We start from the raw sequence: 564,725 nt of genomic DNA, 5'->3' as shown, positions 1-564,725 counted from the left end.
ATACAATATGTATCTACATTTGTAGTCAAGAATAATGTTACTTTAAGTAGTATTGATACTTAAATAATAATGATTAGGAATGGAAAGATTGATAGATTCATAGGTCAATTTATAGTGAAATGATGTTGGTCCAATGTTTGCCTTGACGCGATATGAGATAATCCCACTGTTCGGATTGCTCTTTTCTAAAGGTTTGATAGTCCCGCTAAGGTATACGGCGTGCACAAATTAGTTAACGATATATAATGTATATAGATATATTTAGCGGAAAACGGAATTGTCTCATTTCACAGTTAACCTGACTGACTTTTATTATGAGTTCAAGTTATATTGCAATTAGTTTTAAGTTTTATATTTGTTGTTGATGTATAATGTTTAGTAGTATTCGTAAATCTACATACAGTTTCTTTTTTAAATTTAATCCATGTATTTAAAAGTAAAAATTAACATTAAAATTCCCTTATTTTCTTAATTTCTTTATTATTTTGTTTTTTATTTGTAAATTGTTTAAATATATTTCATATAAATTATATTGATTTATATAATGACATTGATTAATCATTTCACATGAATTAATATTTAACGACGTATGTATATTTACGAATATTACATAAATCTATTTTTAATTTTGTATAAAATATCTTTAATTTTTTTAATACGTAAATGTGGCATAAGTTTAATTTAATTATTTGACTGATACAAGACTCGTATGCCATAGCGTTTGACAGCGACGTCCGCCATTTGCAATGACGTCCATTTTGTATTTGTTTGTAAACAAAGGGAAATGACGCATTTATCTCGACTCGAAAATGCAAATGTTTTTTGGAAAGTATAAAGGTTAAGTTACATATTTTCAAAATATGTAAATGAAAAATAATATAATAATTTTCTGACATGAAATATACAACCGGTTTCTAATATAATACTTAAAAAACACCAATTTTTTATTATATATTTTCTTGTAGTTTCAATGAATATATTTAGATCATTTTAATAAGTCATAGACCTTTATTTTTCCCGAAAATATCATTATATTATAATTAAAAATGACATACAAATTTAATGTTATCGAACACAGGGTCGATTTAGTGTTCAGATAACGGATCTAGATGATATTGTATGACGGCTCAAGAACGGATCATTACTATTATATGAAATTGTATCGATATGTATCGATTTAAGCGATTTTATATGTGATAATGTAGATTTAATTTTTAGTTTAAGTTGTAATCTACTGCTATATTTATAAAAGGGGTATATTTAGCTGTCTATTCTCGCAGTACACTCCTTGTAAGATTTGAAACATAAAATGCACTGTCTAAAATATTTTAGCTTAAGGCTTGTTTTGATGGTCTAGAAAATATAGTCTGTAAATACAAGCGATTAACTAGAGAAAGTCGGAATTTATCCTGTAAATATTTAATAGCCTAAAATCTACCCCTGAAAACTAAGTTGGAATACATCGGATAATTCTCCCTTACCACTCCTAAATTGTCGATTGCTGATGCTAAAAATGACATGGCTTCTTTCAACAATCGTATGTAAATAAATCTATTAAATTGTATCGATTTTGGCAAGTAGTTATAAAACAATTTAATTTCTAAATGCATCTTTCAATAATAAAAACTTTTTTCTTCTACAAAATGTAAATCTAGTCTTGTAGCATTGATGTTGTTATCAAATACTTTCCTTAATATATTTGTGTAACTTTAAAAATTAGAAATTTTAAGAAAAAGTACCAAGTAGTTTTGTATGTAAGCTTAAAATATACTTGTCGTATGAAAAATAGTTTGTCGTAATTTTAGGCTTAAAAAAACTATTCGCTATCTATTGCTTAACCATAAACAATGAAATATTTTTGTGTGTTAAGAAATTTAATGTCTATGGATATCAGCGTACTGTTTATTAGAACGTAGATCAAAAATATAATTACATCTTTGCCATATCTTTTGCTTAATGATATATTAATCGAAGCAAAAATAATTTCGAAAAATAAAGAAATATTATATGTAGTAATATTTATTTCTGGTAATTTTAAGAAATTGATTAAATTAGTAACAGTAGTCTGAATGTAGTTAAATCAATTTATATCATATCATAATAAAAAAGTTATTTTTAGGTATTTGAAAAATCAACAAGAACATAATTTTTGGGTCTTTGAACGATAAAAAATAAATTTCTTTTATAATTTCTTAATTTTATTTTTTTATTTGCACTATGCTTATAATATTATGTTTGTATTGATCCATATTGATTTTCATATAATGTACAATATGTGTGATTTTACCTGATTTATTGAAGATTTACTTTTCATTGTGAATCACCAAAATTACTTTATGTAAAAACCATTTTAAATACTAAATAGTAATATATTGCGAACGTATTGGGAATATGAAAACTATTTTCTGTGAAATTACTGAATTCACATAAGTTATTAAATAAATGGATAATATACAATTAAATAACAGATAAAGACGGATTGTGCAAATTCGACGGGACTAAAAGAGACAAAGATAAAGTTCCGATGTTCCGTTACACAGGTGACACTACTCATGCACTAGAATTTTTCGAGTTGTAGGTATTTATCTTAACCTACGATATAAGTACCGCAGAAAGTATATATATCGTATCTGCCCGCTTTTCAATCCTTTTTGAGTTCTACTATTTATTTACACACACATGGACTTCGGGTTTGCAATAAAAATGTCTGTAGGAATTATTATGCGACCGACACAGTTGGGTAAATAGTGATACAATTCCGCGTGTGTTGTCATTCCACCGGGCAGTAGCACACAACAATAATCCCTTTATGGAACGATATCATCATGGAAAAAAAACAAATAGTGTTTAAAAAAAAAATAGACTTGAAAAATTATAAATATTCTAATAGTTAGGGTTATTTAATCAACATATCTTATAACCTCATATACCTATTATGTTTTCTTCAGACATTTTTACTGGATCCTACGTCCATTTTTTATTATATATTTATTAAATATATAAAGTTATATAATTCATATCACCATTCAAATTTTCTTATTTTTATATTCATCTCTAAGCATATCGTTTGGTTTTCAAACCAATTGAATTTATTTTTGTAATAACTATCAATATTTTTGTAACTAAAGTTTGTACTTATTTCGTGTACCTGTTTGTTGTACAATTAAATACATATTTATTTATATATGTACAGATAATCGTTATAAGTCATAAATTTACTCGAAAACTACAGTTTAATAGAAATATTATAATTATGATATTACTGCTACTACATAATCTGAAGCTTCAATAGTAACTTTAATAGACAAAATAGTTAATGTAACACGTTTTAATGATTCAATATCAAATCTAATGCTATTATTTATATTACTGTAATGTAAATAAAAAATAGTATTTGGAGATTCCGATCAGGTAGTAGTAGGAGGATAAAATGTAACTGACAATTTGTAGGTGCCACCGCAGGGCTATTTTACTAAATAATAAAAAATATTTCATTACATTTCGGCCAAAAAGAAAAGTTATTTGTGAAAATATAGTTAATACAAGTTATATTTTGAGCAATCCATTTTATATAACCGTGCTTTTCACAAATTAATAGAATTTGGGTATTTAATTAAAGTAACCGTAAAATAGCTGTTACTTTTAAACTTCTGAATATCTAGTAAGTGAATTGTATTAAATTAAAAATATAAAGTAATATATAAAAATACCATTTTTTGTATTTTCCTGATATTTTTCTTTGTCATTAAAAACACTAAGTGACGTCACAAGTTATAATCGCATTGAATCTAACGCTGTATTGAATCTCTTGAAAAAATAGAATTTCTATGCAAATCACCATCAAGCAAAGATAATGCAGATTGTTTAATAAATATTATAATTAATTATGATTTTTGTAAATATTTTATAGTGGTAGATGTTAGCAGGCTCTGTAAGAGGAATAATTGTGATGTAATGTTAAGATCGGTGGGGTTTTGGGTGCGTAGAGAGTGCAGACGTAGAAAAAGTGTTGCCAATTGTACGAGAATCCGTACAAATACGAAATTTTTGGTATATCGTACGAGGTACGAGGACACTATCAACCTTGTACAAATGTGTACGAGAGTTTGACATAAAGGAAGATGGTATTGATTTTAATAATAATTAACGGAATTTTGAAGACAAATACGTATTTCAGTGATTGTTTGGTCCTGGAGACCTTTTTTTAGCTGATACATACTCATTTCAGATATTTCTTCGTCTACATGCCACCTTTCCGGTACTGCACGAGATTTCAAAGGCTAAAAAAGAGATTATATTTGTTTATACACGAGAAAAAATCTACAGTTGGCAACCCTGCGTAGAAATCGTACCATAAGATATGTTCTGTATATAAACGCACCTATGATTGTACATAAAATTATCATAATTTATCATTGCAAGTAACTTAAGATATTATTTGTTCGGTTCGAACTGAAATAAAGTGAAAACTTCCATGTTGTGTTTTATTTCCTTTTGTTTTTACCTTTTTACCCCAACTTATATGGTCTGCAGAAAGTCCCAACATATTTTACGTGGATTAGCGAATTTTAAGATATTATTATTCACCAGTACCTTTTGACAAAGTGCGGGTTGGTAGTCTTCAGAATACACTGTATCATGGCTTCATGGTCTTTGATAAATAACTGAGTGAAAGAAAGTTAAGATTTCCTAAAACCTCCCAAAACAAAACGGCCGTGGTTAGAAGATTGCATCACTTTAATATTAATGTCAAATACGTTAATGTTGACCAGACAAAATACCAGTTATCTTAATTATATCTGACTGTAGAATGATCACATAGCTACTACCAGAAAGTTACTGTATAATGTTTCTCCTTATCTAACTTGAAAGGTTAGAAGTATTTTAGCAAGTCATGTGAAATTACCGGTCATTGCCCATTACGCAGGTACATCGCAATACAATCGATTTTTTGCTTCATTCAGAATATAGAAAAATGTAGAAGACGCTTAGAATCAATTTCAATCTACATACATACTCAATATTAGGAACATTTGTATGAGGATACATAATAAATCTGATATACAGATCATACGAGTAGATCATACTTATAACAGACATAGATTAGTAATAACAGATGATACATACGTAGCCATGACTTGCAATTGCAAAATATCCTTTTTCTTAAGCACACTTGTCATTATGTTACGTTGCAAGATACATAACAAAATTATATACCTACATAGTAACAGGGACTTATTTATTGGAAAGGCACTTTTAAGGTATGTATCAACAATTAGGCGCTGAAAAAGCGTTCTTATTATGGTGACACTCTGATGGAGTGACTAAACGTAAAATTTATATTCTGAGACCATTGAAAAGTTCATAATAAAAAGGCAGTTTCTTTTATATCCGGAAAAAGTTCAATATGTAGGTACTGTATACATTAAATACAATAGGTATTTACCTGTTAGATAATGGTCATTATGTTGTTTCTGAATATTGTAGGTACCTGCGTACGTAACTTAATAGCCACGTAACAGGACAATTCACGTAAGAGGCCTGGAATTCGAAGATGAAACTTATTTAAAAGTCGTAATTAACACCACGCGATTGTCCACCAGAAAGTAAGTGGCCTCCACCACCCATGGACACTCATCAACCTTAAATAAGGTTAAGTCCTACCCGAGGTCGGTTACAGATGAGTTTCTATAATTCTATCCCTGAGGACTTGTTGCTGAGGACTAAGGACGCCTTGGCTAATTATGTCTGCTTTGTCTGTCTGTCTAATTATACACCACATCCTTCAAATCAGAAAAGGAGCAGAGCTTAACATTGCTGTTATTAGGTAGAAATAAGTGTGGCGGTGGTGCCTTCGGAATCGAACCACAACGCGTTCTACCATCTTTTAAAGTTGGGAGTGTTATTCTCCGATAAATAAAAAACATTTTGGCTTCACTTAATTTCAAAGCAGTGCGTTATCTTATATTTTTTTTTCACCCCGCAGTGTTTATTGTAATTGCTGGAAGATTTTCCGGCAGGAATGTAGGGAACAATCATGTACATCGGCAGAACATGTACCTACATAGATAAGTTATATAATTGGCAACCGCTGGCTACTCTACAAGAGAAAACATCGCAAATATTCTGAATCACATAATATCCTGATTTTTTATCCTAAACATGTTGCATTACTTAATTCATGCCTTATCGGTATGCTTCGAACAAAAAATAGTACAATCGCTCCCCAGGTTTAAGTTCTCTTTACTTTTACCAAGTGGCGTAGTTACACATCGTCGTGGTTGAACTAAGAACCGTTAAAATGTTTGTCAAGAATTCGCTTTAATGATCGTCACGTTGTCGTTATCTATCTACTGCTGTTACTCTGCTGGGCACGGGGTTCTCAGAGCGAGAGTCATTGCGCTGGCCATGTGCGGATTTATAGAGTTCACACACTCTTACAAACTTTGAAGACCTCTCAGGAGAGCAGGTTGCCCCACGTTTTATTTCCCCGTTTTCGTGATCATTATCTACCTTGTACAGACTATTATATAAACTTAATAGATGGGTACCTACTACCTAGACTATCTTATTCGTTTTCAATTGTATTACATCGTTACCTGTGTTGAGGTGATCAAACACATTGTAAAGAATTTTCTCATTACATTTATCTTACATATCTACACAACTCACAAAATAAACGTGGGAGCATAAAAAACAATGAGGTTACCAACGCAGGAAATTAAGATGCATCCGGTGTGAACCGTGGCAAAACGTCTTGTGGAGGTCGCTACTGTCGGTTTGGTACAAGAATTTGGAAATGTAGGTAGTACAGTTATTTACTTACTTAATTTAAATTATGCTTTACTTATTGCCCTACTTATTTCAATGTTATATATACAAGACTAATAAGAAAAATCGATGATTGTGTCTGTCTAGGCTTTTTGTTCGAAAAAAAGTTCCTCGCAAAAAAGTTAAAACCCACGAAATCACCAAAATATTTACATTTTTCAATGCAAGGTAAAAAAACTGGTATCATATATAAACGAACTCGCAGTACTGATTTATATGAGAATATTACCTACGTTTGAAGAGTATGAACGGGTGTGTATGTAACTATTGTTGAACGTATTGGCATACGAAAAGATGTAAAATAATTTCAGTGACAAAACCGTTGAACTATTATATATTAACTAGCTGACCCGGCAAACGTTGTGTTGCCATATAAATAAAAAAATGTTAAGTGAACAACCCTTATCACTTAGGGGTGTGAACAATAGATAGTAGCCGATTCTCAGACCTACAGAATATGCATATAAAATTTGGCGAAAATCGGTAAAGCCGTTTCGGAGGAGTACGGTAACTAACATTGTGACACGAGAGTTTTATTTAATAGATTAAGAGACATAAAGTTACACTTTTATACTATTTCATTGAGTGGCTTTAAGATAAAATACTTTTAGATTAAGATTTAACGATATGTATTTTTTTAATTCGCACGAGTATTTTTGAATTCGCATGAGTGGTTCTGTTTAAGGCGATTATCACTATCGTAAGCTTTTTATTTGTGCAATATAATACTTTAATGGGACCCGTTCTACAAAATTATATACAAGTAATAAATGCTAAAGTAGTATCTAGACATAGGTATAGATACACAAATAAATAAAAGTAACATTTCTTTTTGGGATTTCGTAACTTGTAGGTACCTATGACTGGTTTTATTATTGCAACTTGTATGCTCTAAAACGTAAACTTCTAAAAATATCTGTCTACTACTATTATTATTGATATCAACTCCACGCAAGGTTAGAGAATATTTTACAGAAAAAAAGAAAAATATAGCATATCGAAAAAATAAATTATTAAAAAAAATCCTACGAGATAATTTAAAATATTTTTAATTTACTCAAAATTTACTTTGTAAGTACCATTGTTACCATTTATATCTAAAATTATGTTTTGTATATTATTGTCTATTTCGTTTGCTATTGTTTCATTAATTACATACTTACTAAAAATGAAATCACAAATAGATGCAACAAACAATTAAATGGTAATTGAAACGCATTAAAATCCGGCGGAACAATGGCGCGGATTGGTTCCGTTTGAAATACTTGCACGCGGAACCTTAATCAAATCGGAGACGGTGTCAACAAAACACCATCGCAACAATAGCATCGGATGTACGCTGTTATGAAAATGGGATTAATGGTAATCACGATTACCTAACCGTAGTAACATCAGGGTGGGGTTACGGGAACCACTTTCAGTTTCTACAGCTAGCTGGCTTCGCGAACACGCCTTACGTAACTCGGCCCGCCAGTTTGACAGCCCGCCGCATGCATGACACACTTTTTAAAATTCATTCTTTTATCTAAATTCTTTTAAAGCCGGTTGCATCACAACAAAATATCTCGACATTTTTCGCGTTCACTGGTTTTATTTGACGCCGCTTAGTTTGGATTTAAAAAATAATAGTTGCATTACTACTTTTCTTTTACGTTTTGGCGGTATTTTGTTTTTATACTTTTTTATTGATAATTCGAATTTGTCGCGAATATTGGTGCCAGTTTTTCGAGTGTTTTGTTTTTAATTTTTGATAAAAATGATGTGTAGAACGCAGTGCGTTTTTGTTGTGAACAACTGTGATGTGTGTGTTTTGTGAAGTAATAAATTTCGAGGCACCATCTGTCGAAAAGTAAGTAATCACACAATTTTACTTAATATATTTTTTATAAGTATTCTGCGGCTTCATGAAAGTTACCGGCATTCAATTTTATGAGGTTTGCCACTAGGTCTGTGGTTTTGGGTTTTATGGTAATTTATTTCAATAAAAAATTTAATAAAAATTATTTCATAAGATACGAGTACTTTGTGTCGACTATTTTTAGCATTATATTTAAATTTTAAGAGTACCCGCATTTAAAGATATGTTTGGCAAAATGCTTTTAAAATATTACGTAAAATAACGTGTATTGACGTAATTTTAGGTATTCTTTTAATTTATTTATTCATTTAAAATAAAGAACTATTTGACAATGATCACATATTTATTCACATTTAAAATATATTGACAATTTCGGGTAGTAGTCGGGTGGTCGGGTATACCTGCTTTTGATGTTACTAGGATCTGTTACTAATTTGTCCTATTTCTGTGATATTCTTATATCGTCAATATTCCTTATATCGCCAATATTCACCGATTCTATTCTACTTTATTTCAAGCCCAATAATGTACCCCCGTGCCTTTTTACACGCGGCTTATAATTAATTTATTTTATTTGTTGTATTGTCTACTAACACTACAATTAAAAGAGAAAAGTCTGTTCAGTAAGTATTGCTTGCAAATGTTTGGTATAATTTTAAGATATAACTAAAATAGTGAGTATCGTATATTATCCTTATAATAATTTATTCAATATTTTTATGTAACTTTGTCGTCAAGTTTCGACACTATGTAACAAACTTGATCACACACATTCGATAAAGTTTATTAAAGCACACATTTTATCCACGTCTAGGTAGGTACATATGTTATTTTTAAAAACTGCCTCTATCTTATCAAACTATATTAAAGTCCCAAAAGTTACCTCCAAAAACAGTTATATAAAAAGTAGGCAAGCAATATGCAGGTTTAGTAATTAATAAATTATCACAGCCAATGACCTTCGGTGCCACGTCAGTTTCGCAAGCGGCTAAGCAGTTGCCATATAGGTGTAATGACGGATAAACCGGGCAATTGTCTAATCCTCGACTAACACGCCAAGGAGATTTTTATAAATTACCTAAGATATGATATGTTGAAGGTAGAAGCCTCTTCGTTAAAGGTGGTAGAGTCCTCTATGGTTAGACTCTGCCGCAACTTTTTCTGCCTACTAAAAGCAGTCTTAAGCAAGAGCCATACTCACCCGACACGTTCCTAACTAGTCCTCAGGGGTAGCAACGCATCTGTTTTTAACCTCAGGTAGGAATATAATCCTGTCTCTTAACCCTCATATGTTAAAATCGGTTAAGGCGCTTAGGATGTAGGGCGTGCCAAAATTAGGCATATACAAAAATAAGCAGCAGTGATAGCCTAGTGGTTAAGAAACTCGACCTCTCGGTCGAGAGGTCCGAGGTTCAAGTTCCAGGCGCGCACCTCTAATTATTGAAAGTTATTTGCGTATTGCAATTAATTATCACTTGCTTAAACGGTGAAGGAAAACATCGTGAGGAAACCTGCATACCTGAGAGATTTATAGAAAAAAATCTCAACGATATGTGAAGTCTACCAATACGCACTTGGCCAGCGCGGTGGTCCTAATCCTTCTCATTCTGAGTGGCGCTAATCCTTCTCATTCTGAGAGGAGACCCGAGTCCAGCAATGGGTCAGTAATGGTTTGATGATGACAAAAGTAAGATACATATGTCTCGTAAGTAAGATACATACTCACGAGACATGACACTCCGAAGTCGGGTAAAAATTGCTTAATTCAATGGTGGCCATGCCAGTAGCATAATGAACCTCGAATTCATTCCGAAGTTCGAATTCTTTTCGGGATGTTTGTGTTATCTGTATGTTTAATCGATAACCTTTATTATTAATTATTGTAAACTTGAAACGGTCGCTATGAAACTATGGGGTTCGTGACTTATAGAAATAACGGACATAGAATAGAAAAAGCAACAAAATTACGAAATTTTGAATGTAAAAGTGTCAAAGGTAATAAAAATCTCTTGCATCTTGGACAGAGTTTTTCAAAATTAGCTCCGTGTATATCTTTTAGTTTAAAATGAATAGCGAACCAATATATGAATCAATTACCGATCGATAAACAAAGCAAAATATCCACCTTTACGTAAATTTTTGCCACATGTGCCTTAACTAGTAACTGGCGAACCCCAAGGGGTACGCGTACCTACTCCACTTTGAGAAACCCTACATTTGGATATTTAAAACTAGATAAGCAAATTATAAATATAATATGAGTGTCAACAGTATAAAGATAATAATTGTTTTTCCAAATATGTACTGTAATGTAATCGTTATAGTAATGGTAGCAAAATAGTCTTTTTTAATAGCAACTTTACGAGCGATTTATTAAATAACCCTTCCTTGGCAGTCGGGTAAAAAATGGCCATTCTGAATTTATTTTTGTGCAAAATTAATTCGGACCGCTTATCAACAAAAAAGGCTTGATAAAATCACATGACCCAAGTCACATGATTCGTTCATATAGATAAAAGGTTCTATTACTTATATACTGAAGCTTTTATAAGACCATTGGCAGACGAAACTTAATATATTTGCATAAGGAAAACCATTGATGTTAATATGGAAGACATAACGAATGTTATTCTAGCTTTTACTGATTTTGTTTAAGATAACCAATACTAAAAAAACAAACCTATTGTCTTTGGTTGTAAAAAAGGGCAATAAGCTAAAGATAATGTGTACTGTTTTAAAGTTCTGGTTTGAAGGGAGTAAGTTTATAGGATCCAGGATTTTGGTTTTGGGGGTGCTTGACCTGGCTGAAGGCTTTAAAAGAATTTCATGGTGAAAAATAAAGGTCTATTAGAAGAAATATTAGCATGCAATATTCAGAATAAATTAAAAGACGGTGAAAAAAAGATTCACCTTCGATATTCACCTATTTAAATTTTGCCGTCCCATTAAAGATTACGGATGGATTCAAGTACCTGATTTTAAATAATGGAGGGTTTAGGTTCGCTTATTTCTAGAATTTTGCGCCATTTAAAAGAGACAGATAGATTAAGTACACTGCAAGCATGTAAAATCCTGCAATTTCATACAGAAATAAAAACGATTAAGTAAGATTATTGGTAGGCATAACAGCCATGTTGTCAATGTCACTGTTTCCATAAACAACCAAGCCAATCGTTTTAATTTAACGCCATTTAACCATAGACAAATCCTTATCTTTATCTTGAAAGCCCTTAATCCACATTAGCTGCAAATGTTACTCATTCGAGTATTTACGAGCCAAAGCCTAAGACATTTAGACAAATCGTGATCACATGTAACTGATCGGAACGACAGATGGAGTCAGATCAGTATCTCTGCTATCGATCATGTCGTCGCCTTAAACTTTGAGCTCGCTATTGATAAGGTCAAAGAGCAAGCTTCGAAAATAGGCACATTTTATAAGATAAAGCAGAAACTGATTTTTTAGAAATTGCGGTACCAAACTGGCTGCCTAAATTGCTGCCATGCACATTAGATATTGTTAAGTAATATTAAAATAGGGTTAAAAATGCATAGTTATAGGATCGACCGCAGCTTTACATGAGGCTAACTAAGTCTAACATTACTAAGTCTGTTAGAATTTAGAAGTAATTCTTCAGGTAATGATTTTATGACACAATTATGCAGTGTCATTTTTTAGTAAATATATTTTCACCCCTGGGTACAAATTTTCCAATCACCGATAGGTTGTAGACCATAGTTTATTCTACAGACTAAGTGCGGATTTTTTGACTTCTCATGTGAACTTTCAAGGACGTATATTTCCTCAGCAATTTGTACTTCACCGTAAATGAAAGTTATCATTAATTTAGAACTTTGTCATATCTTCGAAAGAAATTTACCTATTAAGTAACTCTAATGTAAGACTTTCAGAACATTAGTGTGAAAGGCATACTTTCCATCAACAAAAACGCATTGGTACCCTAAGTTACCAGATGTAAAAATGTATCAAATTCACTAGATCGTTGAATTTATAAACTGTGTCAGAAACCAAATATCAACAGAGATCCTAGTTACCACACAGATCGTGTTCCAGGCATCGTAACATAATATTATAACAATCTGATCACATATTGGTAACAAGTTCATGTTATGGTTTAGTGATCGGTGGCTTGTTTTATTTCGTATGCTTTGACACCAGAACTATGTTTTAGTAATAGTGAGTCGAGCTTAACTTGTTTTTAAAGAGAAAGTATATACAAAAGTCTTGCTTTTTGCGTTTAGACTTGAGGATTTCCTAATTGTATATTAGTTGAGTTTTATAATTTTGATAGTAGTTTTGTATTCGACCTTCATTGAAATAAAACACCCATGGACATCTTTAAACACTCGGCTAGGATTATCTATCTAGATTTGTACATCAACCCATTATTGTTCCAGCTGAGCATGGATCTCTTCTCAGAGTGATTGAGGTTTGCCAATTTAGATCGCAATTGCAGATTGTCATTCATAACCAAATGCAATTTGATAGACTTTACCACACCTTTGAGTTTTTACGGAATTCTTAGTTGTGTAGGTTTCTTCAGTATTTTTTCTATCGCCATTATAGAAATTTAAAATAATTTCTTATACACACATTACTTTAAAATTTGTGTGTGCATGAATTCGAATCTCGAATCAGCCGATCCAGAGGTCGAGTTTCAACCACTAGGCTACCACTACCTAAGACTAAAATAAGGATTTACGAGACTAATTTCATTTCTAGTTAAGTGATACAATTATTCTTTGCTACAGAACTAAGTGCGGTATCGCACGTAAAAGCAGCAAGGTCGGCGCACATTTCACAATTTGTTTATACATTTCACTTATTTATTTTAATCTTCCATTACACCCAAGTACTTGATCTAGTTTCTTATCTAGAGTTTTTATGAGTCATCGCATCTTATTTGGATTAAAACGAGTTTTTGTTGTGAATATGGCGAATGATTCTCTGTTGGGCAACCGATGGAAATCTACAAACATGCTTAATGGAGTTTTTTATGGAGTTGTGTTGTCTTTGCTCTTTTTTGTTATAAAATTGAAGTAGCTAATGAGCCATCTGAAAGTAGGTCACTGCAGCCAATGGACTTTTGTCCAACTCCATATGGACCGGGGCTTTCTATACGAATTCGATCACAGATGACTTCTGACGACTAAAATGGTTGCGTTATATGTACCTACGTGTCCAAATCCACACCCTTGCTCCGATGCAAGATACTGTTTTCGTTCCGACGCAAGATACTGCTTCCATAGATTAGTAAAGATTACTCACTCCTAACAAGAAAATGTACCCAGTTTTGAGAATTGAAATAATTGCGTAAAAAAGTTTTGCCACGTCTCCGTGCTAAAATGTCCCTAAAATATTTGAAATAATTATTTATTTAATATGTAAATTACGCAGTATTAGTTATTTATTCGTAAATTTTCTCTAAAAATGTTTTTATTTGTCAAGAATTAAAAAAAAAGAACTTATTAATAAGCCGTTTGTGGCTTCATTCAATTTCAAGGCGGCGAAGTATCTTTACTAATCTATGACTGCTTCACCTTAAGAAATAAAACATCAACTGAATATAATAGGTTTTGCTCCATTTTCGAAGTTGGTAAAAAATTGGTGTAGCGGTATTACGTTCGAACCATATTTACCTACTTTCGCTGTATTTTTAACCGACTTCAAAAAGAAGGAGGTTCTATGTTAGACTGTGTGTGTGTGTGTGTGTTTTACATTGACAAATTATGTTAGGTCAGTAAGTCAGCGTTTAGGCTTGATTCCCTACTCCCTACTTAGTACCTACTTACTGTCTTATTCTAACGTTCGCTACACTGCTGGAGGACTCAATTAATATTAATATGTACATAAATTAATTATTTATTACCATTAAACATTATTCCAGTACTATTAAAAAAAATATTAACGCCATCTAGACCATAACAGCGTAAACACACACTTAAAAGCAAGACATAGCATAGTTGAGCATGTGAAGCGGAATTTATCCTAAACGGAACACTCAATATTTGCAAATCGCCTAGACATAACCACATACATGAGGTGCTTCGTTGTGTAACCACCCCATTTGCGTAAAGAGGTCTACCTAGCCGACCCAGTCGTGTCAAGTTATCCTAAGGCTGTGTACACGCTGGCTACTTACTACGACGATTTTGCGACTAAGTTTAATAGATGGTGTGCAACTTATATATTTGAAAAGTTAATCAATGCGTACTCTATTTTATTTGTTCTCTGTAACATTAGTATAAGAGATTGTTTTTTAACCATTGTCAATTTATACATATGATTTTATAATGCTGTAGAATATACTGTTGTGAGAGAATTATAAAACGCTGGAAATGGATTAAAAATAATCGCTATAAAATGTTTGTAGTTACATACTCGTAGGTACATACTGTGCTCTCGCATAGTGCAGCGATCATCATACCTATCTGATATTCAGAGGGTTTCGGGTTCGATTCTCGGCTTGAATTTATATTACTTGTTTTGGTCTGTGTCTGTTCTATCTGTCAATTCGTGTATATATATGTGCATATTGTGCATGGCATCCACGACTCTGGGAAAGTCAAATGTAGAAATTGTAGGTATTAACTTTTTTTTTTTAAATTACAAGTAATAGATGATTTCATCTAAATACTCATAATAGCATATCATAGTCATGACGTAAAATCGCTAAAAAAAGTCGTCAATGTAAAAACAGCTTTACTTCAGTTATTGATTTAGCAAGATTTAGCGCGGACAAGATTCGGTTCGTTGGTGTAACGAGGGTTTGATTTGAGCTCAAGACTACTTACATGAATAAACATACTGACTTTTATGTTATGTTATTTGTGTGAATTGTCACACAAATAACATAACATAAATTAAAATGTTATTTGTGTGAATGTTATGTTATTTGTGTGAATTGTCACACAAATAACATAACATAAAAGTCATCAAACACGACAGTATTTGTGAATGCTATAATTGTATAGCATTCACAAATACTGTCGTGTTTGATGTCCGTCGAGGATTTATGTCTTCAATAATTTTGGACGTTTTTATAATCTACAAAGTTAATTGACGACTTGCATGGCGAAACGATCACCATACCGTTCAGACGCGCGAAGGGTTCCGGGTTCGATTCTCGGCCAGACTTTTTGTGTATTCGTATTTGTATGTGTTCATGGCACCCACAGGGAATCCTTTTTAGGGGTAGTGTAGAAAGCGTCTTTAATTAAGTATACGGCAGAAATACACCGGACATGAAATTTCATCTCCGGCTTATTACCAAGTGGTATTAAGTTATTCTGCAATTAAAAATTGAGTTTTGTATTTTTGTAGCAATAGCACATTGTACTGGTAAATTGACATATTATGAACTTAGAATATTTAAGATATCTTACAATGGCAAATATATAATTACATTCTCGTGTTATCCATGTACGTACTAGCAGTATTTTTATGTATAACAGATATTTTATGAGATACAGAGGATCTGAAATAAGTCAAGTGAATGGTAAATGGGCCACGATGCCAGATGGCCTATATACCTCAACAGGTGTTCTTACAGTGAAAGTAAACTGGTTAAGCGACTACAATATAGACCAGCTTTTTATTTACTAAATACATAAAGGACAATAAGAAGATAAGTATATTTCGAACAGATAAGGCCTTTAAAATATACAATATCAATCGATCAATCAACTACTTATAGTAACTGCAAACTATTAAAACAATTTTGATTGAACATTTACGGTAAGGTGAGAACGTTATGAAAAGAGGTAAGTATTTTTATCGAGGGTTTAAGCGAAATTAGTAATGGATCGATAACAACAGAGCATGTGATCGATCGGTTGGTGTCACTTAGAAAATACTTTTCTACCTATAGCCCTAGATTAGTAAAGATACTTCGCCGCCTTGAAATTGAATGAAGCCACAAACGGCTTATTTTAGTAAGTTCTTTTTTTTAATTCTTGACAAATAAAAACATTTTTAGAGAAAATTTACGAATAAATAACTAATACTGCGTAATTTACGTAATAACTACATTATTATTTCAAATATTTTAGGGACATTTTAGCACTTAGACGTGGCAAAACTTTTTTACGCAACTATTTCAATTCTCAAAACTGGGTACATTTTCTTGTTAGGAGTGAGTAATCTTTACTAATCTATGCCTATAGCAAAAAATCATTTAAGAATTTAAGCAACGATTTAACCGATGCAAAAACAATTAGAGTTTAAAAACCTCATTAAGCGTTTTTAAGACAATTTGCGAAATAATTAAGTATGCCACAATAAAAACAAATAATTTACTTAAATACTTATTATGAAAATCGTCATAGTTTAGTAAGTCGGCATAAATTTAATGTTATATTTATCATCACGGTATGAAAATAGGACATCACATCAAAATCAAATCTTAATTTCAATCTATCTTAAACTCATCAGTGTCACAGTTATAAAATCGTCACCAGCTGAAAAAGCACTTATTGAGTTCCCATACGTGACGTCACTAGCCAGAACTGCACACTAAGTTCCCATACTTCCCATAGCTTGCCACTCCCATAAACACCGTGCGAATTTTATGGGCTTTGGGATCAAGCAAGGCGGTCAGTCGGTTTCAATGTCGGTTGTATAATATGCGGTAATCGAAAGAAAAGTGTGCTTGCGTCATGGAGCGCTGTATGCGAGATGGCACACATCATACACATGTCATCATGATAACAAATAATTTTACACGATTGGTATTAGTGGGGTTATGATGAAGATTATTTTAGAATATAGTATCATCATCATCATCATCAACCCATTACTGTGTACCACTGCTGGGCACGGGTCTCCTCTCAGAATGAGAAGGATTAGGCCATAGTCCACCGCGCTGGCCAAGTGCGTATTGGTGGACTTTACATACCTTTTGAGATTTTTTTTTATATATCTCTCAGGTATGCAGGTTTCCTCACGATGATTTCCTTCACCGTTTAAGCAAGCGATAATTAATTTCTAATACGCACATAAATTTGAAAATCAGAGGTGCGTGCCTGGGATTTGAACCTTGGACCCCTCGATCGAGAGGCTGCGTTTCTTAACCACTAGGCTATCACTGTTTTTTTTTTAATAATAGATATAGTAGCATAACTATAACTAATAAGGTAGACGGACTACTTGATGGAAAACAACTACTGTCGCCTATAAACATCAGCTATAAACATAAAACATATAAGCCTATAAACAACATCTATGTATCTATATATCTTTGAAGGTGGTAGAACCCTTTGTGGTTTGTGGCTCCGGCGGCACCACCGCCACACCTATTTCTACCTAATAACAGCAGTGTTAGGCGCTGCTGTGTTCCGGTTTGAAGGGTGTGGTAAGGGAGACAGACTTTTCCGAGGCGTTCCAGCTTAGTCCTCAGGGGTAGTGGCGCATCTGTGGCCGACCTCAGGTAGGAATATCTAATCCTATCTGTAATCAACAGATGTCCATGGGCGGCAGTAGCCACTTACCATCTGGTGGACTGCATGCTCGTCTGCTACTCTTATATTATAAAAAAAAACACCACAGACCAAATACGAGACATATCCGGTTCCTAAGAAGAGCTCTTGACCCATCTTGAAGAGCTTCAGGTTCTAAGGGAATTTTTCGGGAGGATGTTCTCTATGTGTGAGCGGAAATAATATGTGAACAAAGCCGATATTTTGAACAACATTTTTATAGGATTAAGATACCTAATAGTTTTTTTCCAGATTATAAAAAAAATACAGAAACCCTATCACAACGATAGATGACTCTCAAGGTTCTTTTTGGGACTCATACATACAGACACACGGAAAATTACACATACATCAAGAAATACTGTATTGGTATTTTATAGCTTACTAGCTGACCCGGCAAACTTTGTACCGCCTCAAAATCTATTTATCAAAAATATTTCATATAAAATATAGCCTATGTTACTCGTGGATAATGTAGCTTTCGAATGGTGAAAGAATTTTTAAAATCGGTCCAGTAGTTTTTGAGCCTATTCATTACAATCAAACAAAGAAACAAAGTTTTCCTCTTTATAATATTAGTATAGATTATATTTTAAATTACTTATATTAATAATTTTTGCAATATATTATAAGGCATTATGCAGATAGATTCGACCTAGATCAACGATGCAATGATGAGAATCACGGAAACAAAAGTTATGTAATTTAGTTAATAATGCAAATTGCGAATTTATTTAGCAATTTCATGGATTTAGTTCCGGATTATTAATTCGGTTCTCTACGCTTTAGGTTTTCGGATTTATTTTCGGATGATAAAACTTGGATTCCACATTCGCTGTAAGTATAGTAAATAATAGCTCAATCCTCTCTTTAGTTGGTTGCTTTCCCTGGGGGGTTAGTACCATATCTTAAAACAATATTATTTTAATCGTACTTTTACTTTTTTTGCAGGAAATTTAACTTTTTAAGCGAAATATGACAATTTCAGTTGCTTTTATATAATGGATAAGCGAAAAATCAATAAGGGCATAAGTTTGTTCAACTGTGTATGACGGTATATTTTACTGTTTTAGGGAGGAAATAAAACTTCCCTGAACTATGATGGTTTTAAAAGATGGTGGTAGTCCCCTTAAGTATTTTTTACGAGATTGAACAAGCAATACATATTATGATAAAAGCCTTACAGGACATGCAAGTGTGGCGACTGTCTCACTTTAGTAAAGAGAGAACTCTCGCCGGGCTAGATGATCATATCGAGGAAGCAGTCGTGCTCCGAGTCTTAGTTAGGTATTAAACCTTCAATAGCGTGATTCAGAAAGCGTCATCTTCTGATGAGTTGTAGAAAGATGCCATAGCGGCGCTACAAAGTTAATTCTCGACTTATGTTTTTTTTGGATGTGGTAAGGAGACACTTAGTTACAAATTAGTTCTAAGGAATAGCAACACATAAAACTACTTGACCTCAAGTTTCAAACTAAATTTAAAGTCGATCACGTGTCAGCGCGGCAGCATCCGTAACGCATATTCTTTACTTCAAATTATTCACAAAAAACAATATCCGCATGACTGCATATCGCATAACCACACCCGTCTGCGGTCAGTCACTTTCTCCTCTTTGTTTGTTGACACGTCAGGCGTCGTCACGGTTGCGTGACAAACGGTGTTTACAAGGGGGTCAGTTGACCTAAGACCTATGCTGTTACATAAAGTATGACCTTTTTTCTTTGTTACGATGGAATCTTTTGTTGTTAGTTTAAGTAGGACACTTAATAATAAGTGGTATGGTAAGGGAGAGTTTTCCATGGCTTTCTAGCTTAGTCCACCATTAGTTAGTCCTCAAGGGTCACAGCGTATCTGTGGCCAACCTCAGGTAGTAATATAATCTTATCTGGGATTTATTATGGTTGTCCATAACGGCAGAAGCCACTTACCATAAGATGGACTGCATGCTCGCTTGCTACTTCTATTTGATAAAAAAAATACTTACAAACACAAACTGCGGAGTTACGCGAACTTATTGGAACACCTAATTATGCTATTATCCTGATATAACCATATGTAGCACGCAGTATCGTAACACCTTGTGAGATCTAATTATTATTATGCAAGGTACGAGTACTATTGCTTGATTGTTACCTCATAATCAAATCGAGCTACTATCGATTTTGTTAACCGGTATCAAGTTGTTGAGCATGCAATATGGAGAGCAATATGCTTGAAATCAATCTGTCAAGTGGACAGTAAATGAAAGATTGGACGTATATAATTAGGGTGTTTGCACACTCTATCGATGCTATCCATTGAGTATAAATCGATCAGGTGACGTCGATCGTCACCTACGTTCTCCGCTGATTACGTTTTAAACGACCAACGCAGGTTTAGTCATCGATCGATCGTCGATCGTTTTATCGGCTTCTGTCGAACAGCCAAAGCTATATTATCATACCAATCGATGAATATCCATTTACGTCAACCCAATGCTGTATACTGTCCCACTTCTGGGCACGAGTCTCCTCTCCGAGTGAGAGAGGTTAAGGAAGAATCCATCGCGTTAAAGTGCGGATAGGTTGTCGTTACACACCTTTACTTTTTCTTCCAGAACTCTCAGGCGAATAGGTTTTCCGAGGATGCTTCACCATTTATGCAAGTGACAATTAATTTGTAATACGTACATGTTTCAAAAATAAAAAGGGCGTGTTTGATATTTGAACCTCGGACCCGTCGATTTAGAGGCCGATTTTCAACCACTAGGCTATCACTACTTTGTCCCTGTAGTTCCGGGACAAGAATAGGGCTACGGTATCCCCTGCCTGTCGTAAGACGCGACTAAAAGGGGCATTCCAGGGTTGCGGGCGGCAAGAGTGGGAACTCGAACCGTCCAGTAAGCGACCCCGCATACCGTCGTGAATACCAGATTGTGTGGGAGGAGTGAAAACTGCTCCCGCAGGGCCCGATCAGGCATCGCGCTTGGAGGACTCCGGTTGTGTTCCGTCGGAGATCCCGGAGTTCTCCAACAAGTGTTGAGGACGGCCACCGGGGAGGTTTTAGTGCGGTAAAAATCCGGCGTCGCTCCCACGTCGTCGAGTACCTTTTAAACGTTTCCCCCTCGTAAAGAAAAAGGCTATCACTACTTATGGGTAGTGCCTGAACCATGAAAAGTTCAATCATTAGTATCAGAACTGGATGTGCATTTGGTTTATCCATTAGTTAAAACCGCATTCCTTTCTCATCGACCATGAAGACTTTGCGACATCCACGTGAACAACGAAGCGAGAATGTTAATCGCCATTTTATTAAATTTATATTTTATTTCACTTAGACACTAACGACCAAAGCCGACCTCTGACTTTGGGGTCATATTCAAATTTCAATTCTCATTTGCGAAATTACTAAGAGGTAGATGGAATACAATGTTTATTTAATTTTAGGTAGCAATAACAAATGTATTTTCATTAGTTATACAGACACTGTTAGGATACAATGACTACTGAAGACAAATACCTATAGATATATTTGACACTTTGATGCTTTCTATACACGAGTATTAGTAAAGGGAATAGGTATGTACAAGAATGATCTTATACACGTTCCCTATGCTGATGCCATGGTCACACACACGAGCACACAAACCTTTAGAACAGTCTACTTTGACGATCCGCATGGAAGATCGGACACCTTCATTGTTTTAATTCCTGACGTACAGAGTGTTCTGGGTTCGACCCTGGTCAGACAGATTTATATGATGAATTTGCAAACGAGCATGCAGACCATCTGATGATAAATGGCTCCTACCGCTTATAGACATCTGTAATCAACTCCAGAAAATATTACATTCTTCCCTGAGATCGGCCACAGGTGCAGCGCTGCCTCTCTGGATAAGCTGGAATGCATACTACTACTGCCACACTTTTCAAAACAGAACACAGCAGCGCTTATAACTGCTGTTATTAGATTATTAGACAGAATAGGCGTGACAGAAGTACCGCCGGAGTCGAACCACAGAGAGTTCTACCACAAAATATTAGTTTTTTATTTTGTGGTTCTACTATCTTTAAAACGTACTAAATTTGCTATAACGGTAAATAAAAACATAGTGAAGAAAAATGCACACCTGAGAATTCTTTAAAAAAGTTCTTTAAAGTTTGTGAAGTCTACCAATTCGCGCTTAGCATGCGAGGTAGTATAAGCCTTATGAACGATTTAAGCACTTCCTTTTTCAGGCTTAATATATGTCCAAAAGCATGAACGATCTTAGGACTGCTTGTCCACTACATTTATGATTTAAAATAAATATATTCAAAAATTATAGTCAGAGCGCAGTCACTTGTCTTTGAAATTTTGTCGAATAAAAGAATAAATTAGCGGTTATTAGACATATTTTAATTATTGAAACAAATCCTTCACACAAGGTCCATGGTGATGACATGAGGTAAACAAGAGGTAAAATTGGGGTCAATGTATATGTTAACGTGTTCATTATATTTAATAATCAATGGCTCTGGAAGTGGCTTTATTCCGAATAAATTCTTAAAGACGTGTGTCGGTTTGGTTTTTGGCGTAAGCTTAAGGCGGTTTATTGCGGAAATGTCGAATAGAGTGTGCGTTGAAGCACATATACAGCGTAAAATGAGAGTTCTGAGGGATGACAGCAAATGTTTTATTCTTTCATTTTATCAAATTTTTGTGGAAATAAATATTTTTTTAAATATGTTCAAGTCCGTACGGGATAATATGAAGATAAACTGCACCGAATTTTCTCGTCTCGATACCTTTCAGATATTACTTTTGAACGAACTTCTTTGACTTGTAATTTTCAGTGGTAAAAATCTTCTTGCTCTTACTAAACTTGTAAGAATAGTCATATTTTAATGTCTTGCTGTTTATACTTTAATTTAGCTTAGATGCTTGATGGCATTCTTTGTATTCAGTTACACTTTTTATTAATAATCAACATGAATATTTTTTACTTACGAAAGTTTAAAATTTGACAATTTCTATAATGAAATAGTCACAGCCTTTAGTTAGTATTTAAATATTGGTTAGATTGATTATATATAATGAGCATCAATATGTCGGCCAGTTTTCCGCTATCGCTTATAACTTGGACCGAACAAATGCAATCTGCTACATCATCGGAAGTAGTGGTTCAAGTGAGTTGCGCAATGCCCACCAGGGGTCGTGGAGTGACATTATATTAGACGAAACTTGACCTATAACCAAATTTACAAGTGCCTAAGCATATGCTAATTATTTATGAGTGCTAAAATTAGGTGCTCGTAAAATGCGTTATCATTGTTAACATAATTTAAGTTTATGTATATAGTAATCTTAATAGCCATTCCTTTAAGATTTATGGTTAAATCCATTGACCTACTAACAAAATCTGCATTTATTAACATTCTAATGTGTGAAATAAAAAAGCAGCGGTAGCCTAATGGTTGGAAGTCAGCCTCTCAAGGGGTCCGAGGTTCAATCTTTAGGCACGCAGATTTGACAGTTTTCAAAGTTATATGCGTTTTAGAACATAGTATTTGCTGTTACATCTGGAGAAAAACATCATAAAAAAGACCATACAAGCCACACAAGCTTTAAAAAATATCAAAAATGTGTGAAGTACACCAATTCGCGCCAAGTACCAGCGCAGGGAATTATGGTTTAAATGCTTCATACTTTGAGAAGAAACTCGTGCCCATTATTGGGAGAGTAATAGGTTGACGACCAATGTCCACTGCTACATTCTTCGACGAATGAAGCAGTCGAAATATACAGAGTGAATTTTTCAAATAGGCCTTCAGGGCCAAATCCGAAACTATAAGGATTTGGCCCTGAAGGCCCGTTTGAAAAATTCACCCTGTATATTGTACAGTTTTTAAACAACCTTTTTTAGAATTTACAGCAGGAATTTATAAATTAAAAATATGTGCAAGACTTACGCAACACAGTTTTAATTTATAGAAGGCATAAAAAATAATAATCGCAAAATATACTTAAGTCTAAACTTAGCTCAATGTCAGTGTAAATTAGTGAAATATTCGGATGTTTGTTTTTCAGATTTAAAGAGTAGATAAAAACAGTAGAGTTATGAAGGTTAGTAGTTTTTATTGCGTTTGCTCAATTTATGTTAGACTTGTTATTTTCTGTGAAACAATTATTGTAACATTTTTTGTAACGTAGTTAATTTGAAGGTAGATTAAGATTTTACAGGTGTGAGCCGCCTTTCATGTGATTTTAGTAATTGAACACTGCATTGCTTACTGCTTGTGTGTTCTAGTGTAAACGTCCTCAGCAAAGGCAACCGTGACCGACGTCGGGTAGGAGTTTAATCCTATCTGGGGTTGATTACAGATGTCCATGGACGGCAGTAGACACTAACCATAAGGGTCCTCCTTATGGTTAGTGTCTACTGTCATACATGTCTAATTAGAAAGTCCTGTCATAATTATAAAAAATATAATTTCAATAAAAAGGTCATTTATTTTGAATTGACATTTGAGGAACGGGCGAGTGAAGCCGCGGGCATTATTTAGTGTTTGATAAATTATTTTTTTACAACTTAGCTTTAATGTCATATCTCTTAAAATTAATCATTTGTTTTAGTCATTTATCTTTATCGATCATTATTAGAATTGCTTGCGATTGTGTTACGTCAAAAGAATTTTGGCTGCAAGGTAGCTTTTTTCTTCTCGCTTCACTTATACAACATGAATACCTTTTATATTATGCGGAAATTGTAAAACAGCGAGTGCTTTTTTGAAAACTTGCAACTTAATTCTTCAGATATATCTTAGGATTAAGTCGTGTCAATTATAATGAAATTAAACCAAGGCCGTAGTCATATTGTATCTTTCTAAAACTGTACTCTTACCATGAGTTTTAACTTTTAACGTTTTGACAAATACGACTGTTTTGGTATTTGTTTACGTATTTGCACATACAATTTCCAATCAGCGCCCCTAGCGGATTGTGTCGGAACTAGGAAATCGTATGGGCCAATACGTAAACAATAACCAAAGCAGTCATATTTGTCAAAACGTTAAAACTCATGGTAAGGATACTGTTCTAGAATTTAACCAAAGTTTCATTAAACGTTCCATTTTTTCCAAATAACAATTGATAAATAATCCCCGTTCTATTTTAAAGATTTTAGATCAATATAAATACATACATACGAGTACATACACCAAAATACATTTCGGTTTAACAAATATTTTAGACAAACAGACATAAATAGTGTAGGTACTTTAATATAAATTTGGTTAATTAAAAAAGGCGGAAATTTTGTACGTATCAAGTACCTAGAGACATAGAGACACTTTAATTTTATTATATGTATATATTTTGGTATTGAACATTAAGGTTACCTACTCAATGGCGGCATCGTTTGAAAACTCAAAACCGTTGACTCTAATCTAGACCCGTGCATAATTTGAATACGGTTCAAATGTGCCGTACATAATTTTGTAATTCGGTCCACTACTCAACGGTTTTGGTCCGGTTTGAACAGTTTATTCAGAAGACGAGGACATAAGGCGTTCTGAATAAAATATTTAGTAGTTGCTATATTTTTGAAGGTGATAGAACCCTTTGTGGTTCGACTAAAGCGGCCATACCACCGCCACACCTATTTCTGCCTCATAAACAGCAGTGTTAAGCGCTGCGGTGTTCTGGTTTGAAGGGTGTGGTAAGGAAGATATACTTTTCCGAGGCGTTCCAGCTTAGTGCTCAGGGGTAGCGGCGCATCTGTGACCGATCTCAGGTAGGAATATCTAAGCTTATCTGGGGTTGATTACAGATGTCCATGGGCGGCAGTAACCACTTACCATCAGGTGGACTGCATGCTAGTCTGCTACTCCTATATTATATGTAAAAAAAGTTGTATTTGAGCAGTATTAAACGGAAGTATCTATTTTAAGGTGTGCCATACCATATCGATTATTTTACATTTTCCAACGATAGTAAAATTCACAAGTTAATATCAATTATTACATTAATATGTGCACTGTTAATGTGTAACAGGAGGTAGAGCCAATATGGTGCGATTGGGGAGATACCACCTACTTCTAGCGTGAAGCTGTTAATAGGTACTGGTCGACTTACATATGAGGCGACAACTAATTAGTCATCGAGAGTGTCGACGTATCTGTGATCGACTTTAAGTAGAACTCCTGTTCTGTATGAAGTTGGTTACGGTGAAGGGTCTATGGGCGGCAATAATCACTTACCATGAGGGGAACTTAATTATCGTTTAGCGAACTAAATTGATGTAAACATAATAAGTAACGTGTGAAATAATATTATGAGATGTTTAAACATATTTTCAATTTGAATAGTCTTTAAAACGTTAAAATAATTGAGGCCTTCCAATTTTGACTTCTGGTATGTAAGATTGATAACTATGTGAATACAACAAGTCATAATCAAAAGAAGATGGACATACACTACAATTTGAATAAAAAAACCAACCGTGAAACAATTGTGAAGTTGATTACCTGACAGACAGGCAGCTGTTGCCTTGAATAATCAGAAAGAAACCTATTCTTAATTACAATTAGATCGTAACCCTATTATTTCGAGACATGACACAAACCTTGAGTACATTTAATCGAATTACATTGTTTTAACAAAACCGAACTTCGGCGAGGTGGGTCAAGGTATTGCCTTGTCGTTCAAATCCCGTTCATCTGTTTCGTTAAATTCATTTATCGACTCATATTTGTGTGATATTAAGTCACGACTTGCTGAACGAATAAGGGATACTTTATTGATTGAATGATCCGTAGTACCTATCGGATACTTTGCATGCATTTTGCAAATGCATTTTGTTCATAAGATTAAATGCGAGCATGCAGTCGAAGTTTTTTTTTTTGACGAGGGGATACCTTCAAATGGTACCCGACGCCATGGGAGTGACGCCGGGTCATGTGGGATTTTTACCGCACTAAAACCCCCCCGGTGGCCGTCCTCAGCGTTTGGTGGAGAACTCCGGGATCTCCAACGGAACACAACCGGAGTCCACCTAACGCGATGCCCTTCTATCGGGCTCTGCCCTGAGGGGAACAATTTACGCTCCTCTCACATCCCCTGGTGATTACAGCAATATGCGAACACAAACCACTGTTCTTCCCGGGGTCGCTTGCTGGACGGTTTGAGCTCCCACTCTTGCCGCCCGCAACCCTGAAAGCCCCTTTTAGTCGCCTCTTACGACAGGCAGGGGATGGGCATCTGTTACCTACGCCATATATGTATATCAAGGGTTTTACCTGAAGCCGATCATAGATGCGTAGCAATCCTTAAGAAGTGACATGATCGCTTCATATGAATTGTTAAGTCGCCGGCATCCACACCCTTGCCACATAACAGAGAACTGCGGTTTCTACCCAGCAGCAGTTATAAACTAGAGAGCAGTGCGTATTAAAAATTTATTGTCATTTCCTTTGAAAAATCGCTGGAGGTAACCTGCAGGGCTGAGATTTAAAAAACAATATCAAGGATGTGTGAGGTCTACCAGTTCATACTTGGCCAGTTCGATGGACTGTGACTTCAATCACTCACTCTGAGAGAAGACCCGTGCCCAGTAGTTCGACGGTAATTGATGACGACGACGATGATGACGGTTCATGCCCGGTCGAGCTTCTTTTTTTTGGAGTCGCAGACGAACATGCAGTCCACCTGATGGTAAGTGGCTACTGCCGCCCATGGACATCTGTAATCGACTCCAGATAAGATTAGATATTCGTACCGGAGGTCGGCCACAGACGCGCCGCTAGCCCTGAGGACTAAGCTGGAAAGCCTCGGAAAAATTGTCTCCCTTACCACACTGTTCAAACCAGAACACAGCAGCGCTTAACACTGCTGTTATAAGGCAGAAATAGGTGTGGCGATGTGCCGCCGGAGTCGAATCACAAAAGGTTCTACCACCTTCAGAGCTACACCGGCTACAACTTTTAACTTTTATAACCTAACAAATAATATTTATCTCTTTTAATTACATCGCTCGGACAGTGTAAAACATCCCTTATATATCCAATCACCACACTATTGTCGCTAATATCTATTTAAGGTACAGTTCGCACGGCTAATGACATATTGTTTACCCGATTTGGTTATCTTATCCATGGAGAATCTCTGACCTATGCACAATGGCTCTTGATTTACTAGATAAAGGTCGACCCTATAAATTGTAAAGGGTCTTTGACGTAACATTGAGGTAAATAATTGTGATTACGTATGATAACTCCTATGAGACGATAGTTGTATATTTGTAAGATTTTTGTACATAAATTTTAATGTACTTAGCATCACAGTGCGATTATTAGATGAACAGACAGAAGTATAAAGGATTTCTTCATACGAGTGATGAATAAAACTTCAAAAAACTTTTCTTCCGCTCAAAATACAACTCAAATGTCAAAACATATTCTTTATCTCTTTATGTTGACTCATAAAATCTTATCAGCCGGTGATTATATGAATGGGAACTCCTTCTTATATATAAAATTCTCGTGTCACAATGTTAGTTACCGTACTCCTCCGAAACGGTATTACCGATATTCACCAAATTTTATATGCATATTGCGTAAGTCTGGGAATGTGCTAATATCTATTTTTCATACCCCTAAGTGATAAGGGTTGTTCACCCTTAACAATTTTTATTTATACAGCAACACAACGTTTGTCAGTCAGCTAGTATTATTATAAGAATAACAAGATAATTAAACTTATTAATACTATGACAAAATAAATTGAATAGTTTTCTAACACGAGTAAATTGTAAATAATTGATATTTTTTATCAGACTGCAAAGTGTAATCTTTTTCAGGTGTATGTATGTATGTATGTCTCATTTTTGGCACGGTGTACAGCCCAAACGACTTGACAAATATTAACATACGTGAGGTCGCCCTATTCTTTTAAGTTATGGAAGTGATGTTTTATTTTTAAGAAGTACAAATTTTTTTTTTTTTTTTTTGATAATTTAAATTCTACTTTTAATCGCGGAATGTCAAACGAATGACACATGACAGATTTAACAGATAAAAAAAGAAATCATGTTTTTTTAAATTTGGATTAGCGTTTTATCCCAAGTATATCGTTATCTAACGAGACAAATGAAATCATTCCAAAAATTGTTATTAAAAGCTAAATATACAAAAAACTAAGGTCTTTAGCGCTGTTGAAAATAGATTTCAGACACTTGATATCAATTAGCCGTCTCAAATTCAATCCGACCTTTTCAATAAAGATAAAACATTTAATTTTTATATCAGATCGTCTCAGCGAACAATAGTTTGACAAGCTATAATCATGCGCTTTGTTTTTGATCTATGATTAGCGTCGAGTTAATTTCGCTGTCAATCTTAGATAGCCTGAACTGTGGCACACAAAGACGGATTGTACGGGGAAATAGTAGTCTTTTTTGTATGATAGAAGTATAATTTATAATAGTAAATGAACTGTAATACACTTGATGTTACGAAGGCCTAATAAAGTGTAACTATTACCTATTATAAGGGTTTTTTTAATTGATGATTCCTTAAGATGGTGGAGGAAGTACAGAAACGGAAGGACTTTCAAGGCTGCTATTAATTACTGAGAGACTATAGTGGCTTTATGATCTAAAGGAATCCATAGATATCTTTCGAATAAAATCAAACAGTCGTTCAAACAAGAAGTCGCTGGCATGAGCGCCGACGCAACTGTTCAGTAGCTCAAGCAATAAGATGGTAGTTCGTTTGAACTACCATCTTATTGCTTGAGCCACTATTAGTCAGCCACTATTAGTCAGCCCTAGTAGCTAATTGGTGGGCTCCTTAAAGACGGGAATATTTTAAAGTTACTAGAAGTCTCATATAAGAAGTCAAAGGCAAAGGCAAAATACGCATTTTTCAGACTTTGTTTAGGAGAGTATCAGATTTCAGAAGGAATCCGATTCCCTTTAGAGTTGATTACAGATGTGTATAGATCTTTTATTATATTATATTCTTATATTAAAAAAACGATTTGACAAAATCAGCGTATAATTTAGTCAACTTACTTATGACAATCGCTCAAAATATGCTTATCATACCAAACTAGAGCGTAGATAACTAATGCAATTTGTAGATCAAGCATCAAATTACTGGTAAGCATAAAGAGATATTTCATATCGATGGACTCGCGATCTTAATGCGATACGTTACACAACGATCGTATCGCAGTCACGCCGCGTTTGGAACTATCGGTCACACGTTACCGTTAAAGTGTGATAATGGTTCGTTTGTATATAAGCAAAGCACAAATTCGAAAAAATATAGGGGTTGAAGTGTTTTTTAGCAGTATAACGTTTCGTGGTGCGACACTGGAAGCACTGACAAGCCGATATTTTATATCGATCGGTCCGCGATCTTAATTCGATACGTTACACAACGATTGTATCGCAGTCACGCCGCGTTTGGAACTATCGGTCACACGATACTGTTAAAGTGTGATAATGGTTCTTTACTTTATTAGACAGATTTGAATTTGATTTTTTTCAGATGTTGTAATGGTTTTGGCCTTTTTTTTGTTTTTTTTTTGTTTACGAGGGGGAAACCTTCAAAAGGTACCCGACGACGTGGGAGCGACGCCGGGTTATGTGGGATTTTTACCGCACTAAAACATATTACCAAGAGTCACACGGTCGATTTTTATTTATAAAAAAGCGATTGTCCAAATCACTTCAATTTTATAAAAAAAATAGATACCATTGCACCAACTAGACCGTATAAGTTAAGTCAACATCTATTACTTATATAAGAAACCGATATTTTATATCGATCGTCCTGCGATCTTAATGCGATATGTTACACAACAATCGTATCGCAGTCACGCCGCGTTTGGAACTATCGGTCACACGATACTGTTAAAGTGTGATAATGGTTCTTTACTTTGTTAGACAGATTTGAATTTGGTTTTTTCAGATGTAGTAATGGTTTTGGCCAACATCGGGATCACTACGATGTTATCTGGGTTTGAAAATGCCTATAGGTGGTCGTACCAACATATTACCAAGAGTCAACGGTCGATTTTTATTTAAAAAAGCGATCATCCAAATCACTTCAATTTTATTAAAAAAAAAAAACAGCACCAACTAGACCGTATAAGTTAAATCAACATCAATTACTTATATAAGAAACCGATATTTCATATCGATCGTTCCGCGATCTTAATGCGATACGTTACACAACGATCGTATCGCAGTCACGCCGCGTTTGCAACTATCGGTCACACGTTATTGTAAATGTGTGATATTGGTCCGTTAGTTAGTTAGATAATTTGTTAGTTAGTTACAACACAGTTAGTTAGTTAGGAGACAAATTTGAAAAAAAAAACAGAAGGCTTGAGGTGGTTTTCTATAGCGATAAAATGTGGCTTAACATCCACTAATATTTATGCCAAGTGACAGCAATGTTAAGCGTTGCTGTATTCTGGCCTGCTAAAGTATGATAATGGTTCTTTACTTAGTTAGACAGATTTGTATTTTATCAGGTGTAGTAATGCATCTTGGCCGACTTCAGGATGACAAGAATGTAATTTGGGTTGGAAAATGCCTATGTATGGTCGTACCCATATATTAGGTACCATGAGTCAACTGTAGATTTTTATTTAAAAAAAAGCGATTGTTCAAATCACTTCAATTTTTCAAATATAATAGTTTTGACAATACTCGTAGCATAAAATAATGGATGTTACAGCACAAATTACAACGTAGATAAGTTAATTTAACATTAAATTACTGGTAAAAGAAACCGATATTTTATATCGATCGTTCTGTGATCTTAATACGATACGTTACACAACGATCGTATCGCAGTCACGCCGCGTTTGGAACTATCGGTCACACGATACTGTTACAGTGTGATAATGGTTCATTTGTACGAAGGGTAATAAATACGGCACGGGTCTAACCCAGGAGAAAAAAAGTCATCCTATAAGGAGAAATATAAGTATGCATGCAGTCATCGAAATATTTTTTATTCTTTTTTTTAAATGTGAGTTAAGTACATTATTTTATATTTGGATGGAGTCCTTCCCATAAAATAAGGCTCCGAGGGAGGTTCTCTTATTTCTGAATATTTTTCGCCCCTCAAATTTTATATATAGTACTATACATAATTTGGAAGGTAACGCGAGCTCTATTGCCTTCATGGATCCATCTGAATAATATAACTATATAAATAAAACATAATATAGCTTAGGTAGAACACAGTAATGGCGGGAAATAATATGGAAAGATAAAGTATTCATAATAATTTTACCCAATGTGAACAATTTTCTACTCGAATGTCTGATATTTTATACAATAAACTTTTAAGTATGAGTGCACTAGCGGGGTATGGCTAGTTCAATATACACATGAAAACTCTTTTGAAGAACAAAAAATAACCGGTGAGTAGATTTCTATGAAAAATGTTCCGTATGCTCTATTCTGTTTTTAGTTGGATTTGTCTATAAATAATGACTAAGTTTGAGGCAAGATAGATATTGCAGATTTGCCTTTCAATTTTCTTCAAAATAATGAATGTTCCTTAAAATATCACTCTGTAAAAAAGTTTGCATTTGTCGTAACGTGTTTTTTCATTCGTCAAAATAAAAAAATAATACTTAAATTTTTTGTCCCCAAACTATAGTGGTCTCCAAATAAATTACTCATGTACAGACGGAAAGATGTTCAGCCAAACAAAATTATACGGTTTCATTTTTACAACTCAGAGACAGAACCCTAAAAACGATAATTGAACATGTTATATTTATATCTCAATCAAGCATGGTATAGTAATAATTGCATTAAGCTAAAAGCTGTTGTGCAATTACCCAATAATCTTTATGCATCTTTGTACTCGATTACAAATTATAAAAGTACAACGCATGAATAGAATATAGACCTTTAAGTAACCTCCATTGATTTTTGATTGAAATAGAAATGATTTATTGCATTTATTAGTTTACTGTTACCACACAATGTTAATGGGTATATCTGGTTATTTATACAGCGTGTGCATTTTTAGGTAAATGTGTTTTTAATTATTTCTATTTTATGGAATTAAGGGTGTATGCACACGAGCGGCAGTGAATTGATGATGATGACGACCGACTAGGGTTGCTTAAGACTGTCGTTGATAGTCGATGGCAGACCACAAAGGTTTTGGTCGTTGATTAAAGTGGAGACAGATGACGTCATTTGGTGACTATTGATGCCGATAGGTAATAATAATCAGCAAGCATTGGCGACTTTAGTCGACATAAACTCGTTCGTAGTAGTTCCCTTTAAAAAGTAAATAATCTGCAGCGTAGATGGCCTAGCGCAGGCCTGTTCATTATTAGCTGAATTCTATATGAACCTAGTGTGTATTCTGTAGTTGTATTACCTGTTCATAAGCCTTGTCCTTGTAGTTCCTGGACTAGAATAGGGCTACGGCTTCCGGAGTTGCCGGCGGCAAGAGTGGGAGCTTGAACGGTCCGGCAAGCAACCCCGGGAAGTTCGGCGGTATGTGTGGTCGCATGCCGTCGTAAACACAAGGAGTGCGGGAGGAGCGTAAACTGCTCCCCCCAGGGCAGAGCCCGACCGGGGATTGCGCTCGAAGACACCGGTTGTGTTCCATCGGAGATCCCAGAGTTCTCCACCAAGCGCTGAGGACGGCCACCGGGGGAGGTTTTAGTGCGGTAAAAATCCCACATAACTCTTTTGAAGTACCTTTTGAAGGTTTCCCCCTCGAAAAGAAAAAACAAAGATGTAGTATGAAGGGTGTCTAACGAAGACACTCTTACTGACCAACTTCAGGTATGACCAATTCTAGTCATCAAGTATATTTTCTATCCCCAATAAAAATATACTTTTTTTGGAACAGCTCAAATTGGTGACTTCAAGTGCGTTAAATTAGAATTTAAGCATTACCCACACGAATTTAGCCACGCATTGCGAATCGTCAACAACAATTTGCTGACCGATTTCTATCTATTTTACGGCACATATCATGTAATGTCCCAGTGCCTTGTACACTCATTACAATAATTACATTAGCTGAAACATTGTGCAATAAATTGCCGGTCGCTTTCGCACGGTCAATATTGTCAATATGATGAAAGATATGACTGATTGGTTTGTTTTTCTGTTACACGTGTGTAACTGTGTAATGATTGTTCATTGATTCTTGGTCATATGAAGCGATAATGATACGTTATTAATGGATTCGGTGGAATTTTGGAATGTAATACATACAAGGCTTTAATCTTCACGATAGATTTGATTGACGATTATTGCGAAATTATTATCTTATTCTTTAAGATGTATAGAAACTTCAGTTTAATGATCATGTCTATTCAAAGTAGTCATTGTATGTCATGGACCTCTGTAATCAATTTTAAATAAGATTAAATTTATATCTATTATACGGTTGGCCACTGGCGTTTCTACTACAGCTTCAGGTTTTGCACCAGAATCAAATATACCGCCCTCATACTTCTTATTATCACTTTAACCACAAAATTACACCATTATTCTAAGAAAAAGTATTATTTATAATGCTTTATCTGGCGATTACCGCCCGATTTTGAGAGACAGCAAATTATTGACAGATGGTATTTCAAAGTAACTAAAGTAAGCTGTCAGAATTTTATTGAAACGCTTTATGTCATTTTTGTATGGCTCAACCTAACTATGGTAAGCACAAAGCCCTCCCAAAGATAGATAAGTAGTAAAAGTTTATTTTCTAACTATCTTGAGTTACTGAAACGCAAACAACTGTCATCAGCTACTTTTGGTAGCTAATTTAAGTTTTAGTTAAAGGTTAGTAGGTAGGTTAGTTTTAGGTAAAAATAAGTTATTGGGACCGGCCGTAAATGGAAATCCTAACAGAAGATGGACTACGTTTCCTGTAACTTCGTAGCAAGCGCTTAAGATTAGGAGGTGACTTGGGTTTTATTGGATGACGTTGGTAGTAGAGTCCTGCATAGTTATCTACTGCAATCACCAATACGCACAAACTGAAGGCGCAATTTAATTTTAAAGACTATTAAAAAGTCTATACTCATAGGCCCACACTACGATTCCCTGTATCGTTTCTATGGACTCACACAAAGACAGATAGATCGATAATTAACAACGAATCTTAGTAGATGCTTTTTTAGCAGTTACCTCATAAGGATGCGTAATACGCCTCTATCTTAAAAACAAGTCATTCATAGAAATTTCTTAATCATCAATTAAAGTCTGATTAATGTTAGCCTAATTAGCAAATACTTTATTAATCAAACATTGATTTTGTCTGTCGGAGCGTGGGATCCATGGAATGTAGACATCATCTGTAAATAAGGTAATTAGAGGACATGGCATCGTGATCATTTGATTGGAGACTGCACTGCGTTTAAATCTACGAGAATATTGTCATCAAAAACTGTAGCCATGCTTTTATTAAATAGCAGTAGCCGACGAGCATGCAGTCCACCTGATGATAGAAGGCTACATTACTGCGGTCCATTTACATCTGTAATCAACCCCAGAAAGAATGAGATGTTTATTTAAGGTCGGACACAGATGCGCCGCTACCCCTGAGGACTAAGCTGAAACGTCTCGGAAAAGGTTGTCTCCTTTAATATACCCCTACAAACCAGACACATATGTATGTAGCCGCGTTTAACACTGTTGTTATTAGGTAGAAGTATGTGTGGCGGTGATGCCTCCGGTGATCGAACCACAAAAAGTTCTCATAAAAATGTGTTGCGTATGTTTGTACATGTGGTGTGGTGTGGTAAGGGAGACAGACTTTTCCGAGGCGTTCCAGCTTAGTCCTCAGGGGTAGCGGCGCATCTGTGGCCGACCTCAGGTAGGAATATCTAATCCTATCTGGGGTTGATTACAGATGTCCATGGGCGGCAGTAGCCACTTACCATCAGGTGGACTGCATGCTCGTCTGCTACTCTTATATTATAAAAAAAAAAAAAAAATGTGTCTGTGTTTCTTAATTTACCATACAATATACATATAGGATCATTGTAAGGGCTATAAAACCTTATGAAAATTATTATGAATACTTAATGAACAAACCCGACTATCGGATTTAAGATGAACATTAGAATGGCACACGCAGCATAAAGTTCGATCAATGTCTAACAAATGCACATAATTAGTAATATTATCATATACATTACATTTCCTACATATCGCAAATTGCAGTTCAATGACACATTAATGGGATTATTTCTATAGCACACGCCAGGAGTCTTGTGCCAACAAGATCTATAAATTATTGGCTGGTAACACACTGTTAGGTAATTTAATGGAAATCTGCTCGGAATTGCGATTATTAAACCGATACTTTGAAATTACTCTTCTACATTTGGGAGTCGGAGGTTCGAATTACTATATTCGATTATACTAAAAATAATGCGGTTTTAGCAAACGAACATGCAGTCCACTTGATGGAAAGTGACCACAGTCGTTCATGTACATCTGTAATCAATCTAATCTAAATATATATAACTCAAAGGAGACTGACTGACTTAGTGATCTATAAACGCACAGCCCAAACACCAGCATAGATGTTGTGACGTAGGCATCCGCTAAGAAAGGATTTTGATCAATTCTATCCCCAAGGGGATAAAATAGGGGATGAAAGTTTGTATAAATCTTCTTAGTTAATAATATTACTTCGTAACGCGAGCGAAAGCTCGTCCCAGATAAGATTAGAGAATAGGGATTTGTTGGAATGCCTTGTATACGTATTACCTTACCAAACCTTTCAAAACAAAACAGCAGCGCTTAACACAGATGTGGCGGTGGTGCCACCCGAGCCGGATCAACGCTTTCTTTCTACACTCACAGCCCCACACTAGGATTCCCTGTATCGTGGGTGCTATGGACACACACAGAGACGAATACACAAACACCCAGACCCAGAAACAGAAATCTAAATTCATCATTTAGAAATCTGTCTGGCCGGGGATCGAACCCGGGACCCTTTGCGCGTCAAACCGGCATGGTGACCGCTCCGCCACGCGGGACACAAAAGGTTTTACCACCTTCAAGCTTAGCAGCTTACATTACAATTACATAAAGACGTAAGATGCGCAATTTCGAATACATATATAAGTAGTCAATGCTAACAGTTACCAATTAAACGCGCAGAAAAAAAATGTTTATGTCAAAAACAGAAGCAATATAATTCTCTCTCAAAAACAAGGTTACTAATATGACAATTAAAGAAAATTACAGCATAGTTAATCGCTCATTTTAACTGTCTAACTAGCGGTTCAAACAATGCATGTGATAAGCTACAGTATAACTTGGTGTAGGAAACTGGGTTAAGTGGTCCGTTGATCATGACGATTGCGAAATTGTATTTTGTTTTAAAAGTTACATTCAGGTTCCGTAGGTCAATAAGGTCAATAATAAGTTCTCCACGAAACGCTGAGGACGGCCACCGGGGGGGGCTTTAGTGCGGTAAAAATCCCACATAACACGGCGTCACTCCCATTGCGTCGGGTACCTTTTGAAGGTTTCCCCCTCGTCAACAAAAAAAAAAGGTCAATAAGAGAGTACTTAAACATGTCTTATAAGCATCTTTTTTATGATATACGCGTAACAGACTAGCATGCAGTCCACCCAGTAAGTGGCTACTGCCGCCCATGAACATCTATAATCAACCCCAGATAAGATTAGATTGCTACTTGAGGTCAGCCACAGATGCGCCGCTACGCCTGTACTAAGCTAATGCTTCGGAAAAATATAAACCTCTACAAGTACTTAATTATTGAGTTATTAGTGCATCGTACTACCATGAATAAATACAGTTACTGCGACTAAAATCTTCCTAATAAATCTTTGTAATTTCGCTTTGTAATCTTTGCATATCATGAGACTTTTTTAAAATATATGGGCAGCAAACGAGCATATGTAATCAACCCGAGGTAGGATTAGATATTACTACCGGAAATCGGCCCTCGGAAAAGCGTTTCTCCCTTACCACACCCTGCAAACGAGAACACAGGAGCGCTTAACACTACTGTTAATAGGCAGAAATTGATGTAGCGGTAGTGCCGTCGAAACAGAAAGGGTCTACCTTCATTGTACCTCAAGGGTATACCTTAATTGTCTAGACGTGTCTAAACATTCAAGAAAAAAGCAAAATATGTTAATATCTGTCTAGTAACAGTAGACTTTTATGGCAAGAACGTCAAATGACCTTTAAAATGGGTTAAATTTATTAAACGTAAAAAATAATATGTTTGAAAATGTATGTTGCACGTTCAAAACGTTGTAAATTGTGTAAATTCTTTGGTGTCGTAAAACATGCGGGTTAAACAGAAATCCTCTGTCCCCTTAGTATGAGATTTACGTTTTTACAAAAATGACTATTCACCTAATTGCGAATGTTAATATATGATTGAAGGTGGTAGAACCCTTTATGGTTCGACTCCGGCGGCACCACCGCCACACCTATTTCTACCTAATAACAGCAGTGCTAGGCGCTGCTGTGTTCCGGTTTGAAGGGTGTGGTAAGGGAGACAGACTTTTCCGAGGCGTTCCAGCTTAGTCCTCAGGGGTAGCGGCGCATCTGTGGCCGACCTCAGGTAGGAATATCTAATCCTATCTGGGGTTGATTACAGATGTCCATGGGCGGCAGTAGCCACTTACCATCAGGTGGACTGCATGCTCGTCTGCTACTCTTATATTATAAAAAAAAAGATACTTAAGGGGTCGGTGAAGAGACCTCGAATTAATCAATGTCTTTAATTGCTCTCTTTGTCCGTGCCTCACGTCGCTTCTGTGTGGTCTGTGGGTACTTCAAGGCTTCCTACGACTGACGTTACAATCGTGGTTTACACTAAATTATTTGTGCCTTCCGTAGAGTAACAAGAATAAAATGTATTTAGAGATATGCTTTTTATCAAACTTTTGAACTCAAAATTGATTAACATTAAAATTGATGAAATAAATAATTATGTATATTCATTTTATGGTATTGTTATTAGGGAGTTTAATAGTAAATTTATGCTTTACTTCAAATTGAGTAAATGTTTGAAGTAACTAAATACATTTAATGATATTTTTATTATCGGTTTTAAGATTGAATTGCTAATAGAATGTCTGTCCAATTTATATTCCAATTATTGAAATTATAATTAAAACAAATTATTCGATTAAAAGTTAAAAGGCGATAAAGTTTTGTAACTCACAAGAGCGATATTTTAGCTAGATCAATAAATAAATTATTAAAATATTTAATTATGTTAGTTTTCTAAGAATGGTTACAAAACTTATTTTTTATAAATTACAATAAATATAATATGGAATCTCTAATGACATAATGCGACAATTATTTACGGAACGGTTGGTTTTAAAAAACCTTATAACACACGTGCGATATTGAGCTTACACACAAGCGAGTGCCACAGCCCGCGTCGTGTGACGTATCGTATGTGTGGTTTTCGAGCGTATGTGGGATTCCAGCTTAAGCGGCTTAAACAATTTTGAGTAGTGGAAATTGTGGAAGTAAATAGGCTATAGTTTTCTAGCAGTCGGGTTCTTGTGTTGTTTTTGTTAAATTATTAGTTAAAATAACTCTCTAACATAAGGTACCTATTTACACGTATTTTAAGGACAATATATATGCAAATTAAAATTTTAGTAAAATTGTCCTTTACTGTAGGTTATCATGGTAACCCTAGTGTTACGTAACACTACAGGCACATCACTTTGTTACTACCAGATGTTATCCACTGAGTTGAAATGATTTGAATAATTCACGATAAGTCCTACTTGCATTAATGCGAATCGCCGGTACACGAGGGCAGTTATTTCTATGGAATATTAAATAATATGCCAATACGTTTGGTACGCGAGTATTTGCAAAACTACACAAACCAAAACAAACGTTCTATCTATACGTTAGGATTTGTTATGGTTTGTTGAGATTTGCCAAGCATGCGGACTCGGTATTATATAGTAGAGAGTGTAAGTTCTTTATGACGTATGCACATACATTAGCAACAGTGGCGGAAACAATCATGCCCATTGAAATACGTATAGATGAAAGTAAATGCGAATCATTTAAGTGGTTATAGCATCCCACCATTTATGAAATTAAACACAGATGCATGCGTGTAGACTAAGTTGGAAAGCATCGCTATCGTGTCCAAGGAATATGCGCCTAGAATGAATGATATGAATATATGCCATTTAAATCAGAATTTATCAGCGCTACTGATTTAGCTACCCTAAGTAATAGAACTTTCAATATATTTTATATCACATATGTCACACATGTTAAGTTCCACTTTCGATTCCTATCGAAGCAGACATTTAAATAATTTGAGATATCTGCATTGGGTATTTGTATAATCGTTTTTACGTGTGGCCATTACGTCTACGATTTGTTATGTTTATGTGGGGCCACTAAAACACGAGGCGTATTTTCACCATACGTTTTTTTTCAGAGTGGAGGGCGCCGCGAGAGCGAGGCGGGGGGCTGCGCGTGCGGCCGGCGCACTCCGCCCGCTCCGCACGCTGCTCCCGGCCCGCCCGCTCCGCCGGACCTCGCCGACGCTGTGGCCACAAGCGCGCTGTTCGGCCCGCCCGCACTACCGCCGCACCCGTTCCGCGTGCTGGATGAAATGCCGCCGCCGGTACTTAGGTAAGACAAATGTTAATTTATGTGAATAATACATACCACTGATACCAGCGCTTAAAAAAAAATTGGCCTTTAAAAAAGGTGTCTGTGGTATGAATTCCACCCCTAAATTTCCTGGTTACCTATATGCATATTACAAATTAGTGAAGACTCGCTTAAACGGTGAAAGTAAACATGATGAGGCAACTTGCTCGGTGCACGCCTGAGAGTTAGTTGTTGATAAGTAAATCTGTAACATTGTATTGTCAGTCAGCTCCGCCCTAACAAACCGCTTGCTTTGTGGCTACATATAATACATAAGCTGACTATATATATATATATATTTATACAATCTCCCCCTCCACCCCCAGACAACTCCATGAAGGCTCGGCTTTTCAATCCCTACGTGAAAATAAATCCGTGTAACTTACTTAATCCCATTTAATTTTGAAATAAGAAACTAACTTATACTTTAAGTTTCTGAAGCTCGGCACCTAAGCATATGAATTTATGCACTTATAAGGAATCTTGGGAATTTAAGCCTTAAATAACTTTACCTTAAACCTTTTAAGCGGGTTTTGAAACAGAGTATAAAGTCAATACAGTGCGACATCCAGTGGTGATATATGGTCACTGCCGCCCATGGACCAATCCTAAATAGAAAAGATGGGATCAAAGTCTAATTTGAGGTAAGATGCCCCTGTGAACTCTGCTGACATGTTAGGTTTTTCGTAATGGTGATGTGAAACTACTGTGTTCTGGTGACGTCACACACTCACACAGTTTTGGGTGCCACAGTTATGCTTAATTCAGGTGTTATAAAGAAGAAATGTGACGGTGGCCTTCGCAATCAAATAACGAAGAGTTACGATTTTAAACATTCGTAATACTTAGGTCCGCCATTTCTTTATCCAAATTTGGATACTATTATTAACGCTAAATGTCTTATTTTATCAAAACGAGATTAATCAAAGAGATAAACTCGATGTGGCTACAAATTGCTAGCCCGACTCTAATGGAAATAATCTAATTACTATCAAAGTACTACGTTAACTAGGAGTTATGCCCGTCGGTTTCACCCGCGTTTAAAAATGTAAATACTCAACCGATTCCAAGGTTTTAAGTTAAAACTCCTCAAAAACTTAAAAGTTTTAAGTTTTCCGCGGAACCCTAATGCTTTTTCTAAAATAAACTTTCATACATGCATTTAATAAAAATATTGACTTTACAAACAGACACATACATTATATTTTTTGTATTTATATTAATAAAATTCAAGCGTCTGTGTTTCATTCCGATCTTTGTATAGCATCAGATAGATTGGTTATTAACGGACATACGACAACCAAGAGTAGTTAATAGCGATCTACAGATTTATTATCCCGGAACCCACATTCCACAAGATTTACGCTCCTTACGTAAAAAGCCTCCAGAGACAGCGAACAAAATAGGAGTTATCTTGTAATTGAAGAGAAAACGGCTTGCATAACAGCGGTTGTGATGTCAGCCAGTGGGTAAGAGATGAGATTAGTACGAGATAAATAACTGCATAATTTGTGTGGTTATTTCTTACTATAACCTATTAAGAAAAATAAAATTTAACTCTATGTATTTTATAACAGGTAGCAACACTATCTATGGCCTTGGTCTATAATGTAGTCTATTGTTATTTAGTGGTCTTACAAATGGCTGTATGGAAGAAGAATAAATGTTTTACTTTTTTTTTTTTTTACTAGTTCTGAAAAATCGTTTTTAATCGGGCAGAAAAAATTAGTAACCCATAACCCAAGTTAACCGAATATATTAGAATGATAGAGGCGTCCATTAGCAATAATTGATGTTAACCGCAGATAAACCTGTTTTCTGCCTCATATAGTTCGAAACATAATAATTTTTGCAAGCTAAAATTTCCAAAATTCGAACTTTGGTAGACAAATAATCATAGTTTAAAAACTAAAAACCACGCTAAAATCGCACAAGGAAATCGTTAATCCTGATTCCTGACGATCCCGATGAGGTGAATGGGGTAAAATTATTTAAATCGTGTATTGTTATCGGTTCTTGACAATTGTTCAAAACTTTAAATTAATCGGACCGTTCAAAGTGGGTAAAAATCGAGTTCAAAGATTCCGTTACATACATACATACAGGTCAAGCTAATAAAAGCGTGGTAAAAATGATTCTTAATACTATGGGCGTTACTCATTCATTATTTGTAAAATATGTGCAGATGTTATCACCACAGTTATTCCTGCGTTATAAGAGCAGTGTTATTGTTTAATTCAGTGACTATCACTGTAGTATAATACTTGAAGCTCGCCCTCAGGTAGGTATTCTAAATTATTATAGTTCTGAGGGCAACCAAAATATATAAAAAACCACAGGTAGGACTAAGTGAGTAGTAGATATAGTCTGTGGCTTGTGTATAATCTATGGTGGCTTGTCAGTTTTAATTGGGAATTACACATGGTGTCAGGTGAAAAAACTGGTAAAAATGGACAATCAAGTGCCTAAATTACAAACGGGCGGCGATATTGCCGAGAATTGGGCCCTATTTATTCAGCAATTTCAAATTTATTTAATTGCTAACGAGTTGGAAAATAAAACGGAAAAAGTAAAAGTGGCCATGCTCCTAAACGCTGCAGGTCCAGAAGCGCTGCGAATATACAATTCATTTAAATTAAACGACTCGGGGAAGCAGGTTACAACGACAGAAAGGACTTTCCAGAATGTCGTCGAACTTTTTGAAAAATATTTTGCGCCGCAGAAAAATATTGTATTCAGTCGTTACCAGTTCTTCAAAAGGGTGCAAGAAGATGGTGAATGTTTTGACTCATTTCAAACAAGCATTAAACTCTTAGCCTGTAAATGCGAGTTTGGAGAACAATTGAATTCGTTAATACGGGATCGCATTGTCATTGGAGTGAAAGACGTAGTGTTGCAGGAGAAATTGCTTGCCCTGGGGGATTTAAGTTTAGAAAAAGCAATACAGATTGGCAGAGCATTTGAACAAAATAAGAAAGAAAAAGAAATTATGCAAAGTGATAGCGTGAGTAATAGTCTTTTTCTTGTAAAAAATGACAAAGAAAAGAGACTTAAGAAAAGCAAATTTGAGTGTTATAAATGTGGCAAATTCCATGGTATTAATGAATGCCAAGCTTATGGAAAGACTTGTTATAAATGTGGAAAGCTCAATCATTTTAAAAACATGTGTGCTAAAAATAATGCAAGGAAATGGAAAGAAGACAGTAGAAATGTTCAGGAGGTAGAAACTAGCATGATGAGTGATAATGTAGATAGCTTGCGAATAGAACAGATCCAAATGAAAAATAAAAGAGAAGATTGGATACATGAGGTGTATATTGAAGAAATTGGGAATATTAAATTTAAACTTGATTCAGGAGCAGATATTAATGTGCTGCCCTATCATCTTTATCAGAAATTAAACCCAAGAAAAATAAGATTGAAGAAAAATAAACAGAAGGTTACTACTTATGGAGGTTTTGTCATCGTACCAGTCGGAGTAATTAGTATTAAATGCAAACCAATGGGAAGAAATGATACAATAATAGAATTTACAGTTGTAAAAGGTGACACAACACCAATTCTGGGTAGGGACACTTGTGTTCAGTTGTCTCTAATTAAAAGAGTTTACCAAGTTTCTAATAACTTAACAGAGGGTGGTAAGTTTTTAGAACAATATAAAGATGCTTTTACAGGTTTAGGCAAATTACCGTTTGAATATAAAATAAGATTGTCAGAAAAAGCAGTTCCTATTGTAAAACCAGTACGTAGGGTCCCTGAAATTTTAAAGCCTAGATTGAAAGAGACATTAAATAACTTAGAAGCTCAGGAAATTATATCTAAAGTAACAGAACCTACAGAGTGGGTTAATGATTTAATTATTGTTGAAAAACCAAATGGATCTTTACGTTTATGTTTATGTCCTTTAGAATTAAACAAGTATGTTATGAGAGAACATTTTAATATTCCTACAATAGAAGATTTAACTGCAAATCTCTCTGGCATGAAATATTTTACAGTTATTGATATGAAAGACGGGTTTCATCAAATAGTATTGGAGGATAGCTCTACTTTTTTGTGTACATTTAATACACCATTTGGTAGGTATAAATTTAATAGGTTACCTTTTGGCCTTTGTTCCAGCCCGGAAATATTCCAAAGAGAAAACACTAAAATATTTGGAGATATTAAAGGAGTCCAAGTTTACTATGATGGCATAATTATAGCTACAAAAACCAAAGAGGAACATGATGTAGTTCTTAAAACGGTTATGGAACGTGCACTTAAATATGGTGTTAAGTTTAATCCTACTAAACTTCAATATAAAATTCCTAAAGTATGTTATTTAGGGTTTGTTTTTTCAGAATTAGGGATTCAAGCAGATAAAAAACAAGTTGATTCAATATTAAATGTGGATAAACCAGAAAACAAGAAATCTTTACAAAAGTTTCTAGGTATGATTACTTTCTTGCACAAATTTATTCCTAATCTATCTAATGTGGCTGCGCCACTGAGAAAGTTGCTTAAGAAAGATACTAAATGGAGCTGGAATATAGAACAACAAAATGCATTTAATCTATTAAAAAAATTAGTAAGTGAAGCTCCAACACTCAGTTATTTTGATTTAAATAAAGAAATTATTGTTCAAACTGATGCTAGTAAAGACGGCTTAGGAGGGTGTTTAATGCAGGAAGGTAGACCTATTGCTTTTGTCTCAAGAAGTTTGACATCTGCTGAACAAAATTATAGTATGGTAGAAAAAGAACTGTTAGGGATCTGTTTTGCTATTTCTAAATTTCATCAGTTTATTTATGGGCATAAATTTAAAGTACAGACAGATCATAAGCCATTAGTGCACATTATTATTAAAGAAATTCATAAATCAACTAATAGGATTCAACGTATGTTACTTAAATTACTGAAATATACATTTACAATTGAATATGTTCCAGGGAAATTTATGTTTATATCAGATTATTTGTCAAGAAATTATTTGAAAGATAAAATATATGATGATCCAGACATGTCGGATATTGTTCATACTATTACATTAGAAGAGTACTTGCCAATAAGTAAAGTTAAACTAAGAATGTTTCAAGATGAAACCACAAAAGATGCTATGTTATCAAAAGTTCTTAACTTTGTTAGTAAAGGTTGGAAAAATTATTGTAAAACAGATCATGAACTGCATCAGTTTTATAAAATAAAAGACCAGTTGTTAATAAAAGATAATATAATATTTTATAATGACAAAGTAGTTGTACCCAGGAGTATGTATACTGACATGCTTAAACAAATTCATGGTAATGCTCATTTAGGAATTGATAAATGTAAAAAACGTGCGAGAAATTTACTATATTGGCCTAAAATGTCAACAATGATTGAGATGTATGTTAAATCATGTAAACTTTGTGAAAAATATCAATCCAGTAACCGTAAGGAAACTATTATACAACATAAAATACCTGAATTGCCTTATATGAAACTAGGAATGGATATTGCTGAGTATGGTGGAAAATCTTACTTAATTATTAGATTATTTTTCAAAATGGTTTGACATAATTGCTATTGAGAACAAGTCAGTTGAGATAATAATAACAAAGTTAAAACAATTATTTTCTGTTCATGGAATTCCTAGTCAAATAATATGCGATAATAGTCCGTTTAATTGTGTTTTATTGGTTAAATTTTGTAAAGAGAGAAATATTGATTTAATTCATTCATCTCCATATTATCCCAAGTCTAATGGATTAGCAGAAAAAGCGGTGGAAATAGCAAAGCATATGATAAAAAAATGTGATTCAGAACAGGAATTGTATGAAGCCTTGCTTGAATATAGAGTATCACCAGTTGCGGGAACTGATTATTCACCATCAGAAATGTTGATGGGACGTTTATTAAGATCAAAATTACCTGCAGTAAAAAAGCAGCTACAGCCTAAAGTAATTATTTGTGATGCGTTTAAACAGCAAATGAATAGGAATAATAAAGTAAAAAAGTATTATAATGTAAATGCTTCTTTTAAAAGAGACTTTAAAAAAGGGGATAAGATTGTTGTAAGAAATCCAATTAATAAAACTTGGGAGCCAGGTGTGATTATAGATAAAACTGACAATCCTAGGTCATACAGAGTTGTCAGTAGTAAAGGTAAAATTTTAATTAGAAATTCTCTGCATATAAAACATTCTAAGTCTGATTCACATTGTGTAGATTTTAGTTCTATTCCAGATGTGTCTGATGTTATAAGAGAAACTGTAGAAATAAATAGAAATATTGTAAGACCAGAAGAATGTAATGATGATAATGTTACTGAAGAATTGCCAGATGCTCGATCACCATTGCAACATTCATTTTCATCGTTACATAATTCTAAGTCACCAGGTTTCAAAAATGAAAATAACATTAGTACTTCCAAATATGGAAGAGTCATAAGAAAACCGTCATACTTAGTTGATTATTGTGATTAAATTTATTCATGTTAAAGAGGGAGATGAGTAGTAGATATAGTCTGTGGCTTGTGTATAATCTATGGTGGCTTGTCAGTTTTAATTGGGAATTACACACTAAGTACCTATTTAAAAAAACTTTAAAATTATTTAAAAATCATCAAAATCGGTTCATAAACGACGAAATTATCCGAAAAAATATAAAAAATATAAGTGGTCGAAAGGAGAAACCTGAAGAAAGTTGGTTAAAAATAGTTACAGGTGAACATTGGTCACGTTTTTTTATCAATCTAAACTAACGCTATGTTGTGGAATATGCCCATATCTTTACAGTCGTGATACTTGCCCAGTGGGACATAAAAAACATTTTAGTAGTCGCATTTTAAATTTTGAAGAGAGCTTGACCCTAACTACACAGTTATTATGCCCACAGCTTTGCAGTTGAGGAACATGCCCAGCAGTGGGACATAAAAATCATTTTAGTAGTCGCATTTTAAATTTTGAAGAGAGCTTGACCCTAACTACACAGTTATTATGCCCACAGCTTTGCAGTTGAGAAACATGCCCAGCAGTGGGACTTAAAAAAACATTTAACGAGTCTCATTTTAAAATTTGAGGAGCCAAGAGCTTGATTGTAACTACACAGTTATTAACAAAGCAAGATTCAAACTAAAATAACAAATTGCGGAAACCGAGCGATTGTACTCAGCGTTCTGGAAATAATGTTATGCTAAGTGGCTTGCTTCCGTTCATAGCTGGACTTGGCAATGGATTATGCAGTCCATCTGATATACACTAACAACTGCGATGCAGTCACTGATAATGATGAGTGAAGGCATTTCCTGAATGGTTCATGTGGACTTGTTTGAAGGTTAAACCCTTTTGGTTTGGCGCTGGAGGCATCACTGCCATCTGCATAATAATAACAGTGTTCAGCGCGGCTGTGCTCTGATCACCTGATGGTAAGTGGCCATTGCCGGTCTTGGACGTCTGTAATTTAAGTCCTACATAATTTCAGCCACTGATACGTTGTTACCTCAGACAGGCACCACCGCCTATTTCTGCCTCATAACAGCAGTGTTAGGCGCTGCTGTATTCTAGTTTTAACTTAGTCCTCAAGAACTATTACAGTATTTGTCCACCGCCGCCGGCACCGGACCGTCACCGAGTTCTCGGTTCTTGGGGTCACGAGATGACGACGCTGAAGTAGCGGTACATACATTTACCACATGAGTAAATAACCACGTCCGTCACTTCAATTTAAAGTCGGCACGAAATAATCTCGTTCTCGGTGACGGTCCGGTGACGGCAGCGTTGGATAAACGCTTTAGAATATCAACGCATCTGTTTCCTATCTCATTTAGGACTATTTATCCTATTTGGGGCTGATTATAGATGTCCATGGGTGGAAAGCCACTTACTAGGTGCACCGCACACTACTTTATTATTTCGATATTATAAAGAAACTATTTACTTAGTTTACATTTTCCGGTAACACTTTTTTCTCATACAATTTTCCTATACCGTATCGAAACCAGTTGCGTAAGGTCAATGGCACTAATTACGAATGCGTGGTGCGTATCTAGATTTAGTACGATAGTGTGTAGTTTTTACTACTAAACGTAGTAGAATTGATGAGCTGATTGAGTTTTATATCGTTTCGACGCGTCGAAATGTATAGAGTAGTTTGCTTGCTAAGACAGAAAACTTCATTAAGTAGTTGTAGTTGAATCTCGTATGAGTCATGTTTTTTTTGATAAATGGAATGTATGAAAAATGAGTTTAATTTACAGAAAATTAGCAATTATTATAGCTTAAAAATGTAGCCTATGTCATTCTTCCGTTAGACGAATCGAACGACACATAATATGTTAAAATCCATTAAGGTATAGTCCGCGTTAAATTGCTAGTCCGCTCTGAATATAGAAATGAATCACATCGCCATAGCAAATTGTATGACTACACCTGCTCGCAACAACTTCAGAGCGGACTAGCAGTTTGGTGCGGACTACACGAGTATTTGTGTTATAGGGCCTACCAAATAATGAGACATACATACCGGATACCAGGTCTTTTAATATTAGCGGTAATTGGCTACTTGACACTTTTTGGGAAACTGTTTTAATGAATTCATATACGTATTATATATGCCTTTCATTGATCATTTTTTCGAAAAAGGGCTATTTATTAATAAAAAACATATTTTTATTACGGTAAACGGAACGTTACGCCAAAACAGGCGGTCAAGTGTCATTTCGTAGCGTGACGTCAACACATTGAAAATATAGAAATAAACTTCGACGTTACACATACTTCAGGTTTCGATGTGATCGACAGGTTTCGATGTAGTGACGTCACATGACATTTGAGGCAGCACTGTCGCCGTTTTGGGATTTAAAATCCACAGATAAAAAATCGAAAATTTCTTTTTAAAAATTAAAATACTTAGAACATATTAAAAAATAAACGAAATACTGCATAATTTATGTTTACTTATAAGCTATCATATCCAACATATTTCATATTTTATTGTTATAACTGTCAAGTACCCAATTTAAGAATTATGTAAGCACTATAGGGGTGGAGGGATCTTTGATTTTTTTAATGACATGGGGTCTAGGCAGGTTACGTAATGTTTTTATTTCGTTTTTTTATGCAAGTGTAAATTGTGCGGGACGACGCGAACAGCTGACTCAAGATTCGACGTAATTATAAGTTTGAAATTGTTTACTTAATTTATAGTTAATAATAGTTCATAAGTTGTAATAAATAAAGACTTCATTATTCGTAACACACGATCAGCTGATTAATATTGTATAGTTCAATGGCCGACGCTAAACAGCTGACTCCAACTCGATCAGCTGATCATAGCAGTAAGACGTAGTTACGTAAACAGCTGATAGTTTTTAATGTAATTTATTGATGTTTTATTATGTTTGAATAGTGTTTTACTTATGTTTTATTGTTAATAGTATATAATAGGATTTAATAGAATAGGGAAAATAGATAATAGTTTAAGTTTTGTAAATTTATTAAAATAAATATTTCGTAATAGTTTATAGGGCATAGGTATAGGTGTCATTTATAATAGGTTTTGCAATAGTTTAGGTTTTAATAGAAGTTTAAATAGAAATATGTAAATTCCTAAACAAAGTTAATAGATTATTATTATTATTATTGTGAATCATCGATTCAAGGCCACAGTTTGAACAGGTTCGTACAGGTCCGTACAGGTTTAGACATAGAATAACGGGAAATAGTTGTAATTGGCCAAAAGGCCTATATTCCTGCCTAAACCTGCTTCTAGTTGTGGTACTTGAGTCGGGGATATAAATAGGCCAGATTTTCAAATTTTCATTCAGTACTGGCAACAGACCTATGGAACAAACAGGAATAAAAGGAACAAGAACAAACAAGGAATTTCAATTCTTCCAACCCAGCAATTATAGTAATGTGCCCCTGCACATTTAATGGTCCTTCGAAAGCCGGATATTGAAGAAATTGAAGAATAGTAAGTAATATTATCGTTCCAATTGTCATTTTATTTCATGGTGATCTGAAATATAATTGAGAATTACAATGTAGTATCCTTCTTCCCACTCGTCGGCATCGCGATTGTTTAGCCTTTAAAAACAAAAAAAGTTTAAAGACCACTGACACTGCGTATGACAGTGACACTATATTGACAGCTACCTCACTTCTTTTTCGCGCTTCCAAGGCATCGTGATACTATTTTTTCAAAGTTTTGTTAAACGTGTATAGTGAAGCAAAGCTAGTGAAAAAATGAAGAAAATGGAAACTAGGAATGAAGAATCACGTCTGCGTTGTTGTAGTCGCAGTAGCAGGGATTTACGAAGCAATTCTTCGGATTGGATCACCGGTTCAGAGGTTATGTACAAATTACTCACCAGGTATGTAAGAAAATAATGCATTATTCACCTTTTACAGTATATGTGCACGACTATAAAAATGCCTAAATAACTAACATATTCTCAGAAAGAAACTATATTGTTCGAAAAACTTTCTCGTATCTACAACTTCAAAACTATTCATGCACGCTAATCTCGCTGTTGCACATTACAGACACCAAACGGTGCTCATATTCGCCATTAACCGTAAGATGCTTGCATTTTTATGCATATAATTTAGCAATTAATGGTCCAAATATAAAATGCACTCGAGCCATTGAGTACGAGATACTCGTTGCGTCGCTTTGTGGACACTAAATGTTTCCCATGTTCACCATTAAGCACGAGATGCTGGCCCTAACATTTATATGTGGCAAATGTTCAAATATTCAAAGAGTCACAACCGTCGAGTACGAGATACTCCTAGTGTTACTTTGTTGACACTAAACGGTTCACTCATTCGCCATTGAGTACGAGATACTCGCGCTAACATTTCTATGTGGCAAGTGGTCGAATATACAAAGCATCAGAACCGTCGAGTACGAGATACTCCAAGTGTTACTTTGTTGACACTAAACATTTCACTCATTCGCCATTGAGTACAAGATACCTGCGCTAATACTTATATGTGGCAAATGGCTTGAATGCTTCCATCACTAGCTATTGCACTAACAATACACAGTATAAAGCATGAATGATTTATAAGCACCAAGCTAGAGCTGCTACAACACAAGGTTATGCCAACCCTGTTATACCAACTCTGACAAAATAATTTTCAGAACCAGCTATAATTTCAGGAATCATTCATGGAGTTATTGCAAATAGCAAAACATATTTGTAACTTTATGACAAAACAGTGTCCTAACAGAAATGGAAAATATTATGTCAACATACTGGGACAACGAGTGAATACAATAATATCATCAGAGTTCTCTAAAATTGGGAGGTATGTGTGAAGCAACTGGATGAATAACATATTCCAATGAGAACTGAGGAAATCAACCTGGTACATTTTGATGCTCTTCTCAGAATAACACTTTAACTAGTGCTACCTATAAAGGTCATAATAGGTAATTTATGCTCCACCACAATACACACGATAAAAATATGTGCAATACATGGTGGAGAACAGAAAATAGGAATCATCACATTGCTGGTGCGCTAACCCATAACAAATATAACCCCGTGCATATAAGAATCTTATCAGGATTCACCGCACAGCATGATGCTCATGAGCTCATGTAACGGAATCATACTGAAGACATTGAAACTCACTTAGCTGCATTACAAATGATAGAAGACTAACTATCTTATCAGAAAACAATGTCTAAAATAGACATTTGTGACATAAAAGTTGTATGCAGCACCCCGTTGCCAATTTGAAATTGGTTGAGATTGGTCGGTCCACACAAATCAATTGTGTTATATGATATTAAAATTTAATATATGGCGTCAAGATAAAAATCTTACAACATTGATGACAAAATTATCTTTGTATACTAGTTAATCCAATGCTCGATCTCAAATGGTAATAGATGTGCTCCTCACATTATCACATACACACTGGTGTATATACATGACAACTGTTTCATGTTAACCTGAAATAGAACAGAAGGCATGCTCTCTCAAAAGAACCACCTCAGGAGGACAATGATTAAGCAAACAAGACTCCGGCTTATTGATACTGACACATATCTGTCCAATATATTTTTAGTCACATGAAGAAAGAATACTATAAGTATCTCATATATTGAAACCAGCGTCTGAAGTCCTAGCTTTGATAGTAGCATTCTGTGTTAATACCTCAACACAATTGAGCAGAGTTCATTGATTTGTTATGGATACTCTATAGTTCCTACTCAATTTCAGCTGTTTTATAAGCAAATAACAGGTACCTATACATGGCTCAAAGTAAACAATATTACATGGGTTATATTGTAGTACCTCTTACTCACATATATACAAATTATGTATAGTAAAATTTAATCAGTTACCAGCTATATAAAGCTGTTTGATTTGATATCTTGTGGGCTAGGTATATGAATATCCTAACATCCAGATTAGGTGTATTTCAAGATATTGCGGATTTCAGGAAATACTCGTATTATTAAGGTATAACTCTAAGGAGATTTGTATCAAGGAGTACAATCAGAACTATAATGCACCACTTAACTACTGGTACAGAGTACCTACTTAAAGTCATTGAGCTTACATAACATATATAACTCTATTATATTTAGATGTAACTTGAATTGAAGTTTTTAAATTATCTATTTAATACATTGGTTTACAGTGATAATCAATCCAGAAGTCTGGAGTTGTCTTTGGACACAAATACCTTTATGATTTATTCTAAGGCCAGGTACTATAACAATACCTGCAATACTATAACAATACAAATGTGCTAAATAATAAATGTCCATACTTGTAAATAGTTCAAAAACCTTGTTAAGTATTACTTATTTATATGGCATATGTGACATAAATGCAAATATGTGAATGTCAAGAGTGAACTTTATGTACAAATGTGAGAATTTATACAAAATTAACATTTTGGATTTCGTTACACTTATGTTTCAGTGACTCAATAGGAATAAATACAGTAATAATTAAAGGTTTGGAAGTTCAGTCCACAAACATATGGGTAATTATTAAATATCTGCACATATTTTTCACTTTTACATGTACAGTAAAACTGCTTAAAATATGAGGCTGATCATCATGAAAAAATTGACTAAAGATTATTGGTGCCTATGTAATGCTCTACAACAGAAGCCTGGTACTCCCAACATTACAAAAAGCAATCAAATATTAACATACTACTTATATTGTTGCTTAAACATTTCCTTTAGCAACACCAGGTTTATATAGAAACATGCATCATACATTTATACACCAGTCATCAGGTCAAAAAATAACACAGCAGTCCATTAATCCTGAAATAAAGACAAGCATAATATGAGAATTGCTATTGCACTTAAGTCTTCATAATGTCTATGTTAGTTACACTAAAACTGAAATTGTTCTCATTTCATAATGAAGCTTAGGCTAAGGGTAAATAATGTCCACCATGGTAATATGTGACACATTAATGATATAAAAGTAATAACAATATTATTATATCATGTGAATGGCCAGCCATTAATATGATATCTTCTTTGGGTCTTTTATGCCTAGTGTGTATACCTAGATACTCTTATAAAACATAAAACAAAGAAAGTAAGCTGCATGTCCAATCAATTTTCAAATGTAAATCTAGCATCCCTAGAATTAATAGGAATTCCTTAGGGGTATGTATGATGAACGTTACTATATAGGACACACATGGCAGACATCTGGCCTGGAACAAAGAAAACTATATTATATATACAAATTATTATTATAATTATTATATATAGAAGATTTATCTACTTTCCTTTTCTTAAAGAATTAAGACGGAGAAAAATGTGGGTAATAACTTTATAATTTATCACTGTCAGAGCTGTAACTAGAACCAGTTGTGTTAGTAATCATTACAGGCTAAGTAAGCCAGAACCCCATGGAAGTTATAAAATATTTGACTTATTAAAACTGAATTAATCCTGGGAATGCTCAGCATAAATACTTTTGAGTCAAGATAAGCTTTTCTGGTCTAGTCATGAATGGGGTTTGAAATAATCATATACATAAATACTGCTATGAAAACTGATATCAACTTTTACATACACATAACTGATAGTTACACACATTTTTAGGAAAAGATGTTAGATGGAAAGTCAGATTGGATTTCAAAAGGAAACACATCATAAGCTTTCCAACCAACCATATAGATATGTAACTTTACAGAGGGCATGCATAAGCATGGTACAGCAAAAAGTATAAGTAACTTTTGCAAATCTGATATATACCTACAAAAACAGGAAGTCATATAAAACTAAAATGTTTCATTGATCTAAGAATGATCATGTCCCTCCTGAACATGCACACTAATATAAAGAAACAAAGTAGGTATAACACCCAATATTATACCGGGTATACCTACAACATAAAATATAAATTTATCTCACATGGGGCATATATCATCCCAAGATCAAATCAAATACCCAATCATAATTTGTCAATAAATAATGGTATTAATTCCTTAATATTCAACATGGGATGGCTTCCTATTTTAATAATATTGGAATACATACGATGTACCTACTGGTACATTTAAGTATAGTATTATATAAAAGTACATTATTATATAATGCACATCACATATGAAACATATTTATACCTATATTGCTATATAGCAAAGGAAATAGTATTATTTGTGTCAATAAAATTGACCAAGTAATTCATTCTACACATAATTATGACATACTATGGAGGGTACAAAACATATTTTCGACCTTGTATGTATTTATTTTTTGCAAGGTGCAAAAGCTTGAATTGAATATTATTATTAATACTGACTAAATTACAATATTACTATTATTATTATTATTATTGGCCAATTTTAGTAATAATATATTTAGAGAAAAATATTGCATTATTATTGCACTGAATATTATTTCATCTAATTCAGAGGGAATCTCACTTAGTACTATGTGTTTCAGAACATTTCATCCATATTATACAGTAAGAATAAATATTCAGTTAGCAATCCTAATAATTATGTATATTTTATAATTATACCTAATTAAGAGAAAAATTTCTTATTAATATCATATTTTCATATTGTATTTTTATATATATATATAAATATATATATATTTTATTATTGAGAATAAATCTCATTAAGCACTATGGATTTCACAACATCTCATCCATATGATGCAGAACAAATAAATATTCAGCAATGTAATTAAATCCATATAATAATATATATGTATGGTAATAAGTCTTTAATTTAATTACATGTCCCATTGTTGCAGTTGTCTCTAAACATCTACATTGTAATTCTCAATTATATTTCAGATCACCATGAAATAAAATTGAAAATTAGACGAGCTTACCTGTAAGCGAAGTCTGATTATAATTTTATGAATGGTGATCTGAAATATAATTACCCACCCTCCCAAAATCAAAACCCATACTGCAACAATAAGAACAAAAGAGTCTCCTAGATATAGACAGCATGCATATTATCAAGGAGACTAAGTTGGAAATGATAGACTCTAAATTAAGTGAGGTAGCTGTCAATATAGTGTCACTGTCATACGCAGTGTCAGTGGTCTTTAAACTTTTTTTGTTTTTAAAGGCTAAACAATCGCGATGCCGACGAGTGGGAAGAAGGATACTACATTGTAATTCTCAATTATATTTCAGATCACCATTCATAAAATTATAATCAGACTTCGCTTACAGGTAAGCTCGTCTAATTTTCAATTTTTGTGTATTAGCAAGAAGAATGCCGATCACACGCTCCGTGGGAAAAGAACGCCGAGACTCGACGGAAACGAAGCCCTCCTCGTCTGACGCGACCACTGGGACCTCCGCTACGGACACAACAACAGAAACGTCGGCCACGGGAACCACCGCGACCGACACTACTGGGGGAACCTCCGCTACAGACACGTCCGTCACGACGAAGGGTACAGTAGCGTCAGTGGCCACTGGCACCACGATGGTCAGGCCGGCTGCGACCATTTTCAAGAATTCCGTCGAGCTCACCGCCAGTACTGAGTCACCTACAGTAATACAGAAGCCTTCAGAAGCACATAGTCAGCATGGTTCGCGCGCTCCGAGTCGACGCGCCGGATCCACGCGTTCAAGGACAAAGGCTTACAAGATAGCCAAGGCCAAAGAAGAGCTTATACGTCTGCAAGTGGAACTTGCAACAGCACGCCTCGCCGTTATAGAAGCAGAAGACGACGATGACGACGTCTCCGAGTACTCAAAAACAGAAGCCGACACCAGGGTCGACGACTGGTTGGAACAGCAAGCGCAACCGTGGCTAGCCATAGCCGACGAGCCGCACCTACCTCTCCGCGAAATAGAAACAGAAATAGAAGCCATCACGGAAGAGACAAGGCCGGTTCAACAGAATAATAGTACAGCGCACCATACCCAACCAGATCCGCGAGTACATACAACGGCGGGAGCTCAAGCACCGGCGGGAGTCCACGCGCAGCCAGACTTCTCTCAACTTACGTCAGCGATAACACAGGCCATCAAAGCTAGCCAGCGGTCCTCAAAGTTTGTTGAATTACCGACTTTTAACGGTAATTATCAGGACTGGCTACCTTTTAGAGCAGCATATATGGAAACAGAAGAGTCTTTTTCAATAGTAGAAAATATTAATAGGTTAAGAAGACATCTAATAGGAAGAGCTAAGGAAGCAATTGAAAGCTTATTGATCACCAACGCGCACCCATCCGATGTTATGAAGACCTTGGAAATGAGATTCGGTAGATCGGAGATGATAGCAATGGCCGAAATAGACACATTGAGAACACTGCCGCGCCTCTGCGAGTCGCCTAGGGATATTTGCGTGTTCTCTACTAAGGTTACAAACGCCGTGTCTACACTTCGGGCATTGAAATGCGTCTACTATCTCTACAATCCGGAGGTATCTAAGGTAATGGTGGACAAGCTTACTCCTACTTTACGTTACAGATATTACGACTTTGCTGCAACACAACCGAAAGAAGAGCCTGACTTATTGAAGTTTGAAAAATTTATGAAGAGAGAAGCTGAGCTGTGCGGACCCTATGCACTCCCCGAACAGATGGCACCGCCGATGTATAGTAATAGACGTCCTCAGAAGACACATACAGTATTAGAAAAGCAGTCTACAGTTATACAGAAATGCCCCGTATGTGAAGAAATAGGTCACATCGCGACGGACTGCAAACAGTTTAAAGAAGCAAACGAAAGCACAAGATGGGATATAGCAAAGAAGAAACGACTATGCTTTCGGTGTCTACGCTTCAGAAACAAGACTCACAACTGCCGAACGAAGCCGTGTGGTATTAATAGTTGTAAGTATTTCCATAACAGGTTACTACACTTCAACAGAACAGAAAAGGCAGAAACAGAAGAAAAGTCAACAGAGGTCATCAACTCCGCGTGGACTACAGCCAGACCTACAAAGAAGCAAACTTTTTTGAAAATAATCCCGGTGCAGGCAACAGGTCCCAAGAATACGGTCAACACTTACGCGTTATTGGATGATGGGTCTACAGTTACGCTGATAGACGACAGCCTTGCCTACGAAATAGGGGCAAAGGGACCCATCGACCCATTACGTATAGAAGCAATCAACGAGTTGAAAACAGCTGAAACAAAGTCAAGAAGAGTTAGCATCACACTCAACGGGTTGAACAATCACACAGCAAGCATTCAAGCGAGAACTATCAAGAACCTGCACGTGTCGCCGCAGGAAATAGCAAGACAACAGATAGAAGAATGTGAACATTTAAGAGATCTTAGTGACGTACTCTCCTATGAAGATGCGAAGCCTACAATACTCATCGGTCAAGACAACTGGCATCTCCTTCTAGCATCAAGAGTGAGAAGGGGAAGGAAGAACCAACCGGTAGCGTCTCTCACGCCACTTGGGTGGGTACTTCACGGAAGCCACAACCGAATTATTGGACGTACCGCTAACTTCGTGTCACACATTACAGAAGCGCCGCAGGAAGATAAGCTGGAAGATCTCATGAAGCATTACTTCGCAATGGACTCGCTATGCATCAACCCAAAGAAGCCACAGTCAGACCCTGAAGAGCAAGCCTTACGTATCTTAAAGAAAAATACAACCCAAACAGAAGAAGGAAGATACGAAACCGCTCTACTATGGAAAAGAGAAGAGGTCGACTTGCCTAACAACTACGACAACTCGTTGACACGTCTTATGCACATAGAAAAGAAGCTTGACCGTAATTCTCAATTAAAACAGAAGTATACAGAACAGATGGACGCGCTTATCAAGAAAGGATACGCCGAGCCTGCACCGAGGATGAAGACTCCCAATAGAACTTGGTATTTACCGCAGTTCGCGGTAGTGAACCCAATGAAGCCAGATAAACTCCGAGTGGTACACGACGCCGCAGCGAAGACTAAGGGTGTCGCACTCAACGACTTGCTGTTGAAAGGTCCAGATCTACTGCAATCACTTCCAGGGGTCGTGATGAAGTTCCGACAGCATATGGTTGCAGTAACAGCTGACATTAAGGAAATGTTCATGCAAGTGAAGTTGAGAACAGAAGACAGAGACGCTCTTAGGTACCTGTGGCGAGGGAACCGTCGTGACGATCAACCACCCGAGGAGTATAGAATGACATCACTCATCTTCGGAGCTTCAAGTTCGCCGTCAACAGCAATATTCGTCAAGAACTTGAACGCTAAGAAGTATGAAGAGACCGAGCCAGAAGCAGCCTCCGCCATTATAGAGAAGCATTACGTCGACGACTACCTGGACAGTTTTAGAAGCATCGAAGAAGCCATACGTATCACTTCAAGCGTGCGTGACATACACAGAAGAGCTTGCTTCGAGTTGAAACAGTGGAAGTCCAATACGCCCGCGCTACTACAAGCACTAGGGGAACAGGAGTCGTCACAGAACATAGAACTATATAAGGCGGGTGAGCAGCTGGAACGTGTGTTGGGAATCATATGGAGACCGGATACAGACGAACTTACCTTCAACCTCAATTTAACGCGTGTGCCTTGTGAACTTATAGATGGGAAAACACCGACGAAGAGAGAAGCCCTACGTATAGTTATGTCGCTTTTTGATCCGTTAGGCTTTGCTTCACCAGTTACTATAAGAGCTAAGCAGATTTTACAGGAACTCTGGCGGCGTGGGACATCGTGGGACGAGAAAATAGAAGATCACATAGCGGAACAGTGGCGCAACTGGATGGTACATTTGAGAAGCCTCTCGAATATAGCAATACCAAGAAGATACCTACAGTACAGCGACGCTACATCCCTTCAGCTCCACGTGTTCACCGACGCCAGCGAGTCAGCCTACGCAGCGGTATTGTATTGGAGAGCAACGGCACCCAACGGCGACGTCAGCATATCACTAATTATGTCCAAGGCCAAGGTGGCACCTTTAAAGTTAACATCTATACCTAGGTTAGAGTTACAAGCTGCAGTGATGGGAACTCGCCTCGCCGACGCCGTCGTTAAAGAACATCAACGAAAGCCGGACTCAAGAACGTTCTGGACGGACAGCCGCACAGTACTCTCATGGATCAAGGCTGGTTCGCGCTCTTACAAGTCGTATGTGGCACATCGCATAGCGGCTATAGAAGAAGGTACAAAGGTAAGTGAGTGGCGCTGGGTGCCAACGAAGTCCAACGTGGCGGACGATGCCACAAGAAATGTCCCAATAGGGTTCAATAAGAACCACAGGTGGTATAGGGGACCGGACTTCCTACACGAGGATTCGAGCACCTGGCCAATAGAAAATTCTGCGTCATATCCATCAGAACCTACAGGTGAAGAAAGAACACACAACATAGTAACAGAACGAGGTCTGAAGCTGGCTGAAGGTCTACCGGAGATGTCTAGATTTTCAAATTGGGATAGATTACGTTTCACTACAGCAAGGGTTTTACAGTTTATACAGCTTTGCAGGACGTCTAAACAGCGGGTCAATTACAAGAGGACTAGACGAAACGCTCAAGCGGACCCCGACTGGCGACGTCAAAAGAAGACACCGGTGGCTCCACAGGTAAAGCATAGAAAAATAGAACAAGCCAAGTGTTATATCTCCGTGCCCGCAGAACTCCTCCGAGAAGCAGAAGAGTTATTAATGCGTTCATCGCAAGAAAGTTCATTTCAGGTTGATATAGATAACATGAAACGTCAGAAGCCTATAGACAGAGATAGCCGATTACATCGATTAAGTGTCAAGTATGAAAATGGTGCCCTGAGACTCCGAAGCCGCATCGAAGCAATAGAAGCCGTCACAAATGAGGTCAAGAACCCCATGGTGTTGGACGGTGACCATCCTACAGTCAAACTATGGATACACAGCATCCATAGACAGATGCACCACAGCGGAGTCGAGGCCACGGTAAACGAGTGTCGACAAAGGTATTGGGTTTTACGGTTACGTCCGGTGACGCGAACTATTATACGACAATGTCTCAGATGCCGCATGAAAACTCAAGCACCGCCGTACCCGAGAACCGGAGACCTACCATCGTGTCGCTTGGCACATCACAAGCGACCTTTCACATACACAGGAGTCGACTACTTCGGGCCGCTTACAGTAACAGTCGGGCGTACCAATCAGAAGAGGTATGTAGCTATCTTCACCTGTCTAACCACACGTGCTATTCATCTAGAAGTTACAGCATCGCTCACCACCGACTCTGCGGAGATGGCGCTCCGGCGGATGATGGCGCGCCGTGGACGTCCGGCGCAAATATGGTCGGACAACGGCACCAACCTGAGGGGCGCTGACAAGGAACTACGGCAGGCGATCGACGCAGCTACAGCGGAGGAGGCTGCTAAGAAGATCATCTCGTGGCGATTCATCCCACCTGGCGCGCCCTTCATGGGAGGCGCGTGGGAAAGGCTCGTGCGCTCCGTGAAAACTGCACTGCAAGCAACGCTTCACGAACGACATCCAGCAGAAGAAGTCCTCACGACGCTCCTGGCAGAGGTGGAATATACAGTGAACAGCCGACCTCTCACCCACGTGTCAGTGAGCGCCGAGGACCCAGAAGCGCTTACACCGAACCATTTCCTACTTGGCGGGAACGGAAGAGTATCGACCCCGGGAGAGTTCAACGACCGCGACACCATATGCAAAAACAGCTGGCGTGCCGCGCAGAGATTAACCGACATATTCTGGACAAGATGGCTTCGAGAGTACCTTCCTGAGCTTCAACACCGGCGGGAGCCCCACGGAAGAGGGGCAACAGTGAAGATCGGCGACTTAGTACAAATATTGGATAGTAACCTACCTAGGAACATATGGGTTCGAGGTCGGGTCATCGCAACATTTCCGGGTCCAGACAACATAGTAAGAACAGTCGACGTGGCAACCAAGGGAGGAGTTCTACGCCGGCCAGTGAGGAAGCTGGTAGTGCTGCCTATAGAAGACGTCGCCCCAGCACCGACAGAAGATGCAACACAGCTGCACGGCGGGAGAAATGTGCGGGACGACGCGAACAGCTGACTCAAGATTCGACGTAATTATAAGTTTGAAATTGTTTACTTAATTTATAGTTAATAATAGTTCATAAGTTGTAATAAATAAAGACTTCATTATTCGTAACACACGATCAGCTGATTAATATTGTATAGTTCAATGGCCGACGCTAAACAGCTGACTCCAACTCGATCAGCTGATCATAGCAGTAAGACGTAGTTACGTAAACAGCTGATAGTTTTTAATGTAATTTATTGATGTTTTATTATGTTTGAATAGTGTTTTACTTATGTTTTATTGTTAATAGTATATAATAGGATTTAATAGAATAGGGAAAATAGATAATAGTTTAAGTTTTGTAAATTTATTAAAATAAATATTTCGTAATAGTTTATAGGGCATAGGTATAGGTGTCATTTATAATAGGTTTTGCAATAGTTTAGGTTTTAATAGAAGTTTAAATAGAAATATGTAAATTCCTAAACAAAGTAAATAGATTATTATTATTATTATTGTGAATCATCGATTCAAGGCCACAGTTTGAACAGGTTCGTACAGGTCCGTACAGGTTTAGACATAGAATAACGGGAAATAGTTGTAATTGGCCAAAAGGCCTATATTCCTGCCTAAACCTGCTTCTAGTTGTGGTACTTGAGTCGGGGATATAAATAGGCCAGATTTTCAAATTTTCATTCAGTACTGGCAACAGACCTATGGAACAAACAGGAATAAAAGGAACAAGAACAAACAAGGAATTTCAATTCTTCCAACCCAGCAATTATAGTAATGTGCCCCTGCACATAAATAAATTCTAATTCTAATATTTACGTAACTGAAGGGTATGTTTCTTTTACTGTAATTAGTTCGGAAGAAAGACGGTAGGGTTGTTAATAAGCATTAAATTTCTGTTAACGCAATACATGAATGACCACTAAAAAATCATTATTAATGTTAATTAATTTGTTTTTAATCTCATCTATCTGTCTCCAGATCCAACCCGCTGTACACGGAGGAGGAAGAGCAGGAGGTAGTGATCATAGTGGAGTCGCTCGACTCTACGGAGGGCGAGGCAGATGCGCCGAGGGTACCGCGCCGCGCGCCCTCCACATCCTCAGGTCAGTATCAACATCAACATGAACATCAATATCAATATGAACATCAATAGCCACATGAACATGAATATCTACATGAACAACAATGTCAATATTTATATTAATATGAACATGAATATCAACATGAACATCAATATCAATAACAATATCTGAGTTTTTCCTTACACCAAATATTGACACGTTACTGTGGCTGATAGGCAGATTTGCAGGTGGTAAACCTTTCGTGGTTCGACTCCGAAGGCACTACGGGTGCACTTATTCCTGCCTCATAATACTTTCTGGTTTGAAAAGCTTTGTACGGGGCCATTCGACTTATTCCTCAGAGATAGCTATCTGAGGCCACCCTCAGTAGGACTTCCTTCCAGCAGTGGCCCATTAAAAGGATTGTTTAATATATTTACGTATAGAAATAGATAAAACTTAGTCAATTTGAGATTTCAATGCGAAATCATTGCATTTTTCTAAACCATACATTGTATATAAATGCAACACTTGTACAACCTCGTAGGTACAGAATAGAAATTAAATTCAAAAGATAAACAAAGGAATTGAACAATAAGACCCGTCAATTACATATAATTTGTGCATATTTGGGACAACCGGCAATTTTGTATTGCACATTCTAGACAAAAGTCATTATCATTATTGTCCATTATAACTCTGGAGCCTACATATGTAGGTAGGTCAGAGTTTCTCAAAGTGCGGTCCGTACCCCTAGGGGTAGAGCTGTTATTTATAGAGCGATAAAATGTAAGCATTGACCGCTGTTTTTGTCGCGCGCCCGCACATGCATCCCACAAGAATGATTAATATTTAACATCGAAGGTGGTAAAACCCTTTATGAAGGTGGTAGAACCCTTTATGATTCGACTCCGGCGGCACCACCGCCACACCTATTTCTACTTAATAACAGCAGTGTTAGGTTAGCGCTGCAGTGTTCCGTTTTGAAGGGTGTGGTAAGGGAGACAGACTTTTCTGAGGCGTTCCAGCTTAGTCCTCAGAGGTAGCGGCGCATCGGTGGCCGACCTCAGGTAGGAATATCTAATCCTATCTAGGGTTGATTAGAGGTGTCCATGGGCGGCAGTAGCCACTTACCATCAGGTGGACTGCATGCTCGTCTGCTACTCCTATATAATAAAAAAACCCACATGAATTAACTTATTTCAGCGTATGTATGTATTAACTATGTATGTATTGTATGTATGTCTCATTCTTTGGTGCCCTCGAGTCAAAACGGCTTGTCGCATTTTAACATATGAGGTGTTGTTGGATTCCTCCAAATTGTGGGAGTCGTACACTTTATATGGATATTCATTTACTTTTCAAAAGTAAAATAAAAAAGTATCTATTCACCAATAATAGTTTGCAATAAATAAAAAAATGCAATAAGACAATTCTCAAAAATACTACATAAGTATATATTGAAGAGTTAGTATTTTTAACCGACTTCTTAAGTGTAGTATTTTAAAAGGGTAATAGGGGTACATTGGCGTATAAGTTTGAGAAACCCTACCTTAGATTGTTTAATAGTTTTAATCCTTTCTTAATTTTGCAACATCACTGAAGGACGTTACCGTTACCGCTAAGCAGCTAAAACCGCACAAAATTTAATAACAATATTATATTACGACAACCGAACCTTCTAAATTACTAGTTAATGTTTAGCTTGCGTTATTTTATGCAAGGTAATAAGTAATAAAATGTTAAGATTAGTTTTTGTAAATTAATATTATAAAACTTTATTACTTTTAACTTTAATAAATGATTTTGTATCATATTTTGTAATATCGTGTACATTTCAGGTATTTTCAGGTTTATAAGTAACGTAAGCGCTGTAAAATGTCCTATCTACTGACTGTCGTTATTAATAATTAATCTATTGGTTTACCTAAATTGTCGAATTTATATTAATCTAATTATCCACTAATTCTGTTTATTGACTATTTATGTTATAAACACAATTTAGTCTAAAAGCAATATTTGTTAAAATCCATCAAATCGTAGGCTGTAGGGGGTGCCAAAGAATGAGACGTACATACGCAAAACATTACCCTCCACATTCGCGTAAAAAGTCAGGTCAGAGTCATTAATTTTGACCATTAGCCCTTTCGGGTGTGATGCCAATTTTCCTTTTTATAATATAGGAGTAGCAGACGAGCATGAAGTCCACCTGATGGTAAGTGGCTACTGCCGTCCATGGACATTTGTAATCAACCTCAGATAGGATTAGATATTCCTACCTGAGGTCGACCACAAATGCGCCGCTACCCCTGAGGACTAAGCTGGAACGGCTCAGAAAAGTATGTCTCCCTCACCACACCCTTCAAAACGAAACGCAACAGCGCCTAATACTGCTGTTATTAGGCAGAAATAGGTGTGGTGGTGGTGCCGCCGGAGTCGAACCACGAAGGGTGCTATCACCATCAAAAAATATTTTTTTCTCCAGGTTACGGCAGCGGCGGCGGCAGTCACGGGCGCGTGTCGCCAACATTACCAAAGAATGAGGAGTATGAGGAGCCCCGCCGGCTCTCAGCTTCGGACAAGCTGGAAGTGTCGCCAAGCGCCTCCGACTCTGATGGGAGCCCCACTTGCACGCTCTCGAGGAGCTTGAAGGAGGACATCAGGTCCTGCTTGGGAGGGTGCAGGTATGTGGGAAAGAAATCTCGTATTTTAGAATTAGGTGTAATTTGAAGAAAATTAGGACTGTTCGAGTTAGTATCAGTGTGACACATGCCTACAATGGATGTCATTGGTATTTATTGACGATATGATCCACATGAGGGATGGGTTACAGAACTAGTTTGACAAGAAAGGCTTGGGGATTAATCTGCGAACAGGAGGATGTTTAAATTTTCATTTAATTTACATTTTGTCTTGGGTCTGGGTGTTTTGCACCTCTGTTTGTGTGTCCATAGCATCTACTACTACAACATGAAAATCAAAATCTTCATCTTTAAGTGTCTTTTTATAGACCTCTGTTTATTACCAATAGCATATACACTATAAGTAGTATAGTATAAAGGATCAAAAGGATGTTAAAAATAACGCTATATTCATGTACAGGTCATCCAAGGTTAACTAATCCTAAAGGATAGCAATCAATGTGTGACGTCACATGACCAATCCATAATCAAATTTAACCATTAACCGTTTTACCAGAAAATGAGTTTGAAACTTCTATCTATCTTAACAAAATATTCTACGTTAATAACAGCAATGTTTTTCTCATCGTCAGGTGGGAGAAAGACGTAGGCCAGGTGGTGGAAGCAGCGGTCCGTGGTGCGGGCGGCATCAGCGCTGCCCGCGCGCGTCTACACGCAGCACTGCTGGCGTTGCACGACCCCCCGAGATTACCTAACAGAGGCCCCTCGCTGCCGTACTGCGGGCCTGGGGTACGCCCCGGTGACGTCACGATGATGCCGAAGACTACGGAAATGTCGCTGTTGGTATGTTTAATTTAGACTTTTGGTCTTTCCCGACGATGTAACATAGACATTTGGTCTATTTTTTTAAGACTTCAGATGTTAAGGTTACTGAAATGTCGCTGTTGGTATGTTTCATTTAGATTTTTGGTCTTTCCGGTGACTCTACAATGACTTAAGATTACTGAAATAATTATTAATATGTTCGACCTAGATTTTTGGCCTTACCCGACGTGACTATTATACCTTTTTTATATATAAAACAATAATAAAACCTAAGACTACTGAAGTAACTGTTTTAGTATGTTTGACTTAGGTTTTTGGTTTTTCCTGCGACGTTACGAATGATTTTGGTCTTATTTAAAAGATGTCAGCTATAAGAGTATATTCTCAGTGTCATTTGTTTCTCGGGTCTTTTGTTTCTAGATCTTAGACCGACAACATAACATTCTTGATGGGTTTTAGATTTCAGGCCTTTTTTCCTTTTTCTATATATTTGACAGAATACCTTCTCTAAGATTTGATTGTAGTTTGCTACCAGTCGTATCCTTAATTTAATTTCGATATTGACCTTAATATTTGGAATGGGATTATAATTAGATATTACGTGCAGAGCGAAAGTGACAGTTTTTAAGGTTTTTACTCTAAGATACTTAAAAGTGTTAAGCGTAAACTTAATAATAATATTATCGAGACACAAATTAGAAAAAAGGCTATCACTCTGTTTGTTTCTTACTCTGTGGTAAAGAAATATAATATTATGTATGGAACGTCCAACGTACTCGTATGGAACGATACGGTTTCATATATTGAAATATTATATCGTAATACGTAATATCCGTGTGCGACAAACATTTAAGTAGTCATTTCCCTTGAATGTAAGGGATTGCACTTAAGGGCTTCTAAATTAAGCGAAGGATGCCCGAGTTTACCCTCTTGCATTAACTTTTTGTTCTGTGCATAGGTAAAAATTTGTCTTATTCCATGTTATTTTTCATTTGGAAATTTTCTCTAAAGGTATTCATCTATTTGTGTAATTACCTCGTAGTTAATTTTGAAAATAAATTTTAATTAAGAGGCGCTACACGAACAAGAATGAAAGAAACAACTTTTATAAGTAGCGTGTATGTATACTAAAATAAGTATACAACACAACATAAACTTAATAATTTATTGTCGTTTATTTTGAAACTATATACTTATATAATTTTAGCAAGAAATAAATTAAATATGTGTTGAAAATATCTTATAAAAAATCTTATTTTTTTTTTGAAGAATAAGACCTAAAATATAAAGTGAAAGTAGATCAAAGAAATCAAAATTGTATTTGTCGTGGAAAAAAAACACACAAAAACTTTGCATTGGTGATTATTTCATACTTGTGTTGTAAGTACTTGATTATTAATTGATGTATGCGTGACGCCGCGCCGGCGCCATATGCATACACTCTAATGCACCGCTCAATGTAAAAACGACGAATGTCTGTCTGTATTTTTAATATACCTACAATATGTAGCATTATTTTAATATTGATTTGTATTCGTTGACAATGTGTGATGCGAATGTCCCATGGCTTGTGTAGATCTTAAGCGATCTACAGAGTTAAGAAAGGTTGGGCGCGGTGAGCAGTTTGATTGGTGACCGTTAGTGATAATATTTCACCTTGCTTCCCTGCTTCAGAGGGCATGGTAAACCGTCAGTCCTGGTGGCTATTGAATATCAGTCATTAAACCTTTTCAGAAAACTTTATGGTCGATTTAAAAACATTCGATATAAGTAGGACATTAACACATAGGTATCACGAAAGTTTTTAAATCGACCATAAAGTTTTCTGTGACACTTATGTGTAGCAGTTGAAAAAGTTATCAACATTATATAAGCGTGGAATATGTTTTAGGCTTCCCCTATTGTGAGATTCGCACCTAACAGTGGGACATACAAGTTGTAGCCAGCCAGCTATATCATATAAGATTGCGAGTTACACTGTAGTCAAGTGCACTCCACTAACCATGGAGAACAGAGCTTGCTATAAACAAAAGAATTACGTATCTTGTTGCGAAATCATTACATGATGCAATTTAATCGAGGTACGCTACGGAAAACACTGATAAAATCGCTTCAAAGGAGATTAACTATGATTTTTACTAATTACCTGCTAGTTTATTTGTAGTTTCAAGGTTTTAATCAAATTCAAGATTAGTTACTTTGTAAGATTTGAGAACGTTTGTAGTGTGCAGGGAATAAGGCTGGTTTGCAAAGCCTTTAATATTCAACTGTAAGTCACGGGTCTCATTACGCAATTTACGAATGGGGAAGGCATGGGGACTACTCCACTTCATGTTTCTCTCAATGTAGACTGGTGAAGAGATGAAGCTAGGAATTGTTTTGAAGGTTTAAAAATTTAAACCACTCCCCAAATCTAAAGCTATAAAATCTACTGTGATTATTAAAGTCATAGTCAGGAAAAAGCTTGTTTAGTCAACCTCTCCTCCCGAAATGTTGAAAAACAATGGTTTCAAAGCATGCGGTTAAATGTTACCCAAACAACCCCGACAACAAACAAAATTGCTTAGCTTTATAGTCGTTATAAAAGTTGCAGGGCCATGCGCTTTAGATATTAGGACTCTTTCTATTTGGGGTCTTAAAAATGTTCAATAGTCGCAATGGTAGTGAGATGTGTGCTCCTTTATAGACAAAACCACTTAACACTCGACGAACGTCCAAACATTTGGGCGTCTCATTATCTATTTAAATATGTGAAATTAAACTTACAATCAAAGACTAACAATAGAATCTTGAGACCACTTGATCAATTACGTACAGTAAAATAAGCACTCGTTGGCAAACGTTTGTTAATCCATTGCCGACCATTGTGCAGCGACTGATAAAATTATCTTGACATTTAAGCGCCACTTATATATTACACTATATTATTATGTATATGGCAAAACGAAGTACGGATTATTGATTTTGTTAAATAAAAATAGGTGTAATGCAATTTTGGAATTAAATCTGTGATCCTTTACATTTTGATGTTACATCAGCTGATGTTTTTATTCATAATAACGTTGAATAGAAAAAACTACTTAGGTATGTCATGGATTTAGTAATTTTGACACTCACACGGGTTTAAATTGTTACTGATGCCATATTATGTATGTTTAAAACCACTAAACACAAATTAATTAGGTATACGGACTTTCAGTGCGTCCTTGATTGCAGTAAGTCTAAAGTCATTTTTAAAGTCATCATCAGCAACCCATTCTTATCTCATTTGAGATGTTTTTTTTTTATAAATCTCTCAGGTATGCAAGTATCCTCACGATGTGTTCCTTCACAGTTTAGCAAGAGTTAATTAATTTCTAATACGCACATAACTTTGAAAAATCAGAGGTGCGTGCCTGGGATTTGAACCTCCGACCCCTAGATCGGGAGGCCGAGTTTCTTAACCACTAGGCTATCACTGCTTACTTATTTTGGATACCGATCTAAAATGAGCTCAACGTAAACCTCATTCACATTTTATAGAAATAAAATTAGAAATGCAAAAATATACAAGTCCCCTACATGCTCAAGTTATTTAAATGTTGATATAAATGTTTTCAACATTAAAAATCAATGCAAATGTAGTAATTAGAAAGGATTTTGTAGTTAACTTTTACTTTTCGCCATAATATTTACATTCTAAATGTCTTAATTCAAAATAAACGATATTTGCTACCGTGTATTTGCCATATAGAGATAAGAGTTTAAATATATTTTTTTTTATTTTATTACTTAACTAAAATATATATATTTTACTAATATATAGGTCGTCAGCTGAGATCGGAATCGATCATTTCTTAAGCAAAATTATTAAAAAGATGAATTAAGATTATTTTTAGTTTAATATAGGTCTGGACTTTTTGAGTACTTTCGTCTTTGTGAACGGTGAAAGAATTGTTAATTCTTTATGCGTTTAATGTTAAAATGTATTTAAAATTAAATATATAAATACGATTATAAATTATTTAATGAACTAACATCATAAATATGATATTACTATTGTGAATTATTAGTAAACAATTCTACTATGTAAATGAGGAGGCAACTTTCTAATCTTCACAACGCGTAGATATAAATTTGTTGCAATTTAGATGCAATAGTCACGTATTAATAACAATTGTGACAAAATGTTATGCTGTTCACACGCGAAACAAATTTGCAAGCGCGTTGCTACATGATTTGTGATTTAATTCAATTTATCAGAGTTAAGCGCATCTATCAATTTGAAGCTATGCTCGATAATGATAAATTTGTAAGCCCCGCGGCGGTAAGGCTGGATATAGATGAGGCGTATTTATAGCGGGTTTTTTATTGTCCATTTTTTGGGATAAGTGTTTAATGGACATGCAATTAGTACACCACAGGAGTAAACAACCTTACTTACCTCCTCCTCAAACAGAGCAAAACAGTAGCGCTACTGAATCTGTATCACAAATATTTTTACCCCAAAGAAGAAGTCCTTACGAGTTATGATCAAATTGCCCATTTTGCATTAGTATAACAATATACACCATCCTTACATACTTCATTCCTAATAGAATGTTGTTATAGATCCTCCACGATTATAAAAGGCAGGCTGTATTATTCTTAAACCAAATAATTAATTGAACGATTGGTACCTACTTATATACAGTTTCAATATTTGACAGTAGGAATTTCATATTTTGTTGGTATTGCAATATATATGGTTTATTTGCGGTATGCTGTGTATTATACTCGTATATGTGTGCTAGTTATGCGTCATAAACGCGTCATCTGTAAACTGCCTTATTGCACAGTGTATCTTCTCAGTTATTTATGTTCTGTGTTATAAAGTTCAATTATAAATACTAATATGTTTTATTATTGTAATTTTATGTACATAATAGTTGTGATGTGCATTATTTTTTTATTGTATCAATTTGCATATTATGCGTGGGGTATTAGGGTAATTTCATACGATATAACGATTCTGTGCGATTCTTGCATGTTCTTATATAATGCTATCTAATGTCGTAGTTGTGAATGAAAGTTACATAAACGGACAAAAAATTAATTAAATGAGAAACTTCTCGGATACAAACGACAAGCCTATCAAATTCATTTTTCTCGTTTTTATTTACTGGTAGGCACTCTAGGAGAATTCAAATATTTGTACAAATAAATATCATATGCACATTTTTTATTTAGATTCGTATCAACATATTTTTGTACATTTATGCATTTTTACATCAAGTAATTTATTTTTATAATAATTTTACATAAATACAAATTTGGATGTATTTAGTGAATAACATAGATTAGTAAAGATTACTCATTCCTAACAAGAAAATGTAACCAGTTTTGACAATTGAAGTTGTCACTGTCATCTATTTTCGTGTTTGGAAAATATTAAAAAAATGTAGTTTTTAGAGCATTTACGAATGAAACGATTTTTCCGCACTTTTTCTTCGATTTCGTGTTTTTGCACCACTTAACTGCACATGTCGTCATTGTTCCGCGTAAATTTCACCACGACAGCCATTAAATGCCTGACACATTTGTCCGCCGTTTAAGCCATTTAATGGCTTCCTTAAATTACAAGGCGGTGAGATATCTATACTTATCTATGCCGAATAAATATAAAATACGCCATTTTCCATCTTGCTCCCGCCAAACATGACCATAGACAACAAATAATTCGTAACCAGTGTTGCAAACTCGGTCAGTGCTGTGGACGAACGTGAGCCTTATTTAAATAGCTTTAATTTAAATAAATGTACAGATATTTGGTATTCTGAAACACCTACTGTGACTCATCTTCGTATTCGCCATGCACATTTAGGGCTATTTAGGTCTAGGTCGATTTTCACAGTTCAAAAAGTTGATGGAAAGCTGATAAAAAAATAAAAATTCTGGAAGCATTCGGACAAAACGGCTAAGTTAACGGACAGGCTATCACACCGCAGAAAAGTAAACAATAAAATCGTTTGGTAATACTTAATATTCTCCTATAGATAATTAATTTTAATGTATAATTCTACGGCACGCACAACTTTTTAAAGCTAGGTAGCAGAAAATGAATTTATAAATTATCTTTTGTTATTACGAGTAATATACAATGTGTAATTACATAAAATAGAAATAAATTTAGAATAATTTATTTTGATCAAAAGAATTTAAATTTAGATTAAGGTCGGCCTTGGTCATATTAGACATTAGGACTTTTTATTAGATTTTGGGTCTTACTACTTAGTTCAGGAATCTACTATAAATTCTTAACACATAGATACATAAGTAATACATATTCTACAAAATTTACTAATCTTCCATCTAATTACCCATTGTTTACAAGTATATTGAGCAGAAATGTCAAAATATTGCTTTTAATCTTTTATGTCCCATAAAATCCAAATCGCAATTGAAATTACATAGACTTACTAAGAAAAATTAAGTTGTAGTAACATGTAAAATTGGGGTCCTATGATGCTTTTATCAATACGATATAAGTACGGCCATTATTAATATTCAAACTATCCTCGCAACTAATGAATAATACTAATCTCGCTATGTAACAAGAAATAGATTGAAAATAGAATAAAGTTATAAAACTAGCTGACCCGACAAACGTTGTGTTGCCATATAAATAAAAAAAATGTGAATGAACAACCCTTATCACTTAGGGGTATGAAAAATATATAGTAGCCGATTCTAAGACCTACTGAATATGCATATAAAATTTCGTGAAAATCGGTAAAGCAGTTTCGGAGGAGTACGGTAACTAACATTGTGACACGAGAATTTTATATATAAGATAAGTAATTCGTTGAAATAAAAATGTAATTACCCCTACCTACTCGGATTATTTAAAAATAGATTTTAGGACATGGTATTTGATAAGTGATCAAATTAGTCAGTAAACCAATTTTAAGTACCCAAACGGTGCAATATTTCACTTTTTAATACCACATGACATGACTCATAGTAATTGAGTATGATTTAATATAAGTAGATAATTTGTCAAGCTTAATGATCGTTTTAATTCGTAATTTATATAGTATTAAATTATTATTTCGACATTTAAAAATGACAAATGTAAGTTAAGAGTTTATTGTCGCGATTTATTACCAGATTGCGGGGGTAAAATTTTTGGAGCGTATGTTTGTATATGTCTCATTCTTTTGCACGCTCAACAGCTCACACGGTTTGACGTATTTTAACAAATTTATACAGATTCGTCTAAATTGTGGAAGTGACATAGGCTGCTTTATTTTTGCTTTATTAGGTGCTTTATTTTTAAGCTTTTATAAAAAAAATCTCGAGTTAATAACAATAACTGTCTTAAAATTTAGGCGGTAATGTAAATTGGCAGCTTTAAGTTGAGTGTAGATCTAAAGCTTAATAATAAATAAGCTCGATATTAAATATAGTAGCTTCACCGTGATATTTAAATTTTATAGCTGTAGTTGTACCTACGAGTATAAGGCTGTTGAACGCCCCCGTGTTGTGCTTTGAAGGGTGTAATAAGGGTTCTCGTTTTATCCTCAGCGACCTATTTGTCTCTAGTTTTTGATACTTTCAATAACAATTTACTTATGAGGCATTCCGACTTAGTTCTCAGATGTCACAAAGTTAATTATCAGCCCTCAGAAGTAACAACGCAAAGTTTTGATCATTGATTCTGTTTTATAAAAGTTGTTAACAGATAACGATCAAGTGAATCCTTTTCTACTTCTACGATTCAGTTGCATAATAAAAGAAAAAAACCTAACGCTTATTATAATATATCCCTTAAGTAAACCATACTAACAGAACGACTACTTAAAATCACAAACCAATACCAACCCAAAAACGTTACCATAAAACCGAAATTGAAACGAAAAACAAAATAAGCACGTGAGTGCGAAATACAGCACCAATTTGTCATTGCCGTCAATCACACAACTTTGCACCGTATTGTGTGAGACTGTGTGACAGTGGGTGCGTGGTGGGGTGATATGCAAAACGGTTACCACAGCGATCTTGAACTACATTCACTGAAACGTAGCAGTTGGCACATACCCCCAGGTTGGTTAGGAAGATATTGATTCAATAATTAGAAAGTAATCATCACTTGGTTTTGCGGAAATATCATGGAATACTGCGTTTTTAATAGCTGTAATCAATCCCTGATAAGTTGAGAGCCCTACCTGAGGTCGGATATATACGTTGCTACCCCTTGAGGACTAAGTTAGGACGCCTCTGATAAGTATGGCCCTTTTACCATATTCTTCAACGCAAAACACAGCAGCCCTGAACCTGAGTGTGGTGGTGGTGCTTGGTGGTTTTGGAGTCGAACAACAGGGCGCCATACCACTTTGAAGTTCGCCTTAGTTTCAAAATCATAATAGCGTATTTTTATCAAAGGTGTTATTAAACTGATAGGGTTTAAGAATTTGAGAGGTGATTATTACCTATAATTACCATTCTGTCAATGAGAGTCTCGCAATCATATTCTAGTGGTTGGAATGCCTATTATTTGATTGTATTAGTTACTTCCCTAGCGTGCTAAAATGAAAATGGGAATAAACTTGAGTTCGTCATGAATTCAATACTATTGTCAATTGAGACAGTCAGAGAACTATTGTGATTTTTAAGTCCGAGAAGTGTAGCTTTCCTCATGTATTCCTTCACTATAATATAGCAAGTCATGACTCAATTATGTAAAATAGTAACCATAAGTTAATGTCCTAGTAGGGAACAAATAAACTAAATGTTAAATCTAACAAACAATGTTACAAATTGCGTTAATAATCGTAAATCCATGAAACATTGTAGCTAAATGTCAAGCTCGCCATTAATTAATAAGAGTCTACTCTTTGATCTTTTATTGCTATGTACTTGTTGTATGATCTCGTAATTCAGGCCAACGTTTATAGTTACAAGTGTGGTGACCACAGATGGTACGATGCTATTGGTAAATACTGGAATTTATTATCTAGAGGTGGTAAAACTGATCTTAATAATGCCAGTGGTTTTGTTGGTGGAGTTCTTTACAAGAATTGGTATGTGGCAGAATCCTTTCTGAGCTATAACAGTGATGATGAATGGTCGGGAAGAAACTAACACTAAGCATTCTTAGGGAGCTAAAACATGAGCGACTTTCGTCGACTGTCGTTAACTGTCGCCCCGCTTTTGCCAGCAACCGAGGACCATTTCGCTTTCGTCAGAAACCGACAACTGTTGTACATAGCCGACGAAATTCAACTATCGTCGCCGACGATCGCCGACTGTCGCTGAGACGCTGAGTATCGCCGCCTGTCGTCAGCGACCGTTACCGACCATTATCGGCATAATCAATCATGTATTAGCTTATTGTCGCTCGTGTGGTACCCTCCTAAAGTGTCACGTCGCTCGTCGGACTTCCATCTACTTATTTATAAAAAAAAATTAACAAAAAAATAAAACCGACTTCGATGTCACTACAAAGTAAAAATAATTCAAATAAATGTTGGTTTAGTACATTGTTCTGAAATCGGGGTCCGTCAGGGGGTCCCCCTGTGAAACACCCGCACACAATAGCGGTTGAATCGTATCGATCGGTCGCGGCATCGCGAAAAAATCGCTGGACAAACATAAAAAATATATATAAATACGCGACGAATAGATAACCTCTCTTCCTTTGGGAAGTCGGTTAAAAATACTATTGAATTATTTATCAACTATTATTAGTAGTAGTAATATCAAAATCGCTTCATGAGTTCTACGCCTAAGCCTTACCCGAGTTGAACTTTACAAAAACATTCGAGAATCTGTGATTTAATCTAACAGACCAATAATTACGCTGGACCTTAATTAAGTTATCGTATCCGATCCAATTAGCCGGAATGCCAATTGCTATCATTTGAGATTTATCTGAAAATTAATAGTATTGCGTATTATGGAATCGATTTAATAATAAGTATGGGAGATTTCCTACGTAGGAACATGCATAGGTAGCTTATAATGTAACATCTTTTAGTAGAATATCCGAATTAGGGCGGTGGTAGCCTAGTGGTTGTAAGTTGTAACGCGGCGTCTCGATCAGGGGTCCAGAGTTCTTATCCGATCAACCAAAAATCCCAGGCAAACACTTTTGATTTTTCGATGTTCGAAGAATTAGAAATTAATTGTCACTTGATTATACGGCGAAGGAAAACACCGTAAGTGATGTAGTTTTAATTTTCGTCAAAATCGGTCTCGTAACTCCTTCAACATTTTCCTAATCCTTATAGTCTCGGATATGCCCTGAAGGCCCATTTGAAAAATTTACCCTGTATAGTACTTCGATCACTAATAAGAACTAGATACACAATCCCATACAAAAATGAACTTAAAAAGTGGCGTCAAACGTGTTTATAAAATTCTAAGCGACAGAATCTAAAATTAATGCAAAATCAACCTTATCACTATTATTTAAAGGTGTTTTTCAAAAACTGCTTACCAATAGCAATAAATTTTTACGACATAACCTAGCTGTCATAAGCTATCACTTTGACAGGTTTGTCACTTGGATAAGGAATTAGTGGAGACGAACTGTCATTACTTTATAAGGTTATTATAAATTATCACTTAATATTTTTATTAGGTCGAAGTAATTAATTTTAATGAACATAATAATAATTTATCAATGAAAGTAATGTGAAGACACAATTTATTATAATGGAAATATAAGTTTAAAATTAAAATATAACCAAATACAAGTAATTTAATTAAAAAATCAACAAGCTGTTTACGCCGTTATCCAACGAAATATATTGCCGCCGACTAAAGAAATATGTAGTAAACCAACATTTATTTCAATTATTTTTACCCGACTGCCAAGGAACGGTTATGTTTTTCGCGCGTATCTTGTATGTTTGTCTTTATTTATTTGATCGGATCTAACAAATAGCTGGATGAATGTCGACAATTAAGGTGTCATTATATTCGTCTCAATGATCCGAGTGTCCTTAGATAGGTGTTAGAAAAAAAATCAAAATGGCGGATTTTTGGCGCGAAATAGTAATATTTCAAAAAAAGTTAACCAAACCTATGGAGTGGGATATCAAAATAAAGGAAATTAAAAGGAGATCACACACATATTATATGATGTATACATATATATATAACACATCGAGGTGACTGTCTGTCGAAATGCGTAAGTTGCTGCGCCAGATACCAACGTAAAGGGAAACCGCTGAACTTTAGCGTGCTGGAATTTTACACATAGGTTCTTTATATAGCGTGAATGAGCACTACGAGGATAAAATAGGATAATATTGTTGGAACATTTGTTTTTGAAGCAGATACCTATTATGAAATTTTTATTTGGCTTTCTTGATAAAAATAATGAAACGCCTATTTCACTGTTTTTGAAGAATCTACTTCAGCCTTTATAGTAGTAGTAGTAGTAGTTTTAGCCAGTCGGGTTTTTGATTTTTTAATTAAATTACTTGCTTACTTTGTAGTGACAGAAATCCGTTGTATATTTTTTCTTAAGTTTAGATTTTTTTCCAACATCTATCTAAGGACATTTGGATATTTGAGACGAATATAATGACACCTTAACTGTCGAAATTCACCCAGCCGTATGTTAGCTAAAGTCCGCTTATAAAGAAAGATACATACAAGATATGTGCAAAAAACATAACCCTTCCTTGGCAGTCGAGTAAAAATAAAAATACGGAATCAACAGGATGCCATTATTCCCTTGAATAAAGTGAGTTTATTGGAAAACAGTCTTTTCGATGGATTTTTATTTTTTTTCCGTATCTTTTTTGGCTATGTTAAGCAATCTTATTTTAGTGTATCGTTCGACAATAGACTTTATTATAATAATTCTATGACTATTGTCGCGGCAGTTGGATGAAAAGACATCATAAAATATATTTTATAATAATTTACTTAATAATTTAATTTCACTCATTTACTATTTACTCATTGCCTAACCTTTCAGGTAATACGGGCATATATTTAATTATTACACAAAACAAATATTTTTATATAAGAAAAACAGAAAAAAAAATTAAAGAAAAAAATATAAAACAATAGCATCTGCATTCAAGTTAGAACAGAATCACCATGTTACCCGAACTAATCAAGTGGGCTTGCAATACTAAGAATTGTACGTTTAGTAACAGACTTTACAATTTAATTGGTTTATACATTCTGTTGATTTTTGTTGATAATTTTTAAAACTTAAAAATAAATTATATACGAACGAAATAGCAGTATTTATAATTGAGTGGTAGCAATTACCTGCTTATAATAATAATACTTACCGAAAATACGATATTCCATCATTTTTTAGCGTACTAGACGTGTGATTTTTGCAGTTTTTAAACGAGCACTGAGCCGTGTTTATTCTCCGAACGTTCAAACTCTACTAACCTAAAAGCGCACCCAAATGTCTATTTGGGTGCTCTTTTCGTCGCGCCATTTTTTTGTCGGCGATTGTGTATCTAGTTTTTATTAGTAATCGAAGGTATAGTAATACTAAAACTTCTTGTCATAATGCTTGTATGTGTGAATATATTATGTAATAGCTTTTGTATATGCATCACGTGAGACGATTTTATATACCCTTCGATTTAATTGAAATTTTGAGCGTGTTCCAGTTTGAAATTCCACTTTTGGACCTGCTAGATAGCGCTGTTCTCACGACCTAATTTTCTAACATGTGTATAATGTATACAATCGCTGTATATAATCATATGTATATTTAAAAACGGTACGCGATGCCTTTGGCAAATCTATTTAGTTGATTAATTACTCTGAATAATTGTTATGTGGCAATTTCTATTAAGGATTAGATAAAACAAATTATGCTCTATTTGGCTTCAATAGACAATTAATAGCTCCTAATGGCCTTTTCGGCCTTTGTTTGAGTGAACAATGTAGGTCGAAGAATGTATTAATGTATTAAAATGTGATTTTTATTATGTGCGATGTTCATTAGGGTTTTGTAACACCTTTTAGTGTATAGGTATAGTCTGGTCAAACTGCTAGTCCGCTCTGAAGTTGTTGCGAGCAGATGTCATACAATTTACTATGACGACGCGATTCATTTCTATATTCAGAGCGGACTAGCAGTTTTACGCGGACTATATATTCGTATAGTTTATAACTGTGTAATAACAGCAATCTTAAGCGATGCTGTGTTCTGGTTTGAAGGGTATGGTATGGTAAGGGAGGCATACTTTTCCGAGACACTTCAGCTTAGTCCTTAGGAGTAATTTCGCAACTGGGACCGACCTCAAGTAGGAATCTAATCTTATTTGGGGCTAATTACAGTTGTCCAAGGGCGACTCGGCTGTATGTCCATTATAAAAGAAAAATGTATCCAAACAAGCACTCATACATAAGTATGAGTGCTTGTTTAAATTGAAAGGGAGATCTCCCGCCGCTAGGTGATTTTGTCCGGGAAGCAGATGTGCTTAACAGTTAGACAGACAGAGGACCGCAGTCAGACAGTGGGACTCGTGTATTATATGCAAGATAATTGTGAAACTTCGATAGCGTGATTCAGAAACGACATATCTTGATGAATGAAGGAAAGTCGCGACATATGCATGTATGTTTAGGCGGAATCTTGCTTCCATGTTGTAGCAATAGTAGTTAAAATAAAACTTTCTCCTTAAAAATTGACGGTTTTCAGACCTAATCCTTACTAATATTATAAATCCGAAAGTAACTCTGTCTGTATGTCTGTCTGTCTGTTTGGTTGTCTGTTCTTCAAGCCTAAACCACTGAACCGATTTTAATGAAATTTTGTACAAAGATAGCCGGAGATCCGAGAAAGAACGTAGGATAGTTTTTATCCGGAAATCCCACGGGAACTAGGGATGGCGATCTAAGATCGATTAATCGCAGAATCGATCTTTTGGACCCAATACATCTATTATTTTAATCGATATTAGTAAGGATTGAATCGTAAACTATGCATTTGATCAAGTGATGATCTTTAGCAAAGTAGAAGGTAGGAATTTTCAGTTTTATGTATGTTAGTATGTTATATTATTTTCTTTTAAACGCGGGCGAAGCTGCGGCCAAAAACTGGTCGAAGATATTTTTAAAATGGACAACCCTATCGGGTGCCTATCCTCTAACATTGGGCGTCGAGATAACCATTTTAATGGCATTATTTATTGGCCAATTAAAACCTCCTTGGGGCAGGAGTGATAAATAAAGTTTTATTGAACCATTACAATTGTAGTTACAAATGGACGTCGGGCATATAAATTTAGGAATAAAATGTTGGTAAACAATATATAAATATTGTGGTGCTTAGCAACACAACTATTATTATTATTTTTCTTTTTTTTATAATATAAGGGTAGCAGACGAGTATGCAGTCCACCTGATGGTAAGTGGCTACTGCCGCCCATGGACATCTGTAATAAACGCCAGATAGGATTAGATATTCCTACCTGAGGTCGGCCACAGATGCGCCGCTACCCCTGAGGACTAAGCTGGAACACCTCGGAAAAGTCTGTCTCCCTTACCACACCCTTCAAACCGGAACACAGCAGCGCCTAACACTGCTGTTATTAGGTAGAAATAGGTGTGGCGGTGGTGCCGCCGGAGTCGAACCACAAAGGGTTCTACCACCTTCAAAACCTTTCATAGTATCTGTATAGTAACTGTATAGTATAAGTATTGTTGTTCACCATCAAACCCATCACTGTCCCACTGCTGGGCACGGGTCTGCTCTCAGAATGATTAGGCCATAGCCCACCGCTGGCCAAGTGCGTATTGGTAGACTTCACATACCTTTGAAAACTTTTTTTTTAATTTCTCAGGTATGCAGGTTTAATCACGATGTTTTCCTTCGCCGTTTAAGCAAGTGAAAATTAATTTCTAATACGCACATAACTTTGAAAAATCAGAGGTCCTGGGATTTGAACCTCGGACCCCTCAATCATGTTTCTTAGCCACTAGGCTATCACTGCTTAAGTATTGTTGTTATACTTATGAAATCAAAATAAAAAAAATAATCGAAAATCCTTTATTTATACAAAGTTTGGTAAATTTACAATGTATGGGATCTCTCCTGGTAAGTGTTTATACACCTGTGGTAGAAGAGCCCGCTCGTATCTGTGGTCGCCTGGTTTGTTAAATAAAATCTATGATTATTATATTTATATACAGGAGTAAATAATATGTATTTACTCGTGTATAATATAACTCGTGTATAATACTAACTTAAAAGTTATAATCATTAAAATATTGTAATTATAAACTTAATATTAATTATGCAATTGAATTATTCCCGTGCCTTTTCCCATAGTGTCATAGTGTCCCACTACACTAGACAATAGGTTTAATATTGATAGAGAAATGCCAAAGATGTAAAATTCTGTTCATTATGGGAGTGGACCCGTGCCTAATAGTAAAATTGAGAATCATGGCCCTAAGTACATCTTATTAAAGACGGACTTGAGTCCATCTTCGATATTTTAGTGGGCGACAAAATGAATTATTTTATTATCAAATTATTTATAACGGGACGCTGAAGGGAGGCGAAACGAAAGTTTTGGATTCTCCACTGTTCATGAAGGACCAGAGATTTCTCAGGAGTGGAAGAAACTCATACCTGGCCATGGGACAGTTACTAATGATAGCTATCCACGTTTTGTTCTGAAAGTCAGAGTAAGGCAATCCGATGTGATTACTATTTCATAACTTTAAAATAATGCATTACGACGGTTTAATTGCTTGTGTTTAACGTTTAAGAGACAAGAGAGAGGTTTGAGTCTTTAAGCGTATGGCCATACAAGCAGCGGTTGAGGGTAGCGGTGCGGATAGCGTGTTTTATGAAAAGTCTCGATATGAAAACATCGTGAGTAAAACCTACGTTTGAGAGTTCTTAAAACAGTTTTTAATGTACCACTCTACCAATTCGCATTTGGCCAGCGCGGTCGACTAAATACTTTAAACTCTCACTCTGAGATAAGACCCGTGGCCAGCAATAGGAAAGCAATCGGTCATAAACGAAAACGGTACAGTCAGTTGGGACGATCTACTTACGTGGTTGGATTGAGAATTAAACAGAAAATACGATGAGTTCAATACTCAAAATTAACATGATGTTTGCCTTTGCCGTATTTTCGCCCGCTCTCTTTATGGTAATTCTGAGCCAAATGGTAAGCTATGGTAAGCTGAGGAAAGTACCTTACTATAAAAAAGTTTTCACATATAATTACAAATAATAGGACGGTGTCAACATTTTGGTTCTTTTCTTAATCGAAACACAGTAGTTTTAGTAATTTTTATTATGATTAAAAAGTACTAACACTTAATACATAATAATATGTGTATTTTTGGTCATTGTTATGGTAATTGATAATGTACGTAATGAAAAGTTCTGGTAGTGTGGATTCATATATCTACCGCCCCGCTATACGCTTCCACTATCCGCCCCGCTGATGGTATGGCCACACACCGAATATTGGAGTGGCGCCGGTTAGATTGTTACAATTTGTCGAGCGGAATAATTTCCAAATTACATACGTGCATACACATGCTTGCATACGTGATCTGATATATTTTAACTCACACTGACTTACTCTTGAAATCAGAGTCGCGATCAACAGTCGTTTAGACCTCCGGTTAACCTGCACAACCAAGTCGTGGGATCCATCACCGGCGTTGGGTGTAAATCGTAGTTTTTTTATAAGATTTGAAAAGCAAGCACTTTATTTAGTGTTAATTGTCGCTCATGGACATTTATGACCAACTTAAAATGAAATGAAATAACTTTATTACGTTACACACACACATATCATTTACAAATTACTTTAATACAGTTAATTACAAAATAATTTATACGATATAGGTACATATAAAACTCAAGATACATAATAAGACAACACAGCAGAATAAAAATACAATAGTTAATTAGGCACATTACAGCATATCCCTATGCTTGTATGTATACTATTGTATACATTGCATACAGAAAAGGCATTCATTCAGCATTGATGCCATGGTGAGTTGCACCACGGCGCTGATTTTCAGTGAGCCCATAGAGTGACTCGCTGATATGCGTACAGCGAAGAGAAGTAAGAGGAAACACGTGAGCAGCTGAGTTCAATTGTTATATCGCGGGTAGACGCATTTTTTTCATATCACTGGAGGTCTTTGGTATTGCTCAATTTGAACTGTGCTTGTGCTGTGTGCTGAATAAAATAAAATAACTTCATATAGAACAGGGATTCCGAAGCCAAACGTACATAGTTCCTACTTACTACTACGTTCCTACTCCCGAGGGCTTAGATATGTAAGTCAGTTCACAACAACAGCCCTTCCATCAAGACGCAGATAGGTTTCACCAGGGTTTCACACTTAAAGTGGGTATGGCGCGTTACCTCCCTCTACGATCTTTAAAATTATGAATTTAAGATAGTTTAAATGTTCTAAATTCCTTGAAGTAACTAATACGATTCCGTACGAAAAAACAAAAAACGGAACCGTTATAGGAGCACTTCCGTGTCTGTCTGTGCGTTTTTCACAGCGAATTTGCTTCGAGAATACTGCACCAAATAAGTTGAAATTTGGTACTCATATGCTTTTCCGTGACCCAGAGCCGAAAATATAACATAAACAACTATGGTATCTTCTTTTGACACTTAAATAATTCGTTATAAACTTTTAAATCGTAAAGAGAAAACTTTAAACGAATCACTTAACTTTTACTAAACCAGTTAATTGATTAAATATGGGAAGGGACTCCATAATAATTTAATGTAAGTTGTTTATACACGGATAAATGGGTGTAAGACAAGTGCCCTTTTAAAGGATCTAAAGTGCCCTTTAAGGATTATGTTTTCGCATTTCGTAGGGCCCATTTGTCCTTTTTGTACTTTGTAAGAAATGTTACATCCTGGTCTATTTATAGGTTGTTTAATGTTAATTGTTGTGGGTTTTTGTGTTTTTAACCGACTGTGGAGGATAATTTTATTCGAGCGAATATGTACTCGTATGTCTCATTCTTTGGCACGCCCTTCAGCGCAAACGGTTTGACAGCTTTCAAACTAATATTATTATGAGGTATCGTTGAATTTGACTAAATTGTAGGACAGACAAAGGTAACATTACTTCCCCTTTCAGTTAATTAATTTTAGGAGTCATAGTTTTTCTCTTCGTCTGACGGTATGTGGCCACAGGCACCCATCGATAATAAACCCAAAATAGTGTAGATACTAGCAGTGATAGCCTAGTGGTTAAGAAACTCGGCCTCTCGATCGAGGGGTCCGAGGTTCAAATCCCAGGCCTCTGATTTTTTAAAGGTTAGTGCGTATTAGAAATTAATTACGACTTGCTAAACGGTGAAGTAAAACATCGTGGGGAAATCTGCATACCTAAGAGATTTATAAAAAAAAATATCTCAAATGTATGAGAAGTCTACCAATACGAACTAGGCCAGCGCGGTGGACTATGGCCTAATCCTTCTCATTATGAGAGGAGACCCGTGCCCAGCAGTGGGACAGTAATGGTTGATGATATGAGAGTAGATACGGTTACTGCGCATTCGTTTTGGTAAAATACGTTTAAGCAAGTGATAATTAACTTCTTATACGCATATAACTCGGAAAATCAGAGGTGCCTAGGATTTGAACCTCGGTCCCCTCGAGCGAGAGGCCGAATTTCCTAACCACTAGGCTATCACTGCTTGGTAAAATGCGTAATGGGCAAAAATATAAGTAAATTTTAATGACATGCATATTTCCTATTGTTTGTAAATATAATAGGGGCAGGTATCTTTATTCGGATTTTTTTTAACATAAGCTGAATGTGACCTTGATCAATCTTATCATATTATCATGCAACCGACTTCAAACCATGCTTCACATGAATGTACTATCATGTTCAAAGTATAATTAAACAGTAGCGGTCGTAGCTACGTAACGGATGATTAATGGCACGTGACCTACCCAAATAATATTTTTGTATAAACTGCCCAACTGGTTTCTGGTGGACACCCGACGGATGTGTTTGTGAGAGTGGCACTTCGATATATGTATAGAAGGAAATGATGTTGTGTGAGTGTAATGTTAGTTTCGTGTAATTGAAGTGAAGGTTGAAAAAAAATTGGTTAGACTACGTAGGCGACACACCTTTCCCTGCCTAATAATAGCAGTGTTAAGCGCTGTTGAGTTCTGGCTTGAAATGTGGTATGGGAGACATACTAATCCGAGGCGTTTTTAGTCTTCAAGGATACCAATGCATCTGTGGCTGACCTCAGGAATGTAATCTTTTTGGGTTCGATTACTAAAGTCCCTAGCCGGCACTAGCCCCTTACCATCACGTGATTTGCATGTCCGTATTGTTCGTATGCGTAATCCTATATTAGGTATAACAAAATACATATGATCATCGGCAGTAACCAGATGGACTATAAGATGGAGTAATAAAGTGTATTCTTTAATTTCATAAAAATTAAATAATATTAAAATTATATCGGTACTAAAACAAAAATCGAATATCGCAATACGCACCACAAAATCAATCAAAGATAAAGTAACAAAATAGAGCGCTATTAAATAAAGAATCATCCAAAGCACAGCGCCGCGTGACGTGACGGTGACCGCGGGCTGCCTTGCCGCGGGCGGTTGCGACACAACTCACCGCGCGTACTGACAGGGAAAAAAGTTATTATGTTATTTATATTTAATTTTTTAGTAAGTAATATTTGTGTAGCAGCGTTGTGCACTTTTTGTGATGGGTAAAAAATGTTAAACTCGCATCAGGATGACGTGTAGGAAAATTTGTAAGCCGGAAAAGCAAACTGCAAAAGATATCATCCGGTGCAGCTTAGAAAAAATATGTTAATAGGTGTCAGTTTAATTTTGTATGTATTATATTTTATTATTCAGGTAAGATTTCGAAAATTTTCACTACTGCCGGTACTCTCGGAGTGCAACCCGTTGATTTTTTTATAGTATTTTTTTTGGGGCGGTTCGGAAAAGTGATAAGAGTGTTTTTTCAAGATGATCACTAAAATCGACACCAAATCGTTGGCTAGTAAATATCGCAAATAATGCATGCATGTTAATAAAAGGCTTCTCTCAGTTCGATTAAAATATAATAATATGCAAAAACAAAAGTAGTTAACAACATAATGTGAAGTAAACATTAATAAATTGAAGCCGGTATAATGACACTGTATGATATTTATTGACCGTGTAACCCATGACTATTGAATAAAGATTCTACTTTCCAGACACGTGTGTCACACCTTGACGACTCGGTGACCGCGCTGCCTTGCCGCGGGCGATTTGCAAAACTTGCGACACGATTAATCCGGAATAAAACAGAATTGAATTCGATTTGCAAGAATACGATACTTGATATTTCTTTTTAGATTATCTTCTGCGTAACACATCGGTATCTTGTCGAAAAAATATGTAATGGTAAGAATAAATCTTGAAAGTGTCATTAAAATTTGCCTTTTGCCAAATTGGTTCGTACTTGCAATTCTTATAAAAACATAAATAAATTCCATACTACTCAAAAATATAGCTTATGTCACTCCGAAATTTTGAAGATTTTAAATACACCTCAAAATTATGTTAGGATCCGTCAAACGGCTATAGGTGTGTCAAAAACTTACTTACACATACCTACAGATGCTCAAATAAAAATAATCCTCCTCAGTGAGGTAAAAAAGTAACTTAATATATATACTAAGTAAGAAATAGACATGTATGATAATAAATACAGACAAACTTCAACTTTATTTACCAAAGCTTAAAAATATTGCGACGCTTAAACATTTTTTCCCCGAGCGTACCCGTATATTTACTTGCAAATATTTACGAACATTTATTTTAAGTAGATAAGTAATATATATTTCACTTAAAACTTATAATTCATTATAGACAAGGCTATTTATTTTGAACTAACAATGTTTGTACAATGAAGTTATAAATCTAAATAGCTTTGAATGTAGATGTAAACAGTATTTATCGTTCTATTTTGTAACCGAACATCGTAATTTAGTTGTTTTGCGATTAATCAATGCGTACGACGTGTATGTTTGTGATAACTTATTTTAAAGACACACACACACACACACACACACACACACACACAAACACATGTGCAGAATAAGTTACAATTGTAGGTTTTATCATGACCTTAGTGGCTTAGGTCTGTTATTAATAATTGATTTATTATTTTTTTAATGATATTATTATTTTTGCCTACCAAATATTAAAATTTGTTAATTTCTAGGTCACCGAGGTCCATCGAGGTTGAGGTCAAATTTCCAAGTTCATATTTTTAGGGTCCGTACCCAAAAGGTTTAAAAAAACCCTCTTAACATGCCTCTGCTGTCTTTCTGTCTGTCAAAAGGCTCTATCTTTTGAACCGTAATAGATAGACACTTGAAAAAAGCTGGCTACTATAAAACAAATACAAATAAAAAATTCTCAATGGTCCGTATTCTATAACTCCGCACTTGATACGCTTTACTCTATGCCCTAAACAGTTTAGGGTAGGAACCCGTGCCCAGCAGTGGGACAGTAACGACGGTTGCTTAATGCTATTTATTCGTAAATAACGAGCATTATACCAAAGATGTCATTCTACAACTGGGCTACTAATCACTACACGTCGTGGAGTAATATTTATGGTTACTCAATGTACGTGAGGAGTTGAGCCAATTATATCGAAATAATCTCGTTTTAATATAGTTCGTCTAGATTAGGGATGGGAAAAGTTTACTACGAGACATAATATTTACAAGAATCTATGGCTTTCTGTTTTTCTTCAATAATTTTATAAACTAATATAATAATAATAATAATAAACGTTTATTGCCATAATAACATAGTTTACACAAAGAATAAATGTACATTTTACAGTAATATTAATATGACAAAAGGAATTCGGCTCAGCATTGCTGTCTCAGAATCAGGGATTCGAGTAGCGCTGTTTTTCAGCCGCTCCTATAATCCCTGTGGTGTTAGGTGGGATAAGAGGATAGTCAGCCGTGGGACATCTCCTGGGTTTTAAAATCCAAGCGTGTATGTGTGTGTATGTTTTCATCTCTCTTAGTCATCTTAGGCATTCTTAGTCATCAGGGGTAGCGACGCATCTGTGGCCGATCTCAGGTGGGAATCTTATCTGAGGTTGATTTTAGACGTCTATAGGCAATAGCCTATTACCAGTGTTCTAAAACGAAAATAAAGGAAATCGGTAGAGTTGCCCACTAAAATCGGTATATTTGTACCCAAAATCGGTATATGACACAATAATAATACAATATTCAATTTTGGCGACCTTTATTATTTTTTTTTCCTTGACATACCTATATTTCACAGATTATTTCGTCCTCCTTTTTATTTCGCTGATACTGGACTATCTATCGATTTACTAAACTGATTTCATCCCAAAATAGTTTTTAACAATTTCTTAAAATTTGCCACTCTGCATCAAAAATCGGTGAAAACGTCGGGATAATTTACATCCTCAAAAATCGTGGAAAAATCAATGCATTTCGTTATTTCGGTAGGACAGGGCCAAAACGGTAGCAATACCGAAAAATCGGTAGGTTCGAGCACACAGCCTTTTCCCAAAGGTGTATTGCATGCTCGTCTGCTACTTCGATATGTAAAATGCAAAAAAAAAAATAAACTGTTTACATTTCGTAATATATTATGTATTTTTTTATCATTTTCTGTTGCTTGTATTTAATTGTTTCACATATTATTGTTTTAACACTAATGTACTACATGTATCCTGTCCTTCATAACCTATTCCTTCTCTAACTTCGCGCACACTAACCTTCTTCCTCCGCTTGTCTCTCTTTTCTTTTTCATGCATAGGTTGTCTGGAAGAGATCGCTACTTAGCGATAAGACCGCCTATTGCATACTGTTTGACCTGTGTATGTATTTTGCTATTATTTAAATTCAACTGTAAGTGTGCAATAAAGAGTATTCTATCTATCTATCTATCTATGTAATTTTTACTTATTTCTGACTAGGTAAAATTTTCAATGCCCGGTGCTCCCGGGCCGGATTGTAACCGCCCGCGGGCCGGAGATGGCCCGCGGGCCGTAGTTTGCCACCCCTGGTCTAGATAAATGTAATTGCATCAAGTATCTGTTGTCTCGTTAAAATTGTACGTTGTGATAAATTGTTTTCGATGTTTAGTCCTAATTGGCGGTTTTGGGTTGGGTGCTCGGGATGTCTAAAGCGCGGAGGGGAATGTTTTTCTATAGAATGTCGTTTAACGCTTGTATGTAGGTATGTCTCATTCTTAAGCAAGACAGCCCATATGGTTTGACGGAACTTAGCATAATTATGAGATGTCGATAGAATCGTCAAAATTGTGGGAACTACATTCATCATCATCAACCCATTACTGTCCCACTGCTGGGCACGGGTCTCCTATCAGAATTAGAATGATTAGGCCATAGTCCACCGCGCTGGCCAAGTGCGTATTGGTAGATTTCACATACCTTTGAGATTTTTTTTTTAATATAAGTCTCTCAGGTATGCAGGTTCCCTCGCGATGTTTTCCTTCACCCTTTAGCAAGTGATAATACGCACATAACTTTGAAAAATCAGAGGTGCGTGCCTGGGATTTGAACCTCGGACCCCTCGATCGAGAGGCCGGTTTCTTAACCACTAGGCTATGTATGTAGGGAACTACATTACTTTCCTTTTTTTCTTAAAGTCTTTTATTAAGTATTGAACATCAGATGTGTAGATGTGACCACACCATGAACATAAGTTTTTTTTAATATTATACACAAAAACCTTGTGTAGAGTAGATCTATAGGTATAGATGTAGGCATTATCAAATTATCAAACTACACTTTACTCTTCGTATAGGTAATATTAAATAATTAGAATGTTGATTAGAAAATCTTAATTAATAGCATTCACACAGATTGTTCTCACTAGTTTAAATCACATAAACATAACAATTATGCATAACAATTGTAGATTTGATCACTTTACGTAATGCCTTCGTAATAAACAAGATACGACAGTGATAACATCATAACTGTTGTTCTGTTGTTTGTGTGTGTTGTTAAAACAAACCGATTTCTTTTTTGATTTTTAATATTTATACTAAAGTGAATAAGGTTAGTAATCTCGTATTAATCCCTCTTTGTGTATGAGATCTTAGAATCTCGCTTCATTTTAAAAGAATAACCTCACACCATAGATTAGTAAAGATTACTCACTCCTAACAAGAAAATGTACCCAGTTTGAGAATTGAAATAGTTGCGTAATAAAGTTTTGCCACGTCTCGGTGCTAAAATGTCCCTAGAATATTTGAAATTATTATTATAAATTATTTAATTATCATGTAAATTACGTAGTATTAGTTATTTATTCGTAAATTTTCTCTAAAAATGAATTTATTTGTCAAGAATTCAAAAAAAGAACTTACTATAATAAGCCATTTGCGGCTTCATTCAATTTCAAGGCGGCGAAGTATCTTTACTAATCTATGCCTCACACATCAAGTATAGGGTATTGCGCAATATGTTTTAAAAATGACATATGTATTTATAAAAGTTGTAATAACTAGTAATTATTATAAAAGCTACGCTTAAAATTATAATATGTTACTGCCACAATTAAGAGGAATCCAACCACACCTCTTAAGTTTAAATCTGTCAAACCGTTTGGGCTGGAGGGCATGCCAAAGTACTGTTTAATTACTGTCCCACTGCCGGGCACGGGTCTTCTCTCAGAGTGAGAAATATTAGGCGATAGTCCACCGCGCTGGCCAAGTTCGAATTGGAAGACTTCACATACCTTTGAGGTCTTTTTTTTAAGATTTCTTAGCTATGCAGGTTTCCCTACGATCGTTATATTCACCGTTCTACGCAAGTAATAATTAAACGCTTTTTACACTCGTGGGTGTTATGGACACACACATAGACAAATACACAAACACCCAGACCCAGAAACAGAAATCTAAATTCATCATTTAGATATCTGTCTGGCTGGGAATCGAACCCGGGACCCTTTGCGCGTCAGACCGGTATGGTGGCCGCTCCGCCACGCGGGTCGTCGAGTAATTAATTTATAATACGCATATAACTGAAAAATCAGTAGTGCGTGCCTGGGATTTGAATCACGGACCCCTCGATCAGTAGGTAGACTTTCTTAACCACTAGGCTATCACTGTGTTATACATTCATTTATGCAAACACATATTATCGTCTTTGTATTTTTCTTGACTATCGCTCTATATGGCATTCAATATGAGACACCTAATCACAACAATTTTATTCATTATCTGTGCTACCAAAATGGCCTTCGATCACACAATCACTCAACATCCGTTCTCGTCTCCACGGCAATTTACATCAATTTAGCTATTATATATTTCCCAACTCCACGATTTTAAGACAGGCCATTTATACATTCTAGTATTAACTCAGATAAGTAAAATAGAAAGATACATGACTGCCTTGAAATTGAATTAACATAAGGTTGATTTTGTCATTCTTTTTTTGAATTCTAGACAAATAGAAAACATTTTTACAGAAAATTGTTGTATAAATAACTAATGCTACGTAATTTACGTAATAAATAAATATTTCAAACATTTTAGGGACTTTTTAGAAGCGAGACGTGGCAAAACTTTATTTACCCAATAATTTCAATTCTCAAAGATGGTTATACTTTCTTGTTAGGAGCGATCAATCTATGTATTTTACTCATCTAAGAGTATTTAATATAATTTCAAAGCATTGAATTAATCTGATATTATAGTTAAATGACAAAACAAAATTGAAAGTACTAATGAACATTGTTCTCACGAAAAAGTGTGTTTTGTTTCTAATATGGCTTATCTTTTGATAACGTTTTCTTTTCTTTATGTAATGGAAGAATCAAAAAGTATGCAATTAATTAATTGTATAATTTTTGACACATTGTAAAGAATATTTTAAGTCACAGGGCATCGAATATAAAACATAGGCTTTCCAGTCAGCCTAACATGTCAAATTGTCAACTAATTCATATTTATAAAATTGGATGAGTAGTTTTTGAGAAAATCGCGGACATACATATGTATATATACATACACATACCTACATAGCGGTCGAATACAGAACCTCCTTTTTTGAAATCAGTGAAAAATTTAAACTTACCGTCAAATAATTCTTATAACAGCGACGTTAAGCGGTATTCTCAGGTTTGAAAAATATAGCAAGGTAGAGTCACTTAATTCTGACTTATAAAAACAGATTTAAGCGTTTCTGTGTTATGGTTTGAAGCGTATGGTAAGGGAGACATAAGTATGTCCAAGGAGTTCTTTCTTACTTAGTCCTCAGGAGTAACAACGCATCTGTGGTCGACCTTAGGACCCTACCACATTCATACTGTAAATAGGTGTGACAGAGGTACCTTCCCGGTCCCACCATACTGGTTCTACCTCAATGTCACCTACCAATGTTTTTTCTGTCAAGAATATGGTAATATATGGAAATCTCCTTGCACTTGACAAGTCGAATTACATACTTTGGGTACTTTCCGCGATGTTGGTCCAGTCTTGATATTATGGTCTTCTCAGACCAAAAAGAAAGACAAGGCTATTTTAAATAAAATAAAAAACGCCCCGCACAATATTGAATTTAAACACTACTTTGACTTTGTTTCCCATGGTAGATTATGAATGCGGCAAAATGATATCTTTAAGTAATTTCTACGTATATTTTCATTATTTAATGTCACACATGTTATTGGCATTTGAAGGCACGGCAGTGCCTTCGCCAAGTCGAGCCACGGCTGTATCATACTTTTCTCGAAGCAATTCAACCCATTTTTGACCCCCTTTAACTTCGTTGTATATAAATTGTTGTTTTTGTATAAACGTCTAAAACAAAATAACGTCTGAATTTTTTGCACTACACGATAGTAGTATTTTGCATTTTACTGATTTTATGTTCATGTATTGTGCAAATTGATATTCTTTAATATGCTTTAAGGTTTGAAAATGTCTTATTTAGGCGTCGCGACAGCGTCAATGACAGCAAGGGATCTCCCTTGCTGTCATTGACGCTGTCATCGTGGCAGTAGTCAGATTGACAGTGTCAATGTCTATCTCTTACCCACCAGCAAAGACTTACCGCGTTCACACAATTCTCTTCCAGACGCCGACGAGAATCGATGTCGATTTAATATAATAGTTTATTGGAAACGATATCAAACTCAAGACATTAATAACATAACATAACATTGGCAATAAGGATCATAACGGAAATACTCAGTCTAGCTTGTTTTTGTCTGAGATATTCACATTTATATTGCAACACTGATATAAATTGAGGGCGTGTGGTCGAAGCCTCTTAGGGCGTGTGGTAGGTTTTGGTATTTTATTGTCTTGAAGTTAAGATAAGTATTTGTAAGTGCCCTTATTGATTTTAGTAAAAGGGTGTGATGTTGCAATCCCTTATTTCTTGTTTTATAGTCGTTTAACAATATGATTCTGTTGTTTATTATGTCAATGGAATTTCGACTACTAACGGTCACCCATCCACCTCCAGACCGCGCCCAGCGTTGCTTAACTTAATAGATCTATTCGAACCTCGTCAATATAATTACGACCACTAACTTAACCACTAATGGTCACCCATCCAGCTGCCTACCGCGTCCAGCGTTGCTTAACTTAGTAGATCAGTTTTTCGAACCGCGCTTCATGGTTGATCGATGATAATTAAATTATTTTACTACAACATATCTTAATTTCTCACGTGTCTAATTAATTAATTCAATAGGACTACGAGATATGATTTCACAAGTGATGTCGCCATGTTGACAGACATAAACATTCTAATTAGTATTTATAATTAACTCAAAATATTGACGGTATTAGTATAATTGCCTAATTATGCTATCTGTCTATATGACTAAAATATGGAAAAGGTAAGAATAACATCTAATACGAATACAGGTTATTTGAGATTTCGCAATCAAAAGGTTTAAGGTAGAACCCTTTGTTGTTCGACTCCGCCGCACCACTGCCGCACCTATTTCTACCTAATAACAGCAGTGTTAGGCGCTGCTGTGTTCCGGTTTGAAGAGTGTGGTAAGGGAGACAGACTTTTCCGAGGCGTTCCATCTTAGTCCTCAGAGGCAGCGGTGCGTCTGTGGCCGACCTCAGGTAGGAATATCTAATCCTATCTGTGGTTGATTACAGCTGTCCATGGGCGGCAGGAGCCACTTAGCATCAGGTGGATTGCATGCTCGTCTGCTACTCCTATATTAGGTATATAAAAAAAGAAGTTAACTGTACTTTCAGTGGTAACTGACACTTCGTTGACAGCTACAGAGTTAAACGAATCTCGAGTTAAGTGTGATATCGTAATAGGTGATGTAAGGTAATATATGTTCATTATTTATTGCGTATTTTATAGACATCTTCATTATTTTATGGTATGGTATGGCCCAAGTTATACGCGTATGGCGTATTAGTAAGCGATTTATATACTCTGGAATATAGAAGATGCTACTAGTAACATTCTCAAGTGCGTTGGTAATGTCTTTATAAAATTTTAATTACATTTAATTTCATTAATAAAAATATCACAACATATTGTTAAATAAGCCAAGTATTGTTGAGCTTACGCTCATTATTTATAATCCATCTATCCGAGTGTCGCTTTACAAAGATCCATTATAGGTGATAGGGACCTTTGTGGTTCGACTCTGGCGGTATCACCGCTACACTTTTTTGCCTAATAATTTGCAAATCGGGGTTTATTGATGTCCAATTGTCCATAGCCGGGAGTGGTCATTTACTATCAGCCCAGACTTCATGTTCGTTTATTAGGTACTTCTATATTATAAAAAAATCGTAATTTGACAATCCCTTATAGGCATACTTTTTTAAATCTTTGGAAAGAAAAACATTTGATAGATTAATTATTAATAACGGACGTTAGTAAACAGTACAACTAGACTCTTCTCTCTTCTTTGTCTCTTTACATAATATAAATTATCAATTTAAATAAACGCAACCGGCGCCAATATTTATAAGAAGGTGGGTGTTAACTCCGACATAAGTGTGTGGGTTTGAATGGTCCACATTTTATTTGACAGGGACCTCTAAGAGATTTGGTCAAGTTATACATTTTTGTGTAAAGGCCTTTGCCGCGACGTCGTTCGCTTTTGATATAAGCAAAAAAACTAGTAATAATTTGACATGTGAATGAAATTGACTCGGAAAAGGAGGCTTGTACTCGTTAGTCTCTATATGTGACTTTTAAATTAAGTTCATAATGAAAAAGGTTTAGAACATTGTATTGTACGATTAAGATTAGGTTAACTTTGTTATACAGGATTCAAAACTTCAATCTTGTTTTTAATTAAGTTTTGGATATAACACTCTCCGAATGCTACTGTACTTTATATTTCCCTTGTCATTTCAAGACAAAACATTTAATTGACTTAAACCAACAGACAGACTTCAGATTTAGTAGTATGTATGAGAAAAGAGAAATGGCTACCGATCAAGTACACAATAATAAAATAGGAGCGCACATACTCATAAAAATGCACGCCTTTTTCGGTTCTATGTGGGATTTATTTATTTTGTACCAATTAAGTTATTGTATAACATGAACATAAAAATATGAAAGGCATAAATAAGGCGGTCGAACTATTTGTGGTTCAACTCTGGTGGTATCACACCTTTTTTGCGTAATAACAGCAATGTGAAGCGCTGTTGTGTTTTTGAAGGGTGTGGCAAAGGAGAAATACTTTTCGGAAGCGAAAAATTAGGGGTTGGGAGTAGCAAGGCATATGTGTGAAAGAACCTATATTGAGTACTTTATAAAAAGGATTCAAAATGTTTTAGAAACTAATTGCATTTGGCAAGCGAGATGGATTGTGGCTTCATACCCCACTGTGATAGGACCCGTGCCCAGCAGTGGGACCATAATAGTTTTACGTCGATTGTTTTTACACATTTTTCGAGAGTACCGCCGTAACCATGCAACTTGGTCGAAATCGGAAATAAGGAAATTAAAAACCTGCATCATGATATCCATTACGTATTAAAATGTCTCAATTCCGCGATAATATTAGTCCAAAATCATAATTATATAATATTATTTATTGATGATATGCTACTGTGTATGGGGCTAAGTTAAATCAGTTACTTAATCATTAAAAACATAATATTATTATAATGCTAATTAATAATTATTAATCACATATTTATGTAAATTTTGTCGTATGTTCTCTTAAGAGATAAAATTAAATAAAAGTGGGGAATATATTCGCGTCCGCTTTGCAAAGCCAAGCGATTACAAATTTAAACTTGGGGATATAGTGTTTGACTTTGTTTATGTAGGTTTGTAAGCGCTTGTAGCCAATCCAATGGAGTGTCAGTTTTTAGCAATTCAAAGGAAATTTACTAAATGTGCTTGCAACGCTTCTACACGTTTCTGCGTTTGTAAAGATTTTAAGTTTGTAGCATGTCACGAGTGTGGATACAGCATAATGTTTGGGAAATAAGTGGAACACATTGACTCTTCTTTACTAAAACGTAACATCTCACGTCAACATATCTCTCAATCGAGAGGGATTAGGCCATAGTCCACTGCGCTGGTCCAGTATTGGTATTCTTTACATATCCTTGAAATCATTTTTTTAAGATTACTCAGGTATGCAGGTTTCCTCACGATGTTTTCCGTTACCATTAGAGCAAGTTATTAATTTATAAATATAAATATGAAATAAAGCAAACAACTTTAAAAAATCAGATGTGCCCCTCGATTGAGAGTTTCAACACCTTGGCTATCTGCTTGTCAGCGTGTGGATAGAGAATAATATTGGGAAGCAAGTAGAACACCAACTCTTCTTTACCTAACCGTAACACCTCTATCCTCGTTTCGTATCAAGTTTGCAAACGAGACATGTTTAAAGTAAACCAGCTAATATGTAATCTGTTACAGATCCTGTAACAGTCCATTTGGTTACCGCCACTCTAGTAACGTAATTGATATATAACCGTTAAAGTAAACCGGTTATTCTAAACCGTTATTACGAAACCGTTTTCCGGTTTTTCGCTTCCGGATTCTCAGTCAGTGGTTAAGCATGGCACTATGATCATACGCCGATCATCGTGAGTTGTTTACGCTAGACATTTCCAAGCACCCCCCGCTTTTTACTCTGAATTGAAACTCTTTACTATTATACTTTTTGTCATTAAAAATATTTTCTAGTTTTTAGTTCGATTAGCAATAAAAGCGTGTTTTATAATTTTTATTTAACTATTATTTATTAGTATTAAGCTCTTGCTATTCGGTGGAAGACTGTTGATGCCGACTGACTTACACATGACGCGAACATCCAAGTCCTCGAGAAACAAGATGGGGAACACATCTGTGATCTGCTTCAAGAAAAACTGGAGTTTGTTACAGATATCCATACTGTGCTAAGTGCTTACCATCAGTTGGGCTGCATGCTCATTTTCTAAGTACTTCAATCTTGTAAAAAATATGTCCATGGACGTTGGTATTATTTATAACTTCCGTTACAAATTATTTAAAAATTAATTATCACTTGCTTAAACGGTGAAGGAAAACATCGTGAGGAAACCTGCATACCTGAGAGATTTATAAAAAAAAATCTTAAAGGTATGTGAAGTCTACCAATACGCACTTGGCCAGCGCGGGGGACTATGGCCTAATCCTTCTCATTCTGAGAGGAGACCCGTGCCCAGTAGTGGGACAGTAATGGGTTGATGATGGTAACAAATTATTTATTTGTCCAAATATTAAAATTCCATTCCATTGCAACATCAACATAAACGTCGTCGTCGTTGTCGTCTCATTTAAATAACTCACGTTTTCCACGCTTCAGATGATCGTAAAAGATAAAATTATTGTAGCTTGCTTAATATGCAAATGAGTGAATATGTGTAATGAAATTGTTTTTATAAATATGTTTTAAATACTGCAATATAATACAAGGATATATGTGACAGATGTACTAGATGGGGCATGTTATGGTTGTTGCAACTTTTTATTATTTACTCGTGAACTTAGCACACGATTAAATGTATCAAGGTTTTGAAGATAAACAGCCTGCGCTGGCGACGGTGACCGGCGGCAGTTGACTGCGACCGAAAACGATATAATTGCAAAACGGCGATCGCGTTATTTCGTTGGTGGCGACAGCTGACGACTACAGTCAGCGATGATCGTTGACTGTTGAAAAGTCGACGGTGATCACTAGCGACAGCTTGCGAGAGCCTGCCACTGTCCCTCCCTTTTAATTTTCAATCACCGTACATTGATGAAAATCTATCGGTGGTGCAACAAACAAAATTTGATTAGACCGTTTTCTATTCAGTACATATTATTAAATGCGCATAGGAATTTACTAAATTTAACCGTTTAGTGATGGTCCCGAACAAAACTAACATTTTCCCGTGAATATTGTAAATGGTGGTTAAACCAATTAATAGAACAAAATTGTCGTTATCATTAACAGTAAAACTATAAAAACATTTTTTTTTTTTATAATATAAGAGTAGCAGACGAGCATGCAGTTCACCTGATGGTAAGTGGCTACTGCTGCCCATGGACATCTGTAATCAACCCCAGATAGGATTAGATATTCCTACCTGAGGTCGGCAAAAGATGCGCCGCTACCCCTGAGGACTAAGCTGGAACGCCTCGGAAAAGTCTGTCTCCCTTACCACACCCTTCAAACCAGAAGACAGCAGCGCTTAACACTGCTGTTATTAGGTAGAAATAGGTGTGGCGGTGGTGCCGCCGGAGTCGAACCACAAAGGTTTCTACCACATTCATTTTAAGAGATCTCTCAGGCACTTAGCTCTTAGCAATTTTCCGTCATTTTAAGCGCTAATTAATTTCTAAATAGTGAGCAGAAAACCGTAAAATACAAATAACCGCTATTCGGTTGCGACATCGTACTTGACACGGCCGGTTGTCGCAATAACCGTTAATTACACGCATTCATGCACGCGAGACCCTTGTTGGGGTGCTGCATCTCGGATTAAGATGATTTATAATTAGCGATTTTGATCTTGAATGCACATAACTAGCATTTTGTTAATATAGTGAAGGGGTGGTTACGATGTCGTGATTGCCGGTTTTTCATAAACTGCGAAAGTGATTAGGCCAGTGTAATTGGCGTACGACAAATAAATGGTAATTTGTTTTGACGAAGAAAACATAGTGAGGAGACCTACTCGCCTGAAATTATTAAAAAATCGTATGTTGGGTGAAGTCTACCAACACGCGCCTGGGCAGCGAGAATTGCTTACAAACCATCAACTGAGATTCGTAGGGAAAACCTACTAAAGGGAAAATGGGTTCAAGAAAATATTTTACCGCCTCAAAATCTATTTATCAAATATATTTTGATAAATAGATTTGATTAATCGATTCCACCAGTAGGACCATTAGTTTTTGAGCCTATTCATTACAATCAAACAAACAAACAAACAAAGTTTTCCTCTTTATAATATTATTATTAAGTATAGATAAGTAGGTACTAATATACAGCAGATACTATCCAAAAGCCTTAAAATAGAACATAAACCTTACAATGAATTTACATCAAAATAGATTCAGTACTTTTTGCCTGACATTCGAACAAACAAAAAATGTACATATAACAGTATAGATTCTGATACATTATACACAGACAGATATATTCACAACTCGCATACAATGTGCAATGCATATACATAAAACATTCAGCTTTTTCTATCCATCATTGATTATACGGAAATAGGCATCAGTCAGTTTCTCATGTAGCAAAAAGAAGAATGAGGCTTCATTGCTTTCCTCACACACTGTGTCAGTAATACATTATTTCCTACTGCAAGCTTCCTTTAGTAGTGACGATGGTTAGAAATAGAGGCATCATTATCAACCCATTACTGTGCCACTTCTGGGCACGGATCTCCTCAGAATTTTGTTTCTTTTTTTCTATAATATATGAATAGCAGACGAGCACGCAATCCACCTGATGGTAAGTGGCTACTGCCGCCCGTGGACATCCATAATCAACCCCGGATAGGATTAGATATTCCTACCTGGGGTCGGCCACAGATGCGTCGCTACCCTTGAGGACTAAGGTGAAACGCCGAGTTTGTCTCCTTTACCACCCTTTAAACCAGAACACTGCAGCGCATGGTCAACACGCTGGTTAAGTGGAAATTCGTAGACGTCACCTACACACATACACACACACACACACACAAACAGGCGTGTAGGTTTAAGCACAATATTTTGGATACCGGCTAAGTCAGCCGTTATCTACACTAATATTATAAATTTGTTCGTTTGGTTGTAATAAATAGGCTCAAAAACTACTGGACCAATTTTAAAAATTCTTTCACCGTTCGTAAGCTACATTGTCCACGAGTAACATAGGCTATATTTTATATGAAATATATTTGATAAATAGATTTTGAGGCGGTACAAAGTTTGCTGGGTCAGCTAGTACATAATAAAGGGACCATCTTAGTCCTCAGGAGCCCTTGACTCGGAGGACTTGACTTGGAGGAGGACTTGAAGCCCGTCACAGATGCCTTGCCAAGGCATCTGTGACGGGCTTCAAGTATAACACCTGTTCTATTGCGTTGGTCACAAATGTCCATGGGTAGCGGTGACCACTTACCAGCAGATAGACGGCATGCTCGTATGGAACCCCTATATTATGGAAAAAACGAATAACTACCTGTTCGTTTGCAAACATAAAAAAAACTACATGAAACAGTAAATAACCTTCAAATAAAGCATCCGTATCGGTTGTAAAAAAATGTAACATATAATTTATCGGTCTAGTCGCATTGGGCGGAAATTGATCAACAGTCTGTAGGTATGTTGGTCATGTATCAATCTTAAATGTATGACTCAGAGGATTTTCGTTGCAACGCTAAAACTAGTCTGTTTAAATTTTTATCTTGTGTCTTTATTAAATTATATCATGTTCGTTAATTACGTCGATTAGTTTGGTATTTTGTTACGTAATAATGTTCGATTACATTTTAAATTATTATTTTTTATTTCGGCGGCACCACCGCTACACCTATTTCTGCTTAATAACAAGAGTATTCAGCGCTGCTTTGTTGCTTTGAAAGTTGTAAAAGAACGTATTTATCCTTAATCCATAAGGATGGCATCTGTAGCCGACATCAGGTAGGAATCTTATCTAGGGTTGATTACTTAAGGTAAATGAATACTGGCGTCAGGTGCAGGTCAGACTTAGTAACAGCTATTTAACGCATAGGGGCATTTTTTGGGGTCCCTGTAGTTCCGGGACCAGAATAGACCCCTGCCTGTCGTAAGAAGTAACTAAAAGGGGGCTTCCGTTACGGACGGCAAGAGTGGGAGCTCTAACCGCTCGGCCTGCGACCCCGGGACGGACGGCGGTATGTGTGGTTGCATACCGTCGTGCACACCAGATGGTGTGGCGAGCGTCAAGCTCACCTGGGCGGAGCCCGACGAGGCAACGCGCCAAGAGAACGCCGGTTGCGTTCCGTTGAAGATCCCGGAGTCATCTACGCAGCGCTGTGGACGGCTACCGTGGGGGATTTAGTGCGTTAAGAAACCCACATAACCTCGTGTCGCTCCCACGGCATCGGGTAATTTTTTAAGGTTTCCCCCTCGTTTAAACAAAGGGGTAGCACCTGTGGCCGACATCATGTAGGAATCTTATCTAGGGTTGATTATTTATGGTAAATGAATAACGGCGTCCAGGTGCAGGTCAGACTTAGTAACAGCTATTTAACTCCTAGGGGCATTATTAGCACTACACGTCATGTCTAGCAAAGGTCAGTCAGTCAGAGCCCGAAGCGACGACAAATAAGTGACAAGTACGATTACCCGATTTATTGTTTACAACATATCATTGTATCTTTAGGGACATACGAGGTCGTACGAAATTCCTGCTAATTACTAATTAGTTAAATTGTTATCAATGTTTAGAGGTAGTTGATGCCTGCGGCAGTATGCAGCCACACCTAATTGATTCTTAGATTTTTATAGGAGTAGCAGGCGAGCATGCAGTCCATCTGATGCTAAGTGGCTACTGCCGCCCATGGACATCTGTTATCAACCCCAGACAAGGTTACCTAAAGTCGGCTCAGTCATCAGTTGTATCATACAGATCCTAGCAATGAGGACTGCGTTGGAATGCTTCGGATAATTATCTCTCCCTTACCAGAACACAGCTTCTCTTCATACTGCTTATTGGGGAGAAACAGGTGTGTCCGGTAATGACTCTGAAGTCGAAACATAAAGAGTTTTATTAACTTATTTTTATAGGGTTCCGTGCCCAAAGGGTAAAAACCCTTATTGCTAAACTTTCGCTGTCTGTGTGTCGCAGAGCTCTATATCTTGAACCGGAATAGATAGATGCTTTATATCTCGTTATCTTACTTTTTCTTGTAAATTGTTATCGTTACTTTGACATTTATTTTTGCAGAATTATTTTGTAAACCTTCTAAATATATATATTTTTTAGTTATACCCTCATACAAGCATATTTTGCGTAGGGAAAGGGTTTTATAGGTACACGAAGACCTGTACACTAACACCCAGACCCAGAACCTAAATTTTGTTTCATCAATTAAAATATTTGTCTGGCCAGGGATCGAACCCCAAACTCTCTACATCTCCGACCGACATGATTGTTCCTCAAATCGAGTATCTTCATGTACCAATCAATATACCTACCTAATAATGGCCGAAAACTCATCCTTAAAGAAGTTACGATTTATATATCATCAATTAAAATATTTGTCTTGCCAGGGATCGAACCCCAAACTCTCTACATGTACCAATCTTCTTCTATCTTCATGTACCAATCTATATACCAATAATGGCCGAAATCTCATCCTTAGTGAAGTAACGATTTATATACTCCGTGACTAATCAAAATATTGTAATATCGTGCAGCAATTACACGAAAACAATTAACAGACGTACAGTAAGTCAGCTCGTCTGCGCTAACAAAGGAACCCTGAACAGTAGGACTGATGGATTCGTGACTTAGCCATAAATGATGCAGCTATGTGACATTGTTGGATGGTTGTATTTTACTGCGGTTCATAACTATTCTCTCATAGATAATTGCCAATAGAATGATTGTAACATTTAGAATATCAAGCACCCCACGCTTTTTACTCTAAATTGAATTATTATTTGAATAACATAAATTTTATTTTAATTTTATTTTGAGGCGATTCATTATGATTGATTAATTTATTTTCTAGTTTTTAGTTCGAAGTAGTAAAAGCGTGTTTTTTAGTTTTTTTAAACTATTATTAATTTCATAATGGATTTATTAAAAAAATTGCGGCTAATTAGGTGAACAGCGAAATGTAATTACGTTTTGTCCCAAAAAAGTACTGAACCTAATTTGACAAAATTATTATATTTTCCAATTCTCAATATTTACTCTTTGTGGTTCGACTTCGGCGGCACCACCGCCACACCTATTTCTACCTAATAACAGTAGTGTTAGGCGCTGCTGTGTTCCGGTTTGAAGGGTGTGGTAAGGGAGACAGACTTTTCCGAGGCGTTCCGGCTTAGTCCTCAGGGGTGGCGCCGCATCTGTGGCCGACTTGAGGTAGGAATATCTAATCCTATCTGGGGTTGATTACAGATGTCCATGGGCGGCAGTAGCCACTTACCATCAGGTGGACTGCATGCTCGTCTGCTACTCTTATATTAAAAAAAAACTGCTGGATTCAAACTAGCTCTCCGTTATAGAAATAATATATCATTACATTTTATTAAAAACAATATTTCCGCTACAAAACATTTACGTTTAAACCACAATGCACTTTGAAATAATGGCGCACTGTTCGCGTGAACAATTTTCTGAGATATGTCTTGTACTTGACCCATATTGCATTGTTATTGCACAACGCAAATGATAATGGGTTTGTCAATTACCGTGGACGTCGTTGTTAGGCTAACGAGTTTGGGATAGGGCTGACAGTTTATAGTTTTAACAGTAGCCTAGTGGTTAAGAAACTCGGCCTCACGATCTGCGAACTAAGCTGGAACGCCTCGGAAAAGTATGCCTCCCTTACCACACCTTTCAAACCAGAACTCAGCAGTGCTTAACACTACTGTTATTAGGTAGAAATGTGTGGCGGTGGTGCCACCCATGTCGAACCACAAAGGGTTGTACCACCTTCATTAATCCTCAAACCTTAAAAAACTATGGCACAGATAAAACACAAAGACAACCATCAACCATCGCACGACAACAATATGAATATTAAATTGTAATAAATAATAGACTACAATAGATAAATGATAACCCTGCGATATTAAGCTCTGTATAGTTTAACACTAAAATGCGGATTGTTGCAAATTTATTGCAAATTAAGTGCGTTTGTTCACGTAACAATGGTAGGAAGACGGCGATGACACGGTTAAGACATTTTTGTTTAGCCATTTCTGGAGTATTATGACGCTTCAAGAGTCCTTTTGTGAGGGGTGCTAAGTTGGCATATAGGAAAACTTTGTCCACATCGTCAACCCATTGTTATCCCACGCACGGATTACCTTAGAGTGTCTCTCACTCTAGGTCCAGGCCATAAATATAATCTACTAACCAAGATATAAGATAATTCATAGATTTTACACATATTTAAGAACTTTTTTTAAAGAACAATTAGGCTTGTAGGTTTCCTCACGATATTTTCCTTTACCCTCATAGCAAGTGATAATTAATTTCTTAGACACACATAACATTTTTGAAAATCCAGCCTGGGATTCGAACCTCGGACCTTCCGACTGTGAGGCTGAAATTCAGCTACGCTATCACATTTTATAACGATGGTTATTTTTGCGACCTGACGCAACAATCCCTACAAAAGCGTTCAGGTTCAAGATTTGGCTGAATTTTCAATTTATATATCTCTTCTATGTTTGAGTGTTGAGTACTTGTCTCTGTGTGAGTTAATAGCATCCTTGGTAAATGATCGCGATTTAAAATGCTTAAGTTAAATCAAAATAATTTATAATTAAATGTAGACAAGTTATTCTGCATTAACTGCATTCTTGTGAACTTAAATGACCGCGATTTAAAATAAGTGAAAACAAATGAGCAACTTATGATCTGCATTCTTGTGTGAATATTATTTGTGGTTTGCTTTATTTTCGACTTTATTTCATTAAATCAAAATAAGGTACTTAATAATATTTCATGGATATGCGGTGACATTGACCAATTTTGAATATAAAAAATCTTTTATCACGATTTGCAGTTCCGATTTAATTAATTTTTGTAAGCATGGAACTAAATCTTCAAGCTTACATCATAGGAAGACCGAAAAGTAGTGTAGGAGAGTAGGTGAAAACGTAATTAGAAAAGTTTTACTTAAAAAAATCTAATAACTTTTATCGTTTATACGCTGTAAAAAAGGGTTATAAAATTATTGAAATTATTTTGTTGATTAGCGTTTAACATTTCTTTAACAAATAATTGCGTTTTTCAAACAAAAAAAAGTTGATTACTTTTTGGTCCACCTAATATATAGTTTTTATAAAGTTTCTAGTCTAACGAATATACAGTCTTCTTGACAGTAAGAGACAACTGCCATTCATGGACATTTAGGCCTATAACCAACATTGCCTATAACCAACAACAAATAACATTAGTCTTACCTAAAGCCACAGATGCACCGCTACCCTTAAGAACTAATAGGAACGCTTCCCATACGTACTCGTATGTGACCCTTACCACACCCTTCAAACCGGAACAGCAACGCATAACACTGTTATTAGAGAAATAGGTGTAGCGCTGGCGCCGCCGGCGTCGAAGCACTTAGGTCCTTTAAATATACCTATTTTGTTAATTGAAATTAAATTGTTGTTTATTGTAAGCATAATTACCGATTTAAGTACAAATGGACCTTAATATACTATAAAATTTTATACTTCAATCATAACCCGGCCGTTTCGTAAGATTATTTATAGCATACAGTATTGAAAGTTATTAAATACTTAGTACTTAAAATGTAATCGTATGCGCTTATGTCTTTCATAACCTGTATTTGCAATTTTCAGTATGTGATACATACTGTTGTCGAAAATAGCGAACTTTCAGCATTTTTTTTTAATAAATTTCCTGGATTTTGAAAGTCATTCTGATCATGTTCATTGTACATGATATTTTTTGTCTGTAGTGGGTCTGGGTGCTTGTGTTGTCTCTGTGTGTGTTCATGACATCCATGGCAAAGGGAATAGTCGTGCTCATACGTAGCCATATAAAATTAGTCGGCACGATAGATAAACCTCAACAAAACAAGAAATTCAAATGAATGTTTGGCTTGATTTGTGTAGGTGTGCAAGCGTGTGTAGCATAGGTTGTGATCAAGCTAAATGTTTGCAGATATTGCGATTAGATATTTGTGACAAGTGGTAAGCTTGCGGACGCGGCAAAGGACTTGCGTTTATGTTCAATCTAAATTGAAGTGGTCAAACGAAATTGATTTAAAACCAAAATATTGACACAATGAATTATAAAAAACTAAGTAATTTTATGCTGCATCCCCTTTACGTATATGTGGTCACCTTAAGTAGGAATGTAATCTTATGAGGGGTTATATTTATCCATGGGCGGCAGTGGCCACATACTATCAGATGGACTGTATGATCGTTTGCTACTTCTATATAATAAAAAAAACATGTTGGATATAAAGTCCTATATAATAAAAAAGTGCCATATAATAAAAAAAATGTTCGATACTTCGTTGCCCGAACTTCCCGGCCGTATGTCACGGCGCTAACCCATAACCATGTCAATTGCATTTTTACGACGTTCACCTATTCTTGCTCCCAATTAAATTTTAATTTTTCGTTACCACATCCACCGCGTATGTGTTAAATATTAAATTGGCCCTTTACTTGTGACCCCAATTGTTTTATTGTGTAACATTGTCTAATCTTCTAGCGACTTTCTATTGACGAACGAAATTTAATTAGGAAATTTGATTTTTTCTGCTAATGAATAATAAATGAGAGAAATAAATGATTTTTATATATTATTTTTATTTTTTAATAGTGCCGTATAGGTAATAATGCTAGTTACGCTATTTAGATCAAGGAAAGGAAGAAAGACGAGGAAAGAAAATACGAGTACTAAAAATAAAAATAATTGGCCTGATTTTGACTTCTAAAAGGACAATGCCCATGAAAGTATGGACCGCCGTCCAGAGTTGCATCAAATTGAAACTTGTTGTGGACGATGTATAATTAACCAAATACTACCACTAATAATTATTTTTTAGATCAGCACCCGGGTTCTGAAGTTATTTACCGAAATGTTACATAACCTCAAAATCGAAAATATCCGACGATAGATTGATGGTTGGTTTTAACTGATATTAGGTACCTATAATGTAGTTCGATTAACATATTCCATTTACTTTTAAAGGTATTAGGTGAAAAAAACCTAAAATAATCCTAAAAACCTAAAATAATGAATTCCGAGTATAAAATACCACCATTTTAATTTTTAAGAACAACAATCAACATTTCGTCTTATTTTATCTTAAATGGAACCCCCATGTTCAAAGAAACTATTCTGATCGACAAACTATGTAAAAAAATCAAAAAATAATTTTAATATTACTTTCATTTTGATGCATGAGAAAAATCATTATTCAAAACACTAATAGATCTTATTGAATTCCGAGTAAAAAAATCCGCCATTTTAATTTTTAAGAACAACAATCAACATTTCGTCTTATTTTATCTTAAATGGAATCCCCTGTTCAAAGAAACTATTCTGATCGACAAATTATGTAAAAAAAAAACAAAAAATAATTTTAATATTACTTTCATTTTGACGCATGAGTGAAATCAGTACCAAGAATGGGCATTCTCCTTTGTACTTTATTAAGTGTTTAGGAGTTTTCTGTGGTGCAGAGGCATTTTTTTATGTAGAGCACACAAACAAAAGAAAATAAAAATAACTATATGTGATACGACACATTATTAATAACAATATACGAATACATGTGCAAGCAAAATTACAGCTCAATTGGAAACTAGGTTAAATTTAACTTGCATAAAATTTGAGACTTACTTACAAGTGAAATCTTTATTTATTAACTAGCTGACCCGGCAAAAGTTGTGTTGCCATATAAATAAAAAAATGTTAAGGGTGAACAACCCTTATCACTTAGGGGTATGAAAAATAGATAATAGCCGATTCTCAGACCAGACTCCAGTATATGCATATAAAATTTGGTGAAAATCGGTAAAGCCGTTTCGGAGCAGTACGGTAACTAAGATTTTGACACGAGAATTTTAAATATAAGATAACTCAAAACAAAATACAATACAGTTTAAAATACAATAAAATACTATTTAAACTAAATCTATACACAAAAAAATTATAAATAAAAGAAATGAGCAAAATCGCTGCCCTGTGGAAGCGTATTCGAGATATTAGCTGCATTACAAAGTGAAGTAAAATAAAATCTTTTAAAATAATTTGAAATTATTCTCTTTTCAGGCAGCGAGCGCGCTCTTCACTCTAGATGGCGCTAGAGGCGAGGCCCTATCCCGAAGGCTAGCGCGAGGCGAACGTCGCAGAAAGAGATGCCGAGCTGTCCTCGCTATCTTGGCGCTGTTGCTGCTGCTGGCTGCAGTTGGTGCAGTTGAGCTGCTCATGTCGCGGGGGCAGAGGATGTTCGGGGCTGTGCTGCGATGAGTGAGTGTTGGTTTAATTCCAAGTCTAGTGACATCTGCATTTGTTAACTCAAATATTGGGTAAAGTTTTAAGATTGAAGATAGTAAAACTGTATAGGGTTTATAGATTTTACCAGCTACGTGTAAACTTTACTTTGTGAAGCAAGATTTAGGGAGGGGTTAAAAAGTTGTAAATGTCTGTGTGGTTCGCATGATTAACACCACCACAATTATTTCTTACTCTATAATGGTGGTTCTAATTTTATTGTGTTGTTAAAAGGCGTGATAAAGCAGATATTAAAGCTTTCCTATCGTAGCCACACCTATTTCTGCCTGTTTGAAAGCTTTGATAAGAGATACTTATTTTTCCGAGGCATTCCAGCTTAGTCGCCTGGAGTAACGGCGCATCCCGTGCATCTGTGGCCGATCTCACATCGGAATCTAAAGATGGAGTTGATAACGCATGTCCATGGGTGGTAGTAGCCACTAACCATCGAATGGACTGCATGATTCTCTGCTATACCTATATTATAAAACTCTCCCACAAGAATCTCAAATACCCACAGAAATCTAAATATATATAACTCAAACCACTCGACGGATCGGGCTAAAATTTGGCATGCAGATAGATATTATGACGTAGGTATCCGCTAAGAAAGGATTTTGATCAATTCTACCCCCAAGGGGATAAAATAGGGGATGAAAATATTACTTCGTAACGCGAGCGAAGGCGCGGGCAAAAGCTCGTAATGTATAAATGTAGTATTTTATTTTTGTTTCCAGATATCTCTTCAGACAATTCGTGATCAAACGAAGCCAGTAATCGACTCGATTCTTCAGATCTGCTTATATTAGTTAAGGAATTGTATTCTCAAATATCTTCCTGATATAAGTACGGATCTATTTTAATTTAATGCAATGACATTTTCTATTTAACTAAAATAGGGTTGTATGTGACAAAATAGTTTTAGTTTAAAACTTATTGCGTCTTTAGGTACTACATACCTACAATATTTACGAATTTATTGACCCTGAATTAAAAATCAGTGATATTATTTATGCTTGTATCTATGTATTTATCTATGCGCGTAAATTAATTTTGAAATATATATATATTGTTGACAATATCATGTAGTAAAACAAAGTCACATAATATTATGTAATATGTTCATAATATTCGAACTGTGTGATATAATATGCTCCATAATATTTATTGGCCCAACCAAGACAAATCAAAAAGGGTTGCAACCAATAATAAAGAGTTGCAACAATTATTATATAAAAATGTTTGATTTTGTCTAAATATTAAATTATGACGCGAATATAGCCTAAAATGTACCTATATATATATATTTTGACAAATCTAAAATAAATATACAAATTCTTTCAATTTAAATGTTTTTATTACAGTGTATTACGATATGGATTCCACTATCGAAATTTTATTTAATAAGTTATATAGACAATTATACCCAATGATATTCTTAGAACTTAATATAACTTAAGCACTTAGCATTTTTGCGGAAAGAATTTAAAATGATGTGTCGATTTATTTTATTTTCTTCTTCTCTATAAAATTATTCGTTAGCGTCCATTATCTTTCTTCCTTTCTCTTTACTTCTTCGACATAGCTTCTTTAATTCTTCTCTTTATTTCTTATTATGTCTTTTTCGATTTTGATATGTTTATAGCTATATTAATTTCTATACGATAAATATGCAATTATGTATATATATTTATTATGTATTTATATGTTAAACCTCTTTTGTTTTTAATGTGGTAATTTCCAAAAATGCTGTGTGCTGTAACAATAGTTACAAATGGCATCACACGTGGTTAAGAAAGATAATGTATTATTATCTTAAGGTACTTTAATGTAATAGGACAGTAAAAATTATATATAATGTACTAAACCATTATTTTTCAATATCTTAAGATGAATGCATCAACCATATTACTATTTTGATTTCTAAACATGTGTGTCCGTCAAGTACCTATTGTTTGAAATAATGTAATTTATTGTTCGACTTGGCGGTGGCACTACCGTGCCCCCAGATACTTTTTTCGCTGCGCGTGATTCTGTTTGTAACATTTGTAAAAGTGTATATGTTATAATGTAATTTAAAATGAGTTTTTCTATACTTGTCTTATCTTGAAAATAGAAATGCGATTTGTTTTATCGATGTATCTTCTGCATAGCTGTTTTAAGTATGAAAAGTTCGGATTGATAAGCTTTTCAATCCAAACTTGGCCAGTGTAGTCGATTTTAAAGTGAAGTAACATTTTGAAAGAACCACCATTAATTTCTGCCTAATAATAGCAGTGTTAAGCCCTATTGTTTCGCTGTGAAGGGATAAGAGATATGAATCTGTGGCCAACCTCAGATAGAAATACAATTTTATCTGAGGTGGATTATACATACATCTAGATTATAGATCCATAGGCGGCAGTAGCCACTTATCATCCGGTGGACTGCATGCCCGTGTTCTACTTTAATATTGTAAAAAAACGGCCTAAATTCCCATTTAGAGACAAGACAATTAAAGAAATACTGATAGTGTAGTAAAACTATGGTTATATATAAGTAATTGCAATTGTGATTTAGTATTAGTAACTATACTCGTGTACCCCAATTTTGTAAAAACATGTAATGTAAATATGACTAGATAGGCGTGCATAGTATGACCAAGTTATGTTAATATTATGCTGATTTAAATTAAAATACTTTGTAATGACATAATTTGTTAGAAATAAGATTGAAGTTGACATTTACACGAGCTTTTAATTCCAATAAGTTGGCAACTAAGTTCCCGCCATTATTTTACTTTTCAATAAAAAATAACAACTGATTATTATTCAGTACCGTGTGGCGCCATCTTTAACGAAACACATGTGACAATGTAATGTAATTTTTAGATACTTGCTAAATTGCTGAGTAACTCGCCGAACAATGACCAACCTAAACGCCGAGTACTTAATTCATTGATTTGCGCTGAAAAACGCCTCGTAGAATAAGATTCGTGATGAGTACCGAATAAGTTATTTACATACCCATTCTCTTGAAGTGGGATGTCATACCCTCCGGGACTCTCATATGCTGAGGCAGTGTTAATATAAGGGCGGTGGGCATGGAATTTCGGGACTCGAGGATCTCCTCTTTGCCCGGGCAGATTCTCGGTTGGTAAATACTCTCCGGATTCTTGATATTTATTCATAAAAATATAAAGTTATTTAAAACATTATTCTCGTGCAAACTCGTCTGTAGTCGGCAAGTAAGCAACCTACACATTGCATTATAATTTCATACTATCTATCTGGGGTATATACTGTGGTATATAATGATTCTACGAAGTATTTTAATATTAATCCAGTATTAAAAACATTAAACCGAATTATTTAGTCTAGTTTAGATTTAGTAACTAACAATTATCTTTATTTTTGATGATTCGAGTACCTATATTCTTTAGTTTTAGTGGATTTTAAACAATTTGATAGTGGAATGCAATCAAACTGTTTTCTTATATAGACCATATAGAATTGGGTCAGTTTTAGCCATATTTAGTCAATTATAATAATATTTTGTTTAACATTATTAAATACATCTAATTATAAACAATTGAAACTGTACTATATTGCTTATGTTATTTCAAATTTGACCAAATCCAAAAATATTTTTTCGTATCTCGTAAAAACTCTCAAGTAAATTGTACTTACGAATAACAGAACTTGGCTCTAACCACTACTTTCAAAAATAAAAATAGAACTGTTTCTATAACAAATGAATTTAATTTTTTTATAATTATATTGTCCTGGCGACATTTTTGGATTGTGTATTTGTTATGACTTTGACATTATTACAGTATGTATGTAAAGTTGTGCATTATTATTTTTGTACCAATAACAGTTTTATATGAATAATCCAAGTTGGAAAGAGTAATTAGTGATATTTTTTGACAAATAATATACCTAAGTGACTTTGGAATAATATAAATAAAAAAGAAAACTAAACGGTAATATTTAATTACTGATTCAATTTCTTAATATATTTTTTCTTTAACTGTCTTTTGGTATTCAAAATAGTAAAAAACATTTTTCAACTTGGATTTTAAGTGATATTTATAAATAAGTAAATTGTGAGGCACTATAATGTGTGTAATTTGAAATAAAATATTATATTATTGACATTGTATTTTATTATTCTTATTTTTGTATATTCTCATTTCATTTTCTTAAATTAAAAACCGTTTCTTATAAATTTAATAAAATATGTTCTTGTTTTTATTCGATGTCACAAATTTAAAATAAAAAAAAACCGATTATATTTACACATAGATAAAGTAGCAAAATAGACTCCTAATACAAGACTTTCAAGTAATCTGTAAAATAAAATCGATGCCACGTGTCATATACTTTTATAATATTATTCGTCTTGTCATCTGTCATTCATTATTTATTGTTGTGTATTCATAACTCATAAATATATATCAGTGAATACTAGGAGTCTATTTTGCTACTTAGTCAATTTATAGTATTAATTGTAAAATATTCATTCTTCTGCAAATATAACTCCGTCAATTCTTTGGTCCAGCTCATCCATAGGAACTTCGTCTAGGACTTGACACGAGAAAGCTACTGCCAGGATCTGAAAATAGTTATAGGTATTATTACTTTTTTCAATTTCTAAAACTACTTATTTAGTATTTACCAAGTTGTAACAAGGGAGCGTTTGTTGAAAATAATATTTTGAAAAACTGACAGATCGAGTATTAAAAATTACGACCAGGTCCATCACCACACAAATCAGATACATTGATCCGGGTTCGATTCCCTGCTAGTAATGTGTGTTCATGGCTAACTTTACACACAAATGTAACCGTGGAGGTTTATTGATGGTCAATTTTTTCAGTACATTTACCTTGGGAGTAGTTTCTTTGTGTGTGGTAAACACGATAAAGGAAATGAACGATGGAGGTTTATTGATGGTCAAATTTTTCAGTAGATTTACCTTAGGAGCAGTTTCAGGATTCTCCCTAAGATTTGCGATGTATTTGTCATAGTATCCACCACCATGCCCAACTCTTCCACCGTTCCTAGTAAACGCCACTCCTGGGGCGATGATCAGGTCAAGACCTAGAATTAATTGGTGTAGATCGTTAGGATTGATTAGTTAAATGGGAGAGTCTTGATAGCTTCTTCCTTTGACTTCATCCATAAGAACCCAATGTGGGTCAATTTTCCATTTTAAGAGTTGAAATTTTAATCAGAATCTCATCAGATTCTTTGTGAAACATTAACCAGACCTCCATATTTAAGATTACGTGTGTATTTATTAACTTCTAGATTAAAATTAAGACTGAAAGAAAAATCCTGTAAAGTATTAATAACTTCTGATGTTATGGTTGAAAGAAAAATAAAAAGTTACTAAGGATAGAGTCGCAGTATTAAGGTAGAGGTGAACTATCTTCCCATTATAATCTTCTCGGAAGGCAGTTTTTGTGGTTCGACTCCGGCGGCACCACCGCCACACCTATTTCTGCCTAATAACAGCAGTGTTAGGCGCTGCTGTGTTCCGTTTTGAAGGGAGTGGTAATGGAGGCATACTTTACCGAGGCTTTCCAGCTTAGTTCTCAGGGATAGCGGCGCATCTGTGGCCGACCTCAGATAGGAATATCTAATTCTATCTAGGGTTGATTACAGATGTCCATGGGCGGCAGTAGCCACTTACCATGAGGTGGACTGCACTGCATGCTCGTCTACTACTCCTATATTATAAAAAAAGAAAAAGGCAGATATCTAAATAAGTAGCTATCTTTTCTAAGTCTGGGTATTTTAACTGCATCAAGGGTTTGTAAAGACTGTAGAATTATGTTATCATAGAGTGAAGATCACAAACCCTGATCCAATGCATCTTCTCTTTGCTGCTCCTTCGAATGCTGAGCTATCCCGTGTCTAGTCAACGGCATGTTGTCTTCATCTCCAGTCTCCAGCTTCAGCATCCTCATTTTGCCGCCAGCGTACTGGGGCACGAAGGCGGACCCTCCCCTGGCTTTGATGTGCGCGATCATGGGACCTGTGTCCACCTCCTGGTCTGTGCTCATGAAGAGGGAGATGCGTTTCGCTGATTTGTAGTAGGGGTGGTTGATCATCTGGAACGAGTATGGGTATGGGTATACTTTAAACTTGAGATTTTAAGAGTATTAACGAAATTGCGAGCCGGTAGTACCAAGTAGGCAGTCCATGGCAGGTGGGCAATATAACAGTAATACAAATTATACGTACAACAATAATATATATAACCAACAGGCATAGGTAGTGTTCGAGGTACGCTTGAAAATAGTTGCATGAAAAAGGTTTTCGCCGCCCCATTAAATTTGCTACCCCTAACGTTAGTATAATTTGACTGTCCAGGAAATACATCGACTAAGAACGAAACTGAATAATATATAATTTTATAAGCTAACTATAAAATAAAAGCGAACTAAACGTAGGGTAGATAGATTAATATACCGCTAGTACGTTAATGGTTTCTACCCGCCACCGCGGTTTCGTTGTGACCATGATCCGTCCAACTTTGTCGCAATATCAGCATTAAATAAATTAACCAGCATATATCGTGAGTACGCGTTGCAATATGCATACGCTGACTTCCAAGCCGTATGGGCTGTCTTGACAAAGAATGAGACATTTTCATATAATATAAGGGTAGCAGACGAGCATGCAGTCCACCTGATGGTAAGTGGCTACTGCCGCCCATGGGCATCTGTAATCAACCCCAGATAGGATGAATTATTCCTACCCGAGGTCGGCCACAGATGCGCCGCTACCCCTGAGGACTAAGCTGGAACGCCTCGGAAAAGTCTGTCTCCCTTACCACACCCTTCAAAACGGAACACAACAGCGCCTAACGCTGCTGATATTAGGTAGAAATAGGTGTGGCGGGGGTGCCACCGGAGCCGAACCACAAAGGGTTCTACCACCTTCAATTTCAATCGTGACCATCCGTGCAACTGTGTCGCAATATCAGCATTAAAGAAATTAATCCCCATAAATCGTGAGTACCCGTTAAATATTTTATCTAAACAAAAATAAAAAGTTTTTCTTTCGTATATGAAATTTTGTTATCTTCTCAATTCTTATAAGTTCATCGGGCCGGACTTTAATAAGAGGCGGGCCTCATCCGACCCGCGGGCCAATGGTTACCCATTATTATATAGGATTTGGAACAACAGGTTGAAAGTACCTTTGAATCAAATGCTATGTTGGAGTGGTTTAGTGGTGTAGCCGTTTCGGTTCCTAACCCGCGCATGAGGCCTTCGACAAGATTTAAAGTTAATCGTGTAAAGATGGACTCTTATCCAATGATAAAATCCGGAACTTACGGCTTAGGGTGTCCTTTGAGGTACGGAAACGCGTAAGAAACAATAGGTTTTATAAATCCTTCATAATTTACTTTAACGTTATTTTTTTCCAATATTTAATTAGTCTTACGGTATTGTACCGCACACGCGAATTGTATTCCCAGTAAAATAAAACATTTATTAAAGATTAATTTATCTCAGACTGGTATTGAAAACTTATCCTCTTTGCAAATTAAATTGCATGGTAGGTACTCAATGTAGGTGCATGGTAAGCATTCGGTATTAAGTCTGATGGTTTAGTTAAACTTTTCCGCAATATTGCTCATATTAGTTCCATTAGTTAGTAGAAATCGTTTCGTATTAATAAATAGATTGTAGTTTTGTTTTTAAGCAATAATAAAGAACAAATTCCAACTGAAGCCTATCAAAGACGCTTTGCCATTCCTAAGAATCATTATATCTACCTAACCTATACTAACCTATACTTTATAACTACTTACCTTTTTTTATCTACCTGATGGTAAGTGGCTACTGCAGCCCAGGGACATGTATCATCAACCCCGGATAAGATTAGATTCGACCTGAGGTCGGCGATACCTGCGCTGCTGCTACTGAGAACTAGGCTGGAATGCGTTTGTCCCTGTAGTTCCGGGACTAGAATAGGGCTACGGTATCCCCTGCCTGTCGTAAGAGGCGACTAAAAGGGGGCTTCCGGGGTTGCGGGCGGAGTGGGAGCTCGAACCGCCCGGCCAGCGGCCCCGGGAAGGACGACAGTATGTGTGGTCGCATACCGTCGTATACACCAGATGGTGTGGCGAGCGAAGCTCACCTGGGCGGAGCCCGACGGGGCAACGCGCTAAGAGGAATCCGGTTGCGTTCCTTTGGAGATCCCGGAGCCCTCAACGCAGCGCAGAGGACGGCCACCGAGGGGTTTTAGTGCGGTAAAAATCCCACATAACCCGGCGTCGCACTCGACAAAAAAAAAAGAAAAAAAAAAGGCTGGAATGCGTTATATAAGTCTCCTGTCTCTTAATTTTCTCTAATTCATAGTACTCATTCTACTCATCACAAATTGTTATTTATTTAATCGTAAAAGATTAACATCAATGTTTATAAACATTAGTTTAAGTCGATTATAATTATACCCAGTTCATTCGTATGTGGATCATGTGAGTGATATATTACTATTATATAATCGTCTCGTTATTATGCTGGATATCAGTTGTAGGTACAGACAGACCTCTTAAGTACCTATTTGCTAAGAAACGAATATGTTTCTAAGTACAATTTTCTCAGTAAACGTAACAAAATTATCTTACTTATTTAAGTATACTTATAGACTTAGGTATAGACATATGAAGACGTTTATACTTATAGACAAACAGTTACTTAATTATTTTTTATCTTTTACACTTAAAATAATTGAAGACAAAATAGTTGACACATTTTCACACATAAATTTGACACATAAATCCGAAATTAACTCTGTCTGTCTGTCTGTCTGGTTGTCTCTTCCTCAAGCCCAAACCACTGAACCGATTTTAATTAAATTTTGTACAAAGATAGTCTGAGACCCGAGAAAGGACATAGAATAGTTTTTATCCCGGAAATCCCACGGGAACTAGGGATGGCGATCTAAGTTTGATTAATCGGAGAATCGATCTTTTGAACCCAAACCATCGATTATTTTAATCGATATTAGTAAGGATTTAATCGTAAACTATGCGTTTGATCAAGTGATGATCTTTAGCAAAGTTGAAGGTACGAATTTTCAGTTTTATGTATGTTAGTATGTTATATTATTTTCTTTTAAACGCGGGCGAAGCCGCGGGCAAAAACTAGTTATTTATATATCAACCGTTTTTTATTTTTATTTTTGTAAAAATAAAAACAAATACAATACTATAAAAAAAATGTAAAAATAAAACTTTAAAATATAATACAAAATTTTAAATACTTTTATTGTAAAAATAAAAAGATGGAAAATTTATAAATAGGTTCCAATTAGGACCAACGGGTGAATTACTATAATATAAACTGCCGAAATTCTTAGAAATTCGGTCAAATTTCTAAGTTACAATGTTAAGTCAGTTGAACAGCGTGTATAAAAAAGCGAGACGCAATAGTTTGATAAACTTATTTTTAACTTCATGTTATCCTAAATAAATGGTCAATTTATCAACATTGTTAAAAACAACAAAAAACGTGTATATAAATACCTACGTTTTTTACAGAACTTAAATGAAATACCTAAATATACCAATAAATGAAACATAACTTACTTTATCATAAACTATTTTTGACTGTCGCTTCTTCTCTTCTGTAGATAAAGCTGCAATTTTCTCAGCTACTTGATCTCTAATGAGCGCTTTGGCCGGGTTTGGTGTACGGCGACTCATATTTGCTGAAAAAACAACATTAATGATTAAAATAAGTTACCATACAAGTCATTTAATAATGCTACGTTGGTTTTATTATAAAATAAATTTTCTTACCAACACACGAGATACCGTTACTAGACTTTAATAGGAACTGATATCTCGATATCATTCTCGATAACAGCTGACGACAGAGTAACCAAACCAAAACAATACAACACTCCGTCCACGCGTGTCGTTTACATTTTAGTTTAAAATAGTGACATCTAGTTTACACGCTCTGAACTAACTATTAAATTTCTAGCATTACAACGCCATCTCGTGTCATACTTGTGAATAATTTGATCTTTAACTGTGATCTTCCACGCGTGTAGTTACTACGTTTTGGCTAGAAATAGTGACATCTGGTTAACAAGCTTTGAATTAACTATTAAATTTATAGCATTACAACGCCATCTCGTGCCATATTAGTGAACTATTTTCTTTTGTATATGTCTTAATTTGTACCTGGCTTGATAAGTATGAATGGAAATATTTATCTTATGTAATATAGATGGCGCTAGTATCTGCTATTTCCATAGTGGTAACGATTACCTGCTAAAGATTCTTTGAGTTGTGTCAGCTATTGACAGAAAAAGGTAAGTTTCTTCTCACTGGATAGGTGACCGGCGACACTGATGTCAGAATGGCCGGTCACCTTAAAAAGTAGTTAATTTTTTTTTTAATCGAAGGTAGCAATTATCTAACGATTAGTAGCAACTAGGTAGCAATTTTTAGTAATTATTTCGATGTAAAATATAGGGTAGTGATCAGCCATTCTGGCGGTCACTTTAATTTTGAACTGAATTACCCTTGCGGCCATGTCGCATTCTAAATTCTTAGTTTTTGGGATTTCAGTAAGAAGGCACTGATATATTCTTTGTGGGATAACGGTTAAATTCAACATTTTATTCTACAAGTAAGCTCCTATATCTTTGCCACATATACGAACATCAAAGTAGCTAACTAACATGCAGTCCACCTGATAGTGGCCACTGTCGCCCATGGACATCCGTAATCAACTCCAGATAGGATTAGATATTCCTACCTGAGGTCGGCCATAGATACACCGCTTCAAACAACAGCAGCGCTAACCACTGCTGTTATTAGGCTGAAATAGGTGTGACGGTGATGCCACCAGAGTCACCCCAAAAACCTGATGCGAGTTCAAAACTTGCATCAGGTTTTTATAAGTGCATAATGAACAACCTATGTAGGGTTATTTAATTTTCAAGTGTTGAAACTTTGAAAGATAGCTATCTTATCTTATCTTTTGTAAGTAAACTGAGATCATCTTATCGTTACGTTAAAATGTCTCTCTAAAATAGTTTAACTAACACGAAGACTAATTTTATAGTTAACAAAATGCGCACCACGTAAGGCGTAATAAAAGTAATTTTATTAAACAATGAATTATCCGCCATTAATAATTATGTGTGTTTATACGTAGATACGTTACGTAAATATTACGTTATGTGTAGGTATATCACGAGTTGTTACGTAGGTTGCATAGATCAGTAAAGATTACTCACTCCTAACAAGAAAATGTACCCAGTTTTGAGAATTGAAATAGTTGCGTAAAAAAGTTTTGCCACGTCTCCATGCCAAAATGTCGCTAAAATATTTGAAATAATTATTTATTTATTTTGTAAATTGCGCAGTATTAGTTATTTATTCGTAAATTTTCTCTAAATTGTTTTTATTTGTAAAGAATTCAAAAAAATAACTTATTAATAAGCCGTTTGTGGCTTCATTCAATTTCAAGACGGCGAAGTATCTTTACTAATCTATTGTAGGATGTTATATAGTGAAGAAAATGTATCAAATCGTACATTCAAGTTTACTGCTTTTAAGTACCTTCTACATAGATACAGATTCAGAAGAAAGTTTTAACGCCGATAAATTATTTTAATTACATTGGCCAAGTTCGAATCGAATTCACACATGGCGGATTAAAGAATCCGCCATGTGCGAAAAAATACTAATAATTGGTAAAGACCAATTATTAGTATTTTCTTTAATTAATTAATTTATTTATTTGTACCAACTATTTTAGTAGTTTAAGGGTACATTATGAACATTGAAAAATACATTTAAAGTTTCAAATGTCCATCTATTGCGCCTCAAAATACAGATCCCTATGAGAGACGGACGGACAAAGGACCCTTTGGGTACGGAATCCTAAAAAGTAAAGTCCTTTGTCTTAACAACAAAATCTCACAAATAAATTGGTTGACTACTTTTTAAAAAGACTTTTATATCACGGCGTGCGTAAATTGACGTTTTACGCACGCTTCGCGTGCGCAAAACCCCCATTTCCGACCCCGTAATATAAAATTTTATACAACACGCGGACGAAAAATGTTTTTCTGACTCGTGTGATTGCAGTCCTCGCCTGCGGCTCGGCCTGCAAACTCACACTTGTCAGAAAAAAATTTTTCGTCCTCGTATTGTAATGTACTATTAAAGAAGAAATGTTTTATATTTGTTTTTCTATTTGTATTTATTTTAATCGCGCAAATAAGAACATTACGAGCTTAAGAACAGAATATTTTATATAACAACGACAATTGGTTATATTTATTTGTACATAATTTAACAAGAAACTTTAATTAAGAGTTAGTGGTATGGCGCCCGTCATTTAGCCACTTTTGCGATAAAATCAGATTACGCATACCATAACTAGATATTACATATTATATTATTATGATAAACATAAGAGGTGTAATTGAATACGTTTGATACAGCTGTTTTGCGCATCTATTTATATGAATGACGAATGTATATGCGGTTTTTGTTTTCGTCAAGTTTAATTGTAATACCTGGCTGAGTAGCATGGAATAATGCTTCTAAGTCAAGAGGTCCAACGTTCAAATCATAGACAAGATTTTAATTCCCGAAGTTATGTGCATATTAGGCATCATTGACATGCTTTAAAAGTGAAAAATAATATTGTGAAAATATGTTTTTATGGTGGTAGAACCCTTTGTGGTTCAACTCCGGCGGCACCACCGCCACACCTATTTCGGCCTAATAACAGCAGTGCTAGGCGCTGCTGTGTACCGTTTTGGAGGGTGTGGTAATTGATACATACTTTTCCGAGGCGTTCCAGCTTAGTCCTCAGGGGTAGCGGCGCATCTGTGGCCGACCCCAAGTAGGAATATCTAATCCTGTCTGGGGTTGATTACAGATGTCCATGGGCGGCAGTAGCCACTTACCATCAGGCGGACTGCATGCTCGTCTGCTACTCCTATATTATAAAAAAATGCTTATTTTGTCTAAAATGACTCAATGTTTGCCCATAAATGGGGAACTCCGTCAAAGTTTAGTGATTGCCTGTTATCCAATGATAACAATCGAGAACAACAGCTTAGCGTGCCGCAAAATACTAGTGGGCATGAAAGACCCATTTGTGGTCACCCATCCAACTCTCGACCACGCCCGATGTTGCTTAATTTTTCAGATCTTACATTAAGATGATCGTTAATTATGAAGTGTCCGTGAAAGTTAGCCACCAATGGTCACCCATCCAACTCTCGACCACGCCCGATATTGCTTAACTTTTCAGATCTTACGTTAAGATGATCGTAAATTTTGAAGTGTCCATGAAAGTTAGCCACCAGTGGTCACCCATCCAACTCGACCACGCCCGATGTTGCTTAACTTTTCAGATCTTACGTTAAGATGCTCGTTAATTATAAAGTGTCCATAAAAGTTGACCACAAGTGGTCACCCATCCAAATCCTGATCGCACTGATGTTGCTTAACTTTTCAGGTCTCACATTACGATGCACGTTTCATGAAGTGTCCATGAATATTAGCCACCAGTGGTAACCCATCCAACTCTCGACCATGCCCGATGTTGCTTAACTTTTCAGATCCTACGTTTAGACGCTCGTTAATTATAAAGTGTCCATAAAAGTTGACCACCAGTGGTCACCCATCCAAATCCTGATCGCACTGATGTTGCTTAACTTTTCAGATCTTACGTTGAAATGCACGTTTCACAAAGCGTACCCCCCCAACGAAAAGTTTCTGAAAATATGATTATTTCTAACTTCGAATATCCAATCTTCATTATTATTTATCTTATGACACCAACTTCGCCAGTTGGAATTAGATCCACAGCTTATTTCCATTCGAGAAAATCAACCATTTTGTTTATCTTAAAATTAGGGATGTCGTGGAACTCGTATATCCGAAATAAAAATATATTGAAGGTGGTAGAACCCTTTGTGGTTCGACTCCGGCGGCACCACCGCCACACCTATTTCTGCCTAATAACAGCAGTGTTAGGCGCTGTTGCTGTCCGTCCGTGCAGGCTGCTGCTGTGTTCCGTTTTGACGGGTGTGGTAAGGGAGACATACTTATCCGAGGCGTTCCAGCTTAGTCCTCAGGGGTAGCGGCGCATCTGTGGCCAACCTCAGGTAGGAATATCTAATACTATCTGGGGTTGATTACAGATGTCCATGGGCGGCAGTAGCCACTTACCATCAGGTGGACTGCATGCTCGTCTGCTACTTCTATGTTATAAAAAAAATATATCCGAAAACGTAACAAAATCCGAAAGAAATGTTCCATATAATTTCGGTTAGGGGTAGAGCTCAAATATTAATAATTTATTAATTAATATCAGGTTTTCGAAAGATCCGACACAGTATTTGCGCCGTTTCTTAATTACAAATAAAGTCAAATTATTACATAATTGTATTTTAATTAATTTTACAATTACTTAAAAATCTGTAACCGAATAATAATTCTAAGGTGGTGAACCCTTTGTGGTTCGATTCCAGCGGCACCACCATCACACCTATTTCTACCTAATAACAGCAGTTAAGCGCTGCTGTGTTCCGGTTTGAAGGGTGTGGTAAGATAGACATACGTTTCCGAGGCGTTCCAGCTGAGTCCTCAGGGGTCAGCATCTGTGGCCTACCTTTTTCTTGTTGTAATATAGGAGCAGACGAGCATGCAGTCCACCTGATGGTAAGTGGCTACTGCCGCCCATGGACATCTGTAATCAACCCCAGATAGGATTAGATATTCATACCTGAGGTCGGCCACAGATGCGCAACAGGAAAAGTATGTCTCCCTTACCTTCAAAACGGAACACATCAGCGCCTAACACTCTGTTATTAGGTAGAAATAGGTGTGGCGGTGGTGCCACCGGAGTCGAACCACAAAGGGTCCTATCACCGTCGATCTATCTATTCTATATATCTATCTATAGTATAATATTTATCCTATATCCATCGGATATCCGTATCTTAATCCGAAATCTCCATACCATCCCTACTTATAAAGACCTTAATAAGGTTCTGTGTACTTGTGGAACTACGTGCGGTAAGAAAGTTACTTTTGAAGTTCAGTTATTTCTTTAAACTTAATGCTGATTAAATATTTTTGTAAAAGTAGGTGTGTATTTTATTATTTAGTTATTTGTCACATGATTTTACGGTGAAGGAAAATATCGTAAAAAAACCTAGGACTGAGAGCTCTTTAAAACTTAAGAATTATTATAAGAACACTAGCTGACCCGGCAAACCTTGTGTTGCCATATAAATAAAAAAATGTTAAGGGTGAACAACCCTTATCACTTATGGATATGAAACATAGATATTAACCGATTCTGGCTTACTGAATATGCATATAAAATTTGGTGAAAATTGGTAAAGCCGTTTCGGAGGAGTACGGTAACTAACATTGTGACACGAGAATTTTACATTAAGGAAAATCTGATTTCTTTAAAGTGTAGCCTATGTTCAGCATTCCTCCTAGACGAATGAAACGATACATCGTAATTATTACACACTTTATATTAGCTTCACTTGTATGTTTGTCAGTGAGTAACTCCGTTTTTCAGTAGAAAGAGATCAACATACATCCTTATCTTACCCTGCATGTATGAAAGAATGAAATAAAATACTTTTCTACTTTTTAGTTGATTTTATCACAAAAGCGTTTGTTTTAGTTTTTTGTATATTTATAATCCGTAAAGTCATTTGGGCTGCAGGGTGTGCCAAAGAATGAAACATAAATACTTACATACATATATAGAGACATACATACACCAGAAAAATATTATCCCCGACTGTGTATGGTTATGGTTTTCGAACAAATGTGTGTATGTATATAATAAGTGTTCCCAAATATAATATATGAAGGTTACCAATCAACAGGTATGTCCTAATCTTTCTCGCTCTGAGAGGAATCATGTGGCAATTGATGATAGTAGACTTGGAAAGGGGCTTATATTCTTACATGCTCAGTCTTGCTATCAACATAATTCGGCTTATTTAAGTTTGGAATCTAAAATTAAGCCATACTTACTCACACTTTCTCATAGATATACGATCGCTTAAAAAATTTAAAAAAAAATGCTCGCCAAGACGATTACCCTGATGATGCTCCGTTTTGGAGCGAAACTCGTGTTGGTGGTGGTATGTATAATGGTGTATATTTTTTTGCATCTGCACGGATCATTTGTGGGAGGGTGGTACATACTATATGGTTTAAAATATGTTTGAAGGTGGTAGAACCCTTTGTGGTTCGACTCCGGCGGCACCACCGCCACACCTATTTCTGCCTTATTACGGCAGTGTTAGGCGCTGCTGCGTTCCGTTTTGAAGGGTATGGTACAGGAGACATACTTTTCCGAGGCGTTCCAACTTAATCCTCAGGGGTAGCGGCGCGTCTGTGGCTGACCTCAGGTAGAAATATCTAATCCTATCTGGGGTTGATTACAGATGCCCATCGGTGGCAGTAGCCACGTACCATCAGGTGGACTGTATGCTCGTCTGCTACTCCTATATAATAAAAAATAAATATATATATATACCATCATACATATGAGTAGCGGATTGCGCAGTAGTTTTAATGCTAACTTGGTAGCATGGATTTCCACAAAGTAACGCCTGATACCTACAATTAACTAATGCTGGCCACTTACCACCAGGAAGTTTAATAACAAAACATACAATTTGTAGCACCACCTTCATAATAACCTTCGTTGTAACTTGCGAGCTAACGGTACGTAAACAATGGCGTCTAGATTATAATAACCAGCCAGCGTTGCTCAAACTTAAGTCTAACAAGATTTACTATTCACATCTTTGCAATTAGTAGCGGCTTTTGTACATCGTATCTTCAAACAAGGGGTGTTTGAAGGTCATGTTTAACATGTTGAATGCTTGGCTTAACTCCTTGGGGGCCTCTGTGCTTCAGAGGGATGCTAAAATTCTAGTTGCTATCATTATTAATATTTCATATTAAATTCCTTATATGTAATCCCAAATATCTACGTATATTTTTTTATTTTCGTTTTTTTTTTAATATAGGAGTAGCAGACGAGCATGTAGGCAACCTGATGGTAAGTGGCTACTGCCGCCCATGGACATCTGTAATCAACCCCAGATAGGATTAGATATTCCTACCTGAGGTCGGCCACAGATGCTGCGCACCAGAACAAGCGCTGCTGTGTTCTGGTTTTAAGGTTATGGTAAGGGAGACATACTTCTCCGAGGTGTTCCAACTTAGGCCTCAGGGGAAGCGGCGCACTGTGGCCGAACTCAGGTAGGAATCTAACATTATCAGGCAGCAGTAGCCACTTACCATCAGGTGAAACGCATGCTCGTCTGCGACTCCTATGTTATACCTATATATAAAAATGTAAACTAAGTATGTGTTTGTAGGGACAGAAGTAACATTTCGTAAAGGGTGGCACAAAAAACTGCCGATATTTTTTAACTGATTTAATAATTTCCGTAATTTGAGTATAACCACTCCTCCAGAACCGCCAGCACTGCTTGTCAAGTCAAATCAACTCCTTTTTTTTAACCGTTACAATTTTATTCACTCGATCCAAACCCATAGGTTGAGAACCGCTGTGTAGATACTACCTCGTTACTACAGATTTATCATCGCTTTGACGTCCATAAATCATTTATCACTGTTCTTCACACGTGTTGCTTGATTCGACTGTACATCTGTTTACTGTGATTTGATAGGAATAGTCAATGGATAGGTTATTTGCTACGTAGGTATACAATATGCAATGTTTTGCGTACGAAAGATTGAAATTTTACAATTATTAGATATTGGAAATTATCTTCTTTCGATTTTTGGTAACCTAAATTAGGATAGATTAAGTATAAATAAGGGTAAGTTATCCCCAACCGATTGAGCGTGAATTTAGCATACATGTTTGGATTTATGGATACCAATGAAAGTACAATAATTTAGGATTTTTTTTGCAAAATGAACTCCTTCGATGCGACCACAAACTCTATGTAAATATATGTTTTTAAGTTACTTTTGTTGTATACTATAATTTTTATCAAAATCGGCACCGAAAGTACATTGAACTATTTCGCTTTTGTTTAGAAATAGTTTGAATTAGGCCATCCATACCCACTTTTATCTAGATTATATATCTTATGTTTATATAAGTATAAGATAGTAATAATTAAAACATAAACTTCATGTCCTAAATACGGCCTGTTCCATTATATTGTTTAATAGAAATTTGATTTAAACTTCAACATAGGCTAACAGGTTTCCTCAATTATACGGGAAGTTATTAATAGGCTGTAGCGTGAAAGCCTTAGGCCGAGACCTATTGTCCTGTTACGATAGAGAATTAAGGTCACTTGTTTTCAATATGGCCGTTAAAAGATTAACGTCGTTAACTCTAGTATAAAATGTGGCTTACTAAAAAATAAGGGAATTATTTCAATGTAGCTTTTGTATATTTAGCGTAATTTTGTTTTATGTTTTTTTTGTTTTTTTCTTTTTTTATAATATAGGAGTAGCAGACGAGCATGCACCACCTGATGGTAAGTTTCTATTGCCGTCTATAGATAACTGTAATCAGTCCCAGACAGTATTATATTCCTAACTGAGTTCGGCCACAGATGCTTCTACCGTTGAAGACTAAGCTGGAATGCCTCGAAAAAGTATGTCTCCCTTACCACACGCTTCAAACCATAATACAACAGCGCTTAACACTGCTGTTATGTGGCAGAAATAGGTGTGGCGGTGGTGCCGCCGGAGTCGAACCACAAAGGGTTCTAGCACAAGTTAATCGCAGTCTAAGCTACTAAATAGCTAAACTCACATTTTCTCTCATGAGACTATTAAAAAAGAGAGTTAATATTAATCCCTTGAACTACAAACTAATGCATAAACTAAGTCGTTTTAGTAATAACACGTGTTACCCACATATGTACACACACTCTACCTTTATCTCATGAATAATGTCTAGTCTCTACCAAGCTCTACTCTAGAGAATATTGCAATTTAAATATTATTTATGCGCGTAGAAGAAATGTTGGTTTATGGTAGAGTCGCGTTAAAAACATTTTATATTAAACTCTTACAGAAATATGTAACAGGTTAATTTGCTCTACAAACTAGTTATCTTAAAGTTTTTTGCAGAGAAATTGTTATATCTTTCGTGAAGGAATTAGGTGTGCTTTTAAAATTACAAAGTGAAAGAACTCTTTGTAGTGGCACCACCGTCACACCTATATCTGCTTTATAACAGTAGTGTTATGCGCTGCTGTGTTCTAGTTTGAAGTAACAGTAAGTTTGAGGGCAACAGTCCTGATAAGAAACGCATCTGTGGCCAATCTCAAGTAGATCTCTAATCTTATCTGGGGTTGATTCGACATATCCATGGGCGGAAGTAACCACTTACCACCAAGTGGATGAGATGTTCGTTTGTAAATTCTTTTTTCGTAATATAGGAGTAGTAGATAATATTAGATTTACCCTTGAGGTCACAGATGTGTCGCTTAGCTGGAATGACCCGGGAAAGTATGTCTCCCTTATCACACCCTTCAAACCGGGATACAGCAGCTCTTAACACTGCTGTTATTAGACAGAAATAGGTGTGGCGGTGTTGCAGCCGGAGTCAACCCACAGAGGGTTCTACTACCTTCAATTATAAGTAAAAATATATTACCTATATGTATTTTCTTATATTACATACGTATTGATCAATATGCACGGCTGTCCTTTGGACAAATTCTTTTTATTTGACGACCCGCGTGGCGGAGCGGTCACCATAACGGTCTGATGCGCAGTGGGTCTCGGGTTAAATCCCCGGCCAGTCAGACATCTAAATGATGGATTTAGATTTCTGTTTGTGGGTCTGGGTGTTTGTGTATTTGTCTATGTGTGTCCATGGCACCCAGAACCGAGGGAATCCTAGTGTGGGGCTGTGAGTGTAGAAGCGTTTTTTTAATCGAAACAGCCTATGTCAACACTAGACTAGAAATGTTTCAGCATAGTTTTTTCCCCTATAAATACTTAATACCTAACTGTACTGTATCAAGATCTTACGTGCTCAGCTGCCATTATGTATTGAATATAATCGAAACTGTATTGACATACGTATCAAAACTCGATTGCGTTCGTAAGTAATCAACTGCGTCTTGAGGTTCGTATGACTAATATATTCTATAATCTATATGCGAAACACTTATCAGTTCTCTAGTTTTCCATATTATTAGAATGTATACTGATAGAAATATATTCAAATTATTGAATTATAGTATTATTTTAATTATTTGTGTTATTTTCATGATGTGTTATTTTTATAAAAAAAATGCACATTTATATGTATAGTCAATAATGTATAATAGGCTGTATGCGTTACACGATTGTATGGATTACCATAAAAAAAAAGAAAAAGAACGCTTTTGGCGTGTGAGTTTTATTTTACGCGGGAATAATAACAGTTGTAAATTGGACCAAGAAATAGTTTTATTGTATTAAAGTCAGAAGTGGGATAATCTCAAAATACATAATAGTTACAGACTCCGAAGAAGACCATATCATTGCCTTTTTACTGGTTAATGGAGGGTAATGTTATTTGAGCGTACTTATTAGCTATATGTACGTATGTGTGTGTATTTTACTCCCAATTTGTGTGTTTGTTTTGTTTCCAAACGGATTTAAAAATAATCATTGGTTTCGTCCATATTTTGGAAGTGACGACGGGCTTTGTTGTTATTTAAGTTGTCGTATTTTTGTTGTTGAATCTTTTTGGTAATCTTAATAGTGTTTCCTTATAATTAAGTTTTACTTATAAAAAATACGTTTTCTAAATCGGATTTTTAGGGTATCGTAGATGCCATGGACTAACGGCCCAGAACAGAAATTTATATTCAGGGATCTGTCTGGCCAAGGATTGAAGCCGGAACCTACTGCCATGGCACGAAGTCACGGCACGCACGGCATGGTGACCCCATTGCAACCGCGGTACATGGGTTGTGAAAAAATGATTCAAAAAAGTCTATGTTTATCCTGCGTTTATCCAAAATCTGAAATGAAAAAATACAAAAACTTTGACGGAGGAATTTAGTGATGTGAGTCTTCAATTTTTCAAGTGCTCGCTCAAAGCTTACAAAAGATTTTATGATTTCTGTGTACAATACGGGATCTGCGAGGTGCGGCCAGGGTTTAACCCGCGCTCTGCGTTCTTTGTTCAGAGCAAGCAGGGGGCGGTAACGTCATCTATCGCCGACCCGCGGTCACCTATGCCAGCCAGTCGGGTTCCGCTCGTGGCCGTGTGTGCACGCGTCGCAACGCCGCGCCAAAACTTTCTTACGTCAAATCAATGGATATAACTTAAAACGCGAGTTCGCTTTTTCAACTAAAATGTGATTTTGTGTTCCCGAACAATCCGTATGGGTTGCGTTTGTGAGCGATTGTGTGTTAAGTGACGTGTTACAGTTCGAAATAATGTAATATTGTGTGCAGTTAGACGGAGAAATGAGTATTCAAAAGTGTCTTCTAGACAACTCTAGCAGGATGATCAAGGCGATGTCGACGGCGAAATCCTCCAACAGCGAAGTGAAGACGGTTAGTGAACTCGTTTGCAACTAGTGTTCAACTTAACTTTTTAGGTTATCTCGAACAATACATTGACATTGAGGTTAAATTCTACGTTAATTGCTCATTACTGCTGTTACGCGATGTATAATATCGATATCGTATGAAATTAAACGGTGTGACAATTGCACTATTCACGATTGGTATTTGCATAATATTTGTGGCTATATTTAATGGTTAAGAATGTTAGTAATTCCGTACCACATCGCGTATTCGGCGCATAATATTGCGTTGTGATGTAAAATAACTACACAGTTTTGATATATTTATTGCCGAGGCATTACTCAATGGAGTTATTCTGTTTTTGTTCCGGTTAGCCGATGGACTCTATAGAGTCAGTCAATTGAAACAGATGTTCGGACTATGCGTGGTGAGTTATTTTAGACGTCGAAAACTTGCATTTTATTCTTGTAAGAATATAAATAGTGGAATTTTATTCTTTTGAACTCTACTTTAGTTTGGCTGTTCACAATTTCGTTTATTTTTCATGTACCTATAGTAATATACTGTTAAAATCGACTTTATTTTAATGGTAGAACGATGGTTGCAGGACTTGTTTTTTGTGCTCCTAAGTTCTGGTTTGAAAGGTGAACTAAGGCATACGGTGCATTCCAATTTAGTTTTCAAGGTAGCAACGCATGGGAAGCCGACTTCAGGTAGGAGTCTAATCCTATTTGGGGTTGATTACAGTTGTTTAAGGCACTGACCACTTACCATCAGCTGGACTGCATGGTCATTTGCTTCTTCATACTCTTCTTGCACTCATACTTTTAAGTAAGAGTGATTTATGCAATGATTAAGAATAGTAGGTACATACTTATTAGCTACACGATTTATAAAAGTTAAATCGTAAATTTAAATACGATATTTCATTCAGCACTTACTAATGTATGTCGTATTATGAATACTTATTATACAAATGATATTAGCATAATTAGCAGCCAGTAATTACGTTTTTTTATTATTTTTTGTAATAAAGACAATAAGTATAAAGAACTAGTAGAACTTGTTTTGTATACTGGTCATTTAAATGTACTTAAAATGGTAGAGTTTGGTAAATATTACGACTTATTATAATAAAAGATATAATGAGATTTGGAGTTGAAATTGAAGTAGGATTGAGATAAACTTGTACAATTGAACTTAATCCTATGATCTTAGTATGAAATGGAGTGAAATGCTTTTATGCGGGTTCTTAGTCGAGTAATAAGTCACTGATATGTATTTTTTTTAATTCCGAGAGACATTACCAATTGCTATAATGGTGAACTGATAATAATCGATGGGAAAGAAGGGTCCTCGAGTGACGACCACGTTTAGACAAATGGAGCTCAAGTCGCCCCCCGATCAGGTGGACCGATGACTTGAACTAGGCGGAAAACCGCTGGAATTTAAAGGACACGGTATCCGTTGGAGCGGAAAAGGGTGGATGGATGAAGGAAAATATCATGTGGTAATGCCTGCACGTTATTGATACGAGTAATATTCTGAAAAATGTGTGGAATCTACCAAGTACCAACCCGCACTTGTGCAATGTGTTGATTATAACCTAAGCCTTGGTTATGAAAATAAAGTACCTATAAGTATACAGTCCTCGTGGTATTATTTCTATGAATATCTAAGCTTGTAAAAAGGCTCGCAATAATTCAGTTAATGTTGATAATAATGAATAACATGTTTTTATGTAATAAAACTTCATACGAAACCATTTACCTATATTTAAAATAATTACTCTTTTAAATGTACTTGAATATATTGAACTTTCCTTATTAAACTCTATACATAACATGATAATAAACAATCAAATTAAAACTAAAAATGCTTAAAATAAATCGTTCGGTATACTTTACCCTGTAGCGATTGAAGTGTTAATCATATTGTACCATTTTTTTACAAGTAGGCATCACGTTTTTACATATAGAAATAGCAAATGCATTGAATGACTGTCGTTATTGAACATGTAATGTGTTCTCCTGAGGACTTCTATCTGAAGGTAGCCACAGATGCGATGCAATTGGGCTCCGTATAAGTGCGTCTCGGAGGCCCTTTCAATTGCCACACCCTTCAAACTAGAAACCAGAACACAGCAGTGCTTAAAAGTGTTATTAAACAGCAAATATGTGTATCGAATTGCATCTGCAGTCGGACAATAAAACGTCCTTCAACTTAAATTAACATGTTTATTAAAATGGTTGGGTACATTTCACCCAGTGGCGAGTATTTTAGTGTTAATCGAATTGTCACCCTGTCGTAAAACAAGGCGTGACGTTCTTCTTATTTATCGGCTCGATAACAGCTATTGAACAATAACGTCATTATTGGTAATGATGACGTCATGATCGCGTCAGTCCTTACCATGTTACATGGAATTTTTAGGCCCGAATTATATCTACAACTATTGAACGTGTTGTCAGACAAAATCATATTTTTCTATAGGTATATAATATACTAGCTGACCCGGAAAATTTGTACCGCCTCAAAATCTATTTATCAAATATATTTCATATAAAATATAGCCTATGTTACTCGTGGATAATGTAGCTTTCGAATGGTGAAAGAATTTTTAAAATCGGTCCAGTAGTTTTTGAGCCTATTCATTACAATCAAACAAAGAAACAAAGTTTTCCACTTTATAATATTAGTATAGATTGGTAGGCACGACAGTACAGATCTGTGGTAGGCACGGTCCGTGACTGCCCGGTTGTGTTATGGAAGATATTATATGTTCTCTGTACGAAAACATTGTCTCTTAAGATGATGGCGTATTGTCTGCCATGTGCCGTGCCTGACCCGTTACATGTCTGTAAATATTTAATGCAGCTTTACGTGTAATCTCTTCCATTTTTTATTGTGGACGAGAGTGTGATTATACCAAATGGAAAGGTTTAAAAGGTATTAAGCCCTATGTGTCTAGACTCCGAACAAACCACCGTTATACCTATTTGTATCTTTAACAGCAGTGTTTTACGCTGCTGTATTGTCTGGGTGTGTTAAGGGAGAGTTACACGAGGTATAAAGGTGGTAGAACCCTTTGAGGTTCGGCTCCGGCGGCACCACCGCCACACCTATTTCTGCCTAATAACAGCAGTGTTAAGCGCTGCTGTGTTCCGTTTTGAAGGGTGTGGTACGAGAGACATACTTTTCCGAGGCTTTCCAGCTTAGTCCTCAGGGGTAGCGGCGCATCTGTTGCCGACCTCAGGTAGGAATTTCTGGTCCTATCTGGGGTTGATTACAGATGTCCATGGGCGGCAGTAGCCACTTACCATCAGGTGGACTACATGCTCGTCTGCTACTCCTATATTATAATAAAGGTATCTGTTGCCAAACTCAGGTAGTTGAATACAGATGTCCATTCATTACAGTGACTACTTACCATCAGGTGGACTCGTATCTTATATCTTATCTAGACGGATGTAGAACTGCAATCAGTTTTCACATTTTGTTTGTTCTTCTGTGTTAAACCACTGCACCTAATGCTAACTACTGCAGCTACACTTGGTATCCAATGGAATTATTTACTAAAGACTAAGATAGCTAAAGACTAAGTCCGAACGTTTTTTTACTTGTAACTGCAGCTACATTTGTTATACAATCCAATGGTATAACTAAGGAATAAGTTGCCTAAAGACTAATTTCAAACGCCAATGATTACTTTATCAATGATCATAGATATAAAATAACGCTTGTTGAAGACTAAGTTAGAATGCTTTTCCATATTTAACGTAAGGCATAAATAGGGCAGATCGTGCCCTTAAGTATCCTACATAACCAGTTAACCTGAATGTGATATTAAAAAAATATTGCGCGCGGTCGGCCATTTTGCAAAACCAATCTTTTGTAAACATACTGTTTTCTGAACCGAGCCGTTTTCAATATTATGTTGGATCGCAGAAAAACAAAGTTTATCTTGTAGTAAATGGCTTAGTGGTACGGGTTTTCGCGGAGTCGATTTTTTTGATCAACTATAGATGGGAATGATTTTCGAGTTATCCGAGCTATCCCACGCTTCGCCAGAACGGGCCATCGCTGCAACTACAGTCTCCGGGGAAGTGTGGCCCTATGTGCTGCACCAGGATCTGCCGCTCGGCCTGCCACGCTGGGCACTCCTCGAGCGTGTGCTGCGCAGAATCCTGGGCATTTCCACAGTGGTGGCACTGCGCTGAGGCCTTAGTGCAGTGCTTAGGGAGTGATATAGCCACATTCGTTCCCATTTCAGACAACCTTACAAGTTACTTATAGTAGAGGATCCCAGTATAGGACGACCTTCACCGAGCTGGTTAATGGATGATACGTTTTTTATATCAAATTAAATATGTCAAAAAGTATTGCAAACTCGATGTAGAACAATGTTCTTAAGTAGGTCACAAATTCATTGTCGCTCCTGAGAACCCACATAGAAGCCTCATTAGAAAGCCAGCCGGTATACTTCCTTATCGTAACACAGAATTGCGCCAGAAATACGAGTATATATAGTCATATATATAAAATTCTCGTGTCACAATGTTAGTTACCATACTTCTCCCAATCGGCTTTACCGATTTTCACCAAATTTTATATGAATATTCAGTAGGTCTGAGAATCGACTGCTATCTATTTTTCATACCCCTAAGTGATAAGGGTTGTTCACTCTTAACATTTTATTATTTATATGGCAACACAACGTTTGCCGGGTCAGCTAGTAGTCATATATCTATATATCGATAGTTACTACTTTTTAGCAGGGACTGGGGTTCGATTCATTTCTGCTTTTACGGACTTGGAAACTATATGCTGGTCTATATATTTTTTGTTAATTAGTCAATGGATTTAATATTAGCTTTATCGGTAAAGGAAAACTGTGAAATTACATGCCTGAGTTCTCAGTAACGTTTATTGTATTTTTAGAACACCTAGCATGGGTAGCCAATGACTATAGACAGATATATTACTTACGAGCATATAAAATGTATATATGAAACATAAAAAAGTTTTAGTAAAATGTGTAGTGCAAATGTAACTTTAAAGTATATGTGCGTGCTTATCGACGCAAGTAGAAAATAAATGAATGTTCTTAAAAGACTGTGAGGTTTCGTTATTGGCACATTACTGTCCCACTGGGTACGGATTTTATCTAAGAGTTTTCTTTCGATACTCTGGTCTAGTGCTGATTGGTGGACCTTGCACGATTTCGAGCATTTTTCGAAAGAACTCTTGAGTCGTGGAACTTTCCTTACGATATTTTCGCACTACTAAATCAAGTGATAATTAATTTCTATTGCGTACATAACTTTGAAAAATCAGGCTCCTTGTTGTTCTTCAGTTCCAAATGCTTTAGGGAGAGAGAAGTTGAAACGCTTCGTGTTTCTTACTATAAACTTACAAATTAGAATACAGTAGCGCTTAACACTACATAATAAATGTAAATAGATAGATGTTTTTCTAGAACCTTCTGTTTATTCATAGGTAAAATAATTGGCTATGCATGTTAAAATGAAGACCTTTTTAAGCGTTGTTTGTCATTATGGGTAATTGGTTATTTAATTGTTTTAGTATCTTTGTGGTTTAAACGGTATTTTAGAAGCTACTATTAAATTATAAGTAATTGGTGAGCTGCGTGGCGAAGCGGTCATAATATTTTTATTATAATTAGTTCTGGGTTCGATCGCAGCTACCTAAAAGAAGACTAGATTTTTATTTTGTGCCTGGGCGTCTGTTTTATTTCCCTTGTTTATTCATGTTACCCATAATCGAAGAAATTCTGTATGGGGTCGACTGATTCATAGGTTTAGTGGTTTTGGGTAAAAATAGGATTTGAAATCGGGATTTCTAATGTAAGGTATAGTATAGTATAGTATAGTATAGTATTGGGGTAAAATTTTGAGTTATTTTTATTTTGTAATGTAGGATTGCTTTGTTAACTTAATAGGTAAATTCATAAAATAATTGTATTATTAAGGAAAATCTAGTCAAAAATATTTTGAACCTACGAACCAAAAATATGTTACATAGATAAATTATTAATGCTTTTAATATGTATTACTTATACATATGTATATGTGGTAGATAATTGATTGTTTAATTAAATTAAACCATTAGGAAACAACATACATGCTGCTTTTAATTATATATTATTAGTATTCAAACCTATTCGGAAATACCATTGCTTTAAAATACTTTAAATGTTGCTATTTTAGTTAATTACCTTACTAACTAATATGATAAATACGAATGTAATTTGTTTGTTTGTTTGCAACACTTCTACGCCTTAACTACGTAACAAATAGTAATGAAATAGTACCTTTCATCCCGATAAAGTCTACTATTCCCGAGGGATAGACATAAACCTCTAATTGCAAGCGAAGCCGCGAGTAAAAGCAGTAGTGGTTCTTAAAGAAAACATATGAGGCGGAATTTGCTCTATATACAACGGGGATTATGGTCTATGCACTAAGATGCTCGCCTCATATGTAAAACAGCCAGCATCCACATTACTTCACTGAATAGGGATGTGAAAACGAGGGAAAATATCGATTAATCAGTAACTGATTTTTCGTCTCAAAATAAATCGATCAAGGACATCAATAGTCTCTGAACTTTGTCAGCTATAAAAAAATCGTCACGAAATTCGCTCTAAAATCATGTAAGCGTATTGTCCACCGTTAAAATAATCGATTTGTTAAAATAATCGATTATTAAAAATTGACAATTAGTATTTAAAATATAAATAAATATGAATCTATTATTATACAAATATAATCACTTATTATATATATTACATACATACCACGTTTTATATTTTTTAAGCATATTTTGGTTACTTCTGTAGATCCTCGTCTTTAATTAATACCATAGATAAGGTAAGGTATGCCATAGATAAGCTTATTAATCCTAGACATATCATATAGATACGCGTATATATTTTATCTAATAACAGGTAATAGGTAAGCATGTTATCTAGTATAGCCAATACCGGTACCCATCAAAGCTTTTACTCGAAGTGCGTTATCTAATTCGATTTATCAGTCAAACAAGATGTGTTTCCGGTAATTGCGTAACGCGATAAATTAGGCAGCTTTAGTTTGTGTACATAAGGAAAATGATAGCTGATGTGGCTGGAAATAATGTAGATTTCATGTTGGTTGTTGGTTGGGAGTGTTGGGACAAATGTTTGTGACAGGAATTGTAATATGTTGGTGGTTGGGACAGATACCTGTTGCCTGTGGAGGTTTTGTACAAATATTCTGTTGGTGCTTGGAACAAATATTTGTTTCTAAAGTACTAGTATGTAGGTGGTTTGAACAAATGTTTGGGGCATGATTTGTTTTAAGCAAATATTCAGAACGAATTTTTGTGCCAGGTTGTGTACGTTATAGGTTTGAACAAATATTTCTTATAGTGTTTTATGTATTTATTAATTACAGCAATGTGAATTCCTGCATGCATGCGTGTGTGCTGCGAGTGCTTGCATGTGTGTGTGCTTGCGTGTTAGTGTGCGTAGGGCGTAGGGCGCATCTGTGGCCGACCTCAGGTAAGAATATGTAATCCTATCTGGAGTTGATTACAGATGTCCATGGGCGGAAGTAGCCACTTACCATCAGGTGGACTGCATGCTCGTCTGCTACTCCTATATTTTACAAAAAGAAACTTATTGTGTCTACAATCCGTCGCAGAAGTATCAAGAGTTCCTTGCAATGTATTTGCAAAGAACCTTGAAAGATTATGAATAAATAACAATACTAGAAAATAGAAGAACCAACCTTATTACCATTGCAAAAGATAAGTTCGCTGAAGACCTGAGAGCCTTACTATAAGTATTGTTTAAATATGAATTCTATTCTTTCGAGATAAGAGTTTATGATGTTAGGATTTGCTGAAGATTAGTCATCGTTAATCCAAGTTTACGACTTTTATGAGTCCCTTTGTAGTGTAAGATCCAACTGTGTGATTGCTTAGTGCATCTGATGAGCGCCAATGTCTCATTTTTTTGACAAAATTACGGATTTCGTGCAAAAGGTACATATGATACTGTCCATGTAGTCCCGGGACCAGAAAAGGGCTACGGTATCCCCTGCCTGTCGTAAGAGGCGACTAAAAGGGGCTTCCGTAGTTGCGGGCGCAAGAGTGGGAGCTCAAACCGTCTACCGCAAGAGACCCCGGGAGGGACAGCGGTTTGCGTGGTCGCAGAGCCCGATAAAAGGGCATCGCCTTAGGAGATCTCCGTTGGAGATCTCCTGAACTCTGAACTCTGATCTCTGAACTCCGAATATGGTTCATGTTACTATTAAATTACCTTAAAACGCCGTACTAACTAAAATGAAATGAAACTGTTACAATATCTATTAAGCAAAATAAGATTTTATTAACAGTACTAATGTAATTCAACACCTTCCCATAGTATCATATAACCTCAACACTTTTATGGGTTCCGTTGCCGTAAATAGATTACTGAATTAATAGAGGTTTTTAAAATTAAAACCACAGGATAAATTCATTTCCAGGTTTAAAGGTAGGCCAGGGGTTCGCAATTAATTTTAAGTCAAGTCTGAATGATTGAAATGTTTCAATGTGGTGTCTAGAATAAATTTACATTTTTAGGAGGAGGAACTGGCGGACTAAGGGGGGGAAGGTAGGTGCTCTGGTCTTGGGGGCCTCCAAACACAGTTGCGAACCCTTTCGAACTAAAAAACAGTACATCGTCGTAAAAACGGTTAGGTGAAAACAATCTCTGACGAGTAATTGCAGCTTAGTCCTCAGGGATAGCAGCATCTGTGCCCAACCTCAAGACTTTAATCCTATCTGGATTGATTATAGATATCTATGAGCGGCAGTGGCAATTACCGTCAGATGGCGCCTGTTAAATTCCTATGACTATTTTTATACAAATTATTAATAAATCATGTATAATTTATACATTTACCTACTATAAGCTACTATAGCCGTAATGAGGATGCCATGACATGATAATGATAGTAATAGATTGATTACGTCACGAAAGGGATTAGGTACATTACGATAGTTGGTGACAGTCACGCGATTTTGACATGAACTTTAGGTAAACGTTCCCATTGCTTCGTCCGACACGTTACATTTTATTCAACAAAAGCAGCAAACGAGCATGTAGCCTTGGAATATTTATGTAGAAAATCGTATAGAAACTAGCTGACCCGGCAAACGTTGCCATATAAATAAAAAAATGTTAAGGGTGAACCACCCTTATCGCTTCCGGGTATGAAAAATAGATAGTAGCCGATTCTCAGACCTACTGAATATGTATGTAAAATTTGGTGAAAATCGGTAAACCCGTTTCGGAGGAGTACGGTAACTAACACGAGAATTTTATATATAAGATATGATGAAGCTTGTTACGAACGCGGGTAATGTGATCACTTAATTATTAACGCTTTCAGGCTTTCTACACTCAAAGCCCTACATTAGGATTTTCCTGTGACATGGAAGCCGTAGACATACACAAAAACGAATAAATAACAGATGCACAACGGAAATCCAAACTCATATTTATATTTCTGTCTGGCAGGGGATCGAATTTGAAACTCACGTCGAATCGGTATGTCTTTTAGTGATTTTAGACTGAAATTATAGCGGAATTGAGACATTTTATTATGTAACGGGTACTCACGATATGCGATTGTCGATATTTGCCAAACGTGGAATCCAGTGGTTAGTTTATGCAAGTCACAAATAGTGCAAAGTACGGTGTGTAAGGATATCGTCAGTGTTGTGTGTCGTGATATGGAACCTAGAAAATAAAAACGGCGCAGGGTAGATAGATTAATCTACCACTAGTACTTGTCAACGGTTTCTCCCCTCCACCTCAGTTCCGCCGTGACCACGATCCATGCAACTGGGTCGAAATATCGGCAATAAAAAACGCATATCCTGAGTATCCGTTACATAATAAAATGTCTTTTAGTATACATTCCTAAATAATATTTAACGACTCGATCATTCGTGACGGTTACGGGCAGTGGAAACACGCACTTGGACCTACAATTAATTTATCAATGTAAAAGTTAAGATTTGATGAAACCTTTTTGTTAAAGTTTTCTATAAAAAACTTTTAGTATCCGAGAACATATATACGAGTATATATATATCAGTTTCTAAAAAGTAAATCCTCAGGGAGTTTCTAAGAAACTTAGTACTTATTTATGGCCGACCTTGGGTAGGATTCAAATCCTTTCTGGGATTACATATGTCTATGGTTAGCAATGTCCACTAAATGAACTGATTGCTGGTGTGCTACCTTGGCATTATAAATGAACATTAAAAAACATAAATATAAACATTTTGTTACTACTTATCGTTTTTGAGGTCCTGAATACTTCTGAGGTCTTGTTAAAATGTCGAAAATCCTATTACCGCGACAATAATACACTAACCAGTAGTTACCTGAAGTTCTTTCAACCGATTTATCTGAAGTTGCCGATGCACCTGAGACTCACAAAGGTTCTCAAACTTTGAATTTCAAAGGCAGTCTTAAATTGAAGTCAGCTCTTAACGTTTGTTGGAGAGAAATGATTTGTGTTCAAATAACAAACCTTTTGGTAAAAGTATTTTCGTAATGTTCCTTTTACCAGATTTTATCTTTTAAGGTTTTCTTTAGTATCGATTCGTCTGTTTACGAAATTAAGTAAGTAGGTCTGCCAGTAAAAAGTGTGGGTAATGTGTAGGTTTGAAGAGTGTGGGGAGTTTTAAATCGCATCGGCAAGGAAGGTCTCTTCAAAAAGGGTGCAAAAAGAGCTCTCCTTCAAAGCCGGCGATGCATTGGCGACTCCTCTGGTGTTGCAAATGTCCATAGGCGACGTTAACTACTTTCCATCAGGTAGCACGTCTGCTTTATCGTCAGGTTTCAATATAAAAAAAAGGTAGCATATGAGTAGTAGCATAAGATAATAGTTCGTGTTGGCGACAGTTGGCTGTCCCTAGCCCCTGCTGATCACAGGCATTAGTCGTCAGCGACTGTCGTCGTCCCTCGCCGCCTGTTGAGGGCGTCGCTATTGTATTACCTCCCTGATTCATGTTCGTGTCAAGTTGAGCTCCAATTCTGTCTGGGCCAGTATTTACCACTGGATAAATAAAGGTAAATACAGTAGTTACCGTAAGTAACCGTTAGGTAAATACTGTATTTTGTCCCTGTAGTTCCGGGACTGGAATAGGGCTACGGTATCCCCTGCCTGTCGTAAGAGGCGTTTAAAAGAGGGCTTCCGGGGTTGCGGGCGGCAAGAGCGGGAGCTCGAACCGTCCAGTAAGCGACCCCGGGAAGGATGGCAGTATGTGTGGTCGCATACCGTCGTGAACACCAGATGGTTTGGGAGGAGCGAAAACTGCTTTCCCAGGGCAGAGCCCGATCGGGGCATCGCCCTTGGAGGACTCCGGTTGTGTTCCGTCGGAGATCCCGGAGTTCTCCAACAAGCGATGAGGACGGCCACCGGGGGGGTTTTAGTGCGGTAAAAATCCCACATAACTCGACGTCGCTCCCACGTCGTCGGGTACCTTTTGAAGGTTTACCCCTCGTTAAAAAAAAAAGGTAAATACTGTATTTACCACCGGTATGCTCGCGCGCTACAAAACAAAACAAGTATCACACATTCTGCAATGATCATGAAAGATGTAAATAAGCCTATTTCCGTTTGAAAACTGAAAACGGCTGAATGCAAAAAGCTACCCCGAGGCTACTTCCGCTCGTACAAGATAAATACAGCTGAGTAAAGATCGCTGTTATGTTGTATTGTGCCTACGTGATGTTACTATGCCGGTCTGAACGCGGTGGGACCCGGGTTCGAACACCAACCAAACATGTCTAAATTTTAATTTTTTGTTCTGGGTCTGGGTGTTTATGTATTAGTCTATGTATGTCACCAGGCGTGGGTGACACGCCACGGAATCCTAGTGTGGGGATGTGAGTGTAGAAACTTCTTAGGCGGTTCTAAAGATAGCCCTGTGACAGATGAAAAGACTGCGAGGGCTTAGTAAGATGGCGAACATATTGTCCTTTAAATACGGAACCCTAACAATCATCATCAATGATAATTATATTTACTATATTAATTATTAAGCGACCCAGAGCCGTGCATACGAGCATGACGTGACAGCGTTTCCCTCAAGTACTTTGTAATGTACTCTGATATACTCTGTTTCTTTTAATCGTTCCAGATTACCCTGTGCATACTCTTTTATACTCAGCTTCATGTACTTTCTTTCACGTGTGAAACAGTACTTGCGATTAAGTTGAAAGTTGTGAATGCCGATTGACATACATATTAGGCTTACATTTTAGTCTACAAGCGTGGCATTTTTAACTAAATTTTAAGCTTACAGATTCACAAAAGTAGCAATACATAATATTACTATAACCAAATATCTCTATATCAAGTAGTATGAAGTGTAGAAGTTAGTTCTCATCGCCAGCAGGGCAAGAATGTGCCCGGGTAAACTGCCACTTAATTATTTAACTACGGCCGCCACTAATCTGTAGTGGGGTACGTTTTAAAATTAATCCATTAATTATTAAGCCAGTTGGACCCGTGCATGCGAGCATGACGTGACCGCGTTTCCCTCAAGTACTTTGTAATATACTCTGCTGTACTCAGTTTCTTTTAATTGTTCTGGATGACCCAGTGGCATACTCTTATATACTCTGTTTATCTTACTTTCTGTTTTTTAGGTTTCACTTATTTTGGGCCATTTGGGAAAAATAGTTAGCGGTTTTAACAAATCCGTTAGATTTAAAAAATTGATACCACAAAGTTGGCTAGTAAATATTGCAATTATTCAACTACGGCTACAACTAATCTGTAGGGTAACGTTTTAAAATTAACCCATTAATTAGTAAGCAAGCTAGACCCGTGCATGCGAGCATGACGTGACCGCGTTTCCCTCAAGTACTTTGTAATATACTCTGCTATACTCTGCTTCTTTCAATTGTTTTAAAGTACCTATTCATGTACGCTGTAGTACTCTGTTTTTCTAATTCTTTAAAAGTACCTACTAATATACTCTCGAATGAGCCCTTGATTTTTTTGCGCTTTGCTTACCCGCTCTTTCTTTCAATTGTTTTCTTTATATTTCCTTCTTCTTCTTCTCTCCTTATCTATTGTGCCTATCTCTTTTACATATGTAGATTCATTCCTTACATCTTGTTCATAAGCAACATCTATTTATTTATTTTTCACACATTTATATTTTCACTCTTTCGCATCATTTTTTTTACTCCTATCGCTATTTCCTTCTCTTCTTTGCACACTTCAATCATTTCTATATGTATGTATCTTCTTTCCTCATTCTTATGCATGTATGAAAGTAGACATAACTCTCATTTTATAAGTCTGTTTGTAAGTCTCTGGCTCATAAATAGAGCTACACGCATAAAGCATACGCGATATAGAGACAGGGAAAGGTAAGACGTAGTAGAGTAGAGGTAGGCCAACGTTTATAATAATTACCAGCTGACCCGGCAAACTTTGTACCGCCTCTAAATCTATTTATCAAATATATTTCATATAAATATAATATGTTACTCGTGGGTAATGTAGCTTTCGAATGGTGAAAGAATTTTTAAAATCGTCCAGTAGATTTTGAGCCTATTCATTACAATCAAACAAACAAAGTCTTCCTCTTTATAATATTAGTATAGATTAATCAGTTTACATTTCGTTTCGCATGCTTGGCAAAGCCGCTTTTGAATGTCAACGATATATAAAATAAACGCTGATATAAAATGGATAACGACATAAAATAATAAATTCTTAAGATAAACGCTGTTATTTCGAAATCACAGGTCTGATTACAAACAAAATAATCTAGATTTGACATTGATTCCTAAGGATTTATTACTACCAAGGAATTTTCCATCAATTAAACACCAATCAAAATAGTCTAAATAACACGTTATCCTAGGCAGGGGACATGGAAAAAGTATCGATACTTTGTGGTATCTAGTACTTGCAATTTAGATATTTCGTAATCGATTCTTATGCTCAATGACAACTTTTGACAGGATTCGTCATAAATCTCAGAACTTATCTACTTAAAACCAGACAAACCTTGAAAAGATAAATCTTCGTCAAGGTAGAAATACAAATAGTCCATTTAACGGCGAAAATGAAGGTCGTGACGAAACTTCAGCAGTACCTTGTCGACATTGAGCTCTAAGAAACGTATCGACATTTTAGACAACGGTAACTTTGTTTCGATTCTTTGAAGTGTCGATACATTTACGAGTACGATATATTTGCGATACTGCTCATGAGACGTATCGATACTTTCTATTCCTTACTCCACACCTAGGTCCTTTACGCCCTTTGACCATCACGTCGACAATTAGCTACCCTTACTAAGTATCGATACTGTAAAATACCGATTCTTTTTGTCGATTCTTTTACAAGTACTTTTTTCAATACTTATAAGAAGTATCGTCACTTTTTATTCCTTTACCACACCTAGGTCATTTAACTTGCGTAACTAACGCCCTTTGACCATCACGTCGACAATTAGCTATCCCTACTCTGAGAGCATTGAGCTCTAAGAAAGTATCGATACTGTAAAATACCGATTCTTTTACTCTTTTTTCTTTTTTCAATACTAATAAGAAGTATCGATACTTTCTATTCCTTACCCCACACCTAGGTCATTTAACTTGCGTAACTAACGCCCTTTGACCATCACATCGACAATTAGCTATCCCTACTCTGTGAGCATTGAGCTCTAAGAAAGTATCGATACTGTAAAATACCGATTCTTTTACAAGTACTTTTTTCAATACTAATAAGAAGTATCGATACTTTCTATTCCTTACCCACACCTAGGTCATTTAACTTGCGTAACTAACCCCCTTTGACCATCACGTCGACAATTAGCTATCCTTATTGAGCATTGAGCTCTAAGAAAGTATCGATACTGTAAAATACCGATTCTTTTACTCTTTTTTCTTTTTTCAATACTAATAAGAAGTATCGATACTTTCTATTCCTTACCCCACACCTAGGTCGTTTAACTTGCGTAACTAACGCCCTTTGACCATCACGTCGACAATTAGCTATCCTGTACGTAACACGATACCCAGACGGTGTAATTGTTATAATGTGTCTGTGTAGAGTTGCGGCGACTACAGAGGCCACCCGCGGTACTGTTTATAGAGTGCTATCGCTCCAATATAAACAAGTTAGCACCTGTAGAGTTCGGGAATTAAATATATTTATAGAACGTGTCTGCTTAACTCTATACTGTTGCATATAGTAGTGTATTGAAGTGAAACGGTGAAAGAGTTAATAAATAAATGAATTTTAAGAAAAACTTTCAGTATTACCTGATTTTCAAAATTGCCGTTTTAAAGACTGTTTTGTTATATTTTTATGTTTCTTTCCATCTGTCTTTCTTTCTGTCTATATTTCTGTATGGGGTATTTTTACACTTCCTATATTTTCTCTCTTAATATATCTAGTCTCAAGTTGTACTTTGTAGAATAAACTGTTTTAAATTAACATTATATACATACATACCGTATATACATTATACATATATTATGGCGCAGAGTTGCGATAACAAATTTAGTGATAGTTAGTGTACGAGTAAGTAGAAATATCCTACTGGTTGAAACTGAGTCACTCGTTCGAGGGGTCCGAGATTCAAATCCCAGGCACGCATCTCTGATTTTTCAAAGTTGTTTGCGTATTAGAAATTGATCATCACTTGCTTTAACGGTGTTTGTCGACTGCAACCGTCACCGAGCCGATACCAATAATGAATGACGGCGCCGAAGTAGCGTACATACATTTACTATAGCTGCTTGTCCACCGCACGTTAACCCGAGCACCGTCATCCTGGGCGCCGATATTTCGAGTAGATTGGAGTAAAGCGCTGATATCGGTCGCGGTGGACATACTATCGCCGTCACGACATATTAAAATCGGCCCGAAATAAATCTAGTTCTCGGTATCGGCACGGTGACGGTGCAGTGGTAGAACAGCCTAAGGGTGAAGAAAACAGGAAACCTGTATACCTGAATGATTTAAGAAAAACGGTTCTCAGACGATGTGAAGTCCACCAATACCCACTTGGCCAGCGCGGTGGACGGTAAGGTCTGTGCAGCAGTTGGACTTTATTAATTCCAACATGAACTTCGAAATGGCTCCTACCACTTAGGCCCATAGGTAGCAGGCTATTAATGTTCTATGTAATTTAAGATGAATTTTAAGATAAGATAAACATTACTGAAACTAATTAAAAACTATTCACTTACCTATTAAATTGCTTTAAAATTAATTTTAACTGTGCATATTCTTTCCTCTAATTTCGAAGTCAGTTAAAATTTTAATAGGTTTCAAAATATTATCCGTGGCAACCCTAGCAAAATTATGTAAAATTATCTAAACGCTAATTTCAACTGAACATATACGGTCCAATTTCGAAGTCAATTAAAATTTTAATATGTTTCAAATATTATATGTGGCAACCCTAGCAACAATATGTCGTTAGTTTATAACAAGATAGCCGATGCACGTGCCTCATTTACCTGCGAAGTCACGACTGCTTTTAACATAAACAATATAGGAAACTACTTATGAGGAAACGTTGTTATCTCTAGAATATTGAGAGCAAAACAGTGCTACTCTGTTTCATGTTTTGTTTTTACTTTTATTAACTGTTTACAAAGTTAACTGCTACTAATGAGTGAACTTATTTTTATTTAACTTGTGAGTTCATATTTATTTATCTTGTTGGTTCATATGTATGTGGGTTTAAGTCTTGTAACTGAATATTAAACCGGTTTACTCCAAACGATTGTGTTTCTTTAATATGAATTTATATAAATAGACTTTTTTGTTTTATCCCCGGGCCCTGTTTCTTAACAACAAAGTATATACTATCAATCTAATTACATCATTTAAAATGATTAACTTTTTCATAAAAATCGCCCGACACTTTAGCGCCATTAAACAAATATTTTAATCGCAAATTAACAAATAGGTATTTCATATATTGTTTAACTATATTCATATATTATTACTATATTAACTCATTATTATAATTTAGTTCAAAACATTATTCTCGTTATAAATTTGTAAGTTTAATAAATATAATAATAGATTGTTATGACAAATAGTTACAAGGAAATAAATATATTGATAATATCAGGAAGAAAAATACATCTAGTTTGACGCTATACTTATTATAAATAATATAGAACTTAAAATACTTTTATGTTTTAGATTGTATTTATTACATTTTAGTTGAATATATAATTTTAATTTGATAATCTTGAGTTATACTATTTTACTCAATTTAATAAACAATTTTATCACACCATATATTATGTATTTTTGATATTATATCTAATCATATGTACTACTGATAACTTCTTACTTCACCCTTGTGGCACTTTAGACGAGGGTAATGTTGCTACGGAGGGTAATGTTATTCGAGCGCATGTATGTCTTATTCTTTGGCACGTCCTTGGCAAGCCCAAATTGCTTGACGGGTTATAGCATATAAGTGTCGTTTCATTCAAGCGTGTGCGTTACATAGCCTTTTTTTTGTTGACGAGGGGGAAACCTTCAAAGGTACCCGACGCCGTGGGAGCGACGGCGGGTTATGTGGGACTTTTACCACACTAAAACCCCCCCCGGTGAACGTCCTCAGCGCTGCGTAGAGGACTTCGGGATCTTCAAAGGAACGCAACCGGAGTCCTCTTAGCGCGTTGCCCCGTCGGGCTCCGCCCAGATGATTGTGAAGCTTGCCACTCCTTGTGGAGCGCACGACGGTATGAGGTCACACATACCATCGTTCTTTCCGGGGTTGCTAGCCGGGCGGTTAGCGCTCCCACTCTTGCCGCCCGCAACCCCAAAGCCCTCTTTTAGTCGCCTCTTACGACAGGCCGAAGATACCGTAGCCCTATTCTGGTCCCGGAACTACAGGGACAGCGTTACATAGCCTTTAAGCAGTTTACATTTTAATAATTCTATAGTTTTTATTCTGTTTCACATGAATTTCGAATGATTTTGAGTGCAAAAGTCAATTGTAGTGTGAAGGTAGAAGGCTCTGTGGTTCGACTCCGGCTGCTCCACTGCCACCTCCACTTCACCTATTTCTGCCTAAAAACACCGTTTTTGAGCCCTGCTGTGTTCTGGTTTGAAGGGTGTGGTAAGGGAGACATGCATTTCCGAGGCATTCTAGCTTAGTCCTCAGGGGTAGCGGCGCATCTGTGGCCGATCTTAGGTCGGAATTTAATCTTATCGTGCGTAACAGATAGCCACGGGCGGCAGTAGTCACTTACCATCAGGTGGACTGTGCTCATCAGATACTCCTATTTCCAAGTTAATGTCACAGAAACAAGTAAGTTGATAGAAATTAGGCTTGTTTTAAGGAATAAACATTCCGACTCCTTTTGCAGAAAAGTAATCTCTATCAGATCGGGAGCAAATGTATTAATCAGACGTGTGAATGGAGAGCAGATCTAGTGACGCTCCTTTCGTTCATTCCTTTGTTCACTTAAATTCCGTACGCTCCTTTTGTATTGTGTACTATACACACACAAATAATAACGTTTGTATCTATACACAAAGTAAAAAAAACATACATAATGCAAATTTACAAGGTAGTACGATATACAGAGTATTTATACAATAGTTAAAGAGATACACAATTTTGTAGTGCATATACATGTATGTTACGGATTATAGAACTCTAGACCCCACACTAGGATTCCCTGTATCGTGGTACTGTCTGTAGTTTTGTGATGCAAAGAGTAGTTTTCCTCGAAGATACGGGTAAAAGGATTTGTAGGAGTAGTTGTATAAGAAAGTTCTTACTTCATGGAATTGAAATAGCCAGCGAGCATGACTTAGGGAACTTAGACAACCCTCCCTCCATTCGTAAGTTTGTTTTTTTTCTTTAAACAGAAAGTAAAAAGAAAATATTTTGGCTCATATTTGTCTTTATTAATACGTCTTCATTTACTAAAGTGGAAGTATTATTTTCTTTTAAACCAGCTGACGTCCTGGCATATGTGAGTCAATGCCACTTGGGAATTTGCATTTGGGAATTGGCAAACCTAACCTGTGTTAGCCTATTACAAGGATTTAAAAAATAAACAGGATAGACGGACGGTGTAAGTTAAAAAAATGCGATTCCATCCTGTTATATTGTTACATTTATGTTATGTTACGAAATAAATAAAATTTAAAAATTTACAGAAATTAAATGCAAATAACACCTGCACTGTATTCCCCGTGGAGATATGTTTCATAATGTCTTTTTAATGGCCGGCACCAGTGGCATCCAGCCAGCAAGTATCATTAAACGTAAAACGAGTGAAAGATCATTTAGATCATCTAATATTCGTCCTGAAGCGCGGCAGGTCTATGAAATTAAATTTTTGACGTTCGAGCGAGCGCTAAATTAAAATTCTTGCCTCATTTCAGCGTAGCACTTGGTTTTATTTTCACGTTGTGCTGACGAGTGACGTCATAAGACACTTTCGAAAGTAGAGATATAGTATTGCAGGGCCTTCCATTGCCACTTGAGTTTTAATGTTATCAGTATAAATTGTCAAATACTGTAAGAATTAATCATCATGGTCAGTCGTTACATTTTTAGTTAGTAAAAGGCGTTCAATCGCATTCAGCCTTGTCAAAACTAATGAAATTGTAAATCGATAACCTCCTCATATCCTCTAATAACTCTCAGATCAATTAGTCTGTCTATAAGATTGGAGCAGATAACGAACTTGCAATCTACTTGATAGTAAGTTGTAACTGCCGCCCATGAACATCTGTGACCAACTCAATATAGAGCTCAATGTAATGTTCTACCTGGAGCCAATCACAAATGAATTGCCGCTTCAGAGGACTGAGATAACCGCATATGAAACTCAGCCTTCAGGCATATATAGTCAGTGTAAATGAAAGAATTTAACTAAATTCAAATAGGAGTGAATGGACTGAAATGATCAGTTACTAAATTTTACCTAAACTCTTTCTATGCATTCAAGCTGGTTCCTCGCCCACTGAAATACTGTTTTTTTTTATAATATAGGAGTACCAGACGAACATACCATCAGGTGGACTACCTGATGGTAAGTGGCTACTGCCGCCCATGGACATCTGTAATCAACCCCAGATAGGATAAGATATTCCTACCTGAGGTCTGCCACAGATGCGCCGCTACTCCTTAGGACTAAGCTGGAACGCCTCGGAAAAGTCTGTCTCCCTTACCACACCCTTCAAACCGGAACACAGCAGCGCCTAAGACTGCTGTTATTAGGTAGAAATAGGTGTGGCGGTGGTGCCGCCGGATTCGAACCACAAAGGGTTATACCACCTTCAGATGGTAAATTAATAAGTTATTTTTATATTGCCTTAATTCCAAAAATATACCTACTTTCATTTGATATTCAACAAATTCGTTGTGTTAATCTGTTTTTAACTTTAAAATACATATTACTTACAGTGATGATAAGCGATAAAAAAATTAAAGCATGGGTCTTAATTATAGCGATTGACATAGTTTGTTTAAATAAATATTTCATTGAGGAATTTCTAATTATTTCTCATTCGTTACTTAAATATGAGCGAAAAATACACACAAGCCGCAATTGTGAATTCCTTTATTTATACAACAAGTCATGACGTTTATTCATGCAAACAATAAACGTTATAGTGGCGCCCTCTTTCACCGCCCATAGATTAGTAAAGATACTTCGCCGCCTTGAAATTGAATGAAGCCACAAACGGCTTGTTTTACTAAGTTCTTTTTTTGAATTCTTGACAAATAAAAACATTTTTAGAGAATATTTACGAATAAATAACTAATACTGCGTAATTTACGTAATAAATAAATAATTATTTCAAATATTTTATGGACATTTTAGCACGGAGACGTGGCAAAACTTTTTTACGCAACTATTTCAATTCTCAAAACTCGGTACATTTTTTTGTTAGGAGTTAGTAATTTTTACTAATCTATGCCACCGCCATATTGGAATGCATTTGGAGGCAATAGAGAAATTTAGTTTCAGTGTTGCCATAAAACACAATTAAATGTTTATAATTTTAAGATTTTGAACAGTTAGGAAAAATCTACTTCGCGCGTTCGCGTACATTACTCATATAATGCACGTTTTAGTTGGCAGGGTATAATTAATTTGATAGATTAGCTGATAAATTATAATAAATTATGTTGGGTTTCTAAAATAGACACTCAACCGATGTTGATGTTAACAAGTTATTAAATAATAATATACTTACTAATAAGTAATATTCGGATATTATATTATTAGTAATATTCGTTATTTTTAAATCGTTGATATTCACTTTATCTTTAGCGAATGTAAAAAATAACATAAATATGGTTTATTAACTTTGATTCATACTATGATTACAGTAAATTTCCATATCTAGATTTTTTTAAAGTAGCAGTGGGGGTTTCGTTGTGGTTTAGTAAGTGCCCGTGAGAATTTTGGGATAAAAAGTATACAAAAACATTCTTACTTAAAAATGCAATGTATTGTAAAAAAATCAAGTCAGTCCATACTCTACTTTTTGAGTTTTGCGATTACAAACATAAATCAGCATTCAGCTATTTATATAAATTTCACGTCGTGATTTCGTAATGAATTTATTTTATGTTTTATATATTAAGTTGTTTGCTTTTACATATTAATTTGCAATTTTTCCAACAGGGGGTGCAAAGTGGGCTGCAAAAAATTGGATTGGCGATGCTGTCACTGACGATACCTCTCGTTGATAAAAAGAAAGTCAGTAGCTCGAGTGGAGCATGATCATCATTGTTATGGTTATCATCTATGTTGTTATCATCATCATCATTATCAATCATGAAACGATCATCATCATCATTATCGTTACAATACTTGCAACTGGTAGTATCAATGAATTATGTCTCAAAACTTTATTTAATTTAAGTTTCAGATAATATCATGTATCACGTATAAGGTTTTGTTTTACTTACAGATATAAAAGTTGTAAATTATAACTAAAACATAATCAAACATTTAAATAAACCCATTCACACCCAGGTTTCCCATGCCACTTGAAACTAAACTAAATATACATAAATATAAATACACAAATATGAAGACACACGAAAGATAACCCAATTAATCATTCAAAGTTGAGACATAATTTAATGATATCTAAATTTAATTAATTATCATTGTACATCATCGTTGTCGTAAAACCAATCTTTGTATTATAAGATCCCGAGAACTGCAAGAAACTTGTATGGAAAATACTCGCATTTATGAGCATCTTGTATGTGTGGAAATGTTAAATGACCCTATGTTTCTTTGTAAATAAATATATGTTTCAGCCAATTATACCCTACGAATGGGCATCACTTTTTCACATAACGTTCTATTCTTCCAAAATATCATTCCTGAAGAATTGAACTTTGATATATTCAATATCATTATCAATATTCATCAATCATCATCATCATCAAATTGGTTATAACTGATCATTCGCAAGAAAGATGTATCTACATAAAAGCATCTACTTATGTTTAATAATCATTGGGATTTGTTTGATTTTGTTTAACATTTTTGGGATTTGTTCACTAAACTTATTTTTAAAATTAAATTGTTTTAATAATGGACGTAATTATTAATTGAGTGTAGCTTTTATGTGTGGTACTATCTTAAGTAAGTGAGTATAAATCGTAAAGAAAAAATATTGCATTATGTTACAAAACTTCTTACTATATTATGATCGCAAATGCGTTCATCTGCAATCCATTTCAATTTTCTTTATTGAGAGTCCTTTTTTGAGTTTTTTTAGACTTTTCATATCACTTCAGAATGAGAAGGATTTTGGAAATAGATCCCATTATTAGGGAACTGTGGATTGGTAGATTTTCGCGCGCACATGCCTTGTTTCTTACTTGGAAAACCTAATGTAAATATATCCTTCACACTAAAAATATAAGCTACAGACTTCTATCACAATTAAAAAAAAAACAAACAACCATGTACAATGTACATGCAAGTTTCGCCATCATTTAACGATATCTCTAAATTTTATCATTATCATTATTACATTCAATGAATATATTCATCATCATCATTATGATATTGCCGTCTGATTATGAATACCAATGTATGATATTGTTGTTAAATCCTGTTCGAGATTTAGCATGATCCCTGTTCCGTTGTCGAACGATATGTGTCCATCTATTTCTCATTTGTATAGAATATTCTAGAACTATGAAGTTGTTGGAGAAGAAGATTTTAAGGTAAGTATATTTTGATATGTATTTGGTGTATTGATGTTATTGTCATGTATTTAATATTCTTTATAAATGATGAGAAAAATTGTTTCAACTCTTTTAATACAATTGAATCATTAAATTAATATTAGGACTCTTTCTTATTCAGTCACAATATTTTACCACATTATCGGTTCACCAAATAACGTTACGAGGCCAATTCTTTTCATAACATAAAACTAAATAAAAATGTTAGTCTGATAGAAAGTGGCTGTTACCGTCTGTGGATATCTGTAATGAACCCCTGGTAGGATTGGAGTCCTGAGATTGTCCTGAGAGTGACGTGAGGTTGGCCACAGATTCGTTTTTACCTTTCAGGACTAAGTTGCAATGTCTTGTTCCTTCAACTAGCAGACAGCAATACTTAACACTGCTGTCATCAGGCACAAATAAGTGTCAGAGTGGTACTTCCAGAGTGGACACACGAAGGGTTCTAACACCTTGCACATTAATGCGCACTATATTTTACCTACAAGCCTTTTTTTTTAACGCGAAGAAATCCTCATGGATGCCGTTTTGCTCGGGGGAACAGAAGGGGTATGTCGGACTCTTACTGACAAAAATCCGCGGCGTTCCTCTGGACGTTCAGTGCCGGGTCACGAGAAAGCGTTAGCATTACATTCGCGACCCGGCAACGTGATGGCCGACGCTGATGTTAACGCCAGCCACGTCCCGAGAGGGAGGGGCTCCTATCAATGCTGTCCCTCATGAGATGAGCGTGTCGAACGCACACACGACATCTCGAGCCCTAAAGACTTTTTTTTGTTATGGAGGTGAAAACCTGCAAAAGGTATCCGACAACGTGGGAGCGACGCCGGGTTATGTGGGATTTTTACCGCATTAAAACCCCCCCGGTGGCCGTCCTCAGCGCTGCGTAGAGGGCTCCGGGATCTCCAAAGGAACGCAACTGCAGTTCTCTTATCTCGTTGCCCCGTCGGGCTCTGCCCAGGTGAGCTGTCCACACATATCATCGTCCTTCCCGGGGCCGCTGTCCGGGCGGTTTGAGCTCCCACTCTTGCCGTCCGTAACCCCGGAAGCCCCCTTTTAGTCGCCTCTTATGGCAGGCAGGGGATACCGTAGCCCTATTCTGGTCCCGAAACTACAGGGACGAGCCCTAAAGACCTACAAGCCTAACTCATGTTTGCCTTTATGAAGCCCCGAAAACAAAATTAACACAGAAATTATCCAATGCATTTCAGGCTGAAACTTGCCAATATAAAATGAATGCTTCTTTAATTTAGCTCTACGGGCGCTTGATAAGAAATTTTCCGCCAATGTTTTACAACATGGCCGCCTGTATCGACTCGTGTGAATTAAATTTGCTTCGCAGTTGCACTTGTCACACTAACAGCGAGTAAGAGGCAAGTGATAGAATATTTTTAGGAAAATTTTGGAAATTAGTTTTTTTATGTTTTGATACTTTGCACTATGAAAAATATGATTTTAAAACTATGTGCATTGCAATAATAGCATCATAGTGAATATTGATTGTAAATAAATATTAACATAATAATTTTGTACAATTTAACACATAATTTTGTTATTGTGTATCACTTCAATACTTTACAATTTAAACATATCTCAACACATTATTGAAAATCTCTTTCCACATATAATTACACAATTGAATAGAAAAATATTAAAGGTGGTGGTGGTAGTATGTAAGTAGAACCCTTCTAGTAGCAATATACGTTTGTTCGACCTTGAGATTCTGATCCATATAGGATGGCATTGCTGATAGATGTTCAGGAGGCAGTGACCCCATATCATTAGGTGGCTCTTGCTCATGTACTACTTTTCGTAAAAAAGTAGGTGCATATGGCATAACTTAAACATTACATAGTACACTATTTTCTTCATTGTTCACTCTATTCTAAAAAGTATATTATTATCGCGCCTCGCTTTCTGTCAGACAAGCTGTAAAACAACTACTAAGCTAACACGATTGTGCCAATACAGTGTGCCGTTGTATTTATCAGCTTGTAAATTAAAAGTATTGTCAACTGGTATACAATAGTTATATAATTTCGATAAAACTACTAGAAATAATATATTTTCACGATTAAAAATCCATTTATAATTGACTTATTATGTGAATTTTTACACTTGTATTATATCGTTATCAAATCTGCATTTTTGTGTTATTTTTGTAATATAAAGTTTTATATAAATATATGAAATATTTTTGGTCAGAAAATAGTTTTTGTTTATAATATAGGAGTAGCAGACGAGCATGCAGTCCACCTGATGGTAAGTGGCTACTGCCGCCCATGGACATCTGTAATCAACCGCAGATAGGATGAGATATTCCTACCTGAGGTCGGCCACAGATGAGCAGCTACCCCTGAGGACTAAGCTGGAACGCCTCGGAAAAGTCTGTCTCCCTCACCATACCCTTCAAACCGGAACACAGCAGCGCCTAAAACTGCTGTTATTAGGTAGAAATAGGTGTGACGGTGTTGCCTTAAGTTATTTTACAAAAACCTTTATAGTTTTTCCCAGACAATATTTACACATATCGATAGATGTCCAATTCAAATCTTGATAGCAAATAGTAAGAGGAATCTCCTTATTTACACTGACGTAATATTGACCGCATATTGATCAAATGTCGTACGAAATCCTTGAAAATATTTATCATTAGTTTTTTAATATGTAATATGTACCTAACAAGAAAATGTAACCAGTTTTGACAATAGAAATTGTCACTGTCATCTATTTTTCTGTTTGAAAAATATTAATAAAAATGTAGTTTTTAGAGCATTTACGATTGAAACGATATTTTCCCGCACATTTTCTTCGATTTTGTGTTGTTTTTGCACCACTTAACTGCACATGTCGGCATTGATCCACGTAAATAACATGACAGTCGGAGACGTAATGGGAAAACGGTCAGTTTACGTATGTGTCAGCCATTTGTGGCTTCCTTCAATTACAAGGCGGTGAGATATCTGTACTTATCTATGACTATATACTATACTTGTTATTCAACCTTTTATCGACTGTCTCTACCTTACTATTTCGCGTCGCGTTATGTAGAGTGCTCGTTAAGTGGCTCTAAACGGTACTTTGAAACTGAACAAAACCTTTTATTCAGACAATATTATGTTTCTTTAGTTTATGTAACCTTGACTTGTTATATTACCTACAGTTAGAACACTGAAGGAATATGTTGAAAAACATGATATAATTTTTTTTTTAAAACCTAAATTAGTTACAGCCTAGTGGTTAAAAACTCAGCCTTTCTATCGGGGGTCCGAGGTTCGAATCCCACGCACGTATCTCTGATTTTAAAGTAGCAAAATAGAAATAGGAAATGAATTACTTGCTTAAGCGGTGAAGTAAAACATCGTGAAGAAACCGGCACGCCTAAGAATACAAAAAGGTCTTAAGGGTTTGTGAAAACTATCAATCTATGCTTGCCTTGCGCGGTGGACTAAAGCCACTCTTCACACCCACACTGTCTCTCACTCTCCACTCTGAGAGAAGACCAGTGTTCAACCGTGGGACAGAATGAGTTGGCGACAATTTAATAATTATACTATTATCAACAGTAGCGTAATCTTTGCATGAGGTATGTAACGGCAATGGTTCTAAAAGTGGGGCATTCTCATAGTAAAAACCACGATAACACGGTTCTCATATCTAATACAAACGACATCAGTCACGTCTGTTTACGAAACGTGTCATGTTTTTATTTGATATTATAATACCGTGTTTTTCAACAGAGTTGCGACCCCCTAGGGGGTCTTAAATCCTCTGTACGGGGCTCACGAAGCGTCAGCTAAAATAAAATGAAGTTTAAAAAGATATTCTTATATGAATAAAATTATGGAAATGTTCATGTCATAAGTATGAAAATAATTAAAATGAGTCATGACTATGAGTGGGGCCCCTAACTATTTTCGAAAATAAAAGAAAACATTTTTCCGTGAAGTCGTACAATTTACTGCTTACAAATCAAATTGTTTCAACACTGTTCGGAAAAACACTTAATACTGTTTGGAAAAATCTTATAAGTTGCTGACTGACTTGAAATTCTGATATTAATTTTTTTCTCTACTGTGGGGCCCCTCGCGTGAGCACCCCGGGGCAGTAGCTCCACTAACTCCCCTCTAAATCCGGTCTTGACTTTGTTTACAGACATGTTTACAGATTTATCTAGCTTGTTAGCTAGACTTTAGTTTGTTACGGTTTAATACGCCAGATGTTGGCTATGATTATCTACAGTTACTAAGAAAAGATTATTCACCCTTGAAAATGTTAGGTATATTGGTAAACGAACAAAAATATAAATATTGCAGAGGAAAATATCTCATGGGAAGAAGAACCTCATTTTAGGAACCTTTTGTTGACAAGGGGGTAACCAACAAAAGGTATCCATGCTAAGAACGTATTGAATAAAGTATTTAATACATATGATAAGTAATCCTAAGTTGTAATTAAAAACCTAAGTAACTTATTGGAAAGAATTTTGGCCGCATATTCCAAGGTTCAAATCTCAGGCGTTAAAAATATTTTTTTCATGTGCGTATAAATATTTTAAAACAACACTATTAAGTCATTAACATTAGGGAAAACATCCGGAAACCAAAATGTTGACATTATTGACGTTTAAAAATAATTCTGTAAAGTTAAAACATTGAATAGTTAGCAGTTAGTAACACCTTTTACTAAACTAAGTTCTAAAGAACTAAAACAGCAATAAAGTGAGATCATATCAGTGAGGCAGATGTTATCTGAAACTTGGGAGTAATGCGGAAATTCCCAGTTTAATTAAAGTTATGTCTCTAAGTCGGCCATTTGATATATAATTTGTAAGGGCAAGGTAATGTAGGACCCTTGGGAATTGTGAGGTTAGGCCAGGTAGACGTCTCATGGTTACGAAATGGAGCAACAAACCATCTCAACGATTAGCACAATTTGTAATTATTTTTAATGTTAATTGCTACATAACACTTCGACAACTCGCATGGCGGAGCGGTCACCATGCCGGTCTGACGCGCGGAGGATTCCGGGTTCGATCCCCAGCCAGACAGAATATCTAAATGATTAAATTAGGTTTCTGTTTCTGGGTCTGGGTGTTGTATTTGCCTCTGTATGTGTGTCCATAGTATTCACGATACAGGGAATCCTAGTGTGGGCCTGAGTGTAGATAGCGTTTTAGTATTATAAAATAAATTGATATAATAATTGATATTATAAGTATTATACTACTTGGATATAATATTGAGAAAAAGTGAAAAGATTTTGAAAGATAGGACTAATATGGTTCTAATGGGGGGTACCACTGCTATACCTACCTTTTTCTAGCGTGAAGCAGGTCTTCCTTCTAGTGGAAGGGTGCATGCCAGCTGACTTACATATGAGGAATTCTTAGTCCTCTGGAGAGCATAACATCTTTAATCGGCTTTTATTAGAACCCTTCATCACCATCAACCCATTATTCTCCCACTACTGGGCACGTGTCTCCTCTCAGAGTGAGAAGGATTAGACCATAGTCGACCGCGCTGGCCAAGTGCGAATTGGTACAATTCATATACCTTTGAGATTTTTTTTATAAATCTCTCAGGTGTGTAGGTTTTCCTTCATCGTTTAGGAAGTGATAATTAATTTCTAATACGCACATAATAAAAAAAATAAAAACAATCCAATTACCGTAAAGTAATGCAAGCTCGTACTTAGCAAGTACTTGAATCTAAAAAACGATAAGGCAAAAAATATGATTACATTTGGTTTCAAATATACCGATTACATTAGAGGATCTAATACGGTTGGCAACAGGTCGTATGACAGTATGAGAAGCGTGCACGCATGACACCGAACTCCTAAAGATAATGTTCAGGGAGTCTTCATATTTATATATACTTAATCGGCGATATGGTTTTGTTTATAATATACAAGTAGCAAAATAGTATATACTCTATCTGTTAGTAAATGGCCATGGCTGCCCATGGATATGTGTGTAGTGTACCTCAGGAAGTAATCTCAGATAAGAGTCCTACCTGAGGTCAGCCACATCGGCGTTGCTACCCTTGAGGTTAAGTTAGAACGTCTCTCAAAAGTAGAGACATATCACACCCTTCAAATCGAAAAACAGTTTCAAATATAGGTACCTATTTCTTCATCTAATCCGGTTGGCAACAGGTATAACAGTATGAGAAGCATGCACGCATGACACCAAACGCCTAAATATAATGTTCAGGGAGTCTTCATATTTTTACGCACTTGATCGGCGGTACGGTTTCTTTACGTTATACAAGTTACAGTTATAATTATATAAAAGTAGTAAAATAGTAAATACTCCTTTTAGTAAATGGCTATGTGTGCCCATGGACATGTGTAATTAATCTCAGATAAGATTAGAGTTCTACCTGAGGTCAGCCGTAGCGTTGCTACCCTTGATGTCAAGTTGGAACGCCTCGGAAAAGTATGGCTTACCGCACCTTTTGAACCAAAAGACAGTGTCAAATATGTTTTACCCATACGTAATTCATTAGAGGAGAAAACCGTATCTCAACCTGCATTCTTGTAATATTGAGTGTGCACTATATTTATTATTTTTTATTATATTAGACGATTTTCTGTTGATGAATGTTGTAAGTCCCTGTTACGCAATATGTCGATGTAAGTATTTTTTACACTTAGTATACTTAATTCAGTACCTTATTTTGTATATAACATTTTCATTGTGACTAATATTTTAAAATGTGTACATCTACCCTGTGCAAACACGAAGTTCGGAGTTGGATGGGTGACCGCTGGTAGCTTAAATTCATGCGGTTCCCTGATTCTGAGGGCATGTTAGGCCATATGTTCTTATTAGACAGCTTAACGGTGTTTGGCCGGTTTAACAACATCGTGGCATAGAGCTTATATATTGCCTGAAAATATACTCGCACCTTCCTAATAGTAATGCCATTCCATGCTAAGTAATAGGACATAAAAAGTTACAGACTTTTTTAACACAATCACAGTGCTTTACTCAGCTAAGTGAGCGAGTAAATCAAACGCCGCGCAATACAAGCAATCAGCAAATGCACAACTGCGTGCTGCTCGCTCGGTAATTGCGATTTACGGAAAGTATTGGCAGTTACGGTATTTTACGTTCTATTCCGCAAAGTGAAATGCAATAATGTGAGTTGTGCTTTTTGTGTTTATGTCAGTAAATCATATTGACAATTAACATAATTCAATTGTTATATTTTAAGGCAATGAGATAAAATTACAGGGAGCTATATTTAAAAGTAAACGTATTAAGAACATACCCTTAGGTAGTTCAAAAACAATGTTATAAAGGTTAGTTGCTTATTTTTACGAATTATTAACATTACTTGTGAAAAAAAGATCTATGTTTAGCAGTAAAACGTTAAATGAATTCGGCTTTTCTTTTAACATAACCACAGCACTTTACTCAGCTAAGTGAGCGAGTAAATCAAACGCCGCGCAATACAAGCAATCAGCAAATGCACAACTGCGTGCTGCTCGCTCGGTAATTGCGATTTGCGGAAAAGTATTGGCAGTTACGGTATTTTACGGTCCACTCCGTAAAGTGAACCGTACGGTTTAATAATGTTACTTGTGCTTTTTGGGTTTTTGTCAGTAAATTGTGTTGATAGTTAAAATTATTCATCGAATAATTTGCGACATTAAAATACAAATAGGTGCGAGTTATATTATACAGATTGTAGTACTAGTATTAGAGAGTTAGTATAGAGGAAAAACAGTCCAATAGGCTGTTTAAATAGTCTATGATAAATATACGTCGTTAATAACAAATTGCTTCCCAATCGTACAGAAAGAGATCCACGCCTACTAATTCATAAAAAGTTACAGGCGTTCCTTTAACAGAACCACAGTACTTTACTCAGCTAAGTGAGCGAGTAAATCAAACTCCGCGCAATACAAGCAATCAGCAAATGCACAACTGCGTGCAGCTCGCTCGGTGATTGCGATTTACGGAAAGTATTGGCAGTTACGGTATTTTACGTTCTATTCCGCAAAGTGAAATGCAATAATGTGAGTTGTGCTTTTTGTGTTTATGTCAGTAAATCACATTGACAATTAACATAATTCAATTGTTATATTTGAAAGCAATAAGATACAATTAGAAGGAACTATATTAAACAGTAAACTTATTAAGAACATACCTTTAGGTAGTTAAAAACATTGTTATAAAGATAAGTTGCTCCTTTTTTCGAATTATTAACATTACTTATGAAAAAAGATCTATGTTTAGCAGTAAAACGTTAAATGAATTCGGCCTTTCTTTTACCATAACCACAGCACTTTACTCAGCTAAGTGCTTCGCAAAACAAGCAATCAGCAAATGCACAACTGCACGCAGCTCGCTCGGTAATTGCGATTTATGGAAAGTATTGGCAATTACGATATTCAATGTTCTATTCCATAAAATGAAAAGTGCGGTGTAGTTTTTGAGATTCATTTTTATTGTGTTTTTTTTGTATTGAATTCTAATGTTAAACTAAGATATTGTTAGAGATAGAAACTCAATTATGAGAGATCTCTGTTTATTTGTCAACTTGCTAGGCGATTAAGATTTTCAAGAAAATTAAAATGTTTCAATAACGCAACTAAAAAATGTGAAAGAGAAGAAGTTTTATTAACTTGTTGACTTTTTACAAATATTTTTACACCCCTACAATATTAGAGTTTCACGTGTGATACGTTCAAAATATAGCGAATGAATTTTATTTCACAAATTTGAACGAATATAGAAGTTTAATTATCTTATTGATCCTAACATTTTGTATATGTAAATGAAATTGAATATCATTCATTGAAAGTTTGCAATACCTAGAGTATCGTATTCCAAAATTGCGATTGCGAAACCAAAAATATTGGCAATTACAGCATCCAACCGTTCACCCGATCTCCAGTGTATAGTTTGACGTAACAAAATAAAGAAGTATTTGTAGTTTTAGCTTGAAACGAAAAGGATTACAGTTACATGTACAATTGGCTGCAGCCCTTTTATGTCCCTGTGGACACTCCAGGGCAATCCCTTATAGATCGATAGATATCTGGATCGTGCTCCAATGCAGATTAGTAGGATTAAGTATGGTTTACGCCCGTTATTAATAACCAATCTATCCAATGTTTTATGTAAAAAAGATGGAATACTTGTTAGGGATAATAATTTATATATTGATTATTATTAGTGAAGGGCGTTAGTGGCCAGCTCAAAAGGGATGTTTCTAAATTATGCGTGAAGTTTAACAAAAATATAACAATACACTACAATATAATATAAACATATAACTAGTTAATTGAGCACCCTATAATATAAATTTCAACTACAATTCAGTTTATAGCGTTTAGCTTTCATAACAAACAAACGAATAGTTATTGTCGAAAACTCTCCTTTTTCAATTTTTGCGAGATAGCGCTCAGACTAAAATGTAGCGAACGCAACTTTATCTCGCTCAGAGCCAAAACTAAACAAAACAAGTTAATAAAGAGCTCTGCAATAAACATTCCGGCTATATTCACCTCGCGTTTCGCGATTGCGAGGAAAATTCGCAGTTACTGTATCCGACTTTTTTAAACTTTGTATAACGTTTTTAGTGAAAAGTGTTATGCAGAATCGCGACTATTGTTTTATATCTCGCTTATAGTAAGTATAAAGTATGAGAATGAGGCAAACATGAAAAATATTTTTTAATTTAAAATGGAAGAGTTATACTGTTATGCAAAATGAATAGACAAGCCAATACAATGGGAATATATTATTACGTAATTAATAAGTTAATTAACACATTTTTGTATTAGTACAAAGGTATGAATACTAGTACAGAAATGTCCAAGTAGATTGTACATGTGCAAAACATCCGAATGCGAATGTGAAATAAATGTATATACCAGTTATAAATTCCAAATACAATCCAGTCTATAGCTTTTAATTTTCATAACAAACATACACGCAAATACTTTTTGCAATTTTTGCGAGCTAGCACTCAGACTAAAACGTAGCGATTGCAACTTTATCTCGCTCAAAGCCAAAACTAAACAAAACAAGTTAATAAAGAGCTCTACAATAGACATTCCGGCTATATTCACCTCGCGTTTCGTGATTGCGGGGAAAATTCGCAATTACTGTATCCGACTTTTTTAAACTTTGTATAACGTTTTAATGGATAGTGTTATGCAGAATGGCTTCGATTGTTTTAAAATTTAGTTTTAATAGTTAAAATAGAAAACTTAAATACCTATTTAAAACAAAAAGAGAAGTTGAAGAGAAATGAAAATGGAATAATATTGATGGAATTGGGATATTATACATGGAATATTATTTGTAGAAAATAAGATTACATTCCTACCTAAGGTCGGTCACACACACAGATGCGGCGCTACCCCTGAGGATTAAGCTGGGATGGCTCGGGAAAAGTATGGCTCTTACCACACCCTTCAACTAGAACACAGCAGCGCTTAACACCGCTGTTTTTAGTCAGAAATACGTGAGGCGGTGGTGCCTCCGAAGTCGAACCGCAAAGGGTTCTACCACCTTTAAAGGTAAAGTAATGCAAATTGAAAGTAATTCATTAGTTAATTAAAAACTTAATATGCACAAAGGCATACATTCCGACGCCCAGAGCGCTCCTGAATGCGAATGGGAAAAAGTATCGGCAATTAGAGTAGCCAGCGCTTTTCCAATTCCGGAAAACACGGATAGAGTGAAAAGGACAAGTTTATGTACAAGTTGGAAACGAAAAATGTGGAGGGTTTTGTTCATTTTCCTGAATTACTAGAATCCTAGAATTACTAGATGTGGAATGAACTTCCTCCTGAGGTATTCCCGGAGCGCTATGACATGGGGCTCTTCAAAAAAGGTGCAAAAAGAGCTCTCATACAAAGCCGGCGATGCATTGGCGACTCCTCTGGTGTTGCAAATGTCCATAGGCGGCGTTGACTACTTTCCATCAGGTAGCACGTCTGCCTAATCGTTAGGTTATAGGATAAAAAAAAAAATCCTAATGCAAGATACTCATTGTGGTAATATAAGCGTCTCTTAGTAAATAGGCTTGTATTATGATTAATGTAAGCAGACTGCTATATTATATATGTATAAGAGATCTGTTGGTGTGTGATAAATGTGTTACACTTTTATTTAATAAAATTTAGTCTAATAAAAATCAAGCGATTCCCTTGGTCAATTTGACACACAGCTATAGCATAGACCTCGTCCATCTCTTGTAGAAAGGCGTCCTTAAGTTCGGCTGTGTTCTATTTGTTAGTGTGTAACCCTTATAGAAGGCATTGCAACTTTTTTTTTTTATAATATAGGAGTAGCAGACGAGCATGCAGTCCACCTGATGGTAAGTGGCTACTGCCGCCCATGGACATCTGTAATCAACCCCAGATAGGATTAGATATTCCTACCTGAGGTCGGCTACAGATGCGCCGCTACCCCTGAGGACTAAGTTGGAACGCCTCGGAAAAGTCTGTCTCCCTTACCACACCCTTCAAACCGGAACACAGCAGCGCCTAACACTGCTGTTATTAGGTAGAAATAGGTGTGGCGGTGGTGCCGCCGGAGTCGAACCACAAAGGGTTCTACCACCTTCAACTTAGTCCACAGGGGTAAACATGCATCTATAACCATGTCTATACTCAAGTAGGACTTCAAACCTATTTAGAGTTCATCATCATCATCATCAACCCATTACTGTCCCACTGCTGGACACGGGTCTCCTCTCATAATGAGAAGAATTAGGCCATAGTCCACCGTGCTGGCCAAGTGCGTATGGGTAGATTTCACTTACATTTGAAATTTTTTTTTTTAAGAATTCTCAGGTATGCAGATTTTTCTCACGATGTTTTTTTTCACCGTTTAAGCAAGTGATAATTAACTTTTAATACGCACAGAACTTTAAATCAGAGATGCGTGCCTGGGATTTGAACCTTGGACATCTCGATCAAGGGGCCGCGTTTCTTAACCATTAGGGTATCACTGCATTTTATCACATGCATTTGGAGTTGATTACAGATATCTATCAGTGACCACCATCATACAAGATTATAAAAAAATCTTAACTTAAGTAAATACAATTTAAATAACTATGATTCTATGTATGTTCATATATTTACCAATAATATTTGTACATATATGTAACATATGTACATATATAGTACCTGATATGTGACAGCTCTACTGTTCTCCTGATCAAACAATTTGTTTGATTACGAATTTGTGATCATTTTATTTACATTGGCATGATAAGTTAAGTCTTGACTACAGATGTGACTTTGTAATGGAGGCCTATTTTATTTATTAACTAGCTGACCCGGCAAACGTTGTTTTGCCATATAACTAAAAAAATGTTAAGGGTGAACAACCCTTATCACTTAAGGGTATGAAAAATAGTTGTAGCCGATTCTCAGACCTACTGAACATGCATATGAAATTGGTGAAAATCGGTAAAGCCGTTTCGGAGGAGTACGGTAACTAACATTGTGACACGAGAATTTTATATATAAGATTAATATTTTTCTACGTGATGCAATTGCACATTATTTTATTTAAACCTTATAAAGTAATTTAAGAATTAAATGTTTTATTTTTAAAGAGTATTACTTAAACAGTAACAGTATATAAAATCTGATTTAAAGATTTACGAAAACAATTGAAAAACAAATAAAATACTTTATTTTATTCTCTAGCTGTTGTAATTTCACTGTTGGACAAAGGTTCTACCCATCAACTCTTGAAAGCCCACTGTAGGGCATAATTCTGTAAATAGGAGAGCATCATAGTTGCGGACTTGCCGTTTTCAATTATCGGTAACTGCATGACAGAAGTAGATGAATAATTTATTAGACAGACGCTTTTTACAATTGCCTGGAATTACATCCTTAGTCTGTTTTATCGATCAGTAATATATTTATTTGCACAATAATCAAAGAAAAAAAATAGATTTTTAGTTTTTTAAATATAATCGATTTTAGATGATATTCTGAAACTCATGTAACTTATTGAAAATAATAATCTTGTATATAAAATTCTCGTGTCACAATGTTAGTTACCGTACTCCTCCGAAACGACTTTACCGATTTTCACCAAATTTTATATGCATATTCAGCAGGTCTGAGAATCGGCCACTATGTAAATTTCAAACCCTTAAGGGATAAGAGTTGTTCACCCTTAACATTTTTTATTTATATGGCAACACAAAGTTTGCCGGGTCAGCTAGTTATTAGATATATTTTGTATGTGACATTCTACTTTATGTTCACGTTTTAATAGCATATTTTATTCACCACTTCATACCACATTTTGAGCCGTTATGTTAAAAATATGGTACGCATTATGGATTACGCTTACCCAAATGGGGAGGCTTGTAAAACGTCTAAAATATTATAACAACGTCGGTGACATTTTGAAAGCGCTCATTAATCTTGTTTTACCATCTTTTTTGTTTATGCTTCGAAATTTTGACGCCGAAGTTGAAACAACTGCCTTTATATGCTTAGAAAGTGCCGTTGAGAGGTTGATGACTTCGTTTTTGTCATATATTCGAAGTGTTATACGTTATTAAGTGTGAATACAGAATATACTTTAAAGTGACAAACATTGTTTTTTTATAACACTACTCGCGCAACTATATCCGGCTGAATGAATATCATAGACAAAAGTCAACAAGTATAGTTCTCAGTGGTATGTTTATCTTGATTCAGGCCTTTTAAACGGATTTTCCGTCGCTAAGTTCGTGGAATTCTTCTACAGTCATCACTAAACATATCGTGGGTGTTTCAAACTAAATATATAATGCGATTTTTGGTTGGTAATAATATGGCTCCATGCAACAGTTTATTTACTACTGATGTCTTATATAAAATGTAACATGGAATTGGAACCATGACTTGAAAGTGATGACTCTTTATGACTCACAAGGTCATAAATTCTTTCACATTAAAAAAATAATACGAAACCAAAAAAAAAAAGAAATAAATTTGCATAATACCACATATTTTATTTACAAGATACAACAGTTACTTCTATTTACAGCCCTTTGTTTTCAGTGTCATTTCTGTTTACCTTGATAACTTCAGCACATATTGTCGTATCATAAAACAATACTCCCCGACAAGGTTACAACGTTGCATTCGGTACATTGGCAGCGTACCTCGTACAGTAGTCAGTATCATTCGCTGCGCCTGCGCAATTTAGTGCCTAAGTGCCTAATTTGGATACTGCGTCATTGCGTGTTTCGTGTGTGTGTTCAAGTTGTAAGGGTATGGTTATTAGTGTTTAATCCTTATATTTGTATTTGTTTGTTTAGACCGTCTATTTTTTTTTTTGCCTAAATCATAATTATTTTAGTCTAGGCTTTAGTTGTTGCTTTGATGTAAATGTAGTGGTGTATGGTTGGTCTAATAGGGAAAACTTATGTCAAATAAGAAATATGATTTTAAAAATTATTTTTTGTCACTCTGTTATTGCTGATTTTAATTTTTTTTCAATGTATGTATCGTACAAAATCGAATTTGACCTAAAGACTTAACGGAGTATAAAAGAATAATCATTAATGTTATTGTTAATAATGATAATGATAACATAAAAAAATGGATATACTAATAATACCCCATTTAAATATTTTAGATAGATACATTAGTCATTTGAAGATCGACACATTTCATAATTATAAATATTTTTTTTATTATTGATACTTTTTATTATTCTTAGAAAATAATAAAATAAAATAAAATGACTCAATTTCCATTTAAAAATCACGCCGTAATAATTAGACGGAAAATGCCATATTACTGATGGATGTAATTGGTAAAATTCCACTGAAAATGTTATCATTCAGTATCAGAGTGTATTTGTCAACATCAGTTACATTTTAAATGACAATCATATGACTCATATCTTTAAGTCAAGTTAAAATGACTTTGTTGCAAATAATAAAATTTCATTGAACATAAAAATATTTTCATGTAAAAAATATAAATTATAAAAGTATTTTTTAAATAATGCAATAATTGTAATTTTTCAATCATAATTTTTTAATAACCTTTCTTAATGAAATTAGAAATAAAAATACACTTAAAAATCGATGTAATTTAAATATTTAGCATTGAAATAAAAAAAAATAACTACCTAATTTATTAAAATACTTATACCTAATATTTATTTGAACTTTATACAAACGTTAAATATTTAAAGGCCAACTCTATTTTTATTTAATATAATTCTTTACACACAAAAAAATGTTTACAACGGTAACTTAATAACGAATTTAAATATTTATTTAAAAATTACGATCGTGTAAAAATGTAAATTAAAGTTACAAATTAGATTAAAAATAGAATTACAAATGGTGGATCTCACGGGAGATTGATTATTGTAATTTAAACGAAACCGCCAAGAATCGGATTTCCACTCATTTATAGGGTATTGAATTTCGATGTAGAATAAATTTAAATGAAGCTTAACAAAGTAACCTAACCTAACCTAACTTATACCTTTACAACTTGAACTCAGTGTTACCTACTTGAACTAATGAGTGAGCTGATACTCCAAACATCTTCCCTGGAGCTGGACATCTGACATGAGGTGAGGATGACGTCCCTCGGGATCCCGACGGAGGCGCCCATCCATACCATCCTATACACCTCCGCGTATACGTCGAAGGTCATTAAGACGCCTAAGGCTTCGAAGGTATGTTTTGTTTTGTCAATTTATAAGCCTTTTTAATTGACTTCCCAAAGGAAAGCGGTTGTCTATACCTACATAGGGAATATTTTAAAGCAAATGTGTGTGCTTTCCACCGTATATTGTTTGTAGGGGCTACTAGCAACCAGAAATATTCGCCTGTACTTTGTTTTGTATACCGAACCTAATAGAGAAAAAAATAGTGATGTCTTAAAAAATGATTTATCACAAAAAATATTCAAAAGATATAACAATACGAATATAAATTATTTTATTATCAAAACAATTATGAATGATTTTTAAATAAATGTGACAAACGGTTTATTAATTACGCTGTATATATCTTAACTATTACTTTTCCTTTATACTTACAGGCGTTACATACTTAGAGGCCTTTTAACTTGGCCGTCCGAGTTAGCAAAGCATCTGTGGCTGACCTCAGGACTCTTATTTTATCTGGGTTTGATTAAAAGCCCATGGCGGCAGTAGTTACCATCAGGTGGACTGCAAGTTTCCATGTTTTAAAAACAAAGTGCATATTAATGGTATTTTCGAAATTTCTCCACAGTGAGCTTAAACATTGCATATTTCACATGTGCATGTATTCCACTTCCTATATGATAGTAGGTATATTTGAAATTTCTCTACAGTTTGCATAGAAAATACAAAACCTCACATGTGTATACACGTGTTTGACTAGGTAGCTAGTACCCAGTTACCTAGTCAAACACCTTGTCTGAAATCAATCAGAACTAGAACAATCTGGCTGAACGTATGCTAATATGTGCTCGTATGCTGGTGTCAAGATGCGCATACGCATTGCACGTGCTATTTACATCTCATCTCAGACTAAAGGTACAGTTCTCGAACAAAGTTTCACATCACACATGTAGGCGACTGTATGTGGGATTCCCGTCGTCATCATCATTTACCTTCTGTCCCACTACTGGGCATGGGTCTCCTTTTTTCAAAGTGAAAGGGGTATATGCCATAGCCCCTGTGTTAGTACAGAATTATTATAAAAACAACATCCGACTCCTTAAAAATATAGTTACTCCCACAATTTAAACGAATCTAACGACACTGTGTAAGGCAGTAAGGTAAGAACTTTGATGTGAACTCTTAATAGTTCACTCCATTTGATCAAAATAATGGGACAAACAAAATTAAAGTCTTGTAATTTATAACAAGTAATGGATAAGTAATTAGGTATCTGATGAGCCCTTTCAAACTAATTATTAGCAGGCAACTGCTCTGAACGTCGTAAAAGTTTACGGCTTCCGACCACCCTTTCATCTATAGCATACCGTAACAAAACTGGAACTATAAAGATTACAAGACGAATGTAATCAACAACATATGTATGTATTTAAAGGTACTTCGATAAATAATTAATGAGTTAATTAGATGGCTTATTTTATTTACAGTTTTCTTGTATATTTTGTAAATAAGTCCCTTTTTTTAGTTTATAGTTTATTTTATTAATTATGTTATTAATATAAGAATTTCAAAATTAATAAGTTTAATTATAAATATGTCTGCAACCTCTATGACGTTATTAGGGTAAAAAAACGAATTTATTAAATAGGACTAAAATAGAAAATGACAGTCCATCTGACGGTAAGTGGCTACTGCCGCCCATGGACATCTGTAATCAACCCCAGATAAGATTAGATTCCTACCTGAGGTCGGCCACAGATACGCCGCTACCCCTGAGGACAAGCTGGAACAAAAACAACAACAACAACAACAATAAATACTCTTTATTTGCACACCACAATACTAAGAACACATAAAATAATATTAGAGACGGTATACAAAAAGGCGGTCTTATCGCTAATAACGAACGTCTCGGAAAAGTGTGTCTCCCTTACCACACCCTTCGAATCAGAACAGCAGCGCGTAATATTACTGTTATGAGGCAGAATTAGATGTGGAACCTCAAGGTTTCAAACTTCAACTTTAGTTTACAACCTTTCAAATATGTCTTTAGCAAATAAATACCCTTATAAATTAGATAAATATCAAAAACCCTCAGTATAGGTTGTGCCACCAATGATAAACGACCCTGAAGTCGATAACTTGCAGCCGACTGCCCCGACTGCCGTAAATTTAGTTGATAGCTGCCGGCTAACCGTTCATCTGCCTTTTCTATTTGACTGGCATTTAGTGGGTAATTATTTTGGTTTAGTCCTAGTTTCATACACAGAAGGTCCTGTGTTGAAAGATTCAAACAATGATAAAAGATTTTAGATCTTTTTTCTGGGTTATCTTTATGTAGCCATGATCAGGTTATTTTTTATAAGATAAAAGTAGGAAATTAGCATGCAGACCATCTGGTCGTAATTGGTCACTGCCGCTCTTTGACCAACCAACTCCATATAAAACAGGGGCTCTATCTGTAATCTAAAGCAGATCATAGTTGGGACTCACGGATAGGACTTACTCTTTGGACTAAGATGGTCTCCTCATATATAAGTCAATCGGCATCCATATTTTTCTATGAAAGCGCAAGAACTGCTTCGTGCTAGAAAAAGATGTAGCGGCAGTACATCCGTACACCTCCCTCTTTCAAATAAGTGTTTCTAGTAAATAAATACCCTTATAAATGAGATAAATATAAAAAAAACCCATACTATGGGTTGTGCTACCAATGATAAACGGCCCTGAAGTCGATAACTTACAGCCGACTGCCCCGACTGCCGTAAATCTAGTTGATAGCTGCCGGATAACTGTTCATCTGCCTTTTCTATTTGGCTGGCATTTAGTGGGTAATTATTTTGGTTTATGACGTTAAGGCAGTGCTTAGCAAATTAGTTTGACATAAAAAGGGTCCAGAATTCAATGTTTCAAACATTGATAGAAGATTTTATAATATAGGAGTAACAGAAGAGCATGCAGTCCACCTGTTAGTATATTGCTACTGCCGCCCATGGACAACGATTATAGTCCTCAGGGGTAGCGGCGCATTTGTGACCGACTACAGGTAGAAATCTAATCTTATCTGGGGTTGATTTCAGATGTCCATGGGCGGCAGTAGCCACTTAACATCAGATGGACTAGATCATCTGATACTCCTATATTATAAATAATAATAATAACGTTATTGACTAGGCGTATCATTTATTTATTTACGTAGCTGTAACCCAAGTAAGTTTATAGTCACAAACTTCAAGAGCTTGCGAGAGTCAGCCATTAGTGAAATTTACGGCACTTCCAGTTCTGCAAGTTAGTGTTCCACCTCGGTATCAGTTTCAGATCTAGTAATATGTTACGAGTAGTGAAAGACTGTGATAGTCTAGTTGAAACTTGCGGGGTCCGAGGTTCAAATCCCAGGCACCTCTGATCTTTAAACCATTAATTAACCACTTTACTCTAACGGTGAAGGACAACATAGTGAGGAACCTTTCATAGTGCATATTTAGAAAATCTTAAAAAATAATACCCTCAAAGGTATTTGACGTTTATCAATACACATTTGGTCAGCGCGGTAGTTTATGACCTAATCCTCATTCTGTGCAGCAGTGGGATAGTAATGGGTTGACAATTAACAATATGTTACAGCAAAAGAGATTGATATGGAGCGGACATTATCAATGTAGTATATGTACTGCTATTCTCCTGATGCACTGGCTCGACAACTCACTATGTGCGCAGGCAGCCGTCCGCTCTCGCCCTTGGCTCTCGCGATACTGACGCCGCGCGCCCCGCCACACCGTGAGCACGAGACAGTGTTTACAGCTGTGCCGTACTTTAGTTAATAGTCATGATACGAACACTACAATCAATATTTTACAAACGCTCAAGGAACATTACACTCCACAGCCGGATAAAATAACGAAAAAAAATTAGCATAACAACACCACAATATCAAAATCACACAAACAGTCTATGATTTTAGACTAAAATTATCGCGGAATTGAGACATTTTATTATGTAACGGGTACTCACGATATGCGTTCAGTTACCTCAGGTGATCTCCACTGAGCGTCATTACTTTCCTCGTTTAGTAAGAGAAGCAATAGAGATCAAGAAACATCCTAGGTACTTCAATAGAGAAGATGGTTTTAAGTTAGCCCAAACGTGGAATCCAGTGGTTAGTTTATGCAAGTCACAAACAGTGCAAAGTACGGTGCGTAAGGATATTATCAGTGTTGTGTGTCGTGATATGAAACCTAGAAAAGAAAAACGAACTAGACGTAGGGTAGATAGATTAATCTACCACTAGTACTTGTCAACGGGTTCTCCCCTCCACCTCAGTTTCGCCGTGACCACGATCCATGCAACTGGGTCGAAATATCGGTAATAAAAAACGCATATCGTGAGTACCCGTTACATAATAAAATGACACAAACAGTCATAAACATGTCAGAATCAGTGTCGCCGTCTACTCGATACATTATTTGCAAAGCGATCATTGCTAAGACGAATATGGTCTTATGTGTAGATAAGGTATTTTTTACTAGGCACTGACGTCAATAGATTAATTTAAGACCTACTGCTCAATGCATAATCTTTGTTTACAAGTAATTAGGTATGATTGTTTTTGAAAATTGTTTAAATATAAGATAGTCCGTCGCTGAGTTTTTTACGCAATATTTTTGGAGGAAAAAGTGTCCCGTAAAATATAATACTTCTGTCTGAGAAATGAAAATTCCTGTCCATGGTATTATTAATGAAGGTGGTAGAACCCTTTGTGGTTCGACTCCGGCGGCACCACCGCCACACCTATTTCTACCTAATAACCGCAGTGTTAGGCGCTGCTGTGTTCCGGTTTGAAGGGTGTGGTAAGGGAGACAGACTTTTGCGAGGCGTTTCAGCTTAGTCCTCAGGGGTAGCGGCGCATCTGTGGCCGACCTCAGGTAGGAATATCTAATCCTATCTGGGGTTGATTACAGATGTCCATGGGCGGCAGTAGCCACTTACCATCAGGTGGACTGCATGCTCGTCTGCTACTCCTATATTATAAAAAAAAATAAAAGTAGAAATTTTGGGCCTTTAAATAGGTATCTAAACTATTATTCAGCCAATTCATATAAAGAGGATCAATTGTTCAAGAGATGCAAGATATACTCCTGAAAACACGTAGATATTGAGCCAGCTTCATAAACAACAATTAAATTGTAGAATCATTATAAAGACAAAAACCCAATTGCTTAAAAATATGCACACACACACTGTAGACGAATTTAACGACACTTCAAATTCAAATGTCATTCAAAATTGATTCGTTTCAACTTTTTAATTTTCAACGTTAGGCCATCATAGATATCATACTTACTACTCCATTAATTGTCCTAGAAAACAACAGTGTTACGTGCCTCTGTGTTCTGGTTTGAGGAGTGTGGTAAGGGTATACTTTTCCGAGGCATTCCAGCTTAGTGCTCAGGAGTAGCGGCAAAAATGTGGTCGACTTCAGGTAGGAATCTAATCTTATCTGGGGTTGATTACAGATGTCCATGGCCGACGACCACTTGCCATCAGGTGGACTGCACTCGCCTGCTACTCCTATATTTTAAAAACAGTCCAGCCTTCCCTAGTACTATAGATACCCATGCCCAGGTTGTAAAAGGGTTGCAGCCACAGACATACACTTCAATTATATTTATTAGTTATTTTACTACAGGGAATTGTGCGAAACAAAACATTATTCTTTAATGGACCTAAAGGTCACGCATAAATTTGGAAACCCATTTCACTAATGGCATTGATTTTGTTCATACAACTTATGGCTCGTGGCTTTACCTTTATACTTTATGGAATATACTTATGTGAAGATGGCAGCCGTGATAGCCTAGTGGATATGAAAAGCGGCCTCTTGATCGAGGGGTCCGAGGTTCAAATCCCAGACCTCTGATTTTCAAATTTTTGTGTGTATTAATTTCCAATTTATTGTCACTTGCTTAAACGGTGAAGGAAACACATCGTGAGGAAACCTACATACCTGACAGATTTATAAAAAAAATCTCAAAGATATGCGAAGTCTACCAATACACACTTGGCCAGCGCGGTGGACTATGGCCTAATCCTTCTCATTCTGAAAGGAGACCCGTGCCCAGCAGTGGGACAGTAATGGGTTGATGATGATGATGAAGATGGAAGAACCGTCTATGGCGAACCACAGACCATGGAGCATAGTTCTGTTACCTTCAAGTCTACCTTCTAGTCTTACCTTAGAGTCGAAACTCCGGCGGCTTCATCGTCACATCTATTTCTGCCTAATAACAGCAATATTAAGCGCTACTGTGTTGTAGTTTCAATACATTCCACCTTAATCCTTAAGGATAACGGCTGTGGCTGATCTCGGGTAGAAAACTAATCTTATCTGGGGTTAATTGTAGATAACTGCTAAGGGCTGCCGTAGCCACTCACCAGTCGGACTGCATGCTCGTCTAATAAGTTTAATATCAAATAAAAGTAAAGTTTGGAAAATCCAAAAGTGCACGACTCATAATGCTCATTTAATTAATAATAATAAAAAAAAAAAACTTAAGTCGTTCAAAATTAATTGCCGAAAAAACAGCTGTAGTAGGAAGAAGGTACTGCACAAGCGCCCCTGGTGGAATAAATGTACATAATATCTATAGATATAAAGTCTTGTAGTTTTCGTTTTTTATTAATTGCAATTAAACGACACTGAATTAATTAATCATTCGCATTCAGTGACCTACAATCGTCGATTAGAATTAAAAAAAAATAACTCAAATGATGGATTTCTTCACAAGTTACAGTGTTTTCAGGTTTCACACATGACGGAAAGGAAAATTTTTTGACCTATTTTGGTGTTTTTTTCCAATTGTATTGCAGTAAATCAATTTTTAAAAAGTATGGAATTAATCTCCATTAAATTATCTCGACAATAGTATGCAAAATATCTTGATTCCGTGAACTATCAAGGCTATAATAATAAAAATAGCCGCCAAAATGAAGCGAAAAAAATTTTTCGATCGTAAAGCACTCTCTGATGCTTCGCATCATGAGTCGTGCAAAAAAGTTAAGTTTTCGTTTAAATCAGTAGAATAAGCTGTTATGAAAATTGGTACCTGGTAATATCACAACTTTTTATCGGCAACAAGAATAACCCCGAACAATGTTTGTGCCGAACTTTACCCTTTCCTCATTAATGTTTTTCGTGAGCACTTTTCCTCTATTTTAGAAAAGATTTTTTATATTTTTTTTATAATATAGGAGTAGCAGACGAGCATGCAGTCCACCTGATGGTAAGTGAATACTGCCGCCCATGGACATCTGTAATCAACCCCAGATAGGACCAGAAATTCCTACCTGAGGTCGGCAACAGATGCGCCGCTACCGCTGAGGACTAAGCTGGAACGCCTCGGAAAAGTATGCCTCCCTTACCACACCCTTCAAAACGGAACACAGCAGCGCTTAACACTGCTGTTATTAGTTGTTTCAAATAAACGATCATTTTAATTCGAATGACATCGTATATGTACCTATTTGCTACCAAAAGATAATAATGTTTAAATGCCCAAATATTGAAATGTCAATGTAAATATGAATCGGGCACTGGTAAAGTGACCCAATCATGTCCTTTGATATCTAATGTACTAACTAACTAACTACTCTCGATAATCCTTTAGTAAATTCTAAATCTTTACGCAACAGTTAGACTGTTAGATAATCGCCGAAAACAGCCAAGAGGCGCGAATATGTATTTGCGTATGTAGATAACTTACTCGGGTGTAGTCGGTATTCGCCATGAATAATCGAGATTCGTGGCGCGAATCAAAAGACTCGCGTGGCGGAGCGGTTATCATACCAGTGTGACACGCTAAGAGGTCCGGGTTCGATTCCCAGCCAGAAATTGAAAATGATGAATTTCGATATTTGTTCTGGGTCTGGGTGTTCGTGTATTCATCTTTTTGTATGTTCATGGCACCCACGTTCCATTGTAGTAGTGTGGGGCTTATAGTGTAGAGAGACCTTTTTCTTTTTACTGCGTCCGTATTTGTGCTCGGAGTTGGTCAAATTATTCGGCGGATTGTTCGCGGTAATCACGATAATTTAAATGAGGCGTAACAATATAATTATAACCGTAGCCGTCGGAATAACACGTGGAGCAATTCACGTGTTAGTTAATCACCTACTTTAATATAATCATCTTTGTGACATCACGTAAAGGTTTTTGTTAGATTTTTTTTAATAATGTTGGCAAATGAGCGTGCCGTCCACCGAATGGTAAGGGGCTTCTGCCGTTCATGGACATCTGATGCCAACATCGGATAAGATTAGATTTCTATCTAAAGTTGGCCGCAGATTGCTACCCCTGAGGACTAAGTTGGAACGCCTCACATAAGTTTGTTCTACTTAATATACCCTTCAAAGCTGAACACAAACGGTTTACCCTCCCTTTATTAGTCCCTCCGGTGCTCTACCACCTTCAAAACTGCACAAGACTTTTTAATTATTCGTCATAGATAATAATGTCCTTATAAATAATCACCAATACGCACTTGGCCAGCGCGGTGGACTATGGCCTAATCCTTCTCATTATGAGAGGAGACCCGTGCCCAGCAGTGGGACTGTAATGGATTGTTGATGATGATGAGATAATAATGCATCTGTGGCATATTTGACTAATCCTACCTGGAGTTGAATTGGTTCCATGGATTATACCTAATTGCTTCTTATCATCAGTTGGACTGCATTTTCGTTATCCTTACTTCCTTACTAATATTATAAATCCGAAAGTAACTCTGTCTGTCTGTCTGTCTGGTTGTCTCTGCTTCACGCCTAAACCACTAAACCGATTTTAATGAAATTTTGTACAAAGATAGTCTGAGACCCGAGAAAGGACATAGGATAGTTTTATCCCGGATATCTCACGGGAACTAGGAATGGCGATCTAGGATCGATTAATCGGAGAATCGTTCTTTCGGACCAAACATTCGATTACTTATATGATATTAGTAAGGAATGAATCGTAAACTATGCATTTGATCAAGTGATGATCTTTAGCAAAGTCGTTGTCCATGAGCCCACGAATGTTTCAGAGTTGGTACGACCAATTTTCGCCGGATGGCGCCACTTTCATTCCAATGAAGGTACAAATTTTCAGTTTTATGTATGTTAGTATGTCAGCTTACAGAATATCTTGTTGCGAATGACATATTACCTGTGCACCAATCCGGTTTCAGGAAAAAACACAGCACAACCACTGCACTAATAAGTATAGTAGACGATATCTTGACAGCGCAGTCCCAAGGAGAGGGCACTATCTTGGTCCTATTGGATTTTTCTCGAGCTTTCGAAACTATAAATGTAGATTTGCTACTCTCAAAGCTATCATATTATGGAGCAAGTACAGAAACACTTATGTGGTTTGACAGTTATTTCAAAGACCGTTTTCAGCGGGTCGAACTAAAGCAAGGTTTTGACGGATCAAAAAAAGTGTCTAAAAACTTACGTGTCATTCGCGGTGTTCCGCAAGGATCCATTTTAGGACCGCTGCTTTTCATTTTGTATAGTGCTGACATCATTAACAACATTAAGCATTGTAGATATCACATATATGCGGATGATCTGCAGATCTACATGTCCCATAAGCCCGACGATGTTAACATAGCTATCGGAAATCTAAATTCGGATCTTGAACGTATATCCTTATGGGCCGAAAGAAATGCATTGGTCGTCAACCCGATAAAAACTAAATTTATAATTTTAGGAACTGCGGCACAAATAAGAAAAATTAGTTCAAGAAACCCCACTATTGTAATAAATGGAGAGGTAATAGAAAGGGTGGTGACCGTTCGTAACCTAGGGATAATAATGGATGAAAGCCTACGGTTTGAGAAACATGTGGTGGACATTATTCGTAATTGTTTCTATAGACTCAAAATTCTATACCGCATACGTAACTACCTCAGTACAGCAGTACGCATTAGTCTTTGTGAGTCCCTAGTACTTTCTAAATTTAACTACGCTGACACTCTTTTAGGGCCCCGTCTGCTGGCGCGTTCCAAGAAATTAATTCAAAGGGTTCAAAATGCCTGCGGAAGGTTCTGCTTTAATATCCCAACTCGGGCACATGTAGGTCCTTTTTTAAACAATGCAAATATTTTGAAAATGGAATACCGCAGGCGGCTACATTTTGCTACTCTTCTGTTTGGAGTTGTTAAATGTCAAGAACCCAGTTACTTGTATAGGAAACTGATATGGGCCAGGGACCAAAATAAAAGAATTGGCATGAGGTCTACCCCTCATAAGCTTTTATATCCCTTTAATCGTGCGGCATCTTTCAGGAGTAGCTTTAAGCACAGCGCCACGAGGTGCTGGAATAACCTTCCGCCGCCTCTTCATACCACGAAAACATTGAGGAATTTCAAAAATACATACAAGTCATTGTTGTTGGAAAAACAAAAATATGATTATAATATGGATAGCGCACAAAAGAAATAAATATATATATATATTGTGGAAGCATCAATATGTACGAGTACTTCATCATAAGAACAGTGTTTTATCAAATTAAATCATTTAGAAGTTTCCTAATACATAGTATACGTATTGTCATGGTAAACTAGTCTCTTAACTTAATTTTATCGACCCTCAGAGTTGTAGCTTCTCATTAGGTTTTAGATTATGTTTATACTAAAAAGTTAAATTTTGATACTACTCATAGGATAATACATAAGCATATTCCAAAAAAGCAAGAATGAAAATAAATATACACACAGACAGCCGTCCGAGTTACTTCAATACCAGGACCGGACTGAAAATCAGTGTCGTGAACCATGTTTTCGCGACTTACGCTGAGTTCCGGTAACCTTTTTGCGAGCTTGGCCTGCAGCACGGTATGCAAAACATTGTCCGTAAAATTGTAGGTATATTTATAAGTCGATTTTTTTTTATTTTTTTGTGTTTTTATGTGATTTTGTATTTTGTCATAATGATTGCTGTAGTCCTTGTTCTCGTGAATAAATGTTATTATTATTATTATTATATTATTTTCTTTGAAACGCGGGCGAAGGTATATATAGTCTTATCAAAAACCTTATAGGCTCAAACCATATTTTATTAATAGCCTTGGAAGAGGTTTAACCGTGCTTTTTATTACTGTTTTACGATTCCAGTTAAATTGATCGTGTAAAATTTTCCAGAAGCGCCGCTGGTTCTATTGCTAAACTAATTTTCACCTTATCCTCAAAGGTTCTAGGTTCTATTTTCCTTAAATTATTGAAGGCACGTATTTTCTGAATTAACCTATGACTGTAATCCTATTTTGCTGTTATAATAGTACTTTTAATGTAGGTAGTAAGGTTTAGTTTAGTTAAAATGTATGAATTTTAATGAGTTAACAATAAGGTAATGGTGTCATAATAGTGTTTAAAGTAACAATGGTATTTTATAAGTGTCATATTGCTAAGAAATTAGTTAGGTTTATATTGATAAGGTTGTAGATGAAGGAAGCAAATAGACTCCCATCAGCATCAACCCATTAACGTCCCACTGCTGGGCACGGGTCTCCTCCCATCAATGAGAAGGATTAGGCCATAGTCCACCGCGCTGGCCAAGTGCGTATTGGTAGACCTCACATACCTTTGAGATTTTTTTTATATATCTCTCAGGTATGCAGGTTTCCTGACGATGTTTTCCTTCACCGTTTAACAAGTGATAATTAATTTCTAATACACACATAACTTTAAAAAATCAGGCGTGCCTGGGATTTGAACCTCGGAACCCTCGATCGAGAGGCCGAGTTTATTAACCACTAGGCTATCACTGCGGCAATAGACTCCCAATAGATGAAATTTATTGGCTGTTGTCATTGGAGTAAATAGAGTGAGGAGGGGGTAGGAGGTCTATATTCCCCTAGTGACTAAGCCTTTGACCAAGAAACTACTTGTCAATCTAAGGACTAAATCTACCTTTTATGATCGGAATACGAAAATTAAAAGAAGAATTATTACGACTCTAGAAGAATTATTCCAACTCGCACGTTTTAATTATTATAACTGTGAATGTATGTGTATGTGAATCATTTTTTAAATTAATTTAAATTCCTAAATTCAATTAGAGACACTTAAAACTATCTTCTGAAATTGACGGGATGAAGAATTGATTATACGTTCTTTATCTGAATGAACTGAACGATCAATCTCTTATGACTTTGATGAGCAGAAAAGTAAATATAATGCTATGATTGATGTGAATAAGTCTATAGAAATATATTATAGTAGAAGTCTGAACAAATTAACTTTTTATGCACTAAACTAATTTGAATCATTTTTGTGTAAACAAAAATGATTCAAATTAGCAAGCAAGCTGCAAGGTGTGCAATGAATGAGATATGCGTACATGCATTGCAGGAAAACATTACTCTCAGTAATCGAATCAGTAATAATCTTATATATAAAATTCTCGTGTCACAATGTTAGTTACCGTACTCCTCCGAAACGGCTTTACCGATTTTCACCAAATTTTATATGCATATTCAGTAGGTCTGAGAATCGGCTACTATCTATTTTTCATACGCCTAAGTGATAAAGGTTGTTCAATGTTCACCCTTAACATTTTTTTTATTTATACGGCAACACAACGTTTGCCGGGTCAGCTAGTAAAATATAATCGGGAATCTCACAGATCTTTCACAAAAATTCGAATACACATCGCAAATTTATTCGTCGCAATATTATTTGTGTTGTGAAAATTTTGAGCTTTGAAACGGTATGTGCCGGATGGACCGCGATGACGTATTTTAATTCAGGGACTAAAACTAAATTTTCAGTTGTTGTGTTTTGGAAAACAAACATTCGCACGCCATTTCCATATTTATGTTTAGAGAACTCAATTTCAACTTAATTTAAATAAACGTAAATTGAATTAGGGCAAAGATTGTTACGTATTCGCTGGTAGGGTTTAATGAATTTAGTCCTTAGCCCTTTTAGTCTTTGAAGGGATGAATTTTCAATATCTATTTCTTATTTAATTGTTCATCATCATTATAAATAAGTTGTTGCACAATTAACAGACGTGCACGCAGTCCACCTGATGTTAAGTAGCTACTGCCGCCCATGGATATCAGTAATCAACCCCAGACAAGGATAGATTACTACCTGAAGTCGACCACAGACGCGCCGCTACCCATGAGGACGAAGCTGGAGTGCTTCGGAAAAGCATGTCTACCTCGCTCCCTCCCTTACCACACCCTTCAAACTAGAATACAGCACCACTTAACACTGCTGTTATTAGACGGAAATACGACCGAACCATATAGGGTTCTATGGCCTTTAAAACTTACATAAGAGGCGGGTATCTAAGTCCTTAGGAGTGGCAAAGCATCTGTTACCGTCAAGTAGCACCACCGTCCCAAACAACTTTAATAGGCAGCAATTATCCTGATCACTTACCAGGTTGACCGTACGCTTGTTTCAATTTCATATAACATATTTACATTTACATCACAACTATAAACCCCAATATTTTACGCTGCCCTTGAACTACTTTGGTAGGGCAACACTCCGACAGGCGTTCAATGGGATTTTTATATGTAGCTACCTTACACATCTGGTTTATTCAGCCGGCGCCGTATTGCCATAAAATTTATTTAAGGGCAAAGTTCTAGTTTACGTGTGGTGCAATGGACAGGATGTTGCGTTATTTTTTGTTTATTATTGTTGTTGTAATAAAGTGTTTCAAGGATGATCGAGAATATGGTCCAAGATTGTGCTCGTGGGCTTGATTATATTCAACCATCTTTTAGTATTTAGAAGTCTATTGCTAGAACTAACCATAACACTTTCATTTTAGATAGGGTTTTAGGTAGGTATAGGTAAGAAATTAAAAATTAGATCTTTTTATTGTGACTTAATAGTAGAACCGTTTAAAAATAATCATAACACATCAGTTTTTGTACTACTAAATGGACGGTAAGGGTAGGAAAGAAAGTTCTTAAAGGTATATTAATATAATAGGTAATAATAATTTATAGGTAGAAAACTTTCAATACACACTTGGCTAGCGCGGTGGACATAAAACCTTCTCATTTGGCACCAGTGCCCAACAGTGGGACAATAATAAGTTGACAAAATAATAATAACATAAGCTTATAACTTGTACCGCCAAAAACTCCCGTATGAAATAAAAAGCAAGTACAAGGCCAGGTATCTATATCGGTCCGATCTACAAAATAAATATTTAGTGGATGCACCTTTTTAATATAGTTTGGCCACTGTATACGTTAGTTCTAAAATAAGATAACCTTTCGTAAGCCATGATTAAGTGGAGAAGCTGCGTTGGGGATTTAATAACTGATTTTCATAATTTTCTTCTTGGCTTTAATTTTTACCCTTTCGTAAACCATGATTAAGTGGAAGCTGCGTTGCGAATTTAATAACTGATTTTCATAATTTTCTTCTTGTAGTAATGTAGTAATGGGTACTACGCGTTTCATACAGCTATTGCTGTCTTTTGACCGTGTTGAGTGCTGTTTTGTTCTTGTTTGAAGGATGTGGTAACGGAGGCATACGTCCAGGCGTTCACACTTAGTACTCAGGGGTAGCAATGTACCTAGAACCCATCTTACGCAGGACCAATCTTATCTGTTATCTTAGGTAGGACTCTAATCTTGTTATTTGTCATATTTAAAAATGAACAAAAAAGAAAAAATAACCCGTTATAATATTTTTGTATTAGGTATTTGGCGAATATTCTTATAAATGCTTATCAAATCAGCTAACCTTTATTCCTTTAACTGTTATAAACCAGGACAGTTTAGTTGCAGTTTTAATTATCCGAAATGACTGAACCCCCCTTTTATAACCCTTCTTATACTACTGGCTCTGCTATTACTTGATTCAGTTACCGGGTTATGGGTATATCAGACCCAGCATAGCTTGAATGGATGAAATATGTGCATGAGATACGTCAGAGGGCGTTTAACTCGACTGCATCGGCCCGCATCGACCGTTACACGATGCGGTACGGTAAATCAGCTGCTAGTTTTACCGTCAGCAAAAAAAGCGCTGCGAATTTCCCCGTTTTTCATTTTTGCGAATTTGATGTAGCGATAGGATAGCTTGACATAGGGCTCTTGAAAAGGTTTAATTAGAGGACTGTAAATCAGCTGCTAGTTTTAAAGTCAGAAAAAAAGTATTTAAGATTTTTTCCTTATTTTGTTTTTTTTTTGGGAATGAGTAGCGATAGCATAGCATGTTATAGGGCTTTTCAAGAGTTGTAACTAGCGATTATTGTAAAAACAAAAACCGGACTGCTTAAATGTATAACCTATGTTACTTCCACAATTTAGACGAATCCAACGATACCTTTAGTGTTGAAATCCATCAAGCCGTTTGGGTTGTATGGCGTGAAAGATAAACCATACATATATACATATAGTCTGATTCATAATTAGGTGTCCAAAATGTAAGCAAAGAAATGTCCCTGTCAAAATTAACAAGAAACAAAAACTTTAACAAACTCAACAAAAAACAAAAACTTTAACAATTTCACAAACGCGCTATGTAAACGAGACAACATTCGAGTTCGATCATAATGACGAAAATGAATAACATCAGCTACGAAACATAAAAATGACTGCACAAGAAATGTTTTGGATTCCGATTGTGTTACCATTGTCACATTTTCATTTTCTACCATAATCCTTGTTTTTTATAATTATTACTGTATGGAACGAAATTGAGGTAATATACTCGTAAATATCAGAAAAAGTGAATTGATCTTCATTTATTTAGAATATTATTTTATTATTGTTGTATTACTTTAATATTGACAAAAATACGAAACTACCATTTGAACGTATTTTCTTGATAGGTCAACACCTTTGTTTACATTTTGGACACCTAATTATGAATCAGACTATACATACGTACATACGTATATAGCTCGAAAAACATTATCCACAGCACTTACGTAAAAGGAGTTGCAGACAATATACAACATATACTAAAAATATACCTTAAAAGCAATTACGAAACCGTAAAAGTTAAAGTAGAGCACAAAAATTACCAACGTAAGATTTCTGCGTTAAAACTTAACGAGCAAACTGCGCTAATTACTGCTCTAACTCCGTTCTTTGAACCTCAGATGAGTTGGGGAGTAGAAAATTGGCTTACATAGGATATATAGGAGTAGCAAACGAGCATGCAGTCCACCTGATGGCAAGTGGCTACTGCCACCTATGGACATCTGTAATTAACTCCAGGTGAGATTAGATTTCTAGCTCAGGTTGGCCAAAAAGTGTTGCTACTGGATAAATATGCCTGCCTTCAAACTCTAACACAGCGTTGAACACTGCTGTTATTAGACAGAAATCAGTGTGGCGGTGTTGCCGCGGAGTTGAACCACAGAGGGTTCTACCACTTCCACGAATCGATCTACGATTGCTTTCCAGCCCTCCCTCAAAAAAAGCCCAACCGTGGGACATAAAATATATTTATATTCAGTAGTTTTGAAAGCGCAAAAATAGAACACAAAAATTTTCAACGTAAGATTTCTGCGTGAAAACTTAAAGGGCAAACTGCGCTAATTACAACTCTAACTCAGCATCTTGAACCTCAGGTGAGTTGAGGAGTAGAAAATTGGCTTACTTACCAACTTGTCTACTAGTATGCAAGGTAATGCTGATGTGAAGACATTAGACTAAATAACAAGTAATATTAAGTAAGATTTACGGTATTATACTGTTTTTGAAGTGAAAGCTTTTTTAGCGGCGTTGTGCACTTTTTGTGATGTTAAACTCGCGTCAGGACACGTGGCCTGATCGAAAATTCGTAAGACGGACAAGCAAATCGCAAAAGTCAAGATGTCATCCGGTGTCAAATAAAATAATTTAAAATGTAAGTATATTATGTATGAAAAAATAATAACTTAAATATCAAATCATTACATATCTATTCCTTAATTAATAATGCGCACTTACACGCATCAGCCAAAAAGATCATACGAGAAGCCATGCGAAATTATTTTTGCGAAAACATTAACCAATAGAATATTAGTAGTATTAAGGAATATGCGTTAAGAATCATATATTGAGTGATTGAATAGACATTTGACTTAGTGCACACGCTTTTGGTAACACATCAGTCTAAAAGATCTTATGTAATGCCATGTAAAGCTAACTTCGATGCCATTTCTAATTACAAAAGATATCCGGAAGTAACTGAAGACATTATTACACAGAAAAATATCTACTATACAGTACAGTGAGATAATATGAGGCAGCATGGTTATACTTTTGAAGTATAAAGTACCAATCTGAAGTGATTTTTCGAAATATCAAAAAGCTCTTACACTCATAGAACACCAAAGTTTTCTAACAACACACCGTAGCTAAAAAGGCTTTTATTTAAAAAGTTTGTCACCAATACAACCTAAAAATATATTTAACGACCTTCAGTAAAGCAACGCCCACATACACGTTCGTGCGTGGTTTTTACAGTACCCTTACCATGAGTTATTACGTTTTGACAAATATGACTGTTTTGGTATTTGTTTACGTATTTGCCCATACAAATGCCAATCAGCGCTCCTTGCGGATTGTATCAGAACTATAGTGTCAGTAACGTAACATTACATGCTTAAATTGAGAAAATGGCGCTTTATGTTTTGTCTCTCTTTTTTGCGACATATTGTTACTTTTACTCAGTCTACTGAAGCGAACGGATCAGAATAATGGATTGAGTAAACGTAACGTAAAATTGTGGAATGTTTTGAAAACTTATGGTAAGGGTACAGGCATCTAACTTGCCTTGTTAATTCATATGTGTAGTGTATTAGTAAGTACGCTCATAATTAGACACTAAACATACATACGAGTACTAGTACGGTAGGACGGTAGTGGACCGATTTACATTATATTTGTACTAACCGAACCAGTACAATATGTATGTGAGGGCGAACTTGCTACTAAATTTTGGACTAGTTTACTTCAACCGATTCAGCTGAAAATTTGAATACATATTTGGTTTGATTAGCAATCCATTATTAATCCAAGATTAAAGCTTGGTGACGTAATTCAAATTCAATATGGCGGGCGCCTCAAAAAGACGGATTAATTATTTTTCAAATCAAATGAAAGGGTTTGCTAAGAAGAATACGAAAAACAAATGTCGTTACCAAAAAGCTTGTGTTTTTAACTATTTTTATTCAACAGTTTTATGTTACCTAAATACCACCTTAGTTATACTACAACTACGATATACGATTTGTGTAATAAGTTTCGGTATTTCCATTCAGCTTAATTCACTATATTTTTACCTTGCAAAATAACAACAATTGTCTAGAAGCATGGAGTACTTGATATAATATTTCGCCCCCTAAAGGCAATAAATAAATAAATAAATAAAATCGGTAATTATATACACTCTTGAAGACAAAAATAAAAATTAAAAAAAATACAAAATAAAATCTTATCATTTCTGCTGACGGTACAAAATACTTTGTCGATCCCACTAGCTCGAGATTAGTCTACATGACCCAATCTAAGATTCAGACATACATCTCATCTTATAAAACGGAACTAACAAGTATCTATTTTACAAGATTTTCTTGAGTTCTTGCTGTAACGAGATGGAATAGACGATGCATCTCTTGAAGAAAATATATTGTACAATGGAATCTGTATATAATGAGAAATGACAATCTAAATAGTACATTGAAATGTTACATTTGGTTTGCAAAAGTCAGAAGACGCCATTTTACGTTGGATACCAAGGTTTGAAGCTGGTAGAACCTTTTGTGGTTCGACTATTGCTGCCTATTTGCAGAAGTAGTAAGCGCTGCTGTGTTCTGGTTTGAAGGGTGTGGTAAGGGAGACATACTTTTCCGAGGCTTTCCAGTTTAGTCCTCAGGGGTAGCGGCGCATCTGTGGCCGACCTTAAATAGGAATATCTTATCCTATGTGGGTTTGATTGCAAAATGTCTACGGGCGACAGGCGCTACTAACCATCAGGGGGGCTATATACCCATCTGCTACTCCTATATTATATAACAAAAGCTAAATCCAAGTTTGTAGGGTCGCAAAACCCTCGGGTGCCATCTTGTCCATAAAACTCATTAGATTTTCTTAATATCCTGCATCTACAAGTTACGATTTAACTACTGGAGTGCTTAGTCATGATCTTATCCTAGAAGATAGAACGTTATCTGCCAAGTGCCCACTTACCCTCTTCAAGGTAATTGACAATATCTATAACAAATTTAATTGTCTGTTTGTTACATCAAAATAGCAGTTTTTTACTAAATACAAATATACGGTACTTATGACGAAAAATCAATTGCACAAATTTTTGTATGTTTGTTCAGGCTATACATCGAAACGGCTGGATCGATTTCGATGGTCTTTCACTGGCAGTTAGCGGATGTTATATTGAGAAACATAGCCTACTAGTTATACACACCTAGGCTAGGCACACCTCGTCTACACAAATAGTATAAAGAGAAAATATTGAAAAAATAAAAATAAAATTAAATATTAAAAATTGATTGAGAAAAGTTTGTTTGTGTGTAATGAACTCAAAAACTACTAGACCGATTTCATTTTTTTTTCATTAATATATATTTTAATTTCCCAATTAACATAGGCTAGATTATAATCTACACTAATATTATAAAGAGGAAAACTTTGTTTGGTTGTAATGAATAGGCTCAAAAACTACTGGACCGATTTTAAAAACTCTTTACCATTCGAAAGCTACATTATCCACGAGTAACATAGGCTATATTTTATATGAAATATATTTCATAAATAGATTTTGAGGTGGTACAAAGTTTGCCGGGTCAGCTAGTAATATATAATTTCGAAAAATAAAAGAGATTTTTTATTAACACGGATGAATCCACGAGGCACAGTTATAATAAATTACGTTCTTCATTCACCGCACAAACAGTATGTTTACATTCAGATAATAATCTTGGCAAAGTCCATGAGATACCGAAATCACACTCGCTATTTATAAGGTTTACTTGTAACACCTAATAACAGTAAAAAGGTATATGCAGCCAAAGAAAATAGGATACAAATAGAGGCGAAGTTTGGCGAACATTATCATAATAAGGGATATAGATTTGATCAACGAGTAACTAACAATGGAGTCGGTATTCTGAATATTGAGCGCTTATTTGGGTAACTGGTAGTGTATTGTTTCACAGTATTTTTATTAGGCTTGAATTTTATCTAGTGGATAAGAAACTCGGCCTCTTGATCGAAGGGTCCGAAGTTCAAAGCCCAGGCACGCAACTCTGCTTTTCAAAGTTATGTGCAATAAGCAATTAATTATCACTTGTTTACACGTTAAAGGAAAATATCGTGATGAAACTTTGCATAACTGAGAAATCTAAAATAGATTAGAAAAGTTTTCAAAGGTTTTTGATGGCTACCAATATGCACATTGCCAGCACGGTGGACTATTGCCTAATCCTTCTTATTCAGAGAAGAGACCCGTGCCCAGCAGTGGGACAGTAATGGGTTGATGATAATGTAGCAAGAGCAGTGATAGACGCGAATCTGAGTTAGCCAACTGAAAGCCAATAGCAGCCAATTATGTTAAACAAGCTGACCAAGCCATGCTATCAGTGTGACGTCACAGTAATGTCGTCATTGTTATAATCACAAGTGACAAATAAAAGTTAAATATGACGTCACTGTGAGAAATAATTTGTGATTTTAAATTTTTACTCCGATACCTGCCCAGACGAATCTCGATACGTTACGTCGATAGCTCTAAAACAACTGTAATTAAGATAAGTGTCTAATGCTTCATTAAGATGTGGAAATTGCATAAATTGCATAAATTCTTAAATACCACAGATATCCTATTACTTAATGTTTTCGCAAAAATAATTTCGCATGGCTTCTCATATGATCTTTTTGACTGATGCGTGTAAGTGCGCATTATTAATTAAGGAATAGATATGTCATGATTTGATATTTAGGTTATGATAAACGAAAATGAAAAAGAGAATAATTATTTTTAAAATTAAAAAAGACAAACCCACTGAGTTTCTTACCGGATCTTCTCAGTAGAGGTCGCGTTCCGATCCGGTAGTAGTTTAAGAAAATATTGTAACTGATAATTTGTAAGTGCCGCCGTTGGCCTATATAAAATAAATATATTTCATTTAATTTCAAAATAGATTTATAAAAAATCTCATAGGTATTTGAAGTCCATCAATGCGTACTTGGCCAGCACGGTGGACTTTGGCCTAATCCGCGATAGAGCAGTGATAGCCGCGAATCCCAGTCAGCCAACTGAAAGCCAATTATGTTAAACAAGCTGACCAAGCCATCCTATCAGTGTGACGTCACAGTAATGACGTCATTGTTATAATCACAAGTGACAAGTAAAATATAACGTCACTTTGTGAGAAATAATTTGTGATTTAAAATTTTTACTCCGATACCTGCCCAGACGAATCTCGATACGTTACGTCGATAGCTCTAAAACAACTGTAACTAAGATAAGTGTCTCTAATGCTTCATTAAGATGTGGAAATTACATAGCTTATAGCTATGTCACATCACTACTCTACATTTTAGTCTTACTGAAAATATTAGATCTAATGTTATTATGACTTGCTCTAGGAGTCTATTTATTTACTTCGTCTGCGTCCCCAACCTTCACTAGTGAAATATACTCACAGTTAAAAATAAAACTTGTTTTCTATCATTGCGCAAATAAAAATTAAACTGAGAACTGGACTATAAATAGCCGTTGATGCTTTGAAATATAAATGAAATATGGCTGCGTATTGAAACTCTGAAACGAGTACGGTTGACGTGATTTATGTTTGAACTGAGGCTTTTCTGTGAAATAGTAGCAAACGAAGTGGTATAAAGGTAGAACCCTGTGTGCTTCCAATAGCGACACCACTGCCACACCTATTTCTGTCTAATAACTGTAGTTTTAAACGCTGACGTGTTGTTGCTGTGTCTGTGGCCGACCTCAGGTAGGAATATGTAATCCTATTTGGAGTGATTACAGATGTCCACGGGCGACAGTAGCCACTTACCATCAGATGGACTGCCTGCTCGTCGGCTTCTTCTGTATTATTAAAAAAGGTGGTATCTGTTGCACATGTAGTAATCTCGTCGGTCGCATATTCGTTTCTACCTCTGCTCAAGATAAAACACTTTCAAGTTAATGCCCATTATTAATAATCAACCTATCCTATCGTATCAAGGATAGAAATTTATTTATTTAATTATAATTTGTAGTAGGCAGTAATGGTCAAGTTTCGATCTTAGCCAGGCAAAACATTATTGTTATAAAGCAAAAATAGGTGTGGCGGTGGTGCATGGTACCTCCGAACTAACAAGGGTACTGCCGCTTTAAATACGGATTACCTACTAGAGTAAAATCTTGAAATGCAAAGATATTTCTGCCTAATAACAGTAGTGTTAAGCGCTGGTGTGTTCCGTTTTGAAGGGTGTGGTAAGGGAGACATACTTTTCCGAGGCGATCCAGCTTAGACCTATCTAATTCTATCTGGGGTTGATTACAGATGTCCATGGGTGGCAGTAGCCACTTACTATCAGGTGGACTGCGTACTCGTCTGCTACTCCTATATTATAAAAAAAAAAGATATGGCTTTGCGAACTCTATGTAGAGGCAGAAAATGCAAATTACCTACATTGCTGCACTATATATACAATTGAACGGATTTTCCATTCCACCTCACAGTGTGCAATATAAACACCGTTTATTTCGCTCAGTGGCACTGTAATCGGATTCCGCGCGAATATTCTAGTTTGCAATGGTCATGCGGATTTCTCAAGCCACTTCGCTTTACTTTGATACACTTGGGAAGGTACAAAGATCTGAAGAACTGAACTAGTTTAAGAATAAAATGAAATTAAACTTGAATTAACAAAGTTTTCCATAAAATGGATGTTTCGTATTTTTCTCAAAAGACTTTAATTTCTTACATATCTATATCATGGGAATGAGTAAAAATAATAATTAATCCACCATCTTGGAGAGTCCTGGCATCTTGGATTTAGACTGACGTCACTAAGCTAATTGTCAAACGAAGAGTGCATGCAAAATTTCAGCTCAATGGATTGGACTTAACTGGCGAACATTGGTGTTGGAAGGCAGAAATTGGTATGGTGGTGGTACTGGTGGTATTTGATAAGAGAGGCGTTCCAAATTATTCCTCAAAGATAGCAGAGCATCTGTGACATATACTAAAAAAAACTCCGGAGCCGAACAATTAAGTGCTCTATCAGTTTTACAGCGGCTAAATAGAGTAAAATGATAACAAATTCGAGAAAATTATGTATTTGCAAACTCTATGTAGAGGCAGAAAATGCAAATTGCCTACACTCCTGCACTATATATACAATTGAACGGATTTTCCATTCTACCTCACAGTGTGCAATATAAACACCGTTTATTTTGCTCAGTGGCATTGTAATCGGATTCCGTGCGAATATTCTAGTTTGCAATGGTCTTGCGAATTGCACAAGCCACTTCCCTTTACTTTGATACACTTGGGGAGGTACAAAGATCTGAACTGAGCTAGTTTTACTGAGTAAAAGAAAAAAAACTTGAATTAAAAAAGTGTTCCATAAAAAATGATATTTCGTATTTTTTGAATAAAAATTCTCTCTTTTGCTGTTATAGTTCAACAATCAAGTCGTTTTATTTCAAAATCACTTTATATTGTTGTATGTTACACTTTAACGGAGGTCTTTAAGGTTTTTAACGAATCTACCTATTTACCTATTTGCCTCTGGCGAGCTTTTCAGTAAATTACCCAAGGTATTTTCTATGGTAAAAGTGATAAAATAAACCTATTTTACCGTTGTTGGTTGTTGAGATTGTATCACCATCATCGTCGTCTTTGTTATAATCACCTTTACCACCACTACCACCATCATCAAGATGTAAATGCTTATTTGCGAGGACTTTGCTTCTAAGAAACTAAAACACTAAGAACTTAAGCAGTAAATAGCACAGTATGCTAAAAAACTATATATACAATTGAACGGATTTTCCATTCCACCTCACAGTGTGCAAAATAAACACCGTTTATTTTGCTCAGTGGCACTGTAATCGGATTCCGTGCGAATATTCTAGTTTGCTATGGTCATGCGGATTTCTCAAGCCACTTCGCTTTACTTTGATACACTTGGGAAGGTATCACAGAGGTACACAAAGAGAAGGTACACAAAGATCTGAACTGAGCAAGTTTTACTGAGTAAAAGAAAAAAAAACTTGAATTAAAAAAGTATTCCATAAAAAATGATATTTCGTATTTTTTGAATAAAAATTCTCTCTTTTGCTGCTATAGTTCAAAAATCAAGTAGTTTTATTTCAAAATCACTTCATATTGTTGTATGTTACACTTTAACCGAGGTCTTTAAGGTTTTTAACGAATCTACCTATATATCTATTTGCCTCTGGCGAGCTTTTCAGTAAATTACCCAAGGTATTTTCTATGGTACAAGTGATAAAAATAAACCTATTTTACCGTTGTTGGTTGTTGAGATTGTATCACCATCATCGTCGTCTTTGTTATAATCACCTATACCACCACTATCACCATCATCAAGATGTAAATGCTTATTTGCGAGGACTTTGCATCTAAGAAACTAAAACACTAAGAACATTAGTTAAGCAGTAAATAGTACAGTATGCTGAAAAACTATATATACAATTGAACGGATTTTCCATTCCACCTCACAGTGTGCAATATAAACACCGTTTATTTTGCTCAGTGGCACTGTAATCGGATTCCGCGCGAATATTCTAGTTTGCTATGGTCATGCGAATTTCACAAGCCACTTCGCTTTACTTTGATACACTTGGGGAGGTACAAAGATCTGAACTGAGCTAGTTTTACTGAGTAAAAGAAAAAACAATTAAATTAAAAAAGTATTCCATAAAAAATGATATTTCGTATTTTTTGAATAAAAATTCTCTCTTTTGCTGTTATAGTTCAAAAATCAAGTAGTTTTATTTCAAAATCACTTGATATTGTTGTATGTTACACTTTAACCGAGGTCTTTAAGGTTTTTAACGAATCTACCTATTTACCTATTTGCCTCTGGCAAGCTTTTCAGTAAATTACCCAAGGTATTTTCTATGGTAAAAGTGATAAAAATAAACCTATTTTACCGTTGTTGGTTGTTGAGATTGTATCACCATCATCGTCGTCTTTGTTATAATCACCTTTACCACCACTATCACCATCATCAAGATGTAAATGCTTATTTGCGAGGACTTTGCTTTTAAGAAACTAAAAACTAAGAACTTAAGCAGTAAATAGCACAGTATGCTGAAAAACTATATATACAATTGAACGGATTTTCCATTCCACCTCACAGTGTGCAATATAAACACCGTTTATTTTGCTCAGTGGCACTGTAATCGGATTCCGCGCGAATATTCTAGTTCGCTATGGTCATGCGGATTTCACAAGGCACTTCGCTTTACTTTGATACACTTGGGAAAGTATAAAGAACTGAAGAACTTAGCTGGTTTTACTGAGTAAAAGAAAAAAACTCAAATTAAAAATGTTTTTAATAAAAAGGATTTTTCGTATTTTTCTCAGAAAACTTATATAACTTACATACCTAGATTATGGGTGTAATGATTCGCTATTTTGGGGCGTCGCCATATTGGATTTAAATAACGTCATTAAGCTACGAGTAATTGCATTGTACAAACCAAACGAGCTCGCAAAATTTCAGCTTAACCGACTGGGGTTAATTCTTTGCAAATTCAGTTGCAGGATTTGACACATATACTAAAGAATGTTTTTTTTTATAATATAGGAGTAGCAGACGAGCATGCAGTCCACCTGATGGTAAGTGGCTCCTGCCGCCCATGGACATCTGTAATCAACCCCAGATAGGATTAGATATTCCTACCTGAGGTCGGCCACAGATGCGCCGCTCCCCCTGAGGACTAAGCTGGAACGCCTCGGAAAAGTATAAGTCCCTTACAACACCCTTCAAAACTGAGCACAGCAGCGCCTAACACTGCTGTTATTAGGTAGAAATAAATACACTAAATAGGCACGTTTAATAAAAACTCACATTAGTCAAAAGTATTTTTCTTATAAATGAGAAAAAAACAAAAAAAAAAAAGTGTGTGTGTGTCAGCTACGACGCACGATTGGAGTTTACTCCTTACGAATGATAATTATGATATATATCGAATAGAAAAAAGGGTAGGTAAATGAACGCATCTGCTAAAATGATAAGAGAAACAAACATATATCTGTAATTATTCGGATTATTTATATTACTTCAATAATGCGTATTACATAAAGTATGTTACAAAATAATATAAAATAGCGCCATCTAGTGGCAAGTTTTATAAATTGTAAGTTTGCAAGTTTATCAATCTATGTATTTTGGTTCCAAATATTATAATGGTAACTTAATATAATTGTTTATATTAAAGTAAATTTTAATATAATATAATTATTTATATTTAAAACAATGTTAAACGTTTTATAACTTAAAACTTAATAATTATAATTTCTTTGCCATCTATAAAATATCCTTGTTGCAATTTACGGATGAAATTTATATGAGACTCAATAAACATGTTATTATATGTAATTTGGATTGTTTCTGAATGTTTTATAATTCTAGAATTCATTCAAAACGTATTGCTAATTTTATATAACTTATTTTGAACATAATTCATTAGCAATAATTCTGTAATAAATATTAAATAATACTGTTTTGATTTTGCCCGTTTATCGTTGATAGATGGTGCTGATCAATAATGCATCCATTTTTATAAGTTAAATTAATATATCAGTAACTTACAAAAGCCTCTTTATGTTAAAAACTTATTTTGCTAATATTATATCTTATTCAATTGCTTACTGATTTTATATGTTACTCTTCTTTAAAAACGTTCATAAAAGATTGTTAATCATATTATGGCGCCAATGTTCATATTTTTCACAGTGTTTATAAATGATCAAACCTATAACTTAATTTATGCAAAAATGTAAACAAATTAGTTAATGACGTTTTAATGTTTTATATATTGCTAATTATTTTTATTGTAATAATTACTTTCATATGGGATTTGAACTTACTGTATTTTAAATTAATAAAAGCACTCTTGATTCATATTTTGGTTACCGTTACGCCTCAACTTTTCGTGTTACACTTGATTTTACTCCTCATAAAATTTCCGTACCGGGCCTTATAACTCAAATCGTTTCTTAAGGAGTAAACTCCAATAATTTCGTAAAATTGATAAAATAAAATAACAAATTATTGGAATTTTGAAGCCCGTTTCGTGCTTAACGCGTTCCATTTCCTTGTTCCTTTGTTATCTAATTGAACGGGAACATCTTAGTGTTGACACCACTTGACGCGTCCCGCGGGATATAAATGTCACGGAAACGGCTGTTTTTCGGAAATCCTGACATGTAATTTATATCACCTCGGTGACAATTTAAGAGAAATAACATGTTATACTCAAATATATACGGCATTGTGTTGTGTGATCCCATATGTTACAGTCACATCACACTAATTCATGTATAGACCACATAATTGCTAGCTGTCGACAATTTACGTCACTTATTCTATTTTTATATTTTTGAAACATTCAGTTATAGAACGTCTTTGTGCTCGTATAACTTATGAATGTCTTTTATTAAGAAAGTATTATAATAAATTAGTGGATAAAGATGTATTATTGTAAATGTTGGTGGTTATGGAATAATATATTGTATTTTTGAATCCCTTCTGATCGATTCTGTCTATCTATCTATCAGCCTTTAAAAGTCCACTGCTGGACATAGGCCTCCCCTAGTCTGCGTCACTCCGACCGGTCTTGAGCCGTCAGCATCTAGCGGTTACCCGCCGTCCGCTTCAGGTCATCAGTCCACCTGGTCGGGGGGCGTCTGATCGATTAAACACATATATTTTATGTTTAAGTCGCAAAAGAGTTCCACACAAGGTAGGGTATTTATTGCCTGTCGCTCATGCAAATTTGTAATTGATCGCAAAGGGGGATGGTGATAAGGGGGAGTGATGGCAATAAATGCGTTATTCAACGTTTTGAGTACGTGTCCCAGTCGATAAAATGAGGATATTGATGATAGAAATTGTGATTATGATAATGACAATGATGGTTATAACGTTCGCGATGATGATAGTTTTAATAAAGATGATGATGATGACGTTAGTGATATTAACACTGATGATAATGATATTCATGATCTTGACATCAATGAAACTAATGCTAATGCTAATGCAAATAGCGTTTTGGGGGCAATGGTGTAGAAGGATGCAATTTAAATAATACTCAATTTACAAAACCATCGGAAGTAGAATGAATATTTTAATATGTTGGAACTATGTATATGAAAATATGTTGGACCCGTAAAACCTAACTGAATTATATATCGCCGCATAGCCTGTGACCCCGGCTCAGAGGTAACGAGTGAGCTTAAAATGTTACGGAAGAAATGTAAAAGCGAAGCTTTTTTCTTCGCTATGCAAATTTGATTTTTCTTTGTGGATTCCGACTGTTTTAATAAGTAGAGAGTGGCATGGTATGGTATATTCCAAATCGACTAAAAGGCGTGAGACAAAGCACGTCACAAATAAGCCGGAAACAATGGTTTCCAATTATGGAAATGGGCATACGAGTAAGATTAACTCAAGCTCAAATCATTTATTATCGGACTGTTTTTCATTATTCACGCTAGTAACTCTCGACCGTGTCCATCGTTGATGCATTATTGTCCCACCGCTGGACACCGGCCTACTCTCAGAGTGAGGGAGATTTAGGCCATAGTTCACCGCGCTGACCAAGTGGGAATTCGTAGACTTCACACAAATTTGGCTTCAATTGCTTTAAATTTCTTTAATTTAAAATTGTGTAGGTTTCTTCACGCTTCCTTCACCGTTATTGCAAGTGATAATTAATACTTTGAAGAATCACAATGATTGCCTCAAAAATAATTAAATTTGGTACTATGGAGGCCAAAGATTAGTAAATATTAATGAGCAGGCCTTAAGCAGAGGATAGTGGCATATCTCGGTATGTAGGACACGATACTGAATTATATAACGCAGCGTAGCGTGCCTCGGTCTGGATACAACGAATGAGTTTAAATTTTTTAAGGTATATTCCAAAAACTACCTATTTGCGCACGGAAATTTCGTTTTCATTGTAGCTTTCCTTACTACAAGCAATTATATGAATTTGTTTTATAATTTGACTAATATTGGAAGTAAATAATGACATTTTGTTCTCATTAAAATTACTCGTACTATTAAAACTGTTGGCTTGTGGCAAAATAATTTGATATTATTGTCTATGAACTTCCAATGTTAATCTGCAATACTGACGCTTTATAATGTTCCATTATCTATTTTTGTCTTTGAATAAAAATTCTCTTTTTTGGCTCTTGTAGTTAAAAAATCAAGTCTTTTTTTTTCAAAATCACATTATTTTGTTGTATAACACACACTTTAACCGAGGTCATTAAGTTTTTTAACGAATCTACCTATTTACCTCTGGCGAGCTTTTCAGTAAATAACACAGGGTATTTACTATTAAAACTGATTAAAATAAACCTATCTTACCGTACTTCAAACTTGTCGACATTGTACCATCATCATCACCATTAACATATTCAGCTCGATCACTAACATCATCATCTAGTCATAAAAAATCGCCTCGAAACTAAAATAATAAAAACTTTAGTTAAGCAATAAATAGCACAGTATGCTGAAAAACTGATTTTACTGTTGTTCAAATTTGTCGAGATTGTATCCTCATCATCATCACTATCATCATCATTGGTGGTGACATCAACTTTATCATAATCACTTCTACCACCACTATCATCATCATCAAGACGTAAAAAAGTACGATAGAAATTTGCTTCTAAGAACCTAAAAAACAGAACGTTAGTTACTTAAGCAGTAAATAGCGCAGTATGCTGAAAAACTGATAATAACAAACTTATTTTACTGTTGTTCAAACTTGTCGAGATTGTACGGAATGGACGAACTCCCATAAGACTGGCGCGAACAAACATTACGGCAGGACAAGTTTTTTCATTATTTTGTTCGGGGAAATATTAAAACTTAGGTATTGCCCATTTTTGATTCTTTCGTGGAAGTTTTGCCTGATGTTCTGTGTCCAGACTGTTGCAGTAATAAAAACTATGCCTTACAGTTTAATTTGTGTATTAAGTGGAGTATTGAAGGTGGTAGAACCCTTTGTGGTTCGACTTCGGCGGCACCACCGCCACACCTATTTTTGCCTAACAACAGCAGTGATAATCGCAGCTGTGTGTGTATACTTTTCTGAGGCGTTCCTGCTTAGTTCTCAGGGGTAGCGGCGCATCTGTGGCCGACCTCAAATCTAATCCTACCTGGGGTTACAGATTTCCATAGGTGGCAGTACCCACTTACCACCTGCTGGACTGCATGCTCGACTGCTACTCTTTTATTATAAAAAACAAGTTCTTCGTAACGACTATTAAGATTTTTATTTGGCCTAACTGGAGCTAGTGACTAGTGAGTCCAACTAATCGTGACCTGGATGATTATTAAAATAAGGCATATCCACACAATATATTGACTCTTAAATACTTCAAACTTTTATGAAACAAACTTATCTTAAAAGTTTTTAAATATTCGTTTCTTGTATCGAATTTATTACTTTCCATTTTAGAACGAATCTCGAATTTGAATTTGGAGATCTCTTGCCAAAATGTATATTATTTTTCTTTCATCATAGTTTCTTTCGTTATTAACATTGCTACTCTATTATTATTAAACTACATTTTTTCTGGGTAAGAAATTCTTGGGAACCTTATTCCCAAAATTACTTTCTTCAGGATTCCTAGCTCGAGGACGCAATGTTCCCTCGGGAACCGAAGACCTTTTGTTGTAAATATAAAAATGAACATTGCTGCCACTAGAGTTGTAAATATATTACTTTATTAGACCTATGACCTGTAAAAAGTAAAGGCTTTTACAGGAACCTAAAGAAGAGAAAATATGGTTTATAATATCATTGGAACTGATTGCAATTTTATAAATATGTTATTTTGTATATGTAACGTTGTATTTCATTATTTACTAGTTTCTCGCCCGCGGCTTCGCTCACGTTTAAAAGAAAATAATATGACATACTAACATACATAAAACTGAAAATTCGTACCTTTATTGGAATGACAGTGGCGCCATCGGGCGAAAATCGGTCGTACCAACTCTGAAACCTTCGTGGGCTCATGAACAACAAGTTTGCTAAAGATCATCACTTGATCAAATGCATAGTTTACGATTAAATCCTTACTAATATCGATTAAAATAATCGATATTATATTGTAAATCTGTAACCCCAGGTAGGATTAGATTTGAGGTCGGCTACAGATGCGCCGTTACCCCTGAGAACTAAGCAGATTATCGATAAGGATTACGTTATAGATTGTTATGTTTGTTGTGTCTATTATGGCTATGTTATTGGCTAACAAGTCATATTTTTTTATATTTCTATTTATTAATCATATCTACCTACCATTAATTACTATTACTACCACAAATTTCATATGGCATACAGTGACGTTAAACGTGTCAGACGCGTGTCGTATCAGTCAATATTTTGTCTGCTCGCTCGTGTTACGAAAAATATAGCTATAATTCGCGCCAACTGCTAGTCCACTACAAGTTGTTGCGACCAGGTGTAGTCATACAATTTGCTATGGCGACGCGATTCATTTCTATATTCTCTTGGACAATAACTATGCTAAAGATCATCACTTGATCAAATGCATAGTTTCCGATTCTAGAACTACTTACGAATTAAAAATTAATTAAGAAAATCTTTTCGCACGGACTAAATTGTGAATCTAAACCATTCTCAAGTCCCCTTGAACACACACAACAAATTTCATCAAAATCAGTCCAGTCGTTTAGGAGGAGTTCAGTGACATACACACGTACATAAGAAATATAAATATAAAGATATTATTTCAAAATTCCCTTGAAAGCGGAATTTTTAAGTTTAATGTACTGAATATATAACTAGGCCATAAGAAAGTCTAGACGCTTGTTTGAGACAAAGGGTGACTATCTGAATTATTTCAAGCGAAAATGAAAGCTTAGGTCTAGACTAGTGTAATGTGCTGGAAATGTAATGGCTTAGTTCGCTTATCGTCATAATCATAATAATTTATGGGGAACTTTACCTGAGTGGCATATAAAATTTGAGGAGTGACTGTACCTTAAATGACGAGTATAAGCTGATTTAGTAGACTGAAGATAAAAATAAAATTAACAAAAAAATAAAACCGACTTCTATGTCACTATAAAGTAATTTTTTTTTAACAAAAATACAACCAACTTCTATGTCACTACAAAGTAAAAAATAATTGAAATAAATGTTGGTTTAGTACATATTTCTGAAGTCGGCGCTCAATATATTTCGTTGGATAACGATGTAAACAGCATGTCTAATATGAGCGCCGACTTCAGAATCCTCGGTTAAAAATGGTGGTATTGTATATGTGGACGGGTAAATTCAGTCCAAATTATACGAGTACTTCTTTACCCTTACTAGGAGTTTTTACGTGTCGACAAATGTGGTTGTTTTGGTATTTGTTTACGTATTTGCCCATACAAATTCCAATCAGCGCCCCTAGCGGATTATTTCAGAATTAGGTCATATTTGTCGAAACGTAAAAACTCCTGGTAAGGGTATTGTGACAATATACTTTTTTACCGTCTTTCCTTGAACTTTGAAAACTAAGATTATTAACTAAATATAAGTGCAAAATGTTAATTTAAAATATTTTACTTTATTTAACTAATCCCTGTCTTTATTTATTTACAGGTAAGCGTGTTTTCATACCTAAATCGGGTAGTAATTATAAGGATTTTGGGGTAAGTTATTTTAATTGTGAATTAAATCAGGATAAGAGTATTACCTAAGATCGGCCATAGATAGCAGTGCATCCTGTTGTTTCCCCTGGGGACTAAGTGGAACGCTTCATATAAGTGACTCTATACTAGCATAATATCAGCGTTTGACGTTTTGTTATTTGGCAGAGATGCCTTCGGTGTCGAACCAAAAAGAGTTTCTACCAGTTTTAAATATTCATAAAAAAATCGATAGAGAAATCTTTTAAGAAAATACATTAAGTCTTTTGCAAAAATACGCTGCTATTCTTAAAAACAACAACAAATGGTCGTCCAATGCCGCGGCGTGACTTCGCCGCATGGCGCAGGGTTTTCGGGCCTCGTGGGACCTGGGCAATCTCCTCAGTGGGATCACTGCCCACAGGTGTTGTAAACTTCCGTGAGGCAGCGGTGCAGCGTTCGGTCATCTATGTGACCTGTGCCAGGCTGCTAATCTTAAAGCTTAGTTATAAAGTCATATTTTATTATTTCTGTCGTACCTTTAAGAAAAACCTTACATCTTTAAAAAATAATCTGCTCCCTTCAATGAGCATTTTTTACTCAATTTTTTTCGGAAGACTGTTAATTAGGACCCCCACAAAACGAGATAATAAGTAAAGCCTCAAAAATGCAGAGGTCTGATTAAAAAGGCACATTCTTTCCGGCTCTGTGGTTTACATTTTTGACGGATAATCTCTTTCTTTGCGGTACCTACATTTGGGTGTAAAAAAGGAATGCGTAATGATTAGCTGATTTTTTATAAATTTTAGCAACCCTAAAATGTTTAAGACACTTTTTGAAACTTAGTTCTCAACTAAGTGCAGTTAGATCGACTTTATGCTTTACTTTATAAATAACTTAAGTAGGTACTATTCGGGGGTAATAGAATCCATTATTTATTATTATTAATATGTATATACAATAGATGATAATAAACGCAATAATAATTACCTACATGTAAATGAAACAAAGAATGTAATGTGAAGATGTATTTGTCTTAAAATATTCTAAATCTAAGGTCACACTGCACACAACTATCTAAGTTTATTAACCAAATTAATTACATATAATTTATAAATTACACATATTGCATGTAGGACGGTCATACTGTGTTTAACATTACAATATTATAACATGTTTTCCCGGTTTTCCAGGAAAAACTGTCAAAAAATCCCTAATGTATTTTATACTAAAACCTTCCTTGTTAGATATGCTTTTAAATAACCAAATCTCCATCCAAATTGGATCAGTAGTTTCTGAGAAACTCGCGGATATACAAGTTTACATACATACTATTACATACATAGCGGACGAATACAGAACCTCTTTTTGGAGTCGGTTAAATAAGTGAAAACTTTATAAACTTTAATTAAAAATTTAATTGAATGCATATAAGAATGTGTGATGTTGTGTTGTGGTTACTGTATCTTACTTGTAGAGAGTTCCATAATCGATCCTCTGTTAAGTATATATTAAATATCTTAAAATTACTTCTGGGTACAGGTAAGTTAAAAGAATGAAAATTCATTAAAATTTAAGGCATTAAAAATTATACTAATTAAATAAAAGTTATACTAATTGTCAAAATGTGGAACTAATTGGAGTTCTTAATGAAGTTATTTAGCTCGCCTAATTTGGCAAGAATTTTATGGAAATGGAATGGAATGAGTCATTAGTAAGAGTAAATCATTAGTAAGAGAGACCACAATAATAGAAGAGATAATGGAAGAATCATAGATTAGTAAAGATACTTCGCCGCCTTGAAATTGAATGAAGCCACAAACGGCTTCTTAGTAAATTCTTTTTTTGAATTCTTGACAAATAAAAACATTTTTAGAAAAAAAATACGAATAAATAACTAATACTGCGTAATTTACATAATAAATAAATAATTATTTCAAATATTTTAGGGACATTTTAGCACGGAGACGTGGCAAAACTTTTTTACGCAACTATTTCAATTCTCAAAACTGGGTACATTTTCTTGTTAGGAGTGAGTAATCTTAACTAATCTGTGGGAAGAATAGAATTGTTATTAATATTAACATTACATAAAATTATTTTAATTACGATTAAATTAAAACCAAAAAATACTTTGGACTTTTGAGTTTAATTTATTAAACAAATTATTGTTTTTAAACTTAAACTATAAAAACTCATTGTAACATTTAAGTGGGCATTGAAAACTATAATAATGTTTTCAATTAAAATTTAAACAGAAGTCAAAATTTGACTCAAAACAGTCATCATTAAAGTTAACGATGACTTACTACTGGTATAGTATTAGTTATTACAAAATTAAATGGCGTGTAATGTAGTTATGTAAAAGTAAATGAGTTACGTTATAAATGATAGCACTTTTTTCTTAAAAAAGTTAAAAATACTTAAAAGGTATATATATATATATATATATGGGTTGGCTAGCCGTAAATAATTCTGTCACTAGAATTGCGTGTGTTCTCCGACTTTGGTGGACGCACTGCCGTGCATCTAGATGTCAATATTTTCATTAATTTCAGCCTTTTTCATATAATTATAACAAAAAAGAGTTTTGTCGACAAGTCACTGTATATAGTCTGACTACCTAGTCGACAAAACGTTTTTGTTTGTTTTTTCGTAAATCATGATTTGCATTTAAATTTTACGTAATAGTTTTACAGGTGAATTTTACGTAAAGATGGTAATTTTGTACTTAAATTCGTACCGAATTATGTATTTGTCTGTCCCTTTTAACTTGATTGCCGTGTTTTTGTCAGACGGGTGTCTTGGCAAAATACTACGAGTACATGAAGCGTCCCAGTTTAGTCTAAGGCAGAGACGCATCTCTTATCAATTTTAGGTGGGATTATTTCCTATTACATAATATGTATACAGTATTAGTACTAAGTAGGCCAAAGCATAGCCCTTCGTGTGAAGACTTTAAATGCATTTTTAAATACGAACTTAATAAATTAAAATAACCTAACAATAAACTGGCTGACTAAAATTAAGGCACTCAAAAACGTTAACTTTCCAGCAGAAGACACAGGTCTTGGTGGTAGATAGTATCTGTCGTATAAGGCGTTCCAGAAGTTCATTTCCTCTTGGTTGAGATTGACCCTGATTTCTTCCTTGAAAATGGTTTGCTCGGGTGCAACTTCTTCCCCACTGATGTACAGGACGTGGGGTGTGGCGGTGACTGGCAGCCAGGTGGTGAATGACCCTCCTTCAGGGGTTGGATTCCTGGAAAAAGAAGATATTCCCATTATTTATCATACATTAGTAAAGATAACTCACTCCTATCAAGAAAATGTAACCAGTTTTGAGAATTGAAATAGTTGCCGAAAAAAGTTTTGCCACGTCTCCGTGCTAAAATGTCTCTAAAATATTTGAAATACTTAATTATTTATTATGTTAATTACGCAGTATTAGTTATTTATTCGTAATTTTTCTGTATGTTTTTTATTTGTCAAGAAATAAAAAAATAACTGACAAATCAGCCTTTTAGTGGCTTCATTCAATTTCAAAGCGGTGAAGTATCTTTACTTATCAAAGTTATTTATATGATGTTTTGATTTTTTGTATAATATTGAAGTAGTAAACAGTCCATCTGGTGGTTAGTGGCTACTGGCTCATGGCCATTTGTATCAACCCCAGATAAGATTAGATTCCTATCTGAGGTTGCTTCACAAATGCTAACGCCTCTCTTATCCAATGCTAATCTAACCTAACCTAACCTAACTTTGAAGACTGACGCCCTCACATGCTTTGCTGAGCGAGCTGAGGACTAAGTTTGAACATCGGTAAAGTATATAGGAGAAGGAGAAGAGAAGGAGATATTCCTTCCGCTGAAAGGTATGACCCTTTTACACAGCAGCGTTTTACACTGCTTATTAAAGAGTCAAAAATACAAGTTCAATCTATAAAACCTTATCGTTTTTGAAGTCGGTTAAAAATAAACCGATTTCATTGTGTAGTTGAAAAAATAAAGAAACGCATGTGCAGTTTTCAGTACGTGAGTTACAACACAATTGTTGTAGCCGTTACATAAAACTATTGTTAAATCTTTGCGAAATTCAGTGAACATATTTTCAGTAGTTTCTGCTATATTTCAAATATCAGATATACATAGTATACTTCAATGAAATATTATTGATAATATGCTATTTGAGAGACAAATACTTATGTGTGCCAATATGAGTACTGATATTTCTATAAAAGCCGTTAATATGCCGTCAGTTCATAATATTGCACAATTTGATTAAATTGTAATCATGAAATAAATCGTCAAATAAATGTAATTATTTGAAGCCTAAAATATAATTATAAATTAATTTATAGTTAATTTATAAAGATTTTGAAAAAAATATGAGCAATGAAAAAGGGATATAACATTTTTTTTATCAGTGATTATTCACGAATACGATACCGAAGACGCACTTAGACAAATAATAGTGATTTTAACTTGAGCTGATAAGATACTTCCTATATGATAAATTAGATATATACTTAAGATTACATAAAGTGGTTGCCACGTGTCGATATCTAACCAAAAGTTATAATTTTATCCCTGTTATAGTCCGCGCCAAAGTGCTAGTCCGCTCTGAATATGTCGCGAGCAGGTGTAGTCATACAGTTTGCTATGGCGACGCGATTCATTTCTTTATTCAGAGCGGACTAGCAGTTTTACGCGGACAATACACAGGCATCTTTCTCATTCTAAGAGGAGATCCGTGCCCATCTGTGGGACAGTAATGGGTTGAGGACGTAAAAGACGTGCCTTATTCATTTATTACAAGTGGATCGGGGAATATGAGAAATATTACATTTACGAAGCGGGAATCGGGGATTGAGATTTACAAAAAAGTAACTGAAATTATAGCCACTACGGCTTTGTGTGAAGGACGTCCATAAAAATCATCAATCATATGCTGCAACAAAATCTAATAATTAAAATTACGTATAGTCCATTCTGATAACAACTTACCCGGTATATGCGAATGCCTGAACTCGTCTGAGGAGTGTGTCCCTCACGATAGCATCGGAGGCCTTAAGATCAAAATCAAAGAGGTAGTTGAGGATTCCACCATGCTTCACGCCCTTTAGAGGTATCTGCGTGAAGGGCCAATCTGAGTTCAATGTACCTCTGTACGCGAACTCAAATAATCTAACTTCAGAACGAGATCTCAACGCTCTTTCCCTCGCATGCCTTATAACTGGCACAAGAATTATCGTGTCTCCCATGTAATTCAAGAAATCTTCGATTGTTTCCATGTTGATTGGTCTCTGCGCGAAGTAGAATTCTCGGATCGAGTTCACAACGGTCGTAGCGTTATCCGCCGATGCGAAATTTAAGTCCACTTGTATGAATTCTGTGAAATTCGCTTGCATCCTCTCCAACCATTGTCGGAAAGCGGCCTGCTCGGCTCGTATTGAGCCTTCTCTGTTTGTGTTGGCTCCGATGTAAGGGATATCACTGTAATTACCAGCACGAATCAAGTTAATGGGGTTGTCAGCAAGGAATGTGTCGTTTGGGTTTAAAGTAGCATCTTCAATACACGGGCCGAATAATACAGTGTTGTTAGGAAACTCGAAGTCATGAAGCGCGCTTTCTAGAACATTTAATTCGGTTGTAGTTAGTAGTTTGGCTAAATCTTCTCTTTCCTTATCAGTGTAACCGAGCTTATCACCTACGGCTTTCGCATGACCGATAGGATCATACGCGATCGCCCACGGTGCTAATCCAGAGCCGCTCAAAGCCATAGCCTTATGTATTAGTCCTGTCGCAAGCGGTGATAACGTAATCAGGTCAACCATGGCTGCTCCTGACCCGTGCCCCATGAGAATTACATTGTCAGGGTTGCCACCAAATCCTGCAATATTTGCTTGGATCCATTTCAATCCCTGGACAATATCTTTCAGACCAGCGTTGCCTGGCGCTTCTGGTACCCCTAAACAAAGGAACCCGAAGATGGAAAGACGGTAGTTCATTGACACGACCACGAGATCAGATTGTACCAATCTGTCGTAGGAGTAAGTTCCAGTGTTGTATGAAGTGAAGTCTTCTCCTTGAATCCATACTAATACTGGTTTAGGTGTCGTGAGGTTTTTCGTATGGATGTTCAGTTTTAAGCAGTCCTCTACGCCGATGAGACCTCGAGGACTCGGTTGGGCGCATATTACGTTGTTCTCGATGGCATGGAAGACCCCTGGAAAGTTAGGAGCTGGAACAGGCGCCTGGAAAGGAAATATTATTATGTAATACATGGTAATGAGTCCATCTCTTTGTGTATAAAGGCGCTTTCTACACTCATAGCCCCATACTATGATTATCTGTGTCGTGGTTGTCATGAACACACAAATACAAATAGACAAATACTCAGACACAGAACACATACCGAAATTCATTGCTCAGATATCTGTGTGGGAATCGTATCCAGGACCCTTTGCGTGTGAGATTAGTCTAATGATACTACATATAAGTAAAGAAGTAGGTAGACTGGTACAAACATTAACATTTTTTATTTCCTGGAATTATTTTTCCACACTTGATAATTAGCACTGCCTCGCACATAGAAATAGTAATATTTGTATTAGTAATTCGACGTATAGCTTGGTTCAATAAATATTGTAATATAAATGAAGGCAATCTATGCTAGTTGAAAAAAGGTAGAACAAACATGGTTGAAAAGTAGAGGTACCGTCGCCACCGCTGTTGCGGTGGTGCTGCCGGAGTCGAACCACAAAAGGGTTTGGCAGAACCCTTCAAATATTATTTGTATTATTATATATTATAGTATTATTTAATCATCTATAACATTGTGATAGTATTCTCCTAAATATCGCGTAGAGTAGACCTATATGTTTTCCAATCACTGATAAGTCGTTCCGATCCGTCAATAAGATTACACAGGTCATTGATATTGACATAATCGTATCGTACAGTGTGAAGATATCTGATCTAAATATAAATATATTTTGAGAATATCATGTTTTTTAAACGACTGCAGAGGGTAATGTTTCTATCTTTGGCACCCAGTTGTTCAAACGGCTTGACGCATGTTTACATATGAAGTGTCGCCGGATTCGTCTTATTTATGGTAGTGATACATATGCCATACATTTTTTATAATATAGGAATAGCAGACGAGCATGCAGTCCACCTGATGGTAAGTGGATACAGTCGCCCATGGACATACGTAATCAACCCCAGATAGGATTAGACATGCTGAGGACTAAGCTGGAGCGCCTCGGAAAAGTATGTCTCGCTTATCACAGCCTTCAAACCGGAACACAGCAGCACTTAACACTGCTGTTATGAGGCAGAAATAGGTGTGACGGTGGTGCCGCCGGAGTCGAAACACAAAGGGTTCTACCAACCACAAACAAAGCCATTGCAAAATGTAGTGTATATTTCCTTTTCACAGGCGAAGATCGCAGATTGTCAGTAATTATTGCCAACAAACACACACACGTATACATTATTTACCTCAACAATTATGTTTTATAATAACAGGTATGCGATAGTCATATGACTTGCCATGTACCAAGGCACCTTGTAAATACCTAAAGAATTCTCAGTAGTGAAATCGTTATGTAATACCTAAGGCAGTGATTCTCAAACTATGCGCCGGACGCCCTTGGTAAAGGTATAGGTAAAGTGTGCCCGCAGGCGACTTCAAAAAGCCGCCTATTTGAGAATATATGCTTGCGACAGCAAACTGACCATTATTATAATTGTGTCGTTTTTGTTCCTCTATAATATTCCGATTTAATATTCTTTGGGGGTTTGAATGATAAAATAATGTCTGCCACAGTTACACACAAAATATTCCTCTGTAATATGTAAAAGTAGCAATAAAAAAGGTTGAGAAACCCTGACCTATGCGATAAGAAAGTCACGTCGTAATGTGAAACGAAATGTAAATGAAGTCCTTTTAATTCGCATACAAGGCCAATGCCAGTCGGAATGGTTACAGTTGCCAAAAACAATAATGTTGTATGAATCATGTGTTAATCAACTTTATGAGCTCATCTTGATGCTTGTCTAAGGTTCAGTCTGATGTAAATAAAGAATTTTATAAAGTTCCCGTGGGAATTTCGGGATGAACCTTATATAAAAACACTCCTAATTAAACATGCAATATTGTGTAAAGAAATCAAGTTAATTTGCGCACTATTTTCTGAGTTTTGCGGATACAAACATAAAAAAATCATACATAAAGTACAAGACATAAACTGATTCACGTAACCGGTTGAACATAACCCAATAACGTGATAACCGGTTTAAACCATAACCTACCTTAAAGCGATTTTCGCCGGCCGTAGACCCAGCGTATGGGATCCCATAAAACGCTATATGGTTCGCATTAACCACATTGCCGACGACCACGCCTTGAGTCGTGTTCACTGACGGGCCGTCCTGCGCCCGCGCAAGCGCGCACACACACAACAGTAGCCACAAATACATCACTACGCACAGTTGCGACACGTGCGTCTCTCACGACGGTTGGAGTGTAAATGAAGCCTAGTTGTAGTGCAGTATCGGACTTTTTATCGGGCAGATACAATATCAATGAGGTCATCATTATCGTGCGCTGTGGCACAGGTAAAGTTTGTTCGTCATGTCTTGTTTATTATATAACGCCTTTTTTAAATGATTTTAGATAAAGGTTCAGTTTGAAGGAAGGAAGTCTTTGAACTATTATGGAATTTAGGAAAAAATGATATATTAAAAAAATAATAGGTGGCAAGACTTAACGGCTCTATCAATATTATTTTGCATTTAGTAGAGTAGTTTATTGTACAGTGAGAGTATAGTTTAGTTGTAAAGAAACATTTCTACTGTAACTTTCGTTAATAGGCTATTGTATTATTTTGACGCATAAAATCCTTGATGACGTTCTGTACCCTTACCATGAGTTTATACGTTTTGACAAATATGACTGTTTTGGTATTTGTTTACGTATTGGCCCATACTATTTCCAAGTTTTGACACAATCCGATAGGGGCGCTAATTGGAAATAGTATGGGCAAATACGTAAACAAATACCAAAACAGTCATATTTGTCAAAACGTAAAAACTCATGGTAAGGGTACTGTTCTGACGGTTTTGACGAAATATGAATTATTGTAGAGCTAAACCTCCGGTCAGAACTTCTTTGAACCTCCCAAAAATGATTTGACACTAGTAATATTAACTTTTAGGTCAATGTTCATGTCAGTACACAAGCCGAGAATTTTTGAATGATTCGGAAAATCTTTAACAAGTAATCGTAATAAACCGTCTGCTTTGAAAAGGATATCAAGGCAGGTACAATTATGTGAGGCGTGCCGTCTCTTTTTATGACTGCTTTTTCCATTTTAAAACAGTAATAGGGCCGAAGTCCATATTGCCATCAATATCTATATAATTATTGGTTTAGTTTCGTGATGACATGAAATGTAGTTGTCCATTTAAATAGCTCCGAGCCATACCGTGTTTTTGTAATTGCTATGTACTTGTTATTTAGGTCAGGGACGGAAAATGAAAATAAAGCGACGAAGTATAAATAAAATATTTACTTTATGGAGTATAGTGTACATTATAATGAAGGGAAAATGTGTTAAAAAACTAATACCAAAATGCGAAAAAATACTTTTAATAAGTATGAAACAAGGAAATATAAGTACATTTTTATTTAATACTCATGCATATGATGATCAGATTATATGTCATGGATTATTCATACAGTTACAACAGTACATATAACAGATATACGCAATAGTTAAAAACAAACTAATAATGCATATTTGTAATGTACTAATTAAGCCCTTCAATTTGATACCTCATAAAAAAATGACTAACCACTTTTTGCGTTCTAGAGATGCATTATTAAATTAGAGTGACGTCACATAGTTTATAATCAGCTGACGATCTATGTACTTAAAACTAGTTTTTGCCCGCGGCTTCGTCCGCGTTTAAAAGAAAATAATATGACATACCAACAAACATAAAACTGAAAATTCGTACCTTCATTGGAATGGCAGTGGCGCCATCTAGCGAAAATTGGTCGTACCAACTCTGAAACCTTCGTGGGCTCATAGACAACAACTTTGCTAAAGGTCATCACTTGATCAAATGCATAGTTTACGATTCAATTCTTACTAATATCGATTAAAATAATCGATTTTTTTGGTCCAAAAGATCGATTCTCCAATCCATCCCTACTTCCCGTGGGATTTCCGGGATAAAAGCTATCCTATGTCCTTTCCCGGGTCTCAGACTATCTTTGTACAAAATTTCACTAAAATCGGTTCAGTGGTTTAGGCGTGAAGAGACAACCAGACAGACAGACAGACAGACAGAGTTACTTTCAGATTTATAATATTAGTAAGGATAAGGATAAGGATAAGGATAGTAAGGATAATAGGTCATACGTCACAATTATGGTTAATATGTAGTGTAGGTTTCATGAGGGAACAGATAAACACACATATCCACATACACACGTACATACATAATCAAAACCATAACCTTTTCCTTCGCCCTAGTCGAATAAAAATAGGTGCCATGTATAAAACATTATTTTAGAAGCATTAAAACTCAATTATACTAACTGATCGAACTCTACAGGTTCGACGCCGGCGGTGGTACTGCCACGTTTAATAAAATATTTATGCTGTATAACAATTATAACAGTGTTATAAAGCTGTTTTGTTTTGGTTCGAAAAGTTTGGACTAATGAGTTTGAATCGATAGTCCACTGTGAGGTCAAATAGACTCACTAGTTCGTCGTCAATTGCATCCATTTTTAACTATTTACAGGTATGAAAAATTGTTTAAAATATTAGATTATTATTTTATTTATTTTTCATTAACTTCACACCTACTAGAATAGATCAAAAAGAACTTTTTTAAAAACGAGTTTTTAAAAATAACTTTATTTTACGTATTGTTCTCAGAAATTCCTTTGATTGGATACCCGCCCTCTAAAGGTCGTCCGCCATTTTGGATTTAGAATGACGTCACTAAGCTTATCATGCGTTTTAAAAAATTCAGCTCAATCGGATACCGGGAAATAGGTCAAATTAAACTTGCAAGATTTGACCCTAACATACATAACCTTTTTTTATTTAACAAGGGGGAAACCTTCAAAACGTCACCTCCACCACCTACCACCTAAAGGCTCCATCCAGGTGAGCATGACACTCGTCATACTGTCTGGTGTGCACGACGGTATGCGAACACACATACAGCCCTCCTATCCGGGGTCGCTGGCCGGGAGGTTCGAGCTCCCAGTCTTGCCGCCCGCAACCCCGGAAGTCCTCTTTTAGTCGCCTCTTACGACAGGCAGGGGATACCGTAGTCCTATTCTGCTCTCGGAACTACAGGGACGTACAAAACTAACAAACTTATGTACAAGCGTTTTAAAAAAACTAAGAAGACCTTTGTGGTGTAAAGTGCGGCGTGGCAATCAAACACGATTATTCATACCAGTAAAGCGATTACTGTGAAACGTGTAGAAACTTAAGGAAAACTAATTACTGTCCTACTGGGCATGGGTCCTCTCATACTGAGAAGGATTAGGTTATAGTCCACGGCGCTCGCCAAGTGCGAATTGGTAGACTTGACATACATTTGAAACCTTTTTTTATGATATCTCAGGTATGCAGGTTTTCTCACTAAGTTTTCCTTCACCGTTTAAGCAAGTGATAATTAATTTCTAATACGCGCATAACTGAAAAGTCAGAAGTGCGGGCCTGGGATTTGAACCTTGGACCCCTCGATCAAAAGGCAGATTTTCGTAACCACTAGTTTATCACTGTTTATAAACTTAAATAACAAATGTAAGTACAAGTTTTTAATTAAACGAAGGTATCTTTATGGTGTATACTGTGGTGTAAAGTGCGGCGTGGCAATCAAACGCAATTATATGATTTTAGACTAAAATTATCGCGGAATTGAGACATTTTATTATGTAACGGGTACTCACGATATGCGTTTTTTATTGCCGATATTTCGACCCAGTTGCATGGATCGTGGTCACGGCGAAACTGAGGTGGAGGGGAGAAACCGTTGACAAGTACTAGTGGTAGATTAATCTATCTACCCTACGTCTAGTTCGTTTTTCTTTTCTAGGTTTCATATCACGACACACAACACTGACAATATCCTTACGCTCCGTACTTTGCACTATTTGTGACTTGCATAAACTAACCACTGGATTCCACGTTTGGGCTAACTTAAAACCATCTTCTCTATTGAAGTTCCTAGGATGTTTCTTGATCTCTATTGCTTCTCTTACTAAACGAGGAAAGTAATGACGCTCAGTGGAGATCACCTGAGGTTTGTGTAATTCAATCCAGTGGTTACAACCTGAACTGAGGATGTGTTCGGCTACCGCAGATTTCTTAGGGTCATTATTTTTGACTGCGCTGATATGTTCCTTAATGCGTTGTGATATGGCTCGTTTTGTCTGCCCAATATATGCCGCGCCTTTTAAAAAGCTCGCGGCCTATCTTCGTTCCCCCAAGGATACTATTCCATACCAGTGCCCAGGGGTCTATAAGGTTGACTGTAGTTGTGGTAGCTCGTATATTGGGCAGACAAAACGAGCCATATCACAACGCATTAAGGAACATATCAGCGCAGTCAAAAATAATGACCCTAAGAAATCTGCGGTAGCCGAACACATCCTCAGTTCAGGTTGTAACCACTGGATTGAATTACACAAACCTCAGGTGATCTCCACTGAGCGTCATTACTTTCCTCGTTTAGTAAGAGAAGCAATAGAGATCAAGAAACATCCTAGGAACTTCAATAGAGAAGATGGTTTTAAGTTAGCCCAAACGTGGAATCCAGTGGTTAGTTTATGCAAGTCACAAATAGTGCAAAGTACGGAGCGTAAGGATATTGTCAGTGTTGTGTGTCGTGATATGAAACCTAGAAAAGAAAACGAACTAGACGTAGGGTAGATAGATTAATCTACCACTAGTACTTGTCAACGGTTTCTCCCCTCCACCTCAGTTTCGCCGTGACCACGATCCATGCAACTGGGTCGAAATATCGGCAATAAAAAACGCATATCGTGAGTACCCGTTACACAAACGCAATTATTCATACCAGTAAACCGATTAATGTGAAACGTGTAGAAACTTAAGCAAAACTAATTATAATGAACCATTGTATTTTATCGACGTGGAACGCTAGATGTAATTAGCTTATGACTATGATTATTATCATTGAATGCGCTGGCATTATAAGTTAAAAGACAATTATACATCGATCGGTTACTGTACCGTTCTGACGCGTAAAGGGTTTTGGGTTCGATCCCCGGCCAGACAACTGATAATCAAATTACTGTCCCACTGAGAATGGATCTCCTCTCAGAATGTGAAGGATTAAGCCATAATCCACCACGCTGGCCAAGCGTGTATTGGTCTCCAGGCTGGCCAAGATTATCAATATATAATTGATCAACCAACATTTAAGGTAGTAGAGCCCTTTGTGGTTCGACCCCGGCGGCACCACCACCACACCTATTTCTACCTAATAGCAGTGTTAAGCGCTGCTGTGTTTTGGTTTAAAGGGTGTGGTAAGAGCGACATACTTTTCCGAGGCGTTTTAGCTTTGTCCTCAGGGGTAGCGGTGCATCTGTGGCCGACCTCAGGTAGGAATATCTAATCCTATCTGGGGTTGATTACAAATGTATATGGGCGGCAGTAGCCACTTAGTTCCACTTATCAGGTGGACTGCATGCTCATCTGCTACTCCTATGTCATAAAAAAATAACAAATTATGAAATTATGACTACAAGAAAGTATATTTGTATGTGTAAACCCTTTGTACTTTGGAATGTGACATGATAATCTGGACTGATTATAGGCATGATAAAAACTATTTTCGTAAAGTGATAGGATAATCTGAATTGTTTTGCTCTATATGTCGTGTTTATTATTTTGGTTTATGAATTTCAAAAATATAAGCCTAATGCGAGTCAAACCCGCGCACTGAGGGTTCCGTACGGCATTTTTATTTTATTATTTTATATTTTTAGTACTACTCGTAGTATCGTTTTTGGAACCCTTTGTGGTTCGCTACACCTATTTCTGCCTCATAACAGCAGTGTTAAGCGCTGCTGTGTTCTGATTTGAAGGATGTGGTATTGTGGTATGGGATACTTTTCCGAGGCGTTCCAGCTTAGTTCTCAGGGGTAGCGGCGCACCTGTGACCGACCTCAGGTAGGAATATCTTATCCTATCTGGGGTCGATTACAGATGTCCATGGGCGGCAGTAGACACTTACCATCAGGTGGAATGCAAAAAACCACCGCCACATCTATTTTTGCTTTATAATAATAGAGATTCAGAGATAGAGCTCTGCCGTTTGTTTGGTTATAGATGAGTAGTGATGAGGTACAGACATTTATAATAGTCTTTGGTTTTCTATAACATCTTATACTCAGAAGTTATATTTATCATCATAACTACAGCCTACACTATTTTAATAGCTACTCGAGATAATAAGACCCTAGACGCACTTGACCCCTTTTATAAAGGTCTTAAATGACTTAAAATAAAACATATCGTGGACAACAAACCATAGGGGCGTTTTGTTTTATTACGTCATTCGTTTCCAAATTTTTCAATACTAATTTTTTAATGGATCGTATTATGTATAATATAGAACTAGCAGTGATAGCCTAGTGGTTAAGAAACTCGGCCTCTTGATGGAGGGGTGCGAGGTTCAAATCCCAGGCCTATGATTTTTCAAAGTTATATGTATTAGATATTAATTATCACTTGTTTAAACGGCGAACGAAAACATCGTGAGGAAACCCGCATACCTGAGAAATCTTAAAACAAATGTTTCCAAAGGTATTTGAAGTCTACCAATACGCACTTGGCCAGCGCGGTGGACTATGGCCTAATCCTTCTGATTCTGAGAGGAGACCTGTGCTCAGCAGTGGGACTGTAATGGGTTGATGATGATAAGATAAAACTCGTTGGCGGTAGTGTCGAAACATATAGGGGATTTCCATCTTCTATAATTTATTTCTATTATACACATTTAAGTTCGTTTAAACTTTAGTTGCTTACATTAATCAAGGTGTAGACATATCATGGTTTTAAATCTAGGGTTTATTTTGTAGCAACATAAAAATGTCATAAAATACCTAATATTTATGTAACACGAATTTAGTTTTAGTCACTTTATGAGTATTTTACACGGCACTTTGGTAGGTATATCATAGAAAAATTAAACTTAAATTTTTTTTTCTAGTTCTATTATGGCGTGTAAAGATTTGTATAATGGGGAATGTACATACAATTTCAAAGGTACTATCAGAGGTGATTGAACTCAGCACCACTATAAGGCACCTAATAAAAGGTGGCAGAACCTTGATGTTAGAACATTTGCGAAAATAATCAAAATTTTAAAAATCAGTGTCGGTTCAAGAGATAGGGCGTTGTGAGAGACGGACAGTTAGCGGAGGATTAGTAATAGGGTTCCGTTTTTATCCCTTTGGGTACGGATCCCTAAAAACATAGTTTTGACGACTGCGTACAGGATATGCATAGATTACAGAAACATTTCAAAAACTGACGCAAAAGAAATAATTGAATCTGATACATTATTACCTGCACATGACTAATATATTGTAAACATTTCTGATATACATAAGGAAAAGTATGACTTATTTATCTATAACTAATTTATTATATACATTTCTAAGTAAACATTACTAACTTAAAATGATTGATGTACACATATTGTTATCAATGGTGATAAGTTCCTAGAAAGGTCGAAAAATATTTCTGATTAGATAAAGCTTAAGTAACGACTTGGTTTGGTATCAGTTTTTACACGATCGTGGAAGGTAATGTTTACTTAGAAGATAGCGTATTTATGTATAATATAATATATGTCTCATTCTTTGGCACGCTCTGTAGCCCAAACGGCTTGCCGGGTTTTAACATTTTTGGTAATAATATAGGAGTAGCAGATGAGCATGCAGTCCACCTGATAGTAAGTGGCTTCTGCCGCCCATGGACATCTCTAATCAACCCCAGATAGGATTAGATATTCCTACCTGAGATCGGCCACAGATGCGATGCTACCCGTGAGTACTAAGCTGGAATGCCTCGGAAAGGTATGTCTCCCTTACCACACCCTTCAAACCTGAACTCAGCAGCGCTTAATACTGTTGTTATAAGGTACAAATAGATGTGGCGGTGGTGGGCTGTCAGAGTCGAGCACGAAGGGATCTACCACATATGAGGTGTCTTTGCATTTGTCTAAATTGTAGGTATAGGCTATAATTTTGCTCTTAATACTCAATAACAATAAAATGTGATTCATTTCGAAGTAATCCCTTTACCAGTACTCGGTGGGCGAAACCTGGAAGGGTTTTGTTGCAATTAATTACATAAATTTATTAGGAGAGCAAGAAGCATTCGTCACTGTACAATTTAACAACTGATGCCTTTGTTTAAAGTATATATAATTTTATTTATAGAATCTTTCGTCCCCTATTTGGCATATTAACATTCGTTATTAATAATCGATCTATCCGAAGTTTTGCTTAACATATTTCGACATTTAACAATTTCGGCTTACGAAAAATTTAACAAAAAAATCGACTGACGGCTAAGGATGAATAGATTATAAGTACCGAATTAATTAAATATAATATTAATAAGTGTTTGAAAAGACGTATCTAATGTAATCATACACTGTCATCCACATTCCAGACCCAAGGTGTGTGCAAAAATTCTGCTCAATCGCTTGGGGTTCACAGGTTTAGATTTAGCTGCAAGATTTGATACGATATAAGATGTTACACTAGAGATTCTCTAGTACAAAATTAGAACTAAACCAAGCAGGAAATTTGACTACTTTATTAAAAAATTAATCAATTATATTATTATATTAAATATATTATTATATTATTAAATATTAAAAAATAATAATCTGTGACACTTACACTATTTATACGAATCCAATGACAACTAATATGTAAAAACCCGTCAGGCCGTTTAGGCTGCGGGGCATGACAAAGATGTCCCTGTAGTTTCGGGACCAGAATAGGGCTACGGTATCCCCTGCCTGTCGTAAGAGGCGACTAAAAGGGGCTTACGGGGTTGCGGGCGGCAAGAGTGGGAGCTCGATCCGCCCAGCTAGCGACCCCGGGAAGGAAAGCGGTATGTGTGGTAGCATTCCGTCGTATACACCAGACGGTGTGGTGATACAAACTCACCTGGGCGGTGCCCGAGGGGGCACCGCGCTAAGAGGACTCCGGTTGCGTTCCGTTGGAGATCCCGGAGTCCTCTACCCAGCGCCGAGGACGGCCACAGTGGGGTTTTAGTGCGGTAAGAATCCCACATAACCTGGCGTCGCTCCCACGTCGTCGGGTACCTTTTGAAGGTTTCCCCCTCGAAAACAAAAAAAAAAACGGTCATGGCAAAGAATGAATCACACATATATTCTCGAAAAACATTACCCTCTGTACCGGATAATAAACAAAACCACAGCATCAAAATTTCACGAGCACCCTATATTTATTCCACCCGTAATAAAGTTACGCGTCGGCATTTCAAAGGTTGTTACGGATTAGTGAAACACATGCAAACAATGAAATATTCAACGTTACGTTTTACGAATGAGGTCGAATCGATAACCCTGTTAAACCCATGGCCTCGTGCTATTAAAAAGGGCTTATAATTACAGTTTAAAGAGCTGGTTTTATTATAAAGTACATTTTAAGTAGCACCCTTCGATTCGGGAGCACTACCGTCAATTTGTGCCTAATAACAGCAGTGTTAAGCGCTGTTTTGGGTTGACGGGTGTGGTAAGGGAGACATACTTATCCGAGGCGTTCCAGCTTGGTTCCAGCGATAGCAACGTATCTGTGACCGACCCCAGACAGACCTGATTAAGGATGGCAATAGGTGGCAGTAGGCACTTACCATCAAGTGCTCGTATGCTACCTCTATATTATAAAAAATACTATCTGACCCGTCAAACGTTGTGTTGCCATATAAATAAAAAAATATTAAGGGTGAACAAACCTTACCACTTAGGGGTATAAAAAATAAATATTAGCAGATTCTCAGACCTACTGAAAATGCATATAAAATTTGGTGAAAATCGGTAAAGCCGTTTCGGAGGAGTACGGTAACTAACATTGTGACACGAGAATCTAAATATATATAACTCAAAGGTGACTGACATAGTGATCTATCAACGCACAGCCCAAACCACTGATGTTATGACGTATGCATCCGCTAAGAAAGGATTTTGATCAATTCTACCCCCAAGGGGACAAAATAGGGGATGAAAATATTGCTTCGTAACGCGAGCGAAACCGCGGGCAAAAGCTCGTTTTATATATAAGATTAACGCATTTTTTCATTTATTTCGGAAAATTAATTCACTTGTTTTTGATGTGAAACATCTATAGCCGCACGTAAAACCGATTTCTGGCGTGGCGACGCATGCCGTGGCGTCGCGTCGCCACGCTATACGATGGTATATATATATACAGCCTATATGCAGTAGTGTGTGCGGTGTGGCGACGCGTCGCCATGCGCAATCGAATTCAATAAATAGTCATCGTTATCTGGAAAAAAATCGTAATATTTTATTTTATCATTATGACATATTTAGTTCCTATCACAGTATGTTCTTTTCTGCATATTACTTTTACAAAATAATGTCGATGTTTCACATCTGCCAGGCGTCCCGTGACGGCTCACATTTTTTTATTTATCTCAAAGCTAGTAAGACTAATGTACCAAGATTCGAATCCCTGTTGGAAACAGATAGCGCCACTTACGAGTGCATCACTAATGAACAAAATGCATTAAACATTCGTATTCGCGAAGATAATGATTCTGTATCAACATGAGATTAAAATTCAAGGTCGTTAGGTGAGTTTTATCTGTGGGTCTTGAAATTTTATTATTGTCTTTGTGTGTAGCTAAAATATGGACACCTATGAATTACGTTTAACTTTTCATAAATTGGTTTAAGCCACTCCTTTTTTAATACGCTTTTTTTATAAATTAATATAGTAATAATATATAATGTAATGTTGAATCTTTGTGAATTCATTGTATTTAATTGTATTGAAATTGTTTGAATTGTAATATTTGCATGCTTTTAAATTAACATAGCTGAATATGATACTAATGTATATATTGTAAGACCTGCAATGACTGTAATATTCATGGCAAATAAATGATTAAAAATATAAATTAAATTACGAAAACTCCAACTGTATCTATGATAGTTCGGTATCTATTAAAAAGTTGTTCAAACTTTAGTTTAATTAGTAATTATTTTAAAAATAAAAAAAATAAAACTTGACTTCTTATAAATAATAAATTGTAAAGGGAAGTAATGCAGCCTATGTCACTAACACAATTTAGACAAATCCAACGACATGTCACATGTTTAAATCCGTCAAACTGTTTTATTACAGCTACAAGACTTGTATACGCTACAAGGACATTTCCCTCCGCAATCGTGAAAAAACTACTTTCAAGGTCCCTTTTATAATTCACAAACGTTTTCTTTAAAATAAGGCATACGTACACTCAAAGAACATTACTCTCCGCAGTCGGGTAAAGTGTTATCAAGGTCAAGAACATGCTCCCTTCTACAATCCGCGATCAGCAGTGATTTAGATCCGTTCAAAAATAGTGCTATTGTACCCACATATACAGCCCAAACAAAAGTATAGTTCCACTCAAAAATAGCGCTAACCCACACGTAGTAATGTTAGGACCACCTAACATTTGCAAACTTTAGCATTAAGATAAGCGACAGGGATTGGAGATTGATCGCACAATCCATCTTATAACCAATTCAGAGCGATGACTTTGAAAACATAGCCTAAGAGAGCCCTAGGCTTGAAATATCACGAAGAAAGTAATATGGAGTAACAATTTATCATCCACTGAGAGTAATGGTTAATCTAAGTAAAGGTCAGACTGATTGTTGATGTTATTCTTTGGCGCATTAGGACAGGGTTTCTCAAAGTTGCGTAGTAGTGTCTGCGTTATTTTAGTATATTTAGTTTTAAAAATTGTACTGTGTGCTGAAATTGTGGTGAATAAATGATATTATTATTATTATTAATTTACGCGTGCAAAAAGCAGGATATTGCACGCACGTCTAAATGAAAGCTAAACAGCTTTTACAATATCTTATTTTTTATATTTATTTCAAGGAATGGGTAAATATTTTTTTTTAAACTATAATATTAATTTATATAATAGAGACCAAAACGTAATAGGGGCACGTTGAATTATAAGTTTCAGAAACCCTGCATTATTGGGGTTAACCCTAATTTCGGTACTGTCAGAAAGTTACGGATATATCACGCGCTGATTATTAATATTCAATCTATCCGACGTTTGCCTAACAAATTTACACATTTAACAATTTTAGAATCGTCACAAGTATACACAATGTTTTCGTCCAATCCTTGTCAACTTGTAGGTGGGTAGATGTAAAATTTACAGTCGTCTTTCAATGTCACATCGTGCGACCAGTCGTCGTCTTGAGCTCGGCGAGAACATACTGTCTGTCTGTCGGTTTGTTTTCCACGTGGACTAGTCGGGCTACCGCGTGTGCCTTGTTAAGTACATAGACTCCTCAGGAAAACCAGACCATGCCTATTTTGACCTCTGTGATAGTGCCGTGCATCACCCCTGACACGATTAGAGTCTTCAGATCGACTTGGAAGACAAGGTTGGTGGTTTTATGTAATCATCTGAGGATTATGTCATACCCATGGGCGGCGGCAGGATGTACAATGAGGTATTAAAAAACGTCACCGGGATCAAACAATTACAAATATATATCTGTCAGCGAAAAATGGCAACGCACCTCCGTGAAAGTAATCCTGGCAGCGCTCATAGTCATACCTCTCACATCTTAATTCCATAGATAATATAGTCTACTATACCGTTATATCGGCGTGCGAGGCCTGTGTGGTTTTTCTTTATCGAAAACGCTATTTTGTATTCGTTCAACCCATAGATTAGTAAAGATACTTCGCCGCCTTGAAATTGAATGAAGCCACAAACGGCTTATTAGTAAGTTCTTTTTTTGAATTCTTGACAAATAAAAACATTTTTAGAGAAAATTTACGAATAAATAACTAATACTGCGTAATTTACATAATAAATAAATAATTATTTCAAATATTTTAGGGACATTTTAGCATGGAGACGTGGCAAAACTTTTTTACGCAACTATTTCAAATCTCAAAACTGGGTACATTTTCGTTAGGAGTGAGTAATCTTTACTAATCTATCGTTCAACCCTATAGTATTATTTACAATCTAAATAAATAACATTTATATCAACTTTTGACCTTTCGTGCAGTTTGGTTATTGAAAAGGGTATAAAGAAGGACAGTACGAAAATAGGGCATTGTTGAACTAGGTCGTAGGCATGAACTAGAAGGTCCGATACGTTCATAAGTGAACAGTATAGGCTATACTTTCATAACACAATTTATACCCAATTTCGTGCAATGACTATGAAGCGACCTAAGTAAATATGATGCGAGATCTTATCCTCCTATGATATTTACTTGTAATACTATGGGTCTGCCATTGACCTAGCTACTAACTAATTTATAACGCCTCTGTGCTCAAAAACGTCAAAACTTAAAGTAATATAAAACGAAATAGTGCTATTTGCATATCCATAATCCAAATTTTCTTATTCATACTATTTTGGTGTTTGGAGACATACTTGTCCGAGGCATTCCAGCTTAGTCCGCAATGGTAGCTGCGCATCTGTGGCCGACCTCAGATAGGAATATAATCCTATCTGGGGTTTACTACAGATGTCCATGGGCGGCAGTAGGCACTTAGTATCATGTAAACATGCAGTTTACTCGGTTTGCTCGGTTTTCTTCTAAGAATTGTATATTAGGTATACAACAAAACACCTTCTCCATCAGTTATCAAGTTATTGCTTAAAGTAGACATAATTTTCGCGATCGTAAGCAACTTAGGCACATATGACCCTTGGCTCGGGTCCAAAGAACTGTTTCCTTAAATAGAGAATTTATCAACCCATCATACGCTCCGTTGAAACGCGTTCATCTGGAAAACCTGACAATGAAAATGATTTTATAATTTAACGGCTTTGTCTCGTGAAAATTTACGATTTCCATTTCTTTTTAAAGGACAGGAAAGGAAAAAGACCTATATTAATACTCGTACAACCTTTCTCGATTCGACAGTGAAGGTATCGCTACCTTTATTTCTGGCTTAAAATTCAATTTCTTGGCTAAGGCATGTTATTGTCGAAGTCATAAACGATTCTAGATCATACCTAACTTGTCAAGTTTGATATAACCATCAGAATTATGAGACAAAGTTAAAGGGTTAATTAGAAATCATGACGTCACGATTCAGATAAGCCGAACTTGGCCTTTTGGTTGACACTGTCTGCGATAAAGTCAACATTTTGACAGAAATGTAATTAATGTTTGTAATAGTTTAGAAATGCTTCAGATTTATAACGTTACTAGTGGTGCCCGCGGCTTCGCCCGCATTTTAAAGAAATAATATGACATACATAAGACGGAAAATTTGTACCTGCATTGGAATGACAGTGGTGCCATCTGTCGAAAATTGGTCTTACCAACACCCAAACCCTCGTGGGCTCTTGGACAACAACTTTGCTAAAGATCATCACTTGATCAAATGCATAGTTTCCGATTCTATAACTACTTACGAATTAAAAATTAATTAAAGAAACCTTTTCCCACGGACTAAATTGTGAATCTAAACCATTCTCAAGTCCCCTTGAACACACAACAAATTTCATCAAAATCAGTTTAGTCGTTTAGGAGGAGTCCAGTGACATACACACGCACATAAGAAATATATATATAAAGATATGAAGAGATGTTTAAATTTGTATCTAAAGTTGCGCGATTTCTTTAGAATATTAGATTTTCAAGTTTTGTGGCATTGATAGCGAACGAGTGTGCAGTTCTTCTAATGGCACTGTCGTCCATGGACATCTGTAATCAAGCCCTGTAGCACTACCATGAGTTGGCATAGAAACGCCACTATAAAAATTGTAAATAGAAAACTATTGTCATTTTGCTAGTGAATAACATAACTACTATCGTTACGGTATTTCTTGACAACGTCTGTCAAATTAATAACTCATGGGACCGAATTTGTATGGCAATAGATCATAATGACATTCGCTAGCGATTTGATTTCGATAGGTTTTTTACGTTACGAGTGGCTCACACTACGGAATTTAGTTCTACGAGTAACCACCAGAGGCGCTGTACAATTTTTCATACATTTATTTTACGCAGTCGCTAGCGAGTAATAATTTTGTAAACTCATGGTAGTGCTACAGATGGCACTGTCGTCCATGGACATCTGTAATCAAGCCCTGATATGTTGCTATCTGATTTTGGCAAAAGACATGCCGCTACACTTGAGAACTCAGTTTGAAAGACGTACCAATGGGTGCATATCTATAGACAACGTGTCAGGCATGAGTTGTGGCAGAATAAAATTGTAAACAAAATGTATGAACGTTTTTATATCTTTCATAACGTGAGCGTGCAGACACATGCCGTGCCATGAAAAACATGTTTTTGTCTGACAAGACACTTTTAATGTGAGTACATATAAATGGAACTTAAATCTCATACTATTTTTTTCGAATGCTTTCGAAACTTATTTGAACATACATTTTAGTTCAATAATCTTTGTAGTTGGATACTGGCTGCATAATTTGAGAGGTCAGGGTTCCGGTTCAGACCATCTCCTGACCGCAGCTCTCAGTAGCGATGCAAAATTAATGTTTGAAATGTTAATTATGTAGTGATTACCGCTTCATCCACCCACTATTACAACAGGTAATCGTTAGGGCCAGCAAAAATTTAGTTTACCCTTTGTCAACTTTCTGAAAACTAATTTTTTACGCTTTTACATTTTAAATTTTATTTAACTTGCGTCACTTTTTATGTAACTTTAGCTCGTCATATGTTTGTGACGTCATATGTTTCAAATCTTGCAAGTAAATTTTAAACCAGTTACCTCCGAGCGACAACTACTTCGTTGTCAACCCAACACTGTCCTACTGCTGGGCACGGGTCTCCTGTCACAGTGAGAGAGGTTTAGGCCATAAACTACCACACTGGCCAAGTGCGAATTGGCAAACTTCACACACCTTTGATAACTTTTTTCTTAGAAATCTCAGGTATGCATTTCCTCACGATGTTTTTTCGTCACTTTTAAAGTAAGCGATAATGAATTTCTAATAGGTACGCACATAACTTTGAAAGATATCTAAGATACTTAAAAATACCTGAGTTCGAACCTCGTATTCCCTGATTGGGAGCCGAGTTTTTTCCACTAGGCTACCACTGCTTTTTTTATGAAAACTTGATTTACATAAAACAATTCATATAATTGAAACAGTGTTTCCACGATAATTTGCAGCCAAGTCCTTGGTTCAGAACAGCCGGAATGGCGGAGGTCAGGGCTCCGGAAGTCAGGCTATTTGCCCGCCCCCGCCGCTTGGGGCAGCTCACGCAACGCATGTTGGGTGTTTTAGATTTTAATTATTTTAATACATGCTTTAAGTCCGACCTCTGTCTATGTACGTGTAAAAATATGATTACCTCTTGAAGTATGATTTTTTGACAAAGGGAGATCTTTTGAAGGTGGTAGAACCCTTTGTGGTTCGACTCCGGCGGCACCACCGCCGCACCTACTTCTACCTAATAACAGCAGTGTTAGGCGCTGTTGTGTTTTCGTTTAAAGGGTGTGGTAAGGGAGACATACTTTTCCGAGGCGTTCCAGCTTAGTCCTCAGGGGTAGCGGCGCATCTGTGGCCGACCTCAGGTAGGAATATCTAATCCTATCTGGGGTTGATTACATATGTCCATGGGCGGCAGTAGCTACTTACCATCAGGTGGATTGCATGCTCGTCTGCTACTAAGACTCCCGCCGGGCTAGGTGATCATGCCCGGGGAGCGGCCGTGCTCCAACAGTCTCAGTTTGGAGCTTGTATATATGCCAGATATTTAGAAAACTTTGATGGCGTGATTCAGAATACTCGTAGCGCCATCACTTGAGGAGTAGCGGGAGGTCGCCACAATTTAAAGTATACATTAATTATAACTTGCTTTAATGTTGAAGGAAAACGTCGAGAAACCTGCATACCAGAAAAAAGATCTCAGTGGAATGTAAAGTCTACCAATACGCATTTGGCCAGCGCGGTGGATTATAGCCTTATCCTTTGCATTCTGAGAGAGACCCGTGCCCAGCAGTGGAAGAGTGGGTTGCTGATGATGATGATGTTCTGTTTTGAAGGATCTAATAAAAGAGAATCTATACAACGCGTGCCAACTTAGAAGTATTAATCAAGTATTAAGTGACAACTGCAACCTTCGATATCTATAATCAATTACAGATTTAGATTCCTATATCAGGTACGCAACATATAGTTGAAAGACCTGGGATAAGTATATCTTTTACCACTTCCTTAGAACCGGAACATTCTTTCTTTAGCGCTGTTAACACTGCTGTTATGAGGTAGAAATAGGCGTGGCGTCTGGGTCGAGCTAAGCTTCTAACACTTTCAATTACTGACGGACGGACGGACGGAATTTTATTATACAGTTAACTAGCTGACCCGGCAAACGTTGTGTTGCCATATAAATAAAAAAAATGTTACGGGTGAACAACCCTTATCACTTACGGGATTGAAAAATAGATAGAATATTTGAAACTGCGATGGTAGCGAAGTCTGTCGAATCCAATATAAAACATTCCAAAATCAACAACTACTTACGAATTAAAAAAATATTTAAAAAAACCTTTTCGCACAGACTAAATTGTGAATTTAAACCATTCTCAAGTCCCCTTGAACACATACAACAAATTTCATCAAAATCAGTCCAGTCGTTTAGGAGGAGTTCAGTGACATACACACGCACATAAGAAATATATATATTACAGTTAATATAGTGTCACGTAGCGCGCAACTATTCAGAATATCAAAGTTGAAAGGTTAATTAGGCTTTGCGTAGGTAGCAAATCATGTAATTACTGAAGCAAAAGGGGTTATTAAACTACATAATACTCGTATTTAATACTAGCTGCACTATTAAACTTTGTAGGGATCAAAATGTTTCACGTTGAAAAATACCTAATTTTTGCTTTAAAGCTCTGAAAAGGAGAGAAAAGGTCATTTTTAAACTACACACAGCTTTTAATATTGGGGAGAACTTTTGGAAATAGACTTCCTTATCATAATTTACGTTTTTTTCTGGTCATCCAATTATTGCCCCCACAGCTGTGTCTATTCTTCATAATTCGAATTAATGATTTTAATACTCATAATATTCATGGCAAATGTTTTGGTTGGTAGGGTGTGGTTAGTTCTACTTGCACGGGCTTTCTACTGTAATGATTAAAAAAAATCAAAAATATAAACGTTTCACCGATATGATATATTAAATCTGATGCCTATGCGTATTTTGTTTGTTACCTCAATGTCGATTACAACACCTTTTCGAAGTACTAAGAATTAAAACGACCCATTTAAGAACTACTGACCTACCCTTATACAGATGCATGTTTAGTTATCAGTACCCTTACCATGAGTTTTAAAACATCCCACAATTTTACGTTACGTTTACTCAATCCATTATTCTGTTCCGTTTGCTTCAGTAGACTGAGTAAACGTAACAATAAGTAAGAGCTCAAGTCTTTTTGTCTACCTCACATGTTCGCAAAAAAGAGAGACAAAATATAAAACGCCATTTGTCAATTTAGACATTTAATGTTACGTTACTGACACTATAGTTCTGAAACAATCCGCTAGGGGCGCTGATTGGATATATGGGCAAATACGTAAACAAATACCAAAACAGTCATATTTGTCAAAACGTAAAACTCATGGTACTGTTCCATATTTGATACTGTATTGGAGTGCTAAAACGAGACAGCTATATATAGAATGGCAGAACATGCGCGAAAAGAGACAGACAGAGGTTGTTGACTTTCTGCTCATTTTAGTGATCGTTGGTACATGCGCGCACGCTACACGTGGCTTCGTTGTCAAATAATCATTTTCATAAAAAGTTTCACATAAATATGGATTTTGTTTGTTTATTTCGATTTTGAGATAGTGTTGAATTGCTTGTGTGTTGTAAATATGAAGTGGTGTGTTAAGGAAGGATTTTGTACTAAGATTTTGAAGTGTAAAAAGATATAGTTTGTGGAAATGTGCGCGATGCTAATGCAATATATCAAGGTATGTCTCTCTCCTCACATTATGTATTTTATGAATACCTCTATATTAATAAAATACATAATATAGTGTGTCCTTATAAATTATTAGATGGTAAGTATTTATAGAATGGATGCTGTGCTCATAAATAAGATGTATAGCGGAGTGGAAGGTCATTTTTGTTTGAAAATGTGTTAGTTATATACATTTTTTTTATATTAGTTTCTCATAATATTTTTGTATGTATTAATTTAGTACAAAATAATCGGATCGAAAAATAAATAAAAATTAGTAAAAGTTTGGTACTAAGTAAGCACGTGCATTATGAAAAGTGACTATCTATTACGATTCAATAAATAGACTGAAAAACGTTAAAAAATACCGGTAACGTATGGAAATTTGTTAAAAGTGTTTGTTGTTGTACCGACCATAGTAATACGATTATACAGTGTAATTTGTAGTAATGTCTTGTCTGTTACCGTTTACGAGATAGCCATGTGACAGTCTGACAGACAGCGGGGGCTTAGTAATAAATAGGATTCGTAATATAGAGTGTTTGCCTTTGAATACGAAAGGGTTACTATAGGGTTTTTACCTTTAAGTGTGGAAACCTAAAAACACTCCAATCGTTAAATAAAATACTACATAGTGTAGAAATAAGATACTTATTCCCAGTTGCTACAAAAAAGATTCGACGCAATCCTGTAAAGAAAAAGTTCTTCAAGATTTCTTCCAGAACTACCGTTGTTGGAAACCTTTGTGTAACTTTTAATAGGGCTTCGGTGACATACTCGTCTAACAAAGGTTTTTCAGTTGAAAAAATGGATGGATAGTCTATTTTTTTATGATATTTTAGGACATAGAGCCCTAATATACGAGTATGTGTGGCCGTTTTTTTATTATCAAAAATATGTGCAGGTACATATGTGGCCGTAAGTATGCAACCACGTTAAATGATGTATTTTTTTATAACGTAGGAGTAAAGACGAGCAGGCAGTTCAACTGATGGTGAGTGGACAATGCCACCCATGGACATTCGTAATCAACCCCGGATAAGATTAGATTCCTACCTGAGGTTGGTCACAGATAAACCGCTATCCCTGAGTACTAAGCTAGAATGCCTCGGAAAAGTATGTCTAGCTTACCACACCCTTCAAACAAAAAAACAGCAGCGCTTAACACTACTGTTATTAGGCAGAAATAGGTGTGGTGGTGGTGCCGCCGGAGTCGAACCACAAAAGGTTCTACCTTTAAAATAGTCCCTGTAGTTTCAAATATGTCACAAATTGTTGTATTTTACCCGACTGCGGAGGGTAATGTTATTTTGAGCATATAAGATTAGTTTCTTTTACATCGAAAGGCTTAATGAAATTGTGTCTAGAAATCTATAAAACTGTTCAACAGTTTAGGGCATGAAATCTTATAAGACATTATTTAATGATTAAAATCTGCAACAGACTATACAATATACTGTAGATGGTAAATTTTAATTAAAATCGTAATTAAAAGCACGTTGTACCATATTAATGCATTTTAAATGTTTCAATTTAAATTTTAACCAACGTATATTGAATTTAAGGGCGACGCAGACATGCTACTTGTACCTGCGATTAATTTAGTGGCTTTTCAGCTACATGTAGCAATGAAATGCTACAGTCTACACAAGTTTGCGGTCGCAGAATTAATGCAGTCGTTAAAACGTGCGTTTTTGATTTTGTCTGAAGGTAGTAGAACCCTTTGTGGTTTAACTTTGACAGCACCACTGCCACACCTATTCTGGCTTCATAACAGCAGTGCTAAACTGCTGTGTCCTGTTTTGAAGGGTCAAATAAGGAAGACGTACTTCTTCGAGGCGTTCCAGCTTTGTGCACAGGGATAGTGGCGCAACTGTGACCGACCTCTGGTAGAAATTAGCCACTTACTATCAGGTGAACGGCATGTTCGTCTGCCACTCCTATGTTATATTAAAAACCACTACCAAACGCATCTAGTCGGCGAAACGTGCAGCATCAATAAAATCGCAAAATCGCAATCCCCGCTTAAAGTAGCATGTCTGCCACGCCACAACATGGTCTATACTTTAATTAAAACTTAAATTTACATTTCGCTATCCGCCCCATGCGAAGCAGGTGTTGTGAAAGAACTTATTTTTATGGCAACATGGAATATTTTTGCATAATTCAAGCAAACACCTGTAGCTTTATGAAGCGACGTTCGGCGAAGTTCTTTTGTTTTATTTAGGTTTTGTTCAGGTTTTCATGTTTACGGTATCTTTTGTTTAGAGTGTTCGTCTAAAAATACTACTTTTGTAAGGGTACATTGGAGCATACGGATTCTATCGACTTGTCTCCTATACTCTGTATACGATGTAATCGTATAGGTGCCAATAGTGCAATGGGTAGGTAATTTTGATTTTTTTAAATACATTTTGCTTACATTCCCTAAAAAATATTGTTTCAAAAAAATGTAGAAATATCACATTTTGCTTACATTCCCTAAAAAATATTGTTTCAAAAAAATGTAGAAATATTTCTACCTTAGGTTGCAACCTTCCACAGTGATCTAAATCTCTAGTAGTAAAGATTATAATTAGGTATATGATATTTCTACATATAGTCCTCTATACTCCTATCTGGGGTTAATTACAAATATTCTTGTGCGCCAATAGCCAATTTTCACCAGGTGGTGTGTATGCTCGTTTGCTACTTTAAATTTAAAAAAGAAGCTGCAATTTTTTCCGTTTTTTTTCGAAATTCTAGACCAACTTTTTCAGATAAACGTGAATTTGCTTGCAGGAAAGTTGTAGGGACCGGATGGCAGTACCGGCTTTATATATTTTGTAATTCTAGAACGGCTAAACTTTTTCGAAAAACCAACTCGTCTATTTAATAATTTACAGTAAAACGCGGAGAGTAACAAGAATTGTTTTAATTAATTATGAGATACTTTTCGTTTAGTTCTCCTAGGCTTGGTGTATACATTTTTAAACTTAGACCAAAACTTTAGGAGCTTTGAATCAAAGACGACTCTGTATTTCGGTTTGATTTCAAGAAATTGCTGCCATATTTATTAATTCTATATAACAGCAGTAAAGAATGAGTTTTGTAAAATATTAGCAATCAAGAAATTAAAACCTCATATCGTGTTACATATTTAAATGTCTCAATTCTAGTTAAATTTTTTCTTTTTTATAATATAGAAGTAGCAGACGAGCATGCAGTCCACCTGATGGTAAGTGGCTACTGCCGCCCATGGATATCTGTAATCAACCCAGATAAGATTAGATATTCCTACCTGAGGTCGGCCACAGATGCGCCGCTACCCCTAAGGACTAAGCTGGAACGCCTCAGAAAAGTCTGCCTCCCTTACCACACCCTTCAAACCGGAACACAGCAGCGCCTAACACTGCTGTTATTAGATAGAAATAGGTGTGGCGGTGGTGCCGTCGCAGTCGAACCACAAAGGGTTCCATCACCTTCGAATAATAATTTTATAACGACAATAAATATTACGCGTGTTTTGGTTTAAGATGTTATAAGGCAATTTTCTCTTTAATCGTTTTTTTCTGTTAACTTGAACCCTTAACGTTATAAATAAACTTAATCTAATTTTATATTTTCTTTTTTAGGTAAGTCGAGCTAAATTATTTATTAAAAGAAGGTGGATAAAAGGTAAGTTACTTTACGGTTTCCCATTTGTAGGTGTAGAGTACTATGTAAGACGTTCAATTAATGAATTGTATTAATAGTCGGTGCAATCAGGTTTATAAGATTGAAGTTGAAAACATCGAAGAATTAATTGATTAACCAACAAATTATTCAATGTTATGACTTATGTATTATCCTAAAGAATTATATTTAAGTCATATGTTATGTATTTAAGGATTAGTATGTCAATGTATGGAAAAATGTGTATTTTCTTCAAAATTTTCCTTTTCCTTTAATTTGTTACATAACATTACTTCCCAGAATTTGGTCCTTATAAGCGACACTATTAGATAGTGGAATAATATAGAGAGTGTATTTTTTCTAAATGAACTCGATCGATTCCTGGCTAAGGGAAAATATATTTTAAAAAACTAATGATGCAGTTTTACTTTTTATCAAAATCGGCCTCGTATCTCCTTTCAGCATTTTTCGCTAATCCTTATATATTCGGATTTAGCCCTGAAGGCCTATTTGAAAAAATCACCCTGTATATTTCGGAGTAATATAAATCCCTAAACATTGTTCATTAAATGTATTTTCTAAACGTTACAGTCTTAGAAGTGTGAATGGTATTTCAATAAACGATTTATTTATACGAAAAACAAATTAAACAAAATAAAGGCACTAACGCAAATTGTTAACATTTAATTGCCTTTTATCCAAAATCCTATTACAATCGCTTGAAACTGGGATTTTTAATTAATTTACGATACATTTGCAAAGAGAACATAATTGCATTATGAGAATATGCAATTGCAATATATATAATATAATCTGAAGGTGGTAGAACCCTTTGTGGTTCGACTCCGGCGGCACCACCCCCACACCTATTTCTACCTTATAACAGCAGTGTTAGGCGCTGCTGTGTTCCGACTTGAATGGTGTGGTAAGGGAGACAGACTTTTCTGAGGCGTTCTAGCTTAGTCCTCAGGGGTAGCGGCGCATATGTGGCCGACCTCAGGTAGGAATATCTAAGCCTATCTGAGGTTGATTACAGATGTCCATGTGCGGCAGTAGCCATTTACCATCAGGTGGACTGCATGAGTGTTTGCTGCTCTTATATTATAAAAAAAAATCATAAAATGATCGACGATTCTAAACAGTGTGCGATATATGCCTTTTCTTCAAGTGATTTCAAGAACTTGAAAGAAAATCTTGAAATGCAGCGCCGCTATTGACCATTTAATAAGAATAGACTCTACTTTCAAAGTTTCTCAACTACTTTCCAAACAAAAAGTAGAGCGTTCTTGCGAAGATGCTAAAGTTTTTAAAAAATACAAATATTTTGAACTCTACCATTTCGGAGTGAACTTTTGTGAAGTTTTCCTTTGAATTTCCAATGCAGTTTTCCATTACTGAGCTCGCTTGAGCCTCTACAATAATTCTTACTCCCAGACCTAGGTACACCATGATGTGCGTTTTAGCAGGGTTTTCCTATTTTTAGAAATGTGTATTAAATCAGTTATTAGGTTGTATATCTATTTTATCATTAGACCATTACTTGATGGCATCAGTGCTATAATGACCATGTTTGAGCGATTACAATGAGGAGGCCATAGATCTATGGGCTGGTCATGGTCATGGGCGTCAAATAATATCGAATAGAACCTTTATGTTATTAGGTATTATATATACTCGAGCTCTTTACACTTATTTTGAGCAGGTAAAATATGTTTCTTACGCGTTACAGGCAAGTTTCTTGTTTAAAAAGGAGGGTATAAAATTGTCCTGATTTCTTTACATGATACGTGGAGGTCCTACCCGGGCTTGAGTGAGAAAATGGGCAAGCGTTGAGTAATGCGCGACCGGGAATGACGAAGCACTGCCCCCTAATGGGGAAACTCGGTACTATTGTATGGACAGCGCCGATATTTCAAACAGAGATATTTAAGGGCGAGAAAATCAGTTTGATTTTCACACATTTCGCTTAGCTCCAATTTTATTTTTATATCTGGGTACTCATCTTCCCCCAAAACAAATCGTGTCGTTGCACCTGTCTTAAATAATTTTGATTGTTCTTTGTTTTATACAATACTACTCGTATTAAACAAATGCGTTACCATCCCTGTAGCATTACCATGAGTTGGCATAGAAACGCCACTATAGAAATGGTAAATAGAAAACTATTGTCATTTTGCTAGTGAATAACATAACTACTATCGTTACGGTATTTCTTGACAACGTCTGTCAAATTAATGACTCATGGGACCGAATTTGTATGGCAATAGATCATAATAACATTCGCTAGCGATTTGATTTCGATAGGTTTTTTACGTATCGAGTTACGTCACTACGGATTTTAGTTCTACGAGTAACCACCAGAGGCGCTGTACAATTTTTCATACATTTATTTTACGCAGTCGCTAGCGAGTAATACTTTTGTAAACTCATGGTAGTCCTACTGTAGTCTAACATGGACGGACCGAAATACAAAACTTCTTCACACCAGATGGTCCTCATTCCTCATTCGAGACATACATACTACCATATGTTACTACCAAATTTCAAATTGAAATTATCTAAGTAAAAACAATAAATTAAATATTTACAGAAAAAAACACATCACCACAATTTCGCAACGTTTTGCAATGAAGAAATGTCACGGATAGCTGAAATATTCAATTATAACGAGGATCGTTCATCATTCCCGTTTATTTAGTGTTTAAAATCATTTCAATTTATATTAAAGTTCCACGCCATTTACTGACGGACCCTAAATCAAAATCCATCGTATAACAAATCAGGGCCAGTTCACAAAAGGGCTGATTAAATCGAGATGATAAATATTCATGCATATTAATTTTGTTAAAGTACCCAGGATTTATTAAAGCCGTTATCTTGATTAATTTGATACTTTAAACTTTATTGTGATTAATTATAGTGATGATAATCCTAAGGTTCGACGGCACCACCGCCACACATATTTCTGCCTCATAACAGCAGTGTTAAGTGCTGCTGCGTTCTGGTTAGAAAGTTGTGGCGAGGGTTGCAGTAGTTAGATGTATGTTAAGAGGTCGATTTTTTTATATAGGAACTTGGCCCTGATTTTACGTGATTTTTGGCGGAATACTTGATAGTTAAATTAAAGTCATGAAGCACATTGATTTTTATTGACACAATAACAATTGAATCTATCGATTCCGTTAACAGTGTGTACGGGTACGGTAATATTTCACCCTCATATTTTCATTTAACACGCCTAGAGATATAACTTCAAAACAGAAGAATAATTTAATGAGTGAAATTTGCAATTGACGGAATGAATAAACAAATAAATCTTAATTAATATTAGCACCAATGAATTAATTAATACGAGTATTCATCAATGATTAGACAAATTAATTCCTCATTCAATTAGACTTCAGTCAGCTGAGCGGACATTAAGGGTAGGCACACATCAAAGCGTGACGGTACCGCAATACAACGCTTTAATGTGTATCGACCCTAATCATTTGGTTTGAGGAATTCAAAACATTTTCAGATGATTTCACTCTATATTTAAAAACAATTGTAGTGTTTTCAAATGTTTCAGAAATTCCGTATTCCAGTGTACTATAAAAAACGTAAGCCTGTCTAAAAAATTAAACTTCAATCAAAGTATAATTTTTTTCAAAATCATATTTGATCGTATTCGAAGCTATATTGGATGTGTAAAGCAGACCTGCTCAATTAATATTTGAACATCAATAGTACAGCTACGTTGCACGAACTTAAAATTGAAATTTAAAAATACATTTATGTACAGTAAAATTACATAAAATGTTTTACTTGAGCTGTAGCGTTTTTGGAGAGCACAAAACCAATAATGTAAAATAATTAAATATCAGAAAAAAAGTTCCCAAACTTTGACTTTGCGACCCTTTCCACCCCAGTGCATCCTTCAATGTAAAGTACATTGAAGAATCTCAGCAAAATATTCCTTTTAATACCCTAGAAGCATTCAGAATGTAAATCTATTCTTTCAAAGAAAAGAGAATGTATTCGTATAAAAAGGACTGTTGAATTTGAATTTGAAAATGATATTCAAATTTAAATCGTAAAAGTATAATAATGAATGTTGGAACTGTGAAAGAAAATATGGTGACGGGTTTGAAATAGCGAGCATGCATCTATAATATAATCGACCACAGATAAAACCTAAGTTAGGTTGGCTACAGATGCGTTGCTACACCAAAGGACTAAATTGGAACGTCTCAGATATGTCTAAATTAATCGTGTACACCCTTCAAAGCAACAGCAGCAGCGCTAAACACTGTCGTTGTAAGCAAAAATAGATATCGCCGTGATGCCTTATGCGTTGAACCACTAAAGGTTTTAGACCTGTGCAAAATTTTGAAGATGGTAGAACTCTTTGTGGTCCGACTCTGGCGGCACCACCGCCACACCTATTTCTTCCTCACAAAAGCGGTGTTAAACGCTGCTGTGTTATGGTTTGAAGGGTGTGGTAAGGGAGACATACTTTTCCGAAGCGTTCCAGCTTAGTCTTTAGGGGTAGCGGTGCTTCTTTGGGCGACCTCAGGTAAAATATCTGGGGTTGATTACAGATGTCCATGGGTCAATAGTCACTTACCACCAGGTGGACTGTATGCTCGTCTGCTACTCCTATGTTATATAAAACTTGGTGCGGCGATGATGCCTATAGTCGAACCAAAAAAGGCTGCACCTTGAAAAATGTGCAAAACGCCATTATTTGTTATTGGTGTGTCATAGAAATAAATTAATTTACTTTTTACGTCCAGACTGTGAACAAGCTTTTTAGTTTGTAGCAGAAAATACCGAAACTAATTTAGAATTTTGTACCTAAAAATTAAATGTTGGAATTGGAATTGGAAAAACATTCATTCTACCAACGATTCGAATTCGTGAAACCGAAATGCTATTTTATTAGAATTAAAAATTACGAATTTGGACTGCAACGGGCGAGTTTTAATAAAAATCCAAAAAATCACGTTTGAATTAAATGTCTTCATAATTACTAACATTTTGACATTTTCAGTATCATCTTTGTCACAACTCTTTAAAAGCCGCAGTAATTCAGTTACTTCATCTACTTCATTAACTTCAATTTAACTAAAAGCATTGAAGATGAAGTTACTCGATTTTATCCCGGCTAAGTTATAATGGTCGAAAATATTATATTTAAACATTAAGTAATTTCTAAGCCTCACCGGCTACTAGAGGTTGGCCGTTAGCTCAAAATCTCTTCTTATTCAAAACAAGTTTCAATAGTGGCTCTTTTGAATTCATTTCAGAATGATAGAATCTTTATATACATTTGCTGATTTTGCTTCTACATATTTTTCTTATCAAATGGCATGTGCATACTTGAATTAAATTTATTTCTTCTTAACGAAAATCATATGAAGAAATCTACATATCTTCGATTTTTCTGAATTGTCTCAACGTTAGCAAAATACATACTTAACTACAATAAAATTTAATTAAAATTAGTCATACTCGTCATAGTTGTGACACTAATGAATATTCATTAGTCATCCACTCGCATAATGCAGCAATTAATTTAAATTCTTTCAGTTTACGTTCACTCCTCTTTGTGTAAGTCCTCTTTATAACATTAGACTTTTTTGGAACAAGATTTAACATCCCCTTCCGAATATTTTAATGTTTTGATAGTTATTTTATTCCCCAATCTTCGTTCCTTCCTGGAGAGTATTTGAAACAAAAGTAGTATAAAAATGACTTATTAAACTCATAAATTTATTGAACAAAAATTCTGTATCTTATTAGAATTCGTTCTATGATTGTTTTATAATATCTTCGTCTATTACCATATCAATCTCTTACCTACATCATAAGTAATCTTTGCCTTGTTTAATAGACACTTTTTTTTTAATTTTCACTTTGAAATAGATTCTTATACTCTTCAAATATAGTTATCACGTATTAATGTTCACCTCACACGACGACCGTCAGAGCGAATCCCATCTCGCTAACACAATCTCCAGATGACATCTCGTTCCCGGTGATATCGTTATCCGTCGGCGTAATTTGTTCTGCGTCGTTTGAATACTTATGATTTCCAAATTCGTTTTTAACTTTGTGATTAGGTCCTCTACGGCACAATTTTCTTGCTTTCTTGCACAAATTTCCGCGGAATTGGGTTTTCTTTAAAATCTTACTTTGTTTCCCTATTATGTATATATGTATTATTTGTATTTATTTGTTTTGCATCTTATGTTTTTTCAATGATATCATATTGAACTGTGTTAATGTTTACTCACTTACCAAGAAACGAACAAAGTTGATTTAAAAACTTCAGCAAATTAAGTCATTTTTTTTTGGCTTTAAATGCGTTTTTTAAAGTTTATTGGAATTGCATACTTTTTAAGAGATCTTATTTTATCAATAATATGTCACTTTAAGAAATGCCTGTATTACTTTTACTTTTCACTTTTACTTTTACCTCACATGACGTCCGTCAGAGCGAATCCCATCTCGCTAACACAATCTCCAGATGACATCTCGTTCCCGGTGATATCGTTATCCGTCGGCGTAATTTGTTCTGCGTCGTTTGAATACTTATGGTTTTCCAAATTCGATTTTAACTTTGTGATTGGGTGTTCCTCTAGTACAAGATTTACATGTTTTTCCATCACTTTCTGCGGAATTGGTTTTTCTTTGAAATCTTTTCGTGTTTGGGGTATAGGTCAAAGTATGCATTTTTGGATTGACATGATTTTAATCTGTGGTGAAGTTTTTGATTTACTGAAAAGCAAGTTATATCACCAAATTAGTTGTCTTAGTTGACTTTGTTCGAAAGAAATTTCAATTACATTAGTTTTTTTATGTCACAAATAAATAAATAGGTCTTTGTATATGAACTTATCTCATTGGAACCAAGGATGCTGCCTTTCACAAGATCCATTTACTTAGTTAAAGCTTAATTATCTTCTCTAAAAACTTCCTGGTCATGTACCATACAAGTATCATAAAAGCCGATGGAAGCTTAGACTTTATGACATCCAAAATGACATAACTTTAATAGCTTACGTGATGTCCAAAGTTAGTTTTATGTATTCCGGAATTCTTCTTAGTATTGTGATCTTAAACGATCTAAGTTTTTTCCTGCGCCCACTCAATTAAAGTTTAATGGGACAGATACGTGACATACAATTTGAAAAGGGTACAGAAATTGTACCCTTTTCAAATTTTGTTAACGTCGCTTGCGGGCGTCTACGTTTTTTGATGTCTAGTGCTGAAGTAGCTACTGCTTGGTCATCAAAAAGTTATTCAGTTTTGCTTTTGACAAATTTATTTGTTACTAGCTGACCCGGCAAACTTTGTACCGCCTCAAAATATATTTATCAAATATATGTCATATAAAATATAGCCTATGTTACTCGTGGATAATGTAGCTTTCGAATGTTGAAAGAATTTTTAAAATCGGTCCAGTAGTTTTTGAGCCTATTCATTACAAACAAACATACAAACAAAGTTTTCCTCTAGTTACGTGTAAGGGACAGCCCTACACGTTAAGGATGCATCGCGCCAGCCCTACACCGTTCTCACGCTGCATCGTGTCTTCGCGGAACGGCCAACGCTGACGAGGCGCGCAGGTGGCCGTCCCACGCGCGGGTGGCCGTCCCACGTACAGGTGGCCGTCCACCATGGAATCAGTTCACCTCCATCGCGGAAAGTGACTCGACCTATCCCATCAATTTATTTTTTTATTTCATTTTTGTTAAAACTTGTGTAAAATTTGTGTTAAATTTAAATAAAAATTTAATTTGTTCGCGAAATAGACTGCAATTATTTCCTCGACGCCCAGCTCCCATAACTCTCTTTATAATATTAGTGCAGATGAAAAAATCTTTGAAGTTTAATATGATTTTAGAACATTTTTACCCGGGGTGGGTAATTTTTTCGAGCGTATGTATTTATATCTCATTCTTTAGTATGCCCTACAGCCAAAACAGCTTGACGGCTTTTAATGTTAAGGTGCCCTTGATTCATCTAAATTGTGGAAATTAAACAGGCTACGTTATTTTCCTTTTCCGTTTTTTTTTTAAAGAGGAGAAATTTTGTTTCTATGGTAATTACTCCTTGTTAACTTTAGCATAATGCTCCTGTGATTTGATAAGAAGAGTTTAGTCTTCAGTACCACGCTATTTATGATTGACCTTGGATAGGATGCTTTTACAGTCCTTCCAATTCTATTTCTTTAGTACCTCATCATTCTTCCGTTATCTGTTCTTCTCCATTCCTGAAGTGCACCACTGCTTCTTTTATATCTGTACTATGAAAATACTCTTGTCCGCAACGTTCTGAAATTTTAATTACATACAAAAGTGATATTTAAAATAGCGGTCTAACCATTAAAGCGCTTCCCGTTTAAAATATTTTGTCTCTCTTAATAGCTTTCATGTTTTGTAACCTTTTTGGTGTAATTTTCAACAGATCATATTAAAATTGTTTTACCTTCGTCGTGAATTCATTACTGTCCCACTGCTGGGCACGGGTCTCCTCAGACTGAGAGAGGTTTAGGCCATAGTCCACCGCGCTGGCCCATAGAGAATTGACAGACTTCACACACCTTTGACATCTTTTTAAATTCCCAGGCGTGTAGGTTTCAACACGATATTTTCCTTCGTCCGTTATAGCAAGTAATTTTTATTGTTAAACTGCTTTAATGTTTACCTATGAAAACTCAGAGGAGCGTGTCTGGATTCGAACGTCGGCCCCTCGATGAACAGGCCGAGTTTCCACCACTAGGCTCTTGTTGCCTCACTTTAACTGTATATCTTGCTTCTATACGTATAGACATTAGTAAAACGAAGCGTTAAATTGAAAACCATCTGCTTTTTACGTTAATTGGATGCATATCGCTCGACAGAACTCTCCACTATTAATTGGATTTTGATTGAGATGATATTTTCAAAATAGACCATTACACATGCCAATAATGTTGATGTTTTATGACCATGAGGACCTTTCCTATGCAGGAAATAACGAGGATTAAATTCGGATGAACAATTTAATATTTCTGTATCATCATCAACACATTACAGCCCCACTGTTGGGCACGGGTTTTCTCTCAGAATGAGAAGGATTAGGCCATAGTCTACCGCGCTAGAGCAGTGCGAATTGGTAGATTTCACATACCTTTGATTTTTTCAATTAAGATTTCTTAAGTTATTTCCTCACGATATTTTCCTTCACCGTTTAAGTAAGTGATAGATAATTAATTTCTAATACGCACATAACTTTAAAAAATCAGAGGTGAAGCCTGGGATTTGAGCCACGGGATGCCTAGGGGTAAAGAGATGATAGCACTGCGTGCTTTCTTTAACTGATGAAGAATTTACGCTAATTCGCTTCCAGTGTACCCAATTGGGGCGGTGGAGATTTTTGATCTTCAGAGTGCCTTACCCTGAGTAATTCTTAAGAGAATAAAAGCAGCTGCAACGTTTTAGCGTGTTATGGATTCACTTTACTTATGTCCATTCTTCTCTATAGCAGATATGTTGCCTTGACACTGGTACTGATGAGGAATGAAGAATAACTATGTAAGAAACTACAAAAATCACAATAAACTATACTATTTTTTAACGTACAGTTCTTTAATAAAAAAAATTTTAACTAGATAAACTAAAACGATCGGATTCGAAATATTCATAAACACTATGCACTATAGAAACAATGAAATCTCTCTATATAAATCCTTTATTTCCTTATCCAATAGGTAGTTCAAATTTCGAAGTATTTCCTTAGTAGTCTCACTACTCGAAATGTCGTAATATTTGATTTAATAAAACTTTGTTGCATCTAAGCTCAGATGCGGGTCTCTGAATTGAATTTCAATCCTAACTAAGGCGCACTGAACAAATATTTGTATTGATCAGTGTTCCGTATCATTTGCTTAGAGCAGAGGTTCTCAAACTATTTCGTATATTTCCCACTTTGGATTTAATTACTTTTTAGCGCCCTCACAAGTTCTCCCAAAGAAATTGTCAATTACCTTTAGCGCTCTCTGAGTTTCCTAAAACACTGTGTCTGAAATAGGTCTGCGAAAAAGGTTATATTTCTGTCTGTAAAAAGAAGATCTCGATATAAAGAAGTCTGGAGTAAGAGTCATGCAAATCAACTTCCACACTTAGTTAATTACAACACACGACTTAGTAAAACACAAACTTAAACCGTTCAACGCTGCAAGATTTCTTTGGACCCTTCACCACCTCCTATACGTCTCTAGCTTGTATACGGGAGCGTTATCGCCCACTTTAAGGACCACTGACTAGAGGATTGTGCACAGATACCACAGAATAAATAGGACTACGCTGATACTATAAGCAGTGTACGGTTTGTACATTATTGGTTTTGGAAATCAGTTTACCTTGCAGGAATCCAGTTGTTATTGGTAGAATTCATGTAACCGTGGTCCTTTATAGCTTTAGATTCACTTGATTCATTTATTTAATCTATGAATTTAAAGTTTTTTATACATATATGTAATGGATACGTAATCATTACTTTATTTTCGCTTTATCTTACGAAATATAAAATGCTTTCATTAGCTCCATTTTTCTGAGGTACAATATATTATTTATGAATTACATTTTTATATGAAAAATATGTGCATTTACGGAGTATCTTTCGCCACTTTATGTGGTGAACATGCTCATTGACATAAAATATCTACTACGAAAAGTGTTTGTTGTTATAGCGATACGAAACCTTAAAATTACATATTTCACAGGTATTGATCGTCATAACCAACTTTTTTCTTTTTCTTATAATATAGGAGTAGCAGACGAGCTGATTGTAAGTTGCTACTGCCGTCCATTAACATATACCCCAGATAGGATTAGATATTCCTACCTGAGGTCGGCCACAGATGCGCCGCTACCCCTGAGGACTAAGCTGGAACACCTCGGAAAAGTATCTCCCTTACTCCTTCAAACCAGAACACAGCAGCGCTTAACACTGCTGTCATTAGGCAGAAATAGGTGTGGAAATAGAACTATATCTAAAACACAGATACGCAACGCCTAGCGTGCAAGGTCGTTGAAGGCTATGCGAGAAAGTTACCTTTGAACCACGCGAACGCCTATTTAACCCATTACCTTCGCAATTTGTTAAAATTAGACCCACAAAACATTTTTCGATTCATCATCATTAACTTTTATAATTTAATTCACATTTAGGGCTGACACTCACAAAAGCGTTGCGGTGTTCCACCGCTAGACCGCTATCGGTGTCGTCCGTCGCAACGTAGATGTTTGTATTATGCAACCATAGATTAGTAAAGATTACTCACTCCTAACAAGAAAATGTACCCAGTTTTGAGAATTGAAGTAGTTGCGTAAAAAAGTTTTGCCACGTCTCCGTGCTAAAATGTCCCTAAAATATTTGAAATAATTATTTATTTATTATGTAAATTACGCAGTATTAGTTATTTATTCGTAAATTTGCTCTAAAATTTATTTGTCAAGAATTCAAAAAAAGAACTTACTAATAAGCCATTTGTGGCTTCATTCAATTTCAAGGCGGCGAAGTGCCTTTACTAATCTATGTATACAACACGCTGCGTATTCCAGCGTTTGATTGAAAAGTGGTCTTCGTAAAGCGGCACGATTTGCGACGCGCTGCCTTAACGGTTCTCGCTGACAGATGCGTTGCATTGCGGGGGTTGCGGCAACGTTATATGTAGCTCTAATGTTATTAGATATATGATTTAGATTTATTAAAGCCGGCGATGCATTGGCGACTCCTCTGGTGTTGCAAATGTCCATAGGCGACGGTGACTGCTTTCTATCAGGTAGCCCGTTTGTCTTTTCGCTAGGTTAAATTTAAAAATAAAATTAAAAAAAACCAAACACAATTTATATAAATAATATATACCTATGTATATATTAAACATAAAATAAATGGTCGAAATCACTGTTTATGTATCAAAGAAATGACTGAAAAAACCGACTTCGGAGTCCAACCATGAATGAAAATGGCTTACAGCTTTAGTTTCAAAGAAATTGCTTGCATACATTAAGAGTTGATAATATGTTTCAAGTCACAATTTCAAATCCAGACGTATCTTGAAAAAGTTATACAACAAAAGATAAGAAAAACCTGTTAACACATTACGTGGTAAGGCCGCTAAGCCTTAGTTGTTACCGCTAAAGTGGATAAAACTCTGCTCCTTCAAGATTCGCTCCGGTGGTTTTACACACAAAACTTTTTGTAGCGATTTAGTTTGTATCAGAAAACCAATCCTTACTGTTATTAACTGTTGGAGACAGACTTTTCCGAGGCGTTCCAGCTTAGTCCTCAGGGGTAGCGGCGCATCTGTGGCCGACCCCAGGTAGGAACATTTAATTATAGATGTCCATGGCAGCAGCCAATTACGATCAGGTGGACTGCATGCTCGTCTGCTACTCTTATAGTACAAAAAAAGGTATATATTTATCCGAATCGTTCCAACTTAGTCCTCAGGGGTAGCGGCGCATTTGTTAGCGACCTCAAGTAGAACTCATCTTATATGGGTGGTAATTACATGGGTACATTAGCGGTAGCTACCACTAACCATCAGGCGAACTGCATGAGTATGCAGTTTACCATGAGAAGAAGGAAACGAGTGTTTCCTTCTTCTCATGGTAAAACCAACTCAGTTCAATTTACCCTTCATCATCAACAACCCATTACTGCACTGCTGGGCACGGGTCTCCTCTCATAATGAGAAGGATAAGGCCATAGTCCACCGCGCTGGCCAAGTGCGTATTGGTTGATTTCACATACTTTTGAGATTTTTTTTTATAAATTTCTCAGGTATGCAGGTTTCCTCACGATGTTTTCCTTCACCTTTAGCAAGTGATCATTCATTTCTAATACGCACATACCTTTGAAAAATCAGAGGTGCGTGCCTGGGATTTGAACCTCGGACCCCTTGATCGAGAGGCTGAGTTTCTTAACCACTAGGGTATCACTGCTATAGGCTACTACACTAGGCTTCATGCCATTACCAAATTATTTGTTCAATTGCGTGTCTAAGTACCATTTCTTATGTAACAACATATTTATATTCAACACATAATATTGGCGTTGGTTAAGGCACTTGACAAATGACTTACATTATGACTTCGTGGCTAAGCAATAATCGTAAAACTTAACTAATATCCATTAACATTATGTTTTGTTATTTACATGTAAATAAAGTACTTTTCTAGAAAACAGTAAATATATGAATTTAAGGTCACTGGTTTATTCCGAAATGAAATTTAGAATCCTTGTGCGCTAGTGACGATAGTGTAGGTGAAAAGAATGATAAATACTGATGAGTGGTGCGCTGTCCTTCGGCGACCGGTCATCCTTGATGCACACACTCGCGACTCTCGAATAGGTCCACAGGACCCATGTAATAATATAAAATATACCTAACATACGTCCTGTGACGATTTCCGAATGCCAACTGTGTGTATAATTATGTGAGTAATGAACGAAATGTCAACATTAAAAATTTTGAATTTACTCTTTTTATTTATAACTAGATGACCCGGAAACTTTTAACCGCCTCAAAATATATTTATCAAATATATTTCATATATATAGCCTATGTTACTCGTAGATAATGTAGCTTTCGAATGGTGAAAGAATTTTTAAAAATCGGTCCAGTAGTTTTTGAGCCTATCCATTACAACCAAACAAACAAACGAAGTTTTCCTCTTTATAATATTAGTGTAGATAAGTATTTCAGCCAGTCCAGTCCGAAATACTGAACAGTAAAATATAGTGACTTACCATAAAAGCAGTGATAAGAACTCGGCCTCAATCGATGGGTCCGAGATTCAAATCCCAGGCAAGTTACTACTTATTAGAAATTAGTTGTTAATTATTACGCTTGTGTTATTAAAAAAAAATATCAAAGTTGTGTCAAGTCTACCAATTCGCATTTGACTAGAGCTTGACTGGGGCCCTCTCACTCTGAGAGAACCGTGCCCAGCAGTGGGAAATAGATTTTCCTTATATCGTGCCATCAGATGTGAAGTGATCTTATTTAGTATTTATAATTTTATCGGCCATAGAAATACACATTATAATCTGCCTTATGACGTAACAGTTACCCGTTGTCCCTTAGCGTTCAGAACCCAAAAACTATATTAATTTTATAGCTATCATTTTCTCAAGCTGTAACGAGGTAGTTGTTACCAAATGGTCTTAAATATTAAACAACACGAAGGGAGGCGTAGCGTTAATACAAATTAATCCCCCTGTCGCAATACGTCCAATTACCTCACACGGGAAACTCCCGAGGGAATTCTAGGAACTTGTCTTATTAAGAATACATAAACGGTGGACGAAAAACTTAGTAAAGGTCTAAACCCTTATCAGTAAAGGAGTATGTACATTGTAATATAGCTGTCTGCAGGTTAGGTATCTCTTCTATTGTGGATGCTATGGGCCACTATCATGAACCAACCCGACCCTTTTTTTCTTTCTTTTCTTTATGAGGAGATACCTTCAAAAGGTACCTGACGACGTGGGAGCGACGCCCGGTTATGTGGGATTTTTACCCCACTAAAACCCCCCCGGTGGCCGTCCAAGCGCGTAGCCCCGATCGGGCTCCACTCTAGGGGAGCAGTTTTAGCTCCTCCCAAACCATCTGGTGTTCACAACGGTATGCAACCACACATACCGCCGTCCTTCCCGCGATCGCTTACTGGACGGTTCGAGTTCCTACTCTTGCCACCCGCAACCCCGGAAGCCGCCTTTTAGTCGCCTCTTACGACGGGCAGAGGTTACCGTAGCCCTATTCTAGTCCTGGAACTACAGGGAAGAACCACCCTGACTCAGAACTGAGAAGTCTAACTTCAATAATATAACTGTGTGATCTACTGATGATTCATGACTTCATTATCAGTTTTAACTAAAATGCCGTTAATAATTCCGTTCACTATCCTGCTGAATGTTTTAATAGCGGCATTTCTAAAGCTATAAGCTCCTAAACGTTGCTGAAAGCGACTTACTCGTACTTTTTTGTAAAACTACACTTTAAATACTTTCAAATCATGTACAGGCTATACTATGGCTATTTTACTTTTGTCGACAATCCATTACTGTGCCACTTATAAGAATGGGTTTCTTCTCAACGTTAAAGGGGTAAGAATAGTTTTACCCCTTTGACGTTGAGAAGAACTGGGACGACTGAGACGGACTATCCAACACGGCGGCCTAGTGTAAGATGGTAGGGTTTTTACCGCCTTCAAAAAAGGAGGTTCTCAATTCAACTGTGTTTTTCTTTAAAAGAATCCTCTGGTCTAGTATGTTCGTTTCTTCACGATGTTTACCTTCTATCGTTATAGCAAGCATCTTTAATTTTCGGAAGACATTGAAAAAAAATATATTTTCAAATAGTTCTACATAGGTGAAATCATTAATTCCACGTTGTGTGAAATCTAAAATATATCAAACTAGCTGACCCGGCAAACTTTGTACCGCCTCAAAATCTATTAACACGCTTTTTTATCAAATATATTTCATATAAAATATAGCCTATGTTACAATGTAGCTTTCCAATGGTGAAAGAATTTTTAAAATCGGTTCAGTAGTTTTTGAGCCTATTCATTACGACCAAACAAACAAAGTTTTCCTCTTTATAATATTAGTGTAGATTAAAGATAGTATTTCATTTAAACCATTTTCACTCACTAGTTATTGGGTAATTTAAAAAGTTTGTATTTTTCCAGACATCACATTATCCAAATTTTATAATTTTGTCTATAAAACAAAACAATATTAAAAGAATTTAATTTTTCCCATGCGGCAACAGTTCCAAAAATAAGCCTGAACACAAAGGCAGGGAGGAACAAAATTAGGAATTTATTTATTGCCAACTCCACGGACGATGTTTAAAATATTCAATGGTTACGTTTCATTTAGGGCACTTTCATTTGCGAAGGCTTACCTTTTAATAAGTACGAAAGTACCTCATCCTGCCTTTTTATCTGTCGGGCAATAAATTAGCATAAATTCTTAATCAACGGTAATGTGTTTTTGCTAAAGTTTTTGTTCTAAATATACTCGTAATTACGTAAATGCCAGTAACTTAGCTAAGTAACATTAATTCTGTTTTGCCCGTAATTTTATCTGTAAGATAAGATCCGTTAATAAACTTTTGGATCCGTATGAAAATTTGATGTTGTCTGGTGAGATTACACCTGTCAAATTAAACTTTTTGGATGGCGTAGAGGCGTCTATCCCGGCACGCATGTACGTTGGCACGCACATCACACTCGCACGCATGAATGCTCTGCAGTTTGTTTGTGAGTGTGCGCATATTAAAGGATAGGATATAATTGGCACGCGTGCGTGCGTACACACGTGCGACAAGAAAAGCGCTCGTAAAGCCAACGTTAGTTATTAGTTATCGAATACTTAATACTATGGATGTCGGTTAAAAATGAACGCATTTTTCCTAAGGCCCGTAAGAAATGTCCGCGTGTCTGTCCGTGTCTATTTTACAGTAGACCAAATTAGGAAATTCGAAAAATGGTGAACACAAGCACAGGTATCAAGCGTACAGAAAAGAACTGCTAAAACTGAAAAGCTAAACTTGTAAAAAATAACTTTTATACTGTTTTTTTTTCATAATATAGGGATAGCAGACGAGCATGCAGTCCAGTTGATGGACATCCGTAACCAACCTCAGATAGGATTATATATTCCTACCTGAGGTCGGCCACAGATGCGCCGCTACCCGTGAGGACTAAGCTGGACCGCCTCGAAAAAGTATTTATCCCTTACCACACCCTTCAAACCAGAACACAGCATCGCTTAACGCTGCTGTTATGAGGCAGGAATAGGTGCGGCGGTGGTGCTGCCGGAGTTGAAGTTAAGGGTTCTACCACCTTCAATACTTGTAATGTAAATATTTTAAACTTTCAATTAAATGTTCAAACCTTAATAACGGCTTCTATTGTATGTTTCCAATTAATTTAATCCAGTTATTCTAATTGTTACGTGGAACAATAGGTCTCGATTTTCTCCAAGCTTAAATTTAAAGTGGCTCTCATTGTTTGTTCTCAGTTGTTTGCTTGTTCTTAAGTTTGTTTTAGTAATGCTTGAAAGAGCTTTCTTATTGAAATTAAATCAAATCGAATCTTTATTTGAATATCATTAAATGTTGATTACGTGTGATAATGTCTGTCTCTTATTTAAGGTATTCAAATAAATTAAAAAAAATACTCAAAATATTTTAATATTGAATTTTATATTTAATTTGGTGAATATTTGCTAACGCCTTGATTTAATTTTTTTTAATAATATAAGAGTAGCGGATGAGCATGCAGTCCACTTGATGCTAAGTGGCTTCTGCCGCCCACTGACTGTAATCAACCCCAGATAGGATTAGATATTCCTACCTGAGGTACTACAGATGCGCCGGTACTACAGAGGACTAAGCTGGAACGTGTCGGAAAAGTATGTCTCCCTTACCACACCTTTTAAACCAGAACACAGCAGAGTTTAACTGCTGTTGTAAGGCGGAAATAGGTGTGGTGGTGGTGCCGCTGGAGTCGCACCACAAAGGGTTCTACCACCTTTAAAAACTACTCTCAATTAATTAAAATTAAAATCAAATATATCATTTTCATGGGTATAATATAAGGTATCCCTACGTTCAACAGGCGCAAAACAGAAAAAACAAAGTTAAAATACAGCATTTTAATATGTCTTATATATAATTACATAGCGTTAATAAATTACTCCACTAAGAAGAGAATTTTACTATATAATACACATAATTATTTTTCAACTTAAGAGGATTTTAGAAGTCATTTAGATTTTACCTGAATAGAGCCGGAATCATCTTCTTTCAATTAAACTAATGCGCTCTTTCTACTTTCTGTAAGGGAAACAATGAAGTCTTTGTCTTGTCACAAATTATATGTAGGTATTGTAGACATTATTATAGATAGCTCACCGCCTTATAATTGAAGGAAGCCATTAAATGGCTAACAATTTTGTCAGCCATTTAATGGCTGCCATGGTGTAATTTACGAGGAACAATGCCGACATGCGCAGTTAAGTGGTGCAAAAAACACAAAATCGAAAAAAAAAAGTGCGGAGAAATATCGTTTCATTTGTAAATGATCTAAAAACTATATGTTTTAAATATTCATCAACCACGAAAATAGATGACAGTGACAATGTCAATTGTCAAAACTGGTTACATTTTCTTGTGAGGAGTAATCTTTACTAATCTATGGGCATTATATAGGGGCATAATAGTGCATATAAAAGTGCATATTACTGAAAATCTTAAAAAGAATAAATTAATATGAAAAATGTTGATAAAATAAACATTTTAGTAACGTCATTTTGTTTTTGTATTTCAGAAAATACTTTAATTTGATACCCATGTGATGTGGGTGCATAAAAAATTGGGCTGCCATCTTGGGATGTCCGCCATATGGATTTTAATGGTAGAAACCTCCATGGTTCAACTTCAGAGACACCATGCCCAACAGCCCACAAAAAATTCTATCTTAAGATATCTTAAGATAAGATCTATATCTTAAGATAATATAAAGTTCACAAATTTCTATCTTAAGATTAATATCTTATATAAGGTCTTATATCTATATAAGGTATAAGTATAAGTATCTTAAGATATCTTACCTTAAGATATCTGTCTTAAGATAGAAATTTGTGTGGAAATTTGTTTTTAAAACAGCAGTGTAAAATGCTACTGTTTTCTTGTTTTAGGTGTGTATTAGGGTGGCCTCCTAACACACCCTTAAACCAGAAAACATTAGATATGTGTGTAAATATTACTATATTAAAAAAATACTTTTACTTGCTTCACATCGATATTGTATTAGATTAAAACAAAGCGTTGATTAAAATCTGTATACACGCGTCGCAATAAAACAGTTAAAAAATTAAAATATAAAGTTTACCTAACATTAAATTCCTACATAACATTCAAATTACTTTGTATTTGCTTACTTTCAACTGAAATGAGAACACTTACGCAATTACGTACATACCGCTAGAAACTTTTTTACTTTTTGTCGACCTGAAATAACTTGTTTTAACGCGATCAGTACCCTTACCATGAGTTTTCAAAACATCCCACAATTTTACGTTACGTTTACTCAATCCAATATTATGTTCCGTTTGCTTCAGTAGACTGAGTAAACGTAACAATAAGTAAGTGCTCAAGTCTTTTGTCTGTCTCACATGTTCGCAAAAGAGAGCGACAAAACAAAAAGAGCCATTTTGTCAATTTAGACATTTAATGTTACGTTGCTGTCACTATAGTTCTGATACAATCCGCTAGGGGCGCTGATTAGAAATTATATGGTCAAATACGTAAACAAATACCAAAACAGTCATATTTGTCAAAATGTAAAAACTCATGGTAAGGGTACGGTTGGGGTGATAAAACACTACAGTTACTGTGTTTTTAAGGGTGAATAAAAAGTAAGGAACATATTATGATATGAGGCATTCCAATTTATAGTAACCTCCTGTTTAATTGTTTATAGTTCCTGCAGGGAGCTACTAATTCATTAACAATAATTAATTAATAAAAAATAATTAATTATTATTAAACGAGGAACAATAAAACAAAAAGCGCGAAATTAAAGTGTCCCGTAAAATAAATGTAACTATCTGCCGTCATAAGTGTCTTTCTATTTTGAATATATAAAAACTAAATATCACAAAAAAACAATAAATATATAATATTTTTGGGTATTACTGCGTTGTATGACAGTTTAATATATAAAAACATATACGAAACAAAGCCATAAATTAGACATTTTTGGCAATTTTCTGATTATCAACTACTATGTCGTACTTTAAATTTACTTTTACCGTAAAATATAGTAGGTATATAGAAACAAAAAAACTCGAAATTTGAACTAAATTAAAACCCACAGTAGTACCGTCATTCAAAATAATCACATCGTAAAAACTTCATACAAACGAGGGCCTAATGCCCCTAATTAAGATAAACAATTCTTTCATTTCACCATCAGGTCACGTGAGCTCGCGTGTTTGTATGGGCGAGGGGAATGAGCATTCCCATTTTATAATTAGGTTGCAAATATGTCAACTTGCTAACACCGATCGTAAAACTGGGCAGGGGCGGAGAAAAATGTAAAATAATGACATATGTCAAGCTGGGTACAGACTCTGGAGTGTAATGTATCGAAAACAACGTTAAATCAATGAGTAACAAGCAAAAGTAGATTTACGAATGTCATGTATTGCAACGTTTGAATACTTGCCAAGCACAGACAAATAAGTGCAAATACGACTTTGTACGTAAATAAATTATTCGTGTGTACTTGATACTCGCCACGATGCTCGTCTATTCTGAGATGTAAGTTTATCTCCGCGAAAGGATTATGCATATGTTTGTGTACTCATGTGGGCGTTAACATGCTTCTCATTATTCGGCGTTACTCGGGGAATTGTTAGCTAGTATGTAAATATTGTATAACATGTACAATGTACATACTCCTTGTCAGTACCCCACTTTACGTTTTACTTTTTGTGTTTTTGTGAAATATGAAGTTTGAAGCATCAGATATTTCCTATTTCGAATAGTTTACGAATATCTGTTCAGATAGACTTCACTGATAGAATTTTGTGAATTCTTCCCCATTCGAAAATAGAATTTGAAACATATTCCATCTGATTTGGAGTCAAGTCTACTTAAGACAGAACCGAAACTTTATTAAAACATTTATATGTACTTGTTTACCGTGTGTGTACGTACTCGACCTTCTGAAGAAGATTTTTTTTCATTTTATTTCGTAGTATTAAATTAGTAATTTTTGAAGGAGGTAGAACCCTTTGTGGTTCGATTCCGGCGGCACCATCGCCACACCTATTTCTGCCTCATAACAGCAGTGTTAAGCGCTGCTGTATTCTGGTTTGAAGGGTGTGGTAAGGGAGACATACTTTTCCGAAGCGTTCCAGCTTAGTCCTCAGGGATAGCGGCGCATCTGTGACCGACCTCAGATAGGAATATCTAATTCTATCCGGGGTTGATTACAGACTTCCATGGGCGGCAGTAGCCACTTACCATCAGGTGGACTGCATGATCGTCTGCTACCCCAATATTATAAAAAAAATTAACACTGTTAAAAGTAGTCAGGCGCTGATACAATCTTCCATTTCCCTACAAAAGATACTAATTGCTTTCAGAGTACAATTATACAGTTACACAATATTTTATCTTTTACAAAGGTTTCTTAGAAAAAGATATTGTGACAGCGTCGCCCCTTACAACAATTAAAATATTTAAATGAATGCACCGATTGAAATTGGGCGTGATTTTCCATTTCTTGCTTCCTTCGTCTTTTTCAAAAACACAAAAAGTCCATTAGCTTTTCTTTTAAAACATTTTAAAGGTAACCTTTTAAAGGTAAATGTTTTGTTCTTATCGCTATTTAAGTTCTTTGTTCTTGCGATAGGGCTGCTATCAAAACTTTGGAAATTGGGCTGTGAAACTCATTTTAAGTAAATATTTATTTTTGTTCTTAAAATAGGATGCTATCAGAACTTGTCAATCTGTGATTTCATGATTTTCAAAATATATAATAAATTGTACTGAAATATTTTGTAAGATGTTTTGACATAAAATTTTAAAATTAATTAATAATACCTAACTACATAATTACCTACACTATAATTACCTAACCGAGAATCGAATCTGATTTGGACCCCTTTCAATGTATGTGTATGAATATACAAGTTACATACATACCACATTACTTTTACCTGTTTTCTGAAATCTATACATTCAAATTAAAAATGTGTACCACATATATAAACAGACAAAGTAATAATATGAAAAAATACATATTTTTTAGGAATATAGAAACTAGATAAATAATCAACTTTACCAAAAGTGTTTCTTTATACAAGGCTAAAGTAAAGTATTAGGTACCTAAAAAGTTCCCAACTCGAGGCACGAGTGATAATGGAAGGCTTGAAGGTGTTAAAACAATAGAAATAAGGCTCTCTCAGACAGCTCAAACGATGCTTTAGAAAGATTTATGTTTCAGCTTTCAATAAGAATTTCGATATCAATACACGAACGTTCTATAGAGGAGTAATGTACGCATGAGAAATAAATTTCTCTATATAAGGAAAAAACTTTTGGTAAAGTTGATTATTTATCTAGTATCTACTCGTATATTCCTATAAATTATGTGTTTTTTCATTTTATTACTTTATCTGTTTATAAATTTGGATTATTTGCATACGTAGGTAATGTATAATTTGAATGTATGTAACTTGTATGTATATGGTCTGGTTAAATAATATCAATATCATAATTGTATACTCGTATATGATGAGTGTTAAAGTTTGAAGGTGGTAGAACCCTTTGTGGTTCGACTTCGGCGGCACCACCGCCATACCTATTTCTACCTAATAACTGCAGTGTTAGGCGCTGCTGTGTTCCGGTTTGAAGGGTGTGGTAAGGGAGAAAGACTTTTCCGAGGCATTCCAGCTTAGTCCTCAGGGGTAGCGGCGCATCTGTGGCCGACCCCAAGTAGGAATATCTAATCCTATCTGGGGTTTATTACAGATGTACATGGGCGGCAGTAGCCACTTACCATCAGGTGGACTGCATGCTCGTCTGCTACTTCTGTATTATAAAAAAAAAAATACTTATTCTCTGCTTTATATTACTCAGCAGTATTTTTGACACTTTATTTTGGTCACTTTAATCACTTGAAATATACTTAAGGTTAAAAGAAATGGATACGTTACGGTTAAAGAAACATATAGTCGAATTGAGAACCTCCTCCTTTTTTGAAGCTTAACAATAAAAAGGGGGATGGGATTAAAACGAAAACAATGTTGCATGCAATATATTTAATTAAACTACAACGAAAACACAGTAAATACAAAACTTAACGATAAAACAACAAACAAAAACATCACCAAAGTATATAATAGTAAATAATAAAATCTCAAAATAATTATAAAATCGGTTAGTACGTATATAATATAATTGATGTTTACTTATTTTATAAAAATATATGTAAAAAGTAATGTACCTAAAATTGTTCATAAATTTATTTGTAGTTATTAATTATCCCAGTAGCATTTTAATTAGCCTTTCTGTAGTCAGTTAAATACAGAATATACAATAAAAGTTCCATATCAAAATATTAATATCATCAAATTCTAATATACTACACGGCATCATTGAATTCCATATTCCTTAACTGAAGTTGCAGTATTAACAATACTAGTCAAGTGCGAATCGAACTAGCGCACGGGGAGTTCCGTTCTATTTTATTTTTATTTTAGCAGATAGAAGTAAATATTTTGTGAAAAGTTTAAAAGTTCAAAATATAAAGCACAAATCTCCGAGAAATAACGGTTTCTTGTATGGCGACCTCCATTTATTTTCAAGTTTTGTTTTTTTTAGCATTTGTTGTTAGAGCGGCTACAGTCACACTTACTCTGTAAATAATGCAATTGTCTATTACGGTTCAAAAAATAAACAGACGGAAAGACAGCGAAGTCGGGTTCCGTTTTTACCCTTTCTACGCTACGCTTTCTACGCTTTCTACACTCACAGCCCCACACTAGGATTCCCTGTATTGTGGGTGCCATGGACACACACAAAGACAAATACATACACCCAGACCCAGAAAAAGAAACCTAAATTCATCATTTAGATATCTGTCTGGCCGGGGATCGAACCCGGGACCCTCTGCGCGTCAGACCGGTATGATGACCGCTCCGCCACGCGGGTCGTCTTTGGGTACGGAACCCTAAAAACGATGAACATAATCAAATACCGTTGAGTTTATTACCGATGATTTATGCATTGCTCTAGAAGCGTTCAATTTATTTCAAAATGGAATTATAGTCATTTTCCTCAATACCGATGCTCAAGATCGAATATCTAGGGACTTTTCAAGGCACGATTTTCTTTTCAATGTAATTTGTCGTCGATTAAGGAAAATGTAAAAACCGGTAAATAAGACTTAAGTGTCTTTATATAAACGGTAGAGGGTAGAAATATGATAGGAAAGACATTTTTAATTGAAGAAGGAAATATTAACATTTTGTTAAATGTCTTTTCTATGAATAAAAATATTAGGTAAATCTATATCTACAGGCATTAAGCGTGTCAGACACGGGTCGTGTCAGGCAAAATTATATTTTTATACAATATTTTGACAGGATGGCACGTGTTAATACTACGGTAGATATACATATATAAATACACTGTATATAACATATGTCTGCCACAACACGTATCTGAAACGCCCTTAACCTGTAGATGTAGATGATAGCTCATAAACACATAGCCAATATTCAAGTAGTCAATAAAGTTTGTTAATAAAGAAAGTATAAAAGAAATAGATCACACATGCATACAAAACACACACAAGTATCCAATATACTTCAGAATATAGAGAAATTTTTGATTAAATAAATTAGGAAGGCAATTTAAAAGAAGAACAATAGAAAAGCAATACACATACACACATAAATAAAAGGTTACACATACACACAAAAGTCACAGTCAAAGGGTTAGTAATGTCAAAGAAATCCCATTATCCATACGAATTACTTCGTGAACTCAACGAATAAGAACGGCTTAAATATATTTCCTGTCTATGATAAGAAAGAGCTTCCTATTTGAAACTATCTTTGTAAGTATTTCTAGTAGCCCAAAAGTAAAGCCGAAAATGATTCTAAATGTAAAGAGAGAAATGTGACTTAAATAGAGGCACTTTTGCAAATGAAAATATAAGAAAATGATATGATATGATATAAATATAAGAAAATATAAGAAAATCTATGATATAGGTAATGTACTAAAACTTATTTGTGGAGTTATTCCTATATCGCATGATCATATTGGAAATGAAAGTATTTGTTATATTATATATAAATAAAGTTCAAGACAAGCTCTTTTTTAAGGAAGCCGCAGAGAAAATTTAATGATGGTTAATGATGACCAAGTATCTAAACTTCATGATTTTTTACGAGAAATACTTGTTATATTACATATAAATAAACTTAAAGATATGCTCTTATATTTGAATGAAACTGCAGAGATATCTGGTATCGTAATGACCAAGAATCTACTCCAAGGTCATCATATTAAACGTCGGGTTTCTGAATAAAATTTACTATTATTATCTATACTAATATTATAAAGAGGAAAACTTTGTTGTTTGTTTGTTTGATTGTAATGAATAGGCACAAAAACTACTGGACCGATTTTAAAAATTCTTTCACCATTCGAAAGCTACATTATCCACGAGTAACATAGGCTATATTTTATATGAAATATATTTGCTAAATAGATTTTGAGGCGGTACAAAGTTTGCTGGGTCAGCTAGTTGAACTAATAAACAGTTTCTAATGTTACCAAATAATGAACATTAAGTAACGAAGTAACTAACAAACTTCTAAGTTTTCTTCACTTAATATTTGCCTAATATGCATTCGAAAATATCATTGGTATTTGGATTCAAATCCTGAGATGAATTATTACAGTCATCTATTACATCAAATTACATTTAACTTCTACCATATTTAATTTTAGAATCTAACTGAATAGAATATTATTCTGCAAGCAGTTTCTAGGATTCTTGAATTTTACACTTTAAAGTTTAGATATTTTGTTATCAACAATGTTATATCTCATGTAACTGTTTGAAAGGTTTATAGTTTTCGAGTCAGAATATATTTCATTATTTGTCAGACCATATTTTAGTCCATAAATATCATAATTATTATTTTTCATCTTAGGTATGAAGTCTTAAATCTAAAATTAGTTATTTTTAAATAATTTAAACTAGATTTTTAGTTATATGAGAAGCTTCTAAGTTAAATTTAATAAAAGCTATAGTTTTTGGATTTTCATGGTTTCTATGGTTATTGGCACAACTGAGTCTTACTGTGACGCTTGGATGTCTTCAAACTCTTTCTCATACTTCTCTGAATAGATCCTCTTCGGGTCGTAGGTCTCAACTAGTTGTTTCCACGCCTCTTTCTCGTATTTCGCTAAATGTTTGATCACTTTTCGTATATTTTTGCGTTGCTTTTCTGTGCATTTTTCACAACCAGTCTTGAGTGCGTCTGTTATATGTGCTAAAACAAAAAATATATTACTAACACATCCATATCATAACATAACCTATATTGTCATGGAAATTGCATTTGCATAAATTTACATTAACGAAGTTATTAAAATCAAGCCTTTTGGTAACGTAATTTTGTTTTTCTTATTCTTCTCTAAAAACCCTTTCATTTGATACCCATATCATGGACTTGCGTAAAAAAATATTGGTCGGCCATCTTTTGGCGTCCGCCATATTGGATATTTAATAACTTAACTTCATAAACGTGTATGCAAAATTTTAGCTCAATTCGTTGCAGTTTAATATTCACTTGCAAGATTTGTTCCTTATATACGAACTAATGAGGAAAATTAAATAAAAGATCGTAATAAAAAATATGATTCAATGTCGAGTAAATTAAAAAAAGAAAAGAAAACAGCACACCTTTTAATACAATGCCATATCACATATACCAGCATATTTAGTTAATAAAGCACTGTATTACGACCATAAAAGCTGAAATCCCTATTTCGTGAGCATTCTCTTCTTTTGTGAGCAATATACCAAATAATTTATAACAACTCTCATATTTACGACCTTCTGCATAGAATCTTCGTCTAATGATGTGCTATTTTGGAACAAAACGCGCTCCTCTGTATAATGTCTATATAACTGTGGATAAAGGTGACCGTCCAATCTCGTACGGATTGAACGCATCCGTATCGGACGTACAAATCGGATTATATAGGGGTACTGCGTTCGCTGCTTGCTGTAATCAGTTGCCGATGCGACGGCCTTTTGCAATTGGATTTTTTCAATAGCTTTCGGATTTGCGAAGCAATCTGAGTGGTACCATTATAAACCATTTCGGCTCTACTGCTTGGCATTACCGTAAATTCTTCTCATTCTTAGAGAATAAGAAGGATCTACGCCGTAAGCCACGATAACGACCAAGTTAGATTGTTACATTAGTATATTATACCTTTGAGAACAAGTATACACGTATATATTTCTTTACTATGTATTTTTTTCAATAGAATTTCGATTTCCGTAGCAAACGAGTAGAAACTGCCGTGTCGGTTATTCACTCAGAAATCCGTATGACGTCATCAGAATTGCCTACGAGAAATTGCGTCGACTACGGTCGGAACAATGTATTGTCGGTTAAATTCGGATCAGTACCCTTACCATGAGTTTTTACGTTTTGACAAATATGACTGTTGTGGTATTTGTTTAAGTATTTGCCCATACAAATTCCAATCAGCGCCCCTAGCTGATTGTATCAGAACTATAGTGTCAGTAACGTAACATTAAATGTCTAAATTGACAAAATGGCGCTTTATGTTATGTCTCTGTTTTTTGTGAACATATGAGGCAGACAAAAAGACTTGAGCACTTATTGTTACATTTACTCAGTATACTGAAGCAAACGGAACAGAATAATGGATTGAGTAAACGTAACGTAAAATTCTGGGATGTTTTGAAAACTCATGGTAAGGGTACAGATTTTAACTCACTAACAATGTATTCTAAATGTGGTTGATTCAATCCATCGATGACTAGATGTGAGATTGTGCATCTACCTTTATTTTAACACTGTTGCATTTATACTGTTTGTGGGGATTTGCGCTCAATATACGATACCATTGGTATGGTTCATATAAAATGTATATAATATTAGCTATATTTAGGGAGATTACATAGATAATATATGATTCATTCATGCCTAAATTTCCTTACTTATGAAACGTATTTTACACTTAATAACAAGTCGGTGTATTTTATAGTAGTACATAAGCTCTTATTATAAAATAGTACAACGTAACGAAATGGTGGGCTTAAATACTACAAAGTTTATTTAATTAATTTCTTTGCATATTGTAAAAATATTTTTTTATTTTTTTTTTAAACAAGAATACCTCTTCAACTTATGTACCTACTCGTAACTAAAAATGATAAAAAATATTTTTGATTTTTTTTTTATCTGACTCTAATTTTTTTGTTCACTCACACTAATGCAAAGCTCAGCTCATACCTCGCGGACTATACTGTTTATATCGTTATAGATTTAGGATATTTTTTATACAAAAACCTGAGACAATTCTATATATCCCACAAAATATATTAGTGTAAGAGTACTTGTTCTTAGAACTACATATATTGTGAATTTAATTTGAAATTTATATTTTTTTTAATTAATACGTTTGAACTTCGTGCCGTCATTCTAAATTCAATATGGTAGACGCTCCAAGATGGCCAATCAATATTTTTTTTTTTAATTTAATGTTTTTTGAGAAGGATCCGACAAACAAAATGACGTTACATCACCATAGCAGATTTTATAAACTTTTTAGCATCCATTTATTTATACATACATAACATTTATAATAATTAGATATGTGCAATGTTGTTTATGTATATAGGTGGTTTGCCATATTAAACCATAGATTAGTAAAGATACTTCGCCGCCTTGAAATTGAATGAAGCCACAAATGGCTTATTAGTAAGTTATTTTTTTTTAATTCTTGACAAATAAAAACATTTTTAGAGAAAATTTACGAATAAATAACTAATACTGCGTAATTAACATAACAAATAAATAATTATTTCAAATATCTTAGGGACATTTTAGCACGGAGACGTGGTAAAAGTTTTTTACGCAACTATTTCAATTCTCAAAACTGGGTACATTTTCTTGTTAGGAGTGAGTAATCTTTACTAATCTATGTATTAAATAAATAAATCCTTACATTTAAGTTCCTTCCCTTCAGGCGTACACCGGCCCGCATCAGTCATACACTTGACATACGCTGTCAGCAATCTCTTGTTCGCCAGTACTTCATCTATGTCCAACTTGTCATATTTACTCGTGTAACTCTCAGTCTGAACTGAGATCCAAAACACTGATAGCATCACGGCGAAGAGTAGGAACTTCATACTGCCAACAAAGAAAAACAAAATTGAAGGTGGTAGAACTTTATGTTTCGTCTCCTGCGGCACCACCTCCACACCTACTTCGGCCTCATAACACAGTGTTAAGCGCTTCTGTGTTTCGGTTTGAAGGGTGTGGTAAGTGAGACATACTTTTCCGAGGCATTCCAGCTTAGTCCTCAGGAGTAGCGGCGCATCTGTGGCTGACCTCAGGTAGGAATATCTAATCCTATCTGGGATTGATTACGGATGTCCATGGGCGGCAGCCAAAGAGTAGAAAGAACGTGTACAATACACGTTGAATTAGGGTTCACTTATTTGAGATTATCACACTTCTGAAATTAATAAAATAAAACTATTTCTTGATCCAATTTACTTTTATTATTTCCGCGCAAAATACAACTCAAACGTCGAGAGCGTTCTTTTTTCTTTTTTATGCCAAGTCATACAGTCGTACCGGCCAGTTATTATTATAAAAATAATACATTATGAAAATTACATAAAATAATTAGTTAAAGTCATACTATAATTCAATAATTTAAATGTATTTCTAACACCTATATCTACAGACATAAAGCGTGCCAGACACATACCGTGCCAGACAGAAAGTATCAACTTTTCCAGGAGTGTATTGTGTTGAAATAGATTTCATTTACTTCTACAGGCACAGAGCGTGTCAGGCACATGCCGTAGCAAACAGTATTGTCTTATTCAATGGTTATCTACTTTTACAAGGTCAGGGGTTCGATAGACGGCTCGTGCCTGTCAAAATATTGTATAAAATATGATTTTGCCTGTCATGACATGTGCCATGTCTGACTCGTCCAATGTCTGATATAAACGGAACACCAATGGTATGGTCCTTTAAAATATGGTTTCCTTGCAACTTCTTTTGAACGTCACCCGCTTCAGAAAGTATTTCTTCACGACAAATATCCTTTGTTTGTAGGAACTATTTGTTCGTTTTGAAGAAGTAAATGTAAGTGAAGATATGAATTTGTTCTCATTAATTGTCTCACTAATTGTTCTCATGTAAGTGACTGTAAGTCTTTATGAGAAATAAATTCTTTAAACCCATTTGAAAAATAATATGCCCCTACGTCATGGGATCTATTAAATTGTGTCAGTTTACAATTTTTGAACTATGAAAATATACTTTTATTTAATAATTCATTGACATCAAGTGACTTAGCATAATTTATCTATTAATGAAGTCTTGAATAGAGAAAATAAATCTACCGGTTTGTATACAATTAATAACAAAAATAAATCGCTACAAATTCAGAATGAAACCAACGAAAGTTCCGTTCATTTCATAGCAATTTATTCCAGCTTAATCCTGTGGGACTTGAGTTTATACAGCTCTATTAAGATTTATGTGTTTGTTGTTTGAATAACTAAATATTATACTGCTCTCGGCGCTTTTAGTCTCAATAGAATTCCTCTGTGGTGGATACACATACAAATATAACGAAAACACCCAGACCCAGATTTTTTTTATTATAGTTTTGATGTCTAGAATCGGGAGTCGAATCCAGAATCCTTTGTTTGTCAGAGTGGTAAGGTGAACAACAAAGCTGGAACGCCTCGGAAAAGTATGTCTGCCTTACCACACCCTTCAAACCAGAACACAGCAGCGCTTAAACTGCTGTTATTGGGCAGAATTCGGTGACGGTTGTGCTCCCGTAGTCGAACCACAAAGGGTTCTACCACCTTCAAAGGGTTTTCAGGTCATATTTTTTAAGCTCTCAAGTTTTTTTCGTTTTTGTAATAATAATGTAGTTTTATACTTACTTGATATAAATGCGATCCTTGAAAATTGTCACTAAGTCACTTTTCTATATTTCTTAATTCTAATTATGTTTTTATATCATTGCAGGTAAGTGTTTCAAGAAGAAGTTTTAACAATCGTAAGTAACTAAGATGACATCTGAGGAGTATTACGGAGTTACAGTACTAAACAACACTGTAGTGAAGTTCAAAACTTAACTGTGGTTATTGGAAAATATTTTTATCTTTTATAGTATCTATCTTATGAAGCCCTTGGCCGATAGAATAGATTATAGAGAACACGCAATGAATGGTCTTCGGATTTTCCTTATATATCAAAATTATGCTTTGTTGCGGATTATTGTCTGAATTTATAACAGTTTCTTAACCAGTAACCTTAAAAAGGTATATCGTAGATTGGGCTGTAGAGCGAATATTTTCAAAATTTTCGTTCAAAAAACTTTTATTCCGTTTCACACTGAAACAATCTCTGATATATTTCAGAACTTATTACCAATTAGTAATAAGTATTGGGTTATATCCTTTCCATGTCACTTGCTGCTATGTAGTTAAAATACATCAATTTTAAGTATTAACTCTTATTAGCATACTATAATTAAAAAAATAAAATGATAGCAAATATATCTTAAGTTAATATACCCTTAAGAACGATATAAATCAATAATATTAAACTACCTTTTACCTTTATTATTATAGATCCTTCTAACCAAGGTAAAGGCGAGACGGACCTCGCCTAGTAATTAATATCGGTATTTACATTTTTAATTAAGTTTCATCGAGATTGGACGAGATTATTAATTTCTTTGACTTTGTCCTAATTTTAATTTCCTCGCAATCTTTCCTTAATTAATTACTAGCCTTTGCCTGTGATTTTGTCTGAACAAGGGCCATTAAATGATGTATTAAATGAAATAAAGATTGTAACGCCTTTGTAGTATTACTACCGCCTGTATACGCTAAGAAATTTAAAACCCCTCTCCAAATCTTAAATCCTGTACTTAAGACCATCTGTGACCTTTTATAGGGTGGTAAATTTACGGAAAAAGTATCTAAGCCTCTTGCTTAAACCCCTACTTGAGTCCATGTGTTACCTTTTCGACTGCACACTTTTATTTTTTTATATAAAAATCTTTTTATTTCGCCATAAAATTCTTTAAGTGCCTATCTTCGTCTGGGTCGAGCCAAACGAAAATCTTCAATGTGCCTGAAATAATATCAGTAGTAAACGAGCAAGCAGTCCACGTGATGGTAAGTGATCACTGCCATATATAAACTCGTATGGTGTTCACAAAAAACCAAATCCCACTTTAATAGAATTAATAATTAAAAATGCATTTTCAACGTATAAAGGCTCGGCCACACAGAACGCGTATTCTAGCGCCGCGCTAGGGCGTCAGCGCTAGAAGTAAATCCTGACGCCGCTGAGTTGTATTGTACTGAGTTAGTAGAAGTACCTAGTAACCGGTTACGGTTTTTTTTCTTAACGAGTGGGAAACCTTCAAAAGGCATCCGACAACGAGGGAGCGACGCTGAGTTATGTGGGATTTTTACCGCACTAAACCCCCCCCGGTGGCCGTCCTCAACGCTTGTTGGAGAACTCCGGGATCTCCGAGGGAACGTAACCGGAGTCCTCCAAACGCGATCCCCCGATTGAGCTCTGGGGAGCAGTTTTTGCTCCTCCCACACCATCTGGTGTTCACGACGGTATGCGACGACATACCGCCGTCCTTCCCGGGGTCGCTTACTGGACAGTTCGAGCTCCCACTCTTGCCGCCCGCAAGCCCGGAAGCCCCCTTTTAGTCGCCTCTTACGACAGGCAGGGGATACCGTAGCCCTATTCTAGTCCCGGGACTACAGGGACAGACAAGAACGCCTAGCGCCGCGACAGCCGTCTGCGGCGTCAGGATTTACTTGTAGCGTCAACGCCTAGCGTGGCGCTAAAATACGCGTTCTGTTCGACCAATCCTTAATTCAGAATATACGAATATTCCGAATTTAATCTCGTAAAACTGCAATTTGGTTGAATAATTTAACTAATTGCTACTCTTGTTCACACAGGTGGAAAATTTTAATTCTCTACATTGCTGGAAATTTGACCATTTTTCCAACTGACCAGTAATGAAAGCGCATATTAATTAATGCGGTAAAATTTTGGGGCTTAAATTATGCTTAAAATGGACCTGTGTTTTTTAATTCAGGTCACATTTTTTTCTTTTTTTATGGAGGGCATAAAGTATCTGATATGAATACGCCAAAATAGAGTACGATAAGGTTTTTTACGATCTTTTATGAACATATATAAAATACTTGTCTTTCTACGTTATGATGTAATTTAAGGGATGTTTTTAAATTTCTACAAAAAGGGAGGTTTGTTGTAATTTTGGTATTCCTTAATGGTTAGACTTTGGAGGCACACCAACATCGTACATGAGGCATTTCAACTTAGTTCCTAAAGTTAAAAATGACGACCTGAGGCCCACTTTTGTTAGGACTCCATCATTTTTTGGGTGGCAGAACCCTTTGTGGTTCGACTCCGGCGGCACCACCGTCACACCTATTTCTACCTCATAACAGCAGTGTTAAGCGCTACTGTGTTCTGGTTTGAAGGGTGTGGTAAGGGATATACTTATCCGAGGTATTCCGGCTTAGTCCTTAGGGGTAGCGGCGTATCTGTGGCCGACCTCAGGTAGGAATATCTAATCCTATCTGGGGTTGATTACAGGTTTCCATGGGCGGCAGTAGCCACTTACCATCAGGTGGACTGCATGCTCCTATAACCGAAAAACAAAATATAACCAAATAGCAACCAAATTTTTTTAGCATCAATAAAGGTAGGTTTTTCATCATAAGGTTTATATAATTTATTTGATTTAATATCGCCAATTCGGCAGTTCTATAATTCTCTTATTCGGTACTTATTATTCAAATTAGCAAGCGCTGAGTTTTATAGATAACATTGAAGAGTATCTTCATTCATTACGGAATTGGACGATTATTATATAATTATATTCTGCAGAGGCGACATTTTCTTAGATCTGACGGTATATAGTTTATCTGATTATATATTTGAATTGAACTTGATTAACTAAAGTAATAATATAAGGTGGTAGGATCCTTTGTGGTTCGACTCCGACGGCACCACCGCCACCACCTATTTCTGACTAATAACAGCAGTGTTAGGCGCTGCTGTGTTCCGTTTTGAAGGGTAAGGGAGAGAGACTTTTCCGAGGCGTTCCAGCTTAGTCCTCAGGGGTAGCGGCGTATCTGTGGCCGACCTCAGGTAGTAATATCTAATCCTATCTGGGGTTGATTACAGATGTCCATGGGCGGCAGTAGCCACTTACCATCAGGTGGACTGCATGCTCGTCTGCTACTCCTATATAATATAAAATAATAATAATAATAACTGTCGCTATTGTACACTAACAACCCTACAATGTAATTCCGGTGCCATGAACATAAACACTCTAACCAACATATAAATTCTTCGTTTATATCTGCTTAGCCTGGGATCGAACCCTGATTCTGTCACAGACCAACAATTCACTTAAATATTAATATTATTTTATAAAAAGTTCGTTCAAAAATTGTCTTCTTATCTGTAAAATTATCCATGGACGGGAGTGACCATTTACCATCAGGCGGACTGCTTGCTTATTCTCTACTTCTATCCCATAAAATGTGTCGGTGACTTTGCAGTTAAACTTCAACCACCGTCAAATATTCTACTCTATTATTTAGCGTACTAAAATTTAATTAAGCTTATAGTTTACCAAATGGTTTCGCGTTAGATACACGGGCGTGATATAGTTTTAATTACATATTTTACCGCAGTATTGACGCAATGTTATAAGTATATTAATATGGAGTTTGGGTAGGGTATATAGGTTAAATTAGAGACCTGTTGAACTTATGTGATATTTTGTTTTAGAGGTTAAATGAGGTTTTATAGTCGCCATCACTGTCCCACTGCTGGGCACACTGGGTTCACTGCGCTGGCTAAGTGCAGATCGACAAACTTCACACTACATTGAGAACATTATTCAGGAATGTAAATTTTGTCTCTATGTTTTCCTTCACTAAAAGGAACTAATAAAATTAATATTCCACATGCACTTATTTCAAAAATTAGGTGCGTGCTTGGGATTTGAACCTCGGCCTCCTAGATTGAGAGGTCGAAGAAGGAGGTAGAACCCTTTGTGGTTCGAGTCCGGCGACACCATCGTCACACCTATTTCTGTCTCATAACAACAGTGTTAAGCGATGTTGTGTTTTGGTTTGAAGGGTGTGGTAAGGGAGATGTACTTTTCCGAGGCGTTCCAGCTTAGTCCTCAGGGATAGCGGCGCATCTGTGGCCGACCTCAGGTAGGAATATCTAATCCTAGCTGGGGTTGATTTCAAATGTCCATGGGCGGCAGTTGCCACGTACCATCATATGGACTGCATGCTCGTCTGCTCCTATTTTGCCATCATTTCTATGATTAAAATTTAAAATATTAACAAAAAACCGTGACATTTTAGTTGTAACCATAAAACTATGTAATCAAATCTTAGCTTACAATCATAATCACTATTTAGTATTCAACCAACGTTTCTCCTATCAGACTAATAAACTGAACCACTAATGGTTGCAAATCAAATTCAGTTTACGGATATTACCCTCGAATTTAATATCAGTTTAATTGGTAATACTTATTAGTATCTGTTGCTGACGCTCTTTATTGGGGTGTAAAACTAATATGTTCTGGTAAAAGGTGTAGGTTAAAATCGTTCAGTTTTGAAGGATCTAGATCTCTTCGTGGTTCAACACCGGAGGCACCAGCGCCACATCTATATCTGCCTTGTAACGGTGTTAGCGCAACTGTATTTCGCGGTGTAAGAGTCAGATGAACGTATCTACATTTTGTCAATTTTACAGGAGAGCAAAAATAGTGTGAAAATTCGCCACTTCAACTTTACCCGATTATTAATAGAGATAATATACAGTAGTTGAAATCAAAATATTGAATATAGCGTTACGTCGTTTTGCCATTTCATAAAAGACTACATTGTGGACCGTTTTGTGATAAAGAAACCATTTTTGATTTTTTGTACATACGTTCATCTGACTCTTACACCGCGATTTAGTGTTCTGGTTTGGTTCTGGTAAGGTAGATACTGACTGGAAACGTTCCAACTCAGAGTAACTCATCTGTGGCCACCCTCAGTTAGTTAACTTCTAACTTATCCTTTCTGCTGCAGCAGTAGCCACTGTCAACGGATGCCATATCTACCACACCTATTTCTACTGTAATGCAATTCTTGCTTTTAAAATATAAATCTTATAAAAAATACCGCGAAATTCAAACCCTCTAGAATTTCTTCACCGCTTTCAATTCCAGAATAAATTGTTAATTTTAGTCTAACAAAACTTAAGAGGCCCTGAATTTATATTTCTTAAAGTCAAACGCTTTGTTTCACGGCATATTTGAGCGTTTCTATTGCTACATTCTTCAAATTATGTAAATTTTGTTACCCAAAGCAATATAATCATGATATTAAGAAATTCTGAAACTTTTGTTGTGTTTATTCTTCTTGTTTCAGAATATTATAATGCAAATGTAAGGAATAAATAATTTGTTTAGGATGAATAAATAAATAAAGGAATAAATATTTTGACGGTGATACCATAGCCAATCCTATTTCTGCCGTATAACAGCAGTATAGCGCTGCTGTGTTCTAGTTTGAAATATGGTGTGGAAGACAAACTTAAAAGATATATTCAAATTAGTCTTGGGATAGCAACTTATTATAATAATAAATTAGAAAACGAGCACTGCAGTCTACCTGATGGAAAGCCAATCCCAGATAAGATTAGATTTCTACCTGTGGTTGGTCCAAGGTGCGCAGCAACCCCTAAGGATCAAGTTGGAATGCCTCGGATATGTATGTCTTCTTTACCACATCCTTCAAACCAGAACACAGCAAGGCTTCTCACTGATGCTATAAGACAAAATAGGAGTGGCGGTGGTATATCCGAAGTCAATGGAAGTTTCTATCACCTTTAAACTGTAATGGGTCCTTAATCTGGTCCTTTTGAATCTGAAGGGTGGCGATGCTATCTTCGCAGTCAAAACACAGATTTTCATTTTCAAAATGGACCATTTGTATGTAAATTCTGTATGTACAATATTCCGTCTAGACAAGACTCTTAAAAACTTCGCAATCAACCTGTAGCATTACCATGAGTTGGCATAGAAACGCCACTATAGAAATGGTAAATAGAAAACTATTGTCATTTTGCTAGTGAATAACATAACTACTATCGTTACGGTATTTCTTGACAACGTCTGTCAAATTTATGACTCATGGGACCGAATTTGTATGGCAATAGATCATAATGACATTCGCTAGCGATTTGATTTCGATAGGTTTTTTACGTATCGAGTTACGTCACTACGGATTTTAGTACGAGTAACCACCAGAGGCGCTGTAAAATTTTTCATACATTTATTTTACGCAGTCGCTAGCGAGTAATACTTTTGTAAACTCATGGTAGTCCTACTGTGGTAACCTTTATCTTGTAGTACCAATCAACAAGTTACTAAATTAATGGAAACTTTGATCTTAGCTGTTTAACATTTATTTTTACGTCAGGAAAAAGTACAAGGTTTTCGTGAATCTTATTGAAACGCAACTCGCACTTGTCCATACAAGTGCGAGTTGCGTTTCAGTTACTCATGTAACTCTAACCTGCGTTTAGAGTTACTCATGTAACTCTAAGGAAGATTACGAGTACATACGAGCGACAATAAGCGATGATCGCTGGCGACTGGCGCCGGCAGTATGTAGCGGTTGCTTGCGACAGGTGGCAACAGTGAGGAATCGTCAGTGGCGTTATTGTCGCTTATTTATCAGCCCCCTGAAAGTAATACATCCTTAGCACGTTTTGTGAATAGTGCGAATGTGAACGCAATATGTGACTTCGAATTATATTTGCTACATATATAATTTTAATTTACTCTAAGCATTTAATATCGTACGATGTAACCACTCATCCAGAATCCTGCTTTATCCTGAATAAATGACATGATTTGCATTTTACGTGTGTGCTATTTATGTATAAGCAAATCGGCAGAATTTGCTTTGCAAATTTTTTGTAAAGTGCCAAAGTAATACACTTTGAGAACCGTTTTCAGCCTCCAGTTCAGCTACCTTATTTGAGGTTTAAATACATGAAGAACCTTATCTTATTGACAGTTCAACGCAGTAAATTTAGGGGTTACACACTTTGAGAACCTCATTCAGTCTTTTAAAGTAGAATTTAGTTCCCAATTCCTGACCGAAGCAGGTAATAAAGTTCGTAACGCAATACTCTTGTGAAGCGACAAGCGCGTTCGTTTTACAAAGGCATTCCGGGAAGTACTGAAGAAAGAAATGTGGTACAAGTCACAGACTTGTATTGCGTTGCGCTCGTATAAACCAGATTTTTATTTGTACTTGCAACTTTTCGATTATTTTTATATGATCGCGGAGGGTAATGTTTTTAGAGCCCAAACGTTGTCGACGAGGTTTCGTTGGTTTCGTCTAAATTTTGGTAGTGATATAAGCTATTTTTTTGTTCCATTTTTTCAATCTTTATCTAGTTCAGCTAGTTCATTAGTATAAACACTTAGTAAATAACCTTTTTTATTGACTGAGTTCAACTTTTTAAGTTTGCAGTAGTCACTTAAAAAGTTTGATGATTGATACTTATTTTAATTTTAATTTACCTGGTTTCAGGTACTCCTAAACTAAGATTAAAAACTTTGAGAACCTCTTTAAGTTAAAGTAGGGGAATTTAGTTCCCAATTCCTGACCGAAGCAGGTAATAATGTTCGCAACGCAATACTCTTGTGAGGCGACAAGCGCGTTCGTTTTACAAAGGCATTCCGGGAAGTACTGGGGAAAGAAATGTGGTGCGAGTCATAGACTGTCGTATTAATTTCGTCAAAATGAGGACTTTGTCTTACAATTCTGTGTTTTTACTCGATGGCGGAGGGTAATGTCATCTAAGGGTATATGTGTAGATATGTCATTCTTTGGTACGCCATTGCAGCCAAACGGCTTGAAGGATTTCGATATATGAGATTTCGGACGAATTGTGGCATAGGTTAATAATCAACAAAATTAAACAACTTCATTTTCTTTCCTTTTACCATGAAAAGAATTATAAATGTTATCTAATAATGTTACGTTCAATGTGATCGCTTGGCTGGATCCGTTTCCACTCTGTGGGTCTTTATACTCCTTTGTACTATTGTTCTCCTTTGATCACCACCACCTTAATTGGCTTTTTCAAACATTTTTATAGAAAACAAACGGCCTTTCTGCTTTAGATTTGTTTTATTTTCTATGCTAACAATGTTTAGTTCCGCAATTATTAGAAACAAGGGGCCCAAGTACAAAAATGTACAAAGTATAAAATTATGTAAATACTAAGATTTAGTAAGATTTTTTTATTTAGTTTCGTATCTAGTGGTTACCACGACAGACAGCTAAAGTATTTAAAAACAAGCTTTTTATTTACATCAGTCTTTCGTATTCTTCTCGGATAACTTTTTTATCCCCACATTCAGGGGTGCATAAAAAATAATTGGTCCGCCATATTGGTTTTAGAATAACTTCACTAAACTAGTCATGCAATGTTATCCAAACCAAATTTGTACACAAAATTTCAGCTCAATTGGTTATACCTATTTTAAAATTCAGTTGCAAGGTTTGACCCTTACATACATACAAACTTTAATTAAAGCTTATAAAATGTAATAAAAAGGAAAATTAATAGCAAATGCTATAATAAAAATGTTACGTTCAATGTGATCGCTTGGATGGCTCCGTTTCCACTCTGTGGCTCTGTACACTCCTTTATACTATTGTTCTCCTTTGATCAGCAAACTACCTTAATTGGCCTTTTCAAACAATTTTATAGAAAACAAACGAACTTTCTGCTTTAGATTTGTTTATCTATCTATGTTATCTATGTTTAATTTTGCAAGTATAAAGGACAAAATAGCCCTAGTACAAAAATGTACAAAGTATAAAATTATGTAAAATACTTATATTACCCAGTAACGCATGTAAGGGGTCCTGATGACTTAAGTAGTTGACTACATTTTTTTTTATAATATAGGACTAGCAGACGAGTGTGCAATCCACCTGATTGTAAGTGGCTACTGGCGTCCATGGACATCTGTAATCAACCTCAGATAGGATTAGATATTCCTACATAAGGTCGGCCACAGATGCGCCGCCGTCCCTGAGGACTAAGTTAGAACGCCTACCTTACCACCCCCTTCAAACCAGAACACAGCATCGCTTAACAGTGCTGTTATTTGGCAGAAATAGGTGTGGTGGTGGTGCCGCCGGAGTCGATCCACAATGGGTTCTACCACCTTCTTTCGTTACCAACATTACGTATGTGATACATGTTAAATCAGACGGCAGATGTCCATTTCGATTCAACGCACTAATCCCCATTTACATGTAATTGGTTTGTTAATTTGATTAATCCAGTCTCATGTGCACCCGGTCCGAATCCCATTTATCTTAATTCGGATCACGGCCGGATTTCCTTTCGGATAAATGTTAACAATTTCTATTCATAGTCCCCATTCGTAATTTGTAGGGAAATTTTAGTGTTGATTTATTTATGGATGGAAGCAGAGTTACTGCGTTTTGTTTTAAGAACGGATACGAAACCGTTCCATACCATGACTGTGCTATGAACGTGTCAGACAAAAATGCTATTTGTATTGAAAAGTAGGAGACTTTGACAATGAGATTGTCACCAATTATCATCTTTAAGGATTTATTTACATCTTCAGACAGAAAAATACTTTCCTATAGTTCCTGTACAAAATGTATTGACGTATACAATTTATATCTACAAAATATTACATGTAATATAAAAAAATATATAAAATACGATTAGGTCTGTCATGGCCAGTGTCTGACACGTGCAATGTTTCAGACATATATGAACAGGGACTAACTTTTAAGTAAATACATTGTATCTGAAGATGGTAGAACCCTTTGTGGTTCGACTCCGGCGGCACCACCGACACACCTATTTCTACCAAATAACAGCAGTTTCAGGCGCTGCTGTGTTCCGGTTTGAAGGGTGTGGTAAGGGAGACAGACTTATCCGAGGCGTTCCAGCTTAGTCCTCAGGGGTAGCGGCGCATCTGTGGCCGACCTCAGGTAGGAATACCTAATCCTATCTGGGGTTGATTACAGATCTCCATGGGCGGCAGTAGCCACTTACTATCAGGTGGATTGCATGCTCGTCTGCTACTCTTATATTATAAAAAAAAAATAATTGACTCGTTCCTAACACGGTCATGGTATGATGCGCTGTACCTAGTGGCCGGACGCTTATAAATTGTAAATACCCACTGTATATTTTAATCAAATTACGGTATAACACTACGTGACTGAAAATATACATAATTTATAAAGTAATTTAATGTAATTTTATGAAACGAATAATAATGATTCTACTAACCGCTCCCATTAGGGCGTGCGACTATCATAATCAAGTATTCTGTCGTTTTTGAGTGCCGGTATATGAACATAAATAAAAAAATCACTTATTTTCACGCATATACACTTGTTCTTTCTAAAGATTCTTGTATTTTTTCTATATAATATTGAAGTACCAGATAAGCATGATGGTAAGTGATCAGGTTCAACCTGAAGCCTACATGCGTTGCTTCTCCTGTCGACTAATATGGTGGCCTCGTGTAAGTTGTCCAGTATTCATATTTAATGATGATACCATAAGGCACGACATTGTGGTTACTTATGCACGAACTCTCATGCATTGCGAGAATAGCAACCCTTGGCTAAGCCACTGTTTACCTGTTTAAAGCCTAGCCAAGAGCTGTGACGAAAAAAAGTCAACCTAACGTTTACATATTCTATAGGTTTCGTATGTAATTTGACTATTAACGAAACCAGTGAAATGTTTAAGAAAATAAAAGAGTCAACCAGTTTGCAATATATTTTTTAACATATTTATTTTGATATTAAAACGTTTCATCCGTTAAGCAGTATGGAGCAGATCGACCTATATCGGGATCTAGGACCTATAGTGGATCTACTATAAGGTTAAGCCAAAGGAAACATCCCAAATCATGTTGCAAAAGGCACAAATAGATGCACATTGCACACGTTGCAGTAAAACTACGGAGAATCGTTTCATCAATCGAATTTCACAAGCGCTTTGTATGCAACATTTCACACTATTCGTCGCTTCATCTGGATTTCAACAGGACATTTGTATGTAAGCTTTATTGCCTGTACAGACACCTGATATTTGGAAATGTACTATGCGCAGGACAGAATCAAATGTTGAATGTGTTGATGAAAATTGATACTTTTATTTCTATCTATTAACAATAGTTTAAAGTGCTGCTGTGTTTTCATTTTAAGTGTATTTTAAAGGAGACATACTTTTTCGAGGAATTTCAGCGTATTCTTCAGAGGTAGCGGCGCATCCGTGGTCGGCCTCAGGTAGGTATATAATCTTGTCTGGGATTCATTACACATGTCCATGGGCGGTAGTAGGCACTTACCGTCAGGTGGACTGCACGCTCGTCTGCTATTTATAAAAACAGAAGTCTATGTCTATGAAGACCCTTCGTGGATATGACTCCAGATGTACCACCTATTTCTACCTTATAACAGCCGTGTTAGGTTCAGTTGCTGTTTGATGGGGGTGATGAAAGAGAAACATAATAAGGCATTCTTAGTTAGTTCTCAGAGGTATCTGTATCATCCAGAGGTGCCTATTTGTGGCCGAGTTCAAAAAACTATTTGAAGTTAATTACATATGTGTTGATTACTGCTCATAATAATGGCTTCATACCAGGTGGACTGCTCGGTTACCACTTCAATTTATTAAAAAGAAATCCTGCAGTGGGATTACACAGAATTCTCTCGCTATAAATGAATGAACAATGCAACACTTCGGACCATTTCGAGTGGCTTCATCTGGATTTAAAAAGGATTTCTGTATGTAAGCTTTATTGCCTTTATGCAGACACCTATTTGAAAATGTACTGTATACAGAACCTGAATAATCAAATGTTGAAAGTAGTTTTATTGCCACGAGAATTGTTTATTTTCTAAGTCAAATCATTCCCTGTAGGTTCGTTCGTTAGGTGTAGGTAACGTTCGTTAAGAATGATTAAAAATGTATACGAATTATCTCAGGTCGTAGAACCCTTTATGCATCAACAAACCCTTTATCAAGATTGTAGTAGATTTTTTTAAATATTAAGTTGCGAAGGATAAATGACATTATGTCAACCGCGCAAACTAACAAATGGTTGCAAAATGTAAAATAGCAAGATATCCCAGGTATAAATCAAGGAACAAAATATGTGAACTGTACAAAGTAAATAGTCCAAAATACAAGACTCGCAATATTAAAATTAAACGATAAATAAACTTCCTTGCTAATAATATTGGTGAATCGGAAAAGTAAAACAAAGAAAAATTTCAAATGTGCTATTTCAAGAACAGTAAACTAAACAAAACAACAAAGACAAAACTAAACCTCGTCAGAACTTCATGGGTTGCTAATGAATGTAAATTCTTTCAAAAGATGACGTTTGAAACATCATTCAAAGTGTAAGGTAATGACGCGGCCAGTGATTCTCAATCAGATCCGATCTCGGAAATCATTAGTGAAGGTGCATCACTTACGGATTTTTCTTTTTTCACTTTGAAGCGTTACAAAGGCAGTCTAACGAAGTATCGATCGATTCATAATGTTTTCCGCTTATTCATCAATTTTTACTCGATTGTAAAGGGATTGTAGCATGCCCTACAGTCCAAACGGCTTGACGGAGAACATATGAGGTGTCATTGGATTCAACTAAATTATTTGTCTATCTATCACTGGGACGTCTTACCCCCCGGGCGCACATATATTGCGGCAATGTCAACATAAGGGCGGTGGGCAGGAAATTCGGGTCTCGCGGATACCCTCTTTGCCGGGCAGATTCTCAGGTGGTCGAATTCCCCCTGGATTTATAATATTTATTCATAATAATATAATGTTATTTAAAACATTATAATATAATGAACCAGTATCAAAAATGGACCAACCCCATTGTTAAGTGGGTGGTTCGGTATTTGTCGAATTTTTTGTGTGACATAGCTACATTGCTTAACTTTTCAGTTCATTATTTTTAAGGAGTCAGTTTTTTTTATTTTCACAATAATATTTATACTTGAGGTTTTATATAAGACATTGTGATTAATACACTATTTAATATAATCAGAGCAGCATATTACCTCCCTTCTATCATTATATATATAATTCATAATAGACCTGTATTTTGACTGATGGATAGTGTTTCATTAGAATTTCAGCGCTTGACTTATAGTAATAACTTCAAAGGAAGATAATGCTGTCTCTCAAGATTTGATCCCTTAGGAGTCCTCGTACAACATGAGCGAAGTAAGACAATGTGACGCAAGGGCCATGATGACAGTATTAAATGATTTAATTAAAAACAATATGTTGAAAGGATTCTCAAATTGACTTTTGATATAAACTTTAACATTTATTATATTTTCAATAAAATAAAAGTATAAAATACTGCAGTTGGCCATCTTGTCTGAAACGCTAATCGGGGCGAAATGACGTCATTTTTTGGCGTGTCACCATTTTTCTTGGCCCATTTTATGGGACATCGAAGCGTGATGTCACTTGAGGACGCCATGACACCCGTGAACGTTTTCGCGCTTAATTCAAAATTTGTTTTAAAAATGCTAATATTTTCGTTAATACTGAATTTATTGCTAAAATAATACGATTTTTGGAATCAGTGGACATGTACCTACCTACATTATAGGAGGGGATTTCAATTTTTTTCATCATTCCAAGGTGTCACTATAATAGCAAGTCAAATCTTTCACAAATTATTACATGATAAAAAAACGAAAAACAAAATTACTTTAGGAGTGCTATAAATGCGACGTCCTAACATGGCAAATATTTCTGTGTACTGTACTGTGTACTGTATAGTAAATACAAAATTTATATTATACACATTATTGCTTTATACCTTAAATTCTTTTTTGTCGCCAAAGAAAGATGAAATCCACTGATTTATCGGCAAAAGTGAGTGCCTCTCAAAGTGTGCGGTGATGACGCCCCAGTGATTCTCAATCAAAACTCGTTCACGGAAGTCATTATGCTGAAGATGAACACTAACGAGGTTTTTCTGCCTTTCGAAAAACGCTTACCTAATCATGTTTCATAATTTGAAGGTTGGATAAGCGTTCTATTTTAGTCTATGCTTGAGGATCGATGTTAGAGGAATGATTGTTAATGTGTAATGATAGGAAATATACAGGTTTAACCTGGATTCCTGGCACCTAATTTTATGATACTAGAAACCATAGGATTATCATCATCACTATCATGGTTATCCTCACTGTAACCAAAATGCTACAACCACGATCTTCACTAACACTACCGTCATCATTGTAAACGACATTGTCACCATCCTTTTTATTGTTATCAAACATATTAATGTAACAATCGATCATCATCATCATTACTATCAGCGTTAGCACTGTCATCAAAACCACCTTCAGTGGTACTATTTTCATCATCGTTTTCATAATATTATCATTGATGCGAACATCATCACGTCTTCTTCTTCACCTATCTTTGTTCTATCTTTGTATCATCATCATCAACAACTCATTGTCTCTTAGAACTATAAAAAATCGTATAATCATATATTAAACCATTTCCCCAATTAGAACCCGTGCTCTGTTCGTGTCTTCATCTTAATTGATTCTAGCAAAACTAACTTAATTGAATAGTTCCGTAGTGTTCAAACAATAGTTCAATCTCCAATCACCGTCCGGTTTTAAACTTCATTTTCATAAAACTCTGATAAATTTACTTTGTATTTTCCGTACTTATGAAAATAATTATTTCGATACTATTAAGCTCGGTGCAAATGAGTGGAGCGAATGGGCACTCCGAATAAGCTATGGAGGGATAAACCAAGTTAGTATACTGCATTAAATTCAATAATACTATTAAAATAATGAAAAGTCTTGAAATTATTATGGAAATTAGCCGGAACGAAAAGACAACTAGAACATTAGACGGAACAAAAAATATTTTTCTAGTTATAATTACCGTATATACTTTCATATTTATCTAGTAAAAACCTGTTATATTGGAATTGCAAACAGACACTGCTATTTTAATATTTCGACAATAGCGCCATCTATCTACTGCAAAGGATTCATGTCTTTCAATCTGGAACACGTCCATAAAACATTGAAATAAATATTTCTGCCACATGTTTATAACGCGTGTTAATACACGATGTATTTTAATTTTTTTGGTTTCCTTTTAATATTTCAAACTTGCATACGAGATCTTTATGCTCGTACTGAATATGCTTTCCTTTTGCAATTTGCTAATTCAATTTAAAAACGTACCAACAAAACGTACCATATTAGGCACTGTAAAAGAAATTTGCATTTTTACGATTTTCCTTCCTGCCGGCTGTAACAAAAATGTATGCTCAAAATAAAACTGCAAAGAGGCATTAAAATTCTACGAGTTGACCATGAAATGGGCCAGCGAGAGCATAAATTTCATGCCTCATGTATTTTATTTTTAAGGAAGGTGATCCCATGGGGCTATTTTATGTTATTAAATAGATCCTTCGACGTCGTAAAATTTGTAAAAATGAATAAAATCACATTTAACATTTAACCTAGAATGACGATCAGTGAAGTGCGGTAAAGAAAACTACTAGATGAGAGAGAAAGATATGTACAAAAAGATCGATTAAAATATCAATTAACATGTCATGATATATTTTTGCCATGTCATTAAAAACATATTTTAAAATCCCGCCTTGCTGCCGCTACCTTGCGGTTTGACGGATTTCATCTTATGAGGGGTCGATGAATTCGTTAATGAAGGAATGGCATAGGCTATATTTAAAAACATTTTTTTTTGTTTTTAGTACAATTCTGTAGTTGTAGCAAAAATCTATTGGAGCCTTCTGTCATTCTGCTAATATTATACTCGTATTACAAAAAAGATTATTTACCCAATTATGATTAGATCGTATGATATAGGATATAATATGACGTAAAAGGAAAAATGTATCTACGTGCTTGTAATCGTGATATAATATTCCTTTCGACGTGCTTTTGCGCTTGGTTTCGCCCACTAAAAACTAATAAGTAACGACGTAAGGGATATTGAATGTCTGCATTTTACAAGCTTAGCCTGTACAGAAAAATAAACAAACTTATAATACGATGCGCTCGGCTTCTTAAACACACTTACGTAGTTCCATAATTATAAAAACTTGACTACCCACTTCTTGCCCACTTCTCTCAAAATAAGGATTAAAGGTATAATCCATGCTCGCCAAGTGCTCTTACACAGTGAAATTCGTACCAAAAATAACGTTATTTACTAAAGAACTTCCAACGGTCATTTACAAATTGGTGCCTCGTATGTAATTCGGACAGAATGAGGGGAAAACGGAAGCAGCCCGCATTAGACCATGCAAGCAAATATGGGTTTGGACCGCATTAATTAGGGTATGCGGACCTTTTTCGTTTTTATCACTTCCCTTTATGGTATGAAAAGCAGGAAGGTATGGAGTATTTTCGCGGTAAAAGACGTTACCATAACATGTATGTGTAGATCACTTTAAAAGACCGTGTATTTTAAGGGGTATAGATTGTTGCTACCTCTAACAATTATTAAACAATATACTCAAACACCCAGACCAAGAACATAACTCTAAATTCATCATTCAGATATTTATCGGACCAGGTACCGAACCCGGAACCTTTTGCGCATTAGACCGGTATGCTGACCGCTTCGTCACGCGGGTTGTCAGGCGTCTTCAAATAAAATGAAACAATAATAAAACTGAAATATCTCATATCTGACTACTAATTATAGAATACTATAGCTTATATATTTATTTAATCAATAGGAAATAAGAAAAAGCCTTTCGATGAAGCATAGAAAAATATACTATTAAAAGTTAAATATGCACGCATCATACAAATATGTTTGCCTCAGTAACCAATATAGCTAGGACTTATAAAAGCATTTAAACAATGAATAATGTTATTTTTTTATAATATAAGAGTAGCAGACGAGCATGCAGTCCAAGTCAAGATGGTAAGTGGCTACTGCCGCCCATGGTCATCTGTAATTAACACCAGGTAGGATTAGATATTCCTACCTGAGATCGGCCACAGATGCGCCGCTACCCCCGAGGACTAAGCTGGAACGCCTCGAAAAAGTCTGTCTCCCTTACCACACCCTTCAAACCGGAACATAGCAGCGCCTAACACTGCTGTTAAATAAATGTGTTCTGTAACTGTAAATGAAAATAATAAAATTTCGTAACCGAACAAAAACACAGTAGTAGGTGGGAAACAGGAATTTTGGAACAAATATGTTATAACACAGCGTGAAGTATCCCACATGGGATCAGAGCACCGGAATGGAAGCTACGGAACGGGAAACACTTCAATAAATTATGGTACACAGGCAGACCTTTATGGTTTAAAATTTATTAAAGTTGCCTCAGTTAATGTTTGAATGCGTATTTTTATTTTTCAAAAAAACACGGCCATTTACATCTACAGATACTGAACGTGTCATGTTAGGCAAAATCATATTTTTTTCTGTGCAATATTTTGTCAAGCACGGCCCATGTCAGCGCGAAACTATTAGGGAAGATATAATCTAATATATAAAATTCTCGTGACACAATGTTAGTTACCGTACTTCTCCAAAACAGATTTACCGATTGTCACCAAATTTCATATGCATATTCAGTAGGTCTGAGAATCGGCTACTATCTATTTTTTATACCCCTAAGTGATAACCCTTAAATTTTTTTTATTTATGTGGCAACACAACGTTTTCCGGGTCAGCTAGTATGTTTATAAACTTTGTATAGAATGATGTGATTTTGTCTCGCTACGGACCGTGTCCAAAGCACGATGTTTGTAGATATAAATTCATAATAATAAAGCACTACGTGGGATACGGGAATTTCGTATTAAATATGTTGTAACACAGCGTAAAGTATCCCACATGGGATCACAGCACCGGAATGAGAGCTACGGAACCGGAAACACTTCTATAAATTAATGTTTACCTTTATGGTTTGCAATTTGTTAAAATTGCTTCAGTTATGTTAAAAATATGCATTTAAACATATTTTTTACCAAAACAACATTGCCCATTTACTTCTACAGATACTGAACGGGACATGTTAGGCAAAATCATATTTTTTTTGTACTATATTTTGAAAGGCAAGGCCCGTACCCGCGCGGTTTTATTACGGAGAAATATAATATGTTCATACACTTTGCATAGAAAGATATAAATATGTTTCACCATAGACCTTGTATGACACCTACTATCTGTACATATAAATGCACAATAATAAAGGACTAGATGGGATACAGGAATTTCAGAACAAATTTGTTCTGTATATATATAAATGTATCATAATAAAACAGTAGGTGGGATACGGGAATTTCGTAACAAAATGTTATAGTAAACCGAGTGAAGTATCCCACATGGGATCAGAGCACCGGAATGGAAGCTACGGAACCGGAAACACTGCTATAAATTATGGTGCAGAGGCAGACCTTTATGGTTTGAAATTTGTTAAAGTTGCCTGAGGTAATGTTTGAATGTATATTTTATAATTCGCGTAAATAGTCAGAAATAAACTCTAAAAGGTTTATATGTTAGTAGTACAGTGTTATGGTTATTTATGTGTTATCGTGCGCTACGTGGATTTTCTGTAAAGTCTTCTATCTTTCCGTGAAATATATGACACTGTATGTTGACTGTATAGGATATACAATTCCCGCCTAGTTTTATCTAAACTTGTCTACTTTTGAACTTTATTGGACAAAAATTGGTTACGCTAAATAAAAATAGTATTCACATTGACAGATGCCTCTTACTAAGTTGGACTTGACATTTGGTTTGCATGACAATGCATGATTAGGTTCATCATCATCAACCCATTACTGTCCTACTGCTGGGCACGGGTCTCCTCTCGTAATGAGAAGAATTAGGCCATAGTCCACCGCGCTGGACAAGTGCGTATTGGTAGACATCACATAACTTTGAGATTATTTTTATAAATTGATATACGTGAGACGTATGCAGGTTTCCTTACGATGTTTTCCTTCACCGTTAAGTAAGTGATAATTAATTTCATATACGCACATAACTTTGAAAAATCAGAGGTGCGTGCTTGGGATTTGAACCTCGGACCCCTCAATCGAGAGGCCGAGTTTCTTAACCACTAGGCTATCACTGCCTATGATTAGGTTAGTCACTTCATTTTAAATCCAATATGGCGGACGCACTAAAATTGCGGACCAATTAATTTTTATGAACCTCCGTAATATGGGTACCAAATGAAATGATTTTCTACGAAAAATATGAAAAACAAAATGACGTTAAAATTTGCGTTAAAAATGTTTTTAGTATAAATTTAACATAAACTAAACAGAACATCGCGTGTTTAAAATAACATTACAATGTCATAGCATGTAAATTAGCAATAAATATAAAAGCTATAAATAATAGCGACCTTGTCTCCACGTAAAGCATGGAAAGGTGAAAGGAAAATTGAATTTCCATGAAGTACGGCGTCCTGAAGTTCGCGTTTTACATTTTTCACGCTTAGCGCCAGAATTGTATTTGGATTTATGCGTCCCTAGACCAAAGTGTAAGACAACGCCACTAGAAATGTTCCATGGAGGTACTGAAAAAATAGATGTAGGCGTCTTTATTAGTAGTATATCTATGGTTGTAGGTATAAATAAATATTTCTGTACTAATTAAGTAGCAAATTATGTTGTATTTGTATCATAAATCTGAAATAAATAATTTCATTTCATGAATTACAATTAGCACTCGACCTTAAATTTTGATGATTAAAAGATGATTCTATAATCATCTAAGAGTATTTTTGTAATGAACGCAATCCACACGATTTGAATTTTGTAAACATTCGTGTACCCTACGTAACTGGTCTCTTTTAGTCTGTGTTTGCATCTATCTCGTCTTCGACGGTTTAGGGTTTGTTCATACAGGTGGTGGTTCATACAAGACCATCGTCAACGGTTGCTAGCGACAGGCGGCGAGAAGCGGCTTTAAGAAGATGAACCCTTAACTTAACTTTAAAAAGTTGCAGAAGAACCCTTGTTCTTCTTCTTGAAGCCACGGATAAGTTGCTACTCCTGATATTAATCCCCTTATATGTCAGTTGGCATCAACATTCCACACGCTTCCGTGGAAACGTAACGACTGTTTCACTCTAGAAATAGGCGTGGCAGTGGTACTTATCAGGTCACGATATTGTTTCTACCTTTCAACATCTTCAGCCCATGTCAGTCCTCTGCTGGACATACGAGTATACCTCTCCCAAGGCATGCCACTGAGCCCGGACATCGACTCTCCGCATGCAACTAGTTCCCGACGCCCGGCGCAGATTCCACACCACCTTTCATACCATCATTCATTACTCTAGAAACCCATACAAGATCGACTACAACGCTGTATGTAAACACAGCCTCATACAAACATCTACAAACTTAGCATAACTTGTAGACGTCATTATGTTGATTCAATTCTGAAACGCGCCACGCTAAATGGCCTCGTAAATTTTACATAACGCTTAAATTTGAGTCTTTGTTTTCCACGATAAACTTTCGAGATAAGGTGCCGGAGGGTGGAAAGATTAAGGGTTAATTGAAAAAAGATGGGGCGATAAAATAAGAGATTAGGGTGAGGATAATCGCTGGATCTACAGGTGGCTTGATAGAATTAAATAAAATAATCGAATCATGATAGTATTATCTCTTCGTTGTTAGGTAGATTAGCTACAATTTTATTCAATTATTTATTTAATTTTTATGTGCCTACCTATATTTTATAGAATCAAAGATGGACTAAATTTTATAATTTACCATTCAACTTGGTCCTTAGGCTTAGGGATAGTTTTTTTTTTTATAATATAAGAGTAGCAGATGAGCATGCGGTCTACCTGATGGTAAGTGGCTACTGCCGCCCATGGGCATCTGTAATCAACCCCAGATAAGATTAGACATTCCTACCTGAGGTCGGCCACAGATGCGCCGCTACCTCTGAGGACTAAGCTGGAACGCCTCGGAAAAGTCTGTCTCTCTTACCACACCCTTCAAACCGGAACCCAGCAGCGCCTGAAACTGCTGTTATTAGGTAGAAATAGGTGTGGCGGTGGTGCCGCCGGAGTCGAACCACAAGTGGTTCTACCACCTTCATACCACCTTTCACCTATAGTAACGCATATGTGGCAAAACTTGCCAAACATAAAAGACTCTAATCCTATCTGAATCATGGGCTTGATGACATTCATGGAGGATAGTGGCTACTTACCACCAGATGGGCTGCATGCACGTTTTCGGCTTGTGTATTTAAAAAATAAATCATGACTTATCATATTCCTTTACAGTTTCCTTAAATACTTAAGGAATTATCAAAATTTTAGTATTTAAGATTTAGTATGAAAAAGTTAAGATGACACTTTGTAAACAAAAATCTTTCTATTACCATTCACTATGTCGTAAGTATCACACAAGGATAAGAACACCCACACGAATTATAAAAATCTTAACTCATCATTTAGATGACTTGGCCGAGGATCGAATCCGGAGTCTTCCAGATTGAAAGCGTGAACACGTCGGCAGCTGAAGTTTGTCTAACCCTAATTGGAATTCGAACGTTTTATCCCGGAAAAACTCTAGGAAAGTTTAGAAAAGTTTTTTACAGCCCAGTTCCAATTTTGTTCAGGAGCCGTAGGAAATTCTATTTCTGAAAGCTGGACTTTTTGGTTCTATCTCCGAGATTGGTTCTACTGCAATGGTGCAGATTCCAGGCCCAATCTCAAATACTAATTAGTATTCATTTATCTTAATCTTTATGTATATATTTCTTATGTGCGTGTGTGTATTTCTTATTTGTGTGTGTTCAAGGGGACTTGAGAATGGTTTAGATTCACAATTTAGTCCGTGGGAAAAAGATTTTTTAATTAATTTTTAATTCGTAAGTCGTTGTTGATTTTGGAATGTTTCACATTGGAATCGACAGACTTCGCTACCATCGCAGTTTCAAATATTCTATCAATTTTTTAAACCTGTAAGTGATAAGGGATTGTATACCCTAACATTTTTTTTATTTATATGGCAACACAACGTTTGGTTTAGATGACAATGCTGAATGCATTACAAGCTTAGTGACGTCATTCTAAATACAAGATGGCGGAGCATTTACATTATTTTTTATGCACCCCCAATAATACAGGTATTAAATGAGAGGGTTATCTGAGAAGTATGCAACTTAGCTTATTTTTAACAACATTTTATTATACATTTTTCTTCTATCCGATAAAAAATAATAAATACCTAAAGTCACACGTGCATGCATTATTTATTAAAAAATTAAATGAAAACGACGTACTTAAGGTAAATTTTATAACTCTTCTGAAATTTCCACTATAAGTACTTTACTTTGCTTTTCCGTGGCCCCATTTTTCAAACTTTAATCGTATTTTATGAGACTTTAGGCTAAGTCCCGAACAAACAAATATTATGCACCGCAGTGTGTAGTCATAAAAATATCATATTTTACTAGTGCCTGCACTCATGGGGCCGTGTAACAAGAGAATTCCATTTACATTTCTTAAATTGTAAGTAAATATAGGAAGTAAGTAAATATAGGAGTAGCAGACTAGCATGCAGTCCACCTGATGGTAAATGGCTACTGCCGCCCATGGACATCTGTAATCAACCCCAGATACTATTAGATATTCCTACCTGAGGTCGGCCACAGATGCGCCGCTACCCCTGAGGACTAAGCTGGAACGCCTCGGAAAAGTATGTCTCCCTTACCACACCCTTCAAAACGGAACACAGCAGCGCCTAACGCTGCTGTTATTAGGCAGAAATAGGTGTGGCGGTGGTGCCGCAAGAGTCGAACCAAAAAGGGTTCAGCGACCTTCAAAAAGTACCTACATTTATGTAAATTACTCGGTTTCTAAATGGTAAATGAGGTAAATTGGTAATTGAAGATTTAACTTTTTTATTTTTATTATTTGTTGTTATAGCGGCACCCCTATATATACTCTGTAAACAATTCAAGTGACCTCTACACGGTTCAGGAGATAGAGCCCTGTGACCGTCTGACAGATGGACAAACAGCGGAGGCTTATTAATAGGGTTCAGTTTTTACCCTTTAGGTACGGAACCCTATTTTTTTAACTTCATTCAAAATTCTAACACCCAGCCCCACAGGTATATCGGTAACCCTGTAAATTCACGTATGTTTTCCGGTTCAGTTGTATGGGTAACTGAAGACGTCTGATTGCGCGTAAATTCTTCTATAGCATTGGCAGGGTTGGGTTAATAAGGTCCCGATATAAATCCCGATTTCGGGATCATTCTAATAGCAAATCAATATATTTGTGCTAATTTTAAGTATATACCGGTAAATGAAATTAAGATAAGAAGATTTGAAGGAGGTAGGACTTAAACGTAGGCATTATTTATGGGGTTGATTACAGATGTCTATGGTCAGACGCCATTTACCAGCTGGTAGACAGAATACTCTTCTGCTACTCATACATATTGTAAATATAGAAGAAAGTAGGACCAAATGAATTCACAAATAAAATAAAATTATTGAACCTCACCTATTTAATTTTATATCAAGTTTATTTCGTAATTTTTTGAGATAGTTTTATGATTATTAATTGTTAAATTGTAATTTAATATTTATTATAATACATTGATTAATAAGCTAAGCGTTAATGAGCAGGGCTTTTTATACCTTACATTTTTAATTTTCTCTTAACATAACTTGCTTTAAAGAAATCTAACTTCACTTTTATTATAATTTACATATTATATTTATTTTAATTATTCAATGTAAATTCCGTTGATATTAATTATGTTGATATTATTAATTATCACTTGCTTAAACGGTAAAGGAAACCATCGTGAGGAAACCTGCATACCTGAGAAATCTAAAAAAAAAATTTCAAAGGTATGTGAAATCTGCCAATACGCATCTGGCCAGCGGGTGGACTATGGCCTAGTCCTTCTCATTCTAAGAGGACGTGACCAGTACCCTTACCAGGAGTTTTTACGTTTCGACAAATATGACTGTTTTGTTTGTTTACGTATTTGCCCATATAAATTCCAATCAGCGCCCCTAGCGGATTGTGTCAGAACTAGGAAATCGTATGGGCCAATACGTAAACAAATACCAAAACAGTCATATTTGTCGAAACGTAAAAACTCCTGGTAAGGGTACAGCAGTGGAACAGGTGAGGTTGATTATTCCGTTAGATTAGAAATAGGTTAAAGACATATATATACATGTTTATACTATTTTTAATTATATTTAGCTTATATCTTTAAATAAATTGCAACTTCAAAGCTTAAATTCTCTTTGATTCGTATATCCAGTGAAGCGTGATACTTATTGGTCATTGCTTGAAGAATTTCAGAAGAAATACTGAAGTAGTAAAGTTTTAATGGGCGAAGTTAGCCTATGGAGTATCTAGGCGGCTAGTTCTTGGCTCCTTAGCTCGCCGTAATGAGATATGAACATTGACGAGGTAAACATATAGAGTCCAAATGTATTATAAGTAATAATATTTAAAGTTATTGATTACTGTGCCTATGGTTTATATTTTGTGTGTTTTCTAATGAAGGGCACGTTAACCCAAAATTAACGATAATGGTACATTTTTTATTCATCATAATTATCAACCCATTACTGTCCAACTGCTGGGCACGGGTCTCTTCTCAGAATGAGAAGGATTAGGCCATAGTCCACCGAGCTGGCCAAGTGCGTTTTGGTAGACTTCATATACCTTTGAAACATTTTTTAAAGATTTCCGGGTATGCAGGTTTCCTTCCGATGTTTTCCTTCGACGTTTAAGCAAGTGATAATTAATTTCTAAAACGCACATAGCTATCAGAGGTGCGTGCCTGGGATTTGAACCCTTCGATCGAGAGGCCGAGTTTCTTAACCACTAGGCTATAACTGCTTATAATCTGTACCTATTTATAATCTGTTAATGGTTAAATTTTTGATGGGGTTTGTACTTAACCCAAAATAAACTAAAGATGTTACAATTTAATTTATTAGTTAAAATTCGCAATTAAATGTATCCTACTACAGCTACCCTTAAAATAACCATTGAGAAAAATTTCGTCGTAGTTATTTCATTTGACTGTATATAATGGTGACCATAGTAGATGAAGAAGGGATGCTGGAAAACGCTTAACTTCTTCACCTTCTTAGCTGTGAAGAAAATGGTTATTCTAGCCCTAAATACCTACTCAAACTAATATTTCCTATACATTCTACTCATCCGTCTCCAAATATTATCCACGTTAGCTTTGCGTTGCCGCCGAGGCTTCAAAACTTCATCTGAACCTGAGAAATTAATTTCGAATATTTTGATTTTCAATAAAACTTTTGGATATGATTTCGCAAGCGTACAAACAACACAGTCAAAACAAACTGAATGCTAAAAATGATTAACAGTTTTTATATTCAGGTGCAATTTTGTTGAAATAGAAAATTGGAATATATGCATGATATATTACCAATATATCATGCATAAAGGGTAGTTGTGTTGCGTTCAAAATGATCTCGATATTGGGGTAATGTACAATCTAAATACAATATGGACGTACTTCTTTCATTGTGACATGATATAACATATAAACAAATAGTTTTAACAGGTGGTACATTACTTTGTGGTTTGGACTCTGGAGGCACCACCGCCACACATATTTCTGCCTAATTACAGCAGTGTCAAGCGCTGCTGTGTTTTGATTTGAAGGGTGTGGTAAGAAATCATACTTCTATGGACTTTCAAACTCAGTTTTCAGAGGTAGCAACACATCTGTGTCCGACCTCAGGTAGGATTCTAATATTTTTCAAGGTGGTAGGACACTTTGTGGTTCGACTCCGGCGGCACCACCGCCACACCTATTTCTGCCGAATAACAGCAGTGTTAGGTGCTGCTGTGTTCCGTTTTGAAGGGTGTGGTAAGGGAGACATACTTTTCCGAGGCGTTCCAGCTTAGTCCTCAGGGGTAGCGGCGCATCTGTGGCCGACCTTAGGTAGGAATATCTAATCCTATCTGGGGTAGGATTAAAGATGTCCATAGGTAGCAGTAGCCACTTACCATCAGGTGGACTGCATGCTAGTCTGCTACTCTCATATTAAAAAAAATATCCGGGTTGATTACAGATGTCCATGACCGGTAAAAGCTACGTATAATCCTCGTAAAACTGCTAGTCCGCTCTGAATATAGAAATGAATCGCGTCGCCATAGCAAATTGTATGACTACACCTGCTCGCAACAACTTCAGAGCGGACTAGCAGTTTGGCGCGGACTATACAATCACGTGGATTGTGCCTTCATATGCTACTTCTGTATTAATATACTTGATTTTTTAAAAATGTCGATTGACGAAAACTAAAAATAATAACATTATATAGTTTTTAAGGGCTGTCACAGCTATAACAGTAAAAACTAAATTTCATAATTGCTCTACATTTTATCGACACAAAGCGTGAGAAAAATTCTAAAATAACTCGAGGAAATTAAATAAAGTTTTCGGTACAAATTCTCTTACTCGACACTAAACCCCGCAAGAAAATGTACCTATTTGTACTTATTTTGTACCACAGTGGCATTTAAAAGCGAAACACGATTCAGTTGACTTGGAATTTTCGATAACTTAGCTCAATTTCAATTTAGTAATTTTATTTATATTTTGGTAAGGTTTTACAATTTTTCGATGTTGGTGGGCTTATTAAGGCAGTAGATTAGATTAGACTAATAAGTTGAATCCACGCCTAATTAAAAAACAGCAAAGCAGGTGAAAATGTATTATAGTTGGAGCAAATAAATGTACACTTTAAATTCATTATACCTTTTAAATAACACACAATCACTATGCCAACTAACGCCTGTTATTCATATTAAATTTATCCAATATTTTGCCTTCGAAAGAGAGAGAGTTCATTTGGTCACTTTGCCTGTGCTACACGAAAATATTATGCAATTAGATAAACCGAACATAATACCAATAATAATTAGATTCTTTTTACCCGATAATGTTTTTCGAGCGTATGTTTATATGCATATCTTATTCTTTGGCATGTCCTGCAATGCAAATGGCTTAACAGATTTTATTATATTTATTCCTACCTATTTCTACCTAATAACCGCAGTGTTAGGCGCTGCTGTGTGCCGGTTTGAAGGGTGTGGTAAGGGAGACATACTTTTCCGAGGCGTTCCAGCTTAGTCCTCAGGGGTAGCGGCGCATCTGTGGCCGACCTCAGGTAGGAATATCTAATCCTATCTGGGGTTGATTACAGATGTCCATGGGCGGCAGTAGCCACTTACCATCAGGTGGACTGCATGCTCGTCTGCTACTCCTATATTATAAAAAAAAAAAATTGTTTATTTTTTTTTCTTAAGGGCTACCAACAGAACTATATGTTATACATGACTGACAATGTTATTTTATTAAATAATATAGCTTATACACATAATTCCATTTACAGGTAGTCACAACATGCAAAATAGTTAGTGGTTATACAATAGGTAGCTAGTACAGTTGCTTCTAAATTAGCGTTTAATTATATTTTCATACTAGCTGACCCGGCAAACTTTGTACCGCCTCCAAATCTATTTATCAAATATATTTCATATAAAATATAGCCTATGTTACTCGTGGATAATGTAGCTTTCGAATGGTGAAAAAATTTTTAAAATCGGTCCAGTAGTTTTTCAGTCTATTCATTACAACCAAACAAACAATCAAAGTTTTCCTCTTTATAATATTAGTGTAGACAAAAAAATAAATAAAGTATGAGATTGCAAGTAGTAGTTGTAATGATGATTAAAGTGTTCATGAAGTAGTATTATTAAGTATATTTATATGGGGAGTAAGGTAAATAAGTTACCTTGCTAGCTATAATTTTAAGTTGGGTTTTCGTTTAATTATTTAAACACGTTGCATATTGCGAGAATAGCACTGGTTGTATCATAATAAATGATGACTGCCCTAGTGTATTGTAGGATCCTGTTTATAATATTTCCCTGAGGTATACTGCCATTCGCATTAACACGCTAACAATTCTTATTTATAAAAATGTACATTCATTCTTACCTGTTTTTAATATGCCTTCAAAATTATCTCGAGAAAGAACTGTTTCCTCTTTATATTTTATAACATTATTCCTTAATTACTCAAGCATTTTTTTAAAGATGTGTGTTATGGAGTTTCTTCCGCCGCTTCTTTTCCATAACGAAACACCTTGTGAAGTAATGTTTTAGGAGCGCATTTAGATATGTCTCATTCTTTGGCACGCCCTGCAGCACAAACGACATGACGGATTTCAACATATGTGTATAACAGCGTGTGTGTGTGTGCGCGCACACACACACACACACATGCATGCAAGCATGCACGCACGCAGTTTAATTAATGCTCTTAAATAGCTAACAAAACTGAAAGCATACACCAGAGCATTAAACAAGGTTTAGTTTAAAACCAAATCCCGTCAGAAGTTCAAGGAATAGACTGCATCCACTAGTCGTAATGACTGGAAATGCCAGTCAAAGCGCTTTCCCTCGGGATTCGAGCGGAGCAGCTTTGTATCGACCTATATTACGAGTACTTCCTACCTGCATTTGGATTATACAGTAAAGATATCTAATAATACATATTGTAGTATTATTACATAAGATACGAACTACATTATTTGCAGTTATAGTTTATTTTTGGTTTGGATTGTGTAGTGCGCTACAAGCTTTTAAAATCAATTATGGGCGGTAAAATATTTCGAGCGAAGGTATGTTTAATTTATAAGAATGCCCTACAACCCAAATACTCGTAGCTTAACAGATTAGAGAGATCTAGGTTATATTCTTCAGTCGTCGACTGTTCTGCTTTTATTATACTTCTTTAATTATAAAACACACACACACACACACACACACATATGCATGCATGCATGCACGCACTTACTCACGCACGCACACACGCACGCATAAATTGTTTGTGAATTTGATTACTAAGCAATGTTTTAGTTTAAAACCCAATCCCGTCACAAGTTCAAGGAATAGACTGCATCCACTAGATGTAATGAATGGAAATGCCAGTCAAAGCGCTTTCCCTCGGGATTCGAGCGGAGTAGCTTTGTATCGACCTATATTACGAGTACTTCCTACCTACGTTTGTAGTTTAATGTCAAATAATACCTACATATTGTATTATTACATAACATCTTATATATGAAATTCTCGTGTCACAATGTTAGTTACCGTACTCCTCCGAAGCGGCTTTACCGATTTTCACCAAATTTTATATGCATATTCAGTAGATCTGAGATTCGGCTTCTATCTATTTTCATACCTCTAAGTAATAAGGGTTGTTCACCCTTAACATTTTTTTCATTTATATGGCAACACAACGTTTGCCGGGTCAGCTAGTTTACTTATATACTCGTAAATGAGACAACATTCAGTTACGATCTTAAATAAAATTATTATTTTCATTTTAGTGCAAATAAATACTTGTAAAGACTACCTGATTGCGTAGGGTAATGTTTTTCGAGGATTCGTATGTATTGGTCATATATGTATATTTCATTATTGCCCTGCAGCCCAAATAACTTAACAGAGTTTAACATACGAGGTGTCGTTGGATTCATCTAAATGGTGAGTGACATAGTCTCTATTTTTAAGAAGTCTATTTTTTTATAATTCTGTAGTTAAACATTGATTTATGTTAATACCAGCTGACCCGGCAAAATTTGTACCGCCTCAAAATATATTTATCAAATATATTTCATATAAAATATAGCCTATGTTACTCGTGGATAATGTAGCTTTCAAATGGTGAAAGAATTTTTAAAATCGGTCCAGTAGTTTTTGAGCCTATTCATTACAATCCAACAAACAAACAAAGTTTTCCTCTTTATAATATTAGTATAGATATATAATTAAATCCATCACACTAAACCTGCGTAACGTTCTTAAGGCTTCTCGTTAGCAGTTAATTAAATTTTCAAACCTTTTATTCGAGTTGTTTCACGTGTACTCTTAATTATTCTAAGCTCACGTAATTGATATTGTTGTCTCCGAAGCAATCTTGAATCTTGTGGTGGTTTAACGTCAAAACTTTGCCACAAAATCAGTGGAATATTAAATGGAGTTAGAATCGAAATGGTTTGGGACATATTCGTGGTAACACCACCATTACTGTTACTAGCGTAAATCAGTATTTGCATTTTGATCTCGATTACAGATCGAACTCAAAAATGTGGTCAATAGTGAGATATAAAACACGTTTTCAATAAGTTTTTGGAGTTTACTCCTTAAGAAACGATTTTAGTTATAAGGCCCGGTACGGAAATTTTATGAGGAGTAAAATCAAGTGTAACACGAAAAGTTGAGGCGTTACGTAGAAAGAGACAAACATATATATCCACACTTTACGCGCAACACCAGTGAAGTCACTGAATAGAAATGTCATAATTTTATTTTTGTGTACTAGTGACGTGAAGGAATGCGTTGTATCGGTAAAATAGGTTCACAGACTACATACTCGTATTAAAAGTATTTTTAGCCACAAATAAAACATAGATAATTTAAAATAAGCCAAATACGAAGGTGCTAAACTCGGACATGTATACATGTCCGTGGACGGTTACGGTACATTTCGTTTCGGACATGTATACATGTCGCTGGGCGGCAACGTCCATTACAATCCCTCCTTTTTATTACAATCATCATATCCTCTCAAAAAGGAAGTAGCGTTTTTAACCAAAATATGAATCAAGAGTGCATAAATTAAGTTATAGGTTTGATCATTTATAAACACTGTGAAAAATATGAACACACAATTATTATTATTATTATTATTCATATTATTTTGTAACATACTTTATGTAATACGCATTATTGAAGTAATATAAATAATCCGAATAATTACAGATATATGTTTGTTTCTCTTATCATTTTAGCAGATGCGTTCATTTTCCCTTTTTTTCTATTCGATATATATCATAATTATCGTTCGTAAGGAGTAAACTCCAATCGTGCGTCGTAGCTGACACACACACACTTTTTATTTAACTTGCCGTGTTAAAAGCTGGGTCAAATCAAATCTGGTCAAATCTGGGTATACACTTTTGGTGTTGATTAGCTTAGTGACGTCATTCTAAATCCAATATGGTGGATGTCTTAGAATGGGGGACCAAATATATTTTATGCACCCCCATGATATGAATATCAAATAAAGGGTTTTCTGAAATACGAAAAAATATGACGCTACTAAAAAGCTTGTTTTCTTAAGCTGTCTTAATATACATTTTATTTAGAGATATATTTTAAAGACTTATAACCTAATCGTCAAAATTAGCCATTTAAGTTAATTGTTCAAGCCATCAAGACAGCCTTACTCAGCCTGATTAATGATAGGCTTATCTTGATGAAGAATTAACCACCTGTCAACCCTACGTAAGGGACAGCATTTAAACCTTTGTCGCTATTGTGTATTTAAGTGGTAAAACTACTATGTAAACAATAAATAGTTAGTCGTCGTCCACCCATTACTGTCCCGTCCCACTTTTGGGCACGGGTATCCTTTTAGGCCCTAAGATTTAGTGAGGCTTAGGTCGTACTCAACCGTAGACTTCACACACCTTTAACAACTTTTTTATAACTTTTTATAGTTTTAACAATATATAACAGATTCGATTTAACACCGTACATAGACATTACGTTATGATCCGTATAGAACAGTACCCTTACCATGAGTTTTCAAAACATCCCACAATTTTACGTTACGGTTACTCAATACTTTATTCCGTTCCGTTTGCTTCAATAGACTGAGTAAACGTAACAATAAGTAAGTGCTCAAGTCTTTCTGTCCGCCTCACATGTTCGCAAAAAAGAGAGACAAAACATAAAGCGCCATTTTGTCAATGTCAGACATTTAATGTTACGTTACTGACACTATAGTTTTCATACAATCCGCTAGGGGCGCTGATTGGAAATCGTATGGGCAAATACGTAAACAAATACCAAAACAGTCATATTTGTCAAAACGTAAAAACTCATGGTAAGGGTATTGAAGCATCTTTTCTTTTCAATTTTATACAAACCAACCCTAGCATAACGAAGTACATACATACCTTTCAAGAAACTAATGAGTTTTAAATAGTTGTTCATAATTGAAGTTTCAGGACCTGTCAATACTAATATTAGCTTTGGCTTAGGCAATCCCTTGTGACCCTAAGTAATATGAGGTATCTTATGTTTGAGAGTAGTTTGTTATTAACAAACTTGAACTATGTACAACCTTTAAACAAAGATTTACTTGTATCCTGAGAAGTTGGTATCAGACCGCTCCCATTTTAAAGCTAGGAGTGTCTGAAAGGGAAAGGGTTATTAAAGTGTTTATTTTTCGACAGTCTAATAAAATATTTATCGCGAAAATAACAAAACATCAAAAAATGGAAGTGAATAATACATCTCGGTTTCATTTCGTCCCGTAAATAATATAATACCGTTGCGGCCGTTTACCATATGAATAATTAACCATAACGTATAACAGAATGTACGATCTTCCTTTTACTGTAAAATATTTTTGTTCAAACAGATAGTAATATAGCCTGCGGGAGAATTCCGCTGTCCGGTTTGAAAAAGTTAAAATGAGGAGTTCTTTACAATATAGGAGTAGCAGACGAGCATGCAGTCCACCTGATGGTAAGTGGCTACTGCCGCCCATGGACATCTGTAATCAACCCCAGATAGGATTAATTATTTCTACCTGAGGTCGACTACATATGCGTAGCTACCCTTGAGGTCTTAGCTGGAAAGCCTCGGAAAAATATGTCTGTCCAAAAATATTTTACAGTAAAAGAAAGATCGTACATTCTTTTTTACGTTATGGTTAATTATTCATATGGTAAACGGCCGCAACGGTATTATATTATTCACGGGACGAAATGAAACCGAAATGTCTTATTCACTGGCATTTTTTGATGTTTTGTTATTTTCGCAATAAATATTTTATTAAAGACTGACGGATAATACTTTTGCGGTATCTCGTGTCAGAAGAAATAAGCTTGTAATAATAATATGATCTAGAAATATTTGATATTTCGCAACTTTTTTTATATATAGATTATAGGGATTATTTATATGGAATATATGTAGAAAGGCAGAAAAATATCCACAATATTGGCAACCTTCGTTTCGCTATAAGCCGTTATAAAAAGCGTAAGCGATTGAAAACACTTTTTACTCTGTCGTTTTGTTTATCGTGGATATCGTATATCGTGAATTGAATATCGTATCGTATTCGTATCTATCATATCACATAATACTATACCGATATTAACCAGATATGATTATCACAACATAACGCTCAAGAATAACAGTTTTCATTACAAAAAAAAACGTTTCATCACTTTGCCCTGTCATGGCGTCTTTAAATAAAGTATAATCTGGAGGCACGGCAGTGCCTCCGCAAGTCGAACAAAAAAAATTATTATAATAACTAAAAATACACCATTACGACGTTGGTTTTGTTGTTATCCAATTTTATGTGACAAATGAATATTCCTTTAATATGTATCAAAGTCTTAATTAAGTATTAATTAAAAAAAAATGTTTCCCGAAAAACCAAAAAATAATTTAACGTTCCGATAAAAGTTGCTGAACTTTAACCTTTTCGCTTTAAATTTCGGTTTATACGGCCTGACCTTCAGAATTAGCAAGTTGGTATTAACAATGCAGTAACTTGGGTCTCGGGAGACCCACATGTTTGTGGCAGAAACTGATCCCATAAACCCAGCTCCGAGCAGATTTACATTAAGTATGGACACGTATACGTATTTGCCAGTCGAAAAATACTAAAATTCAAAGTTATGTGATTTTACCCGACTGCGGAGGGTAATGGTTGAGCTTATGTCTATGTCTAAATTGTGGGAATGACATAAGCTACATATTTCCATGTTATACAAATGCACAATGGCTATAGAAGGGTATTACAAAAGATAGAATATAATCTATAAGTATTTTTTGTATGTATAAAGTACCAAGTGACTAATAAGGTATTTTATATAATTTACGATTTAACCTAATATGTATAAGAGTAATGAGTAATTCTACGCTAACTTAAACTGCTAAGTAAATAAAATTATATAATGCTGATTGTTATTTTGTTATGTTTTTGGTTAAGGTTATTTGTGTTGTACACACAAATAACCTTAACCAAAATAATACTAACCTAACCTAACCTAACCTAACCAGAATAAAAACAACAAATACACATAATATAGTTAAAAATGTGTGTACACACCTATGTCGCTACTCTATGAAACGATACAAAATTTATCAAAAACTACTCAGAACGAAGCACCTGCCAAATTTATGTCACCCCCATAAACATGAATTCAAGTGGATTGTATTTTTACTACTAGTTTACGATGTCTTTTATGGTTGGATATACACGAAAGTTGCAACAAGTGTATTTATTTATCGCAACTTTACTATCTTTATCTCACTACATTTTTATTATGATAAAAGTTTTTTACGCTTTTAGCCCCTTAGGGGTTAAATTATCTTTATTGTTTACGTTACGCAAGGGACATTTGTACAAAACTTTGTTTGCTTATCAGTTTAAGATTTTGGTGTCAGTTTGTTAGAGTTAAAATTTTGTTAAGTAGATGAAGATAACGCTGTCAAAAACTACCCTTAAAAGGGACCAGTAGCATTACCATGAGTTGGCATAGAAACGCCACTATAGAAATGGTAAATAGAAAACTATTGTCATTTTGCTAGTGAATAACATAACTACTATCGTGGCTATGTGAACTTGGCACCCGACTTCGGAAAATTGAACTTTTTTTTTATGATTCCTATAGACTATGGTAAGTAGTTGTTTGTAGTAAAAAATATTTCGTTTGTAGTTGCCCCAAAAAAAAAATTGGTGACCTTGAAAAAAATCTCAGCACCCGACTTTGAAAAATCGAACTTTTTTTTTATGATTCCTATAGACTATAGGAAGTAGTTATTTGTAGTAAAAAAAATTTCGTTTGTAGTTGGCCCAAAAAAAAATTGGTGACCTTGAAAAAAATTCGAATCCTATTTTGAAAAATCGAACGTTTTTTTATGATTCCTATAGACTATAGTGGGTAGTTCCTTAAAGTAACATTCTTTTGATAAAACTAACTCAGAAACACACCTAAAAGACTTTGAAAAGTAACCCATGAACCCTAGATTCGATCGAGATTCCAATAAAATTATTACAACTACCAACAAAATTATCGCCAATATTAACAAAAAACAAGTACTACAAACTAAACTTATATACTGCAAACAACATAGAGTTACTACAAACGTAATTATCGCTACTACAAACAAAAATATCGCTACTACAAACGAAATAGACTTACTACAAACAAAAATATCGCTACTTCAATCGAAAAAGAGCTACTACAAACGAATTATCTCCAATATGAACAGAATAAAGTTACTACAAACGGAATTATCCCTACTACAAATGAAATAGTGTTACTACAAACATAAATATAACTACTACAAATGAAATAGAGCTACTACAAACGAGTTATCGCCAATATGAACAGAATAGACTTACTACAAACGGAATTATTGCTACTACAAACGAAATAGGGGAACAACAAACAAAAATATTACTACTACAAACAAAATAGAGCTACTACAAACGAGTTATCGCCAATATGAACAGAATAGAGTTACTACAAACGAAATTATAGCTACTACAAACGAAATAGTGTTACTACAAACGAAAATATCACTACTACAAACGAAATAGAGCTACTACAAACGATTTATCGCCAATATGAACAGAATAGAGTTACTACAAATGAAATTATCGCTACTACAAACGAAATAGTGTTACTACAAACGAAAATATCACTACTACAAACGAAATAGAGCTACTACAAACGAGTTATCGCCAATATGAACAGAATAGAGTTACTACAAACGGAATTATCGCTACTACAAACGAAATAGTGTTACTACAAACGAAAATATCACTACTACAAACGAAATAGAGCTACTACAAACGAGTTATCGCCAATATGAACAGAATAGAGTTACTACAAACGAAATTATCGCTAATACAAACGAAATAATGTTACAACAAACGAAAATATCACTACTACAAACGAAATAGAGCTACTACAAACGAGTTATCGCCAATATGAGCAGAATAGAGTTACTACAAACGAAATTATCGCTACTACAAACGAAATTATCACTACTACAAACGAAATAGTGTTACTACAAACGAAAATATCACTACTACAAACGAAATAGAGCTACTACAAACGAGTTATCGCCAATATGAACAGAATAGAGTTACTACAAACGGAATTATCGCTACTACAAACGAAATAGTGTTACTGCAAACAAAAATATCACTACTACAAACGAAATAGAGCTACTACAAACGAGTTATCGCCAATATGAACAGAATACAGTTACTACAAACAAAATTATCGCTACTACAAACGAAATAGTGTTACTACAAACGAAAATATCACTACTACAAACGAAATAGAGCTACTACAAACGAGTTATCGCCAATATGAACAGAATAGAGTTACTACAAACGAAATTATAGCTACTACAAACGAAATAGTGTTACTACAAACGAAAATATCACTACTACAAACGAAATAGAGCTACTACAAACGAGTTATCGCCAATATGAACAGAATAGAGTTACTACAAACGAAATTATCGCTTCTACAAACGAAATAGTGTTACTACTAACGAAAATATCACTACTACAAACGAAATAGAGCTACTACAAACGAGTTATCGCAAATATGAACAGAATAGAGTTACTACAAACGGAATTATCGCTACTACAAACGAAATAGGGGAACTACAAACAAAAATAGTAGCTCTATCTCGTTTGTAGTAGTGATATTTCGTTTGTAGTAGTGATATTTTCGTTTGTAGTAACACTATTTCGTTTGTAGTAGCGATAATTTCGTTTGTAGTAACACTATTTCGTTTGTAGAAGCGATAATTTCGTTTGTAGTAACTCTATTCTGTTCATATTGGCGATAAATCGTTTGTAGTAGCTCTATTTCGTTTGTAGTAGCGATAATTTCGTTTGTAGTAGCTCTATTTCGTTTGTAGTAGTGATATTTTCGTTTGTAGTAACACTATTTCGTTTGTAGTAGCGATAATTTTGTTTGTAGTAACTCTATTCTGTTCATATTGGCGATAACTCGTTTGTAGTAGCTCTATTTCGTTTGTAGTAGTGATATTTTCGTTTGTAGTAACACTATTTCGTTTGTAGTAGCGATAATTTCGTTTGTAGTAGCTCTATTTCGTTTGTAGTAGTGATATTTTCGTTTGTAGTAACACTATTTCGTTTGTAGTAGCGATAATTTCGTTTGTAGTAACTCTATTCTGTTCATATTGGCGATAACTCGTTTGTAGTAGCTCTATTTCGTTTGTAGTAGTGATATTTTCGTTTGTAGTAACACTATTTCGTTTGTAGTAGCGATAATTTCGTTTGTAGTAACTCTATTCTGTTCATATTGGCGATAACTCGTTTGTAGTAGCTCTATTTCGTTTGTAGTAGCGATATTTTTGTTTGTAGTAAGTCTATTTCGTTTGTAGTAGCGATATTTTTGTTTGTAGTAGCGATAATTACGTTTGTAGTAACTCTATGTTGTTTGCAGTATATAAGTTTAGTTTGTAGTACTTGTTTTTTGTTAATATTGGCGATAATTTTGTTTGTAGTTGTAATAATTTTATTGGAATCTCGATCGAATCTAGGGTTCATGGGTTACTTTTCAAAGTCTTTTAGTTGTGTTTCTGAGTTAGTTTTATCAAAAGAATGTTACTTTAAGGAACTACCCACTTTAGTCTATAGGAATCATAAAAAAACGTTCGATTTTTCAAAATCGGATTCGAATTTTTTTAAAGGTCACCAATTTTTTTTGGGCCAACTACAAACGAAATTTTTTTTACTACAAACAACTACTTCCTATAGTCTATAGGAATCATAAAAAAAAAGTTCGATTTTTCAAAGTCGGGTGCTGAGATTTTTTTTTTTTTTTTTTCAAGGTCACCAATTTTTTTTTTGGGGCAACTACAAACGAAATATTTTTTACTACAAACAACTACTTACCATAGTCTATAGGAATCATAAAAAAAAAGTTCAATTTTCCGAAGTCGGGTGCCAAGTTCACATAGCCCTACTATCGTTACGGTATTTCTTGACAACGTCTGTCAAATTAATGACTCATGGGACCGAATTTGTCCTGCGACTGCGTTCGGCACCGCCATTGGAGCTCGTGCACAGAACCCCCCTCACGCGCATTGTGACGGCGCCGGCGCAGCCCGGCTACTTACTTGGCCGCCCCAACACCCACCCTTTGATGGCAAAGGGTCCCGGTGTTGGGACGAACTACGCTAAAAAATCGACTTGGCATAAATAATGAAGAAGGTGGGAGCGAATCCGAAGACCGCCGTCTACCCTCAGGAAGGAGCAGAAGAGGGAGACGGCGAAGAAAGAGAGGCCCGATTTTCTGAAAGTACCCTCACGTCGGCTTTAGAAAAGAGGGACAGAAGATCCAAGAAAGGGACGGCTGCGGAGCCATCCAGGATCCCGAGGCAGGTGGTGAAGAGGAATATTTTCACACAGGCCATCACACCAGCTGAGGTCGGCCAGAAAAGTGCGGAATCCGGACGCCAACCAGGAATCTTCGGCCAACCCATGACGGGGAAGCCGCAAGAAATCCCAAGGAGGCCGACGAAGGTCCCGCGCCAGCCTTCATCCTCGCCGGAGAGTGTTCAGCTGCCGGCGAAGGTGCAGAGAGTGGAGGAAGAGGAGGACAGCTCCGACCCACTCTCTCAAACTTCATCCGAGTATGAAGATAGTAAGGAGGAGTCTGCGGAAACTGGCGTGACGGTTGCTGCTGCTGGGGTGAGTCTGCCAGTTAGGCATAGGTCCCCCCCGCGCTCCCCTACCCCCCCAACTCCGTCCACAGGGACCGCGGCCATGGACGCCGGGCTGGACTCGACGTCGTACGCCGCACTGGCATCGACGCCGTCGCCGGCGCCCAGGGCCGCGACCCCACCAATCCGTCCACCCACGCCCCTCGCTCCCGCATCCCCTGTAGCCGCGTCATCGCGTATGGGGTCGTATGTGGACGCCCAGCCAGGGACGTCATATGCCGCGGTGCTGACTTCGCCTGCACCGCCGAGCGCAACAACACCGTTAACACCAACCGCGCAAGGTAAACCCACCCAACAGGTCTCGAGTGCTGCGGCGGCCGGGAAGGCGTACCCCCCCCTGGTGGTGGAGCGGATGCCGAACTGGCCCACACACTTCGCGGCGCTGCGGGAGAAATTGGGCCGCGCACCCAACGGGCGGCCCTTCGGGCAGGGCATACGGTTCGTGCCACTGACGGCGGAGGAGTACCGGGTAACCCAACGGTACCTGACGGACCTGTCCGCCACGGAACCAGGACTCTCCTGGTTCTGTTATACTCCACAGGACGACCGCCCCACAAAGGTGGCGGTAAAGGGCCTGCCGAGTATGACAGACCCGGATGCGGTCACCGAGGCCCTAAAAAGGCTTGGGTTCCCGGCACGCTTTACGCGTCATATACCACCTAGGCGAGGTAAGCCCGGCTGTGTTTACTACGTACAGCTGGACCGGATGGCCGAGGCAGAGCTCGCGCGCCTCTACGGGGTAAGCGAGCTCTTGTTTATGCCGGGGGTCGTCATCGAGGCGTGGAGGGGTCGTTTCGGCCCCCCCCAGTGTCATCGCTGCCAGGCAGTGGGACACTCCTCGGTGAACTGCCACCGGCCGGCCAGATGTGTCCGCTGTGCGGGGTCACACATAGTCGGGGACTGCCCAGAGCCAAGGGACGCCCCCCCCAAGTGCGTCAACTGTCGCGGGGCGCACACGTCCAACAATAGGTCGTGTGCGTACCTCAAGAAGATGGCGCGCGTAAGGGGGATGACCGTCCCGCCGCCCCGCCCGCCCATCCCTACAACATCAGCAGCCCGCAAACCATCCGCGACCGCCGCCAGGGAGCCAGTACCCCAGCGAGTCGTGGAGGAGTTCGCGCCCACCGAGGGCGCATCGCTTATGGCGCCGGCCAACCTCCCTACTCTGCGCGGCACGAGGGCGCAGGGCAGCAGGAGGAAGGCCAAAAGGCACCAGCAGAGGACCGCCCAGCAAGTGGAAACACAGGCTGAGCGGCCTCTGCTGAATAAACCGAAAGCGGTTCTACATCCGCGCCCTCCGGTGGCTAGCGCTCAGTCTGCTGCCACACCGGCACCGACTCCGGCAGAACATCGGCCACCTCCTCCAGCACCGACTCCAGCCCCGGTTGCTGCACAGGCGGCCCCCTCCCGCAAAGGGAAGGGAAAGGGCAAAGGTAAGCAGTCGCAGCGGGAACCGGAAGTCCCCACGGCCCCACCTAGCCCCACACCTCGCCCACGGACGGTATATTTACCGACCCCTGCTCCTCGCCCCCTACAGGCTCTGGGGATCAACACGCCGGCCGATGAGCTGGTGGAGGCAATCGCCACCATCAGTGAGGCTATTGCGCGGTACCCAGAGCTTGTAGGAGCGATAAAAAATATTATTTCGAACACTCTCGGGTTCCAATATGGCAGTACAACTTAGGCTGCTGTATTGGAACCCGGGAGGCATAGTCCCCCAACAACACGGGCTCAGGCGTCTCGTCCAGGAGCAGGACGTTCACGTGGTGCTCCTGGGCGAGACGAAGCTGCGCCCGGCCCAAGACTTCCGGTTGCCCAATTACACCGTGTACCGCCGCGACGAAATATCGCCGAAAGGCACGGCCTATCGTGGCACCGCCATAGCGGTTCGTCGCGATGTGGTACACGACGTACTACCGCTCCCGCCGTTCACTCACACACGTTCCATTGGGGCGGTGGTGAGTGCGGCGGGCCAGGAGCTGCGGCTGTTTGCAGCCTATAGACCGCCTGGACCCCTCTTTGACCCGCAGGACATCCATACCATCTTGGACGATGGTGCTGCGACCTTACTGACCGGCGACCTCAATGCCAAACATAAGGCTTGGGGATCCAGAATCGCCAACCAGGTGGGACGCAAGCTGTACGAAGACTCTGAGGCGAATGGCTACGAGGTGATTGGGCCAGAATCACCTACGCACATTCCCTCGGACGAGTCCCATCGTCCCGATGTCCTGGACATAGTGCTCCATAGGGGTCTCCGTTGTCCCGTCCATGTGGAGGTGCTGTATGATCTGGACACTCAGCACCTCCCCATACTCATCACGCTTGGCCTAGGGGCCGACTCAGTGGCTTTTCAGCGCCAGACTCGAAGGGTGGACTGGGGAGCTTTTCAAGCCACCATGGGTGGCGTTAAACTCACCCATTCGCTGCACACGCCGGAGGGGGTGGAAGCGGCGGCCAGCGCCTTCTCGGCTTCAGTCCGGGAGGCGCTGGACGCAGCGACCACCCTCACACCGAAGACCTACAGACGCGCGCGGCTCCCAGCCCACCTGGAGAGGAAACTAGCGTACAAGCGCTTATTACGCCGATTATGGGCGCGCACCCGCTGCCCCCGGGTCAAGCGTGACCTCAATGCCGTGGCGGAGGAGTTGGCTGCTGGGATGGCGGAGTACCGTGGGACCACCTGGGAGGCGAGAGTCGACCAGGCTGGAGAAAACGAGACTTCACTCTTTCATCTCAGCAGGCAGCTCACCCGAGCCAAAACACCCGTCTGCCCGCTTCTAAATGGGGCGGGCAGGCGGTGCTATGCACCCAAGGACAGGGCGGAGATCCATGCGGAGCAACTAGAAGAGCAATTTTCTCCTCATCCCGCATCCGCCGCCGCCGCCGAACACCACGAGATTGTAGAGGCGTGGGTAGAGGACTTCCTCGGGCGTCCGACACCGCCACCCCAGGGCTTGGAGTTTATCTCCCCCACGGAGACGCGGAAGGTCGCCTTGCGCCTGCCGAAGCGCAAGGCGCCAGGCCCCGACGGTGTGCCGAATATGGCATTGGCTATGCTGCCAAGAGGAGCCATAGTCACTATGACTAGGCTCTTCAACGGCATACTCCGCACGGGCTACTTCCCTTCCATCTGGAAGTTGGGGAAGGTGATAGTTCTCCCGAAGCCGGGGAAAGACCGCCGTCTCCCGGCCAGCTACCGTCCCATCACGCTATTACCCACCATAGCGAAGCTGTTCGAGAGGCTGGCGTTGAAGCGACTGCACCCGTCACTTACTTTAAGGGACGAGCAGTTCGGCTTCCGCGCCGGTCACTCGACAACGCTTCAGCTCACACGGGTGATCCACCATCTTACAAGCGAGACCAACTACGGACGACACACGGTCGGCGTCTTTCTCGATATCGAGAAGGCGTTCGACCGCGTATGGCATCCTGGGCTCGTTTTTAAGCTGTTGGAGTCGCCCGTGCCGGCTTTGCTGGTGCGGTTAATAGCGTCGTTCTTAGATGGGCGGCAGTTCATAGTAGCGGTTGAGAACGTCACCTCAGACCCCCGCCCAATACGTGCGGGCGTGCCGCAAGGCAGCTGCCTCTCGCCACTACTCTACGCACTCTACACGAACGACATTCCCACCCTCGAAGGTCACCTCGAGGAATGGGAACGGGACGTGGAACTCGCGTTGTTCGCGGACGACAGCGCGTACTTCGCGTCCTCTCGTGATCCTGTGCTAGCAACACGCAGGATGCAGCGCTTGCTGGACCTGCTCCCAGAGTGGCTGGACAAGTGGCGCATGGCCGTCAACGTCGGTAAGACGGTCGCGACACTTTTCAGCCGCAGGCGTACTATGCCGCCGCCGCTACGTTTCCGTGATCGGGAAGTAGCTTGGCAGCCCACAGTTAGGTACTTGGGATGTCACATTGATCGCTCGTTGCACATGAAGCCTCAGGTGGACCACGTGATCCGACAGGCCCGTGCTGCACGAGCGATGCTCCGACCAGTGTTGGCATCTCATCTGCCGACCCGTACAAAACTAAGGGTGTACAAGTTGTACGTCCGATCACGCCTAACTTACGCGGCACCAGCATGGTACGCTCTGGTGTCAGAGTCCAATCGCAAGCGTATCCGTTCCGTGCAGAGCCAGGCCCTAAGAACGATCGTGGGGGCGGGACGTTACGTTCGGAACGACGTGCTGGAGCGCGACCTCAAGGTTCCGGCCATAGACGGGTTTGTGGCCGGGTTGGCGCGTCGTATGTACGCACGCGCCGACAACGGTCCACATGCCCATCTCAGAGGCTTCGCGCCCCTCCACGCTCGACCCCCCGACGGTCGCCCGCTCCCTCGTGAACTCGAGGGGCAGGTGTCCTCCGACCATCTGGAGGACTGAAAATCTGCACACGCAGCCTAGCACAGGTCACGTTAGGACCGATTGCTGCACCGCTGCCACACGGCAGCTCACAACACCGGTGGGCAGTGTACCCACTGAGGAGATTGCCCGGGTAAGGAGGGATCCCTCGAGGCCCGTATTCCCTGCGCCATGCGGCGAAGTCACGCCGCGGCATAGGACGACCATCTTGTTGACCGAATTTGTATGGCAATAGATCATAATGACATTCGCTAGCGATTTGATTTCGATAGGTTTTTTACGTATCGAGTTACGTCACTACGGATTTTAGTTCTACGAGTAATCACCAGAGGCGCTGTATAATTTTTCGTACATTTATTTTACGCAGTCGCTAGCGAGTAATACTTTTGTAAACTCATGGTAGTCCTACTGCTAAATCCTATGTCACTGATAAACATGAATATACATGAAAGTTGTAACACATTGCATTTGCATTGCATTTATATTATGATATAAGTTTTTACGCTATTTAACCCCTTGGGGGATGAATTTTCTTAAATCCTCTTAACTGTCTACGTTATGCAAGGGACTTTGGTGTAAAGTTGGTGCTCGTAGACCCATCGACTTAAGCTGTGTGTTGTTTGTTACTTTGTGTTAAACTTTTGTTAAGTAATAGAGATTAGTTACTAATTATTTTGTAGTGCTACAAAATGCAAGATATACATAAATATAAGGCGAGTAGCAGACACATAATTTAAAAGATAAATACAATTATTATAAAAACAAAAACACGACTGCTTAAAAATATAGCCTATCACTTCCACAATTTAGCCGGATCCAACGGTATCTTATCTTTTAAAATGCGTCAGGCCTTTTGTGCTGCAGGACGTGCCAAAGATGTTATATACGTTAGAAAATGATTACCCTCAGAAGTCGAATATTAAAAGATAATGTTACGAACTTAAAAAAGAGTGTATGTGGGCAGTTATAAACACCAGAGTCTCGGTTAAACACTAACACCGGCTACAGACTCACGCCGAGAACCCCAGAGAACATCCGAGAATGTGATAACTTTTTTGCCTTCTCGTTCTCGCGCTAACCTGTTCTCCGAACGGTGTCGGAGAACAGGCTAGCGCGAGATTTTTGCCCGTTTCAAAGGGTTTCTCGGGCGAGAAAAGATAACGGCATCACAGTCTTCTGAGCCCCTGCACTGCCGTCGAGAAGGTCGCATGCGTAGATGCCTGCTCGATTCTCGCACAATTTCTCGGCCAGACTTCTCGCGTGAGTTTGTAACCTCCTTAACGTGTCCTTTCAAATGTATTAAAAATTATTACTTGGTTCAAACCTGCAAACAAAAGGGAAATAGCTTTTCTTTGTCTTGTCGAAACAGAGGGGACGCATATGTGAATTATTATGTCACAGTCATAAACACAAATTCAAGTAGATTGTATTTTTACGAGCCTTTTACGAGGCTTCGCGGCTCACACCAGATGTAGTTTTCACAAGTGCTCTATCTATTTCTTGGCACAAAGTTTTATTTTTTGGTTTTTATTTTGTTTGGTTTTTATTTATATTATAGACGTCGCAAGATGCTCGTTTATTCCACATGATGGAAAGTGATAAGCCCTTGAGGACCTTAAGGTCGGACAGACATGCGTTGCTTCCCCTGAGGACTAAGTTGGAACGTCTAGTAAAATTGTGTCTGTTATACCATTTTCTTCAAACCAGAGCACAGCAGCGCTTAAAACTACTAGTATACGACAGAAACAGATTCGAGTTGGTGCTTCCAGTCGAACAACGAAGGAACCTCTAAAAAGTGTACCTCCTGCATGCTTGTTTTTTACTTCAATCTTGTACAATATGTTATGAAATATGTTATATTATTGATAAACAAATAAAAATATCTCGTTTTATCAACAACACTAGCCATGCATTATTTATAAGTCAAAACGTATATCGGACAAAAATACGGACCATCGTAAAATGATAAATCAATATCGTAAATAGTATTATAAATATGTATGTGAGTTTGTTTGTTTCCTTGTTTTTTACACTTTCACGCCTTAACTACGTAACCTATTGCCATGGTTTTTTATACACAAGTTGTCAGTGTTTCATAAAAGGACTTGGACCCCTTTTATCCCAAAAAAAGTACCGTTCCAGCAGGGTAGATAAAAACCTCTCACTCCGAGCGAGGTCACGGGTAAAAGCTAGTAAAATATAAAACCTGAAATTCGGTACTTGAAATAACATATTTGTTTTATACAAATACAAGTTTTTATTCCAACATAGGAGTACTTCAGGTTCAAGTGAGGAAAAAATAACACCCCCATTTTAGCGAAGGGTAAGAAAAACAAAAGGTCAGGTCTACGAGTGAGCATGGTTTCTTGGCTTAACCTTTCTTGTTTAAAATATTAATGTGTGTGGGTTACTGTAATATACGGTTAGGTAATAAATACCATTAGAATCGCACTGCGGTCTCCTGAGATGGAATAATTTGAAGGTGGTAGAACCCTGTGTGGTTCTACTCCGGCGGCACCACCGCCACACCTATTTCTACCTAATAACAGCAGTGTTAGGAGGTGCTGTGTTCCGGTTTAAAGGGTGTGGTAAGGGAGACAGACTCTTCCGAGGCGTTCCAGCTTAGTTCTCAGGGGTAGCGGCGCATCTGTGGCCGACCTCAGGTAGGAATATCTTATCTTATCTAGGGTTGATTACAGATGTCCATGGGCGGCAGTAGCCACTTACCATCATGCTCGTCTGCTACTCTTACATAATAAAAAAAAAAAACTTGAAAATATGAAGTTTAATACTTCCGTTAAATCTGTCTATTTGCAAAGTAGGACAATCAGTATGGTTTTGCCGAGAAGGTTCTTATTTCAGGTAGAACCTCGGTATAGAGTTGGATATAGTTGTCCATAGGAGGGTGTGACTTACTATCAGCTGGAATATATATAAGTGGACTATACGCTCGTTTGTTGCTTCCATAAAAACAATCCAAGTGTGGCAGTGAACGCAGGTGAACGTCAGAGAACTATTAGCTACGAATGTGATGTATGTCGCAGTCGCAACGTAGCAACGAGCTACGGCGTAGCGTGCGAGTATTTTCACAAGAATTACTTCAAGTTATTCTTTCGCTTTTGAAATACATTTAAAAATTTAAAATGGAAATTATCATGCATACATCACAGAATAATATAAAAATAAATATTATATCAACGTAATATTATTTTCACACCTGTTCCTATAAGCCTGTATAACATGTGCCATTTACGGGTAGAATGAATATTGGCATGCTACGCCGTAGAGGCTATATAGTTAAGCCAAAACTATTCGGCCTCAGCATGTACGAAATATTGGTATAAACGATTTTTAACCTCTCTTTCCCGCTCTCGGTCTGTCTCTTTCTTTCTCTCTATTAAGCACATGTGTTGTTTATAGCTAAAAGTTCTTTGTTTGCTACGGCGTAGCGACATTAAATTTTCGAAGCTCCCGAGCCCAGCGGTTACAGCGGTTTATAGATCTTCTCCCATCGTTTTAGCGGTCGTTAAAAATGTTTACAATAACCTTAATGCATATTACTCCAACACTTAGAAACTACACATGTATGAATGATAACCGTGTAGAAAATATTTTAAATCAAATTTAAAAAGACAAATATAAAAGAGAAAACAAATAACAAAAAACATTCAATTTAGGAAAATGTTTACTAACATTTTACCATAATTATTGTATGTCAAAATGGTAGCCATATACAATTTAGTAGCTATTCTATGAACACGTTTATTTGCCAGAAATTATATGCTACGTCGTAGAGGAAGTTAAGATGCATCTGTTCAAACTCCCCTTACCTATCTCTTCCCGCACCCCTGTATGTCTTGATTAAACTTATAAATAATTCAACCACATCTACTTAATCAGAAGTTACACGTATAATTATGTCAACTATATTGTCATATTATATCTTGTTTTAACATGACATGTTTTGTTATTACTTGGGAAACATTTCAAATCAAGTTAAGAATTTAGGATTATAATCTATTAATCATAGATTCATTTAAATCATGATTTACCACAACATTGATTCTCTGTTGATATCATTCAGTTCCTAAGAAAACTGATAAAAAAAATAATATTATAAATATCCATCAAGTAAATAATAATATTAGGTTAATATACGTCATATTTTCAAATGAGTTAATAGTTAAGTTATATGTGTAGTATAGTAAATTGGACTAAATTGGCTTCGTAGCAGAGCCTACGAACTGACTACGTCATTCACCGCTACGGCGTAGCCACGATCAAGTTACGTCATTCGAAGCTACGAGCATCAAGGCTATTAATTCACGTCCGTTTAGTTCCTTCACTCTGAATTTTGCTAACCATTAAATTGTTTATATTCCCGAAAGGTGTCTAGCGCTGTTGTGTTCTAGTTTGAAGAGTGTGGTACGAGTAATTCAGACTTTCAATTTATACCTCAGGGGTATCAGGGCTTCCATGGCTGACCTCAGACTTCCGATATCAGATATCAAGATCCAATCCTATCTGAGGTTGATTACATATGTCAATGGCTGTCTGTAGCCACTTACCATCAAGAGATCTGCATGCTCTTTTGCCACTCTTATACTATTAAAACATACTGCAATTCTGTCTTAGATTGATTATAGATATACATGGGCGATAGTTGCTACTCACCATCTGATTACGTGGTCACTACAACTATAATATATAAGGACTAAATACAAGATTTTTTTATTTCTTTCTTTATCAAGGTTATTACCTTAAGTTAATTTTTATGTACATAGAGAAAAGTAGAGTTTAACGAAATTCAAATAGTACATAACTAAATTTACTCTACAATAGAATTTCGTAACTTCACAAACATTTCGCGTTAGTGCCCCGGAAGTGTCTTACCGCAACCTGACATAGCCTTAACAACGGAAAGTTTGTGGGTAGGCTAGACGTATGCCGAGATCCTACATGTACAGTCAGCTTCATTAATAGATGAGCAGATCAAAATTCCAAAAATATATGTACACCTAAAAGTTGATATAGCTAAACACTCCTAGCAACATAATTAGATGAATATCGTAAAGCGTCAAAATTAGATGAACACTAACGCTTCAAAATTAGCTGAACACTGTGTGTGTCTATAACTCTTCATCAAAAGGTTGTCTGGAAGAGATCGCTGGTTAGCGATAAGACCGCCTTTTGTATTGTCTTTTAAATTAGTTGTCTATTTTTTATATTTATCTTCTTTTATTGGGTACAATAAAGAGTATTGATTTAATTTGATTTGATTAGTGTATTGGCTAACGTCGCTAATATGATATGTCACTGTTCAGCTACTTTTAACATTGTAGTGTGCATCTACTTCTAAAATTTTACGACATTCAACTAATTATGGTGCTAATACGAACCTGCTACGAACGCTTGGATGTATAAGTATTTTTGAAACCCTAATCTGTTAATCTTCTTTTGGAGCTGACTGTACAGTGTACATACATGTTAACTACATATGTCTTTATACATTGTAGTAGTAAAGGATTCACTCATGTGACGATAAAGGGTAACGTATGAACTTTTGTAATCATGACAAAATAGTTAAGTTTAATCGCTTGATGGCAAAAGGTCATTGCTTTTCATGTGTAGATACGACCTTATGTATTTATGATGTATGTATGTATGTATGTATGTATGTATGTATGTATGTATGTATGATATATGTATGATGTATGTGTGTATGTATGATAAAAACGCTTTCTACACTCACAACCCCTCACTAGGAGTCCCTGTAACGTGGGTGCTATGGACACACAGAGAGACAAAGACACAAACACCCAGACTCCGAAACAGAAACCTATATTCATCTTTTAGATATCTGTCTGGCCGGGGATCGAACCCAGGACCTGCGCGTCAGACTAGTGTGGTGACCGCTCCGCCACGCGGGTCGTCATGATATGTATGACATGTGGACAATTTTGCAATATTTTAACTTCTAACATTCACATAGTAAGTTGATGTAAACTTCCTGCCAAAATGAAACATAAGTTAACAATTTCAAAAGAAACCTCTTTCACTCTTTCATTTTGAAAAAGGTTCTCGAATATTCGAAAATGTTCCAGTAGCGAGATCCACTAGGATTCGTTTTTATGTTTGTGCCTTTACCGTGTCGTACCTTTCTGCATGGATTTCAAAAAGGCATCCCAGGTTTTTATACGATGTAAGAACAGATCCTATAAAATGTATTTTGCTAGGTCTGACATGATCGGTTTAAGATTTTCGAGGTTATAACGAATATACGGATAGATAAAAAAAACAGTTTTGATATTTCGGTGTTGGTGTGCGCCTTTGAGCTTAACGCCCGTTATTAATAATCGATCTATGCAACGTTTTGCATATCAAAGATCGACAGAGTACAAGATGTACAAATACGATGATTAGTAATAATTAAGTGAGAATCGACATTTGACTATGTCATCATACTAGACATTGTCAACGATGGCATAAATCCGTGTCCAGCAGTAGGACAATAAAGTATTTACGATGATGATAATAACAGCAGTGTTAAACGCTGCTGTGTTCCGGTTTGAAGGGTAAGGTAAGGGAGACAGACTTTTCCGAGGCGTTCCAGCTTAGTCTTCAGGGGTAGCGGCGCATCTGTGGCCGACCTCAGGTAGGAATATCTAATCCTATCTGGGTTTGACTACAGATGTCCATGGGCGGCAGTAGCCACTTACCATCAGGTGGACTGCATGCTCGTCTGCTTCTCTTATATTATAAAATATATATATATATATATATATATATCTTACGTAAACAAATAATTATCCAAAAACAAGCTTAGCCTTTTCCAAAGCTCTCTAACATTATACGTATCTGTGAGCGAGTTATAGAGGAGCCCCACGCTTGACGGATTCTATATAACAAGCCCTGGAAATTACGGTCAGCGCGTATGCTCCACTGTATCTCAATCATAAACTTAGTTGGTTGTTATAGCAAGGTCCAGTCTGAATTTGTGCTGTTCATTCTATATTTAGAATTTCAAATTCTACTGAATAATAGCGTCGTTATTTCTTTATATAATATAAGAGTAGCAGACGAGCATGCAGTCCCCCTAATGGTAAATTGCTACTGCCGTATGGACATTTTAAACCAACCCCAGGTACGATTAGATCCTACCTGAGGTCGTCCACAAAGGCTGCTACCGTTGCGGACTTAGCCGGAACGCCTCGGATTAGTGTGTCTCCCTTACCACACCCTTCAAACCAGAACACAGCGCCGTTTAACACTGCTGTTATTAGGCAGAAATTGGTGTGGTACCACCTTACTTAAACTAAAGCGATTGACGGATTCTTAATAGCCCTTGAAACTACAGTCAGTGCGTATGCTCCACTGTATCTCAATTATAAACTCTGTTATAGCAAGGTCCAGCCTGAATTCGTTTATTCTATATTTAGAGTTTCGATTTCTAGTGAGTAACAGCGCAGTTATTAAACTTTCGACACGTTCTGTGTTAATATTCAATCTTAAACAATTTGTACCCAGCAAAGGACAAAATTTGATATTTTTTGTAGGAAATTATTGTTAATTTTGAATCTTGATACAAAAGATGATTAAGACTTAAGATTGATTATAACTAATGAGCGCTAGTATACCCTTGCTTTTTCAAAGTGGAAACATATTTCAAATGAAGTCAAGATCATATTTTTCCAATTAATATTTTGAAAGGCACATCCCGTCTTGTGCGCGTTACGGAAGACAAAAAACGTTCTTACACGTTTAGGAAAATAATATTGTGTCTGTGACAGTATGTGACTGATACGCTCTATGTCTGTAAATGTAAATAATGATATGGGAGTAGTTCATGTTAACTTTATTTGCGAAAAAACGCCTGATTCTTTAACTAAACAATCAACCACTACAATACTATTAATATAACTGTAGTTCGAACGAAAGTACGAGTAGATTTATTTCAAAACCCTCCACGACGTAGAGTAAGCTTAATGTCCTACAATAACAAGCGACCCTTGCATGGTACACTCACTCGTTTCGGTACAAAATTTGTACCTTTCTGGGTTTGTCTTTCAAACTTTGTCGAAATTCTGATATATTTTAAGAGAGATGTAAATTTTGGAGTTATGGCACACTATGATATTCTACCTTTACGTGTGGGTTTTGCTTTATAATAGAAGGTAAATGATCATGTAAAGTTATTACATCGTATGTTAGAATCGAAGAATTTTTTAATTTTTATATGACAACACACTTACAAAGAAAACGGCGTAGTCTTTAAATAAGTATACGAGATATGTAATAGAAAATTGCAATAATTTTGAAATATACTTTCATTTTCTTATTGATTTTGAAGGTGGTTGAACTCTGTGCTTTACCTCCAGTGGTACTACCGCCACACCCATTTCAACAATGTTAGGCGCTACTGTGTTCTGGTTTGAACGGTGTGGAAAAGGAGACATACTTATTCGACGTTTTCCAACTTAGTCCTCAGGGGTGCATTGCTGCACCTGTTGCCAACCTCAGATAGGAATGTAATCTTATCGGAGGTTGGCCTTTAAGCGGCAGTATCTACTTCCTTCAGGTGGACTGCATGTTCGTTTGCTTCTTCCGTTCTATATAAATAATACTTAGTTAATTAATGATACTTAATTAATTAATGATTGTTTATCACGCTAATCAAAGTCTTGTTAACTTCATAAATCCGCTCAGCATAACGTGTGGGGGAGCTTTATAAAGTTTTACGGCAAGCTTACTGTAACAAACTGTTCCTGTACGTCGTTCATATCCCTGCAGTCTTAACTACCGGGAATTTATGAACTTTGTTATTATTCTATAGGTTTACTACTTAATGATGTATTAGAAGTGGCATATAAATTTTCTTTACTAATTGTATATTTTTAATAATATTAAAGTAGAAAATATTCCATTAACATGATCACTTTCTGTAAAGGAACCCGCTCTGCCAGCTTCAATGAGTTTTATGTTAGGATATTATGGATATGATATTCCGAATCGGATATGTTCTATGGTGCTAAATTTAATAGTTTTTTTTTTTTATTAAATTAACGTCTGGGTGCAAAAAATAAAGAAATTAACAAAGATATTATGTTGTTTAGTGTCTGAATAAATTAATTCGTCATCTTATTCTCATTCTAGAAGAGAGAGAAGTTACTCAGTACTTCTTGGAAATATTGAATACCGTTTAATATAATTTCATATTGCTTACATTGGCTGCTAATTGTTGTACAAAATTTCGATCCGAATTTAGTTAAATCCAAACAAACCAAAACTCGTGAGCGAGAGTAATTAAACCACACGTGAGCGAGCGAGCTGGGACGCTTCACGCTTGACAAACTGCACAGTACTGAATTACCTTATACCTATCACTACTTGTTGTAGGACTAGAATGTACTGAACATTCTATTTTTTGTAATAAAATTAAGTAGGTATAATGTGTTGAGACTTGAGAAGTTATAAATGGTTTCTAAAGATGATAGTATAAGGCAGGGGTTCCCAATCTTTTGTAACCCGCGGCGCAGTTACAAGTTTAATATTCTTTCACGGCGCCCTGTGCCCTGTCCTAGCTAACTATTTGAAGACAGTCGAAAGAAATAGGTAACTACAATAATAGTAGTTACCTTAGGTTGATCGAAACGAATTTAAAACACCACAATATGAAATTGTACAATACGTTATTATAAAATAATTTAAACGGAAAACAACAAGAAAGACTTGAGGATAACAAAAATAAAATACGATATGTATTCAGTCAAATCAACGTGAAGGGTGAGCTAAGTGATCTCCGCGCAGTTTTTCAAAGCGGGGAATATCACTTGACACTGCTATTCTCATTTCTTGCTCCACATTGATCCTTAGCGATATTTGTTCTATATCACAGCTACAGCTGAAAACCCAGCTTCACATAGATATGATGTTGCAAACGGAATGAAAATTTTTAATGCTTTGGATGTTAAATTTGGATATTCATTTTGAATCCATGACCAAAACGCCAATATTTGTGGTATACAGTTAAGATTAAAACTACTTCGCAACAATCCGCTACAAATATGTATGATGGTATATATTTTAAACCATGTAGTATGTACCGACCTCCCTCCCTCAAAGGATGCATGCAGATGCAAAAATTAAAAATATACACCACCATACATACCACCAACACGTGTTTCGCTACAAAACGGAGCATCATCAGGGTAAGTTGACTCTACGACGGTTAATCGCTAAGCGATCCTTAATAATCCTTAAGTAATGAAGTAGTTTTAATCTTAACTTAATAGCATGGATTTCCGCAAAGTAACGCCTGATACAATTAACAATATTTGTGGTGTCCAATGATTAGAGGATCGACTCACGGCGCCCCTCTTTACTGTCTACGGCGCACCAGGGCGCCGCGGCGCACACTTTGGGAACCCCTGGTATAAGGTATGTATATTTATGTTTTTTTTTATAATAGCAGACGAGCATGCAGCCCACCTGATGGTAAGTGGCTACTGCCGCCCATGGACACCTGTAATCAACCCCAGATAGGATTAGATATTCCTACCTGAGATCGGCCACAGATGCGCCGCTACCCCTGAGGACTAAGCTGGAACGCCTCGGAAAAGTCTGTCTCCCTTACCACACCCTTCAAAACGGAACACAATAGCGCCTAACACTGCTGTTATTAGGTAGAAATAGATGTGGCGGTGGCGGCGGCTACCACCTTCAAATATGTATATGTTTATGTATAGTATAGTTTGACTGAAGAGGTACCACAGTCACATTTATTTCAAGCGTGAAGTATTTGTGTCGATTTGATGAAAGGATATGGATGTCAGTTGATTTACAAACGAGGCGACTATTTTTAGCCATCAGTAGTTGCAATGCAGTGATCGGCTTTAGGTGGAACCTCTACTCTATTCGCAGTTTGTGATAGATATCTATGAGCGACAGGGACAACGTCCAAACAATATTTTAAATAAATGTATAGGTAATTATATGGTTGGCAAGAGTGGGAGCTCGAACCGTCCAGCAAGCAACCCCGGGAAGGACGACGGTATGTGTGGTCGCATACCGTCGTAAACACCAGATGGTGTGGGAAGAGCCAAAAGTGCTCCCCCAGGGTAGAGCCTGATCGGGGCATTGCGCTTGGAGGACTCCGGTTGTGTTCCCTCGGAGATCCCGGAGTTCTCCAACAAGCGTTGAGGACGACCACCGGAGGGGTTTTAGTGCGGTAAAAATCCCACATAACCCGGCGTCGCTCCCACGTCGTCGGGTACCTTTTGAAGGTTTCCCCCTCGTAAACAAAAAAAAAAAAGGTAATTATATGGTGTGAAGGTACAAACAACATTACGATGCCAAAACATACAAAGTTTCTTTTATATCCAATTCCCCTATTACAAACCAAAACTATTTGTAAGCGAGCATGATTAAACCTCACCTACGTGAGCGCTTTGAAACTTTACGCTCAAACTTAGAATATGTTGGAATAACCTATCTCTACACTCAGCATCCTAAGTTATAATAAAGGATTTCCTCCAAGTGACAAGGTAATGAATGAATTGCTTAAGTTTAAACTCGCGTATTAAACCCCTCTGTTTTGTGTAGATTTCGCGAAATACCGGTACGATTCAGCGCTGGCTTCTGTATAGGGTCGATATAAGGGTGTGATCACATTTAATGGAATAATTGGAGTCCATAGATCAGTAAATATTTACTCACTCCTAACAAGAAAATGTACCCAGTTTTGAGAATTGAAATAGTTGCGTAAAAAAGTTTTGCCACGTCTCCGTGCTAAAATGTCCCTAAAATATTTGAAATAATTATTTATTTATTATGTGAATTACGCAGTATTAGTTATTTATTCGTAAATTTTCTCTAAAAATGTTTTTATTTGTCAAGAATTCAAGAAAAGAACTTACTAATAAGCCGTTTGTGGCTTCATTCAATTTCAAGGCGGCGAAGTATCTTTACTAATCTATGTTGGAGGCTAATAATGTGATATACACAACATTTTCAATGTGTCTTTAATACAATTTTTAGACACGGTAAAACGAATATGATTTGACGTGGAAGGTACCACTGCCACACCCATTTCTAGCATGAAGCAGTCCTTGTACTTAGGTGGAAAGGCGTGGATGCCGGCTGACTTACATATAGAGCGACTTAGTCATCAACAATGCCTATGCATCTGTGATCGAATTCAGGTACATCCCTTGTTTTATATGGCGTTGTATAAATACTTTCTGGGCGACAGTAACCACTCATCATCAGGTGGACTGCATGCTCGTTTGCTGTTCCAATACTATTTTATTCGGCAATTATTTAAGTTATTCGTACGCTAAAGTTTTTAACTCGGGGAAATACGTTATTGAGCGTAAAAGGTATGTTGGACTCTTACCAACTAAAGCGCCACGGCCTTCGTCTGGACGCTGGTGCTGGATTATGAGAAATTATTATAAGAGGTACGTGTAAGGGACAGCCCTACACGTTATGGATGCATCGCGCCAGCCCTACACCGTTCTCACGCTGCATCGTGTCTTCGCGGAACGGCCAACGCTGACGAGGCGCGTCCCACGTGCAGGTGGCCGTCCACCATGGGAACAGTTCACCTCCATCGCGGAAAGTGACTCTACCTATCACATCATTTATTTTTTTATTTTGTTACAAGTTGTGTAAAATTTGTGTTGTATAAAATAAAAAAATAATTCATTCGTGAAATAGACAGCAATTATTTCCTCGACGCCCAGCTCCCATAACTTAAGCATACAACACCAAAATATTACTCTTAAAATAAAGCATATTTTCAATATTCCTGTTTATTTAGAATCTTGTTTTGATATTCACATTGCAAATTTGCAAATAGAATTTTAAAGCTTAACATGACTCCCAAGTTTCTCGCTTTCCGCACGTCTTAACAACATAACCAAAGTATTCCTCTAATGTTTCTATAAAGCAGTGCCTTTGATATGAAAATTTCCGTCTCACATGATTATAATATGAACTATTCATACACGGAGTTTGTAACGTAAAGCTTGGAAATATGGTGTAATCTTAATTCAGGGTGTAATGTGTTCGTCTTTATGTGAAAGTGATATGAGTATGTGTGCAGAAACATACAAACAAACGATGACCAAACGAACAAAGAAACAGTCAAACAGGCGAACAAACAAATGAATGATCAATCACGCAAGCAAGCAAATTATGACTAACGAACGGAATGACAGATAAACACGCTTCAGTTAAAATTTCAGTATGCAAAATCCCATATTTAATTATATTTATTGTTAAAACTTAATTATATAGTTTTCAAAAGTGCATAAATCTATACATGGTTTACAATTAAGATTTTTTTAACTTAAATTAAAATTATTTTCTGATGTTTGTCACTAATTACTTCCCAAGTAGGGCGCTTTTTGTAAACCTTCCGAGATTTATCTCCGAACTTTATGGTGATTTAGAGTTGTCGCATTTAAAAAGTTACGGATTAGTGAAAAGAAAAAGACAGTGTTGGTGAAAAATAACTGGAAAAACTTTATTAAAAGAAAGAAACAAATAAAATGAACCAATATAGATTTTTTAAGAAGGCTTTTTTACGTCATAAAACTAAGGCAGGTTCGCTATTAAATGGGTCGTAAAAAATCACAATACACTTTGGATAAAATAATATTAGCTCAACTACCTTCTTAATTACAAAAAGGAGGAGCAGAAATCTATTCAGTCACGCAGCGTCGAACCCAAGACACCTAAACACCCGGAGTTAATAAACACTCGACGGCATGTGACCCTTAACCAAACGCAGTTAAAAATCTTTATTATCTGATTTTAGACTAAAATTATCGCGGAATTGAGACATATTATTATGTAACGGGTACTCACGATATGGGTTTTTATATTGCCGATATTTCGACCCAGTTGCATGGATCGTGGTCACGGCGAAACTCTTTATTATCGTCGGCGTGAAAACCAAATTCTAAAGGAGTACTCATGACCATTATCTCCGCAAAATGGTAATGATTTGGAAAATGGTAATGATTGAAAATGGAAGGTGCGTGAAATTTATTCAATAGGAAAATAAATGTTAAAACATTTTGTGAAATTTTCATGTTATTAAATGTAATACGATTAAATTAATGACTTTTGTTTAAAACCTTTTAAATGGAAATGATTATTATAAATGTATTATAGGTAATTTAATTAATTCCCTGTCCAATAAATATTGTTTTTATTGATGTTAAGTTTCGAGTAATGTTATTTGATTTTACTTACTTTACTGTTAAATATTTATAAACGTAAATCGCTATTAATTCATTATTAATAACTTTCCCTATCGCATATACATTACGAGTCTTATATTAGCGTTCAGATCAACAAACTATGAAAATGTTGGTTTAATCTTAAAACGTAAGCAATTGCTGTTTAATGTAATTTATCCAACAGGACAAAAGGCGAAGTAAGTAGATGAGTAATTGTATTTACTCACGGGGAAATACTGCCCCCTAAAAGGTCACGAGACTTAAAATGGGTATCATTTGGAAACCTTAAGGGCGGTTCCGTCCCTGGATTCGCCACTCTTACTTTCTTTTTCACTTCACTAAGAATTGTCAAAATGAATGAATATCGACATGACAATTTTTTGATACAATTTAAACGAATGAACAATATTCGAGCGACAACGCGAATAAATAAACGAAAAAAAAAAATAAATGACAATATATCTGTGTGTACAAATAAATATTTTATTTAGTGCAACTCAAACAGACGAATGAATGAACAATATCGAATGTTTGAATGATCAATCAAATGCAAACATTCGCAAACATATGGGTGGCTGACTACGAAAACCACTTAAGTCCTTTATTATTCGAAATGCGCTTTTTGATAATACGAAAATTGGTTAAAAATCATACATAAAAGCAGTTATAGTTTAGTGGTTAAGAAACTCGTCCTCTTGATCGAGGGGTCAAAGGTGCAAATCCATCCTTTGATTTTTTAAAGTTATGTTCGTACTAAAAAATTATGATTACTTGCTTAAAACGGTGAGGTGGCGATATTTTTTATCGTGCGAAACCTACAACCTACATACTTGAGAAATCTTAAAAAAAGTTTTCAAAGTTATGTGAAGTCTACCAATTCGCACTTGGCTAGTGCGGTGGACTGCGGCCTAACCTTTTCATCCTTAGATGAGACCCGTGTGATGACGAATTTTTACATTCAATGTTAATTCTAGCTTTCGATTTTGCATACATTTAAGAACAGATTCCATCAATTAACGTCTAACATATCAAACTAAACAAACGGCACTCACCAAACGCTTACCAAATCAAAATGGCTGACAGACACGTCCAAACAATGGAGTTGAAACCGGATTACCGCCATCGTAAACTGATTTCTAACCAGAGAGCTGTGTGTTGGTTTTAGAATGTCGCTTCCATGTTGTGTTTAGGTTGATGCAGGGCCGGATTAGGTAGTAGAACCCTCTGTTTGACTCCGGCGACACCACTCCTACTTCTGTCTAATAATAGCAGTTTTAAGCGTTGCTGTTATCTGGTGTGAAGGGTGTCGCAAGAAAGAGACATTCCAGCTTAGTCCTCAGGGGTAGAGGCGCATCTGTGGTCGATCTCAGGTAGGAATATCTAATCCTATATGGCGTTGATTACAGATGTTCATGGGCGGCAGTAGCCTCTTTCCATCAGGTGGCCTGCACGCCCGTCTGCTACTCCTATAGTATAGCATAAAAAAGGCGGTCCAATTGCAGCAGCACCACCGCCATTTTTTCTGCCTAATAACAGCAGTAATAAGCGTTGCTGTGTTCTTGTTGTGTTTTGAAGGGTCCGATAAGAGTACCTATACTTTTCCGAGGCATTCCAGCTTAGTCCTCAAGGGTAGCGGCGCATCTGTGGCCAACTTCACGCAAGAGTCTAATTTTATCTCGGATTGATTATAGATGTCCATGGGCGGCAATAGACACTTACCATCAGGTGCACCCCATGCTCGTCTGCTACTCCTACGTTATAAAAAAAGTTGAGGCAACCAAGGAGTGGAGGCACTTATATTTTCTATATAAAGGGAACCATTTTATCCGCCTTTCAAAACTTTACTGCAAAGAAATAAAATTATCCCAACACTGTTTAGAAGAACGCACACTCTATTGTTAGAAAAAAAACCTTACAAGTTGTTGTGGAACCCTCGATATTAGGATTTTTTTTCACTATTATGCAAGCCCCTCTCATTGAAAAAATAACTAATTTGCTGACCTGTGGAATAGGATACATTTTTCGCTATTATTCGGGCTCCTCTCTTGTAGACCGTCCACAGTAACCTGCTTGCCCTCCCCTAAATCCGGCCCTGGTTGTTTGTTTATCAAAGCCGCCCATTCTATGTTTTTATTGCTCCATTTTCACGAAGTATCAACGGACCGGCGACTCGCTAACAACGAACATTGAACACGATATTCGACCTTATTTATTTGTTTGTCTCGCATTTATGACGTGCTTACTATAAGCAATACTATAAGCAATCAATAATAGTCATATCATCATCATCATCAACCCATTACTGTCCCACTGCTGGGCACGGGTCTCCTCTCAGAATGAGAAGGATTAGGCCATAGTCCACCGCGCTGGCCAAGTGCGTATTGGTAGACTTCACATACCTTTGAGATTTTTTTTTATATATCTCTCAGGTATGCAGGTTTCCTCACGATGTTTTCCTTCACCGTTTAAGCAAGCGATAATTAATTTCTAATACGCACATAAATTTGAAAATCAGAGGTGCATGCCTGGGGTTTGAACCTCGGACCCCTCGATCGAGAGACCGCGTTTCTTAACCACTAGGCTATCACTGCTTTTCATCAATAATAGTCACATGCCATATGGTGATGATGGACTATTGTAAAGTTTATGTTCTAAAGTTTGAGGACTTCGACTTTAGGGTAGGTTCAAAGTATTATTATGGACGTGTATATAAAACGTCAATTTTCGTTTGCTTTAAGAGTAAACGTATGTATATATGTTATACATGTAAGTTCACAATAAATTGGATGGTGTATGTAAAATCTATGATCGTGCAAGTGTCCAATATAGAAAACTTGTTTTACATGTAATATAACATATTATGTCTATCTAATTTGTAAATAATTTCATACAAAACATGAATTTAATAAAAAAAAAGATATAGATTTTACACTACACTGTTAAACTAGAACACCCACACTACCTTCCTATAAGGCACCAAAATTAAATATTTATCATGTTTTTTTTAATTAATAAAAATTACATATAAAAAGATATATCACGAAATATTATGAACAAGTTCAAGTCAAACTATTTTAGAACAAATTTAATCAACTCCGTAAAGATGTAAATGAAAAGAACAAAGAAATCCAGAGAGGTGAAGACATAAAAGTAAGAAATGTAAACGGACCGGTGGATAATGTTTAAAGCTTTGAATTTTACTCACTTGTTCTACTTTAAACCAGTAAACGATACACGATTGTTCGCGAATAAAGAATCTTCGCTGTACAGTGGACAGCGAAGAATCTTTCTTCATCAGAATCAGCTTGAGTTATTATTACGTAATCCAATATACTTATAATAATAATCATTTAATAAATAATACTTAGATGATTTAAAAAAAGTATACTTTTTAAAGTGTTATAATAATATTAAAAATAAAGTGTCATATTTACCATGGATTAAACATATATATACATCCGCGGCTTAATTTATTTGAAATCAAATTTAATTTAGTTCGGAAACAGGCGAAAAGTTTTCGATAGGATATTCGTCTTTATATTTCACTACGTACAACTTAAAAACAGAAACAGATATCCTTGCATTCGTACACGGGAACATATGTGCATATCCAAGGAGAAAATGAACAAATCCTTAAGTAAGGAACATAACCTTAATGACAATAAGGATACATAAGCGAATTACCAAAACATCTTTCAGCTCGCTATCAAGCAAGTCCTTGCGAGCAGGTGAAATAACGGATTCTGCTAAATATAAGCTATTTAGGTGCAAATTCGCTGGGGTATGCAAATCTTGAGACATTAAGAGCTACATTTACTTTTACTATACTCCCTGCGAGACTACAAGGTTTTAAGATTGTAGCTGTAACTTTGCACTTGTGGTTTATTTTGGTACAAAAGTTCATTTCTTAGAGTTGTACATAACCATATAGTAAAACTTTTTTTTATAATATAGGAGTAGCAGACGAGCATGCAGTCCGCCTGATCGTAAGTGGCTACTGCCGCCCATGGACATCTGTAATCAACCCCAGATAGGATTAGATATTCCTACCTGAGGTCGGCCACAGACGCGCCGCTACCCCTGAGGACTAAGCTGGAACACCTGGGAAAAGTATGTCTCCTTACCACACCCTTGAAAACGGAACACAGCAGCGCCTAACACTGCTGTTATTAGGCAGAAATAGGTGTGACGGTGGTGCCGCCGGAGTCGAACCACAAAGGGTTCTATCACCTTCAAAAGTAGTAAATTAAGAAGTAAATAAATATTGTTTACGCTGGGCTGTCCTTTTTACTTGACTGTGGAGGGTAATGTTTTTCGGTAGTATGTATGTATGTCTCATTCTTTGGCACGCCCTGAAGCACAAACGGCTTGACGGGTTTTAACTCGTGATTAATGTTTTGATGTGTTGATTATTGTTTTGTAGAGTTAGACAGACAAATGTTAAGTGTCTACATGATAATTTATTGTCCCTGTAGTACCGGGACTAGAATAGGGCTACGGTATCCCCTGCCTGTCGTAAGAGGCGACTAAAGGGGCTTTCGGGGTTGCGGGCGACAAGAGTGGGAGCTCGAAACGCCTGACCAGCGACCCCGGGATGGACGGAGGTATGTGTGGTAGCATTCCATCGTTTACACCAGACGGTGTAGTGAACCTATCACACCTGGGCAGTGCAGTGCCCCGTCGGGCTCCGACGGGGCACTGCACTGAGAGGACTCTGGTTGCGTTCCTTTCGAGATCCCGGAGTCCTCTACGCAGCGCCGAGGACGACCACCGGGAGGTTTTAGTGCGGTAAAAATCCCACATAACCCCCTGTCGCTTCTACGACATCAGGTACCTTTCGAAGGTTTCCTCCTCGAAAAGAAAAAAAATATCATAATTTATACTAGGTAGGTACGTAATACTTAATTCTGCAAAATGTTAACTTAGTGATGCGTATTCACATACAGTAACTTACTCGGGACAAAGACTTAAGTAATAAATTTTCCATTAGAACAGCTTTGTCTTTCCTAAATCAGGATTTATCTAGATTTATATATAACCAACCTCCTAACTTATTCACTACATCTAGTCTAGTCTGTATTTTTAAAACCCTCGAGACCCTAAGCGCGTGTTCACATCGACAAACTTTCTACCACTGCCGGAAATATTGTAAATGATCGGTATACAGTATTACCAAATCTTTTCAAGTATTAGCGAGGAAGCAGGATCGTAGTTAGGGGTTAGCTAAAGGGACTACTATATGCAAGGTCTAAAACAGGGGTTGTTATATAAATTTTCAAGGACAGTCATCTCACAGGAAGCCTCTAAAATAATCCTAACTAAAAGTTGTAAATTGTGACGCGTTTTTTTTGACGCCAGTAAGGTTTTAGTCCATTACGTATTTAGGTATAAAGATACAAAAAATTGGAAAAAGTACAAATGAACAGTACCCTTACCATGAGTTTTTACGTTTTGACGAATATGACTGTTTTGGTATTTGTTTACGTATTGGCCCACACAATTTCCAATTTCTGATATAATCCGCTAGGGGCGCTGATTGGAATTTGTATGGGCAAATACGTACACAAATACCAAAACAGTCATATTTGTCAAAACGTAAAAACTCTAGGTAAGGGTACAGTACAATTTTGGACGTTACTGTAACATAACTTTGGAATGTCCAAACGAGTTTTACATTCAACCTGTGTCCCAAATTGTAATCAACATTTGTATAATTACGCAGTAATTAAGTATATTAAAAGTAGATGAAACATTGTAAAAAATCGGAAATAGTAAAAAGGTTACATTTCCAATACGTAATTGAAATGTAAATTGCTTAATTACACTGTAATGGCCCGGTCCGATAATTGGCCAAGTGCGAATCGAACTCACAAGCTTAGTGCTATAGGGCTTTGACCCTTTTGATACGGAACCCGAAATAGTGGAAATTGGTGGTACGGAACCCTACGTATACGAGTTCGACTCGTACTTGACCAATTTATTTAGCAGTCATAGCAAAACACACTATGTGTATATTTCAATAAATTTTAAATTTAATTAAAATTACGTTTAAAATAAATCGAGCCCTGTAACAGACGGACAGACAGCGGAGGCTTAGTAATAGATTTCCGTTTTTGCATTGATTACGGAACCCTAAAAAGGTTTCCGACGCAAGTGATAACAGAACTATATAAGTTAGGATTTAGGGTCCACCAATTCGCATGTAAACGAAACCCATTCTCTGGTTATTCTGGGTGAAAGTGGGTCCTATAATTTGGAAGTCTAATGATATCATAAATAATATCGAACCGGTCAAGCCTTGTGGCGACATATTGACTGTTTTTGTGTACAATGTACTCGTACAGTCAGCTTCAAAAGTAGATGAACAGATTAACACATCTAGTATCATAATTAGATATCATCGTAATGCGTCAAAATAAGATGAACACTAACGCGTCAACAGTAGCTGAACTGAACCGAAGCAGTAGTAGAAATTTACAAAATTTCTACTAAGGAAATAAAATAGCTCTAAGATAGTTATAATCAGGCGTTGCTTTGCGGAAATCCATGCTATCAAGTTGTCAAAGAGGGTTGGATACCATTATAAAAGGCATGCATTAGGTTGACGATTAACCGGCGTAAGGTCAACTTACCCTTACTCCGGTTGTGTTCCGTTGGAGATCCCGGAGTTCTCCACCAAACGCTGAGGACGGTCACCGGGGGGTTTTAGTGCGGTAAAAATCCCACATAACCCGTCGTCACTCCCATGGCGTCGGGTTCCTTTTGAAGGTTTCCCCCTCGACAAAAAGAAACCCCTGATGGTCCGTTTTGGAATAAAACACGTGTTGATGGTGGTATGTATGGTGGTGTATATTTTTTATTTTCTGCATCTGCATGCATCCCTCGTGGGAGGGAGGGTGGTAAATAATGCAAGGTTTAAAATATATACACTTCATACACTTACGAGTATTAGTAGCGGATTATTGCAAAGTAGTTTTAATCGTAACTTAATCAAATAGTTCTAATATAATATAATAATTATTAATAGTTCTAAAATAGCGTTTAGTTCAAATCACTGGTTTGTCTTTTATCTAATATCGAGACACTTATACAACATTGCTATACAAAACCGTCCCAGCACTTTCAACTGCTTGTTTTAATAGTACCGAGAGTACAATAACATTGTATATTTAACCTTTTATGGGTCATTTGTGCTAATGTTTTGGCTAGGCTTTTAGGGCTGTTGGAATTACAATGTTATGTTATAACATTTACAAGCATTAAAACTTCACTTAAGATTTAGACTTTATTGAGAAAGTTTCCTCCCGAAGCAAGTCGTCTTTGTCTTTAACCGACCTCAAAAACGGAGGTTGTCTTCGACCCCATGTAAGTATGTAAAGTTGTATATCCCCGATCTCACTACTGATACAATTTGGATGGAGTTTCAGTTATTTAACACAATAATCAGCATGTTTTTGGAGTATCTAATTCTACTATATAGTGTTAATTGCTTCTTCTTAAAATGAAACAACATTAGTCTCTGTGGCTGATCTCAGGTATGAATATCTAATCCTATCTGATGTTGATTACAGATGTCCATGGGCGGCAGTAGCCACTTACCATCAGGTGGACTGCATGCTTGTGTCCTACTCCTCTATTATAAAAAAATGATTACGTTTAGTCAAACAGAATAAGACTTTAAACGTAATGAAAATTCGTAGTCAAAGCTCACAGTTTTCTATTCGATCAATCGAAATACCTCCGTCATATGAAACGGGCACACAAATGCCATCAAGTGACACTTCTGACAAACGAGAATGCCAGTGCCGTTCTATTGAAAGCGCGATTCAGGTAAACTGGTTAACTGGCACAATCATAGCACAACAGCTTTCTAACAATAAAATATTTATTAAATAATTATAGTTTAAAAACTAAAAACCACGCTAAAATCGCACAAGGAAAATAGTTAATCCTGATTCCTGACGACCCTGATGAGTAGAGTGCGATAAAATTAAAATCGTGTATTGTCATCGGTTCTTGATCATTGTTCAAAATTTTAAACTAATCGGACCATGCAAAGTGGGTAAAAATCGAGTTCAAAGATTCCGTTACATACATACATACATAGATACAACCCAAGCTCATAAAAGCGTGGTAAATCTAATTAATTAATTATATGATAATATTAATAACATTAATTGTTATTATTTTTGAATTAATTTAACTAAATATGACATCCAAACCCATAAGTACAAAGTTTCGTTTTCATACAATTAGAAATAGTTTTACATAGTAAGTTACTTACTAATGGAGCTTATATTATCGTGTAAAAAACCAATCTAACGTCACTGTAATACAGTTACAGATAATAACGATGTAATACAGATACTAACGTATAAGATAACATAACAATGATAGACATAAAGACGTTGTTTGCAAATATAACTTTCTTGCTTACTGAAATATGCATCTCGTTGTCGATCAAAAACAAATAGCTTCCATTATTACGCGATATAAGGGTCGACCCGCACACATCAGTCATACCCGCTCCATCAGTCAACAAAATGGTTCATATAGACATCGTTCAATAACCAAGCTGACAGCGGTTGGGCTTATTCAGGACTTATTCAAATAGTGATATATGAATACATTTCTTTGTGACTGATGTGTGCGATTGACCTTAAAATGTCAAGTCAATACAGTTTATTGCTTACATCACTTACAATAATTGACGGTTTACTTATAAATTGCTTATATGTAAACACAATAATTATCGTGAAGTGTGTTAATTATATTGCGTTAATTACTATTGACAATTAATAACGAAAAAATGTTTTATTATCACTTATTTCTTTACGGAGAAATTGTGAATTGCTAAAGTTAATTAAGTAATAAGAACATTTTTTTGTACAAAATGTACAGATGTCCAAAACATACCTTTTTTAAATCATTTTATTACACTGTACAATTACTTTTAACAAAAAATACATCGACTTCTATGTCACTACAAAGTAAAAAATAATTGAAATTAATGTTGGTTTAGTACATATTTCTGAAGTCGGCGCACATATTGTCACGCTATTTACGTCGATATCCAACGAAATATATTGAACACCGACTTCAGAACTATGTACTAAACCTATGTATAAATTATTGTTATTATTTATTTTTAAAAAAATGTTTGTGTAGATCAACATATTGTAAATATAAGTGTTAACTTTATACACTTTTAGTACACGTTTTAAGTTTAATTCTACTAATTTAGTTCTTTACTTTTATGTTGAGGCAGCCCTAGATCGGGAGTCCCCGCCTAGTAGTTCCCGTAATTTGATCACCTCGTCTTGTATTTCGTTGCCGCAATTAATGGACGTAATTAGTGGTCAGTGGTTGCGGTTCATTATGAATGACAGGTGTTTCAGCTCAAATGATGTTCAATGTTCAGCTCAGCTCAATTCTAAATGAAATGAAATTTTTGCTCAATCATGTTGACGTTGTTTTCTCTATTATTCCGTTAGACAAAAAATATGTACTGATTAAACATATTCAGTCTGATTTTTTTTCTTCTATGTTGTATAAGGATAAACGGGCATGATGATAAGTGCCTACTGCTGTCCTTGGACATCTGTAATTAACCTTAGATAAGATAAGAATCCTATCTGAGATATTACATATATGTTATATTGCTCTTCTTGAGGACTAAGTTGGAACCTCGAATAAGTACCTATAGTTCCTGTTATTAGGCAGAAATAGATGTGACTGTGATAGAGTCGAATCACAAATGGCTCTACAACTCAAGTACATTCATCATCATCATCATCATCAACAACCCATTATTGTCCCACTGCTGGGCACGGGTTTCCTCTCATAATGAGAAGGATTAGGCCATAGTCCACCGCGCTGGCCAAGTGCGTATTGGTAGACTTCACATATCTTTGAGATTTTTTTTATCAATCTCTCAGGTATGCAGGTTTCCTCACGATGTTTTCCTACACCGTTTAGCAAGTGATAATTAATTTCTAATACGCACATAACTACGAAAAATCAGAGGTGCCTGGGATTTGAACCTCGGACCACTCAATCGAGAGGTCTAGTTTCTTAACCACTAGGCTATCACTGTATCACGCTTGATCAAGTACATTAGTTTCATATAATGCAGTAACTGAATACGTCCCAATGCAGTAATCACATATGTAATCCACATGAGTTGTAACCCATATACTTGTATATGGTTCACATATGTTAGGTGAGCTCAATTCACACTTGACCCAGCACACATCAGTTTACATAACACACCAATTAATTTGGCGTCGGCACTAATTGTCTTGCTTTGAATGGGGCTACACGTAAGAACTTGTTCCACTAAAAGCGATTAACGAATAAAGATGTAAGCGATAAATTAAAAATACTAATAAACAAACTTGCCCTTCCTCCTTTTTTTATAATGTTAGAGTAGCAGAAGAGCACGCATTCCACCGGATTGTAAGTGGCTACTGCCGCTCACGGACATCTATAATCAACCCCAGGTAGTATTAGACTCCTACCTGAGGTCGGCCACAGATGCGCGGCTACCCCTGAGGACAAAGCTGGAACGTCTCGGAAAAGTATGTCTCCCTTACCACACCCTTCAAACCAGAACACAGCAGCGCTTAACACCGCTATTATTAGGTAGAAATAGGTGTGGGGGTGGTGCCGCTGCAGTCGAACCACAAAGGGTTCTAACCTTTAAATAAACTTTTTCTAAGTTAGCACACCTGTGAAGACAACTATTCAAGTCTTTGTTCATACAATCACGATCAAATCAATATCCATATGTGTCACACATTCAAACATTCAAAGCCGTAAGCCGATATGGAAATAGGCAACATACAATTGATTCTCTTTAGTATTCATATCTGGATTGAATCATAGATAGATGTGGGTGAGAGATTGCAGCTTTCAATATGTAGGATGCAATTCTGTGATGCGACTGTCCATATGAATAGGATGGACACCACTTTTGTTACTAGCTGTTATTATATGCTAACATAGGTATAAAATAGTTGCTTAAATAATCTTAAGTCATTTTACACACTTGAAATTTTCGCGGTATATTTCCCATCGATTTTGGTTTTTCAAATTTACTCAACGGTACTAGTTGCCGAACGGTACCGAAGGACGCTCCCCTAAAAATATTTTTTTTGCAAAACTTCCAATATTTGCTACCTATTAGGTATGATGTATATGGGATTTTTTATCGGCGATTTTGTAAAAAAAACACTGACATTATTTTCCCAAACGCCACACAAAAGTAAATAATCTCTTATTAACATACACCTATTTTCTCCTATTTGTATACACATGAAAAGCCACTAAGTAATTACAGTGAGTTTCCGTTTCATTAAATAATAAATAAATCTCCACTTCCGGTACGAAACAACGAATCGAACGGAGCGAATGAATGAAGCAAATGAATGAATCTCCACTTCCGGTGGAAATGCCGGAAACACACCGTTACTAAAGGCGGGAAACAAATACCGTTATTAAAGGCGGGAAACAAACACCGTTACTAAAGGCGGAAACAAACACGTTAACACTAAAGGCTTGAATTAATGAGGGCATTTATAAATGTCTTCCCACTGCCTTTTGTGTACCGATACCGAATGGCACATGATTTCCAGAATTATGCATGAAATATGTATTCAAATGTCCAAAATTTCGTTTTGTTTAAGGAATTTGTGTTCAAATTCGGTATTCATAATTCATTCGTCGGGTTTTTTTGTAATATTAAAGTGGCAAACGAGCGTGCAGTTTACCCTTACCATGAGTTTTCAAAACATTCCACAATTTACCGTTACGTTTACTCAATCCAATATTCGGTTCCGTTTGCTTCAGTAGACTGAGTAAACGTAACAATAAGTAAGTACTCAAATATTTATGTCTGCCTCATATGTTCGCAAAAAAGAGCGACAACATGAAGCGCCATTTTGTCAATTTTAACATTTAATGTTACGTTACTGACACTATAGTTCTGATACAATCCGCTAGGGGTGCTGATTTGAATTTGTATGGGCAAATACGTAAACAAATACCAAAACGTAAAACAGTCATATTTGTCAAAACGTAAAAACTCATGGTAAGGGTTCAGATGATAAGTGGTAACTGCCAAACCGTGGACATCTGAAATCAGCCCCAGGTAAGTTTAAAGTCCTATCTGGTTGGACTCAAACGCATTGTTACGACTAAGCTGGAACGCCTCGGATAAGCATGTCTCTTTTACCACACCAAACCAGTACCCTTACCATGAGTTTTTACGTTTTGACAAATATGACTGTTTTGGTATTTGTTTAAGTATTTGCCCATACAACTTCCAATCAGCGCCCCTAGCGGATTATATCAGAACTATACTCGTAGTGTTAGAAACGTAACATTAAATGTCTAAATTGACAAAATGGCGCTTTATGTTTTGTCTCTCTTTTTTGCGAACATGTGAGGTAGACAAAAAACTTGAACACTTACTTATTGTTACTTTTACTCAGTCTACTGAAGCAAACGGAACAGAATAATGGATTGAGTAAACGTAACGAAAAATTGTAGGATGTTTTGAAAACTCATACTAAGGATACAGAACGCATCATCGCATAACGTTGCTGTTATTAAGGGATCATGGGATTTTCGTAGTCAAACCATAAAGAGCACGAACGAATTTCAATACAACTTATATATTTACGTCGAAGAAACTCATAACTTCTGAAAATAAAGCAATAAAGCGAACAAATTGCTAGCAAATGTTATTTATATTCGTTACACTAGAAATTGTGAGGATTGCGTGAAAACGGAGGAAGTTTCGCATTTTGTCAACTTAAGTGCTTGGGGCTGTCTTTTGTCAAATATTATTAGAATAATTTGAAGATAGAATGGAATTTTGTCTTATTTTATGAGTTTTATATAAAACGGTTAAGGGTGATAGAATCTGTGTTTCGACTGCGACGGCATCACCGCCACACCTATTTCTGACTTATAACAGCAGTGTTAAGCGCTGCTGTGTTCTGGTTTGAAGGATGTGGTAAGAGAGACAAACTTTTCTGAGGTATTCCAGCTTAAGCCCTCAGGGGTAGAGGCGCATCTGTGGCCGACCTTAAGTAGGAATTTAGTCCTATCTGAGGTTGATTACAGATGACCACGGGCGGCCGTAGCTACTTACCATCAGGTGGACTCCAAGCTCGTCTGCTACTCCTATATTTAAAAAAAAACATAACAAGACACATAAAGTCTCACTTTCTTATTGAAACACCGAGCGCAGAAGAATATTTTCAAAATTTAAGGTTAAACTGGTAACGGTGACTCTCAAACTGTAATGAAGCTCCATCAAAGGGTACTCAAGATGTGGAATGAACTTCCTTCTGAGTTATTCCCGGAGCGCTATGACATGGGGCTCTTCAAAAAAGGTGTAAAAAGAGCTCTCCTTCAAAGCTGGCGATGCATTGGCGACTCATCTGGTGTTGCAAATGTCCATAGGCGACGGTGACTGCTTTCCATCAGGTAGCCCGTCTGCCTCATCGTTTAGGTATAATAAAAAAAAACACATCCTAATATCGTAGTGAATGCGTAGTTACGATCAGTATCCTTAGTATGAGTTTTTACGTTTTTACAAAAATGACTGTTTTTGTATTTGTTTACGTATTTCCCATACACTTCTAATCAGTTCTGATACAGTCCGCTAGGGGCGCCGATTGGAAATTTATGGGCAAATACGAAACCAAATACAAAAACAGTCATTTTGTAAAAAAATCATATTTAGGGTACAGTTAATGTGAATATGAATCGCTGATCATAAAGATCGTTATTTGCTAGATTTCGCAAACATTAAATCGTAAACGCGGTGAAACATCAATGATTGCTCTGCGATTATTTACGCGAAAACGAAATACCTACGAGTACGAGTATTAATAAAACCTTACAAATTGGCACGATCATTTATGTGGTAAATAATACGTGAGTTTCCGCTTACGACATAAAATTTAAATGATGTATCCTTATATAAGTGACGTAAAGCCCCTTGATTATTTAGTTCAGTTCATGTTTGAAGATACTAGAACCGTTTGTGGTTAACTCTAGCGGCACCACCATCACTCCTTACCTATTTCTGCCTATTAACAGCAGTTAAGTGCTGCTGTTCTGGTTTATGGATGTGGTAAGGGACATAGTTTTCCGAGACATTCCAGCTTAATCTTTAGGGGTAGCAGCGCATCTGTGGCCGACATTAGCCTAATCTTATCTGGGGTTGATTACAAATGTCTATGATTCCCAGTAGCTAATAACCATCAGGTGGTCTGCATACTCATTTACAACTTGTATATTATTAAAAAACTATATCACCATGAAAGTAATTACCCTAAATAATTTTACAGACCAGACCAGAGTACCAACGCAAATTAAGCCAAAACTAATTAAACAAGCCATTGTACGTGCAGACAATTGAGCCGCCAAACTCGGCACCAACTTTGAACTAAACCAAAATGACAAGTTTCCTAATGAATGCCATATTGTTTCAGAAAACAACCCGGAGTTGGATCGAGAGTACATTCCAGAAGCGCGAGTGCAAGTACTTCGTGCCAAGCGCCAAGGATGAGCATGTGTGAGTATATAGAACCATCATTATCATCATCATCATCAACTCATTACTGTCCTGTTGGGCACGGGTCTCCTTTCTGAAAGAGAATTAGACCATAGTCATACATATGAACAAGTAAATAAATAAACTCTTTCTACACTCACAGCCCTGTACTAGGATTCCCTGTGTCGTGGGTGCCATGAACACACACATAGACAAATACAGAAACACCCAGACCCAGAAACAGAAATCTAAATTCATCATATTTTAGATATCTGTCTGGCCGGGGATCGAACCCGGGGCCCTTCGCGCGTCAGACCGGCATGGTGACCGCTCCGCCACGCGGGTCGTCAATATATAAAATATCACAAGTGCGAATATATAAAATCATCATCATCATCATCAACCAGTACAGCCCCATTGCTGGAACGGGTCTCCTCTCTGAATGAGAATTAGACCATGGTAAAACTTATGAGCATGTGTAAGTATTTAAAATCATCTTCAACATCATCATCAACCCATTACTGCCCCAATGCTGGCACGGGTCTCCTCTCTGAATGAGAATTAGACCATGGTAAAACTTATGAGCATGTGTAAGTATTTAAAATCATCTTCATCATCAGCACCAACCCATCATTGTCCCACTGCTGGGCACGCATCTCCTCTCTGAATAACAATTAGACCAGGTCCACCGCGCTGGCCATGTGCGTATTGGTAGACTTCACATACCTTTGAAAACTTTTTCTTTGATTTCTCAAGTATGCAGGTTTCCTCACGACATTTTCCTTCACCGTTTAAGCAAGTATTATGCTAGGATTAAAAATACTAATAGTAGTAATGCCTGATATAATGAAGTTATAATATAAACATAACTTTGAAATATCAGAGGTGCGAGGTCTGGGATTTGAACCTTGATCCTGTCGATCAAGAGGCCGAGTCTCTTAACCACTAGGCTAACACTGTTTTTAATTTCAATTTCAATTTATTTTCACCCAAAGCTGAAAACTGTTAAAGATGATTTTCATCTTAAAATTTTAACTACTTCATATAATATTCTTTCAAATATGACTATTACATATTTAAAACTTTTTCAATTAACATCCTTAGCAACATCTGTCCAAAATTTACAATTTTCATTAATCATATGAATATTTAATGCTATCTTGTCCTGACATGTTAAATTGAAGTTAAAGGTCGACTAAGTTAAACGACTTTGTAAACTTTGTTAACCAAATTACTTTGCAATCAAAGGTGGTAGACATCTCTGAGATTGTGGGGGCGACATATCGCTTCTTTGCAAGAATAATGGCACAAGTAAAAAAGGCAATTTTCCAGGAGAGCCAGTTTAAAATTAAACAATGTTTTTGTTTGGAAACCTTTTATTTAAATTAGAATTAAAATAATGATAAACACAATTATAAGTAGTTATGTATATAACCACAGTACTATTAGGACACATTAAAATAGGAATTATTTGGGATTAAATTGTATCTTTAACAGAAAAAATAATTTTGAGTTGTGCCATTCTTGCAAAGAAGCGATATGGGGACTATGTCACACTGCTGTTTGTTAAAAGCTGGCAAGTCAGATCTATATTAAATGGGTGTTAACTTAACAGTGATAGCCTAGTGGGTGTTCCTCGGAGGGTCTAAGGTACAAATCCCAGGCATGCACCTCTAATCTTTGGTTTGGTAGAAAATAATTATTAGTTGCCTAAATGGTGAAGGAAAACATCGCGATGAAACATCAATACGCGCTTGCCCAGCGTGGTGGGCTTGGTCTAATCCTTCTCAATCTGAGAGGAGACCTGCGCCCGTTAGTGGGACAGTAATGGTTTGATGATGAATGTCTCCGTGATATTACAAGTGAAAGACTAACACGCCCATTTTTTTTTCTCTCTTACATAAGTAGAAATAGCTCCGTCAGTTCTAAGCCTTAAGCTGCCGCATTCTGTATCAAAAGGTTTTGTTATAACAAAGCTATATAACAAAAAAAACTAAACTTCTAAGATTAAACAAACAATCTTCGTAACACTAATCTACGTCACTACCTTTTAATTACCATCAGGATGAATAATTTAGCGAACAACTGCAGTACAGCAAGATCAAAGTTTCGAAGTAATGAAGAGATAAACTCAAAACTTAAACCCTACACTGACAAACTTTATGGATTCAAAATGGTTTCCGGTTAAATGACTTGTTCTAAACCAAGAAGTTAACTGTTTTTTTCTTATTGATTATTTTTAACTGACTTCCCAAAGGAATAAGGTTATCTGTCCGTCGCATAAATACTTATAAACGTTTTTAGATGGTCTTTGCCGCTCGCTTTGTCATATTGCAAAATGGCGAAAGATTTTGAAAATATTTTCTTTTAGAGTCATTTTATATAAAAAATGAAACCAGACAAAATTTTGTACCATTTATTTTGTAAAATAATTTTGGCGTATGAGTGCCGTAAAATTACGAGATGGTAAAGTTGAAACTACATAATTACCCATTTTCAAAATACCCAGAAAATACTCCAGGTAAAACCCAAATTGCTAGTTTACAAGTAACATCTTGAGACAGAGCCGACAGTGTCAAATTGAATTCTCCTCAAGTGGAACAGGCCAAACCACTTATAAACGAAACTTCTCAACCTTTAAGCCTCCAAACAAGCAGACAGTTAGTTGGCGGATATCCAAAATACATAAGTATCAAGTTCTTACATTGTGGTAATATATTCGTAGGGTATATGGTGTGTGATATTCGGTCATAAAATTTATATTTTTATGATTCCTTCGTATAAAAGAAAATACACCACTTTTATTTTACAGTAGTATAAAAAATTTTTTCGATCGTAAAGCACTCTCTGATGCTTCGCATCATGAGTCGTGCAATACAGACTCTCATTGTAGATCGCAGGTAAAATATAATATTTTAAAACCGTACTCAGAGGTTCAAATCTCAGGCAAGCATCTTTTCTACTGAAAAGTTTTCCCTCACAATTAGGTTTAATTAAAGATTAGGTTCAATAAGGCAAATTGAAAGTATTATTTACATCCCTGTTCCAATGTGGATTACAAGGAAGCTACAAGTTAAGCTAAACTTGTGCTTTATTTTCAATACCGCCCAGGCTATCAATAATCGACTGCTACCCAATGATAACACCGGCATAGACAGCATATCAGGTCTTTCAAAACACACGAAATTAAGCCACTACTGGTCCCCGATCCAACCACCGACCACGCTTACGATCTACACAAGTTATTGCTATGTGCCTATGAGTACGTCCCCATTTGTCTTTGAGTATTTTATACTGTACAAAAACGAATCCTCAAATATTTCGGACACATTGTCCGAAATCAAAACTCCATGGAACGGCTTGTTGTCCAAGGGCACAGGAAGGCGAGCGGTCACGCGGACGATCTCCTACGCGTTGGACCGACTTAATAAAGGGTACCACACAAGCGTCCATTATCCAATGTTGCCGCAACGCTGAAGACCGCAACAAGTGGAGGCTTATGGCAAGCGCGGCATCATCCAGAAATGATGCAACATCGTGAAACCACGACCACTCTTTCAAGAGTGAACGACTACAGAGAGAGATTTTATATATCAAAAATTATGCTTCAATATTTTGTTTAACTTGAAGAACTCGGAAGTTTTGTGTGACTTAGAGATGTAGCCTTTAGTTTTATTCTCGTAGATTTTAGTTAATTTCTGCCTCCCACAGTAAAGGAAGGCTATTATTTTCATGTACGGAAGTTGAAACGAGGCTTCTGTAAGAATTCCTTAATACGAGTAAGACTTGGCGGCTTTCCAAGAAAAATAAAAATGGCGGTCTGAAATTCATTGAAATAGTAAATTGTTTGTGTGGAAAATTTTGTTATTTTCAAAGCTTGCTGGTTAATTATTAAATTGTTTTTGAACGGCTGACTTACATATGAGGTCGTCTTGGTACACAAGCGTGGTAATGCATCTGTGATCGACAGGTAGAACCATAATCATAATCTTTATTGCATAATGCAGTTATCACATACATATAAAGGTGTTACAGTGGCAAGAAATTCTGTAGGGGTGTTGCATTTTAAATTAATTATAAATAAACATACTAAGCTAAAACGAACTTTTCTATATGAAATTCATCACTCATGTCCATGGTTTGTAGTGATCTCTTACTATTAGATGGATTGGAAACTTATTTTATACTCCTATTTAATAAAAAGAAAATCTATTAAAAGGGTCTACCACTTCTAAAGGATTCTAACCCTTTGTGGTTTGGCTATGGAAGCACCACCAGTTTTTGGCATAACATCAATATTACGCGCTGTAGTGTCATTTTAGGAATGTGGTAAATTGGAGTCTAAGTTGAAATGCATTGTGATACGAGTCATTCCAGTTAAGTCCTCAGACTTCGATTAATATTAAACGGCTAAACTGATTTTAAAAGAGGTTCCACTCAAAGTAAGACATGTTAAAGATTCATAAATAAAGAAATAGAGTAGTTTACTTCAAAAATATCTGTTTGAAAGTAAATACAGTAACTTAATAATATGATATTTATATTCAGAACCTAAATAGCGTGAACAGCAGTTTGTGACATTTCACAAATTTCATTTCCAACTGATATGGCCCATACAATTCTGACACGCAAACACTTTTCGGTTCATTCAGGCCCGCTGCGACATGTTACGCGATAACATGTGACATGTAGCATGTAACATGTTATACAATGTGACATGTAACATACGATTCGAATGAAAGCATCTGCTACCGACAGGCAAACTCAAATACTGTTGAAGGAAACGATTTTAAAGTATTAGAGTGTACTTTTATCGTAAATATGGTACAGGAAATCAGAAATGGTGTCCTAAACATTTCTTGTTTTCTATTTCTGCCCTATTAGGGTGGAACCCTGCTGTATTCTTATAGGTAGAATTAATAGAAAGATATACAGAGCATTCCAATTTAGTCCTTAGGGGTAATTTATGTGTGACTCCATAGATTTGCTGTTAAATATGCACATTTTTTAAGCGGCTTCTACACTTACAGCCCCTCACTAGGTTGCCCTGTATCGTGGGTGCTATGTACATACACAGAGACAAATACACAAACACCCAGACCCAGAAACAGAAACCTAAATCATCATTTAATATCTGTTTGGCTGGAGATCGAACCCGGGACCCTCTGCGGGTCAGACCGGTATGGTGACCGATCCGCCCCGTGGGTCGTTTTTCTGAAGCTCATTTAGATTTCAATGTATACATGCTGTGATATTCTGAATGCCACTTCAATGCAGTACGTATTCCCAGAATTCGTAAATTCCCGTACCGAGAACGGGAATTCTGTATTTCTTCCTGACCTTTGCTTTGAAGTAAAAAGTGTATTTCGAATAATTTATTTGAGAGTAAAGTCGCAATATTCAGTGCAAATTGTATTCGCCGGCCATTCATACATAAAATACAATTCCTGCAAATCTTTACGCTCCACTAGGCACAGTTCTTCTAGCTTCTTTTTTATAATATAGGAGTAGCAGACGAGCATGCACCACCTCATGGTAAGTGGCTACCACCGCCCATGGACATCTGTAATCGATCCCAGATAGGATTAGATATTCCTTACCTTACCTTACCTTCCATCTTTATCTTACTAGATAGGATTAGATTTCCTTACCTGAGGTCGGCCACAGATGCGCCGCTACCCCTGAGGACTAAGCTGGAACGCCTCGAAAAAGTCTGTCTCCCTTACCACACCCTTCAAAACGGAACAGCAGCGCCTAACACTGCTGTTATTAGGCAGAAATAGGTGTGGCAGTGGTGCCGCCGGAGTCGAACCACAAAGGGTTTTACCACCTTCATCTGTTTCTATCATCTGTTTTGAAAGTTCAAAGTAGCTCATCTCTATGTGACTTTACATCTTCTTCAATTGCATTCTGATTCAGCGCGCAAAATAAATACATTCGAAGCCTCTTGTGATCTATTTTACTTGCTAAAGACCTAATAGAATTTTAAGCAAGTACAAATCAAAGTCAGACCTAATAAAAACAGAAGTAGGTGGCTCTTCAGCAAAAAATAAATCTGAGTTAAGCTTCTACACAAAGAAATAAAAGAGTAAAAGCTCCACAGAAAATTTATTGCAAAATTACAATGAGCTTTACGAGTATAAGCTCTACAAGGCTAAGATAATAGAAATATTGTGCCAAAAAATTCGCAGACTTCAAAATTTATCTTACTTATTTGTGTTTATTACACTCATAGCCCCACTGTTCACGGGCTATGAACACACACACACACACACAAACACCGAGACCGAGGAATCGAACCGTGAACATTTGGCCAAAGTAAACTTGTGCCAAATATTCTATAAATTCCGTTGACAAAACATTTTACATACGTCACAATTTTTTTAATGTTATAAGTAGCAAGATTCCTTTATTTTGTCATAGAAAGTCTTATTTCGCTCCGGTTCTTTATTGTCAGGTGTCTGAAATAATAAAAATACATTAATATCTAATTTGGGTACTTAAAGAAATAAAAAATATATTTAAAACATATTATTTACTAGCTGACCCGGCAAACTTTGTACTGCCTCAAAATCTATTTATCAAATATATTTCGTATAAAATATAGCCTATGTTACTCGTGGATAATGTAGCTTTCGAATGGTGAAAGGATTTTTAAAATCGGTTCAGTAGTTTTTGAGTCTATTCATTACAACCAAACAAACAAAGTTTTCCTCTTTATAATATTATTATTATATAGTATAGACTAGCTGACCCGGCAAACGTTGTGTTGCCATATAAATCAAAAAATGTTAAGGGTGAACAACCCTTATCACTTAGGGGTATGAAAAATAGTCAGTAGCCGATTCTCTGACCTACTGAATATGCATATAAAATTTGGTGTAAATCGGTAAAGCCGTTTCGAAGGAGTACGGTAACTAACATTGTGACACGAGAATTTTATATATAAGATAATCTTATCGTATTATTTTTACGAAACCGTTTCATTTGTCACCCATATAATGTAGGTGCATAAAAATATTGGTAGCTTCTTGGGGCGTCCGCCATACTGGATTTAAAATAACGCCACAAAACTAATGACGCAAACTAAATGTGTATGCAAAATTTCAGTTAAATCGGATCGAGCTAAATCTCTCACATATATTTTTTTACGAGGGGGAAACCTTCAAAAGGTACCCCATGCCGTGGGAACGACATGAGGTTATGTGGGATTCTTACCGCACTAAAACCTCCCCGGTGGCCGTCTTCGGCGCTACGTAGATGACTCCGGGATCTCCAAAGGAACGCAACCGGAGTCCTCTTAGCGCATTGCCCCGTAGGGCTCCGCCCACATGAGCTACACCGTCTGGCGTGTACGATGGTATGCGACCACACCACTACAACCGTCCTTCCCGGGGTCGCTCTCTCACATACTTACGAACTAACGATGCAAGTTAAATAAAAGTTTGTAAAACTAATCGGGAATATAATTCTCACGCCCACCTCCTCTTTCTTCGTAACAGGCCTCATAGTGTCGATGTAGGCCTGCCAGAACTGTGTCACGTGGCTCTTGGTCAAGGAGCGCTGCTGCAGCGCCGTCGGCAGGCACCAGTGGTCCGGAGTCAAACGGGTCACAATTCCTGTAACAATCAGTTAATATCTACAGTCTTTGTATGGTGAGGGAGACATACGAGGCACTCCAGCTGAGTTCTCAGGAGTAGCGGCGCATTTGTGGCCGACCTCAGGTAGGAGTAGAATCTTATCTGGGGTTGATTACGGATGTCCATGGGCGGCAGTACGACCAGGTGAACTGCACGCACGTTTGCTATTCCTATATTAAAAAGTGTCATCTTTTACAAAAAGGTACTGGAATAGTAAGAACCTTTTAAGGTGCTACTATGTTCTGTTTCGGAGATACTGGTAAGGCAAGGTTAACATAATGCTTTCCAACTATGTCCATGGTACACGGCCATCTGTGGCCATCAATGTCAGGAGGGCGACATTCATTATTACTAGACTTTACTATGTTATAGTGTGTAAGGTCACATTTATTATTATACCTTACTGCGCTAGTTCAACATTATAAAAATAAATAAAATAAAAATTAGTTAATAAATAAATAAAATTAAAACTCTTCACTCGAAAAATAATGCTGGCCACATATTTAATTGGCTGTAACGCTGTATACGTTATTAAAAAAAAAAACAAAATGGTATTATCGCGGGAAACGGCAGATATCAAAGACTATGTTTGTCTATGTCTATGTCTATGGAGGTCTTGGAATTAATTTAAAAAAAAAAACCAGCTGGATTCAAGTCTTTCATTGGAGATATCCCCACCAAGTGAATGTACAAGTCTTTCATTGGAGATACCCCCACCAAGTGAATGTAATAAAATTCACGTACCAATGATTGCGGCTACTCTAAGCTTTTCCTCCAGTTCCGCTGATAAATTATTGACATCAGAATCTACCGGATAGTTGTTCTGTAACAAATTTTAGAAATTACATATCTGTCAGATATAGTAGATTTAACTTTATCACTTTAAAATAAATCAGTTGTAAAATATTACTACGAGTATATACGAGTAAAATGCATTCATTTTTCGTCCAAAAATTCGTGACCGTCAGAATGGCCGGTCACTACCCATATTTTATATCGAAATAATTACTAAAAGTTGCTATCTAGTTGCTACTAATTGCTACCTTCGATTAAAAAAAATAAACTACTTTTTAATTTTAATTTACTAACCGGCCATTCTGACATCAGGATGGTCACCTATCTAGTGAGAAGAAACTGCGCAAATGAAATTGCTACCTTCATATGCATCGTATCGTACTTCATAGCTTTTAACGATAAAAAAATATTACGGACTCAATATAAGAGGTCTAAACGCCTGAGAGATGTATAAGTATAATATATTAATTTCGGATTTGCTCTTTAAATTATACAAATTTCGATGTAAAATATGGGTAGTGTCCGGCCATTCTGACGGTCACAAAAATTCGTCTAAACTTTCATTTTGTATTCCGATGTACATCCAAAATTCTGATAGCTCAATAGAGATTTAAAGATCTATAGTCTGATTCATAATTAGGTGTCCAAAATGTAAACAAACAAATGTCACTGTCAAAATTAACAAGAAACAAAAACTTTAAAAAACTCAACAAAAAACGAAAACTTTACAATTATTCACAATTTAACGAACGCGCTATGATGAAAACGATAATACATTTGAGTTCAATTACAGTCACGAAAATGAATAACATCAGCTACGAAACTTAAAAATGACGGCACAAGAAATGTCTTGGGTTCCGATTGTGTTACCATTATCACATTTTAATTTTCTACCATAAACCTTGTTTCTTATTATTATTACTGTATGGAACGAAATTGAGGTAATATAAATATTAGAAAATTTGAATTGATCTTAATTAATTTAGATTATTATTTTATTAATGTTGTATTAATTTAATATTGTCAAAAATAAGAAACTACCATTTGAAACGTATTTTTTCTTGATAGGACAACACCTTTGTTTACATTTTGGACACCTAATTATGAATCAGACTATAACAGCTAAATCCTACCCTATATGGCTTTAAAACAGTATGAAAAATTGACTTGACAACGCTCACACAGGTATTTCATAGATTTCGTTGGATGATAATGTCAATATTTGACGGCGAAATAACAGAGAATCATTCTCTGCACCGATATTGAACGTACACAGTAGAATTTCAAAATTGCTCTGTTTGATATGCGCACTGATAGTCTGATGATAACAATCATCATCATCAACCCATCACTGTACCACTGCTGGGCACGGGTCTCCACGCAGAATGAGAAGTATTAGGCCATAGTCCATCGCGCTAGCCAAGTGCGAATTGGTAGAGTTCACATACCTTTAAAAACATTTTTTATATCTCAGGTATGCAGGTACCCTCACGATGTTTTTCTTCACCCTTTTAGCAAGTGCTAATTAATTTGTAATACGCTTACATAACTTTGAAAAATCAGAGGTTTGCCTGGGATTTCAACCCCGAATCCCCTGATCAAGAGACCGAGTTTCTATTTAAATGAGGCTATTAGCTACTGCTTTTTTATAACAATACTCATTCATTATTATCATAATCACCGCAAAGTTTAATTCACAACTGCTATTTTTCATTCAAAAACAAAGTTTAGAGTTTAATCTCTTAATTATTATACTGTTTGCAATGAGCCGCGGTATGTATTCTTTGATCAGAGATTTACAATACTATACAAAAGATACTACAACTTAAATATTCCCGATAAACCTATGTAATATTGCTTGCAATCTTGCAAATCACATGACATACAAGAATAAAAGCAAAATTTTAATATTCCATCCACTGAACAATGCAGCAGTCCCTCAGCGACAGCATAGGCAAGTATTAGTGATATTGACTGAAAATTCAGATTTCCAAATCTTGTTTGGAGCGTCGAAAACGAGCGTAAATCCTCGATACTTCGATAGGCTTACATTTGTATTCCAAAAGGTTTCCCCACAATGGCGTACAAGATTAAAGTGGTTTTACGGGAAACGATTTATACCTTTACCAAGTAGTTCTGCTGAGTGTAAGTCTAGATTGGATAAGGATACCTATAAACTAGAAAATTTACCTGAAAACCTTTTGCTCCGACAAGTTTTGTTGTAGAGACGTTACAAGTTCAGGTCCTTCCCGGGGTAACATACTGGACGGTTCGAGCTCCCACTTTTGGCGTCCGCAACCCCGGAAGCCCCCTTTTAGTCGCCTCTTACGACAGGCAGGGGATACCGTAGCCTTATTCTGGTCCCGGAACTACAGGGACCAACTTTAATTTACCTATATTTTCATATCTACGCGTGTAACGGTTCCGCGTCCGCACACGAAGAAAACGCTCCGTGAGTTCTTAGCCTAACGAGAACGTAGTTTAATATTATATTACAAGGAAGCAACGTTTCATTTTATTTATTTATTGGCAAGGGAGTCATTTTGCATCCAGAGGCAAGAATTGTAGAATAATCCCGAGCTCAGGAAGGACTCAATATACGTCGTCGGAGGATAAATAATTTTACGACCGAGAGACACTACTTTTCATTTCCGTCTACGAGGAAAATATATAAAAGACTCTTTTTGATACAACTCATGAATATATTGATATAAATTTGTATTGCAATCGTTTTATTTAATAATCAGTAAGTAATAAAAGGTTGATCATCATTTTTAGGGTTCCGTACTTAAAGGATAAAAACCGAAGCCTATTACTAAGCCACCGCTGTCTGTCCGTCTGACACAGGGATCTCTCTCTTGAACCGTTATTGGTATACACTTGATTTTTTTACAGATGACGTATAACGGTGGCCGCTATCACAGCAAATACTAAAAATAAAAAATCTTGACAATAAATGGGGGTCGCCGTACAAGAAACTGCTATTTTCGGCATTGTTAGCTGTATCTCTTGAACCGTAATAGAAAGACCGTTAAAATGTTCACAATGAATTTACTTCTATGGCTGCTATGGTAACAAATACTAATAAATAATAAAAAGAAACTTTGCTGCGACAGAACCCTCCATGTGCGAGTTCGACCCCCACTTGGTCAATTATTTAGGTATACGAAGGACAGCCCCCGCCTCATTATTGTTCTCATGAAAGTCTCTTAAGAAAATACAAAGATTGCTTGCATCTATTAAAAGCGAATCATTGTTCATCGGAGATAAAATGAAAAGAATAAATTACTTCCGTCGTTCTCATTGAAAGAAAGAAACAACTATCAATACGCGGTTGTATACTTGTAAATGTTAATAAAAAGATTTTTGACGTGACAACGTCTTATAATTCGATGAAGCCGGCTGCACGCACCTAAAAACATGACTCATGCGGCGTTACCTCGCTCTGAGGCGTTCCATTTAAGGCTTGAAGTGCGATGCGTCCGTATACTACATTGACAATTGACATAATTGTATTTATGCGTACAAATAAATGTAATTTGATCGATTCCATTATGATTTCCATTTACCTCCTTCTCCATATCCATACAAAAAAATCTATCAAACAAACAAAGTTAATTTTTTCTTTTGAAAAATGCAACCATTCCATCAGTATTTTCTTATGACGTTGTCACGTTCAAATATTGTCGGTAAACCGAATTTACAGACAACCGGTTTTTTTAAAGACGGAAGTATAAAACGAGCAAGATCTCCACCTCATCGTAAGTGGTACATACGCCCATAGACATCTGACCAACTTCATATAGTGTGGGTGGTAGAACCCTTTGTGGATCGACTTCGGTGGCACCGCCGTCACACTTATTTCTGCCTACTAACAGCTAAAGCCCTGCGGTGGTCTGGTTTGAAGTATGCGGTAGGGGAGACTTATTTTTCCGACGAATTCTACCCTCGGCGCATCAGTAGTCGACGTCATGTTGGAAACTACTTTGAAGGGTGTGATAAGGAAGACAGACTTTTCTGAAGCGTTCCAGCTTAGTCCTCAGGGGTAGCGGCGCATCTGTGGCCGACCCCAGGTAGGAATATCTTATCTGGGGTTGATTACAAATGTCCATGGGCGGCAGTAGCCACTTACCATCAGGTGGACTGCATGCTCGTCTGCTACTCCTATATTATAAAAAAAAATCTGAGGTTGATTACAGATTTCCATGGGCGGCAGAAGCCACTTACTAGGTGGACTGCATGCTCGTCTGCTACTCCTATATTGTAAAAAAGTATACACAAGTGGCTCTACTTGAAGTTAATCACAAATGCTTTGCTTTTCTTTAGGACTAAGATAGTCGCCTCATTTGTAAGTCATCTGACATCCTCAACCTTCAAATGAAACGTTGAACTGCCTCACGCTAGAAATAGGTGAGACGGTGGTACCCCGATTAATCCGTACGGTTTTTCCAGTCCCTGATTTGTATAGACATAAAAATACCTCTAGCACATAACTAATTAGAAACATAACATACTCGTGAAATATAAAAGTATTCCGCTATGTTAAACAGACTTAAATAAACATAAAATAAATAAATAAACGCTTTTTACACTCACAGCCCCACACTAGGATTCCCTGTGTCGTGGGTGCCATGGACGCACACATAGACAAATACACAAACACCCAGACCCAGAAACAGAAATCTAAAATCATCATTTAGATATCTGTCTGGCCGGGGATCGAACCCGGGACCCTTTGCGCGTCAGACCAGCATGGTGACCGCTCCGCCACGCGGGTCGTCAAATATTATCAGTAATGAATGTATATCAATAACGTGTACAGTGTAATTAATACATAATCCGATATAATCTCTTAAGACATCTCGAGTAAATTACTGATGTATTAATAAGTCATTAAATGCTAATGTCGGCGATATACTCGTAATTATTGGAACTATGTTTGTCACTTTTTTTTTAATATAATATAGAAGTAGCAGACGAGCATGCAGTCCACCTGATGGTAAGTGGCTACTGCCGCCTATGGGCATCAGCAATCAACCCCAGATAGGATTAGATATTCCTACCTGAGGTCGGCCACAGATGCGCCGCTACCCCTGAGGACTAAGCTGGAACGCCTCGGAAAAGTCTGTCTCCCTTACCACACCCTTCAAACCGGAACACAGCAGCGCCTAACACTGCTGTTATGAGGCAGAAATAGGTGTGGCGGTGGTGCCGCCGGAGTCGAACCACAAAGGGTTCTACCACCTTCACATTTACGAGGCGTTCTAACTTAGTCCTCAGGGGCAACGGCGCATCTGTGGCCGACCTCAGTTATAACTCTAACCCTATGTATGGAATGGCTCCTACGTAAGTGTCTACTGCTGCATCTGTAATCGACCCCATATAAGATTAAGATTCCGAGGTTCAAATTCCAGGCACGCCTGATTTTTCAAAATTATGTGCGTATTAGAAATTAATTATCCCTTGCTAAACGGTGAAGGAAAACATCGTGAGGAAACCTACATACCTAAGAGATTTATAAAAAAAAAACTCGAAGGTATGTGAAGTCTACCAATACGCACTTGGCCAGCGCGGTGGACTATGGCCTAATCCTTCTCATTAAGAGAGGAGACCCGTGCCTAGCAGTGGGACAGTAATGGGTTGATGATGATGATGAGTCATAATTATATAACATTGAGTCCACACTGTCGTCGGTCCAAATACATCACTACGTTTACGACATAGAACACATACATACACCTTTCAAATCTTTAATACAGATCCGATGTAAATCTACTTTGCTTTGAAACGCTGACAAAGACCTAGACTGAATGCTAGCTAGTTTATGTATTCAGGGAAACACTATCTTTGAAACTGAACGTGTTTACTGAAAAGTGCTGCATTGTATCTTCTAGGTGCTTTTGTGATTGTAAAACATCTTTGAAACGGAGATTTGTATATTTTCCTGATAGTATATCTAAGATTTTCGTTAGTTTTACTAATGTTGAGTAGATTGTCTCTTTGTGTTAGACATTATTAATGAAAGTTTACATTGAACTGAAAAAAAAATATGTAAAGTAACCCCTAGCGTTCATTTTGAGGAGGAACTATGGGATATATTTTAAATACTTATCTTTTCGATATTAATGTTTTCAATTATCGCAAATTTTATAAAAACACATCTATTTTTTTCCATACGCCTACTTTATAATTGTAAATAGTTACAATTTGAAAATAAAAATTGTGTAACGGTATAAAACAAAACGTCCGGTATTCGAATCCGTCTATATGGTATTCGGCGCACGGTATTTTTCGAAGAGTGCCCATATTTTTTGGTATAAAAAGTCTATGAATACGTACACTTTTCAAGATTGGCTGGTACAGGCAGCAAAAAACGGATTTTGTAACAAAAAAACTGTTTCATGTTTAATCGGTAGCCCTAGAAGGCTTACTTAATACATTATCAGAAAGGTTTACTTATAACTTTTCAACTTTGTGAAACTTACGCACCTTGTTAAATAATTAATCTATTCAATGCTTTGATTATTAAGTTAAGATCAATACTACTGCGCAACAATCCGCTACAAATATGTATGGTGGTATATATTTTAAACTGTATTTAAACATGCAGTATGTACCACCCTCCCTCCCATAAAGGATGCGTGCAGATGCAAAAATTAAAAATATACACCACCATACATACCACCACCAACACGTGTTTCGCTCAAAAAACGCAGCATCATCAGAGTAAGTTGACTACGATGGTTAATGGTTAAGTTCGTATCGTTCTTAACGATTATATATTAACAACAACATGGATTTCCGCAAAGTAACGCCTTAGTTTTTGATTACTAAAGATCAAACTTTGCTAAATTCTAGTTGTTTTCGTTATTATTAACCAATCTGTCCATTCAACTTCAGCCCTACCCTGTTATAATTGAGCTTAGCTGTAGTGGTCTATAAGCTCAAATGACACAACTTACCACTTAGCCTATTCATTTCATATTTCAAAACTATACATATTATCTTATATATAAAATTCTCGTGTCACAATGTTAGTTACCGTACTCTTCCGAAACGGCTTTACCGATTTTCACCATATTTTATATGCATATTCAGTGGCTACTATGTATTTTTCATACCCCTAAATGATAAGGGTTGTTCACTCTTAACAATTTTTTATTTATATGGCAACACAACGTTTGCCGGGTCAGCTAGTTTACTTATATATCTTTTATTATTTCTCATTATACCAAGTAATTTAAATTAAAAGTTCAACAACAAACAAACAAACCACAGATTTCCTAGCTAAACAACCATAGTAACGTGACTCGCTAAGCAAATTAATTTATATAACACACTTCATAACTAGCCAACATCCCAAACATAAATTTGCACAGCATCTAAGCTACTCCACAAAATTACATATTACATATTATCTGTCGTTATCTAGGACACGATACTACGGAGTTGGGATAAAACTACTTTGCAACTTGCCATCAAAATGTTTGAACATTTTCTAGCAACACGTGTGCTGATGTCGGTGGTTGCAAATTGTTTTAAAGTGAAAAATATTTTCATAATAACTTTATGGTATGAATTTTCACAGAATATCCTTCAGCTGATGCTATCAACCTTTTATAAAATAGTTGGCAAAGATTCCTGAGAAGATATTTTTTACGAAATAAAGACATATTTTGTATTTTCGAAAAAAAACACTACTTGGATTCTGCGCTCTCTCCCTCAAGAACCCTGAACCAAGCCTCCAATCACCAATAAGACAGCTGCCAAATCCAAATAAGGTCGACAGAAGACCAAACTGTAGCAATCATTACCAAGGATACCAGATTTAAAAATTGCCCGAATAAAAATCGAGACCCAAAATCCCTTAACGAGGCAACAAAACCACGGAAAAAGGAAAGTTTTTCCTAGACTGTAGGGAAATTTACTTAATATAAAGGTATTCTAGGCACGAACTTCACAGCAGAGAACTGCGCGGACGTGTTTGCAATATTTGAGATCAAAACTCTACATAACTTTTGTAAAAACCTCGAATTACTTCCTACTAATATTATTTTTAATTATTTAATGAAACGATTTTTGTGTTTAAGCATGGCGCAAATAACAAAATAAATTCAACATTATGCCGATTATTTTGAAATGGGAGATGATTCAGTTTTATTTCGTTCATTATATAACTTGTGGTTGACGCTTTGATTCGGTAAAATAATTAAAATTTCAATTTAATACTTATCACGATATTGAGTTTAACATATTTCTCGAACACTTATTATTCCAATAAAACACAAAATTATCAATCGACTAGGTACTTTTAGTGACCATTTATACCGTTGCGTATAATTCAAATTGTATAACTTTGAATCAAATAATGAGCTTAAGAAAAATCTATGTTAAATAACAAAGAAATTAACCTTTATATACTCCAGGATCGCGTCAGATTTCACTCCTTGCCTCCGCATAGTGAGTCGCCTCAAGGCTTGGTATATCATTTCTGGTGATATCTGTAAAATGGATACATGTTACCTTTAGATACTATAAATATCTTCTTATTACAATTTAATAAATTATACGTTCTGTTCAGATATTATTAACAATATTTTGCATCGATTTGCTTTCTGAATCCAAAAAGGAGGCTATAAGTACACCACGCTGGTTGAGTATAGAATAGTAGAATTCACAAACATTTGAGAACCCTTTTAGAATTTCCCGAAACATTCTGTTGTATAGGTTTCCTCACGATGATTCCCTCCACCTCACCATTAAAATAGATGATAAATCCAAATATGCAGGTAACATCAAAAAATAATAGCACACTTGTAAACTTCGACCCCTCAATATGACAGGTCAAATAATACGAGTACCACTAGGTTATAACTTCTAATTACTTTTTATCTCGAGCAATCTTTAAAATACAACTCATTTCACGACTCTAACACAAACAAACCTCACCTATCTCTCGTATCTACATAAAACCCCAATTCCACTCTAGTTAACTCACCTCGCAGTGGGGTATGTCCTGGGGATCCTGCTCCATCGGCGAGGAGTTAGTCTTGATAAACAGTGGCGATAGCATCGCACAACGCGACCCCACTTGGTTAACTGCCCCTGTAACACTCTCATATAGTTCTCGTTTGTGATGTAATAAAATTGTCGAAATTTACTTTTTTTGTTGACTAAAAGCTAAAACGTTCTGATGAAAAGTTGGGCGTTGCACGTTATTCAAACATACAAACATTTACATTTATTATTACAGATTATGGAAGTAACAATTGACAAGCAAGCAGGTCATTCAATATTGTTGCGTAGTAGGCAAAAACTCAATTTGAATTTTTCACTTCTACTTGCAACTTAAGAACATGCTAGGTTGATACCCTGGTGACTCAGATAGAACAGCACACTCTTCAAATCATAGTAACTCTGTGGCATATGCCAGCCCTGCCACAAAGTTCTGACTACTGGTTTATCGTCAGAGTTCTTCAGAAGCTTAGACCAAACGTTATTTTTTGTTTTAAGAAATCTCTTTAAATAAATATTTTATTCTAACATAAAAATGTCTCTACTAAACCTTTGCTCCTAGTGTCCTTGCCCCTGCCATCTTTATAAACTTCTTCTTCCATATTTCTTTCATCACGTTTTTCTCTTCTTCTGCAAAAGTATTCATATCTGTAAAATAAATCTTATTCTACAGTCTTACCTAACGTTAACTTTCTAAAAACGGATTATTAATAAAATAGTGACAAGTCTACCTTCTCTGACAACATCGGTGGCCACAGTGCACACAAGCTGGAGTCCTGGAGCCCGATGAGAGGGTTGTTATGATTGTTGACATGGACACTTCCCTCCTACGTCTCTCTGCTCTCGTGCGAGGTCTCCGCCGCGGCGCCCGTCGACCTCGACGCTTGGTTGTATACCGTCTGTGCTTCTCTACTCTTCCACCAAGAATTTTCCTATTGGCATCCCTCTCATTATCCTTATCTCTCATCTCTTTGTTTTTGTGGAAATACCTCGGCATGTTTATTCCGGATTCCTTCACTTGTATTTGGCTCTTTATAGAGGATTTATTGGAAAGCGACGATTTACTGTAAGACTTCTGATCTCGACTGCCATCATCTGCGTCAGAATTTTCTCCTTCTCTTTTTGATTGTTTATCAAAGTTGTGTTCTTTATCCATTTTACTTTCGAAGGTTTTATCCATTAGTAATTTATAAGGTGTATTGTTACCTGATAATTTTGCACTGTAAATAACTCATAATTTTATTGTACTCTGATATAAAAATGTAAAATACACTAGAAACGTCAAAGCTCAAACATTTTCTTTTTCTCTTTTGTTTCACGTCGTGTCTTCTTTATAACAATCATTTAAAATAGTTTGAAATAGATGTTCTATATGTCAAATATAACTTTTCAATGATTACGTTCTGTGTCTATGTTTATCTGTTGCACGAAACAAGATTAATACTATCTCAATATTTTCATTGAAATAATGACTTTATTTTCTCTTTCATTAATAAGTATTTATTTAATATAATATATTACCTAAGTAAATGATATTTATCATACATGTCTCTGTGGTAAAACCAGTATGGTTTGACTGGTGTATAAGCACGTCAGCACCGTATCTAGAGAAATTCTGTGTTTCGGAGGAAGGGTGTGGATTTGAAGGTGGTAGAATCCTTTGTGGTTCCACACCGGCGGCACATATATTTCTACCTAATAAAAGCAGTGTTAGGCGCTGCTGTGTTCCGGTTTGAAGGGTGTGGTAAGGGAGACAGACTTTTCCGAGGCGTTCCAGCTTAGTCCTCAGGGGTAGCGGCGCATCTGTGGCCGACCTCAGGTAGGAATATCTAATCCTATCTGGGGTTGATTACAGATAGACGGAGAAGCCATTTACCATGAGGTGGATGCTCGTCTGCTTCTCGTATATTAAAAATATATATACTGATTAACTTATATTATGTGGCTGATCGGGTTTAGGTAGAACCTGTTCCATGTAAAGTACCTATTAGCGGCAGAGTCCAATTATCTTTAGATGCAAAAGCTCGATTGCAAAGGTCAATTTCAGTAGATATTCTTATAAAAATCGATATCAGCTTTAGGTATATCAATGGAAACTGTCAAAGTACTTGCAACACTATCTATTTGCATTTACATGACAACTGATTTGAATTGCATGAGTTCAGTGAATTCAATAATATTGTAATAGTATGAGATCTGACTACGTGACTACGTCCATTTACTTTAATCGAACTCTGTTATTTAGAAATAAATATTGATACGAAAAAACATGTCCTTTATATTTAAAACGATGTTTATTCCTTAAATTCGAATTTATAAAAACGTTTTCTACTCCAAAGTCACATACTCATACTAGCTGACCCGGCAAACGTTGTGTTGCCATATAAATAAAAAAATGTTAAGGGTGAACAACCCTTATCACTTAGGGGTATGAAAAATAGATAGTAGCCGTTTCTCAGACCTACTAAATATGCATATAAAATTTGGTGAAAATCGGTAAAGCCGTTTCGGAGGAGTACGGTAACTTACATTGTGACACGAGAATTTTATATGATTACATGTGACGTAAGTGACATAGACACACAAAAAGATGAGAACACATCACCCAGACCCAGAACGGATATCAGAATTCATAATTCAGATATGTCTGTCCGGAGACCGAACCCGGAACCCTTTGCGCGTCAGACCGGTCTGGTATTCTCTCCACTACGCGGGTCGTAAAATTAACAAAACAATGTTTAATATTGACCTAAACCTATAAGTAAAAACAAAAACATTAAACTATAGCCTTCTATTCCCGTATTTAATCTCTTTGAGTAGTAGAGTGAATGTCATCGATCATTTTATCACTACAATCAAATACTTTTATAAGTGAAACAAGCGGCAGGTTGTGTCGATAACTAGGGTTGTCACACGTGGGTACTTTATATTAAAGGTCAAATTCAATTATCGTCAAATTATCGTCAATGCATTACTGTTTTACTTCTGGGCTCGACTGAAGGACTTTTAGGCCATAATTAACCGTGTTAGCTAAGTGAGTGTTGGTGGAGTTACACACCTTTAAGAAACTTTAATTTTTTTGACATTTTCCAAGTGTGTACTTTTACTTATTACAATCTTTTTTTAGAAGCACATGTATTTTTTTAAGGTAGTTTTTTAAGGCAGTTAATAGGTACCTTTGATTCAGAGTGATTGCGAGTGAGATCTGGGATTTGAACCCCCGATACTATGATGACTATTCAATTCTATCTATCGCTATCACTGCCTTAATTATCAAGGGTAGCAGTCATTATGTTTTGTCGGAGACCTTAAGGTCATTTTCACAATAAAGCATCATGGAGTCACTTTGGGTCTCCCTCTATTTGTAGAGACTGACTCTATAATTCAACAATGTGATAATAACAAGGGGTAATGATAAGTAAAAATCCACAGATGCTGGTGTGGACTCAGCAAGACGGCTCATGGGTCGAGCGTCACCATCGCGGCGCCGGGTGAAGCCTGGGTACCGGCGCGGCATACGCAGCCGGCACCCACCGACGCATACGGCACTGTGGAGTTCCAGGGTGGGCCGCATCCGACTAAAGCTCAGGTGACTAATGACTAATGCAATTTGTAATCTATTTTTCCATCTTTTTATTTTTTTTATAATAAAGCAAACGAGCATGCCGTCCACCTGAAACTAATGGTAAGTAGCTACTGTTGCCCATTAACATGAATAACCCAAGATATGATTAGACATCCTTACCTGAGGTCGGCCTTAGATGCGCCGCTATTCCTGAGAACTAAGCTAGAACGCCACGGAAAAGCAGTGGCGGATTTAAAAAAAATAAGGTGTAGGCTGTACAGGTTTTGCCGCCCCTGCTTCTACAATTGTCATGTTTTAGTTTCTTGTTGACACGGCTCCCGTTTTTTTTTTTTTTTCTCTTCACGCCCGCTCGTGACATTGCACGTTTAAGGCAGGAACGATTCGGTCCCCAAATTTGCCGCCCCAAAAATATAAAACATGCCGCCCTAGGCTGAAGCCTACTCAGCCTATTGGTAAATCCGCCACTGCGGAAAAGTATGTCTCCCTTACCACATCCTTTAAACCAGAACGCAGCAGCATTTAACACTTTTTGGAATTTATAGGTGGGCCACATCCGATTAAAGCTCAGGTGACTAATGACAAATCGATTTTAACAGTATCTATATATTTGGAGATAATGGGTGGGCCAAATCCGAATAACACTCGGGTGACTAATGAATAGGCCAGGTGAATGAAATTTTTTTGTGTTTTACATTATCTAGGGTGTTTCCTAATTCCTATGTATGTTACCTTGAATTGTAATTTTAAAGAATATAATCGTGTGAAAACCTCATCTCGAGATCTCAAGAAAATCTGTTTTCCAAGGAGTTTAAATTATGGCACTTCTAATATAAATTCTTGTTTCAGTACGTCCGTCTATCCCACGACACCCGCCCAGATCTCATAGTCCAGCTGTTGACCAGAGAGTGGGCTCTGGACAGGCCCAAGCTCCTCATCACCATACAGGGCGGCAAAGCCAACTTCGATCTTCAACCCAAGCTCAAGAAAGTGCTAAGAAAAGGCCTGCTTAAAGCTGCGAAGACCACGGGCGCCTGGATTTTTACCGGAGGGACCAATACAGGTATATTTTCGGACATCGGTTAATAATAATACGTTAAATTATTTAACCACCTTATCTTTTATGGTGTAGAAAGAATTATTTACTTTGGTCACTCAAAGACTGCATTCCTGATAGAAATTAAAACAAAAATCTAACTTGTCAAATTCGGCGCGTCGGCGTACCGACCCGAAGGCAGCCAAACACAATCCGAAAGTTCACGAACATATGTTTCGGTTGTGCCGAAAGGTTCGGCTGATTTTTTGGCTAATACCTGTGGTTTTGGCCAGAAAGTTTAACCGAAACCTCTTCTTTGACCAAAACTTGAATGAAACCGAAACTTCAGTCGATTACTAAAATTAAACCCCTAAGGGGCTAAATAGGTCATGAAACCTTGTTCCATAATCCAGATCGGTAGTCGATTCCACTCGGTGCAGATTAAAAAATATGAAGCGGAGATTTCAACTGATAATATTAAAAGTTTTGTACAATTCAAATGATGGCCGCCATTATGTCAAATACTCATTACGGGGGAGTCCATTGTATTCTATCTGGAAACCTGCCAACTACTTGTCGTATCATAGTGTTATATTAAAAAATCTACATTTATATTGCTTAGTTTATCCGCGTTGGTGCAGCGTGGAGTTGATGTCCCCTGGGCTAGAAAATTTATATTCCAGACCCCAAATTATACATGATTCCTTCATTTTTAAATTTTCGTAATATCTTTCATAACGTATAGATGCAATTTTTACGTAGGTATAAATATAATTTTCCAGAACAAATGTTACAAAATGTTCAATTATTACGAAAGATTTTTCTGCTAGAAATTTTATTTTCCAAAAAATTATATAAAATATATACATTACATAAGTACATAAGTACATTTCGAGGTATATAAAAACGTCAAGTTTTATAAATAAATGAACACGCTTTCTACACTTTCAACACCAGGATTTCTTCTTTTTGAGTTCCATCGACACGCGACGGGACGAGGCTACAAACACACAGACTCAAAACAGAAATATACATAAATTAAAATTTTGATATGAACCTACAGCGTGTCAAGCTAAGTAAAGACTATGAATTATTAATATATTAAGAAGCACATGAATATCAGATAGCTACGCAGACTACCTTACGGGTATTCACTAATATATATTTGAACGAGCTCTTTGAAACCAAACTCATATAATCCTCTCTCAAACGCGAACGTACTCGAATGGAAGGCTTGCCAAAACGCTCCGACCTGGACCGAAGCCAACAGCTGCAAGTTGGCTCCTTCCTTATCAATGCATGACCTGAATTGACCCTAATTGTTAGTCTGGAACCACAGACGTAGTAACATCATAGACTCCAGATTTAATCATTATCACAAAAAAAAATACCCCAGCTCCAACTATGAGCTGATCATGTTTGAAGAGTGGGACAAATTTTCTTTAATCATTCATAGCTTTTCGATTGGTGACTATTTAACCAAAAAATCAAATAAGCTAATCAGTTAAGGAGTTATTTTACCACAGTTAAATGCATAGATACACACCTTACTAACAACTGTTCTTTTTGCGTCGAGGTTAAATAATTGAAGTAACTTATGGAAGAAATATGTTGATTACAATATAAATTAAACCTTATCAGTATCTAGACACCCTAATGAGGCTGATAAAATTCTCAAATGCGACCTTTAAATGAAAATAATTTGTGAGACAAATTTGCATTTCCCATTTAGTCCCTCAGGGGATGACTTTTCAAAAATAATTTTGCCTATTTACGACGTTTATGAGCTGTGGTAATATTAATTAGTGATTACCACAGCTCATAAATTTGATTACTGGTCTGTATATTTAAATACTCATTGGGGCTGTTAATTTTTTTTTATTTTTTACGTAGATACAATTTTTATTTGTGAATTAAGTGTTCATGGGTTTTTAGGGTTCCGTACGCAAAGGGTAAAAACGGAACCCTATTACTAAGACTTCGCTGTATGTCCGTTTGACACAGGGCTCTATCTCTGGAACCGTAATAGGTAGACACTTGAAATTTACAGAGGATACATAATGGTGGTCGCTATAACAACAAAACTAAAAATAAATAAAAGTTGAAACCAAATGGGGGTCGCCATACAAGAAACTCGACATTTTTCGCTTTATCTATAGAGCCGTAACGGGCAGACAGTTCAAATTTTCACAGTGTGCGTTTTCAATGGCTGCTGTAATTACAAATACTAAACATAAAAAAAAAAATGGTACAGAACCCTCTGTGTGCAACTTCGACTTGAACTTGGCTAATTAATCATTTTTATTTACCGACGTATACTATACAAACCGACTTTCCAGGTGTGACCCGTCAAGTGGGTGACGCGCTGCAGCTGGAGAGGTCACAGCGCGCTGGTCGGGTGGTCAGCATAGGTATCGCGCCGTGGGGTATCGTAGAGGGCGCGAACGAGCTGATCGGCAGGGGGAGAGATGTGCCTTACCACGCTATTGCATCGCCAAGGTAAGCTTATAAAAAATATTTTATTTCTAAAGTTGTGTGTTATGTGTATTATGAAATGGTGGTAGATATATTGACGTGTTCTTAAAGGGTTCTAAAAGGGGTAAACAATCTTCTTCAAGCAAAGTGTTGTAGATTTGATTTGATTTGGTCGAGACTTCGTGGACGTAAATCATAAATTAAATAATATAAACTTTAAACTTATTATTTATTTTACCTCGTTAGGATAAAATAGAAAATAAAATAGAAAAAAAAAATAGAAAATAAAACGAAGTTATTTGTTCGACATCCAAAGGCAGAAGAATTTATTCAAAGAGTAATGACAGAGACAAGTAGAGTGACAAGCGTTCACAGATTATAACAGATACAATTGTTTATTTGATGTTGCCATTAAATATTCTAACAGTATTATATTCCAAAAAGGTACCACCCATTGTACCTCATTTAGCAAATAAGGATTATGATTAAGGGTGAAGTAGATGTTTCATCATTTGAAACTAGGAAGCCAAATGCTGCTGTTCATAGTTTTCTTCAAAATTGGGAGATTTTCAAATAATCTTCCAACCTCTATATAATGCTCTTAAAGCTACAATATTTAAGATTCCTTCCTTCGTGGTTGCCCGCAGAGTGCAAAAGCGGTGCATAATGATAGTTAAAAGCGGGTTTTCTGTGCTGTATTCAGCAGTCAGCTGAAAAGATCGTTATTGCGTTTCATTTCAAGTGTCTCGTTACTCGTTTCAGTGTCAAATAAATATTGAATAGTTTTGATTGCATAATTGTAATCTCAAACTGTAATATTATATTTTTATGTATCTATGGCATGCTAACTCTATTTTATAGCAATGTTTTAATATTGCCATTGTGAAATTAAAGTGTTATCAAATTGTAAAATATATTTTAAAGCACTACTGAACCGGCTCAATGGCGACTTTCTGCAGTCAAAAGATGGCGCTTATAGTATTTTTGAATTACGCTATCGAAGTTTTCTCACTATCTTGCATATGCTAGAAAACTATTATATAATTTTTTCAATATATTGTTACACGTTACTTCCATTGCTGGAGCACGACATAATTTGTGTCGATCATAAGCACCGACTTCATAAGTGCGTACTTAATCAACTGAAACTTAAATTATTGTTCTATTTGTAGTGATATTGAAGTCTGTTCTATTTTAGTGTTATTTTTTTAAAGAAAGGTTTGCAATGATTTTTTACCGTTATAGAATGATATACCTAATTAGGTTAATTGTTAAACGCCCAACTACAGCAAATTTAAATAAATTAACTAAAAATAAAACAACACTTTTAACTTAATAATATAATTAACAGATACATAACATTAGATATAAGTACAAGTTAAACTTAAGTTACTAGGCTAACATAACATCACACGTCTTGTTTGAACGGATCTGGAGTGGAGATGACAGTGGCTGACGTCAGCCCATTCACCTGGGCTTGGAAGAGCACGTCGTTGACCAGCTTCTCTGCCAAGATCCTCATGTTGGGAGGAAGACTACGTAGCTTCGCTGCCACGTTTATACCTGTAGACAAAATTATTCGTATTGGCTGTAGGCGTTTTTGGGTCGTCCGTGGGTTGTTGGGCAAGGGACTATTTCCACAACTGGGGGAGGTCTGAAGTGTACTCCACTATATTGGCCTAATGCGTATTGGTATTGGTTAAGGTATCCAAATTATATCCTTATTATGTCCCCGCGACTTCGTACGTGTAAAGTATAACATAATATAATAATAAAAATCAAAGCTTACGTTTTCCCCTTAGGGGTTATTTTTCCAATATTTAAGCAGGTATTATATCTAATAACAAATATAATTTTCATGTTGCTTACTTCAAAATTTTCAGATTTCCATATTATCAACCCCGACAACTATTATAGGTACCACGGACGCACACAAATTCCTAAACCCAAAATAAAGTGTATTTTCACCTAACTGAACCTGAGACCTTTGCGCAATGACCAAAATTTCATATTATCAACCCCGACAACTATTATAGGTACCACGGACGCACACAAATTCCTAAACCCAAAATAGAGTGTATTTTCACCTAACTGAACCTGAGAGCTTTGCGCAATGACCAAAATGTGCCACGTCCAAAAAGGCAGTGTCATAAAGTGGTCATAAATACTTTCCACAAATACATTTTCTTTGCAAAGTACGGCTTTTTGCTGGTACAATATTCATGCCTTATGTGGCCATACGTCTTACTTTGGATGGGACAGTCCCGCTCTCCGGTTCTGTCCAGTTGTCCTTAGTGAATGTGAAAATGTTTTACTGTAGCGTTACTTAATGATTAATATCTATTGCTTTATCAAATAAGCTATATCCTTACTTAAAAAAGACTAAATGTTATTACAATAACCTGCCTTGAGATTACATAACCGTCTGATGAAATATATTTAAAAATCATTACTATTTACAAACTTTTAACTAACTTACAATGTTTCTTTTGACAAAATTCGTCCCAGATAAATTAGGACCACATCTTTAGAAATTTGAGGACCACCTTCTTATTCTAGAAATTTGAAATTAACTATCTTCTTTTTAGCGTGTTTTAATTTAAAAAGTACTTTTATATTTTTAATATTAATGTATTTTTCATAACATTTCGGAAACGTTTCGCTCTTTTAAAAGCAATTGGTCACCCTATTCATGCCGCAACACGAAAAGCAAGCAACACTGTGCAAAAATCGTCGCATAGAAAACATTTTCCTGTTGCTGCAAAATGTCTCCTTTATAAACAACTTTACAGGTAAGCAGAACTTTTCATATCAGATCTCCGTGGTTAGCGGTTGAATGGCTTTAATACCTTTTCTTTGATACTGAAAATAGACTAAAACTTTTATAAGTTAGATTTAGAAGAATCATAAAAAACATTTTTTTAAAGATGTGTGTTATGGAGTTTCTTTCGCCGCTTCTTCTCCATAACGAAAAGCCTTGTGAAATGGTGGTAGTTGTGTTCACATTCAAAATGTGCTCTGTAAAGAACCTATTTTGAATAAAAAAAATATTTGATTTTGATTTGATTTGATTATATCCTTAATGTTACCAACACTAAGGAATCTAAAGAACCTTTATGGTTCGACTCCGGCACCACCGCTACACCAAATCTGCCTAATAACAGCAGTGTTAAGCGCTGCTGTGTTCTGACTTGAAGGGTGTGGTACGGGAGACATACTTTTCTGAGGCGTTCTAACTTAGTTATCAGGGGTAGCGGCGCATCTATGGTCAACCTCAGGTACCTCTAATCTTATCTGAGGTTGATTACAGATGTCCAAGGGCGGCAGTAGTCATCTACCATCAGATAGACTGCATGCTCGTCTGCTACTCCTATATTATATAAGAAAGGTTTTTATAATACCTTAGTAATCTAACATAAAGTTAATGACGTGATGAGTATGCATACCGCAGCTTTTATAATATTAATGTTATTTTGCACTTAGCTTGCAACATTACTTTAAGTAAGCTTATTAAAGCATTTCTTAGTAAGTATGCTTATTTTCATACTTAAGACAGGGACACTTTGCATTATAATCATATTTTAGACAAAAAAACTATGCAAGTTATCTAAAATTTCAGTTATAATAGTTTTATGTAAAAAAATGTTAATGTAAATAAGAGTTAGAACTTAGAAGCATAGTAATAAAATATCTAGAGAGTATATGCATACAAAGTAAAGGCTGTGTTCTGTTTGAAGGGTATCTGTTTGAAGGTTTGAAGGGTATGGTCGGAAATGCACTTAATCCAGGTGTTTCATCTTAATCTTCAGTAATAGCAACGGTGTGATCGATTATAGTTAAGAGTCCTGCTATACAAAAATTGGTTACAGAATCGATTTGGAAAATCTACAAATTCCACAAAGTAAACAAGTTAAAAGAAAATGAAAGCTTGTTATGAATTAAAATAATTATGTAAAGAAATATTCTGAAGATTTTTTAATTATTTATTATAGTAGTAGCAATCCATCTTATAGTAATTTGCTACAGTCCATTGACACCCGTCCCCATCAATCCCAGATAGATTCGGAGCCCTACTTTAAGTCAGAGATACCATGCTACTGAGTCTTACTATAAGTCACAGATGCGTTGGTATTTCGAAAGACTAAGTTGGGACGCTTTGGACAAGTAATACCTACATTAATTTTAATTATCATTCTAACTTACCAATGGCATCATATTCGTCATTAATCTCCGTACAATGGCGTTTGGTCTTCACATCGTCATCATACATGGGGTACCGCTTCATAGAATTGTCGGTCACTTCCACCATGCTTGAAGGAACGTTGTAATCCACTGGATAGTTCTCCATCGGTTGTGCGAATGACATCTCCTCGTGGTCGTCTATATCGTCAGCAATTTCTTCTTCTGACTCCTGAAGCAATGATATTTGAGTTAGGTTAGGTTGGCGTGCCCATGGATCTAATAAAGTTGTCGTGTTGTTGATTTTAACTGGTGGTTTAGAAATACCGTTAGAAGAACTCAGTAGGGTTTTAGACGGTAGAAGGCTGGCATAACTCTCAATCCATGTGACTGACGGATTGACGGATTTCGCCGCGTAAAAAGGTTAGGTTAGAAAATTCGTCACGTATTGCAATGTGCTCTGAAGAACAAATAAAGCCATGGGGACTACGAAAGATTGCCATTACGTAGTCAAAAGGATTACCAAAAAAACATCACAAGAGCTCGTTAAATCGAGCACACTTAAAAATTCAGTCGAATTGAAAAGCTCTACCCTTTTTTGAATTCTTTTAAAAAGGGTTTTAGTAGCTTCAAAATTTATCTTTTTCGATTAAAATAAATAGTATTTTAGACTATTGTAGACATTCTAGACCCGTCCGTTTAATTCGAAAAAGATACGAAGGTATTATTTTTATACAAATGTTTTCATTTTGTCACGGAATGTTAACCAAATGTTTGTTTAGGTCACGTGCCCACGGTCCCATTTATATACGATCCTTATAATCCTGGGATTACTGGAACGCTGAAACTTTAAACCTTGTGAAAAATTATATTGCAGTGGCATATTTTTATATTTTTTATATAAAATAGTTAATATTTTTATAGGTTTGAAATGATAATTGGTCGAGCGTCCAATACTCGTTATGTTTTTTTTTTCTAACTTATTCTAATATACTCTTGAATTAAATTATAGCTACTTAGAATTTAACTTAGCTCCTTTTGTCTGGAGCTTTTTCTCCATAGGGTAATAACTTCAACTGTAGAAATAGCACCTGAAAACTGTTATGTAATCACGGACTCTACGAATTTAATTAATGCTGCCAGCATTAATTAACCCATTCAAACAACAAATTGAATGCCGGGGCGGCAGTGGATTAGGTGACTGCTCAGCTGGCAGCAGCTTAAGCGACGAAATGGTAGCTTACGCAACTGTTGCTTACACGATAGTAGATAAACTGCTCTTTGACGAGCAGTCAGCCTAATTACTTTGCACTACCCAGTGTACAATGAGGCCCGGACCGGAAAGTTGAATAAGGCCCCCAGTCTAAAACGTTGATTGATCCTGAAGACCTTTTTTTCACCGATACATACACATTTCAAAAAATGCTCGTGACGAATGTTTGTTCGACGACTGCCTTTTAGTTCGGAAGAGTTGGCAACTGTGTTGAGAACCCCAGGATAGTAGGCCCGAGGCAGATCGACCCTTCGGCTTTCTTAGTCCCCCCTTACTCCCCCTTAGTCCGCTAGAGGCAGTACCATACACTATCAGTAAAATGAAAAGATAGAATTGAATCTTCAGAACTTCAATAGTTACTTAACAATGTTAATAAATCAGCTGCATACAGAGAGATAATTTGAATCAACTCAACTTCAGCGGCCACTTAACAACGCTTACAGGGCAAGTTGTATTCAGAGATAATTTAAATAAACTCGAGAACTTCAATGGCTACTTACGTTAACACGATAGCAAGTTGAGAAGGAATTTGTAGTAACTTGAGAACCGCATTGACTACTTAACATCGTTCTTAGATTAACATAACTTAGAATGTAGAAGCGATTATTCTTCGTATAATAAGGCAAATATTAACATTGCTAAAGCGAGCTAAAAGAGAGCCTTCTTTAAGAACACCATTATAATAGGAAACTGTATAATCGATGTAATAATATAATTGTGCTAATTGGGGCCAATTAGGGGAAGCCTATGTCAAGCAGTGGACGGTGCACCCAAAAGGCTGATAAGTGCATGGATGGGAAAGTAGCTTAGACCTTTGTCTTGTAGAATAAGGTCTTTTACCCGATTATGGAGGGTAATGATTTTGGCCGTTTGTATGTATTATTTGATACGCCCTATAGGCCAAACGGCTTGATGGATTTTAAAATATGAGGTGTTGTTGAATTCGTCTAAATTGTTGTCTTATTGTTACACTTGCTTCCCTTTTCAGTTAATTATTTTTAAACAGTCGAGTTTTTGTTTTTATAATAATTAACCGAATTAAGCCGAACCTGTGTTGATGTATGTCGAGAGAACCTAAAATCTTGTAATTATTATCAATATCTTTAAGCAACATCGCGGGATTAAAATCGTCATTCTCCATAACACGTCCCCTTTTTACACGCTTTTTATTAGCTTCACCTGTATGTTTGTTTGTATGTTTGTAACCGACTTCTTTGGGCGCGATTTTGACCCACTTTAAACGGCCAGATTTCGTTCAAACTTTGTAGATTTATTGAGGACCGATGACAATACAATAATTTGATAAAATTATTCTATTTTTCAATTTGCAAAATATTATTTTTGTTAATTTATATAATTCAGTAGAAAGAGATCAACATACATCCTTATCTTACCCTGCATGTATGAAAGAATGGAATAGAATACCGAAAGCTTTTTAGTTGATTTTATCATAAAAGCGTGTTTTCTAGTTTTTTTGAACTATATTTATCTAAATGCTAAATGAAAAGATGAAATTTACACAACAATCTACTTATGATAAAAGCAGGAATATGGTAATGTTAGTCTTTAATCTCCCAAAATGTTCCAACCGACATTCGTGGAACATTCGAAGATTAAGCAAACTACTTGAGTTTCACGAGGGAACAAACATTGGGTGAATGGAAAATTCTTTTATATATTTCGTTAGGTAAAATTCACTTATATGTTTAGGTATATAGATATCGTTATCAACCATTATCGTCCCACTGTTGGGCGCGGATATCAGACTAAGAGGGGCTTAGACCATACTTCACCATTCTGGCCAAGTGCTTATTGGTAGATTTCATACACTTTTCAGAATTTTATTAATACTTTGAGGCATGCAGATTTCCTCACAATTTTTCCTTCACCTCTTAAGAAAGCGATATCTATTTTATTTATAATACGCATACTAGATTGGAATATCAAAAAGTGCCGAGGCAGATTGTAAGAAGAATTGAGATCCTTGTGGGTTGTCTGTATGTCTCTCCATAGCACCCATGACATAAATAATACTAGTGTGGGGCAATGAGTGTATAAAGCCTGTAACTTCAACCTTTAATGTCTCTACAATCATATTTTAGGCATTTTCAATCAGTGAAAAAATACAAATAATTAGGTACACAATAAGAAAAGAAACTTCAGAATTGATAAATCAGAATAATTTAATTGAAACCTCCACCGACACACAACGGAATGAGATATTCAATCCACTGATGATTCAACAATCTGGGAGCCTAGAAATCCAATACAATTCTCCAAATCTGTATTCAACCCGCACCTGATCTGCCAGGTATCGATAAAAATACAATTTGAAAGAGCTGAAATAATCTAGTTCGGAGATTCAGTAGCCGAGACGGGAGACGTGTTGCCCATGTATAACATGAGTAAATGAGGGCAGTGATAGATCAGATGTCCTAACATTTCACTTTGTATATTTTCCATTCTAGTTTTATTAGAAACTTTTAATTATTTAGCAGCTTCGGGAATTAAATTCTATATCAGTAACTCCTGTGCATAATTTAATGCTCCTAGAGTCTAGACTCATCGGCTTAAGCTATATGTCGTATGCAAATAATTATTAACTCATAATAGCAGCGTTAAGCGCTGAACCTCAGGTAGGAATATCTAATCCTATCTGGGGTTGATTATAGATGTCCATGGGCGGTAGTAGCCACTTACCATCAGGTGGACTACATCTGCTACTCCTGTGTAATAAAAAATATTAACGTAAGTTCGTAATAATCAATTTTAACTATCATAGTCAAAAACTTGGCAATTATCTATTAAAAATAAATACCAAATGTAGAACTTTACTTAGTAAATTGGTTAAAATTGATTGATACTAATAAACAGAATTGCTCCTATGATAACTATGTATAATTATAAAGTTTTTTTAATATAAGAAGTAGCGTTGGCGTAGCTATAAGAAATACATTAAAATTTGTTATTACTATAAAGTAAATTAGTCTCGAAATAAACTTCGTCCTAAAACGAAGCACATAAAAACTCCACATGCGAAGCTAGTTTCAAATTTATTAATGAAAAAGTATTCGATACGGTTCTTCGAATTCATCGCCGAACAATCGTATATCATTGATCCTCAATTTATATTCAAGCCCTTAATCCGACCTTTGGGAGGATATTCTCAGAGCTTAATCGTTACTGAGATACTATCTATGATAATACTAATTTATTCTAATGATACTAGAATACTGATCTGAAACGGATCATCAAAGTATCTAACGCAGCGTCGCTACATAAATTAGACGGCCTTAATTCAGAAAACTATGTTCACGCTATATCAATATACCCCCGTTATTTTTAATAAATCTATCCTTTTTTCGTCTCCCAAATATCGAAATTTCATAAAGCAGAACTAAACATAATTATATACAGTAGTCACTCAAGCTATTATAATAATCTGCATAATGATAAGTAAGGACCCAAGATTGTTTTATATTTCAAACAATTTAATACAATCAAATTATAACTGACACTTCCGAGGCAGTGTTGCCATTACATCAATTATACAACACAAGTAAAACTTCTAAAAAGACTTCGAAGCCAAGAATAATGATCAAAAATAATACAACATATAAGAAAATAGAACCTCCTTATGCGATATTTTCCTTCATATAAAAGGCACACAGAGTACTATACCAAGACCTTAGTTCATAAGATTCTCGTTCCTTGTAAGTCTCAGGGCACTGGCATTAACTTCATTACCGACACAATCATGTCGGGAAACTGGCAGAATATCCTCTCGAAATAACAAGATACCAAATCCAATTTTCTGAAGATGTGCACAACTACCCGAGAATGATGGTCCAGGTGAAATGGTTGGATTACAAATGAAAAATACTGGGTTTAAATTTGAGTCTGTTATTTCATTTTCTCTCCAGATATTCAAGCTTTTTGATGCAGAATTTATTACGTGACATTTTTACTCAGTTTGCCAAAGAGATTGCATCGAATCTTATTATCTGTGTATGTATTCGTCTTTATAATGTAATGTAGATCGAGTCGATTGATTGAGTGCTCAATTAAAAACTAACGCAAATGGTGTAACTTATTGAAAATAATGAAGTCTTATTTTTTGTAAACTCATCAGAAGAGAAGTACTTTCGTTTAATTGAACTTTGAAGGTGGTAGAAATCACTGAGGCTTTACTCCGGCGACACCACCGCCACACCTATTTCAGCAGCAGTGTTAAACGCTGCTGTGTTCTGGTTTGAAAAGTTTGGTAAGGGAGACATACTATTTCGAGGCGTTCCAGCTTAGTCCTCAGGAGTAGCGGCGCATCTCTGTCCGACCTCAGGAAGGAATATCTAATCTTATCTGGGGTTGATTACAGATGTCCAAGGGCAGCAGTAGCCACTTACCATCAGGTGAACTGCATGCTCGTCTGCTTCTCCTATATTATAAAAGATAATAACCATGGTTAGCATTTATCTTAATACCGAACAATTTATTTCATGCTACCAAGTGGTTATACAACAATTAGTCTTACTTAAGTGTCTACCATATAGTTGTCTTGTGAATATGCGTACATTTGTTACGCCTTCTACCCGGTTACAAATACCCCCAATTGTTATTATCCAGACCTTCCCTTAATATTAATTAATCATAGAAGCTAAGCTATTCTCCGTAGGCGTTCCAGCCTCGTAAATTAGGCGAGACGGTCCAAGATAAAATTTATTATGACTATTAGTGTTATTGAACTATACGTTATTTGGATCAGATTTATCTAATTTTATTATATCTTCTTCACTTTTACTTAATAATGTTTTATTATTACGTTACATTATGATATTTGTTATTAATCACTTAACATTTCTTGTAATTTTTGTCATTCCTTTCATTTTATTTTTTGATTCCTTATTTCTTATTGTTAAAGTTTATTTTATAATTAAACCTGCCGATAAAGCAGATAGGCTGATTAGAAGTAATACCTGTTGCCGATAGACATTTTGATTAGATATCAAAAATACTGGAAGGGTCGCTAAAGCATCGTTTGCTTTAAAAAGCTCTTTTTGGACCATTTTTGCTGAGCCTAATATCTTATTTGCAACAAGGAGTACTATCATATATCGTTATTTGTTACAGATCAAAGCTAGCAGTTCTAAACAACCGACATGCATACTTCTTGCTAGTAGACAACGGGTCGGTGGGAAGATATGGTGCTGAGATAGTCCTAAGGCGAAAATTAGAAAAATATATTGCTGCACAGAAACTACATCCATGTGAGTATTGTTGGAAATTATTAACTTTATGATTATTAATTGCTCCGATTTACATATACTGACTTCTGTCAAAATTATAGTGATAGCCTATTAGTTAGAAATTTGGTCTTACGATCTAGAGGGCTGAAGAAAAACTCCAAGCACGAACCTCTTAGTAAAAGAAAATACTTATTACGTCAAACTTAACGTTCTTTACCGTTTCCCATAATTATGGTCATCTTTCTGAGAGAGTACCCTTGGCTGGCAGAGGGACAATAATGTGTTACAGACTTTTCCGAGGCGTTCCAGCTTAATCCTCAGGGGTAGCGGCGCATCTAGTGGCTGACCTCAGGTAGGAGTATCTAATCCTATCTGGGGTTGATTGCAGATGTCCATGGGTGGCAGTAACCACTTACCATCAGGTGGACTGCATGATAATAAGATAAGTGAAGTGATAATTAAGATACCCTGGCTCATTATAAATTCTATGAATTTTGTAGCAAGACGAAACTCCTTTCTTCAAGGTCTCATAAAAATCCGAAAATAAATCTCTTGTAAACAATGCTAGTCCAATTTCAATAAGAAAGACGATTCTCTTAATTTAACTTAAGAATGTTCCTTTGTTCCGGCGCTAAGTTAGTCTGCTAAAACTGTAATGAAGTTTATGTAACAGGTAATTTTATACCTCTCCTTATATATCTCCTTTGTTCTGAGCCTAATCAATCTTACTAATAGGGTAATTAAAGATGTATAAATAGGAAAAGACAAAACAGTTCCGTTTCCCTTTGTTTGTCGTCCGATTTTCTTTTTTGTGTGGTAGCAATTGATGAGCTTTAACTCACAATACATAGGGTATTGTCGTGAGCGATAGTTGCGTTGACTACCATCTTGTCGCTTAAGATACTGAATAGTTGCGCAGTTGCAGCTCCGGCGACAGATTTGGTGTTTGATCATTTGAAAATTTTTGTCAAGTGTCGATCGCCTACGCGTCTGTATAGACACATAAGCCACTAAATAGTTACCGAGCAACACTTTATAGACGCGTTAATAACTACCTAATCCCTAAAAATACTAGTTGTTCAAGCAATAGATGCTTATGGGCTATCAGCCTTAGTATCATCGACAAAATTGGAACCTTCATGATATTGATCCATTTTCGACCACTGGGTGTATTTTTAATCCACCAATCTTTTTTTTTTTTTGACTGCCAATGAATACTCATTTTAACCAATGACTTATTATAATGACTTAATAATCATTTATTTTATCACAATTAATTAAATCTTTTAAAATATACATACGCTCTGAATCTGTTCTGTCCCATTTCATCGAAATATACTATAACTTTATTTTATTCTGGGTCCTGTATTAAATTTAATATATTATCTTGAAATAATACTTGAAATAGAATTGAAGCCTAGAATTGAAATACGTAAGCCCACAATTTGGCTCTCATTATTCTCTAAAAACTTTCTGCAACCTTATTCTTATTTTACTTTCAATTCTCAATTTTATTTCATTGACTGGAAACTATTAAAGTTTACAATTCTTATTTCCTTTACAAAAATACCTTTCTAAAAGTGTTTTCTTTGTTTCTGAAACTACATTACGTTTTACTATTACCGAGTGCTGTTGTCGCAGTAGTAAAATTTTACTATCAGATTTAAACAACGTGTACAATACTAGAATGGTTGTGTTCTCGTCTGGGTGCAATAAAACGCTTCAACATAGTCTTCCCTAACGATAGATTTGATCTAACGATGGGATTTTATGAAATGTTGATGTTGGATAACACTTGTTCTTCTTACGTCAAAACATTACCAGCACACCCAACTTTTTAACTTAATGAAAATTAAATTCACCTGATTCTTACGAAACATCTCAATACGACGTGAATTTTGATATTTAAATCTTTCTTCCGAGTTGCAGAAGTACTGCACGTCTAAGTAACATGAGTTAATTATAGGTATGTATGACCATAATGACGCATCAGTTAATGTAGAGTCGTAATCAACGTTTTTAAACATGAAAGAGTTGCTAAATATTTTTAGAACGAGCAAAACTATTTTCCCATAAAAATGTCATTACGTTTCGCTCTGGCAACATTCAATTTACGATTGCTAACACATAACTGCACCGCAATTCGAATTGCGAACTCACCGCATTCTGATCACTGGAGCCTCGTCTCCCCTGGTAATTGTTTCCGTTCTCGCCGAACACGAACGAGCACAAGTCGTAATACCACAAATGCGGTGTGTACACCTCGTCCGGGCTCGACGCCTTCTCCCTGCTATCAATAACTCTTTTGTACTCCCTACGCACACACGCGCGCAAACTCTCAATCTTTCTCAGCACGTGTACCCGAGTCGCTTTGGGATAGTGTTGTTGTAGAAGCTCTGTGAGTTTGGAGACGGCCTCGTGACGTTTTTGTTTGTGTTTGTACGTGCTGCACTTACGGTTCCATAGACAAGGCAGCTCTTTGTAGAGGAGAATGAATTTTATTAATAGTTTGCGCGGGAAGATGACCATGTCGGCCATTTTGCGTTCACCGAGCGGCGCGGCGCGCAGGTCACTGGACGTGTTGGCGGTTGGGTCGACGCGTTCGACGCCCCTTCGCCCCTCCGTTGCTCGTCCGCTCGTCTTGCCAGCAAGTTGCTCGATTTGTTGCTCGACGTCCATGTTGCACGATTTAATTGGCGTTACACTCAAGTCGCAATATGGAGATGCAAACCGTGCGCGATAACTTGATTTACCGTGAATCGCTGTGAACTATTAAACTTCTGTACTTATCTGTTTTTGTCGTAAATTCTTATTTTATTGTTACGTTAATTTTGCTTTCATTAGTATCAACCATAAAAATAATACGCTCTAATCAACTCTATGTGAAGGGTGATAGTATCCCCGCAGCCCCGTAGTGAAACAAGAAACAAACAAAATAATTGTTTTTTATGAACTGAGGATATAACTTTAAAGATTAATTATGATCTACTCAAAGATTGTATCTAAGATTGTATCTAAGATTGTATCAAAGATTGTGTACAAATGGTGTAAATCATCTGGGATCAAAAAACTAATCTCTCGTGATTCCCAACCTATAATATTACAACAAAATCTCCCAGTAGACATTTAGCTAATCAACCTTTTAAGGCAATGTTCCGTAACTTCATTAAAGGCCAAAAAATAAACGATTCGGGCCGAACACCTCTCCGTGCTTTAATAATAAATATTCTTGTCTTCATAAACTTTTTACGGCAGCTCCCGAGCTCTGTAATCAAAATTTAAATTGAAAATTCAGTTTCACAAAGTTCAATACTTATTTTCTCCTATCTTGTTCGGAACAGTGTTTTTAAATATTTTATAGGGGTTGCAAACGGGCATGCCGTCCACCTGATGGTTAAAGTCATGTCGCCCATTGACATCTAAAACTTAGATAACATTAGAATCCTATTTGAGGTTGGACAAAGATCGTTGTTACCTGGGGACTAAGTTGTAACTCCTCGGAAAAGTCTCTCTATCCCCTAAACACACCCAGAACACAGCAACGCTTAATATTGCTGTAAGGTAGAAATAGGTATGGTATTGTTACCTCCGAAGTCGATGCATAAAGGGTTCTATGCTTTTCAAAATTATTACTAATATACTTATTAATTATTAATTATTGTCCGTTTATGGTTGAGGGTTTTTAATTTCTTTAAGTTAACAAAAATAACAAATGACAATGCAACTTACTTGATTCGCTCACTTTACTATATATATGTATGTCCAAACTCCAAACAGTACTGCTACCGGAGGTCGATCAAACGATGCATTCTTATCCCTAAGGATTTAGTTGTAGCGTTGCATATTGACAGTATCTCTGCGTCATCCCATGTGGAAACAAAACAAGTAGTTAAACAAAGCTAGATGTAAGTGCTATAAATAAAGAGATTGAAATCTGTAGGGCTACAGATTCATCATTTTCAAAAAAAATCTTTCAAATACTTTTATCCCACTTCACACTAACACTATTTTGGATTTATTGATAGTTGTCGTATAAGGCAGATTGACTGACTACCAATGGGTAATAACTAATATTTGGTATATTTTAATGTATTTTGTTTATTATGGCGTATATTCAGTGTCCATATATCTATCTGATTTCTCTTATAACTACAGATTTAATACAAGATATCAGCACTCTCAATTAAGGTTTTAATCTAGTTATCAATGGATCAGCTTTTCTGTTACACCTGAAAACGTAAAATATGTTCTTCTTCAGTATTTCTATCGAAATATCTCCTTTGATGCTTTATTTCATTTTCTGACACAATTTTATATTTCTACTGCATATACTCCTAACTCTAAAAATATATTTGATATTACTCTCTCCAACAAATTTCTATTGAAATGAGGTGGATATTATTAAAATCACTCGAACGCAAAAATATTACATGTCTCGTCCTCGATAAATATTACTGTGGTTTATCTCGAAAAATAAAATACTATTACGAGCTATGAAATCGCTCATTCGTAACTTTATTATAGCGAGTACGTGAAGAATAGGTGTACTGCTCAATTTTATGTTTGGGAATCACCTAAAACCATATTAGGGTTTATAACCTGTGGTATTTCTTTATGAGTGTGGTATTTCTTTTGTGGTTTTTTTTCATTTTTGGTGGTGTTTGGTATATTGTGGTATACACTTATTAAAGTCTCGTCATTAAAATAAATGACATTTTATTTTTATTGTGATACTGGTATACGTACCTACATATTTCATTATTTTCTTAGGTAACGTTATTATTTTAGCCATTAGTGAAATCATGGAAATCATCTACAACAACAAACAAGTAACATGTGATTAACATAAAAAAAATGATATTAAGACAGGCCGCTCATATTTTCTACAATTGTACCTCTAATGTGGTAAGGCTTTGTTCTGCTCCTTTTATATCCCTAATACTAAAGATGTACCTATATTTAGTCCAAATGAAATGCATCTAAAACCTTCTCTGACTCCATTTCAATTGATTTGACTGTTTTCTATAAAATTATTAATTGAAAAATTTAATCCTTTCCCACTCCAAAGTCATAAAAAAGCAATCTTAAAAATATTTACCTTATTACAATTTTTATTACAAAATTGTGCGGAACACAATAAACTTAAATGACAAAATGTCATAAATCCATTCAAAGGATTCGATAATCTTCTAATGGATGAATTTTATCGCTCGATCTTAAAATAGTCCCTTACCCCATATTGTAAGCCAAGGGATCTCTGTGGGGTCACGACATCATCCCATCTCAATATCCATAAAAGGAAATTAAGGTATTTCCTGCCATTGTACAAGGAAATGACAAAATACCAACACGGTGTGAAAAACGTTCTTAGAGTATCGATCACTGTATTTCTTTGTTAAGTTAATCTACGTGTTTTTATTATGTAAGTGATGGTATCCAGTGGTATTTGTCGCCCATGGACATCTGGAATCAACTCCGCACGGGAGAAAGGCTATACTTAACGACATTGGGGTATAACTGTGATAAGGCGTCCAACGGTGGCGTTTTTTCATACCACTTACTATGTTAAGTAGGGGAATAAATAGAATCTGAAATTAACAAAATAAGTTCCGGTTAAGTCTGAACACCCTGTAGGTATCACTTTAACCAAAAATATAGAGTTAGTTCAAATTTGGCAATTTATAATTATAATAACCAATAGTGCTGTGGAAAGATTTGGTAGCCAGCTTGACTCATATTTGAGGTAACTATATTAGTCAAGACACATCTGTGATCAGCTCCGCTAAAACCTGTTCTTTAAGGCATTGGTCACAGATATTCATGGACGGCTGTAACTATGTACCATCAGGTAAACTGCAAGCACATTTGCTCCTATAAATTCACAACATTCACAAAATCTACAATTCAGTCTAAAATTTGTTAGGATGGAAGCTCGTAAGAAATAAATATTGCCCATCCAATATATATTGTCGCAATAAAACTCCCGAGGTATTTTACCGCCCATCTTGTCACCGCGTATCCAAATATTCAATGCCGTAAAAATAGTGTCATTTTATACACCTTTTACGACGTGACAACAAAAAACGTTCTTTATAACTTCTGATAGTTTTTATGTTCACGTATAAAATTGATTGATTTCAAATACCTTATAGCACAATCTATAGGCGTTTATCCTGACGCGCGTGTTACGCTCCCACGCGTGTCTCACCAGCATGCGTGCTAGTTGCATCCTATCGTTACATACGCATATACACATGACTCGGAAGCTTCGATAACAATTGTTAATGCATGCTACAGCCGCCCATGGACATTTGTAATCGACTCCAGATAGGATCAGATATTCGTACCGGAGGTCGCCCACAGATGCGCCGCTACCCCTGAGAACTTCTAAGCTGGAACGCCTCGGAAAAGTATGGCCCCCTTACCACACCCTTCAAACCAGAACACAGCAGCGCTTAACACTGCTGTTATAAGGCAGAAATAGGTGTGGTGGCGGTGCCGCCGGAGTCGAACCACAAAAGGTTCTACCACCTTCAAACCACCACCACCACCACGTGTACGGATGGGACGCGCATGCAGTCGTAGAAACGTGTGACAGGAAAATACATTACAAAACAGAACACTGCTCTTTGCACTGCGGCGAATATACACGCTCCTTCCTGACATTCATCGTTTATTCTTTCAACGTTTGTAAGGGACTTTCTTTCGTCGCTTCTGCTCTATAACGAAACCTTGTGAAGTGGCCGTAGATGTATTAAAATTCAAAAATAATTTTGAAAAAAAATCTATTTTAAATAAAACTTTTTATGTTTGATTTTAATTTGACCAACGAACTATGGATCGACAGGTAGGATGAGCAACAGGTCAAGGAAGCGAGTAACACAGCCACACTACGTCTGAGACCACTTTTCTTGTATTTCTCTCGCTACTCGAGTGGCTGTACTATTCAAATCGGCTGTAAAATCAAAGAAATTATAAGAATGATTCCTTTGTTTTTAAATGAAACAACAATCAAAGGTGATCAAGCGACATTTTATTAAGAACGTTAATTGCGAATTTCGTTTTGTTCTCCATTTTTAAAACTTCTGAGAAACGTGATAAAGGGAATGGATACTTTGAAAAATTGTTTTGTATTTTGATATTGTAAATGAACATTGTATTTATTATTTATCTATTTTACTTTTTTATCTATTCTCCTTTATGACTTTGGCTCACAAATGATAAAATTAAAATGGGATGAGGGAAATACCTCACATAAATTAGTGAGACGCGCGTAGTGCGGTCTAAGGGCTCGTACACAAAACTGCGATGCGACGTCGCATCGTAAAAAATTGCGAGCTCCCCCGACGCATCGCAAAAACTTGCAAATTAATTCGTATCGCACATTCCTGCGATGTTTCGTCACACTTGTTGACGCCATTTTTAGTTCGTTTTGGGACAGCGTGTGGGAAAAACGTACAGACCTGTATTTGTTGGGTGGGAAGACGTATACTTTAGTGTAAAAAAATTACAAAGTACGTCGTTAACTTTTTATATTATTGATTGAGGAGCGCCCTGTTCTTTGGGAAACTAAATATAAAATATATGATATATGATAAATGGATGAACCCAAAATTTTTTTTGTTACTCTTTCCTGTATCTCTTAAGCAGTTACAAAAGTGCACACTTCTTTTTACGGTCCATGTCACGACCTAATTTTCAAAATACGTTCCGTACGGTTGTATAGAGAATGGTCACCCTGAGAGACGCTATGCCGCACGATATCGCATCGCAGCAATTCGTGTCGCAATTTTTTGCGTTGCGAATTCGCATCGCGTCGCATCGCAGTTTTGTGTACGAACCCTTACACTTAAAATATTCTGGGTTCGATCCCTGGCGAGGCACAAGTCTGACTGATCAATTTGTCAATCAATTTGTGTTGATCAATTTAGGTTTCTGTACAAAGCAATGTTTATTTTCATGACAACCACAAGGAATCCTTGTGGTACTTTAAGTGTATCCTTGTGATGCTTTAAGCGTTTTTAATAAAGAAACAACCATAAAAGTAATCTTATGTCTAAAGCCTAATATTTTAATTTAAGCCTCTGAAAGCCATTAACCGACATCTTAATTCTTTTCTTATAACCACCATAAATATTTAACGAAATTTTAATTAACTGCCTGAAATTCTTTGGATTCCATTATTTTATATCCTATTAATTAGAAGTTAATTAATAAGGAAATTTCAGTGGGGAAGGAAACTCATTTTGTTGCGGAAATTTTTAATTTACACGGTTCGGTGTAGATTGGAGAATAAAAATGAAGAAGATAAGTAAACAACCCACGTGGACCTCGCGCACGGTTTTTGTATTCACACAAACAATTCATTTCAATCAATATATTCAAAGTTCTACAACATTTTTGACTTAATATATGATGTGTTGGATTCGAATCCCGAATCCCCAACATAAGATGCGTAATTTCTAACCACTAAGGCTATCACTGCTCCCGTATCAGAGATCCCAGCGTTCTCCGCAAAGCTCTGAGGATGGCCACCGGGGGGGTTAGTGCGGTAAAGACCCCACATAACCTGACCACGCTCCCTACGGCGTCAGATACCTTTTAAAGGATCCCCACTCGTGGACAGAAAAGGGCTATTACTGCTGCGTACTGTGAAGTCTGCCAATCCCTACTCCGTTGGCATGGTGGATGACTTGAAGCATCTCATGTTGAAAAGAGACTGGTCTAACATTTTAATTTTTATGCTGTTGACGTACAAATAACATTTAATTAATTTCATAACATTTGTCCCCAGACACACACTCATCAACCCCGGTAGTGTGTCTCGTGATCGAGGGCGGCACGAACACGGTGCGGGCGGTGCTGGAGTACGTGACCGACACGCCGCCGGTGCCCGTCGTGGTGTGCGATGGCAGCGGCCGCGCGGCGGACCTCATCGCGTTTGTGCACAAGTTAGTATTATGTTGGTAATGCCGCAAGCTTGTTACAAGGGGCGGCACAAACGCGGTGCGGGCGGTGCTGGAGTACGTGACCGACACGCCGCCGGTGCCCGTCGTGGTGTGCGACGGCAGCGGCCGCGCGGCGGACCTCATCGCGTTTGTGCACAAGTTAGTATTACGTTGGTAATGCCGCAAGCTTGCTACAAGGGGTGGCATATTAATTATAACTTTTATATTTTGAAGGTGGTAGAATCCTTTGTGGTTCGACTCCGGCGGCACCGCCACCACACCTATTTCTACCTAATAACAGCAGTGTTAGGCGCTGCTGTGTTCCGGTTTGAAGGGTGTGGTAAGGGAGATAGACTTTTCCGAGGCGTTCCAGCTTAGTCCTCAGGGGTAGTGGCGCGTCTGTGGCTGAGCTCAAGTGGGAATATTTAATCCTATCTGGGGTTGATTACAGATGTCCATGGGCGGCAGTAGCCACTTACCATCAGGTGGACTGTATGCTCGTCTGCTACTCCTATATTATAAAAAATGATTTCTAATTAGGAAACAGTATTAACAGCAGCTTCCACCAAAGTGGAGATAAGCGGAGCGGAGAAGTGAGATGTAAATGCTCAATCAACCGGCCTACTTCTTGTGTTTCGGTAAGAGGGTGTGAATACCGGCTAACTTACATATGAGGTGATCATCTTAGTCCTTAGAAGTGGCAGTGTATCCGTTATCAATTTCTTATGTGTCGTGGTGTACGTACTATGTAGTGGTGTAGTGTATTGTAGTGTCATATAACTATAGCATCGCGTCACCATTACCAAATATATAAAATTTTAAGCAAAAAAATAAATTTGTCATTTTTTTAACGTATCATTACAACGACGAAATATCAGAGATCTTTCGAACGCGTTCAAAACTTTGTTAGCGGATATACAAACTAAACCTCCAACTATTAATACATAGAGCATTGTTAAGGTCCATTTCGTGTTATTACCGTAGCGTTCACGACCGCAGTCCGTCATGTGCCTGACAACCGCAAACGTGATTCTAATGTTCTTCACGTAATTTATATTCTCCATTTGTGAGTGACATATTGGAGAACCTTCGAACGCGTCTAAAACTTTGTTAACGGAAATGCAAACTAGACCTCCAACTATTAATACATAGAGCATTGTTAAGGTCCATTTCGTGTTAGTTTCGTGGCGTTCGCAACCACAGTCCGTCATGTGTCTGACAACCGCAAACGTGGTTCTAATGTTCTTCACGTCACGTAATTTGTGACTGACATAATCTACATGAAATTAAATTGCAGAAGCTCTGGAAGTAACGCAATTGTGGCGTTTTGTTTTGTGGCTTAATTTTATAAGCAGTTGAGTTTTCTCTAATGAGCAAAATCCGGCGAATTACTATCGTTTGCTCATCTACTTTTGAAGTTTATGTAAAAGTTATTCCTATTACTTTTCCAATACACTTTGTTTTTTACACATACTTGTGGTCTTCGTTGTTCACAAGTTGATCGAGTAGGAATATAAAAAATATTTTAAGTACCATTATATTCCCCATAATATGCAAGATCGCAAGCAAAATTACATAAACATTATTTATTTTATTAAACATTTTGAAATCAAATTTCTAAAATGTATTGCTGTTAACTTCGCTGAAATGATGTTTACCTATTCATCTCTGAAATCATTAATTATCGAAATACCAGGCGATATTACTAACTGAAGCGATTTTCGTAAAATGACAGATTAATACCACTGGTATGTTATTTTGGGAATTGATACAGATCGGTATAATACGGCAGTATAGTTCTGCTGTCAAAACCACAAATCTATTGAACATTTCGTACGCAGCGTTTCAAATCACGTTGAGCATTGATACAAATCGTTATAATACGGTAGTATAAGCACAATTGCTGTCAAAACCACATAAATAAATCTATTGAACATTTCGTATGCGTCGTTTCAACTCACGTCCACGGCTTACGAATTCGTGACCGTCGTGATTCGTGCGTGAAACGCTGCCAAAATACTGTCGCGATTGTCACGAACACGAATTATACAAATTTTATATTTATTTTAGCTTAGTTCACAATGAGAACTTTGATTTTATAAATGACAATTCACTCGCATACGTATTTCCCTTTTTTTTGTTTTCTTGTGCACTATTATTCTACACAATAAATATAAAAATGTATAGTTCTCTCTCACCAGCACTTCGGAAACTCTGGTTGGAGTAAAATGACAAATAAAATTAGTAACACCTACATATCTTATAATTTATATCATTATTTTACAAACCTACACTATTTCTTAAAACTACTGCAGTACTTATTTCATATCTCCTGATATTTCCATCCTTTCCGTGTTTATTAATTTTTTTTGCTCTAACGGAGAAGATAAATATTAAATGGTAGCTTTTCAGCCCAGCTATAATATAAGTCGATGAAGATGCTGAACACGCACGTTTTCTATTAAAGTCATCAAAATCCCTAACAGCCAAAAATAAATCCTTTCTTTGCAACATTTCCTGTTATACAGTTTCTGCATAAGCAACATAGATATTGCAAGCTTTACACAAACCCCACGGAGTCGAGTACAGTATATTGTAGCATTCGTCTAAAGCGGTTAGAGCAAGAGTTCCCAAACTTTGTTATTTCGCAGCGCATTTACAGGTTTAATATTATGCCTCGGCGCTCCCAGCTCGAAGTATACGTAATAACGTTTTTCCTAGATACTTGGTGTATAGGAAAAACGTTAAAACAAACAAACATGAAGCTGTTTTTATATTACTCGTATTTAAGAAAAAATAATCATAGTGATGTGTGCTTGGTGATCACACTATTTTAGTTTAGTCAAATTTAGTTTCTAAATAAAGCCTGACGGCGCCCATCTTTATCCTTTACGACGCACCAGAGCGGCACGGCGAAACTTTGGGAACCTCCGGGTTAGAGGATTGCAAACCTCATCTTAAAGGTAGGGATAACAGTTGCGTGCCGGAAACACGTACAGTAGTTACGAATTTGTCACGTTCTTTGCTTCGGTTAACAAAGCCGTGTTTTGTTATGAATATAACAAAGGAGCGTGCAACCCACCTATTAAATGGCCAATGCGCTCATGATACATTTATCATTTTTTAAACTAAGCTTTAGCTGGTGGGACTAGTCTTATGCGATTTTCAGAGATGTTACATAAATATTTGTAACTGTTTTTTACTAAGACAGTATTTTTGATAAATTCATCGCCTAACAAGTTAAATTTTGACAAGAAATGTTGTTTAATATCATCATTGATCATCTAACGGGTTGGCATTTAAATTTATAATTTTTGACTTATCCCATACTTATCTAATTTCCCTGGAACAAATATATTGTTGAGTACATTAATAATAATGTATATTTGTAACTAACTCAAAAATATAAACGTATTTCAAGTGAACCACAAATGCACAATAGAGCTAAAAGATGGAAAATGCAAAGCTCTTCTTAACAAGGGCCATAGGAATAACAAGTTGCGTCACGTGAGAACACGAATCATTGTCACGGAAGTGTCACGTTTATTGCTTCGACTAATACGCGTATTGTCGTGCAAAAAGAGCACTTACGTTGGCCGTTATTATATTATTCTTTCGTCTTTTTTGTGATACATTTTGTTGATATTAGTAAGTATCATTGCAAGTTAATTAATTTTAATGTTACGTAATGTTTTATGCTTTTCTGAAAAAAAAGAATGCCGCATATCAGTTATAAATCGTGGTTACAAAATCTAATTAAAATTAAATATATTTTGTTTAATAAATATCTTTATCCTTTACGTATAACCTATTATATCAATTATCTTTTTCCCAGACATACAATTTACCTTTTGCTTATACACTTAAGAAAATATTTTAGCCAAATTCAGATGTTAGTACAAGGAATTGCAAACAATTTTCAGACGTCACGTACTTTGCTTCGAATAATACGTGTCGCATACGGAAGTACTTCACTTTATTTCGCGCAGTACTTTCTACTTGATATATCGTATTCGTCCACTTCGCAAAAGCAGTAACTTATTTACGTTCTTCAGAATCTACTGCTGTTTACAAAATTGAAGTAGCAAACGAGGGTGCAGTCCACCTGATGATAACTGTACCCTTACCATGAGTTTTTACGTTTTGACAAATATGACTGTTTTGGTATTTGTTTACATATTTCCAATATACGCCCATACAATTTCCAATTAGCGCCCCTAGCGGATTGTATCGGAACTATAGTATAAAATTGAGTGATGTCTAAATTGACAAAATGGCGCTTTATGTTTTGTCTCTCTTTTTTGCGTGATGTGAGACAAGACAATGTGAGACAAACAGAGATACTTGAGCACTTACTTATTGTTACGTTTACTCAGACTACTGAAGCAAACGGAACAGAATATTGGATTGAGTAAACGTAACGTAAAATTGTGGGATGTTTTGAAAACACATAGCAAAGGTACTGGTTCCTGCCGTCTTAGCACATATGTAATCAACTTCGTATAGAACTACGGTACGGTTCTACCTATACCCGGTGCCCTAAACCTTCTGAAGCGGACCTGTGTTGCTACCACTGAATACCAACTTGCAGTGACGGACTAAGGTCGTTGGAGGCCCGGGGCGGCAAGTTAAATGGGGCCCCAGTCTAAAAAGTTGATTTGGTTTTACAAATATTCGCCTGTGATTCGGTGACCGTTTTTTTTTTTCGGTGACTAATACACATTTCATTTACTATGTAGGACTTTTCATTTACTTCATAGGTACTGACGACCTATTTTTAGCAACTGTATTTGGAGGCCCCCAGGATCGAAGGCCCGGGGCGGACTGCCTCTTCCGACCTCTCCCCACCCCTTAAGCCGCTAGAGCTAATTTAGCCGCCTCATATCTACAACAGCCAGCTCCACCACCCATCCACCGAAATGCAAGAACTTCTTCACTTAGGCGGGAAGGTGAAATCATTCCCGTGATCGGTGATACCGTATACCTTTGATCATCTATGAAATTTTGCTTTGATATAATTCGATCAGATCAGATTCGATTTGAATAACGACCGACGAATTCACAGAAGCCGATTGGTATTCGTCGATTTATGCATTTATACACATGTCACGAACCCGCATTTAGGCAAATTGTATTTCAGAGTATGAACTGACATGCAAATTGTATTTCTCGCTCAATGGCTGCCGTTATTCAGAATAATATGAGCATTCGATTCAATTTGCCGTTAATAGCGATTAATTGAGCATTCAGTAAATTAAATGATTTGATTAGTTAATATAAAACGTGTTTATGTTACGGCATTTTGATGGAAAGCTGATGATAACTATTCATCTTAGGCACATAATACACGGGCGTCCCCCCACGTCGACGTAGTTCACCGTTGCTAGAATTTTCAAACAAAGAATAGTATGTTCAAACAAATAAAACTATTTTTACTATACATAAAGTATTATTTCATAAAATCCTGCTAAATAACTTAAGCCCAACTGCACCTCATAATTCACGCCTGTTAAATACTCAACGGGAGATCCCATTATTTATTGTCGCTGGTAAATTTCGCAATCAAGCAAGGTTTTCTACATGAAGCAGTAACGCTAGTACTTTGCCAAATAACTTGCAGCTCGGCTGCATCTCGCATATTTCACGCTAGTTTAACGCCCGAGCAGAGATCCTGTTATTTATCGTCGCCAGTAAATTGCGCAATGAGGCAACGTTGCCTGATTTACGTACGATGTTATTGCCGAAATCGGGAGTTATTCGTGGCACAAAATCGTCAATAATCTGTTTTTGGTTACCCTAACATATTCATGGTTTTAGACATAATTTTTGTTATAAGTTAAAGCGTGCTTTATAATATTGTCGATTGTATATCAGTATAGTGGGCAAAGTAAAGTATAAAATATTAAAACCTCTCTTTCCCGAAACTGCCACGCTAGAGAACGAAGTCATAAATTTTAAATTAAGTAACTTTGTCCAAATTTACAAGCTGTGTTATGTGTTATGAGAGGTTTTCTATATAAAAAACATCGACCTATGAGATTCTTTGTTATTAATCTCTTTAACGTTAATTAATTTCAAAATGCCTTTCATGCTCCATTTAACTGCACACAGTTTATAATATTTTTTAAAATGTAACACTGCATCTCGCATATTTATCGCTTGTTAAGCTCCCGACAAGCGATCCTGTTATTTATGACCGCCAGTAAATTGCGCAATCAAGCAACGTTGCTGAATTTACCAGAGCTATAACAGGGTGAATTTTTAAAACGGGCCTTCAGGGCCAAATCCGAAACTATAAGGATTAGCGAAAAATGCTGAAAGGAGTTACGAGGCCGATTTTGATAAAAACTAAAACTGCATCATTACTTTTTTAAAATATCTTTTTCCCTAGCCGGGAATCGAACGAGTTCATTTTTTAAAAAAATACACCCTCTATATTATTCCACCATCTGATAGTGTCGCTTATAAGGATCAAATTCTGGGAAGTAATGTTATGTGACAAATTAAAGGAAAAGGAAAATTTTGAAGAAAATACATATTTTTCCATACATTGCCATACTAATCCTTAACGATTATACATAACAAATGATTTATGTGTAATTCTTTAGAAACATACGTAAGTCATACCATTGAAGAATTTGTTGGTTAATCAACTAATTATTCGATGTTATAACCGTGACATACGGCTTAGTATGAGTAAGTAATAGTTTGGCAAGTAAATTACCGCCGTTTTTAGGATTTATTTTTTAATAAAAATAGATAAGTGATTAAATAGTAAATTGTTTTTGTTTGTTGTTTATAACTAAGTTGTAACAGTAAATATAATTTTCTATATCTCTTTGTTTAGTTATCACTCGGATTTGACTCTAAAAAGACATTCTCGCAAATTGTCAATTTTACATCTGTATTAAACGAAACTCGGCCCATAGCAAGTTAAATCTATTATAATGGTCCTAAAAGTAACCTTAACTAAGTCGGACATAAAAATATAAATTCTTGAAGAACAAAACGTCCATTTCAAATGATTTGAAACATTGAGCCAAAAAATTGTTAATACGCGAAATGTTTAAATTGATGAATGGCGGGAACTTAACTGCCAAATTGATATAAAAAATATGTATTTTCTTAAAATTGAGGCTTTTCCTTTTGTTTGTCATTTATCATTACTTCACAGATTTTGATTCTTATAAGCAACACTATCAGATAGTGGAATAATATAGAGGGTGTATTTTTTTTCAAAATGAACTCGTTCGATTCCCGGCTAGGGAAAAAGTTATTTTAAAAAAGTAATGATGCAGTTTTAGTTTTTATCAAAATCGGCCTCGTAACTCCTCTCAGCATTTTTCGCTAATCCTTATAGTTTCGGATTTGGCCCTGAAGGCCCGTTTTAAAAATTCACCCTGTATTGTTGTGGTGTTGTTTTCCAGTGAACATAGTAAATGATATATATTGAGAATTGATTTTAAATGTTTTGCATGATAAAGACCATCGTTCGTGATTGTAATATCAAAAGTGATATTAATCTTATATCATGTCAAACGAATTGATGAGGTCGTAGCTTTTGACATATTGCCAATTACTTAAAAATCCAATAGTTTAATTAAGTTCAAATTACTTTGTTGTTTTATTTAAAATGTTATCTCGTTTATTAAATGAAACACCTTCACCATGACATACGATACACACGAACAATCGGGCTCAGAACAAGAATCAAATTTTGTTACATATTTAGTTTTTCCGAATTCACATACACAAAATAATCTAAACACTGTTTAGTCCCGACAGTTATCAAGAAGATCAATTCAATATATGAATATGTCTTATATCACCCAGGTATGCCTCAGAAAGTGGCGAGCAGTCAGTCCTGGAGTCGATGCGGGATTACCTGATCAACACCATCCAGAAGACCTTCGAAGTTGGTGTGCAGCAAGCGGAGTGTCTCTACAGCGAGCTGTTACAGTGCACTAGAAAGAAGAACCTGGTATGATCTTAAGAAACATTATAGGCGTTCTGGAGTTATCACCATACTCCCTATTTCTACCTTATAACTTATGTTATAAGAGCTGCTGTGCGCTGCTACGTGAAATTACTTTTTTTAACGAGGGGGAAATCTTCAAAAGGTACCCAATTTCGTGGGAGCGACACGGAGTTATGAATACTTTGAACAAAGTTTAAACTAAGTTTGAACCAATGTACAAACTAAGGAGCTGGTAATAGAGACATACTTATATAGGCCATTCCAATTTAATATATAAGAGTAGAAAAACATAGTTGGCCGATATAAGATAGGATTCCAATTCAATCTAAGGTTGATTACAGATGTCCATGGTAAGAAATTGCTGCTTAGGTGATAAAGGTGATAAAACTGTTTTTTGATTCCACAAGAACCACCATAGACTTAGAATATTTCTGTCTTTTTGTTCCTATCAAGATCTTTGTCTTAAGGAATATTGATCTGCTGTATATTGACGACCCGCGTGGCGGAGCGGTCACCATGCCGGTCTGACGCGCAGAGGGTCCCGGGTTCGATCCCCGGCCAGTCAGACAGATATCTAAATGATGAATTTAGTCTGTTTCTGGGTCTCGGTGTTTGTGTATTTGTCTATGTGTATGTTCATGGCACCCACGACACAGGGAATCCTAGTGTGGGGCTGTGAGTGTAGAAAGTGTTTTTTTTTTATTTTATTGAAGGGTGTGGCAAGTTACTTAGTCCTCAAGTAGGTATTACACCTTAGTTATTAACTTGAGCTGGAATCCTTGTATATGACTTTATTACTTATTTACGGTGATCCCTTAACATCAGATCTGCAGTGACTTTCAATTCTCATCAAATAAATGAACAAACACAAGGTGTTTTGCCTTTAACATATATTAACTTTGAAATTATTTTTAGTATTGGTTAACTAGCACTTTTGTACAATCAACTCTAGTGAAATCAAGTTTCCACTTGACAAATTCTCTCCAATGAAATTGTCCAACAAAGGACAGGGTCCAATCAAAGTTGGGCTCCAATTAATCTTGGAAACAAACTTCACCATGCTCTTGTTACAATGGAGACGGAAGCCATTAGCAATGACAATAGACTGACCACGTGTATACAGTAACACATATACAGACACTAGCGGTGGTCGTTGAATCAACGAACTAGTTAAATCAACCGTTGATTCACTTTCAACGAATCAACGTTAATCCAATAGAAATTAACTAGTTAAATACGTCATCGACGTTGAACGGAACGTTTCGTTATTTTCAACGTAAATTGTATTTTGTAACGGTGGTCGTTGAATCAACGAACAAGTTAAATCAACCGTTCAACGAATCTACGTTATGTCAACGACGTTAAACGGATCGTTTCGTTATTTTCAACGTAAAATTGTATTTTGTTTAGAATTAAACTTACGTTAATTTTTTTTTTGTAATATACGAGTAGCAGACGAGCTTGATTGTCGGTATAATAGCATAATTTGAACTCCAATTATGTAGAACATATCGAATTAGTTCCTAATAAATAATTATAATTATAAATATCAAGAATTGATATTTATATCAATTGTTGATATTGATATTTAATAACACGCACTATGTCAAATTGTTTCTAAAATAACATTTACCGCACTTCAGTAGAGAAGCGTTGATCGTTGCAGCATAGTTAAAAACCGTTTATTATTGATGCAAGTTGAAATTAGTAACACGTTAATTCGTTGACGAAATTAACTAGTTGATCAATGGAAATTAACGTTGACGTTTCGTTGACCGAAAAAACTTCAACGACCCACCGCTAACAGACACACACACTACAGGTGTGCAATCTGTTGCTTTTCATTTTGTACCGTAAATACACACACATATACATATACAGACACACACAGGTGTGCAATCTGTTGCTTTTCATTGTGTATCGTAAATACACACACATACATATACAGACACACACAGGTGTGCAAGCAGTGCACTGTTGTTTATACAGTAACCATACATACAGACACATTGGTACACAAATCTGTTGTTTTTCATTGTTCTAAAAGTGATTAGTTGGTTAATTAGCGCAATTACTGCATAGTTTTGTATGGTTACTACTTTGGTTGTGTTGGGGTGGCCGAGCCCACCATTTGGATTTGTCGCCTTTATGTCACCATGTATGGGTGTTTTATTTTTGTACGGACCGCGCCATTTAGTTTAATAAACATTTGTTTGCGAAATTTTACTAGGCTTGTTATAATCCAGCTACTGCATAATGTTTTTCGAGCGTATGTATGGAAAGCCCTCTTTATTTTTAACTGTTTTATATTTAGTATTTGTTGTTTATAGCGGCCATTTGAAAAAAATACTCTGTACTCTATAAAAAAAATAATGTGTATGACATGACAGGCGGTGCCTGTCCAGCCTGTGCTAGCTCTGAGAAAGACGGACTGAAGGACAGACAGAAGTTGCTTAGTAATACCTAGAATTATATTTTACTTTTTATAATCAAAACCTTTTTATTTATTTTTGAACTCTGATGTGCGGCTATAAGCTTTAAGATTGTAAACTAATATATCTGGTCCATGAATACCTAATAAATTACCTAATATAAATTATTAATGCGTCATTTCAAAGTAAGCAACAGAGAGTCTCAGTAGCCATCCAATAATCCTTTTGATCGGTAATTCGTAGATAGGATCTAGCCAATTTAGCGGTTTGCCTCCAAAATGTGACAAAGTGGGCAATTACCCGCTCCACTCGCTCCACGATCTGCTTGGATTAGCTCTTGAATATTGTTTGAAGTTGAGATCATTTGAAATGCGGTTCAACATTGTCCCTGTCGTATTTTCAGTATAATGTGATAATCCTAGAATTAATAATGATCTAAATTTCTGCCAAAAAAATCCTCACTACGGAGGGTCTTTGGAGAGATTAAAAAATTTAAAAAGACAAAATAATAAAAACTATTTTATAAGCAGCAGCAGAAAGAATTTTCAAAAGTAGGTATTTCGGCATTACTTATTTGAAATACATATATATAACGTACACGGAACTGTGCAAAATTGTATGCTTGTACTGGTATAACGTGTGAATTGTTTGTCATTGGAATTTTATTAAACAAATATTACAACATTTTTTCCGTTCCTGAAATGTTCAAATCAAACCCAAAATTGGTTCCTTAAATTGAATAACTCATGAAGGGACTCTCCGTCGTTTTACGATCTTTTCCGGGTTACAAAGGAACCCTTAAGAAACCCCGAAAGGGTCCGAGATAAAAATAGGACGCCGACACGAACAGGAAGCTACAACCTTATCCTGAGCTCTCTTGGTCAAGAAAAAAGGATTAAAGGAACCTGCACATTATACTAATATAATAATAATAAAATTAATTTATTTGTTTCATCACAAAGCAGTCTATCTTTTATGGTGGTATTAAGGTAAGTCTATCTTTTATGGTGGTAGAACCTTTTGTGGTTCGACTCCGGAGGCACCTCCGCCGTAACCATAGACTTAGAATTTTTCGCTGCGCTACTGTGTCTGCCTAATAACAGCAATTTTCTGGTTTGAAGTGTGTGGTAAGGAAAACATACGTATCCAAGGTGTTTCAAGTTATTCCTCAGGGGGAGCAATACTTCTGTGGCCAAGCTCAGGTAGAACTCTTTATCTTGCCTGAAGTTGATTACTAAAAATTTTAACAAAAAAATGCAACATACTTCTATGTCACTACAAATTAAAAAATAATTGATATAAATGTTGGTTTAGTACATAGTTGTAAAGTCGGCGCTCAATATATTTCGTTGGATAACGGCGTAAACAGCGTGTTCAATATGACCTACGATTTTTGAAAGTTCCCCTCGATTTCCCTGGTCTGCCATCATCAGATCCTAATTTCCTTATAATGGAACCACCTTGGAAATATCTTTTTTCAACAAAAAAACATCAAAATCGGTTCATAAACGATGAATTTATCCCCGAACAAACATAAAAAAAAATAAAAAAGCATATACGAGTATATTACGGTCGAATGGAGAAACCTCCCCCTCTTTTGAAGTCGGTTAAAAATTTCCATTGTCTATGGATACATGGTGACAGTAGCCACTTTCCACCAGAAAAACAGCTCGTTTTCTACTTCTACATACGTTATAAAAATACGCTCGGAAAATATTACCCTCTGCGGGGAAAAAATGGCGCAGCGGTCATCTTTTGACACAGAGGGTATCGCGTTCGTTGCCCGGACAGGCTATCTAAATAATTTATTAGATAATTGTTTTAAATTCGGGTTTTTATGTACTAATTTCAGTGTATACATATGACCCATGTCACATTTAATGCAAAAACACTGTTGTTGTCTAGTGTGCGGAGACCCTTAAGCCAATGTCAATTCTTTATCTAAATGTTTAGTTGACATCTTAAAAGTAATGGAGGCTGGGACCACGGCCTAAAGCATACATACATCACAAGTGATGCGGGTTTAGTAGGTTTTAAATTTGTTATAAGCATAGTTATAAATAATGGTATAAGTTGAAGGCATACTTAAAAGAGGGTATAACTCGTCGTTTAAATATGTTTAAAATATACCTAGGTTCTGCTGTGTTCTAGTATGACGAGCGTGATAATTTAGGCATGCGTGAGGCGTCCCAGCTTAGTTCTAAAGAATCGCAATGCATTAATTTATTTTTACCACTCTGTAGATTTCGTCTTGGTGTCAAAACATTTTTATTGCAGTAGATATAACTTAGTTTTTAAATATATGACCCAAAGTTTAATAATAAATATACCTAAACAGCGATTAATGATCACTTGCTTAAACGGTGAAAGAAAACATCGCAAGGTGTGCAGGTTTATACCTGAGAAATCTTAAAAAAAAGTTTCCAAAGGTATGTGAAGTCTACCAATACGCACGTGGTCAACGCGGTGGGCTATAGCCTAATCCTTCTCATTCTGAGAGGAAACCCATGCCCAGTAGTGAGACAGTAATGGGTTGATGATGATGTTAAACAGACTATAATAGAATATAGTCTTAATCACGATGTTTACCTTCATCGTTTAAGTAAGTGATAATTAATTTCTAATACACACATAACTTTAAAAAATTAGAGGTGCGTGCCTAGGATTTGAACCTCGGACCTCTAGCTCAAGAGGCCAAATGTCTTAACCACTAAGCTATCACTGCTTATAATAGTTAAATACTACTCCTAGTATTATAACAACTAGTACTACTACTAAAGCCTCAACCAGTGTTAACTTTCAAACAAGTTAGTCAATTAATCCAGAAGCCCCATGTAACGGTATCCTGGCTCTAAATTCACCTAGATCGAGTGTTAGTTGCAGACGCTAATCAAATTTGAGCTCGAGAGCCGTTGGTCCAAATTACATAACCTCAGAACGTAGAGCGAGTAATGGAATAGACTTATGAAATAGATACATGCAATTGCTGCTTTAAAAAAGATTTGTAGAGTCACAGCTCCACACTAGGATTCCATGTCGTGAGTGCAGTGAACACACAACAAGAATACATAAACACCCAGACCCAGAGCAGATATCTAAATTCTTCAGTAATTATTTGTTTGGCTGGAGATCTGGTATGGTGACCGCTCCGCCATGCAGGTGGTCTCATTGCCCCAAATTAGAAATCTCTATGTTTTGGGTAATTTTTTTATTCCGATACAAGGGAGTGGATGCCGGGGTCTTAGAAATGAAGCTACCATCTTACTCTTAGTCCTCAGGGGTAGCATCTGTGGCTTACCCATAGATATAGGATGTCAGCTCGCGAAAAAATTCTAAGTCTATGGGCTTACCTTAGGTAGGATTTCCTATCCTATCTGGGTTTGATTAACGAGATTCATGGCCTGCAGTGGCTACTTACTTACAATTAATATAAGAAATGTATTCCCCAATTGTAAGAAAAAGTAAAAAGAGACTTAAAATGGTTGCAACACAGCCATAACATCAGCCAAGTAGAACGTGTGTAACGCCACGCCTATATTTTATTGGTTTTAGAAGGGAACCCTTACAGTGCTCCCCCGTGGACGATTTTCCAATTTTACGACGGAACCATAGATAAGTCACCCCTGAAAAACCTTTATCTTAATGTGAAAGACGAAATTCAGCCATTTTAAAGATTAACAAACGGACAGACCTTTTATTTCTTATTTTTAGCAAAATTCCAATATACATAAACTTACTAATTTTCAATTACTTGTTTTTAAAATTGCTAAAATTTAAAATGTTTCCGCTTCATATAGAAATTACAATACTTACTTTGTTTTTGTTCAGTTTAGGAGCCTATTGTGTTAGTTCCTCTGTGCCGTGATCTATTAGACATCTCGCCTGCACGAGCATTGTTAACTTAATTATTGTACTGAATTGAATCATTTATATATGAACGTGGACAAGGACAAAAGATAATTCCATATTAATATACGAAATAAAGATTAAGATTGTATTTTTTTCTTTCTAATGTTCAAATTTCTTTAACACAACTGGGTAGGTCTGGAGCATATCCTGTTCCCACAGAAATGTTACCCTTGAGGCCTAAGCTGTAACGCTTTTTTTCTTATCGAGGGGTAAACCTTCAAAAGGTACCCGACGACGTGGGAGCGACGCCGGGTTATGTGGGATTCTTACCGCACTAACCCCCAGTGGCCGTCCTCAACGCTTGTTGGAGAACTCCTTTGGTGTACACGACGCTACCACCACGACGGCTAGACTTCTTGCCGCCCGCAACCACGGAAGCCCCCTTTTAGTCGCCTCTTACGACAGGCAGATGTTAGCGTAGCTCTAATCTAATCCCGGAACTACAGGGACAAAGCTGCAACGCCTAGCAAAAATTTGGCTCTCTTACCACATAGCGCTGCTGTGTTCTGGTTTAAAGGGTGTGGTAAGGGAGGCATACTTTTCCGAGGCGTTCCAACTTAGTCCTAGCGTGGCCGACCTCAGGTAGGAATATCTAATCCTATCTGGTGTTACAGATGTCCATGGGCGGCAGTAGCCACTTACCATCAGGTGGACTGCATGCTCGTCTGCTACTCCTAAATTATAAAAAAGTCACTTACCATCAGGTGAACTGCACGCTCGTCCGCTACTTTTAGTTACAAAAAAAGTTACGTTTTACACAAGCTCTCACAGCGTTTACAACGAACCTATATGCACTTCTTTATTCTTCGTCGATGCAAAAAGCAAGGTTTCCAGGCAGAAATGGAATTGGAACGAAATGAAATACTGATCCCGAACGGATATTTTGAACAAAGCGTACGAATCCGGTGGCTTCCATTGAATGTGTTTGAAAGTTTCCGTCGTTTTATTAATGACTTTCCTTATATGGAAAATCGTTTGTGATTTTCAATTAATGTATGAGATTTCCTTATAGAAATACCAGCTGACCCGGCAAACGTTGTGTTGCCATATAAATAAAAAAATGTTAAGGCTGAACAACCCTTATCACTTAGGGGTATGAAAAATAGATAGTAGCCGATTCTCAGACCTACTGAATATGCATATAAAATTTGGTGAAAATCGGTAAAGCCGTTTCGGAGGAGTACGGTAACTAACATTGTGACACGAGAATTTTATATATAAGATATTAGTAATAAAACTTTCTACACTCGCAACCACAGTAAACACACGCGAAGATAAAGATACAAACACCAACATAATTATAATTTGGTTTGGCCGGGTATCGAACCTGGAACAAGTAATATGTCAAACCGGTATAATATTTGGTGCACCACTTACGATATTTTTTTTTTTTGATGGATTACGCGATTTTTTATATCCGATGAATAATGTTTTATTTATTTTTCGATTTACGTATAATCCATATCTGTATTACCTATAGATTCATCTATAGGTATAGAACTCAGGATATGCTCGAATCTACTGAGTATATACGAGTACTTGTATAAACTTGTTATATTTAAATAGAGTGTTTCATCTACATTCCAAATATTCCACTAGCAATCCTATAAAGTCATAACTATCATCATATATGTGCTTTGTTCAACTATCCGTATTTAAGGATTTGCAATGTTCTATCGGGAAACAATATCCAATATCCCGGCTCCTCTCTCACCGCGGACGTGGAGCCATTGGAGTGTTCAGAACTGTTTCAATTGACACGTCCGTTTCGTGAACGCAAACTATCAAATGAAAAGTTTACATATTGGATATCGGTACGATCATAAGATACGAGTATGTTTTAGTATTTTTGATTCTTTTCACTTTTTGTCTATATACTCTAAATCCAATGTTTTGCTATACCATTGCTGGCTATGAAAGTGAAAAGGCATCAAGGTCATATTCTATAATAGCCAAGAGCATATTGGTATGCTTTACATAATTATTTTTTAGAAAAATTTTTGGAGAACCCTATTTACGAGTAGAGTCCTTTTAAGCGCTTACTTTTTCTCGCGTTTATTATGTAAAGAATATGATAATTATGTTCTAAGACAAACGTGACATTCAACAACAATCAGATAAGTGTGCTATATGACAAATAATTTTGTAATATAGCCTTCAATATAGCACACATATCTTGTTGAAAGTTTTGAGTAACTCATACAAATCGCATAGTTATAACAACTGTCCGACTGTATGTGCTGTGTTCAAATATCCGTATTTGAGGATTTGCAATGTTCTATCGGGAATCAATTTCCAATATCCAGGCTCCTCTCTCACCGCGGACGTGGAACCATTGGGGTGTTCAGAACTGTTTCAATTGACACGCCCTGAGAAGCATGACCACCGCCCATCGATATACTACTAATAAAGACGTGTCATTGCCACCGCCACTATATGTGTGACATAGTTATAACTATCCGACTATATGTATGTGCTTTGTTCAAATATCTGTATTTGAGGATTTGCCATTTTCTATCGGGAAATAATATCCAATATCCCGGCTCCTCTCTCACCGCGGACGTGGAACCATTGGAGTGTTCAGAACTGTTTCAATTGACACGTCCGTTTCGTGGACTGTCAAATAAAATGTTATCTAGCGTTTTCATGTTACGAACCGATATAAAATTGTAAAGTATAGTGTCGTATCTTTTGATGCGTTTACTCTTTATTTTACTGTATTTACTTTCAACTGTATATAACATGTGTCAGGAATGCGATCATCACAGTTTTTCTATCAGAATGAGAACGGAAATTGGTAGAGTTTACATACCTTTGAGTAAATTTTTGGGGAATTCTTAATTTTGGTGTTAAAAATAGATATTCAAAATTTCACATATTATGTCATTTTACATGTTATTATAATATATCTATCCAATGTTGCCTATCCAAGATTGACAATTCTTCATAGTAGGCAAATTTTGACTCTTGGTAGGTGAAAATTGTATAGTACCTTTATTATTAACGGGCGTTGAAGAGGTTCTTTAGTAGATACTGACCTTTAACATTTACTATGCATGGTTAACTCTCATAGCCACCTCTACTTTATATTTCACCGCTTCGAAAATATTTACACGTTGAAACAACCAATAAATTCCCTTTCGACAATGCTTTTTCAGCAAATATAAAACGCAAAGAACTCGTCGTTCCACATTATGTACTCTATGTCGTTGTAAGTAAGGTAGATTTTCATAAATTATATAGTTTCGACTAGCATATCTTATGTATAAACATGGTAAACTTTATTCCAGTTTCCTTTAGTACTATTTTTAAATAGGTATGAGTTATGTTTTTATGTTATGCACATGAGTAGTAAAGGTATATAATATGGTCCACCCGATAATAATATTATGTAGGCAGTAGTAACCCACTTCGTGTACATTAGAAATCTTACCTGATTTTCTTTATAATGTAGAACTAACAGACGAGCATGCAGTCCATCTGATGGTGAAAGGCTACTGCCGCCAATGGATATCTGAAATCAACCCCAGATAAGATTAGATTCCTACCCGAGCTTAACCACAGATGCGTTGCTACCTCAAAACTAAGTTAAAATGTCTCTACAAGTCTCTGCCCTACGACACCCTTCAAACCAGCTCACAGCAGCGTTTAACGCTGCTATTATTAGAAATAAATGGGACGTTAATGCTTCAAAGACGAACTACGAAGGCCTGTAACACCTTAAAAGGGTTCACTTAAAGTTTCAGACTGGCTTTAAAAATTAATATTCGTTATTAGACACATATTTCATAGTAGGATTTGTAGGACAGTGACAGGTTAGTGGTTAAAACTCGCCCTCTCGATCGAGGGGTACGAAGTTAAAATCTCTGAACCTCTGATGTAGAAGTTAAAGATTAATTATCACTTGGTTTAACGGTGAAAGAATACATCAGGCAGGTAGCCTGAGAGATCTTAAAGGTATGTGAAGTCTATATGCACTTGGCCAGCGCGGTAGACTTTGGCCTAACTTTCATTCTGAGAGACCCGCGCCCAGCAGTGGGAGCGCAATGGTTTGACGACGACGTCTTAATTCTACACTTGTTAGTTTTGCTGTAATATTCGGCGATATCGCCGCCAAATTAATTAAGCCAAAACTAACTTAACGGACTGATTTTACGTATCTTATGTTTATCGTACACGCCCCAACCTACCCCAAATAACGGGTAAACACGCAAGCACTTAACCCTTTTGACTTACCTTGCGACATTTATTAAGGGAATTCCCTTATTTCTTGCCCTTGCTACATACTAACGTGATTAACCGTACAGTTAAATATACAACCGCATAACTACATGGGTACTTAAGCGCTACAAAATGAAGAGTTATCTAAATATATATAACTCAAAGGTGACTGATTGACATAGTGATCTATCAACGCACAGCCCAAACCACTGGACGGATCGGGCTGAAATTTGGCATGCAGGTAGATGTTATGACGTAGGCATCCGCTAAGAAAGGATTTTGATCAATTCTACCCCCAAGGGGATAAAATAGGGGATGAAAATATTACTTCGTAACGCGAGCGAAGCCGCGGGCAAAAGCTCGTAGGTATATATATAGCTGCTTGCCTTAACTGCGGTTAGGCCTTTGTCTAATTTAATATGCAACCGCTTGTAATTGTGCGCTCTAACCGCCACAAAATGAAGAGATGCTATCCGCGCGGTTAGCCGCCCCTGCGTTTAACCGCTACTACTTAGGAGGGATTAGCCATGTTCTTTAAATATTTAAAATTCAGCGTGGTTGTTAATTACTTTTATTAGTGTTAATATCACGCGCTATTTCTTATACCTATAGCGTTATAAAACTGTGTTTCAGTCAGTATTTATTACTACTTTTACCATGTAAAGGGAATTTATTTTCTACTAATATAATGACAAATAGATAAAAATAATGTATCACGAAAAATAATGAGGAAGATTTTAGAATTCAATTTAAAAATCAACTCATTGGGCATAAGAGTCAGATATTTACATTCACTACGAAAATTAGCGTTAACCTTTTAAAATAGATTATACCTGTCCCAATTGCAAAATCGGGACACTTCCTCGGGACTGGCCTTAAGAGTAATAATAATCCATAATGGGGCTGATCGGAATAGAACATCTCGCTGCACCACCACAAAGCCTCTAACAAACTCCTATCAGCAAATAACAGTAATATGATCTCCCACCAGATAACAGTCTTCAGGATCCAAGAGCGCGCAGAGGGTGGCGAGGTCCAAGAGCTGGACCAGGTCATCCTCACAGCGCTGTTCAGGGCCCAGCACCTGTCACCCAGCGAGCAGCTGTCCCTGGCGCTCACGTGGAACCGGGTGGACATCGCACGGTCGGAGATCTTCGTGTATGGACAGGAATGGCCACCAGGTAAGTTTATCTTCAATAGTTTTTTCGCTTAATCATGTCTACTTTTATTGTCCAAAAATATGTGACAATTATGCTGTCAAACTCAAGCCTTGATTCTACTACCATTTAATTTTTTTTTAAACTATCACATGACTACATATTGAGCGACGACAATAAATTTGACAAGTGACTACGCTTTAGATGAACACAATACATGAAAGATGACTAATCATCCAGTAAAATCTCCTCGACGACAAATTAGGTCATATCATATGTAGTCGCCTCATATTACATGATTACAGATTAGGTGACTTCGCATTAGATCACTACATATTAGGTATCTACACAGGATTAAACTAACGCTCAGTAACAATATCTTTTTTTTATATAATATAAGAGTAGCAGACGAGCATGCAGTCCACCTGATGGTAAGTGGCTACTGCCGCCCATGGACATCTGTAATCAACCTCAGATAGGATTAGATATTCCTACCTGAGGTCGGCCACAGATGCGCCGCTACCCCTGAGGACTAAGCTGGAACGCCTCGGAAAAGTCTGTCTCCCTTACCACACCCTTCAAACCGGAACATAGCAGCGCCTAACACTGCTGTTATTAGGTAGAAATAGGTGTGGCGGTGGTGTCGCCGGAGTCGAACCACAAAGGGTTCTACCACCTTCAAATCTATAATCTATATCTATTTTTTTTCTACAAAGGGCCGAAATTGGAAAAGTTTAAGTCGCAGGAAATATCAAATTTCAATCTATTATAGGCAAAAGATTGGATAGATTGATTATTAATAACGAGCGTAAGTGCCTATTCTGTGTATAGACTGTGAAGTCATCTAATATGCACATTTAATAACTACACACGTGAACTGCAAGCTCTATTTAAATTACGTGCAAAATACACTAGCATTTTTATATCGCACGGAATATATTTTAATTTAATTGCACATGCTGAAAGCGAAGAAAAAGCTTGCATAGCATAATGTCATGCATAGAGACGGTCTAATAGAGTTCGTTAAGCAATTTGTTTTAATTTAGAGATCCAATTTAGTAGTTTATTTATGAAGCCACAAGCACTATCAGATTATTCCACCGCTGAATTGCAGAGATGATAGTGATTCAAATTAATTAGTTTTCATCTTAATATCAAGTGACTACGTTTCAGGTGACCACAAGTTAGGTGACACATGCAGTAAAAACTGAGCGACTACGAATTAGGTCACTTCTTATTTATTGGTTTCACATTAATTGACTACATATTAGGTGACTACGTTGCAAGTGACTACACAATAGGTGACTACGTTGCAAGTGACTACGAATTAGGTGACCACGTTGCAAGTGACTACGCATTAGGTGACTACACATTAAATGACAAAACTAACACTCATATTGTTTATTATCAATCTAACCAATGTCTAGCAATGATCGAAATAAAGACGGTCTAATAGAAGTTCGTTAAGCAATCTGTTTTAATTTAGAGATCCAATTTAGTAAAGTTTAAGTCACTATCAGATTATTCCACCGCTGAATTGTAGAGATGAAACTGATTCAACTTAATTAGTGTTCACTAATTTGTGTGGATTAGCGCGATTATTGTTAATGTTAAATAGAATTCTAGACTTCTATGAGGCACACTAGAAACGGTTTTTATTTGAATATAGGACATTTAAAAGGTGTTAGCGTCCTCTGTGGTTCGACTACGGCGGCACCACCGCCACACCTATTTCCGCCTAATAACAGCTGTGCTAAGCGCTGTTGTGTTTTGGTTTAAAAAGTGGTATGGGAGAAATACTTTAACGCGGCATTCCAATTCCAAAATTTCAAAAGTCAAAATTCCAAAATTCAAAATTCCAGAATTTAGTCCTCATGGGAAGCGACGCATCTATGACAGACCTCATATCGAAATCTTATCTTATCTGGGGTTGATTACAGATGCCTATAGGAGGTTGTAGCCACTTAAAACCAGGGGGACTGCATGCTCGACTGTTACTTTATTTATGTAAGACATTTATGTAAAGGTGTTATCGCAATTATTTATCGGTAAGCTATTTGCCAGCTTATTTAACTCTTAAATCTCGTTTAAGCTTAGCTTTATCAGTAACGTAACCAAATCCCTGTTCCAAACGAGATTGAAAAATACTCCAATAATTTGACAGATTACCAAAAGTATATAAAACTCCTGAATAGACATTATTATTAATTGTGAGTTTGCTCGTCCCTTGGTCTATACGAAATCATTTTTCCCAAACGCAAAAATGAAAATCAAAAATTCAAAAAAGTTAAATAGCGTCCTGTACCAACACCAGGTATTGTATTGTAACAAGAGTGCTCAACGCTGTTGGAATTCCAACGTACGAATATTTCATTAACGACAATTTCGGTGCCGTGTTTTGTTTCGCGAAATTAAATAATTACACTCAAACAGAACCGTTTACAACAAAAGATTTTATTCGGGCCCTATGAGTAATAATTAGAATAGAGTGCGCCATTATCGCCAACGCTTTGCAAGGAATCACTTGAAATTGTCTGTTTCTTTTTTTTTTCTTTTCTTTTCTTTTTCAACTTTTAAACTAAAAGTAGTTTAGCTGTGAAATCTACTCCTATTTTTCACGCTAGAATTCACCATAATTGCAACATTTAAAAAATTATTTTTTAAATGATTTTAAACAAAATAATCTAAGTAATCTAGTCGCCAATGCATTGCCGGATTTAAGGGAGCCCTTTTTTGTAGATCATCGTGCTCCCCTGACCAGCAGCAAGTTCCCTAACTGTAGGAAAAAGTTCATTCCGTATCTCGTAATGATGGTGGTTTGACGTGTGTCCACTGTTCGTACTGAGTGAGCTCACCAACCCGATACTATCACACTGCTGGGCACGGGTCTTCGCACAGAATGAAAAGCATTTATATAATCCACCGCGCTGGCCAAGTGCGAATTGGTAGATTTCACATATCTTGGAGATTTTTTTAAATCTCTCCGGGATTTAAACCTCGGACACCTCGATTAAGAGGCAACGTTTCAACCACTAGGCTATCGTATATTTTAAGTAAGCTCGCTCTATACTTTATAATTACTCTGAGGTCAGTCTCTTTCATTCAATGTAAATACACGCAATATTCAAATTGGACCTGTTAGCCCGGTGCAAAGGGTATTTTAGAATTATTTATGTTGTTTGTTCTGTGTAGATTGAACTTTCATTTCATTTTTACTGGCCTGAATACAGCTATTGTGACATACTTTTACCTTTTTCCTATTATTGTTAGATTTTTAAACTTTTCATACATCTATACAAAAAGAATAAAATGATGAAAGCTTCATTTCAACATAAACAAAACTATGTTAGATGTATATTTTAATTAACGTTTGATATTAAACTCGATTTAATTTGACAATTTTGGACAGCAATATTCCTCGTTATAAACAATAGATACTATTGGAATTAATATTAATTGATCTCCACAACTTGAGAACATCACATTTCTTTCTTATTTCGTAAGATGTTTTCTTTTTCGTAACAATGAAAGGAAATTAAATATCATTTCTAATACAATGCAGTTGAATATAATGCAGTCTCCTACTGTCCTGAGATTCTTTTTTATTAGAGATTGTTTCACGCGTTAGTAATTCTCACTTTAAGTTAAGATTAAAACTACTTCGTAACAATCCGCTACAAATATGTATGATGGTATATATATTTTCAACCATGCAGTATGTACCACCCTCCCTCCCACAAATTAAAAATATACACCACCATACATACCACCACCCCGTGTTTCGCTCCAAAACGGAGCATCATCAGGGTAAGTTGACTCTACGACGGTTAATCGTTAATAATTTTCACTTTAATAGGGCAATATCTCAAATCTTCCCAAGTCAATAAGACTGTCGAATTTCAGTTATCGTCTTGCATATGTCGGGTCATAGATACAAGAGTAAAAGCACAATTCTGATTGTCAATCCACTTATAAGCAATGAAAAACACAAGCATGTCTAAACATTTTAGCTTTCATCCCGAATCTAAACCTTAAAATTCATACTATGTTCTGCCCTTTAAAATAACCTAGGTCCTTAACTTGGGCTCAGTAACGAGCAAAGTGGCCAGTCTCATATGCTAAATGGCCCGAACGGTGCTTTACTTAACGATGTCAGTTTTATGGCCACTTGGAAATTCAAGTCTCCTCCATTATAAGTTTTAAGAGATCATATTAAATGTTTCTTTAGTCTCGTAAGTTGACGCTTTTATAAGGAAAGAAGCCCGTAGAGGAAATGCTTTTATACCTACTTCTATTTTTAAAACGAGATTTGTATTTTTTAAAACGTCGTTTGATTTTATTGATGTTCTAGAATGGATGATACTTATCGATAAATCCAAAAACAATTTAAAATAAGGTTTAGTTCAGGAGGTTCTATAAACAAGTGGGCAATGTCCAGGTTCGTCCAAAAATATTGTATTAACTTCAGGTCAATAAACTAGTGCAGATTGGATTTTTTGTAAGGAAAAAATGCTTTTTTGAATTATAACAGCAAAAAATGGGTAAAAAATATAGTGCCACTAACGGGAAAATAAATTAAACTCGATACGAGGTACAAAGGTGAAATAGATTGAACTTTTATGGGTGGGAATGGTTTTTCACGATTTCTTGCGAAACTTTCTATTATAACAAGCTTGTAAAACCTAAATGTAAGAGTAAGCTATGAAAAGGCGCTATAACTTGCAATTCTGTAAATTTTGTATTTTCTTCTGTGATTTTAGTTTTCCGTGATAAATCGGAAAAAAAACATTTTTTTTATTTTTTCACTTAAAAATGCACGAAAACAAAACGCAAAAAAATATACTACTGAAAATAATTTTGCTCACGGTACGTGTATTGAAAAAACTTTTATTTATCTAGAATAATAATAATTATATCTAGAATTTATCTAATACTTTGATATTGAATCAAAAATTTGTCACTACATACAATATTTACAAATAAAACGTGAACGTAAACAATGTATTTATTGTTCTTGTAAGATAGAGCTGGAGACTCCGAAACCACAAGTACGATAATTAAAAAGAATAGCAACAGTAAACTAAGATAGCAGTTAGGACAAAACCACATTGCAGCATTGTTCTCATTGTTTCGTTTGACCCGTGCTCGAGAACAAAAGAACAATTTATTATAACAAAAAGAACAATTTATTTTCATTCCCCCGCCAATATTGTTGTACCTTCATGTTTATAGCTCCAATATTTTGTACCTTTTAATTCAGCTGAATAATGCTTTGGCTTTGTAGTGACGATACACAAACAAATAAAAACTAAATATCAATATTTGTTTGTGATACTCCGCGTATCTGAATTTCTGAAATAAATATTCTTAAAAAAAGTATTTGCTGTTTTTCCAAAGCATTTTATTACAAAAGTGTGTATGGAGAAGGTATGGAATATAAAATTATTTTTTATGTCAACACCACAATCACACAAAAATCCAGACTTAAACAGTGACAGTGAGTCAATGACTTTGATGACCCGGGTGGCAGAGCGGTCTGACATGAGGAGATTGTGGGTTCGATGCTCAGACGGTAAGATAATGTAAATCATGAATTTAGATATCTGTTCTCGGACTAGATATTTATGTATTCATGTTTTTTTATGTCCATGGCAACCGCAGATGAAATCCTTGTGTAAAAAACTTTTTACCGTAAATAATATAGCCGTTAGTGAAGCCAATCATAATTTATCTTCTCTAGGAGCGTTGGATGAAGCAATGATGCAAGCGCTGGAGCACGACCGGATCGACTTCGTGAAGCTGCTCCTCGAGAACGGGGTGTCCATGAGGAAGTTCCTCACCATTCCCCGCCTGGAGGAGCTGTACAACACGAAGAGTGGACCCAGCAACACGCTGCGGTACATCCTGAGGGACGTGCGCCCGCATCTTCCCAGGGGATATGTCTACACCCTCCATGATATTGGGCTTGTCATCAATAAGCTTATGGGAGGTGCTTACAGGTATGTTGTTATTACTATTGTTTTAATTCAGTATAATGAATATGTATTTTGCGCTGTCTTTATATTTTCTGCACATCCTTAAGGTTGACTGGTAGAAAACGTTACTTAGCATTAAGTTCGCCTATTGTACCACGTTTTATTGATCAATAAAGTGTAATAAAAAATAAGAACTATGCTAGAATGCAAAATATTATAACATTAAGTATTTTAGCATAATATAGTGGCGCAGTTAGTTTTGTACACTTGATACGCAAATGTATACGAAAGAGACAACGCAACGACTGCAATCAATCAACAAAACGCATATCACTAATGCTAAAATTACCTAGTCTGCTAAAATGGAATACCTCAAAAAAGTATCTCTATTTGATGGCGGCGTGAAGCCGTATTCACATTAATTTATCCTAAAAACGATGTAACACATTTTATTTAGCACCCTTGAGAAATTGCAAGCCCCTGACAGACCCGACACACACAAATATAAAACATAGTTAATTATAATCACCATAGGTAATAGGATAACGTTACATTTCCGTAAAATAGGGCAAGTGTTGCATTTTCATGAGTCCATCCCTCAGATTGGCAGTGATCGATTGGTTTCCGTTGGCGGTAACAAAGCCGGTAATCTTACCACACAATAAGGTTTAAGAGTCAGTGAACTGCGATAGATATAGAGTCCACACTTTACTAGGTTCGGAAACAATAATAAAGTAAATATTTAGGCTTCTATACTATTCTTCTTCATTACTGTCAGGTAGTTAAGTATTTTCTGTATACTTTTTTCTTTTAATATGAAATAATTTCTTCTTTACATATAAAAAGTTACATTACTAAATGCCCTACATTACATTGGTGACAATTTTCAACTTAGTCTATTAATTTATTTATTTCTTCTATTCTAAGATATTCTAAGGCATTCTTAGATAAGTCTAGTGCCCAGTAAGTAAATATAAATATGTCCTTAAATTCAATCCAAGTACCCTTAATTAATAACTACAATTAAACTTCAATCACCACAAATATTCGTAACAATTTTTGCTCATAATTTTAGTCATTACACTGCCGATTGTTTTATATCGGCAGTGTAACTACATAGTATTACATTAGCAAAAATTATTAATATAATAATGTCTATTTTATAATCATATGAATTGTATATAAATACAGACTAACAAATTCATTTACCTACCCATAAGAAAAAAAACTTAATTCTAAAGGTGCTACTACACTCGCCGCAAGTTCCGTCCGATCTACGCGAAGGTGATGAACAAGAGTGTGAATGTGCACCGCAACAGCGCCTCCTTCACCCGCCACAACGCCGGGGGCCTCTCTCTCATCACCGGGTTCATGCCCGTCACCACCGAGATGGCGCTGTTCGACTATCCCTTCAATGAGCTTCTTGTAAGTATAATGAGTACTGTTAAGAGGGTCAACATGTATTACAACAGCGCCTCCTTCACCCGCCACAACGCCGGGGGCCTCTCCCTCATCACCGGGTTCATGCCCGTCACCACCGAGATGGCGCTGTTCGACTATCCCTTCAATGAGCTTCTTGTAAGTATAATGAGTACTGTTAAGAGGGTCAACATGTATTACAACAGCGCCTCCTTCACCCGCCACAACGCCGGGGGCCTCTCCCTCATCACCGGGTTCATGCCCGTCACCACAGAGTTGGCGCTGTTCGACTATCCCTTCAATGAGCTTCTTGTAAGTATAATAAGTATTGTTTAGAGTGTCACCATGTATCGCAGTAGTGCCTCCTTCTCCCGCCACAACGCTGGGGGCCTCTCCCTCATCACCGGGTTCATTCCCGACAACACAGAGATGGCGCAGTTCAACTACCCCTTCAATGAGCCTCTCGTAAGTATCATTAGACTATTTAGACTATCATTATGTATTACAATAGCGCCTCCACACACCTATTTAGGTGTATGCCCATCACCACAAAGATGGCGCTGTTCGACTATCCCTTTAACGAGCTTCTTGTGAGTATAATAAGTACTGTTTAGAGTGAAAACTTCCAAGCAACAGCGCCTCATTTACCCACCACAACGCCAGAAGCCTTCCTCATCACCGGATTTATGCCCGTCACCACAGAGATAGCGCTGTTCAATTATTCAATTAATGACCTTTGTTTGAGTATAATATTTTTCAAAGTAATCGCCTTATTAATTATTTTGGAAATTTAATGAAATGTTAGTTAGTAATAAAACGCCCGTTAGTAATAAAAATAATCAATCCAAGTTTTGGCCACTAAATACTATTTTTTGGTAGGGAAATATTAGATAGATTGATTATTAACAGACGTTCCGCTTTAGACAGTCACATACCAATGTGTCATTTTGAATTGTGCAGTTCAATGTTAATGTGATTACAACACACGCGTACGAGTGTATATGATACAAATATTACAATTCTCAAAATAATATAACGTTTTCCACGAGTAGGGCTTTATTTTAAGACAACCAAAAAACTATAAGTAAAAGTAGTTAGGATTCAAAAGGTAGATTATCACTTTTCTAAAACCATCCTTATTGCAGATGTGGGCAGTCCTTACAAAGAGGCACCAGATGGCGTTGCTAATGTGGACTCACGGGGAGGAGGCATTAGCAAAGTCGCTGGTAGCTTGCAAGCTGTACAAGGCGATGGCGCATGAGGCTGCTGAAGACGACATGGAGACGGAGGTGTATGAAGAACTACGGCACTATGGCAAGGAGTTTGAGACTAAAGGTAAGCAAAAACTTTTTACACGTTTTTATGATTGGAGTAACAAATGAGCTCGTATGCCACTTAAGTCACTGCTGCCCATCGACATGTGTTACTGTACACTTCCTCAAGCAATTATTGTCCCACTGCTGGGCTTGGGCCTCCACACTAAGTGAAGCGAGAGAGTTGTCAAGTACGAATTGGTAGACTCCACATACCTTTAACAACTTTTTAACTTCTATTTCACAATTTTAAAAATCTGAGGTGCGATCAACGTGTTCGAAATTTCAATCACTATATTACTTCTTTATTCGATATTAATTAAACAATCAATAAATATAACTCTATAATGGCTGGTCGGTATTCAAAATATTAATAGAAAATTATTTTCAAAAACGTTGAAAATCTAACTAACGCAAACATATTCAATGGAAACAAAATACTAAGTCAAAAACAATAACAGCAAATGTATGAAAATAAAATTGGTTATGTATAGCTAAACGTACCCATTGGAAAACCTTATACTTTCAACTTATTCAATAACCTCCACAAAATGTATAGGAACCGACAGCCGAACACGAAATCGCATTAGCATTAATGTACCCCAGCCACTATTCAAGTATATATACAGGGTGGCACCTAAAACAAAGGACTTATTTGAGAAGGGTGTTCAGTATTCAACTCTCATACTAAAACCTGAAAAATATGACGATATTTTTGTCAGCATTATCCATTCATGTACATTGAGCCCGCCGTAGGTCGCATATAATACTGTGATCATGTGGTAAAAAATGCTGCGCTTCATAAGATAGATTTAAAATGGTAAACCTCTTTTGTTCGACTCCGAAGGCAACACCGTCACACCTATTTCTTTTTTTTAAATGAAATGTTTTAAAAGAGTTAACTATTTCTGTTTAAATAGTTTCTGTTTAAATATATTATGTTTAAAAACGGAAAAGGCGCTGGTGTGTTATGGTTGAAAGGTGTAATTAGGGAGATATATTTATCCGAGGCGTTTCCACTTAGTCCTCAGGGGTAAACATCTGTGACCAACCTCAGGTAGGATTCCAATCTTAACTGGGATTGATCACAAATGTCTATGTGCGACAGTAACCACTCACGATTAGGTGGACTGCATGGTCGTCTGCTACTCTTACATTATATAAAAAAGACAAAATTCACTAGCTTTCTTTCATAAAATACGACAATTATTGCATTTATTTATATATTAAATATTTTTTTATTTAATCGCCATAAATAATCGTAACCCTGAATATGTCATTCGGAAAACTTACCATCCTGTATATATAGAAACTGTATATATAGAAGATAAAGCAGTGATAGCCTAGTGGTTAAGAAACGCGGCCTCTCGATCGAGGGGTCCGAGGTTCAAATCCCAGGCACGCACCTCTGATTTTCAAATTTATGTGCGTATTAGAATTTAATTATCACTTGCTTAAACGGTGAAGGAAAACATCGTGAGGAAACCTGCATATCTGAGAGATTTATAAAAAAAAATCTTAAAGGTATGTGAAGTCTACCAATACGCACTTGGCCAGCGCGGTGGACTATGGCCTAATCCTTCTCATTCTGAGAGGAGACCCGTACCCAGCAGTGGGACAGTAATGGGTTGATGATGATGATGATGATATATAGAAACTACAGAACTCTATCTGAACTCACAATAGTCGTGGAATATAATATTCCTATTCCAAGAACAACATGCAGATATCGAGAGACATTCGAGCACAAGTTTCAATATCTAGTAATTTTGGAAAACACTTTCCATAAACTATGCCAAAATGTATAATGCATATGCTTAATTAATTTGAAAGACCACAGGCTGTTATTACCGACCGTTACCGCTAAAATCATTGCATTAAATATTGGCATTATTTATTACACGCGATTATATGGCAGTCGGTTTTGTATATTCAGTAGTCATTTGATCATAAGTTGTTAAATAAATATTAAAATTTAGTTTATTATCAAGCGGAATGTAGTGTTTTTCGATCGCATATATGTCTTATTCTTTGGCAAACGGTTTAAATATTAACTATTATCCTATTAACCTATGAGGAGACATTGGATTCATCTAAATTTAGTTCAGTATAGTTTTCAGTCAATTATTTTAAGCAGCCAGGTTTTTGTTTTTAGTATAATAATTATTACTAGTATTCAGATGCATTTGATTAGCGATTCATTATTCTCTTGCAGCTTTAGAACTATTAGACTATTGTTATCGGCTGGACGACGACCAAGCTCAGCAACTCCTGACGTGCGAGCTTCAGAACTGGTCCGGACAAACTTGCCTAAGCCTTGCCGTTGCCGCAAATCATCGAGCACTTCTAGCCCACCCTTGCTCCCAAATCATCCTAGCCGATCTCTGGATGGGAGGCCTTCGTACAAGAAAAAACACCAACTTAAAGGTAAGTCCTCAAAAAGTTGTCGATTCAAATCTTTCTTTCCTCATTCACCTTGTTAACGCACAGACTTGTCATTGGCACGTCGTAGCATAGATATTGTTAGAGAATAACTCTTAACATGATCAACCGTAATGAGTAATTACGAGTCATAGATGTCTGTGTGTCAATGAGCTTTGTAACTCGGATCTGCATGATGCCGACTCGACGCCGATTATTCCCACGATCGAATGTTGTAACTCATTTTGTACTTGTATCCCTTTGTGTATTAAATACTTCATCGTAACAATTAACTTTGACGGTGTCAGATTAAGCGTAATCGGCGTCTCGACCCCTTTGGATTAGTTAAACGTAGCATGTAACGCTTAAAGTCAAAGTGAGTTAGTTAGCATCGATCGAGCAGCATTTCCTTTGCCACATCGGCTTTGTCGTGATGTCAAAGGTAATTCTGAGCCTGCTGTGTCCGCTGTACATTCTACAACTGGAGTTCAAGTCGAAAGAGGAGCTGCAGCTGATGCCGCAGACTGAGGAGGAGCACTTTGAGAATGAGAGCATGGAGGACGACAGGAGTACCAAGGGCCCTATGGACGCGGAGGTAACGTTTCATGTTTAGTTGCTTCCCATCTCGCTTTTTATGCTAGTCGTAGATCTCATAAATAGGGTCTTTCAAAGATAGATATAGGTTTCAAAATCATTAGATTAGATAGATTAACTCAGAATCCTAGTTGGTAAATCAAATGGGTAGTTAAATGATAATATAACAATATTAGATATCACTGATTCACTTACATTCGTATAAAGAATTGCACGAATAAACGCCATTTGATTAGAAGCATGATATAAAAAGATCTAAAGACTTTGAAACTTTACTGTTGTACATGTACGATTGTATATACATTGTGACTAACAGCTAATTAAAAAACTAAAACTTACTAACTGAATTGTAAATAATCTAACATTGACAATAGATAGATATTACATACCTGTAGGATGATGTAACAAAAATGTAAATGGACTTGTTAAAATAGGTGGGAGTAGTGAAGAAGCGAACGCTCTCGATCAAGAAGATCATTCCACCGGGACAACCGAATAAAAGTACACAGGTAGACGGTTGGCTAGCCTTTTTCAAGTCGCAGATATCTGTGATACGAACACAAATGCACATAAAGTACTTATAAATGCACATTTCGTATGTAAATATAAACACTTGAAATACACTTTTGAAAATCTTGCAACAATATATAAGAAGCCTCTTGCACTTTTGTTGATGACAGGACAATACCTCATTTAATTTAAATTAAGTTCAATAACAATGATTACGATATTTTCAATACTTTCGCCAAAAATTCGACTATTAACTTTCCATATCTAATTTAAAATTGTTTCTGAACTCTACATATTGCATTTTGTTCTTAAAATTCTTTGATTTGAATTTATAAAGTAATTTTCTATTACTATTGTAAATGTTCTTAAACGACTTTCTTCTCGATTGGCGTTATTCCCGAGACGATTCATTTTGTAATGATTAGAACTGCACTTCAATTAAAGTAATTAATTAGTGCTTCAAGTTTTTTATTTGCCTTGTTTTATCATCATTAATCTCTAATATTAATATAACTTTCAAATACAGTATTAACATAACGAATTTTCAGTGGAGTTCAATGTACATACCTACTGTAATATTTATTAAAAGTTTTTCATCAGCAAATAAAAACTTTCATAATTTTTTTGATGGTCTTAATCCTTTGAAATTTATCCCATCATTCAATAATAAACTTGGACAAGAAAGTAATTAGAAAGTTAAAAATATAAAAGAAAAGCCTGAGCTATTTATAAAAGTGATGATTAAAGTTTGAAAATATACTTCTCGTTAAATATTACAATTACCAGTTTTAATCAAGGTCTTTATACGATACTTATTTTCAGTTTTATTGGTACCTATTATATTTTTTAAAAGTTGTGGGCCTCAGAGATTCTTGGAGGCATTTCTATTGATATACTTGCTTCTTTTTGAACATTTGATTATTTATAATAAAAAGCCTTTCTTCTCATTATTTATTTCTTTCCCTTAATTAATTTTAATGAAACGTGTTAATTTACTGTAGAGCATTTTAAGGTTTTACTTTTTCCTAAGATAGTTACATACTCATTTATTTAGAATTTACATAGTGATAATTTGTCGTGTCGTTATATCGATAGTTAAACCATATCATTTTCTTGATTATATAGGACTTATAATAGTGTATGTCTATTGGTACCACCGTGATACATAAACATCACCGTATCTTACAATTATAAAAGTACAATACTGTTGCACAATTGTGTTCGTATTACATACAAGCAACCGTTGAATGTGGCATTGAGGCTTATTTTATAAATATAGGCTTCTCATCTTGTACAATCGCAGTTTATTTTTCATTGATTGCGTCTATCTACATATCTATTTCTTTGATTTTATTGTCACTTTTTTGACCGTTTATGTATCACCATTTTACGTCCACGTTTACTTTTTCATATTCAAGTGTTTAAAAATAAAAGAACACTAAAATTTTGTAATAAAAAGTGAACCTTTCTATCGCTACAAAATTTTCTTTATGTTCGAGAAGTGTGAACGAATCTTGGCTTTCTTTACGATGCTATAAAAGTGGTGCCGTTAATTAAATACACTTTACAATGTTGAATTTAACACCCAAGCCTAAGGTGAGCCATGAACGGGTCATTTCAAATTTGTCTGATATTTCAGCTGAAGTGTTTGTGGTATATTTTGGCTAATGGTTTCTTTAAGTTATAATATTGCGTATTATATTACCTCTATAAGCCATTTCGACTGCTTCTTCAAATTTAATGTTGAATTTTCTGTACTTAGATACTAAGCTATTTTGTTATGTTTCGTTATCTTATAACTAAATGGGTCGATTTTTTTATCATACGCTTTTTGCTTACATTTTTTGTTTACTAATTATATTTTGTATCCATTCCGCAATTGCTACTTTTGACTTTATAAAATTTTATGTTAACTTAAAAATATTTTCTATACTTACATAAATCTCACACATACATAGTTCTCTACTTAAATAATTATTAATTTCTACTCTACTTCGCCAAAATTTCTATGTCGAAATTAATAGAATGTTTCGTTTGTATCTCATTATCATCTTACTTATAACATCAAATTAATCAATTTCGACTAACTTATCTTACATCTCTAATAAATCTAATCTTGTTACTTATATCGCTCCACATTTCTGGACTTACCAAGCAGCTTCCTGAACTTGCAACTTCTTTCCGATACTTTTATCGCCTATTTTCCTAACTGAACGTCGTGATAACGTCTATACGATTTTCTCTGGACTCAAGCAGGCGTTGATTGGCTCAGGGGCCGAATGCGAAACCCGTGTCGATCAGAATGGGAAAGTTGGTAAAATAGGCTGGGAGCCCTCGTACAGAGAGTTGCCGGAGTACCACGCGCCAGAGGACAAGCGTATGAGGCCTTTGAGGTTGAGGAAGAAGATTTATGAGTTCTTCACGGCGCCTATCACCAAATTCTGGGCTGATTCGGTGAGTATATTTTTTGGTTTCGATTTAGAACTTAGATTAAAATTCACAAACTACGTATCTAAGTCCACTAAGCTTTGCTGTGGTGCAATGTTATATTCCCAAGATATCATCTCATGCAGAAATGCTGCTGAAAAGTTGTATAAAAATTTTAAATCAAGTAATCGACAATTTTTCAAGTTTTTTTTATAATACAGAATTAGCAAACGAACATGCAGTCCACCTGATAGAAACTGTCTACAGTCCATGGAAATCTGTAAAAAATAAAAGATAATATTAAATGATCTACCTAGGGTTAGCCACAGATGTTTTATTACCCTGAGGACTAATTTGGAACGCCTCAGATAAGTATGTCTCCCTTACCACGCCCTTCAAAGCTGAACACAGCAACACTTAACATTACTGTCAATACACAGAAAGCGGTGTTGCTGGAGTTGAACCACAAAGGATTCTACGCTAACATAATAATATTAATGATATAGAATCTTAGATAGATAGACAATAATGATTTGAAGGTGGTAGAACCCTTTGTGGTTCGACTCCGGCGGCACCACCGCCACACCTATTTTACCTAATAACAGCAGTGTTAGGCGCTGCTGTGTTCCGGTTTGAAGGGTGTGGTAAGGGAGACAGACTTTTCCGAGGCGTTCCAGTCGCCGACTTCAGGTAGGAATACCTAATCATATCTGGGATTGATTACAGATGTCCATGGGCGGCAGTAGCCACTTACCATCAGGTGGACTGCATGCTCGTCTATTACTCCTATATTATAAAATTAAAAAAAAATCTCATTTCTCATAAATAGAGATGGCACAATATAAGTATCTCTAATCAAAACTTATTAATTAGATAGTTCTAATGAATAATTAAACCAGATAGAATTGAAGACGTATATTCATTTGATATCTATTTAGGGAAAACACACGATGTTATTAAATATTATAATTATTTTGTTCGTGAAGCGGTAGCCGACGTAATTGGATTTTCAAATGAATATTAAATGCAGTTTTGTTAGAACGACGTGCCCTTATTACACACAACTTTAATTAAAGTTTTAGTTTTTATGAAAAGTTTTTAATTTGATAATTTTCACGTCATTACAGTGGCAATAACAATTTCTAGTTATAATGTTAGTGTAAGGTAGTTGTTGGTGTTATTGTTTCGTACTTGGTTTATTTTCATATTTTATTTGTAAGTACTTTAAGTGATTTCTTTTTTCCTCTGTACTACCGTGACAACTATTTTTCCCTTACGGCAGTGTTTCCATTATTTTTTTTAATAACTAACAGTAGCAAGGAAGACATGTTGGAAAGTAATCGTCGTAATCATGTCGTAATCTATAGATATTCGCAACAATAGAGGAATTACTGATCATTTGAAGGGAAGCTCTTTGTGCACATTTTTTACGGTTTTGTGTAATAAATTATAAGTACAAAAGTTATTAGCCGTTACTTACCAACGTAGCCCTTCGAAATCAACGCACCTTGATCACCGTAAGGTAAAATTCCTATTCAATTTGTAATCGACTACTTGAACACAAGTAGAAAAATAACCCGCACTAAACATACTTATACTTTATTATTTTAATGAAAATTTTGATAAAGCCCTTTTTAAAACAGAAGTACATTTACGTTAGTAATTATTCAACTTAATTTCAGGCTGTTATTTTACTTAGTATGTACTCAGTATAATGTTTCAGGCTTTATTTTTTATTTTTAAATCAAAACGAACAAATTGTTGTGTAAGATAATAAAAAAATATAAATTACAAAAAACCTACCTATTTTTTATCTGGATACGGCAGCTGAAATAATGCGTAAATTTTAAAACAGGAGAGACCCTTCATTACTTTTAATGAATGCTCGCGAAATATTTATTTTCGCGCGTAATTTTATATTAATGAAGGTAAATTTTTAATCATTGTAATGTTGGATGTATGTAGTGCCGTTATAAAAAAGTGTAAAAATTACTTACGTCAACCAATAAAAATCATTGATTATATTTTTTATATTATATACTCCGCAATAGGGCTAAAATAATTAATTCATATCAAAATTTTTTTTCAATATTACGACGGAATTGGCAGAATGATAATACGACTAAGTTGGCTGAACGTTTTGCTAACTGTGCTACACGGACTCGGCCTCTTGAAAAAATCACAAATTTAAAAAGCGCGGGAAGCACTAATAAACTCGGAAAGTACTTCTCTTGGGGTGAATTTACAAAAGTGAAATTATTAAAAGATTAAGTATCTAAATTGTCATAATATCACAAAAGCATAGGAATTTTTTCAACTATTGGTGACAATACAACTAAAATCTATCATAACTACAAGTCTATAAGTCTGAGTTTATAATTATCGCTCGAACTGTGCGCCGCCATTTTCGCCGCCCCGTTCCGAACTTCAACTTTAGCTACCTACGCTCAAGTAATTATGATTCAGATTTGTCGATAATAAGTCTGCTTCTGACACGTATTAACGAGGACCGTCTTAAACGATAATCGATACTCCTTTTAGTAGCGTAAATGTTTTTGTTTTGTTTACCGAAACGTTAAGTACTTTTTATACATACAATCGGAGCAAACAAGCGTACATCAACTCCTGTAATCAATCTCAGGTACTATATGAGGTCTACTTAGGATTAGCGACCGATGCGTAGATAGATCTTTAAGTCTATCCCTTACCCGTTTCACTTTACATTTCAACCAAAACACAACAGGGCTTATACTACCGTTATCTATACTTCTATACTAATATTATAAAGAGGAAAACTTTGTTTATTTGATTGTAATGTAATAGGCTCAAAAACTACTGGACCGATTTTAAAAATTCTTTCACCATTCGAAAGCTACATTATCCACGAGTAACATAGGCTATATTCTATATGAAATATTATGATAAATAGATTTTGAGGCGGTACAAAGAATGCCGGGTCAGCTAGTTAGATATAAATAGGTGTGACGGTGGTGCCAGCGGTAGCGAACGATAGGGATCTACTTACCGTCTTTACATGTACCTATTACACGTAACGTACTCTAACAACTGATTACTATAGAAATTGTAGAAATAATAGAAAAGAGCATTTAACAACCAATAAACAAGAACACCTGTACTTTTGCGAGAGACTCGTCTAAAGAAGATATCAATTTTAAAAAGTAGAAATATAGAATACCACTGATTTTATGATTCTTTAAGGGTGACAGTAACTAGAGCTATCTTTTAACAAACTGGAAACGCCGGAGGATCCAAAATAATTGGTACTGTGTTTTAGCCTCGGTAAAAACTGACCTATTTTAATTTTTCTTTCACGTTTTATTTACATTATTAATGATTTGAAAATAGACATAAAGATAGATTAACAGAACTAAATTGCTAACATTAGAAAAGATTGTTCGCTTATAAGATAAATTATGAAAATGAATGTATTTGTTATTCCATATACCATCATAGCGTGTAATTCACCTACTCCGAAGGCACCCCTGCTTCATATCAATTTATTATCATATCATATCGACTTATTTCAGTCTAATAACAACACTGTTAAGCGCTGATGTATTCTGCTTTGAAGGGTGTGGTAAGGGAAATGAACTTATCCAAGGCGTTGTAACTTTATATTTATCTTTATAACAACACATCTGTGGCCAGCCCCAGGTAGTAATCTTATCTGCAGGATTACAGATGTCCATGTACGGCAGTAGCCACTTACCATCTGATGGACAGCCTGCTCGTTTGCTACATTAAATTTAAAAAAAATGCACTGCATATTCGTTTCATCCTATTAAATATCATATTAAATCATCCCCTATAACATTAATTTGTTTTGTTTGTTTCAGATCGCCTATATATTGTTCCTACTGATGTTTACATATACAGTATTAGTCAAGATGGACCTCACTCCGTCTTGGCCGGAGATATACTCCATTTGTTATATTTTAACGTTCTTATGTGAGAAGTTAAGGGAAATCATTACGTCCGAACCTGTTGCTATTAGGTAAGAACTATCTATTAATCTTGTTCCTTCTCTTAAGCTATCTATCTTAGATTCTGTAACCGACATTTCTGTTACTTCAGCGGATATATTTTCTACTTTTTCTTCAATAAATTTACAAACGTAGTAATCCTTTTTTTAACAATTAAAATAATTTCTTCCCGTCCGTACCTTTCAATTAATTTCGAGTCATTAATCATTAAATATTTAATTAATTAAATTTTAGCTGTCAAACTTTTCTTAAGCCGTCAAAAATTCAAACACCTCATTTTAAATCCGGTCAGTTCCAGAGATTGAGGCTCTGTTTGTTTCTTCAGACATTAAACCTCTCAGACACGGCTCGTGGCAGTGAAAAATCATATTTCTCTATACGATATCTTGACCGGTAGTGTCTGCGCGGTCGTGTTATGGTAGTTATAAATATGTAAATATAATAAATGTATTAAACACATAGTAAAATATTATTTTGTCTGCCACGGCACGTGCCTGATACGCTCCAGTTCTGTTGATGTAAATAAATGTGACGTCGCTATTGTCGCAGATGTGATTTTCTACTTCTACCCTTCAAAAAAATATCAAACCATTCGTTCATTCCCTACCTTATGTATTCAAATGAATAAAACAACAATTCTCTTTAGCTTAATAACATTAGCATAGTAAAATATATATTTCATTTTTTCCCCACAGACATAAGTTCAGTGTGTGGGCATGGAATATGTGGAATACGTATGACGCGGGCTTTATAATATTTTTCCTCGTGGGCCTAACGCTGAGGCTCCGGGCCGGCTCCATGGACGTCGGCCGGGTTATATACTGCGTCGACATCATCTACTGGTATCTCAGGATACTCAACATTTTGGGTGTTAATAAGTACTTAGGTAAGTACATTAACCTCATAATTTATACCTTTAACAAATGGCTCGATGTAACTTGGATGTAAATTGGAAATTTCATAAATTAATTTATTAGTCATCATAAGCCAACGAAAAAAACCAGCGTAACTTACACGTTGAGTAACACCTTAAGGTAAACCTTAAGTTAACTCCACTTCGGTTCGGAGTGTAATGTTTTCCGAAATACATGTGCATGAGTTGTATGTATGCCTCATTCTTTGGTATGCCCTACAGTCAAAAAGCTTAACGGAATTTAACATTGAGGTGACATTAAATTCGCTTAAATTATGGGATTGCAGGCTTGTTTTTAAGCATTCGGGTTTTACATTTTTCTAAAAAATCTGTAGTTAGTTTATTTTATATTTTGGAAGTAGTCAACTGGCATGCAGTTCAGTGGAACCTGGTAACTGCCCATTAACACATATAAGATAAGATAAGAGTCCTGAGGGAGAAACATCACTTTTAAGAGTTTACCTGACCATATCCATCAAAGCAGAACACAGTAGCACTAACAACTGGTGTTATTAAGTAAAAATATATATGGTGCTAATGTTACCGTTGTCAAATTGCACTTTAAAGATTGCATATGTGTCTTTAGACTTTAAAAGTACACATATATTATGTCAAGTGTGATGTGTACATAAAATAATTTTACAACATTGAATCTAAATTTAGTAGCGAAACTAAATAAAAGCTTGTTTATGTGAGTGACTAAACAATTTATCTAAATTGAATGAGCGGTTACTGAGGCTTCGTTCCTCTTTACGACCTCTTAGGGAACGAGGACAAATTGGGAAGGACATCAAATTAGGAGTGTAGTTTAAGTATAAGAAGTTAACCGAATTGTGTGACCGTGGAACTGGCAGGGTATTAATGTTTAATGGGGAATGGTTTTCGTTACGTATAGTTCGCAAAAACTTTAGCGGAACTTTTTGACTTTCAGCCAAAGTAAATATTAGATGTTGTCGTTTTACGAGGTTTCGAGCAGTATGATTGTTTTATATCTAATATAGGAATAGCAGACAAGGTTGCAATCCATCTAATGGTAAATGGCTGCTACCGCCCATGGACATCTGTGATCAACCCCAGTTAGGATTAGATATTCCTACCTGAAGTCGGCCACAGATGCGCTGCTACCCCTGAGGACTAAGTTGGAACGCCCCGAAAAAGTCTGTCTCCTTTACCACACGCGTCCAAACCAGACCAGAGCAGCGCTTAACACTACTGTTACGAGGTAGAAGTAGGTGTGGTGGTGGTGCCGCCAGAACCACAAAGAGTTCTATCCTTTTAAATATATTTTTAAATTTAAAACTTGTTCCAGGTCCTCTAGTCACGATGATGGGTAAAATGGTTAAGAATATGATATACTTCGTGGTGCTATTGTTGGTTGTACTGATGTCATTCGGAGTCGCGCGGCAAGCTATATTGTATCCAGATAAGGAAGCCAGTTGGTATTTAATTAGAGAAGTAAGTATATTAGTCTGATTTTTCTTATAGCTTCAAATCGATATCCTATCCTTACTTTTTTAGCAGATATTCAAATATTGGAGATCGCATTCAAGTTGATTGTCAAAAATTTAAAAAAATCAAAAAATGCTGAAACGTTTATAAGGAATCGTCAGAACAGCTTGTATCTTTTGAAATACATACTAACAATTTCATTTTCATAATTATTATCAGACTCACACACACTTAAGTCAAATATAGGTTAGTTCTGCTGGCAGGCTCAAATTTGGGCACATCTTGATATTATGTTCATACTAATCCTTACTAACTCTTTCATTTATCATAAAGATCATCATACTAAATGTGCGTTAGTCAAATACGTCGATTGGAACCAAACTGTGATCACCCGTTATTAATATTCAATCTATCTGATCTTTGCTAACCAAAGATCTAAGTCTGACAATTTCTAATATGCGGCAACTGTCAAATGTCTTTGGAAGGCAAAACATTGGATAGAGGAATAATTAATATAAAAATCAAAACTAACATTCACACTAGCCGCTACATCCACTAACGTTTGCAGGTTTTCTTCCAACCATACTTCATGTTGTACGGTGAAGTGTTCGCCGAGCAAATGGCGCCGCCGTGTGGCGAGCCGGGGCTCGAGGAGTGCCGAGTAGGCCACTGGGTCCCACCCGTGGTCATGAGCGTATACCTCCTCATAGCGAACATCTTGCTCGTCAACCTCCTTATCGCGGTCTTCAATAACATCTTCATCGAGGTCAACGGCGTGTCGCACCAGGTTTGCGACCTGACGACTTTCGTGTCGTGTCGTAGTCGTTGTCGTATAAGCCTGTTGCGAGATTTGATTCGGTTTAGCGTAGTTTGAGGTTCGGTAGCGAATGTAGATATTGCGCTTTTTTAGATTATTTTCAGTAGATTTTTCAGTTTCGTTTCTATTGTATTATGTAGTATTCGTCATTTTTTTGTTTCGTTTCAACGTTATTATATCACCCCATTTTTGTTTTATCAAACAATTCATATAAATCCATGACACGACGTAATTTGGTCGGGGCATACAAAACGCTTGTTCATGGCAAGTTATTATGGGTTACAAGGCTTTAACATCAAAGGTTTCCATAACACGACACACTTTTCCTTACACCTCGTAAAAATATTTTTCTTTCGTCACAAACATTTATTATTTTAGTCTCTGTAGTTGTTTCTTTTATGTTGACTTTACTATGATTTGTTATATCGTTTGCTATTTTGTTATTTATTTTGCATTTTTTGGGATTCCGTACGAAAAAACAAAAAAACAGAATCACTCGTGCAGTTATCCGTCCGTCTGTCACAGACATTTTGCTCACTGCTGAATTTGGAATTGGGGGACGAAATGGAAAATGTAAAACAAAAAGTTTTTCAAAATGTGTCGAGCATTTCTAATGAGATACAAACGTAAATTTTCAGCTGGTAAACATATTTTCCCACCCAAATGGAAGAACACGTTTTTCATTTACAACGATCAATTTGTCAATTCGTACGGAACACTCTCCACGCGTCACTTCCATTTACAGCGTTCAATTTGTACGGAATCCTCTCCATAAACCGCTTCTTCCCTCTAGTGTACTAAGGGCCGGAAGCCGCTTCACCCCGAGCCCCCGATCTTGGGGGGCCCCAAACACAGTGAAATGTGTATAAGTCAATTAAACTGTGAAATGTGTATAAGTCAGCGAAAAAAAGGTCCCCGGAATCATACGTATTTGTCGGCGAATAACTCTATGACACATATCAAATAACTTTATAAACTGGGGGCCTCAAATGCACTTTCCGTCCCGGGCCTCTGACCACCTTAGTCCACCACTGCTTTTCCCGTATTTTTTACTATAATTTGCGGCTTAATCCCACCGTTGTTTGTAGATATTCTACCAACCGTACTTCATGTTGTACGGCGAGGTGTTCGCGAACGATATCGACCCGCCTTGCGGGACCGGCATCACCGACCCCCAGTGCGTCACGGGCCGCTGGATCACCCCCATCGTGATGACGATATACCTCCTCGTCGCGAACATCCTGCTCATAAACCTCCTCATCGCGGTCTTTAATAATATCTTTAACGAAGTCAATGAAGTCTCGCATCAGGTTTTTCTTTTTTTATTTTCGCTTTTATTTTGCCTGGTTTCGCTGTAGAATCTGTTTAATTTTTTAATTGTATGAATAAAAGTTCATTAAAGAATCAAAAGAAGAAACTTTTGAAACTTGCCACTTTCACAAAGTAAAAACACACGAGAAAAGGCAGAAGCTGTGTTAATTATATTAAAATAAATATTTCTTTCTACCACAACTTTCTACCATAAATTATCTATTCCTACCTTATAGCTAGCAACAATTGCCTATCAATTTTGTAGCTATAAATTATTTATAGCTCCTTTATTTTGTAATTTGAAGGAAAGGTTAAGGTATAAATACTCGCACTAACCTAACCTAACTTATCCTAAAACTAAATTATCCTAGGACTTGTTAACTAAATAGATTCTAGAGCGAACATACGAATGATTTGCAATTTAATATCCTTTATTATTTGACAATTGAATGACCCACAAACAATATAAAACAAAGTAATAAAAACAAAATTTTAAGTCGTTTTTATTGTTGTGTGTTATTTATTTTTTTAATTATATGTTGTTTAAATTAGTGCAAGCTAACGTTTGAATGTTTTATGCTTTTGATGTGCATTCTTTTTTTTTAATAGCCGAGACCGTAGGCAACTTAGTTTATCAAATTTTACTTAATTTTATAGCAGTTATTTACTGAATGTAATTCGCGGAAAGTAAGTATACATCGATTCTTAAAAAACACAGACCAGATCTATAACATATTCCCCGTTTACTAGGTGTGGATGTTCCAACGGTTCACAGTAGTGATGGAATACGAACAGAAGCCGGTGTTGCCACCCCCGTTGATAATATTCTGCCACATATACGCGACATGCAAGTGGGTGACGAGGAATGTGTCGCACAAGAGATTACAATACGACAACGGCTTGAAACTGTTCTTGGAGAAGGAAGAATTGGAGCGGCTTTACGATTTCGAGGAGGAGTGCGTTGAAGGGTATTTTAGGGAACAAGTAAGTTGAAAGTTGTAGGGAATATCAATGTATCTCAAAACGTAAGTTTAACATCCGTTAGTAATTATCACTGTGATCATCAAAAATGATTATGGTTAATTATTTTTAACGGGCTTAAATCTTTTTGTGCTAGACTTTAGTAATAAAAGTATTAGTCCATACATCAAAGTATTTCAGGGAACTAGTGATTTTTAATTTATAGAAGAATAATTGAAGCATATTCCTTTTACCACTTGAATGGTGGAAATAGTCCTTATATTTATTATTGCATCCAAATGTGACCTATTTTTGTGATAATTAAATTTTGACATTATCCTATAGTAAGTAAAGTGCTTCACTGGAATTCAGCTCTTATCAGTCAGAAACAAAAGATTGTTCAAACATCTCTAACAAGTCTAAAAGTATCGTATTTTTAAATCCAATTTAACAGACGTTCACGCAATCACAAACTTGATTGCCGCCATTCCCGAGTTTGACGTTTTTCCTCGTTATCACGTAATAATTTCCATTCTTTGTTGTTTCGACAGCAAAACACTCTTAAGATGAAAAAGCACTTATTTCTTTAAGAAAAGCGAATGTTTTTTTGCAGGAAGTTAAATTATCCAATTCAATGGAGGAGAGAGTGAGGAATACTACAGATAGGGTAGAACATATCACGACCAAAATTGAAGACTTAAATCAAAAAGCTATTTGCCAAATACAATCTGTACAGGTATGTGGTAAAAAGAATATTGTGAGTGATTTAAAAAAATATATTTATATATCTTGGAGGCTGTGTTTATAGGAAATAACATATTGTTTAATAAACATTATATGTTACCTTGGATACATAAGAATGATTATTATATTTCGTATGATAAGACAGTATTTACGTAGTACTTGTAATTTGTAGTATAATAATGATTTATGTTTACCTACTTATCACAATGTTTAATATATATCATTCAATATACCTTACAGTAAATTTAAATTTAATCAAAGCTAATGATGGACAATAATTAACAAAATAATAGCCAAATCTTCTTCAATCTTTTCATTTTACCCTTAACCCTTAATTTTCCAGAGTGTAGAATTTAGGTTAAGGAAGCTAGAAGACGTAGCGGAACAAACCATGAACCACCTGGCCGTGATCCACCGGTTCATGGCCACGCATCCGTCGTTAGTGAACCGGGGCTCCACGGACACGCTGGGGCCTCCGCCCCCGACCTTCCAGGCGGGAGGGGCTCGCCTGAGGACAGCTAGTGATAGGTCGGAGGTAAGAATGGTGTAGGTAAAATGTTTAATAACCTTTTCGATGTTGTTTTAAAAGAATTGATTATTGGATTCATAGATGAAAGGCAAATCAAACTTGTGAATGTAAAATTGTAAACGAATTGATATTTGGATTCATAAATGTAATGTTAAGGCAAATTAAATAATTTAGATGTGTTATAGATAGGTAGAATGTAAAACAACAGAAATAGAATTTATTGTTGGAATATTTAACAAATATAACAACAACAATTGGTAACAATTTTATAGAATTAAATAAATTATTCAACATTTTGTTCCTGTTAATAGTCCCTGTGTTGTCAAATGCGTGTGCAACTAATTTGCCTTCCAATATTTCGAACTAATGCAGCATTTTTGTTTGCTATTTCAGCATGTCATTAACTTCGATGTTATTTAGATTACTTTATTATTATTGTTTTCACTTGATGTGTTGTGTTGTCGGATCATCAGAATTTTCCAATGTTTCGAATATATTTCGTATTTAGTAAATTATAATTTTATTGTTTACCTTCCATTTGTAAAATTCTGATGTTTTGTCTGTGCTTTTTGCGTATACGTGTTGGCGTCATTCGGAGATACTAACTACAAAATGTGTAAGTTTTAATAAAGCTATATCTCTATCTCAAGAAATCTCTATCTCAATAAATGTGTCTAATCAAAACTGCTTGTCTACCAATTTCAAAATTTTATCTCATCTATCACCATGTTGAAATTATGTAGCTTATAAGTAAGGCATTAGTAGAAGAATACTTGTTGGCAAAGTCAGCTAACCTTCTTGCCCGTGTCTGACTGTTTATGTTCGATAGCTTTTGTTAGATTTATAAAAATCATAACTTCAAACTTTTATGTCGTATCTACCATTATGAAACAAATACCTAACAACAATACACTGACAATACAGACAAGTAGATCTAACGTAAATGTTTTGTGTCACTTACGAAACAATGACGACATGCTAACGTTTCAAATTTATCTAGATGGAGATAAACATACCACGAGCGGTACTAAAAGATTCGAATACTTTGAAACTATTCTTAAAAGTAAAGCTCCGAATGACGTCACATGCCGACGTGGAGGTGTTAAACCTGGTGCCGCGGCAGGTGCTGTCGGACAGCGACACGGGCGCCGCGCGCTTCGTGGTGCGCCCCGTGCAGGAGGAGGACGAGCGCACTCAGCCCTCCGACGTAAGCACTCTAGTTAGGTCTAACGATGCGGATAGCTGTCCCGATCAACAGGTTCTTCATTTAACTTTACTAAATTACTCGTAGAATGCGTTTTCCTGTATTGCGACTTTTTGTTGGATTTGTTTTCTCGTTTCCGTTTCGTATGGTATGCACCAAGGCGACGTTTATGGATCCCAACTTTTGTAAGTTTCGTTTCCGCTTGTCGAACCTTGTGTTAAATGTTGTTAAATGAAGAATTGATTAATGAAGTAAATATGTAATCAGTCAATTAATATTACTAGTGAAATGTTTGGTTTTTAAATTAAATCTAATCGTGAATAAATTTATATAATTACTTCAAGCAGAAAATTCGATTTGGGCAGTAAGACGCGTGGTTTTCTAAAATATAGATTATATTATTGGCTAATAAAATACTTTTAATTACAAAATATAAATTCATACGAAGTGCATTTAAGATAAAAATGAATACTTAAACTGAAATATAAATTTGTAGAGATAGCGCTTGGTGTCGCGTGAGACAGCACCATTTATGTGTACTGTTCAGTTTTGCTTGTTTTACATATTTTTTCTCATATGCACCTGTAAAAGAAGACGCTACACGAAAGCTTTGTATTTGTAAATCTTCATTTATAATTCAATCTCAAAAGCTAATGTAATCGATGTTTCCCTGATTTTAAATGAGACTATTAATTTTCAAACGCTTTTAATAGCCATATATTCATTGTTTATTGTACCTTGAATTCAATATGTGTTGTTGCATCTTTGGTATTTTATCTGAAAAACAGCATTAAGCATGTTTTGTCGCATTTGGTTTAAAAGTTGATATGAAATGTTAATAAATGAACTTATATCAAACATTTTAATTGCTTTATAATCGTGCGAATTAAATATACAGTAGCTCCATCTATATCCATAGCAGCAATACTATAATTTGTCTCATTGGTCATGTCATTAAAACATTATCTAATAGCACAGTATTAAGTAGAATTCTGATGATTCGTCTAAACATCCATGCCAATCCTTTAGGATGAGCTTCCACAGTCAGGCCCCGAAGTAGCCGTGGAGAAAGAAGCAGACGCGGATTCCATATCAACTTCATCAGCAGGGAGTGTAGCTGGACCAGATATAACTGTTGTTAGGCCACCAGCACCAGTCACCCCGGCCAGACAGAGGTCGTCTGATAGCAATAGGACCGAGCCTAGTGATGAAAGGAAAGGTAATTATAAAAAGAAAAAAAATTAATAAGCTTTGGTAAAAATAAATTGGACTCTTCAAAATATGTGCGAACAAACATCTCTTTCAAAAATGGTGATATATCAGTGTCTTCTCTAATATACTAAATGTCCCTATAGACATCGGTGACGTTGACTACTTTCCATAGCAAGTCTGTCTTATCGCTAGCTTTATTGTAATTTTTTTTTCAATAGGTTATCTGTTATGTAATATGATTAAGAAATTTAATAAACCTGTTTTACAACCCTCAGAAAGGAGTCAATGTGAAGTGACTGTAACATATGTTATTGACGATCTACAAAAAGTAACAGTATCAGACTTTATTTTCCTTTATACAGCGCCATCAACAACAGACGACGCGTTCTTGCCTGAAATGCGAGATGCTCCTTCAGATGTGCACAGCTTGCGCCCGCGCACCACGTCTGCGGGTACTAGGCGCACTGCAAACGCCAGGAGGTAAGTTTTAGTACCCCTTATTAGTGTAATAATTAATAATTACTGTAATAATAATGAAAAATGTCTTTACAATTTAGGAAGAAAACATTTTGTGATGGATTTATATAAAATTGATTTCTATAATTTAATTGACTTGATCGAATTGAAAATAGAAGACTATATAAATAAAAAGTTGAAGTACGACAAATTATTGTGATTAAGTTAAAGTGGTTTGAAGTTTCATATTGTATCATATAGCAATAGAATAGAAAACATTAAAATGAAGCACAGAATTCTGAAAAAATTAGATCAATGACAACACAGCTAGTATCACGAGGACTCATTCATGATTATTTTGTTTAAAGCATGAGAGCTGTTTAATTTGTTTCGTCATCAGCATCGGTGGCATTCATACATCGTTTACCATCATATACTGAATTGGCGAAGATCGTTAGCGATAAACCAAAATTGTCATCGTCATGATTGTTTTTAATTTTATTTTTTGTTACCTTCTTGCATCTGTTAGGAGACGGTTGTGGAAACAGTAAGTCAAATAGACGTTTCGCGAATGGCTTCGCTTGTGAATAGCTGCGTAGTTAGTTTTAGTGCCTTTGTATCGATGTATCGACATAATTCACGTGTTTTTTAAGTAGCTTTCACACGTGTTCACCTACTTGAGATATTAAGTTCGCAATACATTAACAGACTACTGCACCTGTGATTTCTGGTCACTCACACGAGCAATGACTTATTGATATCTGTTTCACACATTCACATTTACAGTATTCGTTGATTATTAAACGCATTATGTCGTATTCTGGTACTGTATTTTTAAATCCGTATTTAAAATTTGTCTATAAAGCAAAGTTTGCCTTGACTTTTAAATATACATTAAAATATTTTATCTTAACTTCTGCATTAACACCATTTGTACTTCTAACATCACTGTCTCGAAAGTATATCGTTTTAATCTCTATTAAATAGTTATTCTTCTTTCAAAATTCTTCTATCAGTACAGCAGTACTTTCTCTTATATTCACTACATAGTTAGTAGTACTTTTGATAATGAAACAAGTTATGGAAGGTAAGATCTATTTTTGTATAGTAAACACGTTTGGCTACAATTTAAATTATTAAAATAAATCTAATCGATTGGATAATTACTTTCTTAAACCTACCTTAGAGCTACTAGTGAAGACAAGACAAGCCTACAATTAAGGGCTGGACATTATTGCAGATGAACCTTTGAAGGTATCTAAAATACGAAAATTAAAATGAGTAAGATTCAAAAGGTGAGAAAAATGACAGTTAAAGTCTGTAAATGTAAAGAGAACGAAACTATATATATGCAAATTCTATATGTCACATATAAACCTTATGATTTACACACCAACACAGTTATATTTTTGACAGTTATCTTAAGATAATTTTAAAACATAGCATTATCTTCACTTAAATCACACTATTTCACATAAGCATACAATCAAACAAAACAAACCTCTATTTTACACAATACTCGAGTATTTCGTCGATACGAAAGAAATATTGTCAAAAGTCACGCATCAAATCAGGATAAAAAAAACGACAGACAATAACTGACTTAGGCGCGTTATTAATAATATCAATGTTTTGCACATCAAAGTTGGGCATTTCGGCAATTCGTACAGCTACTATAAATTGTCACATTTCAGTTTTGAAACATTGAATAGATTGTTAATAATGAAAAAGACATTCTTACGACAACTTACAAGTTTGACACACGATCTTCTACTCGACATAACTCACACATATCTTGAGGTAGTCATAACAACTGAATTGACAACTTGATCTGATGATCTCTAGGCGATCGGAAGGTGGCAACGACTGTGGGATGGGCGGGCCGCATTCGACCCACCACCTGGCGCCGCGGCGACAACACAGCCAGACGCACTCCGAGCCCGACAACTCCGCTGTGGACGCCAGCTCGCTACATAACTCTGTGACGGGTAAGAGTATGAGACTGTAATCTCTAGGCGATCAAAAGTTGGCAACGACTGTGGGATGGGCGGGCCGCATTCGACCCACCACCTGGCGCCGCGGCGACAGCACAGCCAGATGCACTCCGAGCCTGACAACTCCGCCGTGGACGCCAGCTCGCTACATAACTCTGTTACGGGTAAGGATTTAGAAATCTCAAATGAGAATATTCAAATAAGAAATGAATGACAAAATATGCGTTCAATTGAATGCACATTTTTATATATTATGCAAATTCGATTCAATTCAATTCGACTATAATGATAATCAATCTATCCAAATGAACATACCTAAGGTTGAAATTTGAGAATGTCTATTATTGTGTAATTGTCGAATTCAGACCAAATTTACCAAATTTTATTTTAAAATTATTTTAATAAACGTAACTTATTTAAACGCTTGTTGTAAAAATATTCCTGCCTATAAAAAGCTGAACCAACCATTTGAAGTGTCATATGAAAGTCCGCAATAAATCAACCACGATTATTCTGTGGCGTAGTTCCGTTAAATATTACGATGCTCCGTTCAGAAAATTTATAACGAGGAATATTTCAGTAGTTGTTTGTAGTTTCCTCGCCACTGGACATTTATAATAGAGCTTTGTACGGATTATAGAGCGCCGTGGAACGAAGAAATATGGCTTATTATGAGACTTTCTTGTTATTACTGAGAATTGCCTGAAGAATTACCAACATACAAAGGTATACCTGATACGTAATTATGATGTACGACATATTTTAAAATGTTGTAGTTTGTTCGTCGTGGGACGTTTTGTACGAACGAAGAAATATAACTTCCTGGTACGGTCACTATGACTTAAATGTTCCTAATAAGTCATATGAAGTTTTTCTTGCGACTATGGCGAGATATACAACGGAAATAGCGAGATAAATGACAATATACAAGAAAAACCAAGAGTAAAGGCAAAATTCTAGACATCCGGTCCTTGATAACCTCCAAGGTGGCTTACAAAGTACCGTTTGCTACCAAGCCGTCAGTCGGGCTGGGAGGCGACAGGCGGCGGGGCGAGCATGCCGGCGGGACGCGCCACGGTGCCCGTTCATTCTTTATTTCTGTTTCAAAAAAGACGTTATGTAAGTTCAGTGGTAGTTTTGTAAAAGTTCATGGGAGGCTCTTAGGGACCCGATTCTAAAGATATCGGGTCTTTGATGACCTCCAAGCTAGATTACAAGGTGGTAGAACCCTTTGTGGTTCGCTTCCGGCGGCACCTCCGCCACACCTAATTCTGCCTAATAACAGCAGTGTTAGGCGCTGCTGTGTTCCGTTTTGAAGGGTGTGGTAAGGGAGATATACTTTTCCGAGGCGTTCCAGCTCAGTCCTCAGGGGTAACGGTGCATCTGTGGCCGACCTCAGATAGGAATATCTAATCCTATCTGCGGTTGATTACAGATGTCCATGGGCGGCAGTAGCCACTTACCATCAGGTGGACTGCATGCTCATTTGCTACTCCTATATTATATACTAGCTGACCCGGCAAATTTTGTACCGCCTCAAAATCTACTTATCAAATATATTTCATATAAAATATAGCCTATGTTACTCGTGGATAATGTAGCTTTCGAATGGTGAAAGAATTTTTAAAATCGGTCCAGTAGTTTTTGAGCCTATTCATTACAACCAAACAAACAAACAAAGTTTTCCTCTTTATAATATTAGTGTAGAAAAAAAAATACAAAGAACCGTTTGCTGCCAGGCCGTCAATCGGGGTGGGAGGCGACGGGCGGCGCGGCGGGCATGCCGGCGGGCCGGCGCGCGGCGCCGCGCTCCTTCCTGCTCGCCATGCACGAGTACACCAGCATCACCGACGAGCTCGAGACCGTGTATGGGCTGTTCTCGCCGCCTCACACGCCTATGTAAGTTGCATTACTTTTACCATTATCGACATCGCCTTCGCAATTGTCTTTTAGGATTCCATACCCAAAGAGTAAAAACTGAACCCTATTACTACGTCTGTCACAGAGCTCTATCTCCTAAGCCGTAATAGCTATTGAACCGTAACAGGTAGACAGTTCACATTTTCACAGTGCATTTACTTCTAGGACTGCTATATAACAAATACTAAAAATTAAAATAAAAAGATGGTGGTACGAAACCTTCCATGTGGGATTTCGACATGCATGCACAATTATTTAAATAAATTTTCATGGATCCCCTATCTCCTCCTTAGTAGCATGTTGGACTCATACCAATTAAAAAAGAATATCCTCCTCCTTTTTCGAAGTCTATAAAAACTTCGCAGCGACTTTGGACGTCTGAACAATACTGAACGTCAACATAAAACTGTAACTAAAATTAATTATAAGCGACAACCTGATTATAAAAAGTTTCTTGTTGTGTAGTTGTTGTTGTTGTTGTGTTGTGTAGATACATGAGACTCAAACGACAAGCGACAGTTGAAGAAATTGTCCTTCAGTAAAATTTCAGAGTTAAAAAAAAAGGAATGATAATCTAAACCTAAATAAAATACATTTTTATATATTGACGCAAACGAAGAAATATGGGTATTTCGAACACATACTAACATTTCGTAGGTTTGAATATTTGTTTACGAGTCTCTAAAGTAGGCAACGAACTGGGGCACTTTTAATAAATAATACTTTTACAAAAGGAGTTTTCTTATTTATTGATTATACGTCGTAGTCTCTACACTTGTGGAACGTTTATTATTTAAACTAAAGATCGTATATAATAATAATAGAGCTCAAGGTGTTAGAATATGCCCCAGGTCTTCGTCAACACTATAAGAACGAACTATAAGAACCCAAGATTTTCATCTAGTTACATTCTAATAACAAAGTAAAGAGCCGTTGAGAGCCAAAGGTATCCGACCCCTCTTAAAGGACGGACGTAAACAGTGCAGCTTATTTGCCATTCCAACTGCGAGGCTCAAAGCGGAGCCTCGTATTTTGCGGTAAAGGGGATTAGCAAACATGTCTGCGGAACTCTGGGGGCTCGAATGTGTGACCCTTAATTGACTTATTAAAATAGTTTACTTTCATTTCAGCAGTCTCAGGAGTTGCTCTGTAAAGTTCCATGTGTTTGAAATTTACATTAATTTAAGTTGTTAGTGGTTAGATTGAACGAAAAGTAAACTATCAAAATTTTTCATTATTTTGGGACGTATATCTATTGCTGAAATGTTTTACTTATTACATAATACCAAAATGGCAAAAGCAACAATTAAACAAAAATATTTTACACCTAGTGCGGCATGTCATTTACATACACTACAAACGTAGTGCGTCGCGTCCCTAACAGTTGTCTAAATTACATCTTTACATATAAATAATATACCTTTGATAAAATTAATACACGCGTGGCGCAGTGGCTAAGCTTACTGTAACACCCGATACTACGTTTCATCTAGTTACATTCTAATGACAAAATAAAGAGCCGTTGAGAGCCAAAGGTATCCGACCCCTCTTAAAGACGGACGTAAACAGTGCAGCTTATTTGCCGTTCCAACTGCGAGGCTCAAAGCGGAGACTCGTATGCGGTAAAGGGGATTAGCAAACACGTCTGCGGAACTCTGGGGGCTCGAATGTGTGACCCGGAGCCTTAATTGACTTATTAAAATAGTTTACTGTCGTTACAGCGGTCTCAGGTGTCTAACGCTAAAATGTGTTATAAAATCATTTAAAATTCTTAATTTAAGCACAAATGAATTTAGAATAGCACAGCATGCACTACTTGTAAAGGCAACTGAATTATCTAGACTTGTAACGTTGTAGAACATTTGAAGGTTGTAGATCCCTCTGTGGCTCTACTCCGCGGGACTCCGCTACTATTTCGGCCTGATAACAGCAGTGTTAAGTTGCTGTGTTCCGTTTTAAAGGGTATATGAGAGACATATTTCTTCGAGGCGTTCCAACTTACTCCTTAGAAGTAGCAACACAGCAGCGAGTAGAACTACCCATCTTTATGGAGCTGATTACAGATGTCCATGGGCGGCAATGAACACTTACCATTAGGTGAACTCCATGTTCGTTCGCTACTTCATCATATTATTTAAAAAGTTGTTTATGTTGTAATGAAACGTATGTATACTGGTATGTGCAAGTTATTATATACTGCATCATACATAATCAATATGCATTGTCTAATCATTAGGCTAAAACTAATTAATCATGTCATTGAGAATCGTATCATTGTGCGTTATGATATTAATTACTTTGGTAATTAATCTTGAATACAAGTGAATTAAGTGTAATAAGTTCCTTTGGTAAACAAGGTTTGTTATGGTAATATCGGCTGGAGTAATCGACACGTGATTGAAATGGGAGGCTAATTAGACCATTTTTAGTGTTTCGTGCGAAAAATAAATAGAACCCTTATGGGATCAGTCATGTGCCTTTTCGTCCGTCTGTCATAATTAAATCTCATCCATTAATTAACTCTGAAATTACTGCAAAAAATAAGTTGAAATATAGTACTCATTTTCTTATCTACATAGGTATTCATGTATTATAATGTAAACTAGAAAGTTTTGAAACGAGGACCTAACCTTTGGGACGCAATAAAAATTTAAAAAAAAATGCAAACTGGAGCAAGTGGCATATCAAATGAATTAGAGCTTTGTGCCTTGAAAAAAACAGCGAAATTCCTCCATATTGTATGCGAACAAACTTATTCGTACTAACTCTTCCGGAACCCCCGAGCTCCATCTTACCCCGTGCGCCTAGCCTAAAAATCCCAAAATTAGTCTGCCACAAATTTTCCTGATAAGGAAAGTTGTATTGTAGCACATTACGATGCTAAAAAAATCTGTTTATTTTAACGGTTACAAGGATAAACATATATCCTCCGTACGAAGCAGCAAGTCAGATTAAATATAAACATCTTAATTGGATCTTATAAGTAACGTGACAAGATCCGCACTAATCCTAATTTATATAACTTGGGAGAAACGGAGCTCTGTAGATAATATATCTAATTAAAGCAAGGTTGAAGTATTTAAGTTTCGTACGTGCACCCTTGGTTTTCTTTAAGATAAGGGCGCGTTTGTCCACAAATATTAAATATGAGACACGGTTTGTGATGGTTAAAATGATATTATTGCATACGAAATTTATTGCCTTATGTATATGTACTCGGTACTCGGTATGACTACGATAGGACAGGTGTTAATAGACACATACCGCAAAATAAAAACCTTTCAAGGCACCTTCATGGCAAAATCCGAAACTACAGGGATTAGCGAAAATATTTATTTTTGCGATTTTGATAAAAAATAAAACTGCATAAGCAATTAAAAAAAATAATCCCTAGCCGGGAATCGAACGGTTTCATTTTGAAAAATAAACACACGTCGTACACGTAGAATACGTGCACAATGAACATACCAAATACACCACCGAGCATGCCAATATTGGTTGCACCAGATTATCGCGAGGTACAGTCACCGCCAAACTGCAAGTCCGCTCTGAAGTTGCGAGCAGGTGTAGTCATACAATTTGCTATGGCGACGCGATTCATTTCTATATTCAGAGCGGACTAGCAGCTTAACGCGGACTATACTTTCCATCCTACCTTCACAACCCATACCAGGCGATTAACCCAAGCATTTTACAGAACGCCGATCGCGAACCGTTTGCTCTCGCCGTCGCGGGCCGCCTCGCCGTCCGTGCGGCGTCGCCACGCCAGCGAAATGTCCAACCCCGAGTTCGCGCTCTTCATGGAGAAGGAGCATCTGCGCGGCGCTGAGGAGGACGACTACAATATCATGGAGAATCTTATACAGCGCCGGTGAGTTTAGTTTTGGGTAATGCATCGTAGTTATAAATAATTGTTGATACATCCCGGTGATTTTTTCGATAAAAGCCTATTTACAATGATACATTTAAACTCTTCCACAAAAAATATTTATTAAATGATCCGATTTTGATGAAATTTCTAAAGTAAGTGATATTTTTTTTGTTGGCATGTAAAGTCTTAAAACAGCTTTAAATGTTGGGATTTACTATTTAAATAGTTAAAATTAATATTACTAAATGGTTATTTTATATAATGTTTAGTGTATATTATTTGCTAATCATAATAAATAATGTTTTCTTTTTGCATGTTTTAAATAATTAAAAAGTATATATTCTTTTAATCTATTTCAATAATAATATCTAGAATTATATAAAATGTATCTTAATAACAATAAATATATTTGGTTTCTAACATGTAGCATATTTTAGCTGTAATACTTAAATAAAAAGAAAAATAATTTATAACTAACATACGAATAAGTGCTTCCTAACATCCCTCATACACAAACACTAACCCTTAACAACACACACATACACACACACATAGACGCAACTAAATCAACTAACGACCTAAAAACACAATTACATGGGAGCATTCTGGACTGAACTGTAGCCTAGAAATGGAGTCTGTCCTGGGCAGATACGAGGAGGAGGAGGGGGAGCGGGGCGAGGGGGAGGGCGCCGGCATCAGCATCAGCGTGTGCGTCAACACCAGCGGGGAGGAGCCCCCGCCGCCCGCGCAGCCCGCGCTGCTCACTGTGGACAGGCGGATCCCTCATCAAAGGTAAGTAGATTTACCAATTTCTTAAAAATTACTTTGGACTTCGGGTTGGAAAATTGTCCGAACGAAATGAGCTACAAAATGAGAAAGAGCTATGCACCGTTGTAATTTCTATGTGTAATAGATCGAGCATCATATTTTAACGTAGTTTCAGAAACTTTTTAAAAATCCATTTCTGGGACCATATAGTAAGATATTTACATATCAATGAAGCCACATTATAATAACAAAGTTGAACGCGTGTGTATTGTCGGTCAAGAGCGTTGAAATTATAAAGTTCATGTTTGGGTCTTTAGGCAGAAATTAAATTCTGGGTTTAAAAATTGTTAGTAAAAAGAATTAGGACTTATATCTTTATATCTTTAAATTTCTTTTTCATTCACTTATAAGGATGTCTTTTATCCAGACACTCATTACGAAGATCATCAGCGATAGACAGTCGAGAACTGCCGTCTCCTCTACAACCACTGCTTGGCGATGACACGTGTGGGGAAGTGTCGTTACCTGTACCCAGGCAGCCCTCTGGTAAGATGTGTCTTGATATAAAACACCTAATTTTATAAATGGTTATTTTATGATATGACTTTTAGTTTCAGCCCCCACAACCAAGTTAATTAAAACATAATAATAAATATAAAAACCCCATAGTTATTCACCTAAAGTAGGTATTACATTAAGATGCAAATTATTTTACCCAAGTTAAGTGTACGAGCTCGCTTTCACTCTTAACATATGTCCTTAGGCGACACAATCTCTTCAAGCGAGTTATCTTCCATTTAAAATATAATTTAACCACAACAATAACAATTACCAGTAGGCAACACATCATGTTTCTTTCCTAATCTAACCAAACCTAAATCATATATCTTAATGCGACACAAAAATGCTAGGTAAGCCTGAGATGAATATCTTTAAGACATGAATTGTAAAATAACTTGTGAAGGTGGTAGAACGCTCTGTGGTTCGACACCGGCGGCACCACCGCCACACCGATTTCTACCTAATAACAGCAGTGTTAGGCGCTGCTGTGTTCCGGTTTGAAGGTTGTGGTAAGTGAGACAGACTTTTCCGAGGCGTTCCAGCTTAGTCCTCAGGGGTAGCGGCGCATCTGTGGCCGACCGCAGGTAGGAATATCTAATCCTATCTGGGGTTGATTATAGATGTCCTTGGGCGGCAGTAGCCATTCACCATCAGGTGGACTGCGTGCTCGTCTGCTACTCTTATATTATAAAAAAAAGACACATTAACCTCAACATATTTTATTACCTCCCAGGCGACACGAACGCGTCGAGCGAGCTGTCGCTGTCGCACATGGTGAGCGAGAGCCTGCCGCCGCGGCCGTCCATCGTGCTGGACTCGTCGCAGCTGCCGCGCCAGCGCTCCGCCGAGCGCGCGCCGCAGCCGCCGCAGCCGCCGCCCGCACCGGCCCGGCCCGAGACCATGTGCTAGACGTGAGTACACCATAGTGTTAACTAACACTGTTGGTAAGGATATTTTCCAAGTTTTGGTTAGTCGTAACCAAGCATGCAGGGTGGCACAAGCATTGTCCCTGTAGTGCCGGGACCAGAATAGGGCTACCGTATCCCCTGCCTGTCGTAAGAGACGACTAAAAGGGGCTTTCGGGGTTGCGGGCGGCAAGAGTGGGAGCTCAAACCGTCTAGCAGGCGACACCGGGAAGGACAGCGGTTTGTGTGGTCGCATATTGCTCACGGTCACTCCCGTGGCGTCGGGTACCTTTTGAAGGGTTCCCCCTCGTCAAAAAACGTCACAGAACTTGAAATGTATTCAGACTGTTACTATGGCAACTATGTAGAGGTGGTAAATCCCTCTGTAGTTCCACCCCAGCAGCACCACTAACGCACCAATCACTACCTAATAACAGCAGTGTTAAGCGCTACTATATTCTGGTTTGAAGGGTGTGGTAAGAGAGACATACTTTTCTGAAGTATGCCAGCTTTTTGAAGGTAGTAGAACCTTTTGTGGTTCGACTCCAGCGACACCACCGCCACACCTATTTCTACCTAATAACAGCAGTGTTAGGAGCTGCTGTGTTCCGGTTTGAAGGGTGTGGTAAGGGAGACAGACTTTTCCGAGGCGTTCCAGCTTAGTCCTCAGAGGTAGCGGCGCATCATGTGTGGCCGACATCAGGTAGGAATATCTAATCCTATCTAGGGTTGATTATAGATGTCCATAGGCGACAGTAGCCACTTACCATCAGGTGGACTGCATGCTCGACTGCTACTCCTATATTATAAAAAAAATAAGCTTGTCCTACAGGTTAGCCGCGCATCTGTGGCTGAATCTAATCTTATCTGGGTTCGATTATGGATATCTATGGGCGACAGTAACCAATCACCATGAGGTTGACTTGCTCGTCTGCTACCTCTGTATTTTTAATAACTTTATTCAATTCCCGACTTGGATTTGTTTATGATTGTAAAGGATCATTAAAATAGGCCTCGTAACTCCTTTCAACAATTTTTACTAACCCTTATAGATAATTCGGATGACATCATGTACACAAATTCGAAAAATTCTCCCTATATAATCTAAGCGAATGTCTAGGCATCCACCTGGTGCAATGAAGCTTATTAATATTTAAAATACACACATTAAAGCCATCATAAATTATGTAGCTATTAATTCATTGTAAACATAATTATTCACCTATTAATAATGTATGAATCATCTGCAGTCATGCCGTCGTTTGTATAACGATTGTTAAGACTTGTTACATTGATGTATGCTAAGTTATGTCTTAGGAATATGCATTAGGAAAAAAAATGTGTTCATAAAGCGTCACAAGACAATGACAGATTCAATGACCTTACGATATGTGCATATATTGCTATACTACCGAAATGAAATAATTATATATCCATATTGTCATTATTGTTTATATTGTCAATATTGTCGTTCAAATAACTTTCTATATTGTACTTGTGTCATATTTAAAAAACAATAAATGTATATTTTTCTTTCACAATTAAACTAAAATTAAATATAATTTCCGTGCAGTTACAGAGTTATTTTTAACCATTACGTTAATTTAATGCTACACCATAATACTGAGGGGTTATTTTTTCGCGCATAACTTCTTTTTTGTCATTCTTCCACTATTTGTAATAATAACAAACGAATATAGTACAATATAATATAATATCCATTTGATATTAAGTGCTAACCAGTTATCTATCACTGAATCGAATATCTAAAGCTAGATAGAGGTTCAAATCGTGGCAATTATTGAGAATATCCGCCTTCGCAAATAGAACTCGTCGATGTGAATCGTCAAGGGAATAAATTATCCTGATTTCGGTACGAGTAATTCAATATCACACTTTTATCGCTCAAATTGTTGGATAACGTAATTATATTTGCACAGTTCGTTACAACTCATAAATGTTGTAATTCAATTTGATAGAAATAAATCGTGAAACACAGATTTATTTGTAGGTTCGTCGTTTTGAAATCGTGTCGTTATTTGTACCTTTTTAAATGATATTTTTATTTAAAATAAAAAATTAATAAAATAAACTTTATCCATCATCACTCATCAGATCAACTTAATATTATTGATTTGTCATCGAGATTACATATATGATCGATTACATAAGGAAACGAACGTATTCATTATAAACCTTTATTCCAACAGCAGATAGTGTCCTTATAAGGATTAAATTCTAGGAAGTAGTAGTAGACAACAAACTAAAGGAAAGGTTCATTTTGAAGAAAACCATTTTTTCTATACCTATATTCGAAGCTCAATCGTTTGGGAGTTAGCTGGTTTAACATTTTCTTGCCACATTCTAAACGCACAAACATACGAACAAACAAAGCAAGTTAAATAAAGCTTATAAAATACCACTTACAAACTTCCGTTACCGTTAGTGACAGCTCAATATAACCTTGTAAACAAGTAATTAATTTAAAAAATCAAAAACCCGACTGCACCAAAAAGGCTGAAGTAGAATTTCCAAAAGCAGTGAAATAGGCATTTTATTATTTTTATCCAGAAAACCAAATACAAAGTTTCAAAGTAGGTGTCTGCTTCAAAAACAAAAGATGTTCTAACAATATTATCCTATTTTATCCTCGTAGTGTTCATTTACGCTATATAAAGAACCTATGTGTAAAATTCCAGCACGCTTAAGTTCAGCGGTTTCCCTTTGCGTTGATCTCTGGCACAGCAACTCTCTCATTTAGTCAGACAGTCATCTCGATGTGTATATACGAGTATATATGTACTAGCTGACCCGGCAAACGTTGTGTTGCCATATAAATAAAAAAATGTTAAGGATGAACAACACTTATCACTTAGGTGTAAAAAAAATAGATAGTGGCCGATTATCAGACCTACTGAATATGTATATAAAATTTGGTGAAAATCGGTGAAGCCGTTTCGGAGGAGTACGGTAACTAACACGAGAATTTTATATATAAGATATATTATATAATGTATGTGTAATCTCCTCTTAATTTCCTTTATTTTGACACCCTACTCGATAGGTTTGGTTAACTTTTTTAAAATGTGTTACTATTTCGCGCCAAAAATCCGCCATTTTGTTTTTTTTTTACTAACACCTATCTAAGGACACTCGGGTCATTGAGACAAATATAATGACACTTTAACTGTTGAAATTCATCCAGCCGTTTGTTAGATCGGATCAAATAAAGAAAGACAAACATACAAGATACGCGCGAAAAACAACCCTTCCTTGGCAGTCGGGTAATAAAAAGAGCACTTATAAACAATTTCGGTTACTTTAGTCACGGTTTCATCACATGGACTGCATGTCGTTTCCTAAATCTGTTGAATAAAAAATAAAGGAGTAGTGCACGTGTCGGGTGTAGATCATCTGCAATGCGGATGTATCACGCAGTACACTGGAGTATATCTAAGTAACTAATGTGAATGCAAATCTGTTTTAAGAGTTAATAACACACGTGTATCATGCTAATTCTTTATTTTGTACTTCACTCTATCCTTAGGGGTGCCTGAAAAATACTTTTCTAGCAATAAAGTTGCCTCTTTTTACGTTTTATTGTTTATTTATTTATATTTTTGTGTGTGTTAACTACTGAATTGATATATTGGTACTACATTACATATTATATAAGTGTATTTGAACTTCCAACTTCAAATAAAACTTGTGTATTTTTCACACACAAATTTTGGATTAATTAATCACTTAATCTGGGTGGTAAAACCAGCCAGTCTTCGGAGGCACCGCCGCTAGACCTAATTTTGCCTAATAAGAGCAGTGTTGAGCGCTGATTTGAAGAGTGTGGTAGGGAATCATACTTACCCGTGGCGTTCAGGCCTCAGGGGTAATATCGCATCTGTGGCCGACTTCAGTTAGTTATCTGATACCAAGGCTCCTTATGCAACCTACCTGTATTGAAAACATGAAATATTAATTAATATTTGTTTCTTGCTCAGGTAACCCAAAGAGAGGACGACAGTGAACCAACTGCATGGGAATCAAGTATGTATAAGAAGTTCAACCAAAGAACTTGACAGTGATGTGACTAAGAAGTGTGGTACGAAGCAATATCTATATAAGTAAGTGTTTTATATTACGAGGAAGTGTGAGAAACACTTGTTACGAACACTGTACAGAACTTGTAAAGTGTAAAAGTTTCTTAACGTTAACTTTTACTCGCTATGTAATGTTTTATATAAAAGACTTCAACAGTACTTAAATACATTTGCATGTTAAATGTCGAAAATTTGCCCAAAATCGATTATTGTATTATTTCTTGACAAGTTTTTTGACCCCAATTTATGAAATTTAAAATTTTTTCAATTTATATTTTTATTATTTTCATAAATATGAAATTGTGATGGTATGACAAAAACGACGTTAATCTTTCATGTTTTAACAGATTTCAAAATTTTTAATTTTTATTTTAAAATTTTTACTAATGAAATATTATGGATTTATTACAAATCATATTACACATATTAATGAAACATTATTTACATTACTATAAATTGATTAGCATAGCGAAAAATCTCAGCCTTGAAAATTTACTTTTACAAAATTAAATTATTTATCAAATTAATTTATGTATTTTATATACAACGTTGGCTATGTATAAATGGTCTATACAGCAAGATTATTATGATTGTCTTCTTGTCCATTTATATACCTACCTATCATACGTATGAAATGCATAAAAGCAAATCGTATGATATTAATCATTAACATTTATTTATAATTTCAATTATTTGACCTACTTCCACGTCACCAACGTCACGTAATGTAAACATTCCGGATACCCCTGAATACTAATGACGTGCTCTCGAATTTTGGAAACGAACTTTTCCAACGAATCGCTTGTTTACCCCTGTTCACCTTTTTCGCTATATTCTATTTACGTTTCCTTTATTTCCAAATGCAACTCAAAGAAGACCATACAAGAACACTTAAATAATTTAAAGTAATTTAAATAAGCTTGTGTGTACCTATATATGCATTTAAAATATAATGATTAATACTTATCATTCCGTTCGAACTTCATGATATCGATTTTTGACATTGTAAAAATCGCTCTCATCATTTTTGCCAAACGCACAAAGGAAATATTAATTCAAAAAATAAGAAATTATCAATAGCATGCATTATTTTATTTTACCATTTATTCGTAAAATAAAAATCATGAATCGTAAATGTACTTTTTTTCATATTATTCGTAAAATCAGCGTAATTTCCAATATTGTAACTGTCGTTGAAATGGCGCGCGATGTGTCACCGTGACGCATGGTCTTATTTCCGGTGATATATTCACTTTTTTCAGCTGATCTACGTCCGTTGATTCAGGGGTTTTTGCTACATTAAAATATAACAGTTATGATTATAAAAACATTTGTTTTTTATGTTATAGAACTTTAATCTGGAAAATGAGATAATCAAATTTTATTGTAGCTCAAGTTTTTTTTTATATGTTAAATTTGTGTTATTTAACTTGAGTTTAATATTTAAATAACACATTTTTTTTTACAAAATTACGACAAAAGAGGACTAAAATAATTAGTATTGTACTTCTCCAAGCTTCGGCAAATCTTCATTGAAATTACAGAACGAGCTAACTTATCCCGTATTTACTAATAAAGTCCCCTAAACAATGCACAATGGGCATATAAGCTCATTATCACGCGAATACAAACTCGCTCAACTTCGTAATAACGACATAGTAGGATCATAATTTCATAAACCGTTGTGTTGGAAAACATGTACGTGCTAACAGGTATTAACAGTCTAACTATCACGTAGGGGCTTAAATATATAATACGTTATAACGTTGTTACGAAACGAAGTCGTGTCGTAGAAATGTACGAAATTCATCGTATAAAATCACGACACGGTGTTGTGTTGCAACATGACGTCGCAGTGTGCCACGTCGCGACGTTGTATGTGTGTCTGTAAGCCCTAAAGCATGAATAAATAGAAATATTTAGCCAATTTTCCTACATTTTACCCAACCATTTATCGCTACCGCCACCAATAACACTCATTTGAAATATTGACATATCCAACCGATTATAGAATTCCACACATCAACATTGAACAACAACCTGACAACAACAAACCTGAACCTAATTCATCATGAGACAAACCCAGCTCTAGCTTATGGTACTGAAGATAATAATTATAGAATAAAAAGTCAATAAAAGTTATCAATATCAAAGCTTAAGTATCAAGAAATTCTATTAAATTCCATCTATGTGTTGCAATAAGCTATTTATTACCAACTATATCCATGAAAAAGCGAGCAAACTTATACAGCGACCCGACAATGATATCAAAAGCAGTTATTTGGTCCAGCTATTTCAGATGAAAGTCTTTTGATATCGAAGTAAGCGCTACGCTGGGCGGGAATTCAATAAGCAACTTCAGGCACTTTACGGCGTCGCTGGATTGAATTATTTCCTTTCACACTTTCACTTCACTCGTTTTTAGGAAATCTACACTTTTAGTTTACGCCTGCATATAGACCTTGCAATTTTTGTTTCTAATATCTCAGCACTATAAATTTGAATAAAGGTAGTTCTATGATACCATGTATTCAGCGATAGTTTTGTGATAATTGTTTCAATTGATGCCATTTATGTATCGTCTTTCTGTTTTTAGTGTTTTGTTACTAATTTGTGTCAGACAGATGAACAAAAAAGACAGACAGAAAAACAAACACAGGTGAAGACCGATTGATAAATGGAAACAAAGTTAATAATTTGCAAATGAGCATTCATCCTTTAGTAAGACTTCGAAAAGCTAATGTTAGACAAAGTTCTCCTCTTATTTCCATCTCACAATCACTTACCAGTACTTTATCTTGCATTTATCAATTTCCTTTTCGTAGATCATTAAACCAAAGTAATAAATGGACGGAAAATGGTCAAGGAACTCGAAATATTCAATTAATATTCATTGCAAGCCCAACTTCATTAAATTATAATTTCTCAAGGCAGATAACCAAATGCTTCCAAAATTGGATTTATATTTTATTAATCGCCTTACTTGTCATATTTGTCTGCTATAAATCACTTTGGGATTGAGCATAAGATTTCAAAGCTACAATTTGTGATTGAAGTAAACTCCGGGAAGGAATTTAATAAGCAACTCCGGAAAGGCACTTAATGTCAATGCGTAAATTGAATTGTTGCCCTTTATAACTTTGAATCCGTTCTAGCTCAATAACACTGAACCTAAACATTATTTATCTATACTAATATTATGAAGAGGAAAACTTTGTTTGTTTGTTTGATTGTAATGAATAGGCTCAAAAACTACTGGACCGATTTTAAAAAAATCTTTCACCATTCGAAAGCTACATTATCCACGAGTAACAAAGGCTATATTTTATATGAAATATATTTGATGCGGTACAAAGTTTGCCGGTTATGAATAAAGTAGTAGATGATTTTAAGAAAACTATAAAGATATCAAACTTGAGTTAAATATAAATGACTTAGCTTTTTTAAGCTTAGAAATCTGGTGTCATAAAATATTCAGTAGCTGTCGTATTTTCCTAAATGTAACGATATCGAAATATAAGTCGAAAGATAAGCCACATAAGCTTTTCTACTCATGGAGCGCTGACGTCATACTTCATAAAATATTCAGTGGTTCATTGTTTTATTGTATAAAAAAATACACTCGTCATTGGCTGTATTGAAATATTATTTCCTGTTTCAACTCGTACATTTTATATGTGAATCTATTTCCGTTGAAATAAATTTTAAATGTGTGTTAAAATCGTGACACAAACTTTACTAAACATTTTGAAGCTACATATTTCGAATCCCCAGACAACGGTAACTTGATCCGATTTTATCGATACAAATAGATTTTACTGTTAAAGTATATTTATTTATTAAATGTGAGTTGTAAAGTTAATGCAATTTGCTTTTCTTTTGTAAACTTTTAGTTGTTTCGTTTCAATTACTTTCTAGGCTATAACTTACGGCACTAAAGGCACTTCAGTTGAACGTGACGTTAACTTCATAGTACTTTTGTTCAGAAATAGTAGCTACTTAATTAAATCGGTCTCATGTGACCGAATCCGAATGAATGCATTCGCAAGCAATGAGTGTTGTCGTGCGCTGAACGAACGAAATTGTGAGCCGATATCAATGAACCTTCAATAATAGGGCTGGCGTTTGAAAATGTATATAACTTTGTCTATATAGATTTAAATCTGAAGTGAAATCAGATCAACCCACTTATTACACTATGTCTTTTCTGTGAGATTTAAAATAAACAATGTGCCTGTTACTTAAAAAGTGCGAAAGTTTAAAAATGGCTACTTACGTTTTATACTTCCTTTAATGCCTCATTCGCGTATAAAGTAAATACACCACACATCACTTTTTATGCCTCATTCTTCCTTCATCTTTTTACGACTATCATCAAAAATTTGTATAATCAAGTTGTATAAAAATACGTTAAAATGTCAAGAACACTAATTTAAAAATGCATGAAACGACAGAATATCCCAACAAACATTAGAAGTTGGAAGTTAACTGTCAGAATTTTCACAAACGAAGTTAATTTCGACCCTTTTCATTACGTATATCTACCTAGAAGTCTACGATTTTGGTCAAGTTTTGGAATTTTTCTAATTATAATTTATTGAATCCCCAAAAAGCATCCTGCGTGTGGTTTGCTGATTTCTACCGAAATAAGTAAACAATTCATGACTTTATTTTCAAATATTATCAATTATTTTGTGTCATTATTTACTTGTGTAACGCCACTGCTAGCTTATCAAAAATCGACATTTGAAACTTTCTGCATGCTATAAATTGAGAAATGTCGACCTTTGGTGCCTGCAAATAATAAATAACAAAGTAAAATTGTTTATTCCGGCATGCATTATTTATGCATGCCAGGTTTACATATTCGCCAATTACAGACGAGTAGGTTCGAGTACAAGTATGTAAATGACTACTCGAGTGTACGCGGCACTCGCCAGTTCGCCCGTCTGGCTGATTGCTCGTTAGTATCTTAAATCTGGCATAACATAAGAGAAATTTCAGTCGTAAAAAAGTTACCAGGTTTTCAATACAAAATAGGAACTGGATGTACTTATTTTTATTTTATTTTACCAACTTATTTATTATTTAAAAAATAGTAATATATATTGGGGACTTTTACTTACTTTTATAATGGTTTGTCGTGTGAAATGTTGAAATTAATACATTCGACAATACAAAAAGCACAAATGCTCACATTCTAAATACATGTACTGTTGTCGAAAATCATAGTGATTAAATATTTATGTCAGAACTGAAGATATAATATTATCATAGGATACTGATAGAATAATTAAACATTTTTATAATATTGTAAGCATTATGGGATTTATAGGATAAAATATCATTGCCATGGATAAGCATAATGTAAATTGGTTTTATTATCACATTTGAACATTGCTTTATTGTGAAAATGCTAAGATTTTGGCCAATTTATACAATATATTTGCGTTTATACTGATGCTTATAAATATTAAATAAATAGCAAAATGAAAATGAAATAATTTACTTAAGTACTTAAGTACTAGGACTTTTAAATAGAAAATTAATAAAATATATTTAATTTTATTATTTTTATTACAATTGAATTAAGTTGCGTACCGAGGAGATTTAAACGTTGTTCCTCTTAACGACCACAATGAGCGTAAGCATTATAGATGTTGCATTCTGAAAGCATAGATTAGTAAAGATTACTCACTCCTAACTAGAGAATGTACCCAGTTTTGAGAATTGAAATACTTGCATAAAAAAGTTTTGCCACGTCTCCGTGCTAAAATATCCCTAAAATATTTGAAATAATCATTTATTTATTATGTAAATTACGCAGTTTTAGTTATTTATACGTAAATTTTCTCTAATAATGTTTTTATTTGTCAAGAATTCAAAAAAAGAACTTACAATACTAAGCCATTTGTGCCTTCAATCAATTTCAAGGCGGCGAAGTATCTTTACTAATCTATGTCTGAAAGCTACAACCGTAATAATCTCTGAACTTTCTTTTAGTTCGTGGCGTTTGGAGACCACGGTCATTTGGTTACTTTTGTAATCTCCATTCGTGTAACACTGTTTGCAACCAAACACTAGTTTCGTGGCTACTAACATCGCGTTACAAAAAGAAAAAGATATAAAATAGTACCTACACCTTGGTCTCCCTTATCTTCTACTTTAATGGCGCACATCATTGTTGTCTACAAGTGGAACACGGTAGTTAATTTTTCTATAGTAAGAAAAACTTTTCTGTGCGTGAGGTGTTTTTTGGAAACAATTACATTCTAATATTTATCAATTTCTATGCTTTGTCTATTATTGACAGCTGTGGGCTATTTTTTAATTTCTCCGTGTAAAAAATATAGACTTTATGTAAGTTATTTGGCAATGAAATGAATAATTGAAACATTATTATCAGAGAGTTAAATATTGCAAACGTAATGGTTAAATTATTGTTCTTCCTAAGTAGTTTTGTGTACCTGGCAATATTTCTTCACCAATAACGCTGCTACCACACGCATAGAAATATTATTCGGACTATAATTTCGCGTACTTACACTATAATTTATCTGTGCGTTAATATTGTCGACGCCACAGATAAAACTACGGCGGGAAAAAGCAAAATAAATCACTGATATTTTTTTTATTTTTCCCGATTCCTCGGTTTTAATTACCTTTATTACATATCAGTGTGTACAGTAGCGCAATTGTTTAAACATAATCATTTGTAGTTTTCTTCGACCAATAAATAGTTTTAGGCATTTTTTAATAATTTGTACAGATGCAAATGATTTTTTAATGTTTATTAAACTGTGTACATGATTAGTAAGATACCTGAAGTATATTGTATTGTTTTAAACATATTTCCAAATATTTTTAGTTACATTTATGTTTTATCATAATACTTTAGCAATAAATATAGATAATACAAATAATTTAATATAGTTATTACAATTAATTCGTATTGATTTGTTTACATTCGATCATCATTGCATGTATTTAATTTGCTTTCTTTCTTTCTTTTTTGATGAAATTACTGTAACATTAAAAAAATAAACTGTGTGGGTCAGTTTTACTTTATTGTATTTGGGGGAATCTATGACTTTTGTTACGTAAGTATTTATATTACATAAAATCAAATGCATAAATACATAATATAAAAAATGTGTTGTGTGGCAGGGGGCGCCACTGGCGCCAATAAAGTTGCGAGGTTGCTACCTAAGATGTGGAAAATTTAACGATTACATCTACAATATTATTAAAAATCTCGAATAATAATTTAACAAATGTTAACAAATATAAGTTGTAAATTTTAAGATAGTAATATTATTGATATTGAATCAACGTAATAAAAATACTACGGGAAATTGAAAACTCGTTCATAAAGCTGGCAACAAATATTTATTTCCGAAACCCGCCACACGCACACGCCACGCACAGAAATATTATATGTGATTTTGGAACATTTTTAACCTGTGTACCGTTAGCTTATCTACTCTGTGTATTACCGTAGCAAAAGTCACTAGATTCCCGCCCTTTCCGTTTCTAAATCTGTCATCACAATGTGTTCATTTATACCAAATATTTTTGCAAGTTTTACCATTGTTCGTGGCACAGAAATAAATCATCTTTGTATATATTCGTAGAACAATAAAATATCCACAAAGTGACTTTGTATTTATTAGATAATATTTTAATGTTACTAATAACTTTAGTATTGATAATTAGATATCTGTAGTAAATGCAATAAATTATATTATTTGATAGGTATTAACGAAACGTTCCTTATTTAACGAAATATATTGAATCGAGCAATATGGGTTACCATAACAGAGAAAACAAGAACTTGTAAAATAATTATATCAATTTGCAAATACGAAATGAATTTTACTAATAATGTAATACATATCAGCACAAATAAATATTGTGAACATATTATTAGTTCTAAGTACCTACCTATTATAATGCTTTATTTGAAGGTTTTATTTTTATGAAGCTATTAAATTCTGAAGTTACACTGCTCTAGCTAAAACATTTCAGAAACAAATATTTAATTGTTTTATATTGTCTACATAACACAGGTACGTTACATTTTAAGTGTAAGAGATTTACACGCCAAATATAAATTGCTGGATATGACTAAAGTATTTTTTTATAATTTGATGGTTTGAATTTGATGATGATTTGGACCATGAAATGACCGCAAATAAATAATTTTGCATATTAATTACACAACTAAACAATGTACTTTAAATATAACAAAATTCGAATATTCATTAGCAATTCCATAACTCGTTAGTGGTCGTGATGTTTATATGAAAATTGATTATTAAAATTAGTAAATTATGGCTAAATGTAAATATTTTGTGTGTAAGAGCTGTTTTATACCAAATGAGGTGATTGGGGCGGATGGAACCTTAGCTTTCAACAAACACACGAGGGTTGATCAGACCGCACACCTAGATCAATTGGGCATCTTCCAACGATTTAACAAAGAGTTTGCTAATAAAAATGTTTGTATTTAAGATATATATAGATCTAATACTACATGAATACAGTGGGAAGTGACTAATGTGATCTTGGTATGTTGGTCTGGTCGTTAATCATAAATTTTGCACTTTTATCTTGTCTGAGGCTGTTCTTAAACTGAAACGCAGCAGTGACTTTCCTTTCTCAATATTTTAATATATGTGAGTAGAACTTAAATTTGAATTTTGAAAGTGAAACTATAAAAACTTTAATTTGAATTGTCAATTTAACAAAAGTTTATTTTCAGTCCAATAAAATGTAACACGCCATTGAATATTTTTAAATAAAGCAATTAATGCTTATTTTAGCAAAATTCGTAGCTTCGATAACATCGATTCGAAGTGATTCAAGCCACTGTTGCGTTTAAAACATAAAATTTTAATAACAAAATTCGTATGCTGTCCATTCTGATTCAGAAACACAAACATCTGAACATAAAAGTCCAGATAAAATCTGTGTACCTATTTGAAACGTCATGCTAACAAAAAATCTCAGGAAAATGAAAGTTACGGTCGCATTAGTACATTAAAATATAATACGAGTAGTAATCAATAAAATTTTCAGATTGATTGGGAAACCGACTTTCTAAATTTTGAATGAATTACGTGTGTTTTTTATACAATGCATTAGAATTAGATACTTAATATAAAAGTTCAAATTTGCAATATTCACGAAACCAAAATGGTTCCAATTCACTCTAATAATGTAAATTGTACTTAAATGGAACATTTTTATAGGCGTATCTTCTTTATTATTTAGAACACTAAAGGGGATGTAAGTATCTGAAAGCAAAGTTTACATATTATAAATTCGTACTAATGCGACCAAAAAACGTCAAAACACGAAATGCACTTTCATAACACTTAATTCTTAAATTGCTTTAGCACATCCTTATATTAGAAACATTGTATGAAATCTTATAAAATCTTCAATTGCTGATTTGTATTCAATATCTCAGAGTGATGTACTACCTACTTCGTCTGTGTTATGTAACCATATGTACAATAATGCAATAAATTTATTTATGTGATATATTTTTCCGTATTTTTATTTCCATCAAAAACCTTGTAATGTATCTATGTTTTAGTTTAGGTAAATACCTATATATAGCATGGAACCTTTAAATCTACTGAACAGAAGAAATATAGAAACGTCTTTACAAATCTTTCTAACAAGGGTCGATCAATTAATTAAAGCTACGAAAACTAAAAAAAAATCAAATCAAATTTTCAGCACATCTCGATGTTAAGGGCAAAAATATTTAATTAATGTGTTTTATTACATAGGTAGTAGGTATGTAATAAAAGACTTAAATATTTTTTATATCACGGCGTGCGTAAATTGACGTTTTACGCACGCTTCGCGTGCGCAAAACCCCCATTTCCGACCCCGTAATATAAAATTTTATACAACACGCGGACGAAAAATGTTTTTCTGACTCGTGTGATTGCAGTCCTCGCCTGCGGCTCGGCCTGCAAACTCACACTTGTCAGAAAAAAATTTTTCGTCCTCGTATCGTAATGTACTATTTAAACAATGAACAACAATTTTTGAATTTTTTATAACTTAAGAATAAAATATTTAATAATTTATTATAAATAACTCACAGTAGATAAGATTTTTCTTTCTAAATTTAACCAACACCAAAACGCGCATTGTGGCTTCCATACCTAAAGCAGGTTTTTTTAGCTTCTTTCTTAAGAAAGAAAAGACAAATATAAAAACAAGAAGCTGATTAAAAAAATATCTTTATGTCGTGCCATTTCTATTTATCCTTAGGTCTATGAACCGTACACGAAAGGCACTTAGTGGGAATTGAGCGGACACTTCCATTGTCGTTCCATTTATTACTGCTACCTCTATAAAGTAGATAGAACACTACATCATTTTCACGCGAGTAAACAAAGCCCATATAACAATCCACTACTGATTTATGGGTGATCCATGACCCCCGTGAAAAAGAAATGAATATTTCACGGGCTGATGGGGTAGTATTACATTATACGTGTGATATGGGTTTCCATGCATACTAAAGCAACTTTGAGCAGTAAATCATTTGAATATATTGCTCATAAAAAAGAATATACGGAAAAATAAGAAAGAATAATTAAAGTTACTATGTATTTATGAATTAAACAGGCAGAATCACAGTATTTATATCATGTAGGTAGCATTTTGCAAGGGATAAGAAACTTTACTTTCAAGAGGTGTTTAAAATGCTCGACCAAAGCACAGTTTTCTACGGCACTAATTGTTACGAGAATATAAAGAAACACGCTTTCGTGCCTTACAAACTTTTTGAGGGTGAAAAAAAGCTCTTTCTTAGTGTTCATCCAAATTTTACATGGATCTTTTATTTCAAAATTTAGTTCATTCGATTAGTTCAATCAAACGGTTGCTTAGTTTTAAGTAAATAATTGGACAAAACATAACAATTCCAAAGTCAGATTTTTAATTTCACGTAATAAACACTTTACAATATCAAGGACAAAGATTTTATTCCTGGAAAAAAAATACGTTAGTAAAATTCTGCCAGCAGCGTTTCACATGACTAAAGTTTTAACATCACACCTCTATATTTTAGCTGATAAGTAAGCTCGTTCTTATTATCCTGAAAGGAATGCTTTCAATTCTTATTACGAGCATCATAGACTATGGTCATTACCTACTGCATGCAGTATAATAGTAATAGTAATTTAATAAAGGAACTATTGATACGCATTTCCTAAGTAGGTATATCTAATTGTAATGATGTAAGAATTTTGGTTGGGCAATACCTGAAACCATGTGTGTATCATACGATAGTGAATAGTTGAATACCGCATGAGCTATAAACTAATAAAACCATAAACTAACCAGAATCGACGCAAAACGGTCTATCGGGAACCATTCACTCAGAATTTATTTGTATTGCCGCTAAAGGCTTAGTAAATCTATTTAATATTTTTTGCTCGACTATTATTCAGTTATATAGGTAGGTATTGCAACTGAATAAGCTATAAAGCAACCATCTCTGTCCATAATAGTAAATGGTTGCAATACCATAATTGCACATGATTAAGTTGTCACGTCTCATTGGAATTAAGTTACGTATAAAAATCGGATTTTATGTAATAATTACACAAACAGCATAAAAAGATACTTTTTTTCTTAGTAAAATATTTTATTTCTTATTATTGTGTATTAACAACTAAGAGCACCTTTTTGCAAAGCTAGAAGACAAAAAGATGAAATGAATTGTCATTTTTATTTCTGTTGAAGTTCGAAAATACTTTTTATTTTATACCGCTTGTTACATGTTGTATTTATATTTTTTGCAATGAAAATATATTAATTTCTTTAAATTTATATTAAAATTGTTGTCTTTGTCGTACAATGGAAGCTGAAAATGTGAACAAAGCAAACTCGCACTCAAAATTAAGCGACAGTAAAACTGCAAGTAAAGAAGATATAGATACTCAAAATCAAACTCAAAACGAAAACAACATCAACAATCTGAATAGCGGAGATGGGAATGGACACGCCCAGAGGGTTAAGCCTGTTGAAGTATTTCAAGCTCGGCGTAAGAGACCGCGAAGGAGACGTCAGTATGAGAAAACTCGACCTGTTCTTCACAGAGCAGCAAAAACGAGAGCGAGAGAGTTGGTAAAGAACATAATAAAAGGAATGGATGAAGCAATGCAACAAACGAAAAAGAAGCCAGTACGGGTTGTGTGGCGAAGAACGACGACGTCACAATCTTCTGTAAGCCAATCGGTTGTAAGCAGCGTCTCAAGAAGAGTCAACTCCACGTCAACAGAGTCTTCTGGCAAAACGTGTTCGCGGTGTGAGCATTCGTGCTGTAAGAGATATCGAAGTTAGCTAGCTTAGCATGGATTAATTTTGAATGCTTTTATCTGGAGTTTTGGCTTTTTGATATTACTTAACATGATTTAGAACTTATTACTTATTAATTTCGATACCTATAAATTTTAACTGTATTAATTATGTTTTGTTTTATTACTTATTAGCAGCTACATAAGCAAATTATAAACATTAATTATTTACATACAAGTACACCGAGTAGGTATTTAAATACATGTTAAATAAAGCTCAGGGCAGACGCTAAAGATTGCGCGAACACATGGAGCGGTCGACCGCTCCGGACAGGCTGTGTACCGCTGCGGGTAAAATTCTTTAGGCAGTGGTGGTCAACGGATTTTGAGAAACAGTATATGAGAGGCACCCGCCGCGCGTGTCTATCGAAACAAAATCCGCCGGCTATAGCACTGCTTATACTATATTTCAAACACAAAATCATGCACCTGCATCAGTTTTAGCCGGCGCCCTCATTTAAAACACAAAGAAAAAAATATATATGAAATTATCTATAACTTACATGTCAATCTGGCTGGTGACGGAACTCTGCCTATCAGCTCGGTACGGTAACCGCCACTCATATAGACAAAAAAATCGATACTATATTCGTTTATAATTTTAATACCTATTATCAATTGCTGAAGTAAGTTTCATAGTTGCTGACAGACTGACAGTTTCCTACCCACGGAAGTCACTTTAAGAGGTAAGTATAACAAGAATTAATAAACAGTCATATTTAGTAAAAAATGGATTTATTTTAAGATATTCATAAACCTTAAATTAGCTTAATTATAATAATATACATAGTTTATATAAAACATAACTTATTTGTCGTATTTGAACACAGTATAAAATTAAATTAAACATTCCGGAACAAATAATTATAATAAAAAATGTGGATAAATTTTATTAAAAGCTTAAGTTTCAAATGCAATTTGTTAATTTGTACGTAATATTTTAAAACCATCACTGATGTACTGGGTTGCCATGTGATGAAATCTTTCTCTAGCTAGTTATATTTTGCTAACAGCAACACTGATATAGAATATTTCATTCATTTGCGTAATTTTCCTTCTTAAATTAATTCTATTTAAAATTCTAAATGTATGGTTTTATGGTGTATCCTGGAGTAGACAATAAGTTGCTGAACATTCATAGTTGTAGTGGAGGGGAGAAGGGGTAAAGCGATCGTCCGTTTCTCCTGTACTTACGTCCGTTATTACTTATCAATCTGGATCTATTGTTGCCTACTGCACCTCTACCTAAATCACTACTAAGTTTTGATTTGCAGTAGACAAAAATTCTATAAAAAATTGGTAAACGTAAAGTAGGTAAAGATAAGCTAAATATTTAAATGTAAGGTAGGTAAAGGTAATGTAGAAAAAGATACATTTCATTTGATTTTATGTCATTCCTGTCCAATTTATTTTTAGGGATGTGCAAACATTTAGATACTTTAGTATTTTAAAGAGGGCATCTGAGTAACTGCTGACGGCAGTGGCGGACTAAGGTCGGAGGCCCGGGGCGTAAAGTTGAATGGAGGCCCTCATAGATTAATAAAGATTACTCACTCCTAACAAGAAAATGTAACCAGTTTATAGAATTGAAATAGTTGGATAAAAAATTTTGCCTCGTCTCCGTGCTAAAATGTCCCTAAAATATTTTAAATACTTATTTATGCATTGTGTAAATTACGCAGTATTAGTTATTTATTCGTATTTTCTCTAAAATGTTTTTCATTTGTCAAGAATTCAAAAATATAACTGGCAAATCAGACTTTTGTGGCTTCATTCAATTTCAAGGCGTCGAAGTATCTTTACTTATCAAAGGGAAGCCTCAGTGTAAAAAGCTGATTTGATTTTACAAAATTACAAATATGTCATAGACTTATTCACCGAAAAATACGTATAATTCCAGTGAACTGTTTTTTTCGCTGATTTAAACACATTTCACAGATTGTTTGGTTCTGACGCCCTTTTTCCCCCACCTTTTCCCCCCTCCCCTTAGTTAGCTAGAGGCTGACGACTCAAGGTCATACGCGCACGAATGAATGAAATTATCTAAATTTCTGCATAACTATGCATAAAGGTACTCATGATCCACGTCCAGCTTCTTCTGGATTCGCGTCGATGAATCCGGAATAATATTTATTGGAATTTTATCTGAAAGGAAAATAAATATCATATAAAGCATAACTATTCTAGCGTGAAGCAGTTCTTGCAGTAGATGCCAGCTACCTTATCTAAATGTACATTATAAAACGACTTTTTTAATCTCCAGGACTGACAACGAACCTGTACTGCTTCAAATAGAATAAACCCTGTTCATTTAGAGTTGATTACAGTACAGTACGATTGGATCGGTGATCATTTGCTATCAAGTGAACCGCATCCTCGTTTGTTACATTTTTTTATAATATAGGAGTAGCAGACGAGCATGCAGTCCACCTGATGGCAAGCGGCCACTGCCGCCCATGGACATCTGTGGTCAACCCCAGATAGGATTAGATATTGCCTGAGGTCGGCCACAGATGCGCCGCTACCTCTGAGGACTAAGTTGGAACGCCTCAGAAAAGTATGTCTCCCTTTCCACACCAAGAAACCGCAGCATTTAACACTGGCATATTATGAGGTAGAAATAGGTGTGGCGGTGGTGCCGCCGGAGCCGAATCACAAACGATTCTACCACCTTCATACTTACAAAAAAAAACCCTACTTCTAGATATACCCACCGTTGCACCGGTACATTAGGTTCGACCAGATGATCATCTCCTGCGAGAAGCAGAACACCCCGAGCCGCCCGCCCTTCAGCGTGAAGTCGTACACATTGCCGGAGTCGGCCACGAGGCGGCTGTTCTCGTATATCTTCAAACGGATGAGACCGATCTTAGGACGATGGAGCAGCTTCCAGCGGTACGCGGTCCTCTCCTTCCAGCCGACGACGCGAGGATCCTTCCAGAGGAGGGTCACCTGAAATCCATAACTCGTAAGCTTGTTTGTCCACCGCACCGTCACCGAGCCGATAAGAACGAGATTATTTTGTGACCGATTTTAATATGTCGTGACGGCGATAGCTTGTCCACCGCGACCGATATCGGCGGTTTATTTTGTTCCAGCTGCCACGCGTGTGACGGCAGTGTATGGACAAGTTCCAATGTGTATAATATTGCCGGTACATCGGCCCGACAAATATCGGCGGCCGGGATGACGGTTCTCGGGTGACTGTCATGCGGTGGACAAGCGGCTATAGTAAATGTATGTACGCTACTTCGGCGCCGTCAATAATTATCGGTATCGGCTCGGTGGCGATGGACAAACAGCGTTAGTCTTATAAATTAATTTATGATACATCTCTTCGAACTCTCAGTGTTTACTACAGTAACAATACAGTCGCTGAAAAGGGTTATTTCCATTTTAGGGCTAGATTTTTTTACATATTAGATACGTAACATAGGTGCATGGACCTGATTTAAAAGCCACAAGAACCCATGAATATCTGTACTCAATACCAGATAGGTTTAGTCTAATCTAGGGGACAGCAATGTATTTGTCGACGACTTCAAGGAGGACTCGTCGGAGAAAGGAGGAGTCGTCGATATATACATTGCTGCCCCTGAAGACTATATTGGAATCTCTCATATCAGTGTTCTCTTTCACACTTTTCAAACTTAAACCTTCTTAGCAGACATATTTTCTTACTTTTTATTTTACTTAATTCCTTCAAATTATTATTTTTCACACTCTTCAAACTAAAACTCATCAGACATAAAATCCATTTTCATACTTTTTATTTTACTTAATTTCTTCAAATTATTGTAAGCTTACCTCATTCGGCGTAGATTCGGAGTTCCACAGGGAGTTCCCGAGGGTTCTTCAAATGATTGTCAGCTTACCTCATTCAGCGTAGATTCGGAGTTCCACAGGGAGTTCCCGAGGGTTCTTCAAATGATTGTCAGCTTACCTCATTCAGCGTAGATTCGGAGTTCCACAGGGAGTTCCCGAGGGTTCTTCAAATGATTGTCAGCTTACCTCATTCGGCGTAGATTCGGAGTTCCACAGGGAGTTCCCGAGGGTTCTTCAAATGATTGTCAGCTTACCTCATTCAGCGTAGATTCGGAGTTCCACAGGGAGTTCCCGAGGGTTCTTCAAATGATTGTCAGCTTACCTCATTCAGCGTAGATTCGGAGTTCCACAGGGAGTTCCCGAGGGTTCTTCAAATGATTGTCAGCTTACCTCATTCGGCGTAGATTCGGAGTTCCACAGGGAGTTCCCGAGGGTTCTTCAAATGATTGTCAGCTTACCTCATTCGGCGTAGATTCGGAGTTCCACAGGGAGTTCCCGAGGGTTCTTCAAATGATTGTCAGCTTACCTCATTCGGCGTAGATTCGGAGTTCCACAGGGAGTTCCCGAGGGTTCTTCAAATGATTGTCAGCTTACCTCATTCGGCGTAGATTCGGAGTTCCACAGGGAGTTCCCGAGGGTTCTTCAAATGATTGTCAGCTTACCTCATTCAGCGTAGATTCGGAGTTCCACAGGGAGTTCCCGAGGGTTCTTCAAATGATTGTCAGCTTACCTCATTCGGCGTAGATTCGGAGTTCCACAGGGAGTTCCTGAGGGTCTTCCCGGGGCCGGTCTTGGAGTTGACCAGCTTGATCTGTATGCCGGGCTCGGCCACCGCGCGGAAGGGCGTGGTCTGCCAGTACGTCTGCGTGTTCTTCTTCCACATCACCACGTAGAATCGCTTGTTGCTTTGGTAGCTGAAAAAATTAAGAAAATAAATAATAGTTAAAAGAAAACTAAAAAAACACGCTTTTATTGCTAATCGAATGAGACTGAAATTTCATGACAAAGAGTTAAAGAGTAAAGAGTTTCAATTCAGAATAAAAAGCGTGGTGTGCTTGATATTTTAAATGTTACAATCATTCTATTGGCAATTATTTATTAGAGAATAGTTATGAATCGCAGTGAAGCGACTAAACATTAGTGTACCCAAAGTATCAGCAAGGCAAGCTAAACTTACTTACTATAGGATTTATGGACCGTTTTAGACATATCCCAACAAAAATAAATATGCAACAAATTCACCAATGAATCTTACGCAAAAAAAAATTATCTTAATATTTAATAACATTGATATCGATATCTTTGCAGATTCATTAGGTCAATTTAAGAAAAAAATTAACACAGCGTTATAAGACATCTAAACTCTTTATACTTCACTTTACCTCTTACTCTTAGTTTTTTTTATCACTTCTTAAATAGATTTGTTTACTTATTACTTCTCTTTTCTTTCTAAAAATGTTGTGCAAACCTTTGATTTAAGTGCATATAAATGTAATATTGTGATTTTTTTTTATTTTGTATATTTTTGCATAATATGTACTTAGTTGGTATGCCTGTGATAAATAAAATAAATAAATAAAATGCACCCCACGATTTTTACTCTGAATTGAAACTCTTTACTCTTAAACTCAACAAACAAAGAAACAAACAAATCTTACCCAAAAATAAACCCAACGTAATCATCATCAATCTGGGAGTCAACGAAGAACGTGCCTTCGAAGTCGACGCCACCGAAGTTCTCGAAGCCCACAGCCAACCCAGGGTCCGAGTTCAGGGTCTGCTGGATCTCCGCGCCCTCGTTGGTGATCTCCCAGTTAGGGTCCTGCTGCGACTCCCCCTCGGGGTCCAAACGGACCGTCATGTAATTCCTGCAAATTGTGACGCATCAACCCATTATTGTCCCACTGCTGGGCACGGGTCTCCTCTCAGAATGGAGATTAGGCCATAGTCCACCGCGCTGGCCAAGTGCGAATTGGTAGACTTCATATACCTTTGAGACTTTTTTTTATAAATCTCTTGGTGTACATGTTTCCTCACGATGTTTTCCTTCACCGTTTTAGCAAGTGATAATTAATTTTTAATACGCACATAACTTTGAAAAATCAAAGGTGCGTGCCTGGGATTTAAACCTCGGACCCCTCGTTGGAGGCCCAGTTTCTAAACCATTAGGCTGTCACTGCTTTGTAAAATTGGAAATACTGTTTGTTAAATATAGTGAAAAATGTTTTCATGCTCCAAAATATTCGTAATACCTTTTTTAAGTTTGGATATTTTTATTTCTTCTCTTTTATTCCTTCGTGGACTAATCGCTTAATAAAATATTATCTTACCGTGATTATTTTTGAAAATTAAACTGTTGGCTCCAATGCAATAAATTAAATAAGTTTTTATGCTATCAAAATCTGGAGGCACGACAGTGCCTCTGCCAAGTCGAGCCAAAAAAACAAAAAACAAAGCGGTACGGCCGTACCATTTCTCGAATCAAATCAGGCCATTTTTGACGCCCTTTAACTTTGTTGTATATGAAGCTAGAAGCCTGAATTTTCAGGAACCAACCAGGCATTGTATAAATAAATACGGTTTATTTGATTTGAACCATTCAATTTGAACCAGTACTCAGTTAAAAAGTAAAACTAGTCAAAGTTCCCTAATTAATATGTCAATTAGGATGAGTATAACCTCTTTCTTTTTGATACAGATTTATTATATTCTTATATGAGTGTAAGAAATATGGTACCTGAAGTCGGTCCTGAATATTTTCGAGTTATTCGGGCAGTTGTCCAAGCCATCCGGTACTTTGTCACCATCGCTGTCCTTAAAACAAGCGTCACCTATTCCATCACCTGGAAAATAATGCAGACCATTGACAAACTAAATCGAATTTAGAATGAGTGAGTAAGAAAGTTACAAGACTTTCCATATTGTGTAAATTATAGCAACACACATGCAATCCACTCCATTAAATAAAATTACACTAACTAAGCAGTGATAGCCTAGTGGTTGAGAAACTCGGCCTCTCGATCGAGGGTTCCGAGGTTCAAATCCCAAGCACGCACCTCTGATTTTTCAAAATTTTGTGCGTATTAGAAATTAAAAAAATAATAATAAATTAATAAAAAAAAATCTCAAAGGTATGTGAAGTCTACCAATACACACTTGGCCAGCGCGGTGGACTATGACCTAATCCTTCTCATTCTGAGAGGAGATCCGTGCCCAGCAGTGGGACAGTAATGGGTTGATGATGATGACACTAACTCCATGCTAAGATTATCTGTGGGTGCCATAAAAACACTAACAAAAAAACATTTTTCGCCATTTTTGCTTGTACATATTAATGTAATATGTACAAGTATTATGCCAATGGGCAACATTTCTAATAATGTAAAGGACATAAACGACGATGATTAAATTTAACCCGATAGCCCTGCTTTATTTCTACATCTATACTAATATTACAAAGAGGTAAAGTTTGTCACTTTCATTGTTTGTTTGTTTGTTTGTAAGGGCTAATCTTCAGATATACTGAACCGATCATGAAAATTATTTCACAATCAGAAAGTTCACTATTCAGGCCTGCTATAGACTATATTTTATTATGATTGAACAAAAAGTGGGCGAAGCCGCGGGTACTAGTGTGGAATATATTAAAAGCAGTTAAAATACAATAATAATAATATTATTTATTCAAGACAATTGCAGCACGCAGTACAATTATAAAACTAAATATACAAAGATGAAAATCAAAAAATAAATTGAAATAAAAGGACACAAACTCAAAAATAAAAATAACGTTAACAATACAATCACAAGGGACAAAAAACAAATAAGATTATAATTACCTAGTTTTATTAAAATACTATGCGCTGCAATAATCGCGAAAGGGAACAAACTCAGCATTATGCCATGAGCGGTTAAAACACCTACCCCACAGCTCTGAAAATATGAGTGCATCTTACCGTTAGTATCTAATTGATCAGGATTGTACACCAAGGGACAGTTGTCCTCCAAGTTACGTATCCCGTCACCATCAATGTCTTCATCACAAGCGTTGCCTTTCCCATCGTTGTCCACGTCCAGTTGGTCACTATTGGCCAAGTTCGGGCAGTTGTCCAAACCATCCTGGATACCGTCCCTGGGGAATTTAAATTGGTAAAGCTCAGTTTTATGATGAGAACTCCAACTTTAGAATGATCAAACTAAGATGGATAGATATAATGGATGGATGGAAAGATAGATAGATAGTATTGATATATCACCATTATCAATACTATCTATCTTTACATTTGTTATTTTTGCTAATTCTACAAAATCAAGATTTTGTTCTGTGAAAGACAACGATTTAAGAATGAAACAACCATCAAACTTTGTGATAGATAATCTTTTGGCAAGTCTCTAGACAAATCCAGTACTAATATTAAGTATAGGGAAAGACAGACTAAAATGTAACGATAATGGGAAATGCATACTAACTGAATATTTGTTTTTTAATCTTAAGTAAGTATATTTTAATTTTTTATACTTTTTTATAGGAGTAGCAGACGAGCATGAAGTCCACATGATGGTAAGTGGCTACTGCCGTTCTTGACATCCGTAATCAACTCTAGATAAGATTAGATATTCCTACCTGAGGTCGGCCACAGATGCACCACTACCCCTGAGGACTAAGCTGGGAAATCTCGGAAAAGTATGTCTCCCTTACCACACCCTTCAAACCAGAACACAGCAGCGCTTAACATTGCTGTTATGTGTTCTAGCAACTAGCTATTATAGCAAGTAGCTAACTATTATTGCAATTCCATTTTATATCAATTAGTCGATGTTGTTGATAGTAAATCCAAAATCAATATTTCCGACAGCACTCACTGGTGCCTATCCACGTCGCTATACAAGCTACCACGTTCTCTCTATCAGCATTAGGGGTCGCAATCCGGTATTCGAGATTTCGAAAATACCGGGATACCGGGCCAAATTTACGTCTTATTAATACCGGTTTTAATTTCACAAAAACCGGGATATTCGGTATTTTCGGTTTTTAGTAAAATAAAACAAAATAAAGTTATAGTCATATAAATTGACTCCAATGGACTCTGGCACAATGCAAAAGTCCATATTAAACAAGCGTTACAATCGACACAACCTATGAAAATCAACAAACATCAGCATTGGATGTCAGGTGAGACTTGGCGTATTGTATATTGCTTCGTCGGAGAGCTAAAGAAAAGGTTCGATTTGAAATAAAAGATCTCTTAAAAAATCCGATGTATAACCCATCAATTTAAATCCAGAACATGGGCTATTGAGGATTCTAATGGTGTGAATGTGATTGTTACCGAAATTAAGGAAATCGTCAATGTATGACAAAATACTTCATATCACTTTTCTCTAATAGTCGATCTTATACACAACATATGCCAAAAAATGATATACAAAAAGAACCATCTATGTATATTCAAAGATGAAGTACGCGCTGCTATTTAACTTATTAAAACGCGACAAAGCAATTAATATAGATGATATTCCTATTGAAGTGTTTCGATCAATGGATGAACTCGAGGTTGACATTTTGTATACCATATGTAATCGTGTCTGGGAAAATGGACAGTGACCACGACACTGGGCCCACACTACTTTCATTACACTTCATATAAAAGGGTCGACAAGGAAGTGCAGTAACTATAGTTTTATGCTATATTTCTTGAGTGTATCACAATAAAAGAAACATTTAGAGGAAGATGATACATTTTCAAAATATTTTATAACAATGACAATTATGACAATAGGCGTCAAGAAACAACCCGCCAACAGTGTTGCCGCAAGGCCAGCATAGAAGGCGGTGGCGAAGGATCGCAATAGCGTCTGTTCAAGGCAGCTGTGGATGACTGACCAGTTGTCATCATCATGCCACGACCACTCTGTCAAGAGTGCACGGCTACAGAGATATTTTTTTCCAGCTTTCCACATATATTTTTATATAATTCATTTATTGATGAATTCGGAACTCATAACGTCGTTAATAAATCATAAACTTCTGTAATTAACTTGGTATTAAGTAATAGGACATATTTTCCTTCGGAATTCCACTAAATTAACATTACATAGTAAAATGCTTAATAAAAATTAGTAACTTTATCTTAATCTCGAAAATATCGAAAAAACCGGAATACCGGGATTTGTCTGGGGTCAGTACCGAAAATACCGGTTTTGCTTAGATGGTCCGGTATTGCGACCCCTAATCAGCATCGTCCTACGTCTCTGATAGTAAATATAAATAAATATTGCCGACAGCCACTCACCGATCCCTATCCACGTCGCTATCACAAGATTCCCCCACGTTGTCTCTATCAGCATCGTCCTATGTTTCTGATAGTAGATCTAAAAGAGTATTTCCGACAGCCACTCACTGGTCCCTATCCACGTCGCTATCACAAGCATCTCCAACATTATCCCTATCTGCATCATCCTGTGTAGGGTTTCGTACGCGGAGACAGTTATCGCAGGCATCTCCCACGTTGTCTGTATTAGCATCCTCTTACGTTTCTGATAGTAAATCCAAATCAATATTTCAGACAGCACTCACAGGTCCCTATACACGTCGCTATCACAAGCATCCCCCACGTTGTCCCTATCAGCGTCGTCCAACGTTTTTCATAGTAAATTAGTATAGTCCTCGCCAAAATGCTAGTCCGCTCTGAAGTTGCCGCGAGCAAGTGCAGTCATACAATTTGCTATGGAGACGCCATTCATTTATATTTTCAGAGCGGTCTAGCAGTTTTACGTGTACTATAACAAGGTAAATATTTCCGACAGCACTCACTGGTCCCTATCCACGTCGCTATCGCAGGCATCTCCAATTCCATCCCTATCAGCATCGTCCTGTGTGGGGTTCCGTACGCGGATACAGTTGTCGCAGGCATCGCCCACGCCATCACCGTCCATGTCCTCTTGCCCCGGGTTGACCACGCGCGGACAGTTGTCCTGCTCGTTGAGGATGTCTGGGGAGTTATTTATTGCGTTTTAATCATTGTTTTGAGGGTACTTTACATTCGATTATTATTTTATTATTGTATTTGGTGATGGAATTGGTGAAATTCCATGTGAGAGAGAGGTCACTGTAAAAATTGATTTAGAATAAGATAATTACACATCATTAACCTCAGGAAATTCAGGGCATCGCGTCCAAAACTGGTTAAATTCACCTTGGTGAACTTCCGACTGATTAACATATAGAGTGTCATTGGATTCGTTTCATTCTTGGGAGTAATATTTAAGTTTTTATTCGTCTAATTAGTCACAATACTTACAGATTGCGGTTGGAATACTTATCGCTACGGCCCTCGTACGGTCTAGCTGGTCTGGTACATCAACTAAAGGGATAAATAAAATTTAAGGTGTCGCGGACAGTTGTAGCTGCGGTCCAGCAGGTCCGGTCCGGTCCGGTCCGGTACGTCAGCTACAATGGATACGTTACGGTCGTTGTCCATGTCGGGGTCGCACACGTCGCCGATGTCGTCGCGGTCGGTGTCCTGCTGGCCGGGGTTGTAGCTGCGGTCCGGTCCGGTCCGGTCCGGTACATCAGCTACAATGGATACGTTACGGTCGTTGTCCATGTCGGGGTCGCACACGTCGCCGATGTCGTCGCGGTCGGTGTCCTGCTGGCCGGGGTTGTAGCTGCGGTCCAGCTGGTCCGGTCCGGTTCGGTCCGGTACGTCAGCTACAATGGATACGTTACGGTCGTTGTCCATGTCGGGGTCGCACACGTCGCCGATGTCGTCGCGGTCGGTGTCCTGCTGGCCGGGGTTGTAGCTGCGGTCCGGTCCGGTCCGGTCCGGTACATCAGCTACAATGGATACGTACGGTCGTTGTCCATGTCGGGGTCGCACACGTCGCCGATGTCGTCGCGGTCGGTGTCCTGCTGGCCGGGGTTGTAGCTGCGGTCCAGCTGGTCCGGTCCGGTCCGGTCCGGTACATCAGCTACAATGGATACGTACGGTCGTTGTCCATGTCGGGGTCGCACACGTCGCCGATGTCGTCGCGGTCGGTGTCGTGCTGGCCGGGGTTGTAGCTGCGGTCCAGCTGGTCCAGTCCGGTCCGGTCCGGTCCGGTCCGGTACATCAGCTACAATGGATACGTTACGGTCGTTGTCCATGTCGGGGTCGCACACGTCGCCGATGTCGTCGCGGTCGGTGTCGTGCTGGCCGGGGTTGTAGCTGCGGTCCAGCTGGTCCAGTCCGGTCCGGTCCGGTCCGGTACATCAGCTACAATGGATACGTTACGGTCGTTGTCCATGTCGGGGTCGCACACGTCGCCGATGTCGTCGCGGTCGGTGTCCTGCTGGCCGGGGTTGTAGCTGCGGTCCAGCTGGTCCGGTCCGGTTCGGTCCGGTACGTCAGCTACAATGGATACGTTACGGTCGTTGTCCATGTCGGGGTCGCACACGTCGCCGATGTCGTCGCGGTCGGTGTCCTGCTGGCCGGGGTTGTAGCTGCGGTCCAGCTGGTCCGGTCCGGTTCGGTCCGGTACGTCAGCTACAATGGATACGTTACGGTCGTTGTCCATGTCGGGGTCGCACACGTCGCCGATGTCGTCGCGGTCGGTGTCCTGCTGGCCGGGGTTGTAGCTGCGGTCCAGCTGGTCCGGTCCGGTTCGGTCCGGTACGTCAGCTACAATGGATACGTTACGGTCGTTGTCCATGTCGGGGTCGCACACGTCGCCGATGTCGTCGCGGTCGGTGTCCTGCTGGCCGGGGTTGTAGCTGCGGTCCAGCTGGTCCGGTCCGGTTCGGTCCGGTACGTCAGCTACAATGGATACGTTACGGTCGTTGTCCATGTCGGGGTCGCACACGTCGCCGATGTCGTCGCGGTCGGTGTCCTGCTGGCCGGGGTTGTAGCTGCGGTCCAGCTGGTCCGGTCCGGTTCGGTCCGGTACGTCAGCTACAATGGATACGTTACGGTCGTTGTCCATGTCGGGGTCGCACACGTCGCCGATGTCGTCGCGGTCGGTGTCCTGCTGGCCGGGGTTGTAGCTGCGGTCCAGCTGGTCCGGTCCGGTTCGGTCCGGTACGTCAGCTACAATGGATACGTTACGGTCGTTGTCCATGTCGGGGTCGCACACGTCGCCGATGTCGTCGCGGTCGGTGTCCTGCTGGCCGGGGTTGTAGCGCCGCGGACAGTTATCGCACGCGTCTCCGCGTTTGTCTTCGTCCCGGTCTAGTTGGTCCGGGTTCGGGGTGAACGGGCAGTTGTCCTGGGGGATACATTGTATCTGAGTCCGATTTATATTGATAATGATAATATTTCTTTAAATGTTTCAGTTCCGTTGAAATGATCTTGGATCGTCTCAATCTTGCTAATACTAGGAAACGATCCCTATTTGCATCCTTACTGCCTTTGGATTCTATTACAGTTTTACAGTTTTTGAGTCTAAAGAAACTCTAATATTCATTATCACCTACATTGTGATCAATATTCATATGATCATCAATATTGGCCATACACATACATACTAACAAGAGCTACTTCGAAACTAACCGGTATATTAGGTATGCCGTCCCCATCAGCATCAGGGTCACAGGAGTTGCCGTGGCCATCCCCGTCCGCGTCCTCCTGGCCGGAGTTGGACACGTCGGGGCAGTTGTCCGCCTTGCAGTGCTGCTCCGAGCACTCCAGCGCGTGGTCTGGATACCCGTCGAGGTCCCTGTCCGGACCACACACTGAACCGTTGCCGGCCCAACCAGTCTGTGAAAAGATACGAAGTCGAGATTTACGAAAATTTTATAGAGATCTAAATGTTATTAATAAAATCAGCTTGATTACTTACTGTCAGCCTTTGATAGTTCACTAATGGATGAGACCTCCCCTAACCTTCGCCACTCCGTACGGTTCTTAGTCATCTAAAAATTACCCTCCATCTTCTGTAGATCATTAATCCATCTGCACGTGCCACTCCTTTTGACCAGACGTGATCTCCATTCGAGGACTTCATTCGTACACCAGAGATTCTTGGGTCACCTTTGGTCACCTTGGGTAATATTTTTTAAAAGTGGTAGAACCTTTCGACTCCGGCAGCACCACCGCCACACCAATTTCTGCCTCATGACAGCAGTGTTAAACGCTGCAGTGTTCTGGTTTGGAGGGCGTGGCAAGAGAGACAAACTTCTCCAAGGCGTTCCAGCTTTGTCTTCAGGGGTAGCGGCGCATCTGAGGCCGACCTCAGGTAAGAATATGTAATCCTATCTGGTGTTGATTACAGATGTCCATCGGCAGCAGTAGCCACTTACCATCAATTAACTTCATGCTCGTCTGCTATTTCGATATTATTATAAAAAAAAGCTATTGATAGCTGACTAATGAACGCAGACCTCCCCTTACCTTCGCCACTGCATCCGGTTCTTAGCCGGTTGAATCCAGCAAACAAATTTTATCTCCTTAAGATCATAAGTCCACCTCGTCCAGGTCGACACGAGCGACTCCTTTTGCCCATTCAAGGACTTCATTGGCGCACCAGTCTCTTGAACCTCTTAATGTAAAATCTATATGCAATAATGGAGCAGAAGTAGCAGTGTATATGATATTAGACTAAATTTATCGCGAAATTTATCACGATATGCGTTTTTTATTGCCGATATTTCAACCCAGTTGCATGGATCGTGGTCACAGCGAAACTGAGGTGGAGGGGATAAACCGTTGACAAGTACTAGTGGTAGATTAATCTATCTACCCTATGTCTAGTAGTAGTAGTAGTAGTAGTAGTAGTAGTAGTAGTAGTAGTAGTAGTAGTAGTAGTAGTAGTAGTAGCAGCGTACTCACGGCACAGACGCAGGTGTTGTGGAGGCCGCAGACGGCGTGGTGGCGGCGGCAGCGCGCGGGCTCGCAGCGCACGCGGATGTACTCCGAGTCTACGCAGGCGCGCGACGTGTTCACGAAGTAGTGCCCGCCGCACGGCACGCACGTGAACGAGCCCTATAGGATGTAGGAACGGATATAAGAATAGATAAACATAAGGCCCGATAGCTTTGCTTACCAAAGATTGAAATTTTACAATTTATACGAGTTGTTATTGTGCTCTGGCCCATACGGCAAAGGGGAAAGCCGACCCTCTTTGCCTCAAACTCGAGTCTTGATGACGGAGGGGCCACACCGCCTACTATCCCGCGGTGTGAGAGCTCTATGCGAGATATCCGCTTTACGCTGAAGTCTATCAGGCGAGCTCTATTGTCCCTCGAAATCAAGAAATCGAGTGGGCCAGTTCGAAGTCGAAGGATGAAATTCCATCCACATCAACTGGACCCGTGGCGGTCCTCCACGGTTTTCCCCAAATAAACTCATTACTTTTGAACCAAGTGTACATTGTAATCTTTATTAAACCAACTTATACTCGATCACTTACCAGGGTGTTAACACACAGTCGTTCCTTCGGACAACCATGACTGGAGGTGGCACACTCGTCGACATCCACACAGTGTTCCCGTCGTCTCTCGTCCCCGGCACCTCTCCAGCCCGTACTGCCTTCATACCCGGGCGGACAGGCGCCGCACACGAAGCCGCCGTCCACGTTCCGGCAGGACACCAGCTCATCGCACGGACGGATCAGGTCGCACTCGTCCATGTCCTTGCATGTGTAACCTGAGTGAGATTTGACAGTATTTATGTTTGATTATGTTTGGATAAATGGAAATGATAAGAAAATATATTTAACATATTAAAAGTTGTAACAATTAACGAATATATTAAATGATTTATGAATATTCTTCATAAAATAACTCTTTAATGTAATATAATTACTTAAAAAATTAATGCATATTTTAATTTTCACAACACCTCTTTTCATGTATAATAAAGGAACAGGCCCGATAAAATTAAATAAAATGAATGACAATTAAAATTACATAACATGAAAATCACATGAAACCTTATATTTTTCGAAATCTAATTGCGTCATCGGTAAATCTCTAGCAAACAGCAAATCACGAGATAAAATTAAACAAATGAATTAATATGTTGTTTTTGAAACTTTAATACAAAAATATAAATTCTAAAAACATATCGATAAGGCTTCATGAAATACAATATCCCTATTTTCCATATCCTCCATATCCTCCCGAAACGGAATCTTATCTCAAGTAAATAAACCATTTGCCTTTTTAGTGATACCTACCATTCCACTCATATCCTCGGGGACATTCTTCACACTCATAGAACGGGCTTGTCTGTGAGGGTATGCACCGTCTGTCGCCACACGGTTTTCTCGTCTCACAGATTTGTTGACAACGTTGCCCATTGTCTGTGAAGGCATGCAGATACAAAATATGAACAGGAAACAGCATTTGTTAAGATTTTTAATGCAACAAAGTGGTCCTGGGTTTTAAAAACCCTAGAATGTAAGTTATCAGGTTTTACTTTAAGGAAAGTGTGCAAAAACACAAGTGAATACGCACGTACGCATGCGAGCTTATGCGTGTGCATATGTATGTGCTTAACTCTATGCATATGTGCATGTGTACATGCTCTCGTGTGCCCGTATATGTGTAAAAATATATTTTTTTGTTTATCATGTCTGAAAACCCCCCACGATACTACTACAGTATTTATTCCATTATATAATATCAAAATCCATATTATAATAACAACTTCTAGCTGAAGTTATCTAATATTGTCGACTACAGCATTACCATTTAACTTTACTTAGAAATCGTGACCCCATTCAACTATCACTTTAAGAACAATCTTCATCAAACCAATACCAACTGCCACAAAGGTTAACAGGAAATGCTTTAATAAGATTCCCATTATTTGAATTACATTCTTTATATTTATTCGAGCAGAAATTGGGGATTTCTTTGATCGCCATTTTATTATTAGTTTTGAAGCTTCCGTCAGCGATCACAAACGTTATAAAACTACAATGGGTCAGGAAAATTCGTAAACAAAACCAAATATAATTACATGAATTAAAAATACTGTTAAGAAGGACTCTGAAGAAATCAGGATTATTCAGAATATACTCTTTCTACACTCCACAGCTCCAGACTAGTTTTCCTTGTGTCCTGGGTGCCATGGTCGACATACATAGACGACACCAATACTTATACAGGACAGAAATAAAAGTTCGTTTAGTTCATATATATTTATTATGTTCATTTATTTATATGATATATGATAGATATGATTTTTGTATGCGTCTGTTGTAACTAGTATAGCATGTAGAATAAATGTTTTCTATTCTATTCAAAATATGTCTGGCTATGCCTTTGCGCCATCAACTATAATAAGCATGTGGGGTTTGCATATCGAACACGGTCAGGAATTGGATGTTTGACCGCTAGTGGCTGTAACCTTCAAATTCAAATTCAAATCTCATTTATTCAAAATTAATTCATATAGAATACTTTTTGAAAGTCAACAAACTACCACCGCTTCGGAAGGTGTTTCGCTATGAGAAGAAGCGGCGCAGGTTCCAGTATGCTCGTAGTTAACCTTTGTCGGGCTTAGGACAGCTTGAAAACGGTACAGTATGATCCTAAATTCATACCTTCCTGCACTAACGTCCCTTTTTTTCATTTTATTTTATTTCGTATTTGTTATTATTTTTTTTAGTATAGTTGTACCGCCTTCAATTTTTCTGCACATCCCTAAGGTTGACTGGGAGAAAATTCTATTTACCCCGCCTTTTGCACCACACTGTTTTTAACATGGTCCATAAAGAGTAAATAAATAAACGTGCATCGAAGCAGAGTAGCGGAGTCTTAACACCACCATATTGTGTCCAGCTGTGGGATAGAATAAGATTCGCCACTCACCAACCAACTCATACCCTCGAGGACAGCCTTCACACTGGTAGAACGGACTTGCTTGTATGGGTGTACACCGCCTTTCGCCACACGGTCGGCGAGTCTCACAGATTTGTTGGCAACGTTGAGCATTATCTGCGGAACCATACGGATGCAAAATGTGAATTAGTAATAGATCCTTTCGTTTATACACAAATTTTGAACCAAAACGAGTATAAAATTCCGTAATACTGGATTATGAGTTTTTCCATTTTGGAAAGGTTTGGTGTTTCGCTAATTAGACCAAAATGCAATGAGTCAGCTTTGCAAGGCAGGAATAGAAGGACCTTTTTTTCATCGTCTTATTGCTATTTCGTGCAGGATAATGTTTTTTTTATATTCACCGATCATTCCAGGAACGCTAGAAACTAATTGATTTTAAAAGTGTAAAAATTACCTTTGAGAACATCTTCTGTTGACAAGACTAACCTAACCTAACCTAACCTCTTCTGTTGACGTATATTATTACGCGTCTTACTTACCCATCCACTCATATCCCTGTGGACAGCTCTCGCACTCGTAGAACGGGCTGGTTGGTACGGGAGTGCAGCGTCTCTGCCCGCACGGACGACGACCATCGCAGATGTGCTGACACCGCACTCCGTCACCATCGAAACCACTGGGGCAAGATCCGCAGTGAGGACCTGATGCTGTTTCTTGACATTCTACTCCTGTAAGTAAGAAGAGAATACGTATATCAAACAACCAAACCAAGTCTACGCGGTAGCGTTGCAGTCAAGTTCTACAGAAAAATACAATAATAAAAGTCAAGAAATCAGGACTTTACTGAAAAAGGTCCAATCTTACAAAACGTAAAACGAACTATAATGACGCACCAGTTGTTAAAAATATTAGTACAGTGATTTTCTATAGTAAGTAAGGTCTGGTAGGTAAGGTATGCTTGACGTCAGTAGCGCTGCTAAGGACTGACATTAAAATACCACGTAAATACCTATACATATAACAATGCATTCCCATTGGTTACAGCACAGCGGAAACCAATTTTATAATGTACTTATATACATGAAAATATACATATTTTCTTCGGACATTTTTTCAAACATATAGTACTAGTCCCGCCGTCCATTTGTTGCTAGGTCAATAACCACATGTGTATCGTTATATCCATTGTACTCGCTGTGCTATTGCATTTTTTGTTACCTGAAGTGTTAGTGGGACAGCTGGCGCGTTAGATGAATTCAAACTGCATATTTCAATAACAGTTTATATTTCGCAGCTGCGGATAAAGTCGTGTTATTTTATATTTGGGCATTGGACTACGATTGAACAATCTACATGGAATAGCGTGGTAAATATTTTGAAGGTGGTAGAACCCGTTGTGGTTCCACTCCGGCGGCACCACCGCCACACTTATTTCTGCCCAATAATAGCAGTTAATCGGTGCTGTCTTGTGGTTTGAAAGGTGTCGTAAGGGAGACATAGTTTTCCGAGGCGTTTCAGCTTAGTCCTCAGGGGTACCGGCACAATAGTGGCCGACCTTAGGTAGGAATATCTAATCCTATCTGGTGTTGATTATAGATGTCCATGTTCGGCATTTACCATCAGGTGGATTGCATGCTCGTCTGCTACTCCTATATTATAGAAAAAAATACTCCAGACGTGAACTCTCCATAGCTAGGGTATAACAAAATCTAACATTGGACAATTTACAAAATGCTCAAATTAAAATTTAACTATTTCATTTCATTTCAGACTAGCGACGCTTCGCTGGGACTCAGACTAATGTTTCCCGTGAGAACTTCAGGATAAAAAGTATAAAAACACTTTTATACAAAAACTGAACGTTGTATAAGAAATTCAAGTCGAACCATTGATTACTTTTCGAGTTTTGCTGTTACAAATTCTTTAAAAGAAGTTTTCAAAGGTATGAATTACATTTTCGATATTATATTTTCAAAGGTATGTGAAGTCTACCAATTCGCACTTGGCCAGCGCGTTGGACTATGGCCTAATCCTTCTCATTCCCGACCCCGTGCCCAGCAGTGGAACAGTAATGGGTTGATGATGACGCTACTAATATATGGGAATCTAATTTCAATTTAAAAGATTTACTGCAGTATTCTTGTGTGAATAAAAGGTCTCCAATTTCCTTATTATTTTTAAGCTGCACCAGTAAGAAAGAGGGAAATAAGAAAGTAACCCGACACAGAAACTCTAAGCCTTGCTTCAGTCATTTCATTATAACTTGAGCGGAATGAAAACCAAGCCAGCATCTAGAAATGTCATAACGGCTTTGCAAGAAAATCAGTTTTTATCCGCGGCTTCCTAAGTAGCCATTATGTCAGACATTTATATGTTACCTGTTACACTCGGGAGTTATTTTAAGAATAAACTAGATTATGTTAGTCGCTATTCGTTTTGTGTGGGTAAAAAGGCTGCAGGGTGTGTGTGTGTGTGTGTGTGAAAAATTAATGTGTGTATATGTGTGTATGTGTGGGCCTAAATATTCACGAAAAGGCACACAGGAAAAGCGACCTATGTTTTATTTTAAATTATAAGAGAGCTAATAGTCTAATCCATACGCTACAACCCACGCGGACTGCTGGCGACGGTCACCAAGGGCAGGTGGTCACAGTCATCAACTCAAACTGTCGCTGATGTATTAGCTGACTATCGCTCTTGTGTTATGTCCCTTACTCGCATATACTTTTACGGAGGTTTATGTGGTATTGTCTAGTGTAGACTATAAAATTCAACAAGTGCGTATGTCCCTGCATGTGTGCGTATACGCGTGCATGTGTGCTTGTGTGCGTGCAAACATGCATACGTGCGTGTGTGTATATTTACAAATACAATGGAAGTATATGTATGTTCAAAGTTAGTTAAAATAAGGATATCACAAGTTATATGAATAAAGTATTCAATTACAACTCGCAGTATCCTCCTGCTAAGATTAATCTGAGATCAACTACCAATTCAACTTTGTTTACAAGATAGAGTGGACGTTTTACTATTTGTATAAGGGCAGCTTTCACAATCGGAGTAAAATTGTATATATTTGTATATATTTAGCGAGTTTATGACTCGATAAAATTACCTCAAAATTTAAAATGTCATTCTTCAAATTAATGTCAATCCAATTGATGTCTATCTCAATACTTATAACATAATTTTCAATTTTTTTGGCTTTAATTCTTAAATTGGAACAGACTACATCAAATTTACACAAAACGACATAATGGAGAAGAAAATATTATAATACGAAGATGACAATGTAATATACTCAATATTTATTCCGGCAGTAATGGGAAAGATCTTGTTACTGTAATTTCATAATGAATTTGCCAGTAACCTGCCGCCTGGCAATTACAGCCACAAAGCTACAATGGAACAGGAAATTTCTTAAGGAAAAACAAAAACAAACAAGATATCCATTACATTCATAGGATTTTCATCAGGACAACTTTTTCCCTTTATAAAATTAAATATATTAAAGAGAAAATCGATTGAATAATTATTATAATGTTATTGGTATAATTGATCACAGCTTAAGCATATTATTTAATACAATTAAATTTTATACATATAATTATATTTTCATAAGCTTTCAATGATTAAAAAAGGTAGAAAGTATTTTTCTTCATATTATTAGTTTATGGCGCTTTCACAATTAATTCCAAAACGCCAGAGCTTAATAAAAGCTTTATTAAGGAAAGCTTGCAGATGAATTCTTTACATTTTCTAGATAAAATGAAGGAAGCCATATGACAGGTTTAATTAAGTTTTCAATTCATGGTCTTAAAGTGTTCGATCATTTAATAGAAAGCTATTAAATTAAGTTCTAGGACTTTTTAAGTCTTTAACGATACTATATGAGGGAAAAAAGCCTTCAAGGTTATTTTATGTATGTCACAGCTTCTTCTCAAATTCAGTTCTTCTCGTAACATTCATTAATCCAGATTTAACCCGAAACTTATTAAGTCTAGTGCCAGGTGCCCCTCTTGTTGTGAAGAGCTTTGTCCCGGACTCATTAGGGCCTCTGTATGCATAATTGATAAATATGTAACTGCTCGTATAACAGAGCTATATCCCTTAAACAGTTATAGTAACGTAAAAGTTTTACAATGTATATTGTACTTTTATAGTTGTTGTAATAACAAATATTAAAATTAAAATAAATAGTTTTAACAAAAGGTACAGATACGGAAATAAAATGGCGACATTTCTATTCACCCCTAGTTCATTCGTTATAATAAACAAAAATATTAATATACAAAAGAATAGCAGCAAATCTCTTTAGAATTATACATGACGAAATAGCCTATGATGTCAGCATTGCTGACGTCACGAATGTCAGGGTCTCGATCACTATCCATCTTCGAAGGTTCCAAGGAAAACGCAGGAGATAATCTTCTTCATTATAATACACTAGCTGACCCAGCAAACTGTACCGCCTCGAAATCTATTTATCAAATATATTTCATATAAAATATAGTCTATGTTACTCGTGGATAATGTAGCTTTCGAATAGTGAAAGAATTTTTTAAATCGCTCCAGTAGTTTTTGAGCCTGTTCATTACAATCAAACAAACAAACAAAGTTTTCCTCTTTATAATATTAGTATGGATAAAAAGACACATAAAAAACAGTAAAATTTCATACCCTGAAAGCAAGTGACATGTCGACAGGATATCCTCACGCACTCTTCCCCGTTGCCCGTGTACCCACTGGGACACGCGCCGCATTGGTAGCCACCGTTAGGCAAGTCGTGGCATGGTACACCTGAATAAATACGATTAAGCTTTATATATCGTCAGTTTATTGCAAAACCATCAATGACCAGTTATTCAAATTTATTAATACAAATATGAATAATACATATTATTACTTGGCTTATGCACTGTCGTGTTCCCACAAATTTTTAATGCTACTATACTTGGCTATATGTATTTTTTTAATATGTTGTCGAGGATTACTTACAGAATTTAAGTTAATATGGAATTATTCTTGAATTTCTTTGTGACTACCGAAAAATATTTTATGAAAGACATCTTTATCTTACGAGCAGCCGCAAGGTTAAGGTACTAAAATTGTTTACAGCCACTCGAAGTTCCAAAAATACTCATATTTTTACATTTTTTATATCTTTTTGTAACGCATGTATGAGAAAGTATATGTTGTCGTTGCCATAGAAACACGCGGACAAATATAGGTAGAGCCCGCGCCAAACTTCTAGTCCGCTCTGAATATAGAAACGCCCACGCCCACGCGTACATAGTGCAGTTCTCTAACTCAAAACCTTCTCATTATTGATCCCAATTGCCCCAGAAAGTGTGACTTCAGAGGCTTTTGAAATACTTACGTCCTCCAAAGCAAGGGTTGGCGCTGCAGGCAGTCTTGCAAGTTTGCCCGTCACTGGTCTGCCGTCCCGGACACCTCTTACACTGGAACCCTTGCTCTGAGTCCACACAGTACTCCGCTAAAAGTCAAAAAAATTATTATACTAAGCACCATACAATATATTAAATAGAAGAAAAACAGTTTGGATCAAATTAATAGGTAAAATTATGTCACAGCTGGCTTACGGGTGCACATTACACGAGGTGGTAGAACCCTCTGTGGTTCAACTCTGACGGCACTACCGCGACCCCTATTTTTGACTAATAATAACAGTGTTAAACGCTGCTGTGTTCTGATTTGAAGGGAATGGTAAGGGCAGCATATTTTTCCGAGGCGTTTCAACTTAGTCCTCAGGACCTACCTTCAACTAGATATTAATAATCTAGTACCAAAGCTTAGTCCTCGGGGTAGGGGCGCATCTGTGGACGTCATTTAGGAATATTTAATTCTATTTGGGTTGATGGCAGATGTCCATGGGCGGCAGTAGCCACTTACCATTAGGTGGACTGCATGCTCGTCTGCTATTCCTATATTATAAAAAAATACACAATCAAAACGACGAAAGCACCAAATAATGCGCTAAAGACACTTACTCTGTGCACAAGGTCGCCTACTGCAAGGTATAGGTCTGCATCTCCGCCCATCGCCCTCCATGTTCCGCGGACACGGCCCGCACTCGAAGCCCGTGGCCGTGTTGTGGCATTGAACGCCTGTTGCCAATATATTTATAACCTTTTTAATAGGTTCATGGCTCAATAGCTTTTGAGTCCTTGAAAGTTTATAACAATATATAAATAGGTAAATATGGATGTCAATCTGTGATGTTAGAATAATATAATTTTCTTGAGAAAGTAGTAAAGTAATAATTATTTTCATTTCATTTCTTATCTGCTATTCATTTTATTCTTGTGACATTAAAAATCCAAGAAAAAGTTTTGACTTGTGGTGATCCTTATTTCGGAATAAGGTGGATTTTAAAATTGTCTAGTACGCTTTCATGCATCTTTAACCACATTATTAAAAAAATGGGATATGCAAGATTTCTCACATTTTTTCTTTCATTTCTAATACTTTGATTGTGCCTGAGGGTCGAACCTCTATTTCCAAAATTTTCTTATTAATTTTCGTTAGATTTAAAAATATTCAGTCAACAATTTCAGTCTACAACATAAAGGGTATGGGGTCTGCATGTTCCGCGGACACGGCCCGCACTCAAAGCCCGTCGTCGTGTTATGACATTGAACGCCTGTTCCCATATTTATAAACTCTTTATAAAAACCTAATTTACGTACTGTATGGCTCAATAGCTTTTAGAGTCCTTGAAAGCTTATAAAATATAATTAAACATCGGTCTGTGATGTTAAAATAATATTTTTTCTCAAGTAATAATGTCTGATTATTTTTTGTCTGCTTTTCATTTTATTCTCACGGCACTAAAAGTCGTTAAAGTTTATGGTAAATGTTATTTCGGAATAAGAATGGTTTTACCATTGACTGGCACGCTGGCTTACATTTTTAACCATCAAGCCTCTTTGAGAATCTACTTATAAAAAATCGGATAAGCAGGTTTCGTTGAAAAATTATTTAGCTTTAAAACAAGCCATCCTTGCTGATACTTTCATTGTGCCTGAAGTTCGAACCTCTATCTCTTCTCATTAGTTTTCGTTTAATTATAAAAATATTAGTCAACAATATAGATAAAGATTACTCACTCCTAACAAGAAAGTGTAACCAGTTTTGACAATTGAAATTGTCACTGTCATCTATTTTCGTGTTTGAAAAATATTTAAAATATATAGGTTTTAGAGCATTTACGAATGAAACGATATTTCTCCGCACTTTTTCTTCGATTTCGTGTTTCACTTTACATGTCAGCATTGTTCCGCGTAAATTTCACCGTGACAACCATTAAATGGCTGGTACATTTGTCAGCCGTTTAAGCCATTTAATGGCTTCCTTCAATTACAAGGCGGCGAGATATCTATACTTATCTATGGTCAACAATAAAAAAAATTACAATAAAGTCTATAATACTTACTTAATAATAATATGAACCAGAACTGTCTTCATAATAAGACTCGTTTAACATGTAATAAAATTTCCAGTAATAATTACGTTTTGCAGTGTAGAGTGTAGTAGGTGGATCATTAAATTCTATTAAAATGTCATTTGCATTTCGACGTGGGTAGCACTACGTACTTACTTGGCCTTAATAAATCAATTTGTGTCGAAGTTTCCAGACTATGACTAGACGAAAATCTATCACAGTTTAAAATACGTAAAAGCTTTATGAATAGATGCGTTTGACAAAAACGCATCTATTCATAAAGCTCCTATGTAGAATTATGAAATAAATTTTCCGATTACAGAATTTTAATGTCAATTTCATGATAAAATTCTTCGATATTTTGATTTATAATAGCGACAAACAACTTCCTAACTATTTCCTAATATAACAAACAATCTTATGTTTTTTTTTCTATTATAATATTTTTCTTTGTTCTCTCTCCGTCCTCTTTATTAAAAATAGTTAGTTCTAAATATCTAATTTCAAAATTTACTACGTTACGTATTATTTTCCTTAACTTTAGAACTGATATACAACTGCTACAAACAAAAGCTCACAAAATGCAGTCGTCGACTTATAAGAAGCCTTTGTCAAAGAACTCATACTAAAGCCTTTTTGATTTAATAACAGAGTTTCTGCTGACCCCGTCGACCAAAGATAAAAAGGAAAACGATCCATTGAACAGCAATCAGTACCTTATAAGGTCCGTCAAGGTGAATCAAGCAAAACCGATATCGACGTGGGCGCAACAGAAACTCTGTATGTAAAGGGATTGAAATAAAACGCGGCTGTGTTCACTAAACATTTAATTAAACCCACACTCTCATACAAACTTTGCTTGATTTACCTTATAGTAATGAATATGATGCTAGTGATGTTAGTAAGGCAAGGTGGTCCTAAACGTTTTGGTGAGACGAACAAAAGTAATATCAGATTTGGTCGATTTGTTGATTGAATAATCAGTGTAAATTAAGTTTGATCGTAATTCTGTAAGTAAAGGTATTAAGAAATTAATATGTGTTGAGTACACTGCAAATATTTTACAGATAACATCGAAGAATTAAAAGTGCGGATTATGTCGCGATACAAAATGTAGTTAAAAATATGGCACTATGTATGTTGTCTGCGAAATAATCGACTAACAAACAGTTTTGTTCGTCTAATCAAAACCTAATACAATAATACAAATACAAATATAAATATAAAAAATAAAAATAATACTACATCTACAATTGCATATCAAATATGACTAAATGCCTATAGCATAATTATGGTAATATGGTATAGTCCGCGCCAAACTGCTAGTCCTCTCTGAAGTTGTTGCGAGCAGGTGTAGGCATACAATTTGCTATGGCGACGCGATTCATTTTTATATTCAGAGCGGAGTAGCTGTTTTACGCGGACTATATAATTATATGCAACGACATAAATAATTAATAACCAGGATAACAGGAAGAACCGGAGCATCTTTCCACAGGTGTGGGGCGAGAGCAACATTGGCGTAACTGGTTCCGAAGGCCGTCGATAAGACCCTTCTGATCTGCCATCTCATGACGGAGGTACTCCACGGTTTGACGGAGGAGCTTCAGTTGACGGATCACCTCGTCTAGGGAAGAAAATAAAAATTATGTTGAGAACTAAAATAATATAGGTAAAGTAGTAAATGATGGACGTTACAAATTTCAATAAAAGCAATATAAATGTTTTTTTTATAAGGTAAGAAATATAGAAGAATTTCAAAAGAAAGGGGAACAAGAAAAAATCTTTAAAAACCCTTTTCTGAAGTTACAAATGTATATTTTTCCAAAAGTATGATTTAATTTACGAAACTTACAAGACAAAATGAATTCGTTTACATAATAGTTTAAATAATTTCTTTCTTATTTTATTTACATACTAAAGATTTTAAAAATATTCTTACCATCACAAGACTCAATATCAGATGACGGAATATCTCCCCTTTGTGTAGTAGGAGGGCTAGGTAACACGAGATTCGGATCAATATAATTAGTTCTGTAATCATCTCCTTGCATTTCCTCCTCTCGCTTCAGTCTAGCTTCTTTTTCTATGAAATCTTTAACTTCTTCGACGTCAGAATCGACGGTTACAAGAGAGGGTGGTTGGAGGTCATCATCGTGGCTACAGCTCAGAGAGTGTAAAGCTCCTTTTTCAGACGCGTAGATTTCTACTGGTGCGTGCTCTTCATGATACTAAATAAGAAAAACAGTATATTGAGAAGGAAATTTGAAATTTTGAAGTGAGAATAATTTCAAAATATTCCCTTTTTGGAAGATAGATACATATGACAAACTGTCAATTCGTATTTTCCCAAAAGTATTAAAAATACTTTCTACACTTACAACGACACATTTGGATTATTTGTGCCGTGGATGCATGGAAATCTAAATTCATAATTTAGATATCATTAGAGTGGGCGGAGATCGAACCCGGTGTATGCTCTTTTTTTTTTTTTTTTTTTTTTTGGTTACGAGGGGGAAACCTTCAAAAGGTACCCTATGCCGTGGGAGCGGCACGGGGTTATGTGGGATTCTTACCGCACTAAAACCCCCCCGGTGGCCGTCCTCGGCGCTGCGTAGAGAACTCCGGGATCTCCAAAGGAACGCAACCGGAGTCCTCTTAGCGCGTTGCCCCATCGGGCTCTGCTCAGGTGAGCTTGACGCTCGCCACACCGTCTGGTGGGCACGACGGTATGCGGCCACACATACCGCCGTCCTTCCCGGGGTCACTAGCCGGGCAGTTCGAGCTCCCACTCTTGCCGCCCGCAACCCCGGAAGCCCCTTTTAGTCGCCTCTTACGACAGGCAGGGGATACCGTAGCCCTATTCTGGTCCCGGAACTACAGGGACAACAGAGGTGTATGCTCTACCACGCAGATTGTCTTTGTTTTCAGAAGCTGAATTTTATAAACATAATTAAAAATTTGCTTACCAATTTCAACTTCTGATGTGCCAAATGATCTAGAACATCATATCTGCCAGGCATCGAGTGCCAATGTAGAGGTTTGCAGGCAACGTACAGTTTGACCCTCCCTGGGGACACTACCAAGATCAAAGTGCCTTTGGCACTGGTTCCAAGACCCCAGGAAACTGATTTTAGATGACCTCCTCGCAGGCTTTCCAGCGACACTGTTGAGGAAAAACCAATTTGGAAATACACATTTGGAAAGAAGGTAAAAAATAATATTATTTAAAAAGATTCATACAAAATGTGTAGGTTAATACGACTTTTTACAAATGCTGTCGGTGTTCGACGACGTGTAGTCACCGTCTTTGAAATCATGTGTGATGTACATTATAGTGCTATCTTTAAGAGCTGTTTTGGTACACTTTATAACACTCTGCAGAACTCTATCTCGGCAAAACATCGTTTCTCAATTTTAGTTTGAATATAAATAAATTCCTTGAATAGATCCATCACAACACCATTCTCCATAACATTTCGTCACAACCAACACCTTCCATCGTTTATCAACGTCCTTTCACGTTTAACAATTTTACATACCTTTATTGTTCTTAGAATTGTAGTAAAGTGAAACAGCATCATCTTCTTCCCCTTTCGCGTGCAACAGCTCTTCTCTCCTCGCACCCTTCCCATGTGGTCCTCTGATCACTATCGCCATCTCACCACCCTCATCACGGGCGCTCTGTGCTGCAGCTATAACATCACTTGTCGCTTCTGGAAAACAAATGGAAACAGGTATAACTTCTCAACTGATACCTATTTTTACTTATAAGGTATGATATTTCTGAGTCTATAATTTAAGCTTGATTTAATAAGAATATTTTAAGTTTTACAACTCGTTCAAATTAGATTTCAGAATTTCTAGCATATTTGTTTTTGATTACAATAAGATTCGTTTTGATTACAATAAGGTTCGTCGTAACTACCGACTTTATTTGCAACTTCTTATTATAAATTGCTTACCAAAGTTGGTAACCTTTATTATCTCTATTATGGTTATATATTATGGTCTCTCATAAAGGGTAGAATATCTCACAAGGATGATCTTAATACCTGATGGTATTATCTGCCAATCTTCAAATTCTTCAATTACCTACTACAATTTTAATAAGACACGAGTGTAAATAACCCCCATATACTTAATTATATGTTTCAGATTTGTTGTTGCGAAAATAAGTTAAAAGCGTTCAGATTTCAAAAGCCGCAGTCGGAAGTCCAAAACAACAGGAAACTCCGCCCACAAACTTCCTTCGTAAGTAGAAAATATACCCGCTTTATATTCAGTAATTCTAATAAAGAACTTCTTTACAATTTGAAGAAAATATTTTAAGTGCAGTATATTATTGGAAAATAAATAATTATAGTAATATTTTAAAACTCTCGAGAAATAATGTTAGCATGTAGATCTTCATAAATCATTTCCATAATTTTATAAAACAAATTTGAACACATTCCCAATATTATTAATAACTAATTTTCAATAGTATAATAAATTATAATTTTCAATAGGAGACAAACTATAACCAGTCTGACACGCAAAGCATCCAGGTTCGATCCCCGGTCAAGTAGTTGCTTATCACGTCTTTGTGTATAAACTGTATAGATGGCACCCACAACACAAGGAATCCTAGTACACACCTGTTTCTATTCTAATAGGCAGAAAATGTCACAATTCTAATTGGCAGAAATTGCCAAACGACAATTTTTCGTGGCCAAAATATAAAATAGATTGATTATTTTAATAACGGTCGTTGCTCGATTCACTTTGAATAACAGACAATTCAAATCGGGCTATCTTGTACCTATAATAATCTTTAAGTACGGTCTGTAACCTTTACTATCAACAATTACATGATTATTTTTATTTATATACTTTTGGCGTATAAATCAACATTGCTTCCTAAAATATTCTCTAATTTCGTAGCAGTAACTTTAGGGATAAAATTGGTGTCGTAATAATATCCTGTTGTTATTAAGGTTTCGCTACACTCACACCCCTACGCTAAATATTTATGTTTTAGGTAGGTTTAAAAAGATACCCTTTGTTGTTCGACTCCGGAGGTACCACTGCCTCACCTATTTCTACCTATTAACAATGCAGCAGTGTTAAGCATTGCCGTGGTTGATTAAAGACGTCCATGGGCGACAGTTGCCACTTACCATCAGGTGCCTGCAAGATGTTACTTCTCTATTATAACTAATAAAGGTTGACTGGGAGGCGGACTTAATGCTAAAATGCTATTTAGCATTAAGTCCGCCTTTTGCACCACATTGTTTTTAACATGGTCAATAAAAAATAAATAAATAAAATGTGCCATAGACGCACATTAAGAATACATATAAACAGTACAGACTATATAAACACCCAGACCCAGAATAGATCTGAGTTAAATGTTTATATATTTACAATATTGGCTGTAACCCTAAATCCTATAAATCTTAACCGATACGGCGACAACAGCGTCACAAAATTTTCTTATCAATATTTCCTCAGATGTTTGGCGTTCTTTTTGATGGAAAAATGTGTCCTCAAGGAACGCAAGGTCGTAGAAAGGTGAAGATATAACACGTTTCTACAGGAGCCAATAATGCCAATTTATCCCTTATGGTTTGTGTTATACTTAGAAAGGTGTGGGGACATTACGCAACTCATTGAGAGATGACACTTTTGAATCACGCAAAAAAGATCTCAACATCTTGCATTCTAGACTGTCGGAGCACTGCAGCTCTCCGGGCATGATCATATGACTTAGCTGGAGATCTCCCTTTCCAAAAGGTAACATAGATCAATCATAGTCGGTCGTCGTAGCAATAGGTACAAGACTTCAGTTAATAAATTTATATAAAAGAGTTTTTTAAAACAAACTTATATTAACGTCATTTTGTTTTTCAAATTCTTGTCAGAAAACCCTCTCGGTATGGTAAGAGTACTTAAAATCGAATAAACTAATCATGCATTGTCATTCAAACAATTCAGTATGCAAAATTCAATTCAATATGCAAAATTTAAGCGCAATACCCGACGAATAGATAACCTCTCTTCTTTGGGAAGTTGGTTAAAAGTTTGACAAATTTTACCCTCACATACAAACGAACTAACAATTAAAAAGCTTGTACTCAACAAAATACAAATCACGCAATATAACCCTCGATATAAGAAATTGAAATGACTCCAATCGTAAGTTCACGAGATAAGCGTCGTGGAATAGAATTCGTGAATCGAGTGATAAGAGTGCTTCAACCCACTGAACTGTGATAGTACGGAGATGATAATTCTGTTGCTAAATCAATTCTGGATGTTTTGTAATACAACAATTATAACTAACCATTTATTTAAGCTGTCTGTTTTATATTTTCAATTATGTTAAAAATAATATAGTTCGTTTCTTTTAAATATTGAAGTAGCGAATCCACCTGATCCACTCCACCATCAATCCACCTGACGGTAAATGTTCTCTATCGTGCATGGACAGTTCGTATATTAGAACAGGGGTTTAGCCTGAGGCTATTGCAATGCTAGACATTTTTTTGAAAATAATTGTCAATTCGAACTTTGGTAGGCAAAAATTGGTTAATATAGCTTATTATTATTAACGCGTTAGTTAAAACAACTCGTACCTATAAGTTATCCTAACTTAGTAACGCCCAAAAATTTTCTCTGTTATGCCTTGTTGGCATAATAATTTGTTAAAAAGAATTTGTCAAAAATTGGGTAGATTAGCTCGAGGAACAATATAAAGTAGTGTTTTGTTCCAGGCGTATTATTATTATTATTATTGACCCTTCCAACCATATAACAGCAGCGCAATGACATTTTATACTTATAGTAGTATAGATGCAGCAGCGCTTAATATTGTTGTTTGAAACTGATATTCGCAGACGTACGAAACAAAAATTTTAAATCAAATGGACTGCAAATTACTAACAGGTGTTCACAGGTGTACTGTCGTCGAAATCTTCAACGCAAGCGAGTTTGTTCCCATCACAAAAAGACGAACCGTCTTAGTTTTATTAAGCAGGGTTCGCGACCGCATCTATTCTGGACGGCGATGACACAGTCGCTTGCTTTGACTCACCGTTTTGTTCACACTGACAGACAATTTGTGTTGATATGTTATTGGAATAACTAAGGTATAATTCAGATATGCTATCGACTCATGTTATTACTCGTAAAATCATCATCATCAACCCATTAATACTGTCCCACTCTACTATGACTATGGCCTAATCCCTCTCAGAATGAGAAGGATTAGGCCATAGTCCACCGCGCTGGCCAAGTACGTATTGGTAGACTTCACATACCTTTGAGATTTTTTGCACGCCTCATAAGCGAAGCGTTGAGGTTGTGCTCTACTCTCGACATTTCAAAAAAAGCAGTTTTTTATAAATTTCTCAGGTATGCAAGTTTCCGCACGATGTTTTCATTCACCGTGTAAGCAAGTGATAATTAATTTCTAATACGCACATAAATTTGAAAATCGGAGGTGCGTGCCGGGGATTTGAACCTCGGACCCCTCGATCGAGAGGCCGCGTTTCTTAACCACTAGGTATAGTACGTAGTACGTAGAATAACTAAGGTATGCTATTGACTCATTTCAAATACCTGAGGTATAATTTAGATAGTATTAAGTCTCATAATTTAATGAGCATTCTGATTGGTAGTTTAATATATGTACTTAAATTATTACAGAGGCGTTAATAAATTGAATTATATTAGTACAGATCTGTCATTGCTTGGTGGAAGTTATGTCACCTTATAGAATGTCGTACATAATAGCAGAATTCATCTTTGTCTTTTCTTACTGCCCCAGCAGACATTCTACTTTTGTCATCAACAATCTTCGATTTGCGAAGTCAACAATCGATTTTTTAGCTGCTTTTTGGAAGCTAGATGCAGCAATCAAAAGCTACATCCCGGACATTTGGGCCGGTCGTAGCTTCTTTTGGGCGCTTGATGCAACCACTGAACGCGATGCATCTTTAACGCATTCTTTAAAATGTACTTTTTAATACCGTGATTGACCACAGCCAGACTCCAAAACGCGAAACAGCATCGATGTCATCACCGAAACGCGAATCAACGATGCTAAAAGTGTATAATGTGGTAGAGTCGGTAAACAAATTACATCGCCTAATTCATAAGTGCAATAAGTTTAAATTACGACCGTTGTTACTTACTATTAAATCTATCTAAAATTTAACCCGAAAAAATCTAAGTCTATGATTTTACCTAGAAAAATTGGACAACTTCTAGCAGGAAAAATTGTCAAATTTTGATCCCAATTTTTCAATGTCTTTCCATTTTTCGCCTTTTGGTAGGCGATTGACTATTGATACCGAGCATTAAATAATATTAATCGTATTTATGTCCCTACAAATTCAGCTTTCTCAGTATAAAATTATCTTACAGAATAGAACTCCAGTAATTAATTGGTAACATCAGTCCCCTGTCTCAAACAAAACGACATGACGTGGACCGGTGTATGTATGGATGTCGCGGTTATTCTTAACTGCGGATGTCGAACCCTGGAAAATAAACTCGCACAACACTTACGTCACTGCCCCCTTTGACTTTGTCTTTTGACTTTAAAAAATAAACTTATCTTAAGTACTAGGTAAGATCTCAAATACTCAGTATCTATTAATTACTGTTCCTTTTTTAAATACTTATAAAACATTATAATTGTAATCAAATGAAAGGCGGTACAACCAATATGAATCGACCTGAGAGATATCACAGCCGCAATAATTTCTAACGTGAAGTTTCGGTAGAACGGTATTTATAACTTACACCTGGTGGTTTCATATGGGGCGTTCATCATTATCCCCAGGAGAGTAGACGCATCTGTGACTTTAGATAGAAGCGCTTTTCTATATGGAGTTGGTTACAAATGTCAATAGGCGGCAATGACGGAGGCAGCTTACTATCAGGTGGACTGCATATCTACTTATTTGTTACCTTCGTCTTGTCCGGGCTACAGAGCGTGTCATAGAATGAGACATGCACTCGAAGCAGCTCTCCGTAGTCGGATAAAAAAGCGACTCAAGCGCTATCCTTTAACATTATACTCGTAGTCAATCGCTCAAACATTTTCGCCAATTTTCCGCCGTTTATTACTGTTACGTACGGTAGCGACGATTAGCGAGCATGGGCTTCGTCCTTCAGGAAGGCACTGCACAATTTCCATGAATCCAACGACACTTATATGTTAAAATCCGTCAAGCCGTCTTGAGAACGAATGAAACATAGGTACATACATACATACATATGCTCGGCAAATATTAACCCCTTCAGTTGGATAAAAAAGCGGCGGTAGTGCTGTTTATGTTTTCTAATTCAACACTTACCATTAGGTACATTTAATCGCTCAAACATTTTCTCTAGCTCGCCAATTTTCCGCCGTTTATTACTGTTAGGTACGGTAGCGACGATTAGCGAGCATCGGGGTCGTGCAGGAAGGCCGTACAAGGCGAGCTTTTTGCGTTTACGCACCGTTACAGCGGCGCCTTTACCGTTTACATTTCGCGATCGCTATCTAGACCTTTAAAATGCTATGTGAGCTTTATTAAATGTTAATCGTCGTGTAATTGTCGGATTTAATAAGTTTTTTTCCAGCGATTTATTAGGTTGTCTCTGCTATTCAAATTACGAGAAAAATTGTAAAGCTGCTAGTTTGGTTGTAGGGTGTGGTATTGCAAAAGACACAAATAAGACAAATCAGTCTTTAATTTTAAGAGTTAGCAATTTTATAAATAAGGTATCTAAGGTATATTTATGATTATCATACAACAGCAGTTATTACCTAAGTAGTGGTTTGGAACTCAGCTTCTCAATTGGGAGGCTTAAGTTCAAATAATATTAGAAGCGAATTAACACTTCCTTAAAAATAACAGGGAAATTTATTTGTGATGTCTAACAATCGACATTTGACCAGCGCAGACTTTGATCTAAATCCCACTAACTCTAGCAAACCCGTGTCTATAGAGGAACGGAACCGTAATGGGTTAACGAAAACGATGACAATCCTCATATATGACATCCTTTTCACATTGCACTATAACTACTTAGGTACCATATGGTAGATCAATGGGATGTCCATAATAACAAGGTGTTCCAAACATTATGTATAAGGTTAAGTAAGGAGATTGTGGGTTGTGAGTGAGCAACGTGGGCATCGCCACCAAATACAGTAACGTGGGTAACGACCACATTCATGAATACCTAATCTCACTACATCCTGTTTTGGGCCCAAACAATTTTGTGTAACTCACTAATGAAGTAGTTATACAAGCTGTGACCTCACATCGCACATCTGGAGGTAAGTATATTTTGTATCCAGGTATACGTTGTATCCGTAAACAGTAAAGGCACAAAGAATTTCTCACCATCGGACAGATGAGAAGCATCGCAAAATGAATCTTGAAAGTCTATTTGTGGTTCTTATAATCAAGTTCATTGTATAATATTAAGAACTAGCTGTGCCTCGCGATTTCACACGCGTTAAAAAGAAATCTAACGATATCATAAATAAAATAAAATTGTCAAGACTATGGCCTTTGAAGTGTGTCTCCCTTATTAAATTTCAAGGTCTTCCTTTAGGATATACACGTAACCATCATCATTATTGTCCCACTGCTGGGCACGGGTCTCCTCTCAGAATGAGAAGGATTAGGCCATAGTCTACCGCGCTGGTCAAGTGCGAATAGACTTCACATGCCTTTCAGATTTTTTTTTATAAATGTCGGGTATGCAGGTTTCCTCACGATGTTTCCCTTCACCGTTTTAAGCAAGGGATAATTCATTTCAACTTTGGAAAATCAGAGGTGCGTGCCTGAGATTTGATCCTCTGACCCCTCGATTGAGAGGCCGCGTTCTTTAACCACTTCCTTCGAACAGAATAAAAAGTATCCTATGTCCGTCATCCATTATGTATTATGCCGATTTATTATGTAGCTTAGAAGCAGGTTCTACCTCTCACCCATTCTGAGTTACATAAAGTGTAACTAAAATGACTTTCTTTTAAATATATACATGAGGTGTGAGTAAATAATCATATTTTCAGAAAAAAAAAACAAAATCAAGGCCTTTGTACTGTCACGCGGGTCTATGCCTGCACGCCTGTACTTCACGCGTGAAACACGCAGCAGTCGCTTTGCAACCCGCGTGCGTATTTCACACATGGCAGTAAAATATCTTTGAATCAATTGGATAAAAATGAAGCATATGCGAACCAAATCCGCACGCGGGCATGGACCCGCGTGACAGGAAAAAGTCCTTAGAACATGTTAATTTCTTTAATAAAGTAATATAGCAGAACGGTATTCAAAAACGTATGTAATTATTGTTTTTTTTACTTCTATCGAGTTTTAAATTTTCGAACAATAAAATGTAACCTCGCGCAATTAACATCTCCACAATCTCTTCTCGTCGTACTCATTAACAATCACGTATCTGATCAAGTGGTCTATTGTTCCGAGGTGTTAATAGAACTATACAATCACTGATAACCTGAGATGATGTAAGATTCGTAGATATTTTGCATCCAATCATCTGAATTTGAGCCTTTGGTGTCTTTTGAAAACTACTAAAATGACAACTGCAGTGGCTTAATGCTGAGTAAAATTAAAAAAATAAACATTAATTATAGTCAAGAAAAATTGTCAAATTCCATATTTGTTAAACAAGAATTGGTTAAGATTGTTACATTTAAAATTAATTCTTAGAGACAATAAGCAAACTTTAAAGTCGATGAATATTAATTCAATGTATAACTTGCGATATAGGTAAATGTATAATGAACTTGACCATGTATCTGTTCTTATTTTGCATTTTACATTTAATACGACATACACATTACACATACATAACTTTCTTAAAGACTTCTCATATCGCCTTATAACGGCACTCGTTTACCTTGCACCTCACCAATTCATATAGTTCAATAACAACCCGCATAATTCCTTGGAAGTGGCGAGATGCGTGGGCGCTGGGCGCAACCGCATTAACACGGCCATGATGTCATCCCGTGACCAATTGCACTCTGATATGATACTTATGGTTCATTGCAACGGACTTATTGACGATTCGAGTATCGGGTCAATCGTATGCGGTTTACGATTTCCTTTAGACAGATAGAGTAAGCATTTGCCTCTTTATCTTCGTATAAATAGTTTCAAAGACAATATCGTTATAGAGACGTCAATACAATGATAGAGAGACTAACAAATAAAAAATAAAAAACACAGACAGACATGCAAATGAACGGAATGATTGACAGACAAAGACACAGAGAACATATGTTTTATTATAATAATTGATATCTAGAACATATGCATTACTTAACATTCAGATCTGTATACAACAGCTTCACTTAAATATTACACATATTGCTATGTTATGTACACTAAGTATATGATTACTGAATATTAATTATTAAGACGTTGCGTCATGTGTCGGGCTCTTAATCTATCGCTTGTCCTGGATTGTCGCTATTATAGGGGCTGTGGATATTTGTACATGATTCTGCAATATGGTATTAGGTGTACCTACATGTAATTGGAATATAATATTTTTTGTTAAATGAGGTAAGACTTGAACTTTTGGAGGACTTTTGAGGACCTTATCAGCACAGCCCTATGTTCAAGTTCTATAAAGAAGACGAAAGTGAGAATAAATCAGTATACCTAACCTTAGCGTAATTTTTAACCTTATGCCTAGTACTTTAAGATAAGTTCATGCCTTATGATGTACGCCTTACGGTTTATTTCGGATCCTAGGAGGATGGTAAGCTTAATAAAACTGTTGCTATGTCCATCCTTGTCATTAACAAATACTCAAAAGATAATCTCTATATATAAACATACTTATGACCATGAGAATATGGCGCGATTTTGATATTACTTCCCTTAGCATGCCACAAGGCTTAAGTACTAGTTTATTATTAAGGCCGAATAAAGTGCTTCACAAGTGCTAAAGGCGAGTCAGTCTGAGTGTTTTAGTGCAAGCATGTAAATACAAAATAAACTCGTACCTACATTAAATAAAATGCAGTGAAAGCTTAGTAGTTAAAACTTGGCCTCTCTGTCGGGGTCCGAAGTTCGAATCCCACGCACCTCTGGTTTTCTAAAGCTATATGCATATTCGAAATTATATATCACTTACTATAACAGTGAAGGAAAACATCGTAAGAAAATCTCCACGCTCTCAAAAATAGCTCTCAAAAATAGGGGAAGTCTTTCAAATCGCACTTGACTAGCGCGGTGAACTATGGCCTGACACTTCTACCTGTGACAGGAAGATCCGTGCTCAGCAGTGAAACAATAATGGGTTGACGAAGAGTCGTAAATGGTTACATATTACGGTACTTTAATGATCTCAAAACAAGTTGTAACTTCCTCTAATTGTAGAGCAGCGTAGTAGAGTATGTGCCATACCAGGTAGAGTACCTATACCAAGCAGTGGTAAATTAGACAAATAATTACATCTCATTGCTAAATACCCGACACTGGACGAAGAGACGAGATATTTCGCAGAATCGAGCACTATACCCAAAATTCGAATATCTTATATATGTCATTCTCGTGTCACAATGTTAGTTACCGTACTCCTCCGAAACAGCTTTACCGATTATCACCAAATTTTATATGCATCTTCAGTAGGTCTGAGAATCGGCTACTATCTATTTTTCATACCCCTAAGTAATGAGGGGTATGAAAAATAATCCTAACATGTGTTAAAACAATGATCAGCCTGTAATTAAGCCTACCAAAGAGATTGCGTAATGAATATCTCAGATGGGTAATCACAGACTCTCATTAAAATAAATCACTATCATAGACTCGCATTTAGTAATAATAGCCATATGTGACCCATATTTGTCCTATAAACTGTCGATGTAAAGTTTCCTTCTTAACTGAAGAGCAGTAAGATGTAAGGATTAATATACGCCAATTAGTAATTACAATATTAAGTAAGTGAATAATTATCAATCTTGCAAATCAATGTTTGTTCTAATTGTAAATATCTTACGCAAGGTCTTTCGAACTTTAGTAGACAACGATTAAGAATCATCAACCATCAACCCATTACTGTCCCACTGCTGGGCACGGATCTCCTCTCACAATGAGAAGGATTAGGCCATAGTCCACCGCGCTGGGCAAGTGCGTATTGGTAGACTTCATATACCTTTGGGATTTTTTTTATAAATCTCGCAGGTATGGAGGTTTCCTCACGATGTTTTCCTTCACCGTTTAGCAAGTGATAATTAATTTCTAATACGCACATAACTTTGAAAAATCAGAGGTGCCTGCCTGGGTTTGAACCTCGGACCCCTCGATCGAGAGGCCGAGTTTCTTAACCACTAGGCTATCACTGCTTTTTTTTAACGATTAAGAATAATTCGTTATTAGTATTTTGGGCAGTATTGCATCTGTCGAAGGCCGATCACCTTCAGTGAGATTTATTAATTTCTCGCCTTCAAATACCTTGTATAAATATCTCATCATCACCATACACCCTATAACCAGCATACAGCAATAGCAACAACGCTTAACACTACTATTATAAAGCAAATGTGGAGGTGAAGAAGAAAATTAACAGCTTCCTGCTAGCCTGCAGTTCTTTAAAGAAATCCTCTGAGAGGTTTTTACGTCTGTCAAATACGCTTTGGACCATAACCTAAATCTTCTCACTCTGAAAGAAGACCCGTGCCTCGCAGTTTACCAATAATAGGTCAAAGACGATACCGACCATATTAACCTAAGTAAAAAAAACATGATTCACAAACATGACAAACGTTTGATTACATCGAAATCGTAATTCGTAACCACATGCGCTTGCGCAAGCCATGAAGTCCCGATATGGAACCGACATGTTCCGTGACCCACTGACACTTGAAAACAAGCGTTTAAAATCAGTTTAATCATTTATAAAATTCATTTACAACTCAGACGAGGTTGTAAATAAATAAGATGGAGTCTGATAAACAATTAATGACATTACAAATAAAATTAAAATGGATGTATGTAATAGGTACCTTTAGTCCGCGTAAAACTACTAGTCCACTCTGAATATAGATATGATTCGCGTCGCCATAGCACATTGTATGACTACACATGCTCGCAACAACTTCAGTGCGGACTAGCAAATTGGCGCGGTCTATACTTATGGATAAGTAATGGTATATAAATTAGTCTAGTCAATTATACTGCAATATTAATTAAAACATTGCAAAATTACAAAACTGTAACAGAATACATGAGGTCCGTTACGTCGAATGTAGATAGATGTAGTTAAGTACCTTTTTTTTTTTTTTTTTCTTCTCGAGGGGGAAACCTTCAAAAGGTACCCGGTGCCGTAGGAGCGACACGGGGTTATGTGGGACTTTTACCGCACTGTCACGAGCTTTATTAAAATTAAGAACACAATTAATTTCTCATTTTTTAAAACATGTGACTTGTTATAAGGAAGTATTTAAAAAGACCATAGACAAATCCGCGACGAAACATTCCTCTACTTCCGTGTCGTTAATCATCTTCGCTTCTCAGTTCTATATTCGAATTTCGTACATTTCCCCCTTCTCCGAACCCCGACGCGACTAATGATTACAAAAATAGTTTCCCATTTTAAACATAAGCTTGTTTCGAAACTGCAGTCTTAAGTTAGAATTGTTTTGCAAAAAACTTGCGTAGGTACTTCCGACAAAGGTTTTCTGCCTCGACTAGATTTTATCTACATAAAAAAAGTGAAATAGCGATACCTATTACAAGTCTATCTAGCTACTTAGTCTGTGAGACAAACTGTCCAAAATTAAATGTAAATTAAGTTAATTTATTAAACTTTTTATAATAACCATACTAAGGTTCTGTGGATGCTTTGCCTTGAACTCGCAAAGGACAAGTAAGACCAGACTGAGATCAAATCTTGTTTGTCACCCGAGAATTCGAACCCGAAACTGCGTGACAGTGAAATAACTACTACACCTCGGAGACCTTACTTAACTTCCCATAAGAAAATAACTTACCAGATTTTTAAACAAACCATAAAAGAACAGCTTATAAGGAATTTTCTTAAATAACTTACCATCATCAAAAGTGAGAGAGTGCGAAGCCACTGCAGCCAGGAGCAGCAGCAACGCGCGGGCGGACATGGCCCCGGAAGCCATAGTCCTGTACAAACCAGGGTTACCTTCAAGTACCTATTAAACACGAAACTCGAGTAGAAAACCTTACAAAACTAGGGGTTATTTTTAGCACGATGCAACCGGATTTGCAGTTCCTTAGAATGTAAAAAATACGCAATATGTCATACGAGTGGTGTCGAATGGGGCGTGTTTTCTACCTTTTCAATTAAGACACACACTTTAGCAATAAAATCGTAGACCATATAATAAAGATTTGTATTTTTATGGTTTTCTCGTATACCTAAATATTATTATTGATTCATGTTACATGTTCAGTTTTTTAATCTACAAAGCATTCTACAATTTCATATTGAGCTAATAGTTATAATACAAATAATCTATCTGTTATCTCGTTCCCGTGTAAATTTTAATATCATATTCATAATATAAAATATTCATGTTTTCTACACCCAAAGGAACTTATCTCCTAAATATTATCAAACGGCTGTAAAACATAGCTCTTATTTGAAAGCAATAATTTTGTTAAAATTGTAAGCTTAATACAGTTCACTATTATAACTTTCATTCATATTGATGTATAAATAAACAAATATACTGGCACATGAAATATACCAGCTTATTTTAAAGCCAGCTCTAGCCTGGCCAGGCGACAAAGATGACCAAACAGAGCTAACTATGCGAGAAAAAAGATTGTCCTATAACAAGAAGTCTGTGTCTAAAATAAGCGTTGAAAGATAATCTTGCTCTGTATCAAGGGCATGAGCTACCGCTGCTTATTTCTTTAGCTGTATGGCTGCTTTCCTACACCCCTTTAAAGCACATACAAATTTGCTATATATTGTATTATATTGCATATCACAGTCAAAATCAAGAGCCGAAAATAATAAAGTTGCCATTCCCTACTCTCCCATTTATATCGGAACAACCTCCGGAGTTTCTTCTGGATCAAGATTGAGAGAAACAAATTATTTTTCTACCAGAATATTAATATTAAATATTCGTTAAAAATGATTATAATAATTATTATTATTAACTATTTAAAACACACAATAGAATATTTATAAAAGACACAAAATTATTGGCACAACACAGCAGAAAATAGTATATAAATTGGATAACTTCAGATTTTAAATGTTTTATATCAGTTGGAACATATTACCGTTTTTATTTTATTTTTTACTATCACTAACTTCCCGCGCAAATGTAAATATCGTTCGAAATTCGGATAGACGCGTGCGCGTGCGCAATGTGCTTACGCGCCTACACGACTGATTTTAAAATCCATTCCTGTTCCATGATCACAGTTTTATTCACATCGATTTGAATCATAAAAATGAAGCAATTTGAATATACCGAAAATATTGAAATTATTTATTCATATATAAAACTACTAATATATCCACTTTGAATACTAATACTACCATTGCATTGGTTCATAATTTCAAATTAAAAAATGTAACCTTTATAACTAATTGTCTTGCCTAATATATTCAAAACAAACAAGTAAAATATCAAGAGATTTTTAATTAAAATAAATAGAATTCTGTAATCCACCCTATCTTACGACACACCCTTTGATAATTTTCTTTGAATTGAGTATTAATTTGAATTTTTGGCAATTTTTTATACTCTTTTAATATACGCTTATACTATTCGAAAAATCATCAAAAAAACAATATAAAATTAAAAAAATGGCCACATAAAATAATCGATTCAACATATAAAAAAATCGTTAGGTATGTAATATTTTTTTATCTAGCAACTTTTAAAAACAAAAACTCATGTTTGGTACTATGGCAAGCAGTCGTTTTGTGAGTTGAGTTTTGTCTATAGTCAATGGTCAATGTTTGAGTGTGATTTGTCTGCAATCGTAAATGTCATATTTTACTAGAACAGTATTTTGGAGCCCAATAATATCAGGATGGCTGAAAACAGAGAGGAAGTACTCGCAAATTTTCAGGTAAATAAGTTATCTTGTTATAGAATTAAAGTGACCATGACTAAACAATAAATGGTATCGAATCATGCAGGTTATGTAGTGAACAAAAACAGTGACTGTTCATTCCTCTTTATCTCTTTGTATTACGTCTATCATATGTTCATCAAGTGAACTTCGTTTTGAATTTAATATCCCTACAGTTATGTTAGCATCGACCTGACATGACAAATAAATCAATAGGTCGATGCAAATACATATTAAAGTACATTATTGTTTCGTAGTTCCTGCTTTCGTATATACCTCCAAGTAGGAGTATTTCAAGGTAAATACTACATTTCCTACCGAACACAGTGGAAGCCCTTATAATAACTTCAATGCGCCTATTCTTTATGTATAAGAAGTGTTTTGTGTTTTTTCCAGAGCATCACAAATATAGAGGATGTAGCAGAAGCAATATACCACTTGGAAGAAACAAACTGGGACTTACTTGTAAGTTCAAATTTAGAATTGTGTTTTTTTTTAATTTGAGATATCTTGGAATAATGCCCTCTAATGTCTTTGTCTACAAAATATATAATTGTTTTTGCTTCCTATTCTTATGTGGAATTTAAATTTAAATTCATAATGAATTCTTGTTAGCAATGCTAGTATCCTGATTCATGGAGGTAATAACTAAATAATTATTTTTACAATTTGTATAAATACAAAATGCATATGGATTTAATGTATTCATCAAATACATATATTGCTTTACAACAAATTGTATTATGATGAGTCATTGTATGAAACCTTTATACAAAGTACTGTAATTATATATATTTATATATTGTAAATGGGTATAATATACAAAGTATAAAGGTACTACCAACTACAATGAGTATATTCTATTTTAATTATTATATAATTTAAATTATATTGTTTTGTTGTTGCCTAAATACAATAATTATTACAACTTGTGAGTCTGGTGAATAGGTACCACATATATCACTTGATTAAAATATTAATCAGAGTGGTTAGCAGATCTGGTCATTATTTATCTATGTCTAGTGCAACACACTTATTTTAGTGGAAATGGTTAACCAGACATTTTACAAAATGAAGTAACATTCTTAGTCATCAGAAGTGGCAATGCATACATGATCAGCTTCAAGAAGATCCTATTCTATATAATAAAAAAATAAATAACATGATTTATTGCATCAAAAGTAGTACATTGTTTTACAATATTGTTGGGTATCCTCTTTTGAGTACGTTAGTACCTGTAGTAGAGGGTCCCGCACTTCCCTTATACAATACTAAGTACTACTAAATATAATTTTCCAAATATATTATAATTTAATATAATTATTATTATTATTATTTTTTTATTTGAACAATGTTGAATTTTTTTTTATATAAAGGTGGTTACAGTGTCTATGGGTTTACAATGACCACTTACCATGAAGTGGATAGCAAGCTTGTCTTATCATAATTAATAGCGCTTCCCTAATACCAAGTAGGCTGTAGTAATATGAAGCAGTATTTGTACATTCTATGCCACTTCTTTGTTTGCTTAAAAAATACAAATACATAATAATGATGGCATATTTAAACTGTAAAGCTGACCTCCTATATATAGAAACCTTTATGGATGTGACACTGCAAACAATGACATCATCAGTACCTTTTTTTATAACATTGAAGGATACAGGCATGCAATCCATCTGATGGTAAATGAAAAAGGTGTGGCGGTGGTTGAACCATACTACTTCAAACACCTTTCAAACTTTTCATTAAAAAGTGTCCAATATAATTTTTAATATATGTTTATTATCTTTAATCATAGATCAGTAAAGATACTTTGCAGCCTTGGAATTAAATGAAGCCACAAAAGGCTGATTTGTCAGTTATTTTTTTGAATTCTTGACAAATAAAAAACATTTTTAGAAAAAAATTACGAATAAATAACTAATATTGCGTAATTTACATAATAAATAAATAAGCATGTTTAAATATTTTAGGGACATTTTAGCATAGAGACGTGGCGAAACTTTTTTATGCAACTATTTCAATTCTCAAAACTGGTTACGTTTTCTTGTCAGGAGTGAGCAATCTTTACTAATCTATGTCTTTAATATGATTCAGAGTATTCCTATAGAAATGTCTTTCTAACATTCCAGTCTGCCATCAACCGAGTGATCCCCCAGGACGGAAACAGCAGCTCTACTCCACAGAACAATGAAACGCATGATGTTGAGATGATAGACGATGATATATCTGTGATAACTCCAAAAACACACCCACCTGGTGAGTCATAAGTTACACTTGTTGATTATACAGTATTTTATTAGGACTGGCTACCTGAGGAAAGTCATTTTGACTTATAGACATTTGCAATACCAGCATCCATCCCACATTGATTTTGTTTATTTTTGTTGACTTATAAACGGGCTCAAGCTGATTCTGTGTTGATAGATAGGCCGAGGTTAATAGAATATGAAAGAAACCTTTACTTCATCAAAGGAAACAATGTTAAATGCTTCTCAGTATCAGTTACAAGATAAAGATTTGACACAAAATGTTTCAACAGACTATGTTGTTTAGTGGTAATGTAAGAACCTACAATATGGACTCCAGACTCCGACTCCAACAGCAATACTTTAATATCCCTCTGCTGGGTTAGCTCTGCAGTTTAGTTGACATACTGCAACACATCCTTGAAGATGAAGTGTGCACAAAATGGTCACCCATCCAAATCCTAACCACAACCAACATTGCTTAACTTTATAGCGCAGTTGAAAATCACTGCTAAAAATATGAGAAGTATTTTGAAATGTAAAATCATTACATAAGTAAATGATATATTATTTAATTTTATTTTTACAGATCGGGAAGACAGTAATCAAGCTTCAACCTCCTCTCCTAGAAATAATTCTCTCGATTTGGTAGAGCTGCAAGTTCATTATAATAATAAAATGCACGAAATCAAAATGTCTGGTTCAGCTACAGTCAGTAAGTACCGAAAGTAATATTGTTTGAAACTTTTAAAATATTAGTAACAGCTTACCTTAGCCCTCAGAAGTTGAAACTCATGTGTGGCATGGCAACCTTTGTTTTATATGTGGTTGGTGTGTGTGGTAGTGACCACTGGGGTTTATATATTAACATCCATCCATCCATCAGCCTTTAATAGTCCACTGCTGGACATAGGCTTCCCCTGATCTACGCCACTCCGACCGGTCTTGAGCAATCTAGGATCCAGCGGTTACCTGCCGTCCGCTTCAGGTCATCAGTCCACCTGGTCGGAGGGTGTCCTGTACTCCTTTTGCCGAGACGTGGTCTCACATAACACATAAACATTTGTTCTCAACTTATTACTGTTTCACTGCAGTTTCCCCTCAAAATGTAAAGGGTTTAGTTACGTCGTAGGCCTCCGTATCACGCAATAAGTGAACTTCATATGTCTATTTTGTCTAAAAAAATATTTTTTAAAGGATTAGGCCATAGACCTCCACGCTGGCCAAGTGCATATTGTTAGACTTCACATATCTTTGAGATGTTTTTGTATGTAGGTATGTAGGTTTCTTCACGATATTTTTCTTCAGCGCGTCTTGGATTAGAACCTCGGATCCTTCGATCGAGAGGCCGATTGCCAACCACTGTGCTATCACTGCTTAATGACAGCATACTTATTTAACATCAATTAATAATTATGTATATTGCAGGCATAGATAAGTTTAGATATCTCATCGCCTTGTAATTGAAGGAAGCCATTAAATAGCTTATAAGGCTGACAAATGTGTCAGCCGTTTAATGGCTGTCATGGTGTAATTTACGCGGAACAATCCCGACATGCGTAGTTAAGTGGTGAAAAGACACGAAATCGAAAAAAAAAGTGCGGAGAAATACCGTTTCATTTGTAAATGATCTAAAAATTACAGTTTTTAAATATTTTTCAAACCCAAAAATAGATGAGATTTAAAGTGGTACAATCCTTTGTGGTTTGACCCCGGCGGCACCACCGCCACACCAATGTCTGCCTAATAACAAGTGTTAAGCGCTGATGTGTTCCGTTTTAAAGGGTGCGGTAAGGGAGACATACTTTTCCGAGACGTTCCAGCTTAGTCCTCAGGGGTAGCGGCGCATCTGTGGCCATCGGTGTTGATTACAGATGTCCATGGGCGGCAGTAGCAACTTACCATCAGGTGGACTACATGCTCGTCTGCTACTCCTATATTATAAAAAAAAAAGATGACTGTGCTAATTTCAATCGTCAAAACTTTTGATTTTCTCGTTAGGAGTGAGTAATGTATGTTCGCAGGTGATCTGAAGAAGCGGATAGAGATGGTGTGCGGCGTGCCGGCGTGCCGGCAGCAGCTGTCGGGGCTGGGCGGCAGCCGCGCCGCGCCCGCCGCGCCGCTCGCCGCGCTCGGCCTCGTGCGCAACTGCGTGCTAAGGCTCAAGGCCTCCGACAGGCTCTGTACGGACGACGAGTGAGTATGCATTGCCTGGGTGATAATGAACTAGGTCTCCGACAGGCTCTGTACGAACGACGAGTGAGTATGCATAGCCCGGATGACCTTGAGCAAGGCCTCCGACAGGCTCTGACGACGAGTGAGAATGACGCACACCTGTGATAACTTCCCCTAAGCCTAAGTATGGTTGTAGAGACAGTGAGTGAATACAGAGCACACTTGTGATATATTACTATGGTGGTATCAAGCAACATGTTCAATAGACTGTATTGCTGCATGCTAGTGTGTCACCAGCAACTATGCGGACAATGAGTGAGTGCAGTAGCCATTTACACATTGCCCAGGCAGATTCACACAATAATTTTATATGAGTATATAATACTCTTCAGATCTTCTTAAAAATGCTTAGAGTGCTTCGAAGAATACTATGACTGGTATTTCACTGCAGAAACAATGTTGATTAAAACATGAACTATCTACATTATACATAAGATAGACTGAAGCAGCAATGGTCAGCCACGTACATCGGAGTATGCATAATTTCTCAAGTTATTACAAAGAGATACATCCCACTAAATAAGATTACCCTTAGAGAGTGGCTAGGCCCAAATTGGAGTATGTACAAGATATTTACAAAGTTTCAATAGTATGATCCAAATCGTCACTCTTTTCGAGTTGTAGGAGGACACCATTATTCTTGTGTAATATTCTGTTTCTGTATACTAACCCTGTATTTGTGTACCAGGGTAGCAGACCGGTTAACAACAACCTACACGTTGCGGGTGAAGCACGACGAACGGGAGTACACGCTCAAGTACCCCGGCACTAAGACAGTGCAGGAAGTCAAAAACGATCTCTACTCGCTCACCGACATACCTGTCAGGCATCAGGTGGGTTATCTGCTCTAACTGGCAGTAAGAATGACTGATTTATGAGTGAATTATTGATTTTTGTTAATAATTGAAGCATGCATTTATTTAAGTATTAAAATCAAAAACCAAAGACAATTCATTAAAAAAAATTACTCATTGCTTAATGATGCGTGTGTTAATGTTGAGATGTGCTTTTCTTTGTGTGTTCATTAGATCCACAATTGTTAGAAGGATGGGGTGGAAAATCATTATTTTATAGTTATTATAATTATTATGTAGAAAAGGAGGTAAGTAGTAGATGTCTGTAACCAATTTCATACAAGACAAACGTCCTACCCGAGGTCAATTATAGGTACATTACGGCCCCTGAGGACTAAGAACAACTTTATGTATCTCCATTTTACCACACTGGTTTGAAAAACCACAAATAGATATAATATTCTTTATTACTCACTTCAGTAGATCATAACAATGATACACAAAACAATAACACACACATTGATGTCATGATGGACGCGCAGTTATCAAACTACGAAATTATTTATTTACAAGTTATTTATCTATACTCTCAGATGTGGACCGGTTGGCCCACGGTGACTGGTCTAGACGACACGGCGCTCGCGATGGTGGGACTGGACCTGCCTATGCACGACCTCACTATCAAGCGTGTGCCCAACAAGAGGAAGGAATATAAGAGGGTTCGTAATGTAAATGTCCAATCGGAGTGAACACTAGTAATGTATATTTTCTATTGTTTTGAAGTTATATGCTTTTAGCTTTATCTATCCCACGGGTATGGTACGTATTTTTGGGTATAAAAGTTCACCCCGCGCCAAACTTCTAGTCCGCCCTGAATATAGAAATGAGTCGCGTCGCAACAGCTAATTGTAGATATTGGCGGACGAAGACAGCACGGGTCCCCCCCCCCCCCACCCCCCCGGCAAGTACATAGCTGCATTAGTGTTTCTACGGAGTATATGCTTGTAGTTGTGTTAGACCGCAATAGCTCACTAACTACACCTGCGCGCAACAACTTCAGAGCGGACTAGAAGTTAGAAGTTTGGCGCGGACGATACCCTGTGCCTTTTCTGAACCCCTGACAAAGTGTGTACAAAATTTCATGTAAATTTGTTGTGTGTTATAAATCGTTAAGGTTTTATAGTGTAACAAAACATACAAACGCACTTTAGAATGAAATTCATCGAAAACTTCTTCTATTGAGTATTATCCTAAAAGTCTTATTAGTGACCTCTTTTACCTATACTTTTTTCCTGTCTTTGCGCGCAAATATATTTTAACTTACATTTGTAACAAAACCTTTGTAAAAGCTGTTTTAATGTATACAGATAATAGTGGAAAGTTCGGAGAGCGATAACAGTTCGGTGGAGGAAGTGGAAGACGGCGATTCATTCAACACGGAGGATGATATGTTTGTGGATCTTCAGACAGACAGACTTCAGCCACTAAGTAAGTTACCAATCCATTGTCTTTATGTATTTACATGGTACATGCATTTATGTATTTAATTATAGAGCATTCAGACTAATTAATAAAAGAAAGAATAAAACAAAACATAAAAATTAACATTATTGAAATAAAATTTAATTAGGTATTAAAATACAATAAACTACATATAATATTTAGGTAAATACATTTAAATAGATTACTAAGTATTTTGCCAATTTTTACTAACCTTATTTGTCAAATTTCGAACTGCACTTGGTTGTTTAACTGTTTTAGATTATTATTAAAAATTGTTTTAGATTATTATTAACGCGCGTATTGCTATCTGAGTCCGTCATTAACCCACTACTATCGTACTGCTGGGCACGGATTCTGAGAAAGATTAGACCATAGTCCAGATAGATTATTATTAACGCGCGTATTGCTATCTGAGTCCGTCATTAACCCACTACTATCGTACTGCTGGGCACGGATTCTGAGAAAGATTAGACCATAGTCCAGATAGATTATTATTAACGCGCGTATTGCTATCTGAGTCCGTCATTAACCCACTACTATCGTACTGCTGGGCACGGATTCTGAGAAAGATTAGACCATAGTCCAGATAGATTATTATTAACGCGCGTATTGCTATCTGAGTCCGTCATTAACCCACTACTATCGTACTGCTGGGCACGGATTCTGAGAAAGATTAGACCATAGTCCAGATAGATTATTATTAACGCGCGTATTGCTATCTGAGTCCGTCATTAACCCACTACTATCGTACTGCTGGGCACGGATTCTGAGAAAGATTAGACCATAGTCCAGCGCGTTGGCCAAGTGCGTATGTTAGACATCACAAAGCGTTGAGAATTTTTTAAATCTTAAGTATGCAGGTTTTCTCACGATGTTTTCCTTTACACTTCACTATCACAATTACGAGTATATAATTAAAATTATCTACATATAAAATAATAATAAAAAATGACAATACTAATAAAATAATAATAATTAATGAACATTTTCTCTCACCAGTGTCAGAAAACATAGAGGACGAGGCGCTGGGCTGCATCGAGTTCTCGCAGCGGTTCCGCGCGCGCTACGGGCCCAACACGCCGAGCTTCTTCGAGGGCACGCTGCAGGACGCCATCAAGGAGTCCTGTCTCAAACCTGCTAAAGAGGTACTGGTTGCTTATTTATTTATATATTATGTTGCACCAAAAACGTGTACCAACAATCGGTAAAAGTACAATGACAGTTCATAGAAAACATCGTGATGTTACAAATGTCGTGATACTCGTGATGTCATTTTATATTGCCACTACCCGTTCATAAAGCCCGCTCCACATTCTCGCGAGAACGCGGAATAAACACGATTCGTATGGGCTCCACATTCTCCTTTCTCGTGCTTTTCTCGCGTTTCTTGCGACATCATCACGTAACATAGAGAACTTGAGAGGCGGTCGGCTAGTGTCACTAGCAGTTCGATCGTAGCCTCCGACGGATGCGCGCGCGGACCAAATGCTCGATGGCACGTGTTAGGCATAAGTGTGAGTTCATAGTATTACTTTTTGGCGTAACAATTTATCTCCTTAGACTTATACTCATTGAAGAGATCTTAAGATTATACACTCGCAGACGTGAAATGAACTAAACATTTAAACAGTAACAAAGAAACATGGTAACCATTTTGGTCTTCAAACATTGAAAAAGTAATGCAATACAAAAAAACTGCCATACCTAAAAATCGTCCTATAAACCATTTATTCAAAATCAAAAACACAAAAGGATGCTGCGTTCGCCACGACAAAGCTTTGTCAACCGAAGACTGACAGATCCTATTTCGCCGTCCAGCAGTATTACTGCCAATAGAAAGATAGCCAACTGTTATATAAACCCAGGTCTAACCCACAAGTGTCTTCCAGCGCAAGTTGCTCGGCGTGTACCTGCACCACGAGCAGTCGGTGCTGTCGAACGTGTTCTGCGCGCAGCTGCTGGGCTGCGACACCGTGCTGCAGACGCTCGCCGCCAACTTCCTGCTCTACGGCTGGGACCTCACGCACCCCCACAACAACAACATGTATGTACTATAACGTCCATCGCCAAACATTTGCTCACAGTGAGAAATTGACAGTACTGGCTAATGTGACTTAATTAATGGATTTAAGATCTTCCAAGATTTTATTATCAGGCATATTGTAGTGATGTCGCTGGCGATTCGATTAAAAAGAGTGTTTGGGTTGGGTTTAAGATTTATTAATACTACTCTAACTTCAGATTAATATTAAGCTTAGTATTATTTTTGAATGTTTAACTTTAGTACTAAATAATGAAAATACGTATTAATTTGTAATTCTCTTAAAGCGCAAAAATATAAAAAAATTGGCAGAATATCTCCAAGCTTTGAGCCCAAAAATACTGGTGTACCTAATTGTTTTACTGTTAAACTTACCCAAGTTATATAACCTAGCTGACGATGCGACACTCACTTTGCAATATTACAAACCCCCTGCCATTGTATGGGTTTTTTTCTATTCACTTCTTTATTATTAACACAATAATTTTCTTTTCTATTTACAATTACAAATAAAATGAGAAACTGTCCGACATTTCAGGTTATTAAACGCAGTCGCCAACGCGCTGGGCGCCATGGCGAGCATGACGATCCGCAGCATCCCGGTGGACCGGTTGCCGGCCATCGTCATCATCATGCGGGTCAGATCCAACACGGAGATTTTCTCGGTTATTAACGGTCAGTACAAAATTGTATTACTATCAGAATTGCATCAGGAATGTTACTTTTTGAGAATTTAGTTTTAATGTCTTGTTAATCTTTTCTTATCACATTCCTTAAGTCGATACAAAACAGCCCTAAATTGCTTTTATAGGCATAAATAATAATAAATGGCAGAATGGGGATGTTGATATTTTTTCCATCAGCCTTATAATTTCTATTTGTGAACGTTCGGCTCTAATAATTTCGTAGCTATAGATACCATAGCCGTAATTATCATATGATTTTAGAATCCAATTACTTTCAATGTTTTGGCATGATGGTCCATCTAATGATTTTTCTAAGTCGGATTGATTTACATCCAGGCAACGTGGGCGTATCGGAGCTGGTCGGCGGGCTGGTGGAGGCGCTGGAGCGGTTTGCGGCGCGACGCGACGAGGACGCGCGGATGGAGCGCGAGCGCGACGCCCGCCAGCGCGTCAAGCGCGAGCAGGACGAGGCCTACCAGCGCAGCCTCGAGGCGGACAGGTGCGTGTGACGTCACTGGGCACGCGCGGCTGGAGCGCGAGCGCGACGCCCGCCAGCGCGTCAAGCGCGAGCAGGACGAGGCCTACCAGCGCAGCCTCGAGGCGGACAGGTGCGTGTGACGTCACTGGGCACGCGCGGCTGGAGCGCGAGCGCGACGCCCGCCAGCGCGTCAAGCGCGAGCAGGACGAGGCCTACCAGCGCAGCCTCGAGGCGGACAGGTGCGTGTGACGTCACTGGGCACGCGCGGCTGGAGCGCGAGCGCGACGCCCGCCAGCGCGTCAAGCGCGAGCAGGACGAGGCCTACCAGCGCAGCCTCGAGGCGGACAGGTGCGTGTGACGTCACTGGGCACGCGCGGCTGGAGCGCGAGCGCGACGCCCGCCAGCGCGTCAAGCGCGAGCAGGACGAGGCCTACCAGCGCAGCCTCGAGGCGGACAGGTGCGTGTGACGTCACTGGGCACGCGCGGCTGGAGCGCGAGCGCGACGCCCGCCAGCGCGTCAAGCGCGAGCAGGACGAGGCCTACCAGCGCAGCCTCGAGGCGGACAGGTGCGTGTGACGTCACTGGGCACGCGCGGCTGGAGCGCGAGCGCGACGCCCGCCAGCGCGTCAAGCGCGAGCAGGACGAGGCCTACCAGCGCAGCCTCGAGGCGGACAGGTGCGTGTGACGTCACTGGGCACGCGCGGCTGGAGCGCGAGCGCGACGCCCGCCAGCGCGTCAAGCGCGAGCAGGACGAGGCCTACCAGCGCAGCCTCGAGGCGGACAGGTGCGTGTGACGTCACTGGGCACGCGCGGCTGGAGCGCGAGCGCGACGCCCGCCAGCGCGTCAAGCGCGAGCAGGACGAGGCCTACCAGCGCAGCCTCGAGGCGGACAGGTGCGTGTGACGTCACTGGGCACGCGCGGCTGGAGCGCGAGCGCGACGCCCGCCAGCGCGTCAAGCGCGAGCAGGACGAGGCCTACCAGCGCAGCCTCGAGGCGGACAGGTGCGTGTGACGTCACTGGGCACGCGCGGCTGGAGCGCGAGCGCGACGCCCGCCAGCGCGTCAAGCGCGAGCAGGACGAGGCCTACCAGCGCAGCCTCGAGGCGGACAGGTGCGTGTGACGTCACTGGGCACGCGCGGCTGGAGCGCGAGCGCGACGCCCGCCAGCGCGTCAAGCGCGAGCAGGACGAGGCCTACCAGCGCAGCCTCGAGGCGGACAGGTGCGTGTGACGTCACTGGGCACGCGCGGCTGGAGCGCGAGCGCGACGCCCGCCAGCGCGTCAAGCGCGAGCAGGACGAGGCCTACCAGCGCAGCCTCGAGGCGGACAGGTGCGTGTGACGTCACTGGGCACGCGCGGCTGGAGCGCGAGCGCGACGCCCGCCAGCGCGTCAAGCGCGAGCAGGACGAGGCCTACCAGCGCAGCCTCGAGGCGGACAGGTGCGTGTGACGTCACTGGGCACGCGCGGCTGGAGCGCGAGCGCGACGCCCGCCAGCGCGTCAAGCGCGAGCAGGACGAGGCCTACCAGCGCAGCCTCGAGGCGGACAGGTGCGTGTGACGTCACTGGGCACGCGCGGCTGGAGCGCGAGCGCGACGTCACGTGAACCACGTAGGCTGGACGATCTGGAGCAGTTCGCGGCATGCAGCTAGAGCGCGAGCACAATGCCACGGGTACACCGTGACGTCACGTGACTTGGGGAGTTTTTGAAATTAATAGCGCACTGATTTAACGCAAATGTAACATTACGGTGTAACATAGGTTGCTGGTGCTAAAGGATGGGTTGGTTAAGAGCCTACTTATGTCTACAAGTATTTATTTAAATAGCTCAGTTTTCACCACAATTTATTGGATGGTTTATAGAAATGCTATCATTTTGGATTGCATTTATAAGGCACACAAGTACTTCAGTTATATTCGAAATCTGATATGTTTCTATATTGAAGAGAGATTAGTATTAATAATAACCATTGTTGTTTATCAATATTATGATAACTTTACAGAGCGAAAGAAGAAATAAAGAAGCAACAAGAATTAGAAAGAAATCAGGAATTGGAGAGGGCAGAGTCAGAAAGGTTACTGGAGGAGGCGAAACAAGAGGTATGGTATTGTAGTTTTAAAATAATGATAAGGATATAATAGTAAAAAAGTTACATTAATATTAGAGAAGTGAAAATGGAATTTGGAAAAGTTTTCGGTGAAAAATTAGAAGCTTCTTTTAAAAAGGAAATTGAACAACTTTCTTGATGTAAAATTTAACTAAATGTTGATTACATTCAATCCTCTTTTATATAACGGCAATGTGTATAATTGCACCAATTTATTCCTGCCCATTTTTAGTGATATTTATTTTTCTTTAAACAATATACAATCTGTAGAATATTGTAATTTATTATACACAATTGATCAATTATATTTAAAAAAATATATTTTCTCTGTCAAAACGATATCTTCTTGGGTTTTATTCAGAATATTTCAACTATACGTATAGTTAAGAAATACGTACCTTTAGACATACGTAAGGTGCGAAAATCGTTTATTTATTTACTGCTTTAATAACTAAAGATGTATAAAGTTGTTTATTTATTTACTGCTTTAGTTATAAAGATGTATAACTCTACCGTTATGTTGTTGTCAGGCGTTGCGCGCGGGCGCGGCGCTGCGCGTGCCGGCGGAGCCTTGCGCGGAGGAGGCGGACGTGGCGCGCGTGCGCGTGCGCCTGCCGCCGCCGCACCACGCCTCGCTCGAGCGACGCTTCCACGCGCACGACACGCTGCAGGTACGCTCGCACGCACCGACACATACGCCCGCGCATGCATACGCAAACACGCACACATACGCACGCACATACACGCACAAACGCGCACACACTAAACATACATTCTCATTCAACATTCGAGTAATACACAAATGTACACACGTGCGTACTTATGTACGTACATACACATTAATGTACGTAATAATAATAATACTGTACCCAAAAGTAGAACACATAATAAAAATGTTCAGTTTTAAAAGATTCAAAAGACGGTCTTCCGTTTCATATACGTTTTTTGTACTTGATTTCAAAGTTATATTCCGCGCCAAATTATAATTATATTGCTAGTCCGCTCTGAATATAGAAATGAGTCCCATCGCAAGTGCAAATTGTAGATATCAGCGGAATGAAGACAGCACGGCACCCTCCGCTGTCCGCTCTCGCCCACATGCATATAGCTGCGTTAGTGCTGCTACGGAGTATATGCTTGTATTTGTGGTCGACCCCATTGGCTCTCTGACTGACTTGCGCGCAACAACTTCTGAACAGACTGAAAGTTTGGAGCAGACTATACTTTACACTTATTTATTTATTTATAAGAATGAAATAACATTTCCTATAAATACACTTTATTTTACAACCACATCGTTTTAGTATAAAAAATACCGATATGTAATATTACTATAAATTAATTTATTTGATGTATCATATTCCCTATATTATAAATATAAATATTTTATTTCAGGCATTATTAGATTTCCTTGCGTCGAAAGGATATCCTAAAGAAAATTATAAGGTTATTTCTGGCTGGCCTAGAAGAGACGTAAGTATATTTTAATTTTTAATACTAAATACTTACACTAGCGCAGGGACATCGATTAATTCGAAAATTACGACTACCATTTTATACATTTAAACAAAATACTACATATTTTTATAGCACATAAGCAAGCAGTCCACCTGATGTTTAAGTGACTACTGCCGACCATGGGCACTCGTAATAAACTCCAAATACGATTAGATTCCTACCGGGAGTCTAATATAAATGCGCCGCTACCCTTGAGGACTAAACTTTTTTTTTATAACAGACGAACATGCAGTCCACCTGATGGAAAGTTGCTACTGCCGCCCATGAACATCTGTAATCAACCCCAGATAAGATAACATATTCCTACCTGAGGTCGGTCACAGATGCGCCGCTACCCCTGAGGACTAAGCTGGAACGCCTCGGAAAAGTCTGTCTCCCTTACCACACCCTTCAAACCGGAACACAGCAGCTCCTAACACTGCTGTTATTGGGTAGAAATAGACATGGCGGTGGTGCCGCCGGAGTCGAACCACAAAGGGTTCTACCACTTTCAAAGGAACTGCAACCAACTGGAATGCCTCATAAAATTAGGTCTTCCTTATTACACGCTTCAAACCAAATCATAGCAGCGCCTAACGCTCTTTTCATAAGGCAGAAATAGATGTGGCGGTGATGCCGCTGGAGTCGAACCACAGAATGTTCTGCCACCTTTAAATTCCTTCCATTCAATTTAGGAAAATAATAATTTAAGGTATAATCGTATCGTTGACAGCTGACAACGGAATCTCAGAACAGCACGCTGAAAGCGCTGAAGCTGTACCCGATGGAGACGATCGTTCTGGAGGAGCGGTGAGCACCGCACCGTGTTACCGGACCGCGCGGCTCAACTGGCGACGTGGCAAGTCATTCCTGAACTAAACATAGACGGCTCGGGAGCGACGGTCGGACCATAGACTAGGGAGATTTGTTTTTTTTTTTTTTAATGTTAATGTAGTCTAATTTTGTGGATGTTGCCATCGTGAATTAATGTTTGGTCATAAAAGTTATTCAAAATGTTAGAATATAAAAAACGTCTATGATTGCCATAGACAAGTTTAATGTCGTGTGTAACTATTTTTGCTCGTGTGGCCAACTTGGTTTAATGTTTGGTCTTAAAAGTTATTCAAAAGGTTATAATATCAAAACTGTATGTGATCTCCATAGACAAGAGTAATTTTTCGATTGTTTAGTATCAAACTACATTTAATGTAAATGTTCTAATATCAACCGTCTATGACCGCCATAGACGAGAATAACTTTTTTGACCTCTATGTATGTATTTCATAAATGAATCTTTCCGGCCAGTGTTTTCAACTTAATTTAATATTTTTTAAAAGTAATCCAACAAGTTCAACAACTAACCGGTTTATAAAGAATAGCATATTAGATTTCCCTTGTCTATTACATTTTAAATTTCACTACTTTTTAAATTCAAATCTGCTAACATATAAAAATGTTTTACTTCTAATAATACCTTAACGAACATTTTCTATCAGAATTTCTAGGGTCTATGGTCTGGTCGGCGTGTACGAGCCTTTATTCCTCCAATAGCCTATAAGTTTTGTTTTACCGTGTCTTGTCACACGAGCATGCTAGTATCCGGCTTTGTATCTAGAACGGCAAATAAATTAATAAAACAAATTATACTTGTCTGTATTCGTACTGTATTATGTTTCGTACATTTATCTTTAAAATGGGAGATATCAAGCTAGTAAAATGGTTATACTTGGAAGGTAGGAAAATAATACAACCTTACTTTGGCATGTGTACTACCCCTAGAATAATATGCTAAAATATGCACTGTATAAATATTTTTGGGATAAAAATAATTGTTTTTTTCATTAAAAATATTATAGTTAAGCATCTTTCTGGATTTGACAATCGTGATGTGCCATCGCATGATTTGATCGCACTATAGTCTATTTAGGGGTTGTTTTGGGGAAGATTAGTAAAATTGAATTCAGTAATCTCGAATTTTCGGGAAAATTATTATAGCTCGGTTAATTGTTACGAATGGAAAATAACTTATTTGGGAGTTCTGTTTTTACGAAATATTTGAAAGTTGCAAACAAAATCTAGGAATGTTAACGTAGTCTCGAGTCTTAGCTCATAACAAAACTCTGAAAAAAGATCTTCCATTTATCAATTTTCTCCCCCTAAGGCCCCGTTTAAATCTACAGATTGAATCTGGCTAACATGGATCGTGACAAAATGATATTTTTCTATAAAATATATTGACAGGCACGTGTCTACGTATATATAACAGTAGACGCAAATACGTCAATGCACTTTGTACAGAAGAATACTTTTTGTCTGCTACTACACGTGTCTGAAACGCTCTATGTCTGTAGATGTAAATGAACACGTGCCGCGGGCCGGACGGAGGTGGAAAAATATTAGTCAATATTATTGTTAGTGACTTGCATAATACGTTATACACAACTTAATATAATTAATTTATAGCAAACTAAATATACCCTGTTTTCAATTTATTTTATGACAAAAGACTAAATAAAAAGTAAATAATATACCGCACAGTTTTAGAGAAAAAGGGGGAAATTTTCTAAAACATAGTGGCAACACATACAATAATAAAAATTAATATAAGTATGCCCTTAAAAGTATAGATACAAATTTAATAGAGACAAATTTAGTTAACACCAAATCGTTTCAATTTCGGATTTTTTTTTTCACGGAACATAATTCTATTTGTCACTGATTTAAGATTGAATTTATACTGACACATAATTTACGAACCTTGGAATAATTATCACAATATTCTATAACTCAATACAAGGTTTAATATTAAATATTAAAAAAATAAGTATCTCCCTTTTCTGTCGTCTCACTTTTTCTCTTATATTTTTTACTTAAATTAAACTTTTTTGCAACAAAGTGAGAGAAAATGTTACTTAAATATCGTCTAGAACTAAACGCAAGATACTACCTAATAACAAAATAAATACACAGCGTACAATAACAATCACAAGTGCCGAAACTTACGAACTCAATTTAAAATTAAAAAAAACATAGATAAAATGCGATGATGAAGCCCGTGAAGCGGTCATCGTGGTCCTACGGTATGTTAATAGGATTTTATTTGCCGATCTCCGATTGGAGGGCAATGGATTTTTGTAATATCTATTTTATTGCAGCGTTAAATGATAACTATTCGTTTATATTTGTATAAATGGCAATAGCTTAATTAAATAAATACCAACGATAATTAGTGTGGTGGGATGGTTCGTCTTGTGGTCTATGTCATTACTTGTAAGGCTGCCTCTTTTTAAATGCTTATTAGTTGAAATTTGAAATAATAGGAAAAAAATGTTATTGGTTTTGTATAAAGCACTTTATTGTTTAAACCCAAAATGGTTTCGTTTTAATATTTGCCTGTGTTTGTTCAGATTTTATTCAAAAACTACGGGATTGATCTTGGAGAGTATACACAGACTTATTGCAAATATTATTAAAATTAATCGAGTAGAAAATCAAATATGTACATACATATTTAATAGTTTACTTTTCATATAAAAGGGCACGTAAATGGTCTATTTTTGTGTCAATTTCTTGCTGCAATAATATCGCCGTCTACCTCGTGCAATATTGAGCAATATTGCCGCGTAAGAAATATAGTTATATAAATATAGATGATATTGCATTTATAGTTTGATGAAGCCATAGCGCATATTGATATATTACAATGCACCAATAGAGTACCGGCTGACAATATTGTTAAGAAAATGCATTTTAATAGTCCGTTTGCGAACCCTGGAAATGTTAAAATATATAATTATATTATGATTATATGTAGTTAATTACCGCACAACAGACTTGTATTACAAATTAAAAGTATTAGAATATGTAGCTGTATAATGCGCATATAAAATATTAAAAATGATCCAAAAACAACTAAAAGAGGCAGCTTCAATATTTAGTTTCTAATTTACATTTATAGGCACTGCTTAAGAGACACGTGTCTAAAGTTTTACATTACAAATTGCGTGTCGTGTCTGTAAATGTAAATTGGTTGAATATGTAACTTAAATTAATATTGTACGGAAATGTAACAGAGTTGAACTTTGTAATTTACCAACCACAAGAGATTGTAACAGTGCAACTGAGTTATGTAACCGATTTATTAAAGCGACGGAATATGATAATGTTATTTTATTACCTCTATTATTTATCTAATAGTAAATAATAATTAAATGTTTAGTAAATACTTTTTTATTTTTTTTAGAAAATAATTTATACCTACATGTAGTACGTGGCTTTTACTAGAATTTCTAAAATTTATTAATTCATTTTTGCTTGGCTTACAAGTACGGTAAAATAAATAAAAAAGTCACTAAAATGATATATCTATTACTATCTAATAGGAGTGTATTTTTCTATGGTTTACTAAAAATAAACAGGTCAATAGGTCAATGTAATTGCTAGATGCTATAATAATTTTAATTCACTACACACTAACTTGAAAACAATTTGTCATTAATATTTTTCCACTACCTTTTAAATCATACACATGTGAAAATTATGTGAAGTAAGATTTCATAGTGACACTCATTATTGTGCATAAACACTATATCACACTATTCATAATTGTATCCCCACTATCTTATTCGTGATTTTGTGGACAAACACTATTTTTTTCCAACTTCTTTTTTGTGATCGCGTACATTTTTTGTACGAGTGTGCATAATTATACAATACATAACGAGTAACGAAAAGACAAGTCGTCCGTCGTCGTGGAGTTGCTCCTAAAACAACAAAGTTAAGTTAAATCCTAAAACTACGTTTATTAAACCTAAACACGATAATCTCGCCAATAAGTATAACGATAGCGGTGGCCATGCCCACCATTAGCAGCACGAGCGCGGTGGAGAACTCTGCGAGGCGCACAGACAGCGCGCTGGCGTCGGGCGTGCGCACGCACCCGTACATCTTGCGAATCCTAATAGAATCGTAGGTTTTATGATGCTAGCCTCAAGAACCCTTGTGGAAAATTCACAAAAATCCTATAAGATATAGTCCGATAAGCTTTTCTGTGCATGTGGCTGGGACGCCGATGGCCATGATAATGTTATTTATCATTAAATTTGGCCCCAAATATATTATTTATCATTATTTGAGAAAATATTAATATTTCAAGTAGGTATTTAAGCGATCTGGTGCATACCTACTTAAAAGGCAAAATCGTCTTAAAATGTTTACCTAATACCGAAAACTGAATTATATTGAGACTCCGAGTTAAGCACGGACACGGCGTTTATTAAACCTAAACACAAAAATCTCGCCAATAAGTATAACAATAGCAGCGGCCATGCCGGCCAGTAGCAGTACGAGCGCGGTGGAGAACTCGGCGAGGCGCACGGACAGCGCGCTGGCGTCGGGCGTGCGCACACACGGCGGCCGCGGCGCGTCCCACACGCTCTGCAAGCGACGCATTAGACCGCACTCGTACAACTTGCGGATGCTGAAGGAAACATCTTTGTAGTTATAGTTTCTAGGAAATAAAGTATCGATGTAACGTTTTTTGTAGCTGATGATTACGCTGAAGAATGAGATTTTTATAATAATGTTTCATTAGTATCGACTTATTGATATGATAGGATATGACGCGATATGATATAAATGCCAATCTTTTTTTTTTTTTTTTATTTTATAATAGTGACACTTCTTGTGTGTTTACACATTGATAAACGCTTTTAGTAACTTCTAAGAACTTTGATCAACAATTCATCGAAGAATAAGAAGTATAATTTCTTACGTGCATATAGTGCTCTTTCTGTATAGGGTACTATATTCTTTGATAGTTCACACGCTTTTCCTTTGTCTACAGTCAATATTTTTGTAATTCTGTGCATAAACAATACGTTTTGTAATTTGCGCTCCAACCACATCATTGATATAAATATTTCTAAATAAAATCAGACCATACAGCCAATTATATAAATACCAAATTAAATATATGTACATGTTCGGAAAATGACAGTTATTTTTAAATCAAAGAATTTTACAAGTAGATTAAATTACCAACCCATAAGCAAAATGCTCTTTATACGGCAGACCCTTTCTCACAACAGCGCCCATACTCTGCGGTGGATACAAGGCAACCTCTTGCGTATCACAGATCTCTGTCTCCGTGAATGTCTTTCTCATACGGTTGTACGCAGCACAAGTGTCCACTAGGTACGCAAATCCACCGCGCTTCACCAACGCCATTCCATCATCTGGTGATAAATAGCTTCTATGGGTACTGGTGACGATCTTCTTTTTGTATAATTGCCTTGCAATTGGATCAGTTGTGTGCTAAAACATATGTAAAGTAAACACTTCATGTCGCAGTTACGTTCAATTTAATTGTATAAGTTTTTCATATGTTCAACAGCCCAGTGCTGTGATATGATTTTTTAAAGATGCCTTCAAACGCAAAATTTACCTTGAAGTAGTCTTTGTTATATAAAACATCTTCAGCTCCAGCTTCGAAGTTGCTATGCAGCAAATCTTTCAGTGTCTTTATGACCCTCGGCGGCTCCCTTAGAAGTGTCGAGACGACCGTGGCGGTGTAATATTGGTACAATGTCAGCGTGAATAAAAATGTCACAAACACGATGATTTTCACAGAGTTTGAACTTCGATTGATCGATATACCTACCGTTTTGCCAAAAAAAAGATTAGCGTTATTAGATTAGATTTTGTTGTAGAAGAACTTCTGTTGGTATATCAAGAAAGCTGTTCCTAATTTTATATCATATAACGAGGGAGGAACGGTGGTCCCTCATTGGTTGTTTCCTAGGGGTGATATCTTCGAACACAGTCCATTATAAACTACTTACTACTGAACGCAAATATCCCAGCATGAGAAGCAGAATAGCAAAGTGAAAATTAGCCTCAAAGCAAGCAATCCTTATTCTGTATTTTTTTATTAAGCTTTAACTTAATAAAAAACGTGGTGTTTTCTACGTGCTACATGTTACATTATTGTATCCTTATTAGTAGGGAAAATACCTTGTTGACTAACTGCACTAAATATGAACAAGAAGGTCAAAGTGTTTGGATTGTCTTCTTCATCACAGTGAGCTAGAATTATTTTCTGTTTGAGAGCCAAGACCATAATAAGCGCTATCAAAAACAGTAATCCTATAACGCAATACCAAACTGTCTTTGACAGCGGTCCTGTGTAAATTGAATAAAATCCCCCTGGATACTTCGGTTGGCGAAGGACAAATTGCGGTCTGTAATAAAGATTCCGTGATGAAGTACGTAACGTTGAATAAGGGTAATTAACATTATCTAAAGTGTAGATACTTTAGAAAAGTGTTTATGAAACAGAGGTAACAAAACTTCGCGAAACGACTTTGTAAACCACTTATGATATTATCATTGGAATAACTAAAAGGCGATCCTGGGACGCGCCCGTCAAAACTATAATTTATATAACAAGTGTTATGCAATTCACTTCTAAGTAAGCCGTAACTGCAGTTCAGGAATATCTGTAATGAACTACTCGTACAAACAGGATAGCAGACCTATCTGAAATCGGGCTAAGATTCGTTTCTTACTATAAGAAGTAAGTTAGAATGTCTCTTGCAAATATGTGTAGTTCACCACACCGTTTAAACCAGAACGCTATAGCCGTTAATAGTAAGGTTAACATTAACACAGAAATAGGTGAAGTGTTAGTGTCTCTACAATCAAGCACATAGGATATCTTCTTCAAATTAATTGGTTCCAAATTATCGAATGCAGAATGCGATTGTTACTTGAACTGCCAAGTCTCCGCCACATAATCAACGGCTCTTGCTCTATCAGCTCGCACGAAGATTGCCGACCCGCCTACATCTGCGCCTGACCGTTGTAAGATACCAACTAAGCCTTCAAAACTCCCATTCCGTACGTACCCCCAGGAATTTGTACGTATAAGTCGGTACCTAAAAACAATAAATGAATGAAGTTAGAATCATTATGATTTAAGGCAAATAAATTTTGTACGAAAATATTGATTTTAGTTCACTTACCTGAAATTATACATGTCTCGGATATATGAAAGCATTGTGAAGGACTTAAATTTGTGCACGTTATCAACTTCAAACCGACCTGACCCGGAATGTTCCACAAAATGCTGGAACGTCTCATTTTCTAAGTTTTCGGTGACAACCACAACATAATCGAGTACAACACCACTTAAGTCAGATCTCCTCTGAACTTTAATATGCAGTGAAGAATCCCAGTGACCAATATTTCTTACGACTAACCGACCGCCTTTAAGCCCCATATTGAAGATCTCGTGTAATAAATATGTATTTCCATTTTTCGACATTATTGTAATATCAGAATTAATTTCTATAGGGTACTGAGATAAAGAATTAACCACCAACGATAGTTCTTCGGTTTGTAATATCCAAGAGAATCGGTTTTTTATTTTATTTGCCTCAAAGAAAATTGTTTCCCACGAATTACAAGAGGTATTGATGACCATTCCAATTTTCAAATTAGTTTGCGGCATTTCATATGTAGTATTAGGACCAATATCCACAGTTTGGAGTCTAATATCCTGACTCTGAAATGCTTTTTGCAAAAACATAGAATACTTGTTGTCATTACATTGAAAAACGACAGCATCGTTAATGTTTTTAAATTTGAAAATATCAGCTGTAGTTAAAAAGAATGCAGATGATAAAAATCCTACAAAATGGTGAAGACCTGTCGTATCCATGTTTAAAATAAAACTACCAATATGACTAGAAGCAACACTTTATATTTGAAAAGCGAATGACATAAAAATTACACTTGATTGTGAGCCAACCTCAATTACTGTCCACACATCATTTTAAATATTCAATGACATTTTCCATTTGAATAGGCATAGGTCTATTTATGTAAGGAACCAGAAAACCTGCAGATTATCCATCTATATAATATGTAAGAATTTCTAAGCAGTTAAAAAAATTATATAAAAGCATTTTTAAGTTTGAGGTGATTCTTAGAAATTTAGGGTTTAACTCCTTTGTGTGGCAACAATATATTAAGAACTAAAAAAAATTGAGCAAGAATGAATCAAAATCCCTCCATTTTTGAGAATCACCATAAAATGAAACTTGCTTAATTGCTACATCTATCACGGTGTTACTTTCAACTGATATACATTTAGTCCATTTCTAAATATACTTTCAGTATTTCTATGAATTTAACCCAGTAACACTGACTAGACTAAAATATAGCTTTGCTAATACTTAATGCATCCATGTAGAGTATACCCTAATTTATTGCTCAAATTATTGAAGCAAGAGTATATCACAATGTAACCGGGCTGTAAATTACTCATTATAGTCCGCGCCAAACTGCTAGTCCGCTTTGAAATTGTTGCGAGCAAGTGTAGTCATTCACTTCTATATTTAAAGTGGACTAGAAGTTTTACGCGGACTATACCAGTATCAAAAGATGAATTTTAAATTTATTTCTCTTTTTATTCATAGAATACTCAAAAATTTTATTTGTTTATTATAGGCAAGAGTTTGATTTTGTGGTATATGCTGCTTAATCTTATTATTTCCAGCTTTTATGAATATTAACAATACACAAAAATACTTTCTAATAAGAACAGACTTCAGGTCTGAAAGCAATTAATAAACATAGAAAACATCTTCAAAAGGAAATTCAGCCGCCTCTGGCCACAGCAGGTCAGATAAGAAGCAAGTAGTGCCTGCATAACCTTCGTACAAGCTCATTGGATTGTCGGGGAGTCTTGCATCATTGATAAATTTTTCTGTGGTCATAAAATTTGCAAAACATTTTGCTCTGTGTAAATACTTCGGATTTTTTGTCAATCTGTAAAGAAGGAGGAACACATAGGCATTGCCTGCCACACCATGGCATATCCCCGGACCCTTGTACAGTAGTCCTTTTTCCCAAACCGCATCTGCAGCATTCTCACAGGCCTGCATGAATCTTTCATCATTAGGAAACACCATTGCAGCCTTTGCGAGCAAGTACACGATTCCAGGTGCACCATGACACCAGTGGACAAGCTTGTGCTCCTGTGCCCGAACTTCCTCCAAGCAACTCGGGAAGTTTCCATCAGATTTTTGCAACAAAGTCAAAATTTCAATAGAATCTCTTATTTCCTTGGCTGCCCTTGGATTGTACTCTAAATAATTCGGTACTGTGATCAACATCTGCAATATAAAGCTGGTCCCGTGCGCAGCGCCCAGGTAATAAGTTTTATAATAATGGTACATCAATGGTAGGTTTAAAGGTACATCTGTATTTCTCTCTCGTCCCGACTCTACTATGACGTCGCAGATTTTGTACAGCTCCTCCTTGCTAAGGACCGGTGTGCCGAGTTCGCGGTGCATCCAGAGCGCTGCGGCGATGTAGCCGGCGCGACCAACGAATAACTCGTCGGCGCCACATTTTATGAAATTGGGCTCGAGGTACCGCGCGTACAGTGACACGAACTGCCTCATCATGTCCACAAAGCGCTCGTCATTTGCGTTCTTCATCACGACGGTCGCAAGTGCGTATGTACCACAATCGCCCAGCAAAAACGACGTCGATTCGCCGGCCGACGTCTCCAAGGCGGGTGCCAAGTATTCCATGCTCTTTTGCACATAATAAGGCCTATTTTCAATCAGCTCAGGATTTTTGGACAGTCTATAGAACATGTAAGAAATGCCGGTTACTCCGACGTACAAACCACCGTCGACGTTCTTCTGCGTCGGCTTAAAACGCTTAGTTATGGTGTTCACATGGTCTGTAATTTGCTGAACTAGCGAATCTTTTGGTATAACCAAATCCACTTCAGGAGAATAATCTTCGAAAGGGTTAGGAAAGTAGCGAACCATTGTAGCCGCCGATGTACTTATACCTACACCAGACAATAATATTTTAAAAACACTGCAAGAATACACTCTTTTCAATATCCTATTCATAAATTATCAAGATTTTAACAATCTTTCGATAAAATGTTTTTATTTTTTTTTGCAGAATTGAAATGAAAGCGAAAATTTATTCTTCCATTACTTTTGATGTTTTTTTGTTTACAAAAATATAGTGATCGTATCGTATCGTATCGTACTTAATCGTACAGCGTATTTAGCGATGGCAACTGGCAACTGTCACAACTCTTGTCACAGAACAGAATGTCACAGATTACAAAAGAAACGCTAAAGTTATTCTAATATTAGAAATATTGCATGCTGAATCGACTTATTTCGAATTCTAATTCGGATCAACGATAGATTTTACTAGAGTGATTCGAGATAATAAATACAACACGACATCCCTATCGTACTCAAATCACCATCACTTAGTCCGTTTGTTATGAAATTTTGTTTGGCCGTTTATTTTTAACGCAGGCCCAAAACACAGGGCAATCCTCCGAAGATCCTGCAACTTCTACGCATAAATAACATATTATAATATTATAGAAATAGACTCCTGCGAGATTTGTACTCGGCAAAAAAATAAATGGATAAATACGTTAAACTTTATTCGTTTCTAAAATTGATATTTGTATCACATAAATTAATAAATATTTTTACGCTTATTTTTAATACTTGTTAATGAAATAAAGTTTAACGTTGATATGATATAGGTAGTTTAGAGAGCGTTAACAAGATTTAACACGTTATCTTACTTTAATATCGCAACATTGTTAGTTACAGTTTCTAGGCAACGATTTCAGAAATTGATAGAATGGACCAAAACTGCCTTTTTTACGAATTTATTTTCATATGAAGGATGGAAAATCAAATGGGACCAACCGAATATTATGATTTATAAATGAGCGTTAAAACTATTTTTAACTAATGCCTATCACATACAGCCGCGGAAACGTAAGATTAAACTATTAGACCGAAATAATATATGTGAGTATGTAGAGTGAACAAATAATATTTTACTATAATTATTTAGATAAGGAAATTAGCATTTCGGACAAGGGGGAGATCAGCGCAGTCGCTTGACGTGGGAGGTGATCGGGTAGAGCCAACGACTACTAATGATGGACGGTTATTTTTACAAATAAGACCTGCTCTAGCTGACCAACGCTCCAGGACTATTCAACGCTCGAATACAATTCTCCCTGGGTAAGAAATAGTGAAATTGCATGTATAAAAAGACAATATTAAATTTTAAACTAAATATTTTCAAGCTTACCTATTACTGTCGTCTTTACTCGTGTATGACGTGACCATTTCATATAGTCCTATTTATTTCCTACCCTATCTATCTAACCATTCTATGAATCCAATTTTGAAGGATTTGTTGAAGATATTGCTCAGAATGAGTATTTATTTGTAACCATAATGCGAATGGTACATCTTGTAATATTAGTATGATTTTAGTAATACCTATTTAGTAAAAGAAGATGGAAAAGATGATGCAATTAATTTACAAGCTGTGGGTGAGGGTAAAGTGCAGCTTTTTAGAACTCCACAGGAAAAGGATCGTCTACCTGATAGGATAAGTCTTGACAGGTGAATTATGATTAAGTACTAATTAGTATTATTTAATTAATTTTAAGTTTAAAATATTTAATCCATAATTTTAAGGGACCTGTATAGTATAGTTAAGACATAAGCACCACTTAAATAAAATAATAATGAATAGAAAGATGCAAATACTTTGACTCTCGTAAATTATTTTGGCTATATTTTCCGTGAAGGGAGAAGGGATCTCCAATATAAACTTGTTTTTTGTTTGTAGAAGGGGATTGTCATCAATACCTCATATAGTAGGAGAGCCAGGATTGCGATTATTATCCTTACAGCATAACTTAATCAACAGTTTATCCGGCTTAACTTCTCTTGATTTAGGCAAACTAGTATTCCTCGATGTTTACGATAATCAGATTGATAAAATTACGTCACTTGAGAGACTTTTCAGTTTACGAGTGCTACTTATGGGGAAAAATAGGTAAGTGGGTCACAAGAAATCATATTTACATAACATATTGGTTTTTATCTTATAACATCGTATCTTAATTAATGCTATTTTTTAGGATAAAGAGAATAGAAGGTCTTTCAAACTTGGTAAAGTTGGAAGTTTTGGACTTACACGGCAATAGAATGACGAAAGTCAGTGGCTTATCGAATTTAAGTGAACTCAAAGTTCTTAACCTAGCTGGTAATCAAATAAAATGTATCGGACAAAATGATCTGCAAGGACTGGTATCTTTAAGAGAGCTCAATTTGAAGAGGAATCGATTAAGAAAGTTGCTAGGATTCAATAACACGTCAAAATTGCAGAAGTTATATCTTGGTAATAACGATTTGCAAAGGTAAGAATCAAAGTAAATGCAAGATTTCGTAAATGATAGTTTTTATTCAATAGAATAATGAGATATAATCGTTTTAGTGTTGAAGATGTATCCTCTCTGGCTGAAGCTACGTCACTCATTGAAGTCTCACTAGATGGTAATCCTGTGGCTTTGGGTGGCGATTGTACACCATTCCTTGTTTCCTACCTTCCCAATCTAGTGACATTGACCAACATGCACGTAACAGAACAGGTAACCATAAATTTATTCTATTCCAATTTATAATGAAGCATTCTAAATACTTATATGTGCACTCTACCATATCAACCTCATGGCATGGCATACCAGAATTATTTCTCTATTTTACTTTTGTAGAATTACAATTAAGGCGCTAGAATCATTTCTTTATAGGTTAGAAGAGCTGCAATGGCGTGGCGAAGCAATAAAGAAGCAGCTCACGCCGCTTATTGTGCGCTGGGTGGCACTGAACAGCAAGCAGCTCGTCGTGACCAAATTATTCATAATGCCCGTACCAACTGGGAACTGCTAAGGTTTGAAATTTTCATAAAGTTTCAGAACATAAACTGTTTCTCAATTTTAAATATTAAAACTATTACCCAAATAATCTTGTTTCTAGATCTGAAAACAAATGTTTTGCAAGCACTACAAGCCCGGTCAAAAATGTCGATATAGAAAAAGATCTCGCACTTGCATCCTCGGGAACCGTAACTCAAAGTGGTGGTACTCAAACTGTAGAAACAGCCGCCTTGCCAGACGTTGTTGTTTCAACTCAACAAATCGACGATGCAGACTGCAGGAACAATCAAAGCGATACGAGTAGCAAAGGCTTATCAGATAATGTACAAAAGTCAGTAACGGTAAGGAAATTGCAGAGAAGTTCAACTGCTAAAAAACCTCCAGAAAAACGAGTTAATTTTTCGGAAAGAAGCGCCTCGCAAGAAACCGATGCGTCGACATCCACTAATAGTGACTTGAGATTACCACCTATATTACTGCCAATAATTTCATCGCTTGAAAATGTTAAACTATCTGATAGCGTAGACCCTGTTTTGAAGCGATGGGAGAGTATCTCAAGCGCCGAACCTGTTATCGATTCATCATTTAGTTCTATACCATCATCCACTAGCGACAGCGAGGAAGAAAGCAATAAAAGACGCTTTAGACGAGTTAATACTGTTTTACGAAGAAGAGAAAATTTTAGTTCAATGCGATCCAAATCCGTTTGTGACCCAGAAAGTAGAAGAATTAAAGCCAAAAATTCTGATCAAAGCGAAAATGCTAGTAATATATCTGGAAGTACCAACGTGGGCTCCGTTGCTACTTCTTCAACTTCAGGCAGTGATAATAGCAGAGTATTAAGACGCGAGGGTTCTCTAAATAGCAGATTAAGTAATAGGAACATAAGAAGTGCGACTATAACACGTAGGAATGAAAGAGCGTCCTCTGCACATAGAGCATCTACGGCTAGAGCTAAATCAGGAAAAAGTTTAGCCAGCTTGAAATCGTCGGAGCCGGTACCTAAGGCTGTACCAGTATCGAAAGATAGAGAACAAGGTAAGTATAATCCGCATAAAATTGCTAGTCCGCTCTGAATATAGAAATAACGATTTATTTCTATATAGCGACGCGATCGTCGCCATAGCAAATTGTATGACAACACTTTCTCGCAACAACTTCAGAGCGGACAGGCAATTTGGCGCGGACTATAACTATTTGCTAAAGCTTCAAAATTACACAGATAGAATTCAAGTAAATGTTTTCCTGTTTAGGTGTAGATTATCTTGTGGAGGTTAGTGAGGGTGTCGTGAGTGCCTGGGGTGCTGGAGCAGTGCGTCGTCTAGCACGAGAGTGGGAATGGGAACGAGCCCGAACCGTGACACGAGCTGCTTTTCATTATGTGCATTTTAACGCTGTTGCACAATCACTACCGGAATTAAAAACGAAGTGAGTATCGTCGTACAAAGAAATATTCTAAATATTTGAGGCCATAGTTCGAAATATTTGAAATATTCAATTGATATATTTTCAGATTTCCAAATGTAAGCCATATATCGGTTCGTGCAACTGGTCTTCAATATCTCGGGCAACTACATGCTTTAGCCGAACTGCGTGGTCTAACTGGTCTAACAGTACTTCCCGAGGGTAATCCTATATGCACTAAAACGTGGCGTGAATACGCCGTCTATAGACTCGCACATTGGGGACTCAAAGAAATAAATGATGAACGGGTAATTTCTAAAATTGTTGTTTATATCAATATGAATATAACTTGTGTACGTTTTATAAATAGTAGTTCTTTGGACGCAGATTACAGAGGAGGAGTTAAAATTGGCGAATAGGACTTACAGTGGTTTAAGCGATATAGTACTACGGGCCCTCCCTGATGCTCCACTCCAGCCTCTATTGTCAAGACTAGGGAGGAGTGGAAATAGTTCTATAAGCGCTAAGAATTGGTTAAAAGCAGCGGATCCTGCGCTTAGAGACGTCATCGCCAAAGAAGCATTACAATATAAAAAAGGAAATGTGTCCCAGGTTATACAACATTTTATGCATTTTATACATAATTAATTTGCTCGAAAAATAAATACTAAAATATATCTTATTTATAGGAAGATATGAGTTGGAGAGTTCGGGGTCGCGGTCAATTGTCACACACAATAGAAGTCGCTTGTGGTGCCGCTCAGCGCCTACGAACCCTAGAGCTTCAGTGGCCAACGATTTTTGTAGAGATGATCGAAGAAGTATTACGAGATTATGCGAACATGGAATCCCATGTAAAGGATCAGATGCGGATGCTTATGGATTCATTGTAGCTTTTATAAATAATGTATATATTATGTTAATAATCTTATATGTATATGTTTTAATAATGTTAAACATAGATAACTATTATTTTAGAAAACCTTTAGCCGTTAAATAGTTGTTGAAATTGGACTACGATAGATAGGTACGAAATAATATATTTAAAATATCGCAGTGAATGTAGAATATATTTTAGTATAACAACACTTTGTACCATATATATTTTTACTTTTTCTTTGTATAATGTTAGATAATGTCAGGTAATTTGCATGTTACTAGAGTTATATACATTTTCAACACTTTACACTGCTGTAAATAATATTTATGTACTATATAAAATCATAAATCAAAAAGTTTCTAATTAACTTAGGCATAACTTGGACGACTGAAAGTTATTTCTAATAGTTGCTCAATACTGCTAGCTAATAGCTAATAGCAGAAAGTCAATAGCCAATTATACACAATGTAATTGTTAGTTAAGTCACTGATTAGTTAATAGTTGAAACTTTAAAATGCCTAGGTGCTAAGTAATTTTTCACGTAGTTAAATAAATAATTTTCCAAATTAAATATTTTTGTTATTATAGTTGAGAAGAAAATAATTTCCTAATCGAAATTTTTAAATTTATATTATACCATTCAATATCAGTAGAAACAGATTCAATCTGTTAATATAAGGATTTTCAATCGTTAGCGTATTGGCACTTTGAGTACCGCTGACACAAGCCAGGGCAACATTTTATAAATGCAAAACTTAAATTGATATAAAACTCATTATCTATTAACCAATCTCTCCCTAATCGTACAGTTGATGATTTTTGCATAAAAAAAAAGGAATTTACCTTCATTCATTTCAACTAAATGCGACCTCTATTTTGAACGTATTTTTTGATACCAACATCCATTGATCTATAAATATAAAGATCCGCCACAAGCGGGCAAAACTTGAAACATACAAAATACGGCAAGTGGTGTAAAACGACTCCAGCCAAGTCCAGTCGCTCTCGCGCGGCGTAGTAATACACACGAATGTCACTGAACACGTTGAACGTCATTATTTTGAATTTAAAGCCTCAAAATGCCTTCTTGTGCAATGCGTAAATGCAAAAATTATGCTCGAAAAAGAAACAAACTTCATGGAATCACCTATCACACGTAAATGAAGAGAAATTATTAAATTTTGTTTATTTTTCGTGTTCGATCCGCCATGATTACGTGAGTAACCAGAAAGAGACAAAGTATGTTTTTGTCAATGAAAGTGATAAAGACGCAAAATGCATGGTCATAGATCAACAGAACAGAAGTGACATTTTATTGAATCTGACGATGTTCATATGTCGTATGTTATAGTTTAAGATCCCACTGCTTAATTTTTATATTAGTGTGTTTTTAGTCAAAATATAACATTTTATGGTTTATTTTAATAAAATAAAATCGATATATGGGAAATTCTGTATCCTAATCTTTAAATTTCCTTCGATACCTGTGGTAAATAATAAAAAATATTACCATAAAATTTATATAGGATAGTATACGGTATTTTAAAATTTCTTTAATTGAATAAATATTTCAATCATTAAGGTCGTATTTCTTCCTTAACCTAAACATAATTTAATAAATAATCTTTGTATAGCCAGAAATTAATCCTCAAAAAGACCACGGTAAAATTAGAATCTTATATATAAAATTCTCATGTCACAATGTTAGTTACTGTACCTACTCCTGCGAAACGGCTTTACTGATTTTCACCAAAATTTATATGCATATTCAGTAAGTCTGAGAATTGGCTACTATCTATTTTTCATATCTCTTAAGTGATAAGGGTTGTTCACCCTTAACATTTTTTTTATTTATATGGCAACACAATGTCTGCTGGGTCAGCTAGTACATTTATAAAATTTACACAACTTTGCAATTAATGGTCGTGTGTAAAATAAAACTGATAATAATAAACATAGATTAATAAAGATACTTCGCCGCCTTGAAATTGAAATAAGCCACAAACGGCTTAATAGTAAGTTCTTTTTTTGAATTCTTGACAAATAAAAACATTTTTAGAGAAAATTTACGAATAAATAACTAATACTGCGTAATTTACATAATAAATAAATAATTATTTCAAATATTTTAGAGACATTTTAGCACGGAGACGTGGCAAAACTTTTTTACGCAACTATTTCAATTCTCAAAACTGGGTACATTTTCTTGTTAGGAGTGAGTAATATTTACTAATCTATGATAATAAATATAAACTATTTTTAAAACATATATTTTAAACCAGTCGATACATCTGTATAGATACATTCTTTCAAATTATATTTTTATTTAATAATTGTTTATTTAGTTAAACTGTGCTATAACATTGCTACGTAAACGACGTACTAAAACTATTATCGACATTTTTGGACATTTTTTACCTTCTGTTCCATTATTTCATTGTCTTTGACAAGCATGCGGATCAATGGGATAGCCACCATACGTCCCGTTTTTAACGGGACAGTCCCTTTTTCCGATGCTTCGTGCCGTTGTCTCCGAAATGAACCGTTGCCATTGTCAATTAAGTAACAATATATAGTATAATTATGAAAAAAACATGGGGTGCTCCATTTACCAGTTTTGTAAAAAGCGCCCCACATTTTTTCCACAATTATACTATTTACTGTTCCTTAAATGATTCATAGATTGAAAATTATTTTCTACTTTTTAGTTAATTTTATCATAAAAGCGTGTTTTTTAGTATTTAACTATATTTTTTCAAGTAAAAAGTATTTGACATGAAAAAATCGATGTCTCGTTTTGACTGAAGTAATCATTGGTCACTATATTCCATGGTCAATATTTACGTTTGCGTAGACTTGAAACGCAAGGTCAAACACTAGTTGTCTTTTTTTATCACATTGTTCTAATAGCTCTGTCCCTTATAGAACATTTGTCTATGTAGTAAAGGTAAGTAAAATAAAAAACGTGCATGTGTGCTATCAAAGCAGTTTCGCTCAAGTTTTCTCTTAAGTTAGCGGGCGTATAACGTGTCTAGTATAAAATGTCATTGCCAACATCAAAATACGTCTGTACTGAATTCCTGAACTGACAATACCAATATGTCATTATGACAAACGACAACATATTTCCGTATTTTATTTTCCAATTAGAATAGATATAAAATAAAAGCTAATTTCAAATTGATATGCAAAACTTGTGCTTCAGTTCTTAAGAAGATAAAAATGGATTAAAATTGCAATTCGTCAACAATGGACGACACGGAAAGTACAACAACGTCAGCGGATGAGAACACGGGCAATTTGTGCGACAACCCGACAAGGGACACGCTAGCTGAGGGCTTGTTGGGGCTTCTGAAGCCTACTGTGGACCAACTCGACGATAGGGTTAGAGCCACTAGGTAAAATCTCATTTTATTTCGTAATGTCTGATACTAATGTGTGATACGATTTTATAACGTACCCTTCTATCCACCGATCTGGTAGGTAGTGGAGTAACAACTACATTGTTTGACGATCCAATAATCAATATACCATCTTTAACATAAGTTAGGTTATAGCACTGCCAAACATTTTCAAAAACCCCTCTTTGTGAAGGAATCATTAAAAAAACTTCAGACATAACCCTCTAAAAAATCTAAATTTCCTCTAAGTTCTTTAGATATATTGCACCTTAAATAGGAAAAAGTGATAAAAAAAGATTACAAGCCTAAACTACTAATTTTGTGATAATTTACATACTTCTTCGTATAAAGTACATAACTTTTGCTATTTTTACTTATTTTTATAATAATAAAAGGGGTCTTTAATTCATTTTATAGTTCCTTAATTGCATTCTTGTATTTTTCAGGATAGCACAGCTAGAATTGAAACAGCAGATAGATTCATTGAATGAGGAACTACAGAAGGTGCGAGAGGCTCTAAACAATCACCCAGACTTGGACCCATACGTGAAGAAACTCATAGCTTGTAAACATAAGGTTACAGTTGTCCTGAATGTTTTGCAGGCATCACAGGTTTGAATATCTTACTCTTTTATTAACTATGTACAGTCCACGTAAAACTCCTAGTCCTGACTACAACTTCAGAGCAGACTAGCAGTTTGGTGCCGACTATACTGTATTATTAGCAGCAACTCGTTTTTGTCATACTGTTGACTAAACAAGTGCCTTCTCACAACTAAGAGGAGCGTAGAGCTGCATTATATAATCTGTATTATTAAAAGAAAAAGCTTTAAAATTTCATTTTGTTTCCATCTGTGACATTTAGGTGGCAGCAAAATTTCAATAGCCTGTATTTGCTGGTATATAATTTTAGTCTTGATGTTTTTTAACCCTGAGCAGAGCAAACCCACAAAATGCCTACTGGGTGAAGAGGTGGTGCTGGTTCTGCTTCTAAGTCAGACATGTTACTATTAGTATGTTTCTAAAAATTAAAGACCATCTATGTCATTTACCAGAATTTTACAAACACTAGATTTTTATTAATAAATCATAATCGTGATTTAAATTTTTACAGGATAGGTTAAATGAAATCAGGCGTATGATAAGTAAAGAAAAGGTAGTTAGAGCAACATTACCAGTGCCTACACAGCCAGAGCCGGAGCAAAGTACAAGTGGAACAGCATCAGATCGTGGCAGCATCAACTAACATGGAGACTCCCTATCAAAACCACATTGATAAGGCTGATTTTGAATTTGTTTACGAACCAGCTGAAGACAGTTTTCTACTTATTGATGCCTTAGAGAAAGATCTACAGTATTTGAGAAACAAAAACCCCACTTTTTGTTTAGAAGTCGGTTCGGGAAGTGGAATTGTCATAACTGCCTTTGCAATGGTATTTCCACAATCACTATGCTTCAGCACTGATGTCAATTTTAAAGCGTGTGTTATGTCTAAGAGTACGGCAGCTCACAACAAGGTTATTTTGGAACCTGTGACCATGGATTTGGCAAGTTGCTTTAAAAATCAGTTTGAAGTTGTCATATTTAATCCACCATACGTTGTGACAGATTCTGATGAATGTGGGCATGTCAACATCACTGCCAGCTGGGCCGGAGGCGAAAAAGGCCGAGAAATTACTGATAAACTATTGAATACATTACCAAAGATATTGGCTGGTAACGGCACTTTTTATCTTTTGTTGATAGAAGAAAACATTCCAGAAGAGGTTATTGATATTATGTCCAAAAAAGGTTATAAATCAGAGATTGTTATTAGGAGAAGAGTAAAAAATGAACAACAGCTTGTGTTAAAATTTTATAGATAGAAAAAATAAACTTTATTGAGCTCTTAAACCCTAACAATATTATATTTAAGTTTAACAAGTTTAGTGTATACAAAATAAATGCATATTTTTTATGTATGGATGGACTTTTTTATATGTAGTCTTATTCCTTCAATCTTATTCCTTCAAGTTCTTTTTCACTGCACCACCAAATATTTTGGCACCTTCAAGGTTTTCGTTATACCCAGGTAACGAAGTGCAGTCCTGAAGCCACCGTTCAATATTAGGGAATGCGGACATGTCCCAACCCACTTCCTGAAATTGAAGAATAATTAAATGTAAAATTAATATACCTTCACCTCATGTAAAATACACAATCATTGTAATTATATTCAAGTAGGAATGAAGCTATATGTTCCTTTGCTATTTGACCACCTGATGGTAACAGGTCATTGCTGCCTATAGACATCTGTAGCCAACTCTGTATAGATAACATCCCAGAAGTATTGCTCTCTCTAACTCTTGAGTGCTAAGATAAGCCTGTATTATTAATGCTTTTTTTTAAGTACAAAATAGCAGTTTCATGTAGTTCTTGTACCCACCTACATTGGCAGATCTAATTTTTGTCCTTGGATTAATATGCAAAGTTAATCAATAATATAATTGTTACAACACTTGGCAAATGATTAAAATTTAAAATGAATTTAAATAAACTAATTATCATACAATTATTCCTGATAATGATGCAAGAATGGTTGTGTCTGCGATTGTTGCATGTTCCCCTGCAACCCATTTGCTGTCTTCCAGAAATTTGTCCAGGAAACCAAGTGTAGTGTTCAGGTCATCTTTTAGTGGCTTGGCTATCTCCGTGACTCCTTGGAACAAAATTGGGTACTGGAAAAATAAACTAAAAAATATATTCTTGTTTGCAATAACCAAGTTTAGTAACTATATTTTTTTGTGTAATATTATTCTATGAGCTTTTTTTATTTCAAAAATAGATATGAATTAAAATAGTTTTATTTATTTTTATACCATTTATTTAAATACAGTATTTTAATAATTATTCAGAAATACTTAGGTAAGCTTATCTTATTAGAACATGTAATATTATCAAGAACAATTACTTACATATCAAATATAAAGGATCTCATTGTGGTTAATTATAATCTTAATTATAATAATCTTATATAATTAATTATTATCCTTAAGTTTTAATATTTCTTTTTTGTTTAAATTATATTTTTTGTATATACTGTATATAGATTTATAATTTGTAAATAGTTAGATGGATTATATTTTATTAATTAGGGAAAGCTTAAGGATAAAAAAATATATAGCACTCTTATGTAGCATTATCTTATTAAAAAAATCACATTAGAGATAGTCTCTACTTTTAAAACTTTGCCAACACAAATAAGGAAGTCGATGTTCCATATACTCGTAAATATTCGAATTTAGAATCATAACTGCAAATATAAGACTACTTACACAAATAGCTCTAATTTTAGGGTATAGAAACGAGCTATCGAAATACAGCCTCTGGTTAACTACCGCCCGGCGTTGTACGTCTTTCGGATAAACTACGTCATCCTTTGCAAATTTATCGGCGAGGTAACACGCGATAGCGCGACTCTCCCACATTACGAACCCGTCATCTTCGAGAGTAGGTATACAATGCTGCGGATTGATCTTCAGAAAACTTTCACTCATCTGCTCCTTCTTAAATAGATCGATTATAACAATTTCCACTGGAACGCCCACTAATTTTGCGGCCAAAAACGCAACCCGAGACGGACCGCTCGCAGGAAAATGGTATAACTTTACGGGAGACATGATATTTTGTTAAATACGGTAAAAGAAAATAAAAAGCGAGATTAAAGTGTTGAACTTCCGAAGTTGTTTAGTTTATAGCGCGATTAGAAGTCTTCAAGACTACGACACTACGAGCACAAGTTGAAGAAACCGGTGAAAGTTGTTATCATAGATTCATAATCACTAACAATTAACCAGTGTTACCAACGCTCAAAAATATTTATCCTTAAACTGAAGTCAAACCCCCCTATAATTGCCTCAATTATTTGAAATTTCCCAAAAAATATATTATAGTTTGTGTGCTTTTTTTTTTGCTCCGCTGGCCGGCTCAGAACATTCGTTTTTTGGACGCCGTGCCAGCTTATGGCACGTTTCTCTTTTTTTTTTTCTTTTAGCTCGCCGCGCCGGCTTAAACCATGTTTCCCGTTTTTTTTTCTTCCATCTATTACTTGAATATAATTTGTTGATCATATTTAAATGACTATTATTGGATTGAATAGTTCTATTGTATTCAGAATATTATATATTCAGAAAACCCCTAAAAAAATCCTAAGTTGGGAAAACCCCTAAGTTGAGAACCCTGGTCAAACAGTCAAAATGATGAGTACGAAATAACAAATACATATACACAGATTAAACAAATGCAAAAGTAAAGGTCACATCACACTATACACATAATACTCAATATAATACATCCATAGACAAGAGTATACTACAAAATAACAGCTAGTCTGTGGAATATGGCGTCAAAGCCGTCAAAATTGTTTTTGACAATTTGACATTTGTAACGGTCATAACTTCAAATTAAATTTGTTTGTTAATTTGTTACAAATGTTGGAATCTAATTTGTTCTAGAAACCCAAAATTATACTGTAAAACATGGATACAGTGGTGACAAATATTACATTTGGACAGCCGAAGACATTGGCTGAATTATTGCCTGGGTTAAGCGGTAAGTGTTTTTCCGATTGTTTATCTTTTAACATCCACAATCTTGAAGCACTCTTGTGATCCTGGGTACTCCCAGATGAGTATCAGGAATATAAATCAATAAAGCTCTTCCAATTCTAATTCCAAATTCAATTCAAATTCTAAATTCCATATTCACAGGGAATGCACTGTAGTACCCCCCTACCCACCTATATCACTCGCAACTCAAAATTGGACGGGTCATAAAGTACAGTTTTACCAAGCTCTTAGGTTCTATATTTACCGAGACTAGAAGAATAAGTTTTTAATCTTAATTATTTTAAAGTGTATTTTCAAGATTATTAGTTAATTTAATTCGTATATATTTTCTAGAATGTTAAGCTATTTATAAACACAACTCATTTCAGGTATAGTATCTAAGGAGTCTATGAAGACTTTTCTAGATGAGAAACAGCCTCGAAGTACTACAGCCCTAACACGCACAACAGAGAAGAATGTCAAGGTGCTCACTATAGCAGAAATGCAAGCAAATATTTTAGGTATCTCTAAATTTATTACTAACTTTAGCAACTTCCTGAATATATGCTTCTAGCATTATAAGATACAATATATCCTAAAAACCAGACATATAATTTAAGTATGTCTACTGGCATTTGGTATTTTTAGGATGCATGAACGATGTCAGATTTTAAAGAGAGAAGTATGTTTTGACGCGGTGTAAAAAATATGCTACATGTCTTTTTATTTATTTGATCTACTTGTATCTATTAATTATGATATTACTTTGTATATATATGTAAAAAAATAGATAAGGCCTTTGAATAAATTAACAAAGTAGACAGCAGTTAACATGCAGCTAATTAGCATTTATGAATATTATATTATATATATTAATAAAAAAAAACACATTTCAGCCTTAAGTGTTCCAAAGCGAAAATGTCCTCCGCCACCAGCTTCCACAAAAAAGAGGAATTGGAATAGTTCTGTTAAAGTGCAAAATAAAACCACTAGCCACACAGCTGATGGGCAGCTAAAAAACAATTCAGTTAGAAAAGTACTCATCTTCCAACCCAAACCTAAGGTGAGTGAAGGCTCTAATTTCAGTCACATATTACATCTATTCCGTCTAAACATAATCTATACTTCTATACTAATATTATAAAGAGGAAAACTTTGTTTGTTTGTTTGTTTGTTTGATTGTATTGAATAGGCTCAAAAACTACTGGACCGTTTTAAAAATTCTTGCACCATTCGAAAGCTACATTATGCACGTAACATAGGCTATGTTTTATATGAAATATATTTGATAAATAGATTTTGAGGTGGTACAAAGTTTGCCGGGTCAGCTAGTAAAATAGAAGATAATGCAAATATTTCATTATTTAAAGAATTTTTGTTTTATTTTTAGGCCATACCAAACCCAAGGATAACTGTCAATCCAGAAACACCCAAGTTCCCTAAACCAGAACTTAGAGCTAAAAAGTCCCTTCATCCTCAAGGTAAGTGAAACTAAATGTTGCATTTGATGCTTGTATTTGATGATAGTAGAACCCTTTGTGATTCGACTCCTGCGGCACCACTGCCACACCTATTTCTACCTAATAACAGCAGCGCTAGGCGCTGCTGTGTTCCTGTTTGAAGGGTGTGGTAAGGGAGACAGACTTATCCGAGGCGTTCCAGCTTAGTCCTCAGGGGTAGCGGCGCATCTGTGGCCGACCTCAGGTAGGAATATCTAATCCTATCTGGGGTTGATTACAGATGTCAATGGGCGGCAGTAGCCACTTACCATCAGGTGGACTGCATGCTCGTCTGCTACATTATGAAAAAAAAATGTTCTTTTATAAAGCCTTCCCATACTGCAATGCCCTGTCAGTGGTTTGTTCACATTGTAACTATTTTAATCCATAACAGAAGTTTACACATCATTACTTATATTGATCAGGAATAATTTCTATTGATAAATTTTTTTTTTCACTATTAGTTTCAGCTAAAAGTACAGTGAGAATAAGTGGAATATGCAACATGCCCCAAACACCTGTTATTACTAATAAATTACTTAAAAATCGATTCACACTTGCCAACAAAGAGAATTTTGCTCCACAAACAAAAGTTAATAGCAAACCACAGGTAACCCCTGTGGTGAGTAAAAAGGTCCTAGCTTCTGTACCGGCCACACCACTCTCAAATATGTCATGGAAATCTGGTAGTGATACAAGTTTTTTGCAAAATGAAAAGGACATACAGGATATTGAGGACAAGCCAAAGACAATAGCTGATGAACCAACACTGGAAAATATTGCTGAAGTGACCCCTCCTGTTTCAACTCCTTTCAAGGAGTATAGGAATGTGCAAGAATTCTTCAATCATTCAAATGATACAGATAGCTCTGCTCTCTACAATGATAACACAATCATGTGTTTTGATAAAATGTCAATAAGCAAAGAGAAAAGCATTCGAGAAGAGAGTGTTATTGTTTCGTTATGTGATTTACTCAACAAAGCATCTGTGGCAAATGTTGACAAACCAAAGACAGAACTGAATGACCTTTTAGAAGTTGAAAAGCAATTGGAACATAACATTAAAATGGTCGAAAATGGCATTAATACACTGACTAATATCAAAGAGTCCCAGCTCAAAACACTCCATCAAGTGAAGAAACTTATTAATGAAAAAAACACTGGAAAGACTATGCATGTAAACAATAATATATTAATAAAAGCTAAAAGTATGTCAAAACTTCCGGGAAGTGAGGGATCAAAAGAAATAGAACCTGTATCAAGCAAATCTTGTTCAGTAATAAAAAGTAAATCACCATCATATAAAATACCAAAGAAGAATCAATGCTTAAGAAAAAAAATTATATATAAATCAATGCCAAATGTTTCCGAAGTAATACATACACCAAATAAAGATATGGACAAGAGAGCCTTTAATATGTATATGGAAATGAAAATGAAGGAACAAATGAGTTTTTTAAACACACCTCGTGTAACACAGAAGCGGTCAGAAGTGCCCGATACTCCAACAGTGACATCACATAATTTGCAAATGCAACTGGACAAAATATATCAAGATAACACATAACATTTGTTTAAAATCAATTGACATTATTTTATTAGCAATAATTACAAAGTTTTATTGTAAAATTATAGGATGTAATTTTCTAATTTTATAAAAAAATATACTATTTAATTTTCTGATTGTAGACCAATCCAATATTTATAAATATTTTTATAAAAATTAAATAAATTATTAGGAATGGAAAGATAGCACAAATTTATAAATAAGATATGTGTTGAGAACCTAATAATGTCTAGAATGCTATTATAAGTATTTAAAAATGTAAGGTGTAAATTAAAATAACTGTTTCTATACTTTAATATAAAATAAAATTAAGTAAGAATAAGATATTTTCTTCCGCATTCGCGCACGGAAATGACGTAGCTATTTTATTTTAAATTCAAGGCAACGTTTTAAAAACCATTACTTTTTTCTAATGCTTTTTTCATAGAAGCTTAAATAACGTGCTTTTGTTACTGTATATAATTTTCATAATAATCCTGTGCATATACCAATACTTAGATACAATTATAGTCTACTGCTTGAACGATAATTATGATTGTTTCAATATTGTTAAATAAAATATTATGAATTCTAACTGTGACTATTTGTTTTATTGAACTTAGTATTATATAATTGGATCCCTAGTTCCACCCTACTGATCTAATGTACTAAAAAAATAAAAATTTGCTCGTAAACTATTACAACCGACGCGTAGTGAAAAGCAAAACAATAAATATTTAATTTAAATCAAAAGTTTCTTTTTAGTAATGACACCCATTTAAATTTCCCGCTCCACAAATATTTTTAAAATGAAAATATTACAATTATACAGCCACGCACATCCAGATGCGGTGCAGTTTAAGAAAATATGTATTTAATTTTTGCTGATATGATCTAATATTATACTGCTTTCAATATTACTAGATATATCGTATTATTAATTCAGATCCAAACAAACAAATCGATGTTTTCTTGAAGTGAATATCTCGGTTGCCAATGTTCGTCATTATTATCTGTAGTGTCAATGTCAAATTGTCATCCTTATCAAAAAAATATTGTCCCGTGTCCTGTTGTTGCCTTATAAGACAGTGAAATTATTTAATTTTGGTTGTTATCAACTTCTCAATTAGTTTCTATACTTTCTATTTTTAAAAACAGGTATCGTCGTCATTATGTCAACGTCTATCTGGTGTAAACTGACATTAGATGATTAGACAAAGGGATGTCAATAACCGGCTATTATTCATCGATTTTTAAAATAAAAGTAATAGATTTTTCATAAATCGTTTATTTTCAACAAGTCATATTTTATTCTTGCAGGTAGTGCGCGCGCGTTTTTATAGAACTCTTCATATTCTTGTGGCTATTTACAACCATGTACAAGTAATGATAGATTTAGTTATATAGATACAAATCGATCCAGATTGACGTATTTTGCCCTCGGTTAGGAGTATAGGTGTTCTGTGGAAAAAACGGAGTATGGACTGACGGATAACATGACGGCTAACTGACTGACGGCTAATAAATAAATAAGATTATAATACTTGCGTGCCCCGCTTGCCTGACCCGTTAAAAATTAAAATAACGGTGTTCTATATTGTTATTGTGAATGAATATTGAATTCAATTTATTAAACTTGTGTATTATATAAAATGTAATGTTAAATTGATTTCTTGTAGCTAAATGTGGTGAGCAAAATTAGAAGAGATATAATGGTTTTAGACAAGTGTAGATTGTGTTTGTGCGACGGGAATTTTACTAGTATTTTTAATGAAATAGGTTCGGTTATGATTTCTACAAAAGTAATGTCTTTAGCAAATGTAAAGGTAGGTCAAAGCAAGAAATAACTCTATAAATATATTTATCACTACTATTAATTCAATGAGAGATTACAAAACAAACTGTACTGTACTTTTTGTACAGTACAGTAAAAAAATAAAAAGTCTCTCAATATAATTTCCTAAACATTTATGGATTACACACAAATGTTATTGTTCACCAAAAATAAATTTGAACCCGCTTACTATCTCACTATTCAATTAGGACAGCGTTTCCCAACCTTTTTCAGTCCACGGACCCTTAGGAAATCAAGCACAGTTTTCACGGACCCCCTTAATAAAATAAATAGCAAAAAACGGATTAGGTATTTATTTTAGTCATTACAGGTACAATTTTTTACATAAGAGACAAAACACAATTTGAAAAACCAATTTATGTATTTTTTTTTAAAATAAACAAATGTGTATCATCATTGGATGATTTTTTTTTAATTTTTTAAAATATTGTATGCTTAGGTCACATTTATCTAATAAAACTGGTTTGCTGATTTTTCATTTTGCGGCCCTTTTGCATTTAATGAGCGATTTATGTATGGTCCAGAGATGACACAGCGGACCCCCATACATATACTCGCGGACCCCCAGGGGTCCACGGACTACAGGTTGGGAAACGTGGAATTAGGATATACCTTTCTTTACATAAGGCCAAAATAAATAAAAACCTAATTTTCTTCTCAGATACATCCTGGAGATGGATTGCCAAGCTCAATATGCCAAAAATGCATCAAAATTCTGGACACTTGTTTAAATTTCATACAAACTTGTGAAAACTCTGATACACTATTACGAAAATCTGTCCTAAAAGAAAAGCAACAGAAGAATCATAAAAATAAAGAATTGACTCTTAAACAAGCACTTTTGTGTGAAAGCAGAAATGGAGAGGCACCCAAATATGTATTAGACAATGAAGATAATAAAAAAAAGGTTTGTTGCAGAAAGTCTCAGAAGCAGCAATGTTTCACTTGTGGCAAAGTTTTGTCTTCTAGGTATATTAATTTATCTTCTTCTTATACTATAAAGTAGGCTTAGCAGGCTTCTTATTGATAAACCTAATATAGCATTTTGCAACCCACATACCTTCCAAGGACCTAATTTCTTACCTACTGTCAAATTTCACTTGCCAATTTTATTTATTGTAACTTGAGACTTGTGTGATATGCAGCATGTTCCCTATAGTTTACTTTATAGTTAAATTGAGGTACAAAAAAGTCAATTTTTATACATATATCAACTGTATTTTTCGAGACTTTCAGGTTTGTATCCTTATGATATTTTGTTTCACCATTTAAACAGTGATCATTAATTTTTAATTTAATACAAACTAAATTTGAAAATCAGTAATGCATGTCAGTGATTTGAACCTCTGACCCCCAATTGATAAGCTGAGATTTTAACCAGTATCACTACCTACAATACTGTATTCTTTTAATATAAGTTATCTAAACTGCTTCTCAAACATTATTAATCATAAAAAAAATTCTATTCTTTTATTTGCTTAATTCTCATTCTTATGGATTTCAGGCTCGGACTAACGATACATCTCAAAACTCATACAGGAGAACGTCCATTTTCTTGTTCACACTGCGATAAGAATTTTGCATTGGCGCAGAATCTCAAAATACATCTTAGGATACATACGGTATAATATCCTTACATATAAAATATAAATAATAAATAAGAATTAATCTTAATGATAAAAAATTTGAAATCTCCTCATGTAAAATACCTTACAGGGTGAATTTTTCAAACGGACTTCAGTGACAAATCGTGGAGGCCGATTTTGATAAAAAACTAATTGTTATAGTTTCGGATTTGGCCCTGAAAGCCTATTTGAAAATTCACCCTGTATATGTACTGTTTCTAAATATCATAAAATCAAATGGAAATAAGTCTATAAATGCATATTATATTTTCTACTTATTTAAAATTAAGCACTAAAATGCACGCAGGTGTCATCTGCTGGTGACGTCTCATGTCACGCTGTGAGGCTGTGAGGAGCGTAAGACATGACGTCATTTGCCCAAACCTCTAGTATATGACCGAATGCAGTTTTTTATTTTATTGAAAATATAATTGATTATAAATTTTACATTGAAATTGGGTTATTTTTGTGGATGCTTACGACATAACTTTTTCATTCAATTTTTTTTATTTAATACTGTCATCATGCTTATTTTGCTTTCATATGTGTAATTACACATTTGTTTTGTTGTCAGGGGGAGAAACCATTAAGTTGTGATATTTGTGGCGAAACATTTGCACATTCGTCTGGACTAAGGGTACATAAGCGCAAACACACAGGACAGACGCCATACAAATGTAAGATTTGTCCCCGCACATTCAGATCTTTTGGACACCTTCAGTATCACGTTAGGTAAGGTTGTATAACAGTTATGATGTATATTATATTGTACAGACAATGTAAGCATAAATGGCTGTCAGTACTGTCAGTAAATTGGTATGTAAGTGTTTCGTATGTTAGGATTCCAATTAGTTACTCCACTATTCGGCTAATATTACTTATATGTATATGGTATTGTATAAAAAGGTTGTAGGATTACAAAACCACTTAATTTAACATAATTATAGCTTCTGCAGAAGCAGTGATAGCCTAGTGGTTAAGAAATTCGGCCTCTCGATCAAGGGGTCCGAGGTTCCAAATGTTCAAATCCCAGGCATGCACCTCTGAATTTTCAAAGTTATGTGCGTATTAGATATTAATTATCACTTGCTAAACGGTGAAGGAAAACATCGTGAGGAAACCTGCATACCTGAGAGATTTATAAACAAAAATCTCAAAGGTATGTGAAGTCTACCAATACGCACTTGCCAGCGCGGTGGACGATGGCCTAATCCTTCCATTATGAGACGAGACCCGTGCCCAGCAGTGGGACAGTAATGGGTTGTTGATGATGATAGCTTCTGCGTGAAATTTAGCGTTAATTTTTTACATAGTTAAAAATTGAGATTTTACAAAACAAAAGTTTGTTATTTTAAAGTCTCGATACGAGCGTACTAAAATATTATTTTCAAGATTTAAGCAGATGTCATGATACTATACCTACGATTCATAATAACTTTGATATTTTATACCCAATTATTTTTCAGACGTCACACAGGAGAAAGGAAGTTCGAGTGCAACACATGCGGTCAGGGTTATATAACTAAAAGCGACTTGAAAAGACACCTCATATCACATTCAGGTGTCAAGCCGCACGTCTGCTCTGTCTGCGGACTGGGGCTGTCTCGTGCGTGTCACCTCGTACGGCACATACGCTCCACACACAATAACGAAAAACCGTTTGTTTGTACTGATTGCCCCTCTAAATTCAGCCAAAGAAGCGATTTAGAGAAACATAAGAAGAAACACGTGAACAAAAAAAGCCAATAAATGAAATTTTATTTATTAAAATTAAATAGTATTATTTAAATGTACCTACCTTTCAGCTAATGTGCGAAAATCGACCATTAACATATAGGGTATACTTTTTATGTATTTGAAAAAAGCTGGTGGTGAATTTTGCGATAGCAAAGAAAATCGATACCGTTAAGTAAGCGTTACCTCAACGCCATCTATTGATATTAAATTAAATATAATATAAAATTCGGAGGTAAATAACAGTATACTTGACGCCTTTGAAAAAAAATGCTGGATTGCATTTATTTGTTCAATAACTTTTATTTTTTATGATTTTATATAGTTATAAAATAATATATTCAACATATTGTAGGAAAAGGAAAAAAAGAGTACCGAACCCCTCGAACCCCCTAGGTCTGTCTGTTAAAAAGAATGTAAATAGAAGTGATTTTTTTTTCGATACGATACGTAATTAGGGGGCAACCTAAGTGGTCAATTATATTGTGCAATATTGCAAATTGTGTGATATTATTGACCGTTTAGGACTAATATTGAAAATTACGCAAAGATTGAAGGAAAGTTTGAGCGAGTGTAATTTTTATAACACCATATTTTTATTGCATCGTGTAGGGTCAGTATTGCGCAATATTTTTTCTCAAATCAGAGCATTTTTTTAATATATGATTTTAGACTGAAATTATCGCGTAATTGATACATTTTATTATGTAACGGGTACTCACGATATGCGTTTTTTATACCGGCAATAAAAACCGTATATCGTGAGTACCCGTTACATAATAAAATGTCACTTTTTGAATGTCGATGTCGACAACTACCACCACTTCAAAGTATTTCGTTATGGAGAGAACTATTCTCAATCTCCGACTGAACACGAAAACATTGTTCGTATTATTGTGCAATATAATTGGAGGAGATCGCGTTTGGAGTCAGAGCACCTTTCAATCTTATTTCAAAATAAAAAGTATTGTACTATGTTAATGTAGGTCTAGGGGCAGCCTTACGTATCAAACACTACTTACTGCGTAAAAGTATTGTGGATAAAAGTATCAGTATCGAAAGGAAAAGTACTCTATATCGCAAAGTATCGATATTTTTCCCGTGTCCCTATTAACTCCCTACTTGTCAATGTCATTGTCAAAGTATTAAAAAACAAGGGTTTTTGTAAATTTATAATTCGAAATTCGAATCGTTTGTTTTTTATTTACCTAAAATGCCTAAACATTTATTTTATACCATAATCTAGTGTTCTACGTACACATAGTGTTTTTAATAATTAGATTACACTTAATTGTTATAAGTTTTATGCTCTCCTAAAACATAAAATGGCTTTAGAAACGTGTAGATTATGTTTGAGCGACGGGAATTTTACTAGTATTTTTAATGAAATAGATTCGGTTAAGATATCTACAAAAGTTATGTCTCTAGCGAATGTAAAGGTAGGCCAAAATGAGTAAAAAATATTTTTAAGCTTCATAAACAAAGTTTTTAAGACTAGAAAAAATATTTTTTTCTTATTGGTTACCAGAAGCTTACTATATTTCTAAACATTTACACATTATATTCATACAAAATATGTATAATCTCTACTATTATATATGTAGTATTGAGAGTTTACAAAGATTTGTTGTGGTTAGTAACACTGTTAAAAAATTTCCACAGCAAACTTCAGGCATATATAGGTTACCATGATATTTTAATGTGTATATAATGAATATACCAAAAATATTTGATTTCACGGACTCATCATCATTATGAACCCATTACTGTCCCACGGGTCTCCTCTCATAATGAGAAGGATTAGGCCATAGTCCACCACGCTGGCCAAGTGCGTATTGGTAGACTTTACTTTTTTATACCTTTGAGATTATTTTTAACCATCTCTCAGGTATGTGGGTTTCCTCAATGTTTACCTTCACCGTTTAGCAAGTGATAAATAATTTCTAATACACACATAACTTTGAAACATCAGAGGTGCATGCAAGGGATTTGAACCCTGGACCCCTCAATCGAGGGGCTGAATTTCGTAACCACTAGGCTATTACTGCCTTACTACAACATTCAATTGTATATGTTTCGTGCGCTATGGCCAATAAACATATAATTTTCTTTTCAGATTTATCCCGAAGATGGCTTGCCAAGCTTAGTATGCTCAAAATGTATCAAAATCTTAGACACTTGTTTAAATTTTATACGAATATGTGAAAACTCTGACACCAAACTACGAAAATCTGTACCAAAAGCAGTAAAACAAAGGATATGTAAAAAGCAGCGTAAAGAAATATCACAAAATCATTTGAATCTTATAAAAAATGAGAACGAGAATATCAGCTGTGAACAGGAAATGAAGAATGATAAAGAATTGTATCTTCAAAATGATCTTTTGACTTTAAACCAAGCAGTTTTGTGTGAGAGCAGAATTAATGGGGAGACACCTAAATATTTGTTAGACACCGAAGATGACGATTCTAAGATTGGCATTGATGGCAAAAAATCTCAAAAACAGCAGTGTTTCACTTGTGGCAAAGTTATGTCTTCTAGGTAAATTAATATTATATAAAATTCCTTTTATATTTTATTGGAGTGATATTGTAGAAGCACTTACAAATGTGATTTGTGTAGGACTTGGCAAAAATGATTCAGATTACCTATCAGTCTACTAGAATTGAAGTAACCAGAATTGGTTACCTATTTCTTAGGACAATGCTAATACCATCAGTAATAATTATGAATTTGATGATGTTCCAATCACATTACACTCTGTTATTTCTATTATTTTGTAGTTTTTACACATTTCCATAATAATTGTGTAATTATTAAATAAGATTTGATAATTTGATTAAATTATCAAATCTTATTTAATAATTTTATTACACAATTATTATTCATTTACACACACACATTTGATTTTTGATTACACAATTATCCACACTACCACAACCACCACACAATTAGGCCCACTCCACACTCTCGCGAAAATGCGAGATTCTCGCGAGAATGTGGAGCGGGCTTGATTACAATTTTTTTTAATACCTACTTAATTTTTATAATTTTTATGTTTTATGTATTTTTCAGATTTCGGTTGAAGACACATCTCCGAACTCATACAGGGGAACGTCCATTTTCATGCCCACACTGCAATAAGAACTTTTCTTTGGCACAGAATCTGAAAGTACACCTTAGGATACATACGGTATGTACTTATTAAATATATAATGTTCATGTGTAATTTAATTTAAATAACACCTTAAAATTTATTGAAAATAATTTAAACAGTGTTTGAACACAAACGGTGTTTTTGAGGAATGCCACATGCAACACTAGTCATATAAAAATTTAAATGCTGATTTTTGTTTGTTTCTTTGTGATCCATTGCAATTGTAATATGTTTAAGGTTATGGAAATAAGATCAGAAATATAACAATCACTTTTAAAAAAACCTTATTCTGTTTCTTGCTTACTCTTCTCAGTTGAAATATTGTAACCAACATTTTGCAAAGTATCATAGACCTACATAAATTGAATATTGAAATTAGAATCCATTAATCAAATTTTTTGTTTACATATTTCCAGGGTGAGAAGCCACTAAGTTGCAATATTTGTGGAGAAACTTTTGCGCAATCAGCTGGACTAGCGGTACATAGGCGCAAACACACAGGACAGACACCATACAAATGTGTGCTGTGTCCACGCAGCTTCAGAACTGTTGGACACCTGCAGTACCATATAAGGTAAGTTATAGTCCGTATAAAACTGCTAGTCCGCTCTGCATATAGAAATGAATCACGTTGCCATAGCAAATTGTATGACTACACCTGCTCGCAACAACTTCAGAGCGGACTAGCAGTTTGGCGCGAACTACACTATATAAATTGCAGTTTCTATTGTATATTCTATTGTATGTTTCAATTTTCTTTTCATTAAAAAGCGCTAAAGATTTTATTACATGTTAAGGGAAATGGTGGTGTAATTTTCAATTAAGTGCCCAGTTATGGTTTAAAATATTTTGAAGAAGTAAGTTCATTAAGTCTAGGAGTCTTTTACATAATTTCAAAATATTATAGAGAAAAAAATGTTATTCATATGGTAACATTTTTAAATGTGGATAGTTTTGTTAATATTGTATAGAAAAATAGGTATTTTTTTTTGTTTGATATGGTACGTGTCTAACACATGAAATGCCTGTAGATATAAATTAACATTAATTAACCTTTATTTTCCAGACGTCATACAGGAGAAAAGAATTTCGACTGCGATACATGCGGCCGGGCGTTTATAACCAGGAGCGACTTGAAACGACACCTAATATCACACACCGGTGACAAGCCGCACGTCTGCTGCGTCTGCGGCTTGCGACTAACGCGTGCGTCACACCTCACACGCCATATACGATACACACACAGTGAAGATAAACCTTTTGTTTGTACTGATTGCCCCTCTAAATTCAGCCAAAAAAGCGATTTAGAGAAACATAAAAAGAAACACGCGACAAAAGAGCCAGTAAAAGAAATGTAAAAATGTAATATTTATTAGAATTAAATATTAAATAATGTATAATGCCTAAATGTATTGCCAAAATTATATTGTTATTTGGATGTATTTCTATATAAGATGTGTAATATTTTTGCTGCAATTAAATTGTAATATTTCGTAGATTTCTGAATATTTTCATTGTTATAATAAATAGCCGAGTAAGTAGTTTTTTCATATTTTTCTCAATAACAAAAAGACAATTTTTAGATGCTAAGTGGTAACCGCCGCCTATGGACTTGTAAATTGCACCCAATTTTCATAAAAAAGCAAAAGTTGTATTTGTACCTGAAGCCGAGCACAGATGAGTATTGATAGAATATCTTCCACAATCAGTTTATAAATATAGTTCTGTCATCAGTAACAATAAATATATGTGAAATGATATCTTTATCATTTATTCATAGTAAAATAAGGTATTTAATTAGCCATTCGTGAAGACTGAACGTTTCACTTAAAACTGGCTAGCGGTGGTCGTTGCATCAACGAACTAGTTATTAGATATATTCTACAAAATTGAATTTCAAATTATGTTATTATACCGACAATTAAGATATATGTTCGTCTGCAACTCATATATTATAATTTATTTTTTCATTTTATTTTTAACAAAATAAAATTTATGTTCAAAATAACGAAACGTTCCGTTCAACGTCGTTGACGTATTGAACTAGTTAATTTGAAATTTCTATTGGGTTAACGTTGATTCGTTGAAAGTGAATCAACAGTCGCTTTAACTAGTTCGTTGATTCATCAACGACCACCGCTAATGGCGTATTTATAAGGTTTTAAAATACCGCTCAGACAGCGACAACACCCCACCCTCCCCCGCCGAAGCGGAGGAGCGAACGATCATCGAGGGCTAGTGGCGACCACCACTGCCCGCCTCACGCTCAGGGCGCCGCGCCACATCTCATCATCACGGCTGGCGACGTCTCACATGGTGTGATAGTCTCGGGAAGAGCTTACTATAGAAATGATCCTATGAAGTAAGGTCTTATCGCAAACTCGCCGGCTCGGGGAGGTCATTCCGCGGTAAACGTTCTCAACAGCGTGAGGCAGAGATTGTGACGTCATTTTATTAGTGACATCTAGTGGAAACATGTGAAACTATTTCGTAAGCGCGCTGACTTCACGTCGCTTTAACTGCAATCATTGTATGAAGGCTTAGGAAATAGTTCCGCAGATCTCCGCTAGATGTCGCTGCCAAAATAACTTAACTAAACTTAGAAGGAAATAGTTTCACACATGGAACAGAAAAAACAAGGTTTCACAGGCATAGGCCTGCAGCAGTGGGCTCTTAAAGGTTAAAGGCTGATGGATGGATGGCCATTTCCAGAAAAAGGACATTTCAATAAAAACCAATTGCAAGAAAATGATGTTTCAAGAAAAGGATAGAAATATGTTAATCTGCCGGTTTGCGTGGGGGGTACAAGTGTACGAGAGAGTTAAAAATAGAAAAAAAAATGCTCCAGCGCATTTGATATTCGGAGGGGCTATTAAGTGACCCCTGACGAAGCTCCAATTCGAAAGACTGATGATTCCGATGAAAGCTCAAAGTGACTTGACATAGTCCAGCGCGTCAGATTATTATACAGGTAAATCCAGACCGATGTTTTAGTTATGATAACCCTCAATCTGACGATATAGTGGAGAGGTTTTCTTATACTGGCGATTTGAAAAAAGAAATAGCATGAGAATGTATGAAGAATATTAATATTCATTTAATTATATATCTGCTGTTTTTTTATTGTTTGTCGCTTTTTGTTTCTTTGTACAACACCTGCTGCAAATTCTTTATATCAGCTCAGGGTTGAGTGGTAGAGAATGCCATCAGGCATTATGTTTGCCCTTTTGTACATTTTTGTACTTTTTAGAGGTGATGCAATAAATTTTAAATAAATAAATAAATAATGTATTTTCCTAAAAAAAAGCCTTTTCCTTTAGTTCGTCATACATCATTCCTTCGCAGGGATTCATGCTAATAAGTGACACTATACATGGCATAACAATACAGGTTGTTTTTTTTTTAATTACTATTTTATTCACTACTTCGACATGTGGTCATCGGCAGATTAATGATATTTACGTTTCCCGTTTTCTAGCATTATTTATTTTTACATTAAAAAGAAAATTGACCGCGCTCGAGAATGTCCAGGTAACGATTTTTTTGCTAAGGTAAGTTCGTGACTCTATTACTCCTTAACGCCACGCTCAAATCGTCAGATAATTATAAATTTATCATTTCAGCATGTAATTAACCTACCATAACTTAATCTGATGCGCTCGAGTATGTCCAGTGATCGATTTTTTTTTTACTAATATGACGGGCTCCCCTGTGCATACCCCTCAACATGGAAAGCTCATTTATGGTGTACTAGTTTTTGCCCGCGGCTTCGCCCGCGTTTAAAAGAAAATAATATGACATACTAACAAAACAAAACTGAAAATTCGTACCTTCATTGGAATGACAGTGGCGCCATCTGGCGAAAATTGGTCGGAAACCTTACAATTAATTGGTCGATCAAATCTGAAACCTTCGTGGGCTCATAGACAACAACTTTGCTAGAGATCATCTGCATCACTATGCACTTGATCAAATGCATAGTTTACGATTCAATACTTACTAATATCGATTAAAGTAGCGAAATATCGATTTGTTTGGTCCATAAGATCGACTCTCCGATTAATCGATCTTATATCGCCATCCCAAGTTCCCGTGGGATTTCCGGGATAAAAACTATCCTATGTCCTTTCTCTGGTCTCAGAATATCTTTGTACAAAATTTCATTAAAATCGGTTCAGTGGTTTGGGCGTGAAGAAGAGACAACCAGACAGACAGACAGACAGAGTTACTTTCGGATTTATAATATTAGTAAGGAATAAGGATAAGGATGATACTCTACAGGGTACTGTAATGTATCTCCCATATCTTAGTCTGCCGTGCTCAAGTCACTCCCGAAATCCCCTCTTAGGCTCCCCAACTATAGAACGGAGACGTAACAAAACTTTATTTACGCAACAATTTCAATTCTCAAAATTGGTTACACTTTCTTTTTAGGAGTGATCTCTGTATGTATTTTAATCACTTAAACCTATACCACTATTAAAACGTAGATAGGTTACTAACAAAACCACAGACCTATATCTAAAAAAACAAATACATGTCTGTGAACAAAACAATCGGCGCTTTTTGTTGGCACTCATCTCGAGAAATGCAAACTACGAATAAACGCGGGAAATTATCAACCGCTTTGTGACATTAGCCTCATAGCACACATTCGCTTTGCGCTGACACGTTACTAATGGTATGGTATAATGACAATGATATGAAAATAATAATATATTTAAATATAATACTTAAGAAATCCATTTAGTAGAAATTCTTTCTACAATATTTTTGAGCATAATGACGGTTTTCATAATACCGGTTTTTTAAAACCCTTTCGATTGATGTGTTGTCGTATGGTAACACCTGTCATTCGAATTTCGAAATTCGTTAACGTTTCTTTTGAAGAGTTGTCTGGAAGTTGTATTCTTTGTGGAATTGTGGAAAATAATTGTGTTTTGAGTACTTTGTGTTGTCTTATCGGCACAAAAACTTTGACTTCGAGTATCTTTTGGAGGATTCAACTTGTTTTGCTTCGTATTTTAAGGGATATTTGTGTTTACGTTGAAAATTTGTTGACAACATGTCCAGGGACATCTACTATTCAGAGAAATACTACGACGACGAAGAAAACGAATACCGGTGAATATTACCAAGATATTATTATGTAATTTTGTATATCACACACGTATATTTTAAGCTTGATCATAATCATTTCGACAAACTTCACAAATAAACATTACAAGAAGAAATATTCTTAAAACATATGCTCTATAACCATTCACATTTCGAAAAGTCAAAGAAATTATATTTTAACAAAAATGTTTCTTTATTGGGATTTAGGCATGTAATTTATGTTTTTGAGTGGTGTACGTAAGGTTATAATTTGAAAATAAGTACATTCATTATACTAATATTTGTAGTTTTATGGCATTCTAAGTATCCATGGATGCACATGTGTCATATACTCTTATATGAATTTAGTTACTGGTTTACGACGGCAGCAATGAACTTTGAAAATATTCTAGAACAATGCTAGAACACTACACTTTTTTAAATAATCCTGTTAACATACTTCATGCTTATAATGTGTTTTTAATGATTAAATTATCTAAAACTTTATGTACTTTGTCATCATAGATCTCCTTGATTTCATGGTAATTCATGGTAAAGCGAATCTCATGGTAAAGTGAGATTCATGGTAAAGCAAAACATAAGAAATATTATTTTACTTTTCAACTTTATGAAGTCTTGCAATCCTTTCTTCTTTAAGATTTGGCCCCATCATCTAAAGTTGGCTTTTTCATACTACACAGGTATCAATTTTAAATATTGTTTTGACACATTCACTGCAAAAAGTTAAAGAATAATCATGTGTTATTGACACTATTGTCTCATGCCCATTATTAATACTTAATCTATCCAAACTACCAAACATGGAAACTTGACAATTTTGATTAAGAAGTAACCAAATCTTATGTAGGCAAAACATTTAACATAATAAAATACTAGCTGACCCGCCAAACTTTATACTGTCTCAAAATCTATTTAACAAATATATTTCATATAAAATATAGCGTATGTTACTCGTGGATAATGTAGTTTTCGAATGGTGAAAGAATTTTTAAAATCGGTCCAGTAGTTTTTGAGCCTATTCATTACAATGAAACAAACAAAGTTTTCCCGTTTATAATATTAGTATAGATTAATAAAGACATATATCTATAACTCGGGTGTTGTATTATTTACAGGCATGTGGTACTTCCAAAGGAGATGGTGAAACTAGTGCCCAAGAACCACCTGATGTCGGAGCAGGAGTGGCGCAGTATCGGAGTCCAGCAGAGTCAGGGCTGGGTACACTACATGACTCATCAACCTGGTTAGTTTATCTTACTGTCTGTTTTGTTGTTGTGTAGTTATAATGAGGCTCTAGCTAGATGTCTGTTCATAGGATCTTTATTTATATTTTTAATAGTTGTAGTGTAAATTTGTGCAGGGTTTTTCCTTATAATATAGAGTTAGTAAACAAGTAGGCAGTTAACCTGTGTCCCTGTAGTTCCGGGACCAGAATAGGGCTACGGTTTCCCCTGCCTGTCGTAAGAGGCGACTAAAAGGGGCTTTCGGGGTTACGGGCGGCAAGAGTGGGAGCTCGCACCGCCCGGCTAGCGACCCCGGGAAATACGACGTTATGTGTGGTCGCATTCCGTCGTATACACCAGACGGTGTGGTGACACAAACTCACCTGGGCGGAGCCCGGCGGGGAAGTGCGCTGAGAGGACTCCGGTCGCATTCCTTTGGATATCCCGGAGTCCTCTACGCAGCGCCGAGGACGGCCACCGGGGGGTTTTAGTGCGGTAAAAGTCACACATAACCCCGTGTCGCTCCCACGGCACCGGGTTTTGAAGGTTTCCCCTTCGAGAAGAAGAAAAAAAAAGGCAGTTAACCTGATAATAAGTGGCTACTATTGTCCATGGACATGTGTAGTTAACCCCTGTTAAGATTAGCTTTACCTGCAGTCAGTTACCCACAGCTGCGCTTTTTATAATTTAGAAGTAGCACACAACTGAACCTCATGGTAAGTGGCTGGATATCTGTGTAATCAACACTTGTTAAGATTAGAGGTTTACCTGCAGTCGATCACACACGCTCCTTTTTTTTACGAAATTTAAATAGGAAATAAACATGTAGATCCTTTGACGTTGAATGGTTACTGAAATTCATTGTAATCTGAAATCTTTATAGTCTTATCTTAGGACCCTTGAAGATACATTTTAATCCTAAAGATTAAGTTTGACTATCTGAAACTGTTATGTTACCTTAACATCCAGACTAGAATATAACCGCTTTTGATTCTGTGTATAACAGAAATACTTGTAGGTAGATTGACCTTTTTGGATGACCTTTTAGGATGAAGTACTTAATTTGGTCACTTTTACTATAAACTACTCTTACTTTTCAGCAGTTATTTGTAAAATGTTAATTAAAACTTAGTATTTGTTTTTGCAGAACCGCACATCCTTCTGTTCAGGAGAAAGAAGACTACTCCCCCTGAAAAGAAGTAAACATACACTTTGCTCGAAGGCTGTGTTTAAATAAAAATTGTAATGTACAGTTCTGTCATGAGATTAGATGTAAATCTAGTATTAGTTCCTGCCTGTAATGAAGTTCGTCTGCATGAATATAAATATTATAATCATTTTGTTTTCCATTTCTGCACGAGTTGTGAAATGAAAGCAAATTAGTTTTATTTTAAAATAATCTATTAACTGTAGTGATTTTTGTTTGTTTATGGGCAGAGAGATCTTCATTCCATAATGTAAGAGTATGTTAGTTAGTCATTATTTGTAAGGGCCGCGACAGACACGCTACTGTTTGTATCGGCGATTGATGATTTGGCTGTTTTTCGGAAGCTAGACTCAGTGATCAAACGCTACATACGTTTAAGCGCTGGTCGTAGCTACTTTTGGACACTTGATATAGCAACTGTTTACAGAAAAACGCGATGCAGCATTAATGTTGTCACTAAAACCCCGTTTTTTACCATTACTGAATGCGACAAGTCGCCAAAACGTGACAAAGTAACCATGCGATCGCCAATCGCAAACCACTCGTGGCAAAGTAGCATGTCCGCTACGGCCATAAGGTAGCTATGTGACCTGTTTTTAATTTCATTTCAAGGGGATAAGTGTTTTAAGTTTAATGTGACCTTTTAAAAATGACTAGCGTTAGACAATAAATGATAGATGTTATGTTTGACCATGTAAACGATTTTATAATTTGGTATCATGTCAAATAAATAATAATTTTAAGTAAACAGTCAATTACTGTTATTCACCAGTCCATTATTTACACTTAAATTGGATCAATAAATAAATTATTTGGTGCTATGGTGTTGTTTTATTAGTGTGCATTGATGAGACCCTTTTTATGCTATATGTAGGTATGTCCTTTATTATTGTAATTCCAAATGTTAGGCACATAAGAAGGGTTTAGTGTAGTCTTAACCACATTACATTGGGCCCGGTGCAGATTGGTAGACTAGCATTTTTTACAGAACTTAGCATTTAGGTTTTCTCCCTGTTTTACATCATGTTTTTCTAATATATTCAAAATATCAGAGGTGCATGTCTGGGATTTACCATGTGTGTGAAGTAAAAATAACAGTTTTTGAACTTGCTACCATTAATGTAGTTTTATTTGTATAGATAACAAAAATTCTAAGTTGTATGATATTGATCTTGTCAGAATAGAGCAAATGTTATTTTCATTTAAGAATAAAGCAGAACTTGTGACAGCTATAAAATAATAAACAAAAAGCCTTTTATTTTTCCTATAAACCTAGATTGTAACTGTTGCAATTATTTTGTATTTTCTTAACTCTATGTTAGTAGTAAATCTTATTATAATTGTTAATGTAAATTTTCATTTTATATTATGGGAACCCCATTGTTGGGTATAGGCCTCCTCCAATTATTGCCATTTTTCTCTGTTTTGTGCTAGTTTTATCCAGTTTGACCCCGCCGACGATACTAATTCATCTGCCCATCTTTTTTGTGGTCTGCCCACTTGTGACAGCTACTATGTAATTATTGTAAAATTAATTAACTGATTGGAATGTAAAATAAAAGACACAAGATAATGAGTATGATTTATTTCCGCTTCTTCTTGGCTGTCGGGGATAGGGAAGACATTTTCACAGAATCAGGTTGGGAAAAATCCAGAGTATCCACCTTCAGATCGTCTGCGGAGACCGTGTCTAGCAGGTCGAGACCTTGGAGTTGTTCTTGCTCTAGACTGTGGAGCATCTGGAACCCAGGTTCTAAGGATGGTGTGAAGGCATCTAGTGCAGCAGGAAAGTGTAGTTCAGGCACTTCCTCGAGTTTCAACTGCGGTGGGATATCTCCAACAGCTAGAGCTTCACACTGAGCTCGGAGAATCTCGCACTTCTTCTTCATTCTAGAATGATACCTTAGGACACGGTTTTCGTAAAATTCGTGGAGATTACCAACTTGGAGATCGGAAAATACTTTTGACACGACGTCGGGGAAGCCTGAGTGAAGCCCGCCTGCTTCTCTATCAACCGCATTCCTCAACAGTTTGCCCATGTTCGTCAAGTATATGTCCAAGGCATCCGCGACTGCTGTGAGGGCTGTGTTGGTGCAGGAAGCGATGCCGACATGCCCGAGTGCGATGGCCGCGCACTGTTTCAAAGCTCGCTTATGACTTTCATGTGTGAATGGTAATATAACGGGTCCGTTTCCGCGGGAAAAATCACCATACTGTTTTGGTAATAAGTTTATAGGCGGAACAGTTTCGTGCACCATTTTCACTTCGGGCTCCGGAGGCGGGGGCGGCAGACTCAGCGCGCCAATCCTAACTCCTTCAAACACAGCACTTTCCGTTTGTTCCAGAATGCCTGACAATTGCCGCGCGTACGCATGTAATTGTAAGGTGTGAGTTATTATATTCGGTTTCGGTAACTCTATAGGCGACGATTTAACGGTTATGGGTATTTCTGGTATATTTTGCATTCCTAGTTCGATGATGGGGTTGAAGTTTACATTTTGTAGCACTGTCTCGTCATTTTCTTCACCATCGATTTCACCCCACAGTTTTCTTCCCTTCGACATGCTTCTCGTGTTTAGTGTAAAGTTTACACAATAGCAGGCATATGCTTTCGAATAAATAACACTGAATCAAAACAAAAACCACGAACTATCCGCGCTTGTATTGTCCTTTTTTAAGACAAATTAGCAGCTGTCAGTGTCAGTAACTAGTCATTATTGACATTACTAACAATGTCAAATATCATGTGTAAACTCAAATTTCTTATTTTTTTAAGGATACAGTCGGCGTGCATTGATGTATTATGATGATGAGCCCGGATTTATCATATTATTGTTTGATGCTAACTGTAAGGGATCGCCGAAAATAAAACGCGTCGTGTTACGAAAATCTCGAATGGCCGACTGATTTATTCTATCACTACCCTAAATTTAAACAATTGTGAAAAATATAAAAATCTTTACGTACCGACATTGTTTAACGGTTATTTTACATATAAATATTATTTTAAATGTTGTAAGTACAATGGAAACGAAATAAATAATATCCTGTCAGGAATATGTACGCAAAGGACGCGCGTGTCGCCTACACTAACAATACAATATAAAACGGATGATAAATATAAAACTTTAATTTTACTAGGTATATCGATTTCATAAAAATCTGTTCCTTTATTAACGCTGAGGAGCTTGGGACTTTTTAACTGCTTTTTGTTTTTTAACGGCATGCATTCCCGATAATAATATAGGTACCAATCATATTTTAAGGTAGGAGGAGAAAACGAGCGGTCGTCTATTCGCAGCAACGCAAACTGAACCTAAAAATCAAACTGGAATGTTTTTATTTAAGTTTAAGAACTTTTAGAGCGTAAGGCTTTTTAACGTTTAGCAATTTTGGTGGATGGTGACTTACCTACATAATATGTTGTTAACCCATATAATATATTGGTCCTCCAAGGTGTTAACGCATCTGTAATCGGCTCGATCGAGTTGGTTACATAAGAGTACAGAAAAGAGTGTCAGAAGCCACTTACTGTTAGGCAGACTGCATGCTCGTTTGCTACTTCTAAAATATGATCAAAACAATATACTCATGCTATATTGTATACTTACTAGCAGAATATATTGCTTTATATTGCTTCTTTAATACAAAATAAAGTTAATTTCTAGCATAAAATATGCAGCAGTCATGATGATCCACTGATGACGCGTATTATAAAAACTAAAATACCCACATTTGAGGAAACTAGTTAACAGAGCGAGTTTAATTATATCCGACACTCATTAATTGTGTTGTACGGATGTCGCAATTGTCGTTGGTAAGGTCGTAGTTATAATTCGCGTTAATTATTATTAATCTGTGGCTACTGATCCCGTTCGAGTTATTTAGAGCGAGGCTGTTATGTAATCCACCTGATGTTTCGTTCTAGAATGATCTCTGTTGCTTGGGAATTCGTGGTGTATATCTTTTTAGGTATAAGAGCGTCGTAGCCATACATTAGTAAAGATTACTCACTCCTAAGAAGAAAATGTACCTAGTTTTGAGAATTGACATAGTTGCGTAAAAAAGTTTTGCTACGTCTCGAGCTAAAATATCCCTAAAATATTTGAAATAATTATTTATTTATTATGTAAATTACGCAGTATAAGTTATTTATTCGTAAATTTTCTCTAAAAATGTTTTTATTTGTCAAGAATTCAAAAAAAGAACTTACGATAATAAGCCGTTTGTGGCTTCATTCAACTTCAAGGCGGCGAAGTATCTTTACTAATCTATGGTCGTACCGAGCGGCTTGTCTGTGGGGTGGATGCCTTTATAATTAATTTTAAAGAGGGCGGAATGCTTAGTAATTAATTTTAAAGAGGGCGCATTTTGCCGACTTTCAAGTACATAAGGAAAAGTAAATTACAAGACACGACAAATATGTTCTTATTGATTCCGGATCAGGAAAAAAATATACTATTTTACTTGATGGGAACATTAAGGGCTCACCTCTCAGACATAAATACTTTAGTTATTGAGGTATTTTTATTTATATTACTAAGGCTTAATAAAAGTGGCACAGTTTTTAAAATATCGATTGTTTTTATCATATTATACATATATTTTATTCTTATAAACAAATTAAAATTAAATATAAGGGTATTATTTTAAAATTATTTTTATTTTCTACCTATAGATGGGGTTATAAAAAAGTTTTACCAAAACTGGATGGAAAAAACATACCCAGATCCAGATAGGAACATAATTTCCATAATAATATGTCTGTCTGTCCTGGAATCTACACCCAAATCCTTTGACTCCGCGGACCTTCTTTTGATCAGTGTACCACCACGCGGATTGTTAAAGCTGAAAACAAAGTATATTCTAATTTTACCTCTTTGGCAAAGGGATATCCCCCGCCGGGCTAGGTGATCATGCCCGGGGAGCGGCCGTGCTCCGACAGTCTCAGTTCGGAACTTGTATATATGCCAGATATGCAGAAAACTTCGATAGCGTGATTCAGAATACTCGTGGCGCCATCTCTTGATGAGTAGTGGGAGGTCGCCACACCTTAAAAATAATTGTGAATTTTGATTTGCATACTTGAAATTCGTAGCAACTTCTACGTTGGCTACGTCACGTGGTACAAAGTGTCGTAGCTGTTTGAATTTGGTAAGTAGCTTGCTACGATTCTTAAGTAGGCTCGTAGCAAGTCTACGAAGCCTACACCCTTGGCATGAGCGATTACGTAATTCCGTAGAAAAAGTTACGAATGATGTTTATAATTAGCTGATATACTTATCTAGTACATTAAATTTGTTTTAAATAAAATTTAAATATACATTTGTAGTTGTTGTTACCATTAACAATAACTAATACTATTATTAGCTAAATCTTTGAAACAGAATGGTTTAAGTTTAGAATAAGTTGGATTAACCCAATTGCCTGTTTTGGAAATTTAATATACGTACAGTCGTATATTGCACTAACGGTTAATAAAAAGCTACACATGTAAAAAACCGTATAGTTTAATGTTATCAAAGGTATAATTCGCGTAAAACTGCTCGCAACAACTTCAGAGCTGACTAGCAGTTTGGCGAGGACTATACTTGAAGTGTCGGTCCGCACCGGCGCCAGAAACGCTGCATTTAGTAGTAGAGTTTCATATACACCTTTAGAGAAAGATATTTTAATTAGTAGTTTTATATTAGTTTTAGTGTGTACCTGTACTAACATAAAAAAAAAATATCTATTAAGTTTTCCCTTCCCGCCTTAACATCAGGAATTTGGGCGGACACCATACAGGTATTGCAAATGACATGGGTAGTTTGTATGTAACACATTTAAAAGAGTTAAATAACGGGAACATTCGTTTAAGAAAACTACATAAATGCTTTTACCTCGAATTCTCATATCAAATTGTAGTAGGAACCCTTGAATACTACACGAGTTATTTAATCTGTTAAGATTTGCGCTTCCTTTTTGTAACATCCAGTTCCAATTTAAGATGACGTTGTAGTTATATGATGTAATTTAAAACAATTAACATTTGCATTCTATTTTTGTCGTCGTCAACCAAATTATTATACCTCTGCTGGGCACGGGAGTCCTATCAGAGTGAGAGTAGCTCGTGGTATAGTCAAGACTGACTGGTTGCATTTAATTTTTTATATACGTGTATCAAAATTTTTAGGTGTATTAATATCGAATTCTCCTCCAGGGTTCAAATGTTTCTTATTGATCATAAAACATGTTATATGATAGGAGGTCTTAATCTGATTTGAAGGTGGTAGAACCCTTTGTGGTTCGACTCTGGCGGCATCACCGCTACACCTATTTCTACCTAATAATAGCAGTGTTAGGCGCTGCTGTGTTCCGGTTTGAAAGGTGTGGTAAGGGAGATAGACTTTTCCGAGGCGTTCCAGCTTAGTCCTCAGGGGTAAAAATCTATATATAGTAGCTGTGGGTGACATTTTTAAAGTTGCAAAGTATAAAATTTTAACACAAACAAAAACACGCCGTGGGTAGAGATGGGTTGTACTAGGTAAATTAGGGACTAGGTATACCAGTTCCTAGTATTTAAAAATAAGTGATCCAGAAACATGTTCCACCTAGTCCCATAAAGTCTCATTAGTTAGTACAATTTGGTGTGGACTAGGTACTTATTCTTGGACTAGGAAGCTAGTTCGTTCATGCTTTGCATCAATACGTAAGGGCGGTAAGGTTTACACGCACTCTCTAGTAATAATGAATTGTAATCTTTCCTTCATACTTTATACAGGATTAGGACTGTCAACGTTAGATTCATGGAAATAGTAGTTTGATTTATCATTAAAGGTTTCGTGAGCCGGCGCGGCTTCCACCTAAATGACATTCGTATAGATTCGGAATAGATACACGACTGAAAAATTCCGAATTTTCACACATTTGACATATTTTAATACTTAATTCGCATCGAGTATCTGTTAGATCCGACAGCGACTAGGTGTAATTAAAAAGGACAAGTATATTTTTGCATGGCCAGGAGTTGATGTTTTATTAATTTTTAGTTTTAGTTTTATTCGCATTAAAATAAGGTTCAAAATTGAAAGGGTGACTCACCAATAGTTTAGACAAACATGAGTGCGGATTACGTTAGTTTTATTACATATAGAAATAAGGTTCAAATTTAAAAGATTTATATAGATAACGCAGGCGTTTCTGGCGAGGCGTTTTGGGCGAAGTACCGCCCGTAGTAGCTACAAGATGAGACTAGGTGGATCTAATATTTATAAGTGCTACCTAGTCCGGTAAACTACCTAGTCCGGTAAACTACCTAGTCCGGTAAACTACCTAGTCCGGTAAACTACCTAGTCCGGTAACCTACCTTTTTTTTTTTTTTTTTTTTTTTGTTTACGAGGGGGAAACCTTCAAAAGGTACCCGACGACGTGGGAGCGACGCCGGGTTATGTGGGATTTTTACCGCACTAAAACCCCCCCGGTGGTCGTCCTCAACGCTTGTTGGAGAACTCCGGGATCTCCGAGGGAACACAACCGGAGTCCTCCAAGCGCAATGCCCCGATCGGGCTCTACCCTGGGGGAGCACTTTTGGCTCCTCCCACACCATCTGGTGTTTACGACGGTATGCGACCACACATACCGTCGTCCTTCCCGGGGTTGCTTGCTGGACGGTCCGAGCTCCCACTCTTGCCACCCGCAACCCCGGAAGCCCCCTTTTAGTCGCCTCTTACGACAGGCAGGGGATACCGTAGCCCTATTCTACTCCCGAGACTACAGGGACCCGGTAACCTACCTAGTCCGGTAAACTACCTAGTCCGGTAAACTACCTAGTCCGGTAAACTACCTAGTCCGGTAAACTACCTAGTCCGGTAAACTACCTAGTCCGGTAAACTACCTAGTCCGGTAAACTACCTAGTCCGGTAAACTACCTAGTCCGGTAAACTACCTAGTCCGGTAAACTACCTAGTCCGGTAAACTACCTAGTCCGGTAAACTACCTAGTCCCATAAAGTCTCATTATTTATGGTTCGTGTACGCGACACGCGTATAATCTGGTCTTGGACTACGTACTTATTCTTGGACTAGGTACATATTAAAAGTTGGATTAGGTCCCACCTAGTCCGGTAAAATACCTAGTCCCTGAACCTGTTCCAGTATATACGCCTCACCTCTAATCACCTCGGATCCTCCCACGGCATCGGGTACCTTTTGAAGGTCTCCCCCTCGTGAACAAAAAATAAGGGTCTGATCCTAAGTCGAAGCGGACAACATACGAGAAGACTCGTGCCCAATGGCACAATAATTTATCGACGATGATCATGTGTGGTATACTAACATCAATCCATCTCTATTTTTTCTAACTGTATATCACCCTCTTGGGTACCTACTCAGATAGCAGAACTTAGGTCCATTAAGATCGCTACTTCATCTCTACAGCTTGCAGTTGCAATTAAAAAATACACTACGCTACTAATATTGTCATTAAAAACAATTAAAATTCATGTATATTCCAAGTACACGTATATATTTTAATATTTATTTCTGGGTACTTAGATTAGCTGAGTTAAGGATCATTGAGTTCGCTACTTCCTTTCTGTAATATACTGTTTCAATTGAAAATGATGATAAATGATTGCTTATGTTGTTGTTTCAAACAATTAACATTTATCTGTTATTATATAACATTATGTCTATGTGTATTTTATGTATTTATGGTATCAGAATGAGCTTTCTTTTCTACTATATGGATGTTTTCGACCCATCACTATCTTTTACCTAAATTTTAGACATTCAGATTATTTAAGAGCCATAGAAGATACATAATGCTTCTGTGAAAGTGGTGCATTTTCTATATTTAAATAGGACAGACAGCTACATGTATAAAGCATGTTGTGTTTGTCCCATAGATGTTGAAGGTGGAACCCTATGTGGTTCAACTCCGGCGGCACCACCGCCATACCTATTTCTGCCTAATAACAGCAGTGTTAGGCGCTGCTGTGTTCCGTTTTGAAGGGTGTGGTAAGGGAGACATACTTTTTCGAGGCGCATCTGTGGCCGACCTCAGGTAGGAATATCTAATCCTATCTGGGATTGATTACAGATGTGAATGGGCGGTAGTAGCCA

General features: G+C 36.2%; 20 protein-coding genes and 1 non-coding gene across 27 annotated transcripts; 10 read left to right on the top strand and 11 right to left on the bottom strand.

Moving 5' to 3' along the window:
• The first annotated feature begins 8,240 nt into the window (after nucleotides 1-8,240).
• Nucleotides 8,241-110,718, top strand: LOC140752071 (uncharacterized). Its single transcript, XM_073086223.1, has 7 exons — nucleotides 8,241-8,680; nucleotides 40,640-40,836; nucleotides 63,264-63,388; nucleotides 65,832-66,030; nucleotides 66,621-66,831; nucleotides 109,322-109,519; nucleotides 110,281-110,718. The coding sequence occupies exons 2-6, from the start codon at nucleotides 40,817-40,819 to the stop codon at nucleotides 109,517-109,519; spliced, it is 753 nt and encodes a 250-aa protein (XP_072942324.1). The 5' UTR covers nucleotides 8,241-8,680; nucleotides 40,640-40,816; the 3' UTR covers nucleotides 110,281-110,718.
• LOC140752222 (uncharacterized) lies at nucleotides 43,224-46,356 on the top strand. The gene is made up of 2 exons (XM_073086437.1): nucleotides 43,224-44,495; nucleotides 44,980-46,356. Exons 1-2 carry the CDS (start codon nucleotides 43,307-43,309, stop codon nucleotides 45,054-45,056), a joined length of 1,266 nt encoding a protein of 421 aa, XP_072942538.1. The 5' UTR covers nucleotides 43,224-43,306; the 3' UTR covers nucleotides 45,057-46,356.
• Nucleotides 110,719-113,530: 2,812 nt separating the features above from the next.
• On the bottom strand, nucleotides 113,531-119,453 carry Mthfs (methenyltetrahydrofolate synthetase). The gene is made up of 5 exons (XM_073086225.1): nucleotides 119,351-119,453; nucleotides 119,138-119,259; nucleotides 115,391-115,643; nucleotides 114,503-114,627; nucleotides 113,531-114,139 (listed from the first exon to the last, which is right to left on the bottom strand). The coding sequence occupies exons 1-5, from the start codon at nucleotides 119,403-119,405 to the stop codon at nucleotides 114,044-114,046; spliced, it is 651 nt and encodes a 216-aa protein (XP_072942326.1). The 5' UTR covers nucleotides 119,406-119,453; the 3' UTR covers nucleotides 113,531-114,043.
• An 11,386-nt stretch (nucleotides 119,454-130,839) lies between these two features.
• Trpm (transient receptor potential cation channel, subfamily M) lies at nucleotides 130,840-439,341 on the top strand. Its single transcript, XM_073086226.1, has 32 exons — nucleotides 130,840-131,137; nucleotides 337,115-337,197; nucleotides 358,059-358,215; nucleotides 359,059-359,272; nucleotides 361,585-361,744; nucleotides 372,300-372,436; nucleotides 381,210-381,366; nucleotides 389,197-389,344; nucleotides 400,895-401,084; nucleotides 406,801-407,059; nucleotides 408,277-408,613; nucleotides 409,600-409,789; nucleotides 411,983-412,194; nucleotides 412,631-412,783; nucleotides 413,217-413,291; nucleotides 415,549-415,746; nucleotides 419,577-419,734; nucleotides 420,419-420,609; nucleotides 421,946-422,091; nucleotides 423,991-424,212; nucleotides 424,964-425,197; nucleotides 425,787-425,909; nucleotides 426,261-426,452; nucleotides 427,570-427,653; nucleotides 428,680-428,869; nucleotides 429,225-429,342; nucleotides 431,164-431,306; nucleotides 433,052-433,211; nucleotides 436,930-437,103; nucleotides 437,725-437,895; nucleotides 438,299-438,417; nucleotides 439,166-439,341. Exons 1-32 carry the CDS (start codon nucleotides 131,048-131,050, stop codon nucleotides 439,339-439,341), a joined length of 5,361 nt encoding a protein of 1,786 aa, XP_072942327.1. The 5' UTR covers nucleotides 130,840-131,047.
• On the bottom strand, nucleotides 205,126-211,504 carry LOC140752353 (venom carboxylesterase-6). The gene is made up of 3 exons (XM_073086617.1): nucleotides 211,292-211,504; nucleotides 207,977-209,226; nucleotides 205,126-206,232 (listed from the first exon to the last, which is right to left on the bottom strand). Exons 1-3 carry the CDS (start codon nucleotides 211,457-211,459, stop codon nucleotides 205,962-205,964), a joined length of 1,689 nt encoding a protein of 562 aa, XP_072942718.1. The 5' UTR covers nucleotides 211,460-211,504; the 3' UTR covers nucleotides 205,126-205,961.
• Nucleotides 259,895-262,997, bottom strand: LOC140752517 (ejaculatory bulb-specific protein 3-like). Its single transcript, XM_073086854.1, has 2 exons — nucleotides 262,811-262,997; nucleotides 259,895-260,091 (listed from the first exon to the last, which is right to left on the bottom strand). Exons 1-2 carry the CDS (start codon nucleotides 262,995-262,997, stop codon nucleotides 259,895-259,897), a joined length of 384 nt encoding a protein of 127 aa, XP_072942955.1.
• LOC140752304 (uncharacterized) lies at nucleotides 343,500-355,957 on the bottom strand. Of its 4 annotated transcripts, none has more exons than XM_073086545.1 (7): nucleotides 355,358-355,957; nucleotides 355,177-355,256; nucleotides 354,610-354,710; nucleotides 354,023-354,112; nucleotides 345,561-345,639; nucleotides 344,659-344,795; nucleotides 343,500-343,637 (listed from the first exon to the last, which is right to left on the bottom strand). In XM_073086545.1, exons 1-7 carry the CDS (start codon nucleotides 355,804-355,806, stop codon nucleotides 343,566-343,568), a joined length of 1,008 nt encoding a protein of 335 aa, XP_072942646.1. In that variant the 5' UTR covers nucleotides 355,807-355,957; the 3' UTR covers nucleotides 343,500-343,565. The 4 variants fall into 4 exon arrangements, with proteins under 4 accessions (XP_072942646.1, XP_072942645.1, XP_072942644.1 ...); XM_073086544.1 differs by having other exon boundaries at nucleotides 354,610-354,716; nucleotides 355,358-355,956; XM_073086543.1 differs by having other exon boundaries at nucleotides 355,177-355,274; nucleotides 355,358-355,953.
• Nucleotides 363,046-374,983, bottom strand: LOC140752072 (uncharacterized). The gene is made up of 3 exons (XM_073086224.1): nucleotides 374,576-374,983; nucleotides 365,924-366,131; nucleotides 363,046-363,283 (listed from the first exon to the last, which is right to left on the bottom strand). The coding sequence occupies exons 1-3, from the start codon at nucleotides 374,951-374,953 to the stop codon at nucleotides 363,129-363,131; spliced, it is 741 nt and encodes a 246-aa protein (XP_072942325.1). The 5' UTR covers nucleotides 374,954-374,983; the 3' UTR covers nucleotides 363,046-363,128.
• A 17,203-nt stretch (nucleotides 439,342-456,544) lies between the features above and the next one.
• Tsp (Thrombospondin) lies at nucleotides 456,545-498,298 on the bottom strand. Of its 2 annotated transcripts, none has more exons than XM_073086965.1 (23): nucleotides 498,188-498,298; nucleotides 496,968-497,053; nucleotides 484,427-484,600; nucleotides 483,854-484,050; nucleotides 482,827-483,115; nucleotides 482,347-482,511; nucleotides 479,431-479,547; nucleotides 478,800-478,916; nucleotides 478,100-478,219; nucleotides 473,959-474,147; nucleotides 473,447-473,572; nucleotides 471,805-471,930; nucleotides 471,037-471,272; nucleotides 470,457-470,609; nucleotides 469,179-469,385; nucleotides 468,735-468,894; nucleotides 466,466-466,643; nucleotides 463,608-463,783; nucleotides 462,389-462,494; nucleotides 461,310-461,519; nucleotides 460,382-460,565; nucleotides 458,541-458,778; nucleotides 456,545-457,971 (listed from the first exon to the last, which is right to left on the bottom strand). In XM_073086965.1, the coding sequence occupies exons 2-23, from the start codon at nucleotides 497,047-497,049 to the stop codon at nucleotides 457,886-457,888; spliced, it is 3,636 nt and encodes a 1,211-aa protein (XP_072943066.1). In that variant the 5' UTR covers nucleotides 497,050-497,053; nucleotides 498,188-498,298; the 3' UTR covers nucleotides 456,545-457,885. The 2 variants fall into 2 exon arrangements, with proteins under 2 accessions (XP_072943066.1, XP_072943067.1); XM_073086966.1 differs by having other exon boundaries at nucleotides 496,968-497,082; nucleotides 498,188-498,292.
• Nucleotides 498,299-498,832: 534 nt separating this feature from the next.
• casp (Fas associated factor casp) lies at nucleotides 498,833-514,223 on the top strand. Of its 2 annotated transcripts, none has more exons than XM_073086727.1 (16): nucleotides 498,833-498,988; nucleotides 499,388-499,456; nucleotides 501,127-501,253; nucleotides 501,833-501,958; nucleotides 503,268-503,439; nucleotides 504,167-504,311; nucleotides 504,866-504,991; nucleotides 505,640-505,760; nucleotides 506,775-506,920; nucleotides 507,665-507,819; nucleotides 508,355-508,491; nucleotides 508,839-509,001; nucleotides 510,981-511,077; nucleotides 511,616-511,756; nucleotides 512,481-512,558; nucleotides 513,316-514,223. In XM_073086727.1, the coding sequence occupies exons 1-16, from the start codon at nucleotides 498,950-498,952 to the stop codon at nucleotides 513,394-513,396; spliced, it is 1,923 nt and encodes a 640-aa protein (XP_072942828.1). In that variant the 5' UTR covers nucleotides 498,833-498,949; the 3' UTR covers nucleotides 513,397-514,223. The 2 variants fall into 2 exon arrangements, with proteins under 2 accessions (XP_072942828.1, XP_072942827.1); XM_073086726.1 differs by having other exon boundaries at nucleotides 504,866-505,000.
• A 3,141-nt stretch (nucleotides 514,224-517,364) lies between these two features.
• LOC140752562 (ionotropic receptor 75a) lies at nucleotides 517,365-521,312 on the bottom strand. Its single transcript, XM_073086901.1, has 7 exons — nucleotides 520,607-521,312; nucleotides 520,352-520,519; nucleotides 519,597-519,823; nucleotides 519,028-519,239; nucleotides 518,626-518,897; nucleotides 517,848-518,061; nucleotides 517,365-517,565 (listed from the first exon to the last, which is right to left on the bottom strand). The coding sequence occupies exons 1-7, from the start codon at nucleotides 521,302-521,304 to the stop codon at nucleotides 517,365-517,367; spliced, it is 1,992 nt and encodes a 663-aa protein (XP_072943002.1). The 5' UTR covers nucleotides 521,305-521,312.
• A 14-nt stretch (nucleotides 521,313-521,326) lies between these two features.
• On the bottom strand, nucleotides 521,327-523,670 carry LOC140752434 (lanC-like protein 3). The gene has a single exon (XM_073086728.1). It carries the CDS (start codon nucleotides 523,517-523,519, stop codon nucleotides 522,212-522,214), a length of 1,308 nt encoding a protein of 435 aa, XP_072942829.1. The 5' UTR covers nucleotides 523,520-523,670; the 3' UTR covers nucleotides 521,327-522,211.
• A 552-nt stretch (nucleotides 523,671-524,222) lies between these two features.
• Nucleotides 524,223-529,241, top strand: LOC140752432 (uncharacterized). Of its 2 annotated transcripts, none has more exons than XM_073086725.1 (12): nucleotides 524,223-524,425; nucleotides 524,505-524,677; nucleotides 524,936-525,067; nucleotides 525,297-525,506; nucleotides 525,592-525,870; nucleotides 525,948-526,101; nucleotides 526,261-526,400; nucleotides 526,487-527,424; nucleotides 527,640-527,814; nucleotides 527,900-528,098; nucleotides 528,178-528,402; nucleotides 528,484-528,623. In XM_073086725.1, the coding sequence occupies exons 1-12, from the start codon at nucleotides 524,399-524,401 to the stop codon at nucleotides 528,487-528,489; spliced, it is 2,658 nt and encodes an 885-aa protein (XP_072942826.1). In that variant the 5' UTR covers nucleotides 524,223-524,398; the 3' UTR covers nucleotides 528,490-528,623. The 2 variants fall into 2 exon arrangements, with proteins under 2 accessions (XP_072942826.1, XP_072942825.1); XM_073086724.1 differs by having other exon boundaries at nucleotides 524,224-524,425; nucleotides 528,480-529,241.
• A 2,531-nt stretch (nucleotides 529,242-531,772) lies between these two features.
• Nucleotides 531,773-533,324, top strand: Snapin (SNAP associated protein). Its single transcript, XM_073086288.1, has 3 exons — nucleotides 531,773-532,068; nucleotides 532,518-532,683; nucleotides 533,186-533,324. The coding sequence occupies exons 1-3, from the start codon at nucleotides 531,920-531,922 to the stop codon at nucleotides 533,315-533,317; spliced, it is 447 nt and encodes a 148-aa protein (XP_072942389.1). The 5' UTR covers nucleotides 531,773-531,919; the 3' UTR covers nucleotides 533,318-533,324.
• Nucleotides 533,319-534,032, top strand: HemK2 (HemK methyltransferase 2). Its single transcript, XM_073086287.1, has one exon. It carries the CDS (start codon nucleotides 533,319-533,321, stop codon nucleotides 533,934-533,936), a length of 618 nt encoding a protein of 205 aa, XP_072942388.1. The 3' UTR covers nucleotides 533,937-534,032.
• On the bottom strand, nucleotides 533,914-535,881 carry LOC140752109 (glutathione S-transferase 1). Its single transcript, XM_073086286.1, has 3 exons — nucleotides 535,386-535,881; nucleotides 534,621-534,788; nucleotides 533,914-534,209 (listed from the first exon to the last, which is right to left on the bottom strand). The coding sequence occupies exons 1-3, from the start codon at nucleotides 535,728-535,730 to the stop codon at nucleotides 534,072-534,074; spliced, it is 651 nt and encodes a 216-aa protein (XP_072942387.1). The 5' UTR covers nucleotides 535,731-535,881; the 3' UTR covers nucleotides 533,914-534,071.
• Nucleotides 535,882-536,468: 587 nt separating this feature from the next.
• LOC140752301 (uncharacterized) lies at nucleotides 536,469-539,844 on the top strand. The gene is made up of 5 exons (XM_073086536.1): nucleotides 536,469-536,661; nucleotides 537,047-537,178; nucleotides 537,554-537,720; nucleotides 538,048-538,138; nucleotides 538,621-539,844. Exons 1-5 carry the CDS (start codon nucleotides 536,589-536,591, stop codon nucleotides 539,721-539,723), a joined length of 1,566 nt encoding a protein of 521 aa, XP_072942637.1. The 5' UTR covers nucleotides 536,469-536,588; the 3' UTR covers nucleotides 539,724-539,844.
• Nucleotides 539,845-541,377: 1,533 nt separating this feature from the next.
• LOC140752561 (uncharacterized) lies at nucleotides 541,378-549,571 on the top strand. The gene is made up of 10 exons (XM_073086900.1): nucleotides 541,378-541,528; nucleotides 542,219-542,526; nucleotides 543,062-543,179; nucleotides 543,757-543,914; nucleotides 544,649-544,928; nucleotides 546,197-546,355; nucleotides 547,033-547,457; nucleotides 547,992-548,109; nucleotides 548,490-548,647; nucleotides 549,140-549,571. The coding sequence occupies exons 1-10, from the start codon at nucleotides 541,415-541,417 to the stop codon at nucleotides 549,429-549,431; spliced, it is 2,130 nt and encodes a 709-aa protein (XP_072943001.1). The 5' UTR covers nucleotides 541,378-541,414; the 3' UTR covers nucleotides 549,432-549,571.
• A 670-nt stretch (nucleotides 549,572-550,241) lies between these two features.
• On the bottom strand, nucleotides 550,242-550,445 carry LOC140752624 (small nucleolar RNA U3). Its single transcript, XR_012103445.1, has one exon. It is a non-coding gene; the product is annotated as a small nucleolar RNA U3 (small nucleolar RNA).
• Nucleotides 550,446-552,927: 2,482 nt separating this feature from the next.
• On the top strand, nucleotides 552,928-556,442 carry Cks30A (Cyclin-dependent kinase subunit 30A). Its single transcript, XM_073086237.1, has 3 exons — nucleotides 552,928-553,197; nucleotides 554,307-554,434; nucleotides 555,562-556,442. The coding sequence occupies exons 1-3, from the start codon at nucleotides 553,139-553,141 to the stop codon at nucleotides 555,615-555,617; spliced, it is 243 nt and encodes an 80-aa protein (XP_072942338.1). The 5' UTR covers nucleotides 552,928-553,138; the 3' UTR covers nucleotides 555,618-556,442.
• A 749-nt stretch (nucleotides 556,443-557,191) lies between these two features.
• LOC140752083 (uncharacterized) lies at nucleotides 557,192-558,334 on the bottom strand. Its single transcript, XM_073086236.1, has one exon. The coding sequence runs from the start codon at nucleotides 558,183-558,185 to the stop codon at nucleotides 557,205-557,207; it is 981 nt and encodes a 326-aa protein (XP_072942337.1). The 5' UTR covers nucleotides 558,186-558,334; the 3' UTR covers nucleotides 557,192-557,204.
• Between the last annotated feature and the right edge of the window lie 6,391 nt (nucleotides 558,335-564,725).

The sequence above is a fragment of the Epargyreus clarus genome, unplaced genomic scaffold (genome assembly GCF_041222505.1).
Source record: "Epargyreus clarus isolate Ecla_fem2 unplaced genomic scaffold, WU_Ecla_fem_2.2 ptg000024l, whole genome shotgun sequence".
NCBI lineage: Eukaryota > Metazoa > Arthropoda > Insecta > Lepidoptera > Hesperiidae > Epargyreus > Epargyreus clarus.
This window is presented reverse-complemented; position numbering and strand designations above follow the sequence as displayed.

Excerpts from the sequence above, each read along its gene's own strand:
- LOC140752083 (XM_073086236.1), bottom strand. The coding sequence starts at position 558,185 with ATGTCGAAGGGAAGAAAACTGTGGGGTGAAATCGATGGTGAAGAAAAT.
- LOC140752301 (XM_073086536.1), top strand. The coding sequence starts at position 536,589 with ATGGATACAGTGGTGACAAATATTACATTTGGACAGCCGAAGACATTG. Across the intron at positions 536,662-537,046 it reads ATTATTGCCTGGGTTAAGCG|GTATAGTATCTAAGGAGTCT; the intron begins GTAAGTGTTTTT and ends AACTCATTTCAG. Across the intron at positions 538,139-538,620 it reads AAAGTCCCTTCATCCTCAAG|TTTCAGCTAAAAGTACAGTG; the intron begins GTAAGTGAAACT and ends TTTCACTATTAG.
- Trpm (XM_073086226.1), top strand. The coding sequence starts at position 131,048 with ATGAGTATTCAAAAGTGTCTTCTAGACAACTCTAGCAGGATGATCAAG. Across the intron at positions 415,747-419,576 it reads CCAAATTCTGGGCTGATTCG|ATCGCCTATATATTGTTCCT; the intron begins GTGAGTATATTT and ends TGTTTGTTTCAG. Across the intron at positions 426,453-427,569 it reads CAGCTAGTGATAGGTCGGAG|GTGCTGTCGGACAGCGACAC; the intron begins GTAAGAATGGTG and ends GTGCCGCGGCAG.
- LOC140752222 (XM_073086437.1), top strand. The coding sequence starts at position 43,307 with ATGGACAATCAAGTGCCTAAATTACAAACGGGCGGCGATATTGCCGAG. Across the intron at positions 44,496-44,979 it reads TAATAACTTAACAGAGGGTG|CCCGGAAATATTCCAAAGAG; the intron begins GTAAGTTTTTAG and ends CCTTTGTTCCAG.
- LOC140752071 (XM_073086223.1), top strand. The coding sequence starts at position 40,817 with ATGCCGCCGCCGGTACTTAG. Across the intron at positions 63,389-65,831 it reads CGCGCCCTCCACATCCTCAG|GTTACGGCAGCGGCGGCGGC; the intron begins GTCAGTATCAAC and ends TTTTTTCTCCAG. Across the intron at positions 66,031-66,620 it reads TCCTGCTTGGGAGGGTGCAG|GTGGGAGAAAGACGTAGGCC; the intron begins GTATGTGGGAAA and ends TCTCATCGTCAG.
- LOC140752434 (XM_073086728.1), bottom strand. The coding sequence starts at position 523,519 with ATGAATAGGATATTGAAAAGAGTGTATTCTTGCAGTGTTTTTAAAATA.
- casp (XM_073086726.1), top strand. The coding sequence starts at position 498,950 with ATGGCTGAAAACAGAGAGGAAGTACTCGCAAATTTTCAG. Across the intron at positions 505,001-505,639 it reads AATATAAGAGGGTTCGTAAT|ATAATAGTGGAAAGTTCGGA; the intron begins GTAAATGTCCAA and ends TAATGTATACAG. Across the intron at positions 507,820-508,354 it reads CACCCCCACAACAACAACAT|GTTATTAAACGCAGTCGCCA; the intron begins GTATGTACTATA and ends CCGACATTTCAG.
- Snapin (XM_073086288.1), top strand. The coding sequence starts at position 531,920 with ATGGACGACACGGAAAGTACAACAACGTCAGCGGATGAGAACACGGGC. Across the intron at positions 532,069-532,517 it reads GATAGGGTTAGAGCCACTAG|GATAGCACAGCTAGAATTGA; the intron begins GTAAAATCTCAT and ends TGTATTTTTCAG. Across the intron at positions 532,684-533,185 it reads ATGTTTTGCAGGCATCACAG|GATAGGTTAAATGAAATCAG; the intron begins GTTTGAATATCT and ends AAATTTTTACAG.
- LOC140752432 (XM_073086724.1), top strand. The coding sequence starts at position 524,399 with ATGCCTATCACATACAGCCGCGGAAAC. Across the intron at positions 528,099-528,177 it reads AAGAAATAAATGATGAACGG|ATTACAGAGGAGGAGTTAAA; the intron begins GTAATTTCTAAA and ends CTTTGGACGCAG. Across the intron at positions 528,403-528,479 it reads AAAAAGGAAATGTGTCCCAG|GAAGATATGAGTTGGAGAGT; the intron begins GTTATACAACAT and ends TCTTATTTATAG.
- Cks30A (XM_073086237.1), top strand. The coding sequence starts at position 553,139 with ATGTCCAGGGACATCTACTATTCAGAGAAATACTACGACGACGAAGAA. Across the intron at positions 553,198-554,306 it reads GACGAAGAAAACGAATACCG|GCATGTGGTACTTCCAAAGG; the intron begins GTGAATATTACC and ends TATTATTTACAG. Across the intron at positions 554,435-555,561 it reads CTACATGACTCATCAACCTG|AACCGCACATCCTTCTGTTC; the intron begins GTTAGTTTATCT and ends TTGTTTTTGCAG.
- Mthfs (XM_073086225.1), bottom strand. The coding sequence starts at position 119,405 with ATGATATCGAGATATCAGTTCCTATTAAAGTCTAGTAACGGTATCTCG. Across the intron at positions 119,260-119,350 it reads TAACGGTATCTCGTGTGTTG|CAAATATGAGTCGCCGTACA; the intron begins GTAAGAAAATTT and ends TTGTTTTTTCAG. Across the intron at positions 114,628-115,390 it reads AGAAGATGCATTGGATCAGG|GTCTTGACCTGATCATCGCC; the intron begins GTTTGTGATCTT and ends AATTAATTCTAG.
- LOC140752561 (XM_073086900.1), top strand. The coding sequence starts at position 541,415 with ATGGTTTTAGACAAGTGTAGATTGTGTTTGTGCGACGGGAATTTTACT. Across the intron at positions 542,527-543,061 it reads GGCAAAGTTTTGTCTTCTAG|GCTCGGACTAACGATACATC; the intron begins GTATATTAATTT and ends TATGGATTTCAG. Across the intron at positions 547,458-547,991 it reads GGCAAAGTTATGTCTTCTAG|ATTTCGGTTGAAGACACATC; the intron begins GTAAATTAATAT and ends TGTATTTTTCAG.
- LOC140752109 (XM_073086286.1), bottom strand. The coding sequence starts at position 535,730 with ATGTCTCCCGTAAAGTTATACCATTTTCCTGCGAGCGGTCCGTCTCGG. Across the intron at positions 534,789-535,385 it reads CTAAAATTAGAGCTATTTGT|TACCCAATTTTGTTCCAAGG; the intron begins GTAAGTAGTCTT and ends TTATTTTTCCAG. Across the intron at positions 534,210-534,620 it reads CATCATTATCAGGAATAATT|GAAGTGGGTTGGGACATGTC; the intron begins GTATGATAATTA and ends CTTCAATTTCAG.
- LOC140752562 (XM_073086901.1), bottom strand. The coding sequence starts at position 521,304 with ATGGATACGACAGGTCTTCACCATTTTGTAGGATTTTTATCATCTGCA. Across the intron at positions 519,240-519,596 it reads TAGTGCAGTTAGTCAACAAG|GTATATCGATCAATCGAAGT; the intron begins GTATTTTCCCTA and ends GCAAAACGGTAG. Across the intron at positions 518,062-518,625 it reads AAAGAGCATTTTGCTTATGG|CATCCGCAAGTTGTACGAGT; the intron begins GTTGGTAATTTA and ends TGTTTCCTTCAG.
- LOC140752517 (XM_073086854.1), bottom strand. The coding sequence starts at position 262,997 with ATGAAGTTCCTACTCTTCGCCGTGATGCTATCAGTGTTTTGGATCTCA. Across the intron at positions 260,092-262,810 it reads TGAAGGGAAGGAACTTAAAT|CACATATAACAGACGCACTC; the intron begins GTAAGGATTTAT and ends TTTTTGTTTTAG.
- LOC140752353 (XM_073086617.1), bottom strand. The coding sequence starts at position 211,459 with ATGTATTTGTGGCTACTGTTGTGTGTGTGCGCGCTTGCGCGGGCGCAG. Across the intron at positions 209,227-211,291 it reads CCGGCGAAAATCGCTTTAAG|GCGCCTGTTCCAGCTCCTAA; the intron begins GTAGGTTATGGT and ends TTTCCTTTCCAG. Across the intron at positions 206,233-207,976 it reads CAGGCATTCGCATATACCGG|GAATCCAACCCCTGAAGGAG; the intron begins GTAAGTTGTTAT and ends TTCTTTTTCCAG.
- HemK2 (XM_073086287.1), top strand. The coding sequence starts at position 533,319 with ATGGAGACTCCCTATCAAAACCACATTGATAAGGCTGATTTTGAATTT.
- Tsp (XM_073086965.1), bottom strand. The coding sequence starts at position 497,049 with ATGGCTTCCGGGGCCATGTCCGCCCGCGCGTTGCTGCTGCTCCTGGCT. Across the intron at positions 471,273-471,804 it reads CCGAGGATATGAGTGGAATG|GTTACACATGCAAGGACATG; the intron begins GTAGGTATCACT and ends AATCTCACTCAG. Across the intron at positions 466,644-468,734 it reads CCCCGACATGGACAACGACC|ACATCCTCAACGAGCAGGAC; the intron begins GTAACGTATCCA and ends ATAACTCCCCAG.
- LOC140752072 (XM_073086224.1), bottom strand. The coding sequence starts at position 374,953 with ATGGCCGACATGGTCATCTTCCCGCGCAAACTATTAATAAAATTCATT. Across the intron at positions 366,132-374,575 it reads GCTCCAGTGATCAGAATGCG|GAGTCAGAAGAAGAAATTGC; the intron begins GTGAGTTCGCAA and ends TCATTGCTTCAG. Across the intron at positions 363,284-365,923 it reads TGACGAATATGATGCCATTG|GTATAAACGTGGCAGCGAAG; the intron begins GTAAGTTAGAAT and ends TTTTGTCTACAG.
- LOC140752304 (XM_073086542.1), bottom strand. The coding sequence starts at position 355,806 with ATGGATAAAACCTTCGAAAGTAAAATGGATAAAGAACACAACTTTGAT. Across the intron at positions 354,717-355,176 it reads CAAGGACACTAGGAGCAAAG|GGGCAGTTAACCAAGTGGGG; the intron begins GTTTAGTAGAGA and ends AGAGTGTTACAG. Across the intron at positions 343,638-344,658 it reads CTGTTACGAAGAAAGAGGAG|ACACCTGACAATAAAGAACC; the intron begins GTGGGCGTGAGA and ends TTATTATTTCAG.